The sequence below is a fragment of the Pan troglodytes genome, chromosome 10 (genome assembly GCF_028858775.2).
Source record: "Pan troglodytes isolate AG18354 chromosome 10, NHGRI_mPanTro3-v2.0_pri, whole genome shotgun sequence".
Lineage (NCBI taxonomy): Eukaryota > Metazoa > Chordata > Mammalia > Primates > Hominidae > Pan > Pan troglodytes.
The window spans coordinates 77,786,480-78,346,833 of NC_072408.2; the positions used below are offsets into that span (position 1 = coordinate 77,786,480).

The window sequence follows — 560,354 nt, forward strand, 5'->3', positions numbered from 1 at the left end:
AAATTTTAACATATCTAGAGCTAATGATTCTGTGGAACAATTTTTCAGAAAGATTTATTTCTTCAAAAAATAAGTTTTGTGTAAGTCTGAATTTAGTTGCAAATGTAAATTTATACAATGGCATTTTAATATTTCTTCTGACATTTCTTGTAACTTGTGGTGTTTTTGCAAGAAATTGAGGCTAGGCATAGTGGTTCATACCTGTAGTCCCAGCACTTAGTGAGACTGAGGTGAGAGGATTGCTTGGGCCCAAGAGTTTGAAGCCAGCCTGGATAACATAGTGAGGTCCCATTTCTACAACAATTTTTAAACATTAGCTGGGTGTGGTGGCATGTACCTGTGATCCCAGCTACTTGGGAGGCTGAGGCAGGAGGACTGCTTGAGCCTGGGAGGTTGAGGCAATAATGAACTATGATCATACCACTGCACTCCAGTCTGGGCAGCAAAAGCAAGATTCTGAGTAAAAGAAAGAAAGCAAAGAAAGAAAGAAAGAAAGAGAGAGAGAGAGAGAAAGAAAGAGAGAGAGAGGGAGGGAGGGAGGGAGGGAGAGAGAGAGAGAAAGAAAGAAAGAAAGAAAGAAAGAGAAAGAAAGAAAAAGATAGAAAGAAGGAAAGAAAGAAAGGAGAAGAGAGGAGAGGAGAGGAAAAGAAAAGAAAAAAGAAAAGAAAGGAAAAGAAAGGAAGGAAGGCAGGGGAAAGTTTCTTCATGATTTGTATATAGTACAAAATGTTTCTTTACATATTCTATCACTGTATCTTCAACTATAAAAAATTTTAAAAGTTGTTTTCCTCTCAATGGGTTCATCCACAGCTTTATATGAAAATAGTGTTGTTTTCCAATGACTATGACTACCTTTAAATTCATTTCTATTTCTAAGCCTATGGACACAGTATTTGCTTTGCAATGATTCAGCAGTTTTCAAAAGTAGAGGTTCTAAAATCTGAAGAATTCTAGTAACCCCATGATATATTTTTTGGACTATCCAGGTGTACACTTTTATCTCATAATAATTCACTGACCACATTTACAGCCTGAGTGCCAGCAGTTCCTGTCCCAATGCTCAGGCCTCAAAGATGCCACAGAGACGGGACTGGCTATGAGAAATGACTGGCAAGTTGGCTTCCCACCTGAGTCCCCTAGCTGTCCCCAGGCAGAGCCCTCCTCTTTTCTGGGTCCTGGAGTGCTGTCACCACTGCAGATGCATCTGTTCCTGATGCATTCATAGACACCACCAATGTGGACCCAGGTACCAGAATCAGCTAACCACTTGGGCTCCCATCGTGCCCTGACTGCCCCAGTGCATGTACACATCAGGGAGCCTGAGCAACTGCTCTGTACAAGCTTGCCTGAGCCCTCCTGTGCACATGCTGCGACTCAGTGTAACCCCTCTATTATTTCGCAGGCTCCAGGGTCCCTTAGGACTTCTCCTATAAAACACAAGTTTAAATACTTAAAAAGTTATGAAAAATTTCAAGATGGTAACAGCAGAGTACTAAACCAGACACACGGCTCCTTTTGAGAGTTGAGCCCCGTAGGCTTGCATCGGTCCATGCCCTTGAAGCTGGGCCTGCTAGTATCCTGAGTTACCCATCATTCCTTGCGCCTTTGCCCATCAGCAATTCCCAAACCATGCTCTGCATGATGTAGTTTGGATCTATGTCCATGCCCAAATCTCATGTCAAATTGTAAGCCCCAGTGTTGGAGGTGGGACATGGTGGGAGGTGATTGGATCATGAAGACGGAGTTCTCCTGAATGGTTTAGCACCATCCCCCCCTTAGTACTATGCAGTGGTACTGTAGACTGAGTGAGTTCTCATGAGATCTGGTTGTTTAAAAGTGTGTGGCACCTCCCCCATCTCTCTTCCTCCTGCTCCTGGCCATGTGAAGTGCCTGCTTCCCCTTTGCCTTCCACCATGATTGTAAGTTTCCTGAGGCCTTCCCAGAAACAGAAGCCGTATGCTTCCTGTACAGCCTGCAGACTCATGAGTCGATTAAACCTCTTTTCTGATAAAGCACCCAGTCTCAGGTATTTCTTTAAAACAGTGTGAGAATGAACTAATACACTGCAGAACAGGTGTTCTGTGAAAAAGAGTGGGAAATGCTGCATTCTACGTTCCCCTCTGGGGGATTCAGAGTGCTTATTAGCAAATTATAGGATCTTGAAGTCCTGAATTAAATGCACGTAATTTCATGTAGTCCATCCTTTCTGAGGCTTTTCTGGCACCAGAATCCCAGTTACATCAAGCACCTCTGAATATCTTGGGGAAATATAGTGTTTAGAATAAAATTTGGAGAATGCTGTGCTAAGCTGTGGCCCAGACTCCATTCAAAATCTCCACAGGCTTTTTTTTGGCCCCTAACTCAAAGTAGCCATTCTATTTGAATTACTATCTTCATAAGGATGTAAGTAAACTGAGTCTATCAAGGCTTAATACAATATATAAAAGTATAAGGAAATATATTTTGGCAATAATACAATTTTAATTCTTAAAAAATAATGTTTTATTCTAAAAATTACATACTAGTTACTGCCCATCTAAAGTAAAAATGATATAATTATCAGGTTATTTGTCTCCATAGAAAGAGTCATTTTTAATCTCACACAAAGTGTTTTTCTGTTAAGCATATTTACATAAAACAATTAAAATAGATGAGTAAGTGATGGGCCCATTGAACATGTTCATGAGGATAATAAAACATTCAAGCTCACAATTTCATTGAAAAACGTTAAAACCTAAATCAGATTGTATTACAGCCACTTCTTATAACCTTCAATGGCTTCTTACTTCTCTGAGAAGAAAGTCCAAACTTCTTAAGATGGCCTACAAAGCCCTGCCTATTTTAAAAACCTCTACCTTCTCCATCTCGTTTGGTACCATGCCTCTCCTCATTTACCATATATCAGTGTATTAGGTTGTCCTTACATTGCTATAAAGAAATACCTGAGATTGGGTAATTTACAAGGAAAAGAGATTTAATTGGCTCACTGTTCTGCAGGCTTTACAGGAAGCATGGCGTGGGCACCTGTTCAGCTTCTAGGGAGGCCTCAGGAAGCTTACAATCATGGCAGAAGGCAAAGGGGGAGCAGGCATGTCACACGGTGAAAGCAGGAACAAGAGAGAAAGGAGGGAGGAAATCCAACACATTTTTAAACGACCAGATCTTGCGAGAACTCACTCACTATCACAAAGTCAGCACCAAGCCATGAGGCATATGCCCCATGACCCAAACACCTCCCACCAGCCTCTGCCTCCAGCATTGGGGATTATAATTCAACATGAGATTCGGGCAGGGACAAATAACCATACTGTATCAATCAGCCATCCTGGCTTTTACACATTCATTCCACACTATTTATTGAGTACCTGTAATGGGTCATAAACTTTTCCAGGTACTAGAACAATATGCAAAAGAAATAAGGACTATGACCTCAACAAAGCAAACAAATATGGAACGTATAATACAGTATCAGGTAGAACCAAGTGTGGAGACAGAGAGAGAAGTCAGAAAGCTCTTGCCTTGGGCCAAGTGAGGCACACCGGTGATTTATACCAAGGCAGCTGTGGTGGAGCCGTTGAAAAACAGCTATATTCGGGATATTTTAACTGCACAGCCAGTAGGATTTGCTGAGGGACTAAATGTGGATGTGAGAGCAAAAGAAGAGCCGAGGTTTAAAGGTTTTTTGGGCTGAGCAACCAAGTACATGGTGATGCTAAGATGGCAAATGCTAGGGAAGGAGCAGGCTTTTGGAGTAGAATCAAGATCTCTATTTTGTACTCGGTGAGTTTGAGCCATCTGTTAGACATCCAGAAGATGTCAGATTGACAACTAGATGGATGACAGTGGGTTTCATGTGGAGGCAGGAAAATGGACTCAAAAATTTAAAAGTAATCTACTACCTCTTAGCCCCTCAAATGCACCAGTCTCTGCCTCTAGTCCTTTGCACATGCTGTTCTCTCTGTCTGGACCCCTTCCCCATGTCCCTCCTTTTATTTCTTCCATTAATCTTTCAGATTTTTGCTTAAATGTCACTTACCCCTGGAAGCCTAGATTCCCCAGACCAGGTTAGACCTCTTTGTCATATAATCTCCTTATAACTTTTCCATCATAGTATAGATCACCACTGGTATCAAATAAGATTTTTCTGATTAATATTTGTTTAGCCTGTGTCAACAGTATTACAGCAATAATGTCTATCTTATTCACTTTTAATTACCAGCACCTGCAGCAGTGTCTATATGTAGCAAACACTTAGTAAATATTTGTGGAATGAAAGAATAAGTGAATGAATGAATAAGTTCCGGTAGACCTATTTCTTTATTGCCACTTCATTGCCCCTCCACCCTCTCTTGTTTTCCCAGCATATGAAGACATATCTGCTTACTGCCAGCTGCACCTGAAGGTTACTCTCAAATACATATTTTTAAATCTTGTGAAGATATTACTAACTTGGAGTACAGAAGCCAAATGTTCAGAGTTGATTTTATGTCCAGAATTGCATGTAGGGTCCAATTTTTTTAAATGACTGATAGAATTGTTTTTGAGAAAACAAAAGTGTTCATTGATGCCAAGAAATAATCAGAGAGAGAGATTACTCCAATGTGTCTCTTTACCATAAAAGTAAATTATGAAACTGAACCATCAACCATATAAAAGCCTTCTCACCAACTGAGTACAGATCTGTTTTTCTGCTTCATTGCAATAAATTATAGATAGAAAGTTCAAAGACTTATTTATCAAGTAATGTTTAATTTACTACCTTGCCTTAGCTCATGCTAGGGGAGAAGTGTTCAGCTAGAGAACTAAGGCATTTGAAAGGTAATTAGCGCTTTAAAAATCTGTTATCAGATCTACCTTTTTCCTATCATCAGATTAAGAAAGGATCCAGAAAAAACAACCTTATTCATCCAATTCGAATATAAGCCTATTTCAGGTAAAAGTATTTAAATAAATGTTCCTGCCATCCCACTTCAGTGCCCCCATCTTTTACCTGAATGAGTTGTTATGTCCTTTAAATTTTAAACAAAGCTCTGGAGAAATCTTAAAGTAGCTTATAAAATCATAGGCCACAATAAAGTTGGTATAGATCTCCTTCAGTGTTTGTTTTAAAATAATAAAAAGAATAAAAACTTAGAACACCCCACAAGAACACTACTACTGACATTTACTCTTGGGGAAGACAAAGCTACGAGGAGTTAATTGGATAATCCCAAACTTATTGTTTCTTTTTCTGTTTTTCTAATTTAAGACTAATATTGTTCTAAGATACACCTAAAGTCACTGAAAGATAGATCATTTAGGATGAGGTTGTTTTTGCCAAATGACATGATTTCAAGTAGAAATAATATCATGTTGCATCCAAGTGAATAGAACATTAGCGAAGTTACTCCTCAGATACTGGATAGCTGGGAAACCATAACTGAATGGTTTCAAATTTAACTTTTTTCTAGGAATCCTGAACCTGAAACTTAGAGAGTTTATATATTATTTACATTGCCTTCATTAGTTGACAGACATTAATGAACAAATTAAAGCCAAACTGAAGCTCTGTGAGTCCAGAGTTCACAAATGCCATGTTCATTGCTGTATTTCTAAGGCCTAGCACTGTGCCAGGTGCTCAGTGCATGCTCAATGAATAGCAGTTATTCACACAAAGAAAATCTGGGGAAAATATAAATGATGGTTGAGGGCAACTAAAAAACCACATACTTTTAAACAAATTAACCAGTTAACTTGCATTCGGAACTCAAAATTTGTTTATTTTGAATGAGATTTTACAAAGTTACTATACCATTCTCAGCTTCTAGGAATAATACCCAAGTTCTCTTTCAAATCTAAACATCTGTTATATTAGGTACCACTTTCTGCAAATCTCTCATTGAATTTTACAGGACTAAAATGTTAAAACAGCAATACAAGTTTACTGTGTCAAGTTAAAAAAAAATAGTGATCTTCCTCTTCTCTTCTTCCTGCCTTACTCCTAAAGTGACAGTGTTGATGCTTGGGTGTAAATCCTTCCACTCATACCTGTAATTACACCTGTATATACTTCTCCCTAGATCACTGCCTCTCCAGCCCAAATGTGGAACACACGTGCACCTTACCACCCTTCTCACCTTACCACCCACTCCTTCTCTGCTTAATTCCTACTCTTCTTTCAGACGTCGCCTCAACCATCAACTCCTCTAAAAATCCCAACACCTCCCTAAATTCCCCCTAGTAATGGGAACAATAGAGTCTGTTCATCAGACTCTATTGTCTCACTCTAGTGTGGTGTTATGAAGGCACAGCTAGGAATTACATTGCCCAGCTGCCTATTGCACTTAGGTGTGCCCATGTGACTAAGCTCTTTTATGTGCAAGTGAAAGGACTGGAATTTATGTTCCCCCAGTCCTCATGTCCATCACTCAAACTCATATATCTTTGGGGAGTCACAATTATTCCTTCATAAATTTCCACCAATTTTTTGGGATAGCTCTGAAGCACTGTTGCTTTCATGTACCCAGCATTCATGCCCTCTTGTTCTGATAACCCTGATTTTCACTTGAAAAAATGCCTATTCTTCACTCTGAGTCCTGTGATTTGCATGGACCTGACTCTACCCTTTACATTCCAGGGAAGCGACACATGACCTAAGCCTCACCGATCAGTCTACTTCATTTGTCTGGCAACAATAATAATGTGTAGGCACTTTACCAAATTTGCTCCCGCAAGAGGAAGCCCTGAGAGTTTTGCTGGAAATTCTTTGGAATATATACTCTTTTGTTGCTACTCTTACTCTGGTGGTATAGCCTAAATACGGAGCTACCAATGGTTATCTTTGCTACAACATGGATAGAGTCTTTCTTGAGATTAGCCCAACTGATAGGAAGGCAGAGTCAAAATAATATAGAAAGACAGATACCTGGTAGATCGTTTGAGTACCTGATTAGCCTAAATCTAGTGCTACTTTTTACTCTGCAGTTGACTGAGGCCAGTAAATTCTCATTTGTGTTTTAAGTCAGCTTCAGTAGAGTTTCTGTCAGTTGGTCCTGGGAATCCTTAGAGATATATACCACTTGTCAGTAAGATCCCCAAACTCTTTGATTTTACCTTATTGAGCGCAGATACCACATTCTATCTTGTTTACCCTCTTTCCCAAGGTTTTAAGTTCCATGAGGGTAAGGATGCCTTACCATTATTTCTTGTGTCTCACAGTGCCTTAGCACAGTGCCTAATACTTAATAAATTTTGAAAGACTATATGGACAAAACAGATTCAATGGTACCCGGGGGACTGACTGAGGAAGGTGAAGACATAGTTCCTTTCCTCAAGGAGTTTATAAATTACAATGAATTATTCCCAGATGGAGGTATATTTATCCTAATTCGTCAGCTCCAGCTATGAATTTGAGGAACTGTAAGTTATGTGCTCCTATTGGATGGTTCTACAAATAGGTCTACTATAAATGATAGTAACTCCATTCACCCTTAGATGTTTCCATCACTTTGTCTTTTGTGGGCTGCCTTGCCTGCTTAGCCTGAATTCTCTTCAAACATCCTTCCAGTCACATAATATTAATTCATTAGCATCAGAGAAGGGCTTCAGGGGAAGGGAGAGTGAAAGAGCAGAGAGGACAGAAGACAGAGGAAAGTGAAACCACATAAAATGGGCACAGTACCAAAAACATTTTTGAAGTCTCTGGTGAAGCTTTTTCTGGCATCACTACACAACAATAGCACATCATTTTCATTAACTTGAACAAACAAAACCAAGCAGAGATTAAAAAGCAGCACAGATGTGATATGACTCTCTTCTCCTATCCTGGACTGGACAGCCTCAGCCTTGTGGAGTCACTTCCCTTAACAAGGCAGGAAATGTTCTTTCAGCCTGCCCCCGGAAAAACAGCACATGGCACCAAGATACAACCACAAATACACAACTCCGGGCTGGGTCACTTGTTCTCATTCTGCTCCTTCCCACAAGGCTCCTTTCTGATGACTGATATGATCCTGGCATTCTCTCCTCCATCTCTCACCTTTTTATTCCTTTTGGTGCTGACCTTCATGGTGTACCCCATACCTGAAAATATCTTGCTCCCTTAGGGCTAAGCAACTTTCCCTCCTTCCTTTCTTATCAAACTCTTCCTTTATCTGAGCCTTCCAAGGCTGATCTCATTGCAAACTGTGTTTGAACAACATGACTAGCTTTTATATTATCTCATGAATCATGACCATCTGAATTCCATTTCCATTTCCTTGGAGAAAAGCCCAGTCTGGTATGTGTTCCACATAGCCCAACATGAAGAGATGGCACTCAATAAATAACACATTGTGATGATAACAATACCATGAACATATACTGCAGAAATATTTCACAATGAATGAATGACTGTTGGGCCCTTGGTCCAGGAACTGAACTTTTCTGGCCACCATGGGCTTTGGTCTGAGGGTATCTTACCTGCTGTGTATCAGTGGCTTCCCGACTGTCAGAAGTAGCAAATGGTTCTTTAGGGTTCCCAGAACTAAAGGGTGAATAGAATAACAAAAAACATGCAAAGAACCTTAGTGATATTATTTTCCTGGTGAGAATAAGAGCATTTTAGGAATTGCAATGTTCGCATAGCCAAATTCACAGCTTCCCTACCCCCAGAGATTTCCTCTGGATTAACCCAGCGCAAGCCATAGGAATCAGCTTCATTAAAGAGAAGATCTTACCAGCATGCATTCAAAGTAAGATAAACATGTTCCATGTGATCCAGGATTTTTCCTGACCCCTTCGTTGGACTTGAAATGGGGGCACCCTATTTACTTGGCGCGTTGCACTCAACTCCTTCTGGGAGGGAGCATGTGAGCAAGTGAGTGCAGGGTCTGGCCAGCTGCTTTGGGCACCAACAAAAGCAAACTCCATGCAGGCCCTGCAGCAGTACCCAGGTGTGGGTGCCTGCGACCCGAAAGCCTCAGAAGCCATGTTACAATGGCTTAGCTCTGTTGTTTGTGGACAAACAGCTCAGTGGTGTGTTTGTGATGTGTTATCAGCTCAGTGGGCCCCTTGCCTCCTCACATGGGGTGACTGCCCTCTGCCATCAAGGTCAAAGGACCAGTGTGACAGTCTTTTTTGGGTACCCACACTCATTAGGTCCCCAGCTCTTGTCCGGCATCCAAGAAGAATGAAGTCGCCCAGACACTTGAAGGATGGTGGAAGTGGATAATTTTATTTAGCAATGGAAATGGCTCTAGTGGAGAGGAGAGCTGGAGAGGGGACAGGACAGGTAGGTAATCTTCCCCCAAAGTTCAGCTGTCTCAGGTCAGCTCTTCCCTGAAGTCAAGCAGTCTCTCCAAAGTCAAGTTGTCTCTCCTCCGAAGTCCTGCCATCCCTCTGAAGTCAAGTCACCTCTGTCCAGTCAAGCTGCTTCTCTTCCCTTTACCGAGTCTGGAGTCTTTATAGGCACAGGAGGGAGGGCAGGGCAGGCTGTAGGTAGTTTTGGAAAAGGCAACATTAGATTGGCAAAAAGGCATTATTCAGTAAGAACCAATTGGGAGAGAGTGGGCAAACAGGAATAGAAGATATCACTTTGGGCTGTGGGTTTCAGGATTCTCAGCTTAAAGGTAGGGTTTCACCTGGGACTCACTGCTGTTTGTCTCCTGCGTCTGTCACATGGAGTGGCAACCTGTGCACTTAGGACATAGCAGGACATACTCTACTTCTACTACCCACATAAAGAAAGAGAAAGAAAGTAAAAACAACATCTAAATACTGCATGTGATTCCGCCAGCCTTGCACTCAATGAGCATGTGTCCCTGTAATGGAGTCCAGACTGGCTCCTTCTCAAGTTGGCCTCCGGGCCTGCATTCCACCCTGAAAGTATCCTTCCACACTGTGTCTGACTTTAGGATTTAGAGATACATATTTCTTCATATGCATGGCTTCTAAGTAAAAGCCACTGCTTTTATCTGGTGCTCATCAAAAGAATCAAAATGATCTGCTCCTAACCTGGGGGAAAACATGACTGTTGCTTGAATTGCTGAGAGATGTTATTAGTATTCAACATCTCAGGGGATCTTCAAGGTATTTCAATGGTGTATAATGGTGATAGTACTCATCAATGTTAGACTATAACCCCTAATAATGCTAGACTATACCCCCCAATAAAATGGAGGAATAATCCAAGTAATGGAAGATAATGTGTGTATTGGTGATGGGGTAAGGTGTACTCTCTGCTACTAAGAGGGGGACAACTAAAAATATCTTTGAGAGAGAGAGATACATTTAGGATTTATACCCTTCTTGAGTGGGTGGCTTAATGGCATCAAGTGAATTCCAGCTTTTTCTCAGGTTCTTATCCCTCCCTTGTATACAACAATAGCCAGCCATCAAAGGATAGTCCCTGTTATGTGCATATACTGTCCTAGACAGAGAATATAGATGTGAATAAAGCAAAGTATCTACCGTCAAGGAGCTTCAGGTCCAAAGGAGAAAGATAGAAAATAGAAGCAATAAATAAATAAGATCATTTCAACTTCTGATAAATGCTATGAACGAAATAAAAAACTGTATTTTATTAATTTTAAAATGTATTTTTTCACATTTTACCATTTCTGAGATCTCGAAGCATCTTGCAATCTGATAGCAACTTTTATCTGAATTTAATTAGCAGCATTTTTTTCTTTCTTTGTAATACATAAAATAATTGTTTACAACTGAGGACAAATTCCATTCAATGAAAATGATGCAAAATGTGGGAGACACTAACTACTGTATCTTTGCAGATCCATTTTTAATATCCATGCTGAGGTGACAAATTAATAAGATGACAGGGAGATATTTCAAATTTTTATAAATATGTTTACTTTCTTTTAGCCTAACTTCTTTTAGTTGTTGACATATTTCTTTCCAACATGAACTAAATTTCCACTAATTTAATTTATCCTTGAAATTCCTACATTGTCCCTTACGCATACATAAAAACTACTGCTCCAGCAAGAAGATTATCTTTCCTTACCTTTTTACAGTTTATGTTTCAAATTTTCCATCTCATCTTTTCATTTCCTTTTTTTTTAATCTCCACCTCACTTTTCTCCATTCATTTTTGTTAGGCAGTGGTTGCTTTCTCCAGCCTTTCCTCAGTATGTCTCTCCTTCTCATAGACTTGCACACAAATCTTACCTGTCTGTGGTTTCAATCCGCTTTTATTAATCCCTGCCAATTTTCCTCCCTGCTACCTGTGTTTCCTGAGGTCTGATGCCCACCGACCTCACGTTGCTGAAGTTCTACTGTGTATTCCCTTAGAGTGTCAGGTTTTCCTTTGGGACTCACCTTCAAACATGTTCGCAACATGTTGGGCTTTAGCATTGTCCTTCATTTTTAAGTCTCATTTTGCTTTTGGCAACTGAAATGATGGTTAGGAGAACTCTTTTTTTCTTCTAATGTTTCCATGTGGGAGCCTCTACACCCAGGCAGGAAGGGTATTGAGGTAACATGTCCAACCCTCCTTCTCCCAAGTCCATCTCTCCCTCCCTCTTCACCAAGGGAGAAGAAATTACTTATCCAGCTAGTAAATCTGGGAGCAAGAAATAAGCATGCTCAGTTCTGCCCTTCTGTATTTCCTCTAGAAGTCCCTGTGGAGAGGCTTTCTTGGCTTTGTTCCTAAGGCAGCCCCTGACCTCTATGGGGGGAAAGAGGCTGTGACCCAGGGGTTAAGTATGTCAAGTATTGGGAATCCATGTAGGTGCTATCTGAACTGCTTGGGAATCGAGTATTGGGAAGCAAGTGCTGGGAATCCATGTAGGTGCTATCTCAACTGCTTCCACCAATCCACCTTTACAAGTGTAGCTGATGTTTTGATGCCTATCTGACACCCGAGCTTTACTTTTCTGTTGGCTCAGAAATAGTGAGAGTGGCAGGAGGCAGCCAAATGCCTAGGCAGGTAGGGGCGGTCCTTGGTGAAACCCCACCTCCAAGCCAAAGGCAGTTTAAAGCCTGAAATCCAAGCTCAAACCAGATTGAGAACTTGTCTTCCCATTTGGCCTGCTTTCCTCTAATTGATCCCTACCCTTCACTTATTTTACATATACCTGCCCTTTCCTAATTGGTTTTCTACAGTGTCGTGCCCCACCTTTGAGTGGTGTCTTCACTTTAACCTTTTTTGCATACTCACAAACCAATCAGCATGCACTCCCCATTTTGAGTCCATAAAAGGCCACAAAAGGCTGTTCTGTTACTCAATAAAATCTTCTCCACCCTCCTCACCCTTCAATGTCCAGCATATCCTTATTCTTCTTGGGCACAATACAAGAGCTCAGGAACCACTGAACACACGTACAAGTTATAACACCAGTGAGCTGGGGCACACAAGCGTGGTGGAGCGAGGCCTGGGTGAAGCATCACTGCCTGGGGGTCCTGGCTTGCAAAATGACTGAGAAGCAAAATCGTACATCAATAGGGCAAATAAAAGAGAGAATTTGTTTTAGTGGTCTCCAAACATCCCCTCCGTACTATCAAGAGATATAAGAAAACAAATGACATAATCCGAAGATGGGATTTAAAAAAATCAGAGGTGTTTAAAAATAAAATTGGCTACCTGAGGGTATAGTGGGCCCCCATTTCTGGAAATGCCCAGCCCTAAGGAAGGGAAAGGTAAGGCAAAGTTTATTACACTTCTGCTACATATTAGAATTTTTTTTTTTTTTGAGATGACGTCTCATTCTGTACCAGGCTGGAGTGCAGTGGCATGATCTCGGCTGAACTGCAACCCTGCTTCCTAGGTTCAAGTGATTCTTCTGCCTCAGCCACCTGAGTAGCTGGGACCACAGGTGCGTGCCACTATGCCCAGTTAATTTTTTGTATTTTCTTATTAGGGATGGGGTTTTGCCAAGTTGGCCATGTTGGTCTCAAACTCCTGGCCTCAAGTGACCTACCCACCTCGGCCTCCCAAAATGTTAGGATTATACTAGAAATTTTTGTGTGCATTTCTTCCATTTAATACTTACAACTGCCCCTGGAGTTGGATGGTATTAGACTGTTTTCATGGTTGACATAACTGAGGCCCACAGACCTTAGTAACTGACTGTAGATACCATAGATGATAAAGAAAACAAGATTGTATTTGTCAGCTTGGGCTGCCATAACAAAATGTCACAGACTGGGTGGCTTAAACAACAGAAGTGTATTTTTTCATAGTTTGGAAGCTAGACGTCTATAACCAAGGCTACAGTCAATTGAGTTTCTGGTGAGGGCTCTCTTCTCTTCTGGCTTGCTGTGTCCTCACATGACCTTTCCTAAGTGAGTTCATTGTGTGAAGATGAGGACATGTAGAGGGACAAGACAAGCTCTCTGGTGTCTTTTCTTATAAGGACACTAATCTTATTAAATCAGAGCCCCATCCTTATTACTTCACTTACTTAAATACTTTCTTAGCAACCCCATCTCTAAAAACAGCCAACACTGGGGGTTAAGTTTCAATATATAAATTTCAGGAAGAGAACACAAACATTCAGTCCATAACAAAGATTCAGCTGAAGTCTATCAGATTCCAAAACTCATATATATGTCCTCTTTATCACGGTCACTTATGCTTTAGGCTGATGACTGCTAAGTAGGATGAGACCCCAGGACCTCCAACAAAGCCATTACTGTAGATACAGAAGTTCACTCCCTTTTCTAAATCAACTTAAAATTATGTAAAAAAATTACTTACATACAAAGCAAAACTCAAATTAATAAAAATAAATATACAGGTACCTGAATGAAGAAGGAACCCATAATCTAACCTGGAAATAGGAACTGAGGCTCCCTCAGGAGGTCCTGGAACTGAATAGAGACCTGGGGTTCAGAGTTCTAAACCTGTCCAGAAAACAGGATCCCGGCTGTAAGCTTCGTGCACAGCATGGAGATTGGGAAATCTCTACAGGCTATCCCATGGTTGCTGCATAAAGAGAAATTTTCATCAAGAGTTATGAATGGAAACAGAAAAGCTCACCAAAGCCAAAAACCAAATGGAATCACAAGCCATACTTTGCAGAAGTACAGAGCCAAACATTCACTATCCATGCAATATTAGAAACACTAAATCAAGGCACCAGCATGAAAATGTAGCCTGCAAAAGTGGCGCATCTAAGAACTGTTCCATAACATCACATCCACATTCTGTGCCTCCACTGATGGAGAACTACACACAAAATTACAGAACATGTCATTGCACATGGTCATCAGTATGTAAAAGAAATGGAAGAGCTCACCACCAAGGAACTGGAGGTTTTAAGTACTATGAAAGGGACTTTAAATAAACGAATTTACAAAGGGATAGAATCCTTAAAAACACAGAAAGGACAGAGGAGGAAAGAGAGAAAGATAAGAAGGAGGAGAAGAAGAGGAAGGAAGAAAAAAGATGATTTGGGAAAAAAAACAGGTAGAAATTCTAGAAATTAAAAAATACAATATACTAGATGAGAAATTTTAGGGTGGAAAGGAGGGGGGTGAAATGGTTCAAACAAGCTGAAAGTTTCTTCTAAGTCTGTGCCTCTCTTTTCATTTCATGATAGAGAAATCCCAGGTCCAAACAAACCTGTATCTCAATAAGTGAATCTAATTTCCTAGTTCCAGGAGCCCAAGAACATGTTTGTATCCAATGGACTGACTATGGAGAATATGTTCATTTGCTGACATGATCCCCACCCAGATTTAATTCAATCTTGCCTCATTCCCTTGATGATCTCCTTTTTCTCCTTGGAAAGCCCTTAGAACCTGAAAACTTGTAATGCCTCTGAATGTGCAGGGCAGTGGCCTAGCATCCTTTGACCCCTTTGTCATAAAAGCCCTGTTGCCCTCTGCAAGAGTCAGTGCAAATTTTCCCCTAGCAAGAATATTTTCCAATATTCAGTTAACCATGTAGAGTAGTCTCACACTACAAGAGGTTGAGCTCAGGTGCTTTCCACATGTGATTACTTCAAAGAGCATTTCCCCATTTTTAAAAACTGAATTAGTTAATAAGTAAGCACAATTCCTCTCTTCCTTATTCTCTGTGGATTAATTCCCTTTAATTAATTCTCTTTTCACTCAAAAAAATGTTACTTGTAAATTTTCTCGTCCAAATTGTATTTGTTTTGAATTTGCAATTTCAAATGAAAGCAACAAGAAAAGTGAGTTTCCGAGGAAAGTACACTGAAAGAACCAGCTGAAAGAAACTCAAAAGCTTTTTAGAAATGTCTTTTTTTCTGAAAAGGGAGTAAGCTAAGGGATGATGTAGAGATAACAGTGCAGAACCAAACTATTAACAAGAAAGCCATTGTGGGAGTAAATAGAATGGCTCAGAAACTCGGGATAAGGGCATCTCCCACAGCCTAAACAAGCCCATTGCTAATTATGTCTGTGTCCCCAACCCCTCATGAGTATATAGAAGTGTGCTTGTAAATTGTTGTTAGTTGCTTTCTGGCAAGAGACTCTAATTTATTGGAAACCCCTTCTAGAACAAGTTTTACGTAGTACCTTTTCCCCTTCTTTCTTCTGCTTTAGGTATTCTAGACAGAACTTGAAACCTCTGAGGAGTGTTTGAATCCTACTTATTTCTCCCTCCCCTGGAACAGATGCTGGCCTAGGTCTATATAAATCCAGGATGTATATAAACTCACAAAGATCTAAACGTAATCATGGAGTTCACAGTTATCCTAGAGCTTAAAAATGTAGTCAGAGGGCTGTACCCCTGAAAATTCTGAAAGACTGATATTTTCTGTAGGTTTATTTTTATTTTTATTTTATTTATTTATTTATTTTTGAGACACAGTTTTATTCTTGTCAGTGGCGCTATCTCGACTCACTGCAAAGTCTGCCGCCTGGGTTCAAGTGATTGTCCTGCCTCAGCCTCCCAAGTATCAGGGATTACAGGTGCCCAACACCACTCCCGGCTAATGTTTGTATTTTTAGTAGAGACAGGGTTTCACCACTTTGGCCAGGCTGGTCTCGATCTCCTGACCTCAAGTGATATGCCCACCCTGGCCTCCCAAAGTGCTGGGATTACAGGCTTGAGCCACCGCGCCAGGCCTGTTGTATTTTTTAATACACTAGCCTTCTGGGAAAATTTTATTTTAAAAGTCTTGTATCTTGTAAAAATGAGGATTTCATTGAATGTCTTTAAGTCCAAACATCTGGAGCTTCTCTGGCTGGAGAAATGAATGGGAGAGGTAACATTCACCAGCTCATTCATTCAACATGTTTGTTTCCATGGGAGACAACATGTAAGAGCATGGATTTCTTTGAAATCTCACAAGCCTGCATCCCAATTTCATATCACACTGGCAAGTACCATCCCTGATCTCTGAGACTCAGATTTTACTTGTAGTGATAGCATTATCTCACAATAATCCTTTCCTTTTTATATTATTATTATCCACTTTTATGTATAGAAAAAAATAAGGTTCAAAAGAAACCACTCAGTGATGGTTTTAGGGAGGAAGTTAGAATTGAGTTCTGTCTTGACTGATAAATAGAATAAAAAGAAAAGACTTGCCAGAACTGCACATTATGAGCCAGAGCCCAAAGATAAAAGCCAAGAAAGTATGTTGGGGCCGTTAGACCACCCTTGCTGGCACAGAGAGCTCGTCTAGAAGAGGAGATCTCAGCATTTAATATGTATGAGAATTATTTGGAGAGAGTAAATTTCATTTTTAACAAGTACCCATTTGTTTTATTGTTGTGTACATGATCTAAGGAGCATACCTTAAGAAAGAATAATGATAATAACAGGAAATAAGAATGGAATATAGATGATGGAACTCTTGAATATCAGACTAAGGAGTTTGGACTTAATCCCAAAGATGAAGTGAAATCTACTAAATATTTCTGAACAGGAGAGTGACATATGCCAGGCATTTATTTTTAAACATGGCAACTCCTGTGCGGTACCTCTATTTTTCAGAAATGATATGGTCTGAAACTTTCTGAGCACAAAGGAAAGAGCTGAAGTTAGTATTTTCTCAGATTCATGGTCAAATCTAGCTTCTCTAAATCTCTGGTTACCTTAAAACGTGTTTACAAAGTGCCTAAAACCGAATTAAAAATTGAATAGATCTTGATGCTGTGAACACTTGGAGACAGGAGACATAATTAAAATGTTACTTTTCAAGTAACTATTTCCTCATAATTTTGCATTTCTTTTTATTCAATTTTTTCTTTTTTTTTTTTCAGTAGAGATGGGGTTTCATCATGTTGGCCAGGCTGGTCTCGAACTCCTGACCTCAGGTGATCCACCCGCCTCGGCCTCCCAAAGTGCAGGGATTACAGGCATGAGCCACCACGCCCGGTTTTTTTTTTTTTATTTTTTATTTTATTTTTTTTAGAAACAGAATCCCATTCTGTCATTCTGTCACCCAGGCTGGAGTGCAATAGCACGCAATCACAGCGCACTGTAACCTTGAACTCCTGGGCTCAAGGGATTCTCCCATCTCAGCTTTCTGGGTAGTTGGGACTACAGGCATGTGCCATAATGCCTCTCTGGGTTTTGTTTTGTTTCGTTTTGTTTTGGTAGAGATGGGGTCTCTCTTGCCCAGACTGTTCTCAAACTCCGGCCTTAAGTGACTTTTCCACTTCAACCTCTCGAAGTGCTGGGATTACAGGCATGAGTCATCGCATCTGGTCCACATTTCTTCTTTTTACTTTTATTTTTTCTAATTTGAAGAGGTCTTTATCAAGTACAGACAGTGACAGTCTTTTTGATTTATCTTGTGGATATAGACATTATGTTCAGAGCTTGAAATTCACACCCAAGAAAAATGTCAGGCGTGATTAAAAGTAATAATAGTTTCCACAAGCCACTCATGAATACCAATCTTATGACTTAAAGAATCCCTTTATAAAATGCTATGAAAAATACATATGAGGAAAAATATTTATTATGTTTATTGACCACTCAAAGAAACACAATATATAATACTACAATATTGTGCTTCTTTATTCATGAAATTTAAAATTGATGGTGCTTCAATTCTGACAGAAAAGCCTAAACATACATGGTAACTGATTTACTCATATCACATTTAAGTCATTTTAACCCTAGTTAGAGCACGTAAAGCCCCCACTGATCTCTTCTATATGAGGCTCTTGGTTAATTTGGACCTCACTCCTCATTTCTTGATTTATTTTCTTTCCATAATAAGTCCCAGAACAATGCTGCTGGGTCATGTGCCTTGATGTTAAATTGATGATCACCATAGGTCAAAAGCCCATAGAAGAAAGCAAGCAAAATTTGCTGATGAAGTCACATAAGTTGATGAAATCCGTAAAGCCAGCTGTTCTTCTAGTCAAGTCAACCAAAATTTCCTTCAGAGTGACCCTCAATTTTTTATCCTATGGTATTGCTGGCAACCCAAGTTTTGTGCTTTGGTGTGTGTTTATAAAGCTTCCTGTGTGAATTTAAGGAAATTTTTGGAGAAACGAACTTAATAAGGTATTGATTATGTGGATGAAGTCTATATGGTTTCATAAGAAAATTCTTGACTGAAATGAAAACCTTTGTTCCTTCATTACTTGTTTTTATGTCCTCATATTTGCCTGTTATTATCAAGATTTCATATCTTTCTTTTTTCGACCTTCCCACAAACCAGTAAAAACTGCTTTGCTACACAAGAAAGAAAAAGGGACCAAGAGTAAAGCCAGATGCACAAACATTGAGCACACACTCATGAGCTGTCTTTGGTCTTATCTCTACAGAATATGCTTTTCTAAATGTTTCAAAGACTGCATAATAGCATCCCACACATACATCGATGTTCAATATTTGAGGATGATGTTTCCATCACAGCCAGGAGAGTGACAGGCAGAACTTTCAACAGTAGTTTGTCCAATCCAAAATTGATATAAATTGTACAATTTGTAAAGATATTTTGGAAGAATGCCCAGTGGACCAGTGAGATTTCACTCCACTTAACTCTTAACCTCAACTCTCTTTACCTGTAGAATTTAATGTAGTGTCAGTTTGAAAATGGAATGGAAATCTTATTTTCTTTGAGAAAGAGAAATATTGTGACTCTTAAACCCAACTAATTTTAGAAATATAAAGTTATTCAGCCTACAGGGAGACTAGAAGAGTCCAGAGATGGATCATATGGTATTTCCTGCCTTTTTTTCTTCAGAATAATTTAAACTTGTGGATATTTGCACCTGGAAATGCTTTTCCCACTAATCAGTCTGAAAAGACCATGAAGTTGGTATTACCAATTTGCTGGCGGACTCTGAACTGAAGTGGCATTTCACACATAATGCAACAGTCTTTCCTTAATTCAAAACCTCCAAAAGCAGGATTGGCAACAGGCCAACACATCTGCTACATATCCCTGTATATATCATCACCATCTAAATAGAGATGCATTTTGAAACTTCAACATTTTAGAATAATTTTTTCTTCATTTCTTCTTTAGAGAATTTAAAATTATTTCTTTGTTATTTTATTTCCAGATTGTCAGACTGTAGCCTTTGCACAATTTGATATTTTTAATAATCATTAATAAAATATCTAGATAAAACATCTATATTGCTGTGCTTTGTTTCATGCACTATGAGACGCTGAGAATGTTATGAAAAGATTTATTTTTAAAATGCTATATCAGAATGAAAATATCGTTTGAAGTCTAAAGTAAATTGTTTTGATTTTCTTTTCACAACAGATTTTCTTCATGCTACATGAATTCCAGAGACTATCTTTTCTTTCTTGTGCTCAACAAATTATTTGTATGTGCCTCTAAAGTTTTGAAGTGGTTCTTTTAACAATATGTTTAGATCCCCTCCTTCAAATCAATAGGAAAAAGACAGACAACTCATTAGAAAAATGGGCAAAAGACTTGAACAGACATTTCACAAAAGAGGATTTCCAAATGTCCAATAACCATAAACATAAAAATGTGCTTACATTAGCCATCAGGAAAAAAACGTGAATTAAAACTATAGTGAAATACCAGTTGATATGGTTTGGCTCTGTGTCCCCACCCAAATCTCATCTTGCAGCTCCCATAATTCCCACATGTTATAGGAGGCACCTGGTGGGAGATGATTGAATTATGGGGGCAGGTCTTTCCCGTGCTGTTCCCATGATAGTGAATGGGTCTCATGAGATCTGATGGTTTTAAAAATGGGGGTTTCCCTGCATAAGTCTCTCTCTCTTGCCTACTGCCATGTAAGAAGTGCCTTTCACCTTCCACCATGATCATGAGGCCTCCCCAGCCACTGAGAGTCCAATAAATGTATTTCTTTTGTAAATTGCACAGTCTTGGATATGTCTTTATCAGCAGCATGAAAACAGACTAATACACCAGTGTACAACTCATTAGTATGGCTAAAATGGACAAGACAGACAATACAAGTATTGCAATCATGTGGAGCAAACAGGACCTTCATATTGCTGGTGGGAAAGTAAATAGGTACAGCCACTTTATAAAGCAGTCTGGCTGTTTTCTAAAGCTGGATACGTGCATTCCCTATAACTCGACAAGATCCTAGCTGGGCATGTGCCGCCTAACAAAAATACCTTCATGTGTTCACCAAAATACAGGTAACAAAATGTTCTTAAAAGTACTATTTGTAGTGGCCAGGCGTGATGGCTCACGCCTGTAATCCCAGCACTTTAGGAGGCCGAGGCGGGCGGATCATGAGGTCAGGAGATCGAGACCATCCTGGCTAACGCGGTGAAAACCCCGTCCTCTACTAAAAATACAAAAAAATTAGCCGGGCATGGTGATGGGCGCCTGTAGTCCCAGCTGCTTGGGAGGCTGAGACAGGAGAAGGGCATGAACCCGGGAGGCGGAGCTTGCAGTGAGCCAAGATCCCGCCACTACACCCCAGCCTGGGCAACAGAGCGAGACTCTGTCTCAAAAAACAAAACAAAACAAAAAACAAACAAACAAAAAAACCCCAAACAAACAAAAAGGTACTATTTGTAGTAGTCAAAAACTGGAAGTTATCCAACTGTTTTCAATAGTAGAATGAATAAGTTATAAACAATGGAATTCTACCAGCAATGGAATGAATAGTCTTCAACTACATGCGATATGGATGAACCTCACAAAACAGTGAACACTATGATTCCATTTAAATAAAGCATAAGATTTGGCAAAATAGTCTATGATACTGGAAGGCATGAGTAAAGTGGAACACAAGGTGGTTTGTGGGGTTCCAGTAATGTACTGTTTCTTGTTCTAGGTGCTGCTTCAACTACCTGTACACCTAAGATTTATTTGTACATTTCTGTGAGTATATTCTTGTATTTGTCTGTTCTTGCTTTGTTATAAAGAAATGCCCAAGGCTGGGTAATGTATAAGAAAAGAGGTTTAATTAGTTCACTGTTCTGCAGGCTGTACAGGAAGCATAGTGGCATCTGCTTCTGGAGAAGCCTCAGCAGGCTTACAATCATGACAGAAGTCCAAGCAGGAGCAGTCACCTCACATGATGAAAGCAGGGGGGAGAGGCGGGGGATGAAGGGAGGTACCACATACTTTTAAATGACTAGATCTCACAAGAACTCACTGACAAGAAGGCAGCATAAAGCAATGAGGGATTGGCTCCTGTAATTCAACATGCAATTTGGGTATGGACAAATATTTAAACTATATCAATTGTATTTCAATAATTTGTAAGTGCTCAGACTACTATTCCCATCAAGTCTTGTTCTAGGAATTTAACCATCAACTTAGGAAAATGGGCTTTAGACACAGAATCCACTCCTAACAAGTACACTTGAACAAATCTCTTTTTTCTTGTTGGAACTCTCCACGTTCTTCAATGCCTGCTTTAAGTTTTCGACTTCTTTGTGAACTTAGGAACTTCTGGACCATGCCAGCCAAATGAGCTGCTCTCCCTTCTCCAAACTCAGGTCTTACTTTTAATCAGTACAGTTTGTTCAATCCTTAGTAAATTCTACACAAGCTATCTTCCCAATTAGATGCTAAGCTTTTTGAGAGCAGAAAGGACCAAGGTACTTTCCTACTTCTGAGTAACCATTCCCCTTCCCCATCACACCTGGCATGGTGCTTTGTAGTAAAAATAAAATATTTATTAGTGCTCAATAAATACATGGATGATTGGTGAATCACAATGAAGGCCTCTATTAATGTTGGGTGGTTAAGGAGGAGAGCTATAAACTCAATAATAAAGAAGGGATGTAAAGAGATAATTAGAATCAGCCCCCACCACTTTTAAAAAGGTGAATGTTTAAACTTGGGAGGACCAAGAATGCAGTTTATTCATTTTAATTACATCATTTCAGAGAATTCAGTTCTTCCCATAGGCAAAGAAGAGCATATCCTGTGGCAAGGCATTGAGAGGCTCTTGGGAATGTGTAGGGCATAGAATGCAGCCCACAATCCCTACCGCCCAGTCTGCGGGTGGCAGAGATGAAGGGAGTGCCTTCACATGGAGTGTGTTCATCCATGGCAAATGGATTATAGCCTTTCTTTCTAAGCCACTCTAGCCAGATTATTTACTGAAGTATAGTCCTTAAGAAGATTAAGGCTAAATTATCAAGTAAAGCATGTATTCAGGAATTAAAGTCTGGTTGAAGTTACTCACTTGCAAACTCTGGACATTATGATTAGGGGAAGCAGAGGCAGGAAACAAGATTGGAATCACAGAATCCCTTTAACAGGTAAATTTCCAAAGAGGAGCTTCAGGGAAACAAACAAGATCAAGTGTTTAGCGTCCAGGGCAATTAATACATGGTGGAAGCATCACATCAAGTTCCAACTCTGAAATCAAATCAAGCTTGACAAGTAGAGATGGAGGAGGAGGAAAGATGCAGTGGGAAGTTTGGAAAGGGTACAACATGAGGGCAGGTCAATAGATCTCTGGGCCTTAAACACGAGGATCTTCCTGTTCTGCCTGATCACAGCTCCAGTTCACTTGCTCTGTTCCTTTCAAGCTCCCTACATTTCTTTACAATTAAAAGCCATCAATTCGTGTGTATCATATGAACCCAAGCACTGTGCGAAATCTAAAAGAATAGAGAGAATTTTTTTTTCTAGTTTCCTTGGCTAAGGAACATAATCCTTTCACCTTCCTGTGTTAAAAGAAAGAGCGAATTAATTTCAACATGATTTTGCACCTATTTCCTCACTGAACAAGCTGATAAACAAAAGAACCTCATGTGGGTTGTTTTTTTCTTTTATGGGTGTTTCATTGATTAAAATTCACCTCCTGTTCCACTAAAATTAAACCCAGGTCTCCTTACAATCTTTCTCACTTGCAGTTTTGCAAACATCCCACCGTGAACTACTTAGCGAGTACAAATGGAAAGCTGGAAGAGAGGGGGTGTGGGTTTATAAAGTGTCTCCTGGACTTTAGCCTCAGGCTGCAATAAAATGTTAATGAAATGCATTAAAAAAACAGGGAAATAATAATTAACCATCTAGAACACCACTGATTCATTTAAAAAATTCTCCCCCTCCCCTGTCATTACACCTGTACAGGGAGAACAGGTCAGATTGAGGCCATCTGGCAGCACTGCCTGAGGGTTATGGTCCAGGCAAACCAGGGAGAGCAAAGAACTCCAGAGGAAGCATGGATCATCTTCTGCTTGAGGTCAAATTTGGGGAAGTTATAGGAAACATATTGCACTGAACCTTGTCTTCAAATCCATGTTTAAATGCCTCCTGAATACTTCTCATTTTCATTTTGAAGATGCTACAGCAATAGAGACTCTACTGAAGATGTGGTGTAGAGGATTTACTCCTTGGTAATCTTCCAAAATAATGGATGCTAGTTCATGATTATTCTATTTTTTCCATAAATGTGCATTTCTATGTTTATTCCCTATCTGTCAGCACACTGGATGCAATCAAATTTGTCATCTTTTGAGAAAATTATTTTTGAAATAGTTTTATGTGAGGTCAAGGAATGAAACGAATTATTTTTGTAGTGGAGATGAGAAGGGTAGGATGTTCTCTCAAAGGCACCCGTACCCTGGTCTGTCACATTCACGGGCCTTAAATTCCACAGAAATCTTCATACAGCAGAGCAACATTTGTTTTCTTAACCACAGGAGAAGAAATTCTAAAAATAAAAACCTGTCTCCAGGGACGCAAAGTACTGGTAAAGCAACATGGCAACATGCATAATGCAAAAAAACAGGTCAAATTTAGTGATGGATGAACATCAAACGATTTCTAGCTCTGTTTCAATTTAGATACTTATTCAAAGCATGTCGAAATGATAGAAACCTCGTGGGTCTACATAATTGAGCTAAAAAAATTTCTTGAGCATTTTTCCTCACAGCATTCCCTCTCTGTCTCTCTTTCTTTTTCTACCCCTCTGTTATTTTTTTTCCTTTCCCCCTCTTTGCTTCTTTGCATAAAATCTGGAATGTGAAAGTTAAGAACTACACAAATATAGAAACAAGCATTGTGAAATTTATACATATGGTTCTGTTGGTTAGACTAACATGGAATTCTGTTTTTGTTCAGTCTACTTTTTCCTACACAATTGTATTAAACCTGCTTCTCTTTGTGCTGTGCAGGATGAGGTGTTTACCTGACAAAAAATCCCCATTGTCTTCAAAGAATACTTTATGGATAACAAAAAAATATAATGCCACCATCTTGGAAATTGAGGTAACTTCCTTTCAAATTTTTCAAGTTATTTGTTTTTCCAATACTTCAGTAATGTATACAGGGATACATAGTTTCATCCCTGATAAGAGTAATGTAAAGGACAGGAAACTGAGAATCAACAGGCCTCCTCGAGATTCCAGTTTTCCCACTTAATCTCTTACGAGTAAAGTTTTCTTGTCAATAAATTTGGAAGAATATTAACCATCAATGCCCTTAAAATACGAAAAAAAGGACTAGTTATACCTGAAGGTACTGAAGAAGGCTGCCACATCAAGTCTAAGTATAAAGAGAAATGACAAAACAGAGAGGCTCAAGGATTTGCCCCAGAATTATAGTCACTGTGAAGATCTAGACAAAAGCCACAAAAATTTTGGAGTTCTAATCCTGTGGTCGCGCCCAACTCCTCATGTCAATATTCTGAAATGTGTCATATAAAATTCTTACACAATAACACTTCACTTACAAAAAATCCTGCTTATTAGCAACAGATTCAGAAGGAAGGACGGTAAAGGGAAAACAAAAGACAGCCTCTGAACAATCTAAAACAAGGACTCAAATTTCATGCACTTTTTCCAGTTTGAACCGCTGAAGCCTTCCCTAAGACTGTTTACTTTTACTTATATAGAAATTTAACAACACTAATAATATTGTTGCCAACCCATAATAAGTTAGAAAAAAAGAAAGGGGCCACTAGACAAAGACAACTTATAGAGGACATTTATTGATGTGTGGGACAAAGTCGAGGTTCTATTGATGTGTGGGGCAAAGCTGAGGTTTGGATATACCTTGTATAAATGTAAGTGATCTTATCACTGGTTTTTGGCAGAATCCCAAGATTTTCATTGTCTAAAAATATGTCATAAGAACGAGGTCTCAGTACATAATTGGAGATAGGATATATGCAGTCATGTTAGAGCAGAGAGGTGTGGCCACAGATTTCAAGTTATATAGGGCTCTTGAATAAAAAATTGCCATGATTTTAGAAAGAGGTTCAGACACAGAACATTCTGTTCATAAGAAGCAGTTGTTCTGGGGTAGAACATGAAGGCTGCACTCACATTCCCCCATCCATCCCTGAAATGTTATAAATTCAGGAGCCCTAGCAACTCTGCTGTAGAAATACCTACTCAATCCAAACAAGAGATGGATACTAGCCAAAAAGAGAAAGTTAAGACCCTGAGACCCAGTCTCATGTATCTGCAAGGAACATAAAGCAGTTACTAGTGGAAAGAGCATCCCAAGGAGATTTGAGTTCACAGATGGATGAGCTTCACCACATCAAAGTCGCTAAGGAAAATGCAAGACCACAGAGGAGCTGATGCTCCGTTACCTCCCTAATCTCATCTCCTACTGGTGTCTCTTAGTCTGGCCTACCTAACTTCCTTGCAATTCTTAAACAATGCCCTGTCCCTGTAGGGTCTTTACACTGTACAGTTCGTCTGCCCCAGGTATCCACATGAATAACTCGCTCATTTCCTCTAAGTCTCATTTCAGGTATCGCTTTGTCAATGAGTATTACTATAAGCATTGTGTTTCAGATTGCAACCTCCCTCCCCAACATCCCTGATTCCTATTACCCTTCTGAATGTTTTTCATAGCACATAATACTTTCTATAGGCAATGTATTATGTATTATGTTTCTTATTACTTATGACAGTTACATTATTGTCTGCTTCCCCCCAGTGCTCCAGGAGAGCAGGAACTTTTGTCTGTTTTGTTTACTGCTGCAGCCTAAGGCCATAGAAGAATGTGTGGCAAATAGTAGGTGTTCAATAAATATTGATTATTTTGATGGTAAAATAAATCAGCAGATCTGTGGAGGAAGCACAAGCAATGCGTATATCCACAGTAGGCAACAGACATGATAGACAGTGGGAAGAGCTGCAGCTGAGGGATGATAGAAGCTGGAAGGGGTATGAATGATGTGTAGGACAATCCTCCCAGAAAGGAAAGAGCCAAGATTCTGTCACTTGACAAGTGGGGCTACGGATTCAGCAGACTTAGATACAAATGTTTAGGATGACCTTATTTAAGATCTACTGATCTGTGGGACCCAGGAGATGTTCAGGTTACAGGTGAAAATATCCCGATGCATCTCAAAAATGTCAGAGGTCATTGCCTCCTATAAATGGACTTTCACAGAACATGTTCCTGATGCTACCTTGAGACATCAAAAAAGATTTATGATGCTTAATATGCTTTGGGAAATCTATGAAATCTCTAGGACTATTTCCATCAAAGGTATTTAAAATATAAAGACAGTAAGGCTAGGTTTCCATTATCTGGGAACCTGTCTTCTGTAAACAACCTCAACCCTAGACAATGGAGCAGTGGCAATGCAAAACCACAGGCTTGATTCTCTGTCCCAGTCACACCAGGGATGTTGTCTCTTGATTTGAGGTAAACAGGAGGATGGTGTCAGAGCTGAACATCAGCACAAGAAATGGATCCCGTGATTAATCACATTAAGGTCAGGGAGATCTAGAACAAAGTTCCCAGAAAAGAAGATACACTTAACAATCAGTGGGTGGACCCAGGAAGCATGAAACAAAGATAAAAGCTCAACTCTAAAATATTATTAGGAAACTGTAATGCTAAGGACAAAAAGAACTTTACATAAACATTGTATTCTTATAACTTCTAATGGCCTAAGCTGTAACAATTTGAGCAACACAGTAAATAATGATAGAACTGGCTAATAAGCCAAAGCATAGAACAATATCTATAAGTTTGTACTAATAGAAGTCATTGATTAAATAAATGAGGACAAATATTTTTTATTAAAGAATTCCAAATAATAAATGTAGAAGGAATTAGGAAAATAGAAAATCACCATAAGAACGCCACAGTAATAATTGCTGCAGGCAAGATCCATGAATGAATGCTAAAATTAGTGACTAAAACTTTTAGGGGAAAAATGATGTTTGAATAGACTCAATACATCTCCCACAAAATATATACTAAACACTCATCATTTTAACACATGTCCACAAATTCTTTGGTACTCCAGGAGAAGGAATTTGATATCTCTCCCCTTGAATGTGGGCTGAACTTAGTGACTTGTTTCCTAAGAGTATGGAAAGGGGAAAAAAATAAGAAATCAGGAAAAACTCTATTTAACAAAGTGATAATCACCAGTTAACATCACCAGTGATAAGCCATGCTGCTATCCTGTATTCCCTGATATGAAAAGAGCACTTCATTCCTGTGGTCTTCTTCCCCAAAATACATTACGGTAGTCCAATCATGAGAACATATCAAACCAACTCAAATTGAGGGTGTTTTACAGAAAACTCTTCAAAAGCATCAAGGTCATGAAAAGCAAGGAAAGACTGAGGAGCTGTCACAGATAAGAAGAAATTAAGAAGACATGTGTACCAAATGCAATGCAATTTCCTGGGTTGGATCCTGAACAGAAAAAGGACATTAGTGGAAAAACTGGCAAAATCCAAATAAGGTCCATAGTTTCCTTAATAGCCTTGCATCAATGCTAGTTTTTTAGTTTTGATAAATGAGTCATAGTTATATAAGATAATAACATTAGGGGAAGCCAGGTGAAGGGTGTGTAGGAACTTTCTATGCTACTTGAAACCTTTCTGTAAATCTAAAATAATTCCAAAATTATATATATATATGTATTTACCTATAAATTTTATAAAATTTTAGAATGATATTATATATAAAAAGTTTATTACATACAAAATAGGATTAAAATAACTACCAGGATAAAAAACAAAAATAATATATGTAGGAAAAAATACACAGATTCAACTTTAACATAAGACTGAAATTGAGAAAACTCAGATGATTCTCAGGCCTTTGGCTTCTTGTTGCCAATACCATTGTCTTCAACAAAGGCAGGAACAAGTTAAGAAGGGGGTCATTGGCCTACTGAATTTTTATATGAATACAAAATTGAGAGGAGTCAACATCTAATTGATCTAAAACTAGAATGTTCTGTTACCAAGCTCATTGCAATTGAGTATTTGTCACTTAAAAGAATGGAAATTAAAAAAAAAATTTTTTAAAACCATGATTTTCTCATCCACTTCTAAAGATTTGGGGAAGCTTAAACAAGATTATGTAAATCAAAGGACTTGGCAAAATATACAGAAGGTGGTCCTACAGGGTCCTCTGCATCTTCTAAAGAGATGAAATTATAAACTACATACTTTGGAAAGTTAATGTATTCTAGCAGCTGGCATACTATGGGATTATAAGAAAGGTTCCCATAATAAGAATATGTAATTAACATAATAAGAATATGTAATTAAATACAAACCCTTCCTCCTCCATTATATCTGAAAACTGAAAGCTTTCTACAGTGGACTTTAAGTAGACTGGAAGGATACAGAGTTACAAGTAAATTCACTTCATTTCTCGGGATATCATTATCTCAATGCACAGCTAACAAAATGAAAACACTCTTGATTGTCTCACCTGTAAAATAAAGAAATATGCAGATAATCTCCCAAAGCCTTTCCAGTTTAAAAGCTTTTTATGATACCTATAGTCTTCCAAGAAGAGAGAACTCAAGTTAATGCTTTGCATGATTACAGTTGGGGCATTGGGAAATAAATCCATGCTATCTGTAAGGTTGCTGTAGATTTCAATGCATGTCACATGAAAAAAAGTACAGCCTTTATAGTGAACATCCTTACTATGAACACACCCTGAGGAGATTCTGGACCCAGTAATCTCTCTAATTGCAAATTGCAGTTTCCTGCCTAGGTTCTTTGTGTTCTATTATCCACGCCGCTCAATCTCTAGCCACCAGTAATCCAACCAACCAATGAACCATAATAAAAAATGGCACTACATTTATTCCTGTCTCAGACATTACAGTGTATGGCAATTTATGTTTTCTTTACATTAAGGCCTCTGAATCAAGGTGAAAATAAACCTCATTAATTGTTTTCAGGCATATAAATTTGCCTGACTTCAAGTAGGCAAAATAAAAGAAATAAAGTATTTTTTTCCAACTTTGACCAATTCATAGGAAAGGAACTTATAAATTTAGTCCAAATAAATCTGTTACATATCAGTCCAGAATAATTACCCAAGCCCAGCTCAAACTCAGTTCAATTGACCATCTAGGGCCAATGTTTTTATCTCTGTGATGTTTACATAAATCTCATCATAATCATCATTCAGGGTTTGGCTTGAGGGCTGCCGAGAGAATAATAATATTTTTTTAATTTTTTTTTGTTGTTGTTGGGGGGAGGGCAATGGAGTATTGCTTTGTCGCCCAGGCTGAATTCAAACTTCTGGGCTCCAGCAATCCTCTTGACTCAGTCCCCCAAGTAAATTGGAACTAAAGACCTGGATCACCACTCCTAGCTTGAAAAATAACTTTCAAAGGCACAAACTTCATGTTAAACCCCACCTTTACCAGCCTGCTAAAAAGAAACTTCAGCATATATTACTAAATATTGCCTTCTCTGTGAATTGAGAGTTACTTAAGATGTGAAAAAGTCTTTATATACCCCCTTCTATTTCAGAGGTGTGTTGCCCTGAAACAGCCACAGCTACTAACACATCTTGGCATCATATAATTAAGAGTGCTTGGTGTGATGTCACCAATCTGCCAACCCAAAGGAGTGTTTTAATTTATGCAAATTAACAAATTTGAGTAGACATATTCCTAATCTAAGTTACATGTATTTGGGGATTTGAAGTTTTCAGATTTGGGAGGGATAATAAGGCTCATATGAAGAGTACCAAATAGTATCTCCAGCGAAGTCTGCAGAAGCACCCAATAAAACATGATTATGACTACCGTAAAACACATGGATATTTGTAATCGGTGGGATAAATAAAGGTTATTACTGACCCCCATCAATTCAGGACAAGTTTTTCCCTCAAATAAATTATTTTTTAAAAGTCACTTTCAAGAACTTCTTGGATTTTGGAGTTGAGGTTAATGAATTGTGGACCTGTAATTGTGTGAACCAGTAATTATGTGTGAACCGGTAAGTGAGTGTAAGAAGGATACATTGAAAAAAAATCATTTTATTTTAATGTCCTCTTTTCCAGTAAAGAAATCGTTTCTCCACTTCAAATAGTTAAAATAATCTTTTGAGAGTTGATCCTAATTGAGACCTCAGCACCTCACCTTCAAAAGGATCCTTGTAAGTAGATCAGCACGTGTATGTGCTTCCAATGTAGACTCTATGGTAATTTATTGCTTCCAAATTCCATCCAGTTTCTTTTATAATGTTCACAGATTCAGAAGACAGTTCTGCTCACATCTAAAATAGCGGCCCACCTGTTTCCATTTATCCCCCTTTCATATTAAGGACAACGTAACCCCAAACCTTTATCTTCAACCTTTAAACATTTCACACAGGCCCATTTGGGAAATTTATTGTTGGCTTAAAGAGACTTGTCTTTTTCATTCAGTGTATCCCACTACAAAAACCAACTCAGTACCTGTTAACCATCTGGTCTCTGTATATATCAGGCCAAAATTTCCAGATTTTCTTCTTGGAGTTTTCTCTGTAGAAGATGAATCCTATTAGGTGAAAAATAATGCTGGAAGAATTGCAAGCCATTATTCTGAGCACAAATGACACTTTCCTTAATAAGTGTTCCCAGTCTAAATCAGCTTTGAACTTCAGATCTGCCTGGATGCTGGGGTTTGTTTTCAATAGTCATAGCCAACATGATGACATCTTTGGCAGAGACTCACATTTTTTAATCAGCAAAACTGTAGTGTATGAAACAAATTCAAATGCTCCTTCCTTTTCCATGTCAGAAATTTCCGGAAACCTAACTTAGCGATTCTAGCACAGAGAGAACAAAATTAAATCAGGCTTTATTGTTTCATAACAGCCAGTGTCTACCAGTAATTTGAAATCTAACAGGATTTTGTAACAATAAATAGGGAAAGATTTACTTTTTGAGAATGCATAGGATGATATAACAGTGATAGCAAACAATGGTGAGCACTCAATAATCTGAGCAAACCATTTTAACAGTTTATGAATGATTGTCTTTTCCTCCAGGTCAATGTTTCTCAAGTCTGTCTTCACATTAGAATCACCTGAGAACCTTTTTTAAAATGCCAATGCTCCACTACATAGCAGAAATTAAAACAGAAACTCTAAAAAATGGGTTTCAAACGTCTTTATTTTAAAAGCTCTCTAGATGATTTAAATGTGCAGCCAGGTTTGATAACAACTGCTATGAGCTATTCATTCACTTATTCAATCATTCCACAAATATATATTGCGTACCAACTATGTCCTAGTCCTTTTCTAGGTACCAAGGATTCAGAACAAACATTCAGAGTGTCTGGAAAATAGTTATTAAAGTTCACAGGTGATATTGGATGGACCACAGGGGCCATGTCATGCAAAACATTGAAGAATTTCTGGTTTTATTCTAAGTGAAATGGAAAGCCATCAAGGGGAAGGGGGTTTAGCAAAGGAATGACATGATTTGATTTATATTTTAAAAAGAACATTTTGGCTGTTCCTTGGAGATTGAGATCAAGTCCAAGGACAGAACAAACCACAAGTTTGGGGAGCAAGACAATAGAAGATTTTGGGAACTTGCTTTTATGATTACCTTTATCTTAGACCAACAAAGTGATGTGCATGTTGTTTTACAAAGTCATCATTCCTCTGGGCCGCATTTGGATGAATTACTCTTGCACCAACCCACTTAGTGACCAACTATGGTTTGAAGGAGACTGCATATGACTTCCTTTGCTACTAGAGAGAACTCACTTTCAGAGTTCAGTACATGTTTCTCAGCTTGATGATGCATGGCGGAGTGCTTCCCACACTAGGCATTCGCTTAGTAATAGGAGGATAAAAAGAATCTAGGCAATGACTCTTTCCAGCTGAGACACATATATACCATGTAGAAATGCTAACTCTGCTATAGGCTGCCAAACAGGTGCTCATGTCTACAACCAGGGAAAAAGCTATAGTCTCTAACTAAGATCCTATTTGGGTGATAACTAAAATAAGATCCTATGTGTTTATCATAAATTGTAAAGCAAGCATTTTCCCTGCAGTGGGTTTATATGTGAGTCATAGTACAAATAAAATAAGCCAATGGTTGATGAACTAAATAACTCAATATGTGTTGTGTTGTAACCAGACCGCAACTGAGAGTCAGTAGCAGCAACTAGGGAGGAGGAAAAAAGCTGGAACTGCAAATCCTAACAACACACAACCCGCCCTGTTAGCATCTTTTATTTACCATTGCACAAATTTTTTTCTTCAGTTCAGACTATTCTGAAATGTGATGCAAACTAATACTGATACCAAGGCCAAGAACAGTGAAAGATTCTAAGATGTTCCTGCATAAATGGGCAGAAACCAAGTAGTGCAGCATTTCGGTTGGGTTTTCTCCATTTTAATCAATCAATTTATTAATTTTAGCCAGGAATTGTAAAACAGAATTTTTATAAGATGATATTGAAATACATGCACAAAAGTAATTTTACCATTTTGAATCAGAAACACGATAGCTGATAAACGCTCTCATTGAAATTGTTGTTTTTATAATGATACTTTTGAGGGTACACGTTTTCTTAGGAAGCAACCGATTTTATCTTACAGCAGAATAAAAAGAAAGTGAAAAAATTATTTGAGATTAGGCAAACTGCTGCAAAGGTCTATTTAAGCATACTCACTCTAGAAAATTCATACATTTCCAATCTACTGACAGATAGTAATGACTTTGGTTAGTAATTTACTTATATTTAAAACAGTAATCCCATTTGATAATACAAATGAATCAGTCATTCAACAAAGAATCACTGGGCGCCAGTGCTAGGCACTGGGACGTACAGTGAATAAGATAGATAGTGTTTCTGTTTATCCAAAGCTTGTTGGGCTGGGTGTCTGCCTCATTTTCTGTCCCCTCACTATGTTTCCTAGCATTTGTCGTTACTCAGTTTTGTGCATTTATTTATTGTTATTTTCCTCTGTTAGCCTTGGAGAGGAATCAACTTATTTAATGCTCTTCCATCAGTTCTCAGTCAGTGCCTGACTCATAATTAGCTTTTCTTAAATATCTGCTGAATAAATGAGTGAATGAATAAACCCAAGATCATATGACTTATAAGTTACAGAACTCAAACCAAGCCCAGATCTCTCTGACAGCAGAGGTCACATTCTTCATTATACACTCCCCTAATCTTCATGGCTTCTTAGATTATGATACCTTCAAATGAGAAACAGCATATATGTTCTACAGGATGGGTGCCCATTCAATAGAATGGTACAACCAGTAGAATTAAGTTTTCAAATTACTTTTAATGATGCTAAAAATTGCTGATAACATAATTTTGAGCAGGAAGAAAAGTAGGATACCAACTTGCATACACAACATGAGAAACATTACTGAAAGAAGATGCCAAAACAAAGCTGAGAGGAAGATGATTAAAATGTTTAAAATAATTAACTCTGGATGATTGGATTGTGATAACTTTTGCCTTCTTCTTTTTACCTTTTCCTATTTTCTAAATGTTCTATTAAAAACATGTAACCACTTATATAACTATAAAAAAATTTAATACCTAAGTGTAATTTTTAGTGGAATAGAAAAGGAAAAAAAACCTCACTAGGCAAGACTTTCAGTATCAAAGAAACAGAGGAAACGATTTTCAGAAAATTAATACAGCTAGCCCTAAGGCACTGTGGGAGGTAGACACTCTCCAGATGTACTTTTGAAGCTAAATTATAGAAAATCTCTCATGTTGACTGAGTTCAGAATTCATCTCAAAGTAATAGGGAGCCATTGAGGGTGGTTGAGTTGATGGGGAAATGTTGTCAAATGCTCAAAGTCTAAGTAATTGTGAGAAAAGTGGCAAAACAAGAACACTAATCAACCACCATGCTAATGATTCCTCCTCATTGATAGGTCTTCGGCTTTAACATTCCATATCCAGATGTCATAGATCCACACAAGCATAGATTTACTTGCCAAAAGCTGTGTTTTGCTCGAAATTTTTTGCCACTGCAAATATGTCAGTGTCCCCTCTGCCAACACCTATCAAAAGAGTCTGACCTCAAAAATATAACAAATGAAAAACCTTTTCTCAAAATGTAGAGTTCAACTAGGCATTAGTTTTCTTTGTTTCTAGTATTTCTATTTGTTTCTTCTAATATAAAATTCATGATAGAGGATTGGCATATAATGTAAGAGTATCTTTATTATTCATTTGAATTTCTTTTGTAAAAATTCTGTTTTGTGAGGTTTTCATGCCAGGTATTTTCCATTTTACTTTTTTTTTTCCCTTTGGTATGAAATAAAATTTTTCTAGCACTACATCTGGAAGCCAGTCAGCCAAGGGAATCAAAGGGGACAAAAGGAATAGACATGTTCCCATTAATATACATACTTACGAGATTAGTAGAGTGATTGGTCAAACATTTATCTTTTATTTTCTGCAGAGATAGACATCTGTAGAAATTTTTAAAAGTTAAGCATATAATAGTACCCTTTTCTAAGCAGGGATTCAAAAGCCTCATGAAATTTTCTACGTTTTTTAACTCTGAAAAGGAAATACTTAATATGTGCGCCAATGTATGTAAAAATCATGTGTCCACCATTTCTACCATGAAAACTCATACTTGTTCTTCCCTAATTGCCTTAAATGTCAATTTTTTGGTGAGGTCTACTATATTTGAATCTTTTTTATTTCAAGGGAAAGAAACCAAACTCGAACTAGCTTAGGGAAAAAAAAAGGCTCATATAAATTAAATTGAAGTTTTGACTTATATCCTCCAAGCTTAGCAACCACAGCAGAAAGAGCGCAACTTTTTCATCACAATTCCACCAAGAATCCTAGATTTACCTTTCACAGGCCTATCTCTGGGCTCATCACTGCGGTTGGGGCATGTAATGCTCTAATTGGTCTGAAGGGATACTGTCTCAGCAGTCAAGTGGGAAATCAGTTCTGGGCAGAGAAAATAACAGGAGGAAAGGTCAAAGGCTTAGAATCAAAAGAGCATGGAGTGTCTGGGGAATTACAAAGTATATTGTCAAGGAAAAACATTTAGAAAGGGGGGAAATGCAGAGATGAGGCAGCAGAGTTAGCCTGCGACTGGATGATGAAAGACCAGGAATGTCGTGCTTAAGAGTTTGGTGATTATCCTGAAATTAGGAGGGCAGCAGTTGAAGGATTTAAAGCTAGGGACTAATATGGTTATATTTGCATCATTAGTTAGATAATTCTTTTTGTTTGTTTGTTTTTTATTTTTTAGTTAGATAATTCTTAAAGCCAAGTGAAAGATGGATTGGAAAAAGGAAAGTCTATACTGCATAAAATTTGGATCTATATTGGAGCAGTTATACTATTAAATTGTAACAATTGTTCATATGCCTGCTTTCCACACTTGACCCCCTGCTCCTCAAGGGCAGGGGAATTTTTTTTTAAATTCATCTATATAGTCCTATTCTGTCACTTAGACCCCAAACAAAACTCAATAAAATAAAATTACTTTTCAGTAAAATGACCAGAATTTTTCTATATAAATCAGAACTGAAGGGAAAAGATATTACTGCAAATTCTATGTTTTAAAAATTCTATGAAAAAAGGCATAACATATTAATCTAGGATTAGTTTGAGACATTAAAATGTACTGAACAATTACATACACACTTTTTCTCTGGATTGGAGAGTTTGTTTTGCTTTAGAAAGACTGTTGCAAATTTGGTAGCTCATGTGCCATTTTATTTTTTTCAATTCATGCCCTATAACAGGAGTTGGCAAACTTTTTCAGTAAAAATTCAAGGAGTAATTATTTCAGTCTTTGTAGGCCAAATGGTCTCTGTTGCAGCTATTCAAATCTGCCATTGTAGCATAAAAACAGCAATACACAATTCATAAACAGATTTGTGTGGTTGTGGTCCAATAAAACTTTGTTTATGAATACTGAAATTTGAATTTCATGAAATTTTATGTCACAAAATATTGTTATGCTTTGTTCTTTTACCAGCCATTTAAAATATAAGAACCATTTTTAGTTCACAGGCCATATCAAAATGAGGTGGCAGCAGGCAGGATTTGACCCCCAGGCTGTAGTTTGCCTACTTCTGCTCTACTAAATCTGGAGTAACTGATTTTGTTCACATCAATATCAACTAGCATGTTGTGTGCCTGCTATGTTCTCATAGTTTAACATCTTTTTCTTTTTGTTGAATTTTGTTCAGATTATATGTTCATTAAATGCTATCACAATACCATCATCTTTCCATCTTTGAAAATTGAGTTCAATATTTTCTCCATTATATCCTTTAAAGTACTTTAAACTTTATTTTAAAATAAATGAATAATAAAAACACTTCTTGTTGTGATCATAAAAAGCAAGACTCCAGCCTATCTTGATTCTAATTTATCCTAATTATAATTTAAAAAGATAAGCAAGATGTTCATAAAGACTAATTATACCTGGCAGACCAGTGAGTACTTATATTTATTTATTATGTTTATTAATCATCAACTTGCAATTTAACTTCTGAATAAGTAGTTAGGAACCCAACGTGAGCTTTAAGCAATGTGGGAAAATCCTCCTGCCCCCAGATACTTCCCTTTGCCCTAGCATGGTGCCAGAAATACTAGACGTTCGTTTATTTGAATCTCAACTGATCAAGTATTCATTCCTTTGTGTAGGGCTCTCAGTTTTATTTTCTAGCACCTTATAAGATAAAGAATAGCAGTCAATTGAAAGCAAAAAATACGCATAGGACTGAAACACTATATATAGGCTCCAATCCTGTGGCTACAGGGTAGGAAGAAAGAGGAGAGAAACAATGGAAAGGAGGGCATTAGGAAAAGAGTCTTGAAAGAGAAGGTAGGACACAGAGAAGAAAGCTATTTCTGATTTCGTGCCTATGCCTAAAATAATCCTCACAGTCCTGGATTTCCTGTGCGAGTCACGGCATAATGTTTCAATTGTTTAAAATATTAGTCTTCTTTTTTATTTGACACCACCTATTGATAAGATTGCTAAGGGAATAAATAAAATTATTCTTATTTCCTGAGTCTTTTATCCCCTTTCAAAGAGTCAAGTTCCCAAACAATGGTAATAAATGAACCGTGATAGAGCAGTCTGGGGAAAGTTTTACTTGACCTGTAACTTAGCTTTGTAAATAATTCTAGACAGTCATGAAATGACTATGCTTGAAAGATAATTGCTCATAGAGGTAGCAAATAAACTCTGTTTATGCAATTCAGCAAGAATATAATATCCACAAAAGAATTTACTTTAAAATTATAGTTTCTAGCTGTCATTTGAATGTATAATTTGTATAGGATTTTTAGATACCAGGATAATTATATAACTTTACATTTTACAAAATATATGTTATACATTCTTTAAAGAAAGAAGAGAAAATAGTTTAGTATTCCAGGATTTTTAAATTTTATTTTTTTGTGAAGGGACATAGAGAGAGGGCAAAGGGAGGAGGCAGAGTTTGGGATGACACGATCAACCGAAATCGGGAAAACAAACTGTAAGTGAGAAAGACACAAGTGCTGCCATCCCAAAGAATAATGCTTTGATGTGTGGGAGCAAAGAGAGGGAATGAAAGACACAATACACTATAACAACAGAGGGTTTTATTTTTCTTTTTTCCCAGTGGAATAGTCTTCCTGGTGTCTATCTTTCATTCTTGCATTCCAAAATATTTATTAACTTTACTGAACGATAATTTGTTACATATTATACTAGATGTTTTAAATACTGGGATAAATAATATACAATCCCTGACTCCACAGACCTGGAAATCTCATTAGTGAAAGACATGGACACGTAAACAAGTTATTTTTTACATTACAAATCAGAATGAGGTAAATCAAATATATGTCTATATAGTGCACTTTGGGTAATATCTACAAAAATGATCAAGAGATAAGAGCCTGTGAATGCTAACATAATGGAGGCTCCTTGGGTGTTGAATTTTATTTAGAAAACCAGAGGGTGTTTGAGCTGATTCTAATAATGCTTTGAAAGTGTTACTTGTCTTAAACACTTGGGGCATAAGATAGAAGATGAGGCCATGGACCTATTGAGTGGGAGATTGGAACTAAAACTCCCACATCAACCATAATCTTCAATGTATTGCATTCTCAGTAGAAAGGTAGGTTAGAAAGATGGGCTAGTCACAATTCTTATTCTGATATAGAGATAAGATTGGGAACTTGGTGTTTCCATTTGGGATCCGAGAGGCAAAATCTCCTTTGAGATTTTGTGACTGCATTCATAAACACACACAATGTTAAAATTTGAAATTTATACTACCAAAATCATTTGGGAACACCCAAGCCCAAAAATTAATATAACAATCTGTCCCTAGGAATCCCAAACACAGAAATGCAAGAAAAAATACTAAAACCCTCTAAAATTAGCTCATAGTTTTGAAAAAAGTATAAAACAATAAAGAGTTGAGCAAGAATCAATAGAGAAATAGAAGCCCAAGAAATTGATAGAAAAACAATATGAAAGAGAATAAAAAATTAACACATGTAAAATGGAAAAAGGCTAAAGACATAAACATTAAAAAATAAATTTCTAGAAAAAAATACCAGTGGCATGGCATTAAAGAGAGACATCGCTAGGAAACAGGTTTCTGCATAGGTGAATATGTACAAAATGACTCTTGTCTTTGTTGTTTTAATGTCTAGATAATTAATATAAAAACATAAGAAAAGGAACTGCAATTCTAAATAAAACTATTATAAAAAACAAATTGAATGAAGAAACAAATAGAATTTGTTCATGAATTGTTTTTTAAATTTTATTTAATTTCCTATCTGTATTTTCTTGTAATTTTTTGAAAACTTTAGGAAGTTTATTCTGAATTCTTTGTCAATTATTTCATAAATCTCTATTTCTTTTGGCTCCATTACTGGAGCTCTATTAGTTTTTTTGGTGGCATTATATTTCCATGGTTTTCCATAACTCTTGTGTCCTTAGGTCATTTGAGGAGATGGCCACCTCTTCTGGCCTTTGCAGGTGTTCTTTTGTAGTAAAGCTTAACTATTTAGTCTAGCCTGATATTCTGGATGGGTGGTCTGGCAGCAATCCCAACAGGAAGACCTTAACAAAATACTAGTGAACCGAATTTGACTACATAACAAAAAGAATCCATCATAATGAAGTGGGTTTCATACCAGGGATGCAGGGATGGTTTAACATACGCAAGTCAATAAATGTGATACATTATATAAAGAGAAATAAAAACAAAAATCACATGGTTATCTCAATAGTTGCAGAAAAAGCGTTTGACAAAATCCAGCATCCTTTATGATTAAAACCATCAGCAAAATTGGCATACAAGGGACACACCTCAACACAATAAGAGCCATCTATGACAAACCCACAGCCAACATAATACTGAATGGGGAAAAGTTGCACAAATCTTAAGAACAGAGCTGAATATATTTTACACATGCATGAACATGGGCAACCATTTTGCACATCAAGATGCAGAACATTGATGCATGGATTCATCAGCAGAGAATAGAAGCCTTATTTCTCAAGGTGTTTGAGGACAACCTTTGTCCAATCACTGGATGATGACTAAGATATGCAGACACAAAGGCAAACTCTAGAAGACCAAACTTAAAAATAAAAACAGATCATATGAGAAAAGAAAAGGAGGCAGAGACATCAGTGGCCACACAATACAAGAGAGAAAGTTTTCACTGACCACCTCAGCAAGTTTCTTCAGGAAAAAAATGTCAGAATCTAGCATTGATACAATTTACTAATCTAAAATGTCAACTTTTCAACAGAAATTTATGAGACAGAGTTTAACCTACATTCAGGAAAACAAGTAGCCAATACAATCTGTTTTTGAGTATTCCCAGATATTGGATTTTGCAGACAAAGACTTCAAAGCAGCTATTTAAATATATGTTCAAAGAACTAAAGGAAACAATGCTTAAAGAATTAAGGAAAATCATGACAGCAATGAGTTTTAAAAATAGGGATTCTAATTAAAGACATTACATTATTTTTAAAAATAAAATAAAATTTTATAATTAAAGAGCATAATGATTAAAATCTTTTAAAATTACTAGAGGGCCTCAACAAATTTGATACAGCAGAAGAAATGATCAATGATTTGAAGACAGAATAATAGAAATTGTTCAACCTGAAGAACAGAGAGAAAAAAGATTGAAAAAAAACTAAACAGTTAAAGACACCTACGGGACAACATTTGGCATACCAATATATACATAATGGGTGTCCAAGAAAGAGAGAAAAGAGAGAAAAAGGAATGGAAGAATGTGAAGAAATCATGTTTAAAACATCTTAAATAAAAATACAATCATAACCCATTGTATACATTTTTTATTTTTGTAATTTATTTTATTGAAGAAATGTAGTAGTTACTAATTCAGCTGAATACTGGTAGACTGTATAGCCTCTTTCTGCAATATTCTGTGGATACAAGATGGGATTCTGTTCATTATGAAATTTTATGTAATAGAATTGCCAACACCATTTGCTCACATCTAACTACAATCAACTCTCCTACTCACCCACATCCCTCAACCTTTCACCTTTTGAAGTTCAGTTGAGGTATCACCTATTCTAAGAATTATTTTCCTAACATCTGCTCTCCCAATCCTTCTCAGAATGGAATAGGTACACACAAATTGTGCTTCCAAGCACTCTATGAATATATTCAGTATTTCGCTAAAACATATCATTGTTTTATAGCAAATGGCTATATGATTTTCTTTTCTCCACTAGAATGAAACACATGGATTGTGTTTTATTTTTCTATCCCAAATGCTTATTTTAACATCTAGTAAATAAAAAAATTGATTTATTTATGGAGAGAATGAATAAATGACTGAATGTAGGATTTAGGATAAATATCATTTTAAAACACATCATTCATATTTGCTCTGGAGATAATTTCATAATGGAACAAATATAGAATGTGTTTCTATAATCATCTATGAAAGAGGTGAAAACACTGGTTAAATACTTAGGTTCTGTCCTAATACTTCCTGATTTCCTTGTGTCTTCATCTTTTAGTAGCTGGGAAAATATCTTTCTTTTAAGGTCTCAGATTCTTCACTTGTAAAATAGAGATGGTTATTGTAAGGGTTAAATAAATATATATAAAGCAAATAGAAGAATACTTGGAAACAGTTGGCCCCCAAATAGCTGTTAATCATTAATTCATTGTTAAATAGATGTGTAAACATAAATCAAATATAGTTTATTAAAGCATGACTTGTATTAAAAGAAAAGGGCAGAAAAAAAAAAAGATTCAGAACATTTCCAGCACCCTAGAAGGTTGCTTCCCAGTTCTTACCTCTTTCCCAAGGGTAAGCATACTCTGACCTCTATTATCATTGATTAAATTTGACCGTTATTTAATTATGTATAGAGAGGATAATATGACATCTTTTCTTTATATTTGACTTCTTTTATTCAATAATATATCTGTAAGATTAATCCCTTTGTTTCATGTATCAATAATTTGTAATTTCATTCATGTGTAGTATTTCATTTTATGAATGTAATACAATTTATTTACCCATTCTATTTTTGATGAACATTTATGCTAGTTCCAGTTTTTTGCTACTACAAATAAAGTTGTTATAAACATTTTTGCTTATGTCATTTGGTGCACATAGAAATGGATTCAGGAGTGGAATTTCTCTGTCATAGAGTGTTCCTTTTAGTTTTCTTACAGATGGAGTATTGCTATATTTTCCAGGCTGGACTTGAACTCTCTTGGACTAAAGGGATCCTCCTGCCTCAGGCTGCCAAACAGCTAAAACTACAGGCACATGCCACCATGCCCAACTTGAGTACTCTTATGTTTTGTTTTTTTAAAGACTGTCTTCCAAAATGATTCTTCTAACTTACATTCCTCATCAATGTAACAGTTTCAGTTGTTCCATATCCTTGCTAATGCTTATTGTCAGTCTTTTCAGCTGTTCTAGTAGGTAGTGTTATTTTATTGTAATTTTAATGTGAATTTATTTGATAATTAATGTTGCATATGTTTATAGACCTTTTTGATAGTCTTTCTTGTAGATTGGTTCTTCAAGTCTTTGCCTATTTTAAAACGAGATTATCTCTACTTTTATTAATGGTTTAAGGGTCTTCTTTATACATATCAGATATAAATCCTTTCAGTTGGGGTCTAATGAAAGACTGTTTGCACTCCTATGGCTGGAGACTCTGACAGTATCTGTCTGGTGAAATTTCTATAGACCAGTGACTGCTTTGTATCTTTCATTCTGTCCTGTTTGTAATTAGATGGCTTTTGTCCCATCACTTCACATATTTCAAATACTTTTTCCAATCTGTAGCTTACCTCTTTACCCTTTCAATGATGGCTTTTTTATAAACAAAGTTGGTGATTTTATAGAAGTATATTTTATCAATCACTTCTTTTAAGGTTAATGGCCTTTGTGACTATGTAAAAAATATTTGCCTATCTCAAGGTTATAAAGATATCCTGTTGTCTCATAGAAATATAATTTATTTCACATTTAGGTCTATGGTCCATCTTGAATTAATTTGTACATGCGGTTTGAAATAGTGGTTAAAGTTCATTTTTTACAACATGGAAATATAGTTGCTTTGACAGCATTTATTGCAAAGACTACATGTGCCAGTTATTAGGGTGTCTTTCAGCTCCAAACCTTCCCATCTATATGCTGCTTTGGGATGCTGGGTCTGGGACTTTGCAAACTACACTTCTGCTTTACCAGTTGGCTTCCAGTTAGGCTCTACCAATAGGGATTGAAGGAGGCTTCAAAGCTGGAGAAGGAGAAGACTTGTTTCTTCTTGTTTGTTTTGAGGACTTCTCTGGCTGATGGTTTCTGTGAGTGTCACCCCATTCCTGTGAGGCCGGGGTCCCAGTCTCACAGGCCTCCTCCCTCCAAGATCATAAGCACAAGCACCAGCTGGGCATCAGCCTGCAAGCCCTTCTTTAGTTTTCAAAGCTTTTCCCTTTGATCCTTCAGCCAGACGTGTGGTAGCTTTCTGAAATTGTGACACCCTACAGTTCTCAATTTACTTTTTAGTAGTTAATAACATTTTACTCTGTGAACAATGCTTTATATTAAATTCTCTTTGTTCAATTTTCTATCTCCTGACTGAACTTTTACTGATACACCATCTGTTCACCCCCTGAGTTGCAGTGGAATGTTACTGTAAGTCAGGTGACTTCATATAAATGGATATGTTTCTGGCATCTACTCTATGTTATAAGTCTATCTGACTATTCTTGTGCCAGTAGCACATTGTATTAATTACTGTATTATTACACTAAGTTTTAATATCCAGTATTATCAGTCATACAGCTTTGTTTTTCTTTAAGCATTGTCTTGCTGACTGAATTTCCACCAAAATTTTAGAATCAGCTTATCCATTTTCGTTTTTAAAATACACTGACATTTTGAGTGGGATTGTTGTGAATCTTCAAATCAATTTGTAAAATAACTGAAGTTTTACAATGTGGATTTTTTCATAACAAACAAAGATATATTCATGAAAATATCTATTTATTTAGGACTTCCATAATTTATCTCAAAAATGTTTTGTAACTTTCATCATAGTGGTTTTCACATATTTCATTGGATTTAATCTTAGGTACTTGGTGTTTTTGATGCTGCTATAAAAGGTATAGTTTCCTATTTCATTTTCTACTTGTTTTTTGTCAATATATTAAAAACTATTTCTTATTGATATTGTATTCACCAACTTTGTTAAATTTATTACTTCTAATAGTTTATAGGTTTCATTTATTCTTTTATAGTTTTGATAAGATGTGATTCTCAAGAAATGTGTCCTTTTAAACAAAGTTGTCAAATTTATCAGCATAAAATTGTCCAAAGTTGTCCATAATATCCTCTTATTTTTTTAAGAGTCAAAGGTTCAGTAATGGCATCTTTGTTTTACTCTTTATATGGGAATGCTTTTTCCTCTATTTTATCATGATCATGTTGGATGTTTATTAATTTTATTAGTCTTTTCAAAGAATCAACTTCTGACTTTTGTTTTTCTCTATTAAGTATCTGTCTTTTTATTTTGTTGATGTTTTCACCTTTAATTTTTCCTCTTCTCTTCTTCTAGTATTTAATTTGCTCTCTTTTTATAACTTGTTGAAGATTAAATATGACCTCAAAGCATCGATTTGGCTGCATCTCACCAACTTTGATGTTGCATTTTTATTTTCATTTAGTTCACAATATTTTCTAATTTTTAAAAATCATATGTTGCTTAATTTCCAAACATTTTGTTGGCAGCTGTTGTGAGACCTTGGTTCTTGTCTTCTTAGTTCAGAAGAATTTAAACAAAAGATACACAGCAAAGGAGATGGAGAATAGAGTAATTTATTGCAAAGGAAAATGAATATTTTCAAAGTTAAGTGTAGAATAGACAGTACACCCTGAGAGAAAGAGACAGAATTCAGGGCGGGCTGCTCATAAGAATGAGATAGCATTGATTATTGCTGGAGAAATGCCTCCTATGAGAGTTTTGCATGATTATTCATAAGGAGGTGGGAAGAGGTGTTACTAGTAAGCATGTTCTAGGTGGTCTTCTGGGTGCACATATGCAGTAGCTGTACATGCTTGTTCATAGATTGCACTTCTCATCAGCATCTTAAATCTCCACCCAGGACTGTGATTTTTATTATTATAATGAGTAAAGGGTCAGTTTGAGAACTGGTCTCTACGTGGTCTCTACACGGGAAATTCCCAACTGAAGACAGCTTTGCGTCAATGAGTTTAACTACAATGCAAATTCTGGGGCTTACTGTGTTGACTGAAGGGTTGCACATTTGCAGTGTCCTGAGGACATGGTTACTTCCTTGACTACCTATCCTGCCTCAATTTAAGAATTTTCTAGAACTTTTGTTATTGGTATTGATTTCCAGTTGAATTTTGTGTTGCTCAGAAAAGCTAACCAGTATAATTTTAATCTTTTTACATTTATTAGTGTTTACTATGTATCCAAACATATGGTCTCTTTTGCCAAATGCTGAGTATTCTTCAGTTGTCTGGTATGATGTTCTATAAGTGTCAATTAAAGCAAGTGGAGTAATAATGTCATTCAAGTTTTCTATAGACTTATTTTTGTTGCGTCTTCTGTTAATTACTGAAAAAATACTCAACTTCTGTTAATTACTGAAAGATCTGATTATGGGTTTGTCTGTATTTCTTTTATATTCTGCCATTTTTTACTATGTTATTAGGTGCAAATACATTTTGAATGATTATGTCTTGTTGATGAATTTATTAAAAGACATAGAACAAATAGAGAGAGATAAAACAGTTTAAAATAAATATGATAAGCTTTCCAAATTAAACAGTAAGCTAAATGAAGACCAATCAAAATATCAACAACGTTCTTTTCTTGAAATTGTCATGCTCATTCCATAATTCATATAGAAGAATTAAAAGTCGAAAATAGATAAAACAACTCTGATGAATGAATATAAAAAGGGAGGATTTGCATTGTTATTCTTACAATTACAAATATACAGAAATTAAATCAGTATGGTACCATAATAGGGTAAGTACAAAAATCAAATGTATGGAAAATAAAATTTAGAACTTATCTATTTTTATGTCTATCTCTCTGTCTCTAAGAGTTTGGTATGTGACAGAGGTACCATTACAAATTGGTGGGAAAAGATGGATTAATTCATAAATGGTCCCACTATTATTCATTTGGGAGGGGAAAGTGTCATATATCTACCTAATATACAAAAAAAATTGCACATGAATTAGAGACCTAAGTGTGGTTTCTGGTTTGGGAAAAGTACAGGCTAGATACTTTGAGTTAAATTTCTGAGAATGTATATAAATGTTAAAAGTCTTTTAAAATACTTTGCTAAACTGGCAAAAAAAAAAAAAAGGAAATAAACGGAATGTGTAGAAGCCAAAACTGATGGAATAGTAGAATCATATGATACATGTGCACTAAAGCAAGCTTTCATCCTAGGGAGTTTGGCTAAATCCTGGACACCTTGAGCTTCCAATTTGATGACTGCATGGGTCAAGGACAGAGGACAGCACTTGGGTCTAGCCAAAGTGGGGATTCTAACATAAAACTTCCACATAAAGCTGGTTTACCAAAGGGCTCTACCTTCCGTGTCAACAGGAAGAAGAAATAAACTGGCTATTCAGTATGTTTAGTCCTATGTGAAACTTTCCATTGAGCGAAAGTAAAAAAGCAAAAATCTACCCTGAGGATTTGTAACCACAAGTCATCACTCACAGTAGTTTATTAGCTGAATTAACGCTACCTTTATGGTCTAAAAAAACCTCAAACAGACGATTTTATTTAAAGTGGTCACAGGTTGTTGGTATCTTGATAAAACAAACAGAAGTAAACACAAATTATCTTGGAGAACCTCAACTACATTTCAAGCTTCAAAGAGCTCAAATAAAATAAAACTGTAAGGAAAATAATCATCTAGCAGTCAAAACACAGCATCAATATTGGCAATTGATGGAGTGACAATTGACTGGTGTGACAATTAACAAATTATTTTTGAAAGCAATTTTTCAGTTTGGCAATACATTCTCAAGTGGCCCAGCATTTCCATTACTAGATGTATTCCCTAGAGAAACTTTTGTATATGTGTACATAGAGATATAAATGTATACATGATGTAGAGTACAGCCTGTTAGTTATTCAAAAGTTGAAGTAAATAAGCTGTCTCTCAGTAGGTGAATAAACTATGGTCATTGAAGGCAATCTCTTTCAGTAGGAAGAATTAGCTCCCCTTGAATAAATCTAAAATTACGATGCTGAGTTTTTTTGAAAAAGAATATGAACAGGTTGATATCATTCATCTAAATTTCTAAAATGCAAATTGCATGGTTATGTATACATATATTTAAAGCACAAAATCATACATGAGAATTGTAAACATTAACCTCTGAGTCATGATTACTTCTGGGGAGATAAGGAGGAAAGAGGTTTTGCAAGACAGGAGAAAATAAGACTTTAGCTATGTCTGCAATATTTACATTTTTTTTGTATGAGACAGATATAAATTAAATAATGCATTTGTACATGGGAGACTATTTTATTCTTTTCTTGTCATATGTTTGAAACTTTTCAAATTATAAAATTTGAAACAAAATGAAAATGATAGGGAATCAAAGCCAAACTCATGTCTATAGAAGATATCTGTAATTAGTTGCCTTGTTTAATTTTACTCAATTAGGATATAACTAGTGCCAAATAATTCTTTTTTACAATTAAAGCTCAATTTAAAAATCCTAATTGGGTATGATTTGAAGAAGAAATCCTGAAACTACTACCCAATGTGATCTCACTCACAACCATATTTGTTTCGATTTTTAATTTTCATGGGTACATAGTAGGTGTATATATTTATGGAGTACCTGAGATGTTTTAACACAGACATGTAATATGTAACAATCACATCATGAAGAATGGGCTATCCTCCCCACAAGCATTTATTCTTTGTGTTACAAACAATCCAATTATACTCTATTGATTATTTTAAAATGTACAATTAAATTATTATTGACTTTAGTCACCCTGTTATGCTATCAAATACTAGGTTTTATTCATTTTAAAACTTTTTTTTTTGTACCCTTCCACCCTCCGCTATCCTTTCCAGCCTCTGGTAATCATCCTCTTACTCTCTATCACCATGTGTTCAGTTGTTCTCATTTTTAGATCCCACAAATAAGTGAGAATATGCAACATTTGTCTTTCTGTGTCTGGCTTATTTCGCTTACATAATAATCTCCAGTTCCATCCATGTTGCTGCAAATGACTGGATCTCATTCTTTTTATGGTTGAGTGGCTGAGTAGTACTCCAGTGTGTATATGTACCACATCTTTTTTTTTTTTTTTTTTTGAGATAGAGTCTCACTCTGTTGCCCAGGCTAGAGCGCAGTGGCACGATCTCAGCTCACTGCAACCTCTGCCTCAGGGATTCAAGTGATTCTCCTGCCACATCCTCCTGGGTAGCTGGACTACAGGCACGCAGCACCACGCTTGGCTAATTTTTGGATTTTTAGTAGAGTTGGGGTTTTGACATGTTGGCCAAGCTTGTCTCGAGCTGCTGACCTCAAATGATCCACCCACCTTGGCCTTCCAAAGTGATGGGATTACAGGTGAGAGCCACCGGGCTTAGTCACATTTCCTTTATCCATTAACCTGTTGATGGACACTTAGGTTGTTTCAAAATCTTGGCTGTTGTGAACATTGCTGCAACAAATGTGGGAGTGCAGATATCTCTTTGATATACAGATTTCCTATCTTTTGGGTATATGCCCATCAGTGGGATTGCTGGCTCATATGGTAGCTCTATTTTTAGTTTATTGAGGAACCTCCAAACTGTTCTCCATAGTGGTGGTACTAATTTACATTTCCACCAACAGTGTACAAGGGTTCCCTTTTCTCCACAAGCTTGCCAGCATTTATTATTGCCTGTCTTTTGGATATAAGCCATTTTAACTAAAGCGAGATATTTTCTCATTGTAGTTTCAATTTGGATTTCTTTGATGATCAATGATGTTGAGCACAATTTTATATGCTTGTTTGCCATTTTGTATGTATGTCTTCTTTTAAGAAATGTATTTTTGAATCTTTTATCTATTTTCTGATCTGATTATTAGATTTTTTTCCTCTAGAGTTATTTGAACTCCTTATAGATTCTGGTTATTAATCTCTTCTCAGATGGGTAGTCTGAAAACATCTCCCATTCTGTGGGTTGTCTCTTCACTTTGTTGATTGTTTCCTTTGCTGTACAGAAGCTTTTTAACTTGATGTGATCCCATTTGTCAATTGTTGCTTTGGTTGCCTGTTTTTGTGGGGTATTACTCAAGAAATTTTTGCTCAGACCAATGTCCTGGAGATTTTCCCCAGTGTTTTCTTCCAGTAGTTTCATAGTTTGATGGCTTAGATTTAAGCCTTTAATCCATTTTGGTTTGATTTTTGTATATGTTGAGAAATAGGGGTCTAGTTTCATTCTTCTGTGTATGGATATCCAGTTTGCCCAGCACTATTTCTTGAAGAGACCATCTTTTCCCCAGTGTATGTTCTTGGCACTTTTGTTGAAAATGAGTTCACTGTAAGTGTATGGATTTGTTTCTGTGTTCTAGAATCTGTTCCATCGGTCTATGTGTCTATTTTTATGCCTGTACCATGCTTTTTTTATTACTATGGCTCTGTAGTATAATTTGAAATCAAGTAATGGGATTCCTCAGTTTTGTTCTTTTGCTTAGGATAGCTTTGGCTTTTCTTGCTCTTTTGTGGTTCCATATCAATTTTAGAATTGTTTTTTCTATTTCTCTGAAGAATGTAATTGGTATTTCGGTAGGGATTGCATTGAATCTACAGATTGCTTTGGGTAGTATGGACATTTTAACAATATTAATTCTTTCAATCCATGAACATGGACTATCTTTTCATTTTTTGTGTTTCCTCTTCAATTTCTTTCATCAGTGTTTTATAACTGCTATTGTAGAGATCTCTCACTTTGGTTAAACTATTTCCTAGGTATTTAATTTTATCTGTGGCTATTATAAATGGGATTTTTTATTTCTTTTTCTGATTGTTCGCTGTTAGAATATAGAAATGCTATGGATTTTTGTATGTTGATTTTGTATCCTGCAACTTTACTGAATTTGTTTATCAGTTCTAATAGTTTCTTTGTGGGGTCATTAGGTTTTTCTAAATATAACATTATATTATCTGCCAACAAGGATAATTTAATTTCTTCCTTTCAATTTGGATGTCCTTTATGTCTTTCTCTGGTCTGATTGCTCCGGTGAGGACTTCCAGTGCTATGTTGAATAACATGGTGAAAGTGAATGTCTTTCTTGTATTCCAGATCTTAGAGAAGAGGCTTTCAGTTTTCCCCATTCAGTATGATACTAGCTATGGATCCATCACACATGGCTATTATAGTGAGGTATGTTTCTTCTACACCCAGTTTTTTTAAAGGTATTTATCAGGAAGGTATGTTGAATTTTATCAAGTGCTTTTTGAACATCAATTGAAATGATTATATGCTTTTGTCCTTCATTCTTTTGGTATGATGCATCACACTGATTGATTTGCATGTGTTGAATCATCCTTGCATCCCTAGGATAAATTCCACTTGGTCATGATGGGTGGTCTTTTTAATATATTGCTGAATTCAGTTTGCTAGCATTTTGTTGAGGATTTGTACTTTAATATTCATCAGAGATATTAGCCTGTAGTCTTCTTTTTTTGATGTATCTTCATCTAATTTTGGTATCGGGGTAATACCGGCCTTATGGAATGAATTTGGAAATATTCCTTCCTCTGTTTATCATAATAGCATGAGTAGGATTGGTATTAGTTCTTCTTTAAAAGTCTGGTAGATTTCAGCAGTAAAGCCATCAGGTCCCAGTCTTTTCTTTACTGGAAGATTTTTTATTATGGCTTCTATCTTTTCACTTATTATGAGTCTGTTCAGGTTATGGATTTCTTCACAGTTCGATCTTAGTAGGTTGTATGTTTCTAGGAATTTGCCCAGTTCTTCTAAGTTTTCCAATTTATTGGCATATAGATGCTTATAGTAGCCATTAATGATCCTTTGAATTTGTGTGGTGTCATATATAATGTCTCCTTTTTCATCACTGATTTTATTCATTTTAGTTTCTCTTTTTTTTCATTAGTCTGGCTAAAGTTTTATTGAATTTATTTAACTTTTCAAAAAACCAACTTTTGTTTCATTGATTATTTGTATTGTTTTCTTCATTTCAAATTCATTTATTTCTGCTCTAATCTTTATTATTTCTTTTCTCCTAATAATTTTGGGTTTGGTTTGCTCTTGGCTTTCTAGTTCCTTAAGATGCATTGTTAGATTGTGTATTTGAAATTTTTCTCTTTTTTGACATAGGCACTTATAGCTATCAACTTCTCTATTTATACTGTTTTTGCTGTATCATGTAGGTTTTTTATGTTGTGTTTCCAATATTATTTGTTTCAAGAAATTTTTCAGTTTTCTTAATTTTTTCTCTGATCCATCAGTCATTCAGGAGCATAATTGCTTAATTTCCATGTATTTGTATAGTTTCCAAAATTTCTCTTGTAACTGATTTCCAGTTTTATTTTATTGTGTTCAGAGAAGATGCTTAATATTATTTTAATTTTTTTGAATGTTTTAAGGCTTGCTTTGTCGCATAACATAAGGTCCACTTTTGAGAATAATCCATGTGCTGAGGGAAAAATGTGTATTCTGCAGCTGTTGGGTGAAATGTTCTTCAAATATTTCTTAGATCTATCTGGTCTTTAGTGCAAACTAAGTCTGATGTTTCTTTGTTTATTTTCTGTCTGGAAGATCTGTCCAATGCTGAAAGTGGGGTGTTGAAGTTTCCAGCAACTATTGTATTGGAGTCTGTCTCTGTCTTCTTTATTTCTAATAATATTTGCTTTATATATCTGGGTACTCCAGTTTTGGGTGCATACGCATTTAAAATTGATATATCCTCTTGCTGAATTTATCCCTTTATCATTATGTAGTGACCTTCTTTGTCTCTTCTTATAGTTTTTGTCTTGAAATCTATTCTGCCTGATAAAAGTATAGCTATTTTGCTTTTTTTTTTGGTTCCCATTTGCATGGAATATTTTTTTTCCATCCCTTCATTTTCAGTCTATGTGTGTCATTATAGGTGAAGTGTGTTTCTTGCAGGCAACAGATCAATGCGTCTTATTTTTTCATCCATTCAACCACTCTATGTCTTTTGATCAGAGAGTTTAGTCTATTTACATTCAATGTTATACATAAGAACTTACTCTGACCATTTTGTGTTTGTTTTATGGTTGTTTCATGGTCCTCTCTTCTTTCTTTTTCATCTTCATTTTAATGAAGGTGGTTTTTTATGATGATATGATTTAACTTCTTCCTTTTTAATTTTTGTGTATTTATTGTACATTTTTTGCTTTAAGGTTACCATGAGGCTTCAAATGCCATCTTATAACCCATTACTTTAAGCTGATAACAACTTAACATGATTTGCATAAACAAAAAAACCAGCAAAAACTAATAAAAACTCTACACCTTAACTTCATCCTCCTGCTTTTTAACTTTTTGTTGTTTCTATTTATATCTTACTGTACTATGTCTTGAAAATTTGTTGTAGTTATTATTTTTGATGGGTTAATCATTTAATCTTTCTACTTAAGAGTAGTTTGCACACCAGTCATAGTTATAATATTCTGTGCACTTACTATTTCCAGTGAGTTTTCTGTCTTCCAGTGATTACTCATTGCTTTGAACATTCTATTATTTCTGATTGAAGTACTCCCTTTAGCATTTCTTGCAGGACAGGTTTGGTGTTGATGAAATCCCTCAGCTTTTCTTTGTCTGAAAAGGCCTGTATTTCTTCTTCATGCTTGAAGGATATTTTCGCTGAATATACTATTCTAGGGTATAAAGGTTTATTATTATTATTATTATTATTCAGCATTTTAAATATGTCATGCCATTCTTTCCTGGCCTGTAATGTTTCTACTGAAAAGTATGCTGCCAGACATATGAGCTCTATTGTACATTATTTGTTTCTTGTATCTTGCTGCTTTTAGAATCCTTTCTTTATCCTTGACCTTTCAGAGTTTATTAAATGCCTTGAGGTGGTCTTCTTTGGGTTAAATCTGCTTGATGGTCTATAACCTTCTTGTACTCAAATGTTGATATCTTTCTCTATTGGTTACTTCTCTGATGTCATCCCTTTGAATTAATTTTCTACCCTGGTCTCTTTCTCTCTACCTCCTCTTTAAGGCCAACAAACTCAGATTTGCCCCTTTGAGGCTATTTTCTAGATTCTGCAGGCATGCTTCGGTGTTTTTTATTCTTTTTTCTTTTGTCTCCTTTCACTGTGTGTTTTCAAATACCATCTTCAAACTCCCAAATTCTTTCTTCTGCTTGACCAATTCTACTATTAAGAGACTCTGATGCATTCTTCAGTATGCCAATTGCATTTTTCAGCTCCGGAATTTCTGCTTGATTCTTCTTAATTATTTTGATCTCTTTCTTAAACTTATTGGATAGACTTCTGAATTCCTTCTCTGTGTTACCTTGAATTTCTTTGGATTTGCTCAAAGCAGCAATTTTGAACTTTCTGCCTGAAAGGTCACATATTTCTGTTTCACCAGGATTGGTCCTTGGTGCCTTATTTAGTTTATTTGGTAAGGTCCTGTTTTCCTGGATTGTCTTGATACTTGTAGATGTTTGTCTATATCTGGGCATTGAAGAGTTAGGTATTTATTATAGTCTTTGTAGTCTGGGCTTGTTTGTACTCATTCTTCTTGGGAAGGCTTTCCAGATACTCTAAAGGACTTGGTGTTGTGATTCAATCTGTATCTGCTTTAGGAGACCCCCTAGGCCCAATAATACTGTAGTTGTTACATACTCATAGAGGTACCACCTTGATGGTCTTGGAAAAGGCCCAAGAGGATTCTCTAGATTATCAGGCAGACACTCTTGTTTTCTTCCCTTACCTTCTCCCAAGCACACAGTGTTACTCTGTTCTGAGCCATTTGAAGTTGGGGATGGAGTGACACAAGCACCCCTGTGGTTACCACCACTATGACTGTACTCAGTCAGACCTGAAGCAGGAACAGCACTGGGTCTCATGCAGGGCCTGCTGTAACCACTCCCTGGCTACTGCCTTTTTGTTCAAGGCCCTGGGGCTCTACAATCAATGGGCAGCAAAGCCAGCTAGGCCTGTGTCCTCCACTTCAGGGTGGTGAGTTTCCCCAGGCCCTGGGCAGGTCCAGGGGTACCGTCTGGAAATCAGGGACTACAGTAAAAATCCTTACAAGTCTACTTGGTGTTCTATTGTACTATGGCTGAGCTGACACTCAAATTACAGGATGAAATTGTTTCCCTCTTTTCTCTCCTTTACAAAGGCAGAGGAGCCTCACCCAATGGCCACTACCACCACAGGCCCATGAGGAGTACTGCCAGACTACTGTTGATATTCCATTAAGGCCTAAGGGCTCTTCAGTCAGCTTGTGGTAAATGCTGCCTTGCCTGGGATTCACCTTTCAGGGTGGTGGGCTCTCCTCTGGCCAGGAAAGGTCCAGAAATGCCATCCAAGAGCCAAGTCCTGGAATCAGGGACTCCAAGAGCCTGCTTGTTGCTCTACTCCCCTGTGGCCAAGTGGGTACCGGAGGTGCAAGACAAAGTCCTCTTTACTTTTTACTCTGCTTTTCTCAAGCAGAAGGAGTCTCACTCTATAGCCACCACAGCTGGGAATGTGCTGAGTCTCACCTGAAGCCAGCAATTCTCACAGGCTCACCCAAAGCCCTCAACATAGTACCTATGTATCACTGGTTATCAGGACCCAAGGGCTCTTCAGTTAGCAGATGATGAATGTCACCAGGACTGGGTCCTTTCCTTCAGGCCAGCGAATTTGCTTCTGGTCCAGAGTGCATCTAGAAATGTCTTCTAGGAGCTAGGGCCTGGAACGGGGGCCTCACGACTCTGACTGGTACCCTATCATGCTGTGGCTAAGCTGGTATCCAAGTTGCAAGACAGTCTTTCCTCTTCTCCCCTCAAACAGAAGGAAAATATTTCTTTTGAAGCAACGAGTACGCAATCTGGGGTTGGGTGGGGGGGTAATGCTGGCACTCCCTTAGCCACCCTGGCTCGTGTCTCAGTAGGATGCATGCCTTCTTCTCAAGTCCACTGTCTCTGGGCTTATTTCAACACTAAGACTCTCCTAGGAGTTGCCATCCTTGTGTCTTAAACTGCCTTTCAAGTTTATTTAGTGTCTCAGAGCCCTTTAGCCTGTGGTGGCCATAGTGGTGAAGCTTGTGGGAATGCTGGGATCAGAGATTCTCCTCTGGCTAGGGCTGGTTTAAATGCTCCCTACATTGGGTAGGAGAGGGGGTGTGGTGTTGGTGAATCAAGATTGTTTTTTTCTACTTCTTCAGTGCCTCTTTCTGAAATTTGAGGTTAAAGCCAGGTACTGGGAGGGTTCATTTGAATTTTGGTTCTTATACAGGTACATTTTTGTGTTGATAGTTGTTAAATTGATGTCCATGTGGGTGGAAAGTTTAGTGGAGCCTTCTATTTTACCATCTTGCTCCATCTCCTCCCACCTTCATATTTTATTCAACTATAAACTGGTATTATTATTCTTTAAATACATTTTCCCAGGTTTCTATTACTGAAATGTTCAACATCTCACAGAAAAATTGAAATGCTGCAACAAACATGCTTATACCTTTTCCTAGATGAAAATTAACAATAGTTCCAAAATATTACCTGATCCTTATACATCTATCTAATTTCATCTAGTATATTCAATATCCAAACTTCCTCAACTGTTCCAAAAAAAGAAGGGGGAGGGTTTACAGTTACTTTAGTTGAATCAGGATACAGAGTCCATGTATTACATTGAGGGATTTCTATTTTTTTTTTTTTTTTGGTAGTCTTCAAAAATCTTAAACAGGCTTCTCTGTTTTCTTTCTTCATGGCCTTCCAAAAAGTTCAGACCAGTTTTATAGTAGAATGTCCCTAAATGGAAAAGTTTAACAGCTGGTTCTATGTTTTTATTTTAGCCTCAAGGACATATGGAGGATTTGACTCTTGATGATATCTTTCTTTCAGAAAATTGTTAGGAGGTTACCAATACCAGATTCAAATAAATGAGAATTCAAGAAAGAACTGTGTATACAATGTATACATATATGATGTAATTCATTTTCTGGATAATCAAGTAACAAGAAATCAATATTGAAATGACATAACCACACTGGAGAATGGATGCTAATCATGTATTCCTGAGACAGGACACCATCAGCTATATATGAAAGCTAGAGCTGATGGTTTCCTAGAGCTGAGGCTCATGTGACCCAGCTCAGCCTCATCTCTGGTGACCCCACGAGACCCAAATGCAGAGCTGCCGCTTGGAAATAACAACAGCTTCACTATATTGTTGATGTGCATATAATTTGCTTTTCTGTCCTGACTCTTTTTTTAAGGCTAAGTAAATTTGGTGCTGGATGAAGCCTGTTGAGTATTGTGTGTCTGATTGTTCATCTAAATGTTAGAGTATTGCTGCCAGTAGAGCAGAATGGTCACTGTAGTACCACATTCTGTTTTTGTCTAATTCCTGTTCCCACCATGGTGTCATTTAACCTATACCCCTACTCATAAAATATTTTGTAAACTGGAAGTTACATGTACAGGCATAATGAGATTCAGATTAAATAATTTTGGCAAACATGCTTAGTAGATGGATTTTGTCTATTTTACTTTATATTGCATGAAGGGGCACATAGCGTCATTAGTTCCTGCACTAGTTTATTTAGGTTGCGATAGCAAAATGCCATAACCTAGGTGGCTTATAAACAAAAGAAATTTATTTCTCACAGTCTGAAGGCTGGGAAATTCAGATCAAGATGCCATCAGATTCACTGTCCGATGAGAGCCCACTCCCTCGGTCATAGATGATGCCTTCTTGCTGTGTCCTCACATGGTGGAAGGGGCAAATAACACTCCCTTGGGCCTATTTTATAACACGACTAATCCCACTCATGAGGACTCTGCCTTCATGACCTCCCCAAAGACCTCACCTTCTAATACCATCACCTTAGGAGATAAGATTTCAACATGTGAATTTTGTGGAACACAAAAATTCAGACCATAGCAGTCCCAGTCTAGTCATAATAGGTTTGATTGCCTGCCTATGGTATGGGCATTTAGAAACAAAGGTCTGGTAGCTCAGCATGGTCATTGTTACTGGAGTTTCATTGCTCCTATTATTTTTTAAGCCCTTGTAGTGAACGGAGGTAGGAAATACATGTTTTCTTAGTACAGTATAATTTTATGTTGATATTGCCAGTTCAAATTATTATTACAGATTTTTTAAACTTATTTTGCCTTGTGTTTGTATCATTTTTTCTTTTATACTAAAAAATCTTGGCTCCGAGTAGTAGTAATATAGTTATTTATTTGCTTATCATAACAATATAGATAATAAAGTTTCAAAATGCCAATACTAATAGTACTACTAGGGGTAAAATTACTTAGTGAGGTATTTCTTTAAAAGTTTTATTGTTGTTGTTTGTCCTCAGAATGTATTAAACTATGTACAATTTCAAAAGTTACTTAAAATTAATCTTTGGTGATGTTATCAATTTTATATATAAATGCTCCCCAACTTATGATGGTTTGATTTACTACTTTTCAACTTTATGAGATGCAAAAGCAATATGCATTTAGTACACTTCCTAACTTAAAATAGGGTTACATCTGAGTAAGCTCATCCTCGGTTGAAAATATCATGTCAAAAATCCACTTTCAATTTGGGATAATTTCAATTCACAATGGGTTTATCTGTATATAACCCCACCGTAAGTTGAGGAGAAGGTGTGCATTTGAGTCCTTTGTTTCTATTTGTGTTAAATTTTGGTGTTCACTTTGGTTTATTTTACATTTAATTCTGCATATGTGAAGCACTTAATTTAAAACCATATAAAAAAGTCAACAGAACATACTTTTGTGGGAATATATTCCAGGAACTCTCACTCTCATTCTTATCCCACCACTTCATTTTCATGCTTCCTTTATAGATAATCATTTTCATTGATTTCTGTTTTATCTTTCCTTGGCTTTCTTTTGCAAATATGTATAAGCAAATATATGTAAGCACATAAGCAAATATATATACATGTTATTTCTCTTTGTTTCTTACACATAAAAATAGCATATTATAATATTGATTGATATTTTCCTTAACAATATAGCCTAGATATCAGTCCACACCAGCTCATAGAGATACTCCTCATTCTTTTCTACAAATGCATAGTACCCCAATGATGGACCATCATTTAGTCCCTTACTTGTGAACATGTGGGTCATTTCCAATATTTTCCTATCACAAATAACACTGCAATGAAAAAATATTGCATTTATTTCATATTTGTGGAGGTGCAGCTGCAAAGTAGATTCCTAGACAATGAGATTGCAAAATGAAAGGGGAATTGGATGTGTAGTTTTGCTAGTGGTTTCTTCATCCTCTTCCACAGAGATTAAACCATTCTGCAATCCAATCAGTATTCTATTAAAGGGACTATTTTCTATAGTTTTTCCAACAAAACATATCTTCAAGCATGTGGATGTCTGTTAATCTGGGAAGTCAGGAATGATATCTCAGTGCAGTTTTAATTTATAATTATCTTTTTTTGAGGGTTATTTGCATTTCTTTGTTTCTGTAGAGATGAGACCTCATCAACATTATGTTGTCCAGGCTGGTCTCAAACTCCTTGCCTCAAGCAATCCTCCCACCTTGGCTTCCCAGAGCGCTGAGATTACAAGCTTGAGCACACCAAGCCGATTATTTGCATTTCTTTTCCATGAACTATCTTTATGTTTTCTTCCTCACTTTTATATTGGGTTTTTGGACCTTTTCTTCTTGATTGTAAATAGCTCTTTATATATGAAGGAAATTAGCCCTTGGAGTTACAAATATTTTCTATTAGTTGGTCCTTCATCTTTTGACTTTCCTTATAGTAGTTTAGATTTTATGCTACTTTTAATACACACAATTATATGGTTATATCTCATGCAAACATTTGTTATTTTGTGGAATTAAATTTATTAATTTTTTATTGCTTCTTTATCTTATGAAATAATTTAGTAGTTTTACTTAGCTTCCAGATTATAAAAGAATTCAATGTTTCTTTTTGCCATTTGTATGATTTATTTTCTCTAATTCATTTAGATTTCATCATTATACTGTGCAAAGTATGAATACAATTTTTTCTTTTTCAAATGCTATTTAGTTGCTTTAACATTATTTATTGCACCTCATGTATCCCCATGATTTAAGACGCCACTTTTACCATAAACAAAATTTTTAGGTGGATTTGAGTCTATTTATAAAATTTTTTATCTATTTATTCCTCAATGTCATATTGTTTTAAGTATAGAGGCTTTAGAATATGTTTTTAATATCTGATAGCACTAATACATGAGTAGCCTTGGACTGGACATTGCATCATTGGCTCCTCTGGTCCTCAGGCCTATGAACGTAAGATGAATTACACTACCAGCTTTTTTGATTCTACAGTTTGCAGGTGACATATTGTGGGACTTCTCAGCCTTCATAATTACATAAGACAATTCCTATAATAAATCTCCTCCTATATATCTCTATATATCCTACTGGGTCTGTTTCTCTAGAAAATCCTAATATACCATCATTGATTATATTAGCTTTAGCATTGATTTTTTTAGGTTTCCCCACTGAGTAAAATATCAAATTGGGGTCTGATGTATGTGTTGAGTATCCATAGATTTTTATTTTATTAATTATTTTTTGTTTTTTCAGGAATAGGTGTTTAATTTCATTCAAAGAATTTTGGTGTCTATGAAGATAATTATATAATTCTTCTCATTATTCTATTTGCATATTAGATATATTTATGTTTATATATATGTAATGTGTGTGCATTTATATCTTTGTGACTTAAAGTGTGTGTGTGCGGCAGGGTATTCCAACAGACCTGCAGCTGAGGGTCCTGTCTGTTAGAAGGAAAACTAACAAACAGAAAGGACATCCACACCAAAAACCCATCTGTACATCACCATCATCAAAGACCAAAAGTAGATAAAACCACAAAGATGGGGAAAAAACAGAACAGAAAAACTGGAAACTCTAAAACGCAGAGTGCCTCTCCTCCTCCAAAGGAACGCAGTTCCTCACCAGCAACGGAACAAAGCTGGATGGAGAATGACTTTGACGAGCTGAGAGAAGAAGGCTTCAGACGATCAAATTACTCTGAGCTACGGGAGGACATTCAAACTAAAGGCAAAAAAGTTGAAAACTTTGAAAAAAATTTTAGAAGAATGTATAACTAGAATAACCAATACAGAGAAGTGCTTAAAGGAGCTGATGGAACTGAAAACCAAGGCTTGAGAACTACATGAAGAATGCAGAAGCCTCCGGAGCCGATGCGATCAACTGGAAGAAAGGGTATCAGCAATGGAAGATGAAATGAATGAAATGAAGCGAGAAGGGAAGTTTAGAGAAAAAAGAATAAAAAGAAATGAGCAAAGCCTCCAAGAAATATGGGACTATGTGAAAAGACCAAATCTACGTCTGATTGGTGTACCTGAAAGTGATGGGGAGAATGGAACCAAGTTGGAAAACACTCTGCAGGATATTTTCCAGGAGAACTTCCCCAATCTAGCAAGGCAGGACAACGTTCAGATTCAGGAAATACAGAGAACACCACAAAGATACTCCTCGAGAACAGCAACTCCAAGACACATAATTGTCAGATTCACCAAAGTTGAAATGAAGGAAAAAATGTTAAGGGCAGCCAGAGAGAAAGGTCGGGTTACCCTCAAAGGGAAGCCCATCAGACTAACAGCGGATCTCTCGGCAGAAACTCTACAAGCCAGAAGAGAGTGGGGGCCAATATTCAACATTCTTAAAGAAAAGAATTTTCAACCCAGAATTTCATATCCACCCAAACTAAGCTTCATAAGTGAAGGAGAAATAAAATACTTTACAGACAAGCAAATGCTGAGAGATTTTGTCACCACCAGGCCTGCCCTAAAAGAGCTCCTGAAGGAAGCGCTAAACATGGAAAGGAACAACCGGTACCAGCCGCTGTGAAATCATGCCAAAATGTAAAGACCATCGAGACTAGGAAGAAACTGCATCAACTAACGAGCAAAATAACCAGCTAACATCATAATGACAGGATCAAATTCACACATAACAATATTAACTTTAAATGTAAATGGACTAAATGCTCCAATTAAAAGACACAGACTGGCAAATTGGATAAAAAGTCAAGACCCATCAGTGTGCTGTATTCAGGAAACCCATCTCACGTGCAGAGACACACATAGGCTCAAAATAAAAGGATGGAGGAAGATCTACCAAGCAAATGGAAAACAAAAAAAGGCAGGGGTTGCAATCCTAGTCTCGGATAAAACAGACTTTAAACCAACAAAGATCAAAAGAGACAAAGAAGGCCATTACATAATGGTAAAGGGATCAATTCAACAAGAAGAGCTAACTATCCTAAATATATATGCACCCAATACAGGAGCACCCAGATTCATAAAGCAAGTCCTGAGTGACCTACAAAGAGACTTAGACTCCCACACATTAATAATGGGAGACTTTAACACCCCACTGTCAACATTAGACAGATCAACGAGACAGAAAGTCAACAAGGATACCCAGGAATTGAACTCAGCTCTGCACCAAGCGGACCTAATAGACATCTACAGAACTCTCCACCCCAAATCAACAGAATATACATTTTTTTCAGAACCACACCACACCTATTCCAAAATTGACCACATACTTGGAAGTAAAGCTCTCCTCAGCAAATGTAAAAGAACAGAGATTATAACAAACTATCTCTCAGACCACAGTGCAATCAAACTAGAACTCAGGATTAAGAATCTCACTCAAAACCGCTCAACTGCATGGAAACTGAACAACCTGCTCCTGAATGACTACTGGATACATAACGAAATGAAGGCAGAAATAAAGATGTTCTTTGAAACCAAAGAGAACAAAGACACAACATACGAGAATCTTTGGGATGCATTCAAAGCAGTGTGTAGAGGGAAATTTATAGCACTAAATGCCCACAAGAGAAAGCAGGAAAGATCCAAAATTGACACCCTAACATCACAATTAAAAGAACTAGAAAAGCAACAGCAAACACATTCAAAAGCTAGCAGAAGGCAAGAAATAACTAAAATCAGAGCAGAACTGAAGGAAATACAGACACAAAAAACTCTTCAAAAAATTATTGAATCCAGGAGCTGGTTTTTTGAAAGGATCAACAAAATTGATAGACCACTAGCAAGACTAATAAAGAAAAAAAGAGAGAAGAATCAAATAGATGCAATAAAAAATGATAAAGGGGATATTACCACTGATCCCACAGAAATACAAACTACCATCAGAGAATACTACAAACACCTCTATGCAAATAAACTAGAAAATCTAGAAGAAATGGATAAATTCCTCGACACATACACTCTCCCAAGACTAAACCAGGAAGAAGTTGAATCTCTGAATAGACCAATAACAGGAGCTGAAAATTGTGGCAATAATCAATAGTTTACCAACCAAAAAGAGTCCAGGACCAGATGGATTCACAGCCAAATTCTACCAGAGGTACAAGGAGGAACTGGTACCATTCCTTCTGAAACTATTCCAATCAATAGAAAAAGAGGGAATCCTCCCTAACTCATTTTATGAGGCCAGCATCATTCTGATACCAAAGCCGGGCAGAGACACAACCAAAAAAGAGAATTTTAGACCAATATCCTTGATGAACATTGATGCAAAAATCCTCAATAAAATACTGGCAAAACAAATCCAGCAGCACATCAAAAAGCTTATCCACCATGATCAAGTGGGCTTCATCCCTGGGATGCAAGGCTGGTTCAATATACGCAAATCAATAAATGTAATCCAGCATATAAACAGAGCCAAAGACAAAAACCACATGATTATCTCATTAGATGCAGAAAAAGCCTTTGATAAAATTCAACAACCCTTCATGCTAAAAACTCTCAATAAATTAGGGATTGATGGGACGTATTTCAAAATAATAAGAGCTACCTATGACAAACCCACAGCCAATATCATACTGAATGGGCAAAAACTGGAAGCATTCCCTTTGAAAACTGGCACAAGACAGGGATGCCCTCTCTCACCACTCCTATTCAACATAGTGTTGGAAGTTCTGGCCAGGGCAATTAGGCAGAAGAAGGAAATAAAGGGTATTCAATTAGGAAAAGAGGAAGTCAAATTGTCCCTGTTTGCAGATGACATGACTGTATATCTAGAAAACCCCATTGTCTCAGCCCAAAATCTCCTTAAGCTGATAAACAACTTCAGCAAAGTCTCAGGATACAAAATCAATGTACAAAAATCACAAGCATTCTTATACACCAACAACAGACAAACAGAGAGCCAAATCATGAGTGAACTCCCATTCACAATTGCTTCAAAGAGAATAAAATACCTAGGAATCCAACTTACAAGGGATGTGAAGGACCTCTTCAAGGAGAACTACAAACCACTGCTCGAGGAAATAAAAGAGGATACAAACAAATGGAAGAACATTCCATGCTCATGGGTAGGAAGAATCAATATCGTGAAAATGGCCATACTGCCCAAGGTAATTTACAGATTCAATGCCATCCCCATCAAGCTACCAATGACTTTCTCCACAGAATTGGAAAAAACTACTTTAAAGTTCATATGGAACCAAAAAAGAGCCCGCATCGCCAAGGCAATCCTAAGCCAAAAGAACAAAGCTGGAGGCATCACACTACCTGACTTCAAACTATACTACAAGGCTACAGTAACCAAAACAGCACGGTACTGGTACCAAAACAGAGATATAGATCAATGGAACACAACAGAGCCCTCAGAAATAACGCCGCATATCTACAACTATCTGATCTTTGATGAACCTGAGAAAAACAAGCAATGGGGAAAGGATTCCCTATTTAATAAATGGTGCTGGGAAAACTGGCTAGCCATATGTAGAAAGCTGAAACTGGATCCCTTCCTTACACCTTATACAAAAATCAATTCAAGATGGATTAAAGACTTAAACATTAGACCTAAAACCATAAAAACCCTAGAAGAAAACCTAGGCAGTACCATTCAGGACATAGGCATGGGCACGGACTTCATGCCCAAAACACCAAAAGCAATGGCAACAAAAGACAAAATTGACAAATGGGATCTAATTAAACTAAAGAGCTTCTGCACAGCAAAAGAAACTACCATCAGAGTGAATAGGCAACCTACAAAATGGGAGAACATTTTCTCAATCTACTCATCTGACAAAGGGCTAATATCCAGAATCTACAATGAACTCAAACAAATTTACAAGAAAAAAACAAACAACCCCATCAAAAAGTGGGCAAAGGACATGAACAGACACTTCTCAAAAGAAGACATTTATGCAGCCAAAAAACACATGAAAAAATGCTCATCATCACTGGCCATCAGAGAAATGCAAATCAAAACCACAATGAGATACCATCTCACACCAGTTAGAATGGCAATCATTAGAAAGTCAGGAAACAACAGGTGCTGGAGAGGATGTGGAGAAATAGGAACGCTTTTACACTGTTGGTGGGACTGTAAACTAGTTCAACCATTGTGGAAGTCAGTGTGGCGATTCCTCAGGGATCTAGAACTAGAAATACCATTTGACCCAGCCATCCCATTACTGGGTATATACCCAAAGGACTATAAATCATGCTGCTATAAAGACACACACACACGTATGTTTATTGCGGCATTATTCACAATAGCGAAGACTTGGAACCAACCCAAATGTCCAACAACGATAGACTGGATTAAGAAAATGTGGCACATATACACCATGGAATACTATGCAGCCATAAAAAATGATGAGTTCATGTCCTTTGTAGGGACATGGATGAAATTGGAAATCATCATTCTCAGTAAACTATCGCAAGAATAAAAAACCAAACACCGCATATTCTCACTCAAAGGTGGGAATTGAACAATGATATCACATGGACACAGGCAGGGGAATATCACACTCTGGGGACTGTGGTGGGGTGGGGGGAGGGGGGAGGGATAGCATTGAGAGATATACCTAATGCTAGATGACGAGTTAGTGGGTGCAGCGCACCAGCATGGCACATGTATACATATGTAACTAACCTGCACATTGTGCACATGTACCCTAAAACTTAAAGTATAATAAAAAAATAAAAATAAAAAAAATAAAGTGTGTGTGTGTGTGACTTTAATTAACTTGATCACACACACACAAACACTGACCAAAATTAATATCAAGTCAGGTCTGTCTGAATGTAAAGCCAACAGCAAACATCCCTCTCTCCAAATGGAAAAGAAACAGGGGGTTATGGGCAGCTACACTGCTAAATGTTAAAACTTTATTTTTAAATGTGGCCATAAAAATCACTAAATAAAATTGATAATATATGTTTTTGATGAATAAATTTTATATATGTCTACACTGGAAACTATACAGCAATAAAAACTAACCATGTACAACTAAAGTCATAAATTTCATAAACATAATAAGTAAAAGAAGCCAGACAAAAAGTAGTGTATACTGTTAAATTCCATTTATATAAAAGTTCAAAAAAGCCAAAAAGAGACTATGCCGTTAAAAGTAAGGATTATAGTTACTATTCAGGGAAGAGAGTAGTGGCTGGAAAGAAACATAAAGGGGTCTCTGAAGTGGAATAATGTTCTGTTTTTTGATCTGGGTATTAGGGTGTTTAATTTCGAAAAATTATTTTATCTTTATACTTATTGTATTATTGATTTTTTGCTTAACAAATTACTCAAAACTTAGAGGTTTAAAAAAAATTAATTATTGTATTAATTTCTCTGGGCCAGGAATTGGAGAGAGCTTAGCTGGGTAGTTCTGGTTCAAAATTTCTCATGAGATTACCATCAAGCTGTTGGAGGGGGCTGCATCATCTGAAGGCTTGACCGAGGCTAGAGGATCTACTTTCAAGATGGCCCACTCACATGGCTGTAGGCAAGAAGTTTCAGTTTCTCACTAGCTTTTAGCAGGAGGCCATAATTTCTCACCACATAGATCTCTCTATAGGGCTACTCGAGTGTCCTCACAGCAAGGTAGCTGGCTTTCTTCAGAGCCAAGTGACTCAAAGGCAAAGAGGAAGTCACTATGCCATTTATGACCTAGTTTTGGAACTCACACTTTGTTCCGAATTGACCTTCCATCACTTTCTATTCATTAGGATTTAAGTCACTAACTCTGATCCATAGTCAAGGGGAGTAAAATTTGGCTTTATTGTTGGAGGATGGAGTAGCAAAGAATTTGTGGACACATTTTAAAACTACCATACTTAAACAGTTCATTTTTCTGAATATGCTTCAATTAGAAGTTAAAATAATGCAATTTTAAAACATTGTTTCAAATGAACACTGTTAGGGAGAGAAGTGCTTCTTCTCCATATCTAATGTTTCTTCCATATTTAGGGAGTTCCATTAGTTTAACACTTTAAGCCTCTCAGCATGCACCACAACCCCCGCACCACCCTAGCATATTGTCTTTCCTTCCCAAGGGGAGGCAAAGTGATGCATTTGATGGTCAGTTGGGTATGAATAATCTGGGCCTGCTTAACTTCGTTCCTCCTTTTCCCCCTTTGAAAGTTATCATCCCTCTTGGAATACTTGCTTCTCGGTAGGATTTTGTAATTTGGGGAGTTTTATCTCAAGACTCAACATTTGTACATATGCTTTCCATACTGAGAAAATTTGGTGTAGAATTTGTAAATAAACGTAATATGTCAAGAAGCTTCTCATAGGGTTTGAATTCATGAACCATGGACTTTGTGTGAGTAGCACACACCCCCTTTTTTGGTTGGTAAAATATTATATTATGCCAAGAAGTTTTTTAACATTATGTGGTTGGCATTTAACTGTTATGGCATGATGTTGGCAGTTGACTGCTGCTATGGCCATATTGTACACAGGCAAGTGGCTATTTCATAGAAGCAGGACTGTACATGTGGGCAACTGCACTCAAATAATCTTTGGGCTGTGCAGGTCTCAGCTATAGCATGGCAGTGGGAAGACTGGGGATGTGTAAAGAGGTATACTTCAAATTTCAGGAGAGGTATGTGCCGCTAGACCATTCTAAACCTAATGGTGGAGGCTTTATAATGTAGGCTGCTGCATCTTACTTTGCAAGCATACCTGAAGCAAAGATTCAAGTCTAGGAAAAAGACAATCCTTCCACATTCGACAATGGAAGACAGAACAATGTTAGTTGCTTTAAATGCAAGACTGCTGAGTCCTACATACACTGTAGAACACTGGGGAAATAACAGTTGTAGATTGTTAGAGACAGTCTCTAGATAACCAGCACTCAATCTGCTGCCCCAAATTCCACTCTGAATTTAGGACCAAGGAGGAACCCATGGAAAGACTTTCTTTGTCTATTTTGTGTTGCTATAATAGAATACCACAGACTGGGTAATTTTTACAGAGGAGAAATTTATTTCTTACAGTTCTGGAGGCTGGGAACTCCAAGGTTAAGAAGCCCACTCTGGCAAGGGCTTTCTTGCTGTGTCGTCTCATGGCAGAGGGTGAAAGGGCAAGACAACATGCACATGTGAGAGTGGATGTAAGAGGGGTCTGAACTTGCTTTATAACAAGCCCACTCTCACAATAACAAACACTCCTGCAATAATGACACTCATTCATGAGAGCAGAGTCCTATGGTATTGTGAAATATATATTTGATCTTTGGCCCTGCTTCCTGGAATATAAGTTTTAAAATCCTTAGAAACTCCAAAATGATGTCTTTTTGTATGCTAAAGAGTTGACTGGTGGCTGGGAGCCCCTAGGTAACTTTAGGATGGAGGCTGGTCATTGAAAAGACCAAGCAGGACTAGAAGGCTGGGACTTTCAGCTCACCCTCAGCCTCCAGGAAGAAGAGAGGGGCTGAAAGTTATCGCCAATAGCCAGTGATTTAATAATCATGCTTATGTAGTGAAACTTCCATAAAAACCCCAAAAGACTGGGTTCAGAGAGCTTCTAGATAGCTGAACATGTATATTCCTACAGGAAGGTAAATAAGAACTCATCTACATGCTGGGAAGGTGGTGCACCCCAACACCACCGGGATAGAAGCTTCTGTGCTTGTGACTCTTCCAGATCTTACCCTACGTATATCTTCATCTGGCTGTTTACTTGTATCCTTTACAATATCCTTTGCAATAATCTGGTAAGTGTGAGTGTTTTCCTTAGTTCTGTGAGCTGCTCTAGCAAATTAATTGAACCTGAGGAGGGGATTGTGTAAACCCTAATTTATAGCCAGTTGGTCAGAAGCATAGACAAAATAACCTAAGGCTTGCAACTGGCATCAGAAGTAAGCAGGGAGGGGGTGGGCCTTGGGAACTGACTCCTCAACTTTTAGAAACTGATGCTATCTCCAGGTAGATAGTGTCAAAATTGAATTAGAGGACAGCCAGCTGGTGTCTGCTGCAGAATTAATTGCTTACTTATTGGTAGGGGAAAACCTCCACACATTTGTTCACAGAGGTCTTCTGTGTTGATTGTTGTTGTAGAATGAGGAATAGAAAAGTCATTTTGAGTTTGAGTGAGCTTTTCCACACACAGCCGTCATAACCTAATCACCCCTGAAAGGTCCCACTTCTCAACTTTGTTGCATTGGGGATTAAGTTGCTAGCACATGAACTTTTGGGAACACATTCAAATTATAGCAATGACTAACCTTGAATTTGTGAGGTTTGTACACAGGTTCAAGAGTGGAAAATATTTAAGAATTACTGGGTGTGTTTCAAGGTGATCCTGTTATTGTAGGTAGCATGCAGGTGCTTTAAAGAAATGTGCCCAAGAAAATTTATGGAATTCAACAGCACAGGAAAAAAAGGTACTAGGGAGAATAAATTAGTTTTCATGGAACACCCAGAAGTCAGTGGTTCTTGGTCTCAGCTCTATATTATACTCACTAATTAATTCGAAATGTCTAGGGGTGCAATCCAGGGATTGTATTGATATATTTCCTTGGGATAAAACATGAAAAGTGCCTAGCCTTGAGCCTGACAGATAGCTGACATCTACTAAATAAATTGATTCCTGTATCAATTTCCTCTTCCACATACCATGGTCTTTCATTTTCCATTGAGGACTGGCTTAATTACATAAGGAATTTTAATTATCTTTCCACCTTTTTTTTTTTCCCACAAGAACAGATAATCCAACATTGCAATGTAACCCATCAGCCTAAGAAAAGTCTTACTAAATGGCCATTTTTCTTTGAGACTTGGTGATCTAATAATTTCAACTGTGTTTCCTTCTTTTCGCCTCCCCTGAGTGAATATCGTAAGCTTCCCAGATCTTTAACTAGCACCAACATTACAATTTGACCATAAAGATATAGAATAATTACATATGAGAGTAAGCTGGGTAGTAAGAAAAATAAAATTTCTGCTTCCATTTTTCAAATATATGGTGTTTCCAAGATATTTTTAGATCTTTTATGGCTGGATGCTTCCCAGGAAAGAAAGTTGGCTCTTCCATCAGAAAATCATTCATTTTATCTAAGGATTTTTAGATCTTTAGATCTTTTGAAAGTGCTTTCCAAAGCCAAAAATTCTGAATCCCTGAGGGATGATTAGCGAGGATAAAAAAAAGGTATTGGGGAGTCAGCCAGCATCACACAGATCCAGGCCCACAGCCTGTCTTAGAAGCCACAGTTCCAGCTTCTAGACCCATGAGACTCCCTTGTTCTCAATTCAACCAGTACTGGTCACATCCTATTACTCATTACACACATTTGATACATATTTTATTTCTGAGTACTTACTGGGCTTAGTTTGCCTGACTTGCTTGTTTCTATATTAAATATTTTTTGGTTATTAAGAAAAGCCCAATTGCCAGTTATTATGGCTTTCAGTTATAAACTTCCTAATAATTTCTTGCTTGTTTATAACATTCCAGATAATTTTCATCTCTATTTTGCCATGAACCCTAACCTGTTTCCCAAAAGCATGATTTCTGCAGAGAACAACATGTTCTATTGGAATCACTTGAAATAGCATTACAAATTACTCTTGGAGATACTGTGAGCCAGGTGCAATGTTGTGTTTGCCTTAGTTAGTTGTCGCTCTTGGCGCTGCCACAACTGATGCTCACATTGTATTAAGTAGACATGACTTATTTGGGGGTCACCTTGCCAGCAAAGCTGACAGAGCTATCACTCCACTTGTCTTGATGCATGCCGTTTCACATTAGGACGATTCTAAATTACATTCCTTTTCATTTACTGTCTGTCATTTTATGCGGCTCTGTTCCTGGCCCACTGTCCCTTCTCTGTCTTTTTTATTCCACTATTTATATGACAACTGGATATCAGCCTTGGAAAGAGATTCTGAGCAGAAGATTTATCCTTCTGGGAGGTGTTCTTGTCAAAACCCATTTCAAAAACTCAGAGCTTTGAAGATGAAGTTGTTGATGGGCCTAAACTTTCTTTGAAGTGTAAAGAAGCTTCATAATCAAAAACAAAGCTTGGTAAGTGTATACTTAAATACTAAGTGTAATTATTTTTACAATAATAATGATGTTATAGCTACTAACACAGAATGCTAACTCTACTATATGTTCTAAACAATTTGCATGTATTGTCTTATTTAATCTCACAGCAGTCCTATAGAGATTTCTTTTATCCTTGGTCTTCAGACGAGGCACAGAGAAATTAAGTAACATGCCCAACATCACTCAGCACCTAGATGTTACAGCCATTATTTTGAACTCTGACAAATCTGACTCCAGATTCAACAGCTCTTAATCACCTCCCATTGTAATAGAGAGAGAAGATTAAAATAGTAACTAAATAAACTCTCATGAAAAAGGACACGATATTCTAATCTCATCTCTTAGAATTAAGTCAATTGGTGGTAAATCACAGGTCTTACCAACTTGTATTTATGGATGTGGCAATTTTATTTTCTTTTAAGATATATGGACTATTCCTTATCATTTTATCCAATAAACATTGGTTGGGCAAACATCTGCCAGTTACCATACTGTGCATGGATAGGTCACAAAGTAAAAAAAAAAAAAAAAAAAAAAAAAAAAAAAAAGACACATTTCCGACCTCAAGTTGTTCCCAATCAGATAAAAGAGGCAGAATGGAAATAAATCCGAAATAATATAGTGGGAGTAATGTTAGGAAGGGAGTGTACACAAAATATAAGGATGGGTGAAAGGAGACCACTTTATTTGGATTCATGGTAACATGTCAACATAGTCTAATGTTCAAGTATTATCCTCAGCAATTCAGCTACTCAAAAAGGATCTAAAACCCTGCTTTTTAGCCAAATCAACTTTTCCCCAAGAGATGGAGAATGGTATTATGGCTTGGATGTAAGCTGTGGAGCCAGGGTAGTGAGATGGGTTCCCTTGACCCCATGGGACTTGTGAAGCGCTGGCTCACTTACTCAGCCTGCAGCGCTCAAACCCCTTGAAAGAGGGGGAAGACGTAGGTGAGTGGGTGCAGGAGCTGGGGTGAGTGCCTTTGGGCACCAGCAGGAATAAACTCCTTACCAGCCCACAGCAGCATCTAGGGGCTGTCCACAGCCTCTAGAGCCCCAGAGGGCATGTGTTACAGTGTGCTGTTTTAGCTTTGCTGTCTGCAGACAACTTAAGTGTTAAACAGCTCAGTGGAGAGTCAGTGTGACAGCCTACTGAACCCGCAACTGGGTCCTTGTCCAGTGCCCAAGAGGAATGAGGTCACACGGACTTGAAGGATGGTGAATGTGAAGATTTTATTGAGTGGTAAATGTGGCTGACAGCAGGGTGGGGAACTGAAAAGGGGATGGAATGTGCAGGCAGTCTTCCCCTGGAGCTCAGCCAAACTCCTCTCCTTTCACAGTTTCTGATGTCCAGCAGCTTCTTCTCTTCTTGATGTTCAGATGCTTCTCTCTTCCGTGTGTGTATGAGCTGAGTTTGGGTCTGGAGTTCTTATCGGCACAGGATAGGGGGCATGCTGGGCCAAAAGGCAACATTCAGGTGGGAAAATAGGGAAGTAAAGTTCTCATTTAGGGCCGTGGGGCCCAGCTTTAGGGTGGAACCCTTGCCAGGGACTCCACCCTCTTCTACCCAGTATTTTCCAGCCTCCTGTCCATATCAGTAGCAGAGTTTGAATCCTGGCACTACTAATTTTGAGCAACTTACTTAACCTCACTGCATTTCAATTTTCTTATCTGTAAAATGGGCATAAGTTTAATAATAGAATTATTGTAAGAACTGAATGAGTTAATATGCATGAATTCTTTAGAATAGTGCCAAACATATAATAAGTACTATGCTACATGTATTAGTTATTGTTATTGTAATTATAAGTAAAATATCTATATTCAATGGAATATCTTTATAAAATAAAAATGGATACCATTCTGCAAATGTACTACGATGTTAATAATATATACTTATTGAGCTGCTAATATATTCTAGGTACCATGCTAGGCTCTGGGGTAAAAGTTTAATTCAGCAGATCAGGAGTACCTAGGGAGTTTATAATAAAATGCAGACAACAAAAAGCTAGCCAAATATATTAGGATAAGTGATATTTTAATATAATATGCTATGAAAAACATAAATAAATAAAAAAATTAATTTTATCCTGAATGGATTCAGAAAAGCTTCATAGAGTAGGGGACATCAGAGCTAGACCTTGAAGGAATCCAACAACATAAATATGAAAGTCATTCTGGGCATAGGGAGCAACATGGCAAAGATGTGAAGGGATAAGAATAGGAAGTTGAAGGCTCATGGGGTGCATATGGAGGAGGGTCTGCAGAAGAGCAGGGCGTATTAGTCCATTTTCACACTGCTGATAAAGACATACTTAAGACTGGGAAATTTACAAAAGAAAGAGGTTTAATGGACTTACAGTTCCACATGGCTGGGGAGGCCTCACAATCATGGTGGAAGGCAAGGAGGAGCAAGTAACATCTTACACAGATGGTGGTAAGCAAAGAGAGAGCTTGTGCAGGGAACTCCTGTTTTTAAAGCCATCAGATCTTGTGAGACTCATTCACTATCATAAGAACACAGCAGGAAAGACTCGCCCCTATAATTCAATCATCTCCCACCAGGTTCCTCCCATGACACAGGGGAATTGTGGGAGTTACAATTCGAGATGAGATTTGAGTGGGGACATAGCCAAACCATATCACTCTGCCCCTGGCCCCTCCCAAATCTCATGTCCTCACATTTCAAAACCAACCATGCCTCCCCAACAGTCCCCCAAAGTCTTAACTCATTTCAGCATTAACTGAAAAGTCAACAGTCCAACATCTCATCTGAAGCAAAGCAAATGCCTTGCACCTATGAGCCTGTCAACTTAGTTACTTTCTAGATACAATGGGGATACAGGCATTGGGTAAATACAGCCATTCCAAATGAAAGAAATTGGCCAAAACAAAGGGCTACAGGCCCTAGGCAAGTCCAAAATCCAGCAGAGCAGTCAAAGCTTAAAGCTCCAACATGATCTCCTTTGACTCCATGTCTTGCATGTGGGTCATGCTGATGCAAAAGGTGGGTTCCCATGGTCATGCGCAGCTCCACCTCTGTGGCTTTGCAGGGTACAGCCTCTTTCCAGGCTGCTTTCATGGGGTGGTGTTGAGTGTCTGCAGCTTTTCCAAGCACATGATACAAGCTGTCAGTGGATCTACCATTCTGGGGTCTGGAGGATGGTGGCCCTCTCCACAAAGCTCCACTAGGTGATGCCCCAGTAGGGACTCTGTGTGTGGGTTCCAACCCCATATTTTCCTTCCTCACTGTCCTAGCAGAGGTTCTCCAATGAGAGTGCTGCCCCTGCAGCAAACTTCTGCTTGGACATCCAGCCATTTCCATACATCCTCTGAAATCTAGGCAGAGGCTCCCAAACCTCAATTCTTGATTTCTGTGCACCTGCAGGCTTAATGTCATGTGGAAGCTGTCAAGGTTTGGGGCTTACACCCTCTGAAGTCACAACCTGAGCTGTACTTTGGCCCCTTTTAGTCATAGCTGGAGCGGCTGGGATGCAGGGCACCAAACACAGCATGGGAACCCTGGGCCTGGTCCACAAAACCATTTTTTCTTCCTAGGTCTACAGGCCTGTGATGAGAGGCGCTGCCATGAAGACCTCTGATATGCCCTGGAGACATTTTCCCCATTGTCTTGGTGATTAACATTCAGATCCTTGTTACTTATGCAAATTCCTGCAGCCAGCTTTAATTTCTCCTCAAAAAATGGGATTTTATTTTCTATCACATTGTTAGGCTGCAAATTTTCTGAACTTTTATGCTCTGCTTCCATTATAAAACTGAATGCCTTTAACAGCACTCAAATCACTCTTGAATGCATTGCTGCTCAGAAATTTCTTCCACCAGATACCCTAAATCATTTCTCTCAAGTTCAAAGTTCCACAAATCTCTAGGACAAGAGCAAAATGCCGCCAGTCTCTTTGCTAAAACATAACAAGAGTCACCTTTGCTCCAGTTCCCAACAAGTTCCTCATCTCCATCTGAGACCACCTCAGCCTGGACCTTATTGCTCATATCACTATCAGCATTTTTGTCAAAGCTATTCAACAAGTCTCTAGGAAGTTCCAAAATTCCCCACATTTTCCTGTCTTCTTCTGAGCCCTCCAAACTGTTCCAACCTCTGCCTGTTATCCAGTTCCAAAGTTGCTTCCACATTACACATTTTTATATATCTTTTCAGCAATGCCCCATTCTCCTGATAGCAATTTATTGTATTAGTCCATTTTCATGCTGCTGATAAAGACATACCTGAGACTGGGAAGAAAAACAGTTTTAATGAACTTACAGTTCCACATGGCTGGAGAGGCCTCACAATCACGGTGGAAGGCAAGAAGGAGCAAGTCATGTCTTACATGGATGGCAGTGGGGCAAACAGAGAGCTTGTGCAGGGAAACTCCCATTTTTAAAACCATCAGATCTCATGAGACTCATTCACTATCATGAGAACAGCACAGGAAAGACCCACCCCCATAATTCAACCACCTCTCACTCCCATAATTCAATCACCTCCCACTAGGTTCCTCCCATGACACGCAGGAATTGTGGGAGTTACAATTCAAGATGAGATTTGGGTGGGGACACAGCCAAACCATATCACAGGGAAAGGTGGAGTTGGTGCTTATGAAGGACCTGGTAGTCAGTAGAGGAGTAACCTTGAGAGAGAGTAATATAACACGATAACATCTGCATTAGATGGATCACTCCTGTGGCACCATGGGAAATGGATATAAAGAAGGAAAAAAAACGTAGAAAACCCATCACAAGATCATTGCAATGATCCTTCCTCAGGATGGATTGGGAGAGAGAAGATAGGATGGAAGTGACAGGAAAGCAGAGCAGTGGACAGATTTGAGAAGCATTTGCCAAGCTTTAATATACATATTGTATATCTAAATTAGTACAATTGTACAGTCTTAAGCATAAGATAATTCCTACATTTCTGTGAAATGAAAGCAGCATTTCCATCTACACTGAATTATTAATTTGATGAGAGTTTACTTTTATTTTGTTCTTGCTATGTTCCTTAAGTAATTTAATCAAATATAATATATTTTTAAATATTGTGGCTTGACCTTGGAAACCTGAAGGTAAAGAATGAGCCTATTCTTAAATCTGAGTTTAATGTCCTTCAGGAGAGTAAAAATTTCTCTCATAATTGCCTTCAGTACAAAAACAATTAAGTTAAAGCCTAGGTGAACTATAATAAGCAAATAAATGTTGACATTTAAAAATACAGCAGAAAACCAAACACATTTAAGAAGTTAGTACATGCAGAGATTCTAGTAATGGTAGGGAACTTACTTAAATATCTTTTCAATAACATTTATTATTTGAAGATGAGGAAACTGAGTGACTTGCAAAGGATACAAAACCGGCAAGCAGTCAGAGCCTGATCTAGGACCGACTCCAATCCAATTTACTTTTTAACACGGATTTCACTGTCTCCCGACAAGGATATTTTGTTATTCACATGTGTGATTCTCTAAAGCAGGATCTCTCAATCACAGCAGTATTGACATTTTAGACGAAATAATTCTTTGTTGTGGGCATGTACCTGTACATTGTAGAAAGTTTAGCAGCATTCCTGGCCTCCACTCACTAGATACTAGTAACATCCCCCTGCTACACATTGTAGCAACCAAAATGTCTCCAGACATTGACAAATATCCCCTGAGGGGCAAAATGCCCCCCTCCAGTAAAGAACAACTGTTCTAAGTCCTCTAGACCCCTAAAATATTGTGAACTTGGAGCTAAAATAGAAAGAATCCCAAAAACTCTCATATAATTTTAAATCTCAGTTACACTTTCTGCAATTTTCATATCCTTTTCTCAAAAAGTTCAGGATCTGTTTGCCTACTCTCTAACTCTCAATCTGCTATTACAGTCTTGTTAAAAGAAAAATCACTGACAAGTTAAATTTAACAGAGCTTAATTGAGGAAAGAATAATTCACTGGAGTCAGAGAGACTCCAGCGCAGCCAGGTGGTGGAAGATTTATGGACACGAAGGGAAGTGATGTACAGAAAATGGAAGTGAGGTACAGAAACAGCTGGATTGCTTACAGTTCTATGTTTGCCTTACTTGAACCGAGTTTGAATAGTTGGCTGCCTTTAATTGGCCAAAACTGAGTGACTGGCACAAGAGTAGGTTATGGTTGGTTTACACACCCAGTTAGGTTACAGTTCACTGTGCACAGAGAAACCTTTAGGTAAAACTTAGACTCTGTAAGAAGGCATCTTTGGGCTAAACTTAATCTAACAGTCTTTTCTTCTGTCTGCTCTCAGCCCAGTCCTTGCCATTCTCAGCTCTGCTTCGGGTCAGAGGAAACTACATTTTCCAGGGCCACTTGTTTTCTGGCTTCTAGGTGGCCTCAGTCAATGGAAGTCTGACAGAAGACTGAAGTGGGCGGGAGAGAAGCCAGGGCACTTCTCTCTGTCCTCTCTCTCTTCTTCTGATAATGAGTGCTACGTCTCCATGGCTCCTGTTCCTGTTAGTCTTTCTCTGGAATCCAAGCCATGGTTCATCTTCTACAACGTGGCCCTGGATCCTGGGCTCTGGTAACATTATCTCTGTTTCTCCAGTCCTAAGGGTAGTAGTAACTCCTACTGTTGCTAATCTGTGGTTTACTTTGCCTCCTAATTGTCCTCTTACTTTTTCCATCACCTCTGTAAGCAGTTACTATGGATTGAATTGTTTCCCCCTAAAATTCGTATGTTGAAGCCCCCATTGTGGCTGTATTTGGAGCAAGAAAGTAATTAATGTTAAATAAGGTCATAAGGGTGGAACCCTGGACTGATAGGATTATTGTCTTTATAAGAAGACAAAACAGAGTGTACACTCTCTCTCTCTCTCTTTTTACCTTGTGAAGACACAGCAAGAAGAAGTTCAACTGCAAGCCAGGAAGACAGCCCTTACCAGGAACTGAATAGGCCAGCACCCCGATCCTCGACTTCTCAGACTCCAGAACTCTGAGAAAAAAAATTCTGTTACTTAAGCTACCTAGTCAGGTGTATTTTGTTATGACAGTCCAAGCTAATATAGGAGTTCCCTGTATAATTTTTTCATTGTTTGAAATAGCTGACATTTTTCCATCAACCCTGACTAATACAAGTTCTTTATATCATTGATACCATATAATATTTGTTGATCCTGTAATATGTAGCCAACATTATGCAAAAGACATGTTAATATTCATTTTCTCATCTATCCCAATAACACCGTAACATATGACAAAATGGTATGAAGTAAAAAACATGGATTTTGAGTTACTTAGACTGCATCACAACTCCTCCACTTACTAGCTGCATGACCTACGAAAAGTTAAATCTCTCTAGGCCCTGCTTTCCTTATCTGTAAATTGGTCTAGTAATAGTATCAAACTAAGAAGGTTGTTCTGAATTAAATGAGTTACTCTATGTAAAGTGCTTAGAATATATGTAGGCATACAGTACACTCTCAATAAATCTATTATTTTTAGCTGCAATTTGTTAAGTGCCTATTGTATGCCAAGCACAGCAATAGGTACTGGAGACATAAAGACAAATAAAAAACTATCAATGCCTTCAAAGAGTTTGAGGATGCTAACAGAGGCAAACACATGAATGGGTAATTATAATAAAATATGGCAAGTTTATTGATAAATTTATTATGGGAAAGCTAACATGATCAACAGTCAGGGATTGGGACACATTTGACAGGGTTTGATTCCCAGTTCTGCCAATTACTAATTGACTCTGAGCAAGATATCTATCTCCTCTGAGCCTCAATGTTCTTACCTGTGAAATGGGAATGATAATAGTACCTACCTCATAAGGATATAGTGATTAAAAATGAGATAATAAAAGCACAGATTTGGGTATTGTTCCTGGAAGTTGACATGTACTCAAAGAAGGATAGCTTTTTTTTTTTTTTTTTTTTGAGATGGAGTCTCGCTCTGTCGCCCAGGCTGGAGTGCAGTGGTGCAATCTCAGCTCATTGCAAGCTCCGCCTCCCGGGTTCAAGCAATTCTCCTGTCTCAGCCTCCTGAGCACCTGGGACTACAGGTGCCTGCCACCACGCCTGGCTAATTTTTTGTATTTTTAGTAGAGACGGGGTTTCACCATGTTAGCCAGGATGGTCTCGATCTCCTGACCTCGTGATCCATCCGCCTCAGCCTTCCAAAGTGCTGGGATTACAGGCGTGAGCCACCTCACCCAGCCATTATTTTTATCATTAACAGGGAAGCATAGAATAAGGGTGCCTAACCCAGCCCAAAGCTCCCCCAAGTTTCCTACTGCTTGGCAGCCACTCTAATCTGCTTGACAAGAACTGCTCTTAATGTTTCTCCTCCTCAGAAGATAAGACTGAGTCTATTATACTTTTCTAGTATCAGCATAAATTAGGACAAGAACTTTAGAAAGGCTGGGCGTGGTGGCTCACCCTGTAATCCCAGCACTTTGGGAGGCCGAGGTGGGCGGATCATGAGTTCAGGAGATTGAGACCACCCTGGCTAACATGGTGAAACCCCATCTCTACTAAAAAATACAAAAAATTAGCCAGGTGTGGTGGTGGGCGCCTGTAGTCCCAGCTACTCGGGAGGCTGAGGCAGGAGAAGGGCGTGAACCTGGGAAGCGGAGGTTGCAGTGAGCCGAGATCGTGCCACTGCACTCCACCCTGGGCCACAGAGCGAGACGCCATCTCAAAAAAAAAAAAAAGAAAAGAAAAATTTAGAAAATTTCTTGACAGAATCTATTAAAGCTAAACATATGTATGCAAAGCAGTTCCACTCCTGCATATATAGCCAGAAATGAGTACATATATGTTCCAAATGACATATAAAAGAATGTTGATAGAAGCTTTATTCATAATCGTGACAAACTGAATGCAAACTATATACCCATCAACAGAAGAATGGATATATACACTGCGATATATTCATACGCAATGAAATGCTACATAGCAACTAGAATAAACTACAGCTACATGCAACAAATAGATGAATCTCACACTCAAGATGTTGAGTCAAAGAAGCCAGGGTGCACACTTTATTATTCCATTTAGAGAAAATTCATGAACAGGCAAAACGAGTCTATGTCACAGAAGTCAGAAAAGTGGTTACCTTGGGGAGGAGCCAAGATGGCTGAATAGGAACAGCTCCGGTCTACAGCTCCCAGCGTGAGCGACGCAGAAGACAGATGATTTCTGCATTTCCATCTGAGGTACCGGGTTCATCTCACTAGGGAGTGCCAGACAGTGGGCGCAGGTCAGTGGGTGCGCGCACCGTGCGCGAGCCGAAGCAGGGCGAGGCATTGCCTCACCTGGGAAGCGCAAGGGGTCAGGCAGTTCCCTTTCCGAGTCAAAGAAAGGGGTGACGGACGCACCTGGAAAACTCGGGTCACTCCCACCCGAATATTGCGCTTTTCGGACCGGCTTAAAAAAACGGCGCACCACGAGATTATATCCGGCACCTGGCTCGGAGGGTCCTACCCCAACGGAGTCTCGCTGATTGCTAGCACAGCAGTCTGAGATCAAACTGCAAGGCGGCAGCGAGGCTGGGGGACGGGCGCCCGCCATTGCCTAGGCTTGATTAGGTAAACAAAGCAGCCGGGAAGCTCGAACTGGGTGGAGCCCACCACAGCTCAAGGAGGCCTGCCTGCCTCTGTAGGCTCCACCTCTGGGGGCAGGGCACAGACAAACAAAAAGACAGCAGTAACCTCTGCAGACTTAAATGTCCCTGTCTGACAGCTTTGAAGAGAGCAGTGGTTCTCCCAGCACGCAGCTGGAGATCTGAGAACGGGCAGACTGCCTCCTCAAGTGGGTCCCTAACCCCTGACCCCTGAGCAGCCTAACTGGGAGGCACCCCCCAGCAGGGGCACACTGACACCTCACACAGCAGGGTATTACAACAGACCTGCAGCTGAGGGTCCTGTCTATTAGAAGGAAAACTAACAAACAGAAAGGACATCCACACCAAAAACCCATCTGTACATCACCATCATCAAAGACCAAAAGTAGATAAAACCACAAAGATGGGGAAAAAACAGAACAGAAAAACTGGAAACTCTAAAACGCAGAGTGCCTCTCCTCCTCCAAAGGAACGCAGTTCCTCACCAGCAATGGAACAAAGCTGGATGGAGAATGACTTTGACGAGCTGAGAGAAGAAGGCTTTAGACGATCAAATTACTCTGAGCTATGGGAGGACATTCAAACCAAAGGCAAAGAAGTTGAAAACTTTGAAAAAAATTTAGAAGAATGTATAACTAGAATAACCAATACAGAGAAGTGCTTAAAGGAGCTGATGGAACTGAAAACCAAGGCTCGAGAACTACGTGAAGAATGCAGAAGCCTCAGGAGCCGATGCGATCAACTGGAAGAAAGGGTATCAGCAATGGAGGATGAAATGAATGAAATGAAGCGAGAAGGGAAGTTTAGAGAAAAAAGAATAAAAAGAAATGAGCAAAGCCTCCAAGAAATATGGGACTATGTGAAAAGACCAAATCTACGTCTGATTGGTGTACCTGAAAGTGACGGGGAGAATGGAACCAAGTTGGAAAACACTCTGCAGGATAATATCCAGGATAACTTCCCCAATCTAGCAAGGCAGGCCAACATTCAGATTCAGGAAATACAGAGAACGCCACAAAGATACTCCTCGAGAAGAGCAACTCCAAGACACATAATTGTCAGATTCACCAAAGTTGAAATGAAGGAAAAAATGTTAAGGGCAGCCAGAGAGAAAGGTCGGGTTACCCTCAAAGGGAAGCCCATCAGACTAACAGCGGATCTCTCGGCAGAAACTCTACAAGCCAGAAGAGAGTGGGGGCCAATATTCAACAATCTTAAAAAAAAGAATTTTCAACCCAGAATTTCATATCCAGCCAAACTAAGCTTCATAAGTGAAGGAGAAATAAAATACGTTACAGACAAGCAAATGCTGAGACATTTTGTCACCACTAGGCCTGCCCTAAAAGAGCTCCTGAAGGAAGCACTAAACATGGAAAGGAACAACCAGTACCAGAGGCTGCAAAATCATGCCAAAATGTAAAGACCATCAAGACTAGGAAGAAACTGCATCAACTAACGAGCAAAATAACCAGCTAACATCATAATGACAGGATCAAATTCACACATAACAATATTAACTTTAAATGTAAATGGACTAAATGCTCCAATTAAAAGACACAGACTGGCAAACTGGATAAAGAGTCAAGACCCATCACTGTGCTGTATTCAGGAAACCCATCTCACGTGCAGAGACACACATAGGCTCAAAATAAAAGGATGGAGGAAGATCTACCAAGCAAATGGAAAACAAAAAAAGGCAGGGGTTGCAATCCTAGTCTCGGATAAAACAGACTTTAAACCAACAAAGATCAAAAGAGACAAAGAAGGCCATTACATAATGGTAAAGGGATCAATTCAACAAGAAGAGCTAACTATCCTAAATATATATGCACCCAATACAGGAGCACCTAGATTCATAAAGCAAGTCCTGAGTGACCTACAAAGAGACTTAGACTCCCACACATTAATAATGGGAGACTTTAACACCCCACTGTCAACATTAGACAGATCAACGAGACAGAAAGTCAACAAGGATACCCAGGAATTGAACTCAGCTCTGCACCAAGCAGACCTAATAGACATCTACAGAACTCTCCACACCAAATCAACAGAATATACATTTTTTTCAGCACCACACCACACCTATTCCAAAATTGACCACATACTTGGAAGTAAAGCTCTCCTCAGCAAATGTAAAAGAACGGAAATTATAACAAACTATCTCTCAGACCACAGTGCAATCAAACTAGAACTCAGGATTAAGAAACTCACTCAAAACTGCTCAACTACATGGAAACTGAACAACGTCCTCCTGAATGACTACTGGGTACATAACACAATGAAGGCAGAAATAAAGATGTTCTTTGAAACCAACGAGAACAAAGACACAACATATCAAAATCTCTGGGACACATTCAAAGCAGTGTGTAGAGGGAAATTTATAGCACTAAATGCCCACAAGAGAAAGCAGGAAAGATCCAAAATTGACACCCTAACATCACAATTAAAAGAACTAGAAAGGCAAGGGCAAACACATTCAAAAGCTAGCAGAAGGCAAGAAATAACTAAAATCAGAGCAGAACTGAAGGAAATAGAGACACAAAAAACCCTTCAAAAAAATCAATGAATCCAGGAGCTGGTTTTTTGAAAGGATCAACAAAATTGATAGACTGCTAGCAAGACTAATAAAGAAAAAAAGAGAGAAGGATCAAATAGACGCAATAAAAAATGATAAAGGGGTATCACCGCCAATCCCACAGAAATACAAACTACCATCAGAGAATACTACAAACACCTCTATGCAAATAAACTAGAAAATCTAGAAGAAATGGATAAATTCCTCAACACATACACTCTCCCAAGACTAAACCAGGAAGAAGTTGAATCTCTGAATAGACCAATAACAGGAGCTGAAATTGTGGCAATAATCAACAGTTTACCAACCAAAAAGAGTCCAGGACCAGATGGATTCACAGCCAAATTCTACCAGAGGTACAAGGAGGAACTGGTACCATTCCTTCTGAAACTATTCCAATCAATAGAAAAAGAGGGAATCCTCCCTAACTCATTTTATGAGGCCAGCATCATTCTGATACCAAAGCCGGGCAGAGACACAACCAAAAAAGAGAATTTTAGACCAATATCCTTGACGAACATTGTTGCAAAAATCCTCGATAAAATACTGACAAAACGAATCCAGCAGCACATCCAACAGCTTATCCACCATGATCAAGTGGGCTTCATCCCTGGGATGCAAGGCTGGTTTAATATATGCAAATCAATAAATGTAATCCAGCATATAAACAGAGCCAAAGACAAAAACCACATGATTATCTCAATAGATGCAGAAAAAGCCTTTGACAAAATTCAACAACGCTTCATGATAAAAACTCTCAATAAATGAGGTATTGATGGGACGTATCTCAAAATAATAAGAGCTATCTATGACAAACCCACAGCCAATATCATACTGAATGGGCAAAAACTGGAAGCATTCCCTTTGAAAACTGGCACAAGACAGGGATGCCCTCTCTCACCACTCCTATTCAACATAGTGTTGGAAGTTCTGGCCAGGGCAATTAGGCAGAAGAAGGAAATAAAGGGTATTCAATTAGGAAAAGAGGAAGTCAAATTGTCCCTGTTTGCAGACGACATGATTGTATATCTAGAAAACCCCATTGTCTCAGCCCAAAATCTCCTTAAGCTGATAAGCAACTTCAGCAAAGTCTCAGGATACAAAATCAATGTACAAAAATCACAAGCATTCTTATACACCAACAACAGACAAACAGAGAGCCAAATCATGAGTGAACTCCCATTCACAATTGCTTCAAAGAGAATAAAATACCTAGGAATCCAACTTACAAGGGATGTGAAGGACCTCTTCAAGGAGAACTACAAACCACTGCTCAAGGAAATAAAAGAGGATACAAACAAATGGAAGAACATTCCATGCTCATGGGTAGGAAGAATCAATATCATGAAAATGGCCATACTGCCCAAGGTAATTTACAGATTCAATGCCATCCCCATCAAGCTACCAATGACTTTCTTCACAGAATTGGAAAAAACTACTTTAAAGTTCATATGGAACCAAAAAAGAGCCCGCATCGCCAAGGCAATCCTAAGCCAAAAGAACAAAGCTGGAGGCATCACACTACCTGACTTCAAACTATACTACAAGGCTACAGTAACCAAAACAGCATGGTACTGGTACCAAAACAGAGATATAGATCAATGGAACACAACAGAGCCCTCAGAAATAATGCCGCATATCTACAACTATCTGATCTTTGATGAACCTGAGAAAAACAAGCAATGGGGAAAGGATTCCCTATTTAATAAATGGTGCTGGGAAAACTGGCTAGCCATATGTAGAAAGCTGAAACTGGATCCCTTCCTTACACCTTATACAAAAATCAATTCAAGATGGATTAAAGATTTAAACGTTAGACCTAAAACCATAAAAACCCTAGAAGAAAACCTAGGCAGTACCATTCAGGACATAGGCATGGGCAAGGACTTCATGTCCAAAACACCAAAAGCAATGGCAACAAAAGACAAAATTGACAAATGGGATCTAATTAAACTAAAGAGTTTCTGCACAGCAAAAGAAACTATCATCAGAGTGAACAGGCAACCTACAAAATGGGAGAAAATTTTCGCAACCTACTCATCTGACAAAGAGCTAATATCCAGAATCTACAATGAACTCAAACAAATTTACAAGAAAAAAACAAACAACCCCATCAAAAAGTGGGCGAAAGATATGAACAGACACTTCTCGAAAGAAGACATTTATGCAGCCAAAAGACACATGAAAAACTGCTCACCATCACTGGCCATCAGAGAAATGCAAATCAAAACCACAATGAGATACCATCTCACACCAGTTAGAATGGCAATCATTAAAAAGTCAGGAAACAACAGGTGCTGGAGAGGATGTGGAGAAATAGGAACACTTTTACACTTTTTGTGGGACTGTAAACTAGTTCAACCATTGTGGAAGTCAGTGTGGCGATTCCTCAGGGATCTAGAACTAGAAATACCATTTGACCCAGCCATCCCATTACTGGGTATATACCCAAAGGACTATAAATCATGCTGCTATAAAGACACATGCACACGTGTGTTTACTGTGGCACTATTCACAATAGCAAAGACTTGGAACCAACCCAAATGTCCAACAATGATAAACTGGATTAAGAAAATGTGGCACATATACACCATGGGATATTATGCAGCCATAAAAAATGATGAGTTCATGTCCTTTGTAGGGACATGGATGAAATTGGAAATCATCATTCTCAGTAAACTATCGCAAGAACAAAAAACCAAACACCGCATATTCTCACTCATAGGTGGGAACTGAACAATGAGATCACATGGACACAGGAAGGGGAATATCACACTCTGGGGACTGTGGTGGGGTGGGGGGAGGGGGGAGGGATAGCATTGGGAGATATACCTAATGCTAGATGACGAGTTAGTGGGTGCAGCGCACCAGCATGGCACATGTATACATATGTAACTAACCTGCACAATGTGCACATGTACCCTAAAACTTAAAGTATAATAAAAAAAAAAAAAGAAAAGTGGTTACCTTTAGGGAAATATTTACAGAGAGGGCAGTATATTGGTAAATGTTTATCAACCAGCTGTCCAGAAAAGAAAGAAAAGAAAAGAAAGAAAAGCCCTGAATTTACAGCATTTGTCAGTTTCTATGGCATAAATACTCCGAGCATGGTAGATTTCAAGGTACCAATCTCATGTTACTGAACACAAAGTTGGGAAGAACTTTGTGTACAAAACTTTTGTGTATATGTGTACAATCTGCTTAGCAAGTCTGTGTGAGCCAAATACAGCCCACCACTGAGAGGTGGCATGAAGGAGCATTCTGGTGTGCTAGAAATATTCTGTATCTTCTTTTTTTTTTTTGGAGATGGGGGTCTCACTTTATTATTCAGGCTGGTCTCAAACTCCTGGGGTCAAGAGACCCTACTGTCTCAGCTTCCCAAGTAGCTGAGCTTACAGGCATGAGCCACTGTGCCCAACTCTGATCTTAGTCCTTACACAGATGTACATATATTAAAAGAGCTATACTTTAAGAATTATCGACTATATTGCATGTATGTTATACTTCTATACAAAGCAAAAATGTTAAATATTTCTGAGAACTAGAAAGAAAAAAAAGTTACAACTGTTGTGTCTGAGAGGAAGATCCAGATGGGTACCAGAGAAGCAATGGCTGGGTGCTGGGCACTCAGACCTTTTTGTTCATACAATAGATATGCAGCAAAAGAGAGACATACTATTAGTAGTTTTCACATAAATAGAAAAGAGATGGTGACTCTTTTACCTGGATCATTGTCAATTATTTTAACATTAGACTTGATTCAGTCTTATCACCAATGGTTGACACATCATATAAAAGAGTGTCGTTTCTGAAAAGCCCCAGATCCTCTGTCTTAACTATCTATGGCCCTGTCACCTTAGAGATGATTATTCTGGGTGGCTCCAGAAGAACATTTTAAGCACTGTACCACCTGAACACAATGATCAGACATAGAAAAGCACCAACGTAAACAGTTACTTTTATTTTGAGTAAAAATACACATTCATATCATTTTCCCTTATATCCCTCAAATCTTAAATGTGTTCAATATGTCTAGAAGATATCTGTGGTCTAGCTAGCCAAGACATTTTAAAAAGACAGCTGCTCCTGACTTATATAGCACTTACATATTTAAATTTACAAAGCCAAAGCAACATTTTAAAGGGGTTTGACTGACGATAGCTTGATGCATCCACAGATTCATTTGTTCCCGATCTGGCAATACAGGACCATAGAAAACACCAAACCCAGTATCTAGAGAACAAAATAACAGGATTAACATGGAATTTAAGGGAAAACACTGGACACATTATAAATAAACAGAAAGAACATTATATATGAAAAGATTTTGTATATTGACAGTTCCAATCTTATCTAACTCATCTCTCTTGGGAAATTAGAGGTTCCAATGGGACAAAAGAGCACTGCAAAAGCTCTCTTGAGTTTTTTTTGTTTTAATCAGCTTTTTTAGCTGGCCAATCAGCCTCTATCTAACTGGCCCCATATAAACTGCACAGTAGCAGCTGCCACCAGAGGACCTACTCCCTTTTCTGGAACACACACATTCTTCTGCAGAGCGTCTCCTCTGGAGCCCTGGGGATCTCAGGTCCCTGGGGGCTAAATATACGTACTGCTTCCATAAAAAGGTTATGATCATCTGGTTTAAATCATCTGCATAAAAATCAAGAAGTCTAGAATTTCTCTTGCTGTAGTTTTAGGCATTTCCAAGAGGAATAAAAAAATGCAGTAACTCTTTTTTTAAAAAAGCTTCTAAACTATGGGGAATAGCTTAATTCAGGAATTTCTTTTGAAGTGAAAAAGCACAGCTGAAAATCTGGGGCATAATTTCCATCTCAAGTAGCTCTCCCAAGAATGAGGGACCCCAAAATTTGCTCTAATTGGCTCTACAGTTGGTGACTTGCATGCTGTATCTTTGACGTAGAAATGATAGACAGGACCTGTGTGAATTACCAATAGAAAGTTTCCTCCCCCACCAGCCCCTTTTGAAGGGAGGATGGAGGAGGGCAAAGTGACATTTATGCTGAGTCAACTTATATGCTTCTACTGTGTTGAGACTTTCTGCTTACTAACACTTTCCTGGAAATGTAATTCAAATGAGAACTGCTAACCAATCTTTCTTCCTTCTTAAAAAGGTTGACACCAATTCTCTGCAAAAGTAATAATTTCCATTCAAAATGTGCTACAATTGAAGACTGAAATTTAGTCTTTTTGTCTTGATCCTGAGCCTTAAGTCTGTGGGACAAGTATCAAGAAAGAATTTTTTTAATGGGGAAAAAATAATGGGATAAGACAACTATCATCTTTCACTGCTACATCCTTGAAATAGAAGCCCACAATTTATCAGCAGACTAGACAGTTAATATCACACTTTCTTGCATTTCATTGTCCCTGAAAAGAACATTTATCATTGTTCAAAAAAAAGCACATAATTAAAAGAGATTTGTCATTTTATAATGTACGCCAAGACTCATGATAAATTTGCTAAGAGGTATGCAGCAGTCTAAAAAAATGTAAAATTATCATTTTTCTTTTAACTGCATTATTTCTAGGACCTCCTGTTGGGATAACTTTTATCCTACAAAGTGATGGCTCTCAGTGTGTAGCACTTTTTTTTTTTAATTAAAGCAAGGAAAGTGCTGATCATCTTTTGTGCTTGTAAGTTGCTATAGTCAAATGAGGAGAGTATGATAGTCTGGCTGTTTTAAGCTAGAGTAATGAGAATTCCAAAAATGTCTATAGATAAATTTTTCTTGCAGAATAAGGTATTCTGCACAATCTTTAGCATCCAATGTGAGAAGAATCCCTTAGGTATATAGTCTTAACAGAGCTTTGAAAACAAATATTGGCCCACCTCACTAAAACCTATGCCTAAACATACTAACATAAGGTCTAAATATGGGACGGTCTTTTTTTATATGATATTTTTCTGTGGAGATAATCTGAACATATTTTCTGCAGGAAGACATTTGCTTCTGTTTTCTTAAAAGTATTTTTTAGAGGAGATTTTCTGTTTCTGTATCTTTGTGTTTTTTTGAATTTGAACTTTGGAAACAAAGAAGGGAGATAGGCCTAAGTCATAGGGCAATAGGAAACTTGTACTAATGACTGTAAGATGAGCTATAAAATGCTTTTTTTTTTTTTGGATACATAATTTATAGACTGGGTGTCAGAAGACTTTTCCAATCTACTTTTTGAATAAAGGAAGATGGAATATAAAATGATTTGTTTCCCTTAAAAAGAGGGAGGGCAGGTTATAGACTGAGGAACTGAACAATTTTAAAAAGTTCAAACAATTATTTGAACCAACTATTTACCATATCTGCAGAGAGTCTAGAAATCACAATTAATTTGACTGCTCAAATTCAAAAATGGTTCTGTTTTATGATAGTACCGCAAAAACTTCATACCTATAAATTACTGTATAGAGTGTTTGTATTAAGCTATTTTTCTCTGAATATGTCTTCAGAAGAACAAATAAAATATTTAAACATGTAATTAATGCATGGAATATAACAATTTCATAAAATACTGAAATGCATTAATCTTTTTGTAATCTTATTTTCCACTAGATGTATTTAAATTCTTGAAAATGCCTTTGACTATGACACAAAGGATTTCATCAACCTCCCCAATCAAGTATGTCCTTACTTTTTCTGGTTTTGCTAACTGAGGAGCATCTGTGATTTGAGCTAGTGATAGTCAATTGTCAGAACTTGAGTCTAACATGAAATATAACTCTTATATTAAATATCTCATTTAGAGCATGCTCTCTCATTCATTTAAATCATTCATGTAAAATCACTCTTGATTCATTTAAATCATTCATTTCTTACTCATCTTCATGGCCATTAGTCCTTATTTCTAAATTAGCATAAACCCAGAATACAAAGCAGAGAAACAAAATACATCTTACAAAATGCAGAATCAAGAGAAATAGACCTAATCCATAGCACCATTTGACTCTGAACATATATCAGACCTAAAGAAAGACAGCCATAACCTACCAACAAAGAATGCTTCATATTTATACCTATTCATCTGGACTACAAGAAAGTAATAACCCACAGTTTAATTTGCTGCTAATAGTCCCTAACCTTTCTCTAATAGCTGCCTGGGAAATTCCACCAGCAAACTAAATAACCACTTAGGACACTAAATTGCTTCATTCCCAGTTAAAATTTCTTTCTGGCAGTGATGTGGCACGAGTAAGAGGTAGAAAACTACCAGAAAGCCCAAGGAGTACCTTGCACAGCATTCCATGAGCATGAAGCACAAGGCACTCAGCTGAGCTAACCAGCTCTCACAGGCATTAACCAGGGAGACACTTCACATTCTTGCTAATGCCCTGGAATAGGATTGTGAGTGAATTTGATCTACTTGATATCAAAATTACCCAAGATCTGGGATGATTCCAAAATGCTTCTCTGAAGCAGTTTTAATTCATTTTCTTGGCAAAGATTTTTAGGCCATGTGAAAAGTATCTTTCAGGTTTTTTGTTTTGTTTTTTTTTTTAAAAAAAAAACATGCCAAGAAAGTTCATCAAGACAAAAATCCTATGTGGGATATTTTTCCAACATCAATAATTAAAGTGATGAAAGTAATACATAAGCCTCAATTTTCCTTGAAAATTTCTCCAAGTGAGTCAATAGTACTTAAGCTGAGGAAATCAGAGACAATTACCTCTACTTTTTAGAACTTCTTGGATTTCTCTAGAATGTAATAAGTAACAAAGAAAGAGCTCCTCACACTCTTGAGTTCAGTTTTTATTTTCTGTTTCAAAATCAAGATGAGAAATAAGAAATTGTAAAGGTCGTATTTTGCTTTGTTTGGTGCTTTTTCTTCTAACTTTGGAAAACTGTAACCCCTGTGCTAGTTTTCAGTGGGAAAAATATACCTGGCACTAAGAACTATGTGAAAATTAATTCCATCTTTTTCCCGGTAGAGAGGTCATTCAGAAGCAAGAGTCTCAACCCTGCTCACTTCATAAGACTGGAATCTCCTCCTCAGACTCAGGCTGATCGAGGGAGATGATGGGCCTTTAGCATCCAGTGCTTTTCTAAAGCATCTGCGTTTTTTATAGTTGTTGTGGTTTTTTTTTTTCTGTTTGTTTGTTCACCATCAATATTTCTTGAAATTAATGAACAAGCAAGGGAATAAAAGAGTCAATAATACAAGATTATACTGTACCTCAATAACTGCCAGTCCAAATGCTATTCCAATAACTATAATAAAATTTTTTGCCAAGAAGTCTTTTATGAAAGAAATACAGGTCTGTTAAAAAAAAAACATTAAAAGTTACCTCTCAGAAAAATTCGACCTCACATTAATCAAAATTTTTATTAATCTGGTTGACTTTTTACATTGCTATCAAGAAACACACTTAACGACAAGGAACTGGGTTATTCCTTCCACTCCCTGCTTCACCTTTGCTCCAAAAGGTTGTAACTGTTGTGGTTTGTTTATACATTGAAAAGCAATTGAGGAACAAAATTTTGCTTGACTGCCTAATTGTTGAATCTAGGGATTAATAATTACAAATAATAATTTTTCACCAACATATCCTCAAATGACAGATTTTATAATTTATACTATAAATTTTATAGCTGATAAAGCTATACATTTTACAACAAAAGTATAAATCATAATTTTATCTTAACTTTATTCATTTTAGAGCTGATACCACCTTGACTAAGGATTTTTTAGGTTTGTAATCTAAAACAGAAAGGTTTCTGGTTGAGATTTTAGATAATAATATTGTAAATTTTCATTTTTAAAACAAGGTATTTTCTTTTTTTCTTTCTTTCTTTTTTTTTTTTTTTCTTTGAGACAGGGTCTCCCTCCAGCGCTGAAGCTGGAGTGCAGAGGCACAATCTTGGCTCACTGCAGCCTTGACTTCCTGGGCTCAAGTGATCCTCCCACCTAATCCTCCCAAGTAGCTGAGACTGCAGGCATGTGCCACCATGCCTGGCTAATTTTTGTTGTGTTTTGTAAAGACATGGTTTTGCCATATTGCCCAGGCTTGTCTTGAACTCCCGGGCTCAAGCAATCCACCGGCCTCAGCCTCTGAAAATGCTGGGATAACAGGCTTGAAGTCACTGCTGCCGGAAAAAAAAAGATTTTCAAAATCCCTTAATATTTATCAGGGTTATTTTTATCTTAAAAAGAAAAAACTTACTATGTCTACCACTATGCCATTACTTTAGATAAAAAAGAGAAATTAGGAAGTTGCCTCTTTGCTACATTTTTGAAATGTATACAATCCAGGATGCATTTTCGTGCTTAAAACATTTTGGACTAGACCTAATAACTTCAAGAATTGTAAATTATGTGAAGAATTTTTTAAATGGAAAAAGACTACACAATATAATTGTGTTATTTTTGTACTGCCCTGAAATATATTATCCCTTTGATGGTCATATATGTGCAAAGGGCTAACAAAGTATTGCTATTTGTTAAATAAAATAAAATTTCTCCAGAAGGCTAAGTCATCTTTTCCCCTTCATTCCTGAATGTATTGAGTTTCTTCATTCACATTTAACCCAACGTGGTAAACATTCAAGGAAATTATTATGTCATTTAGGTTAACAATGAGATTAATGATTATATCTACTGAGTCACATTCATTATGTTTCAGGGGTTTTTCTCTTCCTCTTCGCCTAAGATAATGAGGGTATCTTGGCAAAAGGAAGAGGAAAAAAAAGAAATGTGAATTATGGCCATTCCATATTTTTTATTTTACCAGACTTCTTGCAAATGACACATGGCAGATGGAAGTATTTTATGAATTTACAACCTTCCTTTTGGGAAACTGGTGTAGCTATCAGCCTATATTCAGCTGAATTATGTGTGAACTTACAGAAACTATCTAATAGTTTTTTTTTAGGATAATTCCAGGGGCTTTTCAGAATCTGTCTTGAGGAAAAACATCTTTGAGTTGAATTTGAACAGGAGACAAATAGCAATCTGCAATTGAATTTACTTATTTCCTCATTATCCTAAGTGGAAACTATCTTTATTTACTCTATATTTATTTCTCCTTTTCCTTGTAAATACTGTGTCACTAACATTAGGTAGGGAGGAGGGGAGCAGGGAGAATATAAAAAGCAAGAATCAAACTTTTTTTAGTAATATTACTTTGACAATGAAAAACGCAATATAACCTGTAGTCTGGTAGATTATTTATTGAGTTACTTTAAATCTTAGCGACATACTTTAAGTATTAATGACAGCAATTCCCCTTCAGGGCAGAGCCTCTTTAATTTTGATAAGATCAGTGAAAAAGATCAGTAGTCAAGGAAAGAGTAGTTTCCCCTGAAATATTTTCTATTTCCTTTTATAAATTAATTTCAGTAGCAGTTACTAAACCAAAACATTTCTAGATTGAAAATAATCTTCGGGTATTATAGATATTAATATTAATTCATTGTGATTTATAGTGGTTTTTAATGTATCTGCCTCTCAACTAGATTGTAATCTCCTAGAGGATCCAGAAGCATGTCTGATCCTAGCAAGGGTCTGTCTGACATGTAGTAGGCACTGAAGAATAACAGTAAATAAATGAAATACTAATATCAATTGTAATTTTTGTACACATTTCTTCTAAGCAGAAGGAACAACTTATGAAGGGACAGATGTCATGTTCTTCATGAAGCCATATCCTGAACCCCACAGACTAAGTGAGATGGGGTCCCATAACACCTTGCACCCATCTCTATCCAAGAGATACTAGTAGACCATTGGATTGAAGTTGCCTAACTATCTTTCTCTCTTCCTTACTTGAGCATCAGCTCCATGAGCGCAGACATTGTGCTCTGTTCAGGAATGAATTCCCCGTGACTGGTAGAAAGCTTGGCGCATAGGAGGTGGTCAGTAAGTATTTGATGAATTGATCAATAAGAAGAACTAGGACATCCACGTATTGACATTCACAAGTCACATAAATATGACATCTACAACACATAAAAGATTAACCTATCTTTTTCAATTGACATTAAATGTTCAAGGTAACTTCTCAATTGCAGCAATAACTAGGTAAATTGGTAGCTGTCAATAACATAGAGAACCTAAACCCTTAAATGTATTTGGGAAGGACTTGGAGTCCTTTCTTTAAATTTTGGGAAAGAAGAAACCTCATTTCTTGAGAAAAGGAAATTTGATTAGAAAACAAAAAACATTGAAAATTGTAGTGAAAATATTGTTTTCTAGAACTTATGTTAAAGTAGGAAAAAATAAAAGAGAATAATGATTAAGATGACCAAAGAGAGGATAAAATAAACTTTTATGTTAGTTTGTACTTTGCCTCCCATTGCAGTAGAATGTTTCTTTGACCTATTAAGATTGGGCTTAAATGATGCCAGACTCATAGAAGAAATGAAGTCTATCTGCTTTTATCTTTAAATAAGGATTTTTTTAATTTGGGAAATTTCTGAGAGTTTTATATCATGATTCCCATGGTACTCCATGCATTTTAATTTTTTGTAGGGACTTTAATTGTGAAAAGAAAGTAACAGAATTGCTTATTGTACCAAATGTGATTTAGTTCTCACCTCTTTGTAAACTTCTTTTCCATTATAGCTTTGGCATGATCTCTGCTTATCTAGACAGGCACATAATTCAGGATAGTGTTGAAAATTATTTCCCCAATCAGCAGCTCCATTGACCAAACCGCAGCATTTAAACTGTTTGATAAAAGGTAGAATGAGAAGCAGTCAGTAAGAAGATTAAAAACATTGGCAATACATTAAATTATAATCTTCTGAAATCATTATTAAAGGTTATTATGCTAAAATACCATGTAAGTCACCTTTTACCTTTCTCTGTGTAGAAGTAAAAATTAAGGATTTTTTCATTTTGATCTTTACATTAATGATGGAAAAATGGAGTTGCGGACTGAAAAATCTGAAGAAGTTGGGAAGATGAAAAACTCACCTACTAGGTTTTTTATTTTTATTTTTTTGAGATGGAGTCTTGCTCTGTCACCAGGCTGGAGTGCAGTGACGCGATCTCGGCTCACTGCAACCTCCAACTCCCTGGTTCAAGGGATTCTCCTACCTCAGCCTCCCAAGTAGCTGGGATTACAGGCATGCTGCACCACCACGCCCGGCTAATTTTTGTATTTTTAGTAGAGACCGCATTTTACCATGTTGGCCAGGATTGTCTCAATCTCCTGACCTCGTGATCTGTCCACCTCAGCCTCCCAAAGTGCTGGGATTCCAGGCATAAGCCACGGTGCCCAGCCTCACCTACTAGTTTTTAATGACAAAAGAGAGTCAGATCTCTGTAACTTAGATATTGTCAAAAAAGTTTCCAAAGAATTCACAAGAGAGTCAAAGAATTGTTGCTCAAAAGAGACATGAAGTTTTAAAAGTGAAATTTCCACTCCATGATCTCTGATCACTTTTGAAAGACAGGAGGAAAAAAATGAGAGATATTGCAAAGACCCAAATAGATGCTCAAGGAGCCTCCCATAAGATTGAATTTTATGAACATCTTTAAAATATGGGAGGGAACACAAATGAAGAATGAAGCTCTTAGAATGTCAGGAAAGTTACAGTCCCAGAATAAACTGATCCATGGAAAACACTAAAAAAGAGGGTTTGCAGCCACATTTGAGGAAGAAAAACAAGGAAATGATAACCCCAAGAATCAGGGCATGTGGCACATGATATTATTAGATGGGAGAAAGAAAGATAATTATTCCTCATGTTGCTTCCATCTGCTCAATTAAGGGGAAAACACTTCGTGCAGAAATGGGAGGAAAAAAATGGCTGAAAAAAACAGAACCAAGACTGAGTGGTTTTCCCAGCTCTGATACATTGCAATGCCAAGATATTGAAAGAATTTTCACTTACTGGGCAGGTAATCATTAAATTTATTTATTACATTAATAATAAATGTGTAATAAAATCATTTATTACACATTAGTTTAACCTCTGTGCCAAAGTTTGTTCATCTGTAAAATACAGATAGTAACAGTTGCTAATAATAGCATTTAATTTGCAGATTTATCATAAAGATAAACATAAGAAAATCCATGTAAAGATAAGAACTCCCAGGTTTAAGAAAGCACTCAATAATGCATTTGCTTTTATTGTTTTTGTTTTCATTGTTTGCTGTTGGTGTTGTTTCTTTCATGCTCTCACAGGAACATGATCTGTTCAGCATTGTTATCAATGATTTGAATAAATAGAAAAAAATATCTTTCCAATTCTGTAGTCTCTGTAGAGCTAGGAATGACAATTAATATGCTGGAGATCAGAGTCAAATTTCAAAGATAGTTCAAATAACAGAGATAAACTAACAAATTCAACTGAGGCAGATACGAAGTCTTGTACTTATGTCAAAGACTGAGTTACACAAAAACATTACTCAACAGATGTTTACATGACAAAGCGCTGGAAATTTCAGTTTGTTTCAAGGTCAGTACTAGCAAGGAGGGTGCTCTTGAAACAACCTCCTTTCCTGTTTCCATGGTAGACATGATTAATTGTTTATTCTTTCTGATTACATAATCTTGAGTAGTATTCACTGATACAGATACCCTCTGTCAAATGTAAATTAAATTCCACTATAAAATTTATATTCTCATTTACAGATCAGTTCATATTTGGAATATTGTAGACCTCAGGACTCCTTAGGGAGGCATAAAGTCATACTCACAGATGAGAGGGTAGAAGTTAGGAAGGTTAAAACTTGTCACGATATCAAGTCACTACATCAGAGATAAGAGCAGTTAAAGAAGAAGCTGGTCAGGACTTGTTGACAGTGGTGTAACAGCTGGATGAAAAAGGCAGTAGGCACTAATGATACAACGCCTCTAGACAAATAATAACGAGCAAGAATCCGAAAGGGGTGCATTCCATCAGTATGTTAACAGGGAATTTGTGTGGGAAATCCCTGAAATCCAAAGAGAAAGCCACTCAGCATCTGTAGCTTTTGTCAATGTGTTATGGGACTCCAGGTCATCCAGCCAGAGTTTGTGGTGGTAGGATTCTTTTCCCAAAGAAGCATAACTTATAAAAGAAAGCATAGTGGAGATGGAGGAGGAGGATAAGGATGAGGAGGAGGAGGAGGAAGAAGAAGAAGGAGGAGGAGGAAGAGGTAAGAAGAGGAGGAGAAGGAAGAAGAAGAAGAAGGAGGAGGAGGGGGAGGAGGAGAGGGAGGGGGAGGTGGCACAGGGAAGAGGAGAAGGAGGAGGAGGAAGAAGGAGGAGAAAGAAGAAGGAGGAGGAGGAGGAGAAGGGGGGACAAGAAGGGAGAGCAGGAGGAAAACAAGAGGAGGAGGAAGAAAAAGAATCAGCAGAAGCAGCAGGAGAAAAAAGAAGGGGAGGCGGAGGAGAAGAAAAGGAAGAAGGAGGAGGAGAAGGAGGAGAAGGAGGAGGAGAAGGAGGAGAAGGAGGAGAAGGGGAAGGGGAAGGAGAAGGAAAGAAGGAGAAGAAGGAGGAGAAGAAGAAGACTCATAATGGAAATTTGAAGAAATATAGTCCTATGAACACAAGGAACTTCAGGCACAGGATTTCTTTACAAGAGCAAGAGCACTTCAGGAGAACATGCTACAACAAACAGCACATTTAGAAACCCAGGATTGGCATGGAGACCTTGAATCCAGGGATATGTACAGCAGATGTTACTAGGACCCAAACCAGAGGCTCAGTGATTACCTCTAGTCTATTTTGTCCTAGGTCAACACCCTGGAAAGGGTCTGGGATGCTCAGCCCCACCCAGCAGAGGTACTGAGGCTGCATAAATTCTTCCTGCTTTAAGCCTGTTTTAAGCTGGGCTGTAGAGTAAGAATGATCCCGGAAAGAAGAGAGTCAAAGGATGCAGCTACAGGGGAGCTAGGAAAAGCACATCAGAAAGGAAGTTAAACAGGGACTGACCCATATCAGGTTTCAGCTTTCGGAAATGATGCTTTAAGCACAATTTTTACAAGCTGGCATCTATCCAAATAGGAACTAGTGAATGCTCTGAGGGAGAAAAAAAAAAAAGTCACCTGATAAAAAGTTTGAGAAACCAAGGATGTTTCCACTTGAAAAGCAAGGATTTTAGGAGTCGAACAATAGCCATTCTCAAAGAAAAATCTATCATATATAAAAGCATCAATAATTTTTTTCCTCTGAAACTCTGGAAAAACTAGTACTAAATAATGTAAATCCTAGGGAGGCAGATTTTGTTTCAAATTAAGAAATAACATACTAATCATCAGACTTGCATATAAGCAGGATGGGCAAAAATTAGTAAACTTTCACCTCTTTAATATTTCATTTGAGGGTAGATGACCATAAATATAAAATATGTTTATCAGTGAGAAGTCAGATTAAGTGACCTATAAAATTCAAGCCTCTCCTAAGATTCTGTGAATTTCCATGACATGCATATATTCAGAAGGAAAAAGTAGTAAGAGCACTCCAAGGATGGAAACTGATGCAAAGGCAGGAAGGCAGAGTTGTTCAAGGGACCCTGAGTACACAAACCTGGCTGGACTAGAGTTTACTCTTTAGAGAGTAGTACTTAGTAAAGTTAAAATATTAGGTAGGATCTAGAGAGTAGAAGACCTTCAATGCCTACCCATATTTTGACTTTAAAGAAAAAAGGAGGGGATAGTATACTGATTTAAAAAATAATAGACTGGTCAGACAGATCTGGGTTCAAATTCCAACCCATCACTTGGTAGCTGTTAGACCTCCCTAAAACCCAATATCCTTATCTGTAAAATAGGGTTAATGAGGATAATGATATTACCCATCCACAGGGTTGTTGTGGGTATTAAATGAGCTACTGGATATAACACCTGCTACATAGTAGCAATTAATGTTAGCTATTACCATTTTTATGAGACAGAGAAGTGGTGGAGGCTGAGAAAGAGAAAAAGAGAGGTTGGACGTGGTTGCTCACGCTTGCGATCCCAGCACTTTGGGAGGCCAAGGCAGGAGGATCACTTGAGGTCAGGAATTTGAGACCAGTCTAGGCAACATAGTAAGACCCCTCTCTCTACAAAAATGATAATAATTTTTTAAAAGGTAGCCAGGCATGGTGGTGTGTGCTTGTGGTCCTAGCTACTCAGGAACCTGAGGTGGGAAGATCTCTTGAGCCCTGGTGGTCGAAATTGCAGTGAGCTATGATTGTACTACTGCACTCCAGGCTGAGTGACACAGCAAGACCTTGTCCTCAAAATAATTAATTATTTTTTAAAAAGAAGAGAGAGAGGCCATGTGCAGTGGCTCACCTCTGTAATCCCAGCACTTTGGGAGGCTAAGGCGGGTGGATCACCTGAGGTCAGGAGTTCAAGACCAACCTTACCAACATAGTGAGACTCTGTCTCTACTAAAAATACAAAAAATGAGCCGGGCGTGGTGGCGCATGTCTGTTGTCTCAGCTACTCAGGAGGCTGAGGCAGGAGAATCAGTTGAACCCGGGAGGCAGAGGTTGCAGCGAGCCAAGATTGCACCACTGCACTCCAGCCTGGGTGACAGAGCAAGACTCTGTCTCAAAAAAAAAAGGGGGGAGAGAGAGAGAAAGAGAGGAGATTCCCAGCCACACTACCCTTTTAAATGGTAAATGGAAAATATTAAAACTATTATTGATTTGACTCATTCGAGGCTTAACCTGTCATAAATGTATCTTCTTAATTTCTGTCCTTCAAAACTGCTTCAGAACTTTGTATGAAGCGAGAAAGTAATTACAAATATCTTAGATTTTTCTTATTGCATGGTGACAGAATAATCAATCAAAATCTGCAAAATGGAGACATTTTTCAATCTTTAAGGAATATGTATTAAAAACTAAACAAACACAGAAGAACTATGTCCAACTCTTTAAAATGAACAATGAATTCTAATTACCTCTTCTTGAAACATAATTATGGCTTCCTGGAATTGTTTTTCATTTTCCCCTGTGGCGCTCAAAAGCTTTGTGTTTTCATACAGAGTTTCATTCACAATGCGATCAGACTGAAAATTGAAAAGTATTTTACATTATTCATGCCACAAGGTAGTATTTCAATTTTTCAAACTTCTTCAAAATTTTCAAACATCTGTGCACACACCTTAGATTTGAAAACAGCTCCTAGGATACCTGTCGCCACCTGCAGGAGCAGGATCAGAAGCAAGCCTATGAAAAACTGAAGAAGAGAAAAAGAAATATACATTATCCTCAGTGCATTCAGTAACATCTGGGGACATTCTGGCACAGCACTTCTCTCTACAGCTGGGATTATATCACAGTGAGAGTGTCAGTCACACTCTTCATTTATTCCACTTTTTACTTCAAGCTGAAAATTTTGGGTTCATTACTACTCAGAAAACTGCTCCAGAGACTGATCGAGGAAAGTGGTTCAGGCAAAAAATTATCAAAACAACCATTGATATCTGTATGATATTGACTAGAGGGAAGTTTGAAAACTTAGATGAGTTTATTTGAATATTATTTTACTCCTTGCCTTTCTTCATCAAACACAACCTCACACAAACTCAGAATTGGCTTTGAAACAGCATCTCCACTACATTCAGAATAACCTGGCATCTTGTTACATATATAGATTCCTGAAATCGGCTTCAGATACGCTGAATCATAAGTTTGAAGGATGCAGCCCAAAGACAATTAGCTTTTTTTTTAAACAAGCTCCTTGAGTAATTAAATTCTTCAATTGCAAATGAGGCCTTATTGTTCAAAAAGCAATCAGTAGGAATGTTATTAGAGTCCCTTTAAAACTCTGTCTCTACCGTCCCTCACAATAAACAAACACTTTTGAACATTTTTCTCAGGTACTGATATAATCCTTACTTTATTAGAGGAATAAGTTTAGATTAGACCTGATAAACTTTTATGTCATATTTGTATCTGATAAACACTTGATTTTTTTCTAATATTTTTACTATATCCATTTTCTACTGTATATGTTAAAAGTGAATGCCTGTGAATTATCCAAACCCAATTTATCCTCCTCAATGCTCTCTAAGAGATAATTCTGATTATCTCATTCATTTAAACTTTTTTTTTAGCATGGCATGTAGAACACCTATGATTTTACCACAACCCACACTTGGATTCATCTTCCATCATTTACTGGAAACAGTTTTGCCGGTCTCCTGCCATACCCAAGGCTTCTCAGTTCCCAAACACACCAGCACTGTACTGCCACCTTGTCTTTCCGGAAAGCTTTTCCTACCCTCACTCATACAAATACCTTATTCACTTCTGCCCTGGTTTGAAAATCCCATCCTCTGTCTTGCCCTTTGCTTCTGGGGCCACTCCCACTATAGCTATTCGCTTACTTATTAACCTTCCCTAGTAGGTTCTAAAGGTCTTATGTATTATTTCGCACAATATCTGACACATAGAGGTATGGCAGTAATGTTGAATGAGTGAATGAATGAATGGATGAATGATTAAAATTTGTCTCCTCTCAGAGTATCCTCCAGTTTCTAAGCCAAACTAAGCCAAATCTAAGCCATATCAGCTTCCACAATCAAACCTTCTAAAGAGAAGTTGGAGTTAGAGTTTCATCAATCATGGCACGTTCTTTTAACAGACAATAGGGATGGGAGAGAATCCTCTGGAGTCTGAAGGTTGGACACTGGGATTTGTTTGGAGAACTCACCAACAGAAGCATGCAGCGACTTTCTTTTATAGCACCGCAGCATCCCAGGAAGCCCAGAATCATGATGATGGCACCTACAGCAATCAATATGTCCACAGCAACATAGGAGCTAGAGCCTACATCTTCAGAACCGAAAATCTGAAGTAAAAAAGAGATTAATGGCAGAAAATTTATTTCCTTGAAGTTTATTTTGCTCATTCAACAAATATCCATTGAGTGCCTTCTATGTGTCAAGTCCTGTGCCAGGACCCTGAAATACATCAGTGATCTTAAAAAGTACAAATCCTTGCCCTCATGGAGCTCACATTCTATTGAAGTGCTTATATTTTTCTAAAATGATATGATGAAAGCTGGGTGGAAGAAATGTAATAGGTTTTTTTAAACCGTATTTTTAAAAGCTTAGGACAGTTACTTTTACTCTTCTTGATGTAATCTTTGGTTCACATATTTTGTGTATTCTACATAAAGTGCATTATAAAAGCATGTGTTGTTATGGTTTTTAATTCTTTAAAAAGTTCAAGCTCTTTATTGATAGACACAACAATATGAATTAATTTCAGAGTCATTATGCTGAGCTAAAGAAGCCATAGAAAAAAGTAAATACTGTATGATTCCATTTCTATAAAGTTCAATCATAAGCAAAACTATGGTTATAAAAATCAAAGCAGTGCTTGACTTTGAGCAAGGCAGAAGGGAAAGCAAGAGTTAACTGAAAAGGGACATGAGGGAACTTCCATGGGTTAATAAAAATGCTTTGTATCCTCATTAAAAAGAAATCCAGTTCCTGATATTTCATATCAATTTTATCTCTTTGTTCCCAAAAGCCATAGTCCATAGAGTCATCTAGAAACTCTATTTTGACTGTTAGTTAATGAGATATGAAGGGAAAAAAAATCCTAGGGCCCTTTATAGTGGGTGGGCTACCCATCAGGCATAATTCAGTTCTCCCAACAACACACACATACTCATCTTCATCACCCTCATAACACTTAGCCTCAGCCACCTCTTGTCCTCGATAAGTGGATTTATCCAGAAGTAAATCACAATTAAAAAGTAAAGCCTTGTGCGTGTCTTATGCATAAATCCTATATGTAGCCCATTTGTCTTCTATAACCTCTATCTACTGGGCTGTCTCTAGATAGAGCACTAGTTCCTAGACTAACTCGAAACCTCTGCCTCCCAGAATGGGCTATATAGCATGTAGGTCAGCTCCCTTAACAGTCAATACAAAAATGACTGCTATGTTCTAATGATATTTTTGTTTTTCAAGGCTTTTTAAATCTACTTATTGCCTAGAGGAAACTTTTATTCAACAGTCAATAGGAAGGAATGTGCTGAAGTTATAAAAGCATTAAAACAAACATCTATATTTTGTGAGGGTCCTAATAAATAAGTTTGTAATCCTGGAACGGTCACCCAACCTAGTGGGCTCCAGTTTCCCCATTTATAAAAGGGAATTGGGTCAACCTCTGTGATAGCCAAGGCCTCCTTTGTCTCTAAAAGTCTATGCTTACAGATAATGTTTCAATTTACATATTTTGAAAGCTTGGTTAAGTCCTAAAGATTTTTGTTTGTTGGTTTTTATTGTTTTCTCATTAATATTAGAGCTAAAAAATCAGTTTTGTTAATAAACAGGCAGGACATTGGAATCAAAATAAATGTGACAAAAATAGAAGTGTTAGGAAACTAGCTCTATGGACTTCCTGCTAAATATTGCTTCACTAGAATATTGTGGCCAGTACAGGCAAACCCTATGAGAGGATGGAAGCCTCGCTAGCTGGGTTATCAGAACTTAGAAAAGATATGCCAGACATACAAATAATAGTTCAAATATCTACACATGAGGCCAAGATAGTGTGACCAGCACTTGTGCAGCAGGTAGTGAGACACTTCTATGAGGCTAACCTGGGCAGGGTGACCCACTGCCAGAGACTAGCCAGAAAGCAGTGTGTTGACTGTCTAGTGGTCATTGTTCCAAGTCCAGCCCAACAAGTGGTTATTCTTATTCAAGAATGAAGTGGAAATCTGAGTTCAGATGTTTGCACCAGGGGAGGAACAGCAGGGTTTGAAAAGCTGTCTTGAATGAACACTGTGTCCCTGTGTGTCTTAGGACAAGGGGAGAATTTCTAAAGACAGAGAAAATCAGCTGGTCCTGAAAGATGAGGACTCAGGAATCCTCTTTGGATCAGAAGGGACCTCCTGGGACAAGGATGGCTGCTCATGTGCTTTTCCTCATGGTGCTAAGTTTATCCTGAGGTAGAAAAAAGGGTCTTCATGAGACACTTCAGCAGAAAGTTCTGTCATTTCCCTGACATCCTTCTTTTCTGTGTTTATGCTCATGTTTTTCCTTCCAAAACAGCTACCTCTGTTTTTTCACTAACAAAAAATTCAGCTCTTTGCTCTGTCTTGATTCTTTGTCACTGGCTTGAGAAAAATATAAAGCAAGCCAATTTTATATAAGTCAAGCTGGTTAATGTTGTCCTGGCAGACACTGGCTTTTGTTCAGTGTGAGAGGCTGATGAAGCGTGAGTCAAAACGTAACTAAAGATGCTGTCTAGCTCTATTAATTCATTCTTATCCCCAGATGTGGAGGAGCACCCTCTCAAGGACAACAGTTCCCCTTTAATACATTCAATATGTGCAATTTTTTAACAGACTAAACACCAAATTTGTTTACCAGAAGCACTGGGAGGGAAAGAAAATACCAACAGGAAGTAAAATTAAAATAAAATAAATTGCAGGCTACACACACATCTTGAAGAGGCCACAGCACCCTGTAAGTAGGTGACTGTTAATCTCTGTGCTTAATTATGAGTCCCAAAGTCAGACTTCAGATTCTACAGGATGGTAATTCTGCACATCTTCAAATGCACTTCTTGGGCTCACACACCAGAGCTCCAGGCCATCAGGAAGTCACAGTTACGGTTATCAATAGAAAACAATAAGTGAAATCCTGATGGACTAGGATGTTACTAAAAAGCTGCCACACCCATCTCCCACCCAATTTCTTCACCATGGTGAGGCACAGAATGTGGAAGCTGCTAATTGCCACTGTGATCCTCTGGGCTCCCTAAGGGCAGAAAGCAATTTTAAAAGGAAAAGAACAACAGGAGAGAGAGAGAGGAAAAAAAAAAAAAAAAAAAAAACAGAGATAGAGTGAGAAAGAAATTTTCAGAAAAGCCACCCACTGCAGCGAAGAAAACAGAGCAGATGTTAATTCCCTTTTCATCTTTCTTTCCACTAGGCTGTGTTCAAAGGCATTTAGCTGCACCATGGTGAAATACGTTTTAGTAGAAAATGCATTGTCTTAATTGCTGGCTTAATAAATCTCTCAGTAATTATCAACTTGGAATCAAAATTCTTCTCAGAGAGGAGAAACTCTCTTTATGTGGGCAAATACCTTAAAAAGGCTCTAGTAGTAGAAGAGGTGATCCTTTAGTGGCAAGAGCCCAGAAAACAAAGAACAAATTAATGGCTCTGAATGTGTTAGAATAATAATTTGTGGGGATGGAGCCCCAGAATAGAAGAAGGGAGAGAAAAGAATAAAAGCACGGGAGCCAGGAAATGGTGCCAGGGTGGTATTATGTTCCGTAAAACTGACAGAACAATCCCCGCACACTCGCCCCTCCCTCTTCCCCCAACCCTTTCCACATTTGTGATACTGTGGCATGGAACAGATACCACACGTATGGAGTCCAATAGCTGGAGCCAGAATTAACCATACGAAATACACTTCCTCCAGACCTGTAGATCTGGGTAAGAGCTTTGGCAATGGGCACGGAATGGTGTGTGGGGGAGGAAAATGGGTCATGTTCATCTTATACATATAGCAATAATCTGGACATCCCCAGAGAATTACTGAGTTTCACCAAGTTAGATTAGCCACTACTGGCAAGTGGTTACCTTCACTGCCAGTTGCCACAGGTAAATAACAAGTACCCTTGTACCTTGTTGCCTTTAAAATACAGATTCAAATTATTCTTCTCCAAGAAAACTTCTCATTTTCTTTCCTTTTGGACCAACCACACATTGGGATCAACTAAATTATTGTCAAAACCTTCTACTATAAAAATTATTCTTCTTGGTGAGAAGGAGAGGTGGCCTATATCCTCAATATAGGCCTTAAACAAATAGTAAAGGAGGAAAATTTCCACTTTGGCCCCTTCCCACCTGCATCTCACTGAATGTTTTTGAATTTTTGAATAACACCTCCTCCATTCTCTAGAAAGATTTTTCCACATCTAGCACAGTGCCAGCCACATAGTAATTTTAATTGATTGAACTGAATTATAAAATCACATAACAGCACAAGTTATTACATGAAGCAGTTAAGAAAAACGTTTTAGACATGTTTATTACTATTATTGTTATAACTTTCATTATTATAAATGAAATAAACTACATTGGGGAAAGGGTGACTTGTTTTTGCATACTTACCGCTTGAGAGTCATTGCTTACTCGTACCCATATTGCTAATGCTAGGATCAAGATACCACATAGCTGCAGAAAAAAACAAACAAACAAAAAGAATACAATTAGGATCATATGAAACTCTAATTCCACACCCTCCCATCTATCCGGTGACAGTAGTTCATCATCGACTATACTATCACAACCTGGAAGACATAAATGAGGCATATTCATATACAGATCATTGTTGAAATGTTAAATTGCAATGTGTAAGTTTGATGAGAATAATTCTATTTCTCATCCACAACTCACTCACAGGTCTATGGACAAGAAGTTATTTCCATTAGGCCTGGAAAGATTATTTTTCCATGTAACTCTAGCCCTGTGTTTCTGCTAGATTTTAGCATACAAAAGAAAAGTCACAACAGTTTAAAGATAAAATATCCTTATCATGCCTCTGGGCTTGTTTGTGAGAAGCTATGTTGGACCAGGAAAAAAGGGAATGACTGAATAGTCACCATTCATTTAAGATTCGACAGGAAGGGAGATGTTGGGATAGAGGGGGAAAAAGTAAAACATATGACAAGATGTGCAGTTAAGCAACAAGGCTATATAATAATCAACACTTTTTGAACCCAAATAAACTCTCTTAAAAACAAGCTCTTTTAGGTGGTAAAGTTTACTCACAGAGAAGGAACAATGAAAGACAGAACTTAAAGTCTTAAATTCCTTTAACGATTTTACCAGATTATTTAATTTGGACCAATGCCAACACAATAAAATGTAAAACACATTTTACTTTAGTGTAAGGAAAACTCTTGTCATTCAGGGTCTAAAAAAAAAAAAGTTATGCATTGTGGCTTCAAAAACAAAAATCAAAGATCTATTATTAGATAGAGATGTTAAGAGCTGTGTCTGGTAACATACCAGATACAGCAGGCCTTGGGGGACTTAGTAGACAATTCTGACCTTGCTGTGCTCCGACAGACAAATGTCCTTGGAGCATCATTGCTTTCGTGCATGGTTGAGACATATGCCTAGAACCCCAAGACAGCACTTTTAATGGCTTCTCATTGAGTTTGCAGGGAAAATAGAGTCAAGGGCTCTGTTAAGGAATAGGAAGCACAATGAGTAGCTGAGTAACCATAGACTCTTTGCTCCCTAAAAGACCTTGAAAATCATCTAGGTCTAAACCTCTCATTTTGAATGGAGAAATTGGAATCCTGGGCGCTAATTATTACATCATGAAAACCCGGAGCAATTCCTAACCAATCTGCCCTTACAACATACTTCAACTCCTACAAAATAACTAATGCAATTAAAAACCAAAGCTCTTTAACCACCAAATAACCTATGCAATTATCTCATACACACACATAGACACACACACACCATAAAATACAAATGATTAAAAAACACAGCTTTCGTGTTTGAAAACTTTCCTTACTTCTCTAACCCTGAGATTTATAGCATCCTTTCACAAAATTCTAATTTCATTTGCAAACAAAGACAAATGCTCATTTTAGCAGTTCTTTGTTAAACAGTTCGTGAGTGATAATTTATGTCAAATGATAATGAGACCCTCTGGGATTTTCAGTAATTTCATACCAACTGAATTTTTTGTTTGTTGTTTAGTTTGTTCACTGATTATCTTCTTTCGTTTTCTTCTCTTTTCACAAGCAGATTCATAATGATTGGCTTAATAGTCATTCTGGCCTTTATCTGTAACTAATGAACCTTGTAGCTATTATCAGTAGCATTCTTTCCTGATATTTGTTAAACTATCAATGAAAAAACTTTAAGAATTCTTAGTAAGAGCTTAGTAAGAACTCAGTGTGATATTTTTAAAAACTTTTTTGGTTCGTGTATTACTATTTACTTTTTCAAGGTATTTAGATATCAGATCATTCATAAATCTTATTAAATCAATCATATCTGCCCCTCAGATAGCAACTTTTAGTCTTCTCAGCCACTGAAAGTTTTCTGTAACATTAACATTTAAAAGAAAGAGTACCCAATTGTTTCAGAAGTCAAAAATATTTTGCCCAACTAATCTTCAGAATTAGACAATCTTTCTCAGGAACTTTGAAGGTGGCCAAAGTATCATTTCCACCCCTAACTCTATCTTTTCTTCAAACTTCATTTTAAAAATGAAACAAATGTTTAGAGTATATCATTCTCATCTGAGTGGAGAAATTCCCATGTAAATATCAGTCTAATATCATGAAATTATTCGTAACTTTGTTGAATGACTTTGAAAGTAAATTTATTTTCTATCCAGAATGACCATCCTAGAGTCATGAATAATAATAAACTATTTCATCCCATTGTTAAAAGATTGACCATCATAATGGTTCTTGGAGCCCTTTACCAAGTTTAGCTTTTAGAGCTTTTCCCCTAGTGTTTTTATACTATTTTAAACAATTAAAAGTATAAATTAATAAATAAATGCCTGCTCTCTACTTTCTGTTGATAACATTGTAAAAGTAAAATGGGTTAGTATGGTGGTTCCAGGACCCTGTGGAACTGACTAGGCCTACCTTTCCCCTGCTTCTGGTCTCTCTTTGAAGAGAATTGTTCTGGTTTTCATTCAGCTTTCATGGAACAGCCATCATTTTATGGAATTTGGATGCAATTGGTCTGAACCAGCATCCTAAGAAATTAGGCAATTTTGATATTTGCTTACAATGGACTGAATTGTGTCTCCACAAAATTCATATGTTGAATCCCTAACCTCCAATGTATCTGTTTTTGATGATAGGCTTTTAGAAGATAATTAAGATTAAATGAGGTCATGAAGATGGGGTTATAATCTGATAGAACTGGTGACCTTATAGGAGATAAATCTTTCTCTCTCCACTCATACCCAGGGAAAGGACATGTGAGAACATGAGAAGATGGCCACAGAAAGAGGGTCCTCACCAGAAACTCAATTGGCTGGCACCTTAATCTTAGCCTTCCTAGCATCCAGAACTATAAGAAAATTAATTTCTGTTGTTTAAGCCACCCAGTCTACAGTATCTTGTTATGAGAGCCCAAGCAGACGACTAAGAACAGGCAGATGCTGAAGACCATAAAATATCAGGAAAAAAAAGGGGGCGGGGGAAGATACCATCCAGAAGAAGATAAATGGTAGAATGTTGATTTGTCCTTTTCTTTGATAATGTGTCTCCAATCATCCCTACTTCTTCCCTCCAAATTGTACCCTTTTATTTGGTGTTTATTGAAGTATGTTTGGAGAATGCTGAAAATGCTGTGTTAGGAGGAGGAGTGGATTTTGAACTACATCATTATTGGTCCCGAAATGGACACCTTTTAGGTAAGCTTAAGAAACTCTTCTTGGGCTGCTCCTGAGAGGATAAAAAAGAATAAGAAAATATGCAAGTGGATAACTACAGGATTTGTTTTTATGATAAACACAGAACACTAGAGGCGACTCCATGATTATAGTGAACAAGGATTCCGAAAGCCCTAACATACTAGGACTGTACTGCTGCTGCTACTGTTGTTGTTCATTTTCAAGTTTCTTTTACTAAACATTTATTTAAAAGTCTTAGTTCAATTGTATTGTGGTAAGAGAATGCAGACTGTAGGATTGTTACTTGTGAGTTTTTTTGCATTTCCTTCATCAATTTCTAAAGATTCAGAGATACTAGAAAAGACAACAAAGTCTCAAGATGGTACAAAGTTTATTAGAAATTTATTAAATATACTTTATTCATTAAATCATTTAGATTCTCTGTATCCATGTTTTTTCTTTTCCTTCCTGAGTTATCAAAAACTGAGAGGCAGGTTAAGTTGTGTTAAGCTGAATTAATGGAGTTTGCATTTACTATTCTGTATCTCTAACAGTGTTCCCTCCATATAATCCAATAAATGCTATTTAGTGTAATCAGTCTTGGGCTTTAGCACAGAGTAAATGTTACTAAATTGCTATTTTCTATTACATCTCTTTCCAAATATCCTTCCAATCTACATTTGAGATAATAAAAAATATAACTATTTAGACATGTGACTTCTTTATTTCCAGACCTAAAATGGTTAGCCATTTAACCATGATTTTCCCACGCTTCAGTTATCCATTTTTACTTATACCTTAATCATTTTGGATATGTTTCAGTAAATTTTACAGTGTGAATACCTGAAGATCTCTTTCTCTCTTATTCATTTGTGAAAGGCTCTGAATACTCAGCAGACATTGTTTCATTGTCTTCTTTCTGACTTTCAGGGTTACAATAGGAGAAGAATATCACCAGCCTTATTTTTGTTCATGAATTATTTGCTTGTTTTCTTTTTTGTCAGTTGTATCTAGACATTTGTAAGATGTTTATTTATCTTTTAACTAAGTTAGTAGTTTTCTTAAGATTTATTTAGGCATAGATGTCTTCTTTCACTGGGGTAGATCAGGCACTTGCCATCTGCATACAGGTATGTTTTCAGCTCCACAAAATTTCCATATATTAATTTGATTATTATTTGTGTTCCATTTATTTTGTCCTCTTTTTCAGGAGTACAACTTATTTTGGGGTTCCATTCTCTGTTGTCTGTATCTATTATCTTCTTTCACAACATTCTGATTTCTTATTTGATTTTCCTGTGGGAAAGCTTATCAGTTTGGGATTCTATGTCACTGTCTTTATTTAATGTGATCTCTACAGTGAAGTTTAATTCTGCTATTATGTTTGTAGTTTACTTGCAGTCCTTACATATTTTATCCATTTCCCTTTTTATCTCATCCCGTTGTTTTCCAATAAATTTTATTTTCTCTTATGGCCTCCATTCACTGTTTCATGAGAGGTTACTTTCTAGCATCACATTGTGGATACCAATTTCTACATACATTTTTTCAGGATTCTAGAATATTTATTTCAGGGATGTGTGCTTGTCCTCTAAGTCTTCAGGGTGGCAATATCTTTCACTTGTTCAACATTATTTTTTATTAGGTCTTATGCTAAATTTCCTTGAAAAAGATGAGACCAATTCTGATTTAGAGTTCATTCAGAGTAGAATGTGCTGAGGCAGGTGGATCACCTAAGGTCAGGAGTTCAAGACCAGTTTGGCCAACATGGTGAAACATTGTCTCTACTAAAAATACCAAAAAAATTAGCCGAGTGTGGTGGCACATGCCTGTAATCCCAGCTACTCAGGAGGCTGAGGCAGGAGAATTGCTTGAATCCGGGAGGTGGAGGTTGCAGTGAGCTGAGATCACACCATTGCACTCCAGCCTGGGCAACAAGAGTGAAACTCTTGTCTCAAAAAAAAAAAAAAAAAAAGAGTAGAATGTGCATTCCCTTTACAAGCATCGCCTGATGTAGTTCTGATCTACTAAGCCTCATGCAATATTGGATTTTCTGATGCTGTAAACCAGCAGAGTAAATTAAAATCTTCAACTTTTAGCAGACTCTGCAATCATGGTTTTTAAAAAATCTTCAGCCCCATATCGTTGCAGGAAGTCAGGGACCCCAAACAGAGGGACCAGCTGGAGCCATGGCAAAGGAACATACATTGTGAAGATTTCATGGACATTTATCACTTCCTAAATAATACTCTTATAATTTCTTACACCTGTCTTACTTTAATCTCTTAATCCTGTTATCTTCATAAGCTGAGGATGTACATCACCTCAGGACCCTGTGATAATTGTGTTAACTGTATAAATTGATTATAAAACATGTGCATTTGAACAATATGAAATCAGTGCACCTTGAAAAAGAACAAAATAACAGTGATTTTAGGGAACAAGGGAAGACAACCATAAGGTCTGACTGCCTGTGGGGTCGAGCAAAAAGAGCCATATTTTTCTTCTTGCAGAGAGCCTATAAACCGACATGCAAGTAGGGAAGATATTGCTAAACTCTTTTCCTAGAAAGGAATATTGATATTAATACTCTGGGGAAAGAATTGCATTCCTGCAGGGAGGTCTATAAACAGCTGCTCCGGGAGTGTCTGTCTTATGTGGTTGAGATAAGGACTGAAATACGCCCTGGTCTCCTGCAGTACCCTCAGGCTTACTAGGATTGGGAAACTCCACCCTGGTAAATTTGGGGTCAGACCCGTTCTCTGCTTTCAAACCCTGTTTTCTGTTGTTTAAGATGTTTATCAAGACAACACATGCACCGCTGAACATAGACCCTTATCAGTAATTCTGCTTTTGCCCTTTGCCTTATGATCTTTGCTTTTGCCCTTTGCCTTGTGATCTTTGTTGGACCCTTATCAGGAGTTTCTGATTTTGTCCTTGTCCTGTTTCCTCAGAAGCATGTGATCTTTGTTCTCCTTTTTGCCCTTTGAAGTATGTGATCTTGTGACCTACTCCCTGTTCTTGCACCCCTTCCCCTTTTGAAATCCTTAATAAAACTTGCTGGCTTTATGGCTCAGGTGGGCATCACGGTCCTACTGATATGTAATGTCACCCCCGGCAGCCCAGCGGTAAAATTCCTCTCTTTGTACTGTTTCTCTTTATTTCTCAGCCGGCCGACACTTATGGAAAATAGAAAGAACCTACGCTGAAATATTGGGGGCACGTTCCCCCAATACCGTATGAATGATGTTTATTGTATTGAGTGTTGATATGGTTTAGCTGTGTCCTCACCCAAATTTCATCTTGAATTGTATCTCCCATGGGACCCAGTGGGAGATAACTGAATCATGCGGGTGGTTCCCCCATACTGTTCTTGTGGTAGTGAATAATTCTCATGAGATCTGATGGTTTTATAAGGAGAAACCCCTTTCACTTGGCTCCCATTCTCTCTTGCCTGCCACCATGTAAGATGGGACTTTCATCCTCCACCATGATTGTGAGGCCTCCCCAGCCACATAGAACTGTGAGTCTATTAAACCTCTTTTTATTTATAAATTACCAGTCTCAGGTATGTCTTTATCAGCAGTGTGAAAACAGACTAATACAAGTGTTAAGTGTACACTCAATGTGTCTCCATGGTTGCATTCACGTGCATCTTATTTTTTTTTTTTTTTTTTGAGATGGAGTCTCACTCTGTCACCCAGGCTGGAGTGCAGTGGCGCGATCTCGGCTCACTGCAAGCTCCGCCTCCCGGGTTCATGCCATTCTCCTGCCTCAGCCTCCTGAGTAGATAGGACTACAGGTGTCAGCCACCACGCCCAGCTAATTTTTTGTATTTTTAGTAGAGATGGGGTTTCACCATGTTAGCTGGGATGGTCTTGATCTCCTGACCTTGTGATCCGCCCACCTTGGCCTCCCAAAGTGCTGGGATTACAGGCATGAGCCACCGTGCCTGGTCTCATGTGCATCTTCTAACAAGCACACAATATAACTGCTGCAAATTCTAATTTTTAAATAACTCTAAATTTAGGGAAAATAAATCAACCACATTGTTTTCCTTACACAAATAGGGCCTCAGTAACCACTAAAAGCCTACATTCAAAACATGTAGAGAGAGATGAATGTTTGGCATTTAATCTGTATCCTGATGTTTCTGAATCAAAAAATGACACAAATTCAGTAATATTCTTACCATATTGTTTCAAAAGTATAACGTTCATATAAGTAACAATTGTAGACCTGTACATCCATTTGAAAAGCCTGGGAAAAATACAAATGACAGCCCACAAGCCACAGGGCATTATATCAGGAAGTTATAACTCAAGGTAATATGCACAGACAACATGTATCCTATCTTCCTACCTTGACAAATGTGCCCACTTAATCACCTGGAGGAAAAGGTTTGATTTAGAATTCTCAGGGCATTTGAGCAGGGAAATTTGGGTCCTAGATATTCAAAGTGGAAGCCAGCCTTGGGGCTGACATATCCCTCTACTCCTGCATATGCCTCACCCTGTGAGATGAGAAGAGGATCAGAGTAGGGCTAAAATTATATTTACCATTTGAAAGCCCATTATGTATAAAATACTGTCACAGTATATTCTAATAGTTGTAAATGAAAAAGCAATTACGATGTTTGGAATCAGGAAAAACATGTTAATTGTGCTATTATTGATGGTCAGTCCTTGGTTAAAGGTTTTCATAAAATAGCTTAGTTAATGTTTCAAATTAATCCTGCCAGGTAAAGTGATCATTTTTATTTTACAAATCCAAAGACTGGAGCACGCAAAAGCCAAGGGACATGTTCCAGAAGAAGAAGGGGTAGATTCAGGATTGAAATCTCAGTCAGTCTGTTTACAAAATCCACTTTTTCCCCATTCCCTTAATTCATGATAGAAGAATTTCTGCCTTATCATATTCTTGCTATCTTATTTCCTCTTCGTTTTAAAACTCAACATTTAAATTTATTCATCACTATGCCGAATAGTTACATATTTCTGCTTCATAAAAACACCTATAAAATACTGGTTGAAATGTCTTTTTCTTAAACATTTATCTAGTTAATTCCTACTTCTTTATATATATTAACTTATTTAATCATCACCACAAACTCATGAGGTAGATACTACTACTATCCCCATTTTTACAGATGAGGACAAATAAAGCACAGAGAGGTTAACCAATTTCCCCAAAGAAGCACAGCTACTGATGAAGGAGCTGATGTTTATCCTGCTCTATCAACCAGTGGACTCTAATGCCTTTTGGTGCTGTTTTAGCTCCATGCTAATTACATAGGGTCAGGCAACCACTGTATTTACAAAATTCATACACTTCAGCCATTGTTAGGTCTTCATTTTGAAAGATTCCATCAACGGACACAATAAGATATAATTGTGTCCTATTCCTTTTAGTGTACCACCATCTCAGGGTTATGTCTGCTTTGCCTCCAATCTTTTAATTGCTCTCAGCACATCCAATCTCAATAAAATACAATGATGAATATCGAAATGCTGGATCCTGGACTCTCTACAAGTTCAGACTTCTTTCTGCTCTCTTCAAACCTCGTCATGCACTGGCTTCCTTCAGTTACTAACACATTCAGCTTTACAATTTGGCTCCTCCTTATGACTCATTTCGGATTGATAGTGTACCTCATTCTTCTTTCCCTCATTAAGAACTGGCCTCTCTATAGCTCTCTGTCTCTGGTCATTATTCTACTGCATCCACGAGCCAAAGGCCCCATGTTTCATACTTACTCAGACCCCTAAAGCACCATAAGCATCTACGATATTCCTAGGCTTGAACTATCTGAGAGGAGCATTAAAAAATTGGGGCATTTCATCTATTTTTGAAACAAGACTCAGGGAAATAGGTTTCGTACCTATAATTTATCTATTATCTGCAGCACCTCCAGTTCTCTAACTTGCATCAAACTCTAGCATGAGTGATCAGGAATAACTTTCACTTTTACATGTTTTTCTTCAATTAGTGATTCTAACAAATGGAAATCACCATATACTTATGGGGCATATCTCAAGTTGTCCCCCAAAAGAACCTGGTCTGTTTAGATTAAATGACCACATGCATATCTAAGAGATATTTTAACATCAGCTCTACTTTGCAAAGGCTCAGTTTTGCAAGTTATACCAGAAAGAATGCATTTGAAAACATAAGGCCCTGGGCATCTGTAAGAAAACCACATCAGTGGGGTCATCAAAATTTTTACTTAAGTAAATATTAGGAATGTGACAAATTGCTAATTTCCTATGAAAGATTGTAAAATTCCAACTGAGAGCTCAGAGCTGAGCATAGAAGGGAGAGTAGATATAGGAACCTTCCCTAACCTCAGAGATTCCTCCTGCTGCCTATATTAGAATTTAAAATATTGATGTCACCTCTTGGCTAAGAAGTTATCACTGGTTTTTATAACTGTTGCTCTCACTGAAAGACTCCATTTCAAAATCTCTTATGTAGAGATTGTAAATCCGACCACATATGCTGGTGGTAGGAATCACCAAGGCACGTTAGTTAGAAAGATCTAACTGAAATCTACAGCATCAGAAAGACTTGTCTCTGTTATCAAAGAAACAAACAGATAATGTAACCATAAAATAATCAGAGCTCTGGCCAGGCGCAGTGCCTCATCCCTGTAATCCCAGCACTTTGGGAGGCAGAAGTGGAAGGATCACCTGAGGTCAGGAGTTTGAGACCAGCCTGGCCAACATGGCAAAACCCTGTCTCCACTAAAAATACAAAAAGTTAGCTGGGCATGGTGGTGCGTGCCTGTAATCCCAGCTACTCGGGAGGCTGAGGCAGGAGAATCGCTAGAACCTGGGAAGCAGAGGCTGCAGTGACCCGAGATCATGCCGCTGTATTCCAGCCTGGGCAACAGAGCGAGACTCTGTCTCAAAATAATAATAATAATAATAATAATAATAATAATCAGAGCTCCCCAGGAAAGCAATGATAATATCTGGGTGTGGCATGGTACAGACCTCTACAATCTACCCTGAACCCTATCAAGGTAGGTAGGTAAATAATCCTGAATCTATAACCTACCCCTTCCTAGACTATTATTTTGATAATTTAGATCTATTCCAAATTTCTGATTAGCTGTTTAATGAAACACTGACCTCTGATGTCTTCATAATAGCTATTAGCACTTTCCAGGATGTTTTAATACAACAAAGATATATTTTAACTGTTTCATTATTTGAAGATTGCTACTGGTTTCAGTGCTTTGGAACATCTTTAATAAAATAGGAGCCTTGCATTTATTAGCATATTAATATTTTGGTTTGTTTAAATGTGCCATATATATTCTGTATTACATAAGGAAAACAATGACTATAGCTCTTTAAAGACAGATATCAGAACTTGGTGGAGAAATGGCTGATTCGAGGTCTGGACAGGAAATAAGCAAGTGATCTGGAACATGTCAAACCAAATACTAAAGAGGCTATCAAAGTTATTAGGATCATTTCAAAAGAACTTGAGTCACCTTGAAGAAGCTCCTGATGGCCAGAGATGGAACAAATTGCACATTAATAAGGGTAAACATTGTAATGGAGCTGATCTATTGTTTCATAAGGATACTTAAAGAAATACTAACTTATCACTGTTGGATAATATTAGTAACTTAACTCATCACTTGCAATCTGGTAAGTAAAGAGTGAGAAAGAAGTATTTTATGCCACTTAAAAAATATTAAAAATGGGATACCCAGGTAATGAAACAGTAAATGAGAAGTTTCTCCTTATAGAAAGTGTTCCAGCTAATAAAGAAAGAAAGGTTTATGAAACTAGAATATCATCACTTTGAACCACTTAATGAACTAATGATGGATTTTGGCACTTGACCATCAATGGCTACGAATGTCACAAAAGAGGGACACAATCAAACATCCAGTGCCTCCTCATGAAAGAATACAAAATCACTTATGATTCTCGTGCGAAAAAAAAAAGGACCTTGAATTGTATCAGGCTGCACCACAGGTATGCAAATAGCAAAATCCAGACTGTGGGCAATGTGATAAAACAAACAACACACACCAGTGCATAAAATTTCAGTAGGGAGAAAAAGAGATGTTGACTGGGGGAGAATCAACAGATTAAAATAGACATGAAACATATATTAACCAATCACAAAGTGTGGACCTTATTTAGATCCTGATTCTAACAGGAACATTTATGAGGTAATCGGAAATTTCAGCCCTGAATGGGCTCAAATTTGACAGTTTGATTAAAATTGTCAAATCAATTTGACAATTGATTTAAAAAATTCTTATTAAGTTTTTAAAGTGTAATAATGATATTGTGGTAACATTTTTTTTTTTCTGAGATGGAATCTCACTCTGTCGCCCAGGCTGGAGTGCAGTGGTGCGAGCTCGGCTCACTGCAACCTCCCCCTGCCAGGTTCAAGCAATTCTCCTGCCTCAGCCTCCCAAGTAGCTGGGACTACAGGGGCGTGCCACCATGCCCGGCTAATTTTTCATATTTTTAGTAGAGGCGGGGTTTCACCATGCTGGCCAGGCTGGTCTCAAACTCCTGACCTTGTGACCCACCCATCTCGGTCTCCGAAAGTGCTGGGATTACAGGCGTGAGCCACTGCACCTGGTTGTGGTTACATTTTTTCAAGAATTATTATGTTTCAGAGATATATACTAAAATGCTTACAGACAAAATTATATATCTGAGATGTGCTTCAAAATAATATGGGGTGGGGGAAGTGAATACAGTATAAATGGAGAAAGATTGGCCATTTTTCTGTGGCCACCTGGGCTGGCCAATGGAGTTGATTACCTATCCTATCTTCTTTAGTGAATATTCAAAGTTCTCCAAAAAAAAAAAAAACTAGAAACAAAACAAAACCAAAGAATACAGGTCTTTCTTTTTTTGTATAACCTACTCCCAATGTTTAATCAATTTAAGTATCTCAAGGGAAGAAATGTATCAGAACTAACTAAAAAACTGGCATATATGTAGCATGAGCTACATTAAATATTTGCAAAAGCAGCTCATTTTTTTAACCTAAAAACAGCAGCCCATTTTTTTTGCCTTCTTTATTTTACTTTTTAAAATATTTACTTACTTATTTAAAAGTCACCAATATATCCATTTGTACTCATTAGCACTACTGATCATTGAATGGAAAATCAGTCTATACAATAAAGCTGTATTCATGTAGTTAAGTTTAATTAAGTTCATCATTATTTTAATAGAACAGAAATATAGCAACACATAGGTATGAGATGTCTGTTTACTAAAGATCAGGTACAAAAACAAAACCAGAGTTCTTTCATCCTTGGAGTGGATAAGGTAGCTTTTAATCCAGTATACAAAATACTTTTTTCATTTAAATATTTTGTGCTATTTCCACTGATTGACATTTAAACAATCTTTAATTGTACCATATATGCTAAAAATGATAAGGTCAATGTCCCAGCATCCAAGCCTGCTCTTTTCATACCTTGTTTTTCCATTATCCATTGATAGATGTCAGTTATCAATTTGTTGGTTATGTCTATGTCAATGGACTTTCAAGAGAAACATAACAAATTGCTAAAATACAAATCCTGTCAATTAAAAGGTAGGGTGATGACACATCAAAATACTGACTTTAAAATGCCAATACATATATATATATATCCACGGTCTTAGTTTGATTTTCTTATGATTTAGGAATTTTATCATTTCCCCCTCAAGTTTTTCATGACCCATTTTTTTTTGTCTTTGAGGCTCTGAAAATGATCTTTATTGTCCCACACCCTGCGATTCACCTGTTCAAACCCAGAAGTGAAGGGCAGGAATCAGGACCTGGGCTCCGGATGGAATCAGACCATGTTTTTACCACAGAGTCCTTAAATTAGGGAGGCCTGCTTGATATACAACTAAGGAAAATTGTCCTTTAATTAAGGGGCATTTGTGTTCCTCTGTGATTTTTTTTGCAGCAATATGAAAACATTTATGAAATGTTTATCCTCACATTCTGAAGTGCACTTTTTTGAGTCATTGGCTCATTTTCAATTACTGAAATAACCAAAGAAAGAACAAACAAATCCAAACAAGTACATGGAAAATACATTTTCCCCCTTCTCTTATTTCTCTAGTGTACAGTCTGTTCTTGTTTATGATATTTATATCAAGATCCCCTTTCTTGCATAAAATTGATAATTAAAAGGAAAACACTTACCCAGAACAAGAAGTTGAAGGTAAACATAGAATATTTTATACAGGCACTCACACCTGCCATTTTGGAAAAGGATTAGGAATCCAGATGCCGTGAATTTAACTATTCGTTACAGGCTTGTCCTGCAATATGCTCTGGAGCAACTTGCCTGCAGAGATTTCTGTATCCACGGCTTCAGAGCAGAAAGAGAAAGCAAAGAAGTAGAGGGAGGAATAAAAAGTTATTAAACTGGATAAAAAATTAACCCACACATTTAAATATCACAAAGGCTATTAACTCACACATTTAAATATCTCAAAGGCTATTAACTCACACATTTAAATATCGCAAAGGCTATCTCCAGGCAAGTATGTTCCTTTGCTTGTCATAGCTCCTGGGACACTGGGCCAGGATATTTATGATCCTTTCTCAAAAACTGCCTCCTCTAAAGTAAACAGATATCAAGTGAAGGGAATGGCACTGGATCAGGCAAGAGAATGGCACAGTGCTACTAAGTTCTTGGCTTTCAGAAACCACTGCCTGACTTCCCCGTCCTCCATTTCAACTATGGGGAAATAAGGTTGTTTTGTTCTGAGTTAAATGGACATTGTATCTCTACTCATTTTTGCATTGCATTTTCTCAATACTACAAAATTCCTTCTAAATGCAATAAAATGCATTTAGAAATCTGCAAAATATCAAAGCTTAGACATAGCAACCTGTTATCATTAAACCCAGAATAGTAAAACAACCATTACATGTATCTGCCCTCCAAAACATCTAAATTTATTTCAAAACAATTCCAGAGCTGCCGTAAATACACCACAGAAATTGCAGAGGGAGAGGCAGCCTTGCCTATCATGATAAGACCATTTGCTTTTTATTTCTTTATGATATAAAGGGAAAGAAATCATAAAGTGGCACTGACTGCAACATTGTTTTCATTTTATAATGCGTAGTCATTCTGATAGCTTGGTTTGTTTTTAAGGTGGACACTGTAATTTCCTTCCTCTGATAAATTGTGTCTAGCAACAGCTGTTCTCCACCAACTCAGTTTCTGGATTCCAGGTCCTCTTGGACAAAAAAATTCAAAATGGGAAGGTGGTCATGGATCAGTGACCATAGATTTGACTGTTTGTTTCTAGTGCTAATAGAAGGCAGCTGTCTCAGGTAAAGGCAAAATGCTCTGACATAATCAGGGAGGTGTGGACTGCTTTGTGTAAACAGCCTGGGTCATGTTAGTTTCCACATCCTGCCTCTCAAAGGGAGTTCTTCTCCCCCTAAATAAAAGAACCCTCTACTGTAAAAGGTTGTTGAGAAAATTATTCTTTAGAATCTTTGCTAAGTTTTACACGATAAGCAAGCATGAACTCCTTACAAAAGAAAAATATTATTTCTAATTTTCACTGGCATACAATGTTTTTGAAACAATCCTACTCCCTGACTACAAATACAATATATTTTAATGCATTATCAACAATAATATATAGTGTTAAAGCCAAATTTAGGATTAATTCCAAAAATAATGGCTTAATATATAAATCATCACTAAAATTGTTTGTGTTCTGTTTCCTACTAGAAAATAGAAATAGTTTCACAACCTTCTATTGAGATATTTTGTATATAGAATAATCCATGGCTGAAAGAATAATTTCAGATTGAATGAAAACCAAAATTGATTCATAGTCCCAGAAATGATTATTTATCAATTAGAGGCTAAAATTTAAAAAAAAATTACAGATTTAAATGCTGCTTTGTTGACAAGAACGTATTGAATACTACCAAATTTTAGTTTGAAATAGATATTTTGGTGGATGCTGAACATCCTTAAAAAGAATCCTGTGTAGTCTTTAGTTGAATCACTCTTGAACTCCGTAACACAAAAATCAATGGATGTGTTTGTACAGGAGAATGACTGTGTAATAGAACCCCCCGTCTAATTCAAAACTTACATGAAACAGTTCACTCCTGGAAATTCCTATTCCTATTAATGTTATAATCACACAACACTCTCCCAGGCTGAATTTGTACAGGTATTTTGTATTCCTCTTTCTTTCTATCCAATCACTCTTACTGGTCTGTGTAGCTCCTAAATTACTGTCAAAACTATTTCTTCCATCTCATCCTTTTGCATTTCATTATTCAGTCCTTTATCATTTCTTACTTGAGCTGTGTCAATAGAATGAGAATTAATTTCCCTGGCAGTCTCTCCCAGCTCCTCTCTGCCTTAGCACTTTAAAATTCTTTTTGAGAAATACTTATTGATTAGGTAATGATAATGATGAAAACCCAATCTAAGGATATTTTCCTTTTACCTACAAGATAAAGTTCAGATTCCTTAAAGTAGCATTTACAGCACATAGCAAAGAAGTCCTCCACCCACTTTCCAGAACTTTGTCCCTCCCCTTTCTTCCTAGGCAGCCTCCACTTCTAGGCTCCATAACCACAGAATTATTTCCCAGGCCTAGAACACACCTTTGGATTTTATGCCTTGTTCCTTCTACCTGGAACATCCTTTCCCACCTTCTCTATTGCAACATCCCTGTGGAGCCTTCCCTTCCTCATCCTCTGCCCCCACTCTGGGCAGATTTACTTGCTTCTCAGTCCTCAAGTCCATTATTATTTGAACAGACCTTAAATCTACAATTGCCACTATATCACATTTATTTGTTTCTCTCCCCCACATTTGATTCTATATGCCTGAAAAGCAGAAATCTTACCCTATTCACCTCTGTACCTACAGTAGCTGGCATTAGAGCTACAGAGATTTGCAATGGCAGCCAAGCTCCTCAGAAAGTTCAACTAGTGATTTCCTCATTAGGTTCTCTAGGGAACTACCAATATGCTACCTCTGCCTTTAAAAAATCTATTAGGTCAAGAAAAACAGTTTATTAATTTCAGGACTTGTCAGAGCCTTCAACTTTCTAATATTCAAGGAGGTGATATATAGCAATTCTGAAATGAATATAATCTCAGAACATATTTTTGAATGACATATTCAGGACTGGTGTTACAGAACATACATACGCACTTACAGAAGCACTGTTCTAGACAAACTCTCACTCTTACACCTGAGAAAAGAGCAGCATAGGCAGATTGAGTAGCCCAAGTTCACAAAACTGGTTAGATCTCCTTCTAGAAACAAGGTCACAGGATTATCAGATCAGTATTCTGTCTACTGGCGTCAACAATCTCTTGAGTTCTGTAGTATGAGAATGAGTCATTTACTCATTACTCATTTAACGTGCCTTAGATATTGAGAAATTTTCATATAACAGATATTTTAACAGTGGTGGGAGGTTGCAGGGGTTGGAGATTGTCAGTAATAAATCTTAGACCCTGTGAAAGACCGGGCCAGTAAGGAAAGAAATGGAGAGTGAAATATTATAAGAAGAAATGACAATCGAGGGAAAGAACAGAGGGAAAGTCTAAGTAAATTTAGATAAAGTTTTTCTAATGTTGCCATCATGCCAATTACTATTCCTTGCAGCAAATGCACAGAGTAAGGCAGGATAATGATTCCAATTTGATTAATTGTGAAAAGTCTCCATGAGGCAGTCATCAGTGAACTAGATTTTGATAGCAGTATGGGAACCCATGCAGGGGAAAGAAAGAGAGAGAGAGATTCCTTATGCTCAGGGCAGAGGAAAGTGCATGAGTAGTACCATCAAATACCCCACAGAAAATATGGCATTTTCTCTAAGTCATCAGGCAAACCAGGCCTACATTTGGGACTTGGACCAGAAATTAAGCATAGATAGTTCATATTTTCATCATGATATCATCTTCTCCTCCATAAGATAATATTCAAAAATTTATTCAACTGATGTATTGAATCCTTACCATATTCCAGGAATGAGACCAAGTGCTGGAAATGTAGTAATTTATGAAACAAGATAAAAATCCCTGCCTTCCTAGGCCTTACACCATGGTGAAAAGGTAACTTCTTTGCCCTTTTGTTTCCAACATCTCGTTACCCGATATATTTGTCCATGGAATAGACAGTAAAAAAGCAATTCATGTGTGGTAGAGAAAAGATTATTTTTTTCTCTTGTCTTTTATACTCTCCCATTATCACTGTCCCTCTACACTATTTGTTTTTCATGACGTTGTTAATAATCAATTCATGTTCTCAAAGGCTAACAGCAGCAATAAAAACATAATGTTGAGATTTCTCTTCCTTATGACTGTACTGAGGGGTATGTAAGTAAGGACATGAGATCATACACTCCGAACAACTTGAGTGAAGAGATTCTGGTGCTTTTAGCATGTCTCATTTTGAAAAACCTTTTTTATTTTTGGAAAGTTGGAGTTCTCACTTAGGGGTTTTATGGTCTCTTTTACAGGAGCAGAGCCTTGGCTCTTGTGCTCTAGTCCCATTCTAGCCTTCCTGAGACCAATATTCTTCTTCTGCTTTCATGTGATCCCAATGCTCTGTTTCCTACCCTCTGTGCTTATGGAACCTGGCTCATAAAAACCTTTCGTGTATTCCCACTGGAAATGTACCAGATAGGAAGCATCCAGTATGGGAAAGATGCCTCTCCTCTCTTTGCAGGACATTTTAAAGCAACTGTCTCTACTTAAGAGTATTAATTCCAGCTCAGAACTAAAGTAGGGGTTAGAATTGTCATTGTGAAGTAGCAATACAGTGTTTACAGAAAATGGATACCCAGTATTCAACATTCTTCCTCTTCTATAGATACTTTATTCTAAAATATTAATGACTTGCACCTGGACATAAATTTACCATATAGGACACATAAGGAAAAATATGGAAATGTGTATGAAAGGAACAGACTTTAGCTCAGCAAAATATGTGTGTATAAGGAAAATTGAGGCAAAATGGTGCAGTGATTAAAAATGCAGTTTATAACCATGGCAGATTAGAGATGCTGTGGATTCTTATTAAGCCTCACTATGGCATTTATACTCCTTTTACAGCAGGTTAAGAGACCAGCTGCTGGGTGGGAACCAGGGTCAGGTCCTTGGCTTGGCAGCCCTGAAGCTCCACTTTGCCAGCTTTTCCAGGGGTGATCTGCTTCTTGGGAAAGATTCACCTTAAATGCTCTCACAGGAGCCAGAATGTCAATTTCCTACTTTATCATGAGAAATGCACCCATCAGACTATCCATCCAGCATAAGACAGTAGCTGATCAGAAAACTCTCTCCCTGAAAAAAAAAAAAAACAGCACAGAAGCCAGAGCCATACACAGATGGTGTCTTGGGGCATACATTTGACAAAGGGGTCAGTGTTGCCAAGATATGATACGCTGACAAGTCTAGAACCACCCCAGGGATCCAACAGTCAAACCTTCCAGAGGAGTTCAGTGGTCTTAGCATCCTCTCCCTACAATTGCTGTGATACACCACCAAATTCGTTCTTCTTGAGGTTGCCTTCTCTGTACTCCATTCAGTCCCTGCCCCCTCTGTGGCCACATCTATCTCCAGATAAGAGTCCATGATAACTGACTAGGTTTCCATTTACCAGACTGTAAATACAATTCAGTCCTGCTTCCAAGGTCACATTTTAATTGCATTTTAGATACTTCTAAAATTCTTCACTCACACAAAGTTGATCACTTGGTTCATGCCTATAGATTTTACTAGTTGATTTGTCAGAAGTCGATCTTATTTTTCTTCTCTCTAAACCAGGACTCGTGCCAATGCACAGGCTGCAATACTCAACAAGAAAATGGAGAATACAAAGCAGGGCTTTGTAATCACCATGTCAGGATAATTGAACAGCCTATTTTTGTGCTTTATTATTTGCCTGGTTGTTTGCTTTTTGGGTTTAAAGTTTAAATGCCGGCCTGCTTTTCTCTGAGTTCTCTCTGAATCAGTTCTTTCTTTGCCAAGTTCACAAGGTACACATTAACTATTAAACATGATTAGGTTCTAATCTGGCTTAACACTACTTAACAGTGGTTAAGAGGTGGGAAGGTGAGTGGAGCCCACCAATACAGAAGAAAAAAAATAGACTAGGGTGGCGATATTAAACACTTGTATGAGAAACCAGCTTCTCAAATTGCAGAAGCCAACAAAATGTTACACTGAATTTAACACAGCCTTGTCCCATGACTGGTCAGAAATAGACACTTTACTCAAAATGCTAATTAGGATCTCACAAGTGACTAATTCCGAATTACAAACATTTATTCAGTCTCACACAGTGGGAATGTATTGCATGGCTATTCTAGTTCCCAAGGAAAAATAAAATAACAGGAAGTCATTGTAAGAGGTCATTTATGAGGAAATCCCAAACCTCCATTTCACACCTTTGTAAGAAGCAACAAAATGTATCCCAAATAAGCTCAGGTAGAAAATAACTCAATCTCTGGTTTGAAGGAATTTCTCTGTAGCCACAGAGAGGGATATTTTAGGTTTTTCTTGAGTACTTGGAAGACCTGATTTGCCCTTAATGTGAGAAGAAAATGGAAGATATGGATATCCCAGGAAACCTGTGGCTGAATGCCTGAACCATGGTTCCCTAAAAGAGAGAGCAATGGCCTGACTCCATTTTCCTCCACTGTTGTCCCAGATGAATGGACCATCCCAATTTTAATCATATCAAATAAAAGTGCATGTCTTTAAACATACAATATCCAAATGCAGTCTTTCCAAAATTCAAGGATGGAATACACCATTCCTCTGAGAATTCTCTTTTGGTTCGTTTCTCCATTTATGATCAGGCATTAAAGAGTCCCTCCAAGTAATTATTTACTTATTAATATCCTGGTTGATTCAGAAATTGCCTCACCCATAAAGCCCAAACATGTGAGAAAGTCAGATTTTTTTTTTAATTTTTTTAATTAGGCTAGCCTTGAGGGTTATTCAAGTGCCTTTAGGTCAAACAAAGCCCAGAGATTGTTTTGCTTTACACGGAGTCACATTGATCTTTTATGTACACGAATCATTCAACCTTCAGAAACTATTCCAAAGGAGTCCTTACTGGTTTGGAGGGTTTTTATTAATTATGGAAAAGGCCCAAACTCTTTCTGCATGCTCATTTATTAATATCATATTTCTACTTGAGGCTTCAGAGAGCCAGGGAATTCCTGTAAGTGCTCCGCTGTCTTTCCTCCTCACTCTTCATGCTTTCTTGAATACATGAGCTGAATAAGTAGTGTTAAGCCAGAAAGACTGCCCTAGCCAAGACCCCTCAAGAAGGAACGTGCAAATCTGGGAACACGTTCCAGAATTTCTTGCTACCAGCACAGAGCCTGATGTATAAGAAATATCAGCCAGAAATTTCAAGTTTCTCAAGAATCACTGTATTCTCAACCAATCTCCTAAGGAGCTCTCTGAGAAGGAAATAGTTCATAAAGCAATTCTCTGTGCAGTAAAAGATTACGTCACTCCCTACCTTTGAACCCTCTAATGGATTCCCATCACAATTAGAATAAAATCCAAAGTCACACAAGATGAGCCCTTGGCTGACTCATCAACCTCATTTTCCCCCGTTCCTCCCTTACTCATGCTGCTGCAGCCACAGTGGACACCTTGCTGCTCCTTGGACTTGCCAAGCGTATTCCTAACTTAGGGGCTTCCCATTTCCTCTGTCTTCCCCACCAAATCCTCTTGTGTCTAGAATTGGTGGGTTCTTGGTCTCACTGACTTCAAGAATGAAGCCGCCGACCCTCGCGGTGAGTGTTACAGTTCTTAAAGGCGGCGTGTCCAGAGTTTGTTCCTTCTGATGTTCGGATGTGTTCCGAGTTTCTCCCTTCTGGTGGGTTCGTGGTCTTGCTGGCTCAGGTGTGAAGCTGCAGACCTTCGCCATGAGTTTTACAGCTCTTAAGGTGGCGCCTCTGGAGTTGTTCGTTCCTCCTGGTGGGTTCGTGGTCTCGATGGCTTCAGGAGTGAAGCTGCAGACCTTCATGGTGAGTGTTACAGCTCATAAAGGCAGTGTGGACCCAAAGAGTGAACAGTATCAAGATTTATCACAAACAGCTAAAGAACAAAGCTTCCTGGGGTGGCCTGCTTTTGTTCCCTTATCTGGCTCCACCCACATCCTGCTGATGGGTCCACTTTACAGAGAGCTGATTGGTCCGTTTTGACAGGGTGCTGATTGGTGCATTTACAAACCTTGAGCTACACACAAAAGTTCTCCAAGTCCCCAATAGATTAGCTAGACACTGAGCACTGATTGGTGCATTTACAAACCTTGAGCTAGACACAGGGTGCTGATTGGTGCATTTACAAACCCTGAGCTAGACACAGAGTGCTGATTGGTGCATTCACAATCCCTTAACTAGACATAAAGGTTCGCCAAGTCCCTACCAGATCAGCTAGACACAGAGCGCAGACTGGTGCATTTACAAACCTTGAACTAGACACAGGGTGCTGATTGATGTATTTACAATCCCTTAGCTAAATATAAAGGTTCTCCAAGTCCCCTAGATCAGCTAGACACAGAGCTCTGATTGGTGTATCCACAAACCCTGAGCTAGACACAGGGTGCTGTTTGGTGTGTTTACAAACCTTGAGCTAGATACAGAGTGCTGATCGGTGTATTTACAATCCGTTAGCTAGACATAAAGGTTCTCCAAGTCCCCACTAGACTCAGGAGCCCAGCTGGCTTCACCCAGTGGATCCCACACCGGAGCCACAGGTGGAGCTGCCTGCCAGTCCCGCGCCGTGCGCCTGCACTCCTCAGCCCTTGGGCGGTCGATGGGACCAGGCGCCTTGGAGCAGGGGGCAGTGCTCATCGGGGAGTCTCCGGCGCCAGCGCATGAGCCCACGGCGGGGGGACGCGGGGAGGCTCAGGCATGGCGGGCTGCAGGTCCCGAGCCCTGCCCCACGGGAGGCATCTAAGGCCCGGCGAGAAATTGAGCGCTGCGCCAGTTTGCCCGCACTGCTGGGGGACCCGGCACACCCTCCGCAGCTGCTGGCCCGGGTGCAAAGCCCCTCACTGCCAGGGGCCAGCGGGGCCGGCCCAGCCACTCCGAGTGCGGGGCCCACCAAGCCCACACCCATTCGGAACTCTTGCTGGCCCGCAAGCACTGCGCAGCCCCGGTTCTCGCCCGCACCTCTCCCGCCACACCTCCCCGCAGGCTGAGGGAGCCGGCTTTGGCCTCGGCCATCCCAGGAAGGGGCTCCCACAGTGCAGCGGCAGGCTGAAGGGCTCCTCAAGCGTGGCCAGAATGGGTGCCCGAGGCCGAGGAGGCCTCCAGAGCAAGCGAGGGCTGCGAGGGCTGCCAGCATGCTGTCACCTCTCACTCTTAGTTTGAAGAGCTAAACAGTTCATCCTCTTCATTGTATTTCATATCTCTTTATCTGTTGTTTCCTTTTCTTCTTTCTTTCTGGAATGTCTACTTCAGAAGGTCAAGGGCACTTTTTGTGTTGTTCACTGCCATATCCCCAAGGCTTGGAATATAGTGAGCTCTTAATAAATATTTCTTGAATGAATAATTGAATAACAAGTTATCTAAATAAACTAATTCATTTTTAAATAACAAGAGAGCCCCTGTTTGTGTTCACCATTGCATTCCTGCTGCCTAGCAGAATGACTGGCAAATTATAATCATCACTATGTGCTGGGATATAACGTTGCAAAAGAAAAACAAAGTTCACACGGCTCGTACGAGCATTATATTCAACCAACTTGAGATGGCAAACAAATAAATACATAAGTAAATATGAAAAAAAAAAATACCAGAAAGAGAAGAATGGCAGTATCCTGTGCTAGAAAGTGAGGAAACTACTTCACATTAGGTGTAACTCTGATAAGGTAACATTTAAGCTAAGTCCTGTGTGATAAGAAGGCAAAAGCCATGCTGAGATCTATGATGACAGCATTCCAGACAGACAAAGGCAATAGCACAAAGCCTCTAAGGTGAGCAGATACTGAGTATGCTGGAGAAAGAAGGAGAGCATGGTATGAGATGAGTTTCAGAGAGGAAGTTCTTCAGGCCAGATCCTGTAGAGAGGTGTAAGCCAAGGAAAAGATAATAAAGTTGATTTAAGTGGTATTGGAGGTGCAGGCAGATTTTAAGCAATGAAGTGACACAACCCAGTGTTCTAGGCAGAAGATGATTGTGAGTGGTCTAGGGTGAATGTAGTGTAGAGGAAGAGAAGTGAATGGATTCAGGATATGCTTTACAGGTGAAATCAACAGAGAGTGAGGGAAAGAGAGGAACATGGATACCACCCAGATTTTAACTTCAACAACTTGGTTGATAGAAAACTGGGGGAGGATCATAGGTTCTGTTTTGAATATTTTGGATTCAAGATACCTATTAGATATGCAAGTGAAGATGTCACATGGACAGTTCAATATATGAATATAGAATACAGGGAAAATTTCAGGGCCAGAGATACAGATTTGGGTGTCCTCACTGATAAAAGAAAAACTTCAGCCAAATTAAATTTAAAGGAGTTTAATTGAGCAATGAAAAATTCATGAATCGGGCAGCCCTCAGAATCATAGCAGATTCACAGAGACTCTTTATATACATGTATTTTTTAATATATGTATAGTTTAAGTTCTGGGATACATGTGCAGAATGTGCAGGTTTGTTACATAGGTATACATATACCATGGTGGTTTGCTGCACCCATCAACCCATCATCTACATTAGGTATTTTTCCTAATGCTATCCTTCCCCCAGTCCACCCCCCAACAGGCTCCGGTGTTCCCCTCCATGTGTCCATGTGTTCTCATTATTCAACTCCCACTTATGAGTGAGAACATGCAGTGTTTGGTTTTCTGTTCCTGTGTTAGTTTGCTAAAAATGATGGTTTCCAGCTTCATCCATATCCCTGTGAAGGACACGAACTCATCCTTTTTTATGGCTGCATAGTATTCCATGGTGTATAACGGCCACATTTTCTTTATCCAGTCTATCATTGATGTACATTTGGGTTGGTTCCAAGTCTTTGCTATTGTGAACAGTGCTGCAATAAAGCACTGCAATAAAGACACATGCATGTGCATGTGTCTTTATAGTAGAATTATTTTTAATCCTTTGAGTATATACCCAGTAATGGGATTGCTGGGTCAAATCGTATTTCTGGTTCTAGCTCCTTGAGGAATCGCCACACTGCCTTCCACAGTGGTTGAACTATTGCACTCCCACCAACAGTGTAAAAGCCTTCCTATTTCGCCACATCCTCTCCAGCATCTGTTGTTTCTTGACTTTTTAATGATCACCATTCTAACAGGCGTGAGATGGTATCTCATTGTGGTTTTGATTTGCATTTCTCTAATGACCAGTGATGATGAACTTTTTTCATGTTTGTTGGCTGCATAAATGTCTTCTTTTGAGAAGTGTCTGTTCATATCCTTTGTCCACTTTTTGATGGGGTTGTTTGTGCAGCCTCGTGGTGGAAGAAGATTTATAGACAAAAAAAGGGAAATGATGTATAGAAATTGGAAGTGAGGTACAGAATGGCTGGATTGGTTACAGGTTGCATTTGCCTTATTTGAATATAGTCTGAACACTCAGCAGTGTATGAATGGTTGAGGTACAGCCGCCGGGATTGGCCAAGACTCAGTTACTGTTATAGGCACATACTCCTAAGTTAGGTTTTCAGTCTTGTCTACCTATTAAGCTAGGCTGCAGTTAGTCCATAAGGATTCAAATATAGGAGTACAGAGTCCTCAGGCCACATTTAGTTCACTCTCACATTACCATATAGAAGTTATTTAGAAGCTAAGTACTAGATAAAATTACCTAAGGAGAAGGCATAGATAGATTACATCAGAACCCTGACCCTATCCCTGGAGCATACCAATATTTAAATTTGAAGAAAGTGGGAATAAATACATATCACTGAAAAGCAGTTAAGAGGAAAACCATCAGGGTAATGTCCAGGAAGTCAGAAAAAGAATGTCTCAGAGAGAGTGAGGCAGCTGCCAAGTGCTGCTGAGAAGTCTAGTAAGATGAGAACTCCCAATCCCACTGGTTTTGGCAGCATGGGATTACTGCTGCCTTTGAGAGAAGACCATCCTTAGTCACATAGTGGAGACAGAGCCCAAATGGAAAAGACTGAAGAAAGAATGAGAGGAATGAAAGTGAAATTATTTATTTTAGACAATTATTTCAAGTTTTGTTGTAAAGGGAAGCACTCAATATATGGAAACTAGGATAATATGAGTTTATATAGTTCCACTGTCCACTGGGAATTTCAGAGGGATGTGAAAATTTGTTCCTGTATAAAATGAATTGATGAGTTTCTTACCCTATGGACAATTAAGATTACAATGTTGTTCATGTAGAATTAAACTCTTTATTAATTATATCAAAGCCTGTAGGAAATCATGAATGCAGACCACAACTAAGTTAATTGTAATATGCAATAGAAAAATAGAAATGTAAAGCTTCTTGGATAATAACTTCCTATAGGCTCCCAGATGAAACGCTTTCAAAACCTACAGTAACTCGGAATTGTACCTTACATAATAGTAGTAAGGAACATTATATATCAATTGAATTAATAAATCCAATCAAATATTGAAAGTATTGTATGGGAAATCAAGGGAAACCTATGGTGAGAATTTTAATAGCTATATTATGCGATGCTCCAGAAAGAATCTTCGGCAACTTAGAAAAAGATACACATAGTTATAATGGTTATCAGTGGCTGGGAAGGTGATTGAGGGGTTGCAGGGAGAGGTGGGGATGGTCAATGGGAAAAAAAACCCAGAAAGAATAAATAGACCTATTATTTGATAGCACAACAGGGAGACTATAGTCGATAATAACTTAATTGTACATTTTAAAGTAATTTGAAGAGTGTAATTGGATTGTTTATAACTCAAAGAGTAAATGCTTGAGGGGGATGGATTCAAAAATACATAAATAAACAAGAAAATTTAAGGTGAAGGAATAGATGGGGAATAGGTGGAAACAAGACTTCTCACAGTATATGTTTTTATTTCCTTTTAATTTTGAAGTATGCAAATATATTAATTATGAAGAAAATTAAATTTTTTAAAGGTGCAGTGGTTTGATCCAAAGCTGAAGAGACAGGTTACTGAACAGGTCTTAGCAGTCAGGCTGGGGTGGTGTTTTAAGTCTGCTGTGGGTCATATCGAATGGAAAACAGTAAGATAGGAGCTCTACGTTGGCTGGGTGGAGGCAAAGCCTAAATAAATAAAGGGAAAGCCAGTGACCAGGGGCCAAATCTAACATTTCAGAGAACTTTCAGTATGGGGAAATTGGGCATAATTATTATGATGTGATACAAGCAGGCAGATATATATTCAAGAACACTCTTCTCTGAGGATCCATTCTAGGACAGGGGCTTTGTTTCACGCTTTGATTTTTTATTTCAAATATTTCTGAGTAAAAAGGCCAATTTGGTGCATGTTAGACTATTATCCAGAAGGAAAAAGATCTGGAAAAAAAGTCGGTTCTGCTGAAGCTAGAAGCCAATGTGAACAGCAAAGGGAGAGAGTTAGTTCTTCTTAAGGATCCTTCGGGTTTGAGCCCCAGCATTTTTCTGTCTTTCCTGAGGTTTAACAGCCGGACACAGGCAGTGTTTGAATGTGGGTGGTCCCTCAATTCCCACCAGGGTAGGAAACTGTTCTCAATTTTGACGCTGTTTTGCCCAATGTTTTGTTGGCCTTCCTACTGAGTCACTTTTTCCTCTGTTTAATTTATGTGCCATACTAGTATCTTCATATCTTGCAGGACCTCAGACCCAAGGCTATCAAATTAGATTGATTTGTTTCTCCAAATAACTGAGCAGCACCTCCTATCTGTCCTATTTTTTTAATTAATGACTTCAGTTTTTACAGCAGTTGCAGGTTTTCAGGAAAATTGGGCAGAAAGAGAGTTCCCATATATTCTCTCCCCCACCTCCCACCACAGTTTCCCCAGTTATTAGCATCTTGAATTACTGCAGTACATGTGTTCTTATTAATGAGCTAATATTGATATATTAGTGCTAAATAAAGTTTACATTAAAGTTCATTCTTTGTGTTGTACATTCTATGGATACTGACAGCTGTTTAAGACACTTGCCCTCCTTAGAGTATCATACAGTTTCATTGCCCTAAAAATCCCCTGTGCTCCACTGATTCATCCCTCTCTCTCTCTTCCTTCCACTCCCAACCTCCACCCACTGATCTTTTTATCTGTCTCCACAGTATTGCCTTTTTTTTTTTTTTTTTTGAGACGGAGTCTCGCTCTGTCGCCCAGGCTGGAGTGCAATGGAGTAATCTTGGCTTACGGCAACCTCCGCCTCCCGGGTTCAAGCAATTCTCTGCCTCAGCCTCTGGAGTAGCTGGGATTACAGGCACCCGCCACCATGCCCAGCTAATTTTTGTATTTTTAGTAGAGATGTGGTTTCACCAGGTTGGCCAGGCTGGTCTCAAACTCCTGAACTCGTGATCCGCCCGCCTCGGCCTCCCAAAATGCTGGAATTACAGGCATGAGCCACCGTGTCCGGCCCATAGTATTGCCTTTTACAAAATGTCATACAATTGGAATCTCATAGTGTATAATTTTTCATATTGGCTTCTTTCACTTAGTAATGTGCCTTTAAGTTTCCTCCATGTGTTTTTAGCTCAGGAGTTTATTTTTAATGTTGAATAATATCTCATTGTATGGATGCACTATAATTTGTTTATCCAGTCACATATTGAAGGCTATCTTGGTTATTTCCAAGTTTTGGCCAGTATGAATAAAGTTGCTATAAACAGTCATATGAAGGTTTTTATACAGTCATAGTTTTTAACACATTTAGGTAAATAGCAAATAACACAATTGCTGGATTGTATGTTAAGAGTATGTTTAGTTTTGTAAGAAACTGTCAAACTATCTTCCAAAGTGGTTGCATCCTTTTACATTCCTACCAGCAATAAGTAGGTGTTCTTAATGATCCACATCCTTATTGGCATTTGGTATTGTCAGTATTTTTTATTGTAACCATTCTAGTAGTATTTCATTGTTGTTTTAACTCACAATTCCCTAATAATATACGATGTTGAACACCTTTTCATATGTTTACTTGTCATCTGTATATCTTCTTTTGTGAGGTGTTGTCAGATCTTTTGTCCAGTTTTTAATTGGATTGTTTGTTTTATTCTTTCTGAGTTTCAAGAGTTCTTTGTATATTTTGGAGGCCAGTCCTTTACCAGATAGGTGTTTTTACAAATATTTTATCCTTCTGTGGCTTGTCTTTTCATTATCTGAATCTAATTTATTTTTAATGAGACAAACATCATCTCATGTGAAATCGACACCCAAAAACTGTTTTTCTTGACCAGTTTATTTTACCATTTTCCCAGTTTACAGACACATGTTGTTACTTCTGGAAAAAGTTTAGCATCATATACACCACTAATACTTTACTGTGCCTTATTGAATTTCTATAATCACTGATTCCTTGAACTTTAAGATTTCACTCTGTTGAAAACTGTGAAGGCTCTGAGGTTTATCCTACTCTCAGACTAACAAGTTAACTCCCCATAGTTTGATGGTTGCCATCAAAAGACATGAGAATCCTGGGTAAGACAGAAATGACTTTACAACTCATGGCACAGCAAGCTTTACAAGCTTCATGTTTGTGCAGGTTCTCTTTGTTTCCCAAGTCCCACTGGGGAGATGCCGAGAAGCCCAGGTTGATGGTGAGTATGCAATAAATTTGTATCACACAGAGGGACTCTGAGCTTAGAAAACTCCAATCTTTTAAAGGGGTGCTTTTTCCTCTCCTATAAGGGACACTTTCAAGACTGTTTGCTATACAAACATTCTTGAAAAGATAGTCTGGAACAAAATCTGTCAATTCCTCTGCTCAGAAGATATGTAGAAATGTGAGAGACCCATGGAGAATTTTCTTCCAAAGTAATCTTTCATCTCTCCAGGTCATGGTAAACTGCCAAACTAGTATTATATTTTTAAAAACTTCCTTATACTTAGCAAAAATACCTGTAATTGTTCTCTATTAGTTAAACAAAATATAAACTCCTTAGCAGAGCATCAAGAAGATTAAATATCGGTCTCCCAACTAACCTTTATAATCTTAATCCTAAAACTTCCCAATATGTATCATTCATACCAACCAATACAAACCTTTGTGCTCTTTTTCTTGTTTAACTAGTTCTATATTTCATTCCTTCCAGCCTCTCTGTCTCAAATGCTATGCCCATATCAACAACTTCATTGATACAATGAGACCTATTTGTTCAGGCATTAAATCAAATGGTACCTCTCACATAAGACATTTTAAAATGAATCCCTTCCTTCTCCAGAACTCTTCTAGCACTTTTTTTCCCATAACTCAATTTAAGTATACTCTATAAAGTTGTCTATTTGCATTTTCTCTCTATTAGTGTGCAAAAAACTGGGGCCTATATCTCAATTTTATGTTTCTTACACTAAGAACTATGTCTAGCAAATATTGAGTGAATGAAAGAATACATAAATATTGTGATTTTTGTATTTTCCTAAGGAATTTCTAGAGAGAGAAGATGGTATAATTTTAATAAACAATCATCTTCTATCAATAAAACAACTGTTTCTCAACTCTCCAACTTTTTTTCATCACTACAATAATCAGAGATTTTTTTAGACCTTCCTGGTATTTTAGGACACAACCCAGTGCTTCCTTTTATTAAACCTGCTGCAACATTTTAACTGAATGAAAGTAGAAAAGCAAAATCAAAAACTGCATTCTGGCTTGTCAACGTCCCTCATTTTATCTCTTTTATCTCCACTAAAATCCTTCCTCAACTTTCCTAACTGTTTGACATCCTTTGAGTGCTTTCATATACGCATTGCTTGTCATGAAGTCACCTTGCACAACCCAGCCCTCCCAAGAAGAGCGCAGGTTTCAATTAAGCTAACAGACAGCAGGGTGATAACAGTGTCCACTGAGATCAGAATAATACAATGTTTTCAAGAATGAAGTGTTTACAACTTTCTCCAGAAACTAACAAGCAAGGCAGCTCGGCTTGCAAGGAAGACAAGATGGCTCCATCACAGAGACTGTAAAGGGGCAAAACAAGGGTGAAAACTAGCTACTCAAAGAGAGATGCAAACGAAAGGCTTTTGGCAAAAGCATGGACTTTATCTTCACAAAGTTCCGGGTTTTAAAGTATTTGCTTTTTACCAGCTCAGAGAAATTTGTTATTTTGTCTCTTCAACAAATAGCTTTTAAATCCCTAATAAGACAATAGTCAACAGAGCAAAAGCAATCTCAGTCCTGGTAGATTTTGCAGTCTAGCAGGGCATAGATGGAAAGCAAATAAGCAAGCAAATCAATTTATACTTACGAATTAAGTGCCATGAAGGAAAAGCACAAGGTGTCAGGAAAGTTGTTTGTAAAAAGCTACCTAGATTGCATGGTCTAGAAAGCCTCCTATTGGGAGGTAGTTTTACTTGATAAGAAAAATAAGAAGCCAGTCATGCAAAGAGCATGGAGGGACTGGGAGGAGGAGGGAACAATTAATCAGGGAAAGTAAAAGTATTTTACCTCATCAGCAAAATGGGTGTTCTTATGAGAGTTTACATATAAAGGGTTTGGCACAGTTCTGATGCATTGTAAATGCTCAGCAAGTGATGGTTCTTGTTATTGCTATGGCTATTGACCTTATATACTTTTTAACCAATCTTTAAAAGCCTACAGATCACTGATCAATCTTTTAAACACTAATAGACACTTAAATAATAAGCATCAGCAGTTACATCTTTAAAGAAGAGGGAAATATGTAGAACATTATATACAACATAGAGAAAATCTCATAAGAAACTCAGTATCCTCACTAATGTATATGCTGATAATTAGGAATTTTACATTTGTTCTCTGAAGCAAGTGAAAATGTAATTGAAATGTAAGCAGGCAAAATGTTTAATTTAATGAAGAAAACCTGTTGTTTTTGAGCAGCTTTAACCATGTACACTTGCACACAATTAATGTGTTGATTACAAATGACTTGAGTTTTATCATTAAAGCATGGCAAGTAAGATTTTACTCTGTAACACTTGACCTTTGCAAATTTGCATTCCTTGACAAAGTTTGCCATACATAAATAATGCCACTAACTTAGACTGATTATTTTCTTCAGTTAGTCCAAATTAGAGGTTTTTTTTTGTGTGGTCAGTTCTAAATTTACCTGCTTTCCTTTAGTAGCTTTTTATAATTTATACTTTGTCATTTTCCAGAAGGTAATGGATCCAATTAAGGTGGACTTTTCATGGTTAAATGACCTTTGTAATAGTTATAATTTGATAAAGATTGAAAAGCTGTTCAAGATATAATTTTCTTTACTTTATTATTCTGCCAAATCTTCCTTTCTATAATCCTTAAGACTATCCCTACATTTCTGATTCCATATGCGCAGAGTCCATAAGGGCCCCATATGATTCTCTACATACTTAAAAAGATTTTTGTCTTTGTTGTCTGCCTCATGGGAGGAGATAAGTTGTTATAAAAGTTGTGCACATTTTAGCACAAAAGACCTAGAAACCAGCCTCCCATTAGACAAAAAGCCCCAAACTTGGCCTTACATGACTAATGTGTTTTATTAATTTTGAATGATAATCTTGATGTCCCACAGAAAGGATGGTTTCAGATCACGTCTAGAGTGTGTCCTTTACAGTTTTTCATGTAAAATATTTTGAAATGTATAAGATCGTCATGAGATAAGTGTCGAGCAATGTTAAAGGGTAATTTTCAAAATAAGGATAATATCATGGATTTCATACAGATGTCAAGTGAGTTTGTATTAGAGATTTTATTTAACTCATTATTAGTGAGGGCATTGGTAAGAGGTTACAAGCAATTCAAAGGAGAATTCAAAGAAAAACAATTTATAGGTCAAGTTTATTGAAATGGAGGCAAAAGTCTTGCTACTTCCATAATAAGTAAAAAAGGCAATTGAATCTCTACTGGGCTGAATCTAGTTGAATGTCCAAAACAACAATTATCATTCATTTCTATCAATTATCTACAATTTACAGAATTGTAAAATAGCTCAAAGTCAATGAAAGCCCAGAGCCTCCATAAAATCAGAATCAGATAACCTAGAAGAGATTGTTTTAACCAATTCAGTTTTCCAATGAAGCACAAAATTTTCCCTATAACATAAATAGTACATATACTTTCCACTGTTGTTAACAAACTCATTCATCCACAAACATATACTGATATCTTCCTATATGCAACACAGAAGGCTAGTCTCTGGGGACACAGAAGTGAATCATATATAATCTCTATCCTCGAAAAGCCTAAAATACTACAAGGAGAGACATATGCAAACAAATGAGGGTAAAAAGTGTCAGAGGAGTTATAATAAAGGTTTATACATAACAGAGTAGTAAAAGGAATAATGAATAAGCTTCAGTATGTGCTTTATGCCTGTAATTGTTCTAAATGCTTCTCATACGGTTGTTTCCTTTAAACTTCATAGCTCCACGTGGTGAGTTCAATTTCAAACCCATTTTACAAATAAGGAATCTGAGGCACAAGGGAATTAAATAAATACATCCAAGATCCCACATATCCTACGTGGTAGAGCCAGAATTTAGGCCTAAATCTGATTCTAGAGCCCATACTCCAATCTCTGTACTGTACTATCCTCCCATAAAAGATAGAGTACTTCATTTTACCTTGGGTGAGTGGTGGGGGTAGGAAACTGGAGGAGAAATCTAAGATGAATTTTAAAAGATGACTGATGTGCATCTACAGGTTGGAACAGGGGCTTTCCAGAAAGAGAGCCACATGGGCCAATGTACCAGGACCTGCCTTGCTCTGAAAGGTCACAGAGCACCTTTCAGGCCAAACTAAAAATGTTTATATCTATGATGAATGAAAAACTGACAAAGAATTTAAAGCTAGAGAGAAACATGATCCATTTTGCTTTTTAAAAAGAACTATGGTTTGATCGTTGTTTTTTTCCCCCCCAAGATGGTAGATGGGAGGCATTGTTAGTACGCCTCTCCCACTTGCAAAGACAAAATAGAGTGTAGAGATTCACACTGTGAGCTTTTTTTTCCAAGAAGCAACACAGGAACTTAACAGGAAAACTGAAAGAAAGCACAGATGCTTTGAAAGAAGCTCCCTACATGGAGCATCAACATTCTTGCAGATGAAAAAAGGGTCTTTCTGATCTGAATACCCAGAACACTGGGTCAGGAGTGTGAATGACAGGTGGATGACTATCTAGCTGGCCTGGCAGGGGAGCTGAGGTGGCTCCCTCCCTTCCCCATGAAAGCTCCCCAGCCACCTCTGTTAAGGCTGCAAAATCTGCCAACCATTGGGTATTGCATTTACCCACCTGCTTTAGCCACAACTGGTTTTTACCAATGGACATCTCCCCTACTGGCCTGAAGCCTGAACCATTCAACCACATTAGTAAAATCCTGAGGGAAAAATAACAAATAAATAAATGTACACCACTGGAGAAGAAGATAAACATATCAAGATACCTCTGCAATTCCAACCCCACAGAAGACAGTGAACCTGCTCACACACCTACCACGTTGCTACTGTCACCAGCATCTGAGAAAGACATCATACAAAGACTCTCTATAACCAAGAAACTCATACAGAGTCTTTACAACCCTGCAAGCACCAAGAGCCAAATTAGGCCACATTAAATTATAAACAATAAGGTCACATCCTCAAAGGGAAAAAATAGTGAAAAAACTACAGTCAAATCAAAAATAAAATCAGGAATAACTAGAAATAGTCTACCCAAATGAGGAGTCAGAAAAATAATTCTGGTAGGAGACAGATTATCCAGACACAAAGTCAACAAAGAAACACTAGAGTTAAACTAAACTCTAGCAAACAGACCTAATCAATATTTACAGAACATTCTACCCAAGATCTGCAAAGCATACTTTCGTCTCATCAGCATATGGAACATTCTCCAAGATAGATCATACATTCTAGGACACAAAACAAGTCTCAATAAATTTTTAAAAATGAAAGTCATATCAAGTATCTTCTAAGACCCAGTGGAATAAAACTAGAAATCAACACCAAAAGGAGCCCTCAAAACTATACAAATACATAGAAATTAAACAATCTGCTCCTGAATGATTTTAGGGTTAACAATGAAATCAAGATGAAAATTGAAAAATTCTTCTAAATAAATGATAATGTGTTACAAGTTATCAAACCTCTGGGATACAGCAAAAGCAGTGCTAAGAGGAAAGTTTATAGTGCTAAGTACCTACATCAAAAAGTTCAAAAGGGCCAGGTGCAATGGCTCACGTCTGTAATCCCAGCACTTTGGGAGGCCGAGGCGAGTGGATCACGAGGTCAGGAGTTCAAGACCAGCCTGTCCAAGATGGTGAAACCCCGTCTCTCTAAAAATACAAAAATTAGCCAAGTGCGGTGGCAGGCACCTGTAATCCCAGCTACTCAGGAGGCTGAGGCAGGAGAATTGCTTGAACCCAGGGAACGGAGGCTGCAGTGAGCCAAGATTGTGCCACTATACTCCAGCCTGGGAGACAGAGTGAGACTCTGTCTCAAAAAAAAAAAAGGTTCAAAAGATCACAGATTCACAACCTAATGTCATGCCTCAAGGAACTAGAGAAACAAGAACAAACCAAACTGAAAGCTAGCAGAAGAAAAGAAATAACAAAGATCAGAGCAGAACAAAATTAATTTGAAACAAAAAGTACAAAAGATCAACAAAACAAAAAGTTGGTTCTTTGAAAAAATAAACTAAATTTGATAGATTAACAAAGAAAAGAGAAGATTCAAATAAGTTCAATTAGAAATGAAAATGGAGACATTACAACCAACACCACAGGAATACAAAAAATACAAATATTATTGAAGTCTACTATGAACACTTCTATGTATACAAACTAGAAAATCTAAAGGGAATGGATAAATTCTTGGAAACACAACTCTTCTTGATTGAAGCAGGAAGATATGGAAATCCTGAACAGACAAAAATGAGTAGTGAGATTGAATCAGTAATAATAATAATAATAATAAAAAGTTGCCAACAACAACCAAAAAACCCAGGGCCAGATGGATTCACAGCTGAATTCTACCAGATATTGAAGGGAGAATTAGTACCAATCCCACTGAAACTACTCCAAAAGAGTGAGAAAAAGGGAATCCTCCCTAACTAAGTCTATCAAGTCAGTGTCACTCTGATACCAAAACTAGGAAAGGACATTACAAAAAAAAAAGAAAGCTATAGACCAATTTCCCTGATGAACATCAGTACAAAAATTCTCAACACAATACTAACACATCGATTCCAACATCACATTAAAAAGATAATATACCATAATCAAGCACGTTTCATCCCAGGGATGCAGGGATGTTTTAACATACACAAGTCAATAAATGCAATATATCACAAAAACAGAATTAAAACCAAACTATATGACCATCTCACTAGATTCAGAGAAAGCATTTGATAAAAGCCATCATCCATTCATGATAAAAAAAAAACCCTCAACAAACTAGGCACAGAAAGAACATACCTCAAAATAATAAAAACTCTGTATGACAAGCATAAAGCCAACATCATACTGAATGGGAAAAAGTTGAAAGCATTCCCCCTAAGAACTAAAACAAGACAAGGACACCTACATTCACTTCTATTCAACAGAATACTGGAAGTCCTAGCCAGAGCAGACAAGAGAAAGAAATTAAAGGCATTCAAATTGGAAAAGAGGGAGTCAAACTATCTCTGTTGGGTGATGATATTCTCATATATCTAGAAAACCCTAAAGACTTGTCCAAAAGACTTCTAGATTTGATAAATGAATTCAGCAAAATCTCAGGTTACAAAATCAATGTACATAAATAGGTAGCACTTCTATACACCAAAAATGACCAAGCTGAGAATCAAATCAATAACTCAATCCCTTTTCCGATAGCTGCAAAACATAAAATAAAATACCTAGGAATATACTTAAACCAAGGAGGTGAAAGATCTCTACAAAGAGAACTATAAAACACTGCTGAAAGAAATCATAGATGACACAAACAAATACTTTCATCTCATCAGCATATGGAACATTCTCCAAGATAGATCATACACTCTAGGACACAAAACAAGTCTCAATAAATTTTTAAAAATGAAAGCATGGGAAATACATCCCATGCTCATGGATTAGAAGAATCAATATCATGCAAATGAATGTACTATTCAAAGCAATCTACAAATTCAAAGCATTTCCTATCAAAATACCAACATCATTTTTTCACAGAATTAGAAAAAACAATCATAAAATGCATATGGAATCAAAAAAGAGCTCAAATAGCCAAAATGATCCCAAGCCAAAACAACGACAACAACAACAACAACAACAACAACAAAGCAAATTTAGAGGCATCACATTATCACATTACCTGACTTCAAATTATACTACAAGGCTATAGTTACCAAGACAGCATGGTACTGGTATAAAAGTAGATACATAGACGAATGGAACAGAATAGGAATGCAGAAATAAAGCCAAATACTGCAACCAACTGATCTTCAATAAAGCATACAAAAACACAAATTGGGGAAAGCACATCCTATTCAATAAATGGTTCTGGGAAAACTGAATAGCCATATATACGAGAATTACACTAGACCCCTATCTCTCACTACATACAAAAATCAACTCAAGGTGTATCAAAGACTTAAATCTATGACCAGAAAGCATAAAAATTCTAGAAGAAAACCTAGAAAAAACTCTTCTGGACATTGGCCAGAAAGGAATTTATGACTAAGGCCCCAAAAGCAAATGCAACAAAAACAAAAATAAAGAAATGGGACCCATTTAAATTAAAAAGCCTCTTTGCATGGCAAAACAAATAATCACCAGAGTAAACCATCAACCCAGCAAGTGGGAGAAAAGGTTTGCAAACTATGCGTCTGACAAAAGACTAATATCCAGAATCTACAAGGAACTCAAACAAATCAGTGAGAAAAAAATAATCCCACCAAAAAGTGGGCAAATGACATACATAGATTTCTCAAAACAAGACATAAAATAGGCCAACAAATATATGAAAAAATACTCAACACCATTTGTCATCAGGGAATTGCAAATTAAAACCACAATGCAATACCACCTTACCTCAGCCAAAAGGGCCATTATTAAAAACTAAAAAAAAAAAAAAAAAAAGATCTTGGTGTGGATGTGGTGAAAAGGGAACACTTACACACTGCTGGTGGGAATGTAAATTAGTACAACCTCTATAGAAAACTGTATGGAGATTTCTTAAATAACTAAAAAATAAATCTACTATTCAATGCAGCAATCCCTCTACTGGGTAATTAGCCAAAGGGGGAAAAAAGTCATTATATCAAAAAGACACCTGAATGTGTATGTTTATCACAACACAATTCACAATTGCAAATATATGGAACCAACTTAAGTGCCCATCCACTGATGAGTAGATTAAGAAAATATGGTATATATAACCATGGATTACTACTCAGCCACAAAAAAAGAATAAAATAATGTCTTTTGCAGCAACTTGAATGGAACTGGATGCCATTATTCTAAGTGAAGGAACTCAGAAAGGGAAAATTAAATATTGTATAATCTCGCTTATAATTGGGAGCTAAGCTATGGGTACACAAAGGCATACGGCGTGGTATAATGGACTTTGGAGACTTAGGATGGGGGAGGGTGGGAGGAGAGTGAAGAATAAATATATACCTGTTGGATACAATGTACACTACTCAGGTGATAGATGCAATAAAATCTCAGACTTTATCACTGTACAATTAATCTATGTAACCAAAAATCACTTCTACCCTAAAAGCTATTTAAATAAATAATTTGAACTATGGTCTTTATTCTTAAAATGGCAATATGGATGATGGATTACAGACTACAGAGAGAACTGTAAAACACTGCTGAAAGAAATCATAGATGACACAAACAAATGGAAATACATCCTATGCTCATGAATTAGAAGAATCACTATCATGCAAATGACCATACTATCTAAAGCAATCTACAGATTCAATGCATTAAGAATTGCATTGGGATAATCATTAAGAAACTATGGGAATAGGGCAGATAATAATGACCTAAACCAAGGCAGTAATACTGGCGAGGTAGAGGAGCAATACGCACACACACACATATGCATGCACACACACACACATTGACACACACAGAACATGAAGGAAGTGAAGGAAGTATAGTTTATAGAACTCAGATATAGGGCTATCATAGACCACTGATTTTTAAATGACATATAAAAGCTTTCTATTTTAAGTTATAGGAGATGCAATACTATTCATTGAGGTTGAAAAAAAAAAGTAAAAAGAAACAGATTTGTTGGAAATATGAGCTTGATTACGGACGCGTTGAGTTTGAAGTGAAAACATCCAGAAGAAAGTTGGATATGAAGCAGAAGAGCCCAAGCAAAAAGTCTAAACGCTGATGAAGATTCATGAATCTTGAATACCAAGGTGGTAGATGAAGCCATAAAAAGAAATCAAATTACCCTAGGCAGGCAGAAAAGTCAGAAGAGAAAAGAGAGAACATTGAGGCACATCAACAATAAAAGTACAGACCAAGAAAGACCTGTGATGAGACCAGGAAGGAAGAGAAGTAGGGGATTCGAAAGCAAGTGAGTTATGAATCATAGGGAGGAAAATGGTTTTCAAGGAAGATGGAAATTATTAGTTTCAAATACCACAGATAAGACAAGTCCTGTGGAGGCTTGAGTCATCAGTTCCCTTGCCAGAGTGGTTTCAGCAGTATGAAGTGCAGTTGGAGAAGTTACCTGAAAAGTGAGTGGGCATAGCTGGGTAAAGGTAGCAGAATGAAACCATTCATTTACCCATCCTCTCTTCTATATCCACCCACCTAACGGTAAAGGAATTTTTAAAACCCTTACCCTGTGATGGACAAAGCAAACAGGAGAGGAAAACAATTTTTGGAAGCTGGAAAACTGATAGATGAGTGGTAGATGATTTAACAAAGTGAAGAAAGTTGTATTCTCAACCAACAATGAGGAAAGCTAAGCAACCAATTTGCACTGCAGATCTCCCACCCAACTCTTCTGGAAATAATGGCACCAGATGTTGATGCCACTGGGATTTTGATGGAAGACAGGATTAAAAACAGAAGGATTATTTGAAAGTTTATTTAAAAAGCACTCAGACTCCAAATGGCCTCTCTTCTCCAGTAGACAGGCTTCCACTTTATGGAAAACTAGAGATTTATAGTCAGCAGAAAATGAAAAAAAAATTATTACGTGAGAAGACACAGTCCTTGGTTGTGTACCATACTGAATTCAGTGAGTTTTAAAGGAAATTTTCATACTCAATGTTGAAACCTTCAGCCCTCTTCCCATCTCTGTCCCAGAAAGCTGGTATCCAGAATTACATCTTCCAGGCAGGAGACTAAAGGAGTCTTCACCAGTGATTCTGATCAGCCTAAGGAAAAAAGACCTAAAAATACTGATATCTGGGATTCCCCAAAAAACAGCTGAAACAGCCAAAACCTGACCACAAAAATCAAGCCCATAGTTCACAAGCCAGAACTCACCCACTCTTACAGAGCTTTCCATCAGCTTTACAGTGTTACAACCTGAAACATAAACAGATAGTCACAGATCACCAGACAACTAAAGAAAACATCTAACATGAAAGGCAGAAAACAAAACAAGCAGCAAATAATCATCCATGCAGGGAGGTGAAAACTACAAAAAACTACCATTAACATAGTCAGAGATAAGGTTGATTACATCTGAAATAGAAGCAGAATATTATAAGTAAATAAAGGGAATAATCAAGAATAACAAAGAGCTCTTGGAAAAATAAAAATATATTTGTAGTAATAAAAATCTCAGAAAAGGGGTTTGAAGATATGGGGGACCTCTCCTATAAAGTAGGGCAAAAGACAGAGATCAAAAATAGAGAAAAGAGGATGAGTGTGGTGGCTCATGCCTATAATTCCTGCACTTTAGGACACCAAAGTGGGAGCATCACTCAAGCCTAAGAGTTCAAGACCAGCCTGAGCAACATAGTAAGACCCTGTTTCTACAAAATTAAAAAAAAAAAATTATCCAGGCATGGTGATGCATGCCTGTAGCCCCAGCTACGTCTACTCAGGAGGCTGAGGAAGGAGGATTGCTTGAGCCCAGGAGGTCAAAGGTGAAGTGCACCAGCACCAGCCTGGGCCACAGAGTGAGATCACAGAATGAAACCCTGTTTCACACACACACACACACACACAAAAGAGAGTGATAGAGGGAGAAAGAAAAGAAAAGAAAAGAAAAGAGAAAAGAAAAAAAAAGAAAAGAAAATTAGAGAATCAAAGGTGTCCAATATTCAAATAGTAGAAGTTTCAGAAAGAATAAATAGAGAAAATGGAGAAAAGGAAAGCATCAAAGAACAAATCCAAGAACAATTCCTACATTGAAAGCATACACTGATTGCCCAGAACAACAGATAAAAATGTACCCACATCAAGGCAGATCCTGAGAAGTTTCAGAACACTTGGATGAATATTTAAAACGTAAGTAAAGTCACATAAAAAAGATTGGGAATTAGAGCGGCCTTAGATTTTATTTCAGCTTTATTGAAGTGTACTTAACAAATAAAAATTGTATGTATTTAAGATGTACAACATGATGTTTTGATATATGTATACATTGTCAAATGATTACCACAATCAAGCAAATTAACACATCTCCCTTTTCACATAGTTATAATTTTTATGTGTGGTAACAATACTTAAGATCAATTTTCTTAGCAAATTTCAAGTATGCAATACAGTAGTATTATTAACTATAGTCATCATGCTATACAGTAGATCTTCAGAATATATTTATCCTGCATAACTAAATCTTCGTACCCTTTGACATCTCCCTATTTTACCTGCTCACCCACCTGTCCCTGGAAATCACAATTCTACTCTGCTTCTATGGGTTCAACTTTTTAAGATTCCACATATAAATAAGATCCTGCAGTGTCTTTCTGTGTCTGGCTTATTTCACTTAGCATTATATCCTCCAGGTTTATTCATGCTATCTCAAATGACAGAATTTCCTTTTTTAAAGGCTGAATGATATTCCACTAAATAAAGTTCCATAGATAAAATCTCACATTTTCTTTCTTCATTCATCCAGCAACAGACACTTAGGTTGTTTTCATATCTTGATTATTGTGACTAATGCAGCAATGAACATGGAAGTTCAAAAAACTCTTTGACATATTGATTTCCTTTGCTCTGGATATATACCCAGAAGCGGGATTGCTGGATCTATTTTTCAAATTTTGAGGAACTTCCATACTATTTTTCATACTGGCTGTACTAATCATTCCCACCAATGTATAAAAGGGTTCTCTTTTCTTCACACCTTCACCAAAACTGATTTTTGTCCTTTTAATAATAGCCATTCTAACAGTAGTAAGATGATAACTCATTGTGGTTTTGATATGTTTTCCTGATGATTAATTATATTGAGCACTTTTTCATGTATCTATTGGCCATTTGCATGTCTTCTTTGGAGAAATATCTTTTCAGATTCTTTCCCCACTTTTAATTTTTTTTTGAGACAAGGTCTCACTCTATTTCCCAGGCTGGAGTGCAGTGGTGTGATCATAGCTTACTGCAGCCTCAAACTCCTGGGCTCAAGGGATCCTCCTGCCTCAGCCTCCCATGTAGCTGGGATTACAAGTACGTGCCACCACACCACACCCGGCTAATTTTTTTTTTTTTTTAATAGAAAAGATCTTGTTATGTTGCCCAGGCTGGTCTTGAACTCCTGGACTCAAGCGATCCTCCCACCTTGGCCTCCCAAAGTGCTGGGATTACAGGCCTGAGCTGCTATGCCCAGCCCACTTTTTAATTAGATTATGTATTTTTTGCTCTTGAGTTATTTGAGTTCCTCATGTACTTTGGATATTAATCCTTCATTAGGGGTACAGTTTGGAAATATTTTCTCCCATTCCATAGGTTGATTTTTTTCCTTTTCTGTGCAGAAACTTTTCAGTCTGATGCAGTTTCATTTGTCTGTTTTTGCTTTTTTTTTTTGCCTGTGCTTTTGCTGTCACATACAAAGCATCATTGCTCAGAACAATGACAAGAAGCTTTATCCTTATGTTTTATTCTTAGTGTTTTACAGTTTCAGGTCTTACATTTAACTATTTAATCAATTTTGATATATTCAGGAGAGAGAAGATGGCAGATAGGAGGCAGGACTAACTTGCAGCTCCTGCTCAGACAGAGCGGTGTGTGGGGACTTGCATCATGAACTTGCTCCAGAACTACTGCAGAAATATGTCAGGGAAGCCAAGAAAACCCACAGGCCCTCTGAAGGAAGTGGATTGCTCCTGCAGGACCTGGGAGACAGCCCAAATTCTGTGAGTGCCCAAGCTGTGACAGTGAGAAAGGGGGATCATCCGCACCTGAACACACACTCTTACTGGGGAACCTGGAGGTATAGATCACAGGAGAAGGATTTGACCTTACCTGGAGCTGAGTCAATTTAGAGAGCCAAGTGAAATACAGGGGTAGAGAAAGCAGCAGGAGAAGCCCTGTGGGCTCTCCAGGTCCCCAGGGAAACCATTTCTGATTTGTCTCACGTGAGTACTTGGGCAGGGCTGCCAGAGGAACTGGGAAAAGACCACAGGGAGAAGGAAACCTTCAGCTGAACTTTGTAACAATTCCAACTGAATACGAAGTCTCCTGGCCAGAACTTGAGGGAGGGCATGAATCCAGTGTACAGACTCAACAGGCCAGGAGGCACAGAAGTTCTGCTTGCTTTCTCAGCTGGTAGGCGGGTAGCCTGGGGCAAGTTCTCAGCCCTGCTCACCCACTGCCTGGAAACAAACTTGGTGCTGTTGTGGGGGGCACAGTGGGATTGAAAACAGCCTTTTTGGCTGTGTGGGAGCTGGATGAGGCCTGTAACTGCCAGCTTTCCTTAACTTCCCTCACAACCTACATGACACAACAGAGGCAGCCATAATCCTCCTGGAAACATAACTTCATTGAACCTGGAAACCACACCCCCATCTCCCACAGCAGCCACAGCAAGCCCCACCCAAGAAGAATCTGAGCTCAGACACACCTAGCACTGCTCCCACCTGATGATCCTTCCCCACCCACCCGGGACAAAGGGCTGAGGACAAAGAGCATAGTCTCCTGGGAGTTCTAGGGCCCCACGCACTGCCTGATCCCCCCTATACTACCACAGCTGATGCTCTCTTAAAAGCCCCACCTCCTGGTAGAGGACGACCAGCACAAAAATAGTGTATTAAACAACCAAAACTAAGGACCTCACAGAGTCTACTTCACTCCCCTGCCACCTCCACTGGAGCAGAAGCTGATACCCGTGGCTGAGAGACCTGAAGATGGTTCACATCATAGGACTCTGTGCAGACAGCCACCAGTGCCAGCCCAGAGCCTGGTAGCCCTGCTGGGTGGCCAGATTCAGAAGAGAAATAACAATCACTACAGTATAGCTCTCAGGAAGCCACACCCCTAGGAAAAAGGGAAGAATACTACATTGGGGGGATACAAATGAGACAAAAGAATCTGAATAGCAGCCTTGAGCCCCAGATCTTCCCTCTGACATAGCCTACACAAATAAGAAGGAACCAGAAAAACAATTCTGGTGATATGATAAAACAAGGTTATTTAACACCCCCCAAAAATCACACTAGCTCAAGAGTAATGGATCCAAACTAAGAAGACATCCCTGATTTACCTAAAAAAGAATTCAGAAGGTCGATTATTAAGCTAATCAAGGAGACACCAGAGAAAGGTAAAGTCCAATTTAAGGAAATAAAAAAAAAAGATACAAGATATGAGAGAAGAAATCTTCAGTGAAATAGCATAAATTAAAGAAATCATAACTTCAGGAAATAAGGAACACACTTAGAGAAATGCAAAATGTACTGGAAAGTCTCAGCAATAGAATCGAACAAGAAGAGGAAAGAACTTCACAGCTCGAAAACAAGGCTTTTGAATTGACCTAATCCAACAAAGACAAAGAAAAAATAATTTAAAAAAAAATGAACAAAGCCTCCAAGAAGTTTGGGATTATGTTAAATGACCAAACCTAAGAATAATTGGTGTTTCTGAGGAAGAAGAGAAATCCAAAAGCTTGGAAAACATATTTGGGGGAATAATCAAGGAAAACTTCCCTAGCCTTGCTAGCAACCTAGACATCCAAATACAAGAAGCTCAAAGAACACCCAGGAAATCCATCACAAAAAGACCATCACCTAGGCACATTGTCTTCAGGTTATATCTAAAGTCAGGATGAAGGAAAGAATCTCAAGAGCTGTAAGGCAAAAGTACCAGGTAACCTAAAAGGAAAATTTACCAGATTAACAGCAGATTTCTCAGCAGAAACCCTACAATCAAGAAGGGATTGGGGGGGTGGTCTATCTTCAGCCTCTTTAAACAAAACAATTATCAGCCAAGAATTCTGTATCCAGTGAAATAAGCTCCATAAATGAAGAAAAGATACAGTCTTCTTTCCTTTAAACAAATGCTGAGAGAATTTGCCACTACCAACCCAGCACAATAAGCACTGCTAAAAAGGAGTTCTAAATCTTGAAACAAATCCTGGAAACACTTCAAAACAAAACCTCTTTAAAGAATAAATCTCACAAAACCTATAAAACAAAAATGTAATTTTAAAAAAAGTCATACAGGCAAAAAATCGTATGCATGAATGGAATAGTACTTCACATCTCAATACTAATGTGGAAGGTAAGTGGCGTTAATGCTCCACTTAAAAGATACAGAATTGCAGAATGGGTAAGAATTCATCCACCAAGTATCTGCTGCCTTCAAGAGACTCACCTAACATAAGGACTCACATAAACTGAAGGTAAAGGGGTAGAAAAGGAGATTCCATGCAAATGGACACCAGAAGCAAGCACTCCGGAGTAGCTATTCTTATATCAGAAAAATCAAACTTTAAAGCAATAGCAGTTCAAACAGACAAAGAGGGACATTATATAATGATAAAAGGCCTTGTCAAACAGGAAAATATCACAATCCTAAATAGATATGCACCTAACACTGGAGCTCCAAAATTTATAAAACAATTACTACTACACCTAAGAAATGAGATAAACAGCAACACAATAATAGTGGGGCACTTCAATACTCCACTGACAGCACTAGACAGGTCATCAAGACAGAAAGTCAACAACAACAACAACAAAAAAACAATGAATTTAAACTATACCCTAAAACAAGTGGACTCAACAGATATTTACAGAATATTCTACCCAACAACTGCAGAATATGCATTCTATTCATCAGCACATGGAACCTTCTCCAAGATGGACCATATGATAGGCCACAAAACAAGTGTCAATACATTTAAGAAAATTGAAATTATATCAAGCGTTTGCTCAGGCCACAGTGGAATAAAATTGGAAACCAACTCCAAAAGGAACCTTCAAAACCACACAAACAAATGAAAATTAAATAACCTCCTCCTGAATGATCATTGGGTCAACAATGAAATCAAGATGGAAATTTAAAAATCCTTTGAACTGAACAATAACACAACCTATCAAAACCTCTGGGATATGGCAAAGGTGGTGATAACAGGAAAGTTCATAGCCTTAAATGCCTTTACCAAACAGTCTGAAAGAGCACAAATGGACAATCTAATGTCACACCTCAAGGAACTAGAAAACAAGAACGAAACAAACCCAAACCCAGCAGAAGAAAGGAAATAACCAAGATCAGAGTATAACTAAATGAAATTGAAACAAAAAAGATACAAAAGATAAATGAAACAAAAAGCTGGTTCCCAGTACAGATGGATGTGGCTCCTCCCAGGTTCCTTGGTAAATGGGGCTAGATTTAGTACCATGGCCATATGCAGCTGGAGCTAGTCCATAATAAGTTGGTGTCATTTTTGGTCTGTAGCCAGGACTATGTTCATGAAGCCTGCCACTGTGGTCCAGGCCTGCCTTCTCAAAGTGGCTCTCCTTGGTCTTGGGCTTAACTTGGGTTTTGCAACCTCACACCTGAATCTCAAAGTTCTCACAATGGCATATTTGTCCATGAATGGCTTCCAGGTAACTGGGTGGGAGAACATGAGCTGGGAACCTCCTATTTTGCCATCTTGCTGACCTGAATTTCTTAACAACACTGTAACAATGACATTCAAAATTCTATAGGAAAGTGCCCTCCCACTCAGAATTCAATATACAACCACACTACAATTAAGTGTGATGATAGATTGTACATGGTGATATAGACCACACATGACAATGATAGACATACAAGGAGTCAAAATATTTACACACATACACTGTCTTTGCAGCCTTTCATGAGAAATTACTGAAAGGGATATTCTGCCAAATGAGGGTGTAGTAACAGGAAGCAAATCATAACTCACTTGCTTTTGAATCCCCTACTTCTCTTCCTTCCTGGTCTCGTCACAGGTCTTTCTTGGTCTATACTTTATATTTTTATTGTTGACATCCTTCCTGAACACTTTAGGGTTTGAATACGAGTGTGGTGTGAGTTCACATGCCAGGAACTATTTATATATTACCTTATCATATCTGACAACACCATCATGAGTTATACATTATTATCCCCATTTTACGGAAAAGGAAATTGAGATTCAGAGGGGCTAAGGGACATGCCCTTCTTTGAACGGCTTGACACTGCCAGGCCTGAGAGTGAGTGAAACAAGTGCAACCATAGAATCATCTTTTTAACAGAGCTGTAAGTTCTGCAGCTGGGAATAACAGTATGTATGGATGTATTCCCCCTCTCAGTTGCTTTTCAGTATATGACCCAATGGTGATGGAGATATGGAGATGTTTTTATTAATTTTAAAAAGCATCTTTTTGACAGCATCCATTTAGGAATATGGGAGATATATAATACATACGATACATATGCATGATATTATTGTATATATGATATAATTGCATTATAGTAATATATGTTTGGGAAATCCTATATTTATAAGATTATACAAGAACACACAAAAAAATGCATTCTAATCCCCATGTGGTTTAAATATAGCAATTGAGAGTTTTTTAAGCACAGCTAATTATTTTTTATGATACAGGAATAGTCCAAGGATGTTCACTGCACATAAATATAAGATCATGCAACAACTATTCCTTCATAGGGCTTGTGTTGTACAACTCAAGGTTTAACAATCCCATCTGGATGCTGCAAACAGATGTGCCTGGTCCTTTTAAAAGACAAAGGCATTTCCCTGAACGACTTCATTTATTTCCTGCTAAAGCAGTCATGCTAATCATGAGTTCCCCTTGCCTTGCAATATTCAAAGGACAGTCTCTTCTCACGATGAACCAGGAAGCAATATGTTGTATGGAAAATTCGCCTGATCAAATTATCCTAACCTTGAGATGTTTTTAAAGTAGAATCAGTGTGAAAACTGCCTGTCGGCATTCCTCCAAGTTTCCTGAGAAATTTCCACCACCTGAACTGTTTAATCATGACTTTTACTTTCCTTGCATCTTATTTTTTGGCCACTGAAAGGACCTTTGTTTATTTCCGCTGTAGCAAACAGAAGGATTGGCATAACACCGGGGCATTTTAATAATAAACCATGTCCTCCAGAGTCAGCAAATGATAATTTATTTCTGTTTCTTTAAATATCTTGATTTTTTTTTAGAGCAATTTTAACTTCACAGTAAAATTGAGAAGTACTGATTTCCCATATACTCCCTTCCCCCATACATGCATAAGCTCCCTGACAGAAGTGGTATGTTTGTTACAATTGATGAACCTACACTGATACATCATTGCCACCCAAAGACAATAGTCTACATTAGGGTTCACTCTTGGTATTGTACATTCTATGAATTTGGACAAATATATACTCACATGTATTCACCGTTATAATATCATATAGTTTCAGTGCCCTAAAAATCCTCTGTTCTCCACCTATTCATTGTTGTTCATTTCTTTTAAAAATCATATAAAGTCAAATTTTCCTTGTAAAGAACCCAGATGTATTAAGGAAATCAAAAATAGAGTATGTGTGTGCATGCTATATGCACCATCTTCAGAGAGTTCTGCCTACTTCACAGACTTTTTTCTTTCTACAAGGAACATTCTAGAAGTTGTCTAAGTTTATTTTGTTAGAAAGTAAATAAGAACAAATTTGCACACAGATGCCAGCTAAACCCACAGCAGACTTTAAAATACAAAACAGTTCCACATTTGTAATTATGCAAAACATCACAAATATGAGACCGTTACACCCAAGGGAAACACACAAATTTAAAAATCTCATCACTTTCGTGACTTTCAGAGACTTGCACTCTTCTTCCATTTCATGCTACATCATGTGTTACTGTTTCATCAAAGCAAACAGTTTGTTTCATTTAAAATTTCTTCAATGAGCTTAGTGAGAACAGCTGCAATGCAGTTCTCTCCCCTCACATTGATACTACTGAGTATTCTATCTTGTTCTGTTTCCACTCTAAACTTGATTAACCATATTTGCAAAACTCTGCTTAGCTACCTGTTTCCATAACTAATTGTTGTTTCCCCCAGGTGAGTAGAAGAGTGGATAAACAACATCAGTATACTTTTTATAGGAAGAACAAATAAGCTACTAATTACAAAGGAGGGAAGGAAGGAAGGAAGGAAGGAAGGAAGAGAGGGAGGGAGGGGGGGGGGGGCAGAAGAAAGGAAAAGAACTTTACCCGGATCATTTTTTTTTCCGTTTTTGGCATGACCCATCAACATAATAGTTAGATTGTCATTAGCATAAATCAGTTACTCTGGGACAGCAGTCAAGGCAGAGGCAGGAAGTATCTATTAATATTTGTCTCCCCTGGCTTCCAGTATATAAACTATAGTGATGAATCTTATAGATGTTACTAATCATGACATTATCTGGCCAAGGTACATACTCCCCAAGCTGGAAGGGATAAAGCACCCCATTCCCTGACCTCTTGCTGCCATCATTTTAATAATTGACTTCACTACACTATGTTTCAAACTGGTTACAATTCAACAAACTCTTTTTCTGCAAGAAACAAAGATGTATGGACAAAAGTCAAAGAATAATTAAATAACACATTTAAGCTATAATATAAATGCACTCTGCTTTAACAGACTAATCAGATGCTCATCCATACATTGCACATAGAATTACCATTAATGAAGTAGAACTGCCAAGACTGAATCCTGGAAATCAATTAAAGGAAATGCCAACACTAAATTTACACACAGTTTGGATGTATAGAATTAATCCCTTAATTCTCTTTAATTTCACACATCTGGTACTCTTTATTCCTGTGAATTTCCATATACAAAGAATTACTAAAGACTAAACTTTGCATTGTTCTCTAAAACAATATGGTTTCTTTGGAGTTGCCTAAGATGCAACTTTGCAAACATGCCTCTTTGTTAGGGTAACATGTTAAGAAGAGTAGAAATTCATCACCTCTAAAAGATATGGTTATAAAAATCCAGCAATGCAGAAACTTCAGTGTCAAAAGCCATTAACTCTAATACACACTGCCAAACCACTGGTGGCAAACTATATATACATGACACCCTTGATCAGAGGTATGTTACCACCTAAGCACATCTTATGTTGTAAAAGGGTCCTTTCTCTGGAAAAAAAAATTCTGTATAGAACAGAAATGTATGCATTTGGGATCCACTAATTATGAATGGAAATCTAGGGGCAATAGATGCATTCAATATTAATTCCAAGCTTCATCTAATAATAACCCTGTCCTCCCAAGTGAAAGAGATGAAAAAAGTTCCTCCAAGATCCTGTTAATTTTACTGCCTACTGATGAAAAAAGGGAATACATTAGATCCAATTTAATTAGCTAAATGCCCTTACTTAGTTTTTCCAGGAAAATGAGTAAAAAGAGCCCCTATCTGAAATCTGTAAGACTACTCTTCATAACATCATATGCATGGCAGTTTCATTACTAAGAAGCAAAATAATGAAATAAGGTATTGGGATACCTGGTGTCTAGTCCTAGTTTTGCCATTCAGTAGCTATATGATAAGAAACTTGTTTAATTTCTCTGGGTTTTCATTTGTTTACATTTTGCTAATGGATGGGAATTATATCTGTCTGTCTTGCTTTATTCTGTCTTTCATTATTTATAATGGTTTCTAAACTCAGTTACTAAACTGTATAAAGGGCAGAAAAATTATATTATAGAACTAATAATGTTATCAACTTCCATTACATTTATTTCTATTTCTATTCCATTATTTCCTTAAGGTCACTGGTGACACACAACCATTACTAAGCAACATAGACAGCTTGGCAGGAGCACAGGCAAATGTGAGCCAGATTGTCCAGTATGAATATCCACTGATGCAATTAATCAAGCTGGCAGACCTTCCTGGGAAAACAAGTGCCTACATCGAGAAAATGGCATGTATGCATTTAACAGTGATTTCCAGGCAGCTCTCCTGGTTGATATCAGATGAGTGACTAAATTAGGGTTAAGCAAACTTTTTCTGTAAAAGTCTAGATAACAAATACTTTAGGCTTTGCAGGTCTTTGTCACAGCAACTCAACATAGCCACTGTAGTACAAAAGCAGCCATAGACAATACATAAATGAATAAGCAATGAATAAAGTAAATTAATAAGCAATGAATAAAGTGTTCCAATAAAACTTTATTTGTGGTCACTGATATTTGAATTTCATATACTTTTCACACATCATGAAATATTCTGCTTCTTTTTATATTTTCCGACTTTAAAAAATATAAAAACCATTCTTAGCCATTGGGCATACAAAAGCAAGTGTTAGCAAGATTTAGCCCAAGGGCCTTAGTTTGCCAATCCTTAGATGAATATTAAGAAATTATAGAGATTATTTACGTGCAATCTGCTGAGATTTCTGCTCGGGTTATATTGCTTGATTATTAATTGTTCTCAGCACTGATTACCCTTTGTAATGCATGATGATTTGATCTGTGGATTGGGGACACTGCATGAAGTGAATACATGAGAGAGAAAGGAAATCTCCCCTGTGGCACTGAGGGAGAGAGACTAGCAGTGGAGTGCATTGAGTCCTAAACCAGGTGGCAGGTGCTCTGATACACAGAACCACCATGAGACTACAGGAAAGATAAAGGCAGGAGCCCAGACACAATCAAGGCAATGCCACACCATCTGCAAATAAAGCACATCATTCTCTCATCTTACAGAGCTTATCTAATACATTAACTGTCACTTCTTTCCAAACTGGCTTGACAGGTTTTGGGGGCTCCCTGACTACAGCCAACAGTAACATTCTAACATGAACACTCTGTCTTGTCTCTAACACCCTTTGGAAATTGCGAATACTTCTCAAAGAGGTAACTCTGTAAGTCGCCAATGTTAGTTTTGACCAGGTTGTTTTACTTGGTGCTTGGAGCAAACAGGAACGGCAGGTAGAGGTGGAAGGTGATCTGTCATTCAGGGAGGAGAAAGAAGGTCAAAAACAGGAAGGAGGCACCTAAGCTTTGTCAGTCTCAGAGTTTAAGCTAACTGGATTCCTACCATTCATTCTACAGTATTTACTGGGCTCCTGCTGAATTCAAAGTGTTTGGCAAGTGGAGCCTTTACCTTCACTATGCTTACAAACATGTAAACATGGCTAAGGCATTCTTTCTGTGTTCCTAACAGCTAACGTCAAATAAAGTCAATTGTACTCTAGTAAGAAAACCAAAGTTAATTAATAATTTCTGAAGTATACATTTTCATTCAAAGCAACCCATAATGAAACCTGTAGTATAATGATATACTTAGCTGAGTGCCTAACAGATGATTTTTCTACATTTGTAACCAGAATACCTTGGTTATTCAATACTAATATAATGGTTGTAATGGTTCATCAATCTTGTACAAGGAAAATACATAAGAGGAATAATCCCAATCTTAGTTTGGCAGGAATTCCTACTATTTGCTTCACTAATATTTTGTAGTAGGAATAAAGCTTAACACATTCTCTGTGGAACACTCAACTCATTAAAATACACAACAATTACCATGTTGCCACTAACAGTGGAAAGACAGATCAGTCGGAAATGCCTAAAAATTTAGGGTAACACCAGGTATGAAATAAACTTTAGAGTCAGATGGGCCCAGATATGAGTCCCAGCTCAGTGGTCTAAGAACAGTGAGACCTTGGGCAAATGATGTCCACTTCCCAGACCTCAGTTTCCTCATCTGCAAAACAAGGGTAAGAATTCTTACCCATAGGTGGTTGTGAGCATTCCATGACATGTTGTCTATATGAGTGCTTAGGACAGTGTCTAGCACAGAGAAGGCTTCCAATCAATGTCAATTCTTCTTAAGAGACTATATTATGCTATGTTCTATAGGAAAGCCTTGAAAATAGGACTAGAACTCATAGTCACTGGCTTTTGGGTTAACAGAGGTTATATAGCAATCCTCTTTCCCCTGCTTCAAGTAAGCAGGCCTAGAGAAACAAATTCAGGTATTTTTTTTTTTTTTGTAACTGAGGACCTAGCAATGATTCTGTCTATATTTGAATACTGTCACTTACTATAGCTATTTGACCTTGCAAGTATAAAAAATAAAACCCTTTTTATGCTTCAGTCTTATCTTTCAAACCAAAATAATAGTAGTATCTAACTCTTAGACCCTTAGGGTTATTGTGTAGAAATATTTATATATCCACATATATATAGCTTGGTAACAATAATAATCCTAAGTAAGTATGTGTTAGCCATTATGATTAACTTTGACATGCTGGACATTAATAATAAGTATATATAAAAAGTATAATGATGCTAAAAGATTGAGAAGGTATAGGGGAGTCAGCCCGGTATATAAAGAAAGATTTATTCACTTAAGATTTATTCACTTAAGAAATCATTATTAAGTATTGCCATGTGCCAGAGCATGTGTGTGTGTGTGTGTGTGTGTGTATGTGTGTGTGTGTGTGTTTGCCCTTCAAGGTTAGGGGATACACATATAATATACACCTATAAAGTTATTTGCTTGGCTTTTGAATTTTAAATAACTCTGTTATAAAGTTACACTATTTATAGTATACATAAAGACACCTTTTGCCTCTTTCTCTTAAAATCTGAAGGCAGAGAAAAACAACTGAGTTTATTGAGTCATGTTTTCTTAGTCATAGTACCATCATAGATATGTTCCTTTATTAGTTCTGTAGGAGTCCTCCCTCTTCCATGTCTCACCTTAGCTTTGGATGGAGGTTGTACCATCCCTTTCTCACTGTGTCATATAGGATGTAGCTCATTGAAGAAGTCCCTATACTTGGAAACTACACTTAAATGTACCTTCTATAAAGGATCTAAAGTTCCATATAAGACAATGGGTAGCTATAGGCCAAGAGGAAACTGAAATAATTCTTAAAAACCCAAACCTAACATACTATGACAGACTCAGATTTCGGAAGTGTAAGCTCCAGTTTATAGTAAATAATGAAAGCAGATTGCCCTTAAAGAAGCTGTCACTTTGGTTATTGTTTTTCAGGGCTGGGGAGTGGTAAGGTGGACTTGTAATATGTTTTATTCAAGTCATCACTTAAGACTTAAAACATCTTTTTGCTAAAGATGACTAATAAAAATGAAATATGAAAGCTAATGTTCGGATGCCAGGTGCAGTGGCTCACACCTGTAATCCCAGCAATTTGGGAGGCCGAGGCAGGAAGATCACTTGAGGCCAAGAGTTCAAGACCAGCCTGAGAAACATAGTGAGATCCTATCTCTACAAAAAGTTTAAAAATTAGCCAGGGGTGGTGGCACATGCCTGTAATCCCAGCTACTCTGGAGGCTGAAGTGACAAGATAGCTTGAGCTCAGGAGTTTGAGGTTTTAGTGGGCCATGATTAAAGCACTGCATTCCAGCCTGGGCAACAGAGTGAGACCCTGTCTCTTAAAAACAGAAACAATAACAAAAACCTAAGTTTCCGAGTCAAGGTGGGAATTGATCAAAGTGGCACTATAGTGAATCCAATTCAATCTGTGCACTCACTTGATTACAGCAGCTGTGCTCCCTCTCATTACTTTCCAGATGAAGTCCAGAGCTCTCTTAGACTTATTTGGATGTGAGGCTCAGGGGACAGTGAAAGCTACCTACCTAGGGTTCCACTGCTTGAAGAACCCTTCATCCTAACTTGCCCTGTGGTAGCAGCAGAAGCAGAAGGTCCTAGCTCTCCCAGATCACAGACACTCACTTTCTGGTGACCTGCACAGCCACTTCCCAGAGGACTGATCCTTCCTTCACCACATGACACCAAGATGCTACTTGAGCCCACTTTCTCCCTTAGGCTAAAGGAAGCTTTCCTAGATTGTAGTTTGAAACTGTCAACACATAAAAGAACTAATTACATGCTTCCATCAGGAAAACACTTCCTACTTTCTCACAGTTATAGGAGGTAAACTAATTAAATATTTTCTACAGAACAAAGTTTTGTTTCTTTGTCTTTCTTGCAAATAACACATTCTCTGCAAAGAAGAAAAAAACAGTCATCTCTAGAGAAGCTCTCTCTGTTTAGACATTTGCTCACAGCAATTAAAAGGGGCCTCTGGCTGACCAGGAAGAATCCAACTTGGGAAAATTACAAACCACATATTAACTACAGTGGTGTCAGTGCATTTTGGCATCCTTGTTTCAAAAGCAAAAACCAAAAAGCCACTCTTTTTGTTTTTTTGTTTTTGTTTTTCCTTGAAAAGCTTGCATTAATTCAGGAGGGTAACTTAATATCCATGACATCCTAACAGTGAGAGAAAACAGTAGAGAATCTTTTCCTAAAGTCCGAACAGAAATCAGATTGTGAATATGTGCTTATGTGCAAAGGACTTCATCTGGAAAGTAATGAGAGGGAGCACAGCTGCTGTAAGCAAGTGAGTGCATAGATTGAATTGGATTCACCACAGTAATTAGTCTAAACTAGTACAGAGGAAGGACTAGAAAGAAGCAGGAGGCAAAAACTAAGGTCAGCATTTAGAGGATCTATTTCTCTGGGACAGAAAAAGTCAGAACAAATCCCAGAGACATTTCAGAATGGAACCTCCAATATGCAGTTGTCATTCTGATGTAGGCCACGGTTGTGAGGAAGGGGATAGGCACATGATGAAAGCCTTATTGATCCTATTACTCAGTCCTGGAACTTGCAGGGAGAAGAATGATTGGCCTTCTTGAGTATATTCTCAAGAAGTAGCTCATATTCAAGGGTAGGTAAGCTGTGATGAAAGAGAGGAAATAAGGCAATACAACTGAAACATTCTGTGTTCACATCTTAAGTTAGATGGAGGAGGTGGTTAAAGCAAGGCCCCTTTTGTTATGTGCGGGACCCCTCACCAACCAATGCCCAGGCTCTGCTGCAACTTAGCACTGTCTCTCAACTGATTTTCACTGTTATCTGAACCTGTCTATCTCTCTTTTAAGGCCATATTAATTTATCATCATAAAAAACAATTATCCACCTATGGTCACAGTGCTGACTTTTGGGGGAAAAGCTACAAGGCCCACTGATAGGATTAGGAGCAACCCAACTCAGTAAGAGTTAGTCAGGCAGATACAGATGATGTTTCAGAAGAGAAATTCCAACAAGAAGGAGCTCAATTCCCATGGTTTGGCAAAAGGCAGCAAACAAAATGATCCTCATATTTTCTTGATTCGATGAGGCCATGAATTGTGAAATGTGCCATATTAATATCAGATTTTCAGGATAGCAGGGTGAAGGGGAGGGAGCCACCCAATTAAAAATATACATCATTTGTAACATATTTTCTAATTTCATAAATATTTTTAAAAATATGCATCTTAGAATGAGAAAATAAAGTACAGTTGACCCATGAATAAAGCAGGTTTGAACTGTGTGGGTTCACCTATTCACTGATTTTTTTTTCAATAAATACATTGGAAAATTTTTTAGAGATATGTGACAATTTGAAAAAAACAGACAACTGTATAGCCTAGAAATACTGAAAAATTAAGAAAAAGATATGTTGTGAATGCATAAAATACGTCTATTTTATCATTAAATACTATAAAATATATACAAATTTTTTAAAGTTAAAATTTATCAAAACTTACACACACAAACACAGACCTTACACAGGGTCTGTGTGTCATTTGCAGTTTAGAGAAATGTAAACAAATGTAAAGATGCAGTATTAACTCACAGTTGCATAAAATTAACTGTAGTACATACTGCACAACTGTAATAATTTCATAGCCACCTCCCATTGCTACTGGGGTGAACTCAAGTGTTGCAAGCATTGGCTTAAAATGCGGAGTGACTTTGAGCAGTGCATCTCTCCAGTAAACTGTATATTGCAGTAAAAAGTGATCTCTTGCAGTTCTCACATATTTTTCATCATTTAGTACAGTATCTTAAATCTTGAATAACAACACCACGGTTCCCATATGTAGTGCTACTAGTGATGCTGGAAGTGTTTCCAAGAAGTGGAAAACAGTCATGGCATTACAAGAAAAAGCTGAATTTCTTGATATGTACCATAGAGTGAAGTCTGCAGCTGCAGTCGCCCTCCATTTCAGACAGATAATTCATCTTGTAAACAGATAGCATAAACTCACAATTGATAAATACAGTACATTACTATAAATGTATTATTTTAAATAATTTTCTTAACATTTTCTTCTCTTTATCTTACTTTATTGTAAGAATATAGTATATAATGCACATAACATACAGAACATGTGTTACTCTATTATTTATGTATGTATCGGTAAGGCTTCCAGTCAACAGTAGGCTATTAGTGGTTAAGTTTTTGGATACTCAAAAGGTATATGCAAATTTTTGACTGCATGAGGTAACAGTGTCCCTAATCCCCTCTTTGTTCAAGGGTCAACTGTAATTACATCCACAAAATAAAAGATTAAGTACAATAGCCAAGGGAAATTGGGTTCATTCTCTCATTTATTTACTTTTCTTATATGCCAGGCTCATGCTGTGTTCTGGAATTACAAAGCTGAACAAAGCAAAAAATCCCTCAGCCTGAGGTGAAGACAGACATGTAAACAAATTTAAAAGGGATCTCTGAGAGACAGTGCAACTCAGTGGTTCAAAACCTGACTGGCTATGTTCAGGTTCTAGGTGTGCCATTTATTAGCTGGGCTTCAGGGTGTTACTAAACCTGTATGCTCCTGTTTCATCAGCTATAAAATGAAGGGGTAATAACTGTACTTATCCTTGTAAAGTAGTAGGAAGAATTAAATTAGTTAATGTATGTATAATGCTTAATGGTTTTGGACACATAATAAAAGTTGTCTCAATATTGCTATGTAAAGGATGCAATAGGATTAGAGCCTATAACTGTGCATGGAAAGAGTCCAGGGAAGGCCTTGCAAAGAGGTGTGAAGAAGGACTGAAGGAATACGAATTCATTAGGCAGATGAGAGAGAGAAAGATTTTATTGTTGGGATGCCATGAGAAAGCATGTCACATTTTAGGAACCTAAAAGAGAAGATGGGATCCAGCAAATGAGACAAACTAGATAAAGTTACTTTGGATCATGAGATGATTTTGCATCAGAGTAGTTTGGATGTAGACAACAAAACCAAATTCTTGCCAACTTAAGCCAAAGAGTAGAGGAACAAGGAAAAGATGCTTTATGAGAAGGAAGTGGATGGCATACAGAAGCAAAGAAAACATTGAATGAGCATGTTTTTGAAAAAATCAAGGATAGTTAAAGGAATTTAGATAAAACAGTAATCCTCCCTTTACCCTTGAGAGATACATCCATCTGAAGACCCCAGGTGGATGACTAATACCACGGATAGTACCAAACACTATTTATGCTATGTTTATTCTTATACATGCATACCTATGTTAAGGTTTATATATATATATATATATATATATATACACACACACACATTTTTTTTTTCAAGACAGCAGATTGAAGGCATTGTTAGCATACCTCTCCCACTTGGAAAGACAAAATAGTATGGAGAGATTCACATTGTGAACTTTTTTCCAAGAAGCAACACAGGAACTTAACAGGAAAACTGAAAGAAATCACACGTTTGAAAGAAGCAGTGGGCTGCAGCCTACACCGTGAGCCAGTCAAAAAACTATGAGTCCTGAGAGTATGACAGGGAAATAAACTGCCTCTGGGATATACATTCCCATCAGAGAACCTGGCAGTCCAGGCCATGGGGAGGCCTTAACCCTGCCCAGCATAGGAGCTGATTTAGTGAGCGGTGGGGAGTATGTGAGGAGTGGCATTGGGACATGCTTTGCATGTACTCCCAGTCTCTAGTGGGGATGGAGGGAAGCCATTCCTGATCCTACCTCATAGGTAATCTCCCAGAAATTGGTTAGGTAGCATAGGCGGTAGTCACAGGTTGAGAGAAGCTCTCAACTGAGATTCACAATATTATCTCAGGTGGGGAGAAACTTCCTTGGCCAGAACTGAAGGGCAAGTGAGAAGTGTGCTACAGCCACAAATGCAAAAGCTGGTGGCAGACCAAGAGGTGCATGGCCTGAAAGCCCCAGTTGCTGTCTCCCTAGGGAGGATTTATGGCATGGGGCACTTTTGGGTTCTGAGCACACACTGCCTGGAACCTAGCTAGCTGCTGCTGGTAGAATGCTGCTGGAGTAAGAACTGCCTTGCTACATATGTGGGAGCTAACCAGGAGGTTGTGAGTCTGTCCATAGGACCTGTTCATTACTACTATACCTGGCATTTGAGAAAGTAAACATGTTAAGGCTATTTATAACCAAGGAATTTTGCAAAGTCTATGTCACTCCCTGCCACCCCATCACAGCTGGTGCTGTTACCCACTGCTAGGAGACTTGAGGACAGGTCATATTACTGGCCTTGCTAGAGATTTAGATATCCAAACAGAAGAAGCTCAAAGAACTCCTGGGAAATAAATTGCTAAAAGGATATCACCAGGGTATATATTCATCAGGCTATCTAAAATCAACATGAAAGAAAGAATTCTAAGAGCAGTGAGACAAAAGCATCATGTAACCTATAAAGGAAAACTTATCAGACTAACAGCAGAATTCTCAGCAGAAACATTACAAAGCAGAAGGGCTTGGGGTCCTATATTTAGCCTCATTAAACAGAATTACTGTAAGCCCGAAATTTTGTATCCAGCAAAACTAAGTTTTATAAATGAAGAAATAAGATCTTTTTCAGACAAGCAAATGCTGAGGAAATTTGTCACTACCAGACCACTTCTATTAGAAATGCTGAAAGGAGTTCTAAATCTTGAAACAAAAGGTCAATATTCACCAGAATGGAACTCCTGAAAGCATCAAACCCATATGGCCTAGAAAACAATAACAAAATGAAACAAAAAAAACAACAACAAAGTATCTAGGTAACAATCAACGTAACGACTGGCACAGTACCTTGCATCTCAATATTAGTGTTGAACATAAATGGTCTAAATGCTCCACTTAATAGATATAGATTGGTAAAATGGATTAAAAAATCACAAGCCAAATATCTGCTATCTTCAAGAGACTCACCTAACACGTAAGGATTCTTATAGATTCAAGGTAAAGGAGAGGAAAAAGATATTCCATCCAAATAGAAACTAAAGCAAGGAGTCACTTACTTTAAAGCAATAATAGTAAAAAAAAAAAGAAGCAAAGAAGATTATTACATTACATAACGATAGAATATAATGATAGAATGATTCCTGCAACAAGAAGATATTACAATCCAAAATACATATGCATCTAATTCTGGAGATCCCAAATTACCACTAGACCTGAGAAGAGAGATAGAGAGCCACACAATAATAGTGGGGGACTTCAGCATTCACTGACAGCACTAGAAAGATTATCCAGGCAGAAAGTCAGCAAAGAAACAATGAACTTAAACTTCACTCTAGAACAAATGGATGTAACAGATATTTACAGAACATTCTATCCAAGAACTGCAAAATATACATTCTTCTCATCAGTATATAAAACATTCTCCAGGATAGAGCATACAATAGGACACAAAACAAGTCTTAATAAATTTTTAAAATTGAAATTAAACCAATATGATTTTATGGAAGCTGCAAAAAAATAAAATATTAATACCAAGGAATATACTTAACCAAGAAAATGAAAGATTGCTACAAGGAGAACTACAAAACACTGCTGAAAGAAATCGTAGATAACAGAAAAAAATGGAAATACATCCCATGCTTATGGAGCAGAAAGAAAAATATGCAAATGACCATACTATGCAAAGCACTCTGTAGATTCAATGGAATTCCTATCAAACTACCAACATCATTTTTCAGAGAATTAGAAAAAACAACCATGAAATTCATATGGAATCAAAGAAGAGCCCAAATAACCAAAACAATCCTAAGCAAAAAGAACAAATCTGGAGGCATCACATTACCTGACTTCAAATTATATCACAAGACTACAGTTACCAAAACAGCATGGTACTGGTATAAAGCAGATACATAGACCAATGGAACAGAACAGAGAACCAGAAATAAAGCCAAATACTTACAACCAACTGTTCATCAACAAAGCATATAAAATATAAATTGGGGAAAGGACACTCTATTTAATAAATGGTTCTGGAAAACTGGATAGCCACATGTAGAAAAATGAAACTCAATTCCTATACTTTACCATATTAAAAAAATCAACTGAAGATGGATTGTAGACTTAAATCTATGACCTAAAAACATAAGAATTCTAGAAGACAACCTGGGAAAAACTCTTCTTGGCATTGGCCTGTTAAAGCAAACTAAACATGGCCTGAGAAGGACTCTGTATTTCTATATCTGAGCCCTTGTGGATGAACTGCAACCTAGCTTTTAATAGGTAGACAAGACTGAAAACCTAACTTAGGAGTATGTGCCTGTAACAATAGCTGAGTTTTGGCCAATCCTAGCAGCTGTACTTTAACCATTCATACACTGCTGAGTGTTCAAACTGTGTTGAAATAAGGCAAACACTGAGCTATAACCAATCCAGCCATTCTGTAGCTCACTTCTGATTTCTGTACATCATTTCCTTTTTTTGGTCTATAAATCTTCTTCCACAACGTGGCTGCACTGGAGTCTCTGTGAATCTGCTGTGATTCTGGAGCTGCCCAATTCACCAATTGTTCATTGCTCAATTAAATTCCTTTAAATTTAATTTGGCCAAAGTTTTTCTTTAATCAGATGGTGTCAGAAGCAGCAACTGAAGTAGAGCTTCTAGCGACCCCCAGGAGCACTGACTGAACAAGCAAGGTACCTGCAGGACCCATTTGTGTCCACTGATGTCTCAGAGTGGCTGGGGATCATGAGTAAGTGCTCTCTCGGATTTCAGAGCCACATATTTGTGTTTTGAGCCATTGGAGTTTCTTTGAGTAAATTTCTGATCCAAACTGGGTTTGAAAGTTGTGACAGCAACTGGGCTGGGTCCAGGAATGGATTTGATCTGGGAATTAACTGGCTTGGATCCAATTAGAGACCTCTTACATCTGACTGGGTCAGAAAGGAACTGGCAGTTAGCAGTAATATTGCAGGAGTCATAAAATACGGCTTTTGAAAATTCACAGGGATTTTTGTGTCCTACTCCTTTGTTTCATTTTTCTTGCATGCCTAAGTAGGAAAAATTATTGGCTAAGTTAATCGGGAGAACCTAAGAGTAAAGCCAATATTTTAGGTAAAATGGGATCCTTAATCTCTTGAAAACTGAGTTCCTTCTGGTCTATGCATTAGGTCTTGGATGCAGTGAAGTCTTACAGAAATGGTAAAATCTTACTAAAGATAACTTACAGTGTAACATTCTGAATGAATTACAATGCATTGAAGTACATTTAAAAATAAGGGCTCTTGGTAAAGTCCCCTTTGGCTAAGAACGGGTTTGGCCCTATGGGATGTTAACTGTTATTCTCTTTGGATTAATCTGCCTTCCACTCTTTGCTGATGGCTAACGGTGATAGGATTAGGCATGTACAGGATTACAGGACATGGTGAGCTTTTTCCTTCCTAAAAGGGGAAACTTGAGAGCTGATGGGATTGCTGGAAAAGATCCTGTCACAACCAACAAGCAGCCACCGGAACTTTTCAGTGTCGCTGCAATGGGTGGGTCTTTCTCTGGCCTCCCTGAGGTCTTCACTTCCCCTTCCTGCCACAGGTAATGCTTTTTTTTCTCTCTCTCTCTTATCTTTTTTTTATTACTCAGGGCAACCATGTTGCCCAGAGACCACATGTTGAAACTCCTAGTCAGAGGTTGGATTAAAGATGGCAGGGCCCATCTGAGGGTAAATTTAAGCCTTGCCATTTGATATTGGGTGCTAAGCAAAGTGACAAATGTCTATGTCTTGTCAAATGTATTTTGCTCTGGCCAGAATGAAAAAAGATAATTTTGTTTTATGATGTGGCTTGGCCCCCCAGGGGATGGTGCAGCAAGTCAGGTCACTAGGGCTGCTCAGGGAAAGAAAACCCAGAAGTCTGGCATGCTGGCAAAAGGGTAAGAATTTCTTACCAGTCAGACTTCTGGCCTCTGACTCTCTCTCTGTGCAAACCAGTTGAATGAATGGTAAAAATCACTGTTTATCTCTTCTGTACAGTTTGGATTAATACAAAAAAAAATCTGAGTCTGGTCTTAAGCTATAGTGAATCTGGTGTGCTTTGTGTGGCTTTCTGTATTGTTCTGTCACAAAGAGGGGTGGGTACCTTGGGATAAAATGTGTGCCTAAAACCCCATGTGCCTGCTGTTCAAGACAGCCCAACAAACTGGTCAGTTATGTCCTTGGGAGCTTGACCTTGTAACTATGTGGCTGTGCTTTCTCTTTTCACAATGGTGGCCTGGGTTCAGGTTTCAATCCCTAGCTTAGGGGATGAAACTTTCTAATTGATATTTGGGTGACCTTTGCCATTTTAAAATTATAGTCCCCTCTACAAACTGTCTTGAATTTCCCTGTCTCAAAGCACCTGTGAGGTTACTTTCAATAAAGTTAAAAAGCCAGAAATATTGACCATTTGGCCTGGCTAAAGTCAAGTAATAAGAATGTTTAAAAGGACTTTATTAAAGAGTGTTATGGTTAAAAGTCAGCTTAATTAAAAGTGGATATTCAGGCTCTAACAGCCTGAGACTCCTTGGAAAAAACAGGAGGCACCAGAGACCCTTTCCTGGACCTGTTTTTCCAAGGACTCCATCTGAAAGCCAATAATCCAATTAAGAAAATTAATAACTGGCAAATGAAAAATTTTACAACTACTGTAGTAATCTTCTGTCTGTCTAGGTAGTTTTATATACGTATTGTGTGTGTAATGTTTATATGTGAAAGAGTTTTAACTAATTGGTTTAATAAGTGCTTAAATCAAATATTTTGTCAGAAATGTAAAAAGTATAATGCCTTTTATTTAGTTCATGTAACTTTAGTATTCTTTGGGAAGTAAAGACAGTTTAAAAGATTATTGGTAAAATTAAAATGTCTTCAAAAGTGTAAATATTTGGTTTAAATTATGCAGGTCAGATGTTAAGTTTGCTAAATGCTTTAAGGTCATAAACTGCTTCTTTGACTTTTGAAAATTGTTGAATTTATTTTGGAGACATTAAATTCTAAGTAAGCCCTGGGGACATGTGAAATTAGCCATGCCCCTTAGCTATGCAAAGAAGGCATAAAAGAAAAGAGATTGTATATAAGGAAGGATCTTTATGGTAAATTCTGGTCCTAAAGCTAAAGTAAAATGACTGTTTGTTTAAAAGAGAGATGTTTAGGACAAGTCAGAAAGTCCAAACATGTCATAGATGGTCAATGTAAGCCCATTTATAAAAGGATTTATAAAATAACATTTATGCACCAAAAGTGAAAGTTACTAAGCATTATCATTATAACATGTAATTGGGACTACTGAAAAAATAGGTTTACATGCATGGTGTATGAGGAGAATGAAATGTGTTTTTGGTAAGAGATTATAAGAAGGCATGAGAATGTAAATTTTTGCCTAGTTTAAAGGGTTAAATGATTGTGTTAAATTAAATAAAGCTGAAGGTTAAAACAAGTTGTGGAAGGTTTGTAAAAATTAACCTTGTAAAAGGAATTCTATGTGTGAAAATATTGACTAAATTTAAAAGGGTATTATTTGGTTTTACTGTAAATTGAACATCAAAATAAAAGCACAAGAGAGTTTTCTTAAAGCACTAATCTGCTCTTTAACAAAAATTTTTAAAGGGTTATAAAAGGTTTATAAAAATCTTGCCATATGATCAAACTGATTAAGATTGGGTAGACTTGTCTATGAGGTTTTATTAAAAATTGGGATTGACATTAATAGTCTGCTAATGCAAGGGTGAAATTTGGCTTTCTTTCTTAAACAAGATTTTCAAGTAATATTAAAAGATAAGATAATGAAAGAGTTTTGTTTGCCTTTTAAATATACTACGAAAGAGAAAAGAAAAAGAAGAGAAAGACAAAAGACAGATTGTGTGGAAAGCTAAGTCTTCCTTCTATCAATGAGTAAAGGTTTTTGCCTTTTTAAACATTTCTGAGTCATCATTTTGACAAAATGAATGACTTATGGTGACCTGGAATTCCATTTCATAATATCAAGTGTTTTAAATCTTTAACATATTTAATAGGTTTCCCAAAATCAAATTTCAGCTTCAAAATGGTCTTTTCTGACCCCTTAACTTTGTAATGCTACAGACGGCATCCAAAAGAGAGGTAAACAGAATTATTTAACATGTTAAGTTACATGGGAAGCATTGTCAAAATAAAAATAATGTTTAATCTTCAAGTTATATTTTAGTGAATGATATTAATATATGTTCCAAAATTGTATGGGATTTCTAAAATCCTAATATGCCTGAGTATATGCTATCAGTCATAATCATGGTTATTATGTTAAGTTATTGTGCACCACAGAAATAACCAAATTTCCTTGTATAAAACTGCTAACCCAAGTAGAACAAAAAAATTAACTAAATGTCAAGAAAACACTTTGCCAGATTTTCACGTTAAACCAGGCAATACTGAAATTGTTTACATATACAATTTGAACTCCATGGTGTAAGTCAACTTACCTATAATGACCCACTAGTTATCAATGCTATGCACCTAAATTGGAGAAACAACGAGTATTCAAGAGGACATAAGTCCAGTGTTAAGTATGGACTCATGGAGAACCAGGGCACCCTCCTTGTCCTTCCTGAGTCCTTAAAACTTGTGTTATTAAAGGTTCTGCATTCCACAATTCATCATGGAAAAAAATAAAATGATTTAAATTGAATATATTGATATGGTGACTTACAAATTGTGAAAGTAGTTTAAAACCAATGTTTGGTTCTATATTCCTGGGAAGACAATCAAACCTTCAGGTATATTTGGCTGCCTGATGGGTCATTTAAACATTTATAAAGATATTTTGTTAAATTGTCATTTTCAATCATGTTTTTTGTTATAAAAGTTAATTATTATGTCACAGTATATTTTCACCAGGTAAATAAAGCTTTTTATGGTTCACTGAGGACAATCAATTCCTTCACAATCTAGAACCTGAAGATTGAATATTCTGTGACCATCAGAGAAAGACTCTCCTTGCCATCCACACTGCAACAAAACTTTGGAACCTTGTACGTTGGATTCATAACCAAACAACTGAGAAGGGTCCCTCCATACTCTTGGAATTGTACACCCATTGGAACCCTTAAGGTAAAATGAACCAAGAAAGTTTCTCCCCAGAAGAAGATGGAATACTTGATGTGAACAGCTTTTCCCAAGATCACGAATCAAGACTTCTACTATCATGAGACTCTTATCTTTGAATATTTTTTACTTGTTTATTCTTCTGTGAATAATAGAAATGGAAAGGGGGTCTATTATGTGCACTTAGAGGGTATATTTTTATTTGTGAAGGATTTTGCACCCAGCCTTATACATGAATAACCTTATACTTTGATAGATAAAAGATGAAGGCCCCATGTAGGTGAGAAACTTTAGTGGTACATACATTGCCTCATAATCAGTCAAAACTCCTCTTAACCCACATCATGGGTTAAAGAGAACATTGCAAGAAGCCCTTTATTCTTCTAGAAGGACACCATTTAATTGGTCCTTTTTCCATGGTTTAAAATAAAAGAGGCAATAATTAGAAATGCATCCCTCATAAGAGGCTCTATAGCAGATTCTACTATAAAGGCTATCATTACACAACAGAGTTTAAATTATCTTGTGAAAGTTATGCTAACAATAGAGTTGGCTAAAAAGAAAAATACTTGTGCAGTTGTTGGCACTTGTGGCTTATGGAGAAATAACATCAAAAGTAGATTATAAAAATTCAGTTGTAGGGGATTAATGAAAAGACCACTTAGTCAAGCAAGTAGACTCTTCATCCAGCTCATTCTTTAATCTATTTAATTTTAGGTGGTTTGCTTTATGGGGACCCTGGCTAAGGAGCATACTCCAAACTCTTGGTATTATTATCTTCCCAATAGTCTAATAATAGTCTCCCTGATGTGCTATATTCTCTTAAAAATTTTAAATGTTTGCATGCAGCCATCAGTAGAATGTCAAATGGTCTCTCTTCAACTGGAATGATAAGAGCTGAAAGGAATATGTGCCCATAAGGGCACCATAACCTATGAATGATGTGCTGAGACAGGAAACCCAAAATAATGGCAACAGAGAGTGGTGCTAAGGCCCTAAATTTTGGTCACACTCTCACCTAAGTAAGAACCCAACCAAAAAAGGTGAACTTTTAAAACAAAATTATAGGAGGCCATTGTTTTGGACTAAGCTCATGCACTAGGACCCAACAGGCCAAACTGAACTAAAATAGAGTTACTCAAGCTAAACGTGACATAATCAAACTAAGACTTTAAGGAAACATGTAGATCCTAGAACAGACTTGGTTTTGTTTTTCTTCTGTAAATAGAACGTTCCAGCAAGAAAGTTACCCTCTACTCAGCCCTTGTTCTTACCTTTTGCAAAACTCACTGTTCTACTATTTCCCAGTGGGTTTCAAGACCAAATAAGTACATTTACAATGGTGATAGTGACATCAATAACTGAAGTTTTTGTGAATCTCTCAAAACTGAGAAAATGACCAAAAAAGGGGAATTGTTAAAGAGAACTAAATATGGCCTGAGAAGGGCTCTGTACTTCTATATTTGAGTCCTTGTGGATGAACCGCAACCTAGCTTAATAGGTAGATAAGATTGAAAACGTAACTTAGGAGTATGTGCCTGTAACAATAGCTGAGTCTTGGCCCATCCTAGCAGCCATACCTCAACCATTCATACACTGCTGAGTGTTTAAACTGTGTTGAAATAAGGCAAACACCAAGCTGTAACCAATCCAGCCATTCTGCACCTCGCTTCTAATTTCTGTACGTCATTTCCCTTTTTTTTTGTCTATAAATCTTCCACCACATAGTGGCATGGGAGTCTCTGTGAATCTGCTGTGATTCTTGGGGCTGCCTAATTTGTGAATCATTCATTGCCCAATTAAACTCCTTTAAATTTAATTTGGCTGAAGTTTTTTTTTGTTTGTTTTTTGTTTTTTTTTTTACTCAGGCCTAGGCAAAAAATTTGACTAAGGCCCCAAAAGTAAATGCAACAAAAACAAAAATAAATATATAGGATCTAATTAAACTCAAATTAAGCCAAACTCCATACGTTCTCACTTGTAAGTGGGAGCTAAGCTATGGGTACACAAAGACATAAGTGGTATGATGGAATTTGGAGACTCAGGATGGGGGAGAAAGATAGGGGAGTGAGGGATAAAAAAAACTACATATTGTGTACAATGTACACTACTCAGGTGATACATACACTAAAACTCAGACTTCACCTTTATACAATTCATCCATGTAACCAAAACCACCAGTATCCCAGTTCATCCATATAACCAAAAACCACCAGTATCCCAAAAACCATTGAAATTAAAGTATATGTTTATATTTTTTACATATATGTTTCATATATATAAACTTTACATATGTATAAAGTTCAATTTATACATTACACACAGTAAAAGATTAACAGCTATTAATAAAGTACAACAATTATATTAATAATAATATGCTATAATAAAACACATGAATGTGGTCTCTCTCTCAAAATACCTTTTTGTACTGTATTCACCCTTCTTGCGATAATGAAGTAAAGTGAATAATATAGGTATTGTGCTGTAGCATTAGGCTACTACTACCTTCTGAAGCAACCTGAGAGGAAGGTTTATTTGCTTCTAATGACCCTGGTTCATTGAGCCATGATGATGTTAATGGTTGGACATTAGTAGCAGACAACGTTTATGACCATTAGGCAGACAGCATCTACATCATGGAATCACTGGATGAAGGAATGATTCATGTCTGAGGGGTTTCAGCAGAAGGACACAAGGTTTCATCACTCTACTGAGAACTACACACAAGTTAAAACTTATTAATTGTTTATATTTGTAATTTTCCACTGAATATTTTCAGACCATGACTGACCATAAGAAACTGAAACCACAGAAAATGAAACCACAAATAAGGATGGGCTACTGTAGGAATAAATGGACAAACCCCTTAGAGTGCCTGAATCTACAATATGTCAGCAAAAGAACATACAATATATGCCTGAAGTAAATCACCTTCAAGTATGTTCAATCATTCCTTCTCTTTATTCAAAATTGAAATTTCCAAAAGATAATTGCCTAACTTTGTCAGGGCAGGGAAGAACATCTTAAAAAACAGTCCCCCAAACCTGCTGATATTCCCCCAATGTAACATCTGTTGTTTGGCTTCCAAGATAACTGAGGATAGATACCCCACAAGCAAAGAGACCCAGAAGAGTGTTGGATGCTTGGCCAAGGAGTTTGGTCTTCATCTTATAGGCAGAGGAAAGTCATTGGAAAAATAAAGAATGGAGATAATCCACACTTCTGTTCTCTTTGGGAACATGATACACTCTGGGAACTGTCAACAAATAAAATCATAAATGAATGCAATATACAAATATGATATACAATTCTCATGACATTTATTGGTGAGCAATCTGGATGTTAGAAAGAGGAATGAAGTTAGAAGTGATTCGTTGAATACAATTTCATTTTGTAGGTAACTATGCAGAGAAGCAACATCTGTAGCTTTCCCTTGGTCACAAGTTTACCTACTGGCATTCAAGATTTAGGACTAACTTTCTTTGGTTCTTATATGACACCATCATGCTGAGCCATTGTGATAAAAGCCTGTGTTAATGTACCTTTCTTCAGTAAAATACTGCTAACACAGATCCTATTGTGACTTGGATCATGTCTACAGTATTCATAATGTTGGGCATTTCTCTCACTATTACTTCAAATGCTGAAGATGTAATGTTTCATCTTTCATTTCCTCATTTATTCAGCAAGGACCTAGTGAGCATCAGATGCTATGTTGGCTGAGGGTACAAAGATAATAGTAACGGTATTGATAATAATAATATCAACAATAATAATAGAGAACACTTACAAGGTGCCAGACAATATTCTGAGTGCTTTTCATGTGTCAATTCATTTAATCCTCATAAAAAACTGTGAGCAGGGATGGGGAGTGACTGCTGATGGGTTCAAGGTTTCTTTGGGGGATGATGAAAATGTTCTAAAATTAGATTGTGGGGTTGGTTGCACAAATCTGTAAACACACGAGAAAACACTGAGTTGAACACTCTAAATGGGTGAATTTTATACCATGTGAATTATATTTCAGTAAAGCTCTTAATAAATAAAATTGAAACCCAGAAGATAGATTATTGGCCCCACAATGCAGATAAGTAATGTAAGGCACAGAGAGGTTCCATCATTTGTCCAAGGTCAAAAAGCTGCTAAGACACAGTGCTGGGATTTAAATCCAGGCAGACTCAGAATCTATACAATATATATACAGTCCTTTACCTGAAAGAATTCAAAATATGGGGCATCTTTACAGAAAATGAAGCATACATATATAGCCCTTGTATTTAAGTTTGCAGTTCCATTAAATACACATTTGGAGAAAAAGAAAAAGTATATAAAAGAAAGCCAATGGAACGCAGAGTACTGAATATCAGGGCATGTGCCATTATGTCCAAAGCCTGATTCTCCTCCTGAAGATGGTGTGATCAGGAAAAAGTTTCATAAAATCAGTTGAAGAAAAGAAGGTAAAGAGAGCAGTTTACTCAGTGAGGGTTAACATGACAAGCATAAGCTGGCCTGTGTGTGGACACCCTTCTCCAGGAAGTCCTAGCACCTGGAGGAACACACAGGAAACAAACGGATGACTGTCGGTGAATGACACTCAGCTAGTTAAATAGTAGCTTAGGTTGAATTCCAACTTTCTATACTTTAGATTGACTCAACTTTAGGCCAGAAAAGAAGGCAAAAGAGCTGCACAAGATAATCTGAGATATGCAGGCATTAAATGATTTGGTGAGCACCTGGTGTTAATGAGGCCACAGCTCCAGGCTTCTACAGGTCAACTAGTTCTTACACAAAATCTTTTTCAAGAACACAGACTCTGGCTGTCTTGAAAATATATTTAAGTGGTTAAAAAAAAGAACTGAATAAGAGAAAATGGGTGGCTGAGCTCGAATTCTTTTCAACTCTAGGAAAAACTCACAGTGCATTCCTACTGATGGTGAGCTAAGGACAAAGCATTCCCTTAATAGTATGCATTCAACCATTAACAGATTGTTAACACCACAGTGTAGCACACATAGGAAATACTTAAACCAGAATGCAGTAACCAAATTTCAGTTCTATAAACTTGCAGTCTGCTTCAAATTCTACTCAACTGTATTTATGCACCAAGCAATGCACTAATTGTTGGATAAATAAGGCACATGACCTTTTGTGCCAAAAAAGCACACAGTATGTTTCTAAACTCCTCAAAATTTTTAGCATGACTGTATTATTACTCAGTTGAATATTTTTCTCATTTGGTAATGAATTATGAGTGTGATATTCATTAGGTCCCAAATAGTGCTCTTCTTATCCACTAAAAGAGCTACATAAAAAATACAAAAGTTGTAGCACTATTCACAATAGCCAAGATATGGAATCAACCTAAGTGCTCATTAACAGATAAACAGATAAAGAAAATGTGGTATATATACACAATGGAATATTATTTCACCATAAAAAGAATGAAATACAGTCATTTGCAACAACATTAATGGAACTGGAAGACATTACGTTAAGTGAAATAAGCCAAAGACACAAAGGCAAATGGCATATGTTCTTACTCATATGTGGGAGCCAAAAAATAGGCTGGGAAGAATAGTGGAGAGGAAGGGATAAAGAGAGGTTGCTTAATGGGTACAAAAATACAGTTAGAAAGAAGGAATATGATCTAGTATTTGGTAGCACAAACACTTAGGGTGACTTTAGCTGACAATAGTTCATTGTATATTTCAAAATAACTAGAAGAGTAGAATTGGAATGTTCCCAACACAAAGTAATGATAATTGTTTGAGGTGATGGGTATCCCGACTACCCATATTTGATGATTTTACATTGTATGCTTGCATCAAAGTGTCACATATGTTTCAAAACATGTACAACTATAATGTATCCATACAAATTAAAAATAAATTAGTTAAAAATGTAAAGGCAGATTTTCTTACTAAAATTCAAAAACTGCCTTTATATAAATTACAGAAGAAAATAAAATTTAAATAGGGTGATAAATCCCAAATAATTTATATTTAGTTTGTGAATGTTCAAAGTACATACACACACACACACACACACACACACACACAGAGATGTTCTAATTCAGATATGAGCCCTCTCTGAGTCCAATTTCTCTATCCACCACAAACTTTACACTTTCTTCTGTTAGCCTACTTATATATGCATAAAACTAGTTGACCTGTAGAGGCCTGGAGCTGTGGACTCATCAACACCAGGTGCCCACCAAATCACATAATGCCTGCATATCTCTAATATATTAGAGGAAGGAGAACTAAGTAGATAAAAGCTCAGGTATCCATAAAATGTAATATCTAAACTAGGACAATGTTGAAAATGAAGAAAGCCATAATGATTACAGTGGGACAATAGAAGGAAACTGGGACTGGGCAAATTGAGACATTAGAGTCACCCTGTTAAAAGTCTGTGCTGAGTTCTGAGGTCACACTCTGCTAGTAGTTACAGAGAAACAGCTGAAGGCTTTTCAGTAGTGTTGTTAAATGACCAGAACTTCAGGAAGCTTAGCATAGAAGTGGGTTATGGCTCGATTGGAGCAGAGAGAGACTGAGGCTAGGAAAGCCCATGAACATTTTTATGACACCAGTGAAGACATAAGGAAAGGCCAAGCCACGATGGCAGCAATAAAAAGAGAAAACCTATATGAGACATTATCTAAAATCACAGTTAAAGCAGTTAAAGAAGATATACAAGTTGTGACACTGGTCCAAGTAGTTATAAACTTTTGAACACATCTCAAGGGACTTGATAGGTAAAGGTCAGGCATGGTAGAGCAATTGCCAGCAGGAGAAACCAAGGTGAGATCAGATTCCAGGGCCAAAGCTGTTTGCTTCATACTCATTTTTTTCATACTTCCTGTTCATCTGAGTGCCAGGATCACAGGTGTGTGCTTCTCTCCACGGAGAACTCCACGGGGGGTAGTAAACATCCCCATTCTGTTTACTACCATGGAAGGCATAGGTAAGCCAAGAGGTTCTGTCACTAGTGGGGTAATAAAATGCCACCAACAATTGCTCCAGACACCACTTGGTGGCACCAGTACCCTGAAATGATTGAATGCAACCTGTTTATCTTGTTCTTCCATGGGAAATTCATATAAACCTTCAGCCAACCCTCAAGTTCAGTTTTTTCCAGGATTATTTGAGTTTGTCGGAACTGTCACATCCTCCTTTATCGTTATCCATGGAGATTCTGGTAGAAGATGAGAATGTCTTTATTTTAATGATCTCTTATTATTTCAAGTATTCCTTTGAATGTACACACACAGAATTTTGCATAAATATGACCATTTCTTACTGGATTTTGCCTATATTAGATTCTTCCCTTTTTGTTTAGCTTCCTCACCTACCATCACCACAATTCCCCCAACCCCTTCCAGAAAACCCACCTTAACAACCTGGTATGTATCTGTTCATATTTTTTCCATCATATAACCTTATACAAATGGATAGATAGACTATAGAGAGACAAATGAATACATACAAAAGTTGTTTTGGTCATTGATTCATAATGTAGACTCATATGTTCTTCTATACATGTTACTTTTCTATCTCAACAATACCAGGTGGTAATTCTTCAAAGTCAACTGGTATTGCTCCATTTTGCTCTTTTGAGTGGCTATATTATATTCTATGGTATAAATATGCCTTAATTTATTCACCAACAGTCCCTATTGAAGGGCATTCACTTGGTTTTATTTTTGCCACATTAAATAATGCTGCTGTTGTCTATATCCTTATGCACTGGTACGGACGTAAGTATATATTTTTTTAATTTATGAAATGTTGCCAAATTTACTTTCAAAAAGCTGCTTAAAATTCCCATTTCCCCAGCAACGTATGAAAGTACTCCTTCCCTCACATCTTCACTTGCTATGTACAGTTTTGCTTTTTACTTTTTCTCAGCTTGATGGGTGTAAAATGATAACTTATTATTATTTTACTTTTTGTTTTTCTGTTTGTGATTTTTTTTAGCATCTTTTCAGGTTGTTGGGCTATTTTGATTTGATTCTTCACAGCATTTGCCCAAAGCAGAGATTTTTTAAAAAGACCTCTACTTAATAAAGAAGCTAGAAGAATATTGCTAAAATATATTTTAGAAAGTAGAAAATATGATTTATTATAGTCACTAATATCCATATGAAATATCTAACACACACTAAAAGCATTGGAATGCCAGAAAATAATCTTGTAAGTACTATTTAATTTGAAACGTCTCCTCTGAAGACAGAATGTGCCTATTTTTCTCTTCATAAGGAATTGTCTCTTTCATAGTGTTTTACTTCTGATCGGACAATGTACTTTGCTGTGTATGCTTAAGTAGGATTAGGTATTAAATAGAACCAGTTCCATTTATTTGATTGCCATTCCAAATACTTGCTTTAAAAAAGAAAGAAAGAACAAAAAATCAGTAGGGAAAAAAATTGTATTTTTAAGCTTCTAAGAAGATTTTATAAACAATAGAGCCCAGAGAACAAAAAAAAAGCCATAAAATGACTTGACAGTGTCCTTTTAAGTGAACATATGTGAGTTTTATGCATCCATATGTGTTCACATATGCCCTACATATGCACAGCCAGCTGCTAGCCGGCCAGATTGTTCAGTGTGTATGTTTACTGGAAAACAAGCCCAAAGTGTTTGGTCTCTTTGTTAGAGAAACAGCTCATAATTTCAAGTATACAAATGTCAGTTGTTTCTCATTTCTTTTTCTTCCAAGCCAAATGAGCTGTTGATGCTCAATTTGGCAAGAATCTAACTGAGGCTGACTATCAGCCAGCCACAGGAACCCAGCCCTGAAAGTTTGAGAAATTTTTACAAGAATAAGAAGCTTTTTCCTAATGGCTCCCTAAACCATAGAAAGTTTCCTTAGAGCCTCAGCCAGTTCTCTCCCACTCAATATCCCCAAGTATAACCGCTAACATTGTTTGGATACTAATGGATTAAGTTAGGGTGTGAAATGGGAATATTAAGTCCTCCCATACTTTGGCCAAATACTCTTTAGAAACCCTCTTAACAGAGAAGAGCCCGAGGGTGTAGAGATTTTATTTGTGATAGCAACCTGAGCTATGAGCCCTAACATCTCTCCTTTTATTTCATCTTTTATGACTGTCCCGCAGCTTAAAATGATGAAGTAACATTTGGACCAATTTCCAATTGAAGATTAAGCCTTTAGATCAATTATATATCTGCTTCCACAATTAAGGTATTAAACCCAATTATCACTGTTATCTCTGCAGCCTGAATAGAGGAAGGAAAAGCATGTGGAAGCTGGATAGAGTGAAAGAACTTGTGCTTTGGGGCGAGAGAGTCTGTGTCCCATCCTGGATCATTCCCTGACCATATGGCCTTAGGTAAGCAGCTTCACACTTCCAACTTCAGTGTCCTTATCAGCTAGATGAAAATATGCCGATTTCCTAACTTTGTGATGAAAATGAAATGAGAAAACCTACGTAAAGAACAATGCACAGTACTGGAGATAGGATAAGTGCTCAATAAATTTAAGTTCTATTCCCCCTTCTTTACATTTTTCTCACCCTAGTCCCTGCAAAAAGAGAGAGACATGAGAACCAGGAATATTTCTTGATCAACGACATAATCCAAAGGTCCCCAATCCTAATGGCAGGGAGGAAAAGGGCTGAATTAAACAAACAAAATTCATTTAAAATGTTGGTTTTTCATATCATAAACAGAGTCAGAACTGATAAGTTGTATTTATGTGTGAACATATTCATAGAAACATACTCATTTATTTAGCACCTATTGTGTCTCTATAACAGTACCTGACATGTACTAGTAGCCACAAATATTTCTTAAATAAGTGAATAAAAACCAAGTCATTAGAGCACCATCATAATTTTTTCCTAAGTGCTCAGTTTCCTGGGATTTGTTTGTTAGTGATGGCTCCTTGCTTTCCAAGGTGAATGGAAAGGAAGGAAGGTAAGGAAGAACTACAAGTATCCATTGTCACAGACATATGCAGCCACTGAAGAATAACTAGAATTATCTTATCCACCTTCTGGCTTACCAACACAGGCTCCTTCTGTATCTAATCACTTCTCATTCCTTCTTTCCCTTACTCCATTCAACCTTCATGAAGCTGTCCAACATTTCCTCACAACTGAAAAATACAATTCCTATTGCTGCAGGTGTCCATGTGTTTGGGGCAAAAATGAGCCACTGCTAACAATTGTAAAGAAAGAGAGAACAGCTGTTTGCATCTGGATATGGGGTAAGAAAGAACAGCTGCTGGCAGCGGTGGCAGACAAGAAAGTGAGCAAATGAGCAGCTGTTGGTAATTCAGAATCTCATCAGCCGCACAGAATAATTGAAATCCAGAACCATGCAGGGCTCAACTTAACAGCTTTATTGCATCCTGCTGTTCATTAGATCCTGCCTGTCCTCCATTAGAGACATTCCTGTGATAGCTACATGAGGACTCTCAACAGGAATATCCACCCCGACATCCCCATCCACAACCCTTTGAAGAAGCAACCCAAGAGAGGTAAAATGGCACAGACTTTTCTTCCAGTAAGTCCATACCTATTTTTACACAAAGGAAGACAAGGGAAGGGATATTAACACACATGGGAATGATCACAAGATTGGCCAAAAATAATTATTTCTGTATTATAAGAAATTATAGCCATTTTAATGATGAACTCACATTTCAGAATTCCAGCAAGCCAGCATAAATATGTGATAAGTATAACTTAAACTTGAAAAAATATATTTTGAAATACTGTCAGTGGTTTCAATGTCTCTTTTCATGTATATGTAATCCTATGACTGTGTGTGTATATATATATATATATATATATATACACACATACATCCCTCTTTTTTTACTTTTAATAAAAAGAAGAGAAAAACATGTTTGCATCACGCATTACAAAATGTGTTTGGTTTCCTTTTGGGCTTCATACTAGTTCTTCTAGCCAACTGGAATTCTAGGATAAATCTAGAATAGATTGGATAGGATAAATTTGAGTGACCCCAAAATATCAGTCCATCTCTCACCTTGCTTAATACAGAAGAAAAACATCTCATTACTCTCATATATAGAATTCCAATTCTTTAGTCACTGAAAGAAACAGTAGAAGAGAAGAAAAAAGAAACCAACCCCAATGTTATTTATTGCTGAACTATATACAACTAAATGTCCCCAAATAAAAGCATATTTAATTATATGGCAAGTTACCTGTATTTATAAAGGTGATCGTTCTGAAGATGTTAATAGGGGAAATACTTGTGACACAACACTTATGGAGAAGAGTCTGCAAAGATCATTTAGACAGGAAAAGTTGAATGCAAAATGTGCACCATAATTAACATTATGGTTTAAAGGTAAGCATAAGACAATTACATGAAAGAAATATTTTTAAATGGAGGAAGTCAAAATAAGACAGCAGAAGGGAAATTTTAAATTTCATTTCTTTTGCTATTTTTCTCATTCTGCTGTTATTATAAAATGTAAAAGATCTAAATAATAATTAGATTATAATGGAAATTACTGATAAACTCCTAAACTGTTAGTAACGTAAGGACAGGGTCCTTCTTTGTTTTTGATCACCTTTTGTTTCCACTGCCAGACACAGTGTTCAGACATTTAACACATATTTGTTAAATGAAGAAGTAAATGAAATGAGTAAATCCTCTATGTTTTAAAACTGCCATTGCAGAAGAAAGAATGAAACCACTTCTACCAATGGCATATATGTGACTGAGAAAATACTTCCTCTACTGAAAGGATCAATTAGAAACATCCCTGAAGTTTTACACTCACAGCATCTTAAAATGGAGACTCCCGTGATGAGATATGTGGCCCAACCAGATCTAATGAACCCCCAAATTATGAATAATGAGAGGCAGAGAAACTAGCCAACCTCTGAATGTGTTTTCAACTGTAAGATATAATTCTATGACTCGGATTAAGAGAAGAAGGAGAAAGATTGATTGCCAAAAATTAATTTCACAGCATCTGACTCTTAATTTGCCAACTAGAATGGCCAAGACAAAGTTCTAGTAGTTTTGTGCTCCAGGTGGATAACTTTGCCAAAGTGAAATTGTTTAGTGTAGCTATTCACAGCTCCCCTCTCAGGTCCAGGGTTTGTTCCCTGGTCTGACACTAGAAGAAGCGTTTGAACTTTAAGCAAGTTGGTAAGAACACAGATGCTGTCCACCCTTGATTTTACTGCCCCACATTCCTGCAACAGTAGACTCCAAGGTTTAAAGACTTCCATTATGTCAAGAGCTGCCTCTGAATCAACCTTGTCTACTAAACCATTTCCTGGGAAAACTGTGATATACTCATCATTCTGGTATAAACATCTTAATACAAAGTCTGTTTTCCAGATATTTAAAAACTTCCCCAAGCCCTGCTTGCATAAAGTGTAAATGTTCCGTGTTAACATAAGGTACGCCTACATTTTGAGTGTTGAGTAACTCAAGACCCTGACAAACTTGTATGTTATCCAAAATATGTTTGCAGACTTTTCCCTGTTGCCTATAAAATAGCATTAAAGGAAGTAACTCACTCCATAAATAAAACTGTCGAGTATTTAAGTGACTTACACTTCATCATCATCATCACCAAAACTGTAAAGTGCCCTTTCTCTCCAGGGCTGGGATCATAATATACTGGGCATATTCAACAGATATTTGAGTAACCCACTGAGAAGATGCAGTATTAAGTTTTTTTTCATCTTTCTTTTCTTTGATTCCTTGACAGCAGGAATCATGCCACCTACTAATCTCCAGATATAATTTCTGTATTACAAATGTAAAGCTTAATTTTATGTGATAACTTGACTGGGCCGTGGGGCACTCAGATATTTTGTCAAACATTATTTTGGGTGTTTACATCAGAGCATTTTTGAGTGAGACCACAATTTAAATCAGAAGACTGAATAAAGCAAATTAACCTCTATAATGTTGGTGGGACTAATCTAATCAGTTGAAGGCCTGGATAGAACAAAATGGCTAACTCTCCCCCAGGTAAGAGAGCAATCTTCTTACCTGATGACCTGTGAACTGGGCATTGGCTTTTATTCCTGCCTTTGGACTCCAACTGAAACATCAGGTCTTCCTGGGTCTCAAGCCTACCCGCCTTTGAATTGGAGCTATGCCATCTGCTCTTCTGGTTCTCAGGCCATCTGATTTAGACTGGAACTCATTTGTCAGCTCTCTCAGGTCTCTAGCTTGCTGACTCATCCTGCAGATCCTGGGACTTGCCAGCCTTCCTAACCAATCATGTGAGCCAATTTCTGATCATTTCTTTCTGTATGGGAAATATACACACATATCTACACATACAACCTGTTGGTACTGTTTCTCTGGAAATCCTTTACTGACACAATAAGTAAGTCAGCAAATAACATCCAGTCCACTGAAATAATCAAGTAAAACCATTCTGCAATGTATATATATACTTCAAAACTTTATATTATACATAATAAATACATACAATTTTATGTGTCAGTTAAATTTTTTTTAACATTTTGAAAAAAAAATTCTTTCATGGTTACTTTCAATAATGGCAGAGAAAAGTTGGAAGTGGGCTCCAGATTCCAGGTAGTGGGGTAGAAAAGACTGGGATTAAAAAGAGTCTGGTGGGGGCAAAATAAATACTCTATGGATTAGATATTGAGAGAGTTTGTAATGTCCCTACCTTGGGTATTCCTACTGAATGATCCCTAAATTCTAAGTCAGGTGGTGTGAAGGAAAAAGCCTGGATTTTAGTAACGTAGTAGACTGGGGTGAATTGTATTCTACCATTTCTCACTGCATGATATTGGAAGTATCTTTGAGTCTCACGTCTTCACTTGAACAACAACAATAATGCCCACCCGAAGAATTGTGAAGATTAAATTACGTGGCATGCAAAAGTCCCAGTCACACCATAAACTGATAAAATATAGCTTAATTTCCTTTCCTTCCATACTTAACCATAAGTTCTGGGCAGAGAGTAACCTTATTTTAAGCATCTTTATATTTCCCATAGATCTGTCCCAATTGTAGATCTTTAAGAATATTTGTTAAGCAAAGCAACCAATAAAGCTAGTAAAGTTAGAGCTATCATCCTTTTATTTCTAGCACAGAATTAATGACTCCATCTGTAAAAACAGCCCAGCACTATGCCTTCTAAAGGCATTTTTCAAAATCGTGAATTCATTTTGGATGTCTTGACACGTAAGATTTCAGTTAGACATTCAAGTGTATACAGGTCTAGTGCTTAGGAGAACAATCTAGACTAGAGATGTGGAGCTGGGAGCCATTGGCACCTAATTGAAATAACAGGAAAGCAATTGTGTAAAGCAAGAAGACTAACAGGTCATGTCAGGATCCTACAAGGTATCAACATTGAAGTCAGCCCCCAAAGGAGCATCCAGAGAAAAAGAAGAAATACAAACAAGTGTGGTGTCATAGTAGTCAAGACACAAGAATTTTTCAAAGAGGGAATGAATGCTCAATAATACCAAATGTTGCTGAGAAGTCTAGGAAGATAAAGTCTGAAGGAATGGAGTGGGTAGTCAGGCTTAGTCACTGCTGAAGTCACTTCTAACTGGTCCTTCACCTCTGGTCTCACCTTCAATCCATCTTCCCTGGAATAATTATTTATCTAAAACACCAGCCTGATCCTATTTTTCTCTTCTTAAAGCTCTCCCACGCTTCTCTGCTTCTCACAAAATCCTAAGTTCATAGTATTGTAGGCATAGCCAGCTACAATTTATTTCATTCATAGACTTTCATCTTCCCCGAAATTATATTTTTGCCCAACATTTGCGTACACTTCAGTCTCAGCCCTTCTCCTTCCTCTTTATTCTTTGATTTCCATGTGAATGTCAGTTCCTTGCAAATATCCACTGATTCCCTCGAATTTAATCTTTCCTTTTCTGTGCATCATAGGAGTTGGTATATATGTTGAAGATGCTGCATTCGGCTGCACAGCACTCAAGCTACATGAATAAAGGCAGCTAGCTACCTTGATTAATTCATAGATCTCATATCACTAGTGTAATTATGGGTTAACTTCTCTTTCTCCCTTTTAGATGATAAGAACTTTCTCCCTCTTCAGGGTCACGAACAGAGCTGGAGTCTCTTTCACCTTTATAATCCAATCATAAAGCAAAGCTCCCAGTAAGGCTTGTCTCCTTGTAGAATGTTGCAAAGCTAAATAAATCATAACAAATAACAGATAGAGCTTGAAAAACAAGTTTACCTTCTATATGGGCAATGAATGGCCACACATAACTTAAATTGGAGTTCTATTGAAAAGATTCCATTTCTTGTCACATTCTCACTAAAAATTAGTGGGCAAAGTTTAATAGACTTTTCTAATTCTACCAACCACTGGGGAATTCTAGTTCACAATTATTTAAGGACTGAGTTTTTAATGGTTCCCAGCTTTACTTCTTGCTGATCTCTTAATAATCTGACTACCTGTAACATTTCCACCAGATATTACAAGAACAGAGCAATAAAATTCAAAGTGACTCCTTATAGAAGCAATCACCAACACTTGTTAAAGGAAATTTAAATAACAGCTTAAAATATGGCTTCATAATTATCTCTGATTGTTCTCTATAAATTCACCTAATTGAAAATTACAAATATCTGAAAAATTAACTGAGCATACATATTTCGATGCATAATGTTTAAATGTTTATTTTCTCAAAAACCCCAGAATTTGAAAAATCAGTTTTTCTTGCTCATGAACAAAAACCTTACAAATTTGTCTTCTGAAGGGCCAGCCTTTTGAAGCATTTTATTTCATAATGTTTGTCACTGAAGCTATATTTAAAGGTATATTATGACCATTATTTGTTTTCCTTTGACTTAATATAAGGTAAACATTAACTTTACTTATAGAGTGTTAATAGGCTGAAATTTTATGTCAAGCTTTTAAAAACAATTTTTCCTAGAAAATTAGGTCAAACGTTGGGATGTTTTTCCTTAAAATCAACAGGTAAGATTTTAAGGCCATACACATCCTAAAGTATACTTCATGAAATAAATAAGATTCACAGTTTAATTTCTATAACTCATACAATTTTGGATAGAAATATTCCCAGAATAATATAATTTTAATTTCATTGAAAGAAAATTAATTTATAGAGTTGTAGCAAATATCAAAAGCTAATACAGACAGAGCAGGGGTGGGGGGAGCAAGATGGTGGAATAGAAGCCTACACTGTCCCCCCGGAAGAGCAGCAAATTTTAACAACTATCAACACACAGAAAAGTACTGTCATAAGAATTAAAAAATAGATGAGCAATCACAGTGCCTGGTTTTCACAGTGCCTTCATATCACTGAAAAAAACATTGAAGAGGGTCAGAGAGAAAGTCTTCAATTGCTTACACCACCCCTCCCCCATCCCACAGCAGTGGCTGTGTAGTGCAGAGAAAGAATCTGTGCACTTGGGGTAGGGAGAGGCAAGTGATGGGGGTACTTTACAATGAACTCAGTGCTGCCCTGTCACAGTGGAGAGCATGCTGGGCTCAGCCAGCTCCCACACATGGAAGGAGCATTTGGACCAGCCATAGCCAAAAGGGAATTGCCCCTCCCAGAGGTCAAAACTTGAGTTTCTTGATGGGCCTTGCCACCATAGGCCAAAGTGCTCTGGGGTCCTAGGTAAACTTGAAAGGCAGGCTGGGACACAAGGACTGCAATTCCTAGTCCTGAACTGGGCTCAGAGTCAGTGAACTAAGATGGCATGTGACCTAGGGAGGCACCAATTGTCATGAGGAGAGCTTGCACCATCCCTCTCCCAACCCCAAGTAGTACAGCTCATAGCAATGAAGGGAAGAGCCCAGTCCTGGCAGAATTCATCACCTGCTGACTAAAGAGCCCTTGGCCGCTGAATAACAGGCAGCAATACCCAGGTATTATGCCATGGGCCCTGGGCTCTGAGATGTGCTGACTTTAGGTGTGACCCAGCACATTCCCTGCTATGGTGGCTATGGTGAAAGTCTCCTTCTGTTTGAGAAAAGCAGAAGGAAAAAATAAAAGGGACTTTGTCTTGCACCTTATATACCAACTCAAACACTGTAAGGTAGAGCAACAAACAGGCTCTTGGGGTCCCCAAGTCAGGGCCTAGCTCTTAGACAGCATTTCTGGATCTTTTGTGGGCCAGAGGGGCGCCTACTGCCCTGAAGAGTGAGTCCCAGGGCTGGCAGCATTCACCATAAGCTAACTGAAGAGCCCTCAGCCTTTGAGTGAACATTGGTGGTGGCCTGGCAGAACCTCCCATGGGCTGTGGTGGGAATCTCCCTGAGCCACAGGGAGATGCTCCTCTGCCTGTATAAAGGGAAGGAAGAGTGAGGGCTTTGTATTGGGGTTTTATTGTCTGCTTAGCAGCAGTAGAACAGAACATCAGGCAAATTTCTAAGGTTTCTGAGAGCCAATTTCTGGCTCTCAGACAGCATCTCTGGACCCACCAAGAGTCTAGGGAAGCTCACTTCCCTGAAGGGAAGGACACAAACCTAGCTGGCTTTGCCACTTGCTTATTGTAAGCCTGTAGGGCCTTCAGTGAACATAGGTGATAGCCAGATAGTGGTTTGTGGCTCAGCACAGAGGGAAAGACTCCATTTGTTTGGGAGAAAGTAAGGGAAAAGAACAAGAGTCTCTGCCTAGTAATCCAGAGACCTCTCATGGATCTTATCTAAGACCACCAAAGTGGCACCTCTATGTGTCTCCAAAAACCATACATTACTGGGCTTGAGGCCTAAGTCCTTTCAAATATCTGGAAAGCCTTCTCAAGAAGGGTGGACACAAACAAGCCCAGGAGGTGAAAACTACAATAAATACCTTATTCTTCAATGTCCAAACAATGACAAATATATACAAGCATTAAGATTATTCAGGAAAACATGACCCTACCAAACAAACTAAATAAGGCACCAGGGGCTGATCCTGGAGAAACAGAGATATAGATATGTGACCTTTCATACAGACAATTCAAAATTGTTGTTTTGGGCAAACTCAAAGAAATTCAAGATAATACAGAGAAGGAATTCAGAATTCTATCAGATAAATTTAACAAAGAGATTGCACCAATTAAAAAGGATCAAGCAGAAATTCTACAGTTGAAAATGCAATTGACATACTAAAGAATGCATCAGAGTCTCTTAATAGCAGAACTAATCAAGCAGAAGAAAGAATTAGTGAGCTTGAATACAGGCTATTTGAAAATACACAATCAGGGGAGACCAAAGAAAAAAAGAATAAAAGAGAATGAAGTACACCTACAAAATCTAGAAAATAGCTTCAGGAGGGAAAATATGAGTTATTGGCCTTAAAAAGGAAGTTGAGAAAGAGATATTGGTAGAAAGTTTATTCAAAGGGATAACATTAGAGAATTCCCTAAATCTAAGGAAAGATATGAATATTAAAACACAAAAAAAGAATATTAGAACACCAAGCACATTTAACCCAAATAAGACTACCTCAGGCATTTAATAATAAAACTCCCAAAGGTCAAGGATAAAGAAAGGATTCTAAAACAGCAGGAGAAAAGAAACAGATAACATACAATAGAGCTCCAATAAGTTTGGTAGCAACTTTTCACTGGAAGCCTTACAGCCCAGGAGAGAGTGCCATGACATATTTAAAGTGCTGAAGGCAAAAACAAAAACAAAAACAAAAACAAACAAACAAAAAAACACTTTTATCCTAGAATACCATATCCAGTGAAATTATTCTTCAAGCAAGAAGGAGAAATAAGGACCTTCCCAGACAAACAAAAACTGAAGGATTTCATCAACACCAGATCTATCATATAAGACATGCTAAAGGGAGTTCTTCAATCTGAAAGAAAAGGATGTTAATGAGCAAGAAGGAATTACCCGAAGGTACAAAACTCACTAGTAATAGTAAGCATACGGAAAAACACAGAATATTATAACACCATAATTGTGGTGTTTAAACTACTCTTATCTTAAATATAAAGGCTAAATGATGAAACAATAAAATAACAACTACAACAACTTTTCAAGACATAGACAGTACAGTAAGTCATAAAGATAAGCCACAAAAAGTTAAAAAGCTGGGGGACAAAGTTAAAGTGTAGAGTTTTTATTAGTTTTCTTTTTGCATATTTGTTTATCCAATGAATGTTGTCATCAGTTTAAAACAATGGGTTATAAGATGGTAACCTCAAATAAAAAAGCATACAATAGATACACACAAAACACACACGCAAAAACTTAAATTATACTACCAGAGAAAATCACGTTCACTAAAAGGAAGGCAGGAAAGAAGGAAAAGAGGAAGAAAAGACCACAAAACAACCAGAAAACAAATAACAAAATAGCAGAAGTAAGTCTTTACTTATCCATAATAATATTGAATGTAAATGACTAAACTTTCCAATCAAAACGTCGCTGAATGGTTGTAAAACAAGGCCCAAGAATCTGTTGCTTACAAGAAAACACACTTCATCCATAAAGATATACATAGACTGAAAATAAAGGGATAGAAAAAGATATTCCGTCTCACTGGAAACCAAAAAAGGGCAAGAGTAACTACATTTATATCAGACAAAATAGATTTCAAGACAAAAACTGCAAGAAGAGACAAAGGTCGTTATATAATAATAAAGGGGCAAATTTAGCAAGAGGGTATAATGATTGCAAATATATATGCAGCTAATACTGGAGCACCCAGATACATAAAGCAAATATTATTAGAGCTAAAGAGAGAGGTAGACCTAAATACAACAACACCTGGAAACTTCAACATCCCACTTTCAGCATTGGACAGATCGCCCAGACAGAAAATCAACAAAGAAACACCAAATTTAATCTGTACTATAGAGCAAATGAATCTAATAGATATATGGAACATTTTATCCAAAACCTGCAGAATACACATTCTTCTCCTCAGCATGTGAATCATTCTCAAGGATAGACCATATGTTAGGTTACAAAACAAGTCTTAAAACATTCAAAAACTTGAAATAATATCATGCATCTTCTATGACCACAATGAAATAAAACTAGAAATCAGTAACAAAAAGGAATTTTGTAACTACACAAACACATGGAAATTAAACAATATGCTCCTGAATGACCAAAGGGACAATGAAGAAATTAAGAAGGAAATTGAAGGCTGTTGTAGTGGCTCACATCTATAATTCCAGCACTTTGGGAAGCCAAGATGGGAAAATCGCTTGAGCCCAGGTGTTTGAGACCAGCCTGGGCAACACAACAAGACCTTGTCTCTACAAATAACAAAAGAAAAAATTGGGTGGGCATGGTGGCATGTGCCTGTGATCCCAGCTACTTGGGAGGCTGAGGTGGGAGGATCACTTGAGCCCAGAAATTTAAAGATGCAGCAAGCCATGATCATGCCACGACTCTCCAGCCTCAATGACAGAGTGAGACCCCCATCAAAAAAAAAAAAGAAGAAAAATTTCTTGAAGCAAATGATAATGGAAACACAACATACCAAAATCTGTGGGATACAGCAAAAGCAGTACTAGGAGGGAAGTGTATAGCTGTAAGTGTCTACACTGATAAAGAAGAGAAACTTCAAATGAATAACCTAAAAAGTATGCTAAGAAACTAGAAAAGCAAGAGTAAACTGAATCCAAAATTAGTAGAAGAGGAGAAATAATAAATAAATAAATAAATAAATAAATAATAAATATCAGAGAAAAAATAAATGAATTTGAAATGAAACAAAAATAATACAAAAGAACAACTAACAAAAAGTTGGTTTTTTAAAAAGATAAACAAAATTGACAAAGTTTTAGCCAGACTAACAAAGAAAAAAAATGGGAGAAGATTCAAATAAATAAAATCAGAGATGAAAAAGGAGGCACTAAAACTGATACCACACACATTCAAAGGATCATTAGTATATACTATGAGCAACTATATGCCAATAAATTGGAAAATCTAGAAGAAATAGGTAAACTCCTAGACACATACAGCCTACCAAGATTGAAATATGAAGAAATCCAAAACCTGAACAGATGAATAACAAGAAAAGAGACCAAGTCATAATAAAAAGTCTCCCCGTAAAGGAAAGGGTAGGACTGAAAGGCTTTATTGCTGAATTCCACCAGACATTTAAAGAACTAATACCAATCCTACTCAAGTATTCCATAAAATAGAGGAGGACAGAATACCTCCAAACTCATTATATGAGGCCAAAACTAGACAAAGACACATTATTCAGCATAGTACTGGAACTCTTAGCTAGATAAATCAGAAGTAAAGAGCATTCAAATTGGAAAGGAAGAAAAAAATACACACAAATCAAACCCACAAATTATTCTTGTTTGCGGATGATATGATCTTATATTTGGAAAAATCTAAAGAATCCACCAAGGAACCTCAAAAATCTACCAAAACCTAAGGAATCCACCAAAAAACTATTAGAACTGATAGGCAAATTCTGTAAAGTTGCAGCATACAGAATCATCATACAAAAGTCAGTAGCATTTCTATATGCCAGCACAAAAAATAAATGCTTGAGGGGATGAATACTCCCTTTTTCCATGATGTTATTATACCCATTGCATGTCTGTATCAAAATATCTCATGTACCCCCTAAATTCATGTGCCTACTATGAACCCACAAAAATTAATTTTAAAAAGCTAATACAGTACAACCAAGATGTGCAAAGGATACAGAGTCTTTATTTTCTTATTCTTATAAACTCAATCTCTTCCAGATTAAATAACCTGTCTGGTAAATGTTCAGCATTTCAAACTTCCTTCCTCTCTCTTGCTTCTACCAAATATGTCATCTTGGTGTACATGCACTGATGCACCTTCATGGTGGCAAGGGTGGGGGGCATCTGGGATGTCAGTCACCATCTGAGCTCTGGCTGCTTCCGGCCTAGGATAGCAGTCTAGTTCATGAAGTGGTATCTGCTAAAGTAAAACTAGACCTGTCTGTCTTTGGAGATGTGCTGGCATTCACTGCTGAGGTCAATAGCAGCAGCCAGTTCTCTCTGATCTTGAACTCTTAGATCTCCCACTGTGCTCTTTCTCTAGTCTCCAGGCCTCTATACAATCTAACCCTACTATCTTACTTCTCAGACCTCTTTCCTGTCATTCATCACCATGCCCAATCTGCCTCCTTGCTGTTCCACCTCCTGACCCCATCGCTGTTTCTTGAACACACCTAGAATGCTCCCATCTCAAGGCCTTTGTACAGCTATTCCTCTCCCTTGGAGTAATGGCTTGCTCCCTTGCTATATTGGAATCTTTGTTCTTTTTTTTGTGACACATTCCCTATCTTATTTAAAACTGAACATCACTCCAGAGCTCCCATATTGCCTTCCTTGCTTTATTTACTTCTTTTTTTTTCTTTTCTTTTTTTCTATTTTTGAGACCGAGTCTTGCTCTGTGGCCCAGGCTGGAGTGCAGTGGCACGATATCTCAGCTCACTGCAACCTCCATCTCCCAGGCTCAAGTGATTCTCCTGCCTCAGCCTTTCAAGTGGCTGGAACTACAGGTGCAAGCAACTGCATCCGGCTAATTTTTGTATTTTTTTTGTAGAGACAAGGTTTCACCAAGTTGCCCAGGCTGGTCTCGAACTCCTGAGCTCAGATGATCCGCATGCCTTGGTCTCGCAAAATGCTGGTATTACAGGCATAAGCCAACACACATGGCCCTATTTACTTCTTTAGTCCATTAGATTAGATATCATTTGCCTGAAAAATCAGGTTAGCCATTGTTTCAAATGGGCTACTTATTGTCTAATATTTCATATGTCTTATTTATTTGCTTTATTTATTGTTTGTCTCTCTCCTCAAGAATGTAGGCTCGCTGTAGATATTAGGGTTGGTAAATAGTGCAGAGGACTCAGAATTATTGTGGTGTTTGCTCCAAGACCTTGGCATTGAATGAAGTGCAATCAATAGAGGTCTAAAATAAGGTTGAGCAGTGAATGGTACAATAAACGAAAGGATTTAAAGTCGGATGGAGTCAGCAACAGCCTTCCCCCATCCATTCATGTTCTCAATCTTTTAGATTTCCATATTTGCCCTCTTATCAGTCTCTACTGGCTTTCATTTTAAAATTCCAAAGGTGCTAAAAATTGACAAAGATGTATATTTTTGGTCAAAAATGTATGAAGTGCCTACTAAAATTTTTGCACTAGTGAAGGTAACACTAGCTGCTATAACAAAAGTACTCCAACTATATAGAAGTTTATTTCTTGCTGAGACTACCAATCCCCTGTGATGTACCCAGTTGGCAAATGGGTTTTTCTACACGGGGATTTAAGGACCCAGACATCCTCCATCTTATGGTTCCACCCTCCCTATCAATTACTCAGCATCCAGGTGTGAGGGAAAAGGGAAGGTGGGACAAATATAACATATGTTCAACCACCTTGACCACACACATCACTTTTTCTCACATGCCATTGGTCAGAACTAGATCACAGCACAACTGGATGCAAAGAGCCAAGGAAAATGTAGTTCCTGCCTAGGTTTCTGTTTTCCTGTGACGGTTCTCTACCACGGAAGGAAAAGCATAGAACTTGCTGGACAGTGAGCTTCCTCTCTCATGCCTGCCATATGCTGTACAAGCATTCTCACATTCATCACTTCATTTATTATTAGAGCACCCTTAGAAGGTATTATTATCACCCATTATAGCAACATTACACAAAAGAAGAGATTGACACTCAAACAGGCAAACTGACTTCCAAAGGCCTTAGAACATTACTTTCTTTGTGGAGATTTGTATTTTTAATACAGACTTTATTGCCATATAATTCACATACCATACAATTCGCTGAATTAAAGTGTACAATTCCATGGTTTTTAGTATATTCACAGAGTGCAACCATCACCATGATCAATTTTAGAAAATTTTTATTGTCCCCAAGAGAAACCTTGTACTCATTTTACTACCTATTTCCTCTCTACCTCCTTGTAGCCCTAAGCAATCACTCATCTACTTTCTGTCTCTATAGATTTGCCTATCCTGGGCATTAAATATAAATGAGATCTTATGACTTGTGGCCTCTTGTGGCTGGCTTCTTTCACTTAGCATAATGCTCTCAAAGTTCATTCATTCTTTAGCGTGTATCAGTACTTCATTTATTTTTATTGCCTAATAATATTCTACACTTTGTTTACCAATTTTTGGCCATTAGGAATGATGCCACTAGGAACATTTGTGAAAAAGTGGCTGTGCCAGTTTACAATCCCACCAACAGTGTATGAGAGTGTTAATTTCTCCACACCCTCTCCAATATTTATTATTATCTGCCTTTTTCATTTTGGCAAAATTTGCATTTTGAAAGATGACTGTTTCTAGCAAATTCCAGGCCTAGAAATTATGGTTCAGTTCCCCCAGTAAGAATCTAGACAAGGAGTGGCATGAAAAAGTTTAAAGGATGGTTTGTCTTTTATACTCTTTCTTCCAGATACACCTGCCCTAATCTGCTGGTTTTACTTCATATTCCAGATTTTTCCTGATCATCCTTTTCTTGATACTCCACGATAGATACTTGGGCGCAGAAGTGTTGAGCCATTTGTTTTGACCCAACCATTTTGGCTCTGTGGATGTTCTGACCTGAGAATCTTTTGACTCCTGGGTTTAAGAGTAGAAAGCATTGCATCAGAATTATACTTAGATGGATAAATACTCATTTAAAAAGTACTTTTAGTTCTAATTTCTATTAAGCTACTTTAATTTCTTGATAAAGTTTTTGTATCCCAAGGCACTAAAACATTTCTAATTTTTTTCCATTTTGAATTTTAATTTACTGAAATTCTTTTCATTGGAATCAATTATTTTCCACATAAGGTTTAAATAAAAATGTTTTTCAATGTGGGGATTTTTTTGGTAGTGTTCATATTAAATTCTTACTGATCATAGTTTCTGCAATTACAAATTTTCTGTTATGGTCATTATTTGTACCAAATTCAATTGTCTTGAGTCAAATTATTCATATTAAACTTAGTAAAAAAGATTGGATTTTTCTGTCAATTTGAAGGCAATCATAAATTTTAACATGTTCCAATTTAGCTGTTCACAGTTTTATTTAGTATTGATTACTTCTGCCAAGTTTAATTTTTTCCTTTTCAATACTTGCATGTTTCAAGACGAGCATCAGCATAATTCTTCAGTCACGTTTTCATCTCAAACATATGTTACCATGTGTTCTTTTAACTGTTGTCATTGTCTTTTGTGCTGATCATTTCTACCAATAATATTCGGTATGAATTGGATAAAGGACTAATTATTGATTTTTTTTCCTATTTAGCTAATTCATAAGAAAATTGCATGGTTTCCCCCAGCTGTGTCACTATTATTCTGCTGTCTGAAATTTCTCTGTATTGATGACCTAATTCTTCAACATATTTCCAATCAATTTGTGTGTTTAGTACTAACTGCCCATGTGGATAACAGGGCAAAACGCAAATGATGGGATCAGAATATTCTTGGGAAGTCAGCCAGAGAAAGATAAACATCACATATTCTCGTTCATATCAGAGAAAAAAAAAAAAACTGGAAAGTTGGGGACCTAATTCTAATAAATTTCAGCATTTGGCTATTAAAGAATGTATATACTTGGTGTCAAATGTTCCTGATTCAAGATATGCTAGGCATTAAAATAATGCAGTGTTACAAAATTAATCTGGTCAATATGTTCTATACCCGACTAATTGTTAGAATTAACTGAGGTACTTCTTTTAAACATACACGTTCCTAATTTACCCCTTTCCATATCTGTCTGTCCCTGGCTAGCAAGCTGTCACTTTATAGTCTCCCAGCATCTCTAATATTTTTAAAGTTCCCTCAGTAATTTTAATGTCTATCCACAAAGGTTTGGGAGCCTCCTGGACTAAGCCATACTAGTAGGAGGCTGTTCACATGGATCATGCATATGACCGAATCATCAGGTAATCTGATGGAGTGGGTATGAATGTCAGTCTATAATTCAACACAGGAAAGAAATGGAACTTTATTTTCTGTAATTCAACTTATTTTCTACTTTTGAGATGCCCATCTACCACAGAGAGGAGAATAAGTCCAAGTTAGCCCAAGGTGTCCTTGTTTTGTCCCAGGATGGGTCTGAAGTAGAGAGATAGAGAGGCAGTTTTAGTGACAAGGCATTTCAAGTGGAAGGCTGTTGTGTCACCTGCAGAAGCAGATGACATAACCCACCCAAACGCATGCAGTTTGGATGTCAATACTGATGATGCCACACACATACATCAAAAGAGTATAAAAATGTTTATTAATCACATAAATGAAGTATCTGGGGACAACAGGGCAGGCCTCTCAAGAAAGTCTGAAATGAAAGAGCAAAGAAAGGAGACTGGCCTTGGTTTTTATGATAGCTAAGGAGTGGGGCGGGGGACAAGAGTTCCTACAGGGCAGGCGATTGTGGTTTGGCCGGTACCAAAATTGAAAGCACGAGGCTTTCTTATCAGCTCGTCCAGATGTGGGGCAGAAGGGGAGGAGAGAGAGATGAAGCTTAAAAGCTGTGAGCAGTTGAATATTAAATTATGGAGTCACACTCTTCATCACAAGGGCAAATGCCCTTGATTTTATTTGTCCACACAGAAATTCTCTGAAGAAACCAGAAACCTGTCTGATCCTAGGTCTTTCGTAGTAATTATTATGGTGGCTAGAGTTATGAATTAATTACAAAGTCCCAAGAACTGCTGTGTTTTATGTGTATATTTCATTTAATCTTGACTGTAATCTTATGAGACAAGTACTATCATTATTCCACTTAATAGATGAGGGAAATGAGGCACAGAGGTAAAACATCTGCCTCAGCTGGTAAGAGGCAGAGCTGGGATTCCAACTCAGGCTGTCTGGTTCAGATTCTATACTCTAACCTTTGCATTATACCACTGTTTCCTATCTTCCTGGTCCTTCTCATCCTATCACTACATAATATAACTGAGCTGCTTTGGTGCATGGTACGTTCTTTGAGATGGTCTCTACTTCTTTTTACTTGGGACTCTAATTCTGGAGGCAAGGCTCAGGTCCCTACTCTCCAGAAACAGACTGGCCAGCATTCTAGAATAAATCAAGTGATACTTTCCAGTTGAGTAATTTAAGACAATTTCATAAAGAAAATATAGAAAGAGTTTTGGAAAAGCAACAAGAGATGAGATCGGGAGCCATCACCACCCTACACTGCAACCTGAATGAATGAAGGGAGGAAGTGGCCCAGGAACTGAGAAAGTGAGCTGTGTGGAGAGTGCCCTCTCAGAGGAGTTGTGGCTTTCTGAGGAAGAGCATAGCTGTGAAGGCCTGGGAGACATACCCTGACCTGACTTTCTTCTTGTTCTCCAGATCTCTTGCCGGTGCCTTCTACTGGCCAAACCCAATAGAAAAATGGAGGATCAGAGAATTGTTTATGCAGTTTATATGCATCAGCTCCCCTGAGGCACTAGGTAGGGTGAAGGACAGAAAGTATCCTGGGGAAGTAAAATGGAAAATGTCCATTGTAGGCTTATCAATATCTATGCTTTTATCCATCCACCCTCCTCCCCCTCTTTTTTCTATCTCCAGTCCAGGTAAACACACACACACGCACACACAGACACACACACACACATTTGGACAGGAAGCTGGTAGGGTCAGGGAGCTCTTTCTCTCTCTTTACCCCCAAGCCCTCTTTTGTCCATTTGTTAAGAGCCCACTCAACTGCAAATACTAAGTAGCTCCCATATATTGGCTTAAACACAAGATTGTGTCATATGACCACCCAGGACGAGATGAGTATGTGCCCAGCAAGTAGTTTTAGCTGGTATAATTGGAATTCTCCTTAAAAGGACAGAGGAAACATGTATTAGGTAGGCAGCTATCAGTGCTTGGCATTCTTGCTATTTTATTTATATAAGAAATCCCCTCTGTTCCCTTAACTGCTCAGGCCTTTGGAAATCAAACCCAGGAGACTTACAGGCTTTCTGATATATGATATATATATATTATATGATATATATATATCATTGATGTAGAGTTGAATACATGGCTGTGTAGCTAGTCCCTATGTCTCAGAGCTTCTTCCAGCTTGGTATGACTATTTGATCATCTCACCAACAGATTGGTGCATAAGTGATGTATGCCCCTTTGATCTGGGCCTTAAGACACTGGACATATGCTTCTGACAACTTCTTCCCCTTTTTACAGTTTAAAAGCTATCTATGATCAGCTTTGGCTATGCCGTATGGAATAATAAACCAACAAGGTAACATATCACTAAATGTCTTCATGGATGAAAGACATGCCCAAATCTGGATTGTTAAACCCAGCACTATTATGAGAAAGGCCTAAGAACTTCTTTGTTCTATAAGCAACTGCCATTTAGGGTCTCTTTGTTATATTATTTGTCCTATCTAATACAGCTTCTGTCCCAAATATGCTTTTCCTGGATGGTAACTGCCTTATGCAAAGCTGCGCTGAGTTTATTTGTAATATTTTCCCAAAGCTCCACAAAGTCAGTGGTTGCGAATTCTTGCCTCTCATGTCTACTTGACATTTCCTATTTTCTGAGAATTTTCTTCCTTCTTCAAGCACTGGTTCCAGCCCTCTCACCCCCATCCATAAAGTTCAGATGGACATAGAGGGATTGTTCTTGTGAATTAGCACTATTGTTTGGGAAATCTAGATTTTACCAACAATGAAGATGAACAATTAGGAGTTAGGTCATGTGCAAGAGGGATATGGGGGAACAGCCAAAGGAGACTATGACACACAAAGGCCACAGTGGAAAATTTTCACCACCTTTTCTGTAGGTCAGTGGGGAGCTTGATTTGTCATGTAACCAAATCTTGATTTGTTCTCAAGACTATACCACTCACTCAAGACTATACCACTCAAGTGGTATAGTCTCAGGTTCACTGGTGATGACAGCTATCAGGGCTTTTTCAAAGTAATTATACCTCTCTTTCCTGTCTTTCTGATGAAATTTTGCCAAATAATTGAATTTTAATGATTTCTCAAGTGAGGGTGCAGAAAAAAATTAAAATGTTACAGAGAATACAATGAATGACTGTCAAGGTAAGTACTGACAGGTGATAGGGTTTGGCTGTGTGTCCCCACCCAAATCTCATCTTGAATTGTACTCCCATAATTCCCACATGTTGTCAGAGGAACCCGGTGGGTGGTAGTTGAATCATGAATTAGACATCACAAGATCTGATGATTTTATAAGGTGGAGTTTCCCTGAACAAGCGCTCTCTTTGCCTGCCACCATCCACGTAAGATGTGACTTGCTCCTCCTTGCCTTCTGCCATGATTGTGAGGCCTCTTCAGCCATGTGGAACTGTAAGTCCATTAAACCTTGTCTTCTTCCCAGTCTCAGGTATGTCTTTATCAGCAGCATGAACACAGACTAATATAACAGGAGAATAATCAGAATGCCCTGGACAATGCCCTGGACAATGCCTGGATAAGACTCTGCCTGATCTGGGATTATGCCAGAAAACAAATCCCATTTTCTCCCTGAGTCTACAATGAATGGAGGCTTGACATCAATGCGTTTGTGTAATACTTGTCCATCTTCCTGATTTTCCCAGAGGAATGAAACTATGAAAAGAAACTTAAAAAATAAAAATTTGGGCTAAAAAAGTATGATAAAAGACAAAGAAAGATATGGTGGTCTGTGACTCTTAAAGTTCATGTGTCTTGAGCTAAAAGTCTTGTATAGAGGTTATCCACATCTAGTAGCCTGCTGAATATTCCAAAGATTTTGAGAACATTAACACCTTCATGATGTTATCTTCTGGAGGATTCCAAAGGAGTCTGTTTTAGATCTCCTTTGACATATAAGTCCAGGAAATTGATATGTCTTTCTAACTGGGAGACAGAGATTCAAGAGTTGATTCCCTGGAGTTTTACTGCAATGTTTGTGGGTTAACAATAGTAGACATCATTCTTTCCAATGAAGTTTGAGGACAGTCTTATGTTGGTGTTATTTTCTGCAAACCAAGACTTAAAGCTGAAGGTCATGTAGGAATTCCTGTAGTTTACCATTGGGAAAAGCTGCTTGGACCTATTAATTATAAATTTCTGCATACTGAATTTGCCATATTGGACTGTAAAAGTGCAGTCAAGAATAAGAGGTGAGATCATTAGATGCATTGGGCATTCAGTGACCAGTTCATATGGTGATAAGTCTATGAACTCCTGTTAGAGTGACCCTAATGGCCAAGAGAGCTAAGGGCAAAGCCTTCAGCTATGGCAGCTAAAGTTCCTCAGATAGTTTTACACGTTTCAGCTGGAACCTGTATCACTAAGCAAATTGGTGAGTATTGCCAAGTGGAAAACACAAAGTCTAAAACTATCTTTGCTACTATCAAAGCAGCTTCCTTATGACAATGAGAGGTTTCTAGCCAAACAGAAAACAGAGACACAGTAGTAAGGACACATTCATAACCACATAAGGTGAGTAATGAAATGAAATCCACTTTCAGATTCAAGTTCAAAAGGGGGTCTAAAGTTTTGGCTTGTGTCCATGTCCCAGCTTTATAATTTCCCTGAAATGGTAGGCTTGACAGATAGGAAATGCACCAAAGATGTGCTCTACAATCCTAATGAAGTATCTCCACCAACACTTATTTATTATAGTTTTAAAATTTTCCTTTCCATGATGGGTGCATATAACATCTTTTGGGAGGCCCAGTTCAGCATCCTGAGCAAACCAAGAGACCATCTTGGTGCCACCACAGCTATCTGAGATGGGAAAACAATTTTATCTTTTCCAATACACTTCTTCAGAACCAAGTGTTTGATACTGGAGTCAATTCAAGACCAGATGCCAATAGTCAGGAGTTACTTTTGGCTTTGAATCTTGGACAGCCTGGAAGTGTTAAAGCAGCTCATTTAGTACTGCACAGTAATCTGCTCAAGCATTAGCCTTTGTTTCTTCAGTCTGCTTTTTACTATGGACTCAACCTTAATACAGCCAATTCCTTTGGAAGAAACAAGGCATATAATAGGATTTTTATGTGACTGCCATGTTTAATGGGAATACCAGATGCAGTTAAGAAACCTCATTGTTCCCAAAGCATACCAAGATTCATGAACCACCCCAAAAGCATATTTGCTATCTGTATAGATGTTTGCTCTCTTATATCTACCTAACAGGCAGGCTGAGGTAAGTGCTACAATTGTAGCAACTTGCAGAGATTTGGCCTCTTTGGAAGGATAATATCGAAGTCAGTCTGAATGGGTTTTGATTACGTGTGCTTGATAGCCTCCTTGTTCAGTTCTCGAATAGACTCCATCCATAAACAGTTCTAAATCTGGGTTGTCTAAAAGAATTTTAAAGAGATCAGAGTAAGGCCAGAAAAACTGTTGCCTAAGTACATGACAGTAATGAGATTCTCTCTCCTATGGGAGAGAGACAAAGCTTGGGGGTTTTAGGGGATACAGAGATGAATAGAAATATGTATGGATGAAAAGAGAAAAATTTCTCAGGTTAATCTAGAAGCAAAGAAGCATTGGGTGCTTTCAGTTATGAGTAAGGTCTGAATGATATGAGGGACCATAAGGTTAAGGTGGAGATCTTAGGACTAGGTCAGCAGAAGCCTCATTTAACTGTGCTGTTGTTGCCACTACACACACAGAGCTAGGCTTCTGCCATCGGCAAAGTCAGAGGTTATTATAAATGTCAGATGTCTGATACTTATCATACTGTTAGGTTAGAACCACAGAAGCTTCTTCATATCTTTCATGTGCAAAGAGAAAGAAAGGTCCATCGTAACTGGGAATCCTAAGCATAGGCACTTTTGAAGGATATTTTTTAAGTTACAGAAGGCTCTAGTGAGTCTGGCCCAGATAAAAGCTCAGATACTGGGAAATCAATCTCTGCCAAGATCAAATAATTTTCTTCCATGAATTTTCAGAAAAAGGCTCTCTATCCCACATTTAAGAGTGGCACCCATTTGCAAAGTAGGTCTTTCTACAACAGATCCTACAGAGTGAAATCACTACACAGAAAAATATGTTGACTAGTAAGAGGAATATTTGAGATTCCCACCACTGAAAACTTTGGTTGCTCCAAGGAAAGAATGATGGAAAGTTGGCAAGGTTTATGGTAGACTGTGCAGTCCTGGCAGCAACTGAAAAAGGAACTTGCTAGGTTTTTTTGCAATTGCTTGAAAAGTTCTCCCTTTTGTTTTAAGGGAAATTGCGGACAAACCAGAGGACCCACTTACTCAAAAAGGGTCAATCTATCACACAAAATTTGCTCATCTTTTAAGATTCTGCCTTTCAAGTTAAAGTGGAGCAAGTGTTTCCCCAATATCCTTTTTCTTATGGGTCTTCTTCACAGTGTCTTTGTCTAGACTAGCTATAGAGATGTTCCTTTTATTGGGTTTATCTAATAGTTTAATCTGAAGACCTATTAATTTGGTCTGTACATTTTTTTCTGAGTCAAAGTGTTTTCACAGTGCTCATCAAGCTCTTGTAATTCAGAGATGGGGCAGCCTACATTCTATCGTGTTTTCTAACTAAATCTGTTACCTCAGGTTTAAGACCATCAGTAAAGAAGGTGGTTAGGGCAGTTGTCATGTCTTCACTCCTATTGAGGACATAGTATTCTGAGAGGTGGTAATTAAGCTGTCTCTGAAATCAGGAATGAATCTATTTTTGCCCTTCTTACGTAACTGGATTTTTTCAGGGAATCTTACACTATAAATTCCTAAGATAACATTTAAATTCTGTCTTTCCTTAGGAGGGATTGGAAAGTCCTTAGCTACATTATAAAAATCTTGACCATTTCCATTTCTATTGAAATATATTACAAAGGATATTCTCCAGTAAGAGGGCTATATTTAGCAAGAGGCAGTAGAGGATAAGAAAGGAGGTTGAGAGAAGGTACAGGGGAGGGAGAAAGTTGAAATACAGGAGAGTAGGAGGAAAGCCAATGTAAAGATGGGTTAGAAGAGGAAAAATAAGACTTTAAGTTTAGATTTTAGATTATCCCTGTTTCTACTAGCTTTTTCTAAGGAGCTCTTAGGAGAAGTAATTTTAGAATTTTGCTGTCCTTTAGAGTTGTTTTTTCTTTTTTTTACTTTAAGAGACCTCTTCATACCACTTAAAAACACTGACCATTGGATATTTGAAATCTTTAAAACGTTCCATACAAATGGATTATTTTATTCACATCTCAAGTTCCTCAAAGTGGCCACTGAAGTTCTAAGCTATTCTTGAGAAAATCCTGCCAGAGTTTTCAATGGCTGGTGCTATTGCCTCTATAACATTAAACCCATATTTAAATGACCTGAAAAACAAACTCTCCTTAATGCTATACCAAGCAAATTTCAATGAGTAGAATAAATCAAACCAATAGGTGTATAGCAAGAACAACAAAGAAAAAAATAATAAAGGCTCAGGAGATACTTTAAGGCTGAGAGAGCCAGGCACTGGTCTGGTCCATGGAAGACTCACTCCTCTTTTAAGTGACCCAAGCTAAACAATAGGTCTAAACAGCAAAACTATGGAAGAAAATCAACCAAAGGGTCAACAAGTCTTCAAAGGAGCATTCTAACTTGGAGAAGGATGATAGAAAGTTTTGCATGGCTTTAGCAGGATGAAGCTGGCTGAAGTTCAGCTAGACTTAGCAGAAGGGGGATTGGCTGAGGTCCAGGTAGTTTCAGAAATAGAAATAGAGGGATTGTTCTTGTGGAGTAAAAGCCATTGTTTCAGCAATCTGGATTTTATTGAAAGGGGTGAATAGCAAGAATTGGGGGTTACAGCCATGAGCAAGAGGGAATAAGGAAAGACAGTTGTGGAGTAAGGGTAAGGCTACAAGAACTTGTAAAAGCCACAGTGGAAAATTCTCAGGTCACAAGTAGTTAGGGGTCTCTCCCAGGGGACTTCAATGCGTTCATTCAAAGTAATTTCCAGCAAAGTGACAATGTCAGTGTGGGAAATGTCTTGTAGCAGAACTTCCTTGACTAAGCTTTATTAAGCTTCTGAATGAGGCTGTAGATTGAGGGATTCTGGGAGAATAGAAGGAACATTTCTTGTGATTGCCCCCTCCTCTTTTTACATGTGAAAATTCAGATTTGTGCAGAATTAAGCAGAGTGAAATTGAAATGGAAAGAGGTAAACCCAATGGATCCCTTTCTCCATACTACTGCATATCCAGATAAATATAAAAACGTTTTAGGATTTAGCAGTATTCTCTTATTCTATCAAGAGATCCCAGGATAATAAAGCATAATTTTGAGAAAGAGAATTCAAAGTACTTAGATGTTTGCTTATTTTGGTTTAGGGGAATGCTGGCACCCTTGAAAGATCAGCCATTAACTAGGTGACATTGGAATGCAAGTCAAGTGGGATAAAAGCATTGGTTCTTCTGACATAAACTTCAGCAGCATATAACTTTCTTACGACACTTCAGCCTTTTTTTCCCTTCCTATCTTGGATAGAAATAAGTAAAAAGATATGACCAAAAGAAGAAATAACATTAAAAAGATTTTTCAGATGCTTTAAAATCCTGGGAAGTATTCAATTCTTGTTAGACCTAAGGTTGGAATTCGTCCACTTATTTTTTTTTTTCTCTGCATCATACAGCTGGTTCCTGAATTGAATGTTCATCCATGCCCTGTGAACAAGTTCCACCACAGTTAGAGGTGAAATTATTGGAGAAGTTTCCATAAATCTGAGTCATTGAAGGGAAATAATGTTACTTTGGTCCTTTGCTCCTCTTTATGATTAAAAAAAATTGTAAGAAAAGCCTCGTTTTTGCCCTAAATTCAAAGCATGTTATAACAGTTATGTATCTTGGCAAAACTGCCTTATTTAAGTAACTACTTATTCCAACTTTGAAACAAATGTAGGCTAACATGCTGTAGGTGTTACGTGTCTGTACTTAAGAGTCTCATGAAATATGAAACCCATTCACTATTAAATTTAAGTTTTATTTGAGGTTTATTTGAACTTTTTTTCAATGTGCATGGAGTTTATGAAAAGGAACTTTGTACAAACCATTCATTTAATTGCTTTTGATTGCTTTGTTGGTTCACCATGTACCAGGAATGACAGTGTTTTGTGTTAAGAAAGTACAGTATTGAAACAGCAGAGAAACTATTGTCATAGTTTAATACAGAACTTGTCAGGGCCAGTACACTGATGTTCATTATTTCATGCAGGTATCCCTGAAAATGCTTTTGATTAATTATGTACTTTTTTGCACCATTTGGTTCTTTCAGAATGTACATATTTTTTCTCTTCATTTGCCAGTTAATTACTACATTCTGTTGAGGGAAATAGTTAGAACAACATTTTTTAGTTTACGGTAACTTTTTTCAGAAACATAAACTATAGAAATTCTTTAATTTTCAGTACTATACGTTTAAAATTATAAAGAGACAGTTACCATTTTCTGTACCTAAGAGTTTGCTTAAGAGAACTCAATTTAAAAACACTATGTCAAGTAAGCATCTAGCATTGTAATGAATTCTATAGATACATTTTTTCAAAGATAAGATTAGCTTATCAGTTTTTTCTGACAAAGATACTTAGAAAAAAATACAAGAGAAATTTAAAAAATAAGATTTTAAGAATGTGTTAAACTGGGAGTTTGGTTAAGCTTTATTTAAAGTTGTTACATAGATAAATTTTATCTTCCATTGCTCTCCTTATCTTTCTTAGTATGATTTTCTCTCAATTGTGGATACACTTGTATAAAATTCTATAAAGCAATTCACATTGAGATACTCTTGATTGAAATCACTAAATATTCGTTGAACATCTCCCCACTGACCTAACACTGTGCTTGGGACTATAAGATTGCCTTCTTTAATCTTCAGACTATCCCCCAAAGTATTGGCATTATCAGCACACTTGTCAAGAATAGAGGATCCCAGACCAACTAAACTGTAATCTTCATGTTAACATAATTCTTGAGTGACTTGTAAGCACATTGAAATTTGAGACACAATGGTCTAGAGCAGTGATTCTTAAACTTTAATCAGATTCACCTGAGGGGTTTGTTATGGGTCTATACTTGAAGAATCTCTGGTCTAAAGTGATAAAAGAGGCCAAAAGTTATCTTTGTCTTTAATAATTGTATTATATAGCTGAGAAGAAAATTTTTCACACATCGAATAATTAGAGAGCAATTGAATGCTTATCTGTGTGCCTTTGACTTTCTCTTTTGAGAAGGGGAAGATTAATGTGGTGTTAGCTTGTCAGGAAAAATTCCGTTACCTGGGAAAGTTATGGTACCACAGATGAAATTGAGAAAGGTGGAAAGTATGGCAAATTTTTAAGAGAAAAAGATATGTTTAAAGAGGCTGATAGGCCATCAAAGAAAGTGCATACCAATGGCAGCTGGAACTACATGAGCCTAGCACAGCTAAAGCTAAGATTAAAAGTCTGTAAGCATCTTGAGGGCAGGAACCTTACCTTGTTCACTTTTCTATTTTCAGTACTAATGATGTACCTGACACACAGTAGGTGTTTAATGCTTTCTGTGGACTTAATTAATAAATCAATTTAGATGTGATCCTTAAAGCCATACCTGTTATAAATATTCTCACTCAGATGCATTTAATGTGGTCTTGAAAGAAGACCACAGCCATAACCAAAAGGCTTAACCCCAAATCAGAAATCTTTAATAGTGGATTTTCAGGTCCAAAAGTAGCCGGAAGAAAAGTACTTTTGGTAGAAGATATTTAATTTATGACACAACCTATAATGATGCTAGTATATAGGAAACTCTATATATATGCATTCTAGTTGGTTTTTGAAAACTGCTTGTTATTCGTTATCTTAGAAAAAATATTGTTAGCAATCTTAAATACCCCTGAATGCCTTTTAAAATGAAATTAAACTTTATTATTTTCCAATTATCTTATCAAAATGTACTAGGTACTACTGTATGCAAAGTCTCTTCTATGCAAAGAAAAACCTATTTACTGTAGGAAATTTTATAGAGAGAAACATGCTATCTAGCCAGTTCTTCTACAAGCAGCTATCATATCTCTCGATTTCCAGTCTTTATTTCTGGATTTCCAGTCTTTATTTCTGGAGCCCAGTTTATATACACAATGTTGAGTTTGCTTTACTGCTACCATTCACAGAGAGAATTTATCTACAACTAACTGAAGTCAATGTCAGGTATTCTATTTCTGTTATCTCATCCTTTGATTTTAAGGTAATATTTTACTGACTTTGTGATCTTGTGATATGATGTGACATTGCGTCTGGGTCATTCAAAGTATCTAAATGATGAGACAATATGTGATTCAGCTTACAAAAGAGTAGAAAAAGAGGTAAAATGAAGAGAGAGTCATAGCATCTTCTCTCACTGACACATGACAGATGAATCACAAACAATTTCAAAAAGCCAGCTTGTATTTATGTGCTTCTTCCATATGTATCATACTTTACTGTTTTATAAGCCTGCTGTAGTATATAAACAACCTGTGTAAAAGTTCAATTAAACTTAAATCTCTTTCTAGGGGTTTCTGAATTGGTAAACAGCTTTTTTCTCTACCCTGTTACAATGAGGCAATTTTAACACTTACAAATACCTACCATATAAACCCCACATAAATATGAATGAATATCCCCTGCTACCTTCTGAACCAGACTCCCCCTTTCCTATTGCTTGGGAGATATTATCAGAAAAAGCTGGGGCTCTTAAATACTTTATAGTGTAAAGATAAAAAAAAATTTTAAACTTTGGAAAATAAAAGTAGCATAGGGCAGCTAACCCTAACTGTTTTCTTCATAAGGATGACATTAATCATAGATTCACTTAGATTAGGAAAGCGTCTCCTTTTTAAAATGTTAACACTGTTGTGAAGGTTATGTGACTATTTGATAACTGCATATTAGTGTAACTTGTTTAGCCCAATTGCTTTCCTTTTAATGATGGTTAAGGTGAATTGCACTCAGCATTGGGAGTTTTGACTGGATTAAGGGAGGCAGGTAACCATGGTATATGGGGCCATGGGGGCCATGGGAATCAAATATTAATAGCACATTGCAGTGAAGCACTTCTTAGGGTAACAAAATTATGAAGGATTGGAACTAGACAGCAGGAGAGAGATGTACAAAGCAAGGTGAGGCCAAAATTAAATTTCATGTGTTTCTAAATTTTGTTTTGTTAATACAAATATAGGAAAATAAATTTTTTTGTTTTCTCCTTCACATACCCCCAAAGACCTTCTCTCTTTGGATTCAGAAGTGTGGTTAGTATTCATTTAAAAAATTGTCTTGTCTGTCTTTGGTTGGTAAGTTTTTGAATGTTCAATCAATCATTTTGAACTTGTATTTCTCAATAACATGCCCATTCTCTATCTTAACTACTTTATGTACAAAAAGCTCCCTTTCCACAGTATTTTTAGTTCACAGTATAATGAAGTGATACACACGGAGGCTGGGAAGATAGTTGTCTGGATGTACATACATTTAGAAACTTCAAACCCCCATGACAACTGTAAGGATTTTAATAATAAACATCTAGTTACAAAATTGATAAGATTGGGCTCTACCATGAGTTTTCCATCACTACCCAAGGTCACCAGAATAGTGTGATGTTTCCAGTCTAAGCCCTGAGGTTATAAAAAGTTTCAAACTTTTAAGATGGATTAAAATAAGTTGCATTGCTTTGAAAATTAATTTAACAGGAGCCAATTATACATGAGATAAGTTTCCTTCCCAGTACCTCACCCCACTCCCACCCCTGAAATATATTGAACCAATCATTTTACTCAAAGAGGTGTTGGTGTTATTGAAAATTGCCTTAACCCCAGGGGAAAGCTAGGTATAAACTTTGTTCCTCTGAAAATCAGAAGCTCATTTTAAACCATGTCAGATGATCCCACTACACCATACAGACTATCTTGCCTGTGGCTCATTGCCTATTGCCTGCTGAGTTTAGCTGAATCGAAGAAACTGAGAAAACCCATTCTTGCTGTGTTTGACTTAAACATAAAGAAAACTAGGAGCATTCATTCAAAGATTCCAGAGCTCAGAAAACAACTGTCTGCTGTGTAGAGTGTATAGATATAGATATGATATATTTAAAGTGTGAAATACAACATATACAGTCATACATCACTTAATTATGGAGACACATCTGAAGAAATGCCTTATTAGGTTATTTCATCCTTGTGTAAATGTTATAGAGTGTACTTGTACAAACCTAGATAGTATAGCCTACTATACACCTAGGCTATATGGTATAGCCTGTGGCTCCTAGGATCCAAAGTTGTACATCATGTTACTGTTCTGAAGGAATACTGTAGGCCATTGTAACGCAATGGTAACTATTTGTGTATCTAAGTACATCTAAATATAGAAAATGTACAATACAATACAGTATTATACTCTTACAGGACTACCATTGTATATGTGGTCCATCATTGATCATTGTTGTTGTTATGTGGACCATGATTGTAATATAAGTTTTAAGTATAAAATCAGATTAGCAAATACAACTATGAATTCTCTATCTTAGAGACTACTTCTGGTTTACCAAGCAGCCTTCAAACTGGATGTACAAGTCACATAATTAGTTTAGCCAGCTGGCCATTTGGGCTGTCTCTTCTAGTTTTGACAGGCTAGACCAAATAATTGTTTCTGAGAAATATTTCCATTGGCATGCACTATGCCTTTTTTTTTTTTTTTTTTTTTTTCTGAGACGGAGTCTCACTCTGTTGCCCAGGCTGGAGTGCAGTGGCACAATCTCAGCTCACTACAAAGTCCACCTCCCAGGTTCAAGTGATTCTCTCGCCTCAGCCTCCCAAGTAGCCGGGATTTTCAGGTGCACGCCACCATGCTCAGTTAGTGTTTTTGTATTTTTAGTAGAGACGGGGTTTTGCCATGTTGGCCAGGCTGGTCTCAAACTCCTGACCTCAGATGATCCACCCACCTCAGCCTCCCAAAATGTTGGAATTACAGGCATGAGCTACCGTGCCCGGCCACTCTAGGCCCTTTTTTTTTTTTTAAGCTATTTGGTATGAAAACAAGCTGACTGTTATATTAGAATATCATTTGATATGGAAGTTTTCAGGACACATAATTAAATCATATCAGTATGCTACAGGAATACATGATTACATACCACACAAACACAAACACACACACGTACACACACACACAGAGTATATTTTAATGTGACTGAGGTTTAGAACTACCATAGCGAGTTTCAGAAGCACACATTATGTTCAAGGGTCGAGTATACCTGGGAACATGATATTCCCAAAAGAAATGTATTTAGCTTCCAAATGATCCATTAACAAAGTTATAAATTACAAGAAATGTTTCCAACTACTGTTTAGCAAAGACTTTAGTACATGTAGGTGAGTTCAAACGACACTAGTGTGTAACTATAATGAAAGTGTTGTGTTCCATGACCTTTTGCCAAGGTCATTTATATTTCATTTTGTTAACCATACTTTTAAGGATTACCCAGGATTTTTGCTTTATGCACTTATTTCCCTCTCTTCAGAAAAGAGGCTAATATCTCATGTATCCATATATTCTCTTTCACCTAATTTTAAGAATATATCAGAGCTAACCATAAACTCATCTACTATTATTGGGAGTCACTATGTGTGAAAGATAGTAAGGTTGATTTGAACTGCCAACGTTTAAAATCATCTCCAGGTCATTTATTTATGTGAGTTCTTTGGAGGTAATTAGTAATAGCTTTTTATTTTAAAAATCTTTGTCTTTATTATCAACTAAATCTTAAACCTCACTTCAGGGTTGTTAGAATTTTGTAATTTGATCCAACATTTGCTCATCCGTCTGGGGAATCCCAATGAACAAATTACTTTTTGTTATTAAAAATGACTGGAAATTCCCTCCTAGGGAAAATCACAAATCTCCATTCAGCTAAGACCAAAAGAATTTCAATATTATTTACTTAAAATAAAAATGACAAAGGATTAGCGAGTCTTACGCAATAACAAATTGCCAAAAATGTTATTACAAGCAAACTGGCTTTTAAATATAGGAAGATGGCTTTCAGACATCTTCCTGTCTAGTTGCTCTTTCTTCTCTTTCCTGTTTCAGAAAACAGTACTTCTACTTCAGTTACCCAAGTCAAAAACTTGGGAATCTGCCATCTCCCTTTGTGCTGCCCACATTTCATCTTCAGGTACCATAGTTTCTATCTGCTAAATATTTCTGGAATGTATTCACTAACACAATGTCTATTCAGGTCATCATTGACTCTTACCTGGATTACTCCTCCAGTTTGCTCTGTCTCCAGGCTTTCTACCTTTCAGACATTCTCCACATATTAGCTAGAATAGTCTTTCTAAAATAAGTCCCATCATTTTTCTTTTCTGTTAAACAACTATTAAAGGATTGTCACATAATCCTTATAAAAGCCAAATTTCTTAACATGGCATAAGGCTCTGTAACTCTGCCTCCTTCCATGCACTCCAGCCTCATCTCTTGGCCCAATTCTCTCATTTCCACCTCTTCTTCCAACTGTATTTCCTTGATTTCTCTAAATTAGGTTAGATGGCCTGTAAAACAAAACAAAACAAAACAAAACAAAAATACTAATAGTGGGGTGACACCAACCAGATGGCACAACAGAAAGCCCTAGCTCACTCTTTCTCCACAAACACATTGATTCAGTAACAATTCAAGTACAAATTATCTTTATGAGAAATCCAGAACTAATTGAAAGGTTCCTGCACCCTAGGAAAATGTGAAACCAGACTCCCTAAAGCCAGTAGAGAGATTGGGGACATTTTCTTATCAGAGACCCTGCCTTGCCCTGGTACAAAGCTCTGTGATCAGAAAGAGACTCCTAGATCTTAGTTTCATCCTAGGGAAGGAGTAGTTGGTTTACATATCCAGCACTCCAACTTTTCTGGAGGGTTTCTGCAGATGACTAGCTTCTGTCTTGCCAGCCTTGAAGCTCTGATTGGTCTGGCACTGTCTAGCCACCCAGGGGAAATAGAAATGGCAGCTTAGGCTGGTAAACACTATAGACTCTCCTCCCTGCTCAGCACAGGGCAAGTAGACAAAAATTCCCCACCTCTCAGCTTCCCTCTGGGGAGAGTTGATCCATGGTTCTAACTTTCCAATTTATCCAAGGCTACTCAAAGAACTGTCATCTAACTTGCAAGTCTTGGAGCTCTGATAAGTCTGGTCAGTCTAGCTATGCAGGGGAGAACAGAAATGGTGGTTTAGACTGTAAATGCCATAGTCCTTTTCCCCTAGCTCAGGAGTACACTAGCGGACAAAATCCTCACCTGTCTACTTCCTTCTGGGGAGGTAAAAAGTTTGTATAAGCCCCCAGAATCTCTGGCCAAGATGACTGGTGGGCATCTTCTCCTTTATGAGGCCAGATCATGAAGACTCAGAGAGGTGCTTGTTTTGCCTAATGCACAGACAACAACACAGATAATCCAAAAACAGAAGAAGAAGAAGAGGAAAAGGAGGAGGAGGAGGAGGAAGAGGAAGAGGAGGAGGAGGAGAAGGAAGAAGAAGAACCAGGCAAAGATGTTCCAAACAAAGCAAAAGATAAATTTCTAGAAACCAGCTTTAATGAATTGGAGTTATTAACTCAGAGAATTCAACATAAAAATGCTGTCATAAAAAATGCTCACTGAGGTCAAGAAAATAATGCATGGAAAAAGTAAGAATTTTAACAAAGAGATAGAAAATACAAAAAATACCAAACAGAAGTTATGGAGCTAAAAAGGACAAAAATTGAACTGAAAAAATGCACTAGATGGATTCAACAGCAGACTACATCAAACAGATAAAAGGATCAGTAAATCTGAAGACAGATTATTGAAAATAATTTTGTCAGAGGAGCAAAAAGAAAAAGGAATAAAAAAGAGTGAATAAAATGTAAGGAACTTATGGGACACCATCAAGCAGTTTAATATATACATTATGTGGTCCAAGAAGTAGAGAGAGAGCAAGAAAGAAAAAGAGAGCTAACTCAAAGAAATAATGACTGACAAATTCCAAAATCTGGGGAAGAAAATGGACTTCCATATCCAAGAGGCCAAAGAGACACAAAATAAGACAAACATAAAGAAATCCATATTAAGACATGTTATCATCAAATTGTCAAAAAACAAAGAGAGAATTTTGAAAGTAGCACAAGAAAAGCAACTTGTCACGTACAAGGGAACCTCCATAAGAATATCAGATTTTCATCAGAAACCTTGAAAGCCATAAGAAAGTGAGATTATATATTCCAAGTGCTGAGAGAAGAAAAAAGAAAAACACTGCAACTGTTAACCAAGAATACTCTACCCAGCAAAACTGTTTTTCAATAATAAAGGAGAAATAAACCCGTTCCCAGACAACCAAAAGCTAAGGAGGGTCATTATTGCTAAATCTGCCTTACAAGAAGTGCTCAAAGGAGTTCTTATATGTGAAACAAAAGGATGGTAAACAACAACACAAAAACATATGAAAGTATAAAACTCACTGGTAAAGGTAAATATATAGACAAATACAGAACACTATGTTACTCTAATGGTGGTGGGTAAGTCGCTTTTAATTCTAGTATAGAGTTAAAAGACAAAAATAATAATAACAGAAGAGGAAAATTCCTATTTTCTCTCTATTCTACTTTACTGTTCACACAGGACACTTTTGACACCAGATGTAGGTTTCCCACACCAAGTAATTCTGACACTAACTGCCTGGAGTTAGCACAGACCCCACAGGCCAAGGGCTCAGTCCCACAAGACTACCCATTCCCTTCCCACTTCAGATGCAAATCACAAGGGTGTTTCTCCAGGTAACTGAATACTTGTATCTGACTTGACTACAAATCAGAGGTTCCCAGGACCCCCCTCCTCAGGCTTGATCATTTGCTAAAACAGCTCACAAAACTCAGGAAAATAGTTTATTTACTAGATTACTGGTTTATTACAAAAGATATACTAAATAATACAAACGAACATCCAGATGAAGAAATACATAGGGTGAAGTCCAGAAGGATCTCAAGCACAGAAGTTTCTGTTCCCATGGAGTTTTGGGGCGTGCCACCTTGCTGGCACATAATGTGCTCTTGTTCACCAACCTGGAAGCTCTCTGAACCCTATCCTTTTGGGTTATCATGGAGGCTTCAATTTGTAGTCATGATTGATTAAATCATTGGCCATTGATGATTAAGTCAATCTCTAGTCCCTCTTCCATTTTCAGAGGTTGGAGTAGAGATGAAAGTTCCTAATCTCTAATCACATTGGTTTATCTGATAACTAACACTCGTCTAAGGGCTTGCTAAAACCCACCCAATTAACATAAACTCAGTTGTGGTTGAAAGGGCTTGTTATAAATAACAAAAACACCTCTTTTACCTTTATCACTCTGGAGCTATATCAGAAGCCAAGGAAAAAATCCAAATATTATAACAAAAGATGCTCAGGAAATTGCAAGAGTTTTAAAAGCCATGAGCCAAGAACTGTTGACAAAGATCAAAGCATGTATCTAATATTGTATCATAATAACTATAAATAAAAAATGTTAAAGATATACAATATGAATAGAGGTAAATTGTGACAACAATAACATAAATTGGAAAGGGAGAAGTTAAAGTATGGAGTTTTTGTAAGTAATTGAACTTAAGTTGTTATCAGCTGAAAATAGACTGCTATAACTATGAGACAATTTATGTAAGCCTCATGGTAACCACAGAAAAAAATATCTACAAAAGTTTCTTTCAAAAAAGAAAGGAATCAAAGTATATTACTACAAAAAATCAACAAAAAACAAATGAAAATGGCAAGAGGGAGAAATCAGACAAAAGAACTACAAAACTAACAAAAGACCTAGCAAATGGTTATAGTATTTTTTTAATCAATAGTTATTTTAAATGTAAATGAATTAATTTCCTCAGTTCAATGTGGTTGAATGAATAAAAAAAAATCTTACTCTATGTAGTCCATAAGAACTTCACTTTAGCTTTAAGAACACACATAGGCTGAAAACGAAGGAATGAAAAAAGATATTCCATAAAAATAGTAACCAAAGGAGAGCAGAAGTGGCTATGCTTATCAGACAAAATAGACTTTAATTCAAAAATGCTTACAAGACAATGAAGGCCATTATATAATAATAAAAGGATCAATTCACCAAGAAACTATAACAAATATATATGCACTGAACATCAGAGCACTTAAACATATAAAAGCAAACATTGACAAAACTGAAAAGAGAAATAGAAGCAACACAATCATAGTAGGAGACTTCAACAGTCCAGTTTTGTTAATAGTTAAATAATCCAGACAGAAGATCAAAAGACTTGAATAACACTATAGACCAAGTGGAACAAATATACACAGAATATTCCACCCAACAAGCATTCTTTCTAAGTGCACACGGATCTTTCTCCAGGATAGATCACATGTTAAGTCCCAAAACAATTCTTAACAAATTTAAGAAGACTGAAATCATACCAAGCATCTTTTCCAACCACAATGGAATGACACGAAACATCAATAGCAAAAGGAACACTAGAAAAACTACAAATATTTGGAAATTAAATAACACACTCTTGAACAACCATTTGGTCAAAGACAAAAAATAGAATATACCTCGAGATAAACAAAAATGAAAACACAACACACCAAACCCTATACGGCAAAAAAAATTAATGTAAGGGAAGTTCATAAAAATAAATATATACAATTTAAAAAGGAAAGATCTCAAATAACTCAATTTTATACCTCAATGAACTAGAAAAAAAAGCACAAACTAAGCCTAAATTTAGTAGAAGAAAGGAAATAATTAAGATTAAACAAAAAATAAGGAAAATAGTGAATTAAAAAATGAAACTAAAAGTTGGGTTTTTTGAACAAATAAATAAAATTGGCAAACACTTAGCTAGACTAGGAAAAACAGAAAGAAGACTCAAATAAATAAAATCAGATGAAAGAAGGTACATTACAACTGATGCCATAGAAATAAAAAGGATCATAAGAGACTGCTACAAACAATTATACACCAACCAATTGGAAAACCTGGAAGAAATGGATAAATTCTTAGAAACATAAATCCTGGCAAGGCACAGTGGCTCACACCTGTAATCCCAGCACTTTGGGAGGCTGAGGCAAGCGGATCACAAGTTCAGGTGTTGGAGACCATCCTGGCCAACATGGTAAAACCCTGTCTCTACTAAAAATACAAAAATTAGCTGGGCATGGTGGCTCACACGGGTAGTCCCAACCACTCAGGAGGGTGAGGCAGGAGAATCGCTTGAACCCGGGAGGCGGAGGTTGTGGTGAGTCGTGATCACACCACTGCCCTCCAGCCTGGGTGACAGAGCAAGACTCCATCTCAAAAACAAAAACAAAAACAACAACAACAACAAAAAACATAAATCCTACAAACTTTACATCATGAAGAAATAGAAAGTATGAACAGATCTGTAATTAGCACAAAGACTGAATCAGTAATCAAAAATCTCCCAAGAAAGAGAGTCCATAACCAGACAACTTCACTGCTGAATTCTACCAAACACTCAAAAAATTGAAAGAGAAGACTTCCAAACTTACTTTATGAAGCCAGCCTTATCCTGATACCAAAGCCAGACAAAAACACCACAAGCACAAAAAAATTTAAAGCCAATATCCATAATTAAAATTGATACAAAAATCCTCAACAAAATACTTGCAAAGTGAATCCAACAGCACATTAAGATGATCATACATCATAACTAAGTGGGGTTTATCCTTGGGGTTCAAGGTTGGGTCAACATATGAAAATCAATTAATGTGACACCCAATAGTAACAAGAAAAATTTTAAATCACACAATTGTCAAAATAAATGCAGAAAAAGCATTGGACAAAATTATTCAAACTCCTTTCATAATAAAAACTCTCAATAAGATAGGAATAAAAGGAAATTACCCAAACATAATAAAGTTCATATATGAAAAGCCCACAGCAAACATCTTACTTGATGTTAAAAAACAAATCTTCTTAATCTAAGACCAGGAACAAGGCAAGAATGTCCACTCTCATCACTTCTATTCACTATAGTACTGAAAATTATAACCAGAGCTATTAGGCAAGAAAAAGAGAAGGCATCCAAACCAGAATGTGAGAAGTAAAATTTTTCCCATTTGCAGATAGCATAATTTTTGTCTTAGTCTCTTTGAGCTGCTATAACAAAACACCAGAAGCTGAGTAGTTTATAGGGAGCAGAAATTTGTTTCTCACAGTCCTGAAGACTGGAAAGTGTAAGATCAACGTGCCAGCAAAGTCAGTGTCTAGTGAAGTCCTGCCTTCTCATGTATGGCAGCTTCTCTGTCCTTACATGATGGAAGGGCAAACAAGCTTCCTCAGGCCTTTTAAAAGAGCACTAATCCCATTCTTAAAGGCTTCATCTTTATGATCTTATCCCCTCACAAAGGCCCTACCTCTTAATACCATCACCTCAGAAGTTAAGATTTCAATATATGAATTTTGGGAGAACACATTCAGACCATAGCCATCTTATAAATAGAAAACCTTAAAGACTACAATTAAAAACTATTAAAACTAATAAATGAATTCCGGAAAGTTACAGGATACAAATTCAACATACAAAAAACAGTTGTGTAATTATACACCTACAACAAATGATCTGAAAAGAAAATTGGGAAAACAATCTCATTTACAGTGGCACCTAAAATAATAAAATACTAGGAATAAACTTAAACAAGGGGTGAAAGACTCATATACCAAAAACTTCAAAACTTTGATGAAGAAAAGGAACTTAACACAAATAGAAAGACATCTTGTGTTAATAGACTGAAAGATTTAATATTGTTGAAATGTCCATACTACCCATAATGATTTATAGATTCAACAGAATCCTTATCAAAATTCCAGTGGCATTTTTTACAGAAATAGAAAAAAAAGACACTAAAATTCTTATGAAACCACCAAAGACCATGAATAGCCAACTCAATCTTTAGAAAGAAGAACAAACAAACCTAAAAGTACCACACTTCCTTATTTCAAAATGTACCACAAAGATACAGTAATTAAAACAGTATTTTTAAAAACAGACTTATAAACCAATGAAATGAATGGAGATCCCAGGAATCATTCCATGCATTGATGGTCAACTGATCTTCAATAGGGTGCAAGAAATACACAGTGAGGGAAATAATAATCTCTTTAATAAATGATGATGGAAAAACTGGATATCCACATGCAAGAGAATGAAATTAATTGGAGCTTTATATTATACCATACACAAAAATAAATTCAAAATGGACTGAAGACTTAAATGTAAGACCTGAAACTGTAAAATTCTTAGAGGAAAACATAGAGGAAAAGCTTCATGGCATTGACATTGGGAATCATTTTATAGATATAAAAGAACAGTCAATAAAAAACATAAACAAGGAGAATTACATCAAACTAAAAAGTTTCTGCACAGAAAAGGTAACAATCAACAGAGTGAAAAGGTAATATGACACGGGATAAATATTTGAAAACTTTATATATAAGGAGGTTAATATCCAAAAAATATAAGGAAATTTTACAACTTAAGAGTAAATAACCTAATAACCTGATTTTAAAAAATGAACAGGCTGAGCATGGTGGCTCATACTTGTAATCCCAGCACTTTGGGAAGCTGAGGTGGGCAGATCACCTGAGGTCAGGAGTTTGAGACCAACCTGACCAACATGGGAAAACCCCATCTCTACTAAAAATACAAAAATTAGCCAGGCATGGTGGCCCGTGCCTGTAATCCCAGCTACTTGGGAGGCTGAGGTAGGAGAATCGCTTGAACCGAGGAGGCAGAGGTTGCAGTGAGCCGAGTCACGCCACTGCACTCCAGCCTGGGCAACAGAGAGAAACTCCGATTCAAAAAATATATAAATAAGTAATAAATAAATAAATAAATAGATGGAATGAACAAAGAACTTAGATGTATCTCCAAAGGAGACACACAAATGGCAAACAGGTATATGAAAAGATGCTCAATATCAGGGAAATGCAAATCAAAACCACAATGAGATATCAGCTCATAACTGTCAAGATGGTTATTACCAAAAGAAAACAAAATAAAATAAGAGACATCAAGTGTTTGTAACAACGTGGAGAAATTGGAACCCTTGCACATTGTTGATGGGTATGCAAAATGGTACAGCTGCTACGGAAGACAGTATGGACATTCCTCAAAAAGTTAAAAATGGAACCACCATATAGTCCAGCAATCCCACTTCTGGGCATTTATCCAAAAGAACTGAAATCAGGATCCTGAAGAGGTATGAGCACTCCTTTGTTCATTACTGTACTAATCATAATAACCAAAATGTGGAAACAACTTCAATGCCCATCCACAGATGAATGGACACAGAGACTGTGGTATATACACATAATGGAATACTGTTCGGCCTTAAAATAAAGGAAATTCTGCAATATGCAACCGCATGACTAAACCTTGAGGACATTATGCCAAGTAAAATAAGCCAGACACAGAAAGACAAATACCGCACGATTTCACTTATGTGTGGTATTTAAAATAGTCAAATTCATAAAAATCAAAAAGTACAATGGTGATTAGCAGGAGGTAGAAGAAGAGCAAGTGGGGTCTTACTAATAAATGGGCATACAGTTTCAGTTAAGCAAGATGAATAATCTCTAGAGTTCTTCTGTGTAACATTGTACCTATAGTCAAAAATAACATATTGTACACTTAAAACTTTATTAAAAGAGTAGATCTTATGTTAAATGTTCTTACCACAAAAAATTAAAAATTTTTGAAAGAACACTAACAGCTTGCTATACCTAGTTACTTAACCTAGCATGAATCATAATGTTTTTTGATAACTGTTTAATGTTCTGATTCTGCTGACATACTGTAGAAACCACACGAGAACAGGGATTATATCTGCCTTTGTTGAAAACTGTATCCTCAGCTACTAGCACTGAGCTTAACAAAACATAAGTGCTCTATAGACTGTAGCTGAATGAATGAGTAAGGCAAACAAACAAAAAAGAGGGCACAACCAGTTGGGGAGGAGGAGTATTTGATGTCAATACAATAGACCAAGAGTGATTTCTTTATTAGCTAAAAACTCAAGCAAATAAGCAAAACATCCAGTACACAAATAAGCAAAGGACAAGAAAAGTATTTCACAAAAGTGGAAATAGGGCTCACTAAAAATATATGGACAACTATTTAGCCCCACTTTAGTCAAATACCCTCTTCATGTAAAATGATTTTCAGATTTAATTTTGTTTTCTACTACAAGGCAATACTAGCAGCTTAACAAGGGTGTGGGGAAAGGATAAAAAAAGTCACAATTTCTGTGGGTAGTGCAAATTGGTCCAAATATTTTTAAACACATTAGTTAATATGTAATCTTAATAGTTTAATCAATACAACTGGTAAATTTCAATTTTTAAAAAAATATTCAATAGCATATACTATGTAAAATATGATGTATCCTCTGGTTATATCATATAATTTTTATGAGGATGATTAAGAAGCAATAGAAAAATATGCTTATCATATGTGAAAAAATAAGAAATATAAAATTTTAAAGACTGTACCATTAAGTATATAAAAAGCTATAAGTAGGTAGTTTTGAAGTCTTTGGGGAAAAACATTTTTAAAAACTATGAAGAGGGAAAAGAGCCAAAAACATTTTTAACTAACAGTCAAAACTACTTAGTTAATTCAATGAAAACAGAACTTGTGCCTGAATTATCTTTAAATTTCCACTTTGCTTTTTATGTGAGCTGGTCTAATCATTATACCTCTCTTATAAAGAAATAAAAATACTTTCCATTGCCTTTACTTTTGCTATTTTGATAGGTGTTTTGGGAGGAATTAGAAAAAGGAATAGTCACAATGACTCAAAACCATGCCATGTATGTGTGTTTCCTTTGTTTGCATGTTATCCTTATTATTCTTAAGAGGATACTAACTCAAATTCTTTTGGAATAGCCAGTATCATAAAAACATCAAGTGTGTTTCTTACAAACCATTCCTATAATTCATAAAGAAAGAATTTAATAGTTGGAAATGTGTGTGTTGTTAATATAGTATAAAACAGGTTATTGCTTATCCCCAAGTAAATGCATACTACAGATTGATAGGAAACTTAGCTACCAAATTACAAAACCATAGAAAAATCTCAAAATGCAATTTCAAAGGAACCAATTGTGTAAAAGCAGACATCAAGATGGAATTCATCATGCAAGGGATTTAATGGGGGAAACACCTGCAAGAGAAAATAAATGAAGAAGTAACCAGAAGAAGCTTGGAGAGCTGTTAGACCATGCAGGTCTAACTCCAGTGAAGGAAGGAGAGAAGGATGAAAGCTTAAGTAGGAAACCTCTTAGACTGCAATGCAATCCTAAGGAAGTTCAGCAAAGTTGCTGAGGAATCCTTGAGCCAAAGTCTCCCACCGGAGGAATCCTTTGCCTCCCAAGAATGGCCTTGCCTTAGTATTTCTACCATGTTCAGTCACAGACTTGCAGTAGCCCCTTGTAAGTGTGGCCTCTCTACAAATATAGTGTTGGATTCAGAGTGCAGCAGGTGGGACCATCAGTTAATTATGCCCTCTGAAACAGTTTGCCGTAAGAGGCTCTTTTCCATGGCTGCCACAGGCATTAATATTTAACTACATTCAGAACTGAGCATCTTATTTTACAATAGAGAAATTATTTCAATGTTTTCTCAAAGTAGTCACTGTTTTTGGTGGAATTTGTTTTCTTAAAACTTTAAGAGGCATCTGTCACTTCTCAGCAATGTAGAACAGTATGCGAGATAAACATCTCATGACAACATCCCAGGTGATAACTAGAAAAGTTGTATTTCCATTGTTTTGATGGTGAAACTGAGGCATAGATAAGCTAAAGGAATTACCAAAGTTAACAATAAGTAAATGATACCAGAACCCAAATCACTGTTGTTTCAGTATAAGAAAGCTCCTTCTCTTTTATATTCATATAAATACAAATATAAGAGAAATTTCAGGGTGTTAGCATAGATACCATGCAAACACCCAGAACCAAATGGTGATCTAGATCACTGTTATACATTACAAGAGAGGAGACTACACAGTTAAATGCATTTATTTCAGAACGAGGTTAAAAGACCCAGCTGTCTAGTCATAAACTTCCCTGTGAGACACTTAAATTTTCATTAATTATTTCATTTTCTGCCCCAGAAAATTAAAGAAAAATATTAAGGTTTTCCTAAATAAGTCTTGAGAATATATGTTCAATTCTGGGCTTCAACCAAGGTATAGAAACCTAATGTTCTTCTGGCCAGTAGCTACAAAGAGGTTAATTGATGCCTTTAAAAGAACTCCTAGCTTCAAATATTCTGACTCGCATGGAAAACAATTTCCTCTATTTAATTCTACACATGGAATGGTGTGTTTTTGAATAATTTACACCTTAAAAATGAATATTTTCTCTGGCCAACTGTCATGAGAATGGTTCCTTGTACTTTATTAAGTCAAATGTTGAAGCAAGCAAATTGATGACCTTTGAAAGCTGAATTAAGTTATTAATGCAAAATTATTACAACTTTCTTCATGATGATCTATTGGTCTAAAATAACTTGTTTCTTCTCAAGAAGTGGTTGACAGTTGAACGATGCTTATATACTTTTAAATACATCCTGCATAAAACATGAAGAAAGAATTTTATTTTCCAAAGAGTGAGCACATGTCTGTCCAACATAAGTCTCCTCAGAGCCAACTCTAACCTTATCATCTCCTCTAGTGGCTGCTCTTAGTTCCAGACTTCTGGATTTGAAAATTTTTCGGGATCCTGTGAATATTATATAGCAAAATTTGGGGGATGGACGGAAGGGTGTGGATATTAAACTTACTAAAAACATTCTCAAGATACCCCTGGAATAAGGTACAAAGTTAATTTGTCTTGGATTTTTAAAAATTATCTTGAACAATCCATGAATTTTGTTAGCCAGCTACATGTATTCAAAATGATGAGCTTCATTAGTCATATTCACTCAGGTACATTATATTTCTAAAAAAACAAAAGAAAATTCATTGCCATAGAAAGTTGCTGTTTTCTCAGACTTAGAAAAGTGAAATCCCCTGTTTATTTATAACAACATTTATAGCAGTCCAAGTTTTAGAGACCATCATCGCCAGATTTTAAGTTGAGCCTGAAACAGCCTACCTCAAAGACCTCTCTTGGGTGGCTTAGTAATTTTATCTTTTTCTACTCAGGCCATCTACATAGTTACGCAGAATAAACTCACATCATTTCTTTTGCACATTTGGCTTCACTCCTTTGGGGCAAATTTATTCCTTGAATAAAACAGAATTGTAATGGGTGTCTGAGATACTTGATGATTTAAAAGGAAACAAAATATACACTCCATGTTCAACATGCATTAGGTCATTGGCATTTTTGCATAATGATTTCATAAAAATATAGCCATGTGCGGGACTGAAAATAAATTTATTTAAGTTTCACTCAGTAAAAAAGCATTCAAGGAAGTAATTCAAAGAGTTTAAAATAATTATTTTCATTTTCCAGTCAAAATTACTCAAATGTATTAGAATTTGAAATCAAACAAGGGTAAAACAGTCAGAGAATCTTGACGTTTGAAAGAACCTAAGAGCCTGTCTTAATTCAGACAGTTTTAGATGTGTGTAATAAGGAACCAAATTGACATTGCTTTAAGCAAGACAGAAAATAAGTTTTCTCTTGTGCAATACTGCAGAAGAAGGCCAACTTTGCTAACAAGGATGCTGTGCTCCATTGGGTCATCCAGGGACCCAGGATCCTATCATATCGCTCTGCATCACTAGTCCACAAAATCCAGGATTGCTCATCACTTCATTCCTATATCAGGCACACTCTAAATATTGCACATATCGCTTCAGCTCATATCCCACAGCCGAAGGGATATGATGCAAAGGATGCAAAGGAGGCTGAGAGATGTATTGTTTATTCTAAACAGTTATGTGGCTAAGAAAGAAAGGCATACAATATTTCAGAGGATAAGTAAAAGTCTGTGCCCTATTGGTCATTTTAGATCTTACTACATAAAACAAATAAAAAAAAAAAAACCCTATCCATGGTTTCTTCATTCCCCATGAGGTTTCTCTAATGACTAGCACTCTATAAAACACATTTAGAAACAACTACTCAAGACCAGGATAGGAAACTAAAATGTCTTAAAGGGTCGGGCAGGTAAAGTGAATAAATGCAGCAAGTTGGGTGGGACCTGTGACAGGCAGCAGGACAATCTAAAGAGAACATTCCCAGGTAGGTCTAAAGGGGTCCGCTGCACTCTGTACCACTAATTGCTGCTTTGCAGAATTCTGAGTCCTGAGTTACCAGATATTTCAATTTTTCAAGAGAAGCCAGAAATCTGTATTTTAGTGAAATCTCCTAGTAACCAGCATCATCCTGATACCAAAGCCGGGCACAGACACAACCAAAAAAGAGAATTTTAGACCAATATCCTTGATGAACATTGATGCAAAAGTCCTCAATAAAATACTGGCAAACCGAATCCAGCAGCACATCGAAAAGCTTATCCACCATGATCAAGTGGGCTTCATCCCTGGGATGCAAGGCTGGTTCAATATATGCAAATCAATAAATGTAATCCAGCATATAAACAGAAACAAAGACAAAAACCACATGATTATCTCAAGAGATGCAGAAAAGGCCTTTGACAAAATTCAACAACCTTCATGCTAAAAACTCTCAATAAATTAGGTATTGATGGGACGTATCTCAAAATAATAAGAGCTACCTATGACAAACCCACAGCCAATATCATACTGAATGGGCAAAAACTGGAAGCATTCCCTTTGAAAACTGGCACAAGACAGGGATGCCCTCTCTCACCACTCCTATTCAGCATAGTGTTGGAAGTTCCGGCCAGGGCAATTAGGCAGGAGAAGGAAATAAAGGGTATTCAATTAGGAAAAGAGGAAGTCAAATTGTCCCTGTTTAGATGACATGATTGTACATCTAGAAAACCCGATTGTCTCAGCCCAAAATCTCCTTAAGCTGATAAGCAACTTCAGCAAAGTCTCAGGATACAAAATCAATGTCCAAAAATCACAAGCGTTATTATACACCAATAACAGACAAACAGAGAGCCAAATCATGAGTGAACTCCCATTCACAATTGCTTCAAAGAGAATAAAATACCTAGGAATCCAACTTACAAGGGACGTGAAGGACCTCTTCAAGGAGAACTACAAACCACTGCTCAATGAAATAAAAGAGGATACAAACAAATGGAAGAACATTCCATGCTCATGGGTAGGAAGAATCAATATTGTGAAAATGGCCACACTGCCCCAAGGTAATTTATAGATTCAATGCCATCCCCATCAAACTATCAATGACTCTTCACAGAATTGGAAAAAACTACTTTAAAGTTCATATGGAACCAAAAAAGAGCCCGCATCGCCAAGGCAATCCTAAGCCAAAAGAACAAAGCTGGAGGCATCACGCTACCTGACTTCAAACTATACTACAAGGCTACAGTAACCAAAACAGCATGGTACTGGGACCAAAACAGAGATATAGATCAATGGAACAGAACACAGCCCTCAGAAATAACACCACATATCTACAATTATCTGATCTTTGACAAACCTGACAAAAACAAGCAATGGGGAAAGGATTCCCTATTTAATAAATGGTGCTGGGAAAACTGGCTAGCCATATGTAGAAAGCTGAAACTGGATCCCTTCCTTACACCTTATACAAAAATTAATTTAAGATGGATTAAAGACTTAAACGTTAGACCTAAAACCATAAAAATCCTAGAAGAAAACCTAGGCATTACCATTCAGGACACAGGCATGGGCAAGGACTTCATGTCTAAAACACCAAAAGCAATGGCAACAAAAGCCAAAATTGACAAATGGGATCTAATTAAACTAAAGAGCTTCTGCACAGCAAAAGAAACTACCATCAGAGTGAACAGGCAACCTACAAAACGGGAGAAAATTTTCACAACCTACTCATCTGACAAAGGGCTAATATCCAGAATCTACAATGAACTCAAACAAATTTACAAGAAAAAAACAAACAACCCCATCAAAATGTGGGCAAAGGACATGAACAGACACTTCTCAAAAGAAGACATTTATGAAGCCAAAAAACACATGAAAAAATGCTCATCATCACTAGCCATCAGAGAAATGCAAATCAAAACCACTATGAGATACCATCTCACACCAGTTAGAATGGCAATCATTAAAAAATCAGGAAACAACAGGTGCTGGAGAGGATGTGGAGAAATAGGGACACTTTTACACTGTTGGTGGGACTGTAAACTAGTTCAACCATTGTGGAAGTCAGTGTGGCGATTCCTCAGGGATCTAGAACTAGAAATACCATTTGACCCAGCCATCCCATTACTGGGTATATACCCAAAGGACTATAAATCATGCTGCTATAAAGACACATGCACACGTGTGTTTACTGTGGCACTATTCACAATAGCAAAGACTTGGAACCAACCCAAATGTCCAACAGTGATAGACTGGATTAAGAAAATGTGGCACATATACACCATGGAATACTATGCAGCCATAAAAAAGGATGAGTTCATGTCCTTTGTAGGGACATGGATGAAATTGGAAATCATCCTCAGTAAACTATCGCAAGGACAGAAAACCAAACACCGCATGTTCTCACTCATAGGTGGGAATTGAACAATGAGAACACATGGACACAGGAAGGGGAACATCACACTCTGGGGACTGTGGTGGGGTGGGGGGAGGGGGGAGGGATAGCATTAGGAGATATACCTAATGCTAAATGACGAGTTAATGGGTGCAGCACACCAGCATGGCACATGTATACATATGTAACTAACCTGCACATTGTGCACATGTACCCTAAAACTTAAAGTATAATAATAATAAAAATATATATATTTTTTTAAAAAAGAAATCTCCTAGTAACCAATTAGTTAAAACATCTTATAATATTGTAAAGGACAGAAACACATCTACAGGCCAGGTTTACTCAAGGGTCACTCAATGCAATGTGTAATCTTCTGGGCCAATCATTTTATTTTCTAGACAAAGAAACGGAGACCTAGAGTGGTCAAGTGACTAGCCCACAGTCACATAGCTAGCCACACCTGGTTAGATGTTTTGTCTTTCAGTTTAATATTTCTTACGTTAGATAATCATAAAATATCAGTATGAAGTTCAGAATAAGCAAATAAAAATTATTTAAAAGTAATCTAATTCTATGCTCTAATTTAGTGTTCAGCTTTGAAATGAAATAGTTGACAACAGATCAAGTGTGTGTTCCATGTCCAATTCCCTCTGAATCCCATAACTGAGAGTGAGATCTGTTCTATTTTCTACCCTCCTGACTTGTATTTGCCAGAGACCCAGCTGCCTGATCAGTAACACATGAGGCCGGGAAGCGTCAAAGGATATCACTGGCTACGACCCAGGAGCCAATCTTTCCTTTCTCCAGCATGGACCATTTAATTGCATACTCATATCATATCAGTGGCAGATTCATTGCAAAACACATTTTTCACTTTTATATGTATTTTTTCTGTATGTTGTAAAGTTATATGGTTAAAATATTTTTGGCTGAAAATTTTAACTATATAAAATGGATAACATTTACTTTCTAAATGCCTGAGTTGAACTAAATTGTTCATGGATTAGTTATTAATATAGGGTACTTGCATGTGCTGTTTTATCAATATTTCTGTTCTTTAGAAGCTTCTTGCAGAATAATTTTATGCTAAAGTTTTTGAGCCCAGCATGGGAAAATACCTCATACCTTATTTCTACGTTATGGTGGAATATTTTGAGTCTAAACATTAGATAAAGAGCTGGGCTTATTTTCTAATTTTTAAAAAAAACTTTTGTTTTGAGCAATCTTTCCAACACTTAAGTAGATTTTGTTCTGGTCTAGTGAATGTTATCCTAAACATATAGCAAGAGGAAAGGCTGAAAATATTAGTGTATACTCATATAATAATTCAGAAAGATAGTTTTCAAATTTGAATTTGCTTTAATTTAAAATATTTAATATCTCTCTCTCTCTCTCTCTGTCTCCCCCTCCTCTTTCTCTCTTTAAACCAGAGGTTTTGGTGATTTCTGTGACACTAGCAGTGGGCAAAATTAATGCCTATAGGGGGCCAGCCTCAAAATGAGTTAAGAGGTGGGTTTGGTTTGGCTGAAAAAAATATAAAATGCTTCCACTCTCTATTTCTAATGTCTTAAATCATTATATTTTATTAATAGAATGAATTAGATCACATGGAACAATTCTAACTTCACCATTAGAAAAACACAGATACAAATGAACATGTAAAGCTGCTGTTTCCTGATCACTTTCTGAAGTCTTATCTTTTTTCTCTTCTTTCTTTATTCTTCATTCTCTTCCTCTCTTCTGTTTGTTTCCATCACAGTTCCTTGTTTAATCTTTTAATTTTCCTTTAACATTCTCTCTAGTCCTCCAGTAATGAATACTGTCAGTGTATTCCTATACAGGTTGGTGTAAATCATTTATCAATTCTATTTTATTACAAATTTACCAAATATGTATGTAAGTATGTCCCTTTAGAAAAAAATTGACAAATCATTTAATAATTGCATTGAAGACAAAAACAATCCTTTGTAAGTTTAAATGAAAGCTGCCTTCTAATATACCATCCTTAATACCCAACATATGAGATGTGGTATTGATAAAAAGTTTCACACTTATTAATACACTTGAGAGGATATTTGTTTTAGAACCATATTAATTCATTTACATTTTCTTTCCTCCAGTTATTTATCTGTAAAGTAAAAAGGTCAGAGTAGAAAATATTTTTCTAAAGTCCTGTTTCTCTAAAAATCTGCTTCTGTTTGTCTTTCTGATGACACAGTTAAGCCTTGTTTTTGAGCACCATCCCCTCAACCAAAGGAACAAAAAAGATGCATTAAAATATACTAAACTTTTGCAAATGCTGATCTTTTTCCAGGCACCTTTATCTTCTTTTTATTGATACATAATATTTGTACATATTTATGGGGCATATGTGATATTTTATTATATACATAGAATGTGTAATGATCAAGTAAATCAGGGTACTTGGGGTATCCATTACCTTGAGTAGTTACCATTTGTATGTGTTGGGGATGCTTCAGATTCTCTCTTCTAGCCATTTTGAAATACACCATACATTTTTGTTAACTATAGTCATCCTACTCTGCTATCAAACATAGCAGAGTATTTTAACTTATTTCTTGTATCTAACTTATTTTAACTTATTTCTTTTGTCTAACTGCATGTTTGTACCCATTAATCAAATTCTCTTTATCTCCAACCACCAGCTTCACCTCCTAGTCTCTGTTACCTATCATCTTCTACTCTATGCCTTTATGCTTCCACATGTAAGTGAGAAAACTCAATATTTGTTTTTCTGCAGGCAACTTTATCTTTAACCTAAGTAAAAAGCATTCCATTTCCACTACATTTATGGTAAAGTCTTTTGTCTTCTTAAAATTTGACCCTTTTCTTTCCTCTGCTAAAGAGAACAGCCTTGCTTGGCTAATGTACAGGTGGTAATTTTGCTTACATTAAACAGGGAGCAAAGATAGAAATACAATAGAAAGATAAAACCTTAAGCAACAGGAGTCAGAGAAGAAAGTTTACCTAGCATTATGGCAAGAAAAAAAAATTATTCACCAAACACAGCCAAGGGCAAATGTGGTTTCAGCCCATCCCTGTGGATCATTTCACACAAACAATGTTGAATCACGGTCTTGATTTAAATGAATAATTAAAACAAATGAAGTACAGACCCACCCAAATGAAGGGGATCTTTACTTTCCTTGCCTCATTTTCACCCACCACCTTCCTCAATAACAAGCTGGATGCCAAAGCTCAGGAGTAAATGAGGATGAAAAGTAGTTATCAACTCAGTGAAAATAGATTTGATCTTCTGGTTTAATTTTCTGGTTCGATCTTATTTTGCTTACTGCAGCATTCTTCTTTTTTTAAGAATGCAGTTAAACTGAGGTAGTTCAATTTACCAATTATGTGAAAAATTAGTATGTGAAGGAAGCAATAGAAAAAAACATTGAGAGCACTGTGTGTGTCACTTAACCATAGGAATACATCCTGAGAAATGTATTGTTAAGTGAGCTCCTCATCATGTGAACATGGTAGAGTCACTTCCACAAACCTAGATGGCATAACTTACCACACACCTAAGCTATATGGCATAGCCTATTTCTCCTAGGATACAAGCCTGTACAGCATGTTATTATAGCGAATACGGTTAAGTTACCATAACACATAAGTATTTGTGTATCTGAACATAGAAAAAGGTAAAAATACAGTATTAATGATTTTTTTAAATGGCACACCTGTATAGGACACCTATCATGAATGGAGCCTGCAGGATTGAAAGTTGCTCTGGGTGAGTCAGTGAGTGAGTGGAGTGAATGTGAAGGCCTAGGACACTACTGCACACTACTATAGACTTTATAAACACTGTACACTGAGGCTATGCTAAATCTATTTTTTTAGTTGTATTTCTTCAATAATAAATTAACCTAGTCTTGCTATAACGTTTTTACTTTAAAAGCTTTTTAATTTTTAAAAACTTTTTGGCTCTTTAGTAGTAACACTTAGCTTAAAACACACACATTGTATAGCTGTACAAAAATAGTTTCTTTACATCCATATTTTATAAGTTGTTCTATTTTTACTTTTTAAACTTTCTTGTTAAAAACTAAGATGCAAATGCATACATTAGCCTAGGCCTGTACTATCTTCTCCCTCCACATCTTACCTCACTTGAAGGTCTGCAGTGGCAATAACATGCATGGAGCTGCTGTCTTCTATGATAAAAATGCCTTCTGGAATACCTCCGGACATGACTGATGCTGTTTTACAGTTTTTTATTTTATTTATTTTTAATCCCTTGAGTTTATTGAACATCAATTTTAGTACATTTTCTTTTGAAGCATCTTCTCGTACGTGTTACTCTTATTCATTTCCACCGCTACCACCCTGGTTCATGTTTTCATCATTTAAATTTATATAAGCAGGTTATGGAGCTGTCTTAATCCAAATAGATACAAAAAGAAAAAAATATCCTTTACTTTTCATCTGCTACTTACTGTCTTAAACACACTCTTTTGACTTTCCTTCCCTCAATTCTTTTTTTAAAATTTTATTTTATTTTATTTTAAGTTACAGGATGCATGTGCAGGAGGTGTAGGTCTGTTACACAGGTAAATGTGTGCCATGGTGGTTTGCTGCACCTATCAACCCGTCACCTAGGTATTAAGCCCCACATGCATTAGCTGTTTATCCTCATACTGTCAATCCTCCCCGCCCTTCAACAGGCCATTGACCTAGCAATCCCATTACTGGGTATATACCCAAAGGAATATAAATCATACTGTTATAAAGTTACATGTATACATATGTTCACTGCAGCACTATTCATAATAGCAAAGACATGGAATCAACCCAAATGCCCACCATTGATAGACTGGATAAAGAAACTATGGTACATATACACCATGGAATACTATACAGCCATAAAAAGGAATGAGATTATGTCCTTTGCAGGGACATGAATGGAGCTGGAAGTCATTATCCTTAGCAAACTAACACAGAAACAGAAAACCAAACACCTTATGTTCTCACTTATAAGTGGGAGCTGAGCAATGAGACATGGACACAGGGAGGGAAACAACCTTTTTTATAAGTATAAGTAGTACCCTCTAAAATAATGATAAAGAGTATAGTAGATACATAAACCAATAACATAGCCATTTATTATCATTATGAAGTACTATGAAGTATACATAATTGCATCTGCTGTACTTTTATATGACTGGCAGTGCAGTAGATTTGTTTACACCAGCATCATCACAAACACATGGGTGATGTGTTGCACTATGACGTTGAAATGGCCACAATGTCTCTAGACAATAGGACTTTCTCAGCTGCATTATTTTATGGGACCATCACTGTACATGCAGTCCATCTTTGACCAAAACATTGTTATGTGGCACATAGTTGTACTTTCAGGGGAAGAGAGTTAAGCAAGAGAAAGAAATAAAAGAAAAAATAATGTAATAATGGGCAGTAAGTGCCTTAGTTCATTTCATGCTGCTATAACGGAATACCAGAGATGGGTAATTTATAAAGAACAGAAATGTATTTCATACACTTCTGGAAGCTGGGAAGTCCAAGATCATGGCACCAGCAGATTTGGTAGTTCTAAGGGCCCAGACTCTGTTTCTAAGTTGGTGCCTTGAACTCTACAGCCTCTGGAGGGAAGGAACTCTGTTTCTTACATGGCAGAAAAATGGAAGATCAAAGAAAAAGAAGCCACTCCTGAAATTCTTTTGTTTTAAGGCATTAAACCTGTCAATGAGGGCAGAGGCCTCATGGACTAATCACTTCTTTAAGGTCCCACCTCTTAATACTGTTATGATAGCCAATAGATTTCATCATGAGATTTTGAGGGGACTAACATTCAATTCAGCAATAAACAAGAAAAGGGATTCTCTGTCTCTCTCTCTCTCTTCCTATGTATCTCCCCATTTCCCCCTTTCTTTATCCCTCCCGCTCTCCTTCCCTCTCTTTCTATCTCCTTGACTTTGCAGCTTCTAAACTCTCTCTCCTCTACTTAGTAACCTATTCCCTGAAGAGCCATTCTTGTTCTTCTACTCTTTACTTAGGACTCTTAGTGTTGTGTAAGTTGGGAAGGGGAGTGGGGTAGATTTACAAAGTAGTATATTCTCCACTAAATTGCTCTAATTCCTAACTGACTTCTCTACCACGAACTTGGCCCCTCACCAATCTATCCTCCACATCACTGCCAGAAAAATCATTCTAAAATGCAAAAATAATCACCTCATGACCACGCTTGAAGTCTTTTGAAATGACTCCTTAAGGTGTATGGATGCTGTTATCTAAATTAGCTGAGCTCAAAGATCATCACTCCATCTCCAACTACCCTAAAATACTTATAATTTCCCAAATATCTCATACAGGGTTCATACTAAGTGCCTTAGCACAGATTCCTCTGCATCTGGCTATTTTCTGACCATCCTTAAAGATTGACTTTGAGCCATCCTCCTCCAGGAAGCTTTCTCCTACCCATATGATTTAGTGATCTCTGCTCAACATGTGTCACAGCAAATCTTACATGTAATTATCATTATTAGATTTATTTGTCTGTCTTCTACTCACATACAAGACTGTGAGCAGGGCAGCAGAGTGTTAGCAATAAGGTAGGCATTAGGTGTTGGGGGATGCTAACACATAGCATTAAAATGTAGATGCTCCACCTTCATCACATACCAGTTGTATATAGTATGCACCTAACAGTCACATCACTTCACATCCTACACCTCAGTTTCCTCATCTGTAACACCGAAAAAGGCTGGCATATAGAAAACACTTGAGATATATTATCTAGTATAATCCACTCAATGATATCTTTTTAGTATCTCTAACCAATCTATGTTTATATCTATAGCTATATCTACGTCTATACCTTTGTATTTGTCTAGAGAATAATAGAACCTAGACCCTGTTGTGACTCTTAATATAGTTACATCTAAAGGCTACTCCAGTAGGGCTCTACTGTCTCAGAAATGTGCTCCAGAAGCCAGTTATAGATAAATATGCCAAATACTCTTTAAATTAAACATGTTCAATAGACACATTAGGACGTCACAGAATCTAAAAAAGACCTCAAGCCAAATTTTTTATTTTATTCAACCAGAACACACTATATACTCCTTCCTTGAGATGGTCTTAGTTTATGCCTTTACTTCTGGCATAATGATTAATAGTATCCCTTTTCACTTTCAAACATGTCCTGATTTGGACAATTAATTATATAACCATTCTATTTATGGCTCATGCTGATTCTGATTGGTCATAGGTCATAGTGTTTTCTTCTGATTGGTCAGTGTCTGTGCAACACCAGTTGTTAAATATTTTTAAATAATTTATATGCCTGTGAGATAACTGAGGCATGGAAACGTGACATTATTTTTTTTGTAAAATAATTCATTCCTATAAAATGAATTGAATTCAAATTCATTAAATCCTTAGGATAAGAAAAGTGAGGAGAACAAGACAAAAGAGAACCTACTTCACCCTCTAAGGACTGACCTGAAAACAGAAAAAAGACGTGGGCAATTTTGATTCTCACTGGCAATACCTTCCTCATTCCCACCCTTTCCACCTGGACTCTCTCTCTTCTTTCTGGTTTCTCTTAGGTTCAGTGACTGTTGAGTATATTTGTTCTTTATTACCTCCTTAACCTCACAGGAACTTAAGGTGCTAACCTAGACACCCAGTTGTTCCGTCTGCTCAAAATGGAAACTCAAACTATTGTCTCTTCTTTATATAAGCACTCTCCATTGATTTGCAGATGATTTAGATAGAACTGTCTTCTACTTGATCAGTCATAGAATTCCTTCAAAGAGTATATATCCTTGAAAGGCAGGGCAAGAACATCGAGTTCTGTACTTAAGCAAACATTATCCTTGCCATATCCATAAGGCTGTCCTTCTTAAACTAAAAGGATAATGAGAATTGTACCATACAAACATTTAGTGAAGAGAAAATGTTTCTGCCAAAGACTTTTTAATGTGAATTAAATTTTCATGTTAAGAAAAGCTATGCCATAAATATAGGATAAAGTGCTTCCCAAGAATCTTGAGGAAGAACCTTTTCCACTTCCCCAGGAGGCTTAAGGAGTTAAGATCTAAGATCTAAACAGTAAATCATGGTGTTTATTCCATGATTTCCTACAGATAGAGATAGAGTTGTAGTGGTTCAGGTTGGGGCTTAACAAAGTTATTTTAGTCCCAGTAAAGGTCTACTTATCTTCTGTCTATTTATTGCCACCCATATGAAACATCTTCCAAAAAACATAGTGAAATGTGTAGGAAGTTGAATAGCGATGAATAAACCCAATAAAAACCAAAATAATAATCCTTTAGAAGAAACCGCTGTTCTGATTTCTTTTACCGTCAGAGTTTTCTGTTCCAGACTTTGATATTAATATAATTATACAACATGTATTATTTTAGGCCAATGAGTGCCACAGAGCTGCTTGTGTTTGGATTTTTTTTGGGGGGGGGGGTTCCAATTAACCTATCAAGTTAGACCTACCCAGAGTAGTTTTTGCTTGTCCTCTATTGACCTATTGCTATTTCAACATAAATAGACACAAAAGGTTCATGAAAAAAGTAAATCCTTTGTTCATGTGTACCTAATACACCAACATATTTTTGTTATTGGGAAAGAATTTCTCAGGTCATTTGGTACATCAAAGATTGATATTTCAAAAAAGCAGAAATGATATAGCTTCAACAGAAGCTCTAAATCATAACCTCTAAATCTCTAAATGAAACTGCCTGGGCCTAAATCTTGGCTCCATCACTTACTCACTTACCTTAAGGTAAGTTACTTCTTTCTCTGCCTGTTACACATTTGTAAAGTGATGAATGTTACAGAACCATCCTCATAGAGCTGCTATGAGGATTAGATCAGTTCATATATAGAAAGCATTTACCACGGTGCCTGGCACAGAGCAAGCACACAGTAATGCTTTAGCTGTTATTACAGATACAAGTAATATGTGAATTTAAACATATCAAACAAACATATTTTACTTTTGTATTATATGAAAGTCACTGTTCCCATGGGACATAAAAATATATCAAAAACAAGAGAAAAGAATACAAAATTTATCTATTATAATTCATTATGTTATGCTAAGTTACCCCTAGAAAGTGGTTTTCTATTGTTAAAAATAGAAAAAAATATAAATATAAAGATGCTTAAACTTTCTACTACCTGCTGCTGTCTACACATCAGGATAGCAGATAAGAATTGACCCATCATTCCAGCGCCACCTTCCAGGTTTTCTAAAGCCTTTGCTCTGGCAATTGAGGCCCAGCCAGAGTGCTTTTCCCAGGGCTACACTCTTGCTTTCATTGTGCTTTTCTGAACACAGTTATGGTGTCCATTTTCCTTGTTATTTCTCCCCCGCCTTTTTTTGTTTGTTTGTTTTTGAGACACAGTCTCACTCTGTTGCCCAGGCTGGAGTGCAGTGGCATCATCTCAGCTCACCACAACCTCCATCTCCCAGGTTCAAGCGATTCTCCTGCCTCAGCCTCCCGAGTAGCTGGGACTACAGGTGCATGACACCACACCCAGCTATTTTTTGTATTTTTAGTAGAGATGGGGTTTCACCGTGTTGGCCAGGCTGGTCTTGAACTCCTGGCCTCAGGTCTTCCACCCACCTCAGCCTCCCAAAGTGCTGGGATTACAGGCAAGAGCCACTGCTCCTGGCCTCTCTCTTCTTTTCATATTTTATCTTACTTTCATGGATTTTTACCCTTGCTGTATATAATTCTTAAAATGCATGTCCCAAAATTATGTTGCCATCAGAATTGCATCATAGAAATATCCTTTTAGTTATCCTAGTAGCTAAAAATAAAATAAAAATTTAAAAGCATGTTGAAACAGATAGTACCTTCTAGAAGGTTTGTGGTTACAAAGTAAGAATCAGATTGATATCATATACATACTTGAAAATGTTTTTTCATACCGTATGTTTTCCAATCCTTCTGAATGATTGTTCTCTCTTTAATTAATAAAAATACTTCTTGTTTCCCTTTAAGAGACAATTTATCTGCTTCTGCAAAATACAGGCAGGATAAAATTTGTTTAACTCTAATTTTTTTATCTTCTCTTTATTTAACGTTTTCTATTTAAATATGTTAAAAGCCTAAATAAATATGTTCTCTCTTAAGGTTAAGATTTTTGTTCCTACAGTAAAGCAATTTTCATAATATTCTGATCATGTGAGCACAAGTTGACAAATTCCTCAATATTCACAAGTTCACTTATCAGGGCAGGTTCACAGTGATTTCATTTATCAGTATTAACTTCTATTTGCTCCCAGAGAAGAATTTTTCACATATGGTTTTTCTAACTCTATTTTGTGTCCCTCTTTTTCATATTTCCATTGCCATATTCTGTTTTATTCAAGCAGCTTAAAACATCACAGTGTCTCTCTACCCATGCAACATTGTCTTTTCATTTCTATAATATGCAGTTTTTTATTTTAATAAAATCTTGGACTGCTTAGTTGTATTTCTAGAACATCAAGCCAGAAGTTCTTGCTATTTTTTCCAGTTATTTCTTCCAAAATATATCACATTACTTTACTCTTAAAGCTTACATCATTCTCTTTCATCCCTGGCAAAGAATGACTACAACTATGCCTCTTGGAGTAATACTTAGTTATTTGATAATCAAAATTCTCATAGCATATTCTCCAGGCATCCCATGCTGATTTATTTTTGACTCTTTTTCTGGTAATAAAACATTGCTTAAAAAAATTCTGTGATGTCTGATTCATGGCTTCAAATAGACTTTCCCTTTCCCATTTTGACCTTTCCTTTCTTGACTTAGATCTCAGAAAATATGAGGAGGCACCTAAAGGAAAATAAGCCCTCATGTCCCACTAGCAGATAAATCTTAAATAGTTCTCCTTGACCTTATTCTTTGTTCTCTTTTTTAAGCATTAACTCCCCCTGCCCTGGATTGCTTTAGGTGATGGGAAGTTTTTCCAGACTAATGCCACCATGGGCCATCCCTGTTATGAAGTCCTTTAGCATTTACACTTAAAATATGAAACATATTACTGTACATCTGCTGAAATAATATTGCTAGATATGTGTATGTGCAGATAATTGTTTTGACTCATCAAGTAAAGGGTTGTTTCTTTTGCATCTTGCTTACTACTTATACAAATCGTGAGAAGGCAACCACTACCAAATAAATACTTGAGGTATTCTATTGAATTGGTTGTTTATTCATTCATCCAACCTATTCAGTGTCACTCACTGTGCTAGCTGCTGTATGTACATGGATAAATCAAATGGTCTTATCTCCCAGCAGTTCATAGTCTAGAGGGAAAAAAGAAAAGAAAAACAAGAAAATAGACACACAGAATACAAAATCTGCAAGAAGCATGGAATTAAAAAGAAGAACTTGCTAAGTAAGTGTAAAATGAGGGTGGAAGAAGGAAAGAGTGGAAACAGGAGGACCAGTAGAACTTTAATGAGGCAAAAGACACGAGGGACAAAGTGCTCCAGGCAGAAGGCAAAGCAAAGAAGGAGGTACTGAGGTTGTGATGGAATGGTTGGGTAATGTGCATGTTTCCACAAAGCTATAGAGAAGAATCTTGAGAAATGGTGAGAGGTGAAGCTAAGAAGACGGCCAGAGCCAGATTATAAGGGACCTTGTATGGTATGTTGATCTCATACTTAGATCTCAGAAAGTATGAGGATGGACCTGAAGGAAAATAAGCCTTCATGTCCCACTAACAGATCAACCTTAAATCTAGTTCTCTTTGACATTATTCTTTTCTTTGTTCTCTGTTTTAAGCATTAAATCCCCGTCTCTTGGATTGTTTTAGCTAATGTGAATGAAGCCTTTCCTGACTAAGGCCACCATGGGCCATCCGTCTGTTTTGAAGTGCTTTAGCACTTACATTTAAAATATGGAACACACTGCAGTATATCTACTGTAACAGTGTTGCTACTATGTGTGTACCTGTACTTTGCCCTGCCCACTGCTGGTCTGAGACTAGTCATTTGACTTCTGACTAGGACCAGGCAAGTGACTTCAGGTTCTGTCTGCTCCTCAGGTATCTGTTTTCCAATACTTGAAATTTCTTTCATTCCAGGCTGTACCCTCAGTCTCACACTCCATGCCAAATACTACTGTCAGATTATCTATATTCTTGTATTTTTCTCTCTCACATCTCTGTTATTACATCTCCAGTGTTTGATTACCTATGAAATACAGCAGAAATCCTGCACAATATGACCTCAAAAGTATCTCCACTATCATTTCCCATTTCCCCCTAAACACACTGTTTATGAATGGGAGCTATGGTTTCTCAATTCCACGTCCTGGCTCAAGCAGTTCTTTCCGCAATGTCCTTTCCATTTTCTGTCTGCTCAAACCTTTTCAGTCTTCTAGTCATGTCTCCCACATTACTTTGTCTTCTTAGAATCAACAGTGTATTTCATTTCTATTCTTTCAGCATTTATTGTTCTCTGCTCTGTCTTTGCATTTATTTATTTTATTCTTCTGACAAAAATGACTGCTCCTTGATGGTCAGAACAAAGTCTTAGCCATGTTTTTTTATTTTCCCTAGTACATTGCACCATTTCTTAAGCAGAGGTGCTAGGTTAACATCAAATTAGAACATACTAAATTTGTGACCATTATTAATGAAGCTTAGTTAATCTACTATTTTCTTCATAAATGATCGTAGTAGTTACTTTATCACCTCAAATTACTTTACTATGTTATTTACAAGGAAGGTAGAGGCTGATGTCTTATCTCTATTTTATAGAAGTAAACATTTGAGTAATAAGGAGTTAAAAAATTTACTTAAGAGATTCGGGACTGGCATCGAAGTTCCTGATACCAATTCAGTATTTGTTTAGACTACGCTAGATCTAAGATGCTTTCCCTTGAAGAGATTAAAAGGTAAGCTTTAAGAAAATATTAAGAATTGTTTTTACTACTATTTATCATCAATACTGGAGGAAAGATAATGAAAAAGTTGTCAAATGTAAGTAAAAAAATAAGTTAGGTGGTTTCTAGTTTCATAACTCAGAGATATAAAGATTTCAATTAAAGGGATAGAAAGTGAAGACATAGTTTAGAGTGATCTAAGTTAATTTGAACTATTCTGGGTTTTAATATACTGAAAATAAATTTATTCAAAGCCATTTCACTACATGGCAAACCCACCCATAGACCATTTGGAGGAAAATGTCAGATCAATATCCTAAGGCCGTAAGAACCTTTGTTGCAACCATTTGAGGGCAGATTCAGGTGTGAATACAACCTCACCAATATATAAAAGGCTATAAACTGTATTTAAGAAACATACCACCCATTCACAAATAAAGCATAAAGATTTGAGGAATACTAGTCATCCAAATTTTAAAACTTGCATAAAATTTGCATCCAGCTTTAAGTTAAACCAATAACAGCTTAGGAAAATGGCTAAGGCAAAAAGACTATAGTGAAATTAAAACGTTTTGAAAAACAATCTTCTGTCTATAACTCATCAATTGTTGGCAAATTGACCTTCTGGAAACTAATTTTCAGTAAATTGTCCTGTTTCCAGTTTGGAAAAATGTCTGGCCTCAGTTACTTACACACACTTCTTCTATTAAGGTTCTAGGTTTGTGTATAGATACTGCAGCTGATCTCCAATCCAAGTCCATAGTGTGAACCCTGACTCTATTACAACTAGTACTGCTTTTCTTACTTATGTCCTTCTTTAAGATTTTAAGTTCTATGACGATCAAGACCATACACCATATCTTATGATTCTATGTGCCAATATCTTGCACACTGTTTTATATTTGGTAGCTAGCACTGTTGGCTATTGAGTGAGAGCAGGGCATTAACCTAATTATCTCACTTTTGACGAGGCAATTAGGGGAACTCTCAAAAGATATTTCCTCCTTATGGTGGTTCAATAGTTTCATCTTTATATACAAAAGATATGGTAATTTTGCAACTAAATTGAGCTTATTCTTGAGCTGAATAGAGTTTAGCTGCCCTATTATAATCTCATTCAACTTGACTAAATACTTTTCTTGATTGGCAATTGGAAAAGGAACCCTATATTATCCTTCCAAATCCTACCAATTATTGAATAATGTTTATCTAAAAAACCTTGAATTACAAGATATTTCTGTCATTATTAATGATTATTTTCAGTCGGAATTTGAATTACTTTAATCACTTGTTCTTTCTGTTTTGCAATGAAGCAAAGCCCAACAAAAAAGCAAAGCTTCTCAAGCTATAAGCCAGGGCTCCTGGCTATTTTATTATTTTAGAAATGCCTCTCTCCAGATATATTGACCCTGAGACAGCCTGCTTTATCTCTGATCTACAGGGAGAAAGGCCATACCGCATCATATCTGGTATCTGAGATTTCTCTCCTACATTTCAGAGGTCCTGAACTCTTCTGCAATTACCTCCTAGAGTCTCCTTGATTCTCAGCCCTGAAAGTCTCTAGTTTGATCTAGCCTGTGTTGTGTCTTTTTCTGAACTATTTATTAGCTTGTTGTTAATGCTTCTCATGAAATCTGATTAATGCCCATTATTCTAAGCTGTATTTTGCTTACATGCTATCATATATTATCATAGTATTTTCTATATTATATTTTAGCTATACCCACACCTGACTTTCCCATTCGATTCTGAACATTCTTTTTGCCCTTTGTCCTCAAATAGACAGTTGTCCTTGATAATATATTTTTTCACACTAGGAAGATTCCCCTTTTATAGATGTGAAATGATTAGGTGTCCAAATCCCCTAAAATGTAATCTACTCAAATCCTAAAACTACCAGAACTTGAACTCCATAACAGCAAGGAGCTTCCTTGTCATGTCCATCATTAAATCCTAGTTCACAGAACATGCCTGGCAATAATCACTACTAGTCTCAATAATGCTTGTGGCACAAAAGAATACAATTAGTCCTTTGTATCTACGGGTTCTGCATCCATGTATCAACCAACCATAGATCGCAAATATTTCAAAAAGTTGCACTTGTCCTGAACAGGTACAGACTTTCTTCTTGTTGTTATTTTCTGAACAGTAAATTGTAATAACTACTTACACAGCATTTGCATTGTATTAGATATTATAAATAATCTAGAGATGATTTGGATTATACAAGAGAATGTGCATAGGTTGTATGCAAATGCTAGGCCATTTTACATCAGGAACTTGAGCATCCTCAGGTTTTGGTATCTGAGGAGGGAACTGAAAGCAATCCCCCCCTGGATAATGAAAGATAACTGCACTTTGTTAATATGCAACATCATGAAAGGAACAGTGTTCAGTTGGTCTTTTTAGATATTTATAAATCATAAGGACTGCAACATTATTTTCAAGACTTAGAGACAGAACAGCATTTTTATATAACAGTGATTCTTAAAATTTTCATCACTGATATATTTCGTTCATGGTGGTTTCACAGGAAACATTTATATCTGAATATGCAAATAATTGTCAGTTTTTAAGTTTTACAGTTTCTGGGCTTTCTGCTTTCAAAGTGACTGCCACTCCCACATAGAAACTCAAGCAACTGCTATTAACTTGGGTGGGGTAGCATATTCTAGGCTGGCTTCAAGTTAGGCATCCTTTAGGATGACTTCAAGAGTCAGGCCACGCCACCCCCTAGAAGTTTCCTGTGTGTTCTGAGTGGTCCAAACTGTTCCCTGACATGGAATGTCCTGAGACCCTGATCTATCTGAGGCTCAGGAGCACTGTGGAAAATAATTTAAACCTGTCCAGCAACTTAGGTTTGCATGTGTGCTGATTCTGTGGGACTAGGATTCCCTAAAAGAGACCAGATTGGAGGAAGAAACAGTGGAATATTGAAAGAAAAACTGCCCGAGAGGAGGCAAAGCCTGGCCAAGTGGGCAGAGTGAGCATAAAAGGAAGCCAGCCTTCCAGGGACTGAGTCTGACCACTGGGTCCAAGCCTGGGTTCGAGCCTGAGTTTGAGCCTGGGTGGAGGGGAGCAGAGGTCCAGAGGGCTATTAGGGGTCCAGAGATCCAGACAGTGAGGATGGCAGCAGATCAATGGTGCTCACTGCAAAAAAAAAAAAAGTGGGGGAGGGAGGTGGAGGGGCTCTTGGAACAGCAGACACAAGAGCAGAGAGCATAAACTGGAGAGGCAACTGCTCCAATTACAAAGGAGACCCTCCTGGCCTTTTTGCTGGTGAAAGCTCAATGAGGTGAGAAAGACCAGCTTTCCAACCAAACAATGCTCAAAGGACAGATTCCCACCCCCACCTCCAGTTAGAGGAAATATAGATTGTATGAGTAAGAAGCCTCAAGCTGAAAGGAAAAAAATGAAACTTTAAAAAAATTCAAGTCATGTCACTAATTCAGCTCCTAGCAGCCTTTTCAATGAAAGTGTAGACTCATGGAAAAAGAAAAACAACATGTATTTGAAAATTTGTTTTGTCCTTACAAGAGATGGTGGAGAGATGCAGATATTCTAGCCACAATTGGAAATAGAAGTATAGTGCCCCTGAAGCCATGCCAGCAAGGTGTGCTTACCCTCAGTGCGGGGTGTGGTGGGAGAAGGACATTCAGTATTTCAGGGGTATTCAGCATGAGTGTTTCAAAGAAATACCACTGACAGGAGTTACTTACCAACTTGCTAGTACCTTGACAAGAAGTGGTGTATTCCAGTTCCGAGACTGCAGAGATGTCTGGGTCCAGAAGGCATGAGGTCTGGAGCAACAAGCACACTGGACCTGAAATAATAGCAACCACTTACTACTTGCTGGGTATGTTCTATGTTCTTTGCATCTACTGTATTCACTTATTAATTTAATCCTCAAAACAACTCTATGAGATATCATATATATATATATATATATTCAATATCTATGATATACAGATTGTTATTAAACCCGATTTTATAAAGGAGGGAATTGAGGTACAAAAAGGCTGAGTAATTTCCTCAAAGTCACACAGTTGGTGAGTAGCAGAGTTGAAATTCAAACCCAGATTGTCAGGCTGCACAGTCTGTACTCCTAACCCTAGTGTCTTCGTGCCTATGTGATGACACTTCTTTAGCACTTACACTGCGCCAGGTTCCCTTCCAAGCACTAGGTTAACCCATTTGCGGTACGAAGTGAAGATAAGGATAGTGGAAGATAAAATTTACCTAGGGCTTCTTCTATTCCGAAGTAATTTTTAAAAAGAAAATAACTGAGATTCTCTAATCTCCACTACTGAAGAATATAACTTGATAAGGAAATGAACTAATATAAAGAAAGAATGGATACAATAAAAATCCCAATTTTTAAAATCATGGGATTCTTTTTTTCTCCTTTAATTGTTATTTTTTGTTCAGGGGTACATGTGCAGGCTTATTATATAGGTAAACACATGTCATGGGGGTTTGGTGTACAGATTATTTCATCACCCAGGTACTAAGCATAGAATCCAATAGGTATTTTTTCTGATCCTCTCCCTTTCACCCTCCATCCTCAAGTAGGCCCCAGTGTCTGTTGTTTCCCTCTGAAAATCACAGGATTCTAATGTTAAATAAACAGTAAGTAGACTTGCATCATTAAATCATAGAATACTACAGAATAAAAGTGAATGGAAAAGAAAGAGCTAAATGTATCAACCTTAGCAGATCCTCAAAAAAGTAAATGTTGAGTGAAAAAAAAATCAATTTGCAAAATACTACATGCAGTGTGATACCATTTATATAAAGTTTTAAGATATGCAAAATAATTCTATACATTTTCTTAGTAGGGAAAGATATGTAGTAACATCCTAAAGACATGAATGAGAATGATAACCACCCGATTCCAAATGCTGGCTACCTCCACACAGGAGGAAGGATATATGAATGCGGAGAATATCTAAGGGAATCAATCCGTTTTTCATATTTTATTTATTAGGTTGTGTGACAGTACATTACTGTTCTCTCTCCACAAACCTGAAAACTTCTAAAATGAAGAAATCATTAAGTAGTTTCAGACTAGATGGTAATGCCATAGATAGATAGATAGATAGATAGATAGATAGATAGATAGATAGATAGATAGGTATAGATAGATAATCACACACATACACAGATTTCCATTCAGATAAATAACCTATGTCTCTCTTCTCATGTCTGTCTTTTAGGAATACTTTTCTCCACTAGATCAAAAGGAAATCTCTTGAAAAGAAAGTTGTAGCTGTACATAATACATATACTGGGTATCTTCCATTCTACTTGCCATACTCTGCACCCTGCTCTGTGCCTTGGGAGGCTAACCTGAATCAACTGCATCAACAGGACTTTCACACCTTCTGGGCCCTGGTTGGATTCAGCCAATGGTAAGCTCCCATGAAATCAGAGGAAAAGAGGAGAGGGAGGTTATGGTATTTATTCCCTTGTCTTCCTTCTGGTAGGCTGTCTTGACTTGGCAGACTCCTTCACCAAAAAAAAATTGCTCTTTTCAAAACAATTCAACATAAATCTTTCTATATTCTGGTTTCTTCTAGTTCCAGTAACTACTCTCTGCCTCAGTTCTTTGTGCTTATGAGTGGTAAACTATTGAGTTGCTATTATTAGCTCCTGGTTCCTGCACTATCCCTTGCAAATAATCTATTTAAAAATAAACTCTTCTTGAGTTGCCCCTCATATGTCACTAGTTTTATTCTCTTATCTTCAGATATTTTATGTCTTAACTAGCCTTTCATTCCCTAAAAACTGAAAATATATGCATCTTTATATATCCACTTATGTATGTATGTATTTTTTCTTTTATAGCGTTAAAACAAACTGGGATCCAGAGACGTGAAGGGCCTTGCATACAGTAAGCATTCACTAATATAAAGGCACTTCCTGATGATTGTCCAAGTCCCTGGCTAATTGTTCATGTCTGCCCTCTGTCAGCACTGCCTGGCACTGCCTGAACTGGTCTCCTCCTTTGACATCTGCGAGCCCCACTTGGCCCAGGTACCCCTGCCTTGGGACCGTAACCCATTCACTTATTGAATTGCCAGCATGGTACATTTCCCACCTTGGCCCTGGTGCAGGCTGGCCCACTCCATGACCTCCACCACGTGGACAAAAACCCTCAGAAGGTGCAGGAATGTAGGAGTGGGCTTCATCAGGCCCCAGGCAGCTGTGGGGAGAGGCCACTGGCTACTGCTGGAAGGAACCTAGGGAATCATCTACAATCCAACTCATGTAAGAACACTTTACACGAGATCTACCTTCTTAAATTTTAAGTGCACACTACAGTATTGTTAACTATATGCCCAATGTTGTACAGATCTCTAGAACTTGTTCCTCTTGTATAATTGAAACAGTATACCTATTGAACAGCAACTCTCAATTTTCCCTTACTCTGACCCCTGCCAACCACCATTCAACTCTGTTTCTATGAGTCTATTTTAGATACCTCATATAAGTAAAGTCATGCAGTATTTGTCCTTCTGTGACCAACTTATTTTACTTAGCCCAACGTCCTCCAGAGTCATCCATGTTGTTGCATATTGCAGGATTTCCTTATTTTTTAAGGCTGAATAGTATTCCATTGTATTACATGTAGTTAGCACATTTTCTTTATCCATTCATCCATCAGTAGACATTTAGGTTGTTTCTGTATTGTGGCTATTGTGAATAGTCTTGCAAAGAACATGAGTATGCTATCTCTTCAAGATCCAGATTTTAATTACTTTGGACATATACCCAGAAATAAGATTTTTGGATCATATGGTGGTTCTATTTTTAATTTTTTGAGGAACCTCCATACTATTTTCCATAGCAGCTGCACCATTTTACTTTCCCATCAACAGTATTCAAAGGTTTCCATTTCTCCACATTCTCACCAACCCTTGTTAGCTCTTTTTATATAAAACAGTCATCCTGCCAGGTGTGAGATAATATCGTAGTTCTGATTTGCATTTCCATGATGATTAGTGAGGTTGGGCATCTTTTCATATACCTATTGGCCATTTGTATGTAATCTTTGGAGAAATATGTATTTGAGTCTTTTGCTCATTTTTAATTAGGTTATTAGTTTATTTTATATTGAGTTATAAAAGTCCCTTATATATTTTGGATATTAACCCCTTTCAAGATACATGTTTTGTAAATATTTTTTCCATTCTGTAGATTGCATTTTCATTTTGTTGATTGCTTCCTTTTCCGTGTAGTTTTTAGTTTGATATAATCACACTTGCCTATTTTTGCTTTTGTTGTTTCTGATTTGGTGTTATATGCAAGAAATCATTGCTTAAACCTATGTCATGAAGCTTTTACCCTATGTCTTCTTCCAGTTTTACAGTTTAAGGTGTTACAGTTAAATCTTCAATGTATTTTGGGTTTACTTTTGTGTATGATGTAAGATAAGGCTAACTTCATTCTTCTGTATGTGGATATCCAGTTTTCCCTGCACCATTTGTTGAAAAGACTCCTTTCTACATTGTCTATTCTTAGCATCTTTGTTGAAAATCAACTGGCTGTTTATGAATGAGTTTATTTCTGAGCTCTATAGTATAGTATATATAGACCATTGGTCTATATATTTGTTTGTATGCTAATACTATACATTTTAATTTGTATAGCTTTGTAATATTTGAAATTGGGAAGTGTGATACCTTCAGCTTTGTTCTTCTTGCTCAAGATTGCTTTGTCTATTCATGGCCTTTTGTGGTATCATCTGAATTTTAGGATTGTTTTGGCAATTCTGTAAAAAATGCCATTGGGATTCTGATAGGAATGTTAATGAATCTATAGATTGCTTTGTGTATTAAGGACATTTTTAACAATATTAAGCCTTCCAATCCACGAACCGGAGACATTTTTTAATTTATTTGTGTCTATTTAAAATTTTTTATCAAAATTATACACTTTTCAGTGTACAAGTTTTTTACCTCCTTGGTTAAATTCATTCCTAAATATTTTATTCTTTTCAATATTTTTGTAAATGGAAATTTGTTATGCGTTCTAACTATTTTTTCTCAAAGTCTTGATATCTACATTTAACATCATGCCATCTGAAAATAGAGAAAACATTACTCCTTCCTTACCAAATTGGCTCTCTTTTGTTTCTTTTTCTTGCCTAATTGCTCTCCCTAGGATTTCCAATAGTATATTAAATAGAAGTGGCAAGAGTGGCCATCCTTGCCTTGTTCGTGATCTTAGAAGAAAAGCTTTTGGTTTTTCCCTTTTGAGTGTGATGTTAGTGGTGAGTTTGTCATATACAATTTTAGTTGTGTTCAGGTAAATTCCTTCTACACCTAGTTTGTTCAGAGTTTTTATTATGAAAGAGCACTGTTTTTTTTTTCAAACGCTTTTTCTACATCTACCGAGATTATCATGCAGTTTTTTTATGCTTCATTCTGTTGATGTGGTATGTCATATTAATTGATTAGCATACGTTGAACTATCCTTACATCCCAGGGATAAATCCCACTTGGACATGGTGTATGATCCTTTTAATGTGCTGTTGAATTTGGTTTTCTTACACTTTATTGAGGATTTTTACATCTATGTCATGAGGGATCTTGACTTGTAGCTTTCTTTTCCTGTAATATCTTTGCCTGGCTTTGGTATCAAAGTAATATTGGCTTCATAAAATGAGTATGGAAGCATTTCCTTTTCTTGACTTTTTGGAAAAGTTTAAGAAGAATTGGTGTTAATTATTTTTTAAATGTTTGATAGAAGTCACCAGTGAATCCAACTGGTCCTGAGCTGTTCTTTGTTGAGTGTTTATTACTGAATCAGTCTCCTTATTAATTGTTGGTCAATTCACTTTTTCTATTCGTAATTTACTCTTGGTAGATAGTATATTTTTAGGAATTCTTCTGGTCATCCAATTTGTTGGTGCATAATTGTTCATAGTATTCTTTGATAATCTTTTATTTCTCTGGCATCAGTTGTAATATCTCCTCTCTAATTTCTGATTTTATTTATTTGAATCTTCACTATTTTTATTTCAGATAGTCTAGCTAATGGTTTTTAAATTTTGTTGATCTTTTAAAAAAAAAAACCAACGCTTGGTTTTATTGATTTTTTCCATTGTATTTATAGTCTCAATTTCAAATTCTAATATTTATTATTTCCTCCCTTACTTTGTTCTTCTTTTTCTAGTTCATTGAGGAATAAAGCTAGATTGTTTAAGATCTTTCTCCTTTTTTAACATATGCATTCATCACTATGAATGGCTCTCTTTTGCTGCACTCCATAGTTTTGGTACATTGTTCAAGTCCATTGTTTCCCTACTAAGTTTCTGTTCTACTCATTATTGAAAGTGGTGTATTGAAGTATTTTACTAGTATTTTAATGTGGTCTATTTCTCCCTTCAGATATGTCAGTGTTGCTTCATATATTTGGGTGCTCTGATATTTGAGGTGCATATACATTTATAATTATTATGTCTTTCTGGTGAATTGACCATTACTATTGTGTAATGACCTTATTTGTCTTTTGTGACAGTTTTGCCTTCAAGTCAATTTTGTCTGATATGAATCTTGCCACCTCTGCTCTCTTTTGGTCACCATTTGCATGGAATATTTAAGAACACACTTACAGTGTGTTCTTAAATCTAAAGTGAGTCTCTTGTAGACAGCATATAGTTTGATGTTGTTTTTATTTATCCATTCAGCTACTTTATATTTTTTGAATGATGGTTTAATCCACTTACATTTAAAGTAATTTTTTTCTTTCTTTTTTTTTTTTTGAGACAAAGCCTCACTCTGTCACCCAGGCTGGAGTGCAGTGGCACGAACTCAGCTCACTGCAACCTCCACCTTCTAGGTTCAAGCCACTCTCCTGTGTCAGCCTCCTGAGTAGCTGGGATTACAGGCACGTGCCACCACACCTGGCTACTTTTTGTATTTTTAGTAGAGATGGAGTTTCATCATGTTGGCCAGGCTGGTCTTGAACTCCTGACCTCAAGTGATCCGCCTGCCTCGGCCCCCCAAAGTGCTGGGATTACAGGCGTGAGCCACCGCTCCTGGTCTTAAAGTAATTATTGATGGAGTTAAACTTACTATTGCCATTTTTTTCAAATTTTTTCTGTCTTTCTTGTATTTCTTTTGTCTCTCTTTTCCTCTTTTGTTGTATATCTTTGTAATTTGTTGATCTTTTTGTAGCAATATGCTTTGATTCCTTTCTCATTTTCTTTTGTGTGTCTTTCATAGGTATTTGTGGTTTCCATGATGCTTACATAAAACATGTTATATTAATAGTTATAACAATATATTTTAAGCTGATAACAACTTGACTTTGATCACCTACAAAAGCTTTACAATTTTACCTCTCACACACATTCACTCTTATATTATTGATGTCACAATTTACACTTTTTAATATTGTATATTTATTGACAAGTTTTTGTAGTTATAGTTATTCCTAGTACTTTCGTCTTTTAACTTTTAAGCTAGAATTAAAAGTGATTTACTCACCACCATTACCATATTATAGTATTCTATATTTGTCCTCTAGGCTTCCTTAATCTGAATGTCCATTTTTCTGACCAGATTTGGAAAGTTTTGGGCCATTATTTTGTTAACTTTTTTTCTGCCTTTTTTTCTCTTTCTTTCTTTTGGGACTCCCATAACAAATGCATAACAAATGTTGGTTCACTTGATGGTGTTCCATAAATCCCATAGACTCCCTTCACTCTTTTTCATTCTTTTTTTCCTTGTGCTATTATAACTAGATACTTTAAAATGACTGGTTGTCAAGTTTATTGACTCTCTTTTGCTTGATAAAGTCTACTGTTGAAGCCCACTAGTACATTTTTCTGTTCCTTTATCATATTCTTTAGATATAATTTGTTTTAGGCCTTTTTTATAATTTCTATTTGTTGATATTCTGATTTTGTTCATATTTCACTTTTCTGAATTAACTTAGTTATCTGTCTGTGTTCTGTAACTCATTGAGCTTTCTTAAGACTACTATTTTAAATTTTTGTCAGGCAATTCAGAAATCTGCATTTCTTTGGGGCTAATTACTGGAGATTATTTTATTTCTTTGACTGTGTTCAATATGAAAGGAAAGCATGTTTACGATATGATAAATAATCACCTGAAGGTAAGAAACTCACTAGTAATAGTAAGTATACAGAAACACACTGATTTGTTTCTGGGTTCTCTATTCTGTTCCATTGGTCCATGTATCTGTTTTTATTCCAGTAGCAGGCTATTTTGGATACTAATACTTCTGTAGTATAATGAGAAGTCAGGTAATGTGATTCTTCCAATTTTATTCTTTTTGCTTAGGATAGCTTTGGCTATTCTGGGTCTTTTGTGGTTCCATATGGATTTTGGAATTCTTTTTGTATTTCTGTGAAAAATTGTGTTGGTATTTTGATAGGGATTGCATTGAATCTATGGATTGCTTTGGGTACTTTAAACATTTTAGCAATATTGATTCTTCCAATCCATGAATATGAAATATCTTTTCATTTTTTGGTGAAGTCTTCGATTTCTTTCATCAGTGTTTGATAGTTTTCATTAAAGAGATCTTTCACTTCTTGGTTAAGTTAATTTCTAGTTATTTAATTTCTTGGTTGGCTATTGTAAATGGGATTACTTTTTTATTTTTTTTCCACATTGTTCACTACTGGCATACAGAAAGAAATGCAACTGATTCTTGTACATTGATTTCATATCCTGCAACTTTACTGAATTTATCAGTTTTAATATATTTTTTGGTGGATTCTTTAGGTTTTTCCTAATATAAGATCATATCATCTGCAAATAAGGATAATCTGACTGCTTCTTTTTCAATTTGAATGTACTTTATATCTTTCTTTTGTCTGATTGCTCTAGCTAGGACTTCCAGTACTATGCTGAATAATAGTGGTGACAGTGGGCATACCTTCAAGGAGACTTATTTACTATCATGAGAACAATATGGGAAAAACCTGCCCCCATGATTCAATTACCTCCCACTGGGTCCCTCCCACAACACATGGGGATTCTCACAATTCAAGGTAATATTTGGGTGGGAACACAGAGCCAAATCATATCTCTCTGCCCCTAGTCCCTCCCAAATCTCATGCCCTCACATTTCAAAACCAATCATGCCTTCCCAACAGTCCCCCAAAGTGTTAACTCATTTCAGCATTAACTCAAAAGTCCACAGTCCAAAGTATCATCAGAGACAAGGCAAGTCCCTTCTACCTTTACCTACTATAAAATCAAAAGCAAGTTAGTTACTTCCTAGATAAAATGGGGGTACAAGCATTGGGTAAATACACCTGTTCCAAATGAGAGAAATTAGTCAAAATGAAGGGACTACAGGCCCCACGCAAGTCTGAAATCCAGCGAGGCACCCAAATCTTAAACTCCAAAATGATCTCCTTTGACTCCATGTCTCATATCCAGGTCACACTGATGTAAGAGTTGGCTTCCCATGGTCTTGGGAAGCTCCATTCCTGTGGCTTCTCAGTGTACAACCTCCCTCTTGGCTGCTTTCATGGGTTGGCATTGAGTATCTGTGGCTTTTCCAGGTGCATGATGCAAGCTGTTAGTGGATCTACAATTCTTAGGTCTGTACGATAGTAGTCCTCTTCTCACAACTCCACTAGGCAGTGCCTCAGTTGGGAGTCTATGTGGGGGTTCCAACCTTACATTTCCCTTCTGCACTGCCCTAGCAGAGGTTCTCAATGAGAACCCCACTCCTGCAGCAAACTTCTGCCTGGACATCCAGGAGTTTCCATACATCTTCTGAAATCTAGGCAGAGGTTCCCAAACTTCTATTCTTGACTTCTGTGCACCCACAGGATCAACACCATGTGGAAGCTACCAAGGCTGAGGACTTGCACCCTCTGAAGCCACAGTCTGAGCTATACCTTGACCCCTTTTAGCCACAGTTGAAATGGGATGCAGGGAACCAAGTCCTTAGGCTGCACCAACCAGAGGGACCCCAGGCCTGGCCCACTAAACCATTTTTTCCTCCTAGGCCTCTGGGCCTGCAATGGGAGGGGCTGCTGCAAAGATCTCTGACATGCTTTGAAGACATTTTCTTGTCTTGGAAATTAACATTTTGTTCCTCATTACTTATGCTAATTTCTGCAGCCGGCTTGATTTTTTTTCTCAGAAAAATGGGTTTTTCTTTTCTATCACATCATCAGGCTGAAAATTTTCCAAACTTTTGGAAAAAGTCCACAAGTCACCTCTTGAATGCTTTGCTGCTTAGAAATTTCTTCCACCAGATACCCTAAATCATCTCTCTCAATTTCAAAGTTCCACAGATCTCTAGGGCAGGGGCAAAATGCCACCAGTCTCTTTGCTAAAGCCATAACAAGAGTCACCTTTGCTCCAGTTCCCAACACGTTCATCATCTCCATCTGAGACTGCCTCGAACTGAAGTTCATTGTCCGTATCACTATCAGCATTTTGGTCAAAAACATTCAACAAGTCTCTAGGAAGTTTCAAACTTTTTTCACATCTTTCTGTCTTCTGAGCTCTCCAAGTATCTAAGAAGTTCCAACCTTTCCCACATTTTCCTATCATCTTCTGAGCCCTCCAAACTGTTCCAACCCCTGCCTATTACCCAGTTCCAAAGCCAATTCCACATTTTTGGGTATCTCTACAGCAGCATCCCATTCTACTGGTACCAATTTACTGTACTAGTCCATTCTTATGCTGCTAACAAAGACATACCCCAAACCTGGTAATTTATAAAGGAAAGAGGTTTAATGGACTCACTATCATGAGAACAGCATGGGAAAAACCTGCCCCCATGATTCAATTACTGCCCACCGAGTCCCTCCCATGACACATGGGGATTATTACAATTCAAGGTGAGATTTGAGTGGGGACACAGAGCCAAATCATATCAAGCGTATATCACCAAAGGATTAATATGCCATTATATAAAAAAACTAAGAAAGCCTCAGTGTTTCGATATAGAAGATCTCCAAGATATATCATGATGTGTAAAAACCAGGGGGCAGATTTTCCATTTGCTATGTAAGAAGCTGGAAGTCAGCCCTCTGTCCTAACAACTAAAAAGCTAAACAAACTAAAATATCACAAACCTTCACAGATTCATCGGAGACGTGGGAGTTATAGGGCAAACAGCTGCCCTCAAAATTGGAGAGACTGACAGTTGAACACACAGCTGGAGGCCATTATTCTAAGTGAAGGAACTCAGGAAGGGAAAACCAAATACTGTATGTTCTCACTGACAAGTGGGAACTAAGCTATAAGTATGCAAAGGCATAGAGTGGCATAATGGACACTGGAGACTCAGAAGAGGAGAAGGTGGGAGGGGAGTGACAGACAAACAACTACATATTGGGTAAAATGTACACTACTCAGGTGATGGGTGCAGTAAAATCTCAGACTTCACCATTACACAATGCACCCATGTAACCAGAAATCACTTGTACCCCAGAAGCTATTGAAATAAAAAATATATATATAAAAAATTAAAGGACTGGAGTGAACTAGCTTAGGTCCTTTTGGCTCTTCCACTCTTCTGCCATTTGAGGACATAGCATTTTTCCCCCTTCTGCCCTTCCATTGCTTCTGCTATGTGAGGACAAAATGTTCCTCTCCTCCAGAGGAGCAGCAACATGGTGCCATCTGGAAGCAGAGAGAAGTCTTCACCAGACACCAATATTGTTAGCACCTTAATCTTGGACTTCCTAGCTAGCAGAACCATGAGGAATAAATTTTTATTATTTATAAATTACCCAGTGTGTGATTATTTTGTTACAGTAACACAAATGGACTAAGACATTATTCATTAATGTCCGAATACATTCTACCACACCAGTGTTTAGGGAAATTAAACTATGGCATTCACGTTTGCCTGAGACAACAGTTAGTTATTCCCACCATGAAGATGGCTTTCTTCAATTGGTCTCCTTTTATCTAATCAGTCTTACTTCCTTCCAGGCCTGCATTCCTCTTTCCATCTTCTCTTTTTCTGCTCTCTTCTCTTAACACTTTTTCTGCTCTCTTGCTTTCTCTTTGCAAAAACCTGTCCCTCATACAAGCATTACTGAGCCACACAGGCAGCATTCAAGACTAGATTTTTCATTATCTGTACCAAAGATTCTCATAATGTAAATCTCACCACTTGACTGCCCCCCCAAAAAACTCTAATTTTGACTTTATTTATTACTTTCATGTCAAGTCTCTATTCAGTCATAAAACATTTTTATCTTAAAAGCCAAAACCTGAAGAATCATTTAGCCAACAGCAACACCATCTGATTCACCATTTGAAGTTCATTAACTGTGTTCTCATTCTAGCCCCATTACTTATTTATCACTTCCCATTAGCTGAAAATCCACTCTCAAAACTAAAGGCCATAGGAAAATGTATTATTTGCATGTATGCTCATCTCTGTGCCAAACAGAATTTCTATTTCCAAAAATGGTATAAAAATAGTTTGAAAGTAGAAGTTTAATGGATAAAATGGAACAAAACTTAAAAGAAAAGCCACATTGACCCATTATTGTTTACTACAAGCTGTTTGTACACCCATGGAGTAATATGAGGCATAGAAAACACCAGTACTCAACAAGATTTTTCTTAGCCAAAGTAGATAGTTACCAGAGACAATGTTTGTTTATATCTATCTTATTTAATATAATTTTCATACTTTTTTATAGAGGATAATAAAAAGACATTCAAATTAATGGAAAGACAAAATGTGGTGGTTTATGAAATAAGCTTTGGAATCAGACCTACTATCTGTGTGATCATATGAAAACACACTTAGTTTCATCTCAAAATGGTGATGACAATTTTCATCTCCATAAGACTGTTGTGAAAATTATATGAGAATATGTCAAGTACTTAGCATAGAACATGGCACATAGTAGACAGTTAAAATTAGCTATTAACATTACTATTTTTAGAGCCCAAGTTGATATACCCTTACCATGGTTGACATGCAAAATCTAAACTTCATGGTCCTCTGCAACTCATCTCTGGTAAAACTGTACGACCACTTGCAAGCACCCATTTCACTATGGCTTTCACCTTATTCTGTGTGCTCATCTGAATTACAGGCTACCACTAGAACTGTGCAGAAAATAAAGCAGCCCTCCTCTCAAAAAAAGGTTATTTTTTAAATCAAACTTGTAATACACATTCACTGAAAAAAAAAAATCATCTCTGATGTCATTATTAAACCTTGTGTCTTCCAGCCTGGAAGATATCAGACTAGGCCTTAGGTAAGTGGTTAAATGATAAAGTTGTAACAACAGTAAAGTCATCATCATCATAATAAGGACAAAATAAAGAAGGAGAAAATAACCATGCCAGAAGAGAGTAAGAGCAAGAAAGTAAGAACAAGAGAGTAAATCAATTTAAAATTTGAAACTGGGAAATAAAAGGAGAAGCAGTTCTGCTGAACATAATCCAGACCTGAAAGTGCATTATAGGAAAGAAGAAAAAGATAAACCCCTCAATCAAACTCAGATCACGTTCTAGCCCTGGCCGGACCCCTATGGTCAGCTGATGTGTTTACAAGAAATGTACAAGTCTGCATTAGTTCCTAATTAGGTTAGGATGGCTGCCAAAGAAAATAGCCGTATTTTTAAACGTATGGTTATGGTTACAAATGGATATCAAAAGCCTTGACACTTAAGTGTCCATGACAATAGCCCCCAACTGAATCTCCCTAATTGGTCCCCCAAGGTTGAACCAGAAACATGTTTTATTCCCACAGAAGCCTGCCCTCAAGCCTGCCCTAGAAGCCACAGCATCTAGAAAATGGCACAACGTCAACTCATTAAATTCAGTGACATGAATAACTTGGGTTGGTATGAAGGCAAAAAGTAATTGATTTAAAAGAATTGTGGATTTTATTATTCTATTTACCTCTAGCACTCACCTGCTAAGAATGTCCTTTGATAGTGGTTTCTTTACAAATCTTGGATGTTTATTCAGGAAGAAAATAAAATTAACTGCCTCTATATAAAATGTGGACCCCTTTTTGTCCCACACAAGCCATTCTGAGAAATAAAATAATTGACTAAATTACCCAAATCAGATTAAATTGTCCTTTCAGTTTAATTTATTCTTATAAAGCAGGTCAATAAATAATAAGATTATACCATTTGGAATCATCATCAGTGGCATCGCCTCCAATGAATGATGCAGATGGAATTCTTGCAGATTACAAATCTAAACCCAATGTGTCTTATAATCCAACAAAATGTCATCAAAAGGCTCAAGGAATCCCTTTTTACACTGCACTGCCAAGGAAAAAAGTGGGAAAAATCTAAAGTGTCTGGAGAGCAGAGAAATCCTCTTGAACCACTCATGCCAATTAGCACATATATTTTATGTAGACATAATTTTTCTGCCATTTATTTTCCCAAGTTAAATGTTTGTCTTTAATGAGCCTTAAGAATATTGAAAATGGCATTTATTGTTAATGAAAATTCCTTCCCTCCTCCTGCAAAATTCAGTGCTGGATCAAAAGTAGTAAGTGGAATATCATGCAAATGCAATGAACCGTTATTCCTCACTCCAGAATTATATCAGGAGACCACTGGAATACTGCATTCATTTAAGATGGGTACATTGTCCACAATACAAAAATATTAATGTCATTTCTACTTAAATGTTATAGGGATCCAGCCCAACAAACCCATGGGAATTCCTGTAAACTCAATTTCACAGCTCTCAAGAAAGATAAAGGGAACTACATGATCCTAGGGCTGAATAAAGTGTCTTATGTTCATTAGTTGCCTAAAATCCTGGCTCCCAATTAGGGGCCATTTGCATCCCAAGAGACATTTGGCAATTTCTGCAAATATTTTTGGTTGTCGCAACTGGGAGGAGAAGAGGTGCTATTGGCATTTAGTAGGCAGAAACCAGGAACATTGCTAAACATTGTATAATACACAGCACAGCACCACCACCACCCCCCAAAAAGCATAAAAATCATGTGATCCAATATGTCAACAGCTCAGAGAACAACATCCCTGAGTCATTGTAAGAAATATTCTACATATATGGGAATACGATAGTTTCATTTTTTTGGTCAGCATCATCATCCAAATCCTCAAAGCATTATCTTAATATTAACAACAAAATAGATCATGTGTATCGAGCTGTTTCTTTATATGGTCTCTGCTATCCAGAGTTTTTTTTGTACATTGTTTAATCCTCCCAGTGGCCCACTAATAAAAAAACTGTTGATTGTCACCATTTTACAGTCCAGAAAAATGAGGCAGAGGGAATTTGTGACCCACCTAGTTCACATAACTACAAAGAAGTGGAATGCAAACCCAGGTCTATCTAACTTCAGAAACAAACCCTTAATGCACACTGGCCCCCACCCCCAAATTAGTAACATAAATGGAAACCTGAGGAGAAAACTTAGAGGCAAAAATAGAAAGACAGGATTTTTTTTAAAAATGAGCTGCTAGATGAGGTTAACTTGATGTTAACACCCCCAGTACCACTATTCAGTCTCTTTTCTTTCAATACATGGAATGACTAGAAACAGCCCAAGTTGCATATATTGAATTAACCCAATTTCCTTCTGGGTAGTTCTCCAAGCCTTATTTTATGGTTAAAAAAAATCCATGTCTAAACTAATTCAGAACTGACTTGTGTACATAAAAATAACTAATATTTTCCATGGAATCTTGAAGCAAGATTCTGGGCCTGATTGTGTTGAGTGTGTGAGGCGCAGCAGGCTACCTAGTCTTCTAACTATTTTGTTTTGTGTGGGAGACCCGATTAGAACTATTCTATACTGGCTTTGGCATCGTAACCCAACTTAGGCTAAACAAGACGGTAGGGTGGGCCCCTGCAGGCGCTAGCATTTTAAGAACACACACACAGACACAACTGTAATTTGAAATGGAAACAGCTAATTGTTGCCATCTGTGTCTGAGTAAAGTGTCCTTCATCATCGGTATGGGGGCAGAATTGAGGGGATAAGGGAAGCATAGATAAGTTATGTAAAAGAAAAAGGGTCAAAAATATTCTTCACAGGAGGGCAATAAGTGGTTGTTTTTAACTAGCTGGTAAGAACATCCAGGCACAATAAAAAAGCAGAGTTGACAGCAGCATACCATAGCTGGGCCTTCAACTTAATGGTAAATAAAAACACAGTAGTGGTAATTTTTAAAGTATTGCATAAGAGTGTTTTTTTAACAAAGGCTCATAAGATTGGAAGTAAATGAGACAAATGTTTCTAAACTATTTAGCTCTGCTTCACTCCAAATGGATTTTCATCATTCTATGATTATTCTACCGAAGTCCTGATTTTACCATTATCCCTTGTATATCCCTCTATTACAGCCCTCATCACACAGCATTGCATTTGTCTACTAATTTATTGTCTTCTTCATTAGGCTGTGAATCTCTTGAGAACAGTAACTAGTCCATGTTTATACTGTTATCCCCAGGACATAGTATGGCATTTGGCATATAGTAGGTGCCTAAGACGATATTAACAAATACAGTAATGTCATCTTGAGGAAGATCCTAGGAATACGGAACAAGCTTATTTCTGCTAAATATTTCTTATTAATGACTTGGAATGATGACATAGAAGGGTTGGTACTATTTTTAAATGGCACAAGAATGGAAGGGTTAGCTAAATATGTTAGATGACAGAAATAGAATTAAAATATATCTCTATAGGTTTGACTATTTGGCCCAAACTAATAGGATGGAATTTAGCAGAGACAAATGTAAAATCCTGCACTTAGGTTTAAACACTCAGTTGTGCAAATACAAGCCAACTTTGTCTCAGTTTAGTGCTACTTTATATGACAAAGTTTCAGGGATTTTACTGACAGAAATTTTGGTACAAGCCAAGTGCACGACTGGCTGCTGGAAAAGCTAATGTGATCTTAGGCTACCTTAGCTGAAGTGTGCTATTTACAATTCGCAGCCTGCCTAATTAGAAAGTGGTTTGAAGTGGCTATTAGTTTTGGTGTAACACATAGAACAAGAAAGAGGGCCTGCTGCACTTAGCATTGTTGTGCCATATCAGTGCCCTGTGATCAGCTCTAGGTACCACATTTAAGAGGGATATTGAAAAACTGCAGCATCTGATGATGACTCCTGCCAATTGGAAGAATCTCCAGAAACCAAATGCTATGCTCCTATGCTGGACAGCTGAAAAAACTTGAAATGTTTAGGCTGGAGAAGGAAAGGCTTTCCTTGAATATTTTAATAACTGAATGTAGGAAATGTGCCCCATTCCCTATCTTGCAATTTCCACGAATAGGACCATCTGACTACCATTTTTACTGTCATTAAACATCTCTAATGCACACTATCTGGAGACATGAATCCTGTTCCTACTAAAGGAAAGCCCAAATAACCCTGATTTAGTTGTGACACATTTGGATGTCACATTTAGTTGCAACAACTCAGTTGTGTCGGGGCCAAGTGAAATTGTTGGTGATCTCACATTAATTTTATGGACTCGCCCCTGTGACCAATCTCCCCATTTCCCATTTCAGCATCTGAGCTCTTGTTTGTTCTCCATGCTTTGATCACCTTCCTGACGATGTTGCCACCTGCCTGCCTCCTGCCTGGGATTTCTGAGTTTGATCCTTCCGAAGGCTTCCTGTCACTGTGCTGGGACAGATATCATCTTGAGGACCTCCTTCATGGGTCACTGTTGACCCTGGAGACTGTGTTCCACATGCCAGACTCATGAACATATCTCATCTCCAGGTCCCATACACTCCCAGGGTGGCTTTGCCGGTGCCTTCCTATGCTGATAATCTCTGTGACTCAGAAGGCTTAATTGATCATGTGAAGAGAAACTAAGTAGAGAAGTGTTTTTTTTTTCTTTTTTTTTTTTTAAATTTTTATTGATCATTCTTGGGTGTTTCTCGCAGAGGGGGATTTGGCAGGGTCACAGGACAATAGTGGAGGGAAGGTCAGCAGATAAACAAGTGAACAAAGTTCTCTGGTTTTCCTAGGCAGAGGACCCTGCGGCCTTCTGCAGTGTTTGTGTCCCTGGGTACTTGAGATTAGGGAGTGGTGATGACTCTTAACGAACATGCTGCCTTCAAGCATCTGTTTAACAAAGCACATCTTGCACCGCCCTTAATCCATTCAACCCTGAGTGGATACAGCACATGTTTCAGAGAGCACAGGGTTGGGGGTAAGGTCACAGATCAACAGGATCCCAAGGCAGAAGAATTTTTCTTAGTACAGAACAAAATGAAAAGTCTCCCATGTCTACCTCTTTCTACACAGACACGGCAACCATCCGATTTCTCAATCTTTTCCCCACCTTTCCCCCCTTTCTATTCCACAAAACCGCCATTGTCTTCATGGCCCGTTCTCAATGAGCTGTTGAGTACACCTCCCAGATGGGGTGGTGGCCGGGCAGAGGAGCTCCTCACTTCCCAGTAGGGGCGGCCGGGCAGAAGCGCCCCTCACCTCCCGGATGGGGCGGCTGGCCGGGCGGGGGGCTGACCCCCCCACCTCCCTCCCGGACGGGGTGGCTGGCCAGGCGGGGGGCTGACCCCCCCACCTCCCTCCCAAACAGAGCGGCTGGCCGGGCAGAGGGGCTCCTCACTTCCCAGTAGGGGCGGCCGGGCAGAGGCGCCCCTCACCTCCCAGACGGGGCGGCTGGCCAGGCGGGGGGCTAACCCCCCCACCTCCCTCCCGGACGGGGCGGCTGGCCGGGCGGGGGGCTGACCCCCCCACCTCCCTCCCAGACAGAGCGGCTGGCCGGGCAGAGGGGCTCCTCACTTCCCAGTAGGGGCGGCCAGGCAGAGGCGCCCCCCACCTCCCAGACAGGGCGGCTGGCCGGGCGGGGGGCTGATCCCCCCACCTCCCTCCCTGACGGGGTGGCTGGCGAGGCGGGGGGCTGATCCCCCCACCTCCCTCCCGGATGGGGCGGCTGGCCGGGCGGGGGGCTGACCCCCCCACCTCCCTCCCGGACGGGGCGGCTGGCCGGGCAGAGGGGCTCCTCACTTCCCGGTAGGGGCGGCCGGGCAGAGGCGCCCCTCACCTCCCGGACGGGGCGGCTGGCTGGGCGGGGGGCTGACCCCCCCACCTCCCTCCCGGACGGAGCGGCTGGCCAGGCAGAGGGGCTCCTCACTTCCCAGTAGGGGCGGCCGGGCAGAGGCGCCCCTCACCTCCCGGACAGGGCGGCTGGCCGGGCGGGGGGCTGACCCCCCCACCTCCCTCCCGGACGAGGAGGGAGGACGCTCCTCACTTCTCAGACGGGGTGGCTGCCAGGCGGAGGGGCTCCTCACTTCTCAGACGGGGCGGTTGCCAGGCAGAGGGTCTCCTCACTTCTCAGACGGGGCGGCCGGGCAGAGACGCTCCTCACATCCCGGACGGGGCGGCAGGGCAGAGGTGCTCCCCACATCTCAGACGATGGGCGGCCGGGCAGAGACGCTCCTCACTTCCCAGATGTGATGGCGGCCGGGAAGAGGCGCTCCTCACTTCCTAGATGGGATGGCTGCCGGGCAGAGACGCTCCTCACTTTCCAGACTGGGCAGCCAGGCAGAGGGGCTCCTCACATCCCAGACGATGGGCGGTCAGGCGGAGACGCTCCTCACTTCCCAGACGGGGTGGCTGCCAGGCAGAGGCTGCAATCTCGGCACTTAGGGAGGCCAACGCAGGCGGCTGGGAGGTGGTTGTAGCGAGCCGAGATCATGCCACTGCACTCCAGCCTGGGCGCCATTGAGCACTGAGTTAACGAGACTCCGTCTGCAATCCCGGCACCTCGGGAGGCCGAGGCTGGCAGATCACTCGCGGTTAGGAGCTGGAGACCAGCCCGGCCGACACATCGAAACCCCATCTCCACCAAAAAAATACGAAAACCAGTCAGGCATGGCGGCGCGCGCCTGCAATCGCAGGCACTCGGCAGGCTGAGGCAGGAGAATCGGGCAGGGAGGTTGCAGTGAGCTGAGATGGCAGCAGTACCGTCCAGCTTCGGCTCGGCATCAGAGGGAGACCGTGGAAAGAGGGGAGAGGGAGAGGGAGAGGGAGAGGGCATTTTTTTTTTTCTTTTATTCAGTTACAAGGAAGATGTTTCTAATAGTCCAAACGTTTTTAAAAATGGGATAAGCTGCCTTGTGAGAGGGGAAGTTCACTGTCACCAGGAACTTTTATAAAGCCTGGGAATAATTGGTCTCCAATGCCATGAAAAGATTTCTGCATTGTTAGCAAACTGAACTGGAGTGATTCTAAGTAGAATATCTCAAGATTTAGTGTACAAAAAGTCAGCCAGACAACTTGTTTTAAAAAATGTAGAATTCCCAGAATTCAGTAAGTCCAGATTGAAGTCCAAGAATCAGCATTTCAGACAAATCCACTCCTCTTCCCTCTCCACCCTAGGTGATTCCAATGCATGTGAATGTGAGTCATACTTTTTAAAACATTCTTCACAGAAGGGCAACCAGAGTCTCCTCCTACTCTGTATTAAGGGCTTCATTTATTTTTCTTAATTAAGATGTAACAGAGTTCTGTGGGAGTTATGGCATAATTATTAAGAACCTGGGCTCAAAAACCAGGCTGCCAAGGTTCTTGCCTCTCCTACTTCATAAACCTCTGACTCTCCTACTTCATAAACCTCTCTCTGTCTTAATTTCCCCATCTACAAAATGGGATTTATATTAGTAATGACCTCATAGGGTTGTAATGAGGATTTAATCAATCAATTCATGTAAAGTGCTTAGAACAGCTCCCAGCTCACAGTAAATATTCAATATTATGATTACTATGAGGTAGTATTGTAGTTCCTTCATTGTACATTTAAAGAAATTGAGGCTCAAGGAAATGAAGTCAGTTTGCCTCAGATCCTTCAGCTAGTAATGACCTCAGTCCATTTGTCTCCAAAGATTATACATTATCTGCTCCTCCCAATTCTGTGATTCTATAATCGTATCAGCCAAAGGGATCACTATTGATAGTTTTGGGTAGAAACTGATTCCAAAGATGGCCATATGCATATGGGGGATAGAGAGATACCTATCTAAAGTTCCACAATGAATTATTTTACAAATAAGAAAACTGAGGCTTAGAGAGTAAATGATTTTGACAAGGATCCATATCAAGAAAGTGACAGACTCAAAACTTGGACCTATGCTTCTTCCACCACCAAATTGGAGTTCTCTTTGCTATTTCACAATACCTACCCTGTGGCTATAACCTAGAGCCAGTTACTGACCACCTGGAATATTCTCCTCATTCTAGTAAACACAAATGCTTTAAAAACAAAGGAAAGAACAAAATGGGAATGCAGGCTGGAACTAGTTCTTGTGAAAACACACTGCCATCCACAAACATAGAAACAGCATACTTCCTAACAATTATATTTCTGTCACATAGCCACAGCCTGAAAGACTTATATAACAATGAACATTTCAAGAGTAACCAAAGACAGCACTATAATGGAAGAGAGGAAGAATTTGACTCTAAAAGAAAGACAAATGTCATAAATTGGCGTAGAAAGAATTGGCTTTGGAAACAAGCATCTTTACATTAGAGGCTCTTCCTCTGCCACTTTCTAGAAGTTGACTTGCCCTTTCTGAAATTCAGTTTCCTCATTTACAGAAATGGGGCTGATGTTGTTTACCTCACAGAGTATAAGGAGTGAAATGATAAAAATGCAGGCAAGGCCCCTAGCACGATACTTGTCACACAAAAAGTGTTCAGTGATGGTGGCTGCCAATCGGAACCTCCAAGACTGTCATGACTGGGAAACAGTGTTTATCTCAAGATACCAGGGAACCCATATAAACATATGGGCAGGAAAATGGAAGTTCAGGACACTGTTTAAGAGGGTAGAGAGAAAAGTTCACAGTCTGCAAGCATTGCAGCACATCTTGTGATAGAACTCTTCTCAAGAAAGAATTTGTAGGACCTAAAATTACCATGGTTCTCTGTCCACTAAGGCATTTCTTTGTAAACATTCTTAGTATGGCTGTCTTAATGACATGTAATCATTTCATATAATCTCCTCTTGGACAGAGAGTTTGTTTTACATATCTTTCTATTCCTAATGCTGTTTCAGTATCAATACTCAAAATAGGCTTTATTGAATTTATGAATAAAAGGTTTAATTAATTAATTAATCAATTAATGTCATTTGGCCTACCACAAAAGAAACATAACATATACAAGTCCTTACAGTAAATACACTCAGAGACTTCCTAATCTAGGGATCAGCAAACTTTCTCTATAAAGGGATAGATAGTAAATATTTTTGGTTTTGAGGGGAATATAGTCTCTGTCATGTACACTCAACTTTGCCATTGTAACAAGAAAATGGCCACAGATACTGCAAAAATGAATGAATGTGTCTGTGAGATTTATGAACACTAAAATTTAAATTTCACATAACTTTCATGTGGCATAAAATATTCTTTTTATGTTTTTCAACCATTTAAAAATGTAAAAATCAGTTCCTACAAAAATAAGTGGGCTGTAATTTGTTGACCCCCGGGTTCCAGTCCATGCTACAATCATCTGAGAATGTTTCCATACAGAGCTACTTCCAATTATTTCTGATAAGATTGAATCTAAAGTCACTTCTCCAAAACTACCAAATTGTTTTTTACATAGAACCAACTTCAAAATATACACAAATGGTAACTATATTCTTATTTTCAACTTCCTATGGTTAACCTGATATGCCTGCATAATAATACAAGCATGAGGGTCTTTATTGCAGATATGATTTAGGAAAGTGCACTCTGTTAACAGATCTAGTCCCTTGAACTTAAGCATTTCTTCCTCTAAATGATATTTTATTGGAAAATCAATGGTTATTCCATAAATATAAGGTTCATAAAATATGCATCAGGATCTTCCTGAAACTAAATTTCATGATATATATTTTGTTTATTTTAAACTCATACATATAATCTAAATGAACTAACCTTATATGTTTATAAAGTTCAGATAATTATCCACATTGCTATTTATGCTGCATTTCTGTCATCTCTGGCTCTGTCTCCTACAAAATGTCATGCGAGAAAAACAGGAACAGGATATCTGTGAGATTTAAATATCTCCTAATCTAGTTAGTTTATATATCAGCTATTGAAAGCAAAGTGAAAACCAAGACAATAAATAATGAGACAATCTTTAGCTATTTTAAAAACCAAACAAGTACAGTCTTATCACTTGTGCTCATTTTGATTTCAAATTTGCCGGGTGTGGTGGCACACACCTGTAGTCCCAGCTACTCAGAAGGCTGAGGCAGGAGAATCACTTGAACCAGGAGGCAGAGGTTGCAGTGAGCGGAGATCATGCCACTGCACTCCAGCCTGGGTGACAGAGTGAGACGTCGTTAAAAAAGAAAAAAAAAAAGCATTATTTATGGTTTGCTGTGGGAAAAGGCATACTCTTATAAGAGCTAATCTTAGTGCCTAAAATGTAGAAGAAGAGTAGGGAAAATTCACTTAAAATGATTGTTTGGAGCCCATCTCAACATCATCACTGACTCACCTGAACTTTGGGAAGTTAAAAACTCCCCAAGTCACAGTTTCCCCTTTGTTAACTTTTCATAGAAATTCTTTTGTTCATGTGCTGGTGATTCAGAGAATACTTTAATGCCACATCTGTATAAGAGCAGCAAAGCTGGGTGAAAGCCAAGGGAAAAAAAAAAAGAGGCCCATTGACCAGAGGTTACATTTCTGCCCCAAGAGTCAGGAGTAATAATTCCAGATCTCTGCAGTTAAATAAGTCACCAGAGTCAGTCTGAGTGGCTATTGTTGCCTGTTGCTTACTCATTTTTAAATACTAATTCAAGTTGACCAAGCATATATGTGTATATATACATGTATATGTATGTTACACAACAACTGATACCTAAAATAACCCTAGTTATCTAGTGTTATAATATTTTTAGAGCTATGTCTTCCAAGACTTCCAAAAGTTCGTAGAATGTTTATCTCTTCCTTCTCTTGGTTCTTGTGACACTTTTAGTGTACCTGTTGGGTTTCTAGCATTTATTCTTTTCCCTAGAGTTTCTAACTTTCTAAGAGTTCTAAAATCTTAATGTTTTACATTATCTATTTGCCTTACAAATTAATATCAATTTTATTTTTTCTACTATTGTAATTATTTGAAGTAGAATGTGCTCAATGTAAAAACATAGAAAAAAAAATTAATCACCTTCTCCAGCCTCCAACCAACCTCTTCTGGAGACATTAATATTTCATATTAATATTCCACTGTATAATATTCCACAAATAAATATATTAAAATATTTCCAACCATTCTCTAAATTGATAAACATTCATATTTTTCTCATGTTTTGCATCTCTTCTAAACCCCAACCAATTCCATCCAAAGATTATCAGTGTTGCCTTTTTGTTATCTATCCTCTACCACCTGTCTCTATATACATTGAGGTGTACACCAACCTATATATCCATGTATTAATTTTTGTTTACTTCATTTTTGACAAAATTTAAGCAAAATATATTATTTCATTATAACTTACTTCGTTTCATTTAAAAATGTATTGCGGACATGCTTGTATATAAATAAATTGATCTTATTCTATTTGGATGGCTGCACAATAATCTGCAAAGTGATTGTATTAAGATATTTCCAGTCATTCTCTAACTTGAACATTCAGATTTTTTTCCATGTTTTCCACTGCAAACATCCATATGCATATTTTTTCATGCACTTCTGCAAATATTCTCTAGGACATATTTCCAAAGAGGAATTTGCTGTCAAGTAACTTTCCTGACAGGTTAAATGCGTTCACTCCAAGTGTATGTGAATATTGATGCTATCAAATTCTTTAATGTTTCTCAATAGCATGAGGGGAAAATTATATTTTTTTACTGCTTCAAGCACTTTTTGACTACTAATGAGATTAATCATATTTTCAAATATTTATTGGCCACTTGACTTTATTATTATTTTTCAGTTAGGTTATCTTTTTAAATCAATGTATGGTAATGCTTTACATGTTTGAAATAGTAACACCTTCTCCATCATTAAGTATCAAATATATTTTCTCTGAATCTCTCATTTGACTTTTTATGATGTAGTTCAACGTATAGAAAAATATTTTCTTTCATAGTCATCCATTTATCTCTTCCCTTAAGGTCTCTATTGTTCTTTCTTTCCTAAAGAACTTTTCATTTTTACTTTCTTTTGTAGCTAGCCCTTTAATGTATTTGTGGGGTCTTTTGTATAACACATCATGTAAGAACATAATTTTGTGTTTTCCAACTAGATTGGGAAATCAATTCTGCCACCACTATTTACTAAATATATCATTCTTTCCCTACTGAATTGAAATGGCATCTTCATATTAGGTTCCACTATATGCATGAACTCTCTAGTTAGTTCTGTGATCTACTTATCTACTTCTATACCAAAATCACACAGGTTTGATGATAATAGCTTTGAAACAAGTTTTGATATCTGGTTATGCCAAGACCCCATTACTAATATTATTCTAAAAATTGTTGGCAATTCTGCAACATTTATTCCAGATGAACTTCTGTTTTGTCCTATTTTTAACAACATGTGAAAATTCTGATTGAATAAAAGCTTTATATATTCATTTTTGAATGACTGATATTTTTATAATACTAATTTTTAAAATTCTGAAACAAGACATGTCTCTTAATTTATTTAAAACTTTCAATAATATTTTATAATTTTTGTGCAGGATATGTGCAGGATATGTCTGCACATATCCTGAAGCTTTCTTTTAAGTACATTTCTTCCTTTCTAACTGATTACTAATATAAAGAAAAGCAATTTATTTGCTTTTCTAATAATCTTATACCTTCTACTTTATTAAATTATAATACCTTTAGTTATATCACTTGGATTATATGCAAATAATAATGTTCTATGTTGTCATGGTTCTATAGTGCCTTCTAGGCCCTGCTTATAATATTTAAACTTGTTCATGTCACAGTTATTTAATATTTGTTGTTTATTGTCTTGAATGCTTCTGTATAGCTGCTGCCCAAACAGATGATCCAACAAATGATTCACAAACAAGAACAGGATGAAATTATGCAAATAAAGATGTTTGTCTCTTTTAATATTTATGCTTTTTTTTTCTTGTCTCATCGCTTTATTTAGAACCTCCAAAATATCACTTAATAATGAAGATAACTGAGTATCTTAGTCTCACTTTATCTTTTCAATTTTACTTTAAATTCTGGGGGATACATGTACAGAACGTGCAGGTTTGTTACGTAGGTATGCTTGTGGCATGGTGGTTTGCTGCACCTACTGAGCCGTCATCTATTTCCCTCCCCTCGCCCCCCACCCCACAACAGGCCCCAGTGTGTGTTGTTTCCTTCCCTGTGTCCATATGTTTTCATTGTTCAACTCCCACTTATGAGTGTTTTATGTTCCTGTGTCAGTTTGCTGAGGATATGGCTTCCAGCTTCACCCATGTCCCTGCAAAGGACATTATCTCATTCTTTTTTATGGCTGCATAGTATTCCATGGTGTATATGTACCAGATTTTCATTATCTAGTCTATCATTGATGGGCATTTGGGTTGGTTCCATGTCTTTGCAATTGTAAATAGTGCTGCAATAAACATACATGTGCCTGTGTCTTTATAGTAGAATGATTTATATTCCCTTGGGTATATACTTAGTAATGGGATTGCTGTGTCAAGTGGTATTTCTGGTTCTAGATCCTTGAGGAATCACCATACTGTCTTCCACAATGGTTGAACTTATATTTACATTCCCACCAACAGTGTAAAAGCGTTCCTGTTTCTCCACAGCCTCACCAGCATCTATTGTTTCTTGACTTTTTAATAATTGCCATTCTGTTAGTCCCACTTTTAATGATAAGAATTCTAGTATTTTATTGTTTATTATGATGCACGCTATTGAGATTTTTAATAGTTTTATTATGTGGTGATCATTTTCTCTGTCTCCATTTTACTTATCATTTTATTAGGAATGCAGCTAAATTTAAGTGATTTTTAATACTCAATAAAATGATATTGCTTTATTCTTCTTTCATTTGAAAATGAGATGAATTATGTTGCTGCCCTTTTTCTTATTGAGCCTTCCTTTCATTCCTGGAGTGCAACTTGCTTTGTTTTGTTATTCCTTTAAAAAACTCTAAATTTGAGTTACTTATATGGATCTAGTTCTAAAATGTTTATACTGTCAGTATTATTTCCATATTAAGGTTATGCTAGCTAAGTAAAATGTTGTGTGTGCTTTCTCTGTGATCTTGAGTTATTGCTTTATGCATGACTCATCTCTTTTTGAATGTTACCTAGGACACAGATATAAAACCATCTGGACCTAATACGTTTAAAAATACTGAGAGTTCTATAACAAACTTTTACAGCAACATTTCTAATTTTTTCTGCAGCCATTGGTCTGCTTAGGTTTTCTCTTTTATATGGTAAAATCTAGCATTTATATTTTGCTTGATAAAACTTTTTCTTTCTAATTTATAACCAGACAGTTCCACATAATTTCTTAAAATTCTGTTAATATCAATGACATCTATAATTATATTTTCTTTATTATATCTAATATTACATGTTTTTCTTTGTTCATAAATCAGAAATCCAGGAAGGTACCTGATATATTTTTAATAATAAAATATATCAAATAAAATGAGGAGATAAATAATAACTCTCTTAAAGATCCCATTCATATGAGATAGATAACTTGTTATAGTAATCAAAAATATTTTTTTTCTTCCCTGACATAGTAAGAAATCAACCCAGGCAAGGATGGCACAATAGACTAGTTTAATTTCTTAACCCAATCAGGTAACCTTGGATTTTATTTAGTTATTTTGGCCAACTGGGGGTTGGTACAACATGTTTCCACTTCATGTTATTTATTATAGGTGAGGTGGAATAATCTAAGCTAAAAGAAAAGGCATCCTGGCCTTCTAAAACAGACTTGGGGAAGTATTATCTTCTTGATCAGGCCTGAGAAATCTTTTGCCATGGTTCTATAGTGTCTTCTAGGCCCTACTTATAATACTTAAACTTGTTCTTGTCACAGTTATTCAATAATTGTTGTTCATTGTCTTGAAAGCTTCTGCATAGCTGCTTTTCAAATAGATGGTCCAACAAATGATTCACTAACGAAAACAGGATGAAATCATGCTGATTAAAAATGAAACCTCATCTTCATTAAAATAAACAACAGTAGTGAATACTTTTGCAATCTTCCTGCTGCTTTATCTGGATAAGAAGTTAGAATACAAATATTGATACAATCTTTGGAAAAAGAGTGATTGTTCTTTAGCCATCATAGCAAGTAGTCCTAAGAACAACTTTTAAATCCATCCAATTGATTAATGGCAATTTTGCCTCAATTAACATGCTTTTTAAAGCCAATCAATCCATAGCCATCCCTCACTTCTGAAAGTCAACCAGTAAGGAACAGACTCACTCTAAAAAACATGCCTCTGAATGCCAACCAATCAACAAAAATCTAAACTGAATAATCATGCTTGAACAGATTATGTCAATCTACTTATGCCTCTTAAAATGTGCTAATCCTTGAGCCCCATGCTGTCCAAAAACCTTGTATATAATCAGTAATCTACTCTTCTCCAGGAGACTGTGTCTGAATTAAATAGTTCTCCCTTGCTATAAGCAATCAGCTCAGCTTTGTCTTTTAATTTCAGATATTAAGTCATAATCTCACCCCCTTTGACAATCAATCAAGATTTATTTAATGCTAACCACCGAAATTAAAAAACAAACAAAGACGGCAAGATAAGTTGGCTGCTCCTCTGTGAATTTAAAGAGTAAAACGCACAATATTTTAAAATGTGTTTAATGGCCCCAAATATCCTAAAATACGGTAAAGACACAGGAAATATATAGGAATATATAGATGAGAAATTATTGACTTGATATACAGCTGATTAAAATAATTCTAATCTGGCATATGTACAAGTTACTTATGTTTCATATTACCTATAATTCTTATAACGCTGACTTCTAGTACTACCTTAAATCCATTTTGAGACTAGACAGATGGGAAAGAAAAGAAGGGAGAAGGAAAGTAGGATCTGAAAGAGGAAAGACAATAAAGGAGAAAAAGTAAAAGGAAGATTAAAAAAATAAGTCTAGCATATTATTTATGGGAAAGACAAAGCTTCAACAAATCAATAAACTAAACAGTGGTTGTTTGGTCCTCCCTTTCATTTGCCATACCCTCACTCCCAGCCTCTGTGGTACTCTCTGTATGCTCTCTTTGTCTTAACTGAGGATCTAAGGTGACCTCACTTGACTGTCAACTGACCCCCATAAGTAGGTAATAAAGCCACCATTCAAAAACATTTATTATGCACTCACAATGTGTCAGATCCTTTGCTGCATGTTATCCCTTACAGACAGATTCTCAATGACCCAAGGCACAAAAAACTCAAAGTAATAAATGTATTGGTGAAATTTTAAGCTCTTGTGTACCTGGCAAGTTATATATCTGGGAGCAGGGAACCACACAAATAGCCATAATAGTGTTTGTGAACTTTGGTAAATCCTATAAGCCTTATTAAATTTCAATCTACTTCTAACTTTTCCAAGAACAAGTTCAGGGGGAAGCAAATTATTCCTTTCACATTTCTCTGTGTCTGCATGTGAAGGGAGAAGTGAAGGGTGAGGGGGACTTTTATTTAAAAGTTTACCACAAGCATGGCAGAAAACAACAAATTTGGCTGATATAACTTTTGTTATTATTATCAGAAACAGAGCATAAGCTGAATGGGTCTCTATGGTCTCCTACTATTTTGCATTTTATGACTGTCATTATTCTCTGTGTATAAGAAGGGTTATAGCTGTTATATTATATCCCTTTTGACCTCAAGTTTCTTTACTATAAAGACTTAAATATCTATGCTTACATTAATACAAACACAGTTTCCTAATTCGATTTGCTAAGTTACTGCTGAACACAATACCCATTTGATGGTGAAGCTTTCTTCACCACAAAAATGTCAGTTTCCATTATCTTTACTACAAAATTAGCCCTAAAAATTATTTTTTAAACTGGAAAGGGAAGCAACTGAACACTGTATGGGATATAATTGTTGGATACATTTAATAGGTCTTGAATTGTTAAATTTATCTCCTTAACAAAAACATTTGCTTTCTAAAACTATATTTATTGAATAAATAAACTTTTTAATGTTTCCCTACTTTTTTCACAAAATAGACTGTGTAATTCCTTTAAATGGAAAGTCACTGTCTGAATCTCAAATCTTCCAGCAGTTCTCTCTCTATGTCTGACATTTTCATAAGCCAGAAGTTAAGGTCCACAAAAGAATCTCAGGCATTGCCTGGCATTCTTCTCTCCTTTAATTTCCTCCCTTCCTTCCTTTATGAGGCATTGGCAGAACTGGTTTAATGTGGCCTCTTACAAAACGAAACCACAGAAAACACTTTTTGTATTTGCATGTGTGCATATCTGTGTGTGTTATTGGTTTGTTTACTAACATATTTGTATTAGTTTTAAATGGAGATAACTTCATTAAATGGACATAGCTCCTATAAAATTGTAAGAGTAATTGAAGCCAGAAGTTGTCATCCCATCAAGTAAATAAGCTGTTTACAAAACAACATTATTTCAGAGGGAACCAGATCATAGTATCTTTTTGACAATCTATTGTTTTGCACTGTCCCTCACTATATGACTATAGGCAATTCGTGAAGTTCTCTCCTTCTCAGTTTCTCCATCTGTAAAAGGAGATAATAATTACTCTGTGATGTGCAATCGTTAGAACTACATGAGGTCACACACAACAATTATGCAAAGTTTTGCGTGAAAATTTCAAAAACAAATACTCTTTTCCAGCATACATATGGCAAGCTTGGGGAAAGGGTATGCAGAGGAAGGGGATTAAAATAAAAAATTGAATAAGACTAATACAATGAGCATTTTTTCATGTGTCTCTTGGCTGCATAAATGTCTTCATTTGAGAAGTGTCTGTTTATATCCTTCGCCCACTTGTCAATGGGGTTGTTTGTTTTTTTCTTGTAAATTTGTTTGAGTTCTTTGTAGATTCTGGATATTAGCTGTTTGTCAGATGAGTAGATTGCAAAAATTTTCTCCCATTCTGTAGGTTGCCTGTTCACTCTGATGGTGGTTTCTTTTGCTGTGCAGAAGCTCTTTAGTTTAATTAGATCCCATTTGTCAATTTTGGCTTTTGTTGCCATTGCTTTTGGTGTTTTAGACATGAAGTCCTTGCCCATGCCTATGTCCTGAATGGTATTGCCTAGGTTTTCTTCTAGGGTTTTTACGGTTTTAGGTCTAACATTTAAGTCTTTAATCCATCTTGAATTAATTTTTGTATAAGGTATAAGGAAGGGATCCAGTCTCAGCTTTCTACATATGGCTAGCCAGTTTTCCCAGCACCGTTTGTTAAATAGGGAATCCTTTCCCATTTCTTCTTTTTGTCAGGTTTGTCAAAGATCAGATAGTTGTAGATGTGTGGCATTATTTCTGAGGGCTCTGTTCTGTTCCATTGGTCTATATCTCTGTTTTGGTACCAGTACCATGCTGTTTTGGTTACTGTAGCCTTGTAGTATAGTTTGAAGTCAGGTAGTGTGATGCCTCCAGCTTTGTTCTTTTGGCTTAGGATTGACTTGGCAATGCGGGCTCTTTTTTTGGCCATCAGAGAAATGGAAATCAAAACCACAATGAGATACCATCTCACGCCAGTTAGAATGGCGATCATTAAAAAGTCAGGAAACAACAGGTGCTGGAGACGATGTGGAGAAATAGGAACACTTTTACACTGTTGGTGGGACTGTAAACTAGTTCAACCATTGTGGAAGTCAGTGTGGCGATTCCTCAAGTATCTAGAACTAGAAATACCATTTGACCCTGCCATCCCATTACTGGGTATATACCCAAAGGATTATAAATCATGCTGCTATAAAGACACATGCACACGTATGTTTATTGTGGCACTATTCACAATAGCAAAGACTTGAAACCAACCCAAATGTCCAACAATGATAGACTGGATTAAGAAAATGTGGCACATATACACCATGGAATACTATGCAGCCATAAAAAATGATGAGTTCATGTCCTTTGTAGGGACATGGATGAAGTTGGAAACCATCATTCTCAGCAAAGTATTGCAAGGACAGAAAACCAAACACTGCATGTTCTCACTCATAGGTGGGAATTGAACAATGAGAACACTTGGACACAGGAAGGGGAACATCAAACACCGGGGCCTGTTGTGGGGTGGGGGGAGGGGGGAGGGATAGCATTAGGAGATATACCTAATGTAAATGAGGAGTTAATGGGTGCAGCACACCAACACGGCACATGTATACATATGTAACAAACCTGCACATTGTGCACATGTACCCTAGAACTTAAAGTATTATAAATATATATATAAAAATTAAATTAAATTAAATTAAAATTTTTAAAAAAAGACTAATAAAATGCACAGTAGCTTCTCTTCTAAGCAGCCTAGAAAATAAGTTACACAACTACTATTTTGTTAACACTATTAGTGAGGAGGAATCCAGACCACGGGTCTAAGAATTCAAAGACAATTTGCCTTAAGTCAATTTGTTACACCAGACATACATACAATAAGCATTTCAAGAGATACATTCCGTGTATTCCTGGGTTTCTAAGAGACACTTTATTTTATAAAACCCTCCCACCAGTAATAAATTTTTTTCTTATTTTTACTTCATTTTGTTACTAAGTTTCAACTTTATTATTAAACCAAATGCTCTGTTATGAAATTCTTCCTACAAAATTCCATGATGTCTATATCAGCTTCCACTGCATCTTTTTACGGTGAAGTCTGTGTCTATGTTAGCATTTCTATTATACATTTGTTTTCTAGGAGTTTAAAGATCACCCATAAAAATTAACTAAGGCTGAAATGGCAGACAGCTCAGAAGCACATTTTGTTTTTACCAACTTTCAATAAATTCATATGGCTGTTTCTAAATTCTTATATATCAGGCTAAAGTAAAAGAAATCCTGGCCAACAGGTGACACTTATTTGGGCTAATTCACTGCAAAAACAATGGGATATTTTTGGTTTTGTATTTTTGTTTTTAAATGCAATTATTCCATGACTGGCTCTCATCTCTCCTCCAAGTCCCTCAGCCCCCTCCTGGCTAGATGCCTGGACACATTGGTAGCTGGCTGACTGACACCTGCAGCCCCACACTTCTGACCATGAGTTGCATAGCTAACATTTCATGCTGTCATAGGACTGTGAAGTTTTCTGGGCGCTGCCAACAGAATCATCACACTGCAAATTTCTTTGGCTCAGCCCTGCTCCTCTGTCCCAACTGAAGATATGCCCCTTTGGGTATTGTAGTCACATCCATAAATCCCAGGAGGCAGCATGTGAAAAACTACTACTTACCCCTATAAGCAGAGCTGTCTTTACTCTGACAAATCAGGCCAACACTTTGAACTGTTGGAAAAGAATTCTCCATGGGTCTCTCGTGTTTCTGCACGTCTTGCAAATGAGTCATTGACTGATCTTTATTCAAAACTACCTTTTCAAGGAGTTTGTATGGTGAACAGACTCGGAAGATACAGATAATGCCTCCCTTTGGTGAAAAGGGCAGGCATGCTCACTGTCCAGCATAATAAAGGTAATGTTTCCCACCAAATCGAAGGAAAGGCATGCTTACTGCCCATTAAGGATTTAGGCTCCTAAACTTAAAGTTCCTCTCCAGCTTTTGTGAGTATCCTCTGGCCCTCTTCCTAGTCACTCTGTGGGACTGGAGTTAAGGGAACCTGCACATAAATGCTGACTCTCTGGCAACTGCTATTGCTGTTAGTAATAATTTCCTTCATTTCTGACCCAGAAGTCTCATCTATTGTAACAGCATTCATGAAACTGTTGTAGGCTTTGCAAGTAGGGTGAAACTCAGCCTCTTCACAGTTCTCATTATGAACATACAGGCTGTCTCTTTTACTAAAATGTAAGCTCCTTGAAAGCTAAAATCCTTTTCTTTATTTGTCACTGTATCTCCAAAACTTACACCAATACCTGCTAAATAAATGCTATTCCCTGAGGATAAAAGGCTTAATGAAGGAAGGGAGACTTGAGCTGAATTCTGATTTTTTCCCTTGCATCCTCTACTCTGCTGTGAGGTATTGAAAATACCATTCAGAAGCAGAATCAAAGCCTCTCCAGAAACACTGTTGTCTTTTAGATTGCCGGTAGAAACGTACTGTATACTCTTACTTCTTTGCTTCTAATAGATGACAGAATATAGCCTCAGACATTCTGTGTCCTCTCAGTTAGAATGAGCGTGAGATTTTTTGTCTTCAGACAGTCTCTGCTTCTTAAATGTTTCTGCTCGGTCTCCTCAGATGGCAGAATTGGGGCAGCCATCAAGTGAACAGTGGGTCATTTACACCTCACCTAAAAACTTGTCTGTCAAGGGATAATCAGCTCCTATTACTTATTTTTGAATATTTTCCCCCAAATTTAGAAAAGATTCCTTCCCACTGTTCTTTGGTCTGAATTCATGACAATGCCTAATTTATTACACGGTTTTCAGAGGAGTATTTTTTCAATTTTTTAAATTTTACTTTATGTTCCAGGATACATGCGCAGAGGGAGAGTATTAGGACAAATACCTAATGCATGCAGGACTTAAAACCTAGATGACAGGTTGATTGTTGCAGCAAACCACCATGGCACATGTATACCTACATAACACGAGATTTTTATGTTCTTATAAATAGCTTAGGAAGTTTAAAGCTAGTTTGCAGTTTCTTTTAAAACTAAAAGGGCCAGTGTGCTATGTTCCAAAGCAGCAGTCACATTGGGCAAAGCCAAGAGAGGATAGTGTGGTTCATGATAGCCAAAAGAAAGAAAATCCTGCTTTGGCTTGAGCAGGTGCTCTGGTGTGGAGCAGCAGGAAAGCCTGTGTGGGAAGTTTCTTTTTCTTTTCTTTCTTTCTTTCTTTTTTTTTTTTTTTGAGATGGAGTCTTGCTCTGTTGCCCAGGCTGGAGTGCAGTGGCGTGGCCTCCGCTCACTGCCAGCTCCGCCTCCCCAGTTCACGCCATTCTTCTGCCTCAGCCTACCGAGTAGCTGGGACTACAGGTGCCCACCACCATGCCTGGCTAATTTTTTGTATTTTTTAGTAGAGACAGGGTTTCACCGTGCTAGCCAGGATGCTCTCGATCTCCTGACCTCGTGATCCACCCACCTTGGCCTCCCAAAGTGCTGGGATTACAGGCATGAGCCACCGTGCCTGGCCCCATGTGGGAAGTTTCTGTCTCAACTCTCAAATCTGCTGGATTTATACTGTTATTGGATAAAGAAGTTCCTTAAAATTAATGATGTAGAAAGTGTAAAACTTGTCAATATTTCTCAAGCCTTCCATTTTTACTTTTGCCATTATTTTCAAATGTCTCATGTGGAAAACCTTAAATGTTCACACCTCACTTCCAACTTACAAAAAGGTGACAGTAATACACTAATAGCTGGGAGGCCAAGAATACCCTGGTGCAATGAAAACAAAATGTTTTCAAAACTAGGACCCCATCCCAGTCCAACAGTTGTACTTACCAGTCTCATGTTTTAAATCATTACAGATTCCAACTTCAGAAGGGCAAATACCTCATGAATTAGCTCTAAATTAAAACAGAAAAAGTTTGACATGGATTTAGTGTTCAAGACAGAGAAGGATTAATAGTGCTTGGCCTAAAGAAAGCTCAAGCCCAGGCAGGTGGCAGGCAGAAATCCACTCAGTAGAGCCAACACACCTCAGCCAGGCCCTGTTTACCCAACCTCTGGCCTCCTCTTCAACAGACACTGCCAACCGAGCAAACCAAGCTAAATGGTATGGTGGTTTTCTAATGAGGCTAAGTAGGAACAAGAAGGAATGAAGTAAACTTTTCCTTGTGGCCAAAGCAAGTCTGATTATGAGCTCAGACCTCCCGAGGCGAGAGGCTTATGTACTCACCAGCTGCTGTTTCACTGCCCTTTACACGAAGGCTATGGTGTGGCCATTCACGAAGTGCTCTTAAAAGTGGTGCCAGGAGTTCCCTTGAAATGGTTTTTCATTCTGGGCAGTGGAGCAATCTCTGGGTGTGAAATCATGTCTGAGGTTTACAAGCTATTGCTGACATCAATGAAATGCAACATTTGTTTTGCTTCTTTCAGTGTCCTATAGGCATACTGGCACTCATTAAATGCTTCCTAAAAATATCATTTGGCAAACATTCATGTTTTGTTCATAAAGACTTATGTACATCATGGGGAGGGTCATGTTAGAAGGCTACTATAAAAATATAAGCACATGCATTCATCAAATCAAATTGTTTCATTTTAATTAATATGCAGGGTTTTTTCTCTCTGTCCAGAAGCACAGCTTATATTCCAAAGGACTCCTTTTGGAGCTTCAGATGAGTCCGCACCTCTCTCAACTTGAGGCAAAGTTACAGGTCTGTGGGTCAGGTTTCCTAAGATAACATTTGAAACATAAAGAGCAGGCCACTTAAGAATACTTCGGCAGGATGTTTCACCAATTAATTCCTCAGTTAAACAATTAAACAAGCTTGCCTACATGAGATTCCCATTGTCATGAGACTCAAATGCTGTCTTTTCAGGGTATAAGTAAAGCACAAGAATTGGCAAGACCTGTTATTTGAACCAGACTAAAGAGTAAACTAATGAATGTCTTGTTTAACTCAAGCCAACATTTACTAAACAGCTGTCATTACAACCCTGGGATCCATAAGAGAAGACATCAGTAGAGGAGAAAGCAGTTCCTCATTGCTCTATTTGCAGCCTCATCCCAACCCCAGGCAGCAGTTAAAGAGAGAACAGGAGTAAAAATTAACAGGAAATATAAATAAGAAGAAAAATGGTGACTGGTTGAAGAATTGTTGGCAGAAAACCTGCATTGACTGACTTTTCCACCCTCTCATGTGCACCCAAGTTTAAAGCAGAAAAATTATGTGAAGTAATCGAGCTATCTGCCTGCTATGGTTTGAGTGGTTGTCCCCTCCAAAACTCATGTTGAAATTTCATTTCAACAGTATTAAGAGGTGGGACCTTTGAGAAGTGATTAGGCCATAAGCGTTCCTACCTCATGGGTGAGATTACTGCCATTCTAAAAAGACATGTTTGGTCCCCTTTTGTCTCTTTGCCCTTCTACCTTCTGCCAATGTGAAGACAAAGCCTTCCTCTCCTCAGCATCATCTTGGCATCGGAATCACCAAACCTGCCAGTGCCTTGATATTGGACTTTCCAGACTCTAGAACTGTGAGCAAATAAATTTTTGTTCATTGTAAATTACCGAATCTTAGGTATTCTGTCAAAGAAGCCCAAAACAGATTGACACACTGCCTCAGAGGAACTCTGGCTTTCAAGGAGGGCACTAAAGCCATATAATAGAGTCCTCATTGTTTTGGCAAGTCTTGTGGAGGTGGGAGTAGAGGATTCTGCCTTCCTGTCCCAAGCCTGCAGTAAAGTCAAATGGCCAGCAAGCTGTCTACACTACACTGAGCTCAGTAAACTCTCTCATTCAGGACATAGGCTAGTAAAGTCAGGTAAACAACAAAGCAGTAATCTATATGAATGAACCTAATTCTTCATTCACAAATACGAATATAAAACCCAGAACTATCAGACATTTAAGAAAACCCATCAAAACCAAGGAGAAGGACAAAGACAACCAAGTAGAACTGAACCCAAAGGAAACAAAAATAATTTAACTTCAATGAAGAGAATTTTAAATCAATGTTACTAAAGATATTGGAAGAGATTTTGAAACACATTTTTAGAAATCTCATAAAGGAGTAATGAGAAAGAAAGAAAAAGTTCTTGGAAAATAATAATGTGACAGCCAAAATAAAACTTGCAAAAGAAAGTTGGAATAAAACATTTAAGGCCATCTCCCAGTAAATATAAAAGGCATAATTATTTTAAAAATGAGAGAAAAACAAAAAGACACAAAGAAAAAATCAAGGATGTCCAATATCTACTTAATAAGAGTTCCAGAAAAAGAAAAAGGAAAAGGAAAACAAAGCAAAGGAAATAATGAAAGAGTTAACAGCATAAACTTTGTGAAAACTAAAAACAGGTATTCAAATTGAAAGGTCTCACTGTTTGAAGAGCAGAATAAATAAAATAATACCCGCATCAGCGGTGGCTCATGCCTGTAATCCCATCACTTTGGGAGGCTGAGGCAGGCAGATCATGAGGTCAGGAGTTTAAGACCAGCCTGATCAATATGGTGAAACCCTGTCTCTACTAAAAATACAAAAATTAGCCGGGCGTGGCAGCGCCTGCCTGTAATCTCTGCTACTCAGGAGGCTGAGGCAGGAGAATCACTTGAATCTGGGGGTCAGAGGTTGCAGTGAGGCGAGATCTGTGCCACTGCACTCCAGCTTGGAAGACAGAGCAAGACTTCATCTAAAAACTAATAATAATAATAACAATAATAATAATACCCACATATTGGCTCATACTTACAAAATTCAGAACAGCAAGAAAAGAAATAGCCAAAAAGTATCCACAAAGAAGTTGACTACAAGGAAGCAAAAATCAGATTCATAACACATTTCTCATTAGCCACACTGAATATTGTATACTACTGAAACAATGTCTTTATGAATATTACAGGAAATTATTTTCAACTTAGAATTCTGTATCTAGCCAAAGTTTCAGTCAAAATATGAAAAAATTATAAAGACATTATTGTACATACAAATAATGAGCAAATTCATATTCCTTTCTATAAAAAGTTACTTGGGCCAGTCATAGTGGCTCACAGCTGTAATCCCAGCACTTTGGGAGGCTGAGGCAGGCAGATCACCTGAAGTCAGGAGTTCAAGACCAAAATAGTGGAACCCCGTCTCTACTAAAAATATAAAATTAGCTGGGCATAGTGGCGCATGCCTGTAATCTCAGCTACTCGGAAGGCTGAGGCAGGAGAATTGCTTGAACCTGGAAGGCAGAGGTTGCGGTGAGCTGAGATCATGCCATTGCACTCCAACCTGGGCAACAAGAGTGAAACTCCGTCTCAAAAAAAAAAAAAAAAAGTTACTTAATGCACTACAGCTAAACTAAAATGGAAACCACAAAAGGGAAGACATAAAATCCAAGACAATCCATAATAATGCTTCTGCAGCAGGACTAGGATGCATATCCGTGCATCCAACAAATAGTACAATTAAGAACTTGAATTATCTTAGGCATATAGTTACTTTTAAGGCCCCCATTCCTCCTATAAACACACACATACATGCATACACACATACCAATACACAAAAGGCATTACAAACTCTAAGAAGAACAAAAATCACACAAGAAAATTTGGATCTAAGTAAGAAACATATTAAAATGTCATTGTTTACAGCAACAGGCAACTGAGAAAAGAGAATTTATTTGACTTTCATGCTTGGAACATCTTCCTCCAAACAATACAGATTTAAAGATGTAAAATGTTATTTATTTTTCTGAATTTTTACATGTAGAAATATTTACATAATCATCACAATTTAAGTGCTTCTTCTTATTTTCCATTTTAAGTTCAATTTATAGACAAAGCATGGAAGCCATAATTTTAGTAAAGGGAAAGAATGTAACTGTTGGAAAATCTGACCATGTAAATTGAGGGTACTGTTGGCAGATTTTGAAAGAGAAGAGGGGAAAGAGAAATGGAGATGAATATATAAGCAAACTAAAGTCTAATAAAGTTCTCATTTTATATAATTGGAAGTAAAGAAAATGTTCTGACATTCCCCAGGAGACAATGTAAAGGTATTATTTAAAGTTATAAAGATAGCCAGTACAAGTACCAAAAATAAAAATCAGGAAAGAAGAAATGAATGAAAAATAGTCAGAGAAGGGAGTGATTAGACACAAATTTAACTAGAAGATAACTAACTAGAGGTGTAAGCATATTATTTAACATGTGAAAGAGAAGTCAAACCCAGAAATGGTCAAACATAATTTTGTTTGAGGCTGCAATTCTCCAAGTACAGCCTAGGACCCCAGACAAAGTCAAAACTATTTTTATAATAATATCATTTTTATTATATTTGCCTTTTTATTTGTCACTTTGACATCATTGTACAGTGGAGGATTCTACAGGCTACATGATGTATGATATCTCAACAGATTGAAGCCTACTATCTTTTATTAATCAGGCATTAAAGAGATGTGCAAAAATACAAAAGAATGCCACCCTTCTAATTATGACTGACATTTTAAAATACATTTTAGTAAATTATGGTTTTCAATGTTAATAGGTAACTAGTGTGTTATTATGGTTTTTTATTAATATTTTATAATTTTTTAGTTTAAATTTCTCATATGATGTATATTGATAAATTAGCAAAAGCTTTTTGGGTTCTTCAATAATTTCTTAGAATCTAAAAGAGTCCTGATGGGAGTGACATCAGCAAGATGCTGGAATAGGAGGTTCCAAACCACCTCTCCTCAGAAACTCTGATGTTGGCAACCACCCATGAAGAGCATTTTTACTTTACTATTGTTATCCTATTCCAAAAGCAACACAACTTGATACTGAGAGAGGACACCTTTGACCACAATATTCCCATGGGAAAAAGTGAGAGTGTGGTGAGCACTCACCCTCCTTGGCCTTGTGGGATGTAGTTGACCAAGAGGCCCACTTCTATGCTGCCCACAAGAACAGTGAGGAGATCAGTACAGCTAAATCATCTAGGGACAGCTAGGAGCCCAGAGAAGAGACAGAAGCACACAGCAACTGGTGCACAGATTTTAACATGCAGCCACACATCCTGCAAACTTGCTAACTGCCTCTACCAAGAGGCCTGCCCATGAACCCTGCAGGAAACCTCACCTGAAGACATCTCCCACTAACTGATATATGTCCTTCAAACACCCATGGGTGGCACCCTGTGCATCTTCATTGCAACCCATGCAAAGTCCCATAGACAGCACACAAATATCAACAGCAGGGGCAGATCTTAGCCACCAGCTTGACTCTGCTAGTTTTGGAGAAAGGATACAACCTCAGGGCACTGACCTAAGGAATGCCTCAGGGCACTGCCCTAGGGAAAACAGAAGGCTCTCAGCAGCAAGTCTGGCCTTACAGGATCAAAAGAAGGCATACAATCCTAAGACATACCACTTAAGATGGAACAAGAGAAATGGAGTGGGTGCATTGATAGAAGTCTGAGAGATCACTGGAATCTCAGGCCAAGTTCACTGTGGAAGATCTTTCTATCCAGAAGCCAGCCAGTAAAGACAGGAAAAGGTGATTGCTTCTTCAAATGTTAGGACAGCAAGGCAAGGCTTCAAGGAACACAAAGAATTAAGAAAATACAGCACCATCAAAGAAACAAAGTAAAACTCCAGTGGCTATCTCCAAAGAAATAAAGATTCTGAACTGCCTGACAAAGAATTAAAAAAAAAAAAAAAAAAAGTCTTAAAAAAGCTCAGTGAGCTACAATGAAACAATGTCATGGAAACAATACAATAACAAAATGGGAAGTTCAACAAAGAGATAGACACCATTTTTTAAAAAAATAGAAATTCTGGAGCTGAAGAATATGTCGGAAATAAAAAATTCAATAGAAAGCTTCAACAGCAGACTCAATCCAACAGAAAAAAGAATAAGGAAACTCAAAGCAAATTATTTGAAATTATCCAGTCAGGGAAACAAAAAGAAAAAAGAATGGAAAAGAATGAAGAAAGCTTATGGGACATGTAAGACACCATCAAGCAAACAAACCCACACATCATGGAATTCCAGAGGAGCAGAGAAAGGAAAAGAGGCAGAAATCTTATTTGAAGAAATAATGACAGAAAATTTCCAAGTCTGAAGAGGGAATTGAACATCTAGATCCAAGAGGCCTAAAGAATTCCAATAGGTTGAGCATAAAGAGGTCTTCACAGAGACACATCACAATCAAATTGTCAAAAGTCAAAGATAAAGAGAGAATTTGGAAAGAAGCAAGAAAAAAGTGACTTGTCACATATAAGGAAACCCACATAAGGCTGTCAGCAGATTTCTCAAGAGAAATGCTGAAGGCCAGGAGAAAGTGGATAGATACCTTCAAAGTGAAAAAACAAACAAACAAACAAAACAAAACTCCTGCTAACTAAGAATAATAAACCCAGCAAATCTATCCTTCAGAAATGGAGAGATAGAGTTTCCCAGACAAACAAAAGCTGGTGAAGTTCATCACCACCAGATCCACCTTATAGAAAATGCTGAAGGGAATCCTTCAAGTTGAAATAAAAGAATGCTAACAACATGAAGGCATATGAAGGTATGAAAATCACCAGCATAAGTAAATATACGGTTAAATTCACAATACTCTAATACTGAAATGGTGGTGTGAAAATCACTGTTAGCTCTAGTGTAAAAGTTTAAAGTCATAAATATTGAAATAACCATAGGTGGAATAATTTGTTAATGAGTGCATAATATAAAAAGATGTAAGTTGTGACAGCAATAATATAACATGTGAAGGAGGGAATAAACATGTAGAATTTTTGTATGTAATCAAAATTAAATTGATATCAGCTTCAAATAGATTACTGTAACTATAAGAGGTTTTATGTAAGCCTTGTGGTACTTACAAAGAAACAAAAACCTGTAGTAGATACATGAAGGATTAAAAGAAAGGAATAAAAGCTACCGCTACAAAAAAAAAAATCAAATCACAAAGATAGACAGCAAGAGAAGAAGAAAAGAACAAAGGAACTACAAAACTATCAGAAAACAATTTTTTTAAATGGCAATAGTAAGTCCTCTCTAGCAATAATTACTTTAAGGTTAAATTGACCAATCTGAAGAAATAGAGTAACTGAATAGGTTAAATTTTTTTTAAATATCAAACTATATGCTGCCTTAAAAAAAAGGCTCACTTTAGTTTTAATGACACCATATGCTGAAATGAAGAGATTAAAAGGTATATTCCTTGCCAATGGTAACCAAAAGAGAGCAGGGGTAGCTATACTTACATTAGGCAAAATAGACCTGAAGTCAAAAATTGTCACAAGAGACAAAATATAGTCACTATATAATGATAAAGAAATCAATTCACCAAGAGGTATAGCATTGGTGTGTGTGTGTATATATATATATATATATACACACACACACATATACATATATATATATATATCTCACCAACATCAGGGCACATAAATATATAAAGCAAACACTGGTAGATCTGAAGAGAGAAATAGACAGCAATACAATAATTGTATATAGGACTTCAGTACGCCACTTTCAACAACAGATGCATCATCCAGACAGAAAATCAATAGGGAAACATTGGACTTCAACTACACTTTAGGCCAAATGCCGCTGACATATACATAAGAACATTCTATCCAACAGCAACAGAATACACATTATTTTCAAGTGCACATGAAATATTTTCCGGAATAGGTCATATATTAGGCCAAAAAATAAGTGGTAACAAATTTAAGAACATTGAAATCATATCAATCATATCAAGTATCTTTTCTGACCACATAGATACGAAACTAGAAATCAATAACAGGAGAAAATTTGGAAAAATTACAAATATGTGGAAACTAAGCAACACACTCCTGAACAACAAATGGGTCAAAAAAGAAATAAAAAAGAGAAACAAAAAAAAATATTGAAACAAAGGAAAATGTAAATGCAACCTACCAAAATGTATGGGAGGTAGCAAAACAGTTCTAAGAGGAAAGTTTATAGTGATAAACTTCTCCCTTAAGAAAAAAAAAAAATCTCAAATAAAAAGACTTTACTTCTCAAGGACCCAGAAAAAGAAGAGCAAACTAAGACCAAAGTTAGCAGAAAGAAGCAAATAAAGCAGAAAAAAAAATAAAATACAAACTAGAAACACAATAGAAAAAAATCAGTGAAAGTAAGAGTTAACTGATGGAAAAGATAAAATTGACACACCTTTAGCCAAATTAAGAAAAAGAAGAGAAAAATCAAATACATAGAATTGCAAGTAAAACAGAAGACATTACAATTGATACCACAGAAATAAAAAGATTCATAAGAGACTACTACGAACAATTAAATGCCAACAAGGTGGATAAGTAGAAGAAATGGACAAAATTCTAGACACAAAGAATCTACCAAGACTGCAATCTGAAGAAGTGGAAAATGTGAATAAACCAATAATGAGTAAAGAGATTGAATCAGTAATCAAACATCTCCCAACAAAGAAAAACCTAGGACCAAATAAGTTCACTACTGACTTCTACCAAACATTTTTTTAAAAAATTAATGCCAATCCCTCTCAAACTCTTCTAAAATACTGAAGAGGAGGGAATACTTCCAAACTCATTTTATGAGGCCAGCATTACCCTGATACCAAAGCCAGATAAGTAGACTAGAAAAGAAAATTAGGGCCTAATATCCTTGATGAATACAGATGCAAAAGTCCTCACTAAATACTAGCAAACTAATTTCAACTGCACATTAAAAAGATAATACATTATGATCAAGTGGCACTTATCCCTTGGATTAAAGGAGGGTTCAACATATGAAAATCAATTAATGTGCACACCACATTAACAGAACAAAGGATTTAAAAATCACAATTGTCTTAAGAGATGCAGAAAAAGTGTTGGACAATTTTAAGTGTTGGACATTTTAAAAAAAGTGTTGGACAATTTGAAGTGTTGGCCATTTTAAAAATGTTCATGACAAAAAACTCTCCAATAGAAGGAAACTCGCCAGGAATAGAATGAGGAATAGAGGGAATAGAAGAGAAATTAACAAAACAAAATCCAGGAATAGAAGGAAATTGGCAAAACAAAATCACAGCTATACATGAAAAGCTCACATCAAATGCCATACTCAATGGTAAAAACTGAAAGTGTTTCCTCCAAGATCAGGCACACGACAAGATTGCCCACTCTTGCCACTTCTATTCAAGATAGTACTGGAAATTCTAGCCAGAGCACCTAGGCAAAAAGAGTGAACAAAAGACACTCAAATCAGAAAGGAAGAAATAAAATTGTCTCTATTGGCAGTTGACACAATCTTATTTATGGAAAACTGTAAGTGTCCATTAAAAAACTGTTAGAACTAATACATGAATTCAGTAAAGTTACAGGATACAAAATCAACATACAAAAATCTGCTGTGTTTCTATATTTGCCAATAAACTATCCAAGAGAGAAATTGACAAAAATATTATATTTACGTAAGTATCAAAAGAATTAAAATTTTAGGAATAAATTTAACTAAGGAGATGAAAACTGGTACATTAAAATCTATAAAACATTAATAAAAGTAGGCACAAATAAATAGAAAGATATCCCATTTTCATGGATTAGAAGAATTAATGTTATTAAAATATCTCTACTACCCAAAGTGACCCTATAGATTTAATGCAAACTCTATTAAAATTCCAATCTACAGATTCAATGCATTTCACAGAAATAGAAAAAACAATCCTAAAATTTATATGGAATACCAAAAGACATCAAATGGCCAAAGGAATCTTAAGCAAAAAGAATAAAACTAGAGGCATCACACTTCTTTATTTCAAATAATATTGCAAAGCCATAGTAGTCAAAACAGTTTGATACTGGCATAAAAACAGGCACATGGGCCAGTGGAACAGAATAGAAAGCTCAGAAATAAACCTACACATACACGGTTAAGTAATTTTTCATAAGAACACCAAGAATATACCTTGGGGAAAGGATAGCCTCTTCCATAAATAGTGTAGGGAAAACTGGGTATCCACATGGAAAAAAAATAAAATTGAACGCTTATCTTATGCCACACACAAAACTCTGTTAAAGACTTAAATATAAGACATGAAAGCACAAAACTCCTAAAAGAAAACGTAGGGATAAAGCTCCTAGACACTAGTATTAGCAATGATTTTTTAAGATGTGTCCCCAAAAGCACAGGCAATGAAAGCAAAGATAAGCAAGTGAGATTACATCAAACTAAAAAGCTTCTGCACAGCAAAAGAAATGGCAAAAGGAAAAGGCTATCTACGAAGTGGGAGATATTTGCAAGCCATACATCTGAGAAAGAGTTAATATCCAAAATATATAAGGAACTCCTTCAACTGCATAGCAGAAAACCAAGCAACCCAATTTTTAAAATTGACAAAGGACCTGAATAAACATTTCTCCAAAAAAGACATACAAATGGGCAATAGGTACATGAAAAGATGCTCAACATCATTAAGCATCAAGGAAATGCAAATCAAAACCACAGTGAGACATCACCTCACACCTGTTAGGATGGCTATTGTCAAAAACATAAAACAAGTGTTAGGAAAGATGTGGGAAAAAAGGAAATCCTTGTACACTGTTGGTGAGAATGTAAGTTGGTACAGACATTATGGAAAATAGAATGGGTGTTACTCAAAAAGTTAAAATATAACTACAATATGATTTAGCAACCCCAGTTTTGAGTGTTATATCCAGAGAAATTGAAATCAGGATCCCAAAGAGATATGTGCACTCCTATGTTCATTACAGCATTATTCATAATAATAGCCAAGAAATGGAAACACATTTTAGATTCCACATGTATGTAAAATAGTACAGTATTTATCTTTTTGGTCTGGCTTATTTCACTTAATATAATGCCCTAAAGGGCCATCCATGTTGTCACAAAGGCAGGATTTCCTTCTTTTCTAAGGTTAAATAATATTCTGTTGTATATATATATTCCATATTCCGCCACTATTCTGAAATAGAATCATAGAAGCAGAGCGTACAATGGTCATTGGGTGGGACTGGGGGGTGAGGGAAATAGGGACGAAATGGTTAAAAGGTTCAAAGTTTCAGTTATGCATGATTAGTTGTGGAAATCTACTATACAACACAGTGCCTATATATATAACAATATTATATTGTATGCTTAAAATTTGCTAACCATAAGATTTATGGTTAGTGTTTTTACCAAAATGAAGATCGAAAACAATAGTAATAATAAAGAGAGTGGAAAGAAACTCTGGGAGATAATATTAATATCTATGCTTACAGCCTTGATGATAGTGATGCTGTCACAAGTGTATACTCATCCCCAAATTCATGAAGTATACATTAAACATATATAGCAGCTTTTTGTATGTCAATCATACCTCAAAAAATAAATTCAAAGTATTATAATAAAATTGAAAACCAAAAAATAAAGTAAAATAAAGCTTCCTGAAACCAGAAAGTTTTCTCTGAGGGGCTAGATCAGGATGAAAAAAAGAAAAACTTTACTTTCATATATATAGCTTTAACTATTTTCATGTACATACATTACTTTTAGAATAGCAAATTCTAGATGCACATACAAACAAGAAACAGTAAACCATATTGCTTAGATAAGAGAGGTGCAAAAATAGCAACTACATACCAATGATGACCAAAAAAGAGCTAACATTTTCAGAAAGCAGAAGCTCTTTTCCCAGAAAAGGTCACTGAGATCAAGTAACAGGTTCTACCTGTGGAAAGACTTTAAATGAAACCAAGTAAGCAATCTTTTAATATTTTAGGTATATATCTGGGCAAAGGAGAGGCTGTGGGTAGACAATTTTGTGATTTCCTTAGAAACTCCAGGATACAGCATTCTTCTGAGTATTAACCTGACACCCCTCATGTTTAATAACATCTATCTAAATATGTTTCTAAATTTTTCTAGCATATTGATGGATGTCACATAAACATACATGCAGATAATAATGCTGTATTTGTGATGCCAGTTTTCTTTCATGAAGTTTAAATTACCTCACGAATACCACTTTAGTCCAATTTCTTATTCAAAAATTATACTTGGCCACGATATATTCTTTTTTTATGATTTTTCTCTTTTTCTGTCTTTTTTCTCTCCTCACCCCCTTTTGGGGTTTAAATACTCTTAGAAGTTGTAAGACAACAAATCTTGATTTTTTTGAAAAGGTCAAAATTTCCTAAGTAAAATCTATTATACCATTTATTGCCAAAATCAGAGAAGCCAATTAAACTGCAGTTTTACTCCTGGCTTTAAGATGACAAAAACCGTAGCCAAGATTATATTTCAGCAATCTAAATTAATTTAGCTTTCAATGGTTGTTCAAAAGGAAAGTAAAGAGGACAATATTGATGACTTTACTGTGTTATCTTTGTAATTCACATCAGGTTACAACTGTTTTGTTTTTATATCACTAACGAGGAGCAATTTTTGTAGCATAATTAATGTTTATACTTATTAGTCTTGCTCTTTTAAAATTGCATAGACAAAAGGCAAGACTGATAATAGGCATACAGAGAAATTATATAACCAAAGATTTTGTGTCATGAGACATATCTACTTTATCTCCAAAGACATAAAGGAGTTACATGAAAAGCTTGCTCTCCACCTAATATTTGTTATGAAGATATCTTAGGATTGCACTTGACTACATAGAGGCTCAGAATAACAATGACAAGTATAATAATAGATAGCTTTAATTGAGAACCTACTATATGCCCAGCACTGTGCTAAGCACTTTACATTCATAACTTACCAGTCCTCACAATCATCCTACATTAGACAAAAAGTGTTATTCCCCAATTGATGTACAAATAAATTGAAGCTTAGAGAAATTTTATAACTTACCCAAAGTTTCATAACTAGCATATGGCAAACACAGAACTTAAACCTGTATCTGCTTAACATCAAAGCCCAAGTCTTAACCACTTTTCTAAACATAAATAGCATATGAATGGCAACGTATGAATAGGAGAAGAGTGACTCTTATAATTATTTATCATCTATGATGTAGAATGGTCACTGGTCACTTTTCTCTGAACCCAAGACATACAACATAAGTTATTTTAAGGAATATTTATTGTATTCCTTCAAGACAGTACTCTTGGAGGTGCTAATGGAGACTATGAAGAGGGACAGGTAAAGCAGCTGATCTGAAAAGAGTTTTCAGTCAGTGAGGGAGAAAGCCATTCTAACACAGGTAGAATTAAATAAATCGAGAAAGAAGCATGAGTTCTCCAAATGCAGAGGCTTCATAGTAGACATTTAAGCTAGATCTAAAATGGCAAATGGTCACAGAGATGCAAATCAAAACCACAATGAGATACCATCTCACACCAGACACAATGGCTATTAAAAAGTCAAAAAGAAACAGATGTTGGAAAGGTTGCAGAGAAAAGGGAATGCTTATTCAGTGTTGGGGGTGGGGGATGTAAATTATTTCAGCCCCCATGGAAAGCAGTTTGAAGATTTCACAAAGAACTAAAAGTAAAACTGTCATTCGACCCAACAATCCCATTTACTGGGTATATATCCAAAGGAAAAGAAATCATTCTACCAAAAAGACACACGCATTTGTATGTTTATCACAGCACTATTCACAATACCAAAGACATGGAATTAACCTAGGTGCCCGTCAATGGTGGATTGGATAAAGAAAATGTGGTACAGATACACCATGGAATACTACACAGCCATAAAAAAGAATGAAATCATGTTCTTTGCAGCAACATGGATGCAGCTGGAGACCATTATCCTAAGTAAATTAACACAACAGAAAACCAAACATCACATGTTCTGTTATAAGTGGGAGCTAAACAATGGGTACACATGGACATAAAGATGGGTATACCAGACACTGGTGACTACCAGAGAGGGGAGAAAGGGAGGTAGGCAAAGGCTGAAAAACTACCTATTGGGTATTATGTTCGCTCTTTGGGTGACAAGTTTAATAGAACCCCAAACCTCAGTGCATAAAGACTTCCTCATTTGCACTGCCCTTCCTCTTAAGTAAAATATTATTAACACATAAATAAATAAATAAATAAATAAATAAAGTGGCAAATGGGATTTCTTAATGGGAATAATCAAGAAAAGGAACACAGACTTACAGCAGAGCATGATTAAAGACACAGAGAAAAGAGGCCCAGGGAGTGTCCAATGGGAACAAATAGTCTAACAGGGCTGGCTGTGTCAAGACTGCAGAGGCAAATGAACCTAGAAAAATATCTGGGGGCCAGATTTCAGCAGAACTTCTAGGCCTTTATTAAAATAATTGGAAATTTTTTCTAGAAATAAATGATTATGTTTCTTCTGGAAGTAAGTGATTATGGAAATGATAATTATGTTGAGGAGGAGTTTGCAAAAGAGGGAAATAAACTGATGACACCAGAGACACAAGGCAAGAAGTCATTTCAGTTATTACAATAGCCAACATGGAAAACAATGAGAGTCTGAACAGAGCAGTGACAGAGAAACAGTAGGGAGGAGAAAAACAAGAAGACAGCTAGTGAGATGTGACCTAAGAAGCAGAAGATAGCTTCTTAGATCAATCGAAACTAAAATGATGAAAGCAGGAGAAGAAATGGTAGAACAGATTTAGTCTGTGACATAATATTCTTGAGGTGCCTAAGGGAAAACCTATGCAAATATGTCCAGGAGCTGTTGGAAATTCAAGCCTGGGAAATGGGATAAAGGTCAGTGTTAGAGGCATATGTTAAGGCATCATGATAAGCATAAAGATGATAAGGGAGGCTGCCAGGTAGAGTGTGAGTAAGAAGAGAAAAACAGCAGCATTCTAGTGAACATCCATTCTTAAGGAGAAGACCAAGGAAGAAGAGCTGCTAAAGAAAACAGTGCAGTAGACAAACATTAGACTTTTTCTAAAGAAGGGGGAGTATTTTTAAGAAGTAGTGAGTGATCAGCACCATATGCTCTTGGGAGATTAACAAAAATGGGACTGAGCTGAGGCTCAGAGCCGATATCCCTGTATTCTTTATGCAGTTTTTTGTGCTGGTTTTCATGTGCAGGCACCACGTGCTTCTTCCTTGTTGCCTGTAGGTATCCTCAGAAGACAGGTACAGTTTCGCTATGCAATAGATATGTGTTCATATGGTGATGATAATTATGTTGATTGACTGCATGAGAAGCATTAAATCCAGGAACTGCTCCGATTTATGTCTCAGGAGTTTGGGAACAGATTAACGTTTTTCCCCAGTTGGATCTTTGTTCCCACACAACTCATCATCAGGTGTCACTGAAAAGCAATTTCAGTTTCTCACCTGATTTTGGCATGTATTATAATGAAGCAGATTATTTGTGCTTCTAAGTTGGAAAAGAAATGATTCCTTCTTATAGTAAAACAGCCATATACCATTTTGGCTTTACTCTAAATCAGTCATTAATTTGCTAACAAGCATTTATCATGCTCATGATGTGTACAAGACTGTGGTACAGTCTTAAGCTGAACAAATTCCCTGCCTACACAGAGCTTACATTCTACTGGCAGGAACAAATAATAAATGGATGAAGGATGTTCAATCTCAAATTCTCTGTCTAAGTGCTCTAATGAAAACACCAAATCAGATAGTGTGATCTACAAGGCAGGGCCTCTGAGAAGACATTTGAGCTAAGACTGAAATAAAGGGGGAAAGCCAATATGGGAATGGGAAAGGGGCATTCTTGGTAGAAAGAACAACCAATGCAAAGCTCTGAGGCTTAGCATGGGATCTTGGCATGTTGAAAGAACAGCAAGTAACTCTACAGCTTTAAAAATAAATTTAAAAGATGTGAAAAACTCAGAACATATCACTTCACAAAGTGCATCACTAAAACCATTTCTTCGAACTTTGCTTTCTAGTATTTCACTAGCTCTTTTATTTCACATGATATGAAATTCCTCAGATTTTCTTCCTCAATAGAAATTCTGAAAAACAGGGATTTTTAGTGGCCTCTCATATTTACTTTGTTTACCTGAATAAAGCATGGGGAAGACCCAGAAATCTTCTCTTTGGGTACCAGATACCAGATGATTGACTTGCTTCAGTATTAAAGTTTGGTGAAGAACTATTATCATTTCCCAATTTAAGTGTTCATCGACATCAACACTGTGTATATATATCAAGAAAATATGGTATATATACACAATGGAATACTTTTCAACCTAACAAAAGAAGGAAATTCTGTCATTTGCAATAACAGGGATGAATCTGGAGGACATTATGTTAAGTGAAATAAGGCAGATGCAGAACGACAAATACCACATGATCTCACTTATATGTAGAATCTTAAAAAGTCAAAATCAGCCAGGTGCAGCGGATCATGCCTGTGATCTGAGCACTTTGGGAGGCTGAGGTGGGTGGATCACCTGAGGTCAGGAGTTCAAAACCAGCCTGGCCAACATGGCAAAACCCTGTCTCTACTAAAAATACAAAAATTAGTCAGTTGTGATGGCTCACACCTGTAATCCCAGCTACTCAGAGACTGAGACAAAAAAAAAAGTCAAACTCATAAAAGTAGAGTAGAATGATGGTTACCAGAGGCTGAGCTGTGGGGAGGGGGGAATGGAGAATTGTTGGTCAAAGGGTAAAAAGTTTCGCTTTGTACAAGAGGAATAAGTTTTGATATCTATTGCTCAGCAGTGTGATTATAGTCAATAATAATATATCATAATTTCAAAATTACTTAGCAAATTTCAAATATTTCATCACAAACAATAAGTGACTGAGGTGATTAATATGTTAATTAAATTTAACCATTCCACATTGTATGCATATGTCAAAACATTTCATTGTGCGCCATAAATGTATACAATTATGATTTGCCCATAAAAATATTAATAAATTTTTTTAAAGAACTATTACTGTTTCCTTTGAAATGATATGCTTGACAAAAGATGCCACAGAGGGAGAGGCAGTGTTCACTTATGGCCTTTTGAGACCTCAGCCTGCTTTTGCACAGCCCTTACACCTAATTTCTCTGGCATTGGGTCATGTGTTCTCAGCCACACGTGTTGTATATTTATGACTGTCTAGAGAACAGCTAACCATTGACCATTTCAGGTTTCCTCAGTGGTTCCATTTGAGGAACTGCTGACAGATGGGAATGAATAATTTAGCAGCACATGTGGTTAAAGTATAATTTGCTAGAGAAAGAGATAAACCCAGAAGATATTCTATTTCTGAATACAGATATTGTGTGATTTACATTTCTTAAGGTATACAAAACTTGCTATATACATTGCTTAGAGATACAGGAGAAATTATTAACTATTAAAATGAGGTGGTCATTAGGAATTAAAATTTACATTTCCTGATTTTCCCATTACCATCCTAAGAGAAAATACATAAATTTACTCTTCAAAAGTTAAAAACAAATAACATTTCTTGTGCAGCTATCAGGTATGTATCTTCAATAGACAACTGAATTATTAAAATAAGGAAAGGCAGCATGCCATATTGGTAGAGCTAATAGCCAACTTTACTGCCTTATAGGAGATTATCTATCTATCTATCTATCCATCTATCTATCTGTCTATCTATCTATCTCTATGTATTTATTTCAGACTCAAGGAATAGAAGATCTATAGCCAGTTCTGTAGATTTAATTTCATGAAAAGCCATTTGTGATGTAATTAAAATGTATCTTTTCCCATTGGAAAAGAATTATAAATATTATATAAGTATTAAAAATACTAAATATACTAAGCACTAAAATATCAAAACTTGTATTCTACAAAAGATGCACAAAGGAAACAGCAGTTGTTTTTTAGCTCTTCTTGGAAGCATAATTTCACCTAATACTAGACATGACATGCAGTTTAACTCATCACTTTTTTATATAAGGATCTGCTCACTGTTAAAGAATGAAGATGGGTAGAAGACCTCAGAGGTCTTTAATTAACCCTTTGATAGTATGAAGTATGACAAAACAGCCCACACACTACACATAGAAGGAGAAAACTAGGTACAAGTTCTATTATTTAATATGGCCACCCATTGGCATCTTCTGACTATAATATTAGCATATCTATTTCCATAAGAGATAGAGAGGTGGGCCAGCCAGATCTTCTATTTCCTTTCACTTTCTTCTGGAATGAAATAGACATTCAACACATTTGCTGACCAACTGTCATTCCATGTTGCATCAGCAGGAGTAAATGGGCCACTTGGGTGTGTTCACACACTGCAGCTATCAGCCATAACCTCACTGAATTAATATGCTTATGTAACTTTTTGTGTTCAATATTATGACCCACTTTACTCCTGTAGTATAAAATTGATTCTTTGCAAATCTAAAAGGAATGCCCTTCAGACCAAAGTTGAAGAAAGGAAGGTTATTTTCTAAGATTGATCCTCCAAGCTCAAAGTCTCCAAAGAATATGGGTATTCTTTGCCCCATGTACTATGTCTAACTAGAATACATCTTGAAATATTCAAAATTTAGGATAGTCCAAGCTCTCTGGAGTTTTATAACATTTCACAAGACAGAGCAGAGTCATCTATAAGAAAAAGTCAACACATATCAAGCCTGTTTTACAAACTAGAGTTCTGGGATAATAAAAAGGAGTGAGGAGTGTTGACAAGAGATTTATTTTTCAGACATATAAAACCTGAATATCTGATTCTCAGCAAAAACAATGCGTAGGAAACTTTATAATTAATCAAATTCACAAAGAAGTAGAAATACATTTAATGACCTCTAAAAGTAAATATTTCAACATAGAAAATGGGTAACTGGAAAATAAATCACTTAAAGTTATTCTTATGAAGTTTTGGTCTATAGTTTCCTATGTCTTATTAAATCAAAACCAAGAAAGACTATAGGAAGGTTACAATAAATTATGCATTTTGAACATAGCAAAATCTACTAGTCTAGGCTAAGTACACAATGGATAAATTATAATTTTTAAAAGCCAGAGGTATAAAATTAATTATCTCTTTTTTAAACAATGATCAGGAACTAATAAGCATTATTTCAAAGAATGAGTCTAAAATGAATTACAAACCCTTTTAAAAATGAAGATCTTCTGGGGATATATATTTCATAATCAATGTTGTGCTACTGGGATAGGTATTTTTCATATAATTTTAATGTAAGTAATTCAGTAAGTTGACCAACTGTTCCAGTTTGCATGCAACTATCCCTTGTCCCAGGAAATCCCTCAGTCATGGGCAAAAAAGGATGATTGTTTACCTATAGCTAAAACCTATACCACAGAATCCCAACATGATCTCAACAATAGCTTTTATAAGACTCCATCAAAAATTTAAAAAGCTGTATTTGATGCCTGCATCATTCTTATGGAAAATATGAAGGGTATATCTGTGATTGAATAATAGAACCAATCTGAATTGACAGGAGTTTAAAGTAAACTTGGAGAATAAGAGGAGAGATAATGCACACTAAGAAAAATGAATTTCCACAGAAAGAAACATACTTTCCATCAGTGTTCATAAACTATACTTTAAACTGAAAAATGTCAGTCTCAAATTCTTTAGCATAAGACTCACTAGCATTAATAATATGAAAAGAGCAATGAAAGCATAGAGATTTCCATAGAAATATCAAATTTTCCTGCATCATGTTGATTTATTGAAATGCTTAACAATGGACATGTAAAATATACTCTTGCCACAGCCTATTCCCTAAAGGGAATTACTGAGAGATCAAGGTTATTCATTTTAAGTGAATTTGACAATAATAAACTGTTTAGTAGTTTTATGGTTAACATAGACAATGATTTCCAGAGAATTTTTGGACACCCATCTAACAGGCATAGCCAATTTTTTGAGAAGTCTAAATAATGTTCAACTCCTTCAGTACCTGATGCCAGTGAATCTATTATTTTTCAGTTTAAAGCTTTTGTTGTATCTGCTTTTCATTTAAGCTCAGGAGAAAACATTTTGTTTTTGGAATTGTTTCTTGGAAAAGGGCGTAAGTTGTTCCCTGGCCTATTCAGTACATTACCACAATCTAAGGGCTTTATTTCCTTTCCTTGATACAGCACTATATATTGCTGCCTAAAAATACTGACACGCGTGTCCTTGTCAATTGGGAATAAAAGCATCTCATCCTGCAGCGATGAAAGATAGACGTTTGAAAGAAAGCAATCTAATCTAATTTCACCACTAACACTTAAAGAGGGTCTAAATAAATTTGACAATACATCCAATATACACAGTACATTAACAGGGAGAATACTCAGTATCACAGGACACATTTTATCCAAGTACTTTTCAAAATGAGAAGTTTATGCCAATGAAAGTAATGAATGCTTTCTTGTATAGAACCAAAGGGAAATCAGGGGTTGATGTGAAGGACACTTACTCAAACACTAGTCTGGTTTTGATTATTAATGTGTTGCTCATTCTAAGACAAACAGACATGGCAAAATTCAGAAAGGAAAATAAGGACTTACAAATTTGAATCCGGTTTTTCCCAGTTAGTCCAAGAGATTACTCATTACATGGTTTTTAACTATCTTTTTTTGGTATTTCTGGAGTTCTTTATATCCTCCTTTCAAATATTTGCTGAATGCATTTTCATATGGTTACCTGGTATACCCAAGGAAACAGACTAGCTCTGAGAGCTAAGCAAGGCTAAGCACAAAAAATTTATTGAGTTTCAAATTTCCTGTGTTCCAAGGAGAAGAGATACATGATTCAGCTTTATCACCTATGCATAATACAAAGTCTGTGCCAAGGCCTAACAATTGTGAAAAAATATGTGTTAAATACAGTCTATTGAATACTGCTTCATTCTAGTAGTAGTACAAATATCTTACATTATAGGTTCACCAAGTAGTGTAAATATCTTACATCACATGTACACCATTTCATTTGATTATCACAAAACTCTTTGAAATAAAAAATCATTCTCCTTATTTTGTAATTGAAGAAATAAGGTTCACAGCTCCTATAATAACATTTATTCCACCAAGCTATCTCTTTAATAAGAACAGCATATAATTATTAAGTGCCTACTATGCCATAGGCACTGTGACAGAGAGCTGGGAACACAGTGGTGAATAAGAAAATTTCAGACCCTGCCCTCAAGAGTTTTACTAATAATTATTGCTTAATAACTTGCACAGTATGTGGTAATTAAGTTCTTTGACTAGATAGAAAACTTACCAACTAGACTGAAAAATATAATGCCAGAAAATCATTAATATTAGAGATGTTTCAATACAACTACTTGGAAATGAGTAAATAGTGAAATTAAGGCAGAAATCAAAAAATTTTTTGAAATAAATGAAAACAGAGACAGAATATACCAAAAACTCTAGGATACAGCAAAGACAATGCTAAGGAGAAAGTTTATAGCACTAAATGCCAACCCCAAAAAGTTGGAAAGATCTCAAATTGACATTCTAACATCAAACCTAGAACTAGAAAAACAAGAACAAACTAACCCCAAAGCTAGCAGAAGGAAAGACATAACTAAAATCAGAGCAGAGCTGAATGAAATCAAGACCCAAAAATCCACACAATCAATGAAACTAAACTTTGGTTCTTTGAAAGAATAAACAAAATCAATAGACTACCAGATATATTGACAAAGAAAAAGAGAGAAGATCCAAATAAGCACAATCAGAAATGACAAAGATGACATTACAACCAATCCCACAGAAATACAAAAGCTCCTCAGAGACTCTAATGAACACCTCTATGCACACAAACTAGAAAGTCTAGAGGAAATGAATAAATTCCTAGAAATACACAATCTCCCAAGATTGAATCAGGAAGAAGTTGAAACCCCAAACAGACTGAAATCGAGTTCCAAAACTGAATAAGCAATAAAAAACCTACCAATCAAAAAAAAAAAAAAAAAAGCCCTGGACCAGATAGATTTACAGCCAAATTCTACCAGACACACAAAGAAAAACTGTTACCAATACTACTGAAACTATTCCCAGAAACTGAAGATGAGGAATTCCTCCTTAACTCATTCTATGAAGCCAGCATCACCTTGATACTAAAACCTGGCAAAGACACGATGATAAAAGAAAACTATAGACCAATATCCTTGATTAACATAGGCCAAAAAAAAATCCTCAATGAAATAATAACAAAATCCAGCAGCACATCAAAAAGTTACCTCACCATGATCAAGTAGGCTTCATTCTTGGGGTGCAAGGCTGGTTCAACACATGCATATCAATAAATATGATTCACCACATAAACAGAATTAAAAACAAAAACCATATGATTATCTCAACAGATGCAGAAAAAGCTTTTGGTAAAATCCAACATTGCTTCATGATTTAAAAAAACCCTCAAGAAACTAGGCATTAAAGGAATATACCTTAAAATAATAAAAGCTACCTATGACAAACCCACAACAAACATCATTCTGAATAAGTAAAAACTGGCAGCATTTCCTGAAACCTGGAAAAAGACAAGGATGTCTGCTCTCACCACACCTATTCAGCATAGTACTGGAAGTGCTAGCAAGAGAAACCAGGCAAGAGAAAGAAATAAAAGGCATTTAGATAGGAAAAACAAGAGTCAAACTGTCTCTCTTCACTGATAATATGTTTCTATACTTAGAAAACCCTAAAGACTCTGCCAAAAGGCCTCTGGAACTGTTAAACAACTTCAGTAACATTTCAAGATACAAAATCAGTGTGCAAAAATCAGTAGCATTTCCATACACCCATAATGTTCAAGTTGAGAGCCAAATCAAGAATGCAATCCCGTTTACAATAGCTTCCAAAAAAAAATAAAATGTGAGGAATACAGGCAAATAAGGAGGTGAAAGATCTCTATAAAGAGAATTATAAAACACTGCTGAAAGACATCATAGATGACACAAACAAATGGAAAAACATTCCATGCCCATGGATGGATTGGAAGAATCAATATTGCTAAAATGGCCATACTGCCAAAAACAATCTACAGATTTCTATCAAGCTATCAACATTACTTTTCACAGAACTAGATAAAATTATTCTAAAATTCATATAAACCAAAAAAAGAGCCTGAACAGCCAAAGTAACCCTAAACAAAAAGAACAAAGCTGGAGGCATCACATTACCTGACTTGAAATTATATGTAAGGCTACAATAACCAAAACAGCATGGTATTGGTACAAAAACAGACACATAGATCAATGGAATAGAACAGAAAACACAGAAATAAAGCCACACACCTACAACCAACTGATCTTTGACAAACTCTACAAAAAATAAGCAATGGGAAAGTAACTCTCCATTCAATAAGTGGTTCTGGGATAGCTGGCTAGTTATATGCAGAAGAATAAAACTGAACCCCCATATTCTGTCATATAATAAAATTCACTCAAGATGGATTACAGATTTAAATGTAAAACCTCAAACTTTAAGAATTCTAGAAGAAAAGCTATGAAACCCCACTCTGAACATCAGCCTTGGGACATAATTTATGACTAATAAGTTGCAATTGCAACAAAAATAAAAATTGACAAGTGGGACCTAATTAAGCTAAAGAGCTCTACACAGCAAAAGAAATTATCAACAGAGTAAACAGACAACCTACAGAAATAGAGAAAACATTCACAAACTATGCATTCAACAAAGGCCTAATTTCTAACATCTATAAGGAACTTAAACAAATCAACAAGCAAAAAACAAATAATCCCATTAAAAATGGGCAAAAGACATGAACAGACACTTCTTAAAAGAAGATACACAAGCAGCCAAGAAATATATGAAAAAATGCTCCACATCACTAATTATCAGAGAAATGCAAATCAAAATCACAATGAGACACCATTTCACATCAGTCAGAATGGCTAATATTAAAAAGTCATAGAACAACAAATGATTGCAATGCTGTGGAAAAAAGGGAACACTTATACTCTGTCGGTGGTAAGATAAATTAGTTCAGCCACTGTGGAAAGCAGTCTGAAGATTTCTCAAAGAACTTAAAATGAATCTACCATTTGGGTCAGCAATCCCATTACTGGTTGTATGTCCGAAAGAAAATAAATTGTTCCACCGAAAAGATACATCCACTCAAATGTCAATCACAGTACTATTCACAATAACAAAGACATGAAATCAACCCAGGTACCCATCAACAGTGGACTGAATAAAGAAAATGTGGTACACATACACCATGGAATACTATGGAGCCATAAAAAGAATGAAATCCTGTCCTTTGCAGCAACATGGATGCAGCTGGAGGCCATTATCCTAAGAGCAAATTAATGCAGGAAAATAATTTCTATGCAGTGAATTAACCCAGGAACAGAAAATCAAATACCATATGTTCTCACTTATAAGTGGGAGCTAAACAGCGGATTCTCGGGCATAAAGTTGGGAAGAATAGACACTGAGGACTACTAGAGAGGGGAGAGAAGGAGGATGGCAAGGGGTGAAAAACTATTGGATACTATGCTCAGTACCTGAGTGACAGGTACAATTGTACCCCAAACCTCAGCATCATGCAATATACCCAGGTAACAAACCTGCACATAATACCCCCCGGATCTAAAATAAAATTTGAAATTGTTTTTTAAAAAGGATTACAGAGGTTTATTTATAAGTATAATTTCAAATGTATTTATAAGATTTGATTAATAATATGGCCCTATACAAACTAACACATTTTTATAAGACTCAGGGTCTTTAAAGAAAGTCTGAAGCATAACCAATGTCATAGAGCACTATTAAAGCTGCATATGACACTTTTAAGAGATTCACTATGCATACTAGAATGGCTGCAAGAAGACTTAGATCGAGAAACTTGCTCAACTGTTTCCAAAACTTCTTACAGAATGGAAACCTTTATTCAATATAACACTTGTTAACTCTGAGAAATGCTAGTTAAGAAGACAGGTTTTAGAATTAGAAAGACAAAGCTTGAATCTCAATTCTGCCAGTGTATTAGTTAAAGTAACATAATCTATTTGCAACACATTAATCCCAAAATTTCAGTGGCTTAACACAGTGTAAGTTTATCTCTCACTCATGTAAAGTCAATCAGTAGACTAAAGAAAGTGGGAAAGAAAAGGCAGCTCTGTTCCACACAGTCATTCATAAATCACATTGCAGAAGACCAGCCATCTTCAACGTGTGGTTCCCAGGATTGTCCTGGAAGTTGGTATCCAGCTGGCAGACTGAGAAAAAGAAAGAGTGGAGAAAAGCAATAATTTTTATGGGTCCAGTTATCCATTCATATTCCATTGTCAGAACTCGTTCTCATGCCAAACCTAACTTCAGAGGAAGTTGGAGAATGTAGACCAACTGTGACTAGCATAAAATAAAAACTGATTTTCTCAGTAATTAGCCATTGTATGTCACAACTAGTGTCTAGATGAGTAACATAGAAGAAATTATTTAACCTCCTCAGTTGCCTTTCTGAAATATAGATATGATATTTCATTGGATTCAAATCACTATCTTTTTTTCTTCAACTTTTATTTTAAGTTCTGGGGTACATGTATGTGCAGGATGTGCAAATTTGTTTCATAGGTAAACGTGTGTCATGGTGGTTTGCTGCACAGATCAACCATCACCTAGGTATTAAGTCCAGTATCCACTAGCCATTCTTCCTGATGCTCTCCCTCTCCCCACCCCACCAACAGGCCCCAGTGTATGTTGCTCCCCCACCCATGTGTCCATGTGTTTTCATCGTTGAGCTCCCACTTATAAATGAGAATATTCAGTATTTGGTTTTCTGTTTCTGCGTTAGTCTACTGAGGGTAAGGGCTTCCAACTCCATCCATAACCCTGCAAAGAACATGATCTCATGCTTTTTATGGCTGCATAATATTCCATGGCAAATCACCATCATGTTTAAGCTGCACTACTACTTTATGTGCCACTAAGAAGGAAAGTCATGCTGCCAATTAAACTAGACACATATCAATTTCAAGAGACATCCTGACTTAGTGATGTTAAAGTACGTGGAAGGAGGGAATATGTGACAGGTTTTATGCAATATGGTAATAATATCTGTCCCCTTGGATTACTGGAGGACTAAATAATAAGTCATGTTGCAGGATCACCACACGATCTAACTTATCAGCCAACTAAAAATATAGTGACACACCAATCAAAACCATACAAAACCTATACAAAAACAAAGCTTGGTTTGGAAATACAGAGCAGGTATTGAGACATTCTCATAACTGGCAAGTAGAATCAAGACAGGTCAAACCCTGAGTGCCACCTACCCCCTTTCCTATCATTTCTGTAACATCACTCCCTCTGGAACCACCAGGACTTGGAGAGCAGAAAGGAAATGACTGACTACAGTAGACATCAGTTCTCCTTCTTAATGTTTGCTTCACGGATGTTCCCTGGTATTGACATGGATCTTCCAATGACCTGTTTGAATGGTGACAAGCACCTCTGCTTGATTATGCCATATTTATACTTAGAGACAGAGCAAAGCAATGATCAAGAGAGGTTGCCTCTCAAATCAAATTACCTGGATTTGAATGATTGGACCTCCAGATTACCTAACTTACCTAAGTCTCTCATCCATAAGATGACAATAATGATAGTGCCCCTCCCTAGGTGCTGTTGTAAGGGTTAAAAGAAAAACCATATGAAGTCCTTAGCACCACACATGATTTACAGTAAATGCTTAATAAGCATAGCAATTATTAGGACCAACGCCTCCTGCCCTACCTGCCTGTGGCTTTAGGTTCCATGATTGTGAGCCACTGCCCAGCAGGAACCACACAGGCTTACCAGGAGCCACAGAAAATTGAATCTCCTCCACATCCTTCCCTGTTTTTTCTCCTTAAACACTGTTCTTCCCCCTAAGTGCTACTGTTTCTCAGTAGTACTGGATCCACCATTACTAGGAAAGAGATCCTCTGTTTCTGCATTTTTGTCTCACTGGCATCCTAAAACTCATGACAATATTGTCTCCTTAGCCCAAAGTAAAGATGTTGAAAATAACTTTTTTTTTTTTTTGAGACAAGGTCTCTCTCTATCACCCAGGCCAGAGTGCAGTGGCTCAATCTCAGCTCACCACAATCTCCACCTCCTGGGCTCAAGCGATCCTCCCACCTCAGCCTCCCAGCAAGCTAGGACCACAGGCATGTGCCACCATGCCCAGCTAATTTTTTGTATTTTTTTGTAGAGACAGAGTACGCCATGTTGTCCAGGCTGGTCTGGAACTCCTGGACTCAAGTGATTCACCCACCTCGGCCTCCTAGAGTGCTAGAAAATAACCATTAAGTAAAAATAATGAAAAATAAGAAAAATATCCCAGAGATGGTGGATCAGGCACTAGAATATTTGTTTTTGTTTATTTTTCTGTTTCCCATTTTAAAATCATTACTGACACCATTTATAAACCAAGGAGATACAGATAAACATAGAGATATAGAGATAGACATAGATATATAGATATGGACACATAGATATAGATAATGTTATGCAAGGTTCTAAGTAGTCATTCAACTTAAAAATACTATAACCATGGATTTACATGTACTTTCCATATGTACAGAGCAATAACTGTCTAGAGATCAGTGGATGGAATTTAGCAGGAACACATGGGAATGTATTTCTACTACTGACCAACGTCAACAGATGCATCATTTCACAGGATATGAAAAGGTTAGCAAAAGCAGGTCTGAGTTTCCTGGGAAAACAAATTCTGTCCTATAATCACTGAGGATATGAATTAGAAGTTTACTGATTAGTTTATTGGTGCTTTCCTTAGTAATTAACCTCTAAATGAACAAGCCTACCTATGAATCCATTGAAGGTGCAAATCCTGCTTCAGATAAAGGGAAATACCACCTGAAGGCAGGAGATCATTGCTAATTTATATTCATTTTAATGGGCTAGCATTTAGTCTCATCTGGCACAACCAACATAATGCTGCAAATAGGCAGTTACATCCCCAAATGAGCTATCTGGATATCTTTTCTCCATAGAGCACATTCACAAAATACTTCACTACTAGTGAACCTACCACCAAAAAAGTATTTCTTTAAAACAGAGTACTGTTCTATTACAAACATTCTATCTCAATTTTTCTGATGATTAAAGGGGATTTTAATTATACAATCAATGGGAAAATAGATAGAAACCATCTGGACATTCCTCTGTTTTCTGCCAAAGAATTTTCTTTTGTTTTACATATCAATGACTTAAGCTAACAACGGAATTTCAGTGCCAGTCATTTGTCCTTGGCAGAGCTGGATCTTTTTTATGTTATGAAAGATCTTTTAAATTTACTGATTAAGAGTCAAATTATCCCACATGGCCAGATAATTAACCTCAACATTTTCCTACACATAAAACTAAGAACAAAGAGTATTTTTTAATTACTTGATCTTTAAAGCATACAAACTTTGAATCTTTTTGTGCTTTAATGTTTTTACTAATCAGGGTGGTCAAAACTCAAAAACACTTTCTCTTTTTTAGGCACTGATGGAAAATGCTTAACCAATAAGGTACTGAAAAAATACTATTGGTTTGCAACAAAATAAAAGAATGGAGAAGGAGACGGCACTTTTTAAAAACCAAGAAAGCCTTCTAGAAGTTATATTGCTATAATATTAGGAGGCCAGTCTGTATGAATTAAACCTTTGGAAACTTTAGTAGAGAAGGATCCGTGAGAATGACTGTCCACGAGTAAAGCTCAGAGTGTGCGGAGCAAGGGTGAACTACCTAAGAAAGCAAAATCAAATATTAAGACAAATACTGAGGGTCAGAAACAAATCTTCACTTCTACCATTTGTCCTAGAATGGAAGGAAAGAGTGGTATATTAGTCATGTACTTTGCCCAGTGCTTTACCACATTTCTCTGTTGAACATCATGACTTTGACTTTGAGCGGTGAATTTTGTTTCTTAAATGCATACTTTTTAAGGAAATATAAAACATAGGAAAATCACCTTCTGTGAAGGCAAGGAAGCAATATGATTTTTTCAACATTCTTTAGAGGTATCCTTATAATAGCAAGATTTGTCAATGTGACAGATTACCATAGAAAATCAGTAGCTTCCAGGATGTGGAAATTTAGTGGCTGAAAAAAAAACTAATGAATTACATTACTATTTACAATAGGGGAAAAAGTGACTCATATGGAAATTTGATTCACAGTAATATATTTTAGAGATAATATGTGGGACTGACACAGAAAAATTTTTCAGAAATATCTTAAAGATTTCAGTGGAAGTAAGGAAAGAACTGGAAATTGGTTTAAATTCATTAAACTGCCAACAACTCTGTAGGATACAGAGAAAGAATTCGACCAAGAAACATTTTCCTCTTTTGGCACTTTTAAAAGAAAAGAAGAAGACAAAGAAGGAGGAAGAGGAGGAAGAGGAAGGAGGAAAGAAAAGGAGAGGAAGAAGGAGGAGGAGGAGGAGAAGAAGAAGAAGAAGAAGAAGAAGAAGAAGAAGAAGAAGAAGAAGAAGAAGAAGAAGAAGAAGAAGAAGAAGAAGAAGAAGAAGAAGAAATGTCATCAGTTTGGGCTGGGAACTATTGTCAAAACTCACAGGGGAAAAAAAATTCAACAGGGAAGATACTTGTTATCTGTTACTAAGTTGACATCACTTTGTTATCCTCATTAAAACAAAAAACAAAAAATCTCTTCCCAATTTACTGTAATCAAATGAGCCTCTTTGATTGTGTTCTTGCTTTTAAGAATTACCAAGTCACTAGAAAACGTTAAGAGGGGATAGAACTTGATGACCCATTATGTGGAGTCCTGAAAAACTGATCCCCATCTGAAGATATGTTTTTATTATATTGTAAGGATTTTTAATAAAGAGTGTCAAAATGAAATTAGCAAGCTGCCTATGAACATGATGGAATTATTTTGTGTTCACCTTTATATTTATAGATCCTTGATGATTGCCGGATTTTAAGTTGTGTAACTCCCTGCAAATTAAACACAATATATTAAAGGGATAATATAGATATTTTAAAATAAAATAAACACATTTCCAAAAAGCTCTGTAGCATAGCATATTTTAGAGATATCTACTGAAGGAATACTAGAAATAGCAACATTAGAAACTATAAGAAGAATAGATTTGGTGGAGGCAGTGAAGAGATGTAAGCATATGTGCAGGGGTACATAAACTGCTTTGCCTTCCACACCTGGTCCTGGACCTTGTCAGTTTGGGCAAGTTACTCTATAAACTTCACTTTCCTCCTATTTCTTAGAACTGTTTTAAGGGTTAAATAAGATTATGTATGTGACATACCTACCACAGTGCCAGGTACACAATAAACCCTCAGCAAATGTGAATCCTCAGTCCCCTACATTGAAGGACTGGGGTAGGAGAAGGAAGAAACAAAAGGAAGAGACAGTTAAGGATGCAAATGGATAATTTTAGCTAGCTATATCTAGGACAATAAAGATTTGGAGGATGCTGAGTTGTGCTGTCCAGAGCTCCACTTCACTCCCGCAGACACCAAGGGTGTTGCCTGCTAACAGCTCACAGCTGAATCTCTTTCAGGGAATGGCCTTTGGCAAAATGAGGGTGTCTCTATCAAAGTCGTGTCCCTTCCCCAGAGACAGCTGCAATTCAGGACACTTCTGAAATGCAAATTCCAGCCTCGGAATGACCTGTGGGATCAACTGAGACTTATATTGCAAATGCATCCCAGGTCATCTTCTCCCACCATCCACCCCACTTCCTTCGTCCTTTACAGGTGTTCCTGAGAGCACTCCCCAGTAAATGTGCTGCACCATAATTCCCATCACACAGTCTGTTTCCCTGGACAAAAGATAATACTGGGGGCAGAAGAGGGGAAGGAATTAATTTAACTGTGAGAAGCAGGGTTTTTTCTAGTTTACATGTAATTAGTATTATAATTATACTAGGCTGTTTGGATAGTTTTTCTTTTCAGAGATTATTTGACAGATTAAAAAAAACTGAGTGATTTGCCTAATGTCACAGAGCCAAAAATTGCAAAGCTGAGATTTCAGCCGAAGGCTATTGAACCTGGGCTTCTTCCACTACATTATACTGTCTCCCAACCACGTCACTTTAAAGCAGAGACATGTCAAACGCAGTAGGAAGAAGGGTAAAAGGCACAGTGGCTCTGGCTGACTTCCCAATCACCCATTTCAACTTTGGTTAATATGGCTCAGCCTCCACTTTCACTTTCTTGGGGCCTGAAGTTTTGAGTTCTTCTTCAAAGCTATTTCTCAATCTCATAATCTCAAGTATTTTAGCAACTGGATATTCTTTATCTGTGTTTCCTTCTTTTTGTCTAAACATCCTATTTTAAAGGAAGGCAATATTTTATAAATAAATAAATAAATAAAAGGGCATGGACCTTAGAGGTCTAAAGACTGAATTTTAATCCCAACCCTGCAATTTACTTGCCCTGTGGTCTCAGATAAATTGTTTATCCTCTTGCAATTATTCATCTCTGAGGTGGAGTAACAATAGCCATCTCATGTGGTTGTTGTGAGGTTCACATGAGATAACCTACTTATGAAGCACATAACACAATAAGTATTCCATCATGCTCAACTATACATCCTCATTCTTTTTTTTTAATAGAAAGCTCCCTAATGATACCACTCACCCAACTCCACTGTCATCAAATCAAATTGTAGTGACTAAGTGAATAATTTGCCTCTCCCCAACCTATGTCATATCACCTTTATATATATATTTATTTGAATTCACAATACACATATATATTATAATAGCAATCCTTAGTTTCTCCTGGTCTTTATCATCATGCCTCTTATCTGGTCCTGGATGTAACATAAAAGCCGTCTTAAATAGTTATGACATAGGAGTCCACACTCTCCTAGGAAGATGAGGGCTTTCCATTTCCTTTTCACTTATCTCTGATACTCAGGACAGAGCAGCCTACCATACCCAGGGAATCTGACGCTTTAGAGAAACAGAAATTATCCCTGCATGGAAAATCAGTCTGGATTCCCCTGAATTAAATATTTTAAATCTCATATTGAGATTTAAATCCATAAACTCTGATTTCTGGCAAGGATCACACCCCTCATTTCACAATCACCATGTAAGAAAATGTTTGCCACATTTTATTTCAGACTTTGAATTATAATACCTATAATTTATTTAATAGTAAGTACAAGACTTGCCACTAAGTGTTTTATACACATGGTGTTATTCAATCCTCATGAGAACCCTAGTTAAATATTATAAAAATTTCTATTTTATTTAAAAAGGATAAAAAAGGAAAATAGTATCACAAAAAATGCCCTTCCCCCTGATCCTAGCAGCGATGAAAAGCTGAGACCTCCTTAGTTGTCTGCTTAACCAAATTAGACAGATAGCTGAAGGACATACGAACTAGAAGGAACCACCAATAAGAATAAGCTTGTAAGAAGAGGGGGTCGGGGGGTGACAACTTTTCATTTTTATATACATCAGCCTACATTTGTAGTTCACAACTATCTGTTAAATAGGACTGATATTATTATAGAGATATTTTCTAGGAAAGAAACTGAATTTCCCAAAACCCTAGTTTCTTTTTTTTAAGTAGAAGAAAATAGAACTATATATTTAGTCAAGTGGGATGTTTGGTTTAGTTAAGAAAAAAAATTCAATATAAAGCAAAGGCAAGAAGCTAATTTAGAGTGATACAGCAATAAGCTCACGATGCCCAGAGAGAAGGCCAAAGTCTTGAAACCAGATAGTCTGCCCAATCCACTAAGCTTCATCATTTTAAATAAATTTGCACTACCGGGATATTATTTCTCTCTCTCTCTCTCTCTACTTCTTGCTTGTATTGACTGGATTTTTCCTGGGTTAAATGAAGTTATTTACTTGAATTGGTCATCCCTATTTACTAAAAGCCAGACAATTTGTATGTTTTACTAAGTATGATATTATAAAGCAAATTATGAACAAGTGAAACTGATTTAATTGAAGAAAATGAGATTGCATACTTCGGTAATTTAATGAAATTAAGAGTTGTTCATTATCACTTTCTCTCTCAACCCAACGCATTGCCACTGAGTCCACTTTTCCCAGTCACTTTGCAAACAATTGTTAGGCACTTTGCACATGCAGTAAGCTTAGCGTCTATTGGTGATGTAAGGAAGACATTTAGCCCCTATTTCAGGAGGCTTGGAGAACCCCGGCATCCTTCCACTAGTCGAAAGTTATAATAAAAAGCTAGTCTCCTCCTCCATGTCCTTACACAGTTGGTGGGCTTCCACATGGTAGCATAAAGATCGTGATGGATTTATCATCTTAGGTAAACAAGGAATTCACACAAAGTCCCACATTTTCCCTGGAGATCCCTCTACTTCACAGCCCACAGTTAGAAGGAAGTCTTCCCCACATGGCTCGAAAGTTATAGGGACAATTCTGGAGATTCTTAAACTAGCAGTTTAGTAACACAGAACTGGCACTGTGGCATTGCACGTCTGTCCCTGAATTCTATCACATAAGATGAGAATCTTGAATTTTCTTAACTAAAACAGCTTCCAAGGGGATAGTGATCTGGCTGGGACATCAGCCACCCCCACTGGGCACAAAGACTATCTTAGAAGTGCTGCCATTTTGGTTGTAGTCTCTTTCTTATCTGTGATCACTCTTTCCCAACACTTCTTTCTCAGTCTAACCCAAAAAAGACAATATGAACCCATTAGAAATGGATATACTTTAAGTTACTGTTCTGCCATGCTGAAAATTTTGTATTATGTCACATTCCTTCAACCTGTTCCCTTTATAATGAACACCATGAATTTGCAGCATAATGCCACAGTACTGTTGGTTGTCTGCATTTATAGACTACATTGTAATCACTAGAGAGATTACTGTACCACTAGAGGATCAAGTACATACCCTTAGGCTTACTAACATGATTTTGTAAATATATGAGCTAGTCAGCAAGAGATATTTTCTATCCAAGTATTTTTTAGTATTTACTATATGTATGATACGGTGATTTTTTTTTAAGTGTATGGGCTTGCTGTTTTGTGTCTGTTCTTTACTTTCTCCATCTTAGACACACAACCTCAGAATGAACCTAGATCAGAGTCTGCGAATTTTTCCTGTAAAGGGTCAGACAGTAAGTATTTTAGGCTTTGAAGACCACAGTCTTTGTCCCAGCTACTCACTCTGCCACTGCAATGTGAAAGCAACCTTAGACAACATGTAAACAAATAAGCATGGCTGTGCCCCAATAAAACTTTATTTACTAAAACAGGTGACAGGCCAGATTTGGCCCATGGGCCATAGCTTGCTGCCCCCTGACCTAAACTTAAGGGTTAATGAGGGCAGGAAACTATCTGTTCTTGCACCTCTTGCACCTATCATACAAAGAATACTCAAATGTGTTAACTAAATGAATAAAAATAAATTTCAAAAAACAAAACTGTTCTGTATCAATCATAATAGCAACTGCATAATATTCTATATCTGTCAGTGTGGTATAAAGTAGCTTGTCATTAGAGAAGCATTTGCTGAATAACTGAAACTCAGCTTCATACCAAAGATCAAAGTCTATTTTTTATTCTTAATTTATCCACTGGGTTACCTTTGGGGAATTTATTCTGGTTTCAAAACATCACTAAAAGATGCATTAAACTTAGGCTGTGGCCCTGCATATATTTACTCCTTTTAAAAGTGCTCAAGTAGAAACAGGCATGTTTAAAAGGTCTTTCTTATGCGTGTGTTCCCAGTCACATGTTGTTTTAATTTTTCAGTTTCATCAGGGCAGGTAAGCTGCCATCTGGTTGATTCTTGACAGCTCTCAGTGGTTTTAGCAGAAACTTCGGCAGTTGATTTTTTTTTTTTTAATGAAGGTAGCCAATGTTTTGACAAAACATTGTCAAACAAAACAAAACACCCCTCTATCCCTATAGAAATTATTGAGTCTTCAGAACTTGTTTTCTGACCAAGTATTCCCAGAAAGGATTCATAATTTTTCTTCCCTTTCAAGAATTCTCCCCTTTTTCAGTCAACTGTCACAACTGATAGCTTACTGGCAAAAAAGGGAGTTTTTAACTTTCAGTACAAAATAAACAACATGGCACTGCAAATAAACCTTTTGAAATGATAAGCATAATACTTTTGTAAAGGCATTTTCACATCTACTGTTATTAAAAATATGTCCAGATGCCAAAATAAAGGAAATCAAAATTATGATCACCCAAAATAAATGATGTTTTTTCTGGTTAAATATAGAAGTGTTGGTTCTAAAGATTTATAATAAAAATTTATCATAACCGGGGGCCTATATTTCTTAACCAAAAAAAAAAAAAACTTCCATTTTCAGGGCATAAAAATTTACCTGACTTCCACCCCATTTTCTAATGTACATTTTAACATCTTTAGTTCAAAAATCTTTATCCAGAGGCTTTATAAATAGAGAAATGAGCAGTACTCGAAAAAAAAAAAAAAAGGTGGAGGGGGGAGGGCGAAAGAAAGGAAGAAAAAGATTGTATCTACTGTATCCTACATTCAACTCCAGATATGTCTGGTTATTAGAATCATCTGGTCAGTTTTTAAGAATACAGACAACTAGACCCCATGACAGGGTCAGGCTGGAGAATGTGTTGGTTTTGATTGGGGTGCTCTCCAGCTGGTCCTGATGGCATCAGATTCTGGAACCCCTCAACAGAGGACTCTTTCCCACTAAGACTGCTACATCTGGTCAAAGCTCTAATGATAATCAGAAAGGCCCCAGACGCCTCTTCTCATCAGTAGGTAGATTTTCTTTTCATCTTTTTTATCTTCACCTAAAATTAGGTGTCAGCCACAAAATCCTTTTTACTCCTGCTATAAGCCCATCATCTGTCTTAACAATCACAGACCCTCTTTCATTCTGTAGCTCTTCCAGTCTTTGAAAATAAAGGCTGATGTGCATACACAGAAGTGTACTTTTCATGGAGCCATAAAATACAGTGACTGTTTCTAGTTCTGATGTAAAGAGAAACCATTTATCAGTGTAAACACCTCATGCCTTGATTACAAACATAAGTATGTGAAAATATTTATGGAACTTAAATTATGGAATTCAATGCAGCATTATGTCATTCCACCATACTTGAGAAATTCAGACAATAAGCAGTAATGATTAAAAGGAAGCAAAACAATAACAAATATTTACTGACTGCCTTGATATGCCAGGTACTAGGATGATAAACAAACACATTATTTAAAAACAATGACAATAACAACAACAACAACTAGAGGCCAGGAGTGGTGGCTCATGCCTATAACCCCAAAAACTAGAAGGCTGAGAAAGAAGGACCACTTGAAGCCAGGAATTTGAGAACAGCCTGGACAATACAGTGAGACCCCATTTCTACAAAAAATATAAAAATTTGCCAGACATGTATGTGCCTGTAATCTCAGCTACTTAGGACACTAAGGCAGGAGGATCTCTTGAGCTCAGGAATTCAAGACTTCAGAGAGCTATGATCATACCACTGTACTCCAGCCTAGGTGACAGAGTAAGACCCTGTCTCTAAAAAAATTAAAACTGAAACTAAATAAACAGTTTTAGTAGGCAATTTCAGTGCCATGATTAATTAATTTGTTCATACAATTTCCCAACAAGTGGTTAAGTTCACTGAAGGAAATAATATTTTAATGAAGCAAATTGTATAGATACGGTAATGGCTGGTTTCTCTTTACTGCTGAGATTTTAAATATTTTTCTGTTATTGCAGACTGAATAAAATATCTAACAAAGGAGGTGAAAGATCCCTATGAGGACAACTACAAAGCACTGCTGGAAGGAATCAGAGATGACACAAATAAATGGAAAAATATTCTATGCTCATTGACTGGAAGAATCAATAGGGTTAAAATGGCCATACTGCCCAAAACAGTCTGCAGACTCCTATCAAGCTACCAATGTCATTTTTCATAGAACTAAAAAAACTGTTCTAAAATTCATATAAAACCCAAATAAAAAGAGCCTGAATGGCCAAAACAATCCTAAGTAAAAACAACTAAAGGCATTGTATTACCCAACTTCAAACTATATACAAGACTACAATAACCCAAATAGCATGGTACTGGTACAAAAACAGACATATAGACCAATGGAACAGAAAAGAGAACACAGAAATAAAGGTACACACCTACAACCATCTGATCTTTTACAAACTCAGCAAAAATAAGCAATAGGGAAAAGATTCCCTATTCAACAAATGGTGCTGGGATAACTGGCTCTCCATGTACAGAAGAATGAAACCACAGCCCTACCCATCACCATATACAAAAATCAACTCAAGATGGGTTAAAGATTTATTATTAATTATTATTACTATTATTATTTTGAGATGGAGTCTTTCTCTGTTGCCCAGGCTGGAATGCAGTGGCGCCCCGACTCACTGCAATCTCCCCGACCCAGGTTCAAGCGATTCTCCTGCCTCAGCCTCCTGAGTAGCTGGGATTACAGGCACACACCACCATGCCCAACTAATTTTTGTATTCTTAGTAGAGACTGGGTTTCGTCATGTTGGCCAGGCTTGTCTCAAACTCCTGACCTCAAGTGATCCGTCCGCCTCAGCCTCCCAAAGTGCTGAGATTACAGGCGTGAGCCATCATGCCTGGTTTTTGGGTTAAAGACTTAAATGTAAAACCTCCAACTATAAAAATCCTAGAAGAAAACCTAGGAAATATTCTTCTCGATAATGGTCTTGGCAAAGAATTTATGGCTAAGACCTCAAAAGTAGTTGCAACAAAAACAAAACTTGACAAGTGGGATTTAATTAAACTGAAAGCTTCTGCACAGCAAAAGAAGTTATCAACAGAGTAAACAGATAATTTACAGAATGGGAGAAAATATTTGCAAACTGTACATCCAACAAAGGTCTAATATCCAGAATCTGTGAGGAACTTCAGCAAATCAACAAGCAAAACACAAATAACCACTTTAAAAAGTGGGCAAAGTATATAAATGGACTCTTCTCAAAAGAAGGCATACCAGCAGCCAACAAACATATAAAAAAATGCTCATCATCACTAATCATTAGAGAAATGCAAATCAAAACCATAATGAGATACCATCTCACACCAGCCAGAATGGTTTTTGTTCAAAGTCAAAAAATAACAGATGTAGGCAAGGCTGTAGAGAAAAGGGGACACTTACACACTGTTGGTGGGAATGTAAATTAGTTCAGCCACTGTGGAGAGCAGTTTGGAGATTTCTCAGATAACTAAGAGTTGAGCTACCATTTGAACCAATGATCCCAGTACTGGGTATATATCCTAAGGAAAAGAAATCATTCTACCAAAAGGACATCTACACCCATATATTCATCACAGCACTATTCACAATAGCAAAGACATGGAATCAACTTAGGTACCCATCAACGATGAGGACTGCATAAAGAAGATGTGATACACATACATAATGGAATACCACACAACCATGAAAAAGAATAAAATCATGTCCTTTGCACAACACGGATGCAACTGGAAGCCATTATCCTAAGCGAACTAACAGAACAGAAAACCAAATACCGCATGTTCTCACTTATAAGTGGGAGCTAATCATTGGGTACACACAGACATAAAGATGGGAACAACAGACACTGGGGACTACCAGAGGTGGGGGAGAGGGAGAAGGGTAAGGGCTAAAAAATGACCTATTGGGTACTATGCTCACTTCAAGGGTGACAGGTTCAGTCATACCCCAAACCTCAGCATCATGCAATATCCCTTTGTAACAATTCTGCACATGTACTTCCTGATTCTTAAATAATAAAAGTTGAAAAAGAAAAAACAAACCATGACCTCTGCTTTATATTGTACACAGCTAATGGGTACTTTTGATAGTTAAATCAAGTTTCCAACAAGATTGATTTATTTTTTCTATGAAATGTTTGAGACCCTATGCTCTTATTTTCACCAGTTTCCCGCACTTAGCTTCTGGGGGAGCTTATACTGAGAGATTAGCTAGGAAGTTAATGAATATAACTTTTCTGAAGTAAGATACTAAAGGCTTCAAGTAAGACAGCCACAGTGCAGAAAGGGCAGGGAGGCAATGGAGAAGAAGAAATATTAAGTATGCCTCTAAGGTTTTTTTCTGGTTGGCAACCTGGGAGAGTTGTGGTACTGGATCCAACAAGATAGGAAATATGTAAGGAGCATCTCTGATGTGACAGATGGAAAGAAATGACCAATTCAATCGCAAACACATTTCTTGTGTAATGCCTTCAGAATCAAATGCCTTCAGGTGTGATATTGTACTGGTAGAAGAAAATAACAACCCTACCTGAATACTCAAGAGGAAGGGCAATAAATATATACACTTATTACTTGTCAACTAAAAATTTAAAAAAAAACTATTTTTTTAAAGGGTAGGAGCAAACTCAAGATATGTCAAAGTACTCTAAAGATGTATGTATCAGCTATCTATTTGCCACAATGACGTTGCATAATGAAAAACTACATAAGCACTTATTTTGTTCAAGCTTCTGCTCGTGATTGGATGGTTCTGCTGGTGATTGGATGGTTCTGCTGGTGATTGGATGGTTCTGCTGGTGATTGGATGGTTCTGTTGGTTCCAGCTAGGCTCACTCATGTTACTTTGGTCACAGGCAAGCCTGGTTGGGTTAACATTGCTGATCTCGGCTAGCTTTAAAGCTTTGGCTGCAAAAAAAAGGCTGTCTCAGCACTGCTATTGTGGTCTCTCATCCTCCAACAGACTGATTCTCAAGGGAGTGGCAAAGTTTAGTGAGAGGAAGCAAAGGCACAAAAGGCCTCTAGAGGCCTATCAACTGGGCACAGCTTTACTTCTGCACATTATATTGACTAAAGCAAGTTCTAAGGGCAACTCAGATTCAAGGGGCAGGGAAATAGACTCTGCCTCTTGATGGAAGAAGTTCAAAGTCATATTACAATGGGTATAAATAAAGAGAGGGAAGGAGAATAGGGGCCATTTTTGCAATCAATGTATCATATTTCTTAACCCATTTTTTTCTGAAACAACCTGTTTCTGTTTATTCAACTTAGAAAAAGAGAATTAGAGATCTGCAAAATTTTAGACCTAAATGGGACTTTTGTGGTTATGCTCTCAAATTGCATGCCAGAACCTAAAGTATAAGTAGATTTAATAATTTATGAACAAAATCTAAATAGGTATAAGCCTAAGATTAGAAAGTAGGCTTTCCAAGGTCTGGATCCACGCCCTTTCATCAAACCATGACACTGGTTCCCCAGAGTATTCAACCTTTTTAAATAACTGTTCACTCACGAGGCCTTTTTTTCCAGAACAATATTTGGAAATTTACAGTTTTTTAATTTAAATAATAAAATCTTCATTTGCAGGAAATATGAACACAAAGACACTTTTTACAAATGACTCATTTTATCCATCATTATCCATAATTATTTAGTAAGTAATATAAAGATATTTGTGACTAAATATAATGACTATGTGCTATAAAAAGAAAATTATATAAATGGATTTATCATTACTTAGCTTGACTCTGTAGCACTTGGATTAATAACTTCTTTAAAAACAGAACATAAACCATTCTAATCACTTATTTAAGGTTTCTAGAAACACTTTCTGATTCATAAATGTTCTCTCCTCATGCTACTTGATTTTTCTAGTTTATCTTGCCTTACTAATAATTAAGGAACTCTAAATTGAGAGTACATGTAAGTTATTAGATGATGACAAATGTCAACCTGATTTCTCATGCATAGCAAACTAATTTAAGAGTACAGAATTTTATGCTTTCTACTTGAAGTACACTTTATTATAGTCCATAATCAGCCTTTATAAACAGGGGATGATGAGAATGAAGTCTATACCCCCTCCTTTTTTTTCTAACTAGAAATGTAGAAATAACTAAATAACTAAACTATAAAAAGAAAATGGTTAAATAAATTCTGGATATTCCACACAAAGGAATATCAAATCAATGACAAGGGAAAATGCTCTAAAGATAATGTTAAGATCAAAAAAAGAATAAAAGAAAGAAAGAAAATATTTATATATAGCATAATCCTGATTGTTTAAATGTATACAATACAAACACTGGAAGGATCTATGGCAAAATATGAACAGTGGTTTCTTTCTTTGGATGAAGAAACTTTAAGTGACTTATACTTTCTTCTTTGTACTTTTATGTATTTTTTAATCAAATCAAAATAAATTTTAAAATTACATTATTTAAAAGATTAGTAATTGAAAAATGAGAAAGGAAAGTAAATCACAAGATTAAAATGGTGAACATTTAAAATGCAATAAGCCTTTTAAAATTAATATATCTGAATAAAATAATTATTTAATAAAACGTTTTACATGAACTTGATTTTTTAATCATCCTGTTTTCAAAATTAGTTATGAAACCATAAAATTAGAATGCATGACACAACAATCCCATTTTGCAGAAAAGCTGACTCATGCCCAGAAAGATTAAATGACTGATTTATCCAATAATATGTAGTCAGGACCAAGACTCACCACCTAGCCACATTCTATCTATTTTATCATTCTTCCTCTCTAAAAACCCTAAAAGGAAAAATAAATTAAAATACTGAGAATTAATACATAATATACTAGCAGGCTGTTTTAGTGTACAAATGTCTTGCTCATCTTCTTTTATTTATGAGTACATTTCTAGAAACAGTACCTCTGAAGTTTAGCACTTTTGTTTTAAAACATTATTACTTTCCAGATTCACATATGGCAATGTTTTGATTTTTTTGACATTTTCTTCTTGATAACAAACGACATTTTGCTTCAGAGGCTTTAGTTTACAAAGACAGAGCAACACACAAAGCTAAGAACCAAAGCATCTATTTTTTACTTACTAGTAATTGAAAGACAGAGCACACCTTGGGCCAAAATTTATCTCATTAAATTTTTAGGCTGTTGATATTTTAAAAATGCACATGACATGGTTCCTGATTTCAAAGAGCTTATGGCACATTGGAGGGAGATAGATATACAAGTAACTAAGAGCAATACAAGGCTGCAGTTACTAAAACAAATGTCTTTACAAGCATAAAGGAGAGGCTGGTTACTTCTACATTGGGAGATATGAAGTAAGGCCTTCAAGAACTGTTTTATTAACTGAAAGATTGAGCCGAAAATTCTTCAGTATAGTTCAAAATTACATTTAAAAAAAAAAAAAATGAAGAAAACAATGAGTGACATGAGCAAGATGGCTGACTAGAAGCCTCAAGTCCTACTGCATGCATCAGAGGAGTAACAGAACCCTGGTGAGCACAAAATCCCAGGAGGGCCACATAGGGAACAGCAGAAAGCACCAGGACCCCACAACCCCATCTCCCAAAAAGAATCAGCTGGGAACCAGGAGGAACTTCTCCCCCTCTCAAGGAGGTAAGCAAGAGGATTTCAGCAACCCCCATTAACACCTTGGACACCTGCAGTCATTACACTGGGGTCCCCTGCAGTCCTCACAAGCACTAAGCCCAGCTAAGGGAGCTGCCTGGAGTTCACATAGCTGTGATCCCCCCGGAGAAGGAGCCGGCACTGTGCCCCATCCCATGGCCAGCGCAGCTACAGTGCTATGCCATTTTGGAAGTGGAACTACAGCTGGAGTGTCTTGTGCTAGGGGAGAGTAGTCACTTCATCCCTGAGCCTAAGCCACCACTGAGCCACCCCAGCCTAGCGGCCCAACATCCCTAATCAGAGCTGAAAGCAGCTATTACACACTTCCCTGTGGGGCCAAGTAGAGATGGAGCTGCTTTACCTACTCCTGCTCTATCTACTCAGGCCAAAGCTGAAGTGGTATGCAGCCTTCTGGAAAAATAGCACCTTGGCTGCTCAGAACAATTTTGCCTCCATGGTACCTTACTTGCAGCAATGTCCTGCATCCCAGGAAATGGTGCTTGGATCACTCAGAATAGTCACACAGTATGACCTGAGCCAAAGCAGCACATTGTCCTGGGAAAATTGGTGCCCTGGCTGAGCTAATCAGCTGCACATCCCAGGGCTGAGCTGATGTAGTACACTTATCCCAGGAAAACAGGACAATGGCTAAGCTGAGACACCCCACCCTATATCCCTAGTGGCCAAAAAACTCTAATTACCCTGCTTCCCTGGAGCTGGACTACCTCCCTAGAGTCTGAGCTGCTGAGACACTCCTCTCATTGGACAGTGGAGTCATTACTGTGCTGTCCTTCCCCTCCAACCCCTGCAGAACCCTCTCAACAGCTACCTGCCATTCTGGGGTACTTGCTGCCACTGTACTGGGCCTAACAGAGTCTGGGATAGTGCTGAGCCCCATCATCCTGGAGTCTAGAGACACTACTACAAAGTGATTTATCTGCTAGGACGTGAGTTGTCACAGAGCCCTATTGGCTAAGGTTCCCAAATTGCAGCTGTATTCTGTTCCCCAGGTTCAAATCTCCAGACCACTCCTTCTTCCTCAAAGTTGGGCCAGTAGTGTGCCTTGGCCCCCCAGGGGTAGAATCATAGCTACAACCAGCCCCCACAAGCCCAAGCTACTAGGAAGTGCCTCAGAGTCACAGATCCTGGTTCTGTGGGCAACTCTGCTACAGAAAGAAATTCTGTACCCCAATTCTACATTCAACTCTGCTACAGAAAGCAATTCTGTACCCCAAGACCCAGGTGCCACAAGAGGTTTACAAGATCCTGAGACTAGGACCCCAGCCCCACAGCAACTCTGAGCTCCTGCACCTAGAAACCTATGCTGTGCAGCTGCTTATAGGCTATGTCAGACCTAACACCAAGAGGATCCCCTTGCCTAAGGCTCCTCAGGGTAGGTGGGGAATATGAAAATAAGAGGATCTCAAAAGCCCTTGACACTGAGGACATTAACAAACTATGCCACTGCTACAAACTTCTACAGCATAGGTGACTGGAGTGCCCAGAATTATTGCTGATGTTGAACACAGCTGAAGAAGCTGCATGAAGACTGCACTTATCTGGAAACAGAGTCCCTATACCCTTCCTAACTAGCACACTAAAACCCAGTTGCAGGTGAAAGTATTTCTCTACAAAAGCCACTGTAGAAATTTTGGAAGATGTATCAGATACAAACATCAATGCGGGGACAAAAGAAACATGAAAAAGCAAAAATATATGACACCACTAAAGGAACATAATTCCATAACAGACCCCAATAAGAAAGAGCAAACCCCAATAAAAAGGAAATTAATAAATTTCCAGATAAAGAATTAAAAATAATCATCTTGAGGGAACTAAATGAGATATAAGAAAATACAAACAGATAATTCAATAAAATCAGGAAAATGATTTATGATATGAATGAGAAATTCAACAGAGATAGAAATCATAGAAAAGAATGAAACAAATCCTGCAGATAAAGAATTCAATAGGAATAAAATTTTAAAATACAATATAATAGAGAGCTTCAACAGCAGACATGATTAAACAGAACAATCTCTGAAACTGAATATAAGTCATTAGAAATTACCCAGTCCAAGAAATAAAAATGAAAGGGTGAGGAATGCCTACAAGACACATGGGACACCATTAAGCAAACAAAATTCTGTATTATGGCATTACCAGAAGGAGAAAAGTAGGGAAAAGGCATAGAAAACTGATTAATGAAATATCTGAAACCTTCCGAAGTCTGGAGAAAGATACAGGTATCTAGATCCAGGAAGCTCAAACAGATTCCCAAACAGATTCAACCCAAAAAGGTCCTCCCAAGGCTTACAGTCAAATTGTCAAAAGTCAAAGAAAAAAAGACAATTCTGTAAGTAGTAAGCAAAAAGCATCAAGTCACGTATAAGGGAATCTCCTTTAGACTAACACCAGATTTCTCCATATAAACCTTACAGGCCAAGAAAGAATGAAGTGACATATTCAAAGTGCTGAAGGGAAAAAAAAATCCAGCCAAGAATACTATACCTAGCAACACTATCTTTCAGAAATGAAGGAGAAATAACATCTTTACCAGATAAGCAAAAACTGAGAGAAATCATCTCTCATCACCACTAGACCAATTTATAAAATATGTTCAAGGTAGTCCTATGTCTAGAAGAAAAGAGATATAATTACTATCATGAAAACACACAAAAGTATGAAATTCACTAGTACAGCAGACACAAAGAAGAAAGAGAAAAGAATCAAATCTTATCACTACAGAAAACCACCAAATAATACAAAATAAGAGGAATGATACAAAATAAGAGGAAAAAAGACACAAAAGCTATACAAAAAAAAGAAAAAAACAGAAAGCTACTAACAAAATGACAGGAGTAGGTCCTTCCTTGTCAATAATAACCTTGAATAAAATGAATTAAATTTCCCCACTTAAAATTTTGATATGGACGGAATGAATGGATTTAAAAAAAAAAACTCAACTATATACTGCCTAGAAAAACATTCCACCTGTAGAGACACACATAGACAGAAAGTGAAGAAATGGAAAAAGATATTCTATACAAATGAATATCAAAAGCAAGCTGGAGTAGCTATACTTATGTTAGATAAAATGCACTTTACATCAAAAATAGCAAAAAGAGGCCAAGAAGATCATTATATAATGATAAAATTATCAGTATAGCAAAGGATATAACAATTATATATATAAATGCACCCAACACTGGAGCACCCAGATGTATAAGGCAAATATTATTAGAACTAAAGAGAGAGATCAACTCCAACACAATAATAGTTGGGGACTTCAATACCCCTACTCTCAGCAGTGAACAGATCATCTAGGCAGAAAATCAACAGAGAAACATTGAATTTAAACTGCACTTTAAATGGACCTATCAAACATTTATTGAACATTTCATCTAACAGCTGCAGAACACATATTCTTTTCATCATTACATGAAACATTCTCTGGGAAAGACCACAAGCTAGGTCACGAAACAAGTCTCAACAAATCTAAAAGAATTGAAATCATACTATCTTTTCTAACCACAATGGAATAACATGAGAAAACAATAACAACAGGAACTTCTGAAATTGTACAAATACATGGAAATTAAACAACGTACTACTGAATGACCAAAAGGATACAGTTATACACTGTTGGTGGGAATGTTAATTAGTATAGCCATTATGCAAAACAATATGGATCAATGGGTCAATAAAAAAAATTAAGAAATAAATTAAAAACTCTTTGAAACAAGTGAAAATAGAAACACAGCATACTAAAACCTATGGAATACTGCAAAAGCAGTTTTAAGAAGGAAGTGCATAGTAATAAACACCAACATTAAAAAAGTAGAAAGATTTTATTACATTTTATTTTATTTTAAGTTCCAGGATACAGGTGCAAGACCTGCAGGTTTGTTGTGTAGGTAAACATGTGCCATGGTAGTTGGCTGCACCTATCAACCTATCACCTAGGTATTAAGCCCCATATGCATTAGCTATTTACCCTGATGCTCTCCTTCCCCCCACGACCACAACAGACTCCAGTGGGTGTTGTTCCCCTCCCTGTGTACATGTGTTCTCATTGTTCAGCTCCCACTTCTAAGTGAGAACATGTGGTGTTTGGTTTTCTGTTCCTGCATTAGTTTGCTGAGGATAATGGCTTCCAGCTCCATCCATGTCCCTGCAAAGGACATGAACTCATTCCTTTTTATGGCTGCATAGTATTCCATGGTGTACATGTACCACATTTTTCTTTATCCAATCTATCATTGATGGGCATTTGGGTTGATTCCATGTCTTTGCTATTGTGAATAGTGCTGCAATTAACATAAACTTGCTTGTATCTTTGTAATAGAATAGTTTATATTGTCATTCTATTATAAATTATTCAAAACCATTCTATTAGACAGATTTTAAATAAGCAACCTAACAATGCATCTCAAGGAACTAGAAAAGCAAAAAAAAAAAGAAAGAAAGAAAGAAAGAAAGAAAACCAAACCTACAATTAATGGAAGAAAAAATAATAATAAATATCAGTACAGAAACAAACAAAATTGAGACAAAAAAATCAATGAAATAAAAAGTTGTGTTTTTCTGAGAAGACAAACAAAATTGGCAAACCATTAGCTAGGCTAACCAAGAAAAAAAAAGATCCAAATAAATAAAATCAGAAATGAAAAGAAATTTCTACATATACCACAGAAATAGGAGGGATTATTAGGAACTATTATGAACAACTATACTACAACAAATTAGAAAACCTAGTAGAAATGGATAACTTCCTGGACACATACAACCTACAATTATTGAATTGGGAAGAAATAGAAAACCTGAACAGAAAACATTTGCAAATTATTCATCCAACAAAGAATTAATAACCAGAATACACAAGAAACTCAAACAACTCAACAACAACAAAAAAATCAAATAATCTGATTTTTTTAATGGGCAGATGAGCTAAATCGACATCTCTCAAAAGAAGACATACAAATGACAAATATGTATATGAAAAAATACTCAGTATCAGTCATCATAAGGAAAATGCAAATCAAAACTAAAATCAGATATCATCTCATCCCAGTTTGGATGACTCTTATCAAAAAGACAAAAAATATCAAACACTGGCAAGAATACAGAGAAAGAAGAACTCTTATACACTGTTAGTAGGAATGTTAATTAGTATACCCATTATGCAAAACAACATGAAGGTTTCTCAAAAACTAAAAGTAGAACTACCATATGATCCAGCAATCCCACTACTGGGTATATATCCAAAGGAAAGGAAATCAGTATGTTAAAGAGATATCTGCACTCCCATGTTTACTGCAGCACTATTCACAGTAGCAAAGATACAGAATCAAAGTGACTGACAAACAGATGAGTGTATGAAGAATATGCCACCCGCACACACACACACAATGAAATATTATTTAGCCATAAAAAAGAATGAAATTCTGACATTTGCGACAGCATGGATGAACTTGAAGGATATTATGTTAAGTGAAATACGCCAGGCACAGAAAAATAAATACCTCGTTCTCACTCACATGAGTAAGCTAAGAAAAGTTGATCTCACAGAATTAGAAAATGGAATAGTGGCTACTAGAGGCAGGGAAGTGTAGAGAGGAAGAGATAAATATCCAAAAGTAGTCAATATATACAAAAGCACAGCTAGGTAAGAGGAATAAGTTGAGCATTCTGTACCACTATAGGGTGACTATAATTAAAACAATTTATTGTATATTTTCAAATAGCAAGAAGAGCAGATTTTGAATGTTATCAACATGAAGAAATGATAAATGCTTGAGGTGATGGATATGCTATTTGCCCTGATTTGATCGTTACATATATATATGTATCGAAATATCACACTGTACCCTATATGTATGTACAATTATTGTGTTCATTAAAAACAATAAAAGCAAAAAAAATTGTACTATTAAAAAATACTTATTATGTAATATTAATTGGAAAAACAGGATGCAAAATTAGTATACACAGTATAGCTCTGCTTAAAAGTGACATGCACAGGGCAGATAAACAGGTGGAGCACAGGGAATTTTTAGGAAAGTGTAACTATTCTGTATGATACTATAATGATGGATATACATCATTTTACATTCGTTCAAAACCCATAGAATGTACAACACAAAGAGTGAAACTTAATGTAAGCTTGGACTTATAATGTGTCAATATCAGCTCAATGGTCATAACAAATGTCATACTAATGTTTGATGTTATAATAGGGAAGACTCTAGGTGAAAGGGGTAGAAAAAAAGGGTATATGGGAATTCTTTGTGCTTTCTGCTCAATTTTTCTGTAAATTTAAAAGTGCTCAAGAAAATAAAGTCCTTTTTTTTTTTTTTGAGACATGGTCTCATTCAAGAAAATAAAGTCCTTTTTTTTTTTTTTTTTTTTTAAGACATGTTCTCACTCTGTCACCCAGGCTGAAGTGCAGTGGCACAATCTCAGCTCACTGTAGCCTCAACCTCCTGGGCCCAAGTGATCCTCTCACCTCAAACTCCTGAGTAGCTGGGACCACAGGAGCGTTCCACTACAGCAAGCTAACTCTTTGAGGGTGTTTTTTTGGTTTGATTTGATTGCAGAGACAGAGTTTTGCCATGTTGCCCAGGCTAGTCTCAAACTCCTCGGCTCAAGCGATCTGCCTGCCTTGGCCTCCCAAAGTGCTGGGAATGTAAGCATGAGCCACCATGCCAGGCCCAGAAAATAAAGTCTATTAATTAAAAAATAACAATCAAATCTAATGACTATCACCAAACCACTGTTCTATGTGTTAAGAAGGCAGTAAGAGATATTTCATAGATGGCTTCCCTCAAAACAACTTTCAATTATCTTACCTGATTTACAGAATTTTATAAACATAGATCCTTATGAAATGAAAAGAATGTACTTACCCCATATTAAGTGTTATAGTGGAAACAAAAATTTATGAGATACATTGCCAGATAGTGAGGAACATGCAATATTGTTACAGAGTCAATATATATACATAAAAACCAGATGGTGTACTAGTTAGGAAAATATTAGCAGCTATAACAAATATACCCCAAAAATTCTGTGACCTAACACAATAAAAGTCTATTTCAGGAAGACAGATCTACTGCCATGTTCACTGCAACATTACAATAACCAAGATATGGAAACAACCTATGTTTCTAGAGACAGATGAATGGATATAGAAACTATGATGTATGTGTGTGTGTGTAATTAAATATCATTCAGCCTTTAAAAAAGGGGAGATCCTGCCATTTGCCACAGAATGAATGAACCTAGAAGTCATTATGCTAAGTAAAATAAGACAGACACAGAAAGAAAAAATATTGCATGATCTCATTAATATGTGGAATATAAGGGAAAAACAAATATACAGAAATACAGAATAAAATGATGTTTACCAGGATCTATAAAGGGAGAGAAAATGGGGAGATATAGGTCAAAGAATACAAAGTAGCAGATATGTAGGATGAACTAAAAATCTAGTGTATAACATGAGGACTATAGTTAATAATAGTATGTTATATTTAGGATTTTTGCTAAATTAGTAGATTATAGCTGCTCTTGCCACAGGAGGGAAAACTGGATAACTATTTGAGATGATGAATATGTTACTTTGTTTCACTATAGTAATCATTGCGATATATATATCATATATATCATATATATCATATCATATATATCATATATATCATATCATATATATCATATATATCATATACATATCATATATATATCATATATATCATATATATATATCATAACACCATGTTCTATACCTTAAACACAAACAATACATTTTTAAGCCTATTTCATAAGAGTTCAATGTGCATGTTCCTGGTTGGAAAATGACTTTTCTCTATGTGTTGATGCAGGGATACAGGCTCTTTCCAGCTTGTTTGCCACTTATTGGTAGCCCCACAGTCCCCTCATGTCAACTGGTGGATGAGCAAAGATAGAGTTGAAAAGGCATGCCACTCCTTATCCTCCTTAGTTTAAACATAAAGTAGCTCTTTCTCCTTTACCCACTGGTGACAACTAATGACATAGTCACACCTACAACTGGGAGGGCTAGCTGGGCAACTGCTTCCTAGCAACAACTCCACACTGTGGAGGGTAGAACACAAATCTCTGGTAGATGTCTATCTGATCATTCCTGGCATAGATTTTTTTTTTGAAGGACATGGAGGAATTGATGGGTTTTTTTTATACCATATCAAAAAATAACCTGATTGTAGATATAATTGGTGACTCTCTCTGATTGTTAGAAAAACTTGGTCTACACTAATGTTTCTCAAACCTTAGACTTCCTACAAAGATACATGCTTGTGAAGCTAGAATCTCTCATAGTAATTAATTTAAACAAATTATTCTTACATTGTGTTTTTTTGGAGGTACTTTATAGTTGAAACCACCTTGTGTGAAGCCATTTTGGCACATGGGTAAGTTGACACACTTGGAGGCTTATTTAGTCCTTCAACAAATATTTATGAAGCATTAACCCTATTCCAGGACACACACTGCTCTTCAAGAAACAAAGACAACAGAAGATTTCCCAGGTGGCCGGAGGGAGAGGCTGACTTTTTAAATTAATCTAAACTGAGATTCTAGGGAATAATTAAAAGAAGATACTTTAACATCTCTTGCAGAATTTTTTATTTGAGACCCCCCAAACCATAAAAGTACATGGACTATCCACTGCCGAGCATAAACTTTTGGGGCAAGGGTGGCAGAGGGTGAGGCTGGTACTGGGAATGAAAGAGATTATTCCACATGACACTAGATCTACATGTGGAATAATTATGAAGTAGATCTATGATAAAAACCATGATTCAAAGGTATCCAAGAAGGGGAACAGAGTGTGTGATGATACTCTTCATGGAACTAGAGGTGACCAGCAAATGATAAAGTTTTGAGAGAGACCATAAATTTTATTAGAGGGTGTTGAGTATGAGATAACTCTAGACTATATAAAAATTCATCTAGATGTAAGAAAAGTTATTTACTCCCAAGAACTTAAATACAGTTTATATTCAGATCTTATTCTGTTTTTCAAGCTTGTTTTTATAAATTAGTATACAGGGGGAAAAAAAAGAAAGAAGGGAAAAAAAGAAAGAAAAGAAAAAGGAAGAGACAAAGGTAGATAGATAATATCATTGGGTCTTTATGATATTATATTTGGCAAGATTTAGTCCTCCTTTTTAGAGGCTTTAACTGCATTTTGCAAATCAGGACAATTTTTTATTAAAAAATCAAAATCACCTGGCAGGAACACGCACATTGAACTCTTATGTGAACATGAAATAGACTTAAAATAATTTATTGTTTGTATTTAAGGTATACAACATGACGTTATGAGACACATATTCAAATATTGAGGCTGCATCAAACATTTTGAAACACTTATCAAAGGCATACTGTCTTTTAGGGACCACCTACTCTTTAAAACCAAACCAAACAAAACAAAGGTGCTGGTTTAAAAGCAAACCTAGCTTTATTGTGGGTCTGGTATAAAATCATTGCTATGGTGGTGCTATTCATCTCTTCTATTTCATCTCTTGTTATTTACACTCTGATTTTAACTGTACATTGTCAGTTATTCAAACCCACTTTCCGGAATCAAAATTCAGGTCAGTTCCCCTGACAATATTTGTACATCTCATCGAATCTTAACTTTTGTTCATTCTATAGCAATGACACCATGAGTAATTTTTAACATTGTTTCCTGGTTGGCAATATATTGTGAAGTGGCTTTATGAAGTAATCTCTAGGCAAGACAAATTCAGCACAAAATAGGATAAGGATATAAGCAACAATAGCTATACATTTTATTAACTGCCTGTGTTGACCTGGAATTCTTTTCTTTTTTCTTTTTATTATACTTTAAGTTCCTGGCATACACGTGTGGGACGTGCAGGTTCATTACATAGGTATACATGTGCCATGGTGGTTTGCTGCACCCATCAACCCGTCATCTACATTAGGTATTTCTCCTAATGTTATCCCTCCCCTAGCCCCCCACTCCCCAACAGGCCCCAGTGTGTGATGTTCCCCTCCCTGTGCCCATATGTTCTCACTGTTCAACCCCCACTTATGAGTGAGAACATGTGGTCTTTGGTTTTCTGTTCTTGTGTTAGTTTGCTGAGAATGATGGTTTCCAGTTTCATCCATGTCCCTGCAAAGGACATGAACTCATTCTTTTTTATGGATGCATAGTATTCCATGGTGTGTATGTGCCACATTTTCTTTATCCAGTCTATCATTGATGGGCATTTGCGTTGGTTCCAAGTCTTTACAATTGTGAATAGTGCTGCAATAAACATACTTGTGCATGTGTCTTTACAGTAGAATAATTTATAATCCTTTGGGTATATACTCAGTAATGGGATTGCTGGGTCAAATGGTATTTCTAGTTCTAGATCCTTGAGGAATTGACACACTGTCTTCCAAAACTGTTGAACTAATTTACACTCCCACCAAAAGTGTAAAAGTGTTCCTATTTCTCCACATCCTCTCCAGCATCTGTTGTTTCCTGACTTTTTAATGATCGCCATTCTAACTGGCATGAGATGGTATCTCATTGTGGTTTTGATAAAGACCTAAACCATAAAAACCCTAGAAGAAAACCTAGGGAACACCATTCAGGACATGGGCATGGGCAAAGACTTCATGACTAAAACACCAAAAGCAATTGCAACATAAGCAAAAATTGACAAATGGGATCTAATTAAACTAAAGAGCTTCAGCACAGCAAAAGAAACTAACAGGCAACCTACAGAATCGGAGAAAGTTTTTGCAGTCTATCCACCTGACAAAGGGCTAAAATCCAGAATCTACAAGGAGCTTAAACAAATGTACAAGAAAAAAAAGAAACACCCCCATCAAAAAGTGTATGAAAGATATGAAAAGACACTTTTCAAAAGACGACGTTTATGTGGCCAACAAACGTAAGAAAAAAAGACCTGAAATTCTTTTAAGTGTTTATCGCTGTGAACGTGATTGTGAACATATTTGATTGACATATATTTTCATTTTAAATACAGTCATGGACAGCATAATGACATTTAGGTCAATGACAGGCTGCATATATGGTGGTGGTCCCATAAGATTACCATAAGATTATAATACAGCTGAAAAATTCCAATTGCCTGGTGACATCATAGCTGTTATAATGTTGTAGCACAATGCATTACTCATGTATTTGTGGTGATGCTGTTGTAAACAAACCTACTGGCCTGCCAGTTGTATAAAAGTATGACACATACAATTATGTACTGTACACAATACTTAATAATGATAATAAATAATTATGTTACTGGTTTATGTATTTAATACATGACAATATTGTTTTAGAGAGTACTCCTTCTACATATATATGTGTATATATATGTGTGTGTGTGTGTGCATGTATATATAGACATATATATATATATATATATATATGTATTTTTTTTTTAGATGGAGTCTCGCTCTGTTTCCCAGGCTGGAGTGCAGTGGCATGATCTCGACTCACTGCAACCTCCACCTCCCAGGATCAAGCGATTCTCCTGCCTCAGCCTCCTGAGTAGCTGGGACTACAGGCTCGCATCACCATGTCCAGCTAATTTTTTTGTATTTTTAGTACAGATGGGGTTTCACCATATTGGCCAGGCTGGTCTTGATCTCCTGACCTCATGATCCACCCACCTGGACCTCCCAAAGTGCTAGAATTACAGGTGTGAGCCACCGCACCTGGCCATATATATTTTTTAAAGTTACCTGTAAAACAGCCTCAGGCAGGTCCTTCAGGAGGCATTTCAGGAGAAAGCATATGTTTTCCTAGGAGATGACAACTCCATGCCTGTTACTGTCTCTGAAGATCTTCCAGTGGGACAAGATGTGGAGGTGGAAGACAGTGAAATTGATTATCCAGACCCCATGTAGGCCTTAGCTAATGTGTGTGTTTGTGTCTTCATTTTTAACACAAAAAAGTTTTAAAAGTAGAAAATTAAAAAAAAAAATTTTAGTGGAAAAATACTTATAGAATAAGTATGTGAAAGAAAATATTTTTGTTCAACTGTCCAATGTGTTTGCCTTTTAAGCTATTTTATTATGAAATAGTCAAAATTTTTTAAAATTAAGTTTATAAAGTAGAAAAGTTATAGTAAGCTAAGATTAATTTATTATTTAAGAAAAAATATTTACAAATTTAGTGTATTCTAAGTGTACAGTGTTTATGAAGTCTACAGTAGTGTACAGTAATGCCCTAGGCCCTCTCATTCACTCACCACTCACTCATAGACTCACCCAGAGCAACTTCCAGTCCTACAAGCTCCATTCATGATAAGTGCCCTATACAGATGTACCATTTTTTACCTTTTATACCTGGTTTTTACTGTATCATGTCTATGTTTAGATATGTGTAGCTCATAAATAATTACTACTGTGTTACAATTGTCTATGGTATTTAGTACAGTAACATGCTGTATTGGTTTGTAGACTAGGAGCAACAGGTTATACCATATAGCCTAGGTGTGTAGTAGGCTGTGCCATCTAGGATTGACTCTCTGATGTTTGCACAATGACAAAATCACCTAATAACACATTTCTCAGAACATGTCTCTATAGTTAAATAACATATGACTATATTTTCATTTAAAATAGTCACTCGAATTTGAAATGGCTATGCTTATTGTCTCCAGATCTCTCTCTCTCTTTCTCTATATATATATATATGTGTGTGTGTGTGTGTGTATGTGTGTGTGTATATATATATATATGAAAGAGTTAGAAACACTACTAAGAAAAAATAAATAAAAAGCCCAAACTTTTAAAAGTCTGCATACAGTTGTTGCGAAAATAAATGGGATAATATGTTTAGAGAGTGCTTAGCATGATGCCTGGTGGGTTATAAATGACCAATAAGTGGTAGGGATTTTTATTAAGAAAATGCCATAGATCTAAATATTTTTTAAAAATCAAAGTACTCCTAACCACAAATTTACTACTTCTTAAAATATTTTCATAATATTTTAACCAATGAAAATTGTAAATTTGAACTATTTCACATAGATAGCAAAGTAACAATACTTTTCCCTCTTATTTTTATACACAAAAACATAACAAAATGTTTGTTAAAGATTAGTTATTGCTTATATTTATAAAGTAACTATTTTTAAGTTTATCATTGGTATACTGATTAACCAGCTTTGAAATGCAACAGCAAATAATCCTGACTTGGCTTAAAGAATAGTTTCCAGAGATTACAAAAACATCTTCATACTGCCTTTTTCTGTTATCCAAGGCTATGGATACTCTGAAAATTCTGGTGAAGAAAGTAATGTTCTGGACATATTCATAAGCAACCTTATTTTTATAATGTAATCATTAGAATCATAAGAATTATGGTGACCACACACACCCATCAAAACCATAGTGGTTTGTGGGCTGTCTAAAACACTCTTGAAGAGAAGAGAGGAAGATTCTGTTGCATTTGTGACCTCTAGAGGCCAACGGGAACGTGATATATTTTATTCACTCAACAGTGCCTCCAAAGACAATCCTCAAGAGTTTAAGATTTATAGGCATTAAAAAATTGAGCAAATGCAAGAGAAGAGAAGCTCCATTTTAGGTGGATATGTTATCTTGAACTAACAACCACAAACCACAAATTGAAGTTTTAAATAATAATTTGAAAAAGTCTCAGACACTTGGAGAACCTTCATGGAAAATGAAAACCTCCCCTACTTCACGGTGCAGCTGTCCAGATTAATTACTTATTGTAAGTAATCATCATATTGAAGATGAACACAGCATAATGCACTCACTGGACCCTGGAGTCAAAATTAAATTCCAATGTTTGCTTGTTTGGTATTCTGCAAAAATCATTAACCCCTCTGAGCCTCAATGCTCTCATTTGGAAATTAGGTAGGTATAATTAACCTACATTACAGTGTTGTTTGTAGATTAAATTAGATAACATATATTCTGGATGTATCTTGAAAACTGCCAAGTATTAAACCAGTGACACAAATTTCATTATGATTATGACACCATTTGTTCATAAGTTTCATTTTATCACTAAATGATATTTTTTCACCAGAGCAATAAAATCAAAACAAAATATTAGTCTACTAAAGTCTTATTTAAGTTTAAAAAAAGGCTTGAAGTAGAGGTTCTTCACTCCCTTTCTGTGTGCTATTGCATAACAGCCCTAATAACACTAGGCAGAATCAAACATCAACAGTGAAGAGTTAGCGGCCCAATTAAAATTACCGCCTTTTTTCTTAAAGATGCCAATTACGGTGTAACCTCTGAAATGTTAGGGAATTTTTTGACTTCTCAACGTGTTCAGAAATGGTATCCACCAACCTTTCCATACATGACCATTGTGTTTAAGAGCTGTCTTCAAGGATCAAACTTTCCAAACTAGCTTCTTTTACAGTGGGAGTGAAGTCTGTGTTACTGCATATTGGCACATTCACATAGCCCATCTATCACATAAGAAAGGTCTAATAAAATATGGCTAAAGTATTGCTGCAAAACTCCCTTTTCCCTTCTTTATTCCATTAATGCAGAAGTCTAATAATGGATTAATGGATGCCTCTAAGAACTGAGAATGTTCTTCCATCCCATAGAGCACCATAGGATGTATTTACTTGACCATTACAATTGTATTGTCTCTAACCAAAATGCCAATCCCAAACGCTTATTTTCAGCTCACTCTCTCTCATGCCTCACAATAATTTTTGTTAAATCTTCACGACTCACCTCAAACATGCTCCACTAAAACCTCTTCTGTTATTCTCAACAACTAACCCTACTTTTAAAAGTCAGTGCCTTAAAACAACTCTCTAAACTTCCCACTATCTACTTATCAGTACATTTGTAGCTGCAACCATAACTTCATTATTCCCTCCTGCCTCACTGAATAAGGTTATCTTCCACCTAAATTGAAACTTCCACACCATGTCCTATGTCCTGACATCTACCTATGTTTCAGTCATAATTATGTTAAACTGCAAGTGAAAGAAAACACAAAATGGTAGTGGCTTAAACAGGATAGAAATTTGTTTCTTTTTTGCAAAAATTAGGATTCTACATAATTAAATCAGGGCTAGTATGATGACTCTACAACGATCAGAGGTATGACTTCTTCTGACTTGGGTCTCCACTAATCTGAACATATGGCTTCTACCCCATGGTTTAAGATTACTACTGAAGTTACAGCCAACATGTGTGCATTCCAGTCCACACAAATGCATCTACGTTCCTCCCATTGACTAGAATCTAATCCCAAGGCCTAGCTAGCTGCAGGGGAGACAAAATAATGCATTCTCTGTTATAGAAAATGGTAAGCCCAGCTAAATATTAAGAGAAGTGGTGAGTGGAAGAATGAACATTAGTGAACAAGTAACAGTCTCTGCCACAGTCCTCTCCTGCTTTCTCATGTTCTTCTTTCTGTTCACATTTCCTTTTCCCTCTGTCTTCTAATTCCACCTCTCTATTAGGTCTTTCTTTAATCTGATCAACCATCTTTCTAAATCCTGCGTCTCTAGCTACTGCTCTGCTTCTTTCCCCTTTTCCGCCAGGTTTTATGAAGACTTTACTCTCACTGTCTTCACCTTCTTGCTGCATTTGCTCCTAAGCCTGTTGAAATCTGATGTATGCCCCTATTGTGGGTTGAACTGTGTCCCCCTAAAAAAGATATGTTGAAGTCCTAACCCCTCATACCTGTGAACGTGACCTTATTTGGAAATAGTGTCTTTGCCAATGTAATCATGTTAAGATGAGGCTATACTAGATAAGAATGGACCCTAAATCAAATAACTTTTGTCCTTAAAAGAATGCCATGTGACACAGAGAAGGGACACAGAGACACACACACACAGAGAGAATGCTATGTGGCAATGGAGGCTCAGATTGCAGTGATGCATTTGTAAGACAAGAAACATCACAGATTGCTAGCAGATACCAGAAACCAGGAGAGAGGCAAGGGTGGCACCTACCCTAAAGCAGAGAGCATGGTCCTGCTGATACCTCGATTCTGGACTTCTGGCCTCCAGTACTGTGAGAGAATAACTTTCTGTTGTTTTAAGCCACTATATATGTAGTACTTTGTTATGGTATCTCTAGGGAACTAACACAGCCCCATCCACCCCACTGAAAGATCCTTTACTAATGTCACAATAATCTCTTCATGGCTAAATCCAGGGGACACTTGTCAGAACTTTCAAAATTTGTTATCTCTCTAAAACATCTGACAAAATTCCTCACACCCTGCCCTTGAAATCCTTCTGCCCTTGGTTTTAAGACACCACTCTACTGGTTTCCTCATATCTCCCAGGGAATTTCACCTCAACTTTCCTCTCTAACTCTTCTGTTTTGGCTCATATCCTAAATATTCCTGTTACCTTCTTCCAATATAACATATTAACTGAAGTGAAATAAGTCAGTCACATAAGAACAAGTACTGCATGATTCCACGTATCTGAGGGATCTAAAATAGTCAAACTCACAGAAATAGAGAGTAGAACTGTGGGTGCCTGGGACTAGGAAGACGGGGAAACAGGGAGCTGCTGTTCAACGGGAATAAAGTTTTAGTAATGAGAGATGAATAAGTTCTAGCGATCTGCTCTATAACATTATACCTACGGTTAACACTGCATTATGCACTTAAAAATGTGTTAAGAGAGTAGATCTCATGCTAACGGTTCTTACCACAATTAACTAATTCATTAAAATGTTAACTGAACCAAAATACGTTTAATTCACCCCATCCTGCTCCCAGAGTCCCAGTGAAATGAATAGAATAACATTTTAACATTTATTTAATTCATGTATTTATTCAGCAAACATTTATTAAGTGTCTATTATATTCCAGACACCGTGCTGGGTACTAGGGATACAGTAGTGACCCAGATAGATTAAGTACTGGACCTCATGAAGCTTCCATCTTTGTGAGGTTGTAATAAGAAATAACCAAAGAAATGTAGTAGATAATTACAATGTGTGATATGCGGCATTAAGGGAACAAATGGGATGACGAGATAGAGCAGAGGTCAGCAAATTTTTTCCTGCACAGAGGTACACAGAAAATAGTTCAGGTTTTTTGGGCCATATGGACTCTATTGCAAACTACTCAACTCTGCTGTTGTAAAGCAAAAAAAGCAACTAGAGGCAACACATAAGTGAATGGGTGTGGCTGTGATTCAATAATACATTATTAAAAAAAAAAAGGACAATGGACCAGATTTAGGCCTGTGGGCCATAGTTTGCCAACTCTTAAAATAGAGAAAAGTTGGGGTAGGTCAGTTTAGATACAAAGATCAAAGAAAGCCTCTTGAAAAAATAGCACTTGAGCCAAGATCTGAAGGAAAGAAAGAGCTACACCTACTTCCCTCAGCCCACTAGCCTTTCAACTGGCAAAGATAACAAACAAATGTTTTATTTTTCTGTTGTTTGGCTCTAAAAGACTTGAATGACAACCCACATAATCTGTAAAATTGATCATTCCAAATGCTAGATAGACATCAACCCCTGTATCCTCGGTGTGAAAATTCACAGGCAAAGTCACTGAATTTATGAAAAGACTTATGAAAAAAGATAGGGATCAATCTGAAGCACTAGATAAAAATCTCCCTTCAAACAGACTTACTGAAGTAAACGGGAAAAGGGATTACAGAATCTCTTATCTGTATTCTTAGCAAGAATTGAAAACACACTGAAACTATAAAAGAAGAATAATCTAACGTACCATAAATATTATTTTATATCAAAATCTTTATTACTATAGAGACATCAAATTTTATACTGGGTTACTATTGAATCAGTGTACTTGTTGAAAAATGCAAAAAAAAACAGGAGCTATGAAGAACACATTTAAGAAATATAATTAACTTACGGTAGAAGCTCAATATAGAAATAGAGCATATAAAGATAAAGCAATAATTATTAGAAATTATAGAATAGGTCAGGTGCGGTGGCTCACGCCTCTAATCCCAGTGCTTTAGGAGGCCGAGACGAGCAGATCACGGGCTCAGGAGATCGAGACCATCCTGGCTAACACGGTGAAACCTTGTCTCTACTAAAAATACAAAAAAATTAGCCGGGCGTGGTGGTGGGCACCTGTAGTCCCAGCTACTCCGGAGGCTGAGGCAGGAGAATGGCGTGAACCCGGGAGGTGGAGCTTGCAGTGAGCCGAGATCGCGCCACTGCACTCGAGCCTGGGAGACAGAGCAAGACTCGGTCTGAAAAAAAAAAAAAGAAAGAAAAGAAAGAAAGAAAGAAAGAAAGGAAAGAAAGAAAGAAAGAAAGAAAGAAAGAAAGAAAGAAAGAAAGAAAGAAAGAAAGAAAGAAAGAAAGAAATTATAGAATAGATTTTCCTTTTAGCTGAGAAGTCTTATTTTTTCAACCCAACTGAATCAGTACCAGGCCAAATTCATGTAGAAGGAAAACCCAAACCCAGACATTTACCGCTGAAATTGTTGAATTTGAAGGCTTTGGGAAAACTACATATATCTAAAATAGAAGAGAAAGTGGGGTGAGTATGATGGGAAGAGAGAATATAATATGCAAACAGAAAAATGTTCCGAAACAGAGGTCACCTCTACAACTCTAAATGCTTTTAGAAACAAAGATTGTGATCCAGGGATTCTGTATTCATTCAAATTATCACTCACATCTAAGGGCAAAAAGATCTGCTAAAGATTCAGGAAGTATGTTACTTCTGTAAAATAATTACTATAAGAAGTACTTCAATCAAAATTTTTATAATTTCGGGTCTTACGTTTACGCCTTTGATTGATCTTGAGTTAATTTTTGTATATGGTGAGAGATGGGGTCCAGTTTCATTCTTCTCCATATGACTATCTGGTTTTCCGAGCACAACTTATTGAACAGGGTGTCCTTTTGAGAGGTGACAGCATACTGGCAGCGCTCGCAGCCCTCGCTCGCTCTCGTTGCCTCCTCGGCCTTGGCGCCCATTCTGGCGGCGCTTGAGGAGCCCTTCAGCCCGCCGCTGCACCCTGGGAGCCCTTCTCCGGGCTGGCCGAGGCCGGAGCCGGCTCCCTCGGCTTCCGGGGAGGTGCGCAGGGAGAGGCACAAGCGGGAACCGGGGCTGCGCCCGGCGCTTGCGGGCCAGCTGGAGTTCCGGGTGTGCGTGGGCTTGGCGGACACCGCACTCGGAGCGGCCGGCCCAGGCAGTGAGGGGCTTAGCACCTGGGCCAGCAGCTGCGGAGGGTGGGCCGAGTCCCCCAGCAGTGCCGGCCCACCGGCGCTGCGCTCGATTTCTCGCAGGGCCTTAGCTGCCTCCCTGCGGATCAAGTCTCAGGACCTGTAGCCCGCCATGAGCCTCCCCCTCTCCACCCTCCAGACCAATCGGCTCTCTGTAAAATGGACCAATCAGCAGGATGTGGGTGGGGCCAGATAAGAAAATAAAAGCAGGCTGCCCGCTCCCGCAGTGCCAACCTGGCGAGGTCTCCTTCCACACCCTGGGAGGTTTGTTCTTTCGCTCTTTGCAATAAATCTTGCTGTTGCTCACTCTTTGGGTCCACACTGCCTTTATGAGTTGTAACACTCACCACGAAGGTCTGCAGCTTCACTCCTGAAGCCAGCAAGACCACAAACCCACCGGGAGGAACGAACAACTCCAGACGCGCCGCCTTAAGAGCTGTAACAATCACCGCGAATGTCTGCAGCTTCACTCCTGAGCCAGCGAGACCACGAACCCGCCAGAAGGAACAAACTCCGAACTGCCGCCTTTAAGAACTGTAACACTCACCGCGAGGGTCCGCGACTTCATTCTTGAAGTCAGTGAGACCAAGAACCCACCAATTCCGGACACACTTTCCCTGTTGCATTTTTTTTGTTGACTTTGTTGAAGGTGACTTGGTGTAAGTAGATAGCTTTACTTCTGAGTTCTCTATTGTGTTCCATTGATCTATGTATCTATTTTTATACCAGTACCATTCTGTTTTGGGTAGCATATCCATCTGAGATTTGAACCAGCAGATACAAAAAGCATAACAACAACAACAACAAAAATGAGCGAACAACTGTGACAGGTTTCCAAATGTAGCTGCAACATTACCTCCCCTCCCACAAGCTCTTCAGTCATGCAGCCTTGCTACTCTTCCATGAAAAGTCTATTCCATCCTCTTGAATCTGGGTTGAAGCTGTGACTGCTTTGGCCAATGCCACCCTGCAAACATAAAGCTATGCTCAGACTAGACATACCCCTTAATTGGCCAGGTAGCTTCTGTTTTGCTTCCGTTGGAGCTGTGAGTTGTGCTTAAGAAAGGGCAAGTGGTTCTTCTGAGGAAGAGGACACATAGAGGAGCATGGAGCACCTCAGACCTCTAGCCCAATGGAGCCTTCAATGACTCCAGCCTCAGCCTTTATCTGACAGTGAACACCTGAGATACTCCAAGTGAGAACTACCCAAATGAGTCCAGTAAATTCAAAAAACTATGAAAGAAAATACAAATTGGTGTTTTTTAAAGACACTAGAAATAAATCCCCAAACGGCAATTAATGTAGTAAAACAATGTGCTGCCTAATTGTAATTAATTTTACAATAAAACTGTTCAAATGTAAAACATAGGTCTTAAAATATATAGGATTCTAACAAAATGTGTTAACGATATTTCAGAACTAAAACTCCAGATTCTTTTGACAAAAACTCAAAAGTAAGAGAAGAAAGAATTAAAAGTGTAATGCATTTCTCAACTTATATGGAATATGAAAATAGTTACTATTTCATTCTTGACATTGATAAATTCATATTTAATTTATTTTCAAAAGGAAAATAGTTTTATTATGTTTCTGATTAAAAATTAGTAAATATGGCCAGGTGTGGTGGCTCACGCCTGTAATCCCAGCACTTTGGGAGGCCAAGGCGGATGGATTACCTGAGGTCAGGAGTTCGAGACCAGCCTAGCCAACATGGTGAAACCCCATCCCTACTAAAAAATAAAAATTATCCGGGTGTGGTGGCACACACCTGTAAGTCCCAGCTACTCGGGAGGCTGAGGCAGGAGAATCGCTTAAACCTGGGAGGTGGAGGTTGCAGAGAGCCAAGATCTCACCACTGCACTCCAGCCTATGCAACAGAGTGAAACTCTGTCTAAAAAAAAAAAAATTAATAAAGACTAGTTTTTAAATAATTACATGATACAGAAAAGTGTAAAGAAAAAAGTAAACATCACAGGCAATCTCATTTCCAGAAATACTACTAATAAGTAATTGGTTCATCATCTTTTTTTTTTTTTAATACAGGATCTCACCATGTTGCCCAGGCTGGTCTCAAACTCCTGGCTTTAAGTGATCCTCTTACCTCAGCCTCCCAAGTAGCTGGAACTACAGGCATGTACCACCATGCCCGGCCATAATCTTGATTTGTAGAGGTATATTAACTAAGATCCTGCTTAACACAATGTTAAATGACGTATACAAAAATGGTTTCACAAACACTCCATTTCTATTTTTTTAAGTCTCAGTTTGTTTGATATCTTTCCATAGTTTAAATGCAGCACAAGTCTTGAGTACTTTTATTAAGAGCACAATATTTCATACTAAATAGGTCATATTATGCCAATAAGCTCCTTTTGATAGTGATACATGAAGGCACTTGGATGCATTGGCATCCTACCTAGCCATGTCCTTAAATTTAAAAGTTATTCTTTTAAATCACTGTTTCCCAACATGTGTGTCACAGAATACCAATCCAATTAGATGTTATAAGGGTAAAAGAAGTTAATGGTCAATAAGTTTAGAAAATTCTATCACAAACAGTACAGAAAGGTTTATTCTCATCTATGTCTTCTTGTTCCCCCGTGCAATATTTTCTCTAGGGGATATGCCCAGCTTTAGAACTGCTGGATCCATGCATTTGTGCATATACAGTTTCCCCACATACTCGCCAACTGGTCTCCAGAATGGATGCACCCACCAGTTTATACTCCATCCAGTAGATGAAGAGTTGCCGCTTCCCACAGACTTGACAATACTTGATATTATCCAACTTTTTAATTTAGCCATTCTTGTTAAAGTTTTAGTTTGCAATTATCTGAATTGAGACTCTTTTCATTATGCCTTTTAGTCATTTTAGTTTTCTCCTTCTTTGAATTGTCTCTTTATATTCTTTGCTCATTCTTCTATGTGATTGCCTGGGATTTTTAATTGTGGGTTTGTAGGATTTCTTTATATTTTAATCTTTTATTAATTGTTCACACCCCAAATATCTTCTCCCAGTCTGTCTATAGTGTCCTACACAAAACAGAAGTCCTTACTTTTGACTTTAATTTCACCAATTTTTTTTGTATGCCCTGGGCTTTACCTCATTTGAGAAATGCTCTCCCACTGTATTGTTACAAAGACATTCTCTAACATTTTTTATCATAGCTTTATAGTTTTGTCTTTTATTTTGAGATCTTCATTACAATGGGGGATCATTTTTATATGTGGTATGAATTTGGGGCCTGTATTTTCTCCAACTGTTTAGCCAATTTTCACAATAATGTTTTTTAAATAATCTACCATTTTCTCAATGATCTACTTACCAAGTTCTTATATACACATGGATTTGTTTTAGATCCTATTTTATTTTAGATTCTATTCTATTGTCTATTTGGCATTTTTAGTGTCAGTATCACACTGAATTACTAGAGCTTAGTAATATACCTTAATATCTAGTAAGATATTTCCCAACCTCTCTCTTCTTTTTATGAACTGTTTTAGCTATTTGTGGATTTGCGTGTGACCAATTCACCTCTGTTGGATTTTTTATTTTAGTTACATTAAATTTATATTTTAATTTAGGAAGAATTTATATCTTTATGTTAAATCTTCCTTCCACAAGTCTGGTATTTCTACCTAATCAGGTCTTTTTTTAATGTCCCTTAATAATGCTTTAAAATGTCTTCCAAAATAATTTTTGCATTTTAGGTCAGTTTATATATATATATATGCTATTGTAAACAGTATCTTATTGTCTATTATATTTTTTAATGGCTGTTGGTGTAAAATAAGTCTATTTATCATTACGTACTGATTTGTGCTCAGCAAGCAAACTGAACTCTCTTTTTAGCTTTAGTCATTTGTCTGTTGATTCTCTTGAGTTTTCTATGTACTTAAATCATCTATGCATACTGACAGTTTTGTCTCCTTCCTTATAGCTTTATCCCTTATTTCTTTTACTTCTCATATTTCACTGGCCAGGACACCCAGTCCTTTGTAGAAAAGAAGGGATCATAGCAGGCATTCTTTTTTGTTATTGACATTAAAGGGAAGACTTCTAAGGTTTCTCCATTAAGTATGATGTTTGAACATTTTTACCATATCTACCACTGAGGCAATACGATGTTTAATGGTGTGTTTATTAATAAAGAAATTGAAAACCTCATTTTGAGAGACAGAATTTCTTGCCAATGTAATACTAAGCTCCAAACTAAACTAAAAGTCTGAACATATTTTCCCAACTTAAAATAGTTTTAATTGTGCTTTTACCTCCCGGTTTTCTCATTTCTCTTTGCCAAATTTTGGCCCAGGGAATAGAGTGTAACAGTACTATTAGTAGCCATCTGACAAGGGATTAAAATAATTTATGGTTTGAACTATGGATATACAGGTTCTGTACCACTGCTTATGAAGTAACGAATGCAGCTGGTTTTTACTATTACAGATTAAGTTTTCACATTCATATATTAAGGAAACATCAGTGTTTCAATTCTATCTCTACTTAAGAACAAACTAGCTAAGCAATTGTAGGCAAATTATCAGATCTCACTGAGTTCACTTTCTGCTTCAGTAAAATGTGCAGTATATAAATGTTGGCTCATAGGGTTGTTGTAATGGGAATAATAACACTTATCTTAAAAGGTTTTGTAAGAGGCCTGGCACAGTGGCTCACACCTGTAATCCCAGCACTTTGGGAGGCCAAGGCAGGTGTATCATGAGGTCAGGAGATTGAGACCAGCCTGGCTAACACGGTGAAACCCAGTTTCTACTAAAAATACAAATAATTAGCCAGGCGTGGTGGCACGTGCCTGTAGTCCCAGCTATTCAGGAGGCTGAAGCAAGAGAATCGCTTGAACCCAGTAGGCGGAGGTTGCAGTGAGCCGACATTGCGCCACTGCACTCCAACCTGGACGACAGAGTGAAACTCTGTCTCAAAAAAAAAAAAAAAATAAAAGGTTTTGTGAGAATTATATGATCTGATCATGACAAAATTTACAACAATGCCTAACAAAACTATCATGTTATTGTTTCACAAACTTTTTCTTTGAGTCTCTTCAAGAACTCTACGAGCCAGGTAGAGCTTATAATGACTATTATTTTTTACTCATTGTACAGATGAGGAAAGAGAAATTAAATTCATAGACAGGACTATATTCAGTGGGTATACAGTGATACATTGTTATGAGATGTCAAGATGTTAAGATCCTTCCATACAAGCTGGTAAATAGTTACTGCCAGTGCCCCAAGGACCATTTTTCCAGCTTCTCCCCTGGAACCCATTGCCCATTCCATGATCCAGCAACTGAAAGGCTAACATGCAACTAGCAGGAGGACTTGAGGACAGCTTGGCTGGTGACCACAAATTCCCAATTATTAAGTGTTTTGAATATAACCTTTGTTTTTTGTAAATGTCAAACCTAAGATTAACAGGTCATTTGAGTTCTAATTTACATAATAGACTAAATAAGGAGAAAAACATGAGACTACAGTTTCAGTGTATAAGCTTCTCTTAAGTAAAAAATGGGAGAAAATCCAGAATAGGGGAGAGAACATTCGCAATGCTGTCTGGTTGATAGAATTAAATCATCTGAGTAACAGGTTTTAAAAGTTCAATATAGTGAAGGTTGAACATTAATAGAAATATGCATATGCCATATTTATTATAAGGTCCTTTTTATATTTTGTAGCAAAATTGGATGTTTTACAATAAAATATGAACTTGTATTGCTTTTATGATTTTGTTATATCAAAACCTTAGGAACATTCTGCAAAGGCAGTTAGGATGACAGTAACAACCACCTGTTTATTTGTACATTTTAATTTTGAAAAGTTGCATTTACAGCATAAAATTTAAGAAAAATTCTAAAATAAAAAACAATAAAACCATATTACCATGCTTTAAATGTTCAATATTAAAAATGGTTTAAAATATAAATTACCTGTAGGAGAAAGTAGACAGAGCTAATTCAGAGACCCTCAGTTACTACAAAGCAATAGACAACATTGACCAACCTCTTATGGATTTCATGTCAATTTCACTCAATTTCATGTCGATTTCACTATAGAAACTATAGCCTCTGTATCATAGGAGTGAAATTTAAAAATAAGTTATCTCATTACATAAAAATTCCTATTATATCACTATCAAAGAGCTTATAATAGGTAAATAGGCAAAAATAAATAAATGTTCACAGGAGACCTTGAGCTTACCATAGTTTTAGGTTCCAAAAGTCTATAAACTGGTAAGTTGGAACTCGGAATATATTTTTCCATTGTTATAATTTTCTACTATATTTCCTGGTTCTTTGCATATGTCACCTCCCACTTGAATTTATAAAACCTTTTAAATCAAGTCTCAGGTTATATTATTTATATTTCCTAGAAGACGTAGCACACTCTATTGCTAGCAGGCATTAACTATAAAACAAATGTATAGATTAACTAATTAATAAACAAAGTAGCAAAAAGAAATTAATTAATGATGGTCAGATTTCTAGACCAGCCCAGTTCAATTCTCCAATTAAATTCAATAAATATTTTTGATCCTCCACACTGGGCCAGGCACCTTAAACTAAAAAAATACAAAACCTACACCATAATATCAGTTCATCTAACCAGCACTCATACTGGGTATTTTCTAATGCATTTTGATTTCTCACATCTCCAGAGTAAAAAAAGTTGTTAATTCTTTATTTGATATTTAAAATTTGCATGAAAGAGAATACCTCTCCACATCTGTAGAGCTACTCTTCAGGAAACACACACACACACACAGACACACACAGACACACACACACACACACACACAGAGAAAACTAAGGGGAAAATTTATAAAACAATAAGACACCTAAAATCATACCTGAATTTGATGCCGCTTAGTTTACTGCTCAAATCTTTGATTATTTGGCCACAACTTCAATCTCCTCAATAAATTAAAAGGTGGCTTCTAATCATATTCAAAAATAGGAGGGAAAGCTCTTCCAGTAAATTTAGTGCCCTATTTGACCCACCTCCAAAAGTTAATTTAAAATAACAAGCATTTGCCAACCAACCCAACCAGGAACTGTAACTAAAACCATAATACCATGTGATCAGCCATTTGAGATGCTGTTGACAAATCTTCCATTAGAACAGGTTAAACTACCATCATTAACAACTCATCAGTCAATCTGCTGAGAGTCCTTTCCTATATCATTTCCTCTCTGAATGCATGGGGGTCACACAGCACTATTATATTAAATAACTCAAGGAAATCTGAAAAACGTTTAAGATGAAGTGTATGACATGGTGTATTATTTTCCATTTACGGGATATTTCCAGTTTTATACTATCAGACTAGCACACATGGTATTCTCATCATTAGCATCAGAAGTTCCATAAACATATCACAAGTAATACAAGGGTCTATGGTTGCAATTTGCTTATAGTCACATCAAAAACAGTTTTCATGGTAGCAGTTTAGTTCCAGGAGTCATTTTTTCTCATTAGAAAACCAAAGCCAGCAAACAAATGCAGGATATGAGCAGGGTTGAAAATCACTACTTGAAAGTCAGAACAACTGTGGTGTCACTTAGCTGACTGTTAGAGGCTATTTGGGTGGAAATTAGACTAGTCCTGGCTTATTCAGTGCATCTTTTGAGTTTATTCCTGTTAAAGCCTAATTTTTAGATGATAACTGAAGAGAAATGTCTTACTCTCTCTAAAAGTAGATGTGACCTGGTGGTTTGTGTGGAATTACAAGACTTTTTAAAAACCCCTATTCGATGCTGTATGGATTCGAGATCTTTTTCTTGGGTCTCTAGTTTTATAATCTGTTTCCTGTGAAGCTTACATGGCCAATTTTCTTATGAGAGAAGCTCTGTTTTGAGGACTAACAAATCCCAAAACACTAAATTTAAGTCCAAAATAAGCAGTTATCATAAAAGAATATTGAGTACTAGATCTTCGGTCATTTCAAAATTATTAGTGACACAATTTGTGACCACTTTTGTAATAGCCAACAGTTCACTACTTATATTCCTGGAAAATATTATGGAAGCTGTTCATAATCTTTTTAAAGAGCCACAGAAATTATTTTCATATTAAAATAAATAATAAATATTTAGCATTATCATAATGTTACATATAACTTTAGTATGGTTTCCAGAATAGCATATACAACTGGTTTTCCTCCTACTTAACAATTGCTCCTTAGTCTGTTTTGCTGTTTCCTGCTCAACTTCCCGATCTCTCAGCACTTCATTAAAGTGTTGCCAGGCTCTGTCTTTGGACTTCTATATATGCTCCATCACCTCAACTTTCATTACTTTAAAGACCATCAAAATGCTGACAATGCCCAAATTTTGTCTGGACACCTCTCCTAACCTCCACACTCATATATCTAACTACTTACTCAATATCTCCATTTGGATATCTAATCTACATCTCAAGATTTACATGTCTAAAATTAAGGTCCTTATATTTTAACCTCCTCCTCTCTCCCACAAGCTGTTTCTCTCATAGTCTTCCCCAGCTCAATTAATGGTAACTTCTAGCTATTCAGGCCAAAAATCTCGGCATCATCTTTAATTCTCTTTCTATCACATCCTATTGCAATGTGTTAGAAACATCCTATATACAATGCATTAGAAACTCTTTCAAAGGCTCCACCTTCAAAATATAGGCAATGGAATACTGTTTGTCAATGAAAAAGGGTGCACACACACATACACACACACAGATACTTGTAAAACTGTCCAAAATACTTTGAGTCAAAGAAGCCAGAGGCAAAAGATTATACGTAGTGTAATTCCATTTATGTGAGGTTCAAGAACTGGCCAACCCAATCTATGGTGATAGATATCAGAATAATCATTTTCTCTGGGGAGTCACTGAGGGTATTGGCTAAAAACACACAAAGGAATTTGGGGAGAATTAAAATGTTCTATTATTTGATCTGGGTGATGGTTACAAGGATGCATACACATGTTAAAATCCATTAGGTTGTTCACTTAAAAATTATTAATTTTATTGTATATTAATCATCCCTCAAGTAAGTATTAATATGTGTAGAACATATATTGCTATTGCCTTGGAAGGGTCAAAAGGTGGTGTATTTAGTCACACAGAAGTCTCTTTGAAAAGATTAAGCTGTGACTCAGATTCTCCCAACCATCTAAGCAAAAACCAAAAATTGGGATGGGGTTATTTAGGAAAACCCTGTGGAAAGCCTCTTGTCTAATGGAGTAAATCCATTGAGAATTTTACACCAGCAGAACCAATTCGGACCACTTTGGACAAAAACAAACAGAGCAACAACAAATAAAAGAACACTGCTGACTCCCAAAATTCTACAGGCAGAAAACAAACTGATCAAACTACCCAGTTGTGTGCTCATGCTACCTTCCCTGAAAAAGTAAGGGTGACCTTGAAGATGGAGCCACAAGCCCAGAGGGTGGAGCCAAAAACCACAGAGGATCATCCTCAGGTCTAAAAAGCATAATGCTTGCCCATCTGGATTTCAATTTTTCTTGGAACTGGTGACTCCTTTTTCTTCTACATTTTCTTTTTAAATGGGAACTTCTATAACTTTTATCCTATGCCTATACCATCACCATTGTATTTTGGGAGAAACTAACTTGCTTCTTAAGTTTTACAGATTAACAGATGAAGAGTAATTATACCTCAGGATGGATTAGAGCCTCACCCATAGCTGATTATATTATGAGATTGGGGTATTTTGAGTTGATGAATTTATTTAAACTTCAAATTGCTGCTGAAATGGGTTGAGATGTTTAGGGATATTGGAACCAGCTGAATGCATTTTGAATGTGGGACAGATGTGAAACTTTGGGAGCCTGAGGGTAGACTGTGGTAGGCAAAATAATGCTCCCCAAAGATGTTTATGTCCTAACCCCTGAAACCTACGAATATGTTATATTACATGGCAAAAGGGACTTTGCAGATGTGATTGAGTCAAGAACCTTGAAATAGGAAGATTATCCTGGATCATCCTGGTAGGTCTAATGTAATTATGAGAGCCTTTGTAGGAGAGAGAGAGAGAGAGAGAGAGAGAGAGAGAGAGAGAGAGAGAGTGTGTGTGTGTGAGAGAGAGAGAGAGAGAGACAGAGAGAGACAGACAGACAGAGACACAGAGAGAGAGAGATTTGAAGATGGAGAAAGAAGCCAGACGCCAAGAAATATAGATGGCCCTTGGAAGCTGGAAAATACAAGACACTAAATGATATTATCCCTTAGAGCCTCCAGAAGAAATGCAATCGGCAGACACCTTGATTTTAGCCCATAAAAACTTCTGACCTACGAACTTTAAGATCATAAATTTGTATTGTTTTAAACTAGTACATTTGTTGTAATTTATTACATCAGCAACAGGAAATTACTATACCCATCTACAGTTTATTTTCAATCTAACAGCTGGAGGGATCCTACTGAAACATAAGTCAGATGATATCAGTTATTTCGTTAAAACACTTCAGCCCAGTAGCCGCCTTTCTTCCCACAGACTAAAAAACCAAAGATCTTATAGCCCCCGCTCAGGACGCTACAGTCTATTCTTCACCCCCCGCGCAATACCTCCCTGACACTTCATCCTCTGCACTCCACTTTCCCCTACCTCACTGCAGCCCGCCCGTGTACTTCAGGTTCCTTTACCCTTTACACCTTGAGACCTTTGCCGTTTAGGGGTCCATCTGTCTAAAATATTTTTCTCTCAGATATTTCTTTTCTTTTCTCTTTTTTTTGAGACAGAGTCTCACTCTGTTGCCCATGATGGAGTGCAGTGGTGCCATCTCAGCTCACTGCAACCCCTACCTCCCAGGTTCAAGAGATTTTCCTACCTGAGCCTCCCGAGTATCTGGGACTACAGGTGGGGCCATCACATCCTGCTACTTTTTGTGTTTTTAGTAGAGACGAGGTTTCATCATGTTGGCCAGGCTGGTCTGAAACTCCTGGCCTCAAGTGATCCTCCCGCCTTGGCCTCCCAAGTAGCTGGGATTACAGGCACTCGCCATCAAGCTCAACTAAATTTCGTATTTTTACTAGAGACAGGGTTTCACCATGTTGGCCAGGCTGGTCTCGAACTCCAGACCTCAAGTGATCAGCCCGCCTCGGCCCCCCAAAGTGCTGGGATTACAGGCGTGAGCCACCACGCTCAGCCTCTCTCAGATATTCCTGTCTGTCTTTATCAGCTCCTCCATGTCTTTCCTCAAATACTATTTTCTAAATAAGATTTTCTTTTGCCTTCTTATTTAGAACTGAATGTTCCCAACTCCAGCCCCTAGCACTCTTTAATCTCCTTTCCAGCTTTACTTTTCTTTATTTTTTCATGGCCCTAATTATCTCTCAACATACTCTATTTTTCTTATTTTGTTGATTCTCTCTCTTCTCCCACAAGAATCAAAACTATCTCAGAGCCAAAATATCACCTGGATCATAGCAGGCACTCAAGCACCCCGTAAATGATTGTGACATAAATGAAGTTGACAGATTACCTTTAGCAACTATGACACAGATATAGGAACTTTCACTAAGCTCCTTGAGGGCAGAGCGGGATCTTGCATGGCCTATGAAAATGTCTTTTCCCCCCAGCTCAGGACTAAAAATGGAGCAGGCACTAAACATGTACTTATGGCATTTTTTAATGTTTTTATTGTAGTAAAATATGCATAACACAAAATTTACCATCTTAACCATTTTTAAGCATACAGTTCAGTGACATTCACATTATTGTATAACTATCACCACTACCTATCATCTCCAGAACTTTTCATCTTCCAAGGCTGAAATTTTGGACCCATTAAGCACTAACTCCCCATTCCCTACTCTCCTCAGCCCCTGACAGCCACTATTCTACTTTCTGTCTTTATGAATTTGACTACTCTAGGTACCCTCACATAAGTAGATCATACACTATGTGTCCTTTTGTGACTGGCTTATTTCAGTTAGCACAATGTCTTCAAGGTCCATCCATGTTGTAGCGTGTTGTCAGAAGTGCCTTTCTTTTTAAGGCCGAATAATATTCTATTGGATGTATATATCACAATTTCTTTATCCATTTATCCATGAATGGACACTTGGGATGCTTCCACCTTTTGGCTATTGTTAATAATGCTGCTATGAAGATGCAAGTACAAATATCTATTCCAGTCCCTGCTTTCATTTCTTTTGGGTAAATTCCTAGAAGTGAAATTTCAGGATCATATGGTAATTATATGTTTAATTTTTTGAAGAATTTTCATATTGTTTTCAATAGCAACTGCGCCACTCAGCATTCCTATCAGCAATGCACAGTGATTCCAATGTCTCCATATTCTCATCATGCACTTTTTTTGTGCTGTGATTTGTTTGTTTGTTTTTTTATAATAGCCATCCTAATGGAAATGAAATGATGTCTTACTGTGGTTTTGACTTGCATTCACCTAATGATCAGTGATGTTAAACATCTTTTCATGTATTTATTGACCCTTTGTATATTTTCTGTGGAGCAAAGTCCTTTTCCCATTTTTTAACCTGTTTTCTTTTTTTCTGTTGTTAAGTTTTAGGAGTTAATATATTCTGGATATTAATTCCTTATTAGATGGATGATTTGTAAATATTTTCTCCTATTCTTTGGGTTGACTTTTCACTCCATTGATAGTGTCCTTTGATGCTCAAAAGTTTCTTATTTTAATAAAATCCAAATAATTTTTTCTTTTATTGTCTGTGACTTTAGTGTCATATCCAATAAATAATTGCCAAACCCAATATCATAAATATTTCTCTATGTTTTCTTCTAAGAATTTCATAGTTTTTGCTGTTATGTTTAGTCTCTGATCCATTTCGAGTTAATTTTTATATATATAGTGTAAGGTAAAAGTCCATGTTTATTATTTTTCATGTAGATACCCAATTTTTTCAACACTTTTGTTAATAAAACTGACCTTTTCCCATCGGATGGTCTTAACACCCTACTTAATGGCTGTATTCGTCTGTTCTCATGCTGCTGATAAAGACATACCAGAGACTGGGCAATTTACAAAAGAAAGAGGTTTAATGGACTTACAGTTCCACATGGCTGGGGAGGCCACACAATCATGGTGAAAGGCAAGGAAAAGCAAGTCATGTCTTACATGGATGGTGGCAGGCTAAGAGAGAGCTTGTGCAGGGAAACTCCCATTTTTAAAACCATCCAATCTTGTGAGACTCATTCACTATCATGAGAACAGCACAGGAAAGACCCACACCTATAATTCAATCACCTCCCACCAGGTTCTTCCCATGACACGTGTGAATTGTGGAAGTTACAATTCAAGATGAGATTTGGGTGGAGACACAGCCAAACCATATCAATGTGGCATTTTAATTAAGTCACTTTATAATTAATTCCACTTTATAAAGAGTTTGCAGTTTATTGCATGGAATGATAAATTCATTTCTTCTTTTGGGTGGATGCAAGCAGTATACCTCTGTGAACAAAGCAGAAAATCACTATACTTGCCGTTTCATGCCCTCACTTCTATAATGGTTTGACTCTAAAATGTGTAGCAAACTTCTTTATATATATTCAAAAGAATGATTTACCCACTGTCTGATTTACTGCTTTTTAAAGCCTAAAAGCCTGTCAAACAGACTGAAGAATCATTTTCCATCCCTTTATGCTCCTGTGCCTCACTGTGGGCAACATTACATTACCCTACGTTGTGCCTAGGTGTGCTCTTACACCAATAGCAAGCCTACTGTCCTACTGAACAACTGCAAAAGTGAAGGATTTACAACAGGAAGCTTCCCCAAATGCTCATGTTTACTTTAAACCAACAATCATTAAGGAAAGAATCTGGTGGAAGGAAGACACAAGGTGACTTGCAAAGTCATTAATAAGAGGTCATAAATAGGTATAATCGAAGGTTTGGGCTTCTCTTAAAAAAAAAAAGAGAGACTTAAGAATTAAGTTATAATAATATCCCATTTAATGCCTGAATTTAAATGAAAAAGGGATCTACTGCAGGCCAGGTGCAGTTGCTCACACCTGTGATCCCAGCACTTTGGGAGGCCAAAGCAGGTGGATCACTTGAGCACAGGAGTTCGAGACCAGCCTGGGCAACATAGTGAGAACCTGTCTCTACAAAAATTAATGGGGCATGGTGCCATGAGCCTGTAGTCTCAGCTACTCAGGAGACTGAGGTGGGAGGATCGCTTGAGCCCGGGAGGCAGAGATTGCTATGAGCCAAAATCATGCCACTGCACTCCAGCCTGGGTGACAGAGTGAGACTCTGTCTCAAGATTTAAAATAAATAAATAAATAGTAAAAACTACTGCAATAGGTTTCTATAGATGTTATAAATTATAAATATATTAAAAACTGTGGTATTATTATCACAAGTTATCTCAATTATTTCATAGATACCATATCTTCAAGAACTCTAAATACGAAACTATGATTTCAAAAATGTTTAACAATAGGAGCTTAAAATTAGATAATTCATTTTAAAAACTAAGGTTAGTACTAGTATAAATACCTGAAACCCTCAGGGAACCACACATCTCGATGAACTGGAATGCACCACCAAGAGTTTTATGGTCACTCTGTCTTTCACTACTACCCTATTAATATGACAAGTATATTTGTGAACCTAGAAAAGGACTTAAGTCTATTATTTGGAAAAAACTTTGTGTTTCTGATTTGTCTTGTTTAATTACAACTACAAATATTAATCAACTTCATCACTGGGTGGCATTGTAAGTACCCATATATGTTGGAGACTTCATTGAAAAAAAAAAAAGAGAGAGAGAGAGAAAGATCTGCTTTTAGAAAGTGTACTGACTTGGCCAGGCATGGTGGCTCATGCCTATAATCTCAGCACTTTGGGAGGCCAAGGCGGGAGGATTGCATAAGCCCAGGAGTTTGACCCATAGTGAGAAACATAGTGAGACCCTGTCTCTACAAAAAAAAAATTTTTTTTTAATAAGCTGGGCATGGTGGCATGCACCTGTAGTCCCAGCTACTTGGGGAGCTGAGGTGGGAGGATGACCTGAGCCAGAGAGGTCAAGGCTGCAGTGAGCTGTGATCATGCCACTGCACTCCAGTCTGGATGACAGAGCAAGACCCTGTACCCTCACCCAAAAAAATATTTATCAGGTGATATCAACATGGACAAGCCTAGACTTACAAAAAACATTAGCCAATCCTAGAATTTTTTTCTAATAGTTAAATGATTATGATAACTGAAGAGCAGGATCATAGGAATATTGAATAAAAATAATAATATAATTAAATTTAATTTAAACATAGGTGTTTACCTGAAACAGATGTGCCAATGGAGAGCTGAGTACATTTAGCATAAGTAGAAAGTATAATACCTAGCCTATATTACTTACAGAATTTGGAAGATAGCTCCAACGTGGGAGCCACTCTGAGACAAAGCTAGAACCCCCAAATGGCCACGAGGAGCTTATGACGCAGACTTTGAGCAGTAGTAGCCAGAGGACCCTCTTTTCTGAGGCATAAAACATGGTACTGACTGAAGAGCTAAGGCTAGTGAAGGCAGTTGCTGTGTCCTAAAAGATGTTGTCTACAAAGTGTCCTCTAGTGGTCAAAGGCTATCACTGCATGCTAAAAATAGCAACCTTTCTCTTGTAAGACCATGAATCAGCTCTCACCGGCACTGGGTAGTTAATCTGGTGATTATTATTTTTCAAGTATATAAATGGTTTCCCACTGATCTTGATATCAGGAGACAAAGCAAACAAGGTCATTAAAAGTGTCCTGATTTAGTGGCCAAAAAAGGCGGTAGAGCCTAGCAATTAAAAGTGTGATTAGGAGTAAGGCAGCCTATGTAAATAAAACCTTGCTGTACTTCTTACTCGCTTCGTGGCCGAAAAAATGAATTAAACTTTTTGCTTGTCAGTTAACACATCTGTAAAGTGGAGATAACTTTATTACCTCATAGGATAAGCTTCATAATAATCCTATAAGGTAATAAATATTAATCAAACCTGGAACCACCTTAACTCAGAATCTTTTTTTATGTTATAATAAATTATCCTCACTTTTAAAGCTGCTTTCCATGTGTGTTTTCTACTATTATTTTCAGCCATTGCCATCCTACAAATACACTGACTATTATAAATAAATATTTTAGATTAGAATGTGCAGTCTTACTACAGGCTAGAGTTTAGTGTACTAAGGTTTATTCTATTATATAGATTATCTAAGCCACTAACTAGGTAGATGAGAAAACCAAGGCCCTTAGAGTTTCAATGTCCTATCCTAGGTCACACAGTTAATAGAGTTGGGATTGTCTGAAATTCAGTAGGCCTAACTCCCAGTCCAATGCTCATTTATCATATGATTTATTTCACTTTTCTTCCCAATCCATAAAAGTCACCACAGATCACACTCCAGTGCAGAGGGAACCAAGAAACCAACTGCTTCTTCAACATAGTTTCCAGACATGGCAACAATTAACCACTTTTTGTAGGCAGTTAACGGATTAACACAACTGCTAAGATTATAATGAAAAGATACTGGAAGAACCACTGTGAAAGCAAAACATGGGTGAGTTCACATCTTACTGAAACGTCAGTAATTAGACATTGATATGTGAAAAAATGTAGGCAAATGATGAAACTGGGTTAATGTACTTACTCCATAGCCAACCCATCAGACTACCTTCACCCACTTCCTGCTTTCAGTCCAGCCCTGATAAGAGTTATTTGGCTGTCATTCTGCCTTCCCTCCAGTTTACCTCCTGCCATCTCTTCTTAAATCTGTAGATATGTAATTTAATGGCATCACTATTGGCCCAATGGCTTAGACCCAAAACCTGTAGTCTCTTTAGATGTCTTTCATATTCCATACCCAAACCATTAGCAAATTCTGAATTTACCTTCAAAATACATTCCAAATCCCATCACTTCTCACCAACTACACAGCTACTACTTTGATCCTTTTCTTCATAAACCTTCACTTTGCTAACTACTACAACTGCCTCATAACAAATACTTTGCTTCCACTCGTCTGTTATAGCCCAAAAAATGCTACATTTTATTATTTCTGTGTTTAAAGCCTCCAGTGGCTTTTTATCACATTCAAAATAAAATCCAAACCCGTTACCTTAGTTTACAAGCCCATCTTAATATGATCCTTGGCTCTACTTTTCAACTGCATGCCCTGTTCATCCCACTCTACACTGCGCTCCTTGCTGCTACTTGAAAAAGCCATGCTTTTTCCCAATTTAGGGCTTTTTGTCTATGCAGTTTCCTCTGCTGAACAGATTTCTCCTCCCAGTATTCCAATAAGTGGCTCTATCGCTTCACTCAGGTCTCTGCTCAACTGTCTGTCACCTGCCAAAGAAGCAATCTCTATTTCGTCTACATTAGAACACCTATCATTCTATCCCTTCATCCTGCATATATTTTCTTAAAGCATTTATTATTACCTTACATTATATTACACATTTGTTAACTTTTTATTATTTGTATCTTGCACTAGAAGATGAGCTTTGTGGTGGCACAAACTTGTTTTGTTTACTGATGTTTCCCCAGCTCCTAAAACAGTGCAGAGCACATATTAAGTACTCATAAGTTATAGTCAGAGAAATGAATTAATGCCTCCATATTTCACCTCTTAACTTCTGAGCATTGCCCACTGTTTTCCAGTTTGAAAACATAATGCATGCACTAATTAACTATTCTTAGATGCCGCATCACAGTTTGTGGTTCTCCCTCTTTCACTTCAAGTACTGAAAGATACAGATCAATTGCTGGATGTTAAAGTGATCTAATGGTAGAAACTGTCTCTCAGCTATTTCTAACCAGGCTACAATGCCTGAAATTCTATAGCAAGCCTCTATAAAATTCCTTCAGCTCTCACAGCTTGCTGTCACCACATTTAAAATTGCTTTATGGGATTGAAAGGTGGAGGCAATTTGTGGTCCTAAGTAAAACTACTTCCTTTCAGTTAGTTTGGCTGTGAAGCAAGAAGATGGTGAGTATCCAGGATGTCAGCTGTGATCAGCTTGTCTTACTATCTTCTGTTAAATATGGCACACAGGGCCGGGCGTGGTGGCTCACGCCTGTAATCCCAGCACTTTGGGAGGCCGAGGCGGGTGGATCACGAGGTCAGGAGATCGAGACCATCCTGGCTAACATGGTGAAACCCCATCTCTACCAGAAATACAAAAAATTTGCCTGGCACGGTGGCAGGCACTTGTAGTCCCAGCTACTCAGGAGGCTGAAGCAGGAGAATGGCGTGAACCCAGGAGGCAGAGCTTGCAGTGAGCCGAGATCACGCCACTGCACTCCAGCCTGGGGGACAGAGCAAGATTCCGTCTCAAAAAGAAAAAAAAAAAATGGCACACAGAAAATACTGAAGAAATGATTCTGTTGCAGGCCCAAGCCTCAGAACCATCTAATAAGGTGACATGAGTGTCTTACTGTAATTTAAGGTTGAATTAGGGCCTTTGGGCATCACAATACGGTCTAATTTAACCATCACAAGCATGTCTTTAGAAGGGAATATCCTTGCAGGTCTACAGAAAACAACTCACATTCTGCCCCACTGGGTTCCATAATGTAGGATATCACCTGCCACACTCATGACTCCGTTCATGTTTTCTTCCAGGAGTCATTGCCTCAACAGAACATTTCCTGGCTGCAAGTACATCCAATACAAGGCATAAAATAGCCAGTCCTGTATAAAACATATGAAATGGTAGTTCTTTTAAATACTACATTTTGAAGTCTGGAGTCAAGAAAAATGGGTCCTATATTCCCATCTTTTTGGAAACTATCTAGAATTGTTATTTTATACAGAAAAGGTAACTGACAATTACTGAGCCGTTATTGTGTGCCAGACACTTTATGAAGCCAGTGACTTCATTTGATTTAATTCTTACAACATTGATCCTGTAAAATAGGTATCATCACTGCCATTTTGCAACTAGAAAACAGATTTAGTGATCTCAAGAGGCCTGCCCTCCTAACCTCCTAATCTCCCAGTCTTCTCCAATCAGTTAATGTCACCACCAGCCTTTCAAATGCTCAAGCTATAAATCTAAGTGTCATCCTTAACACTTAGACACATCTTCATCTCCACTGCTCCTACCAGTCCAAACAACCATCATTATTACCTGGGCTACTGCAATAGCCTGCTAATTCATCTCTCTGCTTTTATACTTGCCCACTCCATTCTCTAAGCCCAGCAGCCAGAATGATTTTTGTAAAACATAAACCATAAAACGAACTGACTTAAACACTTCCATGATTCCCCACCATACTTACAATATAATTCAAATTATTTTACCCTGCATACGAAACTCTGGATGATCTGCTAAGAACCCTAACTTCATGCTCTTATCTTTCCTCTCTCCAATAATCAGAACTTATTTCTGTTCCTGGAACACACTAAGCTTGTTCCTACTTTAAGGCTCCTGCTCTGGAACTATCTTCACACAGATCTTCACAAAGAAGTTTGTGGTCATTCAGTTCTCAGCTGCTATGTCACCTCCTTAGATGGATCTTTTCTCTTGACAACCGAAAGCAGTCCCCCATGATCACACCCTGTAGTATCACCCAGTTTTATTTCTCCATAGTACTAACTGCTGTCTGCTAATTTCTCTTTTTTAAGAGAAAAAAAGTTTTTTTATTTCTTTCTTTCCGTCTCCTCCCACAAAAATGCATGCTATAAGATACCTTGCCTGTCACATATAGCACTGTGATTCCAGCACTTAAAACAGTGTCTGGGACATTATAAGTAATTGATAAATGCCTAAGTATACACTGTTAATTCCCAGATCAAGATTAAAATTCAGGTATCCATCCACAAATTTTTTCTACTATATTTTGACTTCTCCATGACTTTATCTTAGAATATTATACATTGCAAAATTTACTATTCACTTTACATATACTGATCTCTATTCACTTTATGTATACTGACCTCTATCCACTTTACATATACTGAACTCTATCTCCTTTAAATTATAATTATCTTTATCCTTCAAGGCCTGTTTTACTTTCACTATGGCACTTTTCTTCATACCCCAATCAAGTTTAATCACTCCTTTCTCAATATTAGTATAAAAATCTTTATTATATTTTATTTTTGAAACTTAGGTTACCTTGGGTTTTTAAATCTACCTCTCCAGCTAGACTATAAGTTCTTTGAAGATAAAGATCATATCAACTCTTTTTCATTTTTCCCAATGCCCATCAGACATAGAAGGCATTGAGCATAGAATTTAGTCAATAAATTCTTGCTGAATTAAGTTATTTTTTCTCTATACAAAGATTTTGTTGACTTTCAGAGATATAAGTCTCCCACAATACAATAAAAATCACTCAAGGAGGCAAAACAACCTGTTTATTGACAATAAAGATAATTCCAGGGAATTTATTGGAATGACTAAGGTTCAAGGCATTATTCCACACATTCTAGAATGAATTCCATGAAGAGTAAATTGCATCTCACTGACTCAGAACCTATAAATATTTTTCAAGTAATATTGACACAAGATGTTGAATTCCAAACAACTTTTTAAAACCACTAATCATTCACATTTCCCCTCAAATGTCACACAGTATAAAACTAATGGATCTTTTGTGACTTGATGACATTTGTCTCCATTTTTAAAGGTATTATAATGGAAATGTGGCCTTCTATCATCCTGCTACAGTTGGTATAAATCCACTAGATATTTTTAAAAAATATTTTGGGAACACACAGTCATGCAAACCAATGTCTGCCTGTCCCAGCAGGGGATAGTAAAAGACTTTACAAACACCAGATGGGATTTAACAGCGTTAATAAAACATTAAATGCTCCAAAAGTGCTAAGTCACTTTGTGAACAACTCAAAGAAAATATATTTGATTTCCATTATACATATTTTTCTTTCTTAAGAAATTCTAAAATTTTCCAGTAAAAGTTTTATCATAGTCCTCTGACAGTTAATTTCTCTTAATGTTAAACTATAATTATCTACCCTTTGGATACTACGCATAGATTAGTATTTGTGGTTCTGTTAACAACTTTCTAATTTTACCACAAATATAGAACATATCAAGTTCTCAATGAATTTCAACATGTTTAATGCCTGCTTCACCAGAAATCCAAAGCAGAAATATTTTTGTCCAATGTGACTTATTTTTGTTATACCTAACTGTGTATGAGTTGACATTTTCATAAATATTTTATAAAATAGTAACTGGTAATCAATATAACATGATCTAGAAATACAGTATTCTCCAATTTATTTTAAAAAATAATATTCTTGGAATCTTCTGGGAATATAAGATTGTAATCATAAAATAAAATCAATTTTCTATTCAAAGTGACTAGAAGCACAGATAATCCCCCCAGAAAAAAAAAATATATATATATATTACACACCCAGTTGGATTTTATTGAGTGTTTTGCTCGAGTAGCAAGCTTCCAGACTGGAAACAAGAAAAGGCAGAATATCTACAAATGTTCTTTTTTTTTTTTTTTTTTGGAGACGGAGTCTCGCTCTTTCACCCAGGCTGGAGGGCAGCTGTGCAATCTCGGCTCACTGCAAGCTCCGCCTCCCGGGTTCACGCCATTCTCCTGCCTCAGCCTCCCGAGTAGCTGGGACTACAGGCGCCCGCCACCACGCCCGGCTAATTTTTCGGTATTTTAAGTAGTGACGGGGTTTCACCGTGTTAGCCAGGATGGTCTCAATCTCTTGACCTCGTGCTCCGCCCGCCTCGGCCTCCCAAAGCAAATGTTCTTTACTATTGTTTTACTTTACTGTGGTTAGAAAATGGCTTGCTTTGCCTAAGTACATGTCAACTCTCAGTAAATGGTTTCAATTCATAAGAAAGCAATTGAAAGTCATTCTAAAATTAAATTTTAGCTGCATTTAATATAGTAAGTATATAATCCACAAACAAACAATAAAGCAACTGAAGAAAAATGTATTCATTTGGCCTAGCCATGTCTGTGAGCAGATATGCTATTTTACCATCCTCTGAACCATGTCACTTATCTCAGATAAGGAAACAATTCAGAGCAAGAAAATGCTATCACAGAAATCAGTGCAGCTGGAGTAAAATACCTGTGAGCTCACTTGATGACAGTCCACAAACCAAAGAGGGTTCATGGGTTTGCTCAAAGATGTGGTCAGGGAAGGGTCTCTGTTTTAGTATATTTAATCTCAAAGAGAGTGAAAGTCACAAAAAACAAATCTAATTATGTCACTCTCCTACTTAAACTCTTCATTACCCTCCCTCTGATCTCAGGAGAAAGTCCAAAATCCCAAAACGCCATCCAAAACACTTTATGAGCTGGGTTTGCTGAGTTCTCTGGCATCAACTCTCAACCTGCCCCCACTCCCTTCACAGCTGTGCAGCAAAATGCAATTCCCCAAGAACACTCTACTCCTTCAAACTGGAACACTCTTCCCTCACTTTCTCAGGACTTACTCCCATCTGTAACTCAAGCTACCACTTAAAGGGCAGCTCCTCCAGAAAGTCCTGCATTTCCAAAGTCCCGTGAGAACAGAAAGTCCTCCTGCAAGTGCTCCCAGCACCCTTCAATATATCCTATTAATCATACTGTATTGCAGGGTGGTTCGTCTGTCTCTGCCACTGGATAGCATTATTTAATCCTCACAAAACCCAATGAGATAGGTCTTATTATGCCATTATACAGATTAATAAACCAAGATTCAGAAAGAAACTTACTTAAGGTCACATAGTTAATTAGAGGTGGAAGAAGAAATAAATAAAATCCTGTAGCTTCTTTTAACCATCACACTATGCAGCCATTGAGGATGAAAGCATTAATTCAAGCCATTATGAATTGTTGCTATATTAACTTAGATTTTATATATATTATATGTATAAACTATATACATATGTACATATAATGCTTAGTGTATAACCTACCTGTAACACATACTATGTGCTCAATAAACATTAGTCATCATCATTATTATTATTATCATTAGCATTATTAATGATTGGTCAGAATTCATCTCTTTCCAGGCAAAACTCCAGGAAAACAGCCAAGCCCAGGACCTTTCCAAACAATGAGAACAATCACAGGTAGTAGTTTTCTCAAACTACATCCCCTGCTTTCTTTCCTCAGAAGTCTTTAATACCAACCTGTATTATGCTTCCAAAACAGACAAAATAGAATTGCTCTCAAAGGAAATTCCTTTTCACCTCCATCCACCTGCAATTATTCCTTGGTGATTGAGGGCTACATTAAAGAGTCTAAAGAGTATGCATTTTACATCTTTGGTGCTGTCATTCTATCACTGCTTTTGCACGATATCCATCTTTATCCTTTTGGCTTGACTTAGGCCCATTATACGTGAGGCCCCATTATACGAGTGAATTTTTACAAAACTCTTTATTTCTTTAGGGATGTGAAAATGAGTCTTATACCAATGGCAGCAGCATCTATTTGAAGACAATCTGATTTTGCAGGGACTTAAATGGAAAACAATGAAAACAGGAACTGTCTGCTATTAGATATGTTTCCTGAAACCCAAGCTGAGTAAATTGAATCTCTTGGTTTTGCTGTTGTTCTCACCTCAGAGAGTCCTGCTTAAATCAACAGGGTTTTGAGAGTACAGATCAATAGTAAGACTTTGCATTTTTGCAGAAGAACAAAGCTTTCCGGGGAAAGAATCAGCCAATGAACAGCAATTAGTGTCTTAATTGCAAATACACTTAAAGCTCTGAAGAATTGTGTTAGTTCATTGAATTATTGAATCTGGGATTTGTTCCTCCACATTGAAAACTAAGTGCACAATTTAACATACTTGGCAACTTTTTTAAAGCACAGTCCAAACTTTGAAATGCTTCTTGCATTACAGCTCCAAATAGCCCTCATGAAACAATAAAATAAAATCTTTGGTTATCATTTTATTCACAGTAGCATATTGGATTTGCAGTTAATAATTTTCAATTTCCCAAGAGTAAATTTAGCCATAAAAAATTAGTTTATAAATGACCATACAATGTTTTCAATCAACTTCCATATCAGAGATTCAGCTTCTTAATTTAGAGTTCACTTTCATTTTAAATTTATGGATGAAAGAATGAAGAGCTGAAACTTCACATCTGTGGAGTAGACACTAGACATTGAATCCAATTAGAGCTCCTAGGTGTAGGAAGAGTTGGACACAACATCGTAAGCACAGGGCCGAGAATTTGGGGATGTGGGAAGCCAACAGAAAGGAATAGAGCAGCTAATGAAATAGTACAGCAGAAGGGCAGAACAGAAGGAGAAATCTCTGTTCATTCCATATAATTCTTTATCTGACCTCACCCCCACATTGCAGCAAGTACTACAGATGAGGTAGAGACTCCTCAGCCATAAGGAATGAACCCCAAGGCACCAGGTTCTCTCCACCTACTCTGTCTTCATAGTCACAAAGAGTTTGACAGAGCTCCAAATCTGGCAGAAGATTTTGAACTATTCACAGATCTCACCGCTCCTAAAAACTTCAGAAGAGACCACAGAGCTCCCCTCAGTGCTGTCCCCTCTACCCATTCCAGCTAGAGGAAGGACCATCACGCTCTCTGACCTTCCCTGTACAAAATTCTCAGGGCTTTCATAAATACAGTTCCAATGTGCTCACAGCTGAGCTCGAGAGTCTTTATATACGGCATTGTTCTCTGAGTATCATTTTCTGCTTCTGTTGTACCACATCTTAAAACTAATTTTCTCCTAAATTCTATTAGTATAATATTTTCTAAACTGTGAAGAAAAAGTCATTGGCCATTTTAATGGTGATAGCATAGTGATTTATATTCATTTTTTCAAGCTTTCTGAGAAGAATGGAAGTAGAATTTTTTTTAAGTAAAAACAAAAAAATTCAGAATGCATAAAGGGAGAACTACATAAATAATCCTTCATGTCCAATGTAGTGCTTTTTAACACTGGGTCCATGAATTGTTATGGTTATCAATGTGTCAGCATATGTCTACTCAGAATGTGTCCATATACATCTACTTATGGAAATTTCGGGTGTATACATATATGAGAATTTTATGTAGGCATCATCGCTTTTATAATATTTTAAATAGGGAAAATGCATCAAAAAAAGTTTTAGGGGAGATAAATTAATAAAAAGTTCAAAATTTTTATCTCACCTTATTATTCAGCCTTTTAATGCCATGAACTTTTTTGGCAGGGGTCAGCCCTTTGCTTCTGAAGATAGAGATATAGATGCAGTATTCTGTATATGTAGACACAGATATACTAGCAGTCATTTTGATTGTCTTTTCTTTTTCTTTTTCTTTTTCTCTTTCTGCTTCTTAAAAAGGCCCCTGTGTTAGTGAGGAACCCATCTTCTTTCAGGAGCTATCTCAACAACTACAGACTTATTCATTGTTCCCCTGCCAGGTTCAGAGAGCTAACAAGGAATGAGGTAGACTCACAATAACAGCCAACCTTTACAGAGAGCTCCCTATATATACACCTGGCACTGTGCAAAACACTTTGCCTTTTTTAGTCTTTATAACAATCCCATTAGATTACTACCTTTATTATTCTCATTTTACACATGAGACTTAAAAAACTAAGTCCTTGCCAGAGTGACATCAGCAAGATGGTGGAATAAGGCTTTCCAGCACACACCTTCTCCTAAAATCATCAATTAGAACAATTATCTATGCACAAAAATATCTTTATAAGAGCTAAGGAATCCAAGTGAGAGATTATAGAACCTGAGTAGAGCACATAAACAAAAAAATATGCATTTAAGACGGTAGGATGAAAAGTGGTACCCTCTGCACGGGAAAAGGACTGTGAAATAATACCCACGGCTTCACCACAGAGCCAGCAGAAGGCCCACCGCATGAGCCCCCATGCCAGGCCAGCCCCCACACCTTGAATCTCCAGTCCCTACCCACAGACCAGCATCCAGGCCCAATGCTAGGCCAGGCCAACCCCTTTGGCCCCAGGCTCCAGGTCTTTCCCAGCACCAGGCTAACCACCATACCTCAGGCTCTGAGCTATTGCCTACAGCCCCAGGCTCCAGGCCAAACCCTGTGGTCCTAGGTTTCAGGCCCACCCAGCTATCCCATGTAGCTCAAGCTCTACACCAGCTTCTATAGCCTCAGGAATGAAGATGGCACCTGTGGACTCAGGCTTTAAGCCCACCACAGCTCCAGGCCGGCCCCCACAGCCCCAGGCTCTAGTGGATCCATGATCCAGGCACACTCCAGTGGACTCAGATTCCATGCCCAACATTACAAGCACTAGGCGCACCCACCTACTCACCCAAGTACCAGGCTAGCTGCCTAAGGATTCCAAAAGCAAGCTTTCCATAGACCCCACTAGCCAACCTGCCCAGAATCTCTTAAACAGCTTACTGGTGAAGGGCTTGCCAATCTGTAAAGACTGGAAGAAGTGCCTGCTTCTTCAAACAAACATCGACATAAGACCAAAAGGATCACGAATAATCAGGAAAACATGACACCACCAAAAGAACAAAATTAGTCACCGATAACTGATGTTAAAGAAATGGAGATCTACAAATCACCTGAGAAAGATTTCAAAATAATCATCTAAAAGAAACTCAGTGAGCTACAAGAGAACCCAGATAGACAACTAAACAACATTAAGAAAATAATACATGAAGAAAATGAGAGGTTCAATGAAGAGATAGAAACAATAAAAAAGAAGCAAACATAAATTCTGGATTTGCAGAATACTATGACTGAATTGAAGAAAACAAAAGCCATAAAGAGCTTCAACAGCAAACTCAATCAAGCATAGAAATAATTAGCAAGCTCAAAGACAAGTCATTTAAAATTATTTAGTCAGAGGAACAAGTATAAAATAAAAGAAAAAGACTGAAGAAAGTCTAAGGGACTTATGAAACATCACTAGACCTGTTTAACAGAAATGCTAAAGTGATTTCTTTAAGTTGAAATTAAAGAATGCTAACAACATGAAAACCTATGAATGTATAAAACTCACTGTAAAAGTAAAAAATCATCAAATTTAGATACTCTAATATTGTAATGGTGGTTCATAAATCACCGTTATCTCTAGGATAAAAGTTAAAAGATAAAATATTAAAAATACCTATAGCTACAAAAATTTGTAAGTGAATAAGCAATAAACAAAATTCAATTACATAAATTATAGCATCAATAAGATAAAATGTGCGTGAGAAGTTAAAGTGTAGAGGTTTTGTATGCAGTCAAGTTATTATCAGCTTAAAACAGACTATTATAAGATATTTTATGTAAGCCTTATGGTAACCACAAAAATAAATACCTGTAGTAGATACAAAAGAGATAGAGAATGACATCAAAGCATACCACTATTAAAAAGTTATCAAATCACAAAGGAAGACAGCAAGAGAAGAAGAAAAGAACAAAGGAACTACAAAATAGACAACAATTAATAATATGGCAATAGTAAATCCATACCTATCAATAATTTATTTATATAAATGGATTAAATTCTCCTATCAAATACTTCGAGTAATGAAATAGATAAACAAAATCAAGATCTAACAATATGCTGCCTACGAGAGACTCATTTTAGTTTTAAGGACTCACAGGCTGAAAGTGAAGAGATGGAAAAAGAAGATATTCAATGTGAATGGTAAGCAAAAGAGATCAGGGTAGTTATATCAGACAAAATAGACGAAGTAAAAGAAAAACTGTCACAAAAGACAAAGAAAGCCATTATAAAATGATTAAGGGGTCAATTCATTAAGACAATATAATGATTGTAAATGTATATGCACTCAGTATTTGAGAACCTAAATATATAAGGCAAATATTAAGAGAATAGAGAGGAGACATAGAAAGCAATACAATAATAATAGGAAACTTCAGCAGCATTCTACTTTTAATGATGAATAAATGATCCACACAGAAAATCAGTAAGGAAACAGCAAACTTTGACAACACTGTAGACCAAATGGACCTAAAAGACATATACAGAACATTCTATCCAACAGCAGCAGAATATATATTACTCTCAAGCACACATGAAACATTCTCCAGGACAGATCATATGTTAGGCAATAAAACAAGTCTTCAGAAATTTAAGAAGATTGAGATTATATTGAGCACAATTACTGACCAATCAATAAAGGGAGAAGAATTGAATCTTCACAAATATGTGGAAATCAAGCAACACACTGATGAACAACCAAGTGATCAAAAAAGAAACTAAAAAAAATCTTTATACAAATGAAAATGGAAATCACAGCATAATAAAACTTATAGAATATAGCCAAAGCAGTTCAAAGAGGAAAGTTTACAACAATAAATGCTTACAGTAAGAAAAAAGAAAAACCTCCAATCAACAACTTAAATTTATACCTGAGGGAACTAGAAAAAGAGCAAACTAAGCCCAAAGTTAGCAGAAGAAAGGAAATAATGAAAGACAGAGCAGAAATAAACGAAAGAGAGACTAGAAAAACAATAAAAAGGTCAATAAAACCAAGACACGGTTTTTTTGAAAGAACAAACAAAATTGACAATTTTTTACCTAGAATAAGTAGGAGGGAAAAGAAAAGACTCGAATAATTAAAATCGTAAATGAGAAACATTACGACTGATACCCCAGAAATACAAAGGATCAAAGAGACTGCTATGAACAGTTACATGCCACAAATTGAATACTAAAAAAAAGGATAAATTCGAGCTTGCAGTGATCCAAGATTGCACCACTGCACTCCAGCCTGGGCAACAGAGCGAGACTCTATCTCAAAAAAAAAAATGGATAAATTCCTAAAAATATACAAACTGTCAAGTCTGAAATATGAAGAAATAGGAAATATGATCACAATAATAGCAAGTAAGAAGATTAAATCAATAATTGAAGACCTCCCAGCAAAGAAAACCCAAGGACCTAATGGCTTTATTGGTGAATTCTATCAAACATTTAAAGGAAAACTAACATTGATCCTTCTCAAACTCAAGAATATTGAAGAGGAGAGAACACTTTCAAACTCATTTTACAAGGTCAGCATTACCTCAATAGTAAAAAAAAAAAAAATTACAGGCCAATATTGCTGATGAACATAATGGCAAAATACTAACAAACTGAATTCAACAGCACATTAAAAGGATTATTCACCATAATCATGAGGGATTTATACCTGGGATGCAAGGATGGTTCAACACATGCAAAACAATAAATATGATACACCACATGAACAGAATGAACAGTAAAAGTTATATAATCATCTCAACAAATGTACAAAAACAACAAAATTCAACATTTTCTCAAGATAAAAACTCTCAATAAATTAGGTATAGAAGAAATGTACCTCAGCACAACAAAAACATATATGACAAGCCCATAGCTAACATAATACTCAACAGTGTAAAGTTAAAAACTTTTCTTCTACAATCAAGAACAAAACAAGGGGCCAGGCATGGTGGCTTATGCCTGTAATCCCAGCACTTTGGGAGGCCAAGGCGGGCAGATCACGAGTCAGGAGATCGAGACCATCCTGCCTAACATGGTGAAACCCCATCTCTACTAAAAATACAAAAAAAAAAAAATTAGCTGGGCATGGTAGCAGGCACCTGTAGTCCCAGCTACTTGGGAGACTGAGGGAGGAGAATGGCGTGAACCCTGGAGGCAGAGCTTTTGGTGAGCCGAGATCACGCTACCACACTCCAGCCTGGGCGACAGAGCGAGACTCCGTCTCAAAAAAAAAAAAAAAAAAAAAAGCAAGACAAAGATGCCCCATTCTTGCCACTTCCATTCCACATAGTGCTGGGAGTTCTAGCCAGAACAATTAGGCAAGTGAAAGAAAAGGCATCCACACTGAAAAGGAAGATGTTAAATTGTTCCTGTTTACAGATAACATAATCTTATATGTAGAAAACCCTTAAGACTACATCAAAAAACTATTAGAACCAATAAGTAAATTCAATAAAGTCACTACAAAATCAACATGCAAAAGTCAGTGGCATTTCTATACACTAAGAACAAACGATCTGAAAAAAGAAATCAAATAAAAATTCTACAATAGCATCAGAAAAAATTAAAAATACTTAAGAATAAATTTAACCAGAAGCTGAAAGATCTGTACATTGAAAACTGTAGAACAGGGTTGAAAGAAATTGAAGAAAGCAAATAGATGGAAAGATATCTCATGTTCACTGGTTGGAAGAATTAATATTGTTAAAATGTCTTTGCTACCCAAAGCAATCCACAAATTTAATACACTTCCTGTCAAAATTCCAATGGCATTTTACAGAAATAGGAAAAACAATTCTAAAATTCATATGGAACTACAAAAGACCCTGAATAACCACAGCAACCTTGAATAAGTAAAGAAAGCTGGAGTCATCACACTACCTGGTTTCCACAAAATCTACCTGATCTTTGATAAAAGTATGAAGAACACGTGCAGGGAAAGGACAGTCTGTTCAATAAATGGTGTTGGCAAAGCTGGATATGTATATGCAGAAGAATGAAAGTAGTTTCTCATACGATATACAATAATCAACTCCAAATTGATTAAAGACTTAAATATAAGACCTGAAACTGTAAAACTACAAGAAAGAATACACAGGGAAAAAGCTTCTTGACATTGGTGTGGGCAATAATTTTTTATATGACCCCAAAAACACAGACACAAAATGCAAAAACAGACAAGTGGTATTGCATCTAACTAAAAAGCCTCTGTGCAACAAAGGAAATGATTAGCAGAGGGAATAGACAACTCACAGAATGGGAGAAAATGTTTGTACACTATATATCTGATAAGGGGTTGATATCAAAATGTAAGGAATTCAAACAACTCAATAGTAAAAAGTAAAAACCTTATTGAGAAATAAGCAAAATACCTGAATAGACATTTTTTAAAAGAAGATGTACAAATAGTCAACATACATATTTAAAAATGTGCAACATCTCTAATGATCAGGGAAATGCTAATTGAAACCAGATTGAGATATCACCTCACACTTATTACAATGACTAATATCAAAAGGACAAAAGATTACAAACATTGGCAAGGATGTGGAGAAAAGGGAACCCTGCACACTGTTGGTGAAAATGTAAATTGGTATAGACATTATAGAAAACAACATGAAACTATATTTACAAATTAAAAATAGAACTACCAAATAATACAGCAACCACACTTCTGAGTATATATCCACTATAATTGAAATTAGGACCTTGAAGAGATATCTGCACTCCCATGTTCACTGTAGCATTATTCTTAATAACCAAGATATAGAATCAATCTAGGTGTCCATGGGCAGATGAATGGATAATGAAAAATATATGTGTGTATAATATAATATGTCATTGTGAATATGTTATTATATATATATAAACACAATGGAATATTATTCAGCCTTTTAAAAGAAGGAAATCCTGTCATTTGCAACAACATGGATGAACTTGGAGCACATTTGCTAAGTGAAAGAAGCCAGGTACAGAAAGACAAATACTGCATTATCTCAACTTATATGTAGAGTCTTTAAAAATGACATTCATAGAAGCAGAGAGTAGAATTGTGGTTGCCAAGGACTGTGAAGTGGGGAAATAGGGAAGTGTTAACCAAAGGGTACAAAGCTTCAGTTAGGCAGGATAAATAACTTATGAAGATCTAACACAAAGCATGGTAATTACAGTCAATAGTACTGTGTTACATGCTTGAAATTTGCTAAGAAGTTGATCTTAAATGTTCTTACCACCAAAAAAAAAGATAATTACGTATGTGATAGACATGTTAATTAGCTTGATTGTGATCATCATTTCTAATGTATACGTAAATCAAAACATCACATTGTACACTATATTTATTTATAAAAAAGTTATTATTTATATATATAACTCTTGTCAGTTATAAATAATAAAGCTGGAAAAATTAATTCCTTTCCCAGTGTTATGCAATCAGAAAATGATAGGTCAAGGATCTTAACCCAAATAGTCTGTTTCCAGATCCAATACTCTAAGCCATCATGATATTCTTCTCCAAAAGGAGTTTTACAGCAATCTCACTGAGGAAACTAGAAATCAGCACAATACTTAGCTTTTTCATCCTATCCTAGTATATTTAAGCTGAGTGAGAGCATGGAAATCATCTTACTGTACATCTTTACAGAGAAGAAAACTAAAGAAATTGGAGCCAGGTACAATGACTATGCCTGTAGTCCCAGCCACTCAGGAGGCTGAGGACTGAGGAAGAATCCTCAGTCCCGTGAGTGTAGGAGTTTGAGTCAAGCCTAGACAACATAGTGAAACCCCATTTCTAAAAAAGAGAGAGAGAGACAGAGAGAGATTTCACAGTGGTAATGGAGAATAGATAGATTGAGCAAAAACTTTGTTTTTTTTTTTTTTGTTTTTTTTTTTTGTTTGTTTGTTTTGAGACTGTCTCACTCTTGTCGCCCAGGCGGGAGGGCAGTGGTGCAATCTCGGCTCACTGCAAGCTCCGCCTCCCAGGTTCACGCCATTCTCCTGCCTCAGCCTCCCCAGTAGCTGGGAGTACAGGCACCCACCACCACGCCCGGCTAATTTTTTGTGTGTTTTTAGCAGATACCGGGTTTCACCGTGTTAGCCAGGATGGTCTCGATCTCCTGACCTCGTGATCCACCCGCCTCAGCCTCCCAAAGTGCTCGGATTACAGGTGTGAGCCACCGCGCCCAGCCAAGCAAAAACTTTTTAAAGCAAATGAGGAAATATGAAAATACATAAGTAATATAAAAGAATAAACGATAATATGTAGAGGGACAAGATGGCAGATAGAAAACAGGGTTAACGTGCAGCTCTCACTTGGACAAACAGAACAATGCATGGAGACTCACACCGTTAACTTTTGCTCCAAGAACCACTGCAGGAATGAACCAGGAAAACCAAAATAGTTCACAGATGCATTGACAGAAGCAGCACACCACTGCATATTCCATGAGACAGTTGAAAAACTGGCAAGTGCTGGTAACCATGGCTGGCAGACCTGAAGACCAGTCACATCACAGGACTCTTTGCAGATATTCCCCAGCACCAGCTCAGAGTCTGGTAGCCCCACTGGGTGACCAGATACAGAAAAACAATAACAACCATTGTAGTTCATCTCTCAGGAACCCCCATCCCTAGGGGAAGTGGAAGAGCATCATATCAAAGGATCACCCCATGGGACAAAAGAATCTGAACAGCAGGCCTTGCATTCCAGACCTTTCCATTGAAATATTCTACCCAAATGAGAAGAAACCAAAATAGTAATTCTGGTAATATGACAAAACAGAGTTCTACAACACCCCAAAAAGATCACACTAGCTGCCCACCAATGGATTCAAACCAAGAAGAAATCTCTGAATTCCCAGATAAAGAATTCAAAAGCTTGATTATTAAGCTACTCAAGGAGATACTAGAGAAAGGTGCAAACCAACTTGAAGAATTTTTTAAAATACAGGATGTGTATGAAAAATTATCCAGAGAAATAGATATCATAAAGAAACAACAATCACAACTTCTGGAAGTGAAAGACACACTTAGAGAAATATAAAATGCACTGGGAAGTTTCAACAATAGACTATAACAAGTAGAAGAGAAAACTGCAGAGCTCAAAGAAAAGGCTTTCAAATTAACCCAATCAGACAAAGACAAAGAAAAAAAATTAATGAGCAAAGCCTCCAAGAACTTTGAAATTATGTCCAACAGCCAAACCTAAGAATAATTGATGTTCCTGAGGAAAAAGAGAAATCTGAAACTTTGAAAAACTTATTTCAGCCAATAATTGAGTGAAACTTCCCTGGCCTTGCTAGAGATCTATACTTCCAAATACAAGAAGCTCAAAGAATACCTGGGAAATTTATTGCAAAAACATCATCACATAGGCACATAGTCATCAGGTTTTCTAAAGTCAACACAAAGGAAAGAAGTTTAAGAGCTGTGAGACAAAAGCATCAGATAACTTATAAAGAAAAACCTATCAGATTAACAGCAGATTTCTCAGCAGAAACTTTACAAGTCAGAAGGGATTGGGATTCCATGATTATCCTCCTGAAGCAAAACAATTGTCAGCCAAGAATTTTATATACAGCAAAACTAAGCTTCATAAATGAAAGAGAGATAGTCTTTTTCAGACACTGAATTTGCCACTACCAAGCCAACACTACAAGAAATGCGGTAAAACAGTTCTCAATAGTGAAATGAAACTCTGAAATACACCAAAGTAAAACCTCCTTAAAGCATAAATCTCACACGGCCCATAAAACAATACAATGAAAACACAGTGAAAAAGAAAAACAAGGTATTAAGGCAACAACTAACATGACGAATAAAATAGCACCTCACATCTCAATACTAATCCTGAAGGTAAATGAATTAAATGCTCCAATTAAAAGATACAGAATGGCAGAATGAATAAAAATCCACCCACCAAGTATCTGCTGTCTTCAGGAGACTCACCTAACACATAAGGACTGTCATAAACTTAAGGTAAAGGGGTGGAAAAAGATATTCCATGCAAATAGAAACCAAAAGTGAGCAGGAGTAATTACTCTTATATCAGACAAGACAGACTTTAAAGCAACAATAGTTTAAAAAAAAAAAGATCAAGAGGGACATTATTTAATGATAAAAGGATTAGTTCAACAGGAAAATGTCACAAACCTAAATATATATGCACCTACCACTGGAGCTCCCAATTTGATAAAAACAATTACGACTAAACCCAAGAAATAAGATAGACAGCAACACAATAATAGCGGGGACTTCAATACTCCACTGACAGTACTAGACAGGTAATCCAGACAGAAAGTCAACAAAGAAACAGTGGACTTAAACTATATCCTAGAACAAATAGACTTAACAGATATTTACAGAACATTCTACCCAACAACTGAAAAATATACATTCTTTCATCAGCACATGGAACATTCTCCAAGACAGACCATATGATAAGTCACAAAACAAGTCTCAATAAATTTAAGAAAATTAAAATTACATCAAGTATCCTCTCAGACCATAATGGAATAAAACTGGAAATTAATTCCAAATAGAACTCTCAAAATTATACAAATACATGGAAATTAAATAATCTGCTCTTGAGAGATCTTTGGGTCAACAATGAAATCAAGATGGAAATTTAAAAATTCTTTGAACTGAATGATAATAGTGACATAACTTATCAAAACCTCTGGGACACAGCAAAAGCAGCGCTAAGAAGAAAGTTCATAGCATTAAATGCCTACAACAAAAAGTCCAAAACGGCAGAAATAGGCAATCTAAAGTCACACCTCAAAGAACCAGATAAACAAAAACAAAACAAACCCAAACCCAGCAGAAGAAAAAAAATAACAAAGGTCAGAGCAGAACTAAATGAAATTGACACACAAAAAAAAAACAAAAGAAAAATGAAACAAAAAACTGGTTCTTTGAAAACTTAAACAAAATTGATAGACCATTAGTGAGATTAAGAAGAGAGAAGATCCAAATAAGCTCAATTAGAAACAAAATAGGAGATATTACAATCAATACTCTAGAAATACAAAAGACCATTCAAGGCTACTATGAACACCTTTATGCACACAAACTAGATAACATACAGAAGATGGCTAAATTATTGGAAATGCATCACCCTTCTAGATTAAATCAGGAAGAAACAGAAACTCTGAACACACAAATAACAAGTAGCAAGACTGAAACAGTAATATTTTTTTCTTTTTTTTTGAGACGGAGTCTTGCTCTGTCGCCCAGGCTGGAGTGCAGTGGCGTGATCTCAGCTCACTGTGAAACAGTAATTTTTTAAATTGCCAACAAAAAGAAAGTCCAGGACCAGATGGTTTCACAGCTGGACTGAAAACTGAACTAAACGGGGAAAAGTTGGAAGCATTGCCCCTGAGAACTGGAACAAGACAAGAATGACCCATTTTCACTACTTCTATTCAACATAGTACTGGAAGTCCTAGCCAGAGCAATGAGACAAGAAAAAGAAATAAAAGTCATCAAACTGGTAAAGAGGAAGTAAAACTGTCACTGTTTGCGGTTGTTATGATCATATACCAAGAAAACCCTAAAGGTCCATCCAAAAAGCTCCTAAATCTGATAAATAAATTCAGTAAAATTTCAGGATACAAAATCAATGTACACAAATCAGTAGCACTGCTGTACACCAACAAGAACCAAGCTGAGAATCAAATCAAGAACTCAACTCCTTTTACAACACTTGCAAAAAAAAAAAATGCTTAGGAATATACAGAACCAGGTGAAAAATCTCTACAAGGAAAATTACAAAACACTGCTGAAAGATATCATCAATGACACAAACAAATGGAAATACATCCCATGCTCATAGATGGGTACAATCAATATTGTGAAAATGACCATACTGCCAAAAGCAATATATTGCTTTGATGATGCAAAGCATCATATTGCTTTTGGCAGTATGGTCAAAATTGCTGCAGATTCAATGCAATTCCCATCAAAGTACCATCATCATTCTTCACAGAACAAGAAAAAAAAACATAAAATTCATATAGAACCAAAAAAGAGCCTGCATGGCCAAAACAAGGCTAAGCAAAAAGAACAAATCTGGAGGCATCACATTACTCAACTTCAAACTATACTAAAAGGCTATCATTGCCAAAACAGCATGGTACTGGTATAAAAATACACTTAGACCAATGGAACAGAATAGAGAACCCAGAAATAAAGCCAAATACTTAGGACCAACTGATCTTCAACAAAGCAAACAAAACATAAAGTGGGGAAAGGACACCCTATTCAACAAACGCTGCTGGGATAACTGGCAAGCCACATGTAGAAGAATGAAATGGGATCCTCATCTCTCACCTTATATGAAACTCATCTCAAGGTGGATCAAAGACTTAAATCTAAGGCCCAAAACCATAAAAATTCTAGAAGATAATATTGGGAAAACTCTTCTAGACATCTGCTTAGGCAAAGAGTTTCTGACCAGGAACCCCAAAACAAATGCAACAAAAACAAAAATAAATAGACTTCTGCCCAGCAAAAAAATAGTCAGCAGAGTAAACAGCCCACAGAATGGGAGAAAATATTCACAAACTATGCGTCTGACAAAGGACTAATATCCAGAATCTATAAGGAGCTCAAATATGCAAGAAAAAAAAACAAATAATCCCATCAAAAAGTGGGCAAAGAACATGAATACATAATAGATATATAATCAACAAACATGAAAAATACTCAACATCATTAATTATCAGGGAAATGCAAATTAAAACCACAGTGAGATACCACCCTACTTCTGAGATAATGGCCATTACTTAAATACCAAAAAATAATAGATGTTGGCATGGATGTGGTGACACTTTTACATTGCTGGTGGGAATGTACACTAGAACAACCACTTTGGAAAACACTATGGAGATTCCTTAAAAAACTAAAAGTAGAACTACCGTTTTTTCCAGCAGTCCCAATACTGGGTATCTACCCAGAGAAAAAGAAGTCATTACATGAAAAAGACACTTGCATGCTTATAGCAGTATAATTCACAATTGCTAAAATATGGAATCAGCCTAAATGCCCATCAATCAATGAGTGAATGAAGAAAATGTGGTATATATACACCATGGAATAAAAAGGAATGAAATAATGGCATTCACAGCAATGAATGGAGTTGGAGACCATTAGTCTAAGTGAGGTAGCTCAGGGATGGAAAACCAAATATCATATGTTTTCACTTATAAGTTGGAGCTAAGCTGTGAGGACACAAAGGCATAGGAATGACATAATTTGGAAACTCGGGGGAAACAGTGGGAGGGGTGAGGGATAAAAGACTACACATTGGGTACAGTGTACACTGCTCAGGTGACGGGTGCACCGAAATCTCAGAAATTACCACTAAAGAACTTATCCATGTAACCAAAAATCACCTGTTCCCCAAAAACTATTGAAATAAAATTTAAAAAATTTTAAAAGAATAAATGACAAAAGACACATTAAATTTAAGCTGTCTTTCTCTTAGGCGCTACTTTGTAAACCTATCCAAAAGAGCATGTGTGAGAATGTAATATAGTATAACCACTTTAGAAAAAAATTGGCAGTTCCTCTAAATGTTCAGTGTAGATATGACCCAGCAATTGCATTCCTAGGTATCTGTCTACTCAAGATAATTGAAACATATGTCTACCTAAAAACTTAAACACTAATGTTTATAGCAGCATTATTCATAATAGCCTAAAAGCAGAAACCTCATTGCCCATCAAATAATGAATAGATTAACAAAATGTGGTATGTCCATATAATTGAATACTATTTGTCAATAAAAACTAATGAAATACTGATCCACAACACGAATAAACCTTAGAAACAGTATGCTAAGTGAAATAGGCAGACACAAATAAACATACATTGTATGAACCCATTTATCAAATGGGTCCAAATTAGTTAAGTCTATGGAGACAGAAAGTAATTTAGTGGTTTCCAGGAGCTAGTGGCAGAGGAGGTAGGGTAAAAGAAAGAGAGCTGTAGCCAATGGATAGAAGGTTTCTTTTGGGGTGATGAAAAATGTTCTAAAATTAGATTATGGTGATGGTTGTGCAACTCTGTAAACACAGTAAAAACTAATTGTACACTTTAAACAAGTGAATCTTATTGTATATAAAGTATATATCAATAAGACTGTTAAAAATTGCTTTAAAAACAGCATGTTTGCTTCCTACCTTGACCAAGAGGAGACTAGCAACAACAGCAAAGGTGTTTCATCCCTATCTTTAGCAACATTTGCACTTTTCATCAGCCCTCTGCTAAACGCATCATTCACTACCAGCAGAGGGAGCTAAAATGATAGTGTTAACCAATCTCTGCTCCCAATCACGCATCCTGTGAAGACAGTAAAAGACTATTTTCAAATTTAAAGAAAATTAGGGACAGTTGAGTTTGTCCCTACTTATTTCTACTTATCAAAAGGATTGAAAAGTTGATGTGACTATTCGTCTCTTTAAAACAAGTTCATATTGATCTACTTATACATCACAGCTTCTTGATTGCACAATATTCTCCATAAGAATATCTAGATATAATGTGATAGAATTCGACATTTGACCAAATCCTTTTGTTCTCTTTCCTTATCACTTGCTTTTTAGACAGTCAATAAAATGCAGCAAAACAAAAAATTTACATCCTCCCATAAAACCTAATCATTACATACATGCATCTCCCAGCTTTACCCCTGCTCTAGGATCAACCAATTTGTAATGTCATTACAGTGCTTAGGATATTACTGCAAAATAAACATTGGCTATTTTTGTTATATCCCAGGTTGATAAAACAGCTTATGAAAGGGCATTCATTTATTCTAGAAATGTTATTGAATGTCTTTTATGTTACCAGGCAGTGGTGAAAAAAAGCAGATATAGAAAGTGCCCTTGTGTTACTTACTTTTATATGAGGAGGGGTCTTGATATAGAATAAACGTACGAATAAAATGGAATACCAAATTGTAATAAACACTTTGAAGGAAAGGCAGAAAATAATTAGAGAAATTATAACAGGGGCTGGGGGGACCTAATTTAGATTGGGTGGTCAGGGAAGGTCTTTCAGGAGGAAGCACTTACCCCTAAGAATGGAGAATATAATATTCTAGGCAGGGGAAATAGTATTCCGTGAGCCTTGAGGAAGGAAAAGACTAAAGGAACTTCAAGAAAGCCTGGGGCCTGTAATGAAAAATGGTACTGGCTGAGGTTGAAGAGTAGGGAGAGGGCCAGACCAGGTCAGACCCTGTAGGCCATGTTAAGGGATTGATATTCTATATTAAATGTAATGTGGAGCCACTGAAGAATTTTGAACCCATACGTGGGTTATCATTGTTGCATGTCTAATAAACCATTCTGGCCCTAGAGTAGAAGCTTGATCAAAGAGGCTCAAAGTAAATGTGAAAAGGGCATGCTAATGTAAGGAAATCAACAATTTTTTGTGAATTGAATGTGAGATTCAGGAGGGTTGGGAAATTGTGGAAGTCATTCTAGAAAATCAATGACACAGTCCCCAGCCTATTTCAGGGCAGGCTCCAGAATTCATGGCACAGTCTGTGTTCATTCCATTTCCCTGCTAACACCACTCCTAGCTACATCCTCAAAAAAGGATCAGCAACTATGAAGAGCATAGCCAAGCAACAGTAATGCTGCTTTTCCCTCTCTCAGGTTATGTAGAATCAATCCTAAAAAAGAAAAATAATAACAAACTACTCGCATGCTTCCCTGAGAAAACACGCCTAATTTAAAAATATATACGTGCTTTCCTAAAACTGTGGGCCCCTGTTGCTCCAGCTGTTAGAGTTACAATGGTGCATCAAATGAGGGTAATCAATTTAACACAGATGAGTAAAGATATAATATTTCAAGCTGAGCATTGGAATTAACTAAATTTACATGCATGTTGTAGTGGAAAAAGCAGGGAATGTAATTTCAGAGGACATGGGGTCAATCCTTACTCAACCACTTACAAGCTCTGTGACTTCAGGCAATTTACTCAACTTCTTTAAACCTCCAGGTCCCTGTGTGTAAAATGTAGATAATAATAATGTCCACCACACAGAAAGGTTATGAACATGAAATGAGTATGTTAAATGTTCAATGGCTTTTCGATGTAATTATTTTAAGAATATACTTCCAAAAATGTAATCAAGTTCCTCAAAATAAATTTCTATTAAAAATAGAAATCATTCTAGAAAATGGCATTTTCCTTAATAACATTTAACTTGATTGAACATATTAATCTAATTTAATAAATTGAAACATGTTAGGTAGTTCTCTGCATCAAAAAACTACCATACAAACAACTATAAAGGAACTAGTTATAACTTTTCATTATTGTAGAAGTGCTAGATATCAGGAAAATAAAGGGACATGAAATAAATGGAATGTAAAAAATACCACCTTAGGTTCTAAAGAATGAGACTACTTATTTCCAAAGGCATATCAATATACCCTGGAAACAAAATAATCATTCAGTGTAAAAGCATTATGAAAATATTTCCAGTATCTCAGTTCCATCACTTACTCATTATGTGACTTTACACACTTAAAAGTCTATAAACGTCAACTTCCTCATTTATGAAATGGAGATAATTGAACCTAATTCATAGGTTGATTGTGAAAAGTCAAATAAAATTGTACTTGTAAAGCACTTTAACACAGTCCCTGACACAAGTAGGTACTGAATAAATGTCAGTTGTCATTGATATTATTGTTGTTGTCTCAATATCTGAAAGTATGTTCTAGGTTTTTTGCTTAGAGAATATTTTGGGGTGTTTATTTCAGATATTTTCAAATAGAATAAGTGAATTCATTCCAAGTAGACCCAGTCTCCATCACAATTAACCAAGTGTAGTGGCATGCACCTGTAGTCCCAGATATGTGGGAGGCTGAGTGGGAGGATCCCTTGAGCCCAGAAGGTTGAGGTTGCAGTGAGCCATGATCATGCCACTGCACTCCAGTCTGGGTGACAGAGCAAGACCTTGTCTCAAAAAAAAAAAATTACTCTTTCTAAGGGTTATTAAAAACCTCCACAATGCTAAACCTTATAGATGTTCTCCCTCTTCATTTTAAATTAATTATGAGTATAGTTTATTATTGATCACTCCTTGTCGCTTGAGATAGTTTCTTTCATAGCTTCCAGACACTGCTGTCTTCTAATTTTCCTCTACTCTTACTGGCCACTTCTCCCTAATCTTTGCTGGTAATGATTCTGTGCATCAGCCTCTGCAGTTGACCTTTTATAGGCTAGCTTTCAGAGCACTTCAGGTTCAGTACCTGGACCTCTTCCCTATTCTACCTCTACCCATCCCATTAGTGATCTCAACAAGTATTGTGGCTTTTAATACTATGTACATTCTGACAATTACCAAATTTTAATATCCATCCTAGAGTCCTCCTCTGAACACCAGACATATATATTCAATTACATATTGTTTGCATTCAGACATAATATACTCTCTAAATTAACACATTCAATTCCTGCCTCCTTTTCTTTTCTTCCAAACTTTTTCTTCCCACAGTCTTCCACATCTCAGTTAACGACAGCTTCATCCTTCCTGTTGATCAAGACAAAAACCTTGAATTCTTCCTTGATTATTCCCTCCCTGTCACAAACTTCAAATCCAATTCATCAGCAAATTCTGTCCAATCTATTTTCAGGACATATCCCAAATCCAGCCCCTAATCCAGCCGCTGGTTTCACTTCCACCGTTATCACCCTAGTTCAAGCCATCACCTGGACTAAGATATCCTTGCCTTTTCCTCCACCCCTCTTCATAACTCATCTCTTCCCCACCCAACAGACAAAAACATTCCTTTAAGTATAAATTAGATTGCATCACTCCTCTGCTCAAACCCTCCAGTGACTCTCCATCACACTCAAAGTGAAATCCAAAGTCCTTGCAATAGCCAGTCAGAGACCATCCTGAAGTCCTCCTTCCTTCTCAGTGCACTCCAGCCACACTGGCCTCCAACTGCCCATCAGACATGACAGCCTGCTCCAGCCAGCTCAGGGTCTTTGTATTTGCTGTTTCTTCTGTCTGGAAAGCTCCTCCCCATGGATGCCTGCACAGCCCACTCTCTGATTTTCTTTAGGTCTTTTATCTGACATCACATCTTAGTGAGCCCTCCCCTGGCCATTCTACTTAAAACAGAAATTCACCCTCCCTGACCTCACACTTCTTACCTTCCCATCACTGCTTTTTTTAATTACCACCTGACATTCTATATATTTTAGATTTTAGAATATGTTATATTTTATTAATTTTATTCTATTTATTGTCTGCCTCTCTAGAATGTAAACTTACTCTAGAATGTAAAGGGCAGGGATTTTTATCTGTTTTTGTTTGCTTGCTATTTCTCCAGAACCAAGAGGATCTTGCCATAGCAGGCACTCAATAACTACTTGTTGAATAAGTGGCAATGACGAAGGAAAGCCAAAAATAGATGTTAATTGACCTCCTAAACATTGTTAAAGCCTTAAGGCTTCTGGCACTTAAGTAGTTCAATTTTAAACTTAAACAATATTTTAATGTGCCTGTGAAACAAAATCTAGTATAGCACACATAATAGTTGGTCCCAAGCCAGGTGCAGTGGCACCCACCTGTAGTCCCAGCTACTCAGAAGGCTGAGGTGGATCGCTTGAGCCGAGGAGTTTGAGTCCAGCCTGAGAAACATAGTGAGACCCAGTCTCTAAAAATTTTTTTAACAAAAATACTGGCCCAGATCCCATACTTGCTAAAGGTAAGCCAGGCACAGAGCAGTGAGAGGTGTGTGGGCAAGTGAACACAGGGTCTGGCCACTGCACACAGCCAGTCACACTGGCTGTTGCAGTGGGGCAGGCAGCTCCAGGCACCAGCACAGGCGCTGGCTCTGTGCAAGGCTGTGGCTGGAAGAGATGTACTGCACACATCCACTGCGGTCACTCGTGTCTGGATGGGTGGAACACCGTGGCACCCAGAAGCTTGGAGATGCCAGGAACCGCAGAGCCCCAAAGAGGGTATCACAGCTCTGGCTCAGGGAGCCCCTAGGTCTGGGTTCCCCAAAAGGCCACAGTTCTTCTGTTTTTCTCATCACCCACAATATGGCAAGAGGCATGTGGGGGTGTTTTTCAGGCCTGTTGTGTTATAGCTATTTCAGTCCTGTCATTCAGTAGGTCCTGAGTTCTTGTCCCATGTCCAGAAAGAACAAGGTACACAGACAACTGGAGGGCAAGGAAGGCAGAGAGGAGCATCACTGAGCAATGGAACAGCTCTCAGGACACCCACAGGGGGTAGCTCCTTTCCATAGGCAAGTCATCTTGACATCTGTTCAAGTCTAGCTGAGTCTAGGGTTTTTATGGGCTCAGAAGGGAGGAAGTACATGCTGATTGGTCCATGGGTGGCCATGAGCAGGCCCAGAAGAACCAGCAGCCCAGCCCCAGGCTTCAGGCAGTCACTGGCTTGAAGGTGCAGTTTCACTAGGGACCCACCCTTTTCTGTCCAGATGTCTGCCTGCCCTCATTAACATGCTGTCCACCATGCCCAGGCTGCTCACAACAAGGGGCACCTGCAGGCCCATGCAGAGCAGTTCTCAGTTGCCCTGACATCCCTCCCTGAGCTCATTGTTGCCCAAATCTTCAAACGGGGGCCAAGGTGACAGGGGACTGGTGTGTCAGTGCCACCCAAGCATGTGCACACCTGGCTGGGTCATGACAGCACCCAGGCTCGGCTTCAACTTTGCCCAGAAATCAGAGCAGGCACCAGTAGTGGGGAGAGGCCACAGAGTGGGAGCAGGCACTTCCAAGCCTACAGGGGCAGGGGGGCTTCCCAGGCCCCTGAGAGTTCAGAGATGACCAGGTCCAGAGCTGCAGCTGGTTGCCTCAGATGTGCCCAGGAACGCAGGGCTCCCACCACTTTAACTTGGTAACAGGCAGGCTCCCACCTGTTCCCAGCCCCTGCCAGCTCTGTGGAGTGCACAGCCTCAGCCACACTGTCCCCTGCTGCAGCTGGCATCCCCACAGTGGCTGCTCCAAATGGGCCACCACTGCCATCAATTTCATATATGGACAAATCAACAGTATAAACAAAAATTAGAAATCCACGTTTGTGTTGTTACCAATTGAATGTCCACAGTGAATTGGCACTGGAGTGCTCACTCAAGAGGTTTTTTTTTTTTTAACACTCTATAGAAAACATTGATTTTGCTCTGAAAAGTCTTCAACTTAATAAATATTTAAGGAAGTCGAGCTAATTAATATAGCAACCTGCCTATATGTTGGAGATGACACACACCTTCTACGACACTCAAAGCAGCCTTGAAATTGAGATGCCAAAACCCATGATGGGCCCCACCCCCATTTACCAATATGATCTCTTGATCCATTTTCTTTGCTTGCACACGAATAAACCTCAACCAACAAGCTGTTGCCACAATTATACAACCTCACAAGTAAAGGAAAAATGGAGAGAAAAATGCCTAAAGAAAAAAGGCAGATAAAAAGTAAAACTGCATCCCACTAATTGAGAAAGATAATAATTTTATTAGTGTTCAGAATATCTTTATCTATCTATGAAAAGAAGAATTGCTAAACAAATAAGTAGAATAAAAACCATTCTAAGGAATGTGGCTCATTTATGCATGCCACTTTATTTTCTCATTGGTAAATTTTGTTTCCAAAAAAGATCATTCATGAAACTTAGTACAGTTGGTAAATATATACTGTGTGTGTGTGTTCATGTGTGTGTGTGTGTGTGTGTGTTATCAAGGCCTGCCACTCCCACTAGACCAAAAGCTCCAGGAGGTCAGGAACCATTTCTATTTTCCTAGTCAGTATATCTTCAGCATGAAACACAGTGCCTAGCCCAGAGTAAGTTCTCAATAAATATTTAGCCAATGAATAAATAAATGTCCCTTTTCTAGCACTCTCTGTGCCTAGCATAGTTTAAATCTGTAGTACTGGTCAATAGATTGTTAACGAATTGCATTAAGAGAATAGTCTTGAGGAAGGTGGTTTTAGAATTAGGAGTTTATTAATTAAACTACTGAAACAATAATTATAAGTCATTTGTAACTATTCCCTCAGGCATGTGCTTAATTTGACACTATGTTGTTACATGCCTGCTTCATACGAACATTGATATACTTTTCAACTGAGAAAATACCTGTAGTATTTGACACCATCTACCTGTCCTCCTGGCCACAGCCTTCCTGGGCTTCTTTCTAATACCCTTTTGTAACTACTCCTCTTTGGTCCTGCAAACTCCTCTTCCTGGTCTGTCCCCTTATTATTGATATTTCTCAGGTTGGTCTTCTTTCTCTCTTCTGTCAGGGAAGCAGCATAAAATAGGGGTTATCAACATGCGTTTAGAGTCAGCCTGCTTGAGGTTAAATCCCAAATTTAAAACTCTCTAGCTGTGTGATCTTAGGCCTCATTTTCCTCATGTATAAGATAGGGTATCTATAAAATGTAGATGTTAATAATACCTAACTCATGGGGTTGTGAGGATTAAATGAGCTAATACTTGTAAAGTTCTTCAAACAGTGCCTGATACATATTTAGTGCTCAATAAATGTTGGATATTTATCTATAACCTCTTCCTCTGATATTTCATCAGTTCTCACACTACATCCATCACCTCTTAATATCAGTGTCAATCATGACCACTTCACTAACCAAAATTCCCAAGTGCAAGGACATCTATCCTTGCCCTCTCTCTAATGCACCTGAATACCCAGCTGAGTCTAAACCACTCAAACTCAACACACAAATCTCGACTCTTCTTCCCGAAATATCCTCATTTTTAATAGCACCACCTTTCTTCTAACCAGCCCACTTGGAAATTTTCATTATTGTATTCTTCTAGCTGGCATAACCAGCTAGAAGCATGTGCTGAATCCGTAAGTATGTGCAAAATCAGTGGTTTCTTGGTCACTTTCTCCCTTCAATCAGTTCCAGACCCTGCTGCCAGAGGAATCCTTCTAAGACATAGTTTTAATCAAGTTTCCCAGTTATCTACAAAGCATGTGAACTTAATGCAATCTTCTCCAAAAGCCCAAGAGTTAACCACATTGTATTAGTTAAAATTTTCAATGGATTCTAAGCTTTTCTGCCATCATCCTCTTGCTCACACTGTCCCCTGCTCCTAAATGTCTTTCTCCAATGTCAAATTGTTGCCAATCATTTAAGACCCATCTCGGATGCAGCCTGCTCCATAAAACCTTCCCTGATTCCATCAGTAGGATGTACTTCCCCTTGCCTCCAAACTCCTATAACTCTTTGAACCGTTCCTAATGAGTTTCTCATATGCTACACGTTAGTATGGTTATTTGCCTAAACTTTGAATCTTCTTGCCAGATTGAGAAGTCACATAATGTATAGGACGGAGCCAAATTTACTATATATTTAGGAATGTCTTTCAAATTCTCTGAGCCTCAATTTCCTCAAGTTCTCTGAGCATCAACTTCCTTACATATAGTATGGGGAGAATAAAAGCTCATGAAGACATAAAAACTGGTGTTTACAAAGACATTTGATGATAAGGGAAAATATTTTTCCCATTATAAGTGAAAAATTATCACAATTAGGTAAAAATATATAAGACACTAAAAAGATTGAAAGAAAACAGAAGAAAAATATTAACAGTAATTATCTTCGAGTGGTGGATTGCAGATGATTTTCATTTTGTTCTATGGTTGCTTGCTTTCCAATGTTTCTACAACTAACTTGTATTCCTCTTGTAACTGACCCATCAAACAAACATTTATAGAATACCTTCAGAGACTATACTATGATCTGATGAGAGAAAAAATAAGAAAAAGCCAGTTTATAAAAGGTTTTTATAAAAGGAAACATTTTTAAAACACTAGTGTGATATACGGCTCTCGGTACCATCCAAAAAAAGGAAAAAAGACATTTCTGCCTTCAAAATGCATCAAATTTCAGTCATAATGTGACTGGAAAAAGCTTAAGTAGAATAAAGAACCTAGGAAATCACCTGCCAAAAATATTTGCCATCACAAGTTGTTAGGATACTGACACAGCTCCTGAGTTTTGGGTTTTTAGAGCCAAAACTGGTCTACCACTGGGAGAGAAAAACACGAATATAGAGACAATTGCATCAAGTCTGTGATCAAGAATTTATGTCTGGCTCAAATCCAAAAATCCATGTCAAGAAAGATTTGAAGCTGCAAAGGCACATGTTATAGTCAGCACCCTTCATTATTTTAGAAACTCTTCTCAACTGCAAACTTGACACATCCAAACCTAGATTTATTATCTTCTTTTCAAAGCCTGCTCTCCTTCCAGGTCTTAAAAATGTGGCTTGAGTCAAGTAGAGACCACACATTCAATGTTAACTGTGCCATTTATTGGCAGAGTGACTTTGGAAAGTTATTTGATTTCTCTGAGCCTTGTTTTCTCTTTATAAAAAGAGGATGATTATATTTATCCTACAGGGTTCTTGAGAGAAATAAATGGGGAAAAATGTATTTAAGGTACTTAGCATAGTACCTGGCAAAAATAAGGACTCAGAAATGGTAATTATTTTGCAGGAAATAGTCACAGCCTACTCAACCTCCCAGGCTAAAGGCAATGGAGACATTACAGCCATTCTGTGCCCTGTGTGTACCACAATCACCAAATCCTGCCAATTCTGCCCCTGAAATATCTCCAAAATCTAACACATGCCTCCTCTCATGTCTACTGTTACATATTGATTATAGCATTTCTCACCTCTTGATCAAATCAGTAATACATCCTGACTCCTGCTTCTACCACTCATTTCTGACTTCTCCCACAGTTTCCCCATGCTGACACCAGAGTTCTACTTTCTCAGAGATAAAATAAGACTATGCCACTCCCCTGCTTAAAGATGCCCTGGCCTCCTGTTGCACCCAGAACCAAGTCCAAGCTTAATAACACAGCATACAGCACCATGTTAACAACCCCTCTGCCTTAGCATATCTTTTCAGGTTCACCTTATGCCAGTCTCCCAAGACTCACACATGTTTACCCTAAGCTACAGCCATGCTAATTAATCATTATCTAAAAATTATATTTTGTCTCCATCCAACTCCCAGGAATGCACTACTATTCCTCGTCACTTAACAAACTCCTGCTGATCTTTCAGGAACTCACTCTAAACAACACCTTTTCTATGAAACCTTTCTCTGAAGCAGAGTTAGTTTCGCCTCCTTCTTTCCCTAACAGCATATGTTTTCATCCTGGTTATTGTGCAACATTTTAATTATTTGTTTTCCATGTCTCTTCTCAAATCAGCAGTGAATTGTTTGAAAGCAGGTTCCATATGTATTTATTCCCACATTCCCAGTGCTTGGCATCTATTTGGATGGGCAATCAATGCCTTTGAATAAACGCATTCTGGTTAAGATTGGGAACTGAAGCTTCACTAAAACTGGAAACTGTGGCCTGTTAAATGCAACTCAGTAAGAATGTTTCACTAACAAATGTTCCCAACAGAGTTGGCCCCAAAATTTTGTGACATACTCTGCTTTTATGAAATCATGATAAATGTTCAAAGTACTCATATCATTAGGAAAGAAGAAAGGAAGCAAGGAAGGAAGAGAGGAAGGAGAAAGGGTCTATTTGTGTGTTTCTGTCCTCCCATTTCTGTAGAGTTGTAAAGACTCTCTTAAGGGGAAAACCCCTTAGGAAAAGAATGAAAAGTCCCTTATTGCTATTATATAGTAAGTGTTACTTCATGCGGAGCCCTGTAACACACATTAGCTTTCATTCTACTAACAGTTCTACAAACTTGGTGCAATTATCCTCATCTTGCAGATGAAGAAACTCAGAGATAAGTTTCTCCAAGTCTCATAGCTTATAAATGACTGAGTAGAGATTTGAATCCTGGCTTGTGGGAATCCAAAGGCTATATTGTGCTATTATGCCATACTCCCCTTCTACTAGGTGACTCAGCCAATGACCCTCACCCCATCCCACCCATTTCCAGCAATCCTGAGGGGAAAATAGGGAGAAAATTTGAGTGAGAAAAGCAGACAAGATATGAGCAAAACAAATAAAGCTTGGTAAGAAAACAAAAGGGATCATCTCTTTAAAAATGTATTCAGACTTTTTTAAAAACAGCAATGAGATTTATTTTGGCAAACTGCCCATCTAAAATCTATGCAAAAAAAAATCAATGAAACTTAAAATCAAAATGTTATTTCTTATTAAAGAACAATGAAAGCAAGCAGGGTCATTTTGTTAATCCACAAACATAATAATACTCGACAAAAGGTTTCTGTAAATTTTAATTGCGGTAATCTGGACAGTGTTTTACTATGACTCATTGACTAGAGCCGCAGTGTTTATGCAATATATTTTACCCTGCTTTATGAGATTGTAATAGCAGTGAAATGCTACTATACATACTCAATTAAAATACACCAGACTTATCAAAATAAAACATTTTGGGAAATAGCATGCTTTTTACTTATTTACTTTATAAATCCTGCATGTCCTTGGAATAAAATCCACAAAATTTGTTCTTCTAGGTGAGCTTTATCATTCCATCTCCTTACTTTTACTATTTCTGCTCAACACTTCTGATTTTCTCTATTCTGAAATATGCTTACCCACTGTATTTATTCTCTAGCATTTGAGAGAGTTAAGCCCTAACATATAGAATGCTTTATACTAGCCTTTTCACAAATGTTTGTCAAGAGTGGGAATACAGGGAGTTCTGCAAAGGGAACTGTGCCCTGTACCTGTACTCTGCAAAGGGGACTGTGCCCAGTAATGGCTGCTCCTCTCATCTGAGCTGGCTACTTCCTTTCTTCTCTCTCTAGGTTTTCCTCTCAATGACACTTTCCACCTTTTCCTCATACAATGAGTTCTGTTGCTTTTCTGTCTTCTTTTTCTTCAAAAAATAGTTTATTGGATAGGTATTCCATGGTTGGGTGATGTTTACAGATCTACAGTTCCTTAGCCAAAAACATCAGGGTGACAGATGTTACAGAATTCAGAATTTTGGAGGATTTTAGAAATAGAATATATTAAGAATGATATCCTATATATTACATAAAATCTTCAGTTGGGTTTGGGGAAATACCCTACAATCAAACACATCCATATTTCTGCAGCAACTTCAATGAATATTTACATGACACGAGAGAAAGCTTATAAATAGATTTACATCAGTTCAGTTTAAATGATGCCACCAAATATGTTTCAAAAAAACCTTTCCCTTTTCAGAACTCTTAGGATTTCAAAACTGCAGATGAAGGATTTTGGGTCTATACATACTCTAGCTGCGGGACTTGGGGGAAGCAGCTTTGCAAAAAAGGAACCTGTTAGCACTTCATCATTTTGGAGCACAGCCCAAGCTTTGTCTGTGCCCTGCCATTTAAGTATGAACACATGGACATGATAGATGGTTAAAAATCCTAAAAGTGAAGTTCTAACAAGACCAGAAAAAGATCCATCACATTGGGCATATGGAAGTATCCACGTCTGGAAATGAAGGTAATATTTGGCAGAATTAAATAAAGCACACAAATGAGCAGGAAGATCATGCAATTTCAAGTATTTTGCTATTTTTTTCTCATTAATTTTATTCCTGGTTTTAAAAGAAAACCTACCCCTAGTTTACATGTGAGTTTGATTGGGCACATGTTCTCAGGAAGCAGGCTGCATACCAGTAGGAGCATGTTCATTATCATACATGGAATTAGACAAGGGGATCAAACAGAGTTAAACAATTGATAATATCATATACCACTGTCCTTTCTTTTCGAACGTTGTGAACATGTGGATATATTTAAAGGTTTCCTTTATGTTGGATGAAATCAAGGACAGATCTGATTGATTTTACATAATAGGCTATTTCAAAGTAATGAATTAGCTGAACTAACGCTTTCTCGCAAAATAAATAATTCTGAAAGAAAATAGATCTTTATTCTTAAATCCCCCTCCTCCTTTCTCAATTAATTAGATTTTGTTGGTGAAAGGAAGTTAAGAAATTCCACATAAGCCTGAATATATCATGAATGTAAAATGAGCAGGGCAAATAATGGGCTCTATACTCTTTCAAACAAGTTAAATAAGTCCATAATAGCCCACCAGTTGTGTAAACACTATTTCACTATACTTGTAAAAGAAATATTGACTTACCTGTTAACTAAAATTACCCTGGCATGCTTCAACTAAGCTTATTAATAATTCTTTTGGTGTATGTGAATGTTTTTAGTTGTGGACTTTTATCAAAGATTAAAGAATTAGGAAAACATCCGTTCAGCAAGCCCAGAAAGTAGACACGTAGCAGAATACACTTCACCGGAGTCAATTTTAAGAACTTGCAATATAAGAGTCAAAAGAATAAACAGTGGTTTCTATCCTGGCCAGAGATAGTCCATTATACCACAGCTTAATAACACAGAAATACATTCCAAAATCATAAATAGGAACATCTCTCCCAAACAAAATACTAAATGAATATCACATTAGCCTACTCGCCTTACATGTAAGATTTGTGATGTTTTTTCTCTGATGTCTCACCAGGATGCATGCCTGTGAGTAACTGATTGAAAGAAACCAGAAGTATACATATTTCAGGTGAAAGAAGGTTTAAGATATCACTTGGCCCTACCATTCACATAATAAATCACCATTCTTTGCTCCAACTGGTTCTACTGCAGTTCACAAAGATCACATTTTCTTTATAAAAACAAGTGAATTTCTTTCTCAATAAAATAATAATAAACCCGTATTCTATCCAGTTTAAGTCTCTATGTGACTAGAATTCCCAAGGGATTTTGAAAAGGATTCAGGACTTCAAGTCAAAAGGCTCGGTTAGAATTTTGCGTCCATCACAAACTTTCTGGTCATCATTAGGAAAACCACTTGCATTTTTCATCCTTAAATGTAGGGTAAGAATCATACCTACCTCTTATCAAGACCCAACAAGAACATGTGGCTGTGTAAAGGGCTGAGTCAATGTTGATGGTCATTATCATGCAATTTAAGAACTTGATCTTATCAATTAAATGGCATTTGTCACCAAACAAAGACCACTGCTCAACAGCCTTGCTGAAACTTTATTTTCGAGTGAAAGGAATTTGGTTTGCTGTATTTTTATCTTTATTAGCTAAGATAAAGTGATTAACATGCATTCATTCAGGCCACAAAATCATCAGCAGCTGGACCATTCCTAGTTTCCATATCATTCTCTATGAAATAAGGTTTACAAGACCTTGAAGATTCATCAGGCCACTCTCAAATGTTCATGTTTCCTGTGCTTTGAGTTTTTACTGAATATGCTTGATTGTAAGTGATCACAGATGAATTTTCACTCACCAGTTCCAACAACAAAATAAAACAAAATTAACTGGTTTATCCAATGGAGAGGTGATAGAACAGAAGTGGCTTTAGATTTAGTTGTTTAGAAGATGACCTCAGGATTTTGCTTCTCTCCTTTCTAATGCTAATATTCCATTTCTAGTGAGCTTCTTCACGAAGCAGAACAGCAGTCCCCATAAGCTTCAGGTTTGCTTGTCCTTAGAGCTCATGAAGACAGAGAAGACCCTCTCATCCCAGGGCCTAGGACAATCCCCCAGCCAGATTCAGATTGTTCTGCTTCTGTTATATTCCTACACCAGAGACAGGGAGATGGGGTCATATGACTTACAGTCCTAAGCTGTGGGGGAAAGTTTCCCAAAGGGCACTCTTACCAAAAGGAGAGGAGAGAAATGTTGGGTATACCAAAAAAAAAAAAAAAAAAAAAAAAGAAAAAGAAAAAAGAAAGAAGGAAAAGAAAAGCAACAGATTTTTACTATGCCTAACCTCATCCAGCAGAACCATCTTCTCTACTTATTGAGTTAAAAAATCTCTCTGCTATACATAAATTTGTTAACAAACTCCAATTACTGAAAAGAAGAGGGAACACACTGACACACATTGAAAATCTACTCTGGTCTAGGCCAATTTCTAGATATTTTAACATTTACAACAACCTAGGTTGTTTTAATAATATCCCCCATTTACAGAGAAGGTAACTGACACTTAGGCTCATTCTGTACCTGTGATCAAACAACCTGAAACTGGCAAAACCTAGATTCAAACATAGTTCTACCTGATTCATTCCACAACGAAAGTGTTATGCTTCTTTTAGCAACTTTGAAGTCAAAGAAAGTGTTGTTTAATGTCTTTAAACAGATGGTGGGCACAACCATATTTGGATGCCTATGTGTATGAGTTAATCAGTCAACAAATATTTGTTAAGTATTCACTACTATGAGTCCATAATATGAGTCCTACAGGTAAAGAAGAGACAAGTGGTCTAGACCCTGCCTCCAAAGTGGTTAAGTTGGAAAAACAAAACAAATATGCATTCAAAAAAACTTTAGCTTTAAACCATATGATACTTATAAATACATTTCAGTGAGACTCATCACCCTTGGGATTCCTGTTTAGAGTGTCATGTCCTGTAGACTGCAAGCTCTACCAGGACACTGCTGCATCGCAGCTGTAGTTTAAATATCTGCTGATTGGTGATTAACGAGGACTATGCTCATGGGAGGCGTCACAGAAAGAATAAGTCTTGAGCTGCCTTCACAAAATAAATAATGTGGGGGTATGGTTGGGGTGGGTTTTTTTTTTATTTAAAAAGGGAAGGCAGGTAGAAAGATAACACTTCACCCAGAAAGCAGAAAACTTGTGTGTGACCTCAGCTATCAGCATCGTCTACATCACCCTGGCTAACCAAGAGGCCCTGAGTCTGTCCATATGACCTGTTCATTGCTACTATAGTCAGCATTGGAAAAGCCAACACATTAAGATTATCCATAGCCAAGGAATCTCACAGAGTCTACATCACTCCCCTGGCACCCCCGTCAGAGCTAGACCTGGTACCTGCAGCTGGAAGACTTGAGGACAGGCTACACCTCTGGAGCTCTTGCAGATATTCCCCAGCACCAGCCTGGAGCATCACAGCCACACTGAGTGGCTAGACCCAGAGGAGCAGTAGCATTTTCAAGTAGTCTGGCTCTCAGGGACTCCTACTTATAGGAGAAGGGGGAATGTACCACATCAAGGGAATACCCAGTGGGACAAAGGAACCCAGAGAGTAGGCCTTAAGTCCTTGATCTTTCCCCTGGTGGGAAGTCTCTTTCAGAAGAGGCACAGCTGCAGTGCTAGGCTCAGCAGAGAAACTCTTAGGCCCTACTCCAAAAGTCAGGCAACCCCGGTGCTCATGAAGGGTCTTAGAGAAGGGGACGTCTTCTCCCTCTCATCCATCACTGCAGACACAGCTGGGGCTTTTCCCATGGGAGCTTGGCATGTGTGCACCTATAGGAAGCCTCTCTGGAATACTTCAGGGTGACTCCATCCTCACAGGAGGCGCACTCTCCAGGTGAAGGCTTGCATGAGAAGTAAAGTCACAATTCCTCTCTACTTGGAACATCAACAGGCTTGTACATAAAAAGAAGTGTCTATCTGATCAGAATAGCCAGAACATTGGCTCAGGGGTGTTTGAGAGGTAGATGGCTTTCCTGCTGGCCCGGCAAGGGTAGGGGTGGGTGCAGTATTTCCCTCTGATAAGGCCTCAGTGCATTTCACTGAGAGCTCCCCCAGCCACCCCTGCCCACCATTTGGTATTGTGTTTAACCACATGCTTTAGCCACATCCTGTTATTACCCATGGACACTATACCCCTATTGGCATGACGCCTGAACTATTCGACCTAGTAAATAAAATAATAGGGAAAGTAAATAAATAAAAAAGTGTATGCCATGGGGGAATGAGATAAGCTTCAAGAAACGTCTACCATTCCAACCCTATTAACAGACTGTGAACTTGCTCACACATTAAGCGTATTGCTACTACAACCAGAAACTGAGAAAGTCATCATACAAAGACTCTCTATAACCAAGGAACTCATACAGAGGCTTCACTCCTGAAAGCACCAAGAGCCAAATTAAGCTACAATAAACTATAAACATTAAAGTCACATCCTTAAGGAGGAAAAAAAGAATTTTTAAAAATACACAGTGAAATCACAAATTCAAGAATAATTAGAAGAAATAGTCTACACAAATGAGAAGGAACCAGAGAAGTAATTCTGGTAATATGACAAAACAAGTTTCTATAACACCCTCAAAAGATCACACTAGCTCCCTAGCAATGGATCCAAACCTAGAAGAAATCTCAGAATTGCCAGATAAAGAATTCAGAAGGTTGATTGTTAAGCTACTCAAGGAGATACAAGGGAAAGGTGAAAGCCAACTTAAAGAAATTTTTTTACATGCAGGATATGGATGAAAAATTCTCCAGAGACATAGATATCATAAAGAAAAAACAATCCCAACTGCTGGAAGTAAAAAACACACTTAGAGAAATAGATAACCAGGAAAGGACATAACAAAAAAGAAAATTACAGACCAATATCCCTGATGAACAAACATGCAAAAAATCCTCAACAAAATACTAACTAACCAAATTCAACGGCACATCAAAAATAAAACACACCATGATCAAGTGGGTTTCATACCAGGGATGCAGTATGAACTACTGGGCCATGCCCTGGTACTGGTCCACGGTCTCTTAGGAAATGAGTCACACAGCAGGAGGTGTGTGGTGGGCAAGTGAGCATTACCACTGAGCTCCATCTCCTGTCAGGTCAGCAGCAGCATTAGATTTTCATAGGAGCTTGAATCATATTGTGAACCGTGCATGGCAAGAGATCTAAGTTGCACACTCCTTATGAGGTGGAAGAGTTTCATCATGAAACTATTCCCCCATCCCCCACTTTCCCCCAGAAAGGCTGGGGATCACTGGTTTAACATACTGGAGTCAATAAATGTGATATATCACATAAACAGAATTAAAAACAAAAAACATATGATCACCTCAATAGAGGCAAAAAAAAAAAGCATTTGGTAAAACCCAGCATCCCTTTATGATAAAAAACCTTCAACAAACTAGCATTGAAGGGACTTACCTCAAATTAATAAAAGCCATATATTACAAACCCACAAGCAACATCATACTGAACAGGAAATGGTGAAAGCATTCCCCCTGAGAACTGGAATAAGACAAAGATGCCCACTTTCACCACTTCTATTCAACATAGTACTGGAAGTCCTAGCCACAGCAATAATGCAAGAGAAAGACATCAAGGGCATCTAAATGGGAAAAGAGAAAGTCAGACTATCACTGTTCACTGAAGATATGTTGGTATACCTAGAAAACCCTAAAGACTCCTCTAAAATAATCCTAGATTTAATCAACAAATTCTGTAAAGTCTCAGGTTACAAAATCAATATACACAAATCAGTAGCCCTGCTATATACCAACAATGACCAAGCCAATAAACAAATCAAAAACTCAATCTCTTTTACAGCAGCTGCAAACAAAAACAAAAAGAAAATCCCTAGGAATATACTTTACCAAGGGGGTGAAAGATCTCTACAAGGAAAACTACAAAACACTGTTGAAAGAAATCATAGATGACACAAATGAATGGAAACATAACCCATGTTCATGGATTGGAAGAATCAATATTGTGAAAATGACCATACTGCACAAAGCAATCTACAGACTCAATGCAATTCCTATCAAAATACCACATCATTTTTCAAAGAATTAGAAAAAATATCCTAAAATTCACATGAAACCGAAAATGAACCCAACTAGCTAAAGCAATCCTAAGCAAAAAGAACAAATCTAGAGGCATCACATTACTGGACTTTGAGTTATACTACAGTGCTGTAGTTACCAAAACAGCATGGTATTGCTATAAAAGTAGGCACCTAGCTCAATGGGAAAGAATAGAGAACACAGAAATAAAGCCAAATACTTAAAGCCAACTGATCTTCAACAAAACTTACAAAAACAGAAATGTAAAGGACACTCTATTAACAAATGGTGCTGGGAAACCTGGCGAGCCACATGTAGAAGAATAAAACTGGATCTCTATCTCTCACCTTGTATAAAAATCAACTCAAGATGGATCAAAGACTTAAATCTAGGACCAAAACCCATAAAACTTCTAGATGATAACCTTGGAAAAACTCTTCTGGACATTGGCCTAGACAAAGAATTCATGACTAAAACTCCAAAAGCAAATGCAACAAAACAAAAAAAAATGGGACCTAATTAAATTAAAAAGCTTTGGCCAGGCATGGTGGCTCATGCCTGTAATCTCAGCACTTTGGGAGGCTGAGGCAGGTGGATCACAAGGTCAGGAGATTGAGACCATCCTGGCTAACACAGTGAAACCCCGTCTCTACTAAAAATACAACAAATTAGCCAGGCGTGGTGGCGGGCACATTTAGTCCCAGCTACTTGGGAGGCTGAGGCAGGAGAATGGCGTGAACCCAGGAGGCAGAGCTTGCAGTGAGCCAAGATCATGCCACTGCACTCCAGCCTGGGTGACAGAGCAAGACTCTGTGTCAAGAAAAAAAAAAAAAAAAGCTTCTGCACAGCAAAAGAAATAATCAGCAGAGTAAACAGACAACCCACAGAATGGGAGAAAATATTTGCAACTATACCTTTGACAAAGGACTGGTATCCAGAATCTACAAGAAACTCAAACAAATCAGCAAGAAAAAAATAATAATCCCATCAGAAAGTGAGCTAAAGACATGAATAGACATTTCTCAAAAGAAGATACACAAATGGCCAACAAACACATGAAAAAAATGTTAAACATCATTAATCATCAGAAAAATGCAAGTTGAAACCACAGTGAGATACCACCTTACTCCTGCAAGAATGGCCGTTATTAAAAAGTCAAAAAACAATAGACATTGGCATAGATGTGGTAAAAGGGGAATACTTATACACTGCTGATGAGAATGTAAACTAGTACAGCCTCTGGAAAACAGTATGGAGATTCCTTAAAGAACTAAAAGTAGATCTACCATTCAATTCAGCAATCCCAGTACTTGGTACCTACCTATATTTGTCTGTTCTTTCTTTGCTATTAAGAACTACCTGATACTGCGTAATTTATTTTTTTAAAAAAGAGGTTTACTTGGCTCATGGTTCCAAGGCTATACAGGAAGCATAGTGGGGGAGGCCTCAGAAAACTTATAATCATGGCGGAGGGTGAAGAGGAAGCAGATACCTCTTCACATGGGAGAGCAGGAGAGAGAGAGGGTGAATGGGGAAGTGTTACACACTTTTAAACCACCAGATCTCATGAGAACTATCATGAGAACAGTAAGGGAGAAGTCGGCCTCCATGATTCAATCACATCCCACCAGGTTCCTCCTGCAACAATGGGTATTACAATTCAACAAGAGATTTGGGTGGGGACTAAACCATATCATTCCATCCCTAAGCCCTCCCAAATCTCATGTCCTTTTCACATTTCAAAACACAATCATGCTTTCTCAACAGTTCCCCAAAGTCTTAACTCATTTCAGCACTAACTCAAATGTCCACAGTCCAAAAGATCCTGTACCTGTACCCTTTTGTGTATGAGCCTATAAAATCAAAAACAAGTTAGTTACTTCCAAGATACAATGGGGGTACAGGCATTGGGTAAATGCTCACATTCTAAAAGGGAGAAATTTCCCAAAACAAAAGGGGTGTATGCCCCATCCAAGTCCAAAACCCAGCAGGGCAGTCATTAAATCTTAAAGCTCCAAAATAATTTCCTTTGACTCCATGTCTCACATCCAGGCAACACTGATGCAAGGAGTTGGCTCCCAAGGCCTCATGCAGCACTGCCCCTGAGGCTCTGAAGGTAACAGCTTCTGTGGTGACTGCTTTTATGGGCTGGTGTTGAGTGCCTGAGGCTTTTCCAGACACATGGTACAAGCCGTCAGTGGATCTACCATTCTGGGCTCTGGGGGATGGTGGCCGTCTTCTCACAGCTCCACCAAGCAGTGCCCTAGTGGGGACTCTATGTGGGGGCTCCAGCCCCAAATTTCCCCTCTGCACTTCCCTAGTAGAGGTTCTCCATGAGGGCTCCACACCTGCAGCAGACATCTGCCTGGACATCCAGGCATTTCCATACATCCTCTGAAATCTAGGTGGAAGCTCCCAAGCCTCAACTCTTGCCCTCTGCATACCCACAGGCTTGCCACCAAGCGAAAGCTGCCAAGGCTCAGGGTTTACACCCTCTGGAGCAGCTGCCTCAGACATATTTGGGCCCTTTTAGTCATGGCTAGAACTGCAGTGGCTGGGATGCAGGGAGCAGTGTCTTGAGGTTGGTCAGGGCAGTGGGGCTCAAGGAAGTGGGACACCCAGACCCTGGGCCCAGCCTGCAAATTCATTCTTCCTTCCTAGGCCCTGCTTGAATTACTCCTGAGAAAATGGGTTTTCCTTTTCTACCACTTGGCAGGGCTGCAAATTTTCCAAACTTTTACACTCTATTTTCCTTTAAATATGTTTCAGTTTCAGATCATCTCTTTGCTCACAAATATAAGCTTATGCTGTTAGAAGCACTCAGGTCACATGTTGAATGCTTTGGCACTTAGAAATTTCTTCTGCCAGATACCCTAAATCATCATTCTCAAGTTCAAAGTTCCACAGATCTCTAGGGCAGGGGCACAATGCCTAGAACCTCTTTGCTAATGAATAACAAAAGTGACCTTTGCTCCAATTCCCATAAGTTCTTCATCTCCATCTGAGACCACCTCAGCCTGGACTTCAGTGTCCATGTCACTATCAGCATTTTGGTCACAACAATTTAACAAGTCTGTGGGAAGTTTCAAGCATTCCCTCTTCTTCCTGTCTTCTTCTGAGCCATTCAAACTGTTCCAACCTCTGCCCATTACCAAGTTACAAAATTGCTTCCACATTTTCAGATATCTTTATAGCAATGCCTCACTCCTGGTACCAATTTTCTGTATTAGTCCATTCTCACATTGCTATAAAGAACTACCTGAGAATGGGTAATTTATAATGAAAAGAGGTTTAATTGGCTCATGGTTCCACAGGTTGTACAGGAAGCATGGCTGGGGAGGCCTCAGGAAACTTACAATCATGGTGGAAGAAGAAGGGGAAGCAGGCACGTCTTCACATGGGGAAGCAGGAGAGAGAGGGCAAAGGTGGAATGCAACACATTTTTAAACAACCAGATCTCATGAGAACTCACTATCATGAGAACAGCAAGGGGGAAATTCACCCCCATGATTCAATCACCTCCCACCAGGCCCCTCCTCCAATGCTTGGGATTACAATTTGACATGAGATTTGGGTGGGGAAACAGAGCCAAACCATATCACTATTCAAAGGAAAAGACGTTATTATATGAGGAAGACACATGCACACGTATCTTTATTGCATCTCAGTTCACAATTGTAAAGATGTGGAACCAACATAAGTGCCCATCAACCAGTGGGTGGATAAAGAAAATGTGGTATACATACAGCATGGAAGAGTACTCAGCCATAAAAAGGAATAAAATAAAGTCTTTTGTAGCAACTTGAAGGGAGCTGAAGGCCATTATTCTAAGTGAAGTAACTCAGGAATGGAAAACCAAATACCATATTTTCCCACATATAAGTGGGAGCTAAGCTATGAATATGCATAAGCATACAGAGTGTTAAAACGGATTTTGGAGACCCCAAAAGGGGAGGGTAGGAGAAGGGTGTGGGATTAAAAACTACATATTGGGTACAACATACACTACTTGGGTGATGAGTGCACTAAAATCTCAAAATTCACCGCTATATAATTTATCCATATAACCAAAACCCACTTGTACCCCCAAAAGCCATTGAAATTTTTTTTTAAATGTTTAAAAAAAAGGAAGAAAGACACATGGTAGGCATTCTTTAACTGTGGAAAGAATGGCTAAGGGAAGCAAGAATAATGTGAGAATAAGCACAGAGTAGCAGTGAATGTGGTATACATAGGGAAAAGTGAAGGAAAAGGGTGTCCAGAGATGCGGGCCCTCTGTACTGATTGTGCAGAAACCGGAGTTAACTCACAATTTTCAGTGGCACTAACACTGTCAAGTGTTTTGTTTGTTGTTTGTTTTTTCACCCAAGAAAGGAAGATGTTCAGACTACAGATTGTGGTCAAGAAATTATATATTTTAGGTGAACAAACAGCGAGGTTTGGACATGAAGGAAGGCACATACACTGCACAGAGAAACAGCTCTTCCCAACTCTAAAATTTAGACGTTTATTTGGGAAATTTTGTTGGGCAGTCTAAATGGAGGAAGATTAAAACGGACTTGGAAAATCAACAGGGTATCCTGCCTTCATGATGCTGTGAGGCATTGTGCTCCAGAGTGAAAACTGCATTTTTGTGAGTTGGTGTGGCAGGCTTGGAATACCACCTCTTTCAGCAGCTCACTCAGGTCTGGCGAGGGCTATTTGTACCTCAACGAGGGCTTCTCTCCAAGAAAGCCCTGAATCCTTTTCCTCCTTTTTCCTGCAGATTCACTATAGGACACTTTTTGAAGCAAGAGCATGCATTTTCCCCCTGACGCTCTGCAGCGGTTCTCAGAGCCCAGTGTCACTCACGTAGGTGGGACTGCTCTCAGTTCAGAGAGCCCTGGGACACTTAAGATGAAAAGTCCCTGGAAGTTAGCAAACAGCCATCTGTCACTCTGGCATCGATTTACTAAAAGTGACTTCTAGGGTATTCTAAACCACTTTTAAAAAACAAATTAGTCACTTCGACTTCCTCACCCCGCAAGAGATAGGAAGGCAGCAGTGGAGTGCTCGCTCAGGAGCTGTATTTGTTTAGCGATTAGCCTAGAGATTTGATTTTAGGGCAAAAGCGAGCCAGACAGTGCGGCAGACGTAAGGATCAAAAAGGCCACCTATCATTCGCCGGGGACGCCTGCCTCCTTACCCTGATAACGTTAACTATTTCTCTGCATCGGATTTTAGTTTTTGTGTTTTTGTTTTGTTTTATTCTGTTTAATCACTTCAAGTATCTCATCCATTATTTGAAGCGGGCTCGGAGGAAACGTGCCGCATCATCCAGTCCTTGTGCGTCTGTTTAGGTCTCTCCGAAGCAGGTCCCTCTCGACTCTTAGATCTGGGTCTCCAGCACGCATGAAGGGGTAAGGGTGGGGGGGGTCGCCTATTCCGGCGCGCGGCGCTGAGCACTGAATCTTCCAGGCGGAGGCTCAGTGGGAGCGCCGAGAACTCGCCAGTACCGCGCGCTGCCTGCTGCCTCCCAGCCCAGGACTTGGGAAAGGAGGGAGGGGACAAGTGGAGGGAAAGTGGGGCCGGGCGGGGGGTGCCTGGGAAGCCAGGCTGCGCTGACGTCACTGGGCGCGCAATTCGGGCTGGAGCGCTTTAAAAAACGAGCGTGCAAGCAGAGATGCTGCTCCACACCGCTCAGGCCGCGAGCAGCAGCAAGGCTCACCGCCACTGTCGCCGCTGCAGCCAGGGCTGCTCCGAAGGCCGGCGTGGCGGCAACCGGCACCTCAGTCCCCGCCGCGCTTCTCCTCGCCGCCCACGCCGTGGGGGCAGGAACGCGGCGTCTGGCACTGCAGACGCCCGCTGAGTTGCAGAAGCCCACGGAGCGGCGCCCGGCGCGCCACGGCCCGTAGCAGTCCGGTGCTGCTCTCCGCCCGCGTCCGGCTCGTGGCCCCCTACTTCGGGCACCATGGACACCTCCCGGCTCGGTGTGCTCCTGTCCTTGCCTGTGCTGCTGCAGCTGGCGACCGGGGGCAGCTCGCCCAGGTCTGGTGTGTTGCTGAGGGGCTGCCCCACACACTGTCATTGCGAGCCCGACGGCAGGATGTTGCTCAGGGTGGACTGCTCCGACCTGGGGCTCTCGGAGCTGCCTTCCAACCTCAGCGTCTTCACCTCCTACCTGTAAGTACTTCCCCACGTCACTCCGGGAGAGAGACTAAGAGGGGAAGGAAGGTTCGTCCAAGGCGAGGCTGGAGGCTCCTCGGCGCCCGCCTGCTCGTGGGGGAGGGGGGCGAGTTTGTCAAGGGCATCCTGGCCAGGCCTGTTAGGACCCCCAGAGAAATGCACGTGTCTCGGGGAGTAGCGTGCCGGCACTTTCTGGACCCGCAGAGAAATGGCTTCGAGTGCAACCCGGGAAAGCGCTGCTGCGCCGCAGCTTCCCAGTCCAGCGCTAGAAACATCGCAGGGCGAATTCCTGCAAATGCAGGCATTTGCGTGCGGAGTGGACATTTGTGACCCAGAGCCTGGTACCCAAAGGCAGGCTGCCATCTGGTCCCCGCCCCAACCGCCTCTCTGCGTCTAGTCGCATTCCACGAAAAGATGGTCTGTAGAAAGTTTCCCCAAAGGAGAAACAACTTGCCCAGCTCCAAAGGGTTTTTAGTCTGCATCCCTTGCACGGTGACGTGATGTAACCTTTTTGGGTTTTTTTCCTCTTTTCCTCCCTTCCTTCCTCCCTTCTTCCTTCCTTCCCTCCCTCCTTTCTTTTTATTTTCTTTCTTTTTTAACGGCGTGATTAAAATGTGGCAACCACAAACCCCGATTAGAGCTGCCAGAACGTTATCTTTACCTTTGGCTGCCCGCGCCGCCCTTTGAAGTGCCCGCGGCCGCTGTGTAATCTTTAACCATCTCTTCCCCCGGGGAGGAAAGGGGAAGTGGGCTGAAGGCTGTTGGGCTGGTAAACAGCGGCACCGACACCCAAAGGGAGACCTGAAACTCTCTATCATCCCTGGGGGATTCTCCCACCCCTTCTCTCCCCACTGCAACTTCCAAAGCCCTGAGGCAGCGGCTCATTGCGTAATTTTTTCTGTGGAAAACCCAGGCCGGAAGGTAACAGGTAGTTGGGTGAACGCGGTGACCCAGGAGGAACCCTATTCTCGGAGACCAAGGCGACTACTCTCTCCACCCCCGTGCAAAGCATCTGGGGCTTCATTCCTTCCAGCAGAGAGGCCAGGTTCTAGGCCACTCTGGGAAACAGGTGCTCCTTACCACAAGGTGAAACATTTAGGTTTTAGTTCAAGACATTGCAGCGAGCCCACCCCAAGCCCATGCAGTCCCAGTTTTCGGCTTCTCTGATGTACCTTGGCCGGAGAGAGTTGGGATGTTTGTGAACCAGTTCTTCCATCTGTTTAGTTGTTTTCTGGAGGGAAGAAACATGAAGAGGCTTGCACAACATTTTCCACTAGGTAGTGATTCTTTTTCTGGAGACAGAGTGAGGAAGAAAAAAACATCTTTTACTTGCTTTAATATTGTCTTTAAAGAAAGGTACCATCCTGCTAGATTTTAGGATTGGTAGATGGCAGGTCGCCTCCTCCTCTACCATAAAGCTATTTTGACTGCTTTTTCTTTTTTACCTGAAAGAATGTTAAAACTGTTTCCCCACCAGGTTTCCCTTCAATTGCACTCGTGCATGTGGTAGTGATATCGTTCCAGGAATGGAAATCTCTCCTAAATGATCACGCTCTCAGAATTCACATTTCCTCCTCCTGAACAGCTATCTCTACTACAAAGCAGAATACTCATCCCCAACCACTCTAGTTTAACTGCTAAAGTCAGTGTTGCAAGGATCCCGCGCTCTCCAATGCAGTGAATTTCTGAGACCAGTTTGGCAATTTTGCTTGGCAGCCTATAACTCCTCTTCCCCATCACCCTGAAGAAGTTTAACTGTATGCAAGGGAGGTGTGCAGTACCCCCAAACACTTAACTTACTATTTAAATCATACATTCATTATAAAATATGTTTAAGGATACAGAAAATAAGCTTATGAATAGTTCCAGATTGCTTGCTTCTCTCACTTGAAAGAACAAACATTTGTTAGGCTTCCGTTACTAAAAGTTGGCATAAGATTCTGCTTTAAACCATTTCCCACATACCTCAAATGCATTTAACTGTGTCCTCCATGTGCTCAGGGGAACTTACTGCCACCTACTGCCAATGTTCCCTATCTATCTATAGATAGAACAATCTATCTATCTATATTATAGATAACCTCTTGAAGTTAAGATACTATTAGGAAATTAAGTGCCATATTATTCTCATGTGATGACAGCCTGTACCCTGGCCTAAGAAGACATTTTCCCAGTGCCCTGTGAAATATTAAACTCAGAGTGTCTGTAAAAAGTGATACAGTAAATATTAAATACTTATTTCTAATGCAACACAGTTCAGGGAATATGAGTGCTGAATATAGAAGTCAGTCCTGAAGTAAATAAGCAATGTGGTGTTCTTTATAATGTGTGATTTCATAATTTGGTGTCCCTGTATACTAAAAAATGCCAGGGCCCATGGGATGCCCTTTGAGCAGGTATTGAGGGTTTGGGGGCTTTGTTGGTTTCTTACAACCAGAGGAACGCTGTGCAGACATTAAGGGTAGATGATGCCCTCTTTTGGTTACACCTAGTATTCTCTGACCATTTCTGTCTTCACTTGTGCAGCCAAAACATAAAAGAGGAATTTTGATTTATTCATATTCAAATAAATGAGTATGTGTTCTACTGATTTTCTTATTTGAAGGAATAACTTCCCTTTGTTGTTGAAAGGGAACACAAAGTTATAGCTCCACTCCACTGGGGCCCAGTAGAAATTAAGCCTTGATGAAAAAGTTGCAGTGTACCAAGACTGATGTGGTAAAAAGCCAGAACTACTATCTTTTATTATTTGTAAGAGGTTATCATCATTTATTTAGTCAAAATGTTATCACCCAATCCCCCTCAAAAAAAGAACAAGCATTTCCTTTTCTTCAAACAGATTGATGATGGCAAGTTCCAGCTGTACACATTTGGCAAGTAGCTGTACACATTTACCACAATCTGAGAGCTGGCTAGTCAGACTTGTAGGTAAAGGAAGTTTCCTACATCTCTTCACAGAATGCAAACACTATTTATGTGCCATTTTGTAATCTTTTTTTCCCAGAAAAGCAAAATTTTAAGCCAGTGCAAATATTAATATTGATTCTCTTTTCTTACTGAGCTGCCTTCCACAGTAGGTCTTTAACTGGACCAATAAACCGAGTGAAAACGCTGGAAAAATCTCAGTCTTCATCTCTTCTCTCCCCCTGCTGCCCCAGCAAGTGGTTATGGGCTCTGATTTTACTAACAGGGGCTAATAAAGTTTACTTAGCAGAAAATAAGGAACACACCAAGGTTGAGATATAAAAGCAGACAATAATGGTTTACAACATTTAATACATCTCTATCTACCAGTTGTGATCTGTCCTAAATAAAGTAGTTCTAACATCTAATCTTAGTATAGGTAAGTTATTTTAATGCATCAAATGTGGACATTTTTATTAATAGGGTCTTAAAAGTAAACTCCTCTCTGCTACTTTGATGTGTCTGTCATCTAGTTAGTGTGACATTCAGATAGAAAACTGAATCCTAATGAAGATCCTAATATAATAAATATACTTTTCTTTATTGGTCCAGAACAGCTATTTTATTTTAAAAAGAAAACTGAATTTTTCTTTGCTGTTCCTTAAAGGCATTCACATTTCATCCACAAGCAAATGTATGTTATATAAACCAAAGGGACCAAGAGAAAAGATTTTTTTTTTTAATTATATGTAGTTTGGTTACTTTTTCATATGTAACTTTGAAACAAAATTTAATTTTACACATAACTCCTAAAACTAATGTTAATAAGAATGGAACAAAAGCCACAATTAGTTAAATCAGGCACCGCCTTAATATCATAAATGTGTTTTAAGTGTTTAAGATGCAGTTTCAAGATGAAAGATCCTTTTTAGGATCTTCTTTGAAAATGAGTTAATATAGTTCTGCTTCTCTTATCTTAAATAAAAGAAAATGTACTTTAGAAATGATTACAAAAATAGTAACTCTTATAACAGCCTTAACATTTAGATCAATTACAAACATTATACAGTTTGCTTTAAAATGTACTTTTAGAATTGTTTAAAATATAATGATGCCAGTAAATTTTCTTCATTTTAATGAAGTTCTTTCTTTTTCTCCAGGATTCCTGGGGATTTTTTCCATAGTGTTTTTGTTATAGGGTGAATTATTAAAACTAACTGATAATTAGTCTAAGTAATTTTTTAAAGTAGTGAGCTCATTCAAACAATTTTGTGGCATAAATTTAAAATAAATATTTACTGAATATATTTAACATATGCATGGCAGAGGTGGTGTGACAAGAATGAATTTTTACATATAATAAACATGATCTTCAGTTTTTTTCTTTCTTCCTTATGCATTTTCCTCAAAGTAAAGGAGTTCTGATGTAGCAACAAAAGGTAGCAATCATAAATGAGTTAGAAGATCGGAATCAAGAAATAGCCTGTGTAGTTAAACAACATCATGTTTTGATAATAGACCAGTCACACTTGGGTGTGTTTAAAGAAGTTTAGAAACACAAAACTGGTCTACGATTTCTGAGAGTTAAGTATTTTATCTGAACTATTTTATTGTTTTCAGTTTTCAAAATATATATCTATCAAAGGCATAGAAATTTCAGACCAAACAATTAACCCAATAAAGCTATCAAAATTAAAGACATTATAGAATATTTATAATTTTATAACTGATACTTAATTTTGACTTACCTTAGCAAAGCATTTTTTTATATTTCTTCTATCAAATTCATGGATTTAAGTCATTTTAGCTACAAATTTAAGTATGTTTCTGAATGATCTAAATCACAGGCCATAAGACAGAAATGAAAAACAGTAGTGGGTTGTCCAATGAGCAATTTTGTGAAGTAATGTTTTTGTTTGGTTCAGTTATTATGCAAATTTAGAATAAAGCTAAATGGCACATTTTCTTGTAAACACTTCCCCAATAGATACTTCTGGTAAACTGAAGTCTTCATGAGAAGACAAATTCCTTCCTATAAGATTCAAATTCCTCACTCCAGTTGCAATATTTTCCTTTATAGAGCCTCATTTTGTAGTAGAGAGATGAATCAGACTGGCACTAAAGCCACAACTGGTATATTACAAATAAAATGAGCTGAGTATCTAGTCCTGTTGCTATTTTTGATGTATCTTGGTAGAATTTCACTTGTTAAATCGGCCCATGAGTTCTAGCCCACTGCAACTCTTTCATTCCCAGATCTGTCAGCTTTAATCCACACTTGAATTTAACCATTGTAAATAACCAACTACATGCCCAATTTCACCTATGGAACTCTATGCCAAAAGGAGACATTTCATAGTCTATAATGTGGAATTTTTAATTAAATTCTCATAATTCAAAACTGATTTTGTTATCCATAAGTTATATGGTGGGAAGCAGGTCCGTTCCTAAAATCTGTGGCATTTTTCTGTTTAATGGATTAAGCCCAATGGGAATGCCTGGCTTGAAACTGGAACGGAGAAAAACGTTAGTCATTTGATTTCAAGAAATGGAATAATATATCTAGTGGTAATGCTAAAAGGCTCTTAACAGGATGTTAGCATTAGTGGAAAACTATTCAAAAGATGTTTCATAAGCAGAAGTGCTTCCGTATATCCTCATGTATTACTTCTCTTTTTAATGTTTAAGTCTGGAATTGGAGACGCTGAGATTTACTTGGAGAGTATGCAAAGGAACCAACTCCTGACCGTGTGAACAACTTCCTGAAAGTCAGATGGAATAACACCCTAGGGTTTCATGGTGGGCTCTTTCCTTCAGGGCTTATTCTTCTTCTTTGGCTGTGAGCTCCTCCAGGGTAGGGCATTTTCCACTTTATATCCCAAGTGCCCATACCAATGCCTGGCTCTTAAGGGAGTTCAGTAAATACCAGTAATGTTGAATTGAGTAGAATTGGCTGAACCAGCTGCTGAAATCCCAGTGGCTAATAGGAGTCAGAGAAAGACAGGTGAGAACTACTAGTCCGCAAGTACAAACAACACAAGGCCACTGGCCACAATTATTGTCCAGCCCCATTTGAAATACAGCTGAATTGTGTTCAGTTTAAATGATGCAATGAGTTGTTTATTTTAACACATGCCATGATTTACATGTATGAATTACTTTATTATTGTAATAGCAATAGTCATAATAACTGATAGTTGTATTGTGTTTCCTAAGTGTTCGGCACTAAATACTTTACTCAGTCATAGGCCCCACAAAGGTACTAAATACTTTACTCAGTCAATACCCCCCTTGTGGTGGGGCAACTTGTGACGTTAGGAATGATAATAGTACCTCTTATTAGGTAAGCTTACTGTAAGCTTATTTCAAGTATTTCCATTGCTCAAAATATTTTTGGATTTCCTTTGAAGTTATCTTCAGGGCCAGTTTACAGCAACCCAAGAAAACAGGCTTTCCAATTTATACTTATGCCTTGTAATCATTTTAATTGGTGCTGAAATGTTTTGGCCCATTTTTCTTTTCAGGAACACAATTTATGAAGCCCTAATACCAGAAATATTTTTTCAGGGAATTCCAGAGCAAAATGCAGTTTTCGATTTTCCAATAATGTGAGCATTACATTATATAGTTTAGGGCCAATATTACACGTTTAGTAGACATCTTTTTATATATCCATTTTCTTACTACCACAGAAACAATTTTTCTTGTCTCCAAATCAGAGATAAGTTGCAGTAGCTGCCAGAGTATTGTGAAGAGGGATCAATAGATTAGTAACCACCTAGGCAAGAATAAAACTTTTTTCCTATAACCAGATCTATGTGTCAAATTAAGTAGCTGCATTCTTTGGAACTATTTCTCAGTTCAGACAGACATGAACTTTCTTAACAGGCAAATTCTATTTGAGCTTGTATTCACCTTTAAAATGGATGAGATGAGATACATTGTTGTCACGAAGGTATCAGAATGTCATTCATTTGATTCACAATAGAAAATTGTTTCAAAGTTTTATCAAATCCCCCAACGTATTTTTAAACTTTGCATGCTTTGACAATTAGTGATACAGACTTATGTGTCAATTAGAAATCTGCATAAGTCATAGAAAAGTCCCCTCCTTCAAATAATGAAAAACCTTTTCTGAACTATGCATTTAATTTCCTCAGTCCCTTGATTCAGCTTATTAACCTGATATACATTAATCATTTATCGTATTACAAAGTCAACAGAAAAAACAGTACTGATGTTTAGAAAAATTAGGATATATTTGGGGTACAGTCTCTAGAATGTTTTAAAATAGTACTCTCATACTCCAGCTTTTTACTGACTTAACAATTTATTCAACAATCTCTAATTTTCAAATGTCCTATTTTTTCTATATGCACATTTTCCACACACTCATTTTATCCTTCTTGCCTTCAGAAGGAGTGTTTGCTTCTTCTTCAAACAAGGACTGTGATGGCCAAGGGGGAAGAAAGTGTCTCATGCACACTAATACACACACCAACAAGAAACAATTCCCTTTGTGCCACTTGCTTGGCAGAAATGATACAAACGTTGGCAGGGCATAGCCGTGAAGGGCCGACCCTTTACAAGGGAGAGACTGTGGAACTGGCTGCTTGAAGGCACCTTCAGTTCGGTTCAGAAACTGAAATGCAGAAGACAATCGTCCTGGCAAAGGGAGCCCAACTCCAGCTGAGAACGCGTGCATGGAGCTGACCTCCCTCCTCAGCCTGCCAGGCGAAATTAAGCTTTCCTCAAGTGGTCCCTTGTTAGCCTGTCCTTTTTTCCGTGTTGCTCATCTTTCACAACTAGAAGCCAAGTGTTTCAAACTGTTCCTCAGTTTGCAGCCAAATTCCTTTATTTCCCCCTTCCTCCTCCTTGTCTCCCTCACACACACACAAACACACACACACACACACAAACTGTGGTGACTAACCTTACATGCGTGCCTTCTTTTCAAAGCCTACACTGAGAAAATAACCTTAGAATATTTAAGTTTCACTGAAACACTGGTAAATACTTTTGTTCTCCTTTTTTCTTGAAACCTTGATTAAGTGGAGCAGAGACCTCTACAAAAGATGTCGATTTGTAAAAATAACCTTTCTTTGATCAAAAAAGCCACAAAAGTGTACTTCTCAGGAAAGTAGAAAACCACACATGATCTCAAGTGGAAAAAATATAAAGAATTTGCTGAATTTTTAACCTTAGTACACAACAAGGATATTATTTTAAAGTTGGTTGGTTAATGTGGGCTGTGTTAGAACTTCCAATGTGTTGTGTTTGGGTTGATGCAATGTTATTTTAATGAGTTTATTGGTTCGATGCACAAAACACCACATGGTGCTTGAAGGTTTTAGGTTATAAATTTTCTCGTGAGGCACTTACTTGAAGGAACTCTGTTACATAATCAATTGGTCTTTAAATCTATCCGCACAAAATATAACCTTTCAGTTTTTTACATATGTGGTTGTTATTATGTGATTATGAAAACCAAATAAAAATTTCCATAGATGTTATATTCCTTAATGAACTATTTTGTATATATATTGAAGTTTTCACAATAAACATTTATTTCACAGTATTTGTTGAGTGAATCTACAAAGTGAATTTGGAGTCTTCTAGTAAAGACTGAGAATAAAGGATCTTCCTCTTTATTTTGTCTTTGTACTTCCTGTCCTGACGGGACCCTTAGCAGACATGCCTGCATTTGGCAATAGGCCTACTCTATCATTGTTACAGTGTTAACTGTACAATAGAGAAAAGCCTAGAAAAAGGATGGCAAGAGAGGTGGAAGGGCTAATGGAAGAAAATTGCTACCCAAGGGACAGTGCTGACGGAACTGAGAGACTGTGAGTTACTGGACTCCACTAGACACCTGTTCCCAGGGGATACGCTTCTCCTGTGTCTCTCTTTGCCTTTCTCCATCCCTCGCTTCAAGATAGTATCAGAGAACTGAAAGGATGCCTTTTCCTTATCTCAGACACTTTTCCCACCAAGGGCGTCAAACTAGAAGATGAAGGGAAATTTAGAAAAAAGACAGCAAGTGTCCACCTTCCACCTCCCAGCTGCTGGCCTTCCAGGGAAACATCTACTTCCCCAGAGTCTTATAGTCATAAGTGTTAGGTAGATATGTTCTGGTCCTGAATGACTACTACATAGTAATTTGAAGCCCTCTTTGCCTTAGCTGTACTAAAATCTCAGAATATAATTAATTGTATATTACGAAGGAAAGCAAATTTGGGGAGATTTATGTTAATTATAATAAACCTAATTTAGAGCTTGAGCTAATACCTAACTACATTTAGAGTAAATTCTGTGAAGAACTAAAAGGATAATCTTTTATCCACAAATTACCAGAATGACTAAGCTGTATATCTAAGGTCACATTACACAATGCAAGACTGAAATTTAATCGTGATTGCTAGAGCATTACCCTAATTGCCCAAATAAACAGAATTAAAATCACTTAGATGGGTTACAAAGGATTTCAGTGAGTCAAAAGCTATGGCTACCCAGGGAATTTAGAATGGAAAGAACCTTGGAATTTACCTAATCCAACGTCTTTATTTCATAGATGATGAAATTTTATATTCATAAGGGGTTAATGACATTCCGAAAATCACGCAGCTAGCAAAGACAGAATTGGACTCCAGATCTCCTGAAAACCCCAGCCCAGTACTTCTTCTTGGTCACCTTTATATTTCAATGTCAAATACTCGAATGAACTCAAAAACTCCCAGTTACTTGCCAAATAGCCCGTTGTTTACACATGTTGTGTATGTCCATATCTAGATATATACCTGAATTTTGACAATATCATCTTATTTTGATCCACTGTAAATACAGACACAGTGTCTCTGTATTACCTAAAAATCTGCAGAGCAAAAAGGAACACTCAGATTTAGTTTGAAGAATAATTAAGCATAATTAATTCCCCAAATGTCTGTTCATAGTTGTCATTTACTTCTTTTTTCTTTTTTTGGTAAAAATGGGAGTATGGCTATGTTGCCCAGGCTGGTCTCGAACTCCTGGCCTCAAGTAATTATCCACCTCAGCCTTCCAAAGTGCTGGGATTATAGGCAGTAGCCACCAGGCCCAGCCTCTGTTCATAGTAGTTAAATATGTGATTATTGTAATTAAAATTTCATTTATGACCTTAATTTGATCACATTTTGGTTGCCTTAATGTCTCTTGTAACTGTTCTCTTTCTCTTCTAGCAGTGAAATTGCACTAGTCCAGGGTCTACTCACTTTTTTCCTGGATAACTGTAGCAGTTTCCTGTCATGGTCTACGTAGACCTCAAACACATACACACACACTCCCTACTATCCTGCTACTGTCTTCAAGATGCACCTCTGGTCATGTCTTACCTATATTCAATCCTTCAATGGTGTCGTGTGATTTCATAATAACTTTTAACACCTCAGTTTAGCCCACAAACCAACTTTTTTTGCCTCATCCCTAACCTGCAACCCCTGCTGCCAATTCCCCCTCTCTAGCTTCCTGTTAAAAGAAAAACCTTAGGCAAATTAAACTTAACAGAGTTTAACTGAGCAAAGAACAAATTGGGCAGCCCCCAAACCAGAATAGGTTCAGAGAGATTCTGGTAATGCCATGTGGTTTGAAGAAGATTTATGGACAGAAGAGGGAAAGTGAAGAACAGTGAATGGAAGTGGGGTGCAGATCAGATGGGTTGATTACAGCTTGATGTTTGCCTTATTTGAACAGAGTTTGAATAGCTAGCCATCTTTGATTGGACAAAACTCGATGCTTGGGACAAGAGGAGGTTACAGTCTCTTTTCACATCCAGTTAGGTTGCAGCTTACAATGTACGGAGGAACTTTTAGGCCAAACTTAGAATATGTAAAGAGATAGCATTAGTCTGAATTTAATACCCCAAGCTCTCTTCTCTCCAGCCATTTCAAACTGCATCTTACAATTTCCCTATTTCATGCCTCCAGGTGTTCACATGTGTTGCCATCTGCTGGGATTGCCTTTCTTCTTTTGCTAACCTCTATGAGGCTTTCCATACTCAGCTCAAATGTCACCTCCTCTGGGAAGCTTTCTGTAACCCCACATTTTAGAAACCTGTCTTTGATGCTCCCACATCATGCTGAACCCACTTTGATCATAGTGCTCACCACACTTGATCACCATATTTCATCTACTTGTCCGTTTCTACTACTGGACTATATACCCCTTGAAAATTGGATCAGAACACAGAATTCTTGTATATTGACCATGTTTTTCATTTTCTCTATTTTATGGTGCTTTGACATCTTGGAGCCTTGCTGCTCCTAGAGAGACTGCCCCTCCTAGGACTAGGGAATTCCTGGAGATAGCAAATGATTTTCTTGGGAGTGCACCTTTCATATGCAAACCAACCAATCCAAAATCCACACCCCTTCAACCACTCCCTTTCCCAGGCTCTTTCAGGGCTCTTAACTCTAGGTCAATATTCTCCTATTCTACTCACTCCAAGCTCAGATTTCAATAAATTGGGATAGCCCCTACATCCCACAGCACACTGAAACTATTCAACTAGCCAATCCTAAACCTGCTTACCCTGCCTTGTCCATTCCTTCCCGTGGAAACCACAATAAAGGACCTTGCCCATGCTTTTCTTCTGCTCCTTCTGTCTCCAGACTGAGCCCAGAGCTTTCCTGTGTGGCTCTGCATGGAATGGTGGGCCCTCTCCTTTTGGGAACTGTGAGTAACAAACTCCCTGTTTAATGGCAGTCACCTCCTGAACTGTTGGCCTCATCACACCTGAATAATATTAACACCTACATTTTAAAACACCCTGTGTCCATGCATGTCTGCATCTGGGCAACTTCAAAAGGGCACGTAGCCCAGGCAGACTTGAAGGACAGTCAGCACAGTTTTCTCTCTGGAGGGCACTCTTCTGTTCCCCTAAACTCTACGTAAAACTCAAACTTTGTCCACACACCTAAGACATAAGATGCCATTTTCTAGCTACAAAATGTGCAACGGAGTGAGACTACTTGATATAATTTCTGATATAATCTTATAATGTGATGACAGAGAGATTCTTTCCTCTAAATTTGGCAGACTGATTGTTTGGAATATCCCAAGACAGAGGGAAAAAAATTCAAAAAGTGCTGTTGATGCTTTTACACATAGTTCCTCATTTGACTCTCCTAACAAACAGTAAAATAGTTGTTACTATCAACATGAGAACATTTCTTGATGACTATTGCAGCCTTATCTTCAGTGACCTTGACAAGTTACTCAATGCCTCAGTTTTCTCATATGTAAGATGGCAATAATAATGACATCTACCTAACTAAGTTGTTGTGGAGACTGCTGAGATAATGCACATAAAGCACTTTGCATGGCACCTTACTTGTGTAGGATGCATTAAATGTTAGGTGTAATTATTTCTGTTGATGATGGTGCAGTTATTATCACACTAAACTCATGCTTTTCAAGTATGCCATGTTGTCTGTTACTGTTATTCCCTAAATTAGCTAAATTAATTGCCCTGAATGTTTAAAAGTATAAGTGTAATTTTCATTAAACAAGATTTCTTAATGTTAAAAACAAGAAAAGAACAGCAGAAAGGCACCTACTAGGTAAAGAACTAGAGGAGAAAGAAGGGGCATCTTCAAATGAATTTGGCATCACCCAACAACTGTTATAAATAAAAATATTCTAACTTTTGTTTCTGATCCTTGGTATCAAATAGACAAAAGATGATGAGTTTTAAATGAGGTTTCATATTTGCACATGAGTATGTAGCATTTTGAAGACACTGCACAAATCTCCAGGATAGCTGAGGGCTGAGTGAACACTTTGTCACAGAGAGTAGGCTGATGGCACAATGTTAGGAGTCTACTCCTCAGATAGAATTTAATGAATGACCCAGAATTTGTAGTCCTGGGTTTGAATTGCTTTTATCCTTTCCTTTTTTTTTTTTTTTAATCTCATCCACCCTCATGACTTTTTCTCACTGTGAAAGAAAAATTCAGGTTGATAGCTTCTTGTGCTCTTAGAAGCACCAGTATCAGCCGTTGATTTGCTACAGTGGCAGGCAAGAGATGATGGATTTCAGGGGACTGAGAGAAGGTTGGGAATTCAACCTTCCTTCAGAGCCAAAAATACATTCAGGAAAACCCAAGATTTCAACACAACAAAAATGTGTTTCTTTTTTTTTATATATTAACTGAAAAAATAGTTCTACTTTAAGAACAAAAACTGATTTAAAGAATGGGCTTGTGTCTACCTGAAAATACATCCAAAATAATCTAATTTTCATAAGGAACCTCAGTACTCATCTTTGATAAGAAGCAGTTGGTTCAACATAATTGCAGGAAGGATCTTTCAGTCAGTGATGGCGATGAGGCTAATATCATTCCCTGAGAATAGTAGGTATCAATGATGTGAATCTGTGTAGGAGAGGGGATTCAAAGTTAAATAGGGGGTCAAAGTACCACTTGGACTTGTGTTTCAAGCAGGAAGCCTCTGGAATTAGGTCCAGTGATCCACAGGGGAGAAGAGAGATAGGTGAGCAGTTCTTGGAGTAGACAGTCTTTTAATCCTATTGGATGAGCCTGTATTACTGTCTCTGCAGATGTTCTATACCCTTCTGCAAAAGAGGCAAGCTGGCTTTTCCCATAACTGATGAAATCAAGAGAGCAGGTCTGAAAAAAACAAGGGAAATCTCCTTATATCTTACTACGTGTAAAAAGATGATTCTGGAATTCCCGAGTGCCTACTGAATTAATAAACCAGGAAGCTGATTTATTTTACCACTCTAAATCCAACATGGAAGAAACCGTCAGACATCTACTACGTGTCATCCAGCAGTACAGATTGGAGAAGTAAACTCTGTCAGCCCACCTTTATCAAACAGTGTAAATAATCACCAAACCAAGGGAAGCAGAAGGCAGCAAAAGTCGAATAATTTCCAATGAAGAGTCAGAGGATCTCTCTCAGACAAAGGGAAATCCTTCAAGTGGAGAGGAGATGGTAGGAGGAAAGTGGCAGCCCAGAGGAGATGAGACTGTGGCAAATTAGAAAGAAATAAAACAATACCCAAAGGAACTCAAAGGAGAGGTGAAGTTCAAGTCAGGGAGAAGAGTAAGTCAAGAGGACTACCTGCCAAGCATAGCACTGAGCTTGGTTACTGGCTCCACTGTGGAGCTGGCTCACCCCATGGGTTGAGTACAATCCTTCGAGGTATCCACAAGGCACACACACACGTGCACAGACACAAACACACACACACACACACAAACCCCACGGCCACATCTCTGCATATACACAAAAGAACAAGAAAAAAAAACACTCATTGTGGAAATACCCTCAAAATCTCAAAATATATATCTAACCTATAGGATAAAGCAACTGGAATACTCCTGGGAACTGGGAAATGATTATCACTATGGCGCAGGGGAAAAAAAGCAAACAAAAAACAAAACCAAAAAATGCAGGAGACTAGTACACTAGATTAGAAGTCCAGGTCTATAGTTCTTAAACTTGCCAACACATTAGTTCCAACTGGGAGCTAATTTAACCATCTTAAAGCCCAGATCCCACATCAAACCAACTAAATCACAATTTCTGAGGGAAGGAGCTAGGCATCAGAATGTACTTTAACTCCCCAAGGCAAATTCAATATGCGACCAAGTTTGAGAACCACTGATCTGGGCCCAGCTACCCCACTAATCAGCCACAGAATCTCTGGCAAGATGCATATCCTCCCTGCCTCAATTTTTGTATCTGTAAAATAAGAGAGGTGAACACATGTTCTGAAGTCTCTCCTAATTCAGTCATTCTAGGAGTCTACCAGCTTGACATTGTGTGTATTGCTATAGGGCAGGTGTAGCAGGATTGTAGAGAATGGGAGGTTTCCACACACCCACACCCACTCCCATTTTGGGCAACAAATCTGGAAACATTGTTTACTCTCCTGCCGTGAGCATTACTTAAAATGACTTTATTTGTTTTACAGTTTACAGAGCCTCTGTAGGTAGCCTCAGGAGCCCATTCATTTCATTAACATTAAATCAACAAGCAGACCTTCTTTCTGCCTCTCTCTAGCAGGATTAATGGATTTTGGCATGATTTGTGCACCTAGCAGCAAAACCTCGTGCTGAGAAAGCTAGCAGGCTTGACTAATTCCCAGTAGTGCTAACTTCATAAACTTACTTTAAGCTTTTAACTTTGACTAAAGATTAAAGGTAATGACTGCACGCTGTTGTTTGGATGTATGATACTCAATATACACAAAAAATTATACAAAATGACAAACTATTTGATAAATTAACATTGTATATATATGTGCATATAGATATGGTTTTTATGCTTATGAAAATACTCAATTCTGTATATATAAAAAGATCCTCTAAAACACTGAGAGATTTATGTAATAAATAACCATAGTAAATAGAGTATTGACAAATGTATTTGTAAATTGTAAGCATAAAAATTTATGGTTAGAATATTATAATATACTGATAGAAGACCCAGTTTCACATGATGGAACATTGACTATGAGAAATTTTCTAAGAAGCAAAATTATTCTACTCTATGAGACCAGTTATCACCTATAAAGCATTCCCACACATGACTATGCTTATACTTTTTTATTCCAGTCTTACATTAAATTCAAATTTAGATAAGTCCACATGAAGACGGGGGAGAAAAGGAAAAAATACAATATTTCCAGCCCATCTGACAAGACTACATAAAAAGCTTTTGATCAAAGGGTCTTAAGTACACTTTACTGGTGTGACAAACAACATTTTTATCCCTTTATTAGATTTATTTTTCTTCTGAAAACTGCAGTGACCAGGGTATGGTTTGTGAAAGAAAGCTGGCAGGGTTGTGTTCTTTGATTCCTAATTAACACCTTCAGTCTCAAAAGAGAACCAACAGAAATACCATAAAATGTTGCAGCTGCATTGTGATTCCGCTTGGTTGGTTTGTTAAAAGTCGGCTGGGCATTGGCAGCTGCAATAAAGGGAAAGCTCAATGGATGTTTTGTATTGTGCCCACTGAAGTGAAAGAAGGCAACCATTTTATTTTTCAAATGGGCAGCTGCAGAGGGAGGTTTAAATGGAGCTAAATGCAAGATTTACTGTTAATTTATAGTAAATAAATAAAGAAAATAAAACCTAGCTTTCCAGTTTTTACAGTCACAGAACAGACATTTTAGCTAGAAATTATTAAGGACAATCATTTCAGAGCTTTTTAGCAACCAATTTGGGGAATTCGGCAACAAGGAATAGCATTCATTTAAAATCAAAATAGCCTTTTTGAAAGAGCTGAGCAAGCCAAAGCTTTAGAAGCTGACATTTCCACTTTGAAAGGTAAAGATATATCTTTTCTGTCTTGGGTAACGTAACTCCCTCGTCCCACTTTATTGAAACCCTAAAATTTGTTCAGATGGAAATTGAATAAGATTCCATACACCCCCATCTCACTTTTTTTTTAAGAGCATGGAGTTGAATTTTGCCTATGGTAGGGGAATAAAGGAGGCATTTAACTTTGGTCAGATAAATCTCACTCACATTCAAAAATGCAATTAAGGAAATATGTAAATCTAGATGTTTCATCAAATGCTAGCTAAGGGGTTACTAGTTCTTTTCGAACACAATGACTGAACTAAAGAACTTTAGTGTCTGTGTAAGAACCATTGTCCAAGCCGCAGTCCCTGTTGGAAACAGAGTCCGGCCTGGCCGTGGGAAATACCTACATATTTGACACAGACCCTATTTCTGAGAGAAAGGGGATGGAAGAGAAAGTATGGAGATTTTACTGTTGCATTCTAATCAACCCTGATCTGCCTAATTTGCTTTGATCAGGAAGATAAACTAATTTTTCTATGGGCTGGTTAAAAGTAATTAGCAAGCCAAAGCTTTCATGTTATTTCAAAAGAGCTAAAGTAAAGGGGATCAGAAATTGTAATGCTGGGAGCTAAATACATCTTTTCTGCTCATCTAAGAGCACTGTTCATTCAAAATAGGATACTGACACAGAAGAGAAACTCCAGCTAAAGATAGTTTCATGGGCTACATAACCATTGTAAATCCAGGGATTTACATAGTTAGTGCTATGTAACTAAACAAGGTTACCAAAGGTGACTTATAATTGGTGTCTGTGTCATATAGTCCTGCTGTTTTGTGGGAACACCTTTACCTTCATGTAAAAAGGTGCAATTATTGTCTGGTCCCAAAGCATTGTTGGTTTTCCCCTGAAGCTCAGCCTTTCACATGTGAGTTGTTGGAGGCAGTTGCCTGTGTTTATTTGAACCCTAAGCTGTTGCTGCTTCTCTCATGTACACAGACCCAGCCAGCTTGGGATCCTACAATCCTGGACATACTAGAATGGGAACTAAGATCAAATTGAAAAAGTTAATCAGGAACCTGACGCCACAGATGCTTCAATTTCACAGCCTGGTTCATGGTTTTTGTGCCAGTTACCAACTTCGGTAGTGCCGCCTCCTCCTTTCTTGTTTTTTTCTAAGCTCCCAAACACATGTAGTCATTAGATGAGAAGGAAAGATTTTGAAATATGGGATTTTGTTTCTTTAAAAAAATCTACTATTTAGTGTTAGTTTTTTTCTTGTTGATATGACCTTTGCATTACTTCCCTTTTCAAACTGTTGTAGTAGATATGGTATCTGTAACCCTACTGTAAACTTAATTGCTTTTTTGGCTACTAATCTCCTGTGCTAGGGTTCTTAGATACCAAAGTGTGTATTTCAAGTCAGATTTAATGTTCCTTATAAAATGAGAAGATCTTTTAAAAGGGCCTCTGTGAGGTTGGAGCTCAACAAGCTTCAAGGTTATAGAGAAATTATTACTGTGGAATAATTCTAAAGGAAACTAGAGAATATTTAAAGACCAATATTCTACCTTACATTTAAAATTACTTAAAATAATTGGATTTAGTTTTCTGATTTTTTTCTACTATTTTTTGGAAAGCTGCAGTCAACAAACATTTTAACTCTTCTTTGTTTTAAAAGTCCTTAAGCAGTGTTTTAAAATGTAAGTCTGTTTGTACTTTCTTGCTAGTTTTTATAAAGTCTAGAAAAGATGGCGACTATTATGAGTAAGAAGTCAATCTATGACTGTGGAAGAGATCTTTCATAGTGTCAGCTTCGTGTTCCTGCAAATTTATTCGTTCATTTATCCGTTTATTCACACAATTAATATTTATCAACTGCCCACCTTGTGCTAGATGCTGAGGGTATAGCAGTTTACAAGATGTACACAATCCTTGCCTTTGTATGGCAGCAGAAATTTTTTAAATGCATATTTAAATGTAAATTATTAAGATGAAAGAGCTCTGATGGCAAACAGGAGTGCACTAAAAGAGAACCTGCCTGGTCTTGGTGGTCAGGGAACACTTCCCTTGGGAAACGACATTTAATCTGAAACTTGGAGGATGAGTTAGAGTTAGCTAAGGAAAGGAGAGGGAAGGAGTATTCTAGACTTTCCCATTTAAGTCTAAGCACTGGCTGAATTCTCCTCTGTGCTTTCTGCACTTATAATATATAGGATGACCTAGTAAGACCAGTACGTACCTTATACAAAAGGAGGCCTTAATGCAGTCCCTAAGAGGCAGAATCCTCCTGTGAGATCTGACCTATCATTACTAGGAGCCCTCTCATAAGGCAAAGCACTCTGCAGTTGTGTTCTGATTTCATAAATGTGCCTTCTGCTTTACTGGCTTATAGTTTTACTGGGCATATCTCATTCATTTTCAATTCTTCTGAAATACAATTATGAATTCATTTGTTTGCACCCCTAATAATAACATAAGGAGAAGGTGGTAATCATGGCATATGAGCCTGTACATTTTCCCTGCATTTGATGGGGAAGCCAGAAGCTGAGGGCCAGGTACATATGCGGAGCCCCACTCCCCACTGGAAGTAGAAAGCATGATTCCCTTCTATTCTTTTCTCATTCATGGTAAACTCTCCCAATTTTTGTTCACAAGGGGGAGCTGGCCAAACCTAAGTTTATTAATTCAACTATTCAACTGATATTTGTTCCTCACCTACTATCAGGCCAGTTCTAGACCAGGCCCAAGAAACAAAGATGAATTAAGGAACAGCCTCTGCTCCCTGGAGTTCACAATTTAATTGAGGAAGACAGGCAAGAAAACAAAAGTAGTGTAGTGGTTAAGATCCTTCCTCTGGGATAATCACTTGGTATTGGAATCCTGGTACTGCCCCTTATTTGCTTGGACAACTTATTTGTACTGATAATTTAGAATAATTATTACTCCTATAAATTATAATAATTTATAATTATTGATATTGTTATAAATAATTATTACTCCTCTGGGGCTTCCATTTTTCTCATCTGTGAAATAGAATGTTTGGGCTAGAGCTGTTTCCAAGGGTTATCTGCAGACCACTTAGAACAGTGCCTGGCAGGTAGTAAAGACAAGGTAAGGTTAGCTATTATTACTAACAGAGGTTGGTATAATGTCCTGTGGAAGCAGAGAGAAGAAAATCATTCACTCCACTTGGAGTTGAAAATACTTCACAGAGAGGGTCATGTTTGCCCTGCTCTTGAAGAATGGGGAGGTTTTCACCTAGAGGGATGGGGCATACCCTCTAGAAGTCAGGACCCACATCAGCGCAGGCACGAGAGTGTGAAAGCATGTGGAAGGAAATTTTCAGATTGGCTGAACATGAGACAACAGTGACTGGAAATGAAAAAATGATGAAGAGAGAAATACAAAAAGGATCCTAAGAGTCACAAGGACTCATGGGAAGACACTAAAAGTTTAGTGTGGAGAAGTTGGCTAAACTTACTTCTCAGTTCCAATCATGACTTCTGCCTGCCAAATAAAGCGTAAGGTCCTTCTTCAAGTTTTCCTTCACATCACACCAAGCTTCTGAGGCTCAGGGTTTTCATCTCACTCTGTCATTGATTAACTATATGACTGGCAGGTACCATTTAACTCTTACTGATCTGTTTTGTCTTATACTATCTATCTTCTGCTAAATGATAATTCATCCGGTGCTCATTTTAGTGAATGCATCCCCCTGGATTAACTTTATATACAGTAAGGGATGCTTAACTTGCAAATTAATGCCATGTTTAACCCACAGACATTACGTGTCCCTGAACCGGTGGAAAAGTGGAGGCAGGATCAGACTGGGATTCCTCTATAACTTGCTTATTTTCTCAGGAATCATCCTGCCCCATTCTTCCTCCTCTCCTACATAGTGACTTCCATTTCATCCCGCCTTACACAGCGCCTCCATTTCCTATCATAAAACAGGGCTAGTTTTCTTACTTCTCCACATCTTTGCTCAACCCTTCCCCTGCAAAATAAGTGAATGAATGAATGGTTTCTGCATAGCACTCTCAACTAGGCTGTTATTTTGAAACTCAATCCCACCCACTTCAAAAGGCTTTCAGAAATCATTGCTCTGCTGAGAACAGAACCATGACAGATCTTCCCAGGAATTGCTCCTTATCCACTCTCCTTGCCACAGCATCCACCTTTGGGGGTTATAATCTGTCTTGCACCTTTTCTGGTAGTAAGCACAGCAGCCAGAAACCACAGTTTAGCCTTATCTAGATCTCCAGGCTTCTGATGACCTGTGTGTCTGCCCTGCCCCCTTCCCTCATATCTCAGAAGGGACATGTTTGCCTCTTTTCCAAAGTTATCATGCATCTATGATCTGTCATTCCATTCCATTTTATCTCCTGGGAATGATAGTTTATTCATTCAGCAAATTTTTATTGAGAATGAGTTATGTAAGGTGCTATGGAGGACACAAATGGAAATATCAGTTAATTCTCTTCCAGACATATGAAATCTAAAATGTTAGTATCATTCCATACTGTATTAAATTTGGCATTTTACTTGATAAAGGGATTTCCATTTGAAGATATCACCATAGCATCCTCTATTTCCCCCTTTTAGTCTATTTATTATCATGCTCCCCACTAGCATAGCACTTGGCACATCTAAGTGTTATATACATATTTTCTATTGGGGGAATGATAGATTCCTCACTTCAAAAAGCAAAGGGTCTTTCCTGTGCTCTTCAATTTCCTCAAACTGTTTCCATTCTGTCTCCTTCCCCTCTCTACCAACATTCTTGAAAGAGAAGGCCATATTCATTGCCACCATTTCATTACCACCCAGTCACTCTTTCATCCCTTTTGAAATCAGCCTGCCACCTCCACCATTCAACTTAAATCACTCTGTCTTAAATGCCACCAATGACCTCCTACTATCTAGTCCAAATGGCCTTTTCTTAGTCCTCAATCATCCTGGACCACTCTCCAGCATTGCACTCTGATGACCATCCCCTTGTCCCATCTGAAGTGGGGTGAATACTCCAAGAATCCAGCCTTAAATGCACAGGTTTTGTAATCTGCCGGGTGTGAATTTGGCCATGGTCCAAAGCTCAGTTTCATTATCTGTAAAATGGGTTAATAGACCCTGTTATCTGTGCTTGACACATGCCTGCTCAGCCTCCTAATGGGTCTCCTTATCTCCCTCTCATCTCATACATGTGCCACTGCCAAATCAGTCTTTCTAAATTGGATGCTGATCGTGTCACTTCCCTGCTCAGAAAGCTCCAGCAACACCCAGGGATGGGAAAACTCCAAATCCATAGCCCTGCATGCAAGATCTCTACAATCAGCTCAAGTCATACCCAGCTGTGCTCCAACAGCAGGACTCATGCAGGACTGAGAGTCTGGAGAGAGTTTCCTCTGTCAACTAGGCCTCTGAATGGCTGTCATTTAATATCTCCTTATCTAGTGTCTTCATTAGCAGATTGAAATCCTAGGTTAATTTAAAGCTAAAGCTCCTCCTAGCTATAAAATGCTAAGATTTGACCTTTCTGGCCTTATTTTTCCATACTCTCTTTTCGACTTTTCTATTCAGGAAAATTGGACTGGGATCCATTTTTCTAACCTATTTCTGCTTTCCTCCCCCTGTCTTTGCTCTCACCAGTTTCTCCCATGGGCAAAAGTTCTTCCTGCAAGCTCTTCTCAAGTACAGTCTCCTCATCAATGGCTGGGAGTAATCGTCTCACCCAATAGATGCCAGTCATCTTTTATGGTGCATTCATGTCAGGCAAGTCTCATTTGGACCACTGCAATTTTCTCCTCACTCTTCCCATTGCCCCACTGGTGGAAGCTTTGCACTCTGACTAATTCCATCTTCCTCTTGCCAGTTTTGGCTGTGCCACACCTCACTTAAGGACCCATCATGCTGCAACATTGCCCAGTGCTTCAAATCCAACATCTTTATCCAAGACTTCAAAACACTTCATTAATACATCCCAGATAATCTTAGTTCTCTCATCTGCCCACTGCTCTTCAGGGAAAACTCACACCAAAGTAGTCATATCATATATGGATACGGCATTAAGGGGCTTGAATTTTTAATATTAATTGTGTCGTTAACTAGACAAATGCCTTTACAAATTAGTATAAAAACTTCAACTGTGATTGTATTTTATTAAAAATTTAGTATTATGGTTTTAGCACATTTAGTCACTTTACAATAGATTAAGTAAAATTATATAAATATTTGAGTGCATTTATACTCCAGCCCAGTAGTTTATAACTGGGGCAAAAATCAGAATCATTCATGGGGATTTTTTTAAAGTTCACATTCCTGGGTACCACCTCCAGAAAAACCTGAGCATCTGTTCTTGAACATTGATACAGGTGATTAAGATTGCTGGATTGCACAACTCAAGGAATTTGTGCAGTGCACAGCTCCACAGCTTTAGGAAGTGGCCCAAAGTAGACTCAGACTGTATATTCTCTTAGCTTCAGTCGAGAGGTTTACTTAGGCTTTAGCATTAGAAACATTTGGGTTGAGATCTTAGCTTTGTCACTTACTTGATATGTGACTTTGAACAAATTACTAAGTCTCTCTAAACCTCAGTGTCCACATCTATAAAATGTGACAGTGATAATACTCACTGTAGAGGATAAAATGAGACTGGTTCTACAAAGTACTCAGTACAGCACCTAGCAGATAGCAAACAATCAGTAAATGTCAACCATTATGATGACAATGATGATTATTTAAGTCCGTCTCTCCAAATCCCTACTTGACTAAGTAGCTTTGAGACCAATTTACGATAGTACTACAGAAAATATTAACACAAGGTAATTGATCATTCTACTGTATACTTGTAAAGATTAGTATCTCTGCAACAAACAGCTCTCTTGCCTTTATTATTTATCTACAGGTTATTGGCATATATTTTAGCATATATAAATTATAATATACATATATGTATACATATATATGTGTGTGTATATATATAATCTCTAGTACATCAAATGACCATGTAAAAGGTCTTGATCCTGCCTGACATTTAAACCAAAAGTTTAAAAGGAGGCCTTTGTCAGTATAGGCAAAAAAAGTACTGTCTCAGAGGTTAGCTGATAACTCTTTGAAGTGTTAATTTTTGGCCAAAGGAATATAGAAACCTCTGCAAAAATATGTTATTGTAGGGTGGACTTAAATGTCAGTTTATAAAAGATTCTTTAAATCATGTATGTTGTATTCCTTCACAATACTTGCAAATGTAATTAAATAATTACTTGTATTATTATCAGCTTAATGTTTATTTCCACAAAAAATATCTCAAAGGAAGACTCTAAAGAGACAGGAACTATATCTGTCTTGTTCACTGTTGAATCCCTTGAGCTTAATACCATGCCTACCACATAATAAGTGCCAAGTAATATTTGTTGAATAAGAGGAAGAAAGGAGGATAGGAGGGAGGGAGGGATGAATCTTTGTATGTCCACATATTTATCACAGACCCAGGAGCAGTGCCCAGAATCAACTTTGAACTACAAGTGAAATATACAATCTGGTTAGGGGTATCTGACATATTCAGAAGTACATGACATGAAATACACTTAATTAGTGTTTTAGGAAAATGATGACTTTCCGGAAGGGTTAAACACAAATAGAGGAGACACAGGGCCACAGGCTGATCTAGAAGATGGATTGAAAGAGACAAAAAAATGAACTGAGTTAAGAAAAATCAGAATTATATCACATAAGCTGCAATTATGGCCCTAGAGTAGACAGAAGGGAAATAATCATAAGTCTATATTAAAGAGAGTTTCAACCGGCTAGAGGATACATCTGTTGTTTGAATAAATACATTCAATATCATAATTGCTTTGATTTTAATAGTGATATTTAATTTAAAATGTCTTTGAACATTCAAAGTTGGCATGAGATTTTTATGTTCAGAAAACAGGGGTGTAGGTTAAAAAAGTTTTCCTGGGAAGCAGACTTGGGGTTAGAGATTTGAGTAAAGAATATCCTGGGGTGTACCTTCAGGATCAAACCTGCAGAGAGATGGAGGACTGAAGAAGGCAGGATTGGGCAGAGGGAGAAGTTAAACTGAGATGAGGTCATAAGATCCTCTGCTAATACTACAGGGAGCTCTGGCATGGAGTGGCCCTTCAGAAATGTCCCTTCATACCTTCAGACCGACCAGTTATTGGAGGCAGGCGTCCCCCTCCCTAGTCCCTCCTCGAAGTATGACCTTGGGCAAGGAACCTCTCTTTAATCGTTCACCAAGGCAGCTCAACTGGAGCTCCAGCTGCGCGAATGAGAGATTCAATCCTGAAGCAGAGGTAACTGGGCAGCATACCCTAACATCTCCTAAAACTGGTCTGAAAGGATTTAGTTGGGAAGAGGGAGTAAACAGGTAAGACTGCCATCGTTCTTAGGAGAATCATGAAAGTGGACTCACCACAGTAAGGCGGTGCTACTCTGAAAATGGCCAACCCTCAGTAGGATCCTTAAATTATTTCAGACTTTTTCTTTTCCGTTTTCCTGCTCTTCTGTTTCAAAGGCTCCTTTAACTTTCTAGTTAGTTCCTTTCCTGTCTTTATCATATGTGTGTGCATTTCTACTGTTCCAAAGAATGTTTATGATCCTTGGCTTTTCTCCCCCTGTGCTTTAAACAAAACTCAGTTTCCTAGTACTAGGATTCCTCAGGGAATTACAGAACAGCCTCAGAATACTACCATGCTAGCTCAACTCCATCTCCCATCCAGCTGCATAAACTTCCTTTCTTCCTGCATTTATAGTTTCCATGTCCATCAGGTAAACGCCTGCTATTTAACACCTGGCAGAAGGATGTTTTTCAGTTTCCTCTATTAGAAACTTACCTCAGGATTCCTTTTTCAGGTAACATAAACTGATTAACTGAAAATGAGAAAATAAGCAGTGTCTGGTAATCCAAAGCACAGAAATTATCAAATGGCCACTTCCTAACCACTCAGAAAAGTCTAAATAAAACTAATTCAGTGAAACAACAGCAGCCACTGTATTTTGTTGGTCTTCAACTGTGAACTCTTAAAAGGCAGCAATTGCACCTCTTCCATACTCCTTTCCATTGCACAATGTCTAGCACACTGTTAGAACTCAATAGAATGAGATAATTTTTTATCCAGCACTGCACCTGGGAAGACTGGCAAAGTGCCACCAACTAGATGGCTGGTGTACTTCAGTGATTCCTGTGCCTTTATGTAGACGTAGAAAGTCATGAATTACACCATCTAGACAGACTGCTATGAGGATTATCCATTGAATAGGACAGTTTTTTTGTTTGTATTTTTAGAATAAGGACAAAATATACTAGCATAATCCTTCTTTCTGAATCAAGAGGCAAATCGAAGGAGCAAGGAGGATTATGAAATTATGTTACTTCTGTATCATCAACTCTGAAAGGGCTTAACATTCCATCATTTCATTTTAGCAAAGATTTTATTTTATTAAACGGAGTTCAAACATTTAAGGTGCTCTTACTAAACTGATAGTTCTTTAGGATTCCTTGCTTGGTAAAATATTAGATGGTGTAAAGTTGTGAGAATATCATGTAAAGAAGTCACCTTGCATTGACTTCTTTAAATTGAATGGGAAGAAGATGAAGAAATGAAAAGTAAATGTAGCAGATTAAATAAAAAATTCACTTTTTTGGGGGATAAAAAGAATGTTCTGCATCTATGATTCTTCACGATCATACTATTTTGCAGTTAGATTCCCTGCCAAAAAAATTGATCCTATAATACATGTGATAATAATTTCCTCTGTCTTCCATGGTTTTTTTTTTTTATGAGTAGTAGCTAAGGAAGAGCTGGAAAATTATAAAGAATTGAAAACTTAAAAGGTTTTCTTTGGTATCTAAGGTCTGGTTGTCATTTTCAGGTTTTCTAAATTTAAGAAAACTGAGGAGATAGGAACATAACGATGGCTCTTTCGGGAGCTATTTATTTTGTGAAACTGGTAACACGTCCTCCTTGGAAATAGGCAGAATGCATCTGACTTTAAAGTTGTAGTGAATCTTCAGTGATAATGAGAGTTACCAAGAAGTTATGTAAGGTAGGGTATGAATGCTTGGAGGATGAGGAAGGCAAAAAGGCCAATAATGTGGACCAGGTTTTTTTTTTTTTTTAACAAAAATAGTCATCATTTATAATCTGCCAGACTTCCCATATGTTAACTTATTTAATCCTGACATCAAACCGGTGGGGTTTGTTTCTATTCCATAAATAAAGAAATCAGAGAAGTTAAGGAATTTTCCAAGGTCACAAAACCAATAAATAGTGGAGTGAGGGGATTTGAAAAGAGATCTGTCTGATTCCAAAGCCTGTACTTTCCCCAGGACTCCAAGAGAATTTCAGCTATGATGGCCATTCTAATTTGCTTCCAGAAGGCTGAAGTTTTAAAGTTACTTTAAAAGGTAGTGAAGATAATTGTACATTTGAGAGAGACTTGTTCAAGATTTCACTGATGAGAAAGTGCCTGTGGAGGGGATTTGGCCTGAAGAACTGGGGACATAATAAATACCAGGAACCCAGTACTGAAGATAGTAGGCACTCCCTCTTTGCTGTCATTTTTAACATCTGCATCAGGAATGGCTGGTTGTCATTTCCTCTGTTTCTGATTATCACTATCTTTCTTGGGGAAATCAAAGTTGTTTCATTTGTCTGTTTGTTTGTTTGCCAGGTAGTGTTTCCTAAGGAAAGTATTAGCTACATGTAACTTCAGTAATAATTAGTAATATCAAAAAATATCTTAGAATGATGGTAGAGATCAAAACTAATATTTTCAGTGGACAAACAATGCCAATTTGGCAGGTTGCATGCAACAGTAATTTTAGTTGCCATAATTCTGAATATTCTGCCTAGAAAGTACTTGTTCTTTTCATGTCATTTCCATAGGAATGCTGTAAGTTCTAGAGATGGGTGTATTTTAACCTCATGAAAATCCAAAGTATTTTATTGTTTAAACTTGCAAAGCACATTCCATCTAAGAATTTCACAGAGCCTTATCTGATTCCTTATTAATTCTCACAAAGTTGAGAGAAATGCTTTTAAAAATATTACATAGGCTAAGGAACATTATGTCATATTAATGTGGGATAAGCAGATTGATTTTCACTAAACATTGTGAGAGTTTAAAAGGGTAATTGAATATTTTTAATGCTTTAGCCTTCATCTATTTAATTTGTTTCTATATTTATTTTGATGGCCAGAAGCTGTGCTGTAAATGACAAACTGGTAGGCAAGACAGTACCCAGACAGGTACATGTAGTTTTAGCAAGACTACTGGGACATTTGGAAAAATAAAATAAAATGTTGTCTGTTTTTAAAGGCAACAGTTGTAAAGTTGTCAGTCTGAGTCTCCTATTTGCACTGATTGCACTTGATAAAAAATAACAAGCTGTGACAAATAGAAGGGCAAAGTTTCAGTAATTCACTAAAGAATGTCTCTACCCAAAGCTTTGTGGCAAAAAAATGTCTTGTTTGGGGCACAATTGCAGAGTTGAAATAACAGCCCATGAATACCCTGGAGAAATGACTATGTACCCAAGGTGAATGCTAAAGCCTTCCCTCTTGAATGAGCCTTTTAATCAAGGCATTATCTAGGCTCTGAAAAAGTCTTCAGTGGTCCTACCTAAAGATTAATGGGAAAAGCCGAAACTCTGAGTTGGCCTATTTGCAGAAACAATTTTAAAGATTTACTGATGGTTGACAAATGCCATTTAAGCTTTCAAAGCCAGCCATATGCTTTTGAAAAGGATTTAAAGGAAATCCTCCCACTACAGAAGACAACTTTGAAGGATCTCTGTGGTAGCCTCTTTTTTTTTTTTGGTGCGTGGACATGTTGTTGAGTTTTCTCTTTCCTTCCTTTTTTTCCACATCTTTGCTAAATTCCTAAAACGTGGGGCTCAGAAAAGGAATAATATATTTCTGTATTCAGAAGGTACTCATAATTTTGTTTGTCAGTGAGAATTAGATAAACTCTTGCCAAACAATTGTTTATGTTGAAAATATCTTTCTCAATTACCTTTGTATTAATATGAGCTGTAAATAGCCCCCCAAATATTAAAAGTGTAATGTCACATTCTTTGAAAAGAGAATTGATGCTTTCTAAATGTGTTTAGATTTTGTTCAATTTTTATATTTTCGTTTAGTTTAAATTTATGTTTAGTTTTAATGTGGAGATTATTTTCTACTTCCAGAATGACTGTGGGCACCATTTTCCTTCTACATTCATTCTCTGAGCATTTTGCCATTGGTTTTTGGCCAGGTGAATTTATTCAGCCTGAAAAGTAATCGACTTCCAAAGAGATTATATTTAAAACATTTCTTCGTAGGGTAAAAATCTGAATGCAATTTTAAAATATTACCCAGTCATAATGTGGATTAGAATTGCCTCACTTCACACTTTGTCATTGCCTTCTTCTACTAACTTCAGTGGAATCTCGAGGTGATTTCATAAGCAGGGCAAACTCCTGGCGTCCTCTGGCCTGATCCTGGAGGCTGAGATGAGTCACTGTGTGCTGGGCGGGCCTGTCACTCCAATTGCCTGCCTCCGCGTGGGCTCTGGGAGTGGGAATCAGTGCGGTTCAGGAGCAGCACGCTCTGGCCTTGTTTGCCCATTTCCCTGGGCCGCTGACAGTGATCTGACAGAAAGCGACACTGACACAAAGAAGCCAAGAGGGGCAGGAGATGGGGGTGAGGTCAAAGCGGAGAAACTGAGAAAATCCAGTGAAGTGGAAGCTGAAAGGATAAACGCATGAAGGCTTAGAGCCGCTTCTCGGCCCACTTCAGTCGGCCACACCTCCCCCAAACCCTGGAAGAAATGCCCCCACTTAACTGCCTTGGTAACAATTAAAGGCCCAGTGCCATGAAGGAAGGAAGGGTTTTTACACAAGTGCCTTAAATCCCACTGCCTCCCCGCCGCCCCACCCGCCAACACCTAGGAAGTCTTGTAGTGAGTTTCCTGCTCTTTCTTTTAAAAGCAGGAACCTAATGAAGGCTCACCTCTAGGCAGAGTACCATCGCACAACACACATTCCAGTGTGCAGGGCCCATTCTTGTCCTCCCTTCTCACCAGGATTATTGAAGTGACCCCCTATGGGCTGACTGTCCTCTAATTCATTCCCAGGCCACCACCAGGGAGACATTTCTACCTCTGCTAAAAAACCTTCAGTGCCTCCTGGGGGTACCCATACCACCAGCAGTATCCAAAGTGATCTTAGTTGATACTGGGTCATGAAATCTAAACCATCTTATCACCTAAAGGGAAAGTTGCTCCCTTTTCAATTTCCCTTCAGCCCTTCTGGCTTCATCAATGAGAAAGTCTTAGCCAGGGTTAGTTTGTCTTCCACACCTCTGTTGCTCTCACTAAACTCCCTTTTTATCAAAGGGAGAACAGGCTTCAGGCTCAGTTTGACTTGGCAGCAGCTAACTAGGAATATAACTAGAATTTATTAACATTGTTTGGTTTTCATTGTATGTACTTTAACAGTTTCCTTCCATGTATGACAGATGATACTGGTTTTCTATTTACAGGTAATGATGGATCTTTTCCACTTTTATTTAACTTCCCTAGGTAATTTGAGTCCAATAATATATATCCATAGGTCTATAGATATGTCTACATACACACATATATGTCTTTATGTATGTAGATGTGTGTGTATACACATACATAACACAAATGTGTATAGAATCATATTTAAGTTACTGTCCTTATAGCAACATACTGAGTTTGGGAAACACTAGAGTATGAGATAAAATCCAAACGCAGCCTATAAATCTTGCTATAATCTTACTCCCACCCCATCTCTAGGCAGGCTCAACTTTCTGCACTGCCTCATGGACACCTTATAACAAACCATCTCTGACAGAACATGTGCTGTCCCTGCACATGAGGCCAAGATTGTCTTCCTCACTCTACTCCACCTAGATGATCCCTCTTCATCCCTAGATTAGGCACTAGGCCACCCCTCAATGGAGCTTTTGTGCCCCATCTTACCCATGTTCCCCTCGTCTGAAGTATGCTCCCCTCCAATGAGCTCCCGCAGCATCTTGGTTACATCTTTATTAGAGCACTTACCAAATTCATAACTATTTGTTTGTCTCCCCTCCCCATGAGGACAGGAATGTTGTTCAGATCCCTGACACACCTATCTGGTATACAGTATTTGTTCAGTAAATGTTTAATGAATTAACAAATTCTTTTTATCAGGAAGGCAAATTATCAGAGCTACCTAATAATCAAAACTTTTTAATAATAATATAGTAAATGATTAATAAATAATGAAGTCAACCATAATGGGTAAGAATAAGGGCTCTATCAAAATGTGGAAATAACCCAAATGTCCACCAACTGATGAATGGATAAATACAGTGTGGTATATCTACACAATGGAATATTATTCAGCAATTAAAAGAAATTAAGTACTGATACATGATACAATATGAATGAGCCTTGTGTGTGAGTCTGTTTGTACAAAATGTCCAGAATAGGCAAATCTATTCTGACAGAACTAGAGACAGAAGGCAGATTATGTTGCTTACAGCTGAGGAGTAGGAGGATGTTGGACTGGTTAGTGACTGCTAATGGACATGGGATTTCTGGGTGATGAAAATGTCTGAAGTTAGATTTTGGTAATGGTTGGAGAACTATGTGGATATACTAAAAATCACTGAATTGTAATACTTTAGGTGAGTTGTATGGTATATGAATTATAGCTCAATAAAGCTGTTTTGTTTTTTTTTTAAGAGTGAGGGCTCTAAGAAAATTTGTTTTGAATCCTCCACAACTTACCAGCTAGTGATCATGGACAGGATATTTAGCTTCTCTGTGACTCAGTTTCCTTCCTATAAAACAGGAGTAATAACAGCCCCCACCACAAAGGATCATTATGGAGACTGAATAGGCCAAGCACAGTGCCTGTGACATAATAGCACTCAATAAATATTAGCTATCATTATTACTAAAAGACTATGTAGTATATTCTGAATCATGAGGGAAAAAAACAACATATTCTAACATACTTGTAATAGTCTTTGTGTCTTAGTGACATGCCTTCAGAATGATAAAATAAACTTTGGGGACTCAGGGAAAAGGGTAGAAGGGCGGTGAGGGATAAAAGACGACACATTGGGTACAGTGTTCACTGCTTGGGTAATGGGTGCACCAAAATCTCAGAAATCATCACTAAAGAATTTATTCATGTAACCACACACCACCTGTTCCTCAAAAACCTAGTGAAAATTTTTTAAACATAGTGATGTGCCTGCAGCATGTATAACATTCTTAGTTAATAAGAATACTTTTTACTTACTCATATACTAATTTTATATACCATGTACAATTCATGACAAAATGCATGCATATACATACATTATAATGCCATTTAAACCTTAGAATAGCCCTATGAGATAACTATTATTATCCCCATTTTATAAACAAGGAAACTGATGCAAAAGGTAACTTGCTCAAGTTTCCATGCCTCATACATGGCAGAACAGAAGCCGTCTGACCTCCAGGTCAGTGTTCTTTCCAGGACACCAGGCTCTCCCCGGAGCAAGTATGCCCACAGATACATACCCAGTAAATAGGGAAATCACTCCAAGGGAGAGCTGCCCCAATAGATATAATAGGTTTCACAAAGCTGTCCTTATTCAAACATATCTCCCACATCAAACAACCACAACATGTCCTCCTATCTTGTGTGAGATTTTACAAGAAGAAATATTCTTTTGAAATGGAAAATAGGCAAAGCCTTTGTTTCAAGAATGTTGTTAAACAAACATAACCTGAGAAAGGATAGGGCTGGGGGATCCATACCACAAGGGTGTGATCCTTGTCTCTCAACACTGGCATTGTAACATTATTAAGAATACTGGCTAAACAAGAGCTTCTAACATCTGACTTCCATCACTCTAGTCAGTAGCAAAATACGTGTTACACATGGCATATGAATACCACAGCACAAGTTGATTGTATAAAGCACATTCTATGATCAAAAAGGACAATGCAAACCTAATCCTAAGTGGATAGTAGAATTCACTTGGAATATCTGGGAGCAAACTTTATGGCTTTAGGTTAAATTCTCTCTCCCCAAGAGTGAGTATTCAATGAATAGAGTGATAGAAGCTTCAGTGCACATATACTATGCTATCAATAATTCATATATGAACATAATCGATTTTAGTATTTAATTATTGCTAAATCTCCACCCTCAAAGAGATTACAATCTAGTCTGAAAGATTTTAACGGTGGCCATGTCTTACAGGATCTTACATTCCCAGCACATCATGGATCTGGCACACAGAAGATTCTAACAATCAACATTCATAGAAATGTTGGTTGAGTGAATAAATAAGTGAATGAATTATGATTTGGGAGGAAATTGTGTAGTAGGTTTATAAATTATCATCTTTTCAACACTTAAAAAAATATTCATTATTAATTTGTTGAATGATGAATGGCAGGACTTTAAATGAATTAATGTGACAAGCTGAGTTTTCAGAAAGAAACCGAAAAATGAATGGCGTTTTGGTTAATTTCCACTGCCCTGTCTGTTTTATTCATTTAAAAAAAATTTTAAGTCCGGGCATAATGGCTCATGCCTGTAATCCCAGCACTTCAGGAGGCTGAGGTGGGAGGATCCCTTGAACTCGGGAGTTCAAGACCAACCGGGGCAACGTAGTGAGATCCTGTAACTACAAAATATTTTTATTAAATAAATAAATAAATATAAATATAAAAATTTAGAATTTGGTTTAAAAAGAGGGATAAATTTGCAGTGATAATTTAAGTCATCCTTAATTTTAAGAATATGATTATTCAATTTACCAGATAACTAGTGTTTTATTATTATATATAAAACAAATGAAATTACAGAACAATTATCTATATATCCTTAGATCCTGAAGTAATACACTCTGTATTCATTTGCAATCATTAAAAATTTAGAGTCAGTTTACCATCCTACCAAGTAGCTAAGTAACAACACCTCGCTTTCCCAGAGATCAGTCTTCTTGCAACTTCAGCCTCTTAAAACAAATCCAAGAGTTGAAAAAGGATGCTGAGTGTCGAATATTACTGTACAAATCTCATGCACTAAAATCTCTTCAAAAATGAGCCCTGGGATCTCTTTCACATCCTATTTGTTTTCTTTTACATATAATCCAGATAAGCTTTCTTATTTGGCTTTTGAATGTACGTTGAATATATATTTCAATTCTATAAAAACTAAATACAAAAAAAAATCCCTTTCACTTTTCATTGATAACTGCAGGACTTATCAACTAATAACCCAAAAAGCAGCAAAGGATAAACAATTCAGAAATTAGAACCAAAAAATAAAGCAAAGCTATCTATCACCATTTGGTGTGTGAACAAGGAATCCCACAGGTTTCACTCATTAGTTTCAAAAGTTGCTCCCGAGCAGGTACTGGTGTTTATAAGATGGTGACCATGAATGATAAGAAAAATTAAAATTCTTTTTAAGACAGTAAAGTATAGAATAAATTACTAAAATATTCCTATACCAATTTTTAACATTGAAAATATCTTGGCACTTTAAAGGATAAGCTTCAGTTTAGGTGGGAGACCCACACCTACAGAAAAATCTATTTTAAAATCGACCCAGTAAGTGGGGAGAAGTTATTTTGGTATTTAAAGTTTATAAACGGATGGTTTAGTTCCCCAATCTTTTAAAATACTACCATTAGTAAATATATTACAAAGCAACATATGTTAATACTCTCTAGATTATGTCCTTGCCTGTATTCAATTTCACATGACAGTATGTGGAAAAATCAATTTACTTAATTTTAAGCTTGTAGGGCTTCTTTTAGATAATGTTCAAAACTATAAACAATGTAGCAACTGATCGTCTTCTAGAATGAGTCTGATAAAAAGTGAATTATGTAATTCTTGAACTTGGAAAAGGAGGAAAAATACATCATAGCATAGAGTTACTTTAAAGCTTTAATGTTGGCCAAGGGAGATTAAATTGCCTTTGGGGTGTACAGATGCAGAAGATTCCGTTGGTGTGCTTTTCAAAGCAAAGACAGATGATATTAGGAAATAAAGCATGAGGGCTTCTGCTTTAATCTGTCCACATTAATGTTTTGATCTATGACTAATTGGAATTGCAAGTAGGGTTCAAGAAGATTCTCAGCCAATCTGAGGCTAGCAGACGTGTAAGTCTCCCAAAAATGCATCTAGGAAGATTGCTTGACCACAAATGAAAGAACGTGTGAAGAATTGTTCTAATTTAAGCCCGTTAGTGCGTCTAATTCAAAATTAATATGGAATAATGACACAAAAATGACAAAAAAAAATGCTGGCTATCAAGAAAGAAGGAAAATAAACTAAAATATACTATACAATCTCCAAAATTAAAACACTGTTCCCTTTATACGTCTTTAATTTAAAACAAAAAAAAAAGAACTGCCACCCAAGAGATTTACTAAATCCAAAGATGATGTCATTTCCCTGCTTAAAGTCCTAGAGTGGCTCCCAGAGCCTCCAGGATAGTCTGAACTTCTCAACGTGACATATGAGGCCAGCTTGATCTGGCCTTGGCTGTTGATGCTTTTCAGGCCTCCTAATGGGTCGTGTTGCAACACAAGCACTTCCATTCAACTATGCCAATCTATTGTAGTTTCTGCAGAACAGCCTGCTCTCTTACGCTGCGACGCTCTTGTACATGCTGTTCTCCTACCAGAAATGCTTTTCCTTCTCTCACTCATCCCCCCCTTATCATAGCTGATATTTCTTTTCAAGACTCAGTTTAAGTGTCAGGGCCTCTTGGAACCCTAACAAAAGAAAGGTTGTGATTAACAGTTTAATATAAGTAAAAAGAAAATTCTCAGAGAGTTTAGTGGAAGAAGAGATTAATTCCTAATCAGCTAAGATCTAGGAGAGATTTTTATGGGAATATAGATTTTTTATTAAATCTGAGAGGACAATGAAACTTTTACCATTTTTATCTTACTTAGAAAATGAAGATCTTTATTCTATACATCCTTTCCTCCTTGGACGAACCTTGAGAGTTAGCTTGGAGATTCTAACAGGATAGAAAAATCCCTGATATGTTGGGGATTGACACACAGGGTTCCTCTGTTAAGGAAGGTTGTCCTCTTTGAGCAGAAGGTTAAATGGGGGCTCACATATGAGGGAATATTAGGACACTATCCAGCCAGCCAGATTAATAGGTGGACAGTAAATTCACCCAAACCCACCAGTTCCAGTGGTTCGCTGGAACACCAACCACTTCGTCTGAATACCAACCTGACCTTACTGTTCTTCATTTGATATTGAAAAAGGGCTACTGAAATCCCATCTGCTTCAAGAAGCTCTTCCTAACTAATGGAAAATGTATTGACAGTTTTGTTGACATGCAGTAGTTAAGGACATGTTCTTCATAGGCATACAAACTTCTAAGTGAGATCATTCTGAGTAAATTGCTTAACTTCTCCCCAATGTGTGTCTACTCTAGGGTTCAAGCCTGACTGAGGAATGATCCGTCTACTTCTAGGAAGTATCTAAAAGGAACTGTGCCTAACTGGAGAAGTCTGGGTCAAGGGCAGTGGGATTTGCCATGGTGGTAGCATGGGTGACAGTGGTACCAGTGGAGCCCTGAGTACTTTTTTGTCTCAGATATAAAACGCCAAAGTTAAGCATCTAAAATAGCTGACTGGTGGATCGTTGATGGCATCTTGACACATTACCACAGCCAAATCAGGGCAGGAGAAGAGGTAAACAGCAGACACCACACTATGGTCAAAAGAACTAGTTCTTGGCAGGGAGATGAGTCATTCCAGCCAAGGCTGGAACTTTCAGCATGATTTTGGGAAAGAAATCTGTTGGGAACTAAGTTCCTAAGTGTGACTACAAGCAAAGTTATGGAGAGAATATGTTGTGGCTATTTTTAATCAGGTTGGCATGGATTAGAAAAATAAAACGTTATACCTAAACAAGCAGATATTTGCATAACTGCTATGTGGTCCCAGCTTAAGAAAAATATAGCCGATTAAACAAATGTTTATCTCAAGTGACAGAAAAGTAACTTAAAAAGCATAAACCTACAAAGATAAAGAAAACAGGAAAGAAATTATAGTAGACAGGTACATTAACAAATTTGTGAAATGTCTTAGGAGAAAATGACATGGAATAAGGCAAGAAGCAAGCCAATTCCTGCCATAAAACCCTAAAAAGGGTACTTTGGAAGGTCAGAGTACTGGCAAAAATAGGAAGATCCACTGAAAGTCTTAATAAGAAGCAGTTAAACACATCCCTTAGCTCACACAGCCAGGCAACTGTCTCCTCACCACCCGTTTTCTCACCACAAACAATAACCCTGGTAGAAGACTGGTGATTTACAATCTGAAGACAGTGACTCCTGAGACTCCACACTAAACGGTGCAAATGGATGCCTCTGGGAAATGGGAATCAGGAGTGGAAAGGGTGGGACAGGGACCCAATGGCTTTTTGTTTCTTCATTATAAGGTTTGCAGTTCTTTAAAAAAACATGAAAATGTATACATTTAATAATATAATATATATTATATGTGATAATGTAATATATATGAAATATACTATGTATTATATATGTGATAATAAAATATACATTGTACATATATATCATTTTAACCTAGAATAAAATTTTAAAGAAGTAAAATAAAAGAATAAAAAGCTTCATACTCATTAAACAGATTTAAAACGACACCCTTTTGTATGAATTGATAAAATCCTTATCTTACTGCTGATAATGTAGTCTACTAACTGCCTTGGAAATTTTTCTTTTTAATAATGGTCTCCTTTCATGACACTAACTTCCAGGGACATAGTAAGTAGCACTAACACAGCCACACAAGCTGTGCATGCCCCAACTCTAGGGCAGCTGGAGTTGGCCATGTGTCAACTAGTGGTAAATTTCCATGAGTGTTAGCTCTCCACTTCTTACTGTTTCACTTATAGTAATATTTGCAAACTCACTCTCATGGTGGTTACAACTCCTTGCCTCTGAGGCTCCTTTAGCGTAATCATCAATATGCGCTTCTTGACTTCCCACCCATACCTCAGTTACTTTAACAGGTTCATTATAAAGATATAAGCATGGGTCTTCTCCTTTTTGAGATATCCTCATTTTTTTTCTCTTGCATCTTTTCTTAGTTAATAATTGATTTTACATTGGATATCACTTATATTGACATTTTGAATTTCTGATTATATATGTAGTCAGACTTGTTCAAAAAAGACTTTAAATTTTATACTTATTTTTATATTTTCTTACACTTTGTAACTTATTAACCAATAACAGTGAATTATTATACCTTCAGTTTTTGAAAGTGCATCAGTGACTTATTGGCTCTTGAGACGTTTGTCAGCATATAAATGAATGTTCTATGGCAGACGTTAAGGAAAGACAGATGACCAACTTTATGCTTTTGGAAGGCAAATAAATAAGCCATGTTATTGGGAGCTAAAATGAAGTCTTACATATTTCTCAAATTAATTCAGCATTTGGTCTTTTCACTGGTATCTGAGTTTTGAAAATCTCCCTTCTCTAATTGTTGACTCTGCTCCCTCTACTAGAACCTTGGTTAAATTGAATGGGAAAACTGTTTACTTGAAATTCAATAATGTCTTTTCTGTGTTGGTCAATAAGTCCCAGATAGAAGTAAAGACAAACTTTAGCTAGAAAATTATTCCCATAGCCTAATTTAAAAGTGCTAACTATGGCATGGGGAAATTTTTGTCTCTCATTTTTCCAATGCACATCAGTATGCGTAGGATTATTTTAGTTTAAAGAAAGGAAATGTTTAAAATAAACACATAGGTCATCAAATACAATTCAGGGGCTATCTTGTAATATTTTATTCTTTTGGAGAATTACATTTCTGTTTTTACTCCTTTGTTTTGGTTTAAAATGCTTGAAAGCATTGCAAAAATAACAAAAACTCATTAATTATATTCTGGGCACTTCAAAGAAGCTCAGAATACACTTTAAAAGCATTACATTCACATTCTCCATATCACTAAGGTAAGAAAGTGAAGATTATTCTATTTCACAAAGGACATTTTCACTTTAGGAATAAGTTTATGTGTCTGTGCAGGCTCACATACTATTTAATTGCGAATCAGAGTAGAATCTGTGTCCTCTCAATTTGATTTTAAAATACAATCATATTTCTACATTCAACGGGAAATTAACTAAAAAATTAATACGTTTTATTGGCTTCCTTTTATTTTTTTCTATGAGTTGTTCATTAATGTCTCCTTGATAAATAGATAAGCATTTATAATAATTTTTAGAAGTGCATTTTAGCTAACTGTTTAAAGGAAACACAAGGTAGATACAGTAATCTTTAACATCCTTAACCTGCTTGCTGTACTATCCTCCCAAACCCACAAAAAACATGTTTGTTAAAAATAAGCCTCCTAGAATAAGAAAGGAAGGGAATAGTGCCAGAGGATGCAGCATTCATTCAGCTGGTCAATCAACTGGAGTATTTACTGTGTTTCAACCACGTGCCAAATGCTGTTAAAAGCTGGCGATTCAGCACCCCCTTGCCCTTATGGCATTCAAGAAAATAAGGCAGTAAGTAATGAAAGATGTGACCACAAACTTTTCTAAGTGAAAAGAATGGAGAGGAGGGAGGCAGGGAGAGGCAGGAAGAAGAGCAAGGAAAGGACATATTCTTTGAGAGGACATATTCTATATTGGAAGATCAAGAGGACTTATCTGGGGGGGTGAGGAAAGCTATTTAAGAATGAAGAGGAGCCAGCCATTGGAAGGGACGGTGGGGTGCAGATGAGCATTATGGGCAGAAGTTAATGTACAGAAAAATCCCTGAGAAAGGAAAGGGCTTGGGGTGTAGGAGGAACTTAACAGTGGTGGGTATAACAACCAAGGTAGATGGAGGGATGGAGGGACCAGTGGCTCAGGATGAGGATGGAGAGTTAGGCACTGTTCAAGCATTCAGGGCCCTGTCAACCACGCTTAGGCATTTGCATTTCATTTAAGAAAGCACAGGAATCCATTGGAGAATTTTAAGTGGTGCCAGGGAATTATCTAGTTCTGTTTTGGAAATCTAAGTTTGGCTGCCATGTAGAACAATCTATAGAGCGGGCAGGAGTGGAAGCAGGAAGTGGCCAAGCACTTAAGAATGAGGAAGGAGGCTGGGTGCCGTAGCTAATGCCTGTAATCCCAGCACTTTGGGAGACCAAGGTGGGCAGATCACTTGAGGTCAGGAGTTCGAGACCAGCCTGGCCAACATGACGAAACCCCGTCTCTACTAAAAATACAAAAATTACCCGGATGTGGTGGCTTGTGCTTGTAATCCCAGCTGCTCGGGAGGCTGAGGCAGACACGCTTGAACCTGGGAGGTGGAGATTGCAGTGAGCCAAGATCATGCCACTGCACTCCAGCCTAGATGACAGAATGAGACTCTGTCTCAAAAAAAAAAAAAGAGAATGAGGAACAAGTGGGATGAAGCAGGCAGGCCGGGAGGTGTGACTAGAGAGAGTTAGTGAACACTTCCTCTGGACAGGACCTTGTACCAGACACTTGACCTGTAGTGTCTCAAGTCTGCACAACCCCAGCAAAGCCTGGGAGCAGAAGCCCATAGGACAAGCATTCTCCAGATCCCTTCTCTTGAAGAAAAGGTTTACTGGAAATGTACTTCTTGTGTCAATCCGAAGGGGGAAACCTTAGGACCCATTGGGAGAATAAAAGGCAGTCTGGTTTGACTGGAATATAGACTCTATGGAAAGATTTAGAGAGAAATAAGCCTAATCCAGTGGATTAGGACTGGACCTGGAGACTTCAACCAACAGCTGATGAGATCCTTTCAAGTATCAGATGCTGCACTAAGGGCATTTGCCTATGTTATCTCATTTAATCCTCACATGGTGGCATAAAATAAGTGTTACAGTACATTAGGACGTTAAGGCCACAAAAGCATAAAAGTGACCAAGGTCTAACAACAATAGGGTGGCAAAACTGTCATCTGAGACCCTGTTCTCTTTCCTAAATCAGTAACTCATTTTATCTTTCCTCATACGATAGCTAGATAACAACATTTAGGCTCCATTCTTCAGATCATGGGCAAGCAGCAACGGCTTTTTGAACCCATGAAATGGGATGGGATGACAGATCAAATTGACCTTTTTTCTTTTTCATTTATTACACTGTAAGTTCCAGGATACATGTGCAGAACGTGCAGGTTACGTAGGTATACATGTGCCATGGTGGTTTGCTGCACCTATCAAACCATCATATAGGTTTTAAGCCCCACATGCATTAGGTATTTGTCCTAATGCTCTCCCTCCCCTTACCCCCAAGCCCCCGACAGGCCCCAGTGTGTGATGTTCCCCTCCCTGTGTCCATGTGTTCTCATTGTTCAATTCCCACTTATGAGTGAGAACATGCAGTGTTTGGTTTTCTGATCTTGTGATAGTTTGCTGAGAATGATGGCTTCTAGCTTCATCCATGTCTCTGCAAAAGACATGAACTCATTCTTTTTTATGGCTGCATAGTATTCCATGGTGTATACGTGTCACATTTTCTTTATTCAGTCTATCATTGATGGGCATGTGGGTTGGTTCCAAATCTTTGTTATTGTGAATAGTGCAATAAACATATGTGTGTGTGTGTCTTTATAGTAGAATGATTTATACTCTGAGCCTTTGCATGTGTTTCAGGATATTCGATGAAATGTGGGTGGGGAAAGGAAGATTTCACCCTGTTGGCATGAAAGGGTCCCAGGGTCACACGATGTTAACTGCAAGATATTTCAGTTTATTGATTATTGCACAAGGTAGGGACAACAATGGGAGTTTCTGCCTGAGAGAAATGAAATAAACCTCATTCTTTTAATTAAAACTTTTAGAAGATATTTTTTGAAATGTTGCCTGGGGGGTATTTTCTGTATAATTATTATGGAACCATTAGGTGCAGCCACAGCTCAGAATTATTTAACAGACATAACAGACACTCAATAACACAACACCAGAGTCACTTCCTAGATGCAGTGCATCATTTTAGCCTTTTGGTCTGCTTTTTATTTTTTCTTTTCATTGTCCAATTATAAAGTAATGAAATTATCTGCTAAAGGAGATTTATGGTATAAAAGGAAAGTGGGGAGGGAAGGTACCTCAGATTCCCTCTTTTGAAGGGAAAAAAAGTCATTAGAAGTTTACTTTTTCTTTCATCAAAAAGGCAAAACTAATAGTTTTCTGTGTGAAATTCATGTGTACCAGTCCAGTGATTCTCAACCAACTGTGATTTGATCTTAGGGGACATTTATTTGGCAATGTATGTATTAGTTTGCTGGGACTGCCATAACAAAGTACCACAGACTGGGTGGCTTAAACAACTAAAATTTATTTATTTTGTCACAATTCTGGAGGCTGGAATTCCAAGATTAAGGTGTTGGCAGGGTTAGTTTCCTCTGAAGGCTCTCTCCTTGGCTTGTAGATGGCTCTCTTCTCTTTGTGTCTCCACATGGCCTTCCCTCCACCTGTCTATGTCCAAATTTTCTCCTTATAAGGACAACAGCCATATAAAATTAGAGCCCACTCTAATGACCTTATTTAAACTTAAAGACACTATCTACAAAAAAATAAAAGTCACGTTCTGAGTTAGTAGGGGTTAGAACTTCAACATACAAATTTTGAGGCAACACAATTCACCCTATAAAAGCCTAGAAAAGTATTTATTGTCACAACTGGAAGGAGGGTGGGTGTTAATGGCACTTAGTGGGTAGAGCCAGGGAGGCTGCTAAACCCCCTACAATCTACAGGACAGCCCCCATAACAAAGAGCCATCCATCTCAAAATATCAATAGTGTCAAGACTGGGAAATTCTTTCCTACTTCCAAAGCCTGTAGTTTGATTTTTTTTATGCATAAAGAAGAGCAGAATATATTACTCTAGTGAATACTCATATCATGAATTACAGCACAGTCTTCGTTAGGACTCTGCAAATATCCATCTTCATATATTACACACAGAAACAATATTTCTTCTCCAGATTTCAAAGCAGCTTCTTGGGAATATAGTGTAAATTGGGTTCTGACATTACTGCACCCCTAAGACAAATTTGGGAAAATTTGTGGGCATCAAAGTGCCCTGTAAACTGTAAAGTTCCAGACAAATAAGTTACTGTTATAAGAAAAAAAAAAGGAACCACGATATAAAATATTAGCGCCTTTATCCTTAAAGAAAAAAATTAACTCCAGATGGATTGAAAAGAGGGAAAGACTGAGGCGAAGAAGTCCACTAAGAGCCCACTGCTATTGCATGTCTTCTCCCAGAAAAGTGGGAAACTCAGGATTCCAACTGGAGTTGTGGAATCTGGGGCTGGGAGAGAGATGAACTGGTGGAGTCAAGAAGGACCCAAAAACTGAGATCCAAAGGCTAGGTAGAAGCAGAGTAGACTGTTCAGAGAAGGGGACTGAATAAGGAGTCACTCCAAAGGGACTGGCAAAGAGGAAAGCCAGAAATGCCACCAAGGCACGAGAAACCAGAAAAGTGGAGAGGAGACTTTTTCTGGGGTACCTCCTCATGTGTATGGTACTTCTTAAGAGTGAAAATGATCAGACAAAGAACCTGAATTTTAAACTACAGCAGCAAAAAAGTGGAAATTAGACCATGGATTTCAATGTGCAGCATAGCAGCAAAGGGGCTGGCCTCACAAGCCTTGGAGTCACACAACTGGGTTCAGACTCTGACTCTGCTGCTTACTGCCGTGTCACCTTGGGAAAGCTACTTAAGTTCTACATGCCTCTGTTTCTTTACCTTTAAAATGGACTGTTGTCTGTAGATTAATTAGGTTGCGTGTGTGTGTTTGTGTGTGTGGTGTGTGTGTGTGTACATGTATGTGAAGTGCTTAGCATAAATAACATCAGTTATGACTACTGTGGAAACATTTCAGAGATATAATCAATAGGACTGATGGCCATTTCGATGAGAGTGGGGATGAATGATAGGATGATGTAAACCAGAGGTTTCCAGCTTGATCAATAGAGAGTATGGAGATGTATTAATCAAAATGAGAAAACAGAAAGGGAAAAGCTGGTTTGGAGAAAAAAGAGAAAATAATGAGTTTAATTTGAGATGTGTTAGGTAACTGGTCAGTTAATCACCTGGAGAAGTTCCTTCAGGAACAGGTAAGAATCTGTAGCTCAGATGAAAGTTCAAGGCTAGAAATTGTTCATAATTTCTTGTGCTTATTGATGTCATGTGGCTAAATAAGATTTCCTAAGAAAAACGTGTAGAGAGAAAAAACAGAGGCAGGAGAAATAGAACCTTAGGGTATTCCTGGATGCTTAAGCTTTGCTGATGATTTTAATAACGGTACAGTCCTTTAGAGTTTATAAAGCACTACACTATCTTGGGGGAAAGAAACTGGTTGCTCTTGAGAGTTTTTGAGATATGTAGAACTGTTATGCTAAACGATCAAACAGCTATATGGTTGATATCACTATTATTATTTGAGCTTTTAAATCTGTTTTCCCACATTATTGCCAGCCCTATTGAGTCCACCTCCTACTGGTAATTCACTGCTATGGATTTAAAACCGAAACAAACACCAAGAGCGCTTAAATAAGGAATACTTCCCTCTGAGTGGGGTCTTTTCCTCTTGAGGAAAGTGCATAAACCTTTGTGCCCGAGGTTACAGGCTTTTGATTCTGGATGTTCACAAAGGGTTTGGTTTGCTGTCATTATTGTTGTTTTCTGTGTATGTTTTGCTTTGGTTTTGTTGTGTTGACTGCTTGCTTCCTTCTCTATTTTGGGATGTGAGCTGAGTACACACGGTTCCTACGAAAGTGACCTCTCCACAAATAACTACATCTACATCTATCATTTTGTTGTTGACATAATATAAATAGGGCAGAGGAATGCCCAGTCACATTAACTATTTCTATCTATGGAGATTAGAATGATAATGTAAAAATTTTCAAACGAGCTTTGGTTTAAGTGTCTCTTCGAAGTTCCCACTAAAAAATTAACATGCTATTAATATAACCATTTAATAAGTGATCAGTAGAACCTAAGCCAGCTAGCTCTAAACATTTTTTAGAATTATCCTATAATTTAAAAACAAATTTTCAAGATAACTATAAACATCAATATGCTAGCATTACCATACTCTTGATATATCTGTATAGGCAAGAGTTGTAATTTGTAAAAACATTAAGGGATTCTATGCCAGACAGTAAATATCTCAGGTAAAAAAGAGAAAGAGAGGGAAAGTCTATGTTATTATAATGATAATAATAGCAAATATGTAGTGTTTATAATGTACTGGGTATTGTTTTAAGTACTTTACATATATTAGCTCAATTATTTCTGTTAAAGAAAAATCTGAAACAATAAAATTTTAAAGAGTTTATTTGTGTAAGAAGTAATTTATGAATTGAGGAATACCAGACCAACAGAAATTTAGTGTTCCAATGTCAGAACATCAGAAGCAAGCATTTAATTTAAAAAAATGAGGAAATAAAATGAAGAAATTTGAGGCTAGGTACAGTGGCTCATGCCTGTAATCCCAGGACTTTGGGAGGCTGAGGCAGGAGAATCACTTGAGGTTACAAGTTCAAGACTAGACTGGGCAACATATTGAGACCCCATCTCTGCAAAAAATAAAATAAAATACAATAAAAATTAGCCAGGTGTGGTGGCATTCACCAGTACTCCCAGCTACTGGAGAGGCTGAGGCAGAAGGATTGCTCAAGCCCAGGAGGGTGAGGCTGCTGTGAAGCATGATTGTGCCACTGCACTCCAGCCTGGGCAACAGAGCAAGACCCTGTCTCAAAAACAAAAAAGAAATCTGATTGGCTTACACAATTATCTTTTTTTTTTTTTTTTGAGAGGAAGTCTCACTCTGTCTCCAGGCTGGAGTGCAGTGGTGCAATCTCAGCTCACTGCAACCTCTGCCTCCTGGGTTCAAGTGATTCTCCTGCCTCAGCCTCCCGAGTAGCTGGGATTACAGGTGTCCGCCACCACACTCAGCTAATTTTTTGTATTTTTAGTAGAGACAGGGTTTACTATGTTGGCTAGGCTGGTCTCGAACTCCTGACCTTGTGATCCGTCCACTTTGGCCTCCCAAAGTGCTGGGATTACAGGCGTGACCCAGCACGCCAGGCCAATTAAGGCTGTTTTTTTAAGATCTAGCTGGTTTTATTTGTTCAACAATTTTTCAGGCCTTATCTCTATTTTAATTTTACTTTAATAATTCTCCCTTTTTGCTCATCCTCTCAACAAGCTGAAAGTGTGACCAAATAGCATACTGTTACTCTCAGTTGCTGCTGTTGACACAGTTACTGGGATATAAAGTCAGGTAGATGTTGTTATCATCATTAGAGTCATATCGCTGCCATCAGGAAGTACATAGTCAATGTCCTCGAGTTGTCTGAGCCCGACAGCAATCATTTGACATGTGAGTGGCTGTTAAAAAATATTAAAAACCTGTGAGAGGATAAAATGCCCCAGGGGAGTCAACATCATGACTATAAAGAAAATAAAAATCAAAGGTTGAAAAATTCCTCTGAGCAAAATTTCCAGGAGCCATGATTTTACCAACTGCATAGATCAATGGAGGAGGCAGTGCTTATCTGATGTAAAATCTGGATTTATTTGTTAATATTCTTTACATTTTGGGCAACAATATCTGATTCGTCAACATAAAAACAACTTTTTTTTTCTTTTTTACCATGTAGGGCACAATTGTGTTGTGCTGTGTTGAGCAGCTAAAAATATCAAGAACCCGTTTATTTTGGAGTGCCACTGAGGTCAAATTATTTATCTCAGATTGTACTCCTTGAAGAGAATTTAAAGTATCATTAAAACTTCTTTAAAAAGTTGTTGAAATACTAATAAGTGATTTTTTCAATTCGGAGACTTCTAGCTGAGAAAAAAAAAAGAGGGGCTCTTACAATAGAATGGAATTTGAAAACGCCTTTGTATGCTCGCGTTTGGAAGACCACAGAGGGCTCCTTTATGAGGGCCACTTCATGTACAAATGACCCTAAGTTAAGGATTTCACTAGCATTTAAAGAGTCATATCTGGTCATTTTGGGTAAGAGATAGCCCAAACCACAGTATCCACACCATTTAGGTGGAAAACCTTTATATATTTTGTTGTCACACAAGATGAACAACCCAGAATTATTGAGAGAAAAAGTCAAAGGGGATCCCGTGACTCACCAGTTGGGAGTAATATAAATGTCATGGTTATTTTTTGTCATCTCTACATTTGTACATTACCAGGTTGAATGGTTATGGTTTAAATTAGAGTAGGAACAAAAATAATTTTATAAACGTGATAAAGTAACCCATGCATACCATCACTAAACAAGGATGATTGGCTTTCTTTTCAAACATGTCTCAAATATTGCTCTATTCAATAAACAAAAGTATTAATTTTATACAGTGAAACCATGGGGGAATTTCATTTGTCTTCAGTGTTTTCACTGAACAGTACTTTTAGTGATTTTTGTCTGTTTTGTTTTGTTTAGAGACAGGGTCTCACTCTGTCACTTAGGCTGGAATGTAGTGGCATAATCATAGCTCACTGCGGCCTCAAACTCCTGGGCTCAAGCAATCCTCCCTCCTCAGCCTCCCAAGTAGCTGGAGCTATAGGCCCATGCCACCACACCCAGCTCATTTAAAAATTATTTCTGTACGAGGTCTCACTTTGTTGCCCAGGCTCATCTCTAACTCCTGGCCTCAAGCGATCCTCCCACCTTAGCCTCCGAGGGATTGTTTAAGTGTTAGTCACCGCACCTGGCTGAATTTTCTAATGATATGTTCAAGGATATCATGGTCATGTTTTCATGTTGTATCTGTGTTATTATACATAGGGGTCCAGTCTTCATAATCTGTGTCAAACCAAAGAGTTTGATTACAGAGGGAGTCTAGAATACTCCCTAGATTGAACCCAATTCTGTGAAGGTTTTCTATGCGTAAGGATAAATTAGCAGTAATAAAATCAACAGTAGTTATACGCCATCCCTTTTTCTTTAATAGCTTCTTTCTAATGCTAAATTAGTCTATTATAAATAGGAACTGAACTGCCAAGAGGAGGGTACCAAGCTTTTTTAGAAAGCCAGTTTCCTGAATTGCTCACCCAGGTATGTGTGGGAGCAAGTTTTAATATTAACTGTGTTTTTTCCTGTTCATCCAGATGGCTATATAGGTAGCAATTGCTTTGGTTAGTGAGCTATACTTTGAACAGTAGACTTTAGAGGATGTTCAATTTGAGGAGTGAAAGTCCCCAACTAAGTAAGAGTACAAGTTTGAACATTTTGTGTTAAATGTAAAACAAAAACAAGTCTTTAGCCAATGGAAAATAGTGACATGAAGTCTTGTTTGGTGATCTTGGGAAAGCTGTCTACTGTGTGATGCCATCTACTTAAGTCACCTATAGGTTGACAAGCCCAAAAGTCTAAGGGAGCTTTCTTTAGTTGAGAGACATGACCTAAGTTTCAAGACTCTGAAGTTTTGCTGCAGTGTGAGTAGTAAGAAGAAATAGTATGGTCCCTTTCAATGAGGCTCAAGGGCAGTTTTTCTCTGGTGTCATTTTCAAAAGACCCAATTTCCAGGTTCTAGGCCATGGAAGGTTTGATCAACAGCAGATGGGTCATGGAAAGCTTTCTTCACCTGGAGAAAATATACTTTGGCATAATGGATCAATGTTTTGCAGTATTGAGTTATATTAGCGAATAAGTCCAGGAGATACATGAGGCTCTATTTTCAAAGACACAGGTCTCCTTGTTATTATTTTATAAGGGGCCAATTTGTAATTTCCCATTGGGGTTGATCTAATTGCCATTAAGGCCAGTGGTAAAACTTTTGGCCAAGTTAATCCAATAAACTTTATTAATTTAGGTAATTTTAGTTTCAAGATGCCATTCATCCTTGTAACATTTTGAAAGGACTGAGGATGATAAGGGCAATGGTAATGCCATTGGATTTGTAAAATCTTATTTAATTGTTTCATAACCTGTCTAGTAAAGTGAGTTCCCCTATCTTTGGAAATCTGTCCAGGGATGCCCACAGAGGAAAAATGATTTTAAATAAAATTATTATTACTGTTGTGACATCAGCTTTTCTACAGGGGAAAGCCTTAATCCATTCTAAAAACAGACATACTATCACAATAATATATTGTTATCCCACTAAGGGTGGCAATCAAATGAAATCCATTTGTAGATGTTTAAATGGCCCAGCAGGTGATGGAAATATACCACTTGAATCTTTAAGAGTCTTTCTGGGATTACTGGTTTGACAAGCCACACAATGGTTATAAAACATTTTTGTTGTTTTAGAATAACCATCCTACCAGTACTTTTTAACAATTTGAACCATTTTATCCATACAATGGTGAGTAATGGCGTACAGGACTTTTAAGAGTGGCATTTTCAGGGCCTCAGGAAGGATTAGGCAGCTATCCAAGCTCTTGGTGAGTCCTTATTTAGCATTAAATTTGCATCCTTTTAGAAAACATTTTTGTTGTTCCAATTCAGGTGCACAGCATTGTTTATTGAACAAATGATCATAAGTAATTTGATTTGAATTGACTGTATAGAGTTCATACAGATTGCATATTTTAACAATTTCAGTGGTAGTCAACTTGACATGAAAGTCTGCTAATCCCTTCCATTAATATTTAGGTTTAGTTTTATGAATATGAGCTTCAGTTTTAATAATAGCAACCCATCAGGGCAGTAGAAGAGCCAAAAGAAATTAATCTACCTGTGACCCTTCTTGATGGGATTTCCACTAGAAATGAGACATACTCTTTGTTTCAATAACACTCCAAAATCATGGACCACTCCAAAAGTGTATCTATTGTCTGTGTAAATGTTAACTTAGGCCAGGCATGGTGGCTCACACCTGCAGTCCCAGCACTTTGGGAGACTGAGGTGGGAGTATCCCTTGAGCCCAGGACTTTGAGATCAGCCTGGGCAACATAGTGAGAACCCATCTCTACAGAAAAAAGAAGAAGAAGAAAATTAGACAGGTCATGGAATGGTCGTCATCCTCCCACCACAGCCTCCGAAGTAGCTGGGACTATAGGAATGGTGGCACATGCCTGTTGTCCCAGCTACTTAGGCTGAGGTGGGAGCATCACTTGAGCTCAGGATATTGAGGCTTTGGTGAGCCATGATCACACCACTATCCTCCAGCCTGGGCAACAGATTGAGACCCAGCCTCAAAAAAAAAAAAAAAAAAAAAACCCATAAAAATCAAATAGTAACTTATTTGGTTTTGGCTACATGACAAGCCCTAGTTAAGAGAATATAATGTTGCAGGTTGTGCTAACTTAAACTGTGAAAGAGTTCCCTTTTCTGTTAGTTCATACTGAGTGGTTATAGCATATTCTGTTTCGTATCTCCTTTGTATATTTTTTGGCATAAGACCCATTAACAAAAAGTATTAATTCAGGACTATCTAATAGAATCTCCTATAAATCAGTGTGAGGGGTCAATAGTTGTGATACCACACTCACACATTTATGGTTTTCTCCATCATTAGGCAGAGTGACAGGGCTAATCAGAGATTACAATATTCGAGATGGAGATTTGGAGTTTACAGGAGAAAGATGTCATAAGATGTTAGTCTGCTTGGGTCTGACTGGAATCTAATAAATGTATAACTGTATGTTGAACTCGTAGGTAAAGTTTCATTTCCTAACACTAGGTCAGATGAGGTTTCTTCTAATTTAGCTGCTGCTGCCACTATTTTCAGACAACTTGAATATGCTCTGGCCACTAGATCTAACTGGAGACTCTAATAAGCAATCAGTCGCTTTCTTTCCCTGTGTTCCTGAGCCAGGACTCCCGAGGCCTAACCATCATGTTTGTAAACAAACAATGTAAAACATTTTATATAATTCAGAAGCCTTAAAGCTGAAGGCTGTTGTAAGGCCAGTTTTATCTGATGGGAAGTTTGTTCATGATTACCTTCCCATAGCAAAGACTTTGATATGGTTTGGCTGTGTCCCCACCCAAATCTCATCTTGAATTGTAGTTCCCATAAAACCCACATGTCATGAGAGGGACCTGGTGGGAGGTAATTGAATGATGGGGGTGGGTTTTTCCAATGCTGTTCTCATGATAGTGAATAAGGGATCTGATCGTTTTATAAAGGGCAGTTCCCCTGCACATGCTCTCTTGCCTGCCACCATGTAAGACATGCCTTTGCTCCTCCTTTGCCTTCTGCTATGATTATGAGGCCTCCCCAGCCATATGGAACTGTGAGCTCATTAAATCTCTTTTTCTTTATAAATTACCCAGTCTTGGGTATTTCTTCATAGCAGTGTGAAAATGAACTAATACAGAGTTTAAGACAGATTTTTTGTAAGTTTATATAAGGGGGATGCCAACAGAAAAATGTTGAAGACCCAAGTTTTATAGTATCCCCAAAGTCCAAGGAATCCTTTTAATTATCTCTTAGTCATGAGTCTAGGGAAACCTTAGATTGACTTTTTTTTTGTTCAGGTGAGAGGGAAAGTCTCTTTCCAGTCAAATCATGTCTTAAGTAATAGACCTTTTCTTTAAAGTTTTTCCATGGAGACTTTATGTCCCTTCTAAGGTAATGGTTATAAGAAAGAAGTTGAATCTATGACAGAGTTTTATCTGGTAGAAGAACATAACTATAAATTATTTACATATTAAATAGTAGTGGAATTTCTAGGAAATTGTGAGATTGACAGGTCTTGGTGTAATGCCTGAAAAAAATAACATGAGGCATCAGTGGACCCCTGTGGCATTACAGTCCAGGTGTATTGCTGTTTTTTCCAAATAAAGGCAAACAAATATTGGCTCTTCTTATCAAGTGGAATGCTGAAGAAGACAGAGCAGACATCTATCACTGTGAATCATTTGGCAGCTGTAGGCACACTAGATAACAAAGTGTTAGGATTTGGAACCACAGGAAATTTTGGAATTATAATTGTATTTGTTGCACATAAGTCTTGAACAAATCTCCAACCTCATCCATTAGCTCTTTTAGCTAATAGAATTGGAGTATTATAGGGACTAGTACAAGTAATTACAAATATTTGTTTTATTAACTCCTCTACAATTGGTGAAAGTCCTTGGATTGCCTCTAACTTTAGTGGTAAATGGGGAAATTTAGGCAATGGCTTAGAATGGTCTAGTTGGATATTTATAGGTTCAGGACTTATAATTTTTTCTGTCAGTTGAGGAGGAAGCCCACAGATATTGGGGTACTCCAGAAAGGTTGGGGTTGGTATAAGTTTGGCTTTCAACGTTATCAACTCCCACTCGTAAGAACAAAGCAGTTTAGGTTCAGGAGGATCAGAGACTTCTAGGGTTATTTTTCCTTCTGAAGAGAGTTTTATGTGTCTTCTTAGGTTAGAAAGCAAATCTCATTCCAGTATCTTTACTAGAGTGGTGTCACATAGTAAGAAGGCATGCTTCTCTGAAACTAGTTCAGCATTTCAACTGGTTTAGACATAGGAATTCTCTGAACTTGATTTGAAACCCCCACCACAGAAATATTTTTTCACTCCAAGAGATGTGTTGGTTTATCAGGGTGGGGTTTAAAGTGGATAAGGTGGTTCCGGTATCCACCAACATTGTGTATACATGACTCCCCATTGATCTTGATCTGAGTTTCCTTATAAACATAAGGGTATTATAGGAAGTAACTTACCAGAGAATCCCTCAGAACCCCATTCATGTTAATTATTGTCTTGAGAGCCAAACCGTTGGGAATTTTCTCTAACAGAGGAAGTTAGGGACTGATACTAGAGTGGACAATCTTTTTTCCAATGGTCTGACTGTTTCTAATGATGGCAGACATCTTAAGGTACAGGGTTTCTTTGTTCAGGACCTCTTGATTTTGAGTTATGATATGCATGAAGAGGCCCTCTTGGACTTTGTCCCTGTAGCTGTTGCAGCTGTAAACATAGAAGCCTTTGATATTTTTTCTTTCAGCATTTCACCTTTTTCTTGTTCTAAAGTTCTCTCAAGATGTTCAACCATGATGACTAATTCAGCTGTATCAGTAACTTCCCATCCAATCTTTCATTTTTTAATCAGGTCACCAAGCTTTGGTCAGAGCCCATGAATGAATAAGTCTGTAAGAGCTATTTCAGTTTCAGCAGAAAATTTTCCCTGCTGTATTTTAAGACCAGAATGTTTAACAAATCTAGCCTTGTAATCAGAAACTAATTTATTTCTTTTTGTTTGTATACATGGTTGAATAATGGACCAATCTTTTGTGGGAAGACAATAGGGATCGTTTCCAACAGTTTTTCGGCTATTTTTCTGGCATCTTTTTTACCATCCCTAGAAGTAACTATTGAAGAGTCAGCAGTCCTTTCCTCAGGCTTATCCCATCCTGCTCTTTTTATCCATTTGTGTACATCTCTGGGTCTTAATATTATGTGTATAAACTGATATAAATCAGGAAACACAGGGTCATAGACTCCTATGAGGATTCTCAATTCCTCAGAAAATTTTTGTGGATTTTCTTTGCAATTTGGAAAATATTTTGCTATGGCTCTGAGTTCAGTTTTTGACCAAGGAATAAAATTATTTATAGGAGCCAAACCTGGGTATTCTGAGGGCCTAACTTTATGAGGCATTTACTTAACTTCCTTCCTGTCTTTATTCTCCAGATAAAAATGTAATTGAGCAAAAGGATTAGTAGGTTTAGGAGAAAGAGATGGTTTCACCAATGAGTTTGTGGATTTAGAATAATTAGGTAGAGGAGAATAAAGGCAGGAAACAAAGTCACATCAGTTACCACATAATTTCCTTACTTTTGCTCTCAATTTATTGCTTAAGCTTTTCAGTTGTCTTATTTGATTTTAGTAAATAAGCTTTTTTTTTTTTTTTCGAGACAGGGTCATGCTCTGTCGCCTAAGCTGGAGTGCAGTGGTGCCATCACAGCTCACTGAAGCGGTGACCTTCTAGGCTCAGGTGATCCTCCCATCTCGGCCTATCAAGTGGCTGGGACCACAGGCATGGGCCACCATGCCCAGCTAATTTTTTGATTTTTTTTTTTTTTTTTTTTTTTGAGACGGAGTCTCGCTCTGTCCCCCAGGCTGGAGTGTAGTGGCGTGATCTCGGCTCACTGCAAGCTCTGCCTCCCGGGTTCATGCCATTCTCCTGCCTCAGCCTCCTGAGTAGCTGGGACTACAGGCGCCCGCCACCATGCCCGGCTAATTTTTTATACTTTTTTTAGTAGAGACAGGGTTTCACCGTGTTAGCCAGGATGGTCTTGATCTCCTGACCTCGTGATCTGCCCGCCTCAGCCTCCCAAAGTGCTGGGATTACAGGCGTGAGCCACTGCGCCCGGCCTTGATTTTTTTTTCTAGAGACTAGGTCTCACTATGTTGCCCAGGCTTGTCTTGAACTCCTAGGCTAAAGCAATCCTCCCACTGAGACCTCCCAAAGTGTTGAGATTACAAGCATGAACCACTGAACCACTGCACCTGGCTTGAGTAAAGAGTCTTTTAGAGAGGCAATTTTGGATCAGCTAGTTCTTTGTAAGCCTCTGTATGCCAATCAAAAAATGCATGCCATTGTTTCTGAGGTATTTAGGATCCATTCTTTTCCATTATGCCCCATAAATAAACAATTTTATCTAGATTAAAACTTCCCCATTGTGGCCACTGCAACTTCAAATTATTTCTTGTAGGCACACCCATTTTTCTAGAATGGCACAAGTTTGCGGTCTATAATTTCTAAATAAAAAATTTGCTGGTGTTCCCAGCAGAGGAGTCCCAGACTCCTTAGATACTGACAAACCCATAATATCCTGTCTTTTTAAAATTCTATCTACCTGAGGCTTCCAACTACAAACTCAGTCTAGTTCCTATTGAATACCCAGTTTAACCTCGAGATCCCAATCTGGATTCCAGATCTATTCTGGAAACTAGTGCACTAGACTGGACCTAGTCTAGTTTATGTCAAGCACTCAAATTTGATCTCTGGTTACAACAGGGAATAAAATGATTCAGATAAACTTGGAGAGCTCAGGACACAAATTGTGGAGCTTAAAATCTGAGAGGGACTTAACCAGGACCTCCAGATGTAGTGAGAAAGCAGTGAGCTCCATGGGCTCAGCAGGTACCTTTTGCCTGGTTCCTTGATACACCCAGTGGCATGGCCCAGGGGTTTGGGGCATGGGGGGGGTCTCCTTTGAATCCCACTTCTGACACCAAACTTAAAGAAAATCTAAAGCACAGCAAAATTTTAGAGTTTATTTGAGTAAGAAGTAATTCATGAGTTGGGGAACACCAGACCAACAGAGTTTTCGCATTCCGGTGCAGAACATCAGAGGCAAGCATTTATGGGAAGATGCAAAAGTAAAACAAAGAAATCAGATTGACTTACAGTTACATAATTATCCTTTTGGGGGTACTTTTTTGGGAAGTTCTTAGTCACATAATTATATCTTAGTTGGCTGCTTATGATTGACTAGAGTTAAGTTTAATTTCTGTTCAACATAAACATTTACCAGAAATGTCCCAAGTTAAGTTTAGCTTATATCTGCAGTGTGACCCCAGTCAGGTTCCACCTATATTTGCAATTTAAGCTAGATGAAGGCTACTTTTAAGCCCTAGCTGGTTTTATTTGCTCATAAATTTTTCAGGCCTGGTCTCCATTTTAATTTTACTTTAACATTTCTCATAACAATTTTATGAAGTAGATACTATTATCTCTATTTCACAGATGATGCAGATGAGGGAACTGAGGTACAAAGATGTTAAATAACTTGCTCAAGATTACTCAACTCTGAAATATCAAGGCCAGGACTCAAACTAAGACAAAATATCTACAGAATACACACTTTTAACTATTACACTATTAACTCTTTCAAAAGAATTCCTTTGAAACCTCAGGAGAAGTAATATTAGAAAATGAGAGTAATATTAGAAAAAGAAAGATTATTAGCCCTTTCCTTACTTATCAGTGTATAGTTTCACTTGTTACAGCAAGTATGTTTTACTTCTAATTCAAAGGTCATCAAATAAGATAAAATGTTCTGCTGGCACTTTGCAAAAAAAGGGTATCCTGATGGTCAAAGTCACGTGAAAAGATGCTCAGCTCTATGAGACATGAGGAAAATGCAAATTATAACCACGATGTGATATCACTGTACATGCCAAAATGACTAAAATAAAAAAGAGAAAAAAGCCAGGCAAGGTGGCTCACGCCTGTAATCCCAGCACTTTGGGAGGCCAAGGCGGGCGGATCACCAGGTCAGGAGATCAAGACCATCCTGCCTAACATGGTGAAACTGTGTCTCTACCAAAAATACAAAAAATTAGCTGGACGTGGTGGCACATGCCTGTAGTACCAGATACTCGGGAGGCTGAGGCAGAAGAATCACTTGAACCCAGGAGGTGGAGGTTGCAGTGAGCTGAGATCACACTGCACTCCAGTCTGGGCAACAGAGGAAGACTCCATCTCAACAAAAAAGAAAAAAAAAAAAAAAGAGAGAGAGAGAAATGATAACAATTTTGGTGACAACAAATGGAAACTACTGGATATGAAATAATTGGTATTCTTATAGGCTACTTGCGGGAGTATAAATTGATATAACCACTTTAGAAAACTATTTGGCAGTATCTATTAAAGCAGACATATGCATACACCAATACTCAGCAATTCTACTCCTAGATATGTACCTAACAAATATGTACACATATGAATGTTCAATAAATGTGTTTAAGAATATTTATAGCAGTACTGTTCATAATAGTCACAAACTAAAAACAATCCAAATCTCCATCAGCAGTTGAGTGGGTACATAAATTGTGGTGTAATGATAAAATGAAACACTATGTTGCATTAAGAAGGAATAAACTATTGCTATGCACAACATAAGGATAAATCTAACAAATATAATGAGTGAAGAAGCTAGACACAAAAATGTCTATAAATGATTTCATTTACAGAAAGATTAAAAAGAAGCAAAACTAATATAAAATGTTAGATGTCAGGAGAATGGTTACTTTTGGTGGGGAGCAATGAATGGAAGAGAACATGAGGGGTTTCTGAGGTGATGTCAATATTCTATTTCTTGATTTGTGCTAGTTTATGAGGTGCGTTCACATTGTGAAAATTCATCAGGGGCCAGGCGCAGTGGCATGCCTGTAATCCCAGCACTTTGGGAGGCCAAGGTGGGAGAATCAACTGAGCCAAGGAGTTCAAGACCAGCCTGGGCAACATAGTGAAACCTCATCTCTACAAAAAAAAAAAAAAAAAAATTAATTAGCCAAGTATGGTAGTGCAAACCTGTGGTTCCAGCTATCTGGCAGGCTGAGGTGGGGAGATAACTTGGGACTTGGAGGTTAAGGCTGCAGTAAGCCATGATCATGCCAGTGCACTCCAGCCTGGGTGACAGAGTGAAACCTTAGTTGAAAGAAGAAAAGAAAGAAAGAGAGAAAGAGGAAGGAAGGAAGAAAGGAAGGAAAGAAGGAAAGAAGGAAGGGAGGGAGGGAGGGAGGGAGGAAGGAAGGAAGGAAAATTTATCCGGCTGGACACAGAATTTATGCATTTTCCTGTATATGTTATACTTCAATAAAAAAAATTCTTAAGGATACAGTGTTTTGGAGTTAAAAATGATAACATTTTAAAAGTACCTGGAAATAATACTATTCATACTATAATAAAATGCTACTCAAGCCTGCACCTTGCCTTTTGAGATTCACAAGAAGTATATTGTCTCTAGAAGTATATTTGAAAAGTGATCGATTAAAAAGTGCTGGAATGGCTCCAGCCAAGATCCATTGTTGTCAAAGGTATCTGGCAGAGAGCTAAATGCTACTGGATCTCCAAAGACAAATTTAAAATGATTATACTTAGAAGAAATAGGAATTGCACTGTGCTGCTAAAGATGTAAATATTTGTCTTCGACTGTGGCAGAGATTAAAGCAAGAGCATCGATTTTTTTTTGTTTGTTTCCTTAATTTTTTAAAATAGTAACACTGTAAAAAGGACTTCCTTATTCACTGATTCAAATACCAAATCTCAACTATGGCTGAATTTTAAGATGATGAACAAAGTACTTACTTTAGTCATCTCCCTCACAACAAATCCATAGAAATGATAGGAAACATACTTCAGAAGAAGAATATGAAGAAAGGGAAAAGAAGGAGAAAAGAAGTGGGGAGCAGAAGGAAAAAGAGGAGGAGAAGCAGCAGTTAGTGGCACGTGGGCATGGGGGTAGAAGGGCACCTTTCAATGAATGAGAATCTTTGAGGAATCCCTAGGAAAGAAAACAAATAGGATCAACTGAAAAGGAAAATTTAATTACAAGCAAAAACAATCACTGTGAAAGGTGAGCAAAACACAAAGAGAGTTTGCTCCCAAGAGTATTTTATTTCAGAAGAGTTCTATACCTCATGCTCTTAGAGGCAGTATAGCCATTTGTCCAGGCTGCTACAACAAATTAGCATAAACTGGGTGTCTTAGACAACAAAAACATATATCTCACAGTTCTAGAGGCTGAGAAGTCCAAGATCAAGGTATCAGCAGATCCAGTGTCCTCTGGGGGTCAGCTCCCTCAGTTTTCAGTTGACAAACTTCACATTGTATCCTTAACATGGTTCCATTGTGTAGTGGTTAGCATTTTTGTTTTACACACGTTGTATCCTTAAGTGGCAGACAGCGGAGCCCTCTCATGTCTCTTTTTGTAAGGACACTAATCTCATCATGGGGGCTCCTCTTTCATGACCTAATTACCTCTCAAAGGCACCATCTCCAAATATCACCACTTTAGGGATTCAGGGTTTAGCATATGAATTTGGGGGAACACAAACCTTCAGTTTATAGCACACAGTAATGTGCTGTAGTATGCTAAAGGGGAAGGGATCCATAAGGAAGGCTAATAAGGAGGAAGGTATGGGTATTGTAAGCAGGGGACAAAGGAGAACATCCCTGGTGGTCCGAAGAATCCCAGTTATTTCCGTGCAGTAAGAGGACAGGTGCCCCATGAGCATGATGGGAGTGGTCATTGATGAAGAGGTTCAAGGCAAGTGGTAAAGGCTGGCAGCAGTTCCCATGGGAGTAAGTTGAGCAACAGCAAAGCACAGAATTGGGCACTGGTGTTACAAACACACAAAGACCATGAATTTTTAGTCACCGATCTGCACATTTATGAGGTTTTTTTAATTTTCTGGTAGCACTCAGTATCCTGGGATAATAACAGAGAAGATAAAGGAATCATGGTGTTTTTCCAGAGCTGAGGTTTTTCCAGGAAAGTAAAACAAACGACAGGGGCTAGGGAGTTGAGAGTGTTGGTGACATGGTGATCCAGGAGAGCAACAGCCTAGGTTTTGGGGCTAAGATGAGCTTTGATACAGGATGTATCAAAGGACTGGAGGTTGAAATAGAGAACAATGAAGATGGAAAGATAAGAGGTTGTGTCAGAATGGCAAGGGTCTGTTGAACTAGATCTTGAATGGCCTTGGAAGAGATATGGGGGAGTGGTAATTTGGAAATGGAGAGGATAATGCATTCCAGGGAAGAGAACCACACATGTAAAGACACATGCAAAGGGAAACGGTAAGAATTTCCATGTAACTAGATCACACATTGCATGGAGGAAAGTGGCATGAGATCAAGATGGAAACCCACATTAAACCAGATTGTGAAGAGCCTGAGGAGTTTGGGCATCATTTCCTCCCAGAGGCAGGAGCCAACGGAAGTTCTCAGATAGTGCTGTCCTGTATGGCTACCGTTGGACAGGTTGTATCCTGCACAGAGTCTCCTTCATGGGGTCTAAACTCTAGATCGAGCTCTGCTTGCCTGCTTGCTCTGTAGCTGTTACCCCAGGAGGAAGAGGGTATTTTCTTTAATTCTTCAGCCCCTCAAGAGAGGGAGCCCTCTTTTAATTCATCTACCTGAGGGGCTGCATTCCTTTTTGGGTAGCAGTGGCTCTGTGTAGAGTGATGACCAGACAGACTTCTCAGGGCGACTTTTCTGGCCGTGGTGTAGAAGATGACCCAGAATGAGGAGACACAGTAAACATGGAGAGCAGAACAGTTTTCAGCAGTACAAGGGCCTAACCAAAGGCAGCCAAGAAGAAAGAAGAGGGGCCAGATCAGGAAGCGAACTCTATAGTACAATTAACACCAGGGGGCTTATGGACATAGGGATGGTGGGAAAGGGAAAAGTTAAAGATGACTCAGATATATTCTCCACTGTGTTCCTAGAATAAAACCTGACCACATTAATGCTTAGTTAACATCTGTAAAATGAAAAAAAAAAATAGAGCTTCAAGTAACAAAACCATTTTTAAGGGAAAGATACTGTCTGCTGGGATGGAACCCATAGGAACCCATAAGAAACAGTACCTTTAATTATCTTAAGCTTCCTCAATTTCGAGTTGTAGAGGTCAGAGAACTGGCCTAGAAATTTAGAGTTACTCCAGGCAGTTGTTTTCAGCCCTGGCTGAACATTCGAGTCACCTGAAAAGCTTTTAAAAACTCCAGTGCCCACACTGGATCAGTTAACTCCAAAATCCTGGGGATGAAACTTAGACATCAACATTTTTTAAGACAGAGGCTCACTCTGTCACCCAGACTGAAGTACAGTGGTGTGACCATGGCTCACTGCAGCCTCAACCTCCCAGGCTCAGGTGATCCTCCCATCTCAGCCTCCTAAGTAGCTGGGACTACAGGCACACACCACCACATCTAGCTAATTTTTATTTATTTATTTATTTTAATTTTTTATTTTTTTGTAGAGACGAGGTCTCCCTCTGTTGCCCAGGCTGGTCTCAAACTCTTGGCCTTAAGCAATCCTCCCACCTCAGCCTCCCAAAGTGCTGGGATTACAGATGTGAGCCACTGTGCCAGTCCAGACATCAACATTTTTTAAAGCTCCTGGGTTGGTTCCTATATATAACAACTGCTCTCATGGAATTTGCAATCTGTATTCTAGATTTCTAGATGTGATCAGTAATATAGCATAGATAAGAGGTGGATCAGAGACAGGGCAGAATGGTTTAACTTATTTGACCGTCTTGTCACAACAGAAATCAATCATCCATTTCTTACAAAATCCTTTTACATAATGACCAGTTCTTCAAAATTAATTTCTATATCTTGACAAAACATCAAGAAATTCATTATGTGGCTTCATTGATTTTTAGGAAACTGAATTATGGGCAAGATGTGTTTTAAAAAAACAGAGCATTTAAAAATAATTACTTAAAGAGTAAATAATGCACAGGCTTGGAAATTATTTTAAGACCCCCTCATTTGCTGCTAAGGTTATATGTGTACCAGGTGTCAAAAAGACCAAATGCTTTAGAAAAATAAAAGGAATGGTTTAAAAATAATTTAAGGGTCAGAATGAAGATATTTTGCATAAATTAGAAAGGTGGTACACAAAAATAAAGAAAGCAAAACAAAACAAAAAACCCTAGGGCCTAGACCTCGGTTCTAGGCCTGGCCTTTCCCCCTAAATATTGCACTGAAACTTAGAGGCCACCTCACCTCACTGAGCCTCATTTTCCTCACCTATAATGAGCATTCTCACCCTGGTGAGTTTCAGTCCTCTCTAACAGCCAAACATTCTCTAATTCTATCATTGGTAAGTCAAAGATGAGCAGGCTAAAAGTAATTTAAGCCTCACCATTCTTGATATGAAGGCAAGAGGAGCATCGCTCACCAAAGAGAAGTCAAGGATCCACCCCAGGCCATGGCTGTTTTTATTGATCCACAAAGGATAAGAATTTCAGAGTAAAGTCTGGAAACTTTTGTAGTCATTTAACTATTTCTGTTAAATCACATAATAAAATATTGAGCCTTGTATTTTGTATATCTTTGTATTTTTATTTCACCTTTTTAGTAATCAATTTTTATTATAGTTTATAATAGTGTAAGTCCACAGCAAATTAGAAATTTAAAAAATTTCGTCTTTCACCGTGGATAGTTTGGAATACACTGAGCTGGAGAACCATAATTACATTTTAACATCAATGTAAAAGTGCACACAGAAGGGAAAAAAGCAAATGCAGGCAAATTAATTTTTACCTTGTCCATTTTGAATTTTATTTTAGAGGCCCATTTCATTTGGTCTTAGATCATTGCTATTAAAAGTTATTTTCTGCTACAAGTTTATATGAACTGCTAGAGGCTTTTTAAAAGAAAACAGCCTGTATTAGAAAACAGGTGGTAAGGGGTTGGTTTTCTAGTACTAGGTCATTATCTAAGAGGAATTACAATATGATATGTCAGGTAGCACAGTAAAGTTATTAATTCCTGTTGGAAAAGATAGGTACTTTCCTTTTTTTTTTTTTTGAGACAGAGTTTCGCTCTTGCTGCCCAGGCTGGAGTGCAATGGTACAACCTCAGCTCACTGCAACCTCTGCCTCCTGGGTTCAAACGATTCTCTTGCCTCAGCCTCCCAAGTAGCTAGGATTACAGGTGCCCACCACCATGCCCGGCTAATTTTTGTATTTTTAGTAGAGATAGGGTCTCACCATGTTAGCCAGGCTGGTCTCAAACTCCTGACCTCGGGTGACCCACCTGCCTCAGCCTCCCAAAGTGCTGGGATTACAGGCGTGAGCCACCATGCCCAGCCAGGTACTTTCCTTTTTAAGAAAAGAATTAAGTCACTCCCTTTTGATTGGAAATGGCTAATCATAGGGTTTCAAGCTATTAACATAGAGACACCCTTGTTTAAAAATAAGGAAGGCTGCATAATGAGGTTAGTTTTCCCACGATTATGCAGCTAATAAATAGGAAAGTCTAGGTTCCCACCCAAGATGCTCTTCTCAGGCTTGCCTGCGCTTTCTCTGCTGCCCTAGTCTCCTCCACCATAAAAAGTGTTCAGGTGGGAACCAGAGAGTGAATGCTTACATAAGCCTCACTTCCAGGTGCTTGAAATAGGGTAACAAATATTAAAAATAATGTGGAGTGCTTATGAATCACCTTAATATGTAAATGACCATGTTCTATTTAGAGCTTTCTGCAGATAAACAAGATCAATGTTTGTTCTGAAGTGATTTGCACATCACACAGAAAAATATGAGAGAAAATCTATGCTCTCCACACCATATGTCTTGATGTCGAGACTGGTTTGATCTGTGTTACCAATAGACATGCCCCAAAATCAAACCACCTTGATCCTTTTAGGAAATAAGTAGGATATCAAATTTTAAAAAGTGAATATTCCTGAGAAATATCAAGTCTTTGCAGAGATTCTATAATCACTGTGAGGAATCCAGAAACTGCATTGATCAGTTTAAAACATGGCTGTTCAGTGAACTTAATGACTGTGCTATTTCACAGGAATGTTTGCCAAAAAAAATGAAATTGTTTATCAATTACTTGACTTTTTTATGTAGACAACGCCAGAAAAATCCAGATTTTTGGGATATGGACAATGCAAAAAAATTTTAGTCTATATTTATGGCATTGTCTAGTCTTAGCTTAAGAACACAGCATTTACTTGGCTTCATTATTTACTGTTCACTAACAGATAATAAAATTAATAGCAATTTGGGGGTGGTGCCATACTCTGAAACAATTAATAAAATATTTTCTCTTCTTTGCACATTATTGTGACTTTTTAAAGGCAAAGAGTGAATGATTCCTCAATTCTTAGCATCATTGATGTAAAGTCAATATTTGATAAAAGAACCAAGTTATATTGTGAATGAAATCAGCTGGTTAGGTGCAATGGATGTGTCCACTTTAATAAAAGCAATAATTCAGGTTGAAAAGAACTTCATTTTCTTTTCTCAAGATAAATTTTAATGGAGGCCTGGTCTGAGAATACAATGCCATAAGTTCTGAATCTTCAGGTTCGTGCAACAAGTCATTTCTTAAGTGACCTTCAGCTGACTACATAAAATCTGAATTGGTCTTGATTAGAATCTGTCCAGCTGTCAGTCTTTTGGCCTCTGAGATACAGAGGGCATATACCCATGATGCTGTGGGGTTATGTAAGAGACAGTAAAGAAATAGGGGGGAAAAAAAAAACCAGAATAAAATGTAATTACACAGAGTTTCGTTTAAAACAAAAATTGATTGAGTTCTGCTTAAAGTGGCTTGTTGTTTCCTGTGCCAGGAACTACTGTGCAGGCCCAGCAGGAAGTGTGCTACAGAGCAGGATCACCTTACACCCTCGTTTTATGGTTCATTTCACTTATTTAATGCAATCTGAGAACCTGCAAAAGGAACATGTTAGAAGGAGGGAATAGGCTTTTTGTCTTGTTTTGTTGTTTTTTTTTTTTTAAATTTCTTTGAATCAAAACATTTGTTTTTACAAGGTGCTTAAAGTCCCAGAGAAACAGGACTTCTAGAGTTGCACGGTGAAGACATTTCTCTTTGTCACACAATTTAAAGCAAGACACAAAGTTGAGTTATGTCTAGAGTTGAGTTATGTCTGTTTCCTTTGCTGTCCTACTCACATAAATGTAAGCATAAAGAATTACAACCATGCCCATGAATGGTCTAAATAATTTTGAATTCCATGTAAGTTCCTCCTAGGGTCTCTAATTTGATAGAGAGCCCATGATGTTGCAGGGAATGTTGGAGAAAAGGAATTAATATTTAAGATGTAGAATAGCAATTCATTTGTCAAGCAGGGGAATGAGTTCACTTTACTGTATTGTTTGGAAATGTGTGAATTGAACAGCTGGATTTCCTTGTGGTGGCATTCGCTGCTCCTCACACGCTGTCTATTTTCCCCCCCAGAGACCTCAGTATGAACAACATCAGTCAGCTGCTCCCGAATCCCCTGCCCAGTCTCCGCTTCCTGGAGGAGTTGTAAGTATCACTGTAGTCTTGATGCATCCAGTCAACACTGGGCACATTCTTGTGTTTGTCTCTCATACTTACTGTGGGAACCAGATAAAACAAGGCAGAAAACCTGTCAGCACCAACAATTTCAGAACATGAGGAAACACTTAGTTGGGAGGGGGCAAAAATAGAATTGCTTATGATTCTGGAAATCAACTTATAAAAGAGTTTACCATAAGGCTACAACTTTCTAAGGTGAGACTGAGCCAAACAAATTAAAATTTTAAAACAAAGCCTGTTTAAAAGAGCTGGATAGCTCTTTGGAAATAGTTAAGCAGCAGGATATTAAAAGTTTGAATACTGGTTCATGTTTATTAAAATCGCAAGTAAAGGTATAATCAAAACCAAAAACTGCTGCTTGGTTCGGCTTATGACAGGGAGAATTGAGTCCACATTGCATAGCACCAAAACTTCTTGTCCTAATCACTTTTAATTACTATTTCCCTACTTTTAAATTTAGCTTCCCTCAAGGCTTCAGTAGAAAAATGTGAAATCCACAGAAGATTGAAAACTGGGCTCTTCCAAACACTAAAAATAAAAACTAAAAAAGGAGGAAGCTAAAATTAGTTAATGATACACAGAGGAATTTTGATTAAGTCTAGTAACCACTTTTCAGAAGATGAAAAAGAACTGTATAAATCAAAAATCTGCATTTAAAAATTCATTTGATCCTCTTACGCTTTTGAATGATGGGGATAAGGAGGTGATACCCCATCACAGCCCTAGTGTAGAACGTTTGGCACCATCAGTTGAGTCAATCCTCTGACTGTTGATTAAAGGAATTGTTTAGGTAATGACCTCTTTTGAAAATATTTTCTTTATAAATCCTGAAGTCAGAGTCCAATCTGGGGAGTAATTTAAATTGCTAATGCACCACAGAATCCACCATGGGAGGTGGAAAGAATGTTTCATCATAACCAAATTACACTACGTTGACCATTTTCTCAAGAGAATAAGAGGATAACATTTTGAAATTTCTCCCCTCTGGAGTTTTATCTATATTTATTTTTGATGGCATTATATTTTATGAAATGCTATTGTTTTACTACCGAAATCAGTTGCATGTGATAAAATTGATATCAAGGGTTATGGTAGGGAATCTTAGATTTCTAGATTGTATAGAAGGTTTTATCATTCATGGAATAGATTTTCACTCTAGATCCCAGGCCTTTTTTTTCCATCTTCTCTTTTGTCTCAGGACATTTCCATTGCTAGGATTTAACCTTCATAGGAGCTGGAACAATGTCTGTCTTAGTCATGGCTGGTACATAATAAATAATCTGTAAATTTTTAATGAATGAACTAATGAGAAAGCAAAATATGTAAAAGGAGTTTCTTACACATGTCAACTCCCTAAGAAAAAAGTAACAGATTTTCATTGACATTAGTCAACATTTTTAAAGGTTATTTTAAATAATTTTCAAACATCAGAATTTTAAAAAATTACATCCGTCTTGTTCTCCCTATACTTCCACAATTAATATAGAATAGACAGCCCTGTTTACCCCCATATTTCTAAGGTATGCCCTTCCTATCCTTTTCCCTTTAATTCCCTTATAATATCTCATGGCAAAATGCTTCCCTTCTCCCTCAACACACACCTCAACTTTAGACCACAAGCTGAATCAATAAATAATTCACTTCCCCAAGGACTTTGTTTAATAGATTTCCTCCCTCAGTGACCCAACTCATTCAAAATAACTCCTCTTTCTTCATGAGGTGAATATTAATTCTGTTCCAAGGCCAGTTTTTAAAAAGATAGTTGAAAAAAAATCACAAAAAAGCAATGGTGTTTGCGGAGAGAACTACCATTTGAAAATGCTACTATTAATACTTTTCTGCCTTGTCTTATTTTTATCTCTCTGGAAACTTCATCAAGTATCTTGACCATAGAATCACAAAATTTCAGAAATAGAGGAGACCCTTTAAAGACTATTCATTCCATTGCCTCATTCTGTTCTGGAATTCTTTCTGCTAAGCTGGCTGACTTGCTGAATTTAAAATCAGGACTGCTTTTCCATATATAATTCTGTGCTGCACCTAACTGATGTCTTAAAGACATCATTATTCATTTAGCGGCAAAAGAAGTTAGTATTTATAAAAGCTGGAAAAATGATCAGCTCTTCTTGGTTTATTCCTTTGTTCCCAAAGCTAAATTTAGGGGTTTGGGGAGGTTCTATTTTTTTTGTTTAAAAAATATCCCTTTAACAGAACATTTTTTTTATGCTGTTGATTGTTTCGGTTAGACATATGCTTAAGTCTATATTCTCTTTTAGGCTATACAATCTTCAAAAATAATAATATAAGTGTAGTAACAACAATAATAGGTTACTGTGTGCCAATCACTGTTGAAAGTGCTTTACACACATCATTTCAGTGAATTATAACAACCCCAAAAAGACAGATATTATTATTCCCAGTTAACAGATAAGAAAACTTAAATACAGAGAAAATAAGGAACTTACCCAACATAATGGAGTTGGTATGTATCAGAGCCAAGATTCAAACCTAGGTCAAAGCTAAGATTCAAAATGACTTTCAAAGCCATGCTTGGAAAGTGGAGGGACAGTTGGAATTGTGCATGGTTTATTTGAGCTTTTCTTTTCTCCAATAGCACCTAGCACTGTGATTTCACAGTAGTTTGCATAGTTGAACACTTTTAAATGCTCTATAAACTGAGTTGTGTAATGATCAGTGTGTATATATGTGTCTGTGTCTGTGCATGTGTCTGGGAATGTGAAAGAAAGCAATGAAGAGCTGTCTTCCCAGGAGGAAGAGATTGGATATTCAGGTTATTAATCTACGACTATGATATACTATCTATGAGAAAAGTATCATCAGAACTTTCAGGTGTAGAATTTCACCAATCTAGCATTGTTCAATAGGTCCAAAATAGTCTTCGATAATATTTTTTACATGTAAGTACATATACTTAAGCACCATGTTTATGCAGTATATATTTTACTTGAACTAATAAACGACCACCCATACAGCTAGAAATGTTAACTCTCTCTTTCTCTCTCTCTCTCTCTGGGTGTGTGTGTTTGTGTGTGTGTTATGACAATTAGGACACTATGAAAGTGTTAAGTCTTTCATTCAGCTTATTCAGCTCATTTTTGTGCTTTATCTCTTTATACGTTAAATAGGAAACTGCCACTGACACTATCAATAATATTAAGAAACCTCCCACCATAAAACTCAGTCTTTAAAAATCACTATCAGCTGGGTGAAATGGTTCACGCCTGTAATCCCAGCACTTTCGGAGGCCAAGGCGGGCAGATCACGAGTTCAGGAGATCGAGACCATCCTGGCCAACATGGTGAAACCTGTCTCCACTAAAATACAAAAAAAAAAAAAAAAATTGCTGGGAGTAGTGGTGGGCACCTGTAGTCCCAGCTACTCGGGAGGCTGAGGCAAGGGAATCGCTTGAACCCAGGAGGCAGAGGTTGCAGTGAGTCGAGATTGGGCCATTGCACTCCAGTCTGGTGACAGTGCGAGACTCCGTCTCAAAAACAAACAAACAAAAATCACTATTAATAAAGCCACATTATCACTCTTCCCCTTAGCTCTAATTACCGGATATATCATTTCTCTCATTTAATTCCTTTAACTATGTTATAAACTGTGTAGATAGCCATGGTTCATCTCTCATCCATGGCTAAGCCTTAACAAAGGTGTCAAAGTTCAAAATCCTGTAAGAATCAATAAAGCGCTAGAGATATACACTGACTTAATGTTTAAAAAAGCACGTAACTCAGCCGGGCACAGGGGCTCACACCTGTAATCCCAGCACTTTGGGAGGCCAAGGTGGGTGGATCATGAGGTCAAGAGATCGAGACCATCCTGGCCAATATGGTGAAACCCCGTCTCTACTAAAAATACAAAAATTAGCTGGGTGTTGTGGCGCACGCCTGTAGTTCCAGCTACTCAGGAGGCTGAGGCAGTAGAATCGCTTGAACCTGGGAGACAGAGATTACAGTGAGCCAAGATGGTGCCACTGCAGTCCAGCCTGGTGATAGAGTGAGACTCAGTCTCAAAAAAAAAAAAAAGAAAAGAAAAAGCATTGTAACTCTTGATTGAATGATGAGTTACAGAAAGTATTTCAGAAGAACAGCTATTACAGAAAATTGTCTTCCTCTCTCCTTCCTGACATTCTAGAACACTTACTACCTATGCCGCAAGTTTTTGACACATTTCAGTCTTGTTTTTTATTTGTTTAGTTTAATTTAGTTTTGCTTTGTTTTGTTTTGTTTTTGTGACTCTACAAGGTGACCAGATATGCAGAGGCCAATTGTCCTTCTGGTGGCAATGTGCCCGTGCATAGAGAAGGGGAGTCTTTTTCTTTTGCAAAAAGAAAGAAAAGCAGGTCGAAATTAGGGAAGCTGTGCTGTATAGAAAGAAAAGCTCAGAATCTAGATCCAGAAGCCCAGGATTCCCATCCTGGCTCTGCCACTTACTAGCTGATAATCCACTTAATGCTCACTAGGCCTCAGAGGAGAATGGTGCTGTCCGCCTTTTAAGGTGTTTCCAAGAATCAAATGAAAGGATGATGAAAGAACGTTGGTAAACTATATTCTGTATATACAGTTGTATTAGTAAAATGAAAACACCTTCAAAAAGATTTTAACCCTCTCTTTTCTTTTTTCATGAGCCTGATTTTGCAGGAATCTCAGGGATCCTGGACTTGAAAAACTGTTTCCAATTCTGAGCTTTAATGGATATAGGCAACGATTGCAGATAGTTCTTTACTATTTTAATAACCTGAGAAATCATTGAATTTCCCTCCAACAGTATCTCTCCTCCTTCTATTTACTCAGTTCTAGGAACTTCCGTTAACGCTTGCTATGTGGACAAATAAAAGATCCTACATTTGGGCCATCAGAGTGTAGTAGAGATGTTGGGGGCTAATGGCAGATGGTGACTATTGCTGGCGTCTACAAGTTACACTAAACTTAGCTTGGTAGTCTGACTAAATAAGGAGGGGGAATGAAATGTTACCATTTAAAATTGTCCAAGTTAAAGGCCTTTATTTCCAAGTAGTATTTTAAAATCTTCCCAGATTCTAGTGCTATTGGAATCAAATACTCGATTTAGAAAAGAAACATGAGAAGCTCTAGGGAGGTCTGTTTTTAAGTTACTATTGTTCCCTGGAACCGTTTGCTCATATTATGGTTGGACATGACGAATCTCTATATAAATAGTAGATATCTATTATTACAGATGAAATTTGTAATGAAAGATCACTAAACTTCCTGAAAGCATAATCTAGGCTTGTTACTTCTACTTCCCCAGCATGTTACTGAAAATAGCATCTGTATAGCTGTCCTGCCTGTCTTTTGAGATTTTTTTCTTCCTGAGGATCAAATGAAACAATGATCAAAGAACTTTGGTAAACTATAATCCACATATTGAGTTGTGTTCATAAAATGAAAACATCTTCATGCCCATGAATAATCTTCAGGCCCCTTGGCCTTCTCACAGTGATCGTCTCCTGTCTTCATAGATCTGACCATTGATTATAAACACTGCCTCCTTGAAACTCAAGTGTTATTTCACGGCAGTTATTTTGTATGGGTAGTCTTCCAAATGACTATCCATCCAGCTAGATATAGACATTTAGATATCCGTCATTGTGTATATATATATGTTTGTGGTGTATATCTTTGTTATGACAATGAAGCCACTGTTTTGAAAGTGCCCTACCTCTCTGCCTCCTTTTTCTCCTTAGCATTCCATTCTCCCCCACCACCTATAAAATGTAGACATCCCTCATATATTTCCACTTAACTTTATTGTCTCCTTTCTCTATACTTCCTCCATTCACATATTTATGAAGCCACTAAGAACATAAGAGCAAATACGACTTGCTGTGTTTGTTTCATTCATTCATTCAGCAAGCCTCTGCCCTCAGGAAGTTGTCAATTGAGTGGAGGAGACAGATAATAAGCAAGGACACAACTGCATATGATATTTGCTAATTGTGACAAGAGCAGTGAATAACACAAACATGGTATAGATAAGGAACGAATAACAAGGAGTGAGAAGGAGGGAAGGTCTAAGAAGGTGATGTCTAAACTGATGAGAAGGTGGAGGAGGGATTGGGAGCCTGGAGCTGGGATACAGTATTTCAAGCAGGAGAACAGTGTGAGCAGAGGCCTTAGGTGGGAAGAATGTGATGTGTTTGTGGATCTGCAAAAAAAATCAGTATGGCTGGAGCAGAGTAAGAGAGAGGGAAGTGATGTGGATGCAGCTGGAGAGGAAGGAAAAGACCAGATCGTGCAGGGCCAGTTAAGCCATGTATGGAATTCAAATAAGAGCAATGGGAAGCCATTGGAGGATTGTGTGCAGCTAGTGAACCAATAGGATTTACAAACCTAAAAGATTTCTCTGATTTCTGCATGCAAAATAGATTGGGGAATTATGGAAGCCGAAGGACCTGGTAGGAGGCTACGATAGGTGTCTGGGCGAGAAACTCATATAGATGACCCCCAAATCTATGTTTCCAGACCAGATCTCTTTTGCCTTTGATTGCTAGACCAATGGTTCTCAATATATTGTCCCTGGACAGTGGTGCACTGGCACCACCTTGTTATTTATTCTTTATCTAAACTTGTTCTTTATGAGTTGGCTTTTGAGAAATACAAATTCATGTGCCCCCACCCCAACCTGGTAAATCAGGAACTCTGGGGGTTAAACTCAGAAAACTGCCTTTAACAAGCTCTCCAGGTGATTCTGATGCATGGTAAAGCTTGAGGACCACTACTCTAGGCCAGTGGTTCTCAAAATCTAGTGACATCAGGATCACCTGTAGTGCTTGTAAAACCACGCATCTCTGGGCCCCATCACAGAATTTCAGCAGGCCAGGGATTGGGAGGAGAAAGTCAAGTGGCTTTATAAGCCACTTCCAGGTGATGTCGATACTGCTAGTTTAGCTACCACATTTTGAAAATCCCCAACTACTTAAGTGACACCTCCACCAACTATCCATCAATACTTCAAAACTCAACATGTGCAGAACCAGATTCATTCATGTGTCACCTGCCCAGCCGCCCACAAGCATTTTCTCCTACCTTGCCTGCTTGCCACCAGCATTCTTATTATCCAGACTTGTGCCTGCCCTGTCATTTTCTTCTCTTACCTCCTATATTCAGCCAGTTTTCAAGTCTTAAAACTCATAATTCCACCTTGTCTTTCCTGTTTGTTCACTCTATTTTGTCACCACCTAGTTCAGGTTCTCATTGTCTCATTTTGGTAACTCGTTTTTGGTTTGTTTGTTTTGTTTGTTTGTTTGTTTTTTAGACAAAGTCTCACTCTGTCGCCCAGGCTGCAGTGCAGTGGCACTGCATGATCAGTGACCACGATGTCAGCTCATTGCTACTTCCACCCCCTGGATTCAAGCAATTCTCTTGCCCCAGCCTCCCAAGTAGCTGGGATTACAGGCACCTGCCATCATGCCCAGCTAATTTTTGCATTTTAGTAGAGATGGGGTTTCACCATGTTGGCCAGGCTGGTCTTGAACTCCTGATCTCAAGGATCCGCCTGCCTTGACCTCCCAAACCGCTGGGATTACATGAGTGAGCCACCACGCCTAGCCTGGGTACCTGTTAAAATCCATTAACAAATCACCTGTCCTAATTCTGTCAACAATTAATGAATTAATCATTGTTTCTGGGGATGGAGACCATGAAGGTCTTCAGGTGATCTTATAAATATTAAACAGAGAGAACTACTTCAAAGTATCCCATCCTTGAATATGCATTAGAATCGCCTAGCACACTTTTTAAAGCTACTAATGACCAGGGGTTGTCCCCAGAGATTCCGATTTAATGGGTCTCACTGGGAACCCAGACATCTTTTATTTCAAAGCTGTACAGGTGGGCTGAGAACCACTGGAATATATGAAAGCACCCCAACAGACGAAGGCAGTCAGGGACTCATCAGTTGGTTGAACATAGGGACTAAAGGGGAGGTCTAAAGATGAGAGATGACTCTGAATAGGGTTATGAAATCGGGTGTCAGGAGCTGGTGAAGGACAAAAACAGGGAATTCAAGGGAAGAACTGATTTTGGAGGCAAGAGGATGCCCAGTTCTGGATATACTAAGTGCAAGGGGGCAGCAGGACATCTAAATGGGAATGTCAGTAACATTGTTGGAATGTAAGTGTGAAGCATGATGGGTCTGTTCTAGAGATAATGATTGGAGAGTGGTTTACAAAGAGGTGATGGTTGAAGGTGCTGGGTTGATGAGAACCTTGAGAGAGAACCTTGAGAGAGGCTCTGTGTTTCCCAGTGTAGTTTTTCAATCTACAATAAAATCACTGGAGCTGCTTATTAAAAATGCAGATTTCCAAGTCCTTCTCCCAGAATGTCTGGTTCCCTGGGTCAGGATTGGGGCCTTGGGGATCTGAATTTTTATGGCTTCTAAAGCGATGGCAATGCACACTAAAATTTGAGTACCACTAAGCAGAGCAGAAAAAAAGAAAAGGTGTGAGGACAGAAACTTGAGGAACATCTATGGTTGAGCAATGAAGACTAAAAGAGAGCCTAGCAAAAGGAAGAAGAGATGACCAGTCATAGTGGTAAGAGTAGTAAGATTGTGCTGAATCTGAAAGGCAGTGAGAGGAGTTTAAATAAAAAGCAATGGGCAATGGTTTTCTGATAGCCAATGCCTCAAGTGATACAGCCATTGTGTCCCTGCATTTTCCTGTTTTAGGTCAGGGTTGCTCCTGACCAGCCTAAGCTTGAGACCAGCCTTCCTTTAACCAGAGTAATAATTAAAAACCCCCAATTTGGGGTCAAAATGCTATATTTGAACCAAACTTTCTTCTGTGAACTTTTCTACATAGTGTGAGCAAATAACCTCCCTTTGGCCCATTCTGCCATCTGTAAATGGAGATGATGCCAGTTGTTTAATGTGATTGTTATAAACAAATAGCACCATGCCCATAAAGTAATGAATATTGTGCCCTAGCATTTATGGACTGTTTGATAAATGGTAGCTACTATTTATATGCCCAAAAGCACTATATGTGGCATACTGAAAGTGCTCTAAGAAATTGCTGAATTTAAGTTTGATATGTAACAAAGAAGGAATATTCCTTAGCTGTTTCTAGTCTGGTTTTGTGACTAGCTATCTTGGAATAGTTATGCCAGATCTGAAGCAACTGAGGCAGTATGGCCAGCTGCCTTTGGAAACAAGATCAAACAATCAATAAATATCAGCTGAGCTCCATACTCTGTGCATGCAATAAGACTCTTGAGCTTAGGAGTCTATAATCAGTCTACTTATAAAAGGGTAAAAAATGAGCTAGGCAGAGTGGTGCGTACCTGTAGTCCCAGCTACTAGAGAGGCTGAGTTGGGAGGATGGATCACTCAAGCCCAGGATCTTAAAAAAAAACAACAACAACAAAAAAAACAAACAAACAAACAAAAATAACACCTTTAAAAGAAAGGGTAGAGGGTAGAAAATCAACCATTATAGGCTACATTGTATAGAATGTATCTTATAGGAGAGCTGTTAACCGAGATGGTTAAGGAAGATTCCATAAAGGAATTAAAATTGAACTTCCTTAGTCTGGTTAAAGAAACCACAGGGGCAGGGCACGGTGGCTCACGCCTGTAATCCCAGCACTTTGGGAGGCCGAGGCGGGTGGATCACGAGGTCAGGAGATCGAGACCATCCTGGCTAACACAGTGAAACCCCGTATCTACTAAAAACATTAAAAATTAGCCGGGCGTGGTGGCGGGCGCCTGTAGTCCCAGCTACTCAGGAGGCTGAGGCAGGAGAATGGCGTGAACCCGGCAGGCGGAGCTTACAGTGAGCCCAGATCGCGCCACTGCACTCCAGCCTGGGCGAAAGAGCAAGACTCCCTCTCAAAAAAAAAAAAAAAAAAAAAGAAAGAAAAAAAGAAACCACAGGGCCCTATGCACATTAGAGTATCTCCTTATTGACTTGAAAGAGTTCATTTACTCAGTCCAGTGGTCTTAGTCCTTAACAATTCTTAGCCCTTGAACCTTGAAATCTGAATGTTTTTATTATATCAGATAATGAAAGCAAAATGCACAGCTCATGAATACACAGTTTAAGAAAGGAAGCTTTTTGGCTGGATTTGACAAATTGGATATGCTTAACACAATGACGACATCACTTCAGGCATTGACTAGAACAATGGAAGGGGGTAGATACAGTTTTTGAAAATTGCAATTTTTCAAGGAGTATTAGGAAAGATATTTTTTCTCAAATGGGAAGAAAATTAGTTGATGAAATATCATGATTCTTATATCCAAGGCACTAAATTGGCTTCTGCAAATCTTACCAAAGATGAACACAAGGTTAAGCTCTTACGTATCTGGTCCCATCTGACCAGCAGGGGCACCTTGTAAAAGAAAACCTACCATGGTGGGCTTAGTCAATTGCTGCTGTCATGCATTACTGCAAGTTGAGGCAAATTACATCTTACTATAAGTTTCATCATATTTCTAATTCTTGATATGACTCAGATACTTGGCTCCTGTATTGATAAACCAAAGCCAAACCTATAAATGTAGTTGGCCCTAAAAGCAACAAAAGCAAATTAATTAATTGAATTGAATCATGAATATCAATTTAATAGACTATTATTATACTGGTTTCATCACTTATGTATCTTTTGAGAGTCACTAATTATATTATCATAGTTTTGGCTAACTTTATTTAGGACAATATTTTTCCAAATGAGAATATTTTGATACTTTATAAAAGAATAAAAGACTTTTCAGAAATTTTACATTTAAATGATAGTTTAACAGCAGTTAATTGTTCAGGTAAATTACAACTCCAAAGAGTGGGAAAATTCAGAAATAGTCACAGAACTGCTGAAATCAATATTGGAAAATCACAGAGAAGGAAAACAGTACCAGAAAACTGGAAATAGGCAAATATCATCCAGATTTTTAGAATGGAAAAAGAGGGAAAACTATTACCATTAAGCCTGATAGCCCTCATCAAATTTCTAGAAGAAATTAATTTAACATTTATAGACTGTATGCCCTCTCACTCTCGTGTGCTTTGTAAAAGTTGGAAAATAAAGCGGCAATTTCTAGGAGGCAGCATGAATTTACTAAGTAGTCTGATGAAATGTTTTCTTTTAAATCACAAGAATTATCATGTTCAAGTTCATTCTACTCCAATTATTTAAGTAGCACTGCTATTACATGGCTTCCACGCTCCATAAGAAGACTAGACTACATTTAAATAAATAAGGAAAGCGACAATGTTTTTCACTTTCCATAAAACCTTTTGGAGCTTTGGTGTCTTCATCTACAAAATGTGGACAATAATAATCCCTGACTTATCTCTATGATATAAATTATAAGAGAGTGCTTTTTACAATGTTAATGACATGTTATAATAAAGTAATCTTACAATAAACAAGAAGAAGAAAAAGGGAGGAAAAGGAGAATGAGGGAGGAAAAAATAACAGTAGGAAATGCAAGTGTAATTTTTTTTTAAATTTGAGCATAGAAAAAGACCTTCATGAAAGAACCCTTTCATTTCTTTTCATTTAAGGGAAATAAGGCCCAGGGAAGTTAAGTAACTTGTGTTGTCTCACAGCAAGTTAATGGTGAGAAGAAAGAAAATCAAAAAGGGAAAGAAAAAAAATAACTAAATTAGAACTCAAGAAGAAATTTGTGCAAGAACTGACCCAGGAGGCCTGGTAGATCTAGCCAGGCCCCCTCGCTTAATTCTGAAAATGCTACTCAGCCAAGTGGACCCTTGTCAGACCATGATTTCCTGCACAATAATTTCCCAAGGGTCTCAAATGCAAGGTCAAATGCCCGCTTCCATCCTCAGTACTCCCCAGATCTTGTACACATACCTCTCCCTATGTTTAGAGAGGAAAAATTAGACCTATATACAATTGCTTTGCTCTCATACCTCCATTTTAAAAAGGAAGCTACAAAATATAAAATAAAATCTTTTATATTACTTTAAAGATTCAAATTACTTTAACAATTCAAAGAAAATTGTACATTCTCCAAAATACTGTAGATGGTTTTTACAGCACCAAAACATCTACCTGTTTGATTTATCGAGAAAGGAATGTGTCTATTTTCTCTTGTAACTTAATGGGTTTTTTCTTTTAATAGCAATTAAGTCAGTAAAACTAACAATGGTGGGACAATATGAGTCACATTTGGAGCAATTATTTAAGGGATAAAAACTTTTTAAAATATTTTATGTAGAAAGACAAGTTTTTTTTAATCGAGTTACATCTTATTACAGAAGTGAAGATAATGAAAGGGACATTGCCATGAAATAATAATTTTAGAAACAGCATTAAAAAAAAAAAAAAAACTTCTGACCAAATGTTATGTTGCTCTCTAGGGTTGGAAAATAGTTGTTTAGCAAACTGTTGTAGTTCAAATCATCACAACAAAGGTGTGTGTGTTTCTTACTATTTGTGTATTGTGAACACATTTGAAAGCCTGTTTTATTCCTATGTTTGTATGCATTTCGGTTTCAAAAGTACTAAAGCCACCCCACATGGTAAAGAAATAAAAGGGGAATGATTTCCTTAAATTGTTGTTTTTGTCAATGAGACAGATCTGCCACTAGCCCAGCAAACAGCCAATAGCAGATCATAAATTCCTTTGCTTTGAGACAGACTGCCCTGATAACACAGGTCAGTGGTTCCACAGGTTAGTTCTGAATACAGACTCAGGGGACTGAAAGTCCCTGCCCAAAAAAGAAAACCAATTTGTGTGAAGTGAGTTTCAGGAAATGTAACAGAAAGGCATTCATCCTAACAATAATTTAAACTAATTTTAAAAAATAAAGTTTTTACTTTCTCCTCTTCATTTTCAAAGTCACTGTTTCAAAAACCATCCAGCTACTTGATGATACTGTCACAGCAGTGAGAGCTGATAAACACCTAGTTGAAGGCTATGTTTTAGAGCTCACAAATGCACTGTTGAAGTCCTGACTGTGACCAGTATAGTTAGGGACATTTTGACCAGAATAACAGTTATGAGTCAGTTGAGTCTGATAATTAAGCTGTCTATCATGGTCAACGAAACCTGAATCTGTCTTAATTCAAAAAGCAACTTTTTTGTATCACATCATGCCCATTTCATTTGATTCAGTATTATACATTATACATCGCATTTTGGATAACTAATCAAATGCATGTGGATTATACATAATGTAACCATAAGTATAAAACATTGCTCCTCTTTGACTGCCTACATTCCACCTCGACCCTAGTGGCTCATCAGCTTGGACTTTTCTTCCACACCAAATCCCACCACTTCATGCCACCTCTGCCACTGCTACACTATCCCACCATCTCCCATCTGGAGACTTTAGTCCCTCCTGCACTTCCACTCTTGACCCCCTGGTCTATTCTCCCCTTTAAAAGGGTCCCATTGAAAATTTTGGCAAACTATGCATCTAACAAAGATCTAATATCCAGCATCTATAAGAAACTTAAACAAATTTACAAGAAAAAAACAAAAAATTAAAAAGTGGGCAAACAGACACTTTTCAAAAGAAGACATACATGCAGCCAACAAGTATATGAAAAAAAGCTCAGCATTACTGATCATTAGAGAAATGCAAATCAAAACCACAATGAGATACCATCTCACACCAGTCAGAATGCCTGTAATTAAAAAGTCAAAACACAATAGTTGCTGGCAAGATCGTGGAGAAAAAGGAATGCTTATACACAGTTGGTGGGAGTGAAAATTAGCACAACCATTGTGAAGACAGTGTGGCTATTCCTCAAAGACCTAAAAACAGAACTACCATTCGACCCAGCAATACATTACTGGGTATATACCCAAAGGAATATAAATCATTCCATTATAAAGACACATGAATGCATATGCTCATTGCAGCACTATTCGCAATACCAAAGACATGAAATCAACCTAAATCCCCATCAGAAGTAGACTGGATAAAGAAAATGTGGTACATATACGCCATGGAATATTATTCAGCCATAAAAAAGAACAAGATCATGTCCTTTGCAGAAACATGGATGGAGGCCATTATCCTTAGTGAACTAACACAGGAACAGAAAACCAGGTACCACATAGCCTTATAAGTGGGAGCTAAATGATGAGAACACATGGACACATAGAGAAAAACAACACACACTGGGGCCTATCAGAGGATGGGAGGAGGCAAAGGATCAGGAAAAATAACTAATGGGTACTAGGCTTGATACCTGGGTGATGAAATAATCTGTACAACAAACCCCCATGACACAAGTTTACCTATATAACAAACCTGCATATGTACCCTGGACTTAAAAGTTAAATAAATATATAACAAAAGGGTCCCATCAGAAGGACATTTCTAAAACACAGATCTGATCACATTACTCTCTGATCTGAAGTCCTTCCAAAGACCTTTATGGGATGGGCCTGGACACCTCTCCAACCTTACCTCCTGCCATCCTCCTCCTGTTATTCCGCTCCAGCCATGCTCGCCTCCTTGCAGCTTCTGGACCACACCAGGCGCTCTCTACCTCAGGAATTTTGTCCTACTGTTGTCTTTATATCGATACCTGCATGGTGCAGGCATCTGCTGAAATTCCTACTCAGCAGAGATTTTTCTGACCATCTTATCTGAAATAATAGCCCGTCACCGCCACAACCACCACCCATTGCTCTCTATCCCTTTGCCTTGATTTTGCTTTTTTCAGAGCATTTTTCATGTTATATTATTCACTTGAGTTTTTATTTAATGACTATCTTGTCACATTAGAATACCAGCTCCATGAGGTCAGGGGCTTTATCCTGGTATTCACTGCTGTATCACTGTCACCTAAAGTGGTACTAACACAAAGCCGGGCACGGTGGCTCATGCCTGTAATCCTAACACTTTGGGAGGCTGAGGCGGTGAATCGCTTGAGTTCAGGAATTTGAGACCAGCCTGGACAACATGGTGAAACCCTGTCTCTACCAAAAAAAAACAAAAACAAAAAAAACCCACAAAAATTAGCCAGGCATGGTGTCATGTGCCTGTAGTCCCAGCTACTTGTGGGGCTGAGGCAGGAAGATTGCTTGAGCTTGGGAGGCAAGGTTGCAGTGAGGAAAGCTTGAGCCACTACACTGTATCCTGGGTGACAGAGTGAGACCCTGTTTCAAAAAAATAATAATAATAAATAAATAAATACGAAAAATAATAATAATAATAAAGTGGCACCAGCACAGAGCAGGCCCTCAATAAATACCGTGGGATATTAAAAAAATAGCTTCAGATGTGGAGGAATTATAACCCTGGTGCATTGTTAGTGGGAATATATAAAAGTGTAATCATTTTTCCAATGGTTATGCATAGAACCACCATTTGACCCAAGAATTCCACTACTAGATATATACCCAAAGGAATGGAATCCAGGGACTTGAACAGATATTTGTACACTAATATTCATAGCATCACTGTTCACAAGAGCCAAAAGATGGAAAAACACAACTTTCAATTAACAGATGAAGGGATAAACAAAATGCAGTATATACCTACAATGGTACATTATTCTATCACAAAAAGGAATGCAATTTTGATATATGGTGTAACATGGTTGGACACTGAAAATATTATGCTTGGTGAAATAAGTCAGATACAAAAAGAAAACATTATATGATTCCACTAATATGAGATACCTAGAAAAAGCAAGTTCATAGACAGAGGATGTAGAATAGAAATTACCAGGGGCTGGAAATCAGGGGAATGGAGGGATATTGCTAATCAGGTATGGAGATTTTGTTGGGGATAATAAAAAATTTGGGCATAGATAGTGGTGATGGTTAGACAACATTGTGAATACATATAATGCTACTGAATCAGAATACTACGCAGCCATAAAAAAAGGATGAGTTTATGTCCTTTGCAGGGACATAGATGAAACTGGAAACCATCATTCTCAGCAAAGTAACACAAGAAGAGAAAATCAAACACCGCATGTTCTCACTCATAAGTGGGAGTTGAACAGTGAGAACAGATGGACACAGGGAGGGGAACATCACACACCGGGGCCTGTCGGGGAATGGGGGACGGGGGGAGGGATAGCATTAGGAGAAATACCTAATGTAAAAAACGAGTTGATGAGTGCAGCAAACCAACACAGCACATGTATACCTATGTAACAAACCTGCACATTGTGCACATGTACCCCAGAACTTAAAGTATAATAAAAAAGAAAAATCTCTAGACAGGCAGGCTAGTGTGGGAGGAAAATTTTAAAAATGCTACTGAATCTACACATACAAATGTTTAAAATAGTAAATATTGTTTCATGTATATTTTACCACAATAAAAATATGCATAGCCAAGACCAGAAAAAAAGATAGCTTGAAAGAATAACATTTCTTCCCAAGTTACACTGACTTTTAGGAAAATAGCAACATGCGAGGTCTGTGATAGTTCAGGTGCACCAATTGCAAGCTAACAATAGGAAGACGAAAGGGAAATTAAGCAGAGAGACTGAGAATATTGTAGATTGAAACAGCTTTGCAAACATGGTGCATTGGGGACAATATCTAGGCAAGTATGATACCATACCTTTCTCTCCTGCAGTGGAGGTTTACCAGCCCAGACAGCTAAATAATCCTTCAATCCTTGACTTTCAGAGGAAACCGCAGGGGTCCATCCTGATTCGATTATTCATCCAAAACAGACTTCAGGGCTTTGGGACAGCTCAGTTCCACAGGGTCATCCAGCAGCCTGGGTTCCTTCTGGTTTTTTGTTGTTCTTGTTTTGCCTTCTGTGGAAGGTTCTCCAAACCAGAATTGTTGATGTTGTCTCACCAGTACCACTTCTGCAGGAAGGGGAAATTGAAGAAATTAAGAACAAGCAATGTCTTTTTAAGGAGGTGATACAGGTGTTTCACATATCACTTTTGATCACAGTTGAGTTTAGTCACTTAATGAGGTTTAGATGCAAGGAAGACTGGAAAATCAGACTGTAGCTGGGTGGCCATGTAATCTGCTAAAATTCTGGGTCGGGAAATTATTCTACAAGGGGAGAATGGATACTGGGGGATAGTCAGTAGTCTCTACTCAACTGATTAGTCAGGCACTACTGGGGCAACCTACTTTCAGACAGTATTCAAGGCCCTATACGGATACCAAGAGAATATCCAGGTTTGAGTAGTTCTCAGTCTTTCATGTGTCATAAGACAAGTACACACTATAACACAAGGTAGACTATAAAATTCATAGTAAGACACAAAGTGCTACCAAAGGAGTTCAAAGTAGAGACACTGACCATCAGAAACTGAGCTGTCCAAATGCTTTCCAAACTGATGGTCAATCTCTCTACTTTGAAGTCCTTTGGTAGCACTGAGGTTGCTTTGAAAAACAGGGAGTGAAAGGAGAGCATTTTAGGTGGAACAAAGGGCTAGAGGGGGGAATGTGGAGGGCATGTCTAAAAAAAGCAAACCTCATAGTCTGGTTCAGTTCTAGCACCCACTAGGGATCAGGGAATTCTCGGAAAAGAGTCTGAGGACTTTTCATTTCTATTTACCTGGCATGAAAACTGACAGAGAGTTTTCGAATAGGGCAGTAATATGGTCAGAGTTGTCTTTATAAAGACCATCAGTGAATATGGAAGGGGTGGGAGTAGGTCGAGACTGAATATGGGGAGACAAGATGGAAGGTCAGAGTTAGTGTCTAAAGAGAGTTTTCTGATAAGACAGTTTTATAGGAAACAAAGAAATAAAATACCTTTGCCCTGGTCAAATATTATGCTGAATTACATGTTAATAACACATATTTATTAAGTGCCAACACCATGCTTAGGCTAGCAGCTCTCAAAGCTTTCTGACCATGTATAGGAAGAAACAAATTTCCTCCCCCAATCCATTTTCACAAATATATTTGGAAACAAAGGTTTTTATAAAACAATACTTCAGCCAATTCACTCTGCTGTTTGTCTACTCTATTTTTTTTCTTAATTTTAGACCAGCCACTAAATTATTTATCACTTGAAAAAACACTTCTTTAGGTACCACGAGATAGGTAGGAGGAATACAATACAGTAGCTATCCAAGTCTTTTAAAAGATTATATCTGTCAAGAGAAGGAAAAACAGGCACAAACACAAATGACTACAAGACAAGGTAGGGAAATCGTGGAGTTTTGGATCTGGAAGGGACCCAAGAAGACATTTTATCTTAACATTTCTTGTAATCAGTGGGAAAGCAAAGCTCAGCAATATTAACTAATTCAACAGCACAAAGCAAGTTAGTGCTGCAGACCCAAGATAAGCAGAGCGTCTTGGAGAGGTCCTGGGACCTTCTTATGTTGCTAATTTTTTTAAGCATAATTTTTTAAAGTGTGTTGTATTTTAATTTTATTTCATTTGCATTGAGTAAATAATGCTTTAAATACACATACCACAAATACTACTCAGAAGTTCTATTCATTTGATAAGCGTAGCATTTCTTTAAATATTCATTTATAGTATATTATCAGTGGTGTGAAGTGGCAATGGGACACACATTTAAAGTTATATAAGAAATGGCTTATTTCAGTCCAGTCAGTGGATCTCTGTGACTGAATTCTCTCTCCTTTAAAGATAGTATCAAAGGTATACATTTGAGGCTGTTAGGTCCTTCAGAAATAAGCACTAGTCAATTGGACCAACAAAATCCTTATCCCCAAATCCCCATCTCCATCATAGTACCCAGCAGGGGGCTGGGTACTATGGCACACCCCTGTAGTTCCAGCTACTCAGGAGGGTGACGCAGGAGGATTGCTTGAGCCTAGGAGTTCAAGGCCAGCCTTGGCAATAAACCATCTCTAAAAAAGAAAAAAAGAAAAAGAAAAAAGGGCAAAGGTATATTGAGTTCCAGTTCTACTCACCAGTCTCAGATATGATCAGCTCCTCAAAATACTGTGCTCTTTGGAGTCACATTGTTGTTTTCACATTTTTCATTTTGTCCTTTAGTATATGAGGTTATGGCTTTGATGTGGCTGCCAAAAAAATACTGAATCACATGTTTCAGGTAGCACATCTTGTTGGTCTTTTGCACAATTTTTCACCTTGGCTATCTTCTACTTAGAAAAATATTATAAAGTAAACTTCTAATATTTTACCAGTTAATAATGTCAGAATTTTCCATTAAATAACCCATGTTAATGTCCTTCATACTAATCTCTCTTTGTTTTCAATTTTTTTAAGCATTGCTCTATTAAATCATGTTAAATTAAGGTACTCTATCCTTTTCTGGTAGAGTTTAGAAAAAATTGATTGTGATAGTCTACATTCTTATTTGACAAATTTAGTAAGAAAGTTGGGTATTTTGAGGTATAGTTGCAACAGAAATATTCTAATGTTTATCTAATCTATTTTATGCATACAAAGAATAGTTGTAAAACTCGTGACAGTCACATTTTGACATTACAGTTTTTTGCAAATTATCATATGGTGTTAGCATTTGCTTAAAAATTGTTTAAAGGACAGTTTTATATATATGTACATATGGTATAAGCTATTAAATTGTTTATTGTAAAGTAGGTAATTTATTACATTTCTTTTTAGGCACTTTTGCCAACATTTTAATTAGAAATTCATAGATTTTTTTGCAAAATATAACAAAACAAAGTTGTTTACAGTTGCTTTTGATATTTGTGGTTTAAACATAGTTGTATTGCATTTTTTTAACAACTAAATGACTTCCACATGAAGAGGTTTGCTCACTCTCTCTCCTCTCCATTGAAACCCACAGACGTCTTGCGGGAAACGCTCTGACATACATTCCCAAGGGAGCATTCACTGGCCTTTACAGTCTTAAAGTTCTGTAAGTAAACTGAGTGTTGTTGGATATATTTCTGATTTTAGTGTCAAATGGCTGCTAATTAACTTGTAAAAGCTGAGTGTCTCTAATACACTATTTAAATCCATGGGATAATTCATCTAAATTCAAGTTTACTTCATTGGTACCATACAGCCATATCATACTTGGCTAAATTTGTATGTGAAAAAAAATTCATCTCTCCTTTTCTAATTTTAATATCTAAAATTTTTGCCTTTAAATAACTACCTTATCAACTCAGACTTTTAAAAGAGTATTTCCCTTTCCCTTTGTGTTATGAAATTGGGGTGCGTGTCTTCAAAAGCATTTTGATGACAGGATGAATAAATCACTGTGATGCTGACATAATGAGACCACAGCTTCAAACCGGTTTCAAAGGGGAGTGAATAAGCATCAGCTAAAAAAACCAAGTTTGTGTTCCACCTGTGAATAGATAGGGTAAAGCCTAGTGTATAGCAGATACACTGAGCAGTTGTTTATTTGTTAATTCATTGAAAATTGTAAATATGAGGTTTCTCATTATTTAATGTCCAATTTCTCAATTTGTTTATCAGAAAAATCATTATTATTGAATACTTCCTTCTTCTGGTACCCATTGTTTAATTTTCTTTTAGTTTGTTCTGTGTAGAAAAAAGAGGCACTTACGTAGATAAAACAGATAATGCAAGGAAAAGTTTATCTCAGAAAAAAAATCCTGATTTTCTTTCTTTGACATAAAAGTTATTAACTTTGATATATTTCTGCTTATTGAAAATTACATTTCAGTGACCTAAAAGACACATAGGTTAAAAAAACAGTTTAATTCAATTTAATATTTTGTTAAAAGTGAAATTCAACAGCAGAACCGTTATTTGATCGCCTTAGGAGATTGGGTTTGGTTTCCCTTCCTCTCTTTGAATTTTTTTCTTTTCTTTCTTTTTTTTTTTTTTTTGCTACTAAGAAGAAATGCTTTTAAGTTGTCATGTTGCCAAATCCTAATAGTAATTCCTTATGTGGTAAAATTCAGAGTTGTAGCACCAGCTCCGATGCATATAGTTTCACAAACCCCCCCAAAAAATTTGGAACCATTCAAAATGTATCGTGAGAGTCAAGTTTAGATAAGACAACTAAAGTGATTTTTTTTCCCATGTTGAGCTATGTACCACTAAGTATTTGGGATGCTTGTTAAATAAATTTTACTAGAATCAAGTATTTTAATTCACTTAACAAAGTGTATATTGGATATATAAGCCAGTGTGTGTGTATCTCCAGACATCAAATTATACTTTAATTATAAGTGTGTAAAATGAATACATTTAAATTAATATGGATATATATGAATTATATATAAGCTAGTTATTATAATTACATATAATTATAATTTTAAATCCTTGAATTCTTAAATATGAATTATACAAGTCTTATACTAATTTTTCTATCATATTTTTATATTTTATATTAATAGTTATACCATTATATATTTCTAATTGTATTCACTAGTGCATTACTAGAGAATGTTTGTTTCCCACAATGCACTAAAGATCTATGAAATTAGAGATGTCATCTGTCTTGGTCACTGGTATATCCCCAGCTCCTAGAACACTTCCTTACTTAGAGTAGACATTCAATAAATATTTGTTGAATTAATGATTCAGGCTGATGATCTAGAGAGAATAAGGGAGTTCTAGATTTTTCAACTTTTTCTTCATTTTTGTATGATATTGACCCAATGCTGTATGTTTATTAATGGAATATCTATTGTATATTAAACAAAAAAGTTGTGCCTTCATATCTGATATGTACTTTTACCTACAAAGAGGCTTTTTACCCAGAATGCTCCTGCACACACTTTGCTGCTTCTTAAGGTGCATTTTACCTGAAGACTCCAGAGTGGAGTGGATTAATATGATTCAAAAATGAGAAGCATAGATTATTTCTCATGCTAACTATTAAAATGTACCCTTTCCATCAGAAAAAAAAATGGTATTTAGACCCTCTCTTTTATCCACTCCTACTAACCAATGTTTCCTGTCTCCTGTACAGTCAAGGGTTCAGCAAAGCCTAGTGCGTGTGATACTGAAATTAGCATTAAACAAATTATTACTAGAAATATAAAGATCAATAAATATTGTTCATGCCCTTGAAGAGTTTATAATCTAGTGACAGACTGTGGGACCAAGATAGTGGGACGAAGACAGAAAAACAGAGATCACTTCTGATTTTTGTGGAAAGTGTATCTAGATATCTGTGCAGGGTACTGTGAAACTACAGAGGTTGGGGAGTTGATGTCGTCCCATCTGGTGGCTCAGATTTGGCTTCCTAGGAGAGAAGCTTTCCCAGAGATGACCCAGGAGCTGAATCTTGAAGCACAACTAGGAATTAGCCACCCAAATAAGATGGCCGACTGAGGGGACAATACGTACAGCAACACAGAGTCAGAAAGGACCTGGGATGAACAGGTAGCTCCAAGCAGGTTAGTACTTGAGCATTCAGGAGAAGCTACAGAGCATTTGGAGAAGAGCTTGTAAAGACAGAAGGAGTCCCAGTTGCAGGGATCCCATATGTTAAGTCATATGGGTGGACATTATGAGGAGGCATGATGAGGAGTCAAGGAAAAGATGTACATAAGTGAGGGAAGGCCATGTTCAGACTTTGCACTATAGCTGGGTCCCTGTCAGTGTGAGGAGAGTTCAAGAGGAACAAGATCCTGCCAGAAATTGTGCTCACTCTTCTCTTTACTTTGCTGACCTAAAGACTAATATTCAATGAATGGACTCAAATTGTCAAATATTTTTAAAGTATTTTGGTTTTTGTCTTAGGTTGTTTGTGCTATGATAACGGAATACCGCAAACTGGGTAATTTATAAAGAAGAGAAGTTTATTTCTCACAGTTCTGGAGGCTGGGAAGTCCAAGATCAAGGTGCTGACATCTGGTGAGGGCTGCTTTCTGCTTCCAAGATGGCATCTTGAGAGCCAAATCCTCTGGAGGATAGGAATGCTGTGTCTTCCTATGGCAGAAGGTGGAAAGGCAAAAAAGGAATAAACTTCTTCCAACAAGGCTTTTTATGATGGAATTAATCTATTTCATATGATTGTACTCCAAACATTTTTAAGGCAATAATACAAAATATTTATAAAGCAAACTTTTGAGGAAATTCATTGAGATCACCATTTCTTATTTTTCTGCTAATTTAATTAAAACATCTCCCAAAGGCTCTACCCAACACCTCCCAAAGGTCCCCACCTCCCAACACTATTGCATTGGGGATTAAGTTTCAACATGAATTTTTGGAGGGGACAAAAACATTCAAACCATAACAGCATTAGAACAATTTTTCTCAGCAATGTTGGTTCTGCCTGTTACAGAGTGTTTTGGAAATTTGTGGGAGCATCTTTGGTTGTCCAGATGATTGGCGTGTAGCAAGCTGTCCTGCAATGTGCTGCACAGCCCAGCATAAAGAATTCTCCCTTATTCTGGCTTCTTACTGTCCCTCCATACCAACTATAAATCAGTACTTTAATGTGCAATTGTATTGAAACGTTTTATAAGATGTTCTGCATATGCTTAATAATTTGCACAGGAAATATTAAATGGAATAAACAGTTTCTCTCAAGATAATTAAATAAGTAACTTAGTTAATACATCCTGTCTATTCCTGATATTTTAAGATTTCTAGCCACACATTTAGTTTAAAATCGTGTTCGTAGCTGGGCATGGTGGCTCATGCCTGTATAATCCTAGAACTTTGGGAGGCAGAGGTGACTGAATTACTTGAGCTCAGGAGTTCAAGACCAGCCTGGGCAGCATGGCAAAACCCCATCTCTACAAAAAATACAAAAATTAGCCTGGCATGGTGGCGAACGCCTGTGGTCCCAGCTACTCAGGAGGCTGAGGTGGGAGGGAGGATTTCATGAGCCTAGGAGGTTGGGGCTACAGTGAGCCAAGATTGCACCACTATACTGTAGCCTGGGCAACAGAGCAAGACCTGTCTCAAAAAATATATAAATAAAATAAAATAGTGTTAGTGCAGTAGAAGAATTACCTCAAAAGCCACAAAACAAATTAAAAATATATAGCCATGGAAATGTGCAACCTTTTTAAAATAACTATCGTTAAATTACCAGAGTAACAAGAAACACAGGATCTCATTGAATTTCATCAACAAAGTTTGCCTTATAAATATTTTGTATTATTGCCTTTTAAAGTTTTTAGAGCACAATCATATGAAATTTATGTTGTGATAATTATATAATGATTTATTTATCTGAGGATGGCCAGCTTGTTGCTTTTTTAATCTTACTCTTTTACTGCCTAGCAAAGTCTACCACCCAACTTCTGAGAAGGCAGTTTTGTGACTATTTCTTTGTCCAATTCAGCCTCAATTCTCTGTTGCCTATGGAGGGATCTCCAGGGCCTTTTAAAGTACTGGGGAATTAATGCTTGCTTCAGAATGTTATGGAATTTTGAGACAGGATAAATATTCTCTGTGATATTTCCACACTATCTTGCCCTAACACATGGAGAATTATTTTGACACTATTCATCTGTAAGGAACACTCACTTGGGAGAATATTCATGCTCAATTGTGAGTGTCACACTTCCTGATTTTCTTCACCATGACGTTTGTAATTTGATTGGCATGTTATATTTATTTTAATAAAGGTTATTTCCTTCTTTCCCTTATAATATATAACAAGTATGATCTGTTATTACATATCGTATTAGTCCATTTTCACACTGCTGTAAAGAACTACCTGAGACTGGGTAATTTATAAAGAAAAGAGCTTTAATTGGCTCACAGTTCTGCATGGCTGGGGAGGCCTCGGGAAACTTACAATCATGGCAGAAGCAGCAAGGTATGTCCTACATGGCATCAGGAGAGAGAGAGCGAGGGGGGATCTGCCACACACTCTTAAACCATCAGATCTCATGAGAACTCACTCACTATCATGAGAATAGCATGGCAGAAAGCGCCCCCATGATTCAATCACCTCCCACCAGGTCCCTCCCCCGACCTGTGAGGATTACAATTTGACATGAAATTTGGGTGGGGACACAAAGCCAAACCATATCAGTGTCTCAACTAGTTTTTATTCTAGTATCCATCTAGATCTCTACTCTCATGTTCCCATTCTCATACAGAATGGCTTTTGATCACGTTATTTTTCTCACACCCAACCTTATTCTTTAAAAGTAGAGGCAAATGGCTGGGTGTGGTGGCTCACACCTCTAATCCCAGCACTTTGGAAGGCTGAGACGGACAAATCACCTGAGGTCAGGAGTTTAAGACCATCCTGGCCAACATGCTGAAACCTCATCTCTACTAAAAATACAAAAATTAGCTAGGTGTCATGGTGCACCCCTGTAATCCCAGCTACTTGGGAGGCTGAGGCACAAGAATCTCTTGAACCTGGGAGGCAGAGGCTGCAGTGAGCCAAGGTAGTGCTACTGCACTCCAGCCTGTGCAATAGAGTGAGATTCTGTCTCCAAAAAAAAAAAAAAAAAAAAAAAGTAGAAGCAAGCATCTGATTCATTCATAAAAATGTTTCCTGAGGTAGTTGCATATGAGCATCATGTATATAATGACACTTACATCATCTTACTATAAATTACTTTTCTTATATTTCTTCTTTATAATACATTTAGGGCACAACAATAAAGTATATTGATTTTTTCTTTGAAATAATGTGTGTAAATAGGCTATAATTCTATGAATTTTACTTAAGTATAATAGAAGTGGCATTACAAAATATTTGTTATTAAAGGGAACATTGAATCCAATATAGTTGAGAACCACAGTGCTAGAGGTAAAATGCTGAACAAGATAGACCTGTCCCCTACTCTCATGAAAACTCTCTTAACTGTTTTATAAAGTCCAAAAGTGGTTGAAAAAAAGAAATAACTAATGGTATTGTGATATGGTGAGAAAGATAATGTGAGAGTAATATTTGTCTGGGGCCCTGACCTGAGTAAGGATGGTAAAGAGGGCATATGGACAAAGAAGAGAAAAATAATCTTGATCCAGTCTATTAAGATGGAGAATGAAGACAGCAGCAGCCATCCTTGGCTAGGTCTGTTTTACATTTACTGTGAATGCTAAAACATCACTAATATTTAAAGTTATTTTTCCTGTAAATATTGGCCCTAATAAAAAAAATAAGTAATTGGTTCTGTATGGCAAAATACCCAGTCCGTGGAATTCTGAACCAGGCTGTCCTCAACAAAGGTTCATTTTCTAGTGTAAGCCATGTAAGCCATTCCATCAAAGAATGGCTCATCCTTCTGCCACTCAACACCAAAACCAAAGCCACATGGAGGTGATGGGTAAAACTAACCATAGAAAAGTCACAATTAGGCAGAATTCCCCTGTTCTCATGTAGACCCAGAATAGAGCCTTGATGGTTACTTGATATCTACACAGAGGACAAATAGGCCAAGGGAATACCTAAGAATTGAGCCATCAGTTGTAACCAAGTTCCCACTCAGCAGGTTATTTAATCTCCCTCTCCTTCACTGTACCTGTTCTTACTTAGTCCTGTTGGAAAAAAAAAAAAAAAAAAAGTGGGGGAGGGACCAAAAAATTGTGTAGAGTAGCATGGGGATGCTGTATGAAATAGTGATTATTTTAAAGCTCCTGGGGCAAAGAAATTAAGAAAATATAGAAGTCATCTTTTGTCTCTAGAGAAAGTATTCCATTTGCTTTTCCTAATCATATGTGAATGATAAAAATGAAGTTTTAAGTGCCTACACCTATATTCAGTATCTTTATATTGCATGTACTCAGTAAGGAGTATTTTCAAAAGAAATCAGCAGCCACGTGTAAATGTTTGTTTCAATTGCACCCCCTAGCACTATAAACCTTGTAATTGTTTTCCCTCCCATTGGAATATCTTAAACAAAAACAGAATGTTCTAATTAACCCACTGGAGACTTATAATGATATAATAAAGATAACTTGCTCTTGTTTTGTCATTTGAAAGTAATTAAACAAAAGTTCCTTATTTAGGGAGTGATCAGGGCTTAAATTGTTTTTTTGTTTTTTAAGTTATATTCTTGGTGTTTTACTGGTAGACGTACTTGAAAATTTAAATCATTAGGAGGTAACGTGGGGGTAGCTTTAAAAGTTATCATCGGTCAGGCGCGGTGGCTCATGCCTGTAATCCCAGCACTTTGGAAGGCCAAGGTGGGTAGATCATTTGAGGTCAGGAGTTCAAGACAAGCCTGGCCAACATGGTGAAACCCCGTTGCTGCTAAAAATATAAAAATTAGCCGGCGGTAGTGGCGCATGCCTCTAATCCCAGCTACTCAGGAGACTGAGGCAGGAGAATCGCTTGAACCCGGGAGGCGGAGGTTGCAGTGAGCCGAGATCGCACCACTGCACTCCCGTGTGGGCAACAGAGTGAGACCCTGTCCCCCCTCCAAAAAAAAGTTATCATCACTAAAGTTCATTTAAGTTCCATTATCTGAAGAAAGATATATAAAGCAGCAGAGAAAGTTCGCAACTATTCAATGACGAAAAGCTATCTGAAACTCTCATCTTCCACCTCAATTTTTCAGATATTTTAGGGAAATCATATTTTAAGAGTTACACTGTTTGGTTAGTAAGGCAAAGGACAATGCAATACATACCTTGTACCAGTAATATATTATTTATTAATAAAAAGTTTAGACATCAATTAATTCTATTATCTTTATCTTATTTAAATGTAACACAAAAGTAAAGTAATACTTAGAAAACATTTTTGTGAACTTAAAATTGGATGATGGATTGAAACTGCTTGGGAAAATGTAAAATAACAAAAATGTAAAATAACAATAAAATAACACAGAAATCCAAAGTTTTAATATTCAGATAAATTATGCAAAACATAGAATTCAAGTTTCAATTCTCCTAATTCCTTAACTGGTAAGTGAAGTGTGGGGATCTTCCTAAAACTCACCTTTATTCCTAAGGAACCAATACATTTGAGACTCTTGATTTATGAAATTTTAATTGAATCTAAGTTTAACATAATGAAATTAGTTGAGTAGAACTATTGTAATACAAATGACGTAATTACGTTCCTTAGAAAACAATCTCAGGCATGGTGTTAAAGGCATAATTTTTATGATCTCCAAATATTTTTCAAGTCTTGTTTGTATATGAGCACGTATTTATATACATAAAAGTACTATAAATACTTTCATATTTTAATCCTCCAACACCTTTTCAACCAGATGATATTATTCCCATTATACAGATAAAAGACCAAGGGTCAGGAGGTTAAATGAGTTTCCTCTCCAAGACTAAAAGCTTAGGTCTTGTCTCCAAACCCAGTGCAGCTCTTCCTCAAGTTCAAATGAAGATTTTTTTTTTTTTTTTTTGAGACAGGGTCTCATTTTGTCCAGAGTAGGTAGGACTATAAGTACATGCAACCACTCTCACTTCCCCAAGTGAAAATATCCTATTAGAAATGTTTAGATAGCTAGGTGTAGTAACTCACACCTGTAGACCAGGCTACTCTAAAGGCTGAGGCGGGAGGATCCCTTGAGCTCAGGAGTTCGAGTCCAGTCCTGGGCAACAAAGCAAGATTCTCCTACCCTTCGTTTCTAAATAAATAAATACATAGGCTGGGCATGGCGGCTCACACCTGGGATTACAGAATCCCAGAACTTTGGGAGGTTGAGGTGGGAGGATCACTTGAGGTCAGGAGTTTGAGACCAGCCTGGCCAACATGGTGAAACCCCTTGTCTACTAAAAATACAAAAATTAGCCGGGCACGGTGATGCATGCCTGTAGTCCCAGCTACTCGGGAGGCTGAGGCAAAAGAATTGCTTGAACCCAGGAGGCAGAGGTTGCAGTGGGCTGAGATTGCGCAACTGCACTCCAGCCTGGCGACAGAGTGAGACTCCATCTCAAAATAAATAAATAAATAATTAAATAACTAAATACATAAATATTTAGCACAGCATGGGGTAGTTCTCAGTGTGTGGTGCCCTGCTCAGCAGTATTGGCGTCACCTGAGAGCTTGTTACGAGTGTGAATTTCCTGGCCCTTCCTCAGACCTACTAAACCAGAAACTTTGGGATGGGGCCCAGCATTCTGTTTTAACAAACCTTCCAATGGCTTCTGATGAACCCTAAAGTTTGACAACCAATGGCATAGAGTTTTCTTTTTCTCTGGCTCATTAAATTGTCAAACCCAGTACAAAAATTATTAGTTTCGAGAAAGGGCCTATTAATGTACATTAAAAGGGCCAATTTTTACTGAATGCTTATCATGTAGCAAGCATTGTTCTATGAACCTTCACTCATTGAATCATCACAATGAGCCCTGCAAGGTAGGTGTTATTACTGATCGCTGAGGCATAGAGAGATTTGGTGATTTTCCAATCTCTAGTGGCAGAGAAGAGGTGGTCAGATTTGAGAATCCATATTCTTAACCATACCGTTCACATGCAATCTGAGAATTTACACAGTCAGCACATATGCCTCAAGAGAATGCTGCCTGGTGCACTGGAAAACACACCAAGCTTTGGAGTTAGATACACCTGGGTGGAATTCCAGCTAGTCAAGTAGTGAACAGAAAGAAACTTCCTTTGCAGAGATGAAAGAACCAGGCAGATTGTTTCTGAAACACAAATACAAGTTTGCAACTTAATAAGTAGAAATATTTCTTTAAAACTTCTGCTTTCCTAAAATAGTCTTCTGCCTCAGGCTTACATGGACTACAAAACACTGGGAGAAAAAAAAATGTGCTGCAGAATTCTTGTGTTATAAACATTTATGAATAAGGTAGCAAAATATAATGAATCTCATGGGAATTTGTTTCCATGCTATTTCCTCATTAGCAATGATATATTTTTATTTCATAGCTTCCAGGCGTTTCCATTCTGTAGTCCCCATATTATGAAAAACTGTTCAAGATTTTCAAGTGCAAGTGCAAAAACACAAATACTTCACAAAAAGAATTTAGCTTATATCAAAATAAAGCCATGCAGAGAAGGGAGACAATTTTAGCCTCCTACCATTATCCTTATTTCCATTTGGTGTAACTTATACAAGTAGCAGATCCTTTAAAAACATATATAAGAGCATGTCATTTTCCTACATATGCCCTTCAACAGTGGTTTCTCATCACACATAAAATAAAGCCTTATGGTGGCTGGCAAAGCCCTCCATGAGATGGTCTCAGGCTCTCTCTCCCAACCTCGAGTCCTCACTCATTCCTCAGAAACAGCTGGTCCTTTGCTGCTCCTTTAACAAGTCAAGCAAGCTCCCTCCAGCCTCCAGCCCTTGTACTTACTCTTCTCTTTTCCTTGGTAACTTTTCCCAAATATTCACAAGGATTTTCTCCCTGTCTTCCTTCTGGTCTCCAGTTAAATATCACCTTTCAGAGAGACCTTCCCTGACCACCTTTAAAATAAAAATCTCACCCCCTGATACCATCTATCCAAAATTCATAGTTTTGTTTTTTATTCATAGTACTTATCACTTGTCTCATGTTAATATATTCATTTGTTCATCTTTAATTATCTTCACTCTTCACAGGAATTTCAGCTCCCCAAAAGACAAGACTTTGTCTGACGCTCTGTTGTTTTTCTGACACCTGGAACAGTGCCTGGCCTTGTTTAGGCCTGTTATTGTTCATTTTTTTTAACATTTTTCTTTATTTATTTTAACATACAGTATGCTGCAGAATAATCAGCTAAGACAGGTACCCACAGAAGCTCTGCAGAATTTGCGAAGCCTTCAATCCCTGTAAGTATAGTAGACATTGCAAAATATATTTCAGATCAATTTGGGAAGAAGCATTGAAATGTTCAGTTGACCATTTTAGTATGTTCCTTGGTTGGGAGTCATACCTAAATGTATTGTGAATGAGAGCCCATTAGAGTAACAACTCTTCATAGCCTCATTGAGCAATATGTATGGGAGGAACCAGTGTTGGAGTTTGGGGTTTTAGGGTGGACATTTAATTGCAACAACTCCAGTCCAAAGCACTACTTCCAAGATCCTGTCCTACATTCCCTTGTAATATTCTTGCTTCTGAATTCGAATAAGAAATAGTGCTTTCCTTTTACCTAAAAAAAAAATAGATGCTGTAATCTAGACATTTTGACATCTTTGATTTATTCTGTTTTAGGATTATTTGAGTTGCCTTGTAATCAAGTTTTTTCGAGTCAAATAAAGGCTTACTATTTTAGTACTGCCTATATAATACATTAGGGATCCTCAAGTCAGGAGCCTAAGATCTACTGGTATATCCTGAAGCTTCCCCATCACAGAACACAGATGTGCAGACATGGCCATAAACAATCCCACAGATACAAACATACCTTAGATTCACACACCACACACAGACACATGGACTCACAGAGGTGTTGGTGTTCCCTACTCTGAATCCACAACTTTTCCATCAGGAGTTTCCTACCCCCCTACACACACTGATCTAAAACTTCTGAATAAATAAAATTACTCACAAAAGAACATTCTCCCAGCTAAATGTTTTGGAACTTGTATTGTAAGCAGTTGATTGTAGTGATTACTTGGCAAGTCTATACCACTACTATTTAGTCAGTAAATCTTCCTCCCATTAGAATGTATAAGTGTTTACAATATATTGCATGATGTCCAATATATCACACGTGTGATATATGCTGTAATTTTACTTACACTGGAGATGCACATCTGCCAAACAAAATACTGGGTTGTAGTTCGTGATGAGGAAGATAAATGCATTAAAAGGGCAAATAAATATTGATAAATATTGTGGACTCCAGCTGAAAATTGTTGTAAAGAATCCTTCGGTTAATAATTACATATAGTTTGCTTAATGCGTTTTACCGAGGTAACATAGAAGGAGGACTGTGAGATTTGAAGATGATACTTTCGTCCTTTGATCTTTTTTGCTTTTTAATGAAAGAAAATCTGTGCTTGAGATCATTTCAAGCCTTTTACTCCAGTCAAACAAAGTGACTTCCTAGGTTTTCACCAGCCTATAGATAAACAAGCCCACAAGGGCCCCTTTGTGGTATGAGATAGGTCTGTTGTATTTTCTGGAGCTCCTTAATGTCATGACAGTATCACTTCTCCTTTGTTGCACAAGCCTTTACCTGAAGGAAAGAAGAAACAGCTGGAGAAGCAAAACAGCCTCAAGTTGGGGTATCTGTGTGGCAAAATTGAAATGGTGATAATGGCGGTAGCCAATAGGAACTTTAAACAGCTGCAAGGCAGGCAGTAGATAGAAGGATAAGAGTTTGTAACCAAAAGCCACTATCAGCTGAAAGAAGATCACAAACAGAACACAAACAGAAGTGAACTCTTTGAGAAAGAGAAAACCATGAATCTTTTGTTCACTGGAACTGGTGGTGCCTGCCTGATAAAGGTGTTCAGATTTAGTTTCTTACAGTCTAGATATTCACTGTTCACCAGGTGTCTCTACATTTGGTTTCTGGTTTTGCAAAATGAATAACATTTTGAAACTTTATAAATATGTGTTCCCTGTGAAAAGGTCAAGGGTTAACTTTCTGGTTTGACACTGACCACATCCAAACTAAAGGATCTAGATAGATACTCGGCCCCCAGTTCACACTGGATTGTATCAGCTGGGTTATGCAATGTTTGTCAGGGGCCCCTTTGTCCAGAGCACAGACAGACCAGTGTGAGTGTTGAATGTTGACAATGTGTGCCAGTGTCCCACTTTTTCTCACTGATATTTTTTGTGCAGCTTTGATGCAAGACTTAAGAGTTGTCAAAAAAAAAAAAAAAAGCATGATATGTTGGGAGGTTAAAGTGGGAGGATCACTTGGAGGCCAGGAGTTTGAGACCAGCTTGGGCAACATAGTGAGACACCCCCACCGCCATCTCTACAAAATAAAAATTAAAAAACTTAGCTAGGTGTGGTGACATGTGCCCGCAGTCCCAGCTAGTCGGGAGGCTGAAGCAGGAGGATCACTTGGGCCCAGGAGTTTGAGGTTACAGGTTACAGTGAGCTATATCATGCCACTGCACTCCAGCCTGAGCTAAAGAGCACCACTCCAGAGTAAGAAAAGAAAAGAAAAGAAAAAAGAAAAGAGCATGATAAACATAGGCTGAACCACCAACCCTGCAGATACCATATTGTACCAACAAAAGGAGTGCCCTACCCATACATACACCAGGCCAGTTTGGAGGTTTAGGGTATATTGTGCCCCTTTAAAGTTCTATTGTCCTGGTTTTAAAGTATTTAATTGTACTTCTCCTTCTTCCTTTAAGCACGTCTAAAAATAAAAACATTAGTTTGAGTTTACTGATCATTACAAACATGCATTCCTTATCCATTCTCCATTCATTTTCCAGGCCATAGGTTAGCCTCTGTGCTTCCGTATCAATAAAGTAATGATGAGAGTAGGACTCTGCCTCATCCACACTGCCAATGCCTAGAAAGTCTCCACTCCATTGCCATCTCTTCTTGGACTGGAGTCAACCCTTAGATCTTCACTTAGCCTTTTTTTCTACGTGGTTTCCCTTTTTTTTTCTTTTCACTCTCTTGAATTCACTTTATTTTTCTCCACGTTATTATTTTTCTTGGATTATACATTCACTCTTTAAGAAGCACTCTACCCTTGATAGGGGCTGTGAGCTCATTGTCTTTATACATGCCTGGCCTTGTATAAAGAGTAATGGCAAAAACCACATTTACTTTTGCACCAACTGAATAACTTCTACAGCAGGCCTTCTCAACACTGGCTACAAATAAGATTCTTCTGGAAAGACCCAAAGCCTAGACTGCAGCCTAGAACAATTAAAATCAGAATCTCTGGCCAGGTATGGTGGCTCATGCCTGTAATCTCAGCGTTTTGGGAGGCTGAAGTGGGAGGATCACTTGAACCCAGGAGTTTGAGACCAGCTTGGACAACATAGTGAGACCCCTGTCTCTCTATAAAAAATTAAAAAGTTAGCTGGGCATGGTGGCCTGCTCCTGTAATCCCAGCTACACATGAGGCTGAGGTGGGAGGATCACTTGAACTCAAGAAGAATTCGAGGGTACAGTGAGCCCTGATCATGCCACTGCACTCTCTGAGGATAGGACTCATGCATGCACTAGTGTTTTCTAACTGGCTTAATTGCACAGTTAAGTATTTCCTAAGTGAAAATTAGGAAAACTATTGACCTGACCTGGAGCATTCCCTCAGATGATCTGCAAAGTATTCTCCAGAACTCTTTTCAAATCTGAAATTACAAGCTTGAGTAATGTAGTGAGATGCTGTCTCTAAAAATAATTAAGTAAATAAATAAAATTGGCTGGGAGTCATGTGCATGACTGTAGTCCCACCTATGCTGGAGGCTGAGGTGGGAGGATCATTTGAGCCCAGGAGTTTGAGGCTGCAGTGAGCTATGATCCTGCCACTGCACTCCAGCCCGGGCAATAGAGCAAGACCCTGTCTCTGAAAAAAAGGAAAAGAAATACCTGAAATAATAACAAAATCCATACTTTGCACTCTTCTATGAGCTAATAATATACTTAAAATATAAAAGTCAGGCATTGTCTTATTTGTGTTTAATTGAAAACAGCTTGCATGCCTATGCATTCCACTGATAACCCGGGGAGATAAAGTTAAGAGGCCACATGCTCTATCACCCTGCTATTCAGATTTTTTCTGTGGGCCAGCAGCATCAGCACTGCCTAAGAAATGCAGAACACTTGGTCTCAGCTCTGTCTTACTTAAAAAAATCTTCATTTTAACAAAATCCTAGGTGATTCGTAGGCAAAATGCATTTGAGAAATTAAAATTGTTAGTGTTCTATAACACTAACAAAGTGGTCTACAAATCAAAAATGGTTGAAAACGACTGACGTAGATCATTTGCATTCTTTGCTCCACCCATCTACACTTGGCTTCCTTGAATAAAGTTTAGGAAATTTGATACACTGAAATTGGTAACATTGCTGTGAGGAAGAAACAAATTGTGCTCATGTTTCAAGGAATGTTAATTTTCCACTTATTCCACATATACAAAAGATGTTTTGTTCATAATGGAAACACATAGGTACACTTGTGGTTTTTTTGTTTTGTTTTGTTTTTTGAGTTGGAGTCTCCTTCTGTTGCCCAGGCTGGAGTACAGTGGTGCGATCTCAGCTCACTGCAACCTCCACCTCCCAGGTTCAAGCGATTCTTCTGCCTCAGCCTCCTAAGTAGCTGGAATTACAGGCACCTGCCACCACGGCTGGCTAATTTTTTGTATTTTTGTAGAGACAGGGTTTCACTATGTTGGTCAGGCTGGTCTCGAATGCCTGAGCTCAAGTAATCTGCCTGCCTTGGCCTCCCGAAGTGCTGGGATTACAGGAGTGAGCCACAGTACCCAGGCCACTTGTGTTCTTTTAACTCTTCTGATGCTAACAAATTGCTGGGCTAAGGAATAAGAGTGCAGGCCCACCAGCCAGAGCCCAGAAGCCCAGAGCCTGCCCCTGTACAGTATGTACATTTGGCTTCTGACATGGCAATGACTTCCCAGACACCAATTAGATTTTTTGTAATGTAATCAAATATAACCTAATTTCCTTTCTGTTTTTTGGAAGGGAATAGGAAATGTAATCAGAATTCACAGTAAGCTGTATTTTACCAAAAAACTTTTGGGAGTATAGACACTTGAGGACTAGAATCAGATTACAGTGATTTGATGGAAACTCAAAACTTAACCCTCCCATACCCTCACACTTTTATATTAATAGTTAAGAAATCAATCTATTTTTAAAATTGCTTCATTTGTGATTGTCATTAATGAATTTTAAGCAACTCACTGTCACTAGTGAAGTTCAAGATGACCAAAGAGAGTTGCATATTCATGTTTGTCCAGATAACCAGAGTACTATTTAATGCCTGTTGGTTTTTATTCCAAGTGTGCACAAGTGAAGCTAACTGTGGAATTTGCATAATCGCAAAGGTAATAGGTTGGCAAATAGAAAATGAAAGAAGAATTAAACATATCTTTATTATTGTCTCTATTCTCCAATTAACTAATATTCATCTTCAGAATATGACTATATTTTAAAACCCAAGAATAATGTATAATTCCTGCCTGGCACACCAGCTGCCCATACATCTTATTATGATATCATCTTCAGGGCTATAGAACCCACCCCTGGACTCTATAAAATGTCAATAACTTCATCAGACTCTGCATGGTAATCTTTTCCTTACAGTAGTCAAAAAAGAGAGACAAAATAAGTGAGAGGAATGGGTGAGGAGGAAGACATGGGGCTCACTGTGCTGAGCAGGAGGTAAGACAAGCCTAGAACCAGGAGCAGTTTTCTCCCATTAATATCCAGGAGGCTACTGGGCTTCAGATATGGGATATAGAATGGGAAGGAAGTAACAGAAGACAAGGAAGTGTAAGCAGACCAAAAGAAAGAAGATGAGGTAGCCAAAAGAATAAGATTAAAGGATCAAAGGGGTTAAAAAAACAGTGGTTTTAGTATTGGTGACATTCCTTCCACTAAAATAGTCTCCAGAAACAGAAATCACAAGCCTATACAATAAAAATGAACCGTGACTTTAGTTTGTTTTGCTTTCTTCACAAAAGTGCCAGGGTATTAGGTACGTATTGGGATGGAGGTGAACTTAGAAGTTCTAGAGGCCAAAGCATTTGTCTATTGCACAGTGAAGTGTTCACTTCACGGAACCATATGCAGATCAGCACCCAGTGAATTCTTATAAGGAGGAAAAGTTTTGCCCGGACTCTTCTCCAATTTAAACATTGGGGAGAATTATTTTAACAGGAAAAGCTCCTTCTACATAATGTTTACAAGAAGAGAGAGCTAAAATTGGAGCATTGTCCACAGAATCATATAAGGAGGGAAAAGTGAATACTTTATGCAATAGCCATGCATGAAAGATTCTTATATCAGGTTACCTGCCAGTCCTGTGATAAATTGCATGCATGGCAGTCATATCAGAGAAATAAAGAGAATATGGGTGTTATGGAATGAGAAGTAAAATAAATTTTTTTAAAGCTTGTGGTGTAAAATGAAGGTTAACTTTGGAAAGTAGATTGAACTCTTGGCTACAGAGATGACAACCATATAAGTGAGGCACAGTCTTTCTGCCTTTTCAGGATAAACACGGTCTGTGATCAGTTGTGAAAAGACACATAAGGAAAGCAGCAGAGAATGGGAATATTGCAAAGACAAAATCAGAATGTGGAATTGAATGCACTTCCATGGTTATCAAAGCAGCAGCCTCCCATATTTACTAAACAGTTTTACTTCCATCATCATGCTTTATCCTCACAGAAACCTCATGAAGTAGGTGCTGAGATTATTCCCTCCTTAGTACTGAGGAAGCAAAGAGTGCAGAGAGGTCAGCTGATCTTCCCAAGGTCACATGATTTGTAACGGAGTCAGGCTAGAGGTGAGTCTGGGATAATAAGAACCCTAGTTTGCCACCAGATTCCAGAATCTGCCCATTTCACCACCACATTATCTTACCTCCCTCAGAGAATCCTCTGCAGAAAATGGGCACTGATGAAAAGAAGGAAAGGCTTAACAGAAACACATATTATACCTGTAGACATATAATTGTGAATGTTTATAAAAAGAAAGGGAAGTTGGAATGCTGGAAAACAGAAAGAAATAAATGAAAGAAGGGAAGGCAACAATATCAAAGCATGAGCCAGTCAGCCTTTTCGAGTGTTTCTCTGTGCATTTAGTTGTCTGGTCCCTCACTACCTATGAGGCAGAAACTGTCTCCACTTTTCTGGTGAGGAAACCGTAGGTGAGAAAGTGAAAGGCATCCTACCGCTAATGCAAAAGTAAGGATTGATTAGACAAAGACAAGAAAGAAGAACATTCCAGACAGAGGGAACTATGTGTGCAACTCCTTATATTGGTGGGGGAAGCCTGGTATATCAAGAAACAGAAGGTCAGTGCAGCTGAAGCAGAAGTGAGGTGGAGAGACGTGCAAGAAGAGCACATCCAGTGAGGCAGGTGGAGGCCAGACCCCTTGAAAGATATTTGGGACATGTCAAGGATTTCAGTCTTTACTGTAAAAGCAATGGGAATCTGTTGGAGGGTTTTAAGGCTGGCAGGTGGGGGTACTCAGATCTGTGTCATTGCAATAGTCTAGGAGAGAAAGGAGAACTTCATCAGGTTAGGGACGGTGGAGATGAAGAAAGGGAGATGGATTCGAGAAATATCTAGGAGATGAAATTACCAGTGTTTGGTAATGAATTGGCTATGAAGAATGAAGCAGAAAGAGGTGTGGAGAATAATTTCTAAGTTTCTGATTTATACAGCCATGTGCTTACTGAAGCCAGTCACTGGGCAAGACACACTGGGAGACGGCTATACATATTTGGGGAGTGTGTGGTTCCAGGATAATGAGTTTGGTCTTGAGCACTTGTGTTTGAGGAAGAACAACTAAGTAGAGATGTCACATAGTTTGAAATCCAGATCTGGACGGAAAGAAAAAAAAAACAGTAAAATCTCGTTTAGGTTCCCCAACCATGCATTCCTCTTCACCTAACACTTCATTATAATGATTGATTTGTCTGACTACCCTTTAGAAAACATGCTCCATAATGGCTGGGACCATGCCTCCCTGGTTTACTGCTAAATCTTCAGCACCAGGTAGAGTAGCTAGGACAAAGAAAGCACTAGGACATACGTATCAGACTGAACTGAAACCTCAAACTCTTAAGTGTTGATCTAGACAGCTGCTCAGACAAGATCAGGCACATTCAAGGTGATAGGGCCATAGGCTAGACAGCCACTCAAGATCAGTTCATCTCCCCTAGTTTAACTGTAACCTGCATTCATTCATCTCCCTGGCTCCAAACTCTTACCTCTGTACCCTGGCTTTCCCACATGGCTTTCCTGGGCTGGGAGTTGGACCCAGTGGTTCCTGCAGAGATTTTAGAGTTGATCTATCTGCCAGAATTAGTTTTCCCATTGTCTCAACTGAGGATTCCCCATTCCAAGAGTAAGACACAGGAAAGAACCATGATATTAAGTCTTGGAAGGTTAATGAGATTCAGATAGGCAGTGGGTAGGGGATGCTCATGAACAAAAGGCCCAGAAGTACTGTGGGAAAGAGCCAGAAAAGAGACTTGACTGGGACAGAGAAATGAGGTAAAAGTTTGGCCAGATAAGGTAAGTAGAGAGCTTTGAATATCAGAATGGAAAGTTAGGGTTTAAAAGGAATGATAATGTGGAAGAACTGTAGATTTCTAACAGGGAAATTATTTAGGGTGTAACTTCAGGGAGATTAATCTGGCAGCAGCCTACAGGATTAATTGAAGAGATAAGAGATCAAAGGCAAAAGGACCAGCTCAGAGGCTGTTGCAGTAATGCAGGTGTGAAGAGATAAGAGAATTAACTAGACAGTGGAAATGGAAAGTCTCGGAGGTGAAGATAAATGGAAAGAACTTAGTGAATGATTGGCTGGAAGGCAATGGAAGATTCAAAAATGACCCCTAGATTTTAAACCCTGGTGATACCTGGAAGACTCATAGTGCCCCTGATAGAAAAAGGGTCTTCGTTTTCTATGAAGAAAAATAAAACTGAAGAAGTTATTGCTCACATTACATTGGCTGTAGATCATCTCCTTGCTACAGTATTCACAGCAGTGGTGATCTCTGAGCTCACCAAGCAACTTTTAATGTGATTTGACTTTAAAATATATTCCTTATTGGAGTCTTGCACTCCTCAAAGACGCCAGAGAGACAGAGGTTTGGTTCCTTTAGACACTTCATCTGGCTGCTAGTCAAGACAGCTGATTAGTCTCTAAATTACTGCACTTCAATGAACCTGTAGACTTTATCTCTCCCCAACCTGGAGAGGGAGAAAGGGGAAATTCTTTTTTTTTTTTCTTTGTCTTTTTTTTTTCTTCGTCTTTTTTTTTTCTTCTTCTTCTTTTTTTTTTTTTTTGTTAACCATTTCAGAGGTAAGTCTAAAGCAATAATTTTTCTTCCTACTGGCCACATTAAGTTCACCAGTAAATAAGATGGTGATTAGAAAGACAAAAGCACAAATTTCCCATATAAGCAATCATGTTATTTAATATCTTCCTAGATAGGCTTAATATCTCCCTGGATATTAATTTGGAATCACACATTATGGTCTCCATAAATATTAAAAAAAGAAAACCACCACCACAACAAAAGTGACCCTGGTGTTATTGCAAAGAATTAATATAAATCAATATGGATTCAAGCTGTAAGAGTACATATAGATTAAATAATAGGCCGATAGTATTATAATAGTTCTGTGACAAATTTAGCTCCAATGATCCACTGATTCCAGGGCAATAAAATTTCAATGCAGTAAAATTTTATCACAACAAAAAATGTATGTACTTTGTTAAACTGTAATATATGCAGATACAGAACCACACGATTTTCACTTTATTGAAAAAGTAAAATAATAATCAAGAATGCTTTTATTTCTTAAAATTTATAAATGAACTATATTGCTGTGGCTTTTTGGCTTTCCTGACTTGTTCAAAGTGGTCTCACAAAATGTACAATGTACTGTTTAAGAGGGTTGGTCACCTCTTTAAAACTTATTTTTTTAAAATGCTCATCCAGGCCAGGAGCCGTGGCTCACACCTGTAAACCCAGCACTTTAGGAAGCCGAAGCAGGAGGATTGCTTGAGCCCAGGAGTTCAAGACCAGCCTAGGCAACATGGCAAGACCCCATCTCTACAAAAGTAAAAAAATAAAAATAAAAATAAATCTTTTTATAATGCTCATCCAGCCGGGCACAGTGGCTCACCCCTGTAGTCCTAACACTTTCGGAGGCCAAGGCGGGAGGATCACTTGAGATCAGGAGTTTGAGACCAACCTGGCCAACATGGTGAAACCCTGTCTCTACCAAAAAATACAAAAAATTAACTGGGCATGGTGGTGTACACCTGTGGTCCCAGCTGCTCTGCTGGGGAGGCTGAGGTGGAAGAATCACTTGAACCCAGGAGCAGAGGTTGCAGTGAGCTGAGATCCTGCCACTGCACTCCAGCATGAGTGACAGAGTGAGACCCTGTCTCAAAAAAATAAATAAATAAAATGCTCATCCAAATATAAAATAGCAATATCAGTCATAAAAATGCATTGCTTCATAACTCTGTTTATTACAAGAATCCCTATAAACTGTGTTATGCAGCTGCAAGATTCTTCACACTTTTGGCTTTTTTTTTTCCTCCAAGTCATCCATGTTAATAATTGACATTATTACAGTCATCTCAGATATGGAATTAACCAAGATCAATGGCTTATCTTTTGACTAACACTTTACTTCTTATAGTTAATGGCTCATCAAAGACATTCTTAAACAAAGATACAAATTTGTGTGATACATTGACAAGGTGTCATATACGAGATATGTATAAAGGGCCATTTTCTGGAACAACAATAGCAATAATGATCTGATACATTCTCTAATCTTTACAATAACACCATTTATAAGTGGAAAGTTTTTTCAGGGAGTATGGAGCAGATTGGCAAAATGTTTCTTGTAAAAGAGAAAATTTGCATTATTAACCGTTTCACATAGAAATATTAGGAAGAAAACTTTAAACACAAAGAAAATGAGCTTATTTTATTTGGTGGCGGGGGCAGGTGGGGTTGCCTGAACATAAAAGATTAATTGTTTGAGGCCTAGCACTTTGGGAGGCCGAGGCAGGCAGATCACCTGAGGTCAGGAGTTCAAGACCAGCCTGGCAAACATGGGGAAACCCTGTCTCTACTAAAAATACAAAAAAATTAGCTGGGTGTGGTGGCATGCACCTATAATACCAGCTACTCAGGAGGCTGAGGCAGGAGAATTGCTTGAACCCAGGAGGTGGAGGTTGCAGTGAGCCAAGATTGGACCACTGCACTCCAGCCTGGGAGACAGAGTGAGACTCAGTCTCAAAATATATATATATAAACTGTTTGCCTGTTACCTTCTAGCTCTTTGCCACATAGAACACATTGATATGACAGAACCGCATTCACAGTGAACATGGAGTTATGTTTTATTTTTATTTTACCTAATACTGGGTGACATTCATCTCTGTTCTCACATCCATCCAGTTGCCCAGGCCAGAATGCTGAATCACCATAGCTTCCTCACCTTCCTCTCTGGCCACATCTGGGGAGTCACCAAGTTCTGCCAGGCCCACATATTTAACATCTCTCATAGTAGGCCCTTCCTCACCATTTTCACACTTCCTTCAGGCACTGATCTTTCTCACCCTGATGACTGCAACTGCCTTGGTAATGTACTTTCCCACTAGGCCCTCCTACACACTGCTATTAGAGTGACCTTTCTACAGCACATGTATTATGAGGGCCTCCGGTCAGAAAGCCTGCAACACCCCCATTTCAGAGAAACACTTTCATGCAAACCTTGAAGACTGCTGGGAGAGGATAAGTCATTTCTTATAGGCAGGTAGCCCAGAAACCTGGGAGTGATGTCATCCAGACTCCACTTACTTTGGATACTCAAAGTTATTGAGGCCCCTCAGGGTGAACTTGATGGTTTTGACCAGGTCCAGTGGTGGGAGAGGCAACCACTGGGACCATAAGAGACAGTCCCCTTGGCCAAGCAGCTTGAGCAGCAGTGCCTCTTCAGTAATTGTGGAGTCTTCAACCTCAAGCCCTCCCTCCAGAGAAGGAGTGATTTCAACACACACCCAAAAGTCATACCATGACCCTTCCTCATCAGTTGTAGCCCTCTAAGTAACATTGCAAAGACTCATACTTAATAAAAACTCTTTTCTCGCACCAGGTGTTATAATATTTTTCCTCAGCCATTTTAGCCTTTTGGACACCAACTATTCTATTGCTGGCCTAACACAGAAGATGTGCATCCTCTTTTCTCTGTGATGGAAACCTTGCTATAATACTAATTAAAACATGCAGTGTAGCTGCTGAACATAGATTAAAGAATGTATGGTAAATAGAGAAACACCAGCCCATATGGCAAGAAAATGGCAATCTCCCATAGACAGATGTGAAATGACAAAGGGTTAAGAAACTTCAGGAAGAATAAAATAAATTTTTAAAGGGAAAAAAATGATACCACTTCCTAAATTTGAAGGTTTTCCTCAAATAATAAAGTCTGTCATTAAACAGTAGAATGCTTACTGTTTACAAAACACATTCGTATTTTCTCATTTAATTCCCAAAGCAATTCTGTGACATGTGATTCTGCCTTATACATGTGAACATTGACCCACAAAGAGAGATATCAATATGCCCTCAAATCTTGGAATTAAATGACAGTATCTTGACTTAAATCTGTGTCTCAAGTCTCCTGATTCAGTGCACTTTCCAGTTTACCACATGCCAATTATGTAGGTGGCTGTAGATGGCATAAGATGTAGGGAAAATTTTTGTTTTACCTATAAATTATATATACTATATACTATAAACTATATGTAACAGACCCCCCCAAAAGGACCATAAAGTGGGTGCTATTTCTGATATAGTAATCACTTTTCAGATGGCATTTCAAGATCACAATTAAGAGCTTTTATCTGAATGAAGGCAAGGCCACTCATTATTGAAAGTGTTTTACTTTGCTGCACATAACTGCAGACAGGTTTGGGGCTGCCTCTGTCACAATTTCAATGGATGCATAAATGGCCAAGATGCCAAGATCATTGCTAGAAACTTTCTCTGAAAATGCCATCACTTCTTTGACCTTCAAAATGCAGATATTATAATCAGTGGTGTATCAGGAACAAAACTATTTGCCTTGTTGCACTGTGTGTGTGTGTGTGTGTGTGTGTGTGTGTGTGTGTAGATACATATACACATGCATAGCAATAATAGTAAAGGCTGAAAAAATAAGGGTGACTTCTATAAGTCTAATTGCAGGCACCTCTAAGTTATTTCTATTATAAAGGTTGAAAGAAATAGCCTGCATTTCTCAGAACTGAAATTCACTGACAATCCAGCACTCATTTTGGCCACTTTTGCTTAAGCAAAATTTGAATTTACCTTTATTTTTCTGAATGGTTTCAATGGTCAAAAGACAAAAATACAAAGTGTTAACCAGCTTCACATAATAATATTTAAAATCATTAAGGTACTTTATATTTACAAAGTCCTGTTGTGTTATTTCCTTAATCAGAAAGCAACCCTATAAGATGGGAGTTATCCCTGTTTTACGGATGTGAAAGCTGAGGTCTGTTGATTTGGCCAAGGTCATACAGCTTCTAGAATTGGCTGGAACCTGGTACTAATCTCTGCACTAATTTATGGATTCTAAGGTGCCTACACACACACACACACACACACACACCCCCTCTGTGACTTGCACAAAATGGAAATAACAAAGACATACTTAAAAGCAGAACTATATAATGTAGTTATTTTTGTTGCTACTGATAATAAGTCTATTATGGAACCATATTTTATATGTGTACGTCTTCTTGTACCAGATAGTGATGTTTATCTTATACCCGACTGTTAAAATATTGCATTTTTCAAGCATATGAATAGAGAATGTTCAGCTGCCTGAAAAGACCAGATTGACATAATATGAACTCATTGTTTACTTGCTGAATGGACACAGCTTCTGCCCTGTCAGCTGCTTTGTCCACAGTCTTAACCTTGTTGTGGAAGAACCACCTGTGTGAGTGACTGGATAGTTAATTCTATACTCCTGTTTCCCCTTGGGGTCTTCTGTTAAGAGTAAATCACATATAGAAGCAGAGTGTAGAATAGTGGTTGCCAGGGGCTGGGAGTGGGAGTGGTTGAGTGGGGAGATGTTGGAGAAGGGGTACAAAGCTTCAGTTAGACAGGATGAATAACTTCTGAAGAGCCATTGTATGGCATGGTGACTACAGTTAATAATAATATATTGTATACTTGAAAATTGCTAATAGATTAGATCTTAAATGTTGTCACCACAAAAAAATGTTAAGTATGTGAGGTGATGGATATGTTAATTAGCTTGATTTAATCATTTTACAATATATACATATATCAAAACATCACATTGTACACCATAAATATATGCAATTTTTATTTGTCAATTATTCCTTAACAAAGCTGGAGGAGGACATTAAATCAGATAATGCCTTTGAGTGTGAACAATATACCTGAATTAGGTTTAGACCACTGAGGCCAGGTGGATAGGAACTCTAAAACACTGCATTTAGAAGGAGTATCATTTATTGAGAGCTTCTTATATGAAGAAACTGTTTAGTAGAGAGATGTGTTAATGCTTCACTCAGGACATCTGAAGGTCTATGCTGTTGAGCATTAAATCTGGGAATATTAGTATTTAGAGTGTTCGATCTCTGAAGAATTCTCCTGTCTTACTCATTTCATTTCAGATAGCAAATTGGTATAAGATAATAGTGTGGAGGCCAGATTATATCCTTTTTTCTGGGGGGGAAAAGAAACATGATTCATAAAAGATATTTGTCCAGAGAAATGGCTATATTAACATTGGGAACTGATACCTGGGTCACTTCAAGATACAGCAGAAACTTTGATAGGAACATAAAATACCAAAGAAGACAATCCTATGACTTCATGCTGAAAGAGCCTTTTCCATAAACGCATCCCAGTGTTTGCAATGAACTTTAAGTTTTGTCATTTTCAAGACTTTTATTTTTTTAATTTTTTTTTAATTTTCTGTTGGCCAGGCTGGAATACAGTGGCAAGATCTCGGCTCACTGCAACCTCCACCTCCTGGGTTCAAGCAATTCTCGTGCCTCAGCCTCCCAAGTAGCTGGGATTACAGGCATGCACCACCACGCCCACCTAATTTTTATATTTTTGGTAGAGATGGGGTTTCACCATGTTGGCTGGGCTGGTCTTGATCTCCTGACCTCTGTCTCCCTAAGTTCTGGGATTACAGGCATGAACCACTGCGCACAGCCCAAGACTTTTAGAAACCACTCATACTTTCTTTTTTTTTTTTTAAGACAGAGTCTCACTCTGTTGGCCAGGCTGGAATGCAGTGGCATGATCTCGGCTCACTGCAGCCTCTGCCTCCTGGGTTCAAGCGATTCTCCTGCCTCAGCCTCCCAAGTAGCTGGGACTACAGATGTGCATCACCACACCCAGCTAATTTTTTTTGTATTTTTGATAGAAATGGGGTTTCGCCATGTTGGCCAGGCTGGTCTGGAACTCCTGACCTCAGGTGATCTGCCCCCCTCGGCTTTTCAAAGTGCTGGGATTACAGGTGTGAGCCACCGGGCGGAGCCACCACTCACACTTTCAGTGCATAAACGACTGGCAATGACCAGTCAACATATCAACAAAAACACAGAAGCTCATATTATTAAGTCTCTATCCTTTAATCAGTGCAATAGTTAAGGAGAGTTTACATGTGTGCTTTACTTCTAGTCAAACAAAAGCAATCACCTCTTTATCTCCTGATGAAATTATACCTTATTTGAGCATAAGCCAAGCACATTGTTGCTAGAGAAAGGAAAGAGAGATGGTGTTGAATTTTCTAAACATTTGTGGCTCCATTTGTTGACAAAACCTTAAGATGTTTGAAAGCTGTGTTTCTGTTGCCGACAATGATAGTTGTTCTATTGGAAATTTAATTGTAAATGGGGTATGACACCCAACACTTAAAATTTGCTCCAAGTGACGTTATCTCAGCTATTATCAAAATGTGGCCCAGGGAGGGCCTTTGAGGCATCGCTTGTTCCTTCCCATTCAGTCTGTAGAAGTAGGAATCAGAAGATGATTGAAGTGGCATAGTGGCCAAAAGTGAGGAAGCTGCTTTCTATAGAAATGAGCTTCCTCCCAACAAAGAATTTCATTTCTACATTGTTTAATTTTGGTTTGCAGGAGATTATTTTGTGATCCTGGTGTGCTTCCTGCATCTGTTTAGTCTTAAATGCTTCCGAAAACATTTTTCAAAATCCACTTCTGATTTTCTAATCCTTCCTAACACGTGGACCACTAAAATACAACTCTTCTTTTTTTTAATCCTACCTTTGAAAATGCAAATGTGTGGGTCTTAAAAGCAGATTGGGAAAAAAAACAAGTGAGGGCTGTTGGAAGCATAGTTTGAGTGATGTTGGCTCTAGTATTCATGCATCTTACAGAAAATTGCAAACGATGTGAGTTTTGTCACTTCCATACGAAAAGTTAGGACCTTTAAATTATAGCCACTGTTTATGTTGGACTGGGGCAAAATAAATGTATTGCACTCCCTCTGCTGGCTTTGAGGTGGCAACAGCTCATTAACCAGACTTATTTTTAGATGTATTTCCCCATTTTAAAACAGATAAAAATGGAGTGTGGGAAAAGGAAGCAAAAGCTGGAAAGTTGTTAATTTTATTATTCATTTAAAATGTCAGAAAAACAAACATCTGCTTCACACAAATGGTTAGGATAAGCAAGAAAGCCAGCAGTTTTCAGGCCTTTCAGTGTTGTCCTAAGAAAAAGGATAGGGCCTCTTCTCTGTTTTCCCTGAGGCATGTCTCTAACAGTCTTTAAAAATGTACTCAGTTCCAGTGAGAACACGTGGACACAGAGAGGGGAACATCACACGTGGGGGCCTGTCGGCAGGTGGGGGGCAAGGGGAGGGAGAGCATTAGGACAAATACCTAATGCATGTGGGGCTTAAAACCTAGATGATGTGTTGATAGGTGCAACAAACCACCATGGCACATGTATACCTATGTAACAAACCTGCATGTTTTGCACATGTATCCCAGAACTTAAAGTAAAATTAAAAAATTAAAAATTAAAAAAAAATTACTCGGCCAGGTGCGGTGGCTCACACCTGTAATCCCAGCACTTTGGGAGGCCGAGGTGGGTGGATCGCATGAGGTCAGGAGTTCGAGACCAACCTGGCCAACATGGTGAAACCCTGTCTCTACTAAAAATGCAAAAATTAGCCAGGTGTGGTGGCAGACGCCTGTAATCCCAGCTACTTGAGAGGCTGAAGCAGGAAAATCGCTTGAACCCGGGAGGTGGAGGTTGCAGTGAGCCGAGATCGCGCCATTGCACTCCAGCCTGGGCGACAAGAGCGAGAGACTTCGTCTCAAAAAAAAAAAAAAAAAAAAATTACGCAGTTCCTTCAAATACTGAAATGAAATAATCTTTTCCCAGAACTTACTGAACAGCTTATTAGACTAGTATGTTTAGTATGTTCAAAACAGTCAGGGAAAGCAAAAACATTCCTTTGGCTTAGGGTGGGAGGAGGAAAAGGATATCTCTATGCTAGTGTCAGAAAGAAACTAAAAGATCATCACACTGAAACTCCATACCTCAGGGGAGGCCACTTCCATCCATGAGAGAACATTACCTACAAGCCTGGAAGAGAATTATAGCACCATGGAATTTTAGAGCCAGAGGACCTAGGAAGCAACAGTCTACACATGAATGAGAAGGAGAGATCATCTGGAGAGGAAAATGCTCCAGATGTCAGGGGCTCTCGGGGACCCCAGGCCCTGTTCCATTCTTATTCATCATGCATGGGGAGGGTTTTCCTGCAAAGTTGACCTTCTGCTTGGGCTTTGCTCTCTTTTCCATTCTTGCTTTCTTTCTTCCACAGGCGTCTGGATGCTAACCACATCAGCTATGTGCCCCCAAGCTGTTTCAGTGGCCTGCATTCCCTGAGGCACCTGTGGCTGGATGACAATGCGTTAACAGAAATCCCCGTCCAGGCTTTTAGAAGTTTATCGGCATTGCAAGCCATGACCTTGGCCCTGAACAAAATACACCACATACCAGACTATGCCTTTGGAAACCTCTCCAGCTTGGTAGTTCTGTAAGTTTTATTGATTTTGCTCTCTTTTAACAGTTTCTAATGTCACTGGAAGACCTTGGCCTTAAAATGCTGGCTCTTCAAAGCTCAAATGGGGACATTTTAAGGGAGGAAAACCTCCTGAGCCCCTCCCCAAAATGACTTATAAATGCTCCAATTGTGTAAATGACTTAAACAATACTTATCAAGTACCTGCTAGATGCCAAGCACAGCAGGGCATACAAAGATAATGAAATATGACCTGTGCCTTAGAGAAGCCCATTGCATGTTGCACAAGGAGTCACCGCACTGTACAGTTAGTACAGTAACCTAAGTTAAACATTCCTTATTTTAAAAAATAATTGATAATTCAGGTCAAATTGAAAGATGCTCTTCTTATTATCTAATAAGAACTTTTTGAACCCTTACCAAGGAAAGAGAAGTGAGAACAAATGATGTAACTGCTCAATGAGTTCTTTTTGCCCACTGCCCAAATACAGCCAATTTATTAAGACAAGAGAATTGCAATAAAGAGTAACACACAAGGCCGGCACAGTGGCTCATACCTGTAATCCCAGCACTTTGCAAAGCCAAGGCGGGTGCATCACTTGAGGTCAGGAGTTCGAGGCCAGCCTGGTCAACATGGTGAAACCCCACCTCTACTAAAAGTACAAAAATTAGCTGGGCGTAGTGGCACATGCTTGTAATCCCAGCTACTAGGGAGGCTGAGGCCGGAGGATCAATTGAACCCAGGTTGCAGTGAGCCAAGATTGTGCCACTGCACTCCACCCTGGGGAAGAGAGTGAGACTCTGTCTCAAAAAAAAAAAGAAAAAATAGTTTAGCACACATACAGCCAGCTCAATGGAAGACTAGAGTTTTATTATTACTCAAATCAGCCTCCCTGAAAATTCAGAGGCAAGAGTTTTTTAAAGATAGTTTGGCTAGCAGGGAGCTAGGGAATGGGGAATGCTGATTTGTTGGGTCAGGGATGAAATCATAAGGGGTTGAAGTTGTCCTCTTGCTCTGAGTCAGTCCTGGGTGAGGGCCTTAAGACCACATGGGCCAGTTTACCCATCTGGGTGGTTCCAGCTGATCTATCAGAATGCACGGTCTGAAAAATATCTTGAACACCAATCTTATGTTTTACAATAGCGATGTTATCTATAGGAGCAACTGGGGAGGTTAGGAGTCTTGTGGCCTCTGGCTGCCTGACTCCTAAACCATAATTTCTAATCTGTGGTTAATTTGTTACTTCTACAAAGGTAGCCTGGTCCCAAGGCAAGGAGGGAGTTTGTTTCAGAAAAAGACTGTTACCATTTTGTTTCAAAGATAAACTATAAACTAAATTCCTCCCAAAGTTAGTTCAGCCTATGCCCAGGAATAGACAAGGGCAGCTTGGAGGTTAAAGGCAAGATGGAGTCGGTTAGGTCAGATCTCTTTCATTGTCATATTTTTCTCACTGTTGTATTTTTGCAGAGGTGGTTTAATTGACAGCATGTTATGCATTTGCACAGTTTTTTCCCACCATATGTCTAGATTTCATTATTTTAGTAAATCCAAAATGATTCTCAAACAAGTAATAGTTTGAAAAATAATCAGTTTTCTTTAAAAATGTAGCAATATGACCCCCACATGTATAATATAATAACCAATCAACGAGGAAGGCTTCTTCTCACTATTTCTCTCTTTGCTTCATGCCCACCCACTGGCCCACCGCTTCCTTCAGTCATTCCACTTGATGACATGTCTGTCCCTTGCACTGTAGTATATACTCCTTTGAGGGCTGGCCAATATCTTATTTATCTTTTTAGGTTCCCCTCAATCTCCTTCCTTATATGCTGCATGTAGAATATCCTCAATGAATATTACATAAATCTCACCTAAAACCAAAATTTATTTATTAGAAAAAAAATCTTAGTATGGAAGGAAAAGAATTTTTTGTGATATTAAAAAATTTCTACACTGAATTTCACATATAAAGATGATGCTACTGACCCACCAGAAGCTGGGTATGTGCTTTAATTTCTTTTCCTCCACTAGAGGAAATGGATTTACACAGATCCAGCTGTACTTTTTCACCCTATCCTCCTTAAGCCCATTTTCTAAAATCCTTTTGAGAGTTGGTCCAGTTTTCAGTTGTGCACAGCTGTTCTCACTGGCTCTGACCTAACTGACTTACCAATTGAACCAAAGATGATAATTATATACACTAATACTGTGTCAAGATAACTAATCTCCTTGGGCAGCAGAAAAATCTGATTACCATTGCCTGTGACTGAAATCATTGTTTCCTGTTGACCTGTGCTCCCGCCCTGGGAAGGTAGCCATTATAGGCCTTCATCTTTATTAGAAAATGTGCTTGCTACATCTATCCTCCAGGTGTCAATGATGGTCAGTATCTCTGCTTAACATCCTATATCCCAAAGCCATGCTGAACAAACTATGCTTACAAATATGCCTTGAGAATGTAAATTAGTTCAACTATTGTGGAAGACAGTGTGGCAACTCCTCAAAGACCTAAAGACAGAACTACCATTTGACCCAGCAATCCCATTACTGGGTATATACCCAAAGGAATAGAAATCATTCTATTATAAAGACACATGCATGTGTATGTTCACTGCAGCCCTATTCACAATAGCAAAGATGTGGAATCAGCTGAAATGCCCATCAATGATAGACTGGATAAAGAAAATATGGTACATATACACCATGGAATACTATGCAGCCATAAAAAAGAACAAGATCATGTCCTTTGCAGGAACATGGATGGAGGCCATTATCCTTAGCAAACTAACACAGGAACAGAAAACCAAATACTGAATGTTCTCACTTAGAAGTGGGAGTTAAATGATGGGAGCACACATGGACACACAGAGGGGAACAACACACACTGGGGCCTATCAGAGGGTGGAGGGTGGGAGGAGGGAGAAGATCAGGAAAATAACTAATGGGTACTAGGCTTAATACCTGGGTGATGAAATAATCTTTACAATAGACCCCCATGACACAAGTTTACCTACATAACAAACCTGCACATGCACCCCTGAACTTAAAAATTAAAAAAAAAACAGCCTTGAAACCCAAACTTACTTATATCAATTATGTTGCTCATATTATTATACACACCCTGATGTCCCAAAGCTAAAAGGTAAAAAACTGTGACTGTCTTTTAAATTCTATGGTATAGAATCATCTGTGGTATGAGTGAATGCAGCATATAGCCATTTTTTACGTTGGCTTCTTATAAGTAGTGCATTCTTCAGTATATGTTTCTTTGGATTTAAGCTATCAAAATGTTAAGTGTGGTCTGTGCAGTGTGCCTTCCTAACTATCTGTAATGTTCTACTGCAGACATCTCCATAACAATAGAATCCACTCCCTGGGAAAGAAATGCTTTGATGGGCTCCACAGCCTAGAGACTTTGTGAGTTGACCTTTTATTTGTTTCCCTTTTTTCAGTATTTTCGTGAATATTCTGAAGAATCAAAATAGCCTTAAAGCCAGACTTTGTTTGGTTTGGTTAATTGCCTAAGCTTTCAACAGATATTTACAGTGGCATTATCTTACACACACAACCCCCACAGAGCTAAACAATAAAACTGGGATTTTATTTTAATCTAATGAGAGTGATAAATTAGGTAGAATCATTATAAATTAAATGAGATGTTCTCTACTAAGCAGTGACTATTTGCTTAGAAACGTGTAGTCTCTGTCAAGGATCACTCAGGCTCACTGTTCATGAGTCTGGTACTCCCTGCTGAATGAGAGGATGCAGGCCAGGCCAATGCCTGTGTCTTCAATCTCAGATGAACAGGCATCTCTTTAGGAAACAGTGATGGCTCATGCTAAAGCAATTCAAAAGATGAAAAAGGGACTGGGCGTGGTGACTCATGCCTGTAATCCTAACACTTGGGAGGCCAATGCGGGAGGATCGCTTGAGCCCAGGAATTTGAGGCTGCAGTGAGCTGTGATCATGCCACTGCACTCCAACCTGGGTGACAGAGCAAGACCTTGTCTCAAAAAAAGAAAAAAGAGTGAAAAGTAATAGTAGCTACTATTTATTGAATATATCTATAATCAAATATTGCACTGAGTATTTGGCATACATTGTTTTAATTACTTCTTACAGCCATCCTATGAGAGCAGATATTACTATCCCATTTTAGGCTCTAGTGAGGTAAAGTTATTACATATCTAATCAGTAGCAGAACTGAGATTTGCTTTCTCCTCTAGTCTGATTCTGAAATCCATGTTTACTACTACATACTACTTCCAAAGAATAAGTGAAAAGTTCAGTTCTTAATTGGTACCTATAGTAAAAATAGAGTCAAGCCAGCGGAGCATATCCTAGACACTCTCACAGAGCCAAGGTAGAGGTTCTTGTGGGCCACACCAGGGCCCCAGGCTTTTCCCAGGGGAGGAGCTGCTCTTCATTGCCCTGTTGAGAAAGGTGTGATGAGACTGAGGTGATAGGCAGGGAGGGTCCTGAGTGTGCTGGGAGAGGAGGGTAGTTGCAGCCATGTCACCATCCCTACCCTCACATTTCTAATGCTCAAATGCAATAAACCACACAGGTCACTGAATCTGCAATGCTGGCTCTGACCAGAACTGCAAAAGGAAAAGACCAAAGACCACTTCTCCTGTGCCCTTGGGGCCCACTGTTCATTTGCACACAGAGCTTAGGAATTTGTTCATGATCAATTTAGCTTCTAACCAGATCTGGGTTACTAATTTCCTGAGGGACCCTGTGTTGGTGGTATTCTTCTAGCCTATGAGCACTAACAGCTCTTTCCAGGGTTAAGTCATCCTGTGTTTCTTCTTAGGTGGCAAAGATGGACTTGTCCAGGCAGGACCTTTATGTCAACTTAATAGCATAGACAAGCAGTTCCCATCAGCTGCTAGGAAAAATTAGAACTCTTATCTACACAGGGCTGGGCTCAGAAATCTCAGCAATGGAAATCACCTTCCAGCCCTTTTGAACAATAACAGGAATGAAAAACAAGATGGGCTTTGTTGGGTATTTCCATAAATAGTCTTTTTTTTTTTCCTCAATGTTTGGGGTAAGGACCCAGGATTGCATGTAAATAACATAGAGCAAAACATGTCAGGGAAAAGTTCATGTGAGTCTTATTGTCTCCCCTTCCTCTACCTTGCCCAGGGCTACAGAGGATAAGCAATTTGGTTATTCCCAGCCTCTTCCTTTCCCTACTAGAAATCCAAGTAATTTATAAGGGTCCAATCCTTGTTTAATCAAAACAGAGCATCTGGAGAGATTTACAAACAGGAAGAAAATTTATGTCTACAAAAGACATGCATTTCCTGCCTGCAGTATAGCTTAAGGATGGTTTGTGCCAGACAAGTAAGAACCTTGATTCATGTTTAACTCAGTCAAATTATCTCTCTCTTTAAATTAAATAGCAATTCTCCACAGAGGAGGATCTAACCACATCTGATTGCCTGACCAAAAGGTTTTTCTGCGTCATCTGGGAAATCTGCCATTCCCAGAGACCAGGAGGCAATTACTTTTTCATACGTAGATCTAGATATAAGGTAGAGTAAGTCTGTAAAGCACTTGTGAGTAATGAAATTGAAAAGCCAATTGTGCTATAACAGATACAGAAACTAATGATTTGAGATAATTTGACCACTTCATCTCTGGCCTTGAGGGATAACATAGAGCTTTGCTGCACAGATCAAGGAAAACATCCTATTTCTGAATTATTTGTGACTCCTTGAAGAAATTCTAGACCAAATGTCCTTTCTGAGATTACCCTGTCTCACATAAACCTCTCCAGAAGCAAGGTTCATCCTGGACTTCAGGCTAGGAGGGATGTGGGAACCCTGTGAAAGTCAAGGACAAAGCAGCCCTGCAAGATTTCATGTCACAAGGGAGTGAAGGAGGGAACAAGAAAAGGGATGTGATCCAGGAGCCCTGAGGAGTGCAAATTCACGCTGGCCAATTAGTGAGCCCGGTTCAGTTGAAGAGCTCCATCCGCTAGCCGTCAACACCTGGCCAAAGAGACATCTCTCCTACTTAGAAGTTAATACTCCTGCACACTCCCTTTCTTTTTAGACGCCCCAGTGCCATTGAGTCCTGACTCTCAAATTTCTCATGATTAGTCAAATGACCATTTTAACGCAGATACTTATAGAATGTTGGTAGTCAGCAAGCCAAGAAAATCTCTTTCCATAAAGAAAAGCAGTAAGAACTTCCATTAGTCATATGGGTTCCTTGGAATAGCATGTTAACTTTCCTTGTAAATAGAGTATATATGAAGTTTTAAATAAAAAACTGAAAATACTATGTACTCATTTTCAGAGATTTAAATTACAATAACCTTGATGAATTCCCCACTGCAATTAGGACACTCTCCAACCTTAAAGAACTGTAAGTATTTAGGACAATTTTAATGGGAGAACTTTATCCTTTTGTGAATTTATTTAAAAATACATGTGATTGTTTTACATAATATGACTTGCTAGAAAATTTTAAGTTTATATAAATAATGATAAAGTACACTTGAAATATATTTTAATTGATTCTATCTCTAGCAAATACCAGATAATATTTTTTATTTATGCAGGGTTTTTCTAACATATATATTAAAAAAACATATATTTCTGTAAGTCATATTCTTTTCTCTTTTTCTAAGCCATACATACTCCCCAACATTTATGTACTTTATAGATTTGTAGATTTTTAGTAGTAGAACTAAAATGGAATTTAATTGCTGAGCATTTCTGAGAACTTGAACATTTCTGGGTTGCATAAGTCTAGAAATAAATGAATCAAACTGTCTGTGCCTAGTAAAGTATGAGATGCATTCACATACATTGCAGCTGACCCTTGAACAACTAGGGGTTAGGGACAACAACCCTTGCACAGTAGAAAATCCATGTATAACTTTTGACTTCTTAAAAACTTAACTACTAATAGTCTAATGTTGGCCAGAAGCCTTATCAATAATATAAACAGTCTATTAACACATATTTTGTATATGTATTTTGAACTATATTCTTATAATAAAGTAAGCTAGAGAAAAGAAAATGTTATTTAAAAAATTCTAAGGAACAGAAAATATATTTACTATTTATTAAGTGGAAGTATATCATCATAAAGGTCTTCATCCCTGTCATCTTCACATTGAGGAGGCTGAGGAGGAAGAGGAAGAGGAGATGTTTGTCTCGTTATCTCAGGGGTGGCAAAGGCAGAAGAAAACCCACATATAAGTGGAGCCATGCAGGCCAGCTCAATGGGTCATGCCTGTAATCCCCGTGCTTTGGGAGGCCGAGGCAGGCAGATTACTCGAGGCCAGGAGTTCGAGACCAGCCTGGCCAACATGGTGAAACCCCGTCTCTACTAAAAATACAAAAATTGGCTGGGCCTCGTGGCACATGCCTATAATTCCAGCTTCTTGGAAGGCTGAGGCACGAGAATTGCTTTGAACCAGAGGGGCGGTGATTGCAGTGAGCCGAGATTGCACCACTGCACTCCAGCCTGGGAGACAGAACAAGATTCTGTCTCAACAACAACAACAAAAAAGTGGATCCAGGCAGTTTAAATCCATTTTGTGCAAGGGTCAGCTGTATTTCATTTGTAAATGTTTAATGAATCTTATTTAATTCTAAAACCCCACAATTTTACTAAAGAAAAGCTGACTTTCAGCCATTGGTTTGCATATACTGCCTTTTAGATGATAAAATTTAATTAGCTTTTTCATATCTAAAAAGATAAATAATCTATGTTAGTAATGTTCTAACACTTGGAAAGGAAAATAAACACTGAACCTCATTCCCCTAGCAGTGAGAAATAAGACATACAGCTAAAGGAGACACAGAGGAGCTTGTTTATAAGAAAAACCCTTAGGGTGTTCTGACTTAGGAAACCCCATGTGTGGCTTAGCTGGGCAGTGGCTTCATGGCATGGGGTCACCTCATACAGCCACAGGCCCAAATAAGCTCCAAAGATCATTGAACCTGCTTCTCAGCCATTCAGACAACATCAACAACAACAGATGACAATCAGCTTATAACTACAGATTCACTGAGCCAGAGCACCTTTCTTCAAGTCAGAAAATTTTGTCCTCTTAAGGAGACTACTTAAATCTTTACTTCACTGCAGCTTAAGTCAATTTTCTCTTCTAGCTTCAAATGGGGTCAGTAGGAGTGATCATAATCTCTCCAAAAATGGTTTCCACTCTCTCAGGCTTTTATACAATGATGCTCTATTGGATATTAACAGATTTTCTTCTTATAACATTAGATTGTAAGTTTCCATGAAGTGCAGTTATTATTTTCAGATTCTTTATTTCTCTTTTAAGATGACAGCACATGACTTTTTTTATCCCCTAGAGAGTAAATAACGGCACCTAAGTTTCAAGATGCATAGAGGAATTTAATATTGTCCTCTGGTTACTAAAGGTTCTGATTATTGTCACTGTGGTCAGGGTGGGGGCCTCTATTAAATAATTTTACCCCACACAGGATTTTTTATAATTTTTTTTCTCTTTCTAGAGGATTTCATAGCAACAATATCAGGTCGATACCTGAGAAAGCATTTGTAGGCAACCCTTCTCTTATTACAATGTAAGTGACCATAATGCTTTTCAGTTTCTCCATCCTGAAATATAGCATATATTATACTTTGAAATACAATGAATATTCTATATTTGCCTGAGTTTTGTCTTAGTCAATCTAAGAGTTCATACAGAAAAGTATATACACATGCATTTTGCCAGGTTCTAGCTGAACACTGAAATAATGTAAAAGATTTTTTTAAAGATCACATTATGATTGGTATCTCCAGATGTGCTAGGTATCTTTAAAATAATCTTGTAAAATGCTTTTGATTACCTCTATTTTCTAAGAAATAAAACTGATTTTTAGAGCATTAATGTCAAGTCTGCATAGTCATTCTGAACTTAAACCCGAGTATACTAGAAATATAAATTATTATATACAAATGGATGTCTTTTACAGCAATAGACTCCAGCCTAAATTGATGGTAGGGGTTTTATACTGTTTTGTGCTAAGCCTCTATCTCCATTCATTATTATGCCCAAACATTCACATTTATACAAACTAGGATGTAATTCTAGAACGATAAATAACGTTTCAGAAAGGTGTGTATGAGGATTTATATGCCATAAAAGAATAAAATAGGCCAGGCACTGTGGCTCATGCCTGTAATTCTAACACTTTGGGAGGCCAATGCAGGAGGATCACTTGAGCTCAAGAGTTGGAGGTTACAGTGAACTATGATCACGCCTCCGAAGTCTATCATGGGCAGCAGAGCCCTGTCTCCAACAAAAGGATAAAATAGAGTTACAACTACAAAGTATAACTAATTTTATGTTTCACATTTAATACAGTAGAATGATGATATACAGTTCTGAGTATGAGGCTGGCTCTTAGACAAAAGGCTCCTCTCGGAGGCAGATTTGGGACACCATCAAACCTGAGGTTGTGAATGAGAAGCCTGAATATAGAGGAGGAGAGTAAGGACAACTGTTAAACACGACTCTGGGGGCACTTCTCAGCAGATGTTGGTCCTGTGCCAACCGGAGTGACGGGCTTTCTGGGACCATGTGGTATTTGTCACAAATGAGCAGGAGTCCCAATTAGCCTTGACAACCAGAAGAAAAAAACTATTCATTGTTTCTGAAATGTTCTGGCAATATTTTGGCAAACTAAGAGTTTTAAAGTACATTGACAATAAACATTAGCCCTCATTAGAGCGTATTTGCGTATTAAGAGGTTGGCAAATTACATTGCCTTTGCTCCTCCTTCTGCAGCCACAGTACTGGTTTTTCATCATTCTTTTGATATGCTAATACTCCCTGAGGAACTAGCGGTGCCAACCCCCACTCTATATATATTAGACCTCCTATCCACTATTTGACAGTGGTGACCACTTTCTCCCGTAAACTCTCCTCTCCTTGCTCCTGCATCTGTTTCCATCTCTTCAAAGCCCGCATTTCTGTGAATGCTTTCCAGGTCCAGTTGGCTACCCACTCCTCATTTCCATCCCTGTAGTCCCCATCCTATCCATACCTCCTGACCTCCACTGCACCAGCCTCTCTGCCAGCCATGACATCCAGATTTTCACCAGTCTGCATGAGGCTGGCCTCCCTCCCTTCACCGTTGGCAGCACTCATCTTCCTTGAAGCACGGCAACCATCTTGTTACTTCTGCTGTGAAATGTGCGTTCAGGATGTCTATTTACACTAAATGCAAACTCCTCACCCTGACATTCACAGCCTAAGGCCACACATGGCCTAAGCCAACCCTGTCAACCAGTTCCCCAAAGCTCTCCTCATTCACCCTAATTCATAAACCAGACTGACTAAGTTATGTTCACGGAACAAAGCTCTTTTCTTACTTCCTTTGCTCCTACGATCCCATTCCCTCACTATGCTTCTTGAAATTCTTTCAGGGCCCATTTCAAAAGCCATTTCTTGAAGTTTTTTATAATCTCTCCCGAACATATGAGAGAGTTCCCTCCTGAGAACCCTAAAACTCCTTATGTGTGTTTATGATACTTCTGCCTTATGCACACAAGCATGTATATTCATACCTGCCCAGTGTGTGTGTGTGTGTGTGTGTGTATATATAGTGTGTATATATATACTGTGTGTATACATATACATATATACATACATATGTACACACACACTGTGTATATATGCATATATACGTATCTGTACACACGCACTGTGTATATATGCATATATACGTATCTGTACACACGCACTGTGTATATATGCATATATACGTATCTGTACACACGCACTGTGTATATATGCATATATACGTATCTGTACACACGCACTGTGTATATATGCATATATACGTATCTGTACACACGCACTGTGTATGCATATATACGTATCTGTACACACGCACTGTGTATATAGGCATATATACGTATCTGTACACACACACTGTGTATATAGGCATATATACGTATCTGTACACACGCACTGTGTATATATGCATATATATGTATATGTACACACACTGTATATATATACATATATGTACACACTGTATATATATACATATATACATATATGTACACACTGTATATATATACATATATACATATATGTACACACTGTATATATATACATATATACATATATGTACACACTGTATATAGATACACATATATGTACACACACTGTGTATATATACAAACATATGTACACACACTATATATACATATATAAATATATGTATACACGCACACTATATATACATATATGTGTATATATACATACGTATGTGTATATATACATATGTGTGTATATATACGTGTGTATATATATATACGTACATGTATGTGAACAAAATTATATGCATACAAGTACATGGTATAGCTAAGAGCTGATAAGATATTAAGAGGAAAGCTCCATTTTTCATCATAAGGCCCATATTCCAGCTCTAGCTCTTTCTCTTACTGATTAATCCCAAGAGAAAAGAAGAGCTCAGTGGGTAGGACAGAAGAGGATTTAGGTTTGTTGGGTAGCAACTGTATCCCAGGTTCTATTTCAAATGTTACACATGCATTAGCTCTTTTAATTCTTATCCAAACCCTACCACTAAGCATTATTATCTCAGCTTAACAAATTAGAAAATTGAGGCTCTAGGAGGTAATGAGCTTGCCAAGGTGTCTGAGCCTCAATTTTCTCTTCCAAAAGTGAAGAAAATAGTATCTACACTATGAATCTCATAAAGTTGTTGCATGGATCAATTGAGCTATATATATATATGTATATATATATAGCTCATATATAGACATATATACATATACATATATATATATAACACATACATATATGCAAGAGCTTTGTTAAGTAGAAAGTGATATGCTGTTATTTATTTGCTTTATCCCAACTGAATCCAGGCTCCTTTACCACAGGAACATCTTATCATTCTTCTTCAAACCCCCAGCATCTAGTATAATGCCAAGTCCAAAGTAGTTACCCAATGACAGCTTTTTAATGAATCAATCTTTAAATCCTCACATACCTACCCTCATACTTTAAACGTGGTAGACATTAGTGAATATTTGTTGAGTTTAATTGGACTAGAAGAATGACTCAGCTAAAAAGTATATGGCACTCCATTGACCAGGCAGTTCAAATATCATTACATTGAAAACATCTGTAAAACAAAGTATTTTTTAATCTCTAATAATGTCTCACCTTTTAAAACAATAATTAATTCAAGAAAATTCTAATTTTAGACATATGCCAGGATAGCTCATTTCCTCTCCAATAATCTGATGAGTCTCTTGTGTATGTTATGGTGACCAGCAGATATAATAACCTTCAGTAGATATTGATAGATAGACTTCGTCTTTCATTAAGTAATGATCTGATTGCCAGTACTTTGAATTACCTTTTTGCCACTCAATGGATATTCTACAGATGTTGGAGGGAGAGGAAACTGTTAAGTATTCAGTTTACTTGCTTTTCTCCTTAGTAACTATCACTCATATCTCCCTTGTTGTCAGAAATCTTCAATTTTATATAGTACAGATTCCTTACCAAAAGTCTCATACTGTAAGTCAAAACACTTTTGAGGCTTGCCTGAAACCAAGGAATTGGGAATGTTATGTAATACAGTATAATTAAAATTACATAAGTACATTTACTGTATTTGTTCAAATTTTGAACAGATATTCATCTTTCAAATTTTATACTAAGATATTAATTGCTGTTTGGGTTTCTTTTAGACATTTCTATGACAATCCCATCCAGTTTGTTGGGAGATCTGCTTTTCAACATTTACCTGAACTAAGAACACTGTAAGTTTCTATGTCTCTTATGGATCACTTTCCCTCTACAGGGTTGCTGTGAAAAACCAAATGAATATTATAGGTTGAAGTGCTTTGAAAATGGCAATAAAAATTACCCCTGTCTAGAATCTTCTACCAGTAATACTTATATACTCCTCTTTCTAGGACTCTGAATGGTGCCTCACAAATAACTGAATTTCCTGATTTAACTGGAACTGCAAACCTGGAGAGTCTGTAAGTACTGAGTAGACTCTTGACTTTGCCCAGAACATACACTGCCATTAGAGCTTGATCAGTCTTAACATCAGTGAGTCAAAATATGTCACTGTGTGATGCCCGAATGAAAGAATTATGTCTGGTTTGTGTTTTAACAGGACTTTAACTGGAGCACAGATCTCATCTCTTCCTCAAACCGTCTGCAATCAGTTACCTAATCTCCAAGTGCTGTGCGTATCAGTAAGGCAATAATGTTGTGTAAACAGGCAACTTCCATTTAGGGGTGAAATGGCAGACATGATTTCAATAATCTCTTTAAAAGAGGAGGAAGTTTTTCCTTTCAGGTCTGCAGGAGGTCAAGCCTCCTTTGCCCTCTTTGGTCAGGCTCTCTGACATGATCCTGGTAACAAATGGTAATGTACCCTTTGTTTTCTAAGTCCCAAACAAGCTCCCACTAGACTTTCAGTTGGCACACGTTTTCTTTCAGAAAAGATATGAAGAGGCCAAAATCACTTTATTTCCCCCTCTAAAGGCTTTGCAGAGCAGAACAAAATAACATAATGGATCAACCACCCAATATGGATGCCAAAATCAAAAACTGAGATATCAGATCCACACAATCCTTGATAAAGGTGATCAAACATCCTTCCAGTATAGTTGTCAATGCCATGTTCTAATGTTTCCTGTAATGGTTAAACAGCTTGCATATGTTATTTCTATTGACTTGGGACTTTTTTCCTCTGCCTTTCCCATGTGTTATGAAAAAAAGTAGTTTACATGGATTTAAGGAGACTTGTTTTGACCTTCCATTTTTCAGCCTTCTCCCTCAACTTCCACTCAACACAATCATTGTCCTCTCAGGCATGTTGGGACTTAATAAAAGGACTCTTAATCTTTTGCTATGGCTCTGCACTCACATAGAAGGCACCTGTGGCAATTGAGCGCCTGCAATTTCACCATAAGCTTTACTTAGCAGCACTCAGAATGTTAAGTAGATAAATGGGAATGGCTGCCGCTGTGATTCTGCCTTTCCCCAGCCCCAGCCTGCTGTGTCACTTCAGACTCCAGTTGCTCAATGATATGTGGGTGCAGTGACACCACATGGTAGCCTTGGAGTCAGTGATTCACATCTGAAGGAGGGGAGTATAGAGCAAATCTTTCTTCGCCCTACCCCACCCCACCCCATGAAGTGCAGCTACAGATAAGAAAGCAGTATTAGAGAATTTAATTTGTTAAAATCACAAAGCAAGAAAGAAGCGAGTTTGAATTCAAATACAATCAATTTGATTGAATAACTGGGAGAAAGTGTGTGTATATCAGGTGGTAGAAATTTGGGGGGCCATGTTAGAATTCTGCCTACCACACCCAGAACAGGTATAATCATCCCCATTTCTCCAGAAAACTGGCGCAGTTATATGATTAGGATTTTACATACTGGAGCTAGTAAGTAAGGAACCAGTGTTTAAACTGCATCTCTCTCTGCTATGTCACACAATGAGTGGTAACCACTCAGGTCTAGAACTGCATGAATGGAGGCTCACTGGCAAAATGACTTTAAAAGCAAAGGCTGTGGAGCCAACTTTTCCGGTTCAAATCCAGGCTCTCTATATGCCAGCACAGGATCTTGAGCACATTATTATTCCTCCTGGAGCTCAGTTTCCCAGTCTATAAAAGGAGATGTAGCCACTTCCTTCAGAGGGTTCTCATGAGGACTGATTAAATGACTACATGTCAAACAGTTACAGCAGCACCTGGGACACTGTAACTCTCTGTCAGTGTTAACTTTTATCATCTTTCTCACTTCCCTGGAACCATTATTCTTTCCTTGAGTTGGAACTTGAAAAGCCGGGAGGAATACACATAACATTCATAGTAGATCTTACCATTTTCAAAGCATTTTCACCTATAATATTCATTTGTTCTTCCCAATGACCCTGCAAAATGGTGTCTTCTCATTTAGGAGAACTGAGAAAGATACCAATGCTTAGCTAGTGTATCAACCAAGTAGAATTAGCTGAAGTTGAGATTAGAACCCCGGAGCCTCACCCCTAGTACAAGGTGCTTTATGTTCTCCTGGGGGTATAGATCTGAGAGCTCTCCCCTTTGGCTAACTCATCCACTGAGTACTTGTTACATGAGGAAATTTCACTGTACATGACTAGTTTTGCGTCATGTGCATGGGAATTATTTAGCCCATTCTGTAGGCTATGTGTAACTTTCCCCACTTACTAGCTGGTCAGCTTAGGCAAGTCATTTCATATTGTATGAGTAGAATTATGGTGTCTCCCTCATAAGGTGGCCACAGGAATTAAACCAGATAATTCAAGTAAAGCTATAAACATGGTACCTTTATATAAGAAGTGCTTGGCAATGGGCAAAGGATTCCCTGTTTAATAAATGGTGCTGAGAGAACTGGCTAGCCATATGCAGAAAATTGAAACTGGATCCCTTCCTTACACCTTATACAAAAATTAACTCAAGATGGATTAAGACTTAAATGTAAAACTTAAAATATAAAAACCCTAGAAGAAATCTAGTCAATACCATTCAGGACATAGGCATGAGCCAAGATTTTATGATGAAATCGCCTAAAGCAATTGCAACAAAAGCAAAAATTCACAAATGGGATCTAATTAAACTAAAGAGCTTCTGCACAGCAAATGAAACTATCATCAGAGCAAACAGACAACCTACAGAATAGGAGAAAATTTTTGCAATCTATCCATCTGCCAAGGGGCTAATATCCAGAATCTACAAGGAACTTAAGCAAATTTACAAGAAAAAAACAACCCCATTAAAACGTGGGCAAAGGATATGAACAGACACTTCTCAAAAAAAGACATACATGCAGCCAACAAACACATGAAAAATAGTTCAACATCACTGATCATTAGAGAAATGCAAGTCAAAACCACAAGGAGATACCATCTCACACCAGCCAGAATGGCGATTATTAAAAAGTCAAGAAACAACAAATGCTGGCGAGGTTGCAGAGAAATAGGAATGCTTTTACACTGTTGGTGGGAATGTAAATTAGTTCAACCATTGTGGAAGACAGTATGGCAATTCCTTAAATATTTAGAACCAGAAATACCATTTGACCCAGCAATCCCATAACTGGGTATATACCCAAGGGAATAGAAATCATTGTATTATAAAGATACATGCACATGTATGTTCATTGAAGCACTATTCACAATAGCAAAGACGTGGAATCAACCCAAATGCCCACCAGTGATAGACTGGATAAAGAAAATGTGCTACATATACACCATGGAATACTATGCAGCCATAAGAAGAAATCAGATCATGTCCTTTGCAGGGACATGGATGAAGCCGGAAGTCATTATTCTCAGCAAACTAATGCAGGAACAGAAACCAAACATTGCAAGTTCTCACTTGCAAGTGGGAGCTGAACAATGAGAACACATGGACACAGGGAGAGAAACCACACTTAACTGGGCCTTGCCGGGGGAGGGTGGGAAGGGGAAAGCATTAAGGAAAAAAGCTAATGCGTCCGGGGCTTAATACCTAGGTGATGGGCTGATAGGTGCAGCAGACCACCATGGCACACGTTTACCTACATAACAAACCTGTACATTCTGCACATGTACCCCAGAATTTTTAAAAAATAAAATAATTTTTTTTAAAGTGCTTGGTCAGTGTTAGCCATGAAAATCATTAGGTAGAAGGCAACACTATGCCTTTATGTAGAAGGTCTTTTGTTCCCTCTATTAAGAGGTAGACAATGAAGGAGTATCCCCTTTGCAGCCTGCAGAGATGAGTAAACCAATTATCGGCTTTGATAATATGTGTGTCCATTTTATTATATTCACTATTTTTCAAAAATACATACCATATTAATAATCAGGTATATTTGTGCATAGGTGTGAGATTTTGGAGGTATTGGGTGGGGGGGTATCTTTCAAACCTTCAGAAAGTTACAAATTTGGATTTACAAGCAGCTTCATTTGTACTATTTATGCGGAGTAAATGGACTTTATTCCTTTATAAATCCCATTTATTCAATAAATGTAGGATAAAGTGATCAATTATAAGACTAATTTGAAGCCCCTTAGAAAAAGTATGATTTTTCCCATTGCATAGTGGTGATCTGGTTTTAAGAATTAGAATCAGGCATGAAAATGTGTTAGTTGATTAGCTGATAACTTTTAAAACATGAAACAAAATTGTTCTTATATATCTATGTTACGTTATCTACCAACTTTCTTTTCTTTCAAGCTTTCGCAAATTATGATGGCTTGCTTTAGATTAGTTATATTATACTATAAATATGTCCAGATGTTTTTGTTATTCTGTAATTTGTTGAATTTTGGCTGAAGATTTTCTTAGATTCCGTTCCCCCACCTCCTTCTTGTAGTGATTGATTTCAAAGCTCCTGCTATGTTTTGAATTGTTAGGTTTTTTTAAAGAGTTGATTAGAAAAGAAACAACAATGATTTATCTGAGCTGTAGAGATGTAGCAGCTCTTAGAGACAGAGGCACAATTATTTAATTTAATTTGTTCTCATTGCAGTAAGATAATAGCTAGAGCATTTAGAGAAGTACTAACAAAATATAAATGAATTCATTAAGTAAACTATTTAAATCAATTAAAGAAGTATAACAGTTACATTTCAGTAAACATTTGAATCTACTGGTTAATCCAATAATGGCTGTGACTACCTGCTCCATGTCAGGGCTGTGAAAATGTTCAGAGTCTGCCTTTGGGAGATATAACATCTTGGAGGGAAAAGGAGAGCAAAGCATGTTTCTTTATGATTTATTTGTAACAGATTTTCCCTTTTTGCACCTTCTGTTTTTCAGAGATCTGTCTTACAACCTATTAGAAGATTTACCCAGTTTTTCAGTCTGCCAAAAGCTTCAGAAAATGTAAGTCTAGAAGTCTCTAAGTCACCTAGCAAAACTCAAGAATCAAAACTCACATTTCTCAGGGTCACTGGTTCATTTACCCTGTGGTTCACTGGGGAGACATGTGATCCTTTTCCTTCTTACACACACAAGGTGTGACTGTGCAGTGTGCTTAGAAAGTTGAGAAACATAGATAATATTATTTTTTCATGCACTGTACCATATTAGTAAAACATTTATTATATATCTGCTTTTTTCTCCCCCTAACTCAGGGTACTAGTGAATTGGGTGTGTTTGGGCTTTGAAATTTTTCTTATTTTAGAAGTACAACCAAACTTACATATCCAATGAGTGGTGTTATTTTTTAATATGTGGGGACTTGGGTTTGTTGGTGTGTTTGTTTCACAATAGTCAACTTTAGGGGAAGGCCATATTTGTCATATTTAAAGTGCTACAGATGGTACTTATGCATGAAACCCTTTAGAATTCCTCTCTTAACATTGCCTCCCCTACAAAACATCAGCCTTTTTTTTTTTTTTTCTCAAGATGGAGTCTCGCTCTGTCGCCCAGGCCGGAGCGCATGGCGTGATCTCGGCTCACTGCCACCTCTGCCTTGTGGGTTCAAGCAATTCTCCTGCCTCAGCCTCCCGAGTAGCTGGGATTACAGGCACCCATCACCATGCCTGGCTAATTTTTTGCATTTTTAGTAGAGACGAGGTTTCACCATGTTGGCCAGGCTGCTCTCGAACTCCTGACCTCATGACCTGCCCATCTCAGCCTCCCAAAGTGCTGCAATTACAGGCGTGAGCCACCGCGCCCGGCCAAACTTGTTGTTTTATAGTCACACTTCAGTTTTGATCAAAACAATATTAACCATCTATCCCTTCACATTTAGTTTTTCTCTCAATGCCTTTGGGTGCTTAAGGGAAAAAAACAAAGCAAATCCATCTGTAAAAGGTAAAGAATTTACCCTCCTGAAGACCCTCAAAGAATCCAAGGAAGGCTCAGAAGGCAGCACCAGGAGAAGAGTCCTCCAGTGTTTTGAATGATGATTGCATGTTTGGAATATGGTTTTACATCCTCCCAAGCAAACTAGCTCCTTTGAAAGAGACAATACTTGAGTGTGTAAATGGTAATGTTCTTTTTTAAACAAACAAAAATCAGTCACTTGATAGATACACTTCATGTGTTCCTTTGATTAAGGGCAGGTAGTCCCTCTATAAAAGTTATCTGAAGTCTGTAGTCTTTGAAACCAGTAACTTTGACATCAATCTTTGGAACCCTGTCATTTCAGTGACCTAAGACATAATGAAATCTACGAAATTAAAGTTGACACTTTCCAGCAGTTGCTTAGCCTCCGATCGCTGTGAGTATCACCTCCCAGTGCGTTCCCCAGCACAGAGCATTTTCTTTCTCTTTGGGGCCTTCCCCTAATGTTTTCTTTTCATTGTGTACTATTGTGGTTGGACTTTTGTGCATATATTTGCTATGAAACATCAAGTATTTTGCTTCTGGTAATTTCCAGGAATAAATCTAAAAGTAGTAAATTTGCAATTATGCTCTCTACCAGTCAGCAGGCAGGAAGTTTTAATGAAGAGGAAGGAGGCTAAGCTGTTGACTAGCCTACTGTGTTTTCTGTCCACAACCTGGAATCGACAGGAAACATTTTACATGCAAAAATGGGATGATCACATAATTCTATCTGCCTGCTTTTTTTCCTGGTTAAGCATTTTTTTCAACGTGTGTCTCAAAGTGCTTAATAATCACCTCGAGGAGACTAAAAAATACAGACTCCAGAACCTTATCTGCCTCATGAGTTAGAATCTCTGGAGTGGGGACTGGGAATCTGCATTTTAACAAGTACACTAAGGTTTGAACACAGCTGTTCTAGGAATCACTTCTGTTGCTCAGGCAACTAAGATTTGTAAATACTTGTATTTAATTCCATTTTATGATTGAAATGTTATATATTAAATTTTTTTTAAAAACTTACTAGCAGATTGTTTTATGAAATAACAGTTAAAACTTTTCTATACTGAAACTGGATTTCAATATGATTTTGATGAACGGTGATGATAGGTAATGTTTAAACTATAGTACGTTTGTTAAAAACCTTTCTCTTTTGCTGACTTCTAAAGTAGTTTTTTTGTACTTAAGAGACTATACCTTTGGTAAAATAATACTATTCCTCAAAAGACTTTAAATTTACTTTTAAGAGTCACTTTCTCCCAAAAGTTTACCTTAATAACCTTAATAATTTCCTCCCAAAAGTTTACCAGAATAACATCTTGTTCTGAATTTCGTTGTGTTGCCCTTCTCTCACTTTTGGTTGAAATCTACTTGTGGAGTGCTTTTACTTAAAAAAAAAAAAAAAGAAAGAAAAAGTGTAAAAGGAAAATACTTTTATTTTCCTTTTACTAAGGGTTACTATTTTCCTAACCCTAACCCTTATTCAGGTAAGTGAATAAGACTTGCCTGTCTTATTCACCCGGTTTGATGTCTGGCTGCCCCAAAAGTCAGTTCTATATTAAAAGGTGGGAGGATCACGAGGTCAGGAGTTCGAGACCAGCCTGGCCAACATGGTGAAACCCCCATCTCTACTAAAAATACAAAATATTAGCCGGGCATGGTGGCATGTGCCTGTAGTCCCAGCTACTCAGGAGGCTGAGGCAGAAGAATTGCTTGAACCCAGCAGGCGGAGGTTGCAGTGAGCCGAGATCACGCCATTGCATCCAGCCTGAGTGACAGAGCAAGACTCTGTCTCAAAAAAAAAAAAAAAAAAAAAAAAAAAAGGCTGATCTCTATAGATACCAAAAGAATGTGACACAGACTTTGAAGAATAAATGTCTGAATCCCCCTGAATTCCTTCTTCCCCTGTGACCTCACATTCAGTCACTCACCAAACTGTGCCAACTCCAATTCATCCTCTCCACTCCTCTACCGCAGGCCCATTAATGATTCGTTTGGATCACCATCATCCTCCCAACCAGTCCTTCTATCATCTCTCTACCCATTCATCTTATTCTTTCTTAAATAAATATCTAATCATGTTATTTCCCTGCTTCAAAAACTTTCTAATTATTTCCCTGTTGTCTTCAAGATCAGACCAAACTTCCCAGCAACACTCTTCAAAATCTGATTCCAGCCTCCTGGTACAGTGTCATCTCTCCTCAGCACACTCCAGGTCCCTGACACACGAGCCAGTGTTTCTCCTATTCCCATTGCCTATAGGATTCCTCCCCACCCATGACTTGTCCCCCTGCCCATTTCACAAGAACAAGATCTTCTATCTTTGGGCCCACTTCACTCAGATGCACTTTGCACATTTTCTACTATAGAACTTAATACTTAGCACTGTCATCAGGTAGACTATGCCATACCCGAAAACAATAAGAACTTTTTCAGGTTCCCATAAATTAAAATTTCAGTAAAACTTCTAGCCCAGGGTCTAGTGCAGTGGCTTTTTCATTATTTGCTTAAGAATTTAAACATGTTCTGAGCACAAGATCAGGGACTGTGAAGTCAGTGTGCCTGCGTTTGAATTGCAGCTCCTGAGATTACTCTGTAATTTATTACTCAAGTGACTTGTCACACAGTTTCTATTTTTCCTCATGAGTATAATGAAGGTAATGATAATACCTACCTCTTAGGGTTGTGGTGAGGGTTATGAGATTAAAACCTGTAAAAAACAAAACAAAACAAACAAACAAACAAAAACCTCGTAACTGTACCTGGCACATTGTAACTATGCAACCTTATTATTATTATGAAAATAAGTATATAGCTTTTGAGGGTTCTAGCAAGAAACAGAAGTCATTTAAGATGGTTGAAATGCAGAAATACCATTTGACCCAGCAATTCTATTACTGGGTATATACCCCCAAAAATGTAAATCATAATGTTGGGTGTGATGGTTCCCACCTGTAATCCCAGCACTTTGGGAGGCTGAAGTGGGCAGAACACTTGAGGTCAGGAGTTCGAGATCAGTGTGGCCAACATGGTGAAACCCTGTCTCTACTAAAAATACAAAAAAATTAGCTGGGCATAGTGGTGGGCACCTGTAATCCCAGCTACTCGGGAGGCTGAGGCAGGAGAATCGCTTGAACCTGGGAGGCAGGGGTTGCAGTGAGCTGAGATCGCACTACCGCCCTCCAACCTGGGCGACAGAGTGAGACTCCATCTCAAAATATATATATGTGTGTGTGTGTGTGTGTGTGTGTGTGTGTGTATCATTCTATTATAAAGATACATGCACACATATGTTCATTGCAGCACTATTCACAATAGCAAAGACATGGAATCAACCCAAATGCCCACCAATGATAGACTGGATAAAGAAAATGTGGTATATATACACCATGGAATACTACGCAGCCATAAGAAGGGATAAGATCATGTCCTTTACAGGCACATGGGTGGAGCTGGAAGCCATTATTCTCAGCAAACTAACACAGGAACAGAAAACCAAACACTGCATGTTCTCACTTATAAGTGGGAGCTGAACAATAAGAACACATGGACACAGGGAGAGAGATACCACACACCAGGGCCTATCAGGGTGGCAGGGGGAGGGAAAGCATCAGGATAAATAGTTAATGCATGCAGGGCTTAATACCTAGGTGATGGGTTGATAGGTGCAGCAAACCTACCATGGCACATGTTTACCTATGTAACAAACCTGCATGTCCTGCACGTGTATCCTGGAACTTAAAATTAAATTAAATTTTTTAAAAAGATGGTTCAAATGAAAAGACACTTACATAGGTGTTGGCAGGGAGCAAGCAAAGGATAGGTGTGCAGAAACCAGTAACATCTGGGGCTAGAGTCACAGGGAGGAAATGATGTTTCCAGGACAAAGAAAGAGCTTAAGCATGGAGAAGTGTTGCAGCCCTTGAGAAGTCTGTAGCTGCCATGAGAGACATGATTCCAAAACAGGGAAGAGAAGACCATGAGGGCCCTGACCTCCCTTTCCTTCTGGGGCTTCTCCTGAGAATACAACTGAGGCCATTAGGGAGCTCTGGGGATGCAGCCTGCAGGATCAGCCCCAGGCACAGAGCAGGGCAGGAAAGCAGAAAATGACTCCTCTGGGGCTGCTGGGAGGATTCCAGCACACGGGCTCATGAATTGAAAAGGAATTACAGGCCTTTGAACATATAAATTCTCACATATTTACTTAAACCCCAGCCAAATCACTCTAAGCACCATGGCAGGACTTGGCCTACATTCCAGATATTCTGCTCTGTGAAGCTCTCCCAGGGCACCATGATCTACTTAAAGCTGCCAAAAAGACTCTGACAGATGGTATTACTTGCTCACCTCAGTGACACATATTTCTTGAGCAGCTCAACAGAAGACAGTCTTCTCACTCAATTACCCAAAGCCCAGCCGCCATTTGTAGCTTTTCTACCTTCCATACGTTTCCTCCCCTTGTTAGCTGCAATTTTCTTCTGTTCTGGGATCAAGGAAAAGACTTCCAGTTTCCTCCAGGACAGGAGGACAGGTCCCTAAGGAACCTTTCAAATGAGAATGTAAATATTCTGTGAATACCATTTATTAAGGTAACCCTGGAGCCCAATATCATAAACTTTTCTACACTTAAGAAAAGTTGACTTTGTTTACTTTCAGTTCTCTCAAATGCCTACATCTTAGTTACCATTGTTAGTCATTTACAAAAATTAAAAATCTTAAATTCATCCTTCCTTTTTAAAAATGTAGTTCTTATTCCTGATAAATTATCTACAGAAGTTTTTGCAAAATGTTTTACTCCTACTTAATTATCTGCAGTTCATTACTTGTCCATGGGAAGTGAATTTTATTTCCCCATAAACTGTACTTTTTCTTTACTATCGAAGAATTTTATTTCTAACATATGTTGGCCCCTATTTTATTCATATCCTGGCTAATAATTTACTTGTCAGTATCCTTCCTGGAAATTTTCTTGAAAGCATCTTTGTGTTTCTCTCAAGGCCTAACATATATGAGTGATGTGCCCAAATTTTTTTGAGTTTCATTACATATCCAAGGACATTTTATAATTTAAAACTTACTTGTCAGAAGAAGAGACTCAGAAGTTTCTGTCCCTTCCCACAGTGCTACAACCACTCATTTTAGAAAGGCCCTAATAAAATTTTACAACCATGTTAAAGTCAACCTTTTAGCAAGAGTAAAACCAAAATATCCACCTGAACGATGTTTCCTTGATTGGTTTTAACAAGCTTGATTTAAAGTTCTCTCATTAGTCATTTTATACCACTAATATCATAATCTGAAGGGCAGTTTGATAAGTTAATTGTTTCTGATCTGAATGGAAATTAAATTAATTTTGGTAGAAGACTAAATGCATATGATAAAACTTCACATGTTCTTTATTCTATATAATTCTCTCATTTGCCTTTTTTTACAATAGGAATTTGGCTTGGAACAAAATTGCTATTATTCACCCCAATGCATTTTCCACTTTGCCATCCCTAATAAAGCTGTGAGTATTCCACAACTTGTTTATGGTATGTCTCTTAATAATTGAGGACCGTCTAGTTAATTTTAAAAGTTGGTTTTGTTGAAGAAGCTGGATATGCACAGATTACCTGCCTCTGTGTTCTCCATGCCTAGAGCTTGTCAGAGCCAAGGAGGAGTTCTGCTCCTCCAGGGCCACATGGGCCCTTAAGTGGATAATTGAAGATCTGGGTGACACCTGGTTCTCATTATTCAGCTGAAGTTTTTTATTTGTGCTTTGTAATCGGGTGGAATGGAATAAGATGTCAATTCAGGTCTGAAGGGCTTCCATTTTATTTTATGCCATTTTGACTGATAGAGAATCTTCCTGTCCCTTCCCCCCACGCCAACTTCCCACCTCTTGCTCCTTCCTCTCCCCATCTCTTATCTAACAAAGAAAGAAGAAATTGGTTAGACAGAAGTTAGGAGAAGAGGAAGGGGAGTAAATACACCCCCTACACTTTTTACCTCTCACTCCTAATCTACTCAGCATCACTTTTCAAATTAAATATAGCACCTTCCCCTTGATTTTAGATGTCCCCACCTGACAAAATGAAGCTGAATATAGAACAATTTGAATACAATTAAAACCTTTTATCCCCTACAATCCTGATTGTGAATAGAAAAGTTATCAAGAGCTAAACCGAAATGGTTACTTTTACCGTTAAGAGTAAGGACCCTGCTTAGAAGTTTTTATTGAGTAGTTTAATGATCTTTAGGTTGTTGTTTTTTTTAACATAAACGTTTTATGCTAACATAGACTAAAAGCCAATTGTTGTTTGATGTTTTGCAGGGACCTATCGTCCAACCTCCTGTCGTCTTTTCCTATAACTGGGTTACATGGTTTAACTCACTTAAAATTAACAGGAAATCATGCCTTACAGAGCTTGATATCATCTGAAAACTTTCCAGAACTCAAGTGAGTTTGTCATTAAAACTAATAAGATACATTTGTGGTCATGTGAAATAATAGATGTATTATAGTGGTGTTCTAAATTTATGAGGTCGTGAGACACTTTTGAATTGCATTTCATGCCCTCAAGTCTCCTAACCCTGGAGCATTGTTAGGACAAGCCCTGAAGTGGGAAAATGTGTCCTCCTGACCATATTTCCTTTCCTTCTCAAAGATGCCTCCCAGAATCATAGAGTTCATAGGAGGAGTTTGAAAACAATTGATCCATGGAATATATATAAAAATAAACAAGGGCATGTAATTAATTAACATTATAACATTATTCTACTCTTGTTTACAATTTTTAATTTAGCTTGTATGTATCTAATAAAATGTACTAAATTAATATTTGAGGAAGTAATGCTGCTTAAAATCTGTTATGCTTATTATTGACAAAGAAGTATCTTGAAAGATTATGTATTTTTTAACCCAAGGTAGTTTTTACATACTTTTAAAATTATGAAAATAATAAAACCCCAAAAGAGAGTTGGGAAAGTATAAGAGAGAACAAAAATCTTTTTTTAAATTTTTAATGTTTTTATTTTTTATGCTTACATAGTTGGTGTTTATATTTATGGGGTACCCGAAATGTTTTGATACAGGCATGCAATATGTAATAAGCACATCATGGAAAATGGGGTATTCATCCCCTCAAGCATTTATCCTTTGAGTTACAAACAATCCAATTACACTCTTTATTTTAAAATGCCCAATTAAATTATTATTGACTGCAGTCACCCTGTTGTGCTATTGAATAGTCGGTGTTATTTATTCTTTCTATTTTTTGTACCCATTAACCATCCCCACCTCCCCCCAAGTCTACCCTTCCCAGTCTCTATTAAGCATCCAGGAACAAAAATCTTAAAAATGCCACTCTAAACAACATGGTTAAGTTACTTCTTTCCAAGCTTTGTTTCCAGTGCATTTTTTATTGTTAGACTCAAAATGTGCATAGAAATATATGTCATATTATAGTCACTTATTCTGCCATAAGCACTTTTTCATGTTGCTACAATTTTTCTTAGCAGCCTTTTTTTTAACCTTTTTATTTTGGAAATTTTCCATCATTTGAGTAATGGAAGTTGCATCACTCAGCTTCAGCAATTAACATTTCATAGTGATCATTTTTAATAACTTCATTGTTTTTATAAATAGCACTGTAATGAACACCTTTATGTGCATAACTTATACTTTGGATTATTTATTTAGGCTAAAATCCAAAGTTAGAATAATTGGGTGAAAGAACATGAACACTATATTTAATTATCCGTTTCTTTAAGTGTTTTTTGTTTGGGTTTTGTTCATTTAAAGGGTTATAGAAATGCCTTATGCTTACCAGTGCTGTGCATTTGGAGTGTGTGAGAATGCCTATAAGATTTCTAATCAATGGAATAAAGGTGACAACAGCAGTATGGACGACCTTCATAAGAAAGATGCTGGAATGTTTCAGGTTCAAGGTAGGACTTGCTATGCCATGGTAATGAAATTGTGTTGTGTTCAGTGGAACACATGGAAATGAATTACGTTTGATGAAAAGTCATCGAACAGGCCGGGTGTGGTGGCACACACCTGTAATCCCAACAGTTTGGGAGGCCAAGGCAGATGGATCACTTGAGGTCAGCAGTTCAAGACCAGCCTGGCCAACATGGTGAAACCCCTATCTCTGCTAAAAATACAAAAAAGTAGCCAGGCATGGTGGCACATGCCAGTAATCCCAGGTACTTGGGAGGCTGAGGTATGAGAATCGCTTCAACCTGGGAGGCAGGTTGATTCCAAAGCAAGCTGAGCTGAGATCACGCCACTGCACTCCAGCCTGGGCAACAGAGCAAGACTGTCTCAAAAAAAAAAAGGAAAAAAAATTATCAAACAGATTATCTGAACTTCAGACAAGTCCTTGTACCTCAGCAAATTGTGAATAAATCCCAGTTTTTAAAGACTACTTGAGAAAGAGAAAACTCGCTCAGGATTTATCCTAAAATTTCATCTGTTCTGTAGGTGAATTCTTATATTTATATGTATAATTAGATTCCCCCTTAGCATATACTGTCCTCAGGGGTGATTACTGACATGGTGTTTCCATCAGCTTTTTAAAGGGTCTATTTCTGAGGATGTCTTTTTCATACGTACTTCAGAAACTTTTTCTCCAGAAGACAAAATCCATTTTCATTCGTATGGCCTGGAAGGATTGAAAGATATAAACATTTTAGATTCCTTCATATTTCAGCAGAAGGGCTAAAGAATCCTGCTTTTTGTCCAACTAATTCTAAATCATTCTCCTCACCTACCCCACCCTGGGGTATCTGTCCGGAAGGTGAAATGAGATAATGTCTGTAAAGCTTGGCTTTCCTTGAATTAAGACGTTACCTAAACAGACAACAATGCCTCTCAAACCACACCTGTGGCAATGAGGAGGTGCTTTGGGCACCACCCCCTGCCTTCCCTGCCAACCCTGCAAGTTTGCACAAAGTCTAAACAGACTAAACAGAAGGATGGCTTCTCATGCTTTGGGCCTTAATGATTTGTTGATTCCAAAGCAAGTATGATTCAGTCTGTCTGCAGATAACCTTACCAGTTTTTCCTACCTGTGTATCTGTTTAAGGGACTGATATCTTGGTCCTTGCCTTTTTTGTTTTAGGCCACAGCATGTGTCTTGTTCTTGTTCTTGCTTCAGTTTTTGCTCTTCCTGCCTCACCCACTCTAATTTCTCTCAAAAATTGTTCACTCAAAAAATAAAAACACAAGCAAAAAGTTATTAGAGAGCCTACTTTGTGCCAGGCACTGTTCTAGGCCTTGAAAGTACACAATGGGAGATGGTCATTCATGGAGTTTATTTTCAAAGGCAGTGATTCTCAACCCTGGACCACATATTACACTCACATAGCAACTTTTAAAAAATACTGGTCCCCAATTCCCACATGAGACCAATTAAATCTGTATCTTTGGGGAAATATGTTAGATCACAAAACTCCTATTTCATGGATAGCTAAACCAAGCACCAAGTAGTTATTTGATTTGTCCTCTGTTACACAGAATTCCCCAGGGAAGACTGAAACTTACTGTGTCTGATTCTCTAGTGTTCAGAGAACAGAGCCTAGAACATTTGCACTGTAGCTTTTATAGTGTTAGAAATTTGGATAAAGCGGTTCCTACTCTGAACGAAGAGGCCCGTAGCCTCCTCTAATTTAGCTCTGCAATGTGGGGACATCATGAGCTGCAGGGAACAAGAGCAGAATGAGAGAGTGACCCGGCGTCTTGGGTCACTCTCCCTCACCCCCAGTTGTACTAGAATAGTATGTCATAGCAGCTTGAGTCAAACATCCAAAGGCAACTTTATAATAACTTGCAAGAAAGCTAGAGCACAAGGAATTTGTGACAGTTCATGTCTCCAGAATAACCCAGGACTCTCCACTCTGGGATTTGGTCCCTTGAAAAGAGAGGCAGAACTAATCATTCCAGGACTTCTTGTGCTGCAGATGAACGTGACCTTGAAGATTTCCTGCTTGACTTTGAGGAAGACCTGAAAGCCCTTCATTCAGTGCAGTGTTCACCTTCCCCAGGTGAGAAAGGCATCAAAAATTCCTCAACAGCAGTATCCACCACTGATTCTGAGCCCATGAAAGACAATGCAGCTATACTTTAAAAGCCGAATCTGTGCCAACTTTGCAGCTCATCAGTAACCCTCCCCATAGTGGCCTGTCAAATACAAATGTTCATTCCCTGGAGTTGTTTTTCACTTGCCAATAGGATTGAGGTGGGAGGACTTTTGATTTAACTTAATGTAAACTAAAGAATCAAGTATGTTGTCAGAGGCATATGTAATTTTTAAAATGATATTAGCAATTTACCCTGAAATCGTATGCTATAATCTTGTTTTGTGTAATCACCGACATTTGAAAGTGACTTAGGTTTTTCTTATAAATAACTATTTGGTAAAAGCAAATAATAGTTTGTACAGATAAGAGGAAGGAAGGAAGAAAGGAAGGAAGGAAGGAGAAGGGGAAGGGAGGGGAGGGGAGGGAACGGAAGGGAAGGAAAGAGGAAGGGGAGGGGAAGAGATGGGAAGGGAGGGGAGGAAAGTGAAGTCGAATTCACTTAATAGTTTGTCTCATTCCAAAAAACAGGATGAGCCAGTTGAAAAAAGATAGCTAGGAAGAGTTGATATTTTATTTTTAACGAATAGATTGTCCCTTGCTCCCTAACCTCAAATTTTAATCTAAAACTAAGATGAGATTTTCATGAAATTCACATTCATAATATTACGGAGTATTTCCCTAGGATTCTCCTTGTCTGCCTATGGAAACTTATGGAAATATTCTGAAAACTTATATAATGAAAAGTCCAGGAGATCTGGCTTTTTACCTGGCTCCAACACAGCTGTATCTTAGAGACTTCAATTAAGTGATCGAAATTCTCCATTCTCATTTCTCCATCAATACCCTGGAACAGGAGCACCTGGTGTACTCACCCAGCCAGTGCTGCAGAAGATCCAGGGTGACAGTGGCTTGAGATAGTGGAGCATGCACATGGGCACTGTGTGTTATTAGGCTGTTTTTGACCGTTATCTCTTGGCATCCTAAATAAAGAGACAAAAGGGTAATTCAGCAAAAGTTGTAAACCCTAATTTGATATTCAATCTTTGCCTTCCTTGGACTTCTAGGCCCCTTCAAACCCTGTGAACACTTGCTTGATGGCTGGCTGATCAGAATTGGAGTGTGGACCATAGCAGTTCTGGCACTTACTTGTAATGCTTTGGTGACTTCAACAGTTTTCAGATCCCCTCTGTACATTTCCCCCATTAAACTGTTAATTGGGGTCATCGCAGCAGTGAACATGCTCACGGGAGTCTCTAGTGCCGTGCTGGCTGGTGTGGATGCGTTCACTTTTGGAAGCTTTGCACGACATGGTGCCTGGTGGGAGAATGGGGTTGGTTGCCATGTCATTGGTTTTTTGTCCATTTTTGCTTCGGAATCATCTGTTTTTCTGCTTACTCTGGCAGCCCTGGAGCGTGGGTTCTCTGTGAAATATTCTGCAAAATTTGAAACGAAAGCTCCCTTTTCTAGCCTGAAAGTAATCATTTTGCTCTGTGCCCTGCTGGCCTTGACCATGGCCGCAGTTCCCCTGCTGGGTGGCAGCAAGTATGGCACCTCCCCTCTCTGCCTGCCTTTGCCTTTTGGGGAGCCCAGCACCATGGGCTACATGGTCGCTCTCATCTTGCTCAATTCCCTTTGCTTCCTCATGATGACCATTGCCTACACCAAGCTCTACTGCAATTTGGACAAGGGAGACCTGGAGAATATTTGGGACTGCTCTATGGTAAAACACATTGCCCTGTTGCTCTTCACCAACTGCATCCTATACTGCCCTGTGGCTTTCTTGTCCTTCTCCTCTTTAATAAACCTTACATTTATCAGTCCTGAAGTAATTAAGTTTATCCTTCTGGTGGTAGTCCCACTTCCTGCATGTCTCAATCCCCTTCTCTACATCCTGTTCAATCCTCACTTTAAGGAGGATCTGGTGAGCCTGGGAAAGCAAACCTACTTCTGGACAAGATCAAAACACCCAAGCTTGATGTCAATTAACTCTGATGATGTCGAAAAACAGTCCTGTGACTCAACTCAAGCCTTGGTAACCTTTACCAGCTCCAGCATCACTTATGACCTGCCTCCCAGTTCCGTGCCATCACCAGCTTATCCAGTGACTGAGAGCTGCCATCTTTCCTCTGTGGCATTTGTCCCATGTCTCTAATTAATATGTGAAGGAAAATGTTTTCAAAGGTTGAGAACCTGAAAATGTGAGATTGAGTATATCAGAGCAGTAACTAATAAGAAGAGCTGAGGTGAAACTCGGTTTAAAAACCAAAAAAGAATCTCTCAGTTAGTAAGAAAAGGCTGAAAACCTATTGATACTTGAGAGTGAATATAAGTCTAAATGCTGCTCTGTATAATTTGTTCAGCTAAGGGATAGATCGATCACACTATTTAAGTGAGCCCAGATCAAAAAAGCAGATTGCAATTTTCTTTAGAAAAGATTCTCCATGATTTGAATTGCATTCTCTTTGAACTCACCAATGTAATCATTTTGGGAGGAGGGAGAACCCACTTGCTTTCCAAATGGGTTTATTTAAACCCACAAACTCAAGAGGTTGTTGGGGGAATTAGGAAAATAAGGGTTTTCAATGACCTACATTGCTAGGTAGAAGCTGTGATCCATGGGATTTCATTCTAATGACCATGTGAAGATGTTTGAGTCCTCCTTTGCCTTTCCTCAGAAAGGATCCTTCTAAGGCACAAATCCCTTAGATGGATAATGTAAGGTATTGTTAACTCACTCATATTGAGATCATTTTTAGAGATACCAGGTTTTATATATCAGCACTAGATGGTTCCACCTTCATGGGATAAAATTGCTTACAAGTATTTTGAAAGAAAAATTGACCGAAATTCTTAAATTGTTACTAAGGCAATCATGCACAGGTGACATATGTCTTATCTGATTTGTTTTTAACTCCTTGGTGCCCAAAGCTCAGAAGGGAATTCCACTGCCAGCAATGAACATACCTGGAAAAGATAGTAAGCAATCTGGGATTTTTTTTTTTCTGGGTTAGTAAAGAATTTTTGCAATAAGTTTTATCAGTTGATTCAAACTGATGTGCATCTTAATGATCAAATGTGCACATGACATAAATTAAGTCCACTGATACAACTTCTTACACATGTATCTCTAGTAGCTCTGGCAAACCCAATATCTGACACCACTTTGGACTCAAGAGACTCAGTAACATATTATCCTGTTTATTTAGCTTGGTTTTAGCTGTGTTCTCTCCGGATAACCCACTTGATGTTAGGAACATTACTTCTCTGCTTATTCCATATTAATACTGTGTTAGGTATTTTAAGAAGCAAGTTATTAAATAAGAAAAGTCAAAGTATTAATTCTTACCTTCTATTATCCTATATTAGCTTCAATACATCCAAACCAAATGGCTGTTAGGTAGATTTATTTTTATATAAGCATGTTTATTTTGATCAGATGTTTTAACTTGGATTTGAAAAAATACATTTATGAGATGTTTTATAAGATGTGTAAATATAGAACTGTATTTATTACTATAGTAAAGGTTCAGTAACATTAAGGACCATGATAATGATAATAAACCTTGTACAGTGGCATATTCTTTGATTTATATTGTGTTTCTCTGCCCATTTTCTTTAAATTCATTAACTGTATATATGTAAATATATAGTACTTGTAAATAGATTCCAAATTTGCTTTTCTATTGGGTAAAAAATAAATTTGTAATAAAATGTGTGACTATGAAACAAAATATTTTCAAGTCTATTTATTGAGCCCACAGGCAGATATATAGTCTTCTAAATGTTTTTAAGTTTTGGAGTATAAGTACCTTTGCTATTTAAGTATTAATATTTGTACTTAATATTCTAAATATATTGGACTTATCTTAAAAAAAGCAATCTTTCACAAAACGAATCAAAATATCATTACCAACTCCTGAATTGTTTATGGTTGATAAGCCATTTTGTCCTGACTTTTGTGAAGGTTATGATAGTTTGGATTTTATAAGCTAGAACTTTTATTGGTCTCAAACTTCTTTTGCAATATAAGAAAAAACCTCACAATTAGAAAGAAATATATGAATAACAAATCAACCTTAAATTATTTAACATGGACGTGAGTTTAAACATGAGTTTAAAAACTCATGTACTTGTTAAATAATTCATTTGATGATTATGTCAAGGCCAAAACATGAGGACATGCAATTCCCAGGGCACAAAGAAACACACTGTTCCCCTTCGGTCCCCATCCCCCAAAACATGAGAAATGAAATTATTTTTCTAGACACCTGTGCCAGACCCTACCAGCTCCAGTGGTGATTCCTGCTCTCCTTGCATGGATTGCAAAATGAAATCATCAAGTACTGGTAGGAGGCACAGCATTATTGCTAAAATTAACATGTTTACAGAGCACCCACAGGGCACCTGGCACTGAGTTTTCCACCTACCCATCAGACTTAACCACATGCCCAAACCTAATTAACAGGCATCAAATGGGATCCTCTTTTGTGCAGTCCATGCTTGGCTTGGCTTATCTTCAGCTGAAACAAGAGCTCACTCCTCTTACTCTCCCACCTCTTAACCCAGGCAGCAGATATAAAAGTCGCCTCTAGAGGAATGCATCTCATTCTTTCTTTTCAATATACTTGCCCAAAGTCAGGAACAAGTCCTGGCAGCCCCTTTGTCTCCCGCTCAAGAAAACACAAGTTAGTAATGTAATTTAAAAAAAAAAAGACACTTAAATTCACTCCAACTTATTTCTTTAGATAAATCCACAGGCTTTATTATTTTATTGACAAAACACTAGTTATAATACACCTTACACAAAACACTGCCATCTGATAAATGTTCTCCACTCTAATATAGCATAATCAGAAAGAACTTGAATTACATCCACAAATAAATAAATCTACAGTGAGAAGGGGAAAGATGTACTGTTCAGACATTGAACAACAGTAAAGAACAAACCATGGAACAAATTTGTAAAAACCATAAACTGTGAACTAGCTTAAAGTAAGGGAGTAACAATTTTGTTTCCAAAAACAGGTTCATTCATTCAACAAGTATTCTGCACCATTATGTGCTGTATTCTATGCACTGCGGATAACAAAACAAGGTCTGGAATTCGCATTCCAGCGGAGGGGAGATAGACAATAAACAAATATAAACATGGAAATATCCGATAGAAACATAAATGAAGGAAATGAAGCTATTTTAAATAGTCTATTGGGAATAATTAGTGTGGTGCTTTAGAAATGGAGCTCCGGAAAGGCCTCTCTGGAAAGCCACCTTTTAGGCTAAGACCTTATGCTCACAATGGAGCTACCTTTGCTTTTGAATTTAACCAGTTACATCAAAAAACTCATCATTTCTAGTCCCTCTCTTCATATGTCACCTATAACAAACTATTTTCAGGGACATTTTAATAGAAAAATATATTAGGTGGCCGTTACTGCACATCATTTTTTTTCAACTGTTACAGAAGAGAAAATCATTCTTATATGAAATAAAAAACATCTACTCATTTAGTTTTGGCTAAAAATATAACAATAAAGTAGTAAAAGGAAATAAAATTAGCAACACCTTCTTCATTTAGAACCAGAAAAACTCTAACATATGAAAAAGTAACAATGTCCTGCTTCTTTTGTTAATCTTATCACATTTAGTTCAGAGGCCCATCTGATGAGAAAGAAGTCCTAGATAAATAGATGGGATTGCTGTGACCCTACTGGTTCCATTCATGCTCTTCAGTACTGGAGATTTGATTTTACAGTTCCACTATGCAGATAAAAGAGACTATCTTCCTAAGGGCCACTAAACACTAACTATTTTCTCTCTCAGGCCACAGAGACCCTTAACTACAATTAGGTTATGGTCACTTTTCCTTGCAAGTGAAGTGGGGAGGGGCTGTGTAGCCATATCCCCATTTCGATGTCCTCCTTATGAACATTTCTAAAGATGTTGAACTCAGATTCTACACTGACTCGTTCATCTCATACACAAGTTCCTGAAGCCTATTGGGTAGGATGATAAAACTTCAGAAACGGGCAGAAAATGCATGTGATAGGCTGGAGAAGCATTATGGAATACAGGTTCATACTCATTGTGGACACGACTTTCCACTCTAGAGACAGTACTTTATGGGAATGTTGAAAACATGCTACTCCATGAGAATAGTGAATGAAAGAGTGAGTGGAATAGGGAAATGATATCCTATCAAATAATAGTCTAAAAAATGGAGAATGTGTCACCTGGAGAAAAGCAGGCTAAAGGAAAATATTTAAAATATTTGAATAATTGAAATTTACTAAGTGCTTTCTTAAGTACCAGCCTATAGTAGGCCAAATAGTAAAATGATTAAGCTCAACTGCCAGACAGACCTGGGTTCAAATCCTACTTCTGTTACTATCTGTGTAATCCTTGGACAAGGTATTTAATTTTTTTCAGCCTCAAATTTCTCCTCAAAAAAATGGGCATCACACCACCAGCCTCATAGGATTGGAAATACTAATAACTCAGTGTATATAAAGTTACCATCACACTACCTGAAAAGCATTGAATAGTACGTATTTAATAAATGGATCCTGTGTTTCCCCCTCTTTTGACAGCCTTATGGAATGAGCAAAGCAGGCCTTGTCATTTTGCCAATGAAAATATAGAGTCAGAAGGATAAGTGACTTGCGAAGGTCACAGATGAGGAACTAGGACTAAAACCCAAGTTTCGCTTAATAGCACTGAAAAACAGTCATAGAGTAAGCTGACTTACTCTTTAAGAGAACAAGAACCAACTGGTGAACGATTCAGAGAGACAGATTTGGCTTACCTAAGAAAGATTCCATCAGGTCTCTTGTATACCAAAAAAAAACTATCATATTGAGTGAGAAGTTAGATCAAATTACAGCTAACTTTCCAATGACCAACGTTTTGGATGAATGCTTGTTAGTCTTCTCAGAAGGAATGCCAGATTCAGAAGATTGCTGAGGAAGGCAGTGAGACCTTATGTCAACATCCTGAAACCAGAGGGTATATAGTTCTGTGTCACAAGTGGGTGGGCATTCCTCAGTCCATTCAGCATGGTGAAGGATAAAGACATGAGATTTAAGCCCACTTGTTACAGACCTGCTGTGGAACACTAGAAAAGCCCCTTCATTTTTTCAGCTCCTGACTGACTCTGATCTTTGCCCTCAAACTACTGATGAAACAATATCAACTCTTTAAGGTTCTAGCAGGTTTGATGTCTGTTCTTTCTACTGCTCTCTCTCCCCACGTAGTGAGAAATACAGATAAAAGTCAAGTAAGCCAGAGCCACAGTCCCAAATCACAGAAATACCATCACCAAAGAGCAATAGATGGCAAAGTTAAGACATCACACATCAGATTGTCTCTTTAGCTGCTGACAGTCCTCAGATGTCTACCTGTCACTCTATTTGCTGCCTGCCTTCCTTCTTCCTTCATATCATTTTTGATCCAAGGCTGTAAATATTAGATTACTGAGGTGAAATATTTAATGACTGTGGTTAGTTAGCCTCTTTTGATCATAAGTCATGATGGAGAGTAGAGAGTTATTGGGAGGACACATGTGGAAATAAGAAAAACAGGAATCTGGCTGGGCACGGTGGTTCACGCCTGTAATTCCAGCACTTTGGGAAGCCGAGGCGGGAAGATCACCTGAGGTCGAGAGTTTGAGACCAGCATGGTCAATATGGTGAACCTTGTCTCTACTAAAAATACAAAAAACTAGCCAAGTGTGGTGGCATGTGCCTGTAATTCCAGCTACTCAGGAGGCTGAGGCAGGAGAATAGCTTGAACCCGGGAAGTGGAGGTTGCAGTGAGCCGAGATGGTGCCACTGCACTCCAGGTTGGGCAACAGAGTAAGACTCTGTCTCAAAAAAAAAAAAAAAAAAAAAGAGTAAAGAAATAAAAGAATGGCTACTCCATGGACAGAGCAGCCCCGATGGCTGCTCGTTGCTCATTTTTATGGTTATTGCTTGATAATATGCCAAACAGGGGGTATATTATTAATACCTCCCCTTTTTAGACCATATAGGGTAACTTCCTGGCATTGCCATGGTATTTGTAAATTGTCATGGTGCTGGCAGGAGTGCAGCAGTGAGGACAACCAGAGATCACTCTTGTCGCCATCTTGGTCTTGGTGGGTTTTAGCCGGCTTCTTTACTGCAAGCTGTTTTATCAGCAAGGTCTTTATGACCTGTATTTTGTGCCAACCTCCCATCTCGTCTGTGACTTAACAATGCCTTAACCATCTGGGAATGCAGCCCAGTAGGTTTCAGCCTCATTTTACCCAGCTCCTAGTCGAGACGGAGTTGCTGTGGTTCCAACAGCTTTGACAGTTGCAGTGAGCCGAGATCATACCACTGCACTCTATCCTGGGTGAGGGAGTAAGACCCCGTCTCAAAATAAATAAATAAGAAGTGGAAGGCTTTAACCCAGCCCTGGGATAGAGTGTTCTTATTGTCCCCTTCACCTTATGGATTTCTCACCAGTATGGTGACCCAGTTTTTCTTTGTCTTTGTTTCAAACACTTCTGTTGCTTCCAATTGATCATCTCTATTCTGTATTCTTTTCTTTCGTAGAGATAGAGTTTTGCCATGTTGCCCAGTGCCCACGCTGGTCTCGAGCTCCTGGGCTCAAACTCCTGGGCTCAAGCACTCCCCTGGCCTTGGCCTCCCAAAGTGCTGAGATTACAGGTGTGAGCCACTCCACCCAGCCCAATTGTCTAAATTCTGTAACTTTTCTCTATGGCATAACTTAATTTGCTGGTGCTTATTTGTTTACTTCAGCCCATTTCCCCAACACTTCCCCTACAAGGTTTTCCCTGAGGGCATGCACTTCCTACTAATTGCCTTGCCTCAATTCGAATCTTCTGCTTCTCTAAAAGGGAAAGAATCTGGTTGCTCATTGTTTGTCCCTGTGGGACAGAGCCCTGGGGGCTGGGCCAGCTGGAGGTTCGTAGAAGTCACTGCTCAGACTACAGGTAGGTGATTGCAGGAGGTCAGGGTCACATGGCAAAACCCTGATTAGCTAAACTTTCACTTTTCTCTCCAGGAGACCATGGGCAAGGATCTTTTGGAAGCTCCTAGGGGCAGCAGGCTCTTTATTGGCCTGTTCTGTACATATGACTCACTATAGACAGAATGTTTTATGTCCCCCACCCCAAATTCATATGTTGAAGCCTAATCCCCAGTGCAATGGCATTTAAAGATGGGGCTTTTGGAGGGTGATTAGGTTGTAAGGACAGAAACCTCAAGAATGGGATTAGTTCCCTTATAAAAAGGGACCCCAGAGAGCACCCTCAGCCCTTCTACCATGTGAGCACACATTTAAAAGATGGTGTCTATGAATGAAGAAGTAAGCCTTCACTGGATACTGAATCTGCTGACTCCTGGATCTTGGACTTCCAAACCTCCAAAACTGTGAGAAATAAATTTCTGTTGTTTATAAGCCATCCAATTGATGCCATTCTGTTATAGCAACCCAAGGGACCAAGACAGACTAATTTTGATTTTCCTTACTAAGGGAGGCAGATTGGGGGTACTAATCCAGCCCATGACCCCATATTTGCAGTTGTTTTCCAGCCAGAACCCCTAACACATCCTCTGTGGAACTGACCTAAGCCAGAGCAATCAGATTCTTTTTTCCAAGAATTGAAAATTAGGGACACTGAGAGACATTAACTCAGTCAGATCATGAGGGGAAGGTGCTTGAACTGAAAGACCAAACAGAATTTTGGCTGGCAATGACACCATGAGAAGCCAAAATTATGTGTAAATTTAAGTTTTGAGAAGCAGAAATGGCCACTATAGTGAGAAAAACAAAAGGCTGGGGTAGCAAGCAAAAGGGAGTCGAAAATGCCAAGCAGCTCCATGAATGATAAAGTTTCTAGACAGTTCCATTCCCTGGGTGGCTTGGTCATGTTTTTTGGTCCTATTTTTAGGTGTCTAGGAATTTGCCTGTTGTGTTATTTCAAGAAACCTCTTTTATACTTGAACTAGTTTGAAGAACTTTCTATAGTTGTTATTGTCCCTCACAAAAAAACCACTCTCCAACAAAATACCCACCCCCGACTGTCCAAAACGTTTGTAAGTATAGCTGTATTGTCTTTCCTAAACGTCTGGGTAAGATCTTTTTAGCCTCTCTTTCCCAGCTCAGGTACAGTTTCCATTGCCACAGGGGAAATACAGCAGGAACCCACTAACCCTTCCATGAATCATCATTCTATCCCTCATTTTCTATGGTCATTTACTCTGCTTATTACATTAGATATATTTATACAACATCCAAAACAAAGTAGGCATTTACATACAATACATACAGTACATACAGATGGAATTTTTTACCTTGTGAAAAGAAAAGTAAATAATAAATACATGAATAAATAAATAAATCTTGGAAATCTTGGTACCCCAAAATCACTAAGCTAAAGGGAACAGTCAAGCTGGGAACTGCTTAGAGCAAACCTCCCTCCCATTCTACTCAAAGTCATCCCTCTGCTCACTGAAATGCATATCTGATTGCCTCCTCTGGAAAGGATAATCAGAAACTTGAAAGAATGCAACCATTTGTCTCTCACTTACCTGTGACCTGGAAGTCCCCTCCCTGCTTGAGTTGTCCCACCTTTCTGGACGGAACCAATGTACATCTTACATATGTTGATTGATGCCTCATATATACCTAAAATGCATAAAACCAAACTGTGCCCTGACCACCTTGGGCACGTGTCATCAGGACCTCCTGAGGCTATGCCATGGGCACGTGTCCTCAACCTTGGCAAAATAAACTTTCTAAATTAACTGAGACCTGTCTCAGATTTTTGGGGTTCACAACCTAAAACTCTATTTTTAAAAACTTCCTTTCTGTCTTCAAGTAAGAAATTTGGACAAAGAGAGCGGTAGAAATAACTGCAAGGGTTCTGGGATCAGACACCCCTAGGCTTGAGTGCCAGCACCACCATTTACCACCTGGGTAACCTTAGGCATATTACTTAATTCCTCTAAGTGGTCATTTCTTTGTTTATAAAATGAGAATAATAATAATAATAATGGCTTATTTCCTCACAGCTTATTTACTCCTTACTGAGGAATTATTAATATCAAAGTGTTTAGTATACCATACATGCTCAATAAAGGTGTAGCCATTATCTAGAGTTTGGATTGGCACAATAAATAGAACCTCTTTTCTATGCCTTTGCCCCAAACCTATTAAAAATGGGACAAACAGAAAAGCAACAGAGGTAAAACATCACCTTCATTACCAGTAAAGCTGATCGAAGATGGCAGGGTTTTTATCCACCGGCAAGTAAGCTTCCTAATAATTAATGTGAGAATTCCGCAGATTTGTCCACTGAGACACAGAGAACATCAGACACCACAGACCTCCCCACACGGAAGTGTGCTTCTATAAAATAACAGCACGGGAGAACAAAGCCAAATGTAACCATGTTGGGGACAGTAACGAAGGAAGAAAAAATAGAGTTCTAAATTCTAATAAGATATGTCACTTATCCTCCCTATGGAAAAATCAGTAAGAGGCTGGCATGCTGCCAGGGGTGTTACTCTAATAGAGCTCCCTCCTATGGAAGGAAACATCAGGGAGTGAGTGTGATTTCTCCCCTAGACTTCATTACGTTTTGTTCTTTCAGTGTAATCTATGAGGCTCACCCTGTGGGACTGTGATAAGCCAGAAGTGTGGCTGTCCTCTCAGAGGAGGATCTCAAGTGCAGACAGGACAGTTTTATTCCACCTTCACAAAGCTGTTTCCCAGCTTCTGGAGTTATCTTCCTGGGACCAGGAGGAGCGGGAGATTTGGTCTCTAGAAGGCTCTGTGATGTCATGTTACCAAAAGACCCTGTTTTTTTCTCAGCTTTCGAATATCTTAGACTTGCTTAAGATCAGGGTAGTCTATATGAAAACATACACTCATCTGTGGACACAGCCTCTATAAACCTCAATAATCTATCAAGACAAAAATACCACATAGCTGAAGATTCAAACCTCGTACTGGATTTGAAAGGTTCTGACAAATAGCATCCTTTCCCTTGGCCTGAGTTCTAAACAGTGAGAAACAAGAAAAAATAATAAGGCAGATATGTATCAATCTGCCACATTTCTTAATCATAAACTTAATATTTAGAATGTGCCTTAAATATCTCAGCAATGAGCTCTCCAGAGCTAGTCATATTCTTTTCCCAGTCACAGGCAGCATTGGATGGCCACAGCCTCCCCACAGGGAGGCAAGACGCCCTATAATCCTGGAGCTGCAGAACTCACGATCCAAGTGGACAGCCTCATTCCAAATTTTAAAAAAAGAGGAAGGGGCTTACCCAAGCAGGCCAGATTCCTTTCCCAAATGCTCCAATAAAATCTATTATTCCTGCTCCCCTAGGAGAAGATGGTGAATGAATATACCAAAAGGCAGGGATAGTGACATTAATGGAGCTCCCTCTACAGAGAAGGAAGTATCAAGAATGAGGCATATAAACTGGGCGTGGTGTCTCATGCTGTAATCCCAGCATTTTGGGAGGCTGAGGCAGGAGGATTGCTTAAGCCCAGGAGATCAAGACCAGCCTGGGCAACATGAGACCCACATCTCTACCAAAAATCAGTAAAAATTAGCTGGGCATGGTGGTACACGCCTATAGTTCTAGCTACTCAGGAGGCTGAGGTAGGAGGATAGCTTGAGCCCAGGAAGTTGAGGGTGCAGTAAGCCACGATCACGCCATTGCACTCCAGCCTGGTGACAGAGCAAGACTGTCTCAAAAACAAACAAACAAACAAACAAATGAAGAATACCTTTTTACTGCTAATAACTATTATTTTATTATTAAGTATATTTTAAGTGGATGCTTGTCTGGAAAAGCCAGCCTGTCATAATAGTTATTATAAGGACTTGATCCATGTCAGGTGGTATGTTGGGTGCTTTATGCAAAATATGTCACTTAATTAGGATACAAGCCTATGAGATGTGTCTTGTTATCACTGCCATTTTGTAGATTAAGCAATAGCACAAAGATTTGTTAACTTGCCTAAGATCATTCACGTAGTAAATAGGGGAGACAGGTCTCAGAGACATTTCTTTTAATAGCTACACTAGTGATTTTCAAACTTGTTAGAAAGGCACACTTGTTAGAAATGACAGGCATCACTCCAGTCTTACTGCATCAGAAATTCTGGGAGTGGAGTCCAGCAATCTGTGTTTTCATATGGCCTCCAGGTGATTCTGATGCAGGCTAAAGTTTAAGAACCATTTTACTGACTACAGGAGTAGACATTAAGAGAGAATTGAGCTATCATTCCTAGGGCAAGGGAGAATAGGAAATTAAAAGTGGTTATCCTGAGTCCAGGGTAAAGGGTTGTAGTGGTAAAGGGTTGTAGTGAAATTTTATTTCATATTTTTAAAAAATGAGTAAAAATGTTGGCTAAAGCATTGACTAGGAGAAATATTTATAGAATTGGGTAAATATCTTTTTGTTTTTTTTTTACATTTGTCTATACAAAATTTATGTAGCACACATTTAGAAAAATGTAACTATTCAGTAAACATTCATTGAGTGGGTACCTTCAGGGGTAATATAATACAGTGACTGAGCTTCAGATGCTGAATCCAATTAGCCTGGTGCCATGGTCTGAATATCCTCCAAAGTTTATGTTTTGGAAATTTAATCCCCAATGCAAATGTTGAGAGTTGAGGTTTTTTTTCTTTTATGAGATGATGGATTTATTTATTATCTGGATTGCAGTGATGGTAATGTATACCAACTCGCCTAATTGTATATGTTAATTATGTGCAGTTTTCTGTATACCAATTATAACTCAATAAATCTGGCAAAGAGATAATTATTTAAAGCAAAAATATTAAGAATGTATTTTGAGGTTTGGAACAGATGTAAAAGTAAAATATTTGAGAATAATAGTGCAAATGATAACAGAGAAAAAATGCAAATATGCTGCTATAGGGTTCTTTTTTTGTTTTTTTGTTTGTTTTTAATTTTATTATTATTATACTTTAGGTTTTAGGGTACATGTGCACAACATGCAGGTTTGTTACATATGTATACTTGTGCCATGCTTGTGTGCTGCACCCATTAACTCATCGTTTAGCATTAGGTATATCTCCTAATGCTATCCCTCCTCCCTCCCCCCATGGGGTTCTTATAATATAGGTGTTGTAGTGTATTATTTAAAGATAGACTGTGATAAGGCTTTTTTGTTAATTAGCCTGATTTGGTCATTCTACATTGTCAACATATAGCAAAACATTACATTGTGCTTTATAAATATATACATTTAAAAAAATGTCAACTTTCTTTTTGGATTTAGGGGGGACATGTGCAGGTTTGTTACCTGTGTTACACTGTGTGATGCTGAGGTTTGGGGAACAATTGATC

At 37.6% G+C, this 560,354-nt stretch overlaps 3 protein-coding genes and 1 long non-coding RNA gene across 14 annotated transcripts; 2 read left to right on the forward strand and 2 right to left on the reverse strand.

The window, feature by feature from the left end:
* Positions 1 to 9,172: 9,172 nt before the first annotated feature.
* Positions 9,173 to 80,282, reverse strand: LOC107967572 (uncharacterized). 4 transcript variants are annotated; one of them, XM_054663411.2, is made up of 3 exons: positions 79,746 to 80,277; positions 77,508 to 77,616; positions 9,173 to 9,450 (listed from the first exon to the last, which is right to left on the reverse strand). In XM_054663411.2, exons 1-3 carry the CDS (start codon positions 80,198 to 80,200, stop codon positions 9,421 to 9,423), a joined length of 594 nt encoding a protein of 197 aa, XP_054519386.2. In that variant the 5' UTR covers positions 80,201 to 80,277; the 3' UTR covers positions 9,173 to 9,420. The 4 variants fall into 4 exon arrangements, with proteins under 4 accessions (XP_054519386.2, XP_054519387.2, XP_054519385.2 ...); XM_054663412.2 differs by having other exon boundaries at positions 9,292 to 9,450; positions 77,564 to 77,616; positions 79,746 to 80,281; XM_054663410.2 differs by lacking the exon at positions 9,173 to 9,450 and adding an exon at positions 71,948 to 72,106 and having other exon boundaries at positions 79,746 to 80,282.
* A 6,486-nt stretch (positions 80,283 to 86,768) lies between these two features.
* Positions 86,769 to 341,509, reverse strand: TSPAN8 (tetraspanin 8). 5 transcript variants are annotated; one of them, XM_054663409.2, is made up of 10 exons: positions 340,934 to 341,509; positions 244,951 to 245,054; positions 119,324 to 119,492; positions 105,862 to 105,924; positions 101,425 to 101,562; positions 99,871 to 99,945; positions 99,668 to 99,775; positions 94,374 to 94,505; positions 91,015 to 91,098; positions 86,769 to 87,060 (listed from the first exon to the last, which is right to left on the reverse strand). In XM_054663409.2, the coding sequence occupies exons 3-10, from the start codon at positions 119,381 to 119,383 to the stop codon at positions 87,007 to 87,009; spliced, it is 714 nt and encodes a 237-aa protein (XP_054519384.2). In that variant the 5' UTR covers positions 119,384 to 119,492; positions 244,951 to 245,054; positions 340,934 to 341,509; the 3' UTR covers positions 86,769 to 87,006. The 5 variants fall into 5 exon arrangements, with proteins under 5 accessions (XP_054519384.2, XP_054519381.2, XP_054519383.2 ...); XM_054663406.2 differs by lacking the exons at positions 244,951 to 245,054; positions 340,934 to 341,509 and adding an exon at positions 168,610 to 168,731; XM_054663408.2 differs by lacking the exons at positions 244,951 to 245,054; positions 340,934 to 341,509 and adding an exon at positions 136,521 to 136,539.
* LOC107967573 (uncharacterized) lies at positions 168,795 to 171,887 on the forward strand. The gene is made up of 2 exons (XR_001708115.2): positions 168,795 to 168,863; positions 171,623 to 171,887. It is a non-coding gene; the product is annotated as an uncharacterized LOC107967573 (long non-coding RNA).
* A 62,453-nt stretch (positions 341,510 to 403,962) lies between the features above and the next one.
* LGR5 (leucine rich repeat containing G protein-coupled receptor 5) lies at positions 403,963 to 552,057 on the forward strand. Of its 4 annotated transcripts, XM_003313861.6 has the most exons (18): positions 403,964 to 404,532; positions 468,476 to 468,547; positions 488,301 to 488,372; positions 499,036 to 499,107; positions 516,847 to 517,062; positions 520,394 to 520,465; positions 523,361 to 523,429; positions 525,556 to 525,627; positions 529,784 to 529,855; positions 530,012 to 530,080; positions 530,221 to 530,292; positions 534,890 to 534,955; positions 536,229 to 536,300; positions 541,341 to 541,412; positions 542,220 to 542,345; positions 543,690 to 543,835; positions 545,852 to 545,935; positions 547,036 to 552,057. In XM_003313861.6, exons 1-18 carry the CDS (start codon positions 404,321 to 404,323, stop codon positions 548,121 to 548,123), a joined length of 2,724 nt encoding a protein of 907 aa, XP_003313909.1. In that variant the 5' UTR covers positions 403,964 to 404,320; the 3' UTR covers positions 548,124 to 552,057. The 4 variants fall into 4 exon arrangements, with proteins under 4 accessions (XP_003313911.1, XP_003313909.1, XP_009424117.1 ...); XM_003313863.5 differs by lacking the exon at positions 525,556 to 525,627 and having other exon boundaries at positions 403,963 to 404,532; XM_009425842.5 differs by lacking the exon at positions 536,229 to 536,300 and having other exon boundaries at positions 404,220 to 404,532.
* Positions 552,058 to 560,354: the final 8,297 nt, after the last annotated feature.

Coding starts and splice junctions, on each gene's coding strand:
- TSPAN8 (XM_054663409.2), bottom strand. CDS start 119,383: ATGGCAGGTGTGAGTGCCTGTATAAAATATTCTATGTTTACCTTCAAC. Junction 94,506..99,667: donor TAATTATGTTTCAAGAAGAG/GTAATTAGAATT, acceptor TTTATCAAACAG/TTTAAATGCTGCGGTTTGGT. Junction 91,099..94,373: donor GAAAAGAAGTTTACAAAGAG/GTGAGAACTAAA, acceptor TTTTTTTAACAG/ACCTGTATTTCTTTCATAAA.
- LOC107967572 (XM_054663410.2), bottom strand. CDS start 80,200: ATGGCGGGCGCCCGTCCCCCAGCCTCGCTGCCGCCTTGCAGTTTGATC. Junction 77,617..79,745: donor CATCTTGGCTCCTCCCCAAG/GTAACCACTTTT, acceptor TTTTTTTCTCAG/AGTTCTGGAGTCTGAGAAGT. Junction 72,107..77,507: donor TCTTGCTGTGTCTTCACAAG/GTAAAAAGAGAG, acceptor CTTTTGGCCCAG/CATGCCCCCTATCCTGTGCC.
- LGR5 (XM_003313861.6), top strand. CDS start 404,321: ATGGACACCTCCCGGCTCGGTGTGCTCCTGTCCTTGCCTGTGCTGCTG. Junction 534,956..536,228: donor TGCCAAAAGCTTCAGAAAAT/GTAAGTCTAGAA, acceptor CTGTCATTTCAG/TGACCTAAGACATAATGAAA. Junction 543,836..545,851: donor TGGAATGTTTCAGGTTCAAG/GTAGGACTTGCT, acceptor CTTGTGCTGCAG/ATGAACGTGACCTTGAAGAT.